At 40.7% G+C, this 510000-nt stretch overlaps 4 protein-coding genes and 2 non-coding genes across 10 annotated transcripts in view; 4 read left to right on the top strand and 2 right to left on the bottom strand.

Annotated features, from left to right (window-relative positions):
• LOC121848084 (basic proline-rich protein-like) overlaps positions 1-4937 on the top strand; it is a 5026-nt gene extending 89 nt beyond the window's left edge. Inside the window, exons 2-7 of the mRNA XM_042331661.1 lie at positions 56-200; positions 318-364; positions 510-586; positions 1978-2283; positions 2332-3122; positions 4862-4937. Of these exons, the coding sequence (XP_042187595.1) occupies positions 56-200; positions 318-364; positions 510-586; positions 1978-2283; positions 2332-3122; positions 4862-4937 (1442 nt within the window). The remainder of the gene's footprint in view (positions 1-55; positions 201-317; positions 365-509; positions 587-1977; positions 2284-2331; positions 3123-4861) is intronic.
• A 46511-nt stretch (positions 4938-51448) lies between these two features.
• trnam-cau lies at positions 51449-51520 on the bottom strand. The gene has a single exon. It is a non-coding gene; the product is annotated as a tRNA-Met (tRNA).
• Positions 51521-63042: 11522 nt separating this feature from the next.
• On the top strand, positions 63043-454037 carry rims2a (regulating synaptic membrane exocytosis 2a). Of its 5 annotated transcripts, XM_042332189.1 has the most exons (35): positions 63043-63187; positions 68307-68339; positions 68750-68836; positions 123949-124159; positions 132753-132764; positions 172994-173328; positions 199974-200923; positions 236203-236411; positions 237454-237573; positions 245633-245732; positions 246657-246780; positions 247824-247870; positions 248025-248137; positions 249675-249722; positions 252232-252362; positions 255186-255357; positions 264236-264389; positions 267479-267505; positions 269974-270045; positions 271986-272136; positions 273852-273962; positions 276005-276070; positions 302334-302446; positions 306505-306552; positions 322932-322964; positions 323361-323396; positions 330364-330470; positions 343096-343268; positions 345233-345514; positions 364871-365112; positions 442005-442146; positions 445073-445185; positions 449896-449997; positions 452010-452149; positions 453093-454037. In XM_042332189.1, the coding sequence occupies exons 1-35, from the start codon at positions 63171-63173 to the stop codon at positions 453309-453311; spliced, it is 5040 nt and encodes a 1679-aa protein (XP_042188123.1). In that variant the 5' UTR covers positions 63043-63170; the 3' UTR covers positions 453312-454037. The 5 variants fall into 5 exon arrangements, with proteins under 5 accessions (XP_042188123.1, XP_042188125.1, XP_042188124.1 ...); XM_042332191.1 differs by lacking the exons at positions 63043-63187; positions 68307-68339; positions 68750-68836; ... (7 more) ...; positions 323361-323396; positions 345233-345514 and adding exons at positions 181575-181699; positions 236027-236094; positions 300533-300700; positions 303186-303218; XM_042332190.1 differs by lacking the exons at positions 63043-63187; positions 68307-68339; positions 68750-68836; ... (8 more) ...; positions 323361-323396; positions 345233-345514 and adding exons at positions 181575-181699; positions 236027-236094; positions 303186-303218.
• On the top strand, positions 318537-318608 carry trnat-ggu. Its single transcript has one exon. It is a non-coding gene; the product is annotated as a tRNA-Thr (tRNA).
• A 24063-nt stretch (positions 454038-478100) lies between the features above and the next one.
• Positions 478101-484547, top strand: LOC103184973 (dendritic cell-specific transmembrane protein). Its single transcript, XM_042331660.1, has 4 exons — positions 478101-479129; positions 480388-480732; positions 483683-483880; positions 484473-484547. The coding sequence occupies exons 1-4, from the start codon at positions 478101-478103 to the stop codon at positions 484545-484547; spliced, it is 1647 nt and encodes a 548-aa protein (XP_042187594.1).
• Positions 484548-507413: 22866 nt separating this feature from the next.
• Positions 507414-510000, bottom strand: part of dpys (dihydropyrimidinase) — a 29114-nt gene continuing 26527 nt past the window's right edge. The window contains exon 10 of the mRNA XM_007903206.2: positions 507414-507647. Within this exon, the coding sequence (XP_007901397.1) occupies positions 507562-507647 (86 nt within the window). The 3' untranslated portion in view covers positions 507414-507561. The remainder of the gene's footprint in view (positions 507648-510000) is intronic.

Here is a 510000-nt window from a genome sequence, read left to right as displayed (position 1 = left end):
CAGACACACAGAGAACAAGGAGGGAGTGAATGCATCGCTGCTCCTTAACTAATAGTTTGTGGAGGGTTTTTTGTTGGGAGAGGGGGTGGTTTTTTTCGCGGATTCTCCCTCCCCCCCCCCACCCCCCCCCCCCCACCCCCACCCCCACCCCCTCCCCCACCCCCACCCCCACCCCCTCCCCCACCCCCTCCCCCCCACCCCCTCCCCCTCCCTTTCCCCTAAAGTGCAAATGCCTAAATAGAGAGAGAGAGAGAGAGAGAATTATGAGGCGAACTGCAACGAGCGGTGGAAATGATTTGGATGTGACGGGAGCAGTTTCCTCCGCCTCCGCCGCCGCCTCCTCCTCCCCCTCCGGCGGCTCCTCGTCCACCCGCAGCCGCTCACAGCGCCTCTCCCCCCCGACCAGCAACCCCGGGCTGCCCCCCCTCCCCCTCCCCCCGTGCAATCCTTACTGTGTTTATTACTCAACATGTCGGCTCCTCTCGGGCCTCGGGGTCCTCGCCAGTCAGCCCCCGCTCCCCCCCCTCCTCATCTTCTAGCTTCAGCCCCCGCTCCCCCCCCACCCCCACCCCCGGCCCCGGCCCCCGCAGACATGCCCGACCTGCCGGACCTCAGCCATCTGACCGAGGAGGAGAGGAAGATCATCCTGGCCGTTATGGACAGGCAACGCCAGGAGGAAGAGAAGGAACAGTCCATGCTCAGGTAAGGGCATCCCCACAAACAGCACTCACACACCACCACACTCACACCATCACACACCATCACATTGCACACACCATCACACACACCATCACACACACCATAACACACACCATCACACACACCACACACACCATCACACACCACACACACACACCATCACACTCACACCATCACACACCATCACATTGCACACACACACCATCACACACACCACACACACACACCATCACATTGCACACACACACACCATCACACACACACCATCACACTCACCATCACACACACCACACACACCATCACACTCACACCATCACACACACACCATCACACACACCATCACACTCACACCATCACACACCATCACACACACCACACTCACACACCATCACACACACCATCACACACACACCATCACATTGCACACACACACACCATCACACACACACCATCACATTGCACACACACCACACACACCATCACATTGCACACACACCACACACACCATCACATTGCACACACATCACCACACACACCATCACACACACCATCACATTGCACACACACCACACACACCATCACATTGCACACACACCACACACACCATCACATTGCACACACATCACCACACACACCATCACATTGCACACACACCACACACACCATCACATTGCACACACATCACCACACACACCATCACACTCACACCATCACACACACCATCACATTGCACACACATCACCACACACACCATCACACTCACACCATCACACTCACACCATCACATTGCACACACACCACACACACCATCACATTGCACACACATCACCACACACACCATCACATTGCACAGAGAGAGAGAGAGAGAGAGAGAGAGAGAAAATGTGTAGAAATGTCAAACGCACTGAAACAAAGCACTGGGATTGAGGACCTGAACACACTCTCTCTCTCTCTCTCTCTCTCTGTGTATTTCATGTGGACCAATTGGCCTACAAGCCTTGGGTTAGGGTTTGCAGCCGCCATCTTCCGCCTCTCAGTTAGTCCGGGCACTGGCTCTGGCTCTGGGGGGGGGGGGCAGGTTTTTATTTATTTTATTATTGAATCTCATGATTGTGTGTGTGAGTTGTATGGTGGGCAGAGCTGTCCTGTCCTGTGCTGCTCGTGGCTCTCCTTTTTGCACGTTGATGGGAACATCTTTGGGATAATATATACCCCCCCCGTGTCCTGCTCTCCCCCCCCACAACCACCCCGCAGCCCCCCAGCCCCCCAGCCCCCCAGCCCCAGCCCCCCAGCCCCCCAGCCCCCCAGCCCCAGCCCCCCAGCCCCCCAGCCCCGCAGCCCCCCAGCCCCAGCCCCCCAGCCCCCAGCCCCAGCCCCCCAGCCCCCCAGCCCCCCAGCCCCAGCCCCCCAGCCCCCCAGCCCCCAGCCCCAGCCCCAGCCCCCCAGCCCCCAGCCCCCAGCCCCCAGCCCCCCAGCCCCCCAGCCCCAGCCCCAGCCCCCCAGCCCCCAGCCCCCCAGCCCCCAGCCCAGCCCCCAGCCCCCAGCCCCCAGCCCCAGCCCCCCCAGCCCCAGCCCCCAGCCCCAGCCCCCCAGCCCCCCAGCCCCAGCCCCAGCCCCCAGCCCCAGCCCCAGCCCCCAGCCCAGCCCCCAGCCCCAGCCCCCCAGCCCCCCAGCCCCAGCCCCCCAGCCCCAGCCCCAGCCCCAGCCCCCCAGCCCCCAGCCCCCCAGCCCCCCAGCCCCAGCCCCCCAGCCCCCCAGCCCCAGCCCCCCAGCCCCCAGCCCCCCAGCCCCCAGCCCCCCAGCCCCCAGCCCCCCAGCCCCCAGCCCCCCAGCCCCAGCCCCCCAGCCCCCAGCCCCAGCCCCCCAGCCCCCCCCAGCCCCCCAGCCCCCCAGCCCCAGCCCCCCAGCCCCCAGCCCCCAGCCCCCCAGCCCCAGCCCCCCAGCCCCCCAGCCCCAGCCCCAGCCCCCAGCCCCCCAGCCCCCCAGCCCCAGCCCCCCAGCCCCCAGCCCCCCAGCCCCCCCAGCCCCCAGCCCCCCAGCCCCCCAGCCCCCCAGCCCCCAGCCCCGCAGCCCCCCAGCCCCCAGCCCCGCAGCCCCCCAGCCCCAGCCCCGCAGCCCCCAGCCCCGCAGCCCCGCAGCCCCCAGCCCCAGCCCCAGCCCCGCAGCCCCCAGCCCCCCAGCCCCGCAGCCCCGCAGCCCCCCAGCCCCCCCAGCCCCAGCCCCCCAGCCCCAGCCCCGCAGCCCCCCAGCCCCAGCCCCCCAGCCCCAGCCCCGCAGTGGGTCTCCCCGCCTGTGTGTGTGTGCACAGCTCGGCCCCAACACCGAGCTGAAGCCCAGCGGCTGCTGGTGCCTCACAGCGGCCTCGGTGACATGATTCAGGACCACACAGCGGCGGACAGCGCCAGCACTGGAGAGCCTGGCAGGCAGGGCAGGCAGGCAGGGGAGGGCAGGCAGGGCAGGGGAGGCAGGCAGGGGAGGGCAGGCAGGGGAAGCAGGCAGGGCAGGGGAGGCAGGCAGGGGAGGCAGGCAGGGGAGGCAGGGGAGGCAGGCAGGGCAGGGGAGGCAGGGCAGGGCAGGGAGGGCAGGCAGGGCAGGGGAGGCAGGCAGGGCAGGGAGGCAACACAGGCAGAGCAGGCAGGGCAGGCAGGCAACACAGGCAGGGCGGGCAGGCAGGGCAGGGCGGGCAGGGCAGGGTGGGCAGCAGCACAGGCAGGGCAGGCAGCACAGGCAGGGCAGGCAGGGCAAGCAGGGCAGGCAGCACAGGCAGGGCAGACAGGGCAGGCACTGCTAGAACTCGACTGTCAACCAGGCTGTCATCAAACAGCCAGAGCCACAGCCAGAGCTACAGCCAGAGCCAGAGCTACAGCTACAGCTACAGCCAGAGCCAGAGCCAGAGCTACAGCCAGAGCCACAGCTACAGCCAGAGCCACAGCTACAGCCAGAGCCAGAGCTACAGCCAGAGCTACAGCCAGAGCCACAGCTACAGCCAGAGCCAGAGCCAGAGCTACAGCCAGAGCCAGAGCTACAGCCAGAGCTACAGCCAGAGCCAGAGCTACAGCCAGAGCCAGAGCTACAGCCAGAGCCAGAGCTACAGCCAGAGCTACAGCCAGAGCCAGAGCTACAGCCAGAGCCACAGGTAGAACCACACTCTGAGCCACTCTGAGAGCAGGAGTCACTCCCGAGCCTCGGCCCCAGACTGAGTCACAGCAAAAGGCAGCCTCGTCCAACCAGCCCAGAGAGAGAGCAGCTCTGGACCATAACTGATACCACAGATTAGAGAGAACTTGGACAGCAGCAGAGGGGCAATCAATACACGTCTCTTGTGTGCGCGCGTGTGTAAGTGTAAGAGAGAAATGAGCTAAAGTACTGTGGGGTATCAGAAGTCACTCACTCTCTTATCAAGTAATTTTGGTAACGTTTTGGAAGCTTGTGTCTCGCAGAGACATAAAGCGAAGCAGCCTCTGCTACAACTAGGCCTGTTAAAATAACTGGCATCTATTCTGTGGGATTGCATCAATTATTCTCCTCCCCTCAAACAAACCCTATTTTCCAAATACTATTTCCTTCCAACTGGCTATTTCAGCTCTTGATACATGTATGGTTGCTGTAATGTTCAAATAATCATTGCCGCTTCCTGTGAAAGGAGAGAATTAACTGGCTCCTGTAATGTTTTCTTGTAAAATTAAGTTGCTGGGTTCAGTGTCTTTAATTATTTAGTCTGCGGATTCAAAGAATGCAAAGAGAATATGAAGTATTAGTTACCTACTGGTGAATCTGCTTTAGTGTTTGGGTTATAGAATGACATTGACAGTTTATATAGTAGGTGCATAGTATCCACTGTACTGAAGGCACCTCGTGCTCACTTCCAGTATAAGGTCGAATGACAACAATATGATCAAGTTTTGTACCCAGGTAAATGCAATACAATCTAGAATGAAAATGTTGCATTGCAACATTAAAAGGAAAAAAATCCCTTGAAATTGAACACTTCTACCATTTCTTAACTCCATTTTGTTGTCAAAGCTTTTTGTTATTGTTGTCTGAGACCATGTTCTGATTTTGTTTTATTTTGCAGTTGACATGTTATTTAAAAATAAGAAGATAGCAGTGTAAGGAAATGCATCATCTATGCTTTCATGTAAATACTATCTTGGATTTGAAGATCAGGCTATGAAGGTGCATCCAAAAATGTCTGGTTTCTAAAGGTGTTATTTGGTGCTATGTCCTCCAGGCAGTGAATTTGATGATGCGGCGCTATTTCTGCATTGTTTGGTAAAAATAGCAAATTTGTCCCTGAATTTTAATATTAAATAACATGAATTAAAAATGAAATTCAAACTTAAAAGCGAAATATATTTTAGGATTATATCAAATCCAGTAAACTTACTGAACAGAGCAGTCAAGGCTGAGTTCTCATCCATGAATTCATGGCATGAAGTGCAATTAGAATAACCTACAATGTACTGTGATTGAAAAAAATTGAAAGTGAATTTGACAAATTCATATTCAGATCAGCTTGTATGCTTTTGGAAATGGAACTAAGTAACATTTGTATCAAACTCATTTTAGGAATTAGAGTTCTGTGGTATAGCCAGAAGACTGTCCTAACTGATGCCAATCAGTTTGAGTGGTTTGAGCATAGTATTCCAATCCTATATCTTTTTCATTAGACAGTCTCACGATTTATATATGATATATACATATATTTGTATTGAAAATACACAATGATTAACATCTCATCAGTGCTACTGGCACAGGTTAGTGGTTGGCTCAATGACTTGATTGGTACATTTCAAGTTGTTTGAGCTTTTTATACCATGAGCTACTTTTGAGAACAAAATCTTGATGAAAATAAATTAGTGTTTTATTTGTTTGCTAGTTTCAAGTGTGCTTAGGCTGATTTGGAGTTCTAAGAGTAATTATACAATACATATATTTTACATATGCATATAATATTTATTGATGGGGTTTAATATCATAACAGTTGTGTTTGTTATTTGCATTTTCTTGCTGGTATACAAGAAATGCATATTGGTTAAACCCTATCCAGTTAATGGAAATGAAAAGGGCAAACGAGATTGAAACTATAATAATCCTTAGCACTTTTCACGTTAGAGAATGTCTCAAAGTGCTTCACAGGATGTATTGTAAAATGCAGTTGTTTTGTGGGCAAACCTGGCAGCTGATTTGCACACAGCAATATCCCACAAATACAACAACAACAAGATTCCATTTATTGAGCGCCTTTCACGTCGGGAGGACGTCCCAAGGCGCTGTACAGTTGGGTCAGGACCCGAGCAGGGGGGAAATGGTCAGGGTGAGGGGAGGGAAGGGAGGAGCGAGGAGGGGGTAGAGAGTCGAGAAGAGAGCTGAAGGCACGGTCAAAGAGAAAGGTCTTGAGACCGGCCTTGAAGGAGGAAAGGGAGGAAGCGGCGAAGGCACTGGGGGATGGAGTTCCAGAGCCTCGGGGCTGAGAGGCTGAAGGCCCGACCACCGATAGTAGGGCGGTTGGGGCGGGGGATGTGGAGCAGACCGGAGCCAGAGGAACGGAGGGTACGGGCGGGTAGGTAGGGGGATAGTAGGTTGGAGAGGTAGGAGGGAGCAAGGCCGTGAATGGCCTTGTAGGTGAGGGTGAGGATCTTGAATTCGAGAATTTGAAATAGCTATGATGTGAGTGACCAATTTTATTTGGGTGATTGTTGGCCAGGACACTGGGACAAACTCCCTTCTCTTTTTTGCATAGTGCCATGGGATCTTAACTGTCCACCTGAACAGGCACACAGGGCCTTGGTTTAATGTTTCATCCGAAGGATGGCACCTCCAACATTGTAGCAGCCCCACACTGCATTGAAGTCATCTTAGACTATGAATTTCAGGTCCTGAAGTGGGACTGAACTGAAGGAGACTCCAAGGAGAGAGCACTACCAACTGAGCCAGGCTGACGCAACAAATGCATCAAAAATGGTAGCATTCTAAAAAAAATTGTTTCTATTAATTCTTCCTTTAAAAAGTAGTATCATTTCTCAGCACATAACCAGGATATAACTGAGGACCTGAAATTTGATTCATAATATCCTTGAAAGATTATAGCACAGAATGAGACCATTTGACTCATTAGGCGTTTGCTGGTATTAACTTTTCCACTAGATCTATTTACTTAAATCTCTTTTCCCTGCTCTTTCCCACTTAATATTATTCTTCCTCAAGTACTTCTTCAAGTTACTTTTAATGCAGTTGTGGCCTAAGATGCAACAATAACTTTTATAGGGCACATTTTTATATCCCTCTTTGTAAAACAATATGTATTTGTAAGCAGTTAGGCCAGAAAGTTGTGCCATTCATACAACAACAACAAGTTGTGCTTAAATAGCGCCCTCCATGCAAGGTAGCGTCTCAGAGCGGAAATACCTTTGACAATGCACTATACCTTTTCTCATTGCATTGCATGAGTGATATGAAATCTTGTATGTCTCTGACCAGCAATTTTTCAGATTAATTAATTAATCACTTACCTCTTTGTTAGACTTTGTTCGGATAGATGGTTGCCTACAAGAACAGTCGCTACATTTGACAATAATTATCTCTGAAACACTTTTTTGATGTTTCAACATGATAAACTACTATAAAAATGTAATCTATGTGACTTTTATTTCTGGGTGAGCAGCTATCGATTATCAGTTGAAAAATTGACATTGATTGTCATTGTGAATTTGTCAGCAGCCTGGATATCAATATTTGCCTGCAAAACACATAGTCGCTGGACTTCATGGTAAATCCTGTCAAGCACTTTGAGACGTCCTCTTGATGTGAAAAGCAATGTATCAAACTCAAGGATTATTATTACAATTATATGTCAGTAATGTGTAATGTGTATATATCATTGGTGGTTCCTATCTCTTAAGACATCTGATGTTGGTGCAAACATTCCCAGAAAACCACCCTGCAATTCGGCATGTATTATTAAAAGAAAAAAAAGATGCACAAGGGTGACTTCAAGTCTGTAATTTCATCTCTGGGTTCAGATGCCTGTTATAAACTGCTTGTACTTTACTCTCTGTGAATCACGCTGTCATCTGAACCCCCTCCACCCTTCTCTTGATGGGATTACTGCCTAGTAATCACTCCAGGTATCTATTATTTTCTATATAGATATTGTCAGTAGTACTACCGCATTCCTTCTTCCCTCCTCCCTTCCTTACACCAATGTGGAGCTCAAAGCGCAGTAAGAAATTAACTTCTGAAAGACAAGAAAGAAACATTGGTGAATTTTGCTACACTGTTTACCAAGCAGTAAGTAGGAACCTGGTTGTTAGCCAATTGGCGGATCGCTTTTCTGGGGGTAATAATTCCTTCAAAAAAAAATAATAAATTGGTCACTTCAATCCACGACTGTTTGTGGGACACTGCTGTGCACAATTGGCTGCCGCATTTTGCCCACAAAATATGCAGTCAATTCACTTTACAGTGTATTTGGTGAAGCACTTTGAGACGTCTCGAAGACGTGATAATGTGTTCTTATCAAATGCAAGGATTATTATTGTTGGAGCTGCTGGTGCAAGAGTGTTTAAAAATAATTAAATTTCTCCTGACGACAGGGAAACATTTGCAACATTTGTGGTTCTGTAGTTCTAATTGATGAACATTGCTCACAAGTACAAAATCTTTATACTGGAAATCTTAATTGGTGGAAAAATTAGAAACAGCACCTGCCTTTGTAATAAGGCCTAAATTTCCATCTGTTGTGGCAAAAGTAACTTTTGTTCCTCATTTTGAGCAATAATTATAATCTGGCCCAAGTGTTGTGTTAAGTGTATGTTTCTTTGAAAGATTACATTTGAATTGCAGTGTGGAAGTAAAGGGACAAACAGCACATCAAAACATCTCGAAATGGGTTGCAGTCACATATTTTAGGTCCAACTGTATGTATATTGGAAGTTAAAATCAAGAAGTATTTTCTAAAGCCATATGACACTCATTGGCAATGCTTTCTATAGAGTTCTCAACGCTAGGTTCTGTTGAAGTTCCACATTGATGATAGCCTCAGGCTATACGGCTTAAACGTAGTGGGGACTATTCTGCTCAATGCACTTTATGTTGTAAATTCATTGTTGTGGGCTGAATACTATTCTCTTCCATTTGCTAAAGTTAGCAAATTTATTCCTTCGTACTTATAAATAATTGTAATACAATTTTAACTAATAAATAATGGATTTTAAATGGTGCAAGGAGTAGAATGTTCTGTCCTCCAACACTAATATTCAGTGGGCATAGTACAAAATAGGCAGAATGAAAAATCAATTGCAATTTACAAATTCTTTGTATTTCACTGTAGTTTCTCATTGCTTAGTTAACACTGCACAAAATGTTACATTTTCAAGTGCATTCTCCCTGGCTGGCATCACAGGATAAACTGAAGCACATTCCCGCCCTTATTCAAATAGAATAAACCTTTCTCATCCCTCCCACTGGTTCACTGGGGTTACCTTTTGGTGTGCAATTTGAATGCATTCATGCTCATGATTGGATTACTCACATGCTGGTCATTGTTTCTTGCTTGTGCTTCTATATTGATGATTCATGTCGGGAGTTGTTTTTCAATTTAGTGAGTGGTCCATTCATCTGGCAACACTGACTCAGATAAAGTTCAAATAAAACTAGCCTCTTTCCTGTCCATGTAGTACAGTAGTTGTTCAGTTGGATGCTGTGACTCATATCCACTCAGAGGAAAAAGACCATATAGTTTGAAGAACTTAGAATCATAGAATTATACAGCACAGGAGGAGGCCATTCGGCCCATCGTGTCAATGCCGGCTATTTGAAAGAGCTATCCAAATTAATCCCACTCCCCCACTCTCTCCCCATAGCCCTGCAAATTTGTCCTCCTCAAATATCTATTTACTTCTCTCTTGAAAGCTGTTATCGAATCGTCTTCCACTACCCTTTCAGGCAATGCATTCCAGATCCAAACAACTTTCAGTTTGTGTCTTCCAAACACTCAGTGAAGTCTGCTTCCTCTTCTCCATAAACTATTTATGAAAAGCAGGTATTAGTTTAAAAATAGTTCTTAACCCAGAGTACCTGAAGCATCTTATTTTAATTGTGCGCATTAATTCAACTCCTTCACACAGTCAGAAATAGTAACTCCTTTGTGCCAGTTTTCTCCAAACAGTGTCGTGAGCAGATCACTGTTGAAGAAGCAGGAAAAGCCAGAAGTTGTTTAGACTTATTTTCCTTCCTCCCAGTATTTTGTTTTGAGTGGGAGATGAAATTACAGCCCCTTAAGCAATGAGTAGAAGTTACCCCCCTCCCCTGCGCCTCTGTCTGTAATCACCACCTGCTTCTTAATTTTGCATAAAGTGGGTTTAAAGCCAACATTTATTTGAACTTAAAAAATTTTTTTTATCTTGTTCTCAAAACACAGACAGCTTTGTTTATCCTGCAGTCAAGGATATTCATTTACATGTTTTCATTTATTTATAAAACTATCCAGTCCCAAATTTTCACCCATGAAACACACAATTTCTGCCAGGAGCAAGTGTAAATAGCTGAGGTACTGGCCAGGACAGACTCAGAGTCTTGTACCTGCGTTGCGAGCAGTAACAAGTGATAGACACATTATATCTCACACTCCTCATCATGTATTCTGTCGAGTTTCATAAATTAAGCAAGTAACTAAAATAATAAAAGCTGGGTGTATTTTTTTATTTTAGACAGGAGCTAAAATGCTGTTAAGGTTGTGAAGTGGTTCTGGATGATACAGAAGTGCTATATTTTCCCTGCCAATTTTCTCTTCTCTCCAAAAGGCAGTGATTTACGTTAAGGTATTGGTTCCCGGTTCCAAACACCCTCTGATTCCTCGCCCAAGTGGACATCCAACTTGTGTGAGCTAGCTAATGAGTTCTGGTGGATTATTCAACAATGTGAGAGAATCACTGTTGAGATGTGTTTTGTCACCAAATAGTGATCAGTGACCTCCTGACTCAAGTTTTAGGGCTCCCACCAACACCCCACTACAGTTCCAGCAAGTTGCATTGTCCATTTATAAAACACTGTAGTAATGAATGGTTGTCATCATATTTAAAGCACTAGAACTGTGGAGGCCTCATTGTCTGTAGATCTAGAAAAGTGTCTATATGCAAGCCTGTCATCTGTGTAAATGACAGGATTTTCATGATTGTCATCACAGAAAGATCTCTCCATCGAAGTGATGAAGGTATGAATGGCTATTTCAGCAGCTGTGGGTGAGATAAGGGCATAAGCGGGCAATGTTCCAAAGATGGAAAACGGTGATCTTAGCAATGGACCGGATGTGAGGTTTTAACCAAATCTGTTCTTAGTTGCATTGCCATTTCTAAAATATTTAATGATGGGAATATTATGAGTGAAATATACAGCAGATTTGATAGTTTGAAAATCTAATTTATGTATGCAACATAACAACATGATAGCAAATAACTATATTCATAATACTGTAGGTACATTGTAACATGTGTACTTTATTGCTGTTCCTGCATCCACAGGTCTTCTTTGTCTGTTTACATTGTTTGACTCCATTGGTACAAAGTACATTGTTGCATATTACCTAACTAGTTGGTATTCCATCAGCAAATGGTTTATTGTCACTGTGAGTGTGTAGAACCTGTTGTTGGTTGTTACATTTGCTGGTTTATTCAGTTGCCTGAAAAACAGTTACCACACTTTACAGTAAATCCCGTAAATGCTTTGAAACATTGTCCCAACCTGAAAGGTGCTTTATTAAATGTAAGGATCATTTAAGGCTTCTAACATTGGTGCCGAATAGTGCCTCAGTGTAGCAGCTGAAGCTGATGTTTCACTTTGTAATTTGACACTGAGAGGAAAGCTGGTTGAGGAGGTGCTTTTTGCCATTCATAACCATTACAGGTTCAAATCCCTATCTGTGCTGAGTTGACTTATCTCAATTGGAATAGCAATTAGGATGATACAGTTGGCTTTAGCACCTTAGGTTAAGGATAAAGGAAAAATTAACCAGGATTCCCACTCCTAATGGCTCTCCAACTGGATTGTGCCTGTATGAGTGTTGGATGAGGATAGGTTTGGGCTCAGCTGTGCTGTGCTGCCTCATAGCAGTTGAATAGTTTGCTGACATACACTGTGAGGTTGAAAGTGCGCTCATCCGGTAAAATGGGGGCAAAGTGATGATTTTCTGCCAGAAAATTCTTGCCATGTTAAGTAGGTCTTGTGCAGAGAACTTCGTGTACACCATGCTGCCTCTTGAGCTGTCTCTGACCTAATGTAGAGCGGTTGTCGATCCTGGAACTGAACCCAAGAGGAAATTAAGGAAGGAGATAAGCGGAGTGAGAAACAACGCAGGCCTTATTATTTAAATTTATTTTTAAAAATGTTAATTTCTAGTAAAACTCAATGCTTTACTTACTCTGTTTCTGGCCAACTTGTACTTTTAAAATATTTACTTTCATTTTCTGAAGCTACTTTTCATAGATGTAAGTTTTTGCAATATTTTTTGCTTTCCTTTCCTTACTTTTTTTGTCTCTCTTGCCTAAGCCATTGTCTTTGCTTTATAAATGCTGATCTTTCTATTTTGGTTGTGCATAATTTAATGTATGCAAATCATGTACATCCTAGCTTGCTTGTTCCTGATAGACTGAATCTCCTGAAATAGTTCACCTCTGTTGTGGGAAACAAGATTTCATTTCAAAAAGGTCTCAGAGTTTATTGCCTAAGGACATAGCAAAGTCAAGGTTGGGAAAAGGTCATTTTGCCCAGTGAAGCCCTTCACTTTTGCAACATATCCTACCTAACATAGAATACACTTTTTTTCTGAATGCCCCTAATGTTTTGCTGTTGCTACCCCACTTGATAAATTGTTCCAAACATTTATCACTCTTGTGCATATATGTAGGTGTGTACCTTACAACAGATGTTGTACTTAATGACGCACCAACAATGATGCTCTTAATACCAAGGCTGAGTCAGGAACCATTTGTTTCAATCTATTTTATTATCATCTCTTCAACATCAGTTGGGAACAAGCAGTTCACTTTAATATATTTATTATTGTGAAAATCAGTCCACATGAAAGATACGAAGCTACAGTATAAAGCAATCTGTGGGAAGAACAGAATATGGTCTATAACAAATGTGTGTCAAGCAGGCTCAGTAGCACTCTTGCCTCTAAGTCAGAAAGATTTGGATACAAGCCCTTTATTGGAACGTTGAACTAGTGACACTCCAGGACTGTGGTGGGTGGGGGGGTGCCTTGTTGGAGGTGCCATCCCTAGATGAGATATTAAACTGAGGTCCTTTATCACTATTCAAGTTGACATTAAAGATATCGTGGCATTATTCGTAAAGCAAAGGGAGTTTCTTCCGCCTCTCTGGCCAACAATCCCCCAAATTAAACTGGTCGTCCACTTCATTACTGTTTGTGGGTCATTGGTGTGTGAAAATTGGCTGCTCTGTTTGTCTAATAAAAAATACAGTCACTGCACTTTACAGTATATCCTAACACTGCAAATCAAATCCCTAAAGGTTAGGTTGGTCCTAGCTGGACAAGCAATGGGAAGCTTACCAGATTGTGCTTTCAATGGCTAGCTGTGTGGGTTTAGCTGGCTGGACTCCAGCAGTTGCCTCTAAAGCACATTCAGAGTTCCCAAGCCTTGTCTCTGGCCAATTGCCTCTAATACTCGTTGGGTATTAGGTAAGCAGGATGTGTAGACAAATGTAATTGTGTTGTTGTTGTTCCTCTGGGGATCCAATATGCAAAACATGGGAATTGCCAAGTGTTAGTGACTTACATGGAACTTTGTTTGATTTGGATACTCTTAAGCATGGTGACGTGTTTCCATGTGTCAGAAACCTGGCTAACAAAAAATATATCCGGTAATGTGCATTGCGATGTCATTCTGATGTAAAGGATGCTATACCAAGTGCAAGGATTATCATTGTTTATTGTTGTAAATGCTTTTTGTTATGTTTTTAGTAATCAGCAAAGAGATTCCTCAGAGAACCCCCACCCCCCATGTTAGAAAATATTTCATTAGAATAAATGACTTCAGTTTGTTGGCTTACCCACACTGTGCGTGGATGAGATTTGGAATGGCAATCTCATAAGGTAATCAGAGTCCAATTTAGAGCCTGAGGAAACAATTACAATTTTATAGCTCCGAGTTGGTTGTTCAGGAAATGAGGTTGTAGGACTGGAATGTGAGCAGGTGACTGTAATGTCTGCAGTGGCGGTGAAGCAAGGAGTCACTCTCACCACCAAAAAGATTCAAACGTGTTCACAGCATACAATATTTTGGGCTAGTTCATACTCTGATCGCAACTGCAATCCTGCCAGTAGTAAGAAACCAAAGTTAATTCCAATGACCACAATTCAACTAAATTGTCATTACTGATTCAGGATGTCAGTTGGATGTACATTGAAATAAAAATAATTCTTACATTTGATATAGTGCCGATAACGTTGAAACAACTCAAAGCCCTTTACAATAATTACTATTAAATTGGTGACTCTATCTGTAGCCAAATGTGGCCATCAATTTGGACACAGCAATCTCTCACAAAGAGCCTGGCCATGAAGAACCCTGGGAGTACCATCTTTCTCTTTTTGAATAGTGTCATGGGTTTTTTAAGGTTTCATAGTGGAAGATGAGTTACATAGTTCCTATTATTCACCATCATAAATTTTGTTTCCAAAGTGGGGTGGCATTCACATCCGATAAGATCAAGCTACATCTTGTGGGGTGTCATTTAGAAAAGTTCAAACATAATTTTTACAAGTTTCAAAAAGATAGGAGAGAGAGATCAGATACATTAGGTAGGGCAAAAGTAAAATGATAATTACAAAGCTAAAGTAGGACCCAGATGGATAGGGGATTGACAGGAAAGTGAAGTTCACGCTGTATTTCGACGTATTTAATATTTATTTTAGTAGTTAAGGGTTTTGCAGTACTATAGCCATTCCTGATGCTAAAGTGGCTTTATTAATGTATTATCAATATTATTTTCAGAATCGCTCTGCATGAACTGACCATGTATAGAGCTTCTTACAAGTTTTAATAGGATAGGATCCTCCTCTTCGACCGTCCTTTCTTTCAAAAAGAAAGAATGGATCTGAAACACTGACTGTCCAGCGCCTTGGGACGTCCTCCCGACATGAAAGGCACTATACAAATAATGATGTGATTCTGACGAGATTCTTGGCTCTATACTCTGTCCTAAGACTCAACGGTGCGCTGTACTAGCTTGACACCCAAAACTACCTCTCTGCTTCCATTATTGATTCCAGTTTCACTGATGTTCTGACTGCTTGCATGTCAGACATCAAGCCCCTGGATGAGCCTTAATTCCCTTCAGCCCTCCTTGCCAGCATCCCTAGCGCTACCACTCACAAGCCTCAGCTGATTCCAAAATCTGGCTGCTCGTATCCTTTCCTGCACGAAGCTTCATTTGCCCATTACCCCACCATTTCCACCCCACACCTTGCTATCCCTGACTGTCTTCCTATCTGCCCGCGGATTAACTTTAGGATCCCCATTCTCACTTACAAATCCCTACACATTGTTGCCCCTCCCTCTGTGATTGCCTCTGTGATTGAAACTATCCTTTCTACCCACATCTGCGCCAAGACCTGCTCTGCCTTCCCCCACCTCCGCAACGTCGCCCGGCTCCGACACTGTCTCACACCGCAGGCTGCTGAAACCCTCACACATGTCTTCATTACATCGAGGCTCAACTATGCAAACTCGCTGCTTGTCGGCCTCCCCAACTCCTCCCTCCACAGGTTGCAGATCATCCAGAACTCTGCAGCCCGTGTTGTCTCCTGCACCAGGCTCTGTGACCCTATCACCCCCATCGTCACTCGACTCCACTGGCTTCCCATCACACAGAGGATACAGTTCAAGATCCTGGGCCTCACCTTCAAAGCCCTCCACAGTTTTGCTCCTCCCTACCTCTCCGACCTTCTAACCCCCTAACACCCTGCTCACTCCCTCCGCTCAGCTGTCTCCGGCCTGCTTCACGTCCTATGCCTTGCTCCCCCCACTATTAATGGGCGGGCCATCCGCCACTCTGCCCCCACCCTCTGGAACTCCATCCAGCAGTCCCTCGTCTCGCCCCCTCCCTCGCCACCTTCAAAACCCTCCTCTTCGACCATGCTTTCGATCTCCCTGCTTCCCTCCCCCCTCCCCCATCCTGACCCTCAGCTCGGGTCCGTAACCCTGTCTGTCCAGCGCTTTGGGATGTCCTCCCGACGTGAAAGGCGCTATACAAATGTAATTTTGTTATTGTTGTCTCCAGCCTCACACATGTGCTTACCCTTCCACTCGGCAAACCTGGGCCTGTTGCATGTTCGTTGTCTGCTCAGTATTCAACCACTATGTCTTTACTCTCTCTCCCTCTCTGCCTTCACCTGCCCCCTCGTTATCTGTCGTTAAAAGCTTCCTCAAAAAATTTACCTCTTCCACCGTGCCTGTGGTTACATCTCTCCACTATCCTCCACCATTCTTCCTGCTTGGTATCTGGCACCATCTCTGTGATTTACTTTTAATACGTTACTCTGTGTGAAGATCACTGTATAAATCCAGTTGTTATTGTGTCAAGTTACCATGGAACACTCCTAAATCATCAAAATGCTCTTAAAGTTATAACGCCAATCCTAAATGAATTTCAGTGGAAAACTGATGGCATTTTTCCCCATCTATATTTTATTTATACTTTGTTCTTTTAGTATAAGTGAACTTTTGATTCAAAATGCTGACTTTCCTTCTTTGTCTTTAACTGCCTGCGGTGGCTCACAAGTTTGTTTTTGAAATGTAAATGGTCAAAATGTGATATTGATATTGGTGATGATTATCACACCAACCAAAGGTGCGGCCGAAAACAGTTACGGGGAAGGTGGGGTTTGACTCTCTCTCCCTCTCCCCAGGCCAAATGTTGAATTTCTTCCCTCTTCCAAATATGCAATGACATATTTGGAATGAGTGATGTGATGAGAGCTACAATTTTTGCCTGCTCAACATTTGTATTAAACATGGAGATCTGAAAACCTCTATGCAGTCAGTGCCGTGGTTTCAGCTTACTGTTGTGATCAAAAACCTTCCTTGTACACTTGCACTGACACTGAACATCCAGAACGGGCTATTCACAAACTGGGAAGGAGGAAAAGGTATCACAAGAAGTTAAATGAGTAATTCATAACCTATCAATTCCAGTTGTAATCGGATTTGCTCACGGATATGTGGATCCCTTCAACCTTCCCAACACTTTCTCGGTGACAATGTCTGTGAAGCTGAATTATGCATTTGACTTCTGGCTCAGGAATCAAAGTACTTGACTGGTGTTGATGGGACAAATGGGTTTACTGAATACATCAACTGTGTTGCTAACTGCCAGTCAAAGCTGGCAATCAAAGAGGCAGCACTCGGGCTTACCTTCCCATGCATGACCATTGAGACCACTTTGTTGTTGCGGAGAGCGTCAAAGGTCATCCTCCAGTACATTTGAGTTACTAAATTGAAGTTGCAAGATCCTCTTTGACCGCACACATGATCACCTTACCCCTCTGCCTCACTCAGTGTCCAACTCTGCTATTCTGCAGCGCTCCAAGATGCTATCCCGAGTGAAGGTGCTCATATAAACACAAGTTGTTGTTCAGTTCAGCCCGGTTATATCGCTCTTTATAGGTTTATTTATGGTTAAAACATTGTTAAGGTTGCACCCCATTCACTGAGCCTGTGGACAGCCAAGGCAAGCTAACACACCACAATGATCAACTGTGCATATGCAATGCCATTTTGTAACATGGGAACTGGCTGGCATTGTGTGAAGTGCTTTGAGATGTCTTGAGGACATGAAAAGACGCTATGTCAAATGTAAGAATTACAACAACAACAAAATTACATTCATATAGCGCCTTTCACATCGGGAGGACTTCCCAAGGTACTGGACAATAAGTGTTTCAGACCTGAGCTGAGGGTTGGGATCGGGGAGGGTGCAGGGCAGGGTGGGAAGGAGGGTGAACGAAGGCACGGTCGAAGAGGAGTATCTTGAGAAGGGTCTTGAAGGAGGCAGGGGGAGGGACAAGGTCAAGGGACTGCAGGATGGAGTTCCAGAGGGTGGGGGCAGAGTGGCTGAAGGCTCGGTCTTGTTGATGTTCAACTGAAGAAAGTTAGCTCTCATCCAGGACTTGATGTCGGACAGACATTCTGTCAGGACAGCAGTGATCCTGGAGAGGAGGGTGTAGGCAGAGAGAAGGAGTTGGATGTCATCGCATACATATGGAAGTTGACCCCGTGTCTGCGGATGATGTCACTAAGAGGGAGCATATAGATAATGAAGAGGAGGGGACCAAGTACAGAGCCTGAGGAATGTTGCATGAGACAGTGCGGGGCTAGAGGAGATGAAGTGGAGATGGTGTGAGAGGTAGGATCGGAACTATTCAAGGACAGAACATGAAAGTTGAGGTAACAGGAGAGGCAGTGGAGAAGGATAGAGTGGTCAGTGGTATCGAAGGCAGTGCAGAGGTCAAGGAGGACGAGGAGGCAGAGGGAGCCCTGGTCGCAGATGGACAAAATGTCATTTGTAACTTTGTCCAGGGCTATTTCTGTGCTGTGTGCGGCATGGAAACCGATTGGAGGGATTTGTGAAGGGAGTGGTGGGAGAGAAAGTAACAAAGCTGGGAAGCAACGACTTGTTCCAGGACCTTGAAAGGAAAGGGAGGTTGGAGATGGGTTGGTAATTTGAGAATAATTTGAACAATTATTATTGTTATTATTATTCTCTCATACAACGTTTAAGAGCTACTGCTCACTATCAGGAACTCCATCGATCACAATTCTCTAGAGCTGCACTGAGATTATACACTTGCTCATTCATGTATACAGTAACTGCACTTTTATATCAATCATACAGTTACCCAGTAACTAGGCAAACTACAAAGGGCTTTCACGCACCACAATTTAGCACTGAATTGTTAATAAGGTCTGAGTTGCTTGCTTACGGGTAATTACAATATTGGCATGCATTTTTGGAGGAATATAAATTGCGTGCTTTGATAAAGCTCATAAATGCGCTGTCATACAGACTGACTCATCACGGTTGCAGGCTCATATCCCTGTCTGATTGAATTGGGTGTTATGAGCCGGACAGCTGTTGGGGGACTACAGTTGGGCTCAGTTCCTCTGGGCTAGGGAGGGTTAAATCGGCCAGCTGTTCCTCCTCTGATCACTATCCGGAGCTGGAAAGTAAACTGGGTGATAATAGTATAAGATTTGGTTTGCAATGCCCCCTGTGATTGAAGATTACTTACACTTGTTGTCAAATCTCATTTAAATAATGGTCACTTCAGTGAAATATTGAAGGGCCACCTGTGAACCTCCTTCGCAACAGGAGGGAATCAAGCGCCTTCAAGAGAAAGAGGGGAGGGAGAGAGAAAATTGGAAGAGAAAATTTGTGAAAAAAATAATTTTAGATTGTGAAGTTACACAGGGTTTACATTTCTGTAGACTTCAAGTATCTGTTACATATTCGTATATCTGTTACTGTTACATATAAATTATTGGTGAGACCATACTTAGAGTACTGTGTACAGTTCTGGGCGGCGCAGTACAAAAAGGATATTGGAGAAATCGAGAAGATACAGAGTAGGGTAACCAAAATGATTGAGGGAATGGAAGGACTGGACTATGAGGAGCAACTAAGTAAATTGGGCATGTTCACGCTGGAAAAGAGAAGATTGAGAGGCGACATGATTGCTATCTTTAAGATTTGAAAGAGGCGAAACAATATAGATCATGACAGGCTGTTTCAACTTGTTCAGAATAGTAGAACCAGAGGACATGGCCTACGATTGAAGGGGGATAAATTCAGAACAAATCTATGCAAACACTGTTTCAGTGAACGAATAGTAAACCTATGGAACAGGCTCCCTAGGGAGACGGTTGAAGCAGGAAATGTTGATTCTTTCAAACACAAATTAGATTGTTTACTTTTAGGAAATAACATTGTAGGATATAGCACACAGATAGTTTGGGATACATGTGCATACGACCGCCAGGAAGGTGGAAGGCGGACAAGGTGGACCTTTGTCTTTTTTCGTCTAGCATTTCTTATGTTCTTCTGTTTTGGCATTCTTGTACAACAGCTTTTACACAGAATTAGAGATGATAGTCGGAGCCACAGCTTAGAAGGTGCTGGCGAGAGCAGAACAAGATTGGTTCAGTGTTAACATTAGCAGAACACTAATTCTGCTCTTGGACTACACACACCTTTTATTAAAACTTGTTTCAGTTCCAAAGTACACTATTTTCAGTTGAAATGTATGCTGAAAGATGACTCACTTCGACTGAGCTGTGAATCATCTTATTGTTCCAAGACAATGGAGTATAAAAATAGAAACAACAAATGGTTTGCGCTAGCATATTGTGTGGGTGTGTATTAGTTTGTTGCATGCATGTCATGGGTATCCAGCGCCCAGGGACGTCTTTCTGATGTGAAGGATGCTATACAGTTGTAATTTGTTGTTGTTGTTATAGGTTTGTGCCTGTCCTGTGTTTGTTTGTGTTAGTGTATATGTTGTGTACGTATATATCATGAGTTACAGTTATGTATGTGTATGTATCTGTATGTTGTGGATGTATATACGGATATATATTGTGTGTATTTATTTATGTCATAGGGTCTTTGTGTGCATGCGTGCAGGTATATCCAGCAGGCGGAGATGGCTTGATCTCACCGGGCACATTTAGTGATGGCACCAGACTTTCCTACATACATGAACCATCATTAGAAATATATTTTTTGTGATGAGCACTAACCAAATAATTCTTGCAGAGTTTGGGAGGTGTGTCTGACCAACAGGTAACTTTACCCCCACAGTAGCCCTGTTCATTGTTCTGTTGTTACTTGGAAAGTGAATTGTGGAAGGTCGGCCGGTTCTGGTCATTCCGGTGCTGACATTTTTCAACATGGGATTGGATGTGGAGCTCTGGAAATTTAGCAGAAATTTAGCCAATGTTCGCCAAACTAGGACTGAAATTCTGGAATCTGCACAGCAACAGATCAAAGGCACCACTAGTCGGTTCAGTACTACTTCAGGGGTAACTTCAAAGATTAAGACATATGCAGGAGTGGAAAGTCTCATCCTCTTATTTTGTTGTCACCAGTAATAACTGTCAGGCCTGCTGAATGCATACATGATGAACAGAATGTACTGAAGTTATTTGTTAAATTTATTTGTTTACATGAGGGAACAATCGTTTGACCTACCAAAAATTTCTAACAGCTTAAAATTAATTTTTAATTGAGTAGCAAATCGTGGTCACAGATCTGATTATTTAATGTGATTTTATTTAAAGTTTTCATGTTAATTGTTAATGCTGAATACATCAATGAACTGAAACATCCTTTGTAATATGTATTTGCTGCATTTGCTGTATGCTATGGCACCAGGGTGCTTTGCCTGGGGAAGGTCACTGGCTCTATTTTCACTCATTAATGGTATGTCGTAGCTCTCTACAGTTTAAATTAAGGATGGAGTAAGCTTTCTAAGAATTTGGTTCAGAGAGTAGGCAAAGCTTCAGAGCTGAAATAAAAAGGATTGTAGCTTGATTGCAATCATGGCGACTTAATCATCAACAACAAATTACATTTGTATCGCGCCTTTCACATCTGTAGGGCATCCCAAGTAGGGCATCTGTAGGGCTTGCCTGTTTGACATCGAGTCCTGGACGAGAGACAACTTTCTTCAGCTCAACGTGCGCAAAACTGAGGCCCTCCTGATTGGCTCGCGTCAGCATCTCCGCACCTCAGGCGCTAACAGCATCAGCATCCAAGGCTGCACTCTCCACCTCTCAAAGCCGGTCTGGAACCTACATATTCTGTTCGACCCTGAGCTGTCCTTTCTCCCTCATATCCACGCCATGACTGGCACCGCTTTCCATCAACTCCGGAATATCGCCAGACTACGGCACTACCTCACCCCTCACGCTGCTGAAACTCTGGTCCACACCTTTATCACCTCAAGGCTGGACTATGGGAACTCTCTCCTCCCAGCCTTCCCGGCACCTCCCTCCACAAGCTGCAGGTCATTCAGAACTCTGCAGCTCGTGTACTGTCCCGCACCAGGCTTCGTGACCACATCACTCCCACCCTCGCTCGCCTCCACTGGCTCCCCATCCCCCACAGGATCGAATTCAAGGTCCTCATCCTCACCTACAAGGTCATTTACGGCCTCGCTCCCTCCTACCTCTCCGACCTACTATCCCCCTACCTTCCTGCCCGTACCCTCCGTTCCTCTGACTCCGGTCTGCTCCATATCCCCCGCCCCAACCGCCCTACCATCGGTGGCCGGGCCTTGAGCCTCTCAGCCCCGAGGCTCTGGAACTCTATCCCCCAGTGCCTTCGCCGCTTCCTCCCTTTCCTCCTTCAAGGCCGGTCTCAAGACCTTTCTCTTTGACCGAGCCTTCAGCTCCCCTCTCGACTCTCTACCCCCTCCTCGCTCCCTCCCTTCCCTCCCCTCACCCTGACCATTTCCCCCCCTGCTCGGGTCCCAACCCAACTGTCCAGCGCCTTGGGACGTCCTCCCGACGTGAAAGGTGCTCTATAAATGAAATCTTGTTGTTGTTGTTGTTGAAAGGACTTGTTGACCAAATTCCTGGAAGTAATGGCTGGCTATTAAATAAAATAATAATCCTTGAGTTTCATACAGCACTGTATCCCGTTGTTGAAATGTTTCAAAGTGATTACATTTATTGTGAAGCGTAATGACAATACTTTGTAGGCAAAGTATGAAAATGCCACCTGTAGATCACACTGAGACCCCTTAAAATGGCCCAGAGACTTTGAATGGAATTTTTTAAAAAAAAGTTACCAAAGAATATCTTTAAAGATATTATAGAGACAAGCATTCTGTTTGTTTTGGTTCTGATTCCAAGTGTTGTGAAGTTAGAGTTTAAAGTTAGACTTCCCATTTTTAATTGCTATTATGTTGGGAGCTAAGCGACTTCACTGACAATATTACAATAAAAATAGCTTAAGAGACTTTGTTGGCATGAATGTCAATAAGATTTCCATTATAAGTGTACATTCCTAACACTGAGTGGTAAACTGAATTTTGTTTAATAAATAATTCTCAAAACAAAAAAATCACTGAAAATATTGCTGTGCTAAGGAAAAACTGCATCTCCAGCTCTGTTCTGCGGTGAATTCAAAGTCCTGATGTGGGACTAAACCCCAGTGTTTGCAGTGTTTCATAATGTATTCCTTGCGATAATTATGAAAGACTGTAATTTTCCTACGTTTCGATAATGAACTTCCTCCACTATTCCCCCCCTCCCACCCCTTCAGATTGGTTGTCTTCATGCTGACTCAGGAACATTGCATTGCCACTTTAATATGACACTGTTCTAATGTGACTTGCAGTCTTAGAGACAGAATTTTGAATCCAGCAGAAGGGGAAACTAACTTAAGGTAAGTGCAGGGTGGTGTAAATTATCAAGCAGTAAGAAATTATTAGGTTTCGTAACTCATTTTTTTGATAATTGCCACAGGAATACATCGCAAATTTCACCACTATGCACTGTAGAAAGAGTAACTGATCATTACAATGATCTCCAGACTGTAATCTTACCTCCTGATTCAGCTAATGGTTACAAACTGCTTCAACTTTGCTCTCTTTAACGTCATTTGAACCCTGTTATGGGATCACTACCTTTTAATTCCCTCCCATTTATTCATTATTCTGCAATTCTACCGGAATATGTTAGTCCTAGGTGATTGATCCTCAGTCTAGAAGTATGTGTGGGCACCATTTTAAGAACCTATTAGAAACAATTACATCAAAACAATTCTAGTCTATACCTGACTGGCAGGTAAGAAGGCACTTGCATTGCTACTGACTGGCTTTATAGTAGATCAACTCTCGTGATTGTTTTATAGATCAACATTGTGGATTGAAATAAAATTAGAAGCTCACGTTTCATAGAAGCATAGAATCGTACAGCATAAAAAGAGGCCATTCGGCCCATTGAGTCTGTGCCGGCTCTTTGAAAAGAGCAATGTAATGTTAATCCCACTCCCCAGCCCTTTCCCCATAACCCTGCAAACCCGTCCTCCTCAAATACCCGTCCACCGCGTTTTTAAAAGTTGTTATCGAATCGGCCTCGACCACGCTTTCAGGCAATGTGTTCCAGATTCGAACAACTCGCTGTGTGAAAAAATTTCTTCTCACCTCCCCTCTGCTCCTTTTAGATACTATTTTGAATCTGTGACCTCGAGTCACCGACACACCCACCAGTGGAAACAGATTTTCTCTTTCTACCCTATCAAATCCTCTCATGATTTTGAAGACCTCTATTAGGTCTCCTCGTAACCTTTTCTGTTCCAATGAGAATAATCCCAGCCTCTCTCGCCTTTCCTCATAATCAAGGTCCTTCATTCCTGGTACCATTCTTGTAAATCTCCTCTGTACCCTTTCCAATGCCTTAACATCCTTCCTGTAGTTTCACTTTTTGACACATTGTGATTGGTCTCCCCAGCTCCACCATACACAAAATCCAATTCATTCAAAACTCCACCACCCAGATACTCACCCACACAAAACTCCACACCGCTATCATACCAGCCGTAGTCAGGCTCCATTGGCTCCCAATCACCTAACGGATTGATTTCATGATCCTCTCACTCATTCTCAAATCTCTTCATGCCCTCACACCTCGCTACCTATCCGGCCTGCCTACCTATCCCTCACTCCACCACCTGCTGCCTCCGCTCAACTGGCTCCGCCCTCCTGTTTGTACCTCGTGCCCTCGGTTCCACCATCGATGGCTGTGTCTTTAGCCTCTGCGCCCCGAAACTCTGGAATTCTCTCCCTTAATCCCTCCGCCTTGCTCCCTGCCTCCCCACCTTCAAATTCCACCAAAAGACCTTTCTTTTTGATCGTGCTTACGGTTGCCTCCCCGCTGTGAAGTGCATCCTCCCGACGTGAAGGGCGCTATATAAATGTAAGTTGTTGTTTTTCATTGTTTTGGATAATGTTACTTCCTTCACAACTGTTGTGTGTAACGTGTTTGGAGATGTTCATGCAAATGTTTGGACTTGTGAAGCTTCTGATTTTTTATTTCTTTCTCATGTTCAAGAAGGTAAAGAATGATGAGTTAAAATAGTAAATTTTGCCTAATAATCTTAATGTATTTGACTATGTAGTTGTGACCCATTCAGCCTTTCCACACCTCCACAACATTGCCCACCTCCGCCACTGTCTCTCACTGCAAGCTGATGAAAACCCTGATCCACGCTTTCATTACGTCCCGGCATGACTGTGCCAACTGCCTGCTTATTGGACTTCCCAACTTTTTCTTCCAAAAACTGCAGATTATTCAGAACTCTGCAGCTTGTGTCCTCTCCTGCACCAGACTCCGGAAACCTATCACCCATGTTCTGGACCAGCTTCACTGGCTCCCATTCCTCTCAGAATCGAGTACAAAACCCTCGTTCATACCTTCAAGGCTCTTCATGATCTTGCTCCCCCCACCTCTCCAACCTCATAACTCCATATCAGTCTGTCTGCTCCCTCCACTCGGCGGACACTGGCCTGCTTCAGTTCCCTCGCACTTCCCCCGCTCCACCATGGGCGGGCGGGCATTCACCATCTCTGGCCCCACACTCTGGAACTCTATCCCACAATCCCTCTTCCTCACCCCCTCTCTTGCTTCCTTCAAGTCCCATATGAAGACCTTCCTCTTTGACCATGCCTTCATTTGCAAATACTTCATTCTGGACCACTGTGCTTAAGTTTTTTTTGATTGCAGATAAAAAATTATCATCTTATTGTCACATTTTGATTTTTTTTTCAGAGTGTTTAATTGGGGCAGGGTTTCATCTACTGACTTTCTTCCTTCATCTGCGGCCTGGAGAAAAGTTATTGTAACTAGACATTTATAACCATCCAGAGGCTGCTGTAAAAGTCACATAAGAAAGAGCACAGCATAAAGAACCGGTGTTGCTGCAGGAGAAATCAAGGACATTAACCAATTCAGTAAAATGGCTGCAATCAAAGTTTTCTGACTCCGTTGAGCGTGATTTAAGTTGGATGCCATTTATATGATTTGACAATGGAGTTCACAAGATGAGAATGATAATTTGCTGTAATTTATAATTGTTTAGTTAACACAAAGTTACACTTGAGATTGTGCTTTGCTTGGCTACCACAATTAAAATCTGACCTGACATTTGGGATCATAAACTGACGGCTCTAATGATTGAAGTAAATGTACCATCAGTGTGTGGAGGTCTGAAATAATCTAATTAATGACAACCAGCATGAGTACTGTTTATAATAATACTTTTATTACTGGGAGTACTGACCAACTTTCACAGATGGTTTTGAAAAGGCAATACCCAAATTAACAGTGTGAAGGTGTTGACACGTGACAAAGTACGAGTAATACAGGATAAATCCCTTTGCAAACAAGAAGTTGGGCTTCATTGTCAAATCAGTTGAATTCAGTTTTGCAGAAATCACACCTATGCTGTACAGTGTTGCACTTGGAGTGCTCTGTACAATTGTGCTTCTTGTGACATAAACAGACTGCTTAGACTACAGAACAGTACAACAACAACAATAATAATCCTTGCATTTGATATAGCACCTTATCCCGTCTTCGGGACGACTCAAAGCGCTTCACAGAATATACTGTGAAGTGAATTGGCTATATATTTTGTGTGCGAAACGCGGCAGCCAATTGTGCACAGTAGTGTCCCACAAACAGTTATGGACCGAGTCACCAAATTATTATTATTTTTTTGAAGCGATTATTACCTCTGGAAAAGCCAATTGACTAACAACTGGGTTCCTACTTACTGCTAGGTAAACAGAGGGGTGTGGAGTAAGGAAACTTGTCCAAATTTCACCCTGCACAGGAATCAAACCCAGGTCCTCTCGCTTGCCCGACGAGTTCTCTAACCACTAAGCTACAGGATTCCACGACTTCAGTGCTCTAACATGAAAGAAATACGGGAGTGATTTCCTCAGTGTTAGAGCAAGGAGGTATGACGAATGACTAAATGATACAGATTTTGAACTTGTATAGAATACTATTCCAACCACATGTGGAGTAATACCAACAATTTTGATGATATATTACAGTAAGGACAGCTAAGGTCAACTAGATTGGTAAATCAAATTAGGCACCTGAGTTACAAGGAGAGGCCGTGGAGCTGGGATTGCTAATACTAACACATGAAGGCACAGGGGAGATCCTATTGTAGTATTCAAGATCACAATAGGTAAACTGAAGCTTTATAATATGTTTAACATAGTCAGAAAAACTCTAGAACAATGGGACTTACACTCAAGCACAGAAGAGAGAAGGTGAAAAGATAGGAGATTGAATTATTTAATTTTTTATATGAATAATTCCAAGTTTTTTTTGCAAAACATCAAGGCATGCATTTACATGGAGGGTTGGGGGAGGAGAGAGTGGTTGATATGCTAATTTGGGAGAAACAATTTTCACTGGCCCATTGTACTGGAGGGCAGACATTTAAAATCATTGTCAAAGACAAAGTGAGAGGTGAGAATTTCTCCTACACAGCGGGTTTCTAGAAACATAGATTTCCCCATCAAAAGCAGTAGCTGATGTGGAATCCACAATAGCTTTTAAAAAGGGAATTGGATAATATCGTGGAGTCCTGTAACTCAGTGGTTAGAGCACTCGCTTTATAATACTAATCCTTGTTATATCAAAAGCGCTATATCAAATGCAAGGATAAAAAAAAGTTAAAACTTTGAAGTTTTGAGAAAAAGAAAATGTCCTACTTCAGTGCTGTAACTTTAAAGGAGGGAATATTGCTAAACCAGTGTTATGATTATAATAATAATAATAATAATAATCCTTGCATTTGGTATAGCGCTTTTCACGTCGGGAGGACGTCCCAAAGCGCTTCACAGAACACACTGTAAAGTGAATTGACTGTATATTTGTGGGCGAACGCGGCAGCCAATTGCGCACAGCAATGTCCCACAAACAGTCGTAGATTGAAAATGACCAATTTATTATTATTTTGTTTTGAAGGGATTATTATTAGGCTCTGTGTGGAGTAAGGAAACTTGCCCAAGCTTTCGCCCTGCCTGGAATTGAACCCAGGTGTCTCGCTTGCAAAGCGAGTGCTCTAACCACTGAGCTACAGGACTCTCACACGGATCTACACTAAATTTCAGCAAGTTGTTGCATGCTCAATGTACAGGATTAACAAGGCTCTCAAGCCTGTGTCAAGTCCCCTGTAAATTTGATCACTTGAGAATTTATCTGGTTTGGAAGGCAAAATACCTTTCATAGTCTTTGTAACCACACAGCAATTGCAGATGAATGGTGTTTTTTTTTTAACTTGATATATACAGACAAGCATATCATGAATGAAAAGTAAGAGAAACACAGTAAAAATGTTTATAATAATCCTTGCGTTTGATATAGTCGTCCACACATCTCAAACCATTTCACAAGATTTTGCTGTAAAGCATGTGTGCAAATTCAGCAGTCAATTTGAATACTGCAATGTCCCACATCAGCCATGAAGTGAATGACAACTTGCATTTGTATAGATTTGTATAGATAATTGTCTTGAGTTTTTCATGGGACAGGTAGTGGACACCAAAGTAGGGGGAAGGGGGAGGTGACTATAGTCATGGACAAAGAGGTAGATTTTGGGTGGGGTTTAAAAACAGATAGAGAAGGGCAAGATGGAGGGGTAGAAGATGGGATTTCCAAAGGGTAGGAGCATAATTACTGAAGGCTTAACTACCAGAGAAGTTGGGCCTTTTCCGCATCCCTGACCCCTTGAGAGGGTGGGGTTTGTGGAGTTTGGCCCAACTTTGCCTTTCATAAGAATGGGTAGGAGACAAAAGATAAGGAGGTGCTAGGCCATGAAGGATTTGTCGGTGAGGATGAGGACCTTGAAATCGATCCAATGAGAGACAAGGTGACATTGAAGCCTGGCATGGACTGGAGCGATGAGTGTGTGGATTTAGTGCAGGTGAGGATGCAGGAGGATGACCAGTTTTATCTGGAGGATTCTTGGCTAGGATACTAGGAGAACAACAACTTGCAGCTATATAGTGCTCTCCACGCAGGGTAGTATCTCGGAGCACTTAACAGTGGTGGAACACTCCGAGCCAGGGATGGGGGTGGCCGCAAGCACAGTCAAAGAGGAGGTTTTCAGGCAGGACTTGAAAAAGGGGAGAAGGGGGGCAAGGTGGAGGGATTGAGGGAGAGTGTTCCAGAGATTCGGGGTGTAGTGGCTGAAAGCGCGACCTCCAATGGTGGGGCGGAGGGTGCGAGGGCTGAGCAGGAGGCAGGTGCCAGTTGAACGGAGGCGCTGGATGGTGGATTGGGGAGTCAGGAGGTCGGAGAGATAGGGAGGTGCCAGAGAGTGAAGGGATTTGAACACGAGTGTGAGGATCTTGAAGTGGATCCATTCAGTGATGGGGAGCCAGTGGAGCCTGGACAGAACTGGTGAGATGTGGGTACGGAGTTTGGTCCGGGTCAGTATATGGGCAGCAGAGTTCTGAATGAGCTGGATCCACCGGCGAGGAGTGCGTTTCAGTATTCAAGGCGTTAGGTGACAAACTCACGCACGAGGGTTTCAGCTGCATTTGGGGTAAGGTACGGTCGGAGACAGGCAATGTGGTGGAGGTGGATAAGGCAGTCCTGGTCAGGGACCGGATATGGGGGCGGAAGGACAGCTGGGGGTAAACTGGAAGCCTAGATTGCGCACTGGTTCTTTGAATCTGAGGGAGAGCCCAGGGAGAAATTCCCTTCTCAATTTGAAAAGAGTGCTTTGGGACTTTAACGTTCACCTTGTTAAGCAGACAGGACATTGATTTTTCAAATCATCCAAAACAACACCTCTGGCAATTCTGTGCTTCACCAGCACTGCCCTAGTGGAGCGTCAACCTAGACTACGAGCTCAAAGTCCCATTGTGTGGCTTGAACCCACAACCTTCTGGCTCAGAGGTGAGAGTGCTACCAACTGAGCCAGGCTGACACGTTAAGTGTTCCGAGATGTTACCTCGGGTGAAAAAGGTGAAGGGCGCTTACAAATGCAAGTTATTGTTGTTTGCTTGTTAGTTATTTCAGCCAGTAGCAGGAGTGACTGCTCTAGTTTTCTCCTATAAGAGTAAACAAGATTTCTCTCTTGTAGGAAACCAAGAAAGACATCTCTTTCTAGGAAACCAAGAAAGACATTGGCCTTTTTCTCCCTTTACTCAGGTCACGGGCCAACCTGTGTACTGAACGTCATTATATACATGTACTCAAGAATAAAGAAATATCTCCTTCTCTTCCCCCAAAATGTCTCAATGACGAAAACATAAGTTGAGGAAAAAGTGAACAAACATTTATTCTGGGATCATATCTCAATGAAACAACTTATCATAAAGCCTTTTGTATAAGCTATGTACCTATATGCAATTAACTCCTACCAAATACAAAAATTTGCCATTATGACAAGTTAAACTCATTGACACATCAGAACGAACAAAACACTGACAAAAGCTAAATAAACCACTTAATAAGCGAAAAAGACACTTTCTCATGGTTCATGTTGAACGCCTCAGTGAAACATGCAATGTAATCACTACCAACTAGAAATGTTACATTGCTCAAAATGTAGGCTATGATTTAACAATTAAACAATTCATTATAACTACAAGTGAGAGAATTACAGTGTAAAGGACTCAAATGATTAGACACATAGCTAACTTTCAACACACCACCTTATAACTGTCAAGTTGTGTAAACGTTTCTGCTTATGTCCATTATAATACCAATTCCTGTGCATCTCTTGACTAAAATAAGAGAATGAGAGGTAGAAGACATTGAGATGTAAGTCCAAATCCCTCAAATAAAATTGGTCATTCACTTCATTGCTGCTTTGTGGGATATTGCTGTACACAAATTGCTGTTGTGTCTGCCTATAAAACACACAGGCACCTCACTGTGCTGTAAATCCTGTGAAGCACTTTGAGATTCCTTCTGACGTGAAAGGCACAATATGATGATGTTTTAGTAGTTGAAGAAAATATTTGCTTTTGCCTTCACATGTCATCAAGCTCCTGAGTAAGGTTGATCACCTCATTCCAAATATACTTTTACAGAAAAAGAATACTTTCAGGTGACGAGTTGGGGACCCGAGGAAGATTTTCCTTGAAAAGTGACATTGATAGATCGAAGGGAAACAAATTGCTCGGATCAGTGTCGAGATCCGCTTTCAGATTTGCTCTCATTCAGCTGGTTAGTTCTCTCCTGAGCCACAACCTCCTCTGGAGAATTTCGGCCCCCAAAATACACAGTCAATCCACTTTACAGTATATTTTGTGAAGCGCTTTGAGATGTCTCAATGATGTGATAAGGCAATATATCAAATGCAAGTATTATTAATCCTACATAGAATCTTTTTCTACTTCATTTAAAAGGGGGCAGAAAAAGTTGTTGTGACAATATTGTTGTCAGAAATGTCTCCTAACTGCCAACACTTTCCTGGCCATAGTTCGAGGAGGCCTCTTTTCTCGTATATTCAGCACTGGTGCCAAAGTCTGCAGAGGTCGGTGGCTCAGGAAGCAGATGAGTTCCAATCCTCTTGAACATTATTTTTTATTTTTTGACACGATTTGTACGAACTGATTTGGGCGTGTCTCGAGGTTATGGTTGTGAAGACCTACCTAGTGTTATGTAGATGTACAGCTGTCGCAGATGGAATCTTTGTATGGTACAAAAGTAATTGGTAACCAAAAGTAGGACTATTAAAACCTGTGTATGTTTAAAATAATGTAAAAATACACTCTTTCCCCATGTAATTTAAGAAATCTGCCCGTGCAATTCCCCTGCATAAGCCTGTTAAGATGTCAATTAGGGAGCCCTCCATGGCTTCATCTCATCGTGCCTTGTCGACCTCTTGCAACTCTACTACCCTAGCTGCACCCTCTGCTCAGTGAACACTGGCTGCATCACATCCTTCACTGATCCGCCTCACTATTAGTGGGGGAGCTTTCAGCTATTCAATCCCTTGGAAGTCCCTCTCAAAGCACTTCTGTCATAGCCCCCTCCCTCCCCACCTTTTAAGGCCTGGGATAAGACCTTCTTGGCGTTTTGTCTGTGGTTTTGTTAACCTTTGCCCCCACCCCCCCAGCTCGGACAGCTAATAGGTGAAGCACTTTGAGATAGCCTCCTGACGTGAAAGGATCTATATAAATGTAACATTGTTCTTGTTGTTTTATTCTGTTTATGTACTTTTTTCTGGTGCAAAACCCAAGTGGAGTTTAACTTGTACATTTACCCCAGTTTTTATTGTGCACCCAAAATTAGGTACTGTAAGTGGTTCCAGAGAATTGATAGAATTTGTACCCGCAAGGATTTACATTTAAACAATCCAACCACACTCAAGAGATTGACACTTGTTGTATCTAGTGATCAAGCTACGCGTATGTCAATATTTATATATTCAATTATTAATTAATCCTTGCATTTGGTGTAGCGCATTATCAGTGTCCACTCATCGATTTCATCTGCAGCCATGGAGTTAATTTCCACATGTGTGCTAATGACACCAAATTCTATCTCTCTGCCTCCACCCTCCATACCAGGACCGCTGCTGTCCTGACTGATTGCCTGTTGGACATCAAATCTTGGATGAGAGTAAACTTTCCTCAGTTAAACGTCAACAAGACAGAGGTTGTCCTGTTTGGCTCCCTTCAGCGCCTTCTAATCGCAGGGACTGACAGCATCCAGCTACTTGGATGCACACTCCACTTCACAGCACTAGGGGAGAATCTTGGTGTCTTGTTCGATTCTCAACTGTTCTTTAAACCTTATGTTCATGCTCTGACCCACTCAGCTTCCCCTCCATTTCCTTAACATTGCCTGTCACTGCCACTGCCTCTACCACTGCCTCTCCTCTGGGGCCGTTGAGATCCTAATCCATGAGTTTATCAGCTCCAGACTTGATGCTATCTCTACTCTCTGGACTACCTGCCTCTTCACTTCACAAGGTGTAGACTGTCCAGAACTCTGCAGCTCATGTCCTTTCCCACACTAGGTCCTTGAGCATATTGCCTGTTTACACTGGCTCCCCATCCCACAGCGATTGAGTTCAAGGTACTTGTCCTAACCTTTAAATCCCTCCAATGGTCTTAACCCACCCTATGACTGCGACCTCCTCAAACCCTACCAACCTCTACCACTCCCTCCGCTCAGTGACCACTGGCCAGCTTCATGTTCCTTGCCTCACCTGCTTAGGGTTGCCAATGCCGGTTGGAAGTAATCCGGGAACAGTCATCAGATGACGTAATGTAACTAAGGTCCGAGTTACTCAAAAACAGATTCACAATGGAACGATGCAAAAGTCGTCTATTCTGGAAAATTGTTCTGTTCCCTTTGAATATGTGTGATTGCTCGTGAGCCATGGGAATGTTTGGTCATTGCCATAAAGTGAGGCAGCACTGACTTCAGGGTAGTTAGATAATGTAAGATGCAGCATCAATACAAAATTATATTTATATAGAGCCTTTCACGTTCTGAGGATGTCCCAAGGTGCTGGACAGTCAGGGATTTGACTCGAGCTCAGGAACCGGACTACCGAGACTGCCACAGAGGGCTGGCTCAATTCTGACATTCCATCGCTAGGTATGTCAACTTAGAGCCAGTTCAGCTCCATGGAGACCTCGCTTTATAATCCCTAGGATTCCATTTGTTTTCTTGACAGCTTTATCCACCTGCCTTCCCACCTTTACGGATTTAGGCAAATTAACCTGTAGGTAACTCTGTTCTTCCGCTCCTTTTTAATATTTTACCATTTAACATAACTTGCTCTCCTTATTCTTCCCCATAAAATGTATAAGTTCACATTTGTTCGCATCAAATTTCATTTGCCATTTGTCTGCTGAGTAAACTAATTTGTCTATGACCCCCAATGTTGCTTACACCTTCTTCAGTGTTAGCTACACTTCCTAATTTTGTGTCGTCTACAAATTTAGAAATTGTGCTTCATATATTGGAATCCAGATTATTTAAATAACTGGAGAAAAGTAGTGGTCCTAACATATACAGTCAATTCACTTTACAGTGTGTTCTGTGAAGCGCTTTGGGACGTCCTCCCGACGTGAAAAGCGCTATATCAAATGCAAGGTTATTATTATTATTGTGAATAATAACTTTGTATTCCCATCTTCTGTTTCCTATCCTTTAACCATGTTTCTATCCATGTTGCTACCTTTCCATTAATACCATGCACCTTAATTTTTTAGCAAACCTTCAGCGTGGCACCTTATCAAAAGCCTTCTAAAAATCCATATGTACCACATTCATAGCATTCTCTTGGTTATTTCATCAAAGAACTCGATTAGATTTGTCAAGCAAAACGTGCCTTTAACAAATCCATGATGACTGTCTTTAATTAACCCATGTCTTTCCAAGTGGTTATATATATTATCATGTATTATAGCCTATAAATGTTTGTCCACTATAGATGTTTGACTAATTGGGCTATAATTACTCAGCTGATCCTGTTCTACTTTTTTGAACATCAGCATTACATTAGCTACCATCCAGTCTCCTGGCACATCTTTCATATCCAGGGATGTTTGAAAAATTGTAGTCCGCACATCTATTATTTCCTCCCTGACTTTCCCTCAGTGTTCTCGGATGAATGCTAATGGTCTCTAGTGACTTGTCCTCTTTGAGTTCCATCAATTTCTTTAGCACCACTTCCTTTCTATAGTTATCCCTTCTACTTGCTACACCTTTCTCCTCTTGCACACTTAAGCAGATGAAATAGAATAGGCCCAAATAACCAACAGAATTAAAACTGAAATGTACAATAATCATAATAATAATCCTTGCATTTGATATAGCGCTTATTATGCCGTTGAAATGTCTCAAAGCTCTTCACAGAATATGTTGTAAAGTATATAAATTGCACATTTTGTGGGCAAAATGTGGATTTACACATTTACACTTAGCAGTGTCCCACAAGCAGTCATGGGTTTTGTTTTTTTCACAACAAATGAATTTGATCAAAGAGAACATTTGTAGAAAGATGGTAAATATTTTCAAAGATTTCATAGAAATAGATTGTGACAAACAACTTGATGCAAAATTCTGAGTAAACTTACTCATTATTGGTGATATATTGGGGCTGAGGAAATGTTTGGAGTGAGCTTGATCATCACAGAAAGTGAGACAAATTACAATCCCATTTAAACATGTGGAGCTGTGTTTAGACTTGAGGCTGGCACAGTTAAAAATGGGTTACTATTTTTAAACCAAACTGAGATGCCTAATGAGTAATGAGGAGGACTTGACAGGGTGGTGGGTAGTGATGGCTAATGGAGAATTAATTCATTATTGTGTGCCTTCAGGCCCAACAACTCAATCGGGTATGTTGCAGCCTCAGGTGAGCTGAGTTGGCCTTTCCATAAACTGCAACTTACGTAGCAGCAACCTTTTTGCAAATCTATGCAAAGTAATATTGATTATTCTAATATAAATTAAATTGTACATTGACTCCATCTAGTGGCCATTGGGTGTGGAAGGATTTAATTTTCCTATTCTTTTGGTTATCTATGTTTTAAGTAATACACCATTGCTGTGCGCAATTGGCTGCCGCGTTCGCCCACAAATATACAGTCAATTCACTTTACAGTGTGTTCTGTGAAGCACTTTGGGATGTCCTCCCGACGTGAAAAGCGCTATATCAAATGCAAGGATTATTATTATTATTATTAGGTCACAAGATATGTGTGTAGAGATGTGTTGCATTTGTTTTTTTGTTTCTTTCTGTGATTCCCTTGCATCATTGGATTTGATGGAAAAGAGTAAAGGGTTTTAAACTGAACCAATGCAAGAGAATAATGAACAAGAACCGTCTGCCTACATTACCTTTTCAAGCCACGTCAGAACCGGAATTGCTTTTGGCTGAGGTGAAGCTGAAAATTATAAAAAATAGTCACTGAAATATGGTAAAACTTTGAACATGAGTAACCCATCCAGTTCAACAATAAAGATTTTGACAAAAAGAAAACTAAACTCATATACTCACCTATAAAATTGAAGTTCACTTTATTTCTTCTGGCAGCTTGTGAATATTAATGAGATACTAAATTATGAATCCAGAATAAACTATACTGATCATTAGGCTCATCAGCAGTAGAAAATAGCAAGTGCATGGGGAAGGGCTAATGACTGTTTTTCATTTTAGTTCAGTTCTTTGAAGTACCAACACGTTTATATGCTTTCTGCAGTGTTGCTGTCAATCTCATAATGTAACGGTGGGCTTGACTTCACAGCAATAGGCCAGATAGAAAGTCATGGAAAGACCGAAGGTTGAGCAAAACTGCCACAGAGAATGGAAACAAAAAGACTCCGTAGCCCGTGGCAAAACCTGTTTGTCGCTGTGTTCGCCATCTGGCTTCGTCACTGTCGAGACTTCTGTCTTTCCCTTGTGTAGGGTATCATCACTGTGATGAGATGTTAAACCAAGATAGTATCTGCCTGTTCAGGTTCATGTTAAAGATGCCATAGCACTGTTTGAAAAAAGGAAACAGAGTTTCTCTTGGTATCTGGGCCAACATTGCCCCAAATAAAATTGGGCATTCACTTTATGATTGTTTGTGGGACACTGTTGTGCGCAAGTCGCGTCTGCCTGCAAATACACGGTCAGTATACTTAACAATAAGGCCTAGGAAGAACTTTGAGACATTTCAATGTGATAAGCTGCTATATCAAATGCAAAGGTTTTTATTATTGTAGCCATATTGGAAATGGCTGACTAATTATTGGGGAAATCATATTGAATAACTCCTCTGTAAAAAACATATTACATTACATACGACTCCCAACACAACCTTATGGAGCCTCTTAGCCTTTAATCTGTGAATTGAATGTGTTCTGCTGGTGTAGAGGAAAGCAAGTAATCTGCAGAATATGTTTCAGTGTGTATTATACAGAGTATTTACTTTTTTCCAATGTTTTTCGCATTTTTCTGCAATTCTGATTCTTCTACAGACACTGAGGTACAATTTGTGGGATTCATCAAGCAATTGTTTTGAAAATGTTTAATTCGACATGGTATCCTGATACGTCTCAGGACAAGGAAAGGACTGTCGGGGAACACCGACCTTTGCCAATCACTTGCCAATGACCTTCTTTGGCCGCAATGGACAGAAGTTAAGTTTAGCGCCTGAGTGTAGTTTCAGTAAATTGGTGCGAGACAAATCCGGGTTTCATCTCACAGATGAACTCCCACTGACACATGCTGATGTACAGTTAAATATAGTGTTTATATAGGGCCCTTGATGTAGGGCAATGTTTTGGAGCATACAAAGACACCAACAAGGCAGAGGGGAAGTTGGGAAGATATTATAATAATAATTCTTACTTTTGATTTTATTAGCTCTACCCATCCTCTAGTACCTTGCCCAAGTGGTATTTCTTTATGGGAGTGGACGAGTGTGACCACGAGTGTGACTTTAATCCCAGTCCTGAGCATACCAGATATCCACTCACAGTTTCATGCAGGGGGTCCCTAATCGGGAACAGGAACCCTGGATGTCCCATTAAATGCCGAGACCAATATAGCATCTAATTTTTGCCCTTGCTGGAATCGATTAGCTCAAATCAAACTATGAATTAAACATTCTAGTTTGCATAGAGCAATGCTACGTTACCATTCAATGTCCTAGTATAGTTTCTGTTTGCAGGTGAGAGCACTGTCTGCTCCTCACATAAACAGCAAGAAAGAATATTCCAGTATATGTCATTTTAAAGAGTATGTATAAGTTGCAAACGTTGAAACTAAGTGTGTGCCCTATCATTTACTTAAATAAAACATCTAATGCAGAAAAAATGTCATATAATATGGTAGAGCCCAGTATCAAACTGCGATTAGCCTGATTGTCAATATAAAAAACAATATGGATATAAGGTTTGTGTTTGTGTCTGTCTCTCTCTATGTCTTTAACTGCATCTGTGTGTGTAGGTGTGTATGTGCGTGTCTTTCTCTGATTTCGCCCACAAAATATACAGTGACTCCACATTACAGTATATTCCGTGAAGCGCTTTGAGACGTCTCAAAGACGTGATAAGGCGCTATATCAAATGCAATGATTATTGATATTATTATCCAGTATTTTACCTGGATCTGATCTCTTCACTTCACATGTGGGGAGAAATTCCACCTGGGTCTAAGATTCACTTAATGTAACATTTCAGAGTATCCAGAATTTGACAAATTGATGAATTCAGTCTTAACTTTGAAGGACAAGGGAAAACAAACATTTACTGCATGTTACCTAGCAGTTGTTGAACAGTAGCTTTGCCAGAGGCCTTGGAGTGGCTTCCTGCAGTAGGACATGTACGTGTAAGCTCATATAGTCCAATAGAGGCAAAAATTAAAGGGCAAGATTCCCTGAAAAAAGAGCACAACATATTTTGTGAATCATCCTGGGTTGAACTTATCTTATTATTTGGATTATTTGTCTGTAACATTCTTGAGGTAAAAAATGCCCCCCTCCTGTCCACTTTCAAAGCCTCAAGATTTACCTATCTGATGATGCTTTCGGTCATCTTTCCTCACCCCACCTCTCCCGCCGCCGGCTTCAGTGCCATGGGACAGCTGTGTAAAGCACTTTGAGACATCCTCCTGACGTGACAGATGTGATCTAAATATAAAATGTATTGGAAGGTATAATTCTGTGCCTTGCAGGATAAAGCCACATTTATTTGTTTTCACGATGTGTAGGTTTAGGCTTTAAAATTAATGTGAATGAACTCATTGGAGTGTATTTTTGGTAAACCTTGCTGGTGAAAGAGTTTGAGGAATCTGCATTTGTGGAAGAAGAAACCCTCCCACATTAAAAGGGCCAATTTTTCTACTATGTGGAAATTGACAGATGACTAAGATGGAAGTGAAAAGCCACAAGTGTGTTTGTATGTTTACCGTGTTTTAGAATGATGTCAGTGTGACCTCTATCTCCTGAAACCTCCTGTGTGATTTAGATGCAAGTAAAGCTGCACTAATACTGTTCACTGATAACAACATAGTCCCTACTGCCTGTTTATTTGGATCAGAGATGTACTGGAATTGTTGTATGAGTTATCATCAGATGTAAGGTGACTGTTGATTGGGTAACTGAATGTGAAATGTGGATCCAGTAGATGCAGTGAGAGGACACAGATAGGTTAAAAGCCCAGGAGGAGAATAGGATAGGATGCTAGGAGATCAGGGTAGGATGATGGGAGGTCATCCTACCTGCACAAGATCCCTGGACTGCAAAAAATTGAAGAAAGATTTCTGCACATCAGGAAGAAATACCTCTAGAAGACACAAATAACCCTTTGCTCTCCACACAGTAAGAAGGACAGAACCCATCACACTACATCTGTCAAACTGTGCTGTGAATCAGTCTGCAGTAAGTTCTGTGGTTCTTCGTAATCCAGGCCCACACCAAACTCAGATCTCTCTCTGACTTTCTCAATCTCCTAATAGGTTGGGCCATCCACTAAAGGAGCTACAAAGGGATGCGAACAGGATTAGAAACCCTGGGCCATCATCAGCAGGTTTCCAATGATAGTAATAGTATAGCAGGAGGAGAGTGGAGGCTGTGGTCTTACAATAAAATTGAAGCTTCTTCCAGCTTGGAGTGGAAAGTGTTTTCAATTTTTGAGAGGTGTTAAACAGCAGAAATAAGATGCAAGTTTGTGGGAATGTTTCACAAGTCTTTAGTAATGTAACAATTTATATGAGTGATCCAAAATTTTCTGGCTCTATTTGTGTAATTGCATGTTGACCAGTACCAGTTAATTCTGATTTGTTTATCATGAATCGAACAACCAAGTCAGCTTCTTACACGGGGAACACTGCCAGTTTTGGTATTACTGAAAAACCCACAAAACCAAATGCCCATTGTGAGATGATCTCTTTAAAAAGGAGGTGTGACAATCACTTGCTATTCTAATGGAAAGATTCCTGTTTATTGAAAAAGAAAGCAACATATCTGAGGCTTGGGCCACCTGAAAGCTGTAGTGTAATAGTAATGACCATCAATATACAATCTTGAAGTCTTCTAACTCGTGTACATTTTAATTGTCATAACCAATTATATTTCACCAGAACAGCAAAGCTATATTTGGTCTACTGTGCAGCTTTCGGGAAATGCACCAACTTGGTTCACGGGGAAGGAGCATAGCTGGAAAGCTGCCCATAATTTCTGTCACTGATATCACATGTGACTTACATGAAGATGTACATACAGTGTTTAGCAAACACTTGTTAAAAGCTTGCCACTTCAATCTTGGCTCAGTTGGTAGCATTTTCACCGGAGTCAGAAAATTGGTGGGTTCAAGCCCCATGTTGGGTCTTCACTCTGATATAGTCCTCGTGAACTGCTGCATTTGTCAGAGGTGCTATCCTTCAGGTGAGACAATAAACCAAAGACTGTCTGCCTGTTCAGGTGGATGTTAAAGATCCTTTGGTACTATTTGAAAAAATAAGTTTCTTCTCGTTCTGAGCAAGAATCCTCCATATAAATTGATTATTCACTTCGTAACTGTTTGTGGGATATTTCTGGATGGAAATTGTCTGCTGTGTTTGACCAGAAATATATAGTCACTACACTGGATAACCCATGAATCAGCTTGAGAAGTTTCAGCATAATAGATGCTATATCAAATGCAAGGGTTATTCATTAATATAAGTAGTTAGGATGAAGTGCTTCAAGGAAAGAGATTGAGGATAAATGTATTAACTTCTGGTCCATTTAATAAGGAAAGCAGCTTGTTGAGTTACCAATAACCATGGGGAGTTTCTATTATCATCTGTTAGATTCCTATCCTGTAACTGCACAAACCTGACCACTTAAGCAAACAGCACCTTGGTTTAACATCTTGTTTGAAATTGGCATCTCCTACAAAGTAACTCGAGTCTATTGCTATGAACTCAAATCCCAATGTGGGGCTTGAACCTTAAGTCCTTTTGGCGTGAATGCCAAGCTTAGATTTGTATAAACCTAGAACAAACATCCCTATTTTAGTAACCAATGTAAGATATACACACATTTTAGTCTAACTCAGTTAGTAACACTCTAGTGTCTAGGTCAGGGATTGTGGGAATGACTTCACACTGGACTTCAGGTCATAGTTGAGGTCGAGACTCGAGTGCACTGCTGAGGGAGTGCTGCGTCGTTGGAGGTGTGAAGTGCTTCGAGACATTTCAGAATGATCAGATGCTATATTAGGCACAAGTATTATTAGTATACACCTGCTGTCATATTGAGATGTACGAAGGTAGAGGTGAGCATTGAACCGTATTAAATCTAGCTCAGAATCTGATCTCCCATGGATTTTGAACATTTGATTAAGACAAGCTGTTTCTGGTCCTCGCAAACCCTTATGAAGATTTGGCTGGTCCCATCTGTGCCTTTCAGAGTGAAAAAATATCTATCACCTCAACAGACTGTTTCCTCCTAACATTTAAAAATTAAAGTTAGTAAATAAATAAATAATAATAAATAATCCTTGCATTTGATATAGCACCTTATCACATATTCAAGACGTCTCAAAGCACTTCACAGAATATACTGTAAAGTGAATTGACTGTAAATTTTGTGGATGAAACAATCATATTCCACAATCAGTAGAAAAAGCTCCAAAAGCCAACACACCATAAACTGATTTCCTGATGATTTCCAACGTGGCTTCTACACTGATGTCAGACCTTACACTGAACAAATTTTAGCACTGTTTATTACAGTTTTCATTTTATGGCTACTGTGTGCAAAGTGGTTTCTGCATTCCCATTATTATAATCACAAAACAATACAAAATTACAAGACAAATTACATTTCACGTCGGGAGGATGTCCCAAGGTGCTGGACAGTCAGGGATTTGCACTTGAGCGTGGGGGTTCGGGATTAGGGAGGGCGGAGGGCAGGAGGGTAACATGGGGGACAACAATACCAATCACAATCCTTGCATTTGATTTAATGCCTTTTACATCAGGAGAATGTCTCAAAGTGCTTCAGGGGATTGACTGTAAAGTGTAGTGAATGTGTATTTTGTGGTAAACATGGCAACTAATTTGCTCACAGCAAACAGCCACAGAGTGAATGACCATTTTTTGGGGGTTCATTGACTTCTGAACAGGCAGACAGGATATTGTTATCTGAAGAACAGCACTTCCAACAAAGCAATACAGAGCACTGCAATGGAGTATCAACTTAGACTATGTGGCATTTGAATCCCAAAACCTTCTGACTCAGAGGCAACGCTACCAACTGAGCCAGCCTGACACCAAATGACTGTCGTAATAACTATAAAACATTTTGAGACATTTTGATGTGATCAGGTGCAATAAAATGCTATATTATTCTGAAAGATAATTGAGAATCATTTCAAAATTCAAGAATTTAATGACAAAATTAGTTTTAAAAACTGAGAGCTAGAAGTAAATTGCACCAGTGATCGATATGCAGGAGGCATGACTACAGAGGCTAGGCAACCACGTTGGTTTCATTATTTTCTTCACTTCATCAGATGCTACAAAAGAATACAAAATACTTTAATAAGGAAACATTGCTTCCGTCTGGCCAGCAGCTAGGAGTTTAAGATTTTAATTCAATGGACAAATTAGGGTTTGCTGTCATTACATTAATATCCCCCCAATGTAAAAAAAAACTGGAGAAGAGAGATCCTTCAAAAGGACAACATAGTGACTTATTTTCTTTCTTTTTTTAAATCACCTTTTTGGGAACGGTTTAACGCTTCATACGTTAACACAATTATTCTGTTAACTTTATAAATGATTTTCCTTTGGTTTTCAAAGTGGCAGCATCTGTTTCCATATCATCTCTTGTCCTGCCTAGTACTTTCACCAGATCCTGCAAAAGCACCCTCTTTTTGGAAAGTAATTATCCATCTGACACGATTCTGTTTGCATTTCAATCAAAGTGCCCACCAGCACCAGCTGGTCTTAACATAATCAGATAGAGATGATCAGATGATTTAATTGATCATGCACTGCACTCGGAGATTTGATAAGCTCTTACACTTGATATCTGCATTCACTATTCCAGTTCCTTTTTATTCCTTTGTGCTTGTAGTTTTTTATGACTTGAATGAAGGAGAGTTTGACAAAATCATTTAGAGGCCAGATTGTAACTGGGAGACAAATTTGATTGAAGTGTACAGGGAATTTAAAGGAGATAGGCAGTGAAGATAGAAAGAGTTGTCACATTATGCTATTCAGGAGGAAGGGGTGCAGTTCTGTAGAGCTTGCCAATGTTGAACAGCTTGTTTGGATTTTTGTTTAGCTTAACTTATTTTTGAGCATTAAATCAACTTTCAAAGTTCTGAAAAAATGTGGCTTTCTATTTTGTTGAAGGGGCAGAGAATATAATAATTCTTGCATTTGATATAGCGCTTTTCATGTCTTCTAGATGTCTCAAAGCGCTTCACAGAATATACTTTAAAGTGAATTAACTGTATATTTGTGGGCGAAACTTGGCAGCCAATTGCATACAGCAGTGTCCCACAAACAGTCGTGGATTGAGTGACCAAATTATTCTTGGTTTTTTTTTGAAGGGTTATGATCCCCGGAAAAACAATCCTCCAATCGACTAACAACCGGTGTCCTACTTACTGCTAGGTAAACAGAGGCGTGTGGAGTAAGGAAACTTGCCCAACATTTCGCCCTGCCAGGAATAGAATCCAGGTCTCTCGCTTGCAAGGCGAGTGCTCTAACCACTGAGCTACAGGACTCCCTATTATTATATCTTATGCAGAAATGTAGTGGCTAAGACAATTTTTCAAAGACATTATAAGACATTAATTCCAATAATAGTACTGTTACTATGCTGGTGGACTCACAGCTACTGAAATCTAGGTTGCTGCTACCTACAATTTTATAACTCGTATCCTTTTTTGAGAGCCAGTACACACTTGAAGGCCGAAAGGCCTCCTTCTATGGTGTAAATTTCTAATTTATTTCAGTAGTGAACAGTAGAGCCAGTATATCAAAGAAGCTACAACCTCAACTACTTAGGATGTCCTCAAATTGACATGCACATGCAGATGGTAAAATGACTGTATTAAGTCAAATAGAGTTCTTAACTTCTTGTTCCTAGCTTGTTCATCACCATTAATTCCGGCCTTGAGCTCCAAAGAGTATACACTTATGTATACATATTCAACTATAAATGTTTTCTTACTAGCTGACTCGATTGTATTCAATCATACTGTTACGGTAATGGGATGCTATTTGTGACCATAGAATATTGAAAGCACATGTCATGAAATTTCATTCATCAATATAATTTCAGCGGTGTGTTTGGTTCTGACAATATAAACAGTCTGTCTTGTTTGAACCAGTTCTATGTAGGGTCAGTACTATCATAGCACATGAGTTACCGTTTCTAAACACTGTAATCATTTTATTGCAGAGCAGTGCAAACTACAATTGCAACATCTTTCCCTTTGGAACAGGCAACTCTTGGGCAGTGATGTACAGTGCTGTAGGGGAGGCTGCATTGTTCACATGACTAATAGTAATGTTTGCTTCTGAGGAGCCATTCTATGATCATCCCAAAATGTACTAACTTGCGCTGGTGAGCCCATCCTATTCTCTGCATTGACTGACTGACCGTGTGGTTCTGTAATTGGAGAAGATCCTCACTCTAGTGTTTAAATCCCTCCATGTCTTGGCAGCCCCCTATTTCTCTAACCTCCTCTCTCCACACAGCAGGAGCCGCTGCCTCCGCTCTACTGGGTCCGGCCTCCTCCGTGTCCCCCGAATCCTCCGCTCCACCATCGGCAGCCGTGCTTTCAGCCACTACGCCCCGAAACTTTGGAACTCCCACGCTCAGCCCCTTCGCCTCTCCCCTCCTTCCCCTTCTTCAGGTCGTACCTGAAGACCTTACTCTTTGACCCCGCCTACGGCCACCTTTCCCCTCCCCCTGGCTTGGCCTTGGGCTCCACCATTATCAAGCACTCTGTGACGCTACCCGGCGTGGATGGCACTATATAAATGCAAGTTGTTGTTGTTGCTGAATATCCCATTATAAAATCACTATCAAGGTCAGTGGAATGGCCATCATAGTATTACCCATTTTATTTCTTGGTAGCATTGTGACATGCATGATTGAACACTGTACCTGCTGAAAACACCCTCCTAGCAGATTAATTTATTCATAAATGAATTAGAACATTCATTAGCCATCTCAGTTTAGTCCCTTTTATCATTCTATACCAATTTTTTTTTTAAAATGGAGGGCATAAAGTGACATTCATTCATTGATAATAGTCAATTCATTTATTCCAATCCCAAATTTGAACTCTTTAGGATCTGAAGCTCTGCAACTGAGATTAATGAACTATCTTTGATGTGTTAAGCATCTCAGTATTCAGTGAGATTTTGTGAATCTGTTTCCTCACTGTAGGAGTTTGCTATTGCACCTTGCTAGTGCACTAGATTAAACTGATGTTAAACCAAGGTACTCTTTGCCTATTTAGGATGACATGCAAGAGCCCATGGAATTATTCGAAAAGTGGAAGGAGTTTTTCCCTGAAGCCCCAGCCAACAATTCCCCAGATAAGATTGATTAGTCACTTCATGGCTGTTTGTGAGACATTGCTGTGTGCAAATTGGCTGCCTCGTTCGCATACAAAGTACAGTCACCACACTTCATAGTACATCCTGTGAAGTGCTTTGAGATGCCCTTGCAACATGAAAGGTGCAGTATCAAATGTAAGGATCATTGATTTAGGATTATCATAACGTCTAAACTGCTGCAGACGGCTCTCAAACTGGCACATGTGGATCTTATTTTATGATTAACTGAATGAGGTGTATCTATAATTAGACACATTTTTCACTGTAGAGAGGGTCTAGACCACTGGTCAGTTTTAGAATTGTCCTTAACTGCCACAGAGTCAAGTTGCAGTCATCAAATAGCCATGGAACCCGACCTGCCAATCATTCATGACTATCCAGTTAATAGGGAGTTGCTCCACTTACTCTCTACTTAGCAATCTTATCTATAAACCATTTTAACTTGAGCAGCTCCATAATGTAACAGTTAAGATGCATGGTCTACAGACTGTCTTTGGAACTTGAATTCAGTTATTCAGGTGGACGTTAAAGATCCCACGACACTATTTGAAAAGAGAAGGAAGTTTCTCTCGGTGACCTGGCCAACAATCCTCCAGAAAAAATTGATCACCTCCTGACTACTTGGGGACATTGCTGTGCACAAATTGTCTCTTTCTGTGTTTCTCTACAAAATAATAGTCACTACACTTTACATAAATCTCTGAGACGTCTTGACGTGATAAGGTACTATATCAGTTACAACTAATATCCTATTCAAAGGAGCCCCAGAATAATATTCTTACTGTTGTGTGAATGTGTACGAATATGATGACCTGACTCATCATATTAGTACCTCAGATTTTGTGCCACAGTTATACTACAGGAAACCAAAATGCCATTTATTCACAGCAGGTCAACTCGAGCAGACACACTGAATGGAGTGGACAATGTGGAATCTTTTCCAAAGGGAATCTTTGCACTAAACTGGGGACTTGTCATGTTGATGCATATGATATTCTAGCCCTCGGGAATGTTGGATAAATCCTTTGTGCTAATAGCAGGGCAAGCGGGAGGCTCTCGCAGTGATGTCACGCTGGTTACAATTATACTACAGCTGGTGTGCATCGTTTTCAATCTGAAAGCACCTCCTGGAGGTGATTGCATGAGGAGCCCTGGAAATTCATCTATGTCACACATCGCTATGTTACTAAGCATTGATTCAGCATGAAAATACATGGAATCAATGATAACAGTGTCCTGCAACTGGAGCTTTTTCTCCATTTAATTAGTTGTTTTCCTGTTTTCTTACCTCCCATTAAAATAGTAATAAGCCTTGCATTTGATATAGCGCTTTTTACGTCTTCTAGATGTCTCAAAGCGCTTCACAGAATATACTGTGAAATTAATTGACTGTATATATGTGGGCGAAAATGAAAAATGTGGACAAAAATGTATTTGAAATATTATCTCTTGACAACAAAACTAACTTGCATTTATATAGGGCCCTTTATGTAGAGTAATCACTCGAACAGCTTTACAGAGACTGACTGCTGGACACTGAGCAGCACAGGTATGGAGTGGGGCGTGGGGACCAAGGGAGGTGACTGAAGGTATTGTTGAATAGGTAGATTTTTAGGTGAGTTTTGAAGAACAACTGGGAAGAAGTGAGATGGAAAGGCCGAGGAAAGATGGAGTTCCAGACGTTGGAGGCATAGTAGTGGAAAGCTCAGCTGCTGAAATTAGGGTAGAGAGGGCAGGAACCTACAGTAGGCTCAAGTTTCTCGAGTGGAAAAGTGAGCAGAAGACGAAGGTTAGAGAAGATCAGAGTTAGTGAGGTGCAAAAGTGTGAAGGGTTTGTAGGTGAGGGTGAAGATCTTAAAATCAGGCTAATTGGTTTGTCATCATCAGATTTTTGAAGACTTTAGAGCACTAATTGCAAACTCACATCCATTTTTTCATCTCTACAAGAGAAATGGATATTTATTTATTGGTCGAATATTTTTCTAGTCAAAAATCCACAATTTTAAGTATGTGGTATGAAAACACCACTTGCCCTGAGTGCAATGACGTTGATGATGTCAACTTTTAATAAGAATGTTTTATCAAACAAGAATTTCCCCACCGTGATTGTTTAATGGATGATTTAAGGAATTACTGCAAAGTGTAATAACTGTTCTTTCTAGGTGAACTTGTTTGTGCACAGCAGTTACGTGAATGACACATTTAATCTGGGGAATTGTTGCCAGGACACTGGGAGAAATTCCCTTCTCTTTACGAATACCGTCATAGTGCAATGATCTCAAAGTCCCAAGGTGGGACTTGAACCACTCAGAGGTGAGAGTGCCACCATCTGAACCAGAGTGACACCTGGAGACCATAGGAGATTCGACTCACTCGAGTCTGAGCAGATACTGCGAAAACAGCACATTGTACACTATTAGTTACCCTGGAGACAATCTGGTCATGTGAAAGTGGTCTAACAAATGCTGGTGGTGGGAAGACGTTAGTATGGAAACATATTAAGTGGCTGAAGGGCCTTTTTCATCTGAATCTATATTTTGAGATTTCCAGCCTCTGTGGAAGGAATAGACAATTCACATTGTGTGTTTCTTATGCTCTTGCCTTTGGATAAAATAATTGAAATAAAAATGAATCCTTGAATTGTAAACTGAAATTCAATATAGCAAAAACTGTACTTGGTGGCCAAAATAGCGCAATCGTAACAGGTTTTTATCTGAACAGTCTATTCTTGGCTTTGCTGGGATGTGAAACTGTCTGATTGCTCCCCAGCGGGGTGACAACTATTTGCAAAAGCTGTTCAATTGCTGCATTGCAGTTCTTTTCATGACAGATTTAATAGAACACATTAAGAGCAACAACCTAAGAGAAAACAGCAAAAAAAACAATCCACATTTGTCTTGGTATTTCAGCCTTTGGCAAGTTAAAAACTTCTCATTAGGTGGCATCTTTGCAGGGTGTTGTAAACCCATTGTGTCTGTGTACATTGTCCTTCACATGATGGGGGCGGCTCTCATAGTGGTTGAATCCACAGTCATTCACCAGTGACCTCGGAGGAAAGTATGGATGCTTTGGATTGAGCCTGGCATGTAATCCACACTAACAGATGGATTTTGGTTATATTTGGTCGCAGATTAGTATCTGCCCTGCTGCTCTGATGATCCTTTTTATTATGCAATCTGACAATTACTAATGCTTTTGTCAGTAGTTGGTGAGAAAATTCACTCTCTGCCAACCACATCTGGACATTGTCCTGGGATTTCTATGTAGATTCAGCAATTTCCTCTATTAAGACCTAAATTGAAACAGCACCATTAGTGCAATAAAGCAAATCCAACTTTTTTTTGCTACAAAGAGTAATGGAAGTACAAGATAACATTTAATTTTGCAATCATATACTATCATATTATATATTGCAATCATATACAATCATATTATACTATAATAATAATACTTGCATTTGATACAGAGTCTTATGACGATTATAATTGATTCATTTTCATTCCAAATGAGCACAATATTTGATTTTTGTATATTTTAACCCTTTTAAGTCTATTAAAGGACTATTAAACTATTTTTGTTTAGCCCCCATGCTGGTCTGACAGTACCGATTCCCATTGAAGTGAATGGAGCAACACCAGGGTGTGTGCCACTGTAGGACATAGTGTACATCATCTGAACAGCTCAGTGCCCTGGCCTCTACCACCTTTCCTTGCAACCTGTTCCAGTCGTTAATTACTGTGTGAGTAAAGAAAAACCTCCTGGTATCTGACCTGAAATTGCCCTTTACAACTCTACACCTGAGTCCTCTTGTTCTTTTGTTTTGTAGATCCTAAAATATTGATCTGAGTTTACTTTTTTAATTCCATTTAAAATGTTATACATCTCTATGAGCCTCTGAGCCATCTTCTCTTAAGACTGAAGATGCTGTCTAATGATTGCTCATTGCTCATTCCTCAAACACTGGAGATCATCCCTTGTTGTATGCATATGGCCTTCATCAGGTGCAGTGGCACTGAATCATCGGTGCTGTGGGCTCAGGGAAGGATCCAGCTGATTCTATCTGCAGTGAGTGATCCAATGGACATTGTCAAGAATTATATTTCCTTTCAATTGACCTGCAAAGTTTGCTAAGTTCCAATATTGACGACAACAAATTGCTTAGAACAGAGTTGAGGAAACATTTCTTCACTCAGAGGGCAGTGAATTTATGGAATTCACTACCCCAGAAGGCTGTAGATGCTCAGTCCTTGAACATCTTCAGGGCTGAGACTGATAGATTTTTTAAAAAATAGAGGGATTAGGGGATATGGGGATAGGGCAGGTAATTAGAGTTAGGTCAGAAGATCAGCCATGATCTTATTGAATGGCGGAGCAGGCACGAAGGGCCGACTGGCCTACTCCTACTCCTAATTCTTATGTTCTTATGTTCTTAAAAGTGTAAGTTGCAAGAGGTTTACTGAAATAAAAGTTGTGTGTTTCAACGAAGAGAATTTACATTTATATAACACCTTCCACATCGGGAGGATATCTCAATGCTCTTCACATAACTGACTTTGCTTGAGCGGGGAAGGGGGTGGACGGCTGAATGTATACGATCAAATACTGGTATATTAGAAAGTGTTGTAACAAAATGCGCAGTCACTATAGCTTACAGTAAATCCTGTGAAGTGCTTTGAGATGTTTAGATGATTTTGATAAGGTGCTATATCCAATGCAAGGATTATCATTATTAATTATAACATCAGACTAAAATACTATTATGCTTTAAGTTTATTTGGAATAAAGTAATTATCTTAGTATTTGTTTTAAAAACATAGCTCTGGACAAGGAATGCTTTAGGGACATCCTCCCGACGTGAAAGGCGCTCTATAAATGTAATTTTGTTGTTGTTGCTTTATTTCATATGCATTTCCTCATAAGACAATAATAATTATATTTTTAAAATGCTTATTATCGTCATTCATTAGCAATGTGCGTGTTGTTCCATATTACAAACCATATCTAGGACATTCACACTCCTCAGTTCTACTGTCTTTTTATGCATTGCTCCACTGCATAGAATGATAATGGGTGGCTTTAACTAACATAAGGAGTGTGGATGCTTAATATTGAGGTATTATCCTGTTTTGAGAGTTTCATTTTTACAAATTTCACATCATATCTCCAGAATATGAAAATCCTTTACATAGCAGAGCAGAATGTATCAGAAAGTCTCTGCATGTCAGTGCTGTAAATTTGGTCACGCATATCGGCCAGATGGCCAGTTCCAGAATTCAGGGAAGACATGACTCTGACATTGACCTTCAGATGTCTGCCAAACTGCATCACTGTGTGAAGTGTAGCTTACATTTCCTTAATACAAATATCTTCATTATTATTATTTTCTTTACTTTGTGTTGCATCTATCAATCGATGTAGAGAAATATACAGTGAAGTATCTTTCCAGTACATCATGAACCATGCACAAGCTCACAATGTATGTCCTCGAGCTCACTGCTCCAAGATATAAGATTCGATGGTGAGAAGGATCATATTACTTTTCGTAAAGTTAAATTACCTCCAATTTCCCACAAAAAAAAGTTTCCAATAAAATTCCAATATGGGGTTAAACCAAAGACATTTTTATTTTTGTTTATGATCATAATTTATATTATATAAAGATGATTATAATTTAGCAATTCAGTCTGCTGTGGAAATGTAGTGCCATTGGTTTCCATTATCAGTGATCGCAAAAAAGTGCGCACTCTTCTTTCTCCACCAATTCTTCCTTCCTGGGGTTTGGTTCCTTGGATAATAATAATAATAATATTCCTTGCATTTGATATAGCGCCTTATCGTGTCTTCAAGATGCCTCAAATTGCTTCACAGAATATACTGTAAAGTGAATTGACTGGATATTTTATGGGCGAAACGTGGTGACCAATTGCACACAGCAGTGTCACACAAATAGTCGTGGATTGAGTGACCGATTTTTTAAAAAAAAAGAAATTATTACCCCAGGAAAAGTGACCCGACAATCGACCAACAACCGGTTTCCTACTTACTGTTAGGTAAACAGAGGTGTGTGGAGTAAGGAAACTTGCCTAATGTTTCGCTCTGCCGGGAATCAAACCCAGGTCTCTCGCTTATGAGGCGAGTGCTCTTACCACTGAGCTATAGGACTCCACGATTATGATTACCATCCCGTATCTTGCTCATGTGGAGTTCTTCATGTCTTGAGTGTGAGTGACACCAGGTTATTCTACTGTGGGAGGTATCACAGCCTCACCTGCTCATGTCCTAGCTCAACATTCACACAGAATGCCCTACAGCAGGGATCTTTGGCTAGTGACCAGGAGCACGAGGCTGGCTGATTTATTTTCTTCGCGAAGAAGGGAAGCTGATGCCAATTGTAGCAACTAAAATACTGAAATCAATGGATTCACCATAGACCAGACTCAAACCTTTGACTGTCTATTCTGTTTGGCCATGCGCTGCACTGGACTGTGCCATTACTCACACAACGCGCTATACAAATGCAATTTTGTTGTGGTTGCTGTTGATTGTTGTAATGAAGAGGAACGTTTTTTTGAGCTGCTTCCAAATTGATATTGGGAGAAATGATGTTGATCAAATGCAATGTTGGTAGCTTCTCCAGAAAAAAAGAGCTACAGTAATATCACTAAACTGAATCTGTTTACAATAAAATCACTTTCTGAAACAATATCTGTTGTCTTCTGTAGCATGAGTGGCTGCTACTGAATGGAGTTTCTTATTTACGTGGTGTTTTTATTTGTGTTTGCTAAGGTGAAGAATGACGGCAAAGTGGAGCATATGAAGGATATTTTGGTTACCCTAATCATTGGGAGGGGATGGGTAGCTGCAAATGTAGTATCTCCCCAGCTCAATTCCTCTTTCACCTGAGGGATAAACAGCAGGAATGTGCAGAACTTGGAAGAGATCACATTGCACACAGAGCATGACCTTTTACAATTCATTTTCTTAACCTTGTCTCCAAGCACTTCTACTGTTTTAATCATGTATCCGAGAAGCCATTAGTTTCCATTTGTGGACGAGGCTTTCTTCACCAGCTGTACAAGTCTAAAACAAAATCAATAGCTATGAGACGGTCGGAGAGGTGGGTATGCAGCCCTGTGTTAGTTTTAGCCACTCACATGATTACACATTGGTAGTCAATAGACTCAATATGTGACTGGAACCTATTGCTTGTCTTCGATATTATGTATTGCATCTATTAACTCAATTACTGTCTTGCATTGTTTGAAGTAATGGTTAACATCCCATCAGGAGAAGCTGAGAGATCAATCTGAGAGATCCCTTATGAAAATGAGAAGAAGGGGAATGATATCAGTGACAGACGGCAATAGGATTCATCAATAATCCATCTGTGGTGTTTCAAGGGTTATATTTGGATGGGAAGTAGTTTTAGCCAAGACTCTATAAGTCCCTGCACTACTTTCAAATACTACTTACTGCACTCAATGGATATGTATAAAGTATCAATATATGTGATGTAAACACAATAGAGACTAACTGCTTGATATCTTGATGTGTAGGGTCCTTTCTGAACAGCTCTTACACAACGGCATGGCTGACATTAGGGAACCCATTGTGTGCAAAATCATAGCCATCAATCTGGGTTCTATCACTCCAGCACAGTATAATGGAGCTTCAGTATATTTTTCTGCCATGCACAGTATTTCAAGCGTGAACACGATTAGTTAATAAGTAATCAATGAGTTGTGAAAGCCTTTCTTGAGAGTTTTAATGTGTGTGTTTGGGGGAAGAGAAGATGCCAAATAGTTTCTAATGTGGTGCAGTTTTAACAATGATTAGACATGAACTTGAGTTAATATGTGACAAAGTTCGAATTGTAGATATCTGGTTGGAGAGGGTCCACTAGCTGTTGTAATCCTGTCTTTCAAGCCCCGCATCTGTTCTTTAACCTTCTCAACTTGCTCTCATCTCTAACATTGCCTGCCTCTACTACTACCACTGCCGTGATCCTCATCCACACTTTCATCACATCCAGGCTTCACTACATTAATTCTCTGCCCTCCGGACTCCCCAGCTCGTATGTACACTAGCCCTGCATGGCCTTGCACCTTACTATCTCTGTGACCTCTAACCCCATATCAACCTGTCCAGTCCCTCCACTCAGCAAGCTCCGACCTGCTCCCTGTCCCCTGCCCTACCATCGGTGGTCGGCCGTTTATCCTCTCTGCCCCCACCCTTTGGAATTCCATCTCACAGTCCCTTCACCCTGCTCACTCCCTTGCCTCATTCAAAGCACGTCTCAAGACCCTCCTCTTCGAATGTGCCTTTGGTCACCCTCCACCCCTCCTGATCCCAACCCCTGTAGCTTAGTGGTTAGAGCCCTCCCCTTGGAAGCAAGAGGACCAAGGTTCAATTCCTGGGCACGGCGAAACATTTAGCAAATTTTCTTACACCACACGACTCTGTTCACCTAGTATTAAGTAGGAACCCGGTTGTCAGTCAATTGGCGGATCACTTTTCCGAGGGTAATAATCCTTAAAAACAAATTGGTCACTCAATCCACGACTGTTTGTGGGACACTGCTGTGCGCAGTTGGCTTCTGCATTTCACACACAAAATATACAGTCAATTCACTTTACAGAATATTCCATGAAGCGCTTTGAGACGTCTCAAATTTGTGATAAGGTGCTATATCAAATGCAAGGATTACTATATTATTGTAAACCCACTGCTTGGGTCCAGACTTCTGCTACGGTTGCTCGATAATGTGATACTATAATAGCTATCAATAAGATAATTTCTTTAGCAGAATGCTATGTACAAAAGTTGCACAATTAAATCCTCAAATTTTGAAGAAGTTAAAAATGTTGCTTGTACTGCATGATATGAAAAGAGCACAGTATTCTGCTCCTGTCTACCATTGAGGTACAGATTGATGTTAGATAATTTTCCACGTTAAAATTGGTCAAATGCAGCAATTAATTTTTCAGTTAGCTACAATTAATTTCCAATTGGATTTAATTAAACACAAAAATGTAGAAATGCTACATTCCTGCAATAATGAAATTAATCATTATACTGCATTGCACAAAATCATTAAAACCAAAGTACAACTAATGGGAAGGCAGCTCTGTATCATAGTGAGCCAAGCAAGGGGTTCCTGCTGTTGATGCATTTTAAGGATTTAATGATCTGCAGTATGAGTGTATTTTAACTTACTACAAAGTTGTATATAAGATAAATCAACTTGAAGCAATTGTAAAATGTTGGCTGGATGATGCAGCAGGTTTCGCTTCTGCGATCTAGTTTTCAGTCTCTCATCCTGCTGGCTATAAAAAAGAATTTAAGTGAAAAGAGGGTTAGATGGTCTCAATCCATTTTCTTGTGAATATGGTCTATGGTGCACATCGGCCCACAATTGGTAATAAACCAACTGTCCAAATCATGTGGATGGATGGTTTGTGTGGGGAATAGAAGTACAGTATTACTGCAGGAGTGATGCTGTCATGAGGTTGGAGTTGAGATAGTTTATTGGGGCAGTGGGAGACATTTTGATACCTTTGTAGTATTGTGATGTTCACATAATGTTGTGGGAAAACACTATTGATGGTTAGGTCTCAGGGTTATGAGGAGCAATTTTCAGAGCTTGGGATGTATTTTTAACACAGGGTAATGGAATGAGTTGCCAGAAAGGATGGTTGAGGCCAGGACGATGGACTTGTTTAAGAAACAGCTTGATGCTGTAAATGGGAAGATTTTGTATGGTGGATGAGTGTGTGAAGATCAAATGGGTGAAGAGCTTTCATCACCTAAGCCTCACTTGTGAACAATAGATTCAGTGTGCATCTAAAACATAAAATGTTAGACTTGAGATTTCTTAATGTTGACACTGTTATAAAGCCGTCAAATTGAAATACATCTTATTATCTAGCAGTAAGATATGTATGATCTATAAATTGTATCCATACACCTATACTTATAAATATCAGTTAGACCATTAAAATATATTGTCCAGTTCTCAGACCATACTTGGATAAATTTAAGCGCTCTGAGACACTGGCCTGCGTGGAGGGTGCTATATAAGTGCAAGTTGTTGTTGTTATTGTTGGGTATAGAATAAAGATATTATGCATTGTATGAGCTATTTCACAACAGATTCCAATCCTGAGTGGTACTTCTGAACTAGTTGAGAGAATAGATTGTCAGTAAGGTGTTGTCAATGCAGCATTGTCATCGATTATACGAGCCACTTCTTAAATCTGCTCTTAGAAGTCCAATACGATCAGGTCATTAATGGATGACCAGCTGCAGCTCAATGTGGCTTATTTTTAGTGCACTGATCCCTCTTCTCGGCTATTGAAAATGTCCCTGTACATTTAAAGTAAACTGAAGGCATGGAATGCAATTGATACCACATTGATTACATAGTTAACACAGTTAGCATTAACATAGTTGCGACTGATCTAACAAAGAGAATAATTTCTAGTCTTGTAGTATGCGTTTTAGTGGCGATTTGCGGTGAAAATTTGAGACAATTTGGCACAAAGCCATCTCCAGTATAAATCGAGGACGAGATGCGTGATGGCCCAATAATTCATGCAGGAGCCTGACTGGTGACAACTTGATATGTCAAAAATAGTTTCTTTTTAAAACTTGACCTGTATTGTCATATTTACTGCACCTGAAAAGAACATATTTTCTTTTTATTCGTTTTCTATAGCCCCCTAGCAGGAGAGATTATTTTTAGTGTTCTATGTGCTTCCAATTGGTAATATCTGCAGTAATTTGAGAGGGAGATTAATTCAGAATGCTCCTGAATGCCTTCTATATTGAGCGCAGCATGAACATGATACTTTCTTGTCATTGTTGTTTTAAATTATATGAGATGAATGGAGCAAATCTCCGAATCGGGAACCACTTATTAAAGATTCAGTGATTTCAGCTTGTGCTGCACGTTTCCGCTCTGCCCACAGTACAGAGACTGCGCTTGTGCTTTTTTCATTGTGCCAAATTGCCCACCTCCGACCGTACCTTACCCCAGACGCAACTGAAACACTCGTCTATGCGTTTGTCACCTCCGAGCTAGACTTCTCAAATGCCCTCTTTGCCGGTCTCCCCAGCTCCACCATCCACAAGATGCAGCTGATCCAAAACTCTGCCGCCGGCATACTCACCTGTACTGAACTCCGTACCACATCACACCAGTTCTAGCCAGGCTTCACTGATTTTGATTTCAAGTTCCTCACACTCGTATTCAAATCCCTTTATGCCCTGGCACCTCCCTACCTCTCCGATCTGCTTACTACACAACTCGCTGCCTCCGCTCGACTGGCTCTGGCCTTCTGCATGTCCCTCATGCCCTCCGTTCCATCATTGGTGGCCGTGCTTTCAGCAACTATTCCCCAAAACTCTGGAACATGTTTCCTCTGTCCCTCAGTCTTGCCCCTTCCTTCCCCATCTTCATGTTGCGCCTGAAGACTTTCCTCTTTGACCGTGCCTACAGTCACCTCCCCCTTCCCCACCCCCCATGGCTCAGGCATCATGCTCCACCACTGTAAAGCAGTCTGGGATGCTACAACAACAACAACTTGGACTTATATAGTGCCCTCCACGCTGGACGGCGTCTCAGAGCACCTCACAGTAACAGATCCCAGGACCGAGCCAGGGGGAGGGGAGGTAGGTGACCAAAGGCACGGTCGAAAAGAAAGGTCTTCAGCAGAGACCTGAAAATGGGAAGGGAGGGAATGAGAGAGGAAGGCAGTTCCAGAGCCTCGGGGCATAGTGGCTGAAGGCACGGCCGCCGAGGGTGGAACGGAGGACTCGGGAGATGAGTAGGAGGCCAGACCCTGAGGAACGAAGGCAACGTGTACTGTTATAAGGAGAGAGGAGGTCAGAGAGGTAGGGGGGTGCAGAGGAGTGCAGGGACTTGAATACAAGGGTGAGGAACTTGAAATCGATCCTCTCTGGGATAGGCAGCCAGTGCAGTCTGGCAAGGACTGGGGTGATCGGGGAGCGGAGTTTTGTGCGGGTGAGAATGCGGGTGGAAGAGTTTTGAATGATTTGGATTTTATGGATGGTATTGGATGGGAGACCGGCGAGGAGGGCGTTGGAGTAGTCCAGCCGAGAGGTGAAAAGGCATGGACCAGGGTTTCAGCGGCTTTTGGGGAGAGGTATTTGTGTAGACAGGCGATGCGTTGGAGGTGGTAGAAGGCGGTGCTGGTGAGGGACCGTATGTGGGGGAGGAAGGATAATTGGGGGTCGAACCTGATGCCTAGGTTGCGTATGGGTTCGGAGAGTTTTAGGGGGAGGTCGGGTAGGTGGAGGAGGTGAGAGCTGTGAGATTTTAGACGTTGACGAGAGCCAAAGAGTATGGCTTCCGTCTTGTCAAAGTTCAGCTGAAGGAAGTTTGCGCTCATCCAGCCTCTGAGATCTGACAGGCAGGCTGACAGAACATCAGGGGACTGGGGGGCGCAAAGAGAGGTGGAAAAATAGAGTTGGATGTCATCTTCATACATGTGGAAATGTACCCCATGTCTACGGATGACATCCCCAAGAGGGAGCATGTAGATCAGAAAGAGGAGGGGGCCAAGGATGGATCCTTGGGGTACCCCACAGGTAACCAGGTGAGAGCGAGAGGAGAAGCCGTTTGTGCAGATGTACTGCTGGCGGTTTGTGAGGTAGGACTCGAACCAGGCGAGTGCGGTCCCACTGAGGTGGATGACAGAGGAAAGGCGGTGGAGGAGGATGGCGTGATTGACTGTATCGAACACGGCGGAGAGGTCCAGAAGGATAAGGAGGCAGAGGGAGCCCTGGTCACAGATAGAGAGGATGTCGTTTGCGATTTTCACAGGCGCAGTCTCTGAACTGTGGGCAGAGCGGAAACCGGACTGGAGGGGTTCGAAGAGGGAGTGGGAGGAGAGGTGTGCACGAAGCTACCCTGCGTAAGGGGCACTATATAAATATAAGCTGTTGTTGTTGCAGTTGAGAGATTGATTTACATTTACTCATTTTTCACTTGTTATGTATGTTCTATGACTTAAGAACAACAAGTACAATACATATACAAATTTACATTTATATAGCATCTTTCACATCGCAAGGATGTCCCAAGGTGCTCAACAAACCTGGCTTAGCACACGAGCTGGTGGGAGGAGCTGAGAGGGCTGGGGAAGGGAAAGATGACTGAAAGCACAATCAAAGAAGTAGAACAACAACATTTATATAGCTCCCTTAACACAGCAATTATCTCTCAAAGTGCTGCACAATGGCAGGGTTGGGCACTATGCGAGAGAGGGTGGGGGAGAAGGGGGAGGTGACATAGACCAGCAAAAGAGGTAAGTTTTAAGGAGGGATTTAAAGATACATAAAGAGGGGGAGAGGCGGATAGAGACAGGGAGTTCCAGAGGTTAGGATTGAAGTGACCGAAGGCATATACTTACTTCCAAAAACGCTTTGTTTCTCCTCTATGTTCTTTACACTTTATTTAGTGTTGTAGACCTGATTTGGTAGTTGAAAAATAATTCTTAAAACGAAATGCAGTGTGACCTAAAAATAAATAGCTACTTTTCTAATTAAAGCAGCTCATTTTGTTGGGTATGAATACTATAACGGAGGGTGGTGAGAGAGATGCTTTTGTTTCACTAAGTGCATTAATTTCAGCACTCATTAGCTCAACACGTGTAATGATGCAGTATTGTAGAGATACTGTTTATGAAGGGAAAGGTTTAGTTAAAGAATAATCATTTTAAATGGCCAATACAAAACCATTTGGAAGGAGAAATCCAGATCACAGGTGAAAGTTAATCAAGCTTGATCTGAATGTAATGGTCATAAAGTAGTAGAATAAAGAATTATATTGTGTACCAAAAAACTCAGCAACAATTTTGGAACTACCTTACATTTGTATTTTTTGACAGTGCCACAAGCTTGGAATTTGAATTGACTGATCCAGTCTTCCTAATCCATGCAGTGGTTTGAAGTTGTCTAATACAATATAATCCTCGTCTGTGACTTGAACACCAAGAATTATTTATCATTAAAATTCAGAATCCTGTTGATTAAAATCACCTTACAGGGGCCATTAGCAAAGCAAATTTGCGACCTCATAAATATTGTTTCTCCTGCAGGTTCGCTCCTCTCAAAATCTGATTGAGTACCAATGAAATACTCCTTAAAATAAACAATGCACAGCCAAAGGAGTTGCTCATTATTACATTATTACTGCATTATTACTGCAGAAGAGTCTAGAAGTATGACCCAGGAAAGAGTGTAAATGGGAATTTCTCATCATACTGACTACTAAACTGTTTTAGGTTGCTGTTTGGCTAAAATCTGCATTCTTGATAAGCTGATGAGATTTTCTCCTCCCTTTGATTGAGATTGGCATTGATTTGGGGAAAATCTGTGGATTTTGACCTTCTTTGCCAGATTGTGGCCTGTGAGTGAGAGAGAAGCTAAAGAAGGGAGGGGATTTTAACCACGAACCTGTCACCGTTTACATGGCAAAAAGTGAGCTGAATTAATTTCCAGAGATTTTTTTTTTCTTCCCACAGAAGCTAGTAATTTTATTTTCAGGAATAATGTGGTTCTTTATGCTGAACTTGAACAGGTAAAGCTTCTATCCTAGGATCAAAGCGATGTGGAGTGCAATATATATTTTACATTTCTAATCCCATTGCATTAGAACCATGAGAAAGATGCAAGAAGCTGCATTTTTGTAACACCTTATGTTGAAGATTTTAAAGAACTTTGCCTACGAAAACAATAACCAAACTAGAGAATAATCATCTGCAAATGTGGCAGCCATTTGTACCAGCAAAGTGCCACAAACAGCCATGGCCAACTTATTTGTAGGATTTCTGGCTGTTACACTGGGAGAAACTCCCTTCATTTTTCAAATAGCAACATGGAATTTTTAACATTCACTGGAACAGATAGACAGGAGAAAAGTCAATATCTTGCTCCCAGTGCTGGGAGAAATGCAGTGCTTCCCGGTACTGAACTGGAGAGTCAGACGAGAGTATAAACTCAAATCCTGATAGAGAACTAGAACTCACAACCTTGAAAAAGGAAAAAATTAATCAAAAGAAACTAAAGTGTGGTTTTGGATATGCTCAGCTTGCCACTTGTGACTGACTCACTGCAATTTGTTTTCTTTTAATGGTATTATAGAACCGGTCACAGGTCCAAGTAAAATAAATAATCCTTGTATCTGTTATTGCGGCTTTCACATCAGGAGGAAGTCTCAAAGCGCTTCAAAGAATTCAATGTAAAGTTTAATGATTGTGTATTTGTAGGTGAATGTGACAGTCAATATGCCCACTGCAATGTCTCACAAACAGCCATGAAGTGAATGACCAATTTTGAGGGATTTGGGGAGAAATTCATTTCTCTTTTGAAATAGTGCCTTGGAATCTTTCATCTCTGAATAGGCAGACGGTGCCTTGGTTTAAAGTCTCATCTGAATGATGGTACCTCCAACAATGCAGTGTTTCCCAACAGTATTGGAGTGTCAGCCGAGACTGTGAAGTCAAAGGCACAACATGGAGCTTGAAGCCATTTTTTTTTGTGGTGTCAGCCAGGTGTCTAATACGTGCGGAAAGCCATCACCATGCTTAAGAGTATCCAAACCAAACTTGAGATTTCCATGCATCCCACTTACATAAGGAAATCCAAGAGATAGATTGTTGGAATGGAATTCATACTCTCTCCCTAGATGGATGCATCCTGCTTACCTAATTCTGGAAAGTATTAGGCGCAGGTCGGCAAGAGTCAAGACTCGGGGACCCCAGAATATATGTTGGGATACTGCTGGAGTCTAGCCAGCTAAAACCTCATAGCTTGCCATTGATATTGCTATCTGGCAACCTTTCCCGCTGCTTTCCAGCTAGGACCACCCTACCCATTACAGCTTTGGCTTTCAGGGTTAATAGGAGCTGAGTGGGATGACTTCCTGCCACCGGTGACTGGTCTTTCCTTCCAGATCCTGCCGATGAGCCAGGCTGGTTGTGCTTTCATCAAAACTGCGGATCCGCCTGGCACAGGACCTGGACTACTGAGACCGCCACAGAGGTCTGTCATATCCTTACATCCGACATTCCGTTGCCGGGCATGACACGTTGGAGCCAGTTCAGCTCTAAGGAGACCTCACTTATCACCTCCCAAGGAGACTTGAAACCACAAACATATAATTCATAGGCGAGATTATCGTCAACTGAGCCAGGCTGACACCTTATAAGATGAAACACTGAAAGTTTCTCAGCCATCAAAAGATTACCCTGGAGCCTTTAAGGGACCACAGGGGTGAGAAGCCATCATTGATTCTCACCTGCCGCATATCTACTGCTGCCTCTATGCAAATATTCTGGAGTTTTTATATGGGGACCTGAGTTTATTTGCATAGCACTTTCCCTCAAGAAGTTTGCTAGGTTAGCAACTTGTGGAAGCAATGAGTGCTATGTTAAATCAGTTAGCAAACACTTGGTTTCAATGTCTCTACAAAGTAAAGTATGAATAATTCAAACTGATTGTAGAAGGCAAAATTTAACCCTGGCACTGCTGGATGGTCTGGACAATTCGTATCCTTACACCAGGCCTTTATTGGAATTTTCAGCTGACATATGGTGATGCTAACATCAAACCTATTATCGGAGGAACAGAGGTAAGATAATATTTGAGATGATTAGTCACGGTAATATTAATCCTATACAACACTTAAATAATTAACAACTGGGACTTTGTATAGTCTCCTTCAAGTGTTTTGAGATGTCCTCCTGGCTTGAATGGAGCTATATAAATGTAAATTCTGTTGTATTGTTTTCCTGCAGGATGGAGGTCTTGAAGCACTAGACAAAGGCCATAGCACAGGGGCAACAGCATTTGAGGTAGTTATGAAAGGCTTGTAACAATATAGGATTTTGAAGGAGGTGGAAAGGGATGCAAGATTTGGGGGAGATAAGTTTGAGGGGAGTGCGGAGGATTGTGGCTGAAGGTTTGGTGACCATAGTCAGAGGAACAGAGGGCAGGGACAGAATAGTGCTAGAGGAGATTGGAGAAGTAGGGAGGGCAAGATCATGAGGGGATGTGAAAAATCAGGAAGATGATTTTGAAGTTGAATCTCTGGGGAACTGGAACCCAGTGGAGATTAGGGAGAAAAACTTAATAACAATGTTGACATTTATAGTTTCTTCTCCCCTGTTGCCTATTCTTTATCCTGCTTTTATAATTTAATGTATTCTATCTATTCTACCCAGTCGTAATTTGGATAGATTGTATGTTTCATGTTAGAGGAAAGGTTTGTGGAAACTATATATTCTGCATTAGAATTTGGACAGTGGCCTATGCTCAAAGAAACTGGGGAATGAAAAAAAAGTCAGGCAGTGGCAAGCAAGCCATATGCAGCCACAGCAGTTTGCCATGGCATTTAACAGGATTTCCACAGCATGATGCCTATCTCATGACAAAGATCTGGCACCACAATGATCCAATAAATGAGACCTTATTGACTTTAGAGAGCAATGTGGAGGACTCGAGGCTTAGAGGACATAAAGCTTGTATGACATAGTTGCAGAGTTTTTCTGCTCTGTTTTTATAACTCAAAGGTCATATCAAATTCTTGTCTAGAACAGGCAAAAGGATTCTAGGACATCTACAGATTGTTGATTATTTTGCTCTGGGATAAGTGCAGCAGGTCAGGGTTGCTGGGCTTAACACCAAACTGCAAAGAGTGTAATCGACTGCTAGATTTGCACTGGAGCCTTGACTTGATAAAGCAACAACTTGCAAAATTGTATTTTCTATTCATCTGACGTGACATCATGTACATCTGGAACAGGTAGGACTTAACTGGAACATTACATGTTATGGGCTTTGCCAGAGGGGGTGGTATTTCTGAATTTCAATAGACTTGTCGGAAAAGAGCCATTTCATTTTAAAACTAATATAACCTTGTACTGGAACTATTATTGTCTAGCTCGAAACATGGAAGTTCTTTACAGTACAATGCAGAATTGAAAACACCAGCTGTCTCCTTATTCAGGAGTGATGAACATTTGTTGCCTGGAACAATTACACCGGACCTACATTATTCAGCTGAGAGAAGTTGAAGTGATAAGTCCTGACTTTATTGGCATGCCTTTGCTTCCAGCCTTCTGATATATTTGTAGTCTATTTTGTCCATCTACTTCGAAGCAGACGCAATTGAAAGCCCTTAAGCTATTTGTAGTTTTTAGCTTGCAAGTAACAATATTCCCATCGACAAGTCTTCACAACACGGGGTTCTGACAGCTTGTACAGCAGCTTTACTTTTTCCACTGAGACGTTGATGGACAGATTGAATCTGCTGTAATTTTGTAATGCATGTTGTTCGGAACAGTTTGAATAGCATGATCATCACACAAATATTTCTAGAGGAAGATCCCACTGTTGAAACCATTCAAGGCTGTACATGTTATGAAATCACAAAGAATTCCATCAGCTTGCTATTATGAAATCAGCTGCAAAGCAGAACCTTTGGACTGACCCCAGTCCTTTCGGCATGGTTTTAAAATTGGTATTGAGTGGAGGTGTGGAAATAACATTGTGAAAGTCTTCCCTTTCATTTTAACAATAAATTTACAAATAGTCAGTTAAATTATGACGTTTGGATTTAAGTTTCTTGTTTAAGTGCCTGTGGTGTTAAAAAGAACCTCTAATGACATAGTGGAAATCTTCCTTGTACCTCAGTGATGAAACTAGTTGTGTGGTTCCATTGATTTTTATGTGTGTCTCTAGTGCCCTGTCTGATAATGAGGGTTGTTTTATTGCAAAGTCTACATATTGCGCATTTATTCAGCAGATCACAACAGAACGTAAGAGACTAACATACCAGTATACAGTAAGGCTAATATCTTCTCATCAGACTAACACATGGTTTACTCTTTAGCTAATAACCCATGTGAATCAGTCTTCTAAAAGTTCAAAAATATGTCCCAATTTGAATAACTGCAGGACTGCAACATGCCCATCAATTCTGCCTTTCAGCACTTGTTGGTATTGGAGAGCTATCTGCTACTATTTGAGTTTTGAAGTGATTTTCTGAAAGTTCTAGATGGCTAAAAAAAAACAAGAGTGACTCAGTGACCACAATTTACAATCAAATGTGAATAAAAGATTTGTATTCCATTTATAATGTGCCAGAAATGAAATGTGGAAGAAACATTAAAGAACGTATCTGTTCAAATCAACACGATATATCAATTATCTGGTGCGGTGTTATCCATTATTACTTAATCTGCATGAATTATTCAAAAGTATAGTTTGTATATTTCTGGAAATGATTGAATACACCAGTTATTCACAGCAGTGGATCTTCACCATCAGTAGAAATAAAAGATGAGTTGGTAATTCGCTCAAGTCTTTAACAGAGGACAAGCTGCTTCATCCTATCAGGCTGGGCTGGAGATGAGGCCAAATCAGACGTATTCTAACTAGCCCACTGGAACACTGCTACTTGTTGACTCAATATTTGTATAAGACAAAGCATGGTTTCATCTACTTCATAAATGTTCCTTATCTGATCTCACTTCTAATAGGTTTAGCTGTAATTTTATTTAATCACCTTGATGAATATCTAGCTTCATGATAATAAATGCTTCAGGTCAGTTATCGGGCAGTTGGTTGTATTGCAGCATGCCACATTTATTCATCACATTCATTGGCCAGGATTATCATACATCAATAACAAGAATGTGCTACCAGCTCATTATTAAAAGTTGAATAAAAATTCACAAGGAGTGAAATGTCTGGCAATTACTAACCTGATGTTTCCCGTCCCACTCACTCCATCCTCAGGAAAATGATTTTGCCTGAGGATTTCTTCCCTTTGTTCCTGCTCTGGGTCACATGGATCAGCATTTGAGTTCAGCTAAAAATGGGATTCTGAGTTAAATTCAGACACTGTAAAATTCCAAACAGCACTGAAATCCTGTGTGCTTCCAGGATTTTAAATCAAAGTGTGTCTGTGTTCCTGAAATACAACTTGGCGCCAGAATGATATGAAGATTTTTTGTGTGTGTGTGGTTTTGGGGAAGTGGGGTGGGGCGGACGGCATGAGTGCCAGAGCTATTCTTTACTGTGTTTCATAACTTGTACTATGTTGCCACATTGAATAATTTATTATTATTAATATGAAATACATTCTCACCAGTTCATTTTCCAATTAAAATTAATTAATGATTACTAAGAAAATGATAATGTGTTATATAATAGATTGAGTAAGTTAAACTGAAATAAAATAAAAAGAAAGACCTTGATCTTATCTGTCGCTGCTTTCTCTGGAATCCTTGCATTTGATTTAGCGCTTTTCACATCTTCTAGATGTCTCAAAGCGCTTCATAGAATAAACTATAAAGTGAATTGATTGTATTCTTTGTGGGCGAAACGTAGCAACCAGTAGCCACAACAGTGTCCCACAAACAGACATGGATTGAGTGACCAAATTATTATTGGGTTTTTTTCTTGAGGGATTATTATCAGATGTGTGGAATAACGAAAATAGCCCAAGATTTTGCCTTGCCGGAAATCAAACACAGATCTCTTGCTTGTGAGGTGAGTGCTCTAACTACTGAGCTACAGGACTCCTATAATTATATCTTATGTAGAAATGTAGTGGCTAAGACAATTTTTCAAAGACATTATAGGACACTAATTCTAATAATAATAATTCTTGCATTTGTTATAGCGCTTTATCATGTCTTTGAGTTGTCTCAAAGCGCTTCACAGAATACACAGTAAAGTATATTGACTATATATTTTGTAGGCGAAATGCGGTAGCCAATTGCGCACAGCAGTGTCCCACAAACAGTCGTGGATTGAGTGACCAAATTATTGTTATTATTTTTTAAGGGATTATTAGTCCAAAAAAGAGATCCTCCAGTCGATTAACAATCAGGTTCCTACTTACTGCTAGGTAAACAGAGGCGTATAGAGTAAAGAAGCCTGCTCAACGTTTTTCCCTGCCCGGGAATCAAACCCAGGTCCTCCCGCTTGCGGGGCAAGTGTTCTAACCACTCAGCTACAGGACTCCATAAATGCAAAAAATATTATGATTACTATAACTGTACAAGATATTTCAACTTTGGCCCAGCTAAGATACAGGTTCACCAAGTCCAGTAAACTGGGTAGAACAGTTGGGATGCTGTAATACTCCATGGTTTCAAATGATCTTAAGACCATTATGATATATGATATAGCGTCTTATCACGACTTCGAGACATCTCAAAGCTCTTCTGTAATATACTGTAAACATGTACCAGGTTTATACTTTTCCAATATCTGGATCTGAGTTGAAGTTTTACATCAATATCTTTCCAGTTTGTCTTTGGATGGGATTGTGCAGATTTTTTTGTGTAACATTTGGATTTGGCTAAATATTGATTAAGGATGAATTAGTTAACAATGATTAATCATTTAGTGTAGGTATCAAGCTCGCAGACCAGGAGGCCTAGAATGGAACCTGTCAATTGCCAAAATATACGACACAGAATGCAATTTAACAACAACTTGCATTTACATAGCACCCATCATGCTTAATAACATCTCAGAATACTTAATAGTGTGGAGTGACTTAACAATAATACTTCCCTCACACACTATGGTGTTAGTCTGGCTCAGTTGGTAGCACTCTCACCTCTGAATTAGAAGGAAGTGGGTTCAAGCTCCATGTCAGGACTTAGAATTCACATAGTCTAGACTGACACTTCTATGCAGTAATTGGGTGGGTGGGGGTGCTGCATTGTTGGAGGTGCCGTTCTTTGGTTGAGATGTTAAACCAAGATCACACCTGCCTCTTTAGGTGGGCTTTAAATATTAAATATTTTATTCGGGGAGGGGTGGGGGGGAGGAATTGCAAAATTCATTTTTACAATAACTCTTCAAATGAATCAAATGTGTCTAGGAATACGAACATTACCATTGTGACCCATTAAGTATAGATTAATGTTGTTACTATGTTTAATATAAAATCCTGCCTTACTAATAACGTGTTTTTCAAAAATACACAAATAATGGCGTGAAAAGGGCTGTATTTCTAAAAGGAGTATATAGTTTGAGGGATTTACCTGGTATAATAACCTATGGAGTAAAATTCTATGGAGTAAAATTCCAACTTGGTCTCAACTTACTCTATTAACTTTTCAGAGTGCCCCAAATTTGGCAAAATGCTGATTTCAGTCTCAACTTTGAAGCCAGATTTTTTACAGAAAGCAACTACAAAAAAAACTTCAAAATTAAGGTTGTATTTAAGAATTTGCCAAAATTCTGGATGCCATGAAATGCTACATAAATAAAGTAAATCTAGGCCTAGGTAGAATTTTACCCCAATGGTAGTGGTGTGACAAAATCACCTTTAAGACAACATAAATCCATGACAGTCATGTCAGAAGCAGTTTAGGTGAGTGTGACTGCAAATTGCAGTTCTCAGATTTGCCAGTTCTATTTGAATGAAGGGTGCTGTTGCAGTGAGTGTGAATTTTGTTTGGCATGAGCAAGAAACACAGGTACAGTGCATTAGGGAATAATTGGACCCTGGGGTGTTTGATAAAGTTCATTTGCAGAACTGATTCTAAAATTGGATTCTTCCTATGACCAATTATATGGGGTCGATCAGCGAATTACTGATTCTAGATTGGTAACATGGGATGTGGGATATATTGCCTTTAGCTATAGGTACGTGATAGACTTCAATGTCATTATTACCTGGTTAAAACTGTAGTCAATAATAATATGATTCTTGTATATGATATCGTGCCTTATCAGTTCATTGAAACTCCTCAAAGAAAGTCACAGGATTTTACTGTGGAGTGGAGTGACTGTATTTGTAGGTAGTTCAACAAGCCTTTATCAATTTGATTTATAGATCAAATCGTTTTTCAGTTTTGCTTTATCCTGCACTGAGCTATGAACTTGTTTTTTAGGGTCAAAGAAGAACAAAAACCTCAACAGCAACAGTAAGTAGTAATCTCCGAATGTAGTGAGCTTGAAAACTTTTACCTTGCAGTGTTTTGCCCCTGTGCTTTCTGCACCTTCTGGGTATTAGCTTTTCCTGATACCAAGTTGGTTGCAACTGTAGTGCATCATCTTGCTTCCTAACTGGCTGTAAGAGAGCTGCCTCCAGCTTCTTACATCATCCACATCCAGACTGGTTGTAGCTTTCCTTTGCTCCCTGCATTTGGATTAGTTAAATGTAAGCTAATATAATATTAGCCGACATCCTTACTGGCTGGATCTGATTGCAACCCTCATTCGCATTGGCTGAAGCTTTTATTCCTTGCCTGTGTGTTAGGTGTAAAGACACTGAACGCCAAATTTAATTGATTTTATTGCGTTGTTCAGTCACATTATTTGCTTATTTAAACAGGTGGCTTCCCTTTAGTGGGATCACTGAACTGGTAAATAACGTTCTTCAGCCACAACAAAAACAACAAAATGAGAAGGAATCCCAGGCGTAAGTAAGCTGCTGTATATAGTTTGAATGTGGTGCTTTAACATTTCTGTCAAATCGGGCAGGATGTGACATTGCAAGTTCACAACTGGTCACATATAGAGTATAGAGTATAGCTATTGTATCTTGTTTGTACGCTCTGTGTGCACTTTATGTAAAATAACTACTTTCTCTGAATATAATTTTACCTTTCACTATTGTTGATTGGCTTCTTAGAATTATCACACAACAAAAATGAGAAAATACAGCAGGTCAATGTTCTATTCGTGTACCTTAGAATATACAGTAGAACAATAGTATTCCTCTAGTTCATAGGTTGATCGTTGTTCATTCAAGAAGTCAACTCCTTTTGTACAATGTGGGATCTAATACGGCACCTTCGCAAACTGAATTTGTTGGGTTATTTGAGATTTCTGGTTTGTGGATTTTGTAAATTGCAAATCCCAAGTCACTGAGGTCCAGAAAAGGGCCTGCGAGCAAAACTCTGTTTTTTCTCTAAAAATTAGCGACTTAGGATTCACGTTTCATCAATCGTGAAATTCGTAAACCAGACGTATTGATTAACACAATGAATCCAGTTTGTGAATATCACAAAATTAGACCTCATTCTCAATCTCATTTATCAAAACTCCTCATAATCCTCATGATCCAAATTTCTCACTTTTTACCAATTCCTTTCACCTTTTCCTTTCTCTCATTACTTTAGATACTCAATAGCGTTAGTGAAGGGAATTTTAATCAATGAAGATCACAGTAGCTGCATTGAAATATATGCTGGTGATTAGAATATTCAGGCAGCCAACTTCAAAATATTTCTCAGGTTTGTTTTTCAGTAATGTGCCCATCATACTTTGGCGTGCATTTTATTGCTGTAAATGTAGCTGCTGTCAATGTAATTTTGTGTACCGTCTATTATTGTTCTCAAATATTATTAGAGTTAATAAATCATGCATGTTAATAGATCAGTTCAAAATTCACTTGTTTTAACTTCAAAGCACTCTAGTGAAGAAATTCTGTTTTTTAATATCTTTGTGAATAAATTCCCAGTTTCTTCCAAAAATGGAACATAGCCAGCAAATAAAATCCACAGTATGTATTATAATAGCTGCCCTAGAATTATCACAAGGCTATAATCTCATTGATGGACTCAGATATAAATTTAAACCATTTATTTAAGTGTTGATTCTCCAGCCTAATGCATCATCCGAATTCTTTTGATTAGATCACTTTTGTGCAATCTCTGCTATGCATCTGCTATTTTTTGTTGAATAATTAATTAATTGAACTGTCAATTATCCGATAAAGCTAAGTGATTTTCTTGTCTCTAAAACAGTCTAATGCTCCAAATGTGCCCTCTTTATTACATTTTATCACAAATATAATTTATAAACTAAATTATAGTTCCTTAAATCAGTAACTGATCCATGCAGATTATTTGTGCTGAGGTAGAGGCACTTGACTGGGGTATCACTGAGGTACCAAGTTTCTCCTCAGTACTGGGGGTTGAGGAAAGGAAAGGCATCCCAGCCGGGGATTGCCTGAGATGGTTTGAAAAGAGACATCCCAGAGGGGCTCTTATAGAGGTATATATCATTTTAAATGGGATTGAAAACATAAAGCCAGAATACTTTTGAATGCACTGAGACAGCAGAACAGGAGGACACATGTTTAGGATCGCAAAAGGCAATTTCAGGAGAGACACCAGGCACTATTTTTTTATTCAGAGGGTAGGTAATTCATGGCTGGAATAGATGACCAGAATGTGTGTTTGACTCATGTTTGACTGGACTCATTTAAAAAAAACCTGATACTACGACGTGACGTATTCTGGAAGAATGAGATCAAATGGGCTGAAGGGTTTTCTTACTCTAAACCTCTCTTGCAATCTTGTGACAATCAAATAGTCAGCACTTGCTGTCGTGGATTACACATGTGGAATGTCACTTGGTAAGGAAACAGGAGTACCACTGCCTTTTGGAAGGAAAAGGGATTCAAATGTCTTTCACTGGAATGGAGAAGTTTCCCAAAATTTGTAAAGTGCTCTGCATTTTTTAGACAAATATTTCCGCACATTTCTATTGGCCCAGGTCATCACCAAGGGTTAGAATATCAACACTTACGAAGACATTCTTTTTTAGTTAAAAATAACCACAGATTTATTTCTGAAACAAGTGATAGAGAAATAATTCTCTAGAACTCAGGATGGATAATAATAATAATCCTTACATTTGATATAGCGCAATGTCCCACAAACAGTCGTAGATTGAAAATAACCAATTTATTATCGTTTTTTTTGTTTTTTGGAGAGATTATTATTAGGCGTCTGGAATAAGGAAACTTGCCCAAGGTTTCGCCCTCTGCCTGGAATTGAACTCGGGTCTCTCGCTTGCAAAGCGAGTGCTCTAACCACTGAGCTACAGGATCACCTTCGCCACCCCCCCACACACATTTTTCTTACAGGATAAAAAGGAGCACGTAGTCTATGCTAATTATTGAAACACAAAACATATACTTCCCCAATAATGTTTGTTTCCCGAAATGTCATGAAAGTTCAAGGACCCTACAGTACTTTGAAAAAAAAGTCATGCTTCAATAATTTAAATTGGTCATAATTTATTTTGATGACCGATGCTTTAAGCAACTAAAGTTAATTTTGGTTAATCATTTCCTTCATCCGAGAAGCAGAGCAGTCTTGACTGTAGTCTTTGCCATATCATTGACATTTTTATTTTGTGGGGTTGGATATGGTCCCTCCTAGCGTGCCATATTGTGATCTTTCGGCCTGAGATAAAGCACTCCAATTAAAAAAATTCTGTATATAGTTGGTCTATCCAGGAAATTATTAGGGGAATGGTTTCCAGGCTCTGATCTGAATAGCAATTCTACGGTTGATTTCTCAAGATTCCGGGTTACCCAACAACTTTATCTTGCATTACCTGTAAATAATTGATAAGTGATCTATTTCACAACTTGGCTAGTGGTCAACACTCTTGCACCTCACTACATGTAGATACTTGGAAATTACAGCACAGAACAGGGCCATTTGGAACATAAACCCATGCTAGAGTTGATACTTTCCTCAAATATCAATTGCCTGCTAACTCCTCATATCCTTTGATATTCTAGTTCAAATGTTTATCCGTTTTCCATCTTGTATAGTCTGCAATGTGCAATTAACCTATTTTTGCTGAATTCCCACGTGTTTTGATTCAGTGTTGCCCAATATTTCAGCTCATATCTCTGCCACTCAACAATTTGGTGCTAAGCTTATCCAATATCACTGCATTTATATGTCGTCTTGGGGTGTGCTCCTCGTTGTTTAGTAATGTTGGAGAATTTTATATTCCGTGCGTGTTGAGAACTGTCAATGTAAGCATGGAATGGAGGGTTCACGAAGGTTAGTGACCAGCGAATATTAGACTGGGGTGTCTCTTGCTATCTCTTATTTGTGATCAGTCTAACAAATGCTTCCAACTAATTCCATGCCTTAATTTGGCCTTAAAATGTAACAAATTCTAAATTTGAAAAATCAAATGCTATTAACCATTTAAAACAATGAAACGCATTTTCATCCTTTAATTTAGCATTCTCTTAAAATGTCATTTGGTGTAGAAAATATTTTTTTTGACCTTTTTAAATTCTAATGTTACCATTGTGTTGGCAAGTAACAAGAAAGAGTATTACTGACATTACCTGTGAATTGGTTAATGATTAAATTGGTTAATAAGTGTGAAAAATGTTTAAGATCCTTGCAATGCATTGAATAGATTGGATTAAGATCAAAATGAGTCTCTGTTTTCATCAAATTGCAAATTGTTTCTTTCCCTCCTCGTCCCCAAACAAATGTTGCCATTATGAACACTTCACACACAAATCCCTTGAATCTTTGAGTTTATTTACAAAGCTGGGCTGACCTTGTGAATACTTCTAAAGAGGTGAATGTTGTGGTGGAAAATGTGATTATTAGGCATGTGTGTTTCTGTATCTGGAATTATTCCAAATGTTTCACTCACCCTCAATTACCCATAGGTTCTTACATAATTTGCTCCATTTTGATGTATCACTTTGCATCTAAGAACCATGCTTGATGTTTGTACATACATTTGTGAATAATTTATTCTGATATTGAAAATGTTTAAGGTATACAACTTTGACCTACATAGATTTATACTTTGTGCCAATTGTGATGGCAGTTATTCACTGTGAACTTATGTCCACATTAATATTGTTCTGAGATATCCAAGAATGGAAAATTGCAATACTTTTGTTCAGGTTGAATTGGAATCTAAGATATCTGAGCCTTAAAAGCATTTTGTATATCTTGGGACAAACATTTATTGAGGATAAGTGGAATGTTGAGACAAAATGTTGTTTACACAAGTTGAATGAGGACAAGTCACCTTAAGCCTCTCTGCACACCATACCATCCATTAGGAATATACCCAAACATACAAGTATTTACCTGAATTGAAGTAAAATTTGAATATTTGGAAAAGTTCCCATTTTGGCTCCATTGGTTCTTTTAAAGAAGAGATCCCTGTATAGGGGACAAAATGCATCTTGTCGTTCACACATTCTATTCTGTGGTGTCGATGTTTCATGCCTCTAAAGATGGTAGGTGTCTGTGCTGGGAGAGATTGCAGAAGCAAAGGTAGGTGTCCTTTCTTTTTTAAATGTATTGTTCAATTGCTGTTGACGTTTCCTTATTTTTTTCCATGATCGTTTCCTTTGACACCGTGTTGTATTTGATCTTTTACAATCTGATGCATGCCTGAGTGTTTGGCGGGTTATGTGTTAGGTACTGTATGCATTCAATGGTGGCATATTGGGAGTAAATGTGTGCATCTTTTTGGTGATTTAATAGGGACTGTGCATTCAATTGCTTGTATAACAGCAGGATAAGAGGAATAGGTGCAAGATTCTGCTTGTTGAGAATGGGGTGTTTTTTGTTTTCGATCAGCCTAATGGGCAGATTGTGTAGTCCAGTCATTGAGAAGAATGAATCCAATACCTGGTGGTATATGTCCAAATCTCAGGTATGGTTTGCATAATACCTTCTTTATTTGAACTTCAATCCCAATGCTAGCCTCAGATTGAATTTTGTGTATCTCAAAGTACACCTCTATAAATACCTCATTCTACAAACCACTTGAGTTCTCGTGCATTAGGTATGTTTAAGTAATTAAACATTAATTATAAAAAAGTGTTGTAAAAGTGAAGTTTAATTAATTAGGTATGCATGCTGTTTCTGGTTGGGTTCATGAATTGTTCAAGTACTGTATCGCTAGGACCTGAACTGTAGTCTATTTATTCAACGGGTAAGTATTTTTTTTCTCTCTCCTTGTTGTGAAATGTAAAGCAATTCAGGACCTACCTACCTTGCATTCATGGAGGAAAAATTAACCAATCCGTATCGAGATTACACTGATTGTGGCTCGACGATCTGAATGTGGTTGATGAATCAATTTGTTTTGTTATTTTTGAAAGATAGTTAAATGATATTTTCTCCAAGTTTATCTTAACATTCCAAATTTTATTCTGTATTTGTATTTGCCTTGTCCAAAAATGTGAATGGAACAGAGGACCAGCAGCATTGAGATGACAGGTCATGTGCTACTCTTAATGGTGGTGATATAGTCCAATAAAAAAAATCACTTTGATGGTACAATAATACATGACTCATAGGGCCACACATATATTATTCTCACAATCCTGAGTTACCTCATGCTAATTATTACTTTAATATTCAAATACAACGCAATGGAGGGAGAGTTTTTTCACCTTTTGTAAACAAAATATTATCCAGGGAAAGAGAAGTGATGAGAAGTATTGTAAAAGTGAAGTTTAATTAATTTAGTTTGTAGTCAATGCGTTTTCTCCAGCAAATTCTCCAACATTGTGCTCGCCTCACTGTTTGCATATTGCTTTAAGCTATGTCTGTATTACGGATCCACATATATTTTGTACTTGAAGGAGATAAACATAGATCAGTTACATGGACAGATGTCAATAGTGCAGTAAGGGGAGCACACCTGCAACTTTGTTCTGAATTTCAGACAATGAGGGTTGGGATTTACATTTTTATTCTTTATTAGTTCCTTTAATAGACTCTTAAATCGTAACGCAATTCGAATCGTTTTTCTGGTGTACACATGAGACAGAATGTCGTGATTTACAAAGTAATATTCCACTTGCTGTAATAAAGTCAGATTGTGTTTTGCCTCACCAGTGGGACCTGGTATGCATTGTAATTCTATTATATTTTAAAGAAAAAAAAGCATGCTACAGTGAGTGTGAGATTTATTTGAATCTGATGACTGTAAACAATTCATGCTGGTGTTAAATTACCATTCACTGAATTGTGCACGAGATAAACTCTATAGCTTCTTCTATATTTTTAATTACAGGCTGATTTTAATTTTATACAATACAAATCACTTGATAGGATGAAATTTGCAGCCTTTTGATATATTCCTTATTGGTGATACTTACAAGGAATATGTTATGAAACCCTGCAAGTTTCGCCCCTAATGGTTTATGTAACAATGAGCTATTTTGAAGCCCTATTTTAATTGCAAACTAGTGTACATGTGCGCAACAATCATATTGCATAATAGTGCTCAAGATATCAATTCTTTATGCTCAGTAGTGTAAAAAACCCTTTTTATTTTGTTATTGTGGGCACTATGCAATGATTATTAGGTATTATGTTTCAAATAGCTAATCTCCTGCATAAGATTGCAAAGCCAGATCCACTACAAATGATTTTGTGAATGTCTGTACACAACTTCTGTATTCAATAATTATCTTCAGCCTCAGTATCAACATAACAACTTCCAGAAACTCACAAGACCACATTATATAGCATGTCCCTAACTCAACTGCAGCTTCTGATCACTTGCACTAGCACACTTTGTAAGATGTGTTTCTATAAAGTATGGTGATCAATCGGTTACCAAAGTTATTCATATTGTAACCTGAACCTGTAACTTAAAGCTCAATTACTGATGTAAATGCTTTTTGAGACATCTCAATGATGCATTAAGGTGCTATATCAAATGACAGGATTACTTGTTGCTATGAATTGTGATGTATGTATTGTATGGACAGAAAATGCATAACACACTGAGTTGTTTGTGCGAAATAATCCATGCTGTTACGCATGTTCTGTCCACAGATGTCACCATAACTCGAGTACTATTCTCACTACTCTGTGGTTTATTTTGTGGAACGTAGTCTGTTGGTCATCACCGCATACCTGAATGAAACAATTGAAAAAAGTCTCCATCTTTTTTTAAAGCATAAAATTGGGAAAGATATCAATTCTAATTAAACTATTTTGAAGTAAATGCTGTTCTGGAAAAATGTTCCGGTGAAAGTTTACGGATAATCATAGATGAAAAATAATAACATTCCATGTTGGTTAAAATTGTGCTAGTGTTCTATAGAGGTACAGGTTGATAGGCTCTTGTTAAACATTGACTGTTTTTTATTTGCATTAATGGTTAAGAATTCGAAAAATGAGGCACAAGTTACAATTGCCTGAGCAAGGCATTAACATTTCCAAATGTAAGATATTTAAGTTACGAGAAGAACAGTTATATTAATAAAGCAAACTGCTAATAACTGGAAATGTGGTAACTCTTTCATGATCAGGAAATCAACTTGACCATAGTACTGTTTTCTTTGGTCAAAAGATTGCGGTCTAAAGTCCTACATCAAGATTTAAGCTCATTGCCTAGGCTGATACTCCAGTGAATCCCAGCTGCATTGTCGAGGTTCAATTCCTTCCACTGAGTCAATCAAACAAGGTTTTGTCTCTTTATTCATTGCACTAAAAGATGAGGGAGGTTTTCCGAATGGAACCTTGATGGATGTTTACAAATGGTTGCTGTGTATACATACCAAAAACAGGCACTGTAATTAATAATAATTATCCTTGCATTTTGCAATTAATTGAGAGTAATTATTTGAAACCTTTATAGGAGCTACATCAAATGAAGGATTATAATTACCATAATGCAATTTCTAAATCAGCTTGTTCTGGTAGTCTGTGCTTCAAAATATAAGTCCTACAAAAGCTTTCAGATACTCAATGGTATTATTTGACTTCTAAAAACAAAAGAGGATCAATTTATTTTTTATTTTTTTGTCATTGAAAGTATAATTGCTTTATTATTATGTATGTTTGTTTTCATAGAATCATACAAATTTCAAAAGCACAGAAGACATCTATTCGGCCCACTGTGTCTGTCCTAGCTCCCCACACTGGAGTTATCTGCTCTAATCGCATCCATCTATACCTTTCCCTACTTTACCCTAGTCTGCCTCATGGTATGCATATGTAGTGTTCTATTCTGCTCCTATTTACTGTGGTGTATGAGGTTTGAGATGTCCATTAAGGAAGGAACTATGTTGCTTTGTTAAATGGTGCATTAGCTGAAACCAGCAAAATATCTAATCATACTCTTTTAAACACAATATGGAATTTTTGTCAACAAGAATGCATTTAGTATTTACTGAGACATTTCTTATTGCTGACCCAGCATGCTCCCAATGGAATTTGTCTTGCTATATTTTTCCTGATGTTTACTCTTTCACTGTGTTTACTCTCCTGTGTGAAGTCACTTCCTTCCTGGTATCGATGGCAAGAGTATAAAGTGCTGACACAAATGTGTGCCGCAAACTCACAGCAACATCATCGTCAATATTTAATTGGCAGCTCAAAATAGTAGTTCATTTGGTTACACAAAGTGCTATTTTGCGAGCACTGGAGCATTATAGCACTTGCGGAAAAAAACTCCACACAGTTTATGTAGACATTATGACAGCTTTCATTTATAAATGTTTCAGCAAAAGATTGTTTTACTCACTGAGCCGCTCAGCTGCTGACTTTCAATTGCATTTTGCACGCAACTAAAAAATAATATTATAAAATGTTATTTATGCCTTTTTGCAGCCTTTAAATGCTGACGGCTGTTTTTTCAGTGTTTTGTAAGGTAGATGTTTTCATGCGTTGGACCTTTGTGGGCTTTGTGATAGATCGTAATAAAGAATACAGTTATCAAGTGAAATGTGCAATGTTTTGTAACTTGATTTGATAATTATCACCAGATATTAAATGCAGAATGTATCTGACTCATCGTAATAAGTGATTGATTTTATTATCACCAGTGATGATTATCACAGCAAATTTTACCCCACGTGTGTTCTGGTCACATTGTAAGAGCCCCAAACTGGTACACTATACCCCTGGCTCATGACTGGTATTTTGTATGTAGGGTTTGCACCCACACGTAAATGTTAGCTGTGCGTCAGCTGGACTCAGTGGTAGCATTCTCGCCTCCGAGTTAGAAGGTTGTTGGTTCAAATCGTCCGTCAGGACTTGAACTCACATCATCTGAGGTCAGTGCTGGGAGTATGCTTCATTGTCGGAAGTGCCATGAAGTTTTGGATGAAATGTTAAACAGAGGTTAATGTCTGCCTTTTCGGGTGGACGTTAAAGATCCCATGACACTACTCGCAAAGAGAAAGTAGTTTCTCCCAGTGTCCTGGCCAATGATAATCCCCCAAATAAAATTAGTCACTTGCTTCATGGCTGTTTGTGAGAAATTGCTGTGCCAAATTGTGCTGTGATTGCCTACAAATACAGTCATTCCATTTCACAATAATCTTTTCACAATAAGTGCTCTGAAAAGTCCTTCTGACGTGAAAAAGCACAGGGAATAAATGCAAGGATTTTTAAACCACATTTTCTGCTAACAAGCCGCTGGCATAACTTACTCAGGATAAATTCTTATAAAACTGAGCAAAATGTCAGATATGATTGGATAGAATAAGTTCAGTGATCAATAATTTGTGATCACTACATGTGCGCTGTCCTTCTGATGCGAGCTATGGTTATAATTTAGCCGTGGGACTCACAGCTTTAAATTAGTAGCTCTATTTATTACTAATTCGGAAACACCTGGGGAATGGGAAACGTGATTCCATGCAGGATCTATTTCGTACATCGTTTCTTGCCATTGACTTGAATGTCTGAACATAGTCTCATTCTTAACAGATGAAGCAATTCCATGTCCATGTGAAGGAGATTGAGTCTTTTTCTCCTTCATCACAGAGCTGTTGTGTTGATTGGCTGTAGTTGTATTTCCTAGTGCAGTGTGTTTGTGATATTAGTGATGCTCTGAGTGCTGTTGTGATTGTAGTTGTTGGCTTCAATCAACCATTATTACAGCAAACACCTAAAAGCCTATGGAACGTCAGTTCTGAATGTCAAAATGTTTTGTAAATTATTGGAAGCTGCAACCATAACATAACATGTAGGAGCAGGAATAGGCCATTCGGCCCATCGAGCCTGCCCCGCCATTCAATCATGACTGATCTTCTAATCTAACTTTAGCTAATACCATAACCCTGCCTTATCCCCATATTCCTTCATCCCTTTTGCAATAAGAAACATATGTATCTCAGTCTTGATTATGTTCAAGGACTGAGCGTAACAGCCCTTTGGGGTAGCGAGTTCCATACATTCACTACTCTTTGAGTGAAAAAGTTCTTCCTCAACTCAGTGCGAAAGGGCTGGCCTCTGATTTTAAAATTGTGACCCCTGGTTTTAGTTTCTCCAACCAGGAGAAACAATCTCCCACTATCTACTCTATCATGCCCTTTGATGATCTTATAGATTTCTATAAGATCCCCTCTAATTCTTCTATATTCTAGAGAATATAGGCCCAAATTGGTCAGCCTATCCTCGTAACTCATCCCCTTCATCCCTGGTACTAACCTAGTAAATCTACGCTGCACCCCCTCCAAGGCAAGTCCATCCTTCCTTAAATAAGGAGACTAAAACTGCACACAGTATTTCAGGTGTGGTCTCACCAGGGCCCTATACAGTTGCAGAAAGACTTCCCTATTCTTATACTCGAATCCTTTCATAATGAATGTTAACATACCGTTCACCTTCCTAATTGCTTACCATCTTCCAGATTAATTGGTCATTCACCTCATGGCTGTTTGTGAGCCCTCAGTGTGCAAATGTTTCTTCCTTCACATTTCCTCTCCTGAAGCATTCAACTTCTTTATTTGTACTTATACTGGGGCACCATTCCACTGGAGCCTCATCCAAATGGTCATAATTAACATCCCAATACCACATAAGTACCTCTAGGAGAGGTCATTGGACAACTGAGCAGGATTGGGAATTCTGCCTGATTTTGTTTAATCCTCATCTCTAGCTCATGGGTCAACATGTGATGTATACTAAGAACAATTGCAGCATCTCAGTTATTGCTCTGGCAACTCAGATCAGATTGCTGCATGACAGCTCCGAATGACACATTTGTTTTGTGTTTTTTTTATTTGAATGCAACAGTTAGGAATTTTATGCGTGCGTAGATGAGGGAAAGAGGGTGTTAATATATGTAACTTTGAGAGTATTTTGGATGGAAAACTGCATCCACAACAAGTAGCAATCTGTTACTTTAAGTTTATTTATAATTTTGTTGGTTGATTTCAGTTTAATATAAATTAATATTAAAACCTATATACCTGTAGTGATTTGAGGATAAGGGCAAGTTACAGAAAATCACTGAAGAGTATATCGACTAAGGTAACAAGATCAAATATACTACACACAGGATATAATTGCCTGCCTTTGTTGCTAAAATAGTCTAATAGTCTCCAGAACTTCTCTATCCTCGCCTAAAAGTATTGAGATTGTTTTTATTTTAAAAGTTTATCGTCATTCAGCAGCTCCAATCAAACTCTCTAGGGACAATATCTGAATCACATAAGGGTTAAATCCACATCTATTTAAATTTAATGCAACCAATACAATTCCTTGTAAAAGTAAATCTTTACAGAAGTGAGCTCCAGTCTGTTCCTGACTTAGGTCTCCATTGGCAAATATTTTAGCGTTTTGCAAGCAATAGTGTTTTTCTTGAAATTATAAGAAATGCACTATGCCCAATAACTGAAGATGCATGGAAATTATCCCCAGAAATACCTATTTTAGCATTTATCCAGAGGCAAGCACTATGTTATTAGGCACATACTGAACTTGGTGACCTGCAAATTATAACATAGTTCATGGTGGAACACTAGATTACAAGTGCCTTCAGCTGCTGTCAATTTCCTACAAAATGTACAAGTAACAATGTGAGTTACTTCCTGGCAGCGAAGTTAACATTTTTGAATAAAAAAAAGACACCATGAAATCGCAAATAAATAAAACTGTAAGATAGCAAGACTGGCTTAGATTCAATGTACCATCAGAGGAGCTCAATGAAATTCAATAATGAAATTAGTGGCTATGCTTGCCACATATTTGAGCTGAACTTGGATGAATCTATACATCCCTGGCTTCTTGTGCCCTTCATTCCTTCTTCTAAATTCCCTGCACTTCCTTTAGGTGTTAATGGTGTCAATCTTTCTAGCTAACTTAACCTCTCATTGTTTCCTCTAAACCCATATGTTGCTGTAATGGCATGAGCCAAATTATGATGATGTTGCCACACAGAGGCCAAGAGGGACAATTGGGCATCTCTTCAGTGGTATTGAACTTCCTGGAACACCAGCCAGATGGTAACATTAGCTATAGGATCAGTAATTGGGGCAATTTTTTTAAAAAGCGCCTTGATGAATTTGGTAGTTTACAGAACAATCCTGTCAAGTTGTATTAGACATTTATTAGCAGGCTGTGAATTATATAATAGGTAGCATTGACAAAGGGCAGTAACCTTGAAATCAACCAGAGCAATATTCGTGAAACACGAGGACAGGGACTTGAAGGAGACTGAAGCAGGAATAAAATTGCTTGTTCGGAACTTCACATACTTAAATAAAAGAAAATATTCGGAACGTAAATAATAATAACCCTTACATTTGATAATAATTACTTATAAAAACATTTGGTCACTTCAATCCACGACTGATTGTGGGACACTGCTGTGCGCAATGGCTGCCAGGTTACTCCCACAAAATATGCGGTCAATTCCCCTTACAGTATGTTTTGTGAAGCGCTTTGAGATGTCTCAAACAAGTGATAAGGCACTACATCAAATATAAGGATTATTATTATCATCAGCGGAATATCTCAAAGTGCTTCATAGGATATATTGTAAAGTGTGATTAGTGACTGTGTAATGTATTTTGTGGGCAAATTAAACCATAGCAAAATCACAATAGAGACTAAACTAGGATTACATTGCAAACCAAAATGCTATTTTGTCAACATATATTTGATCCTTTGCAGGTGTCTTAGAGCTCTGCTTAACTGCGACACACAGTTGTGGTGGCAAGGGTTGGGGGGTGAGTCGAAAAATGATGACCTACAAATCCACTCCATATGGACTTGGGACTGCAAGCTGAAATCCTTAGACTGTTTATTTTCTTCAATGCCTCCAGAGAATACATTCAATTTCTCTTCAGCATCAGCTGCATGTTTGGAATATCTAGCCGACTGTCTTGAACCAACTTGTAGCTTGTTTATATTATTATCTTCAACTATAGATGGAAATTCTCCCAACTTCTCTTGACTGCATAGTTTATTATTTGTGAAATATCATCAGCATTTTGTCATACATTTTAATCAGACTTGTCTTATACTGAGGTGCCCTATACTCACAGTTATCAGTTCAGCTTGGGTGAGGGGAGGCAGCTCATGTTCTGTATGCTCAGACAATCAATTCTATCTGTTCTTCACCTGTCCCTGTTGCAGCATGGAACTAGAAATAGTTACTCTTATCTATTATCTTCAGATGAGTTGTTAAACCGAGGCCCCATCTGCTTGTTCAAATGGTTGTTAAAGATTCCATGGCACTACTCAGCAAAATAAGGGAGTTTCTCCCAGTGTTCTGGCCAACAGTTCCCCCAAATAAGATTGGTCACTCACTTCATGACTTCATGGGATGTTGCTCTGCACAAATTAGCTGTTGCATTTGCCAATAAAACACACGGTCACTTACTTTACAATATATCCTGTTTAGATCATCTCCTTACCTCATGTAAGGATTACAATTTTTTAATTAAATATTACAATCAGAATAACTAATTTGATTGCAAAACAATTGTAATGTTTCCTGTTAAGAATCAGTTACTACATGTGACCGTGCTTTTAGATATTTCGAGATTATAGGCACCAGAAAAATACAGCATACTCATCACAATCTGCGCATTAAAATGGCAATTATTGTGAAATATCTTTTTTCACGCAGATCTGCTAAATTCTTGACAAAAATGTAAATACTTCAATGTTTGGCATTCTGCAAAAAATGCTCTCCATGTAAACTATTCCAAAAATCTATTTTAGGATTTTTAAAATATTTTGTGGCTTCCTTGTGGATGACTGGATAAAGAAACCACCTATAGAGCATTAGGATATACAGTCTATAGTGTTACAGTACGGATTCCCGATCTATGCTGAGTTAGCTGATCCTATCTGGGCAGCAGTTCACAAGATCACGAGAGAATGAAGATCCTTTGGCCCTTTTAATTTCATGCAGAATATCTATCCTATTGTCCTTTTATGACAACATGTTACTGTTTCTTAAATAAATCCAGTGCCTTTGGATTACTTTGAATTTTCAATTCATTAGGAGTGCCTCAGTTGGCTTCAGCACCCCTAAACTGTTGAAAAAGAAAGTCGTCCAAACCTATTGATCACTTTTCAGAACCCCCCGATGGAATGTGTGTGTATGTACATCAGAAACTCCACCAATTTCTCTTAAAATTTAAGATCTTGTTGGATGTGGAACATTCTTATAATAATAATAATAATAATCCTTGTGTTTGATATAGTGCCTTATCATGTCTTCGAGGCATCTCAAGCACTTCATAGAATAGACTGTATATTTTGTGGGCGAAACATGGCAGCCAATTGCGCACAGCAGTGTCCCACATACAGTTGTGGATTAAAGTGACCAATTTTTTCTTATTCTTATTTTTTTGAAGGAATTATTACCCTTGGAAAAGCGATCTGCCAATTGACTAACAACCAGATTCCAATAACCAAATGCTCTAACCACTCAGCTACCACTTAAATTCTTAAATTCAGTCACAATTTGGAAGATATTTTTTCTCCAGCTATTCAAAAAAGACTTGCTAATTGATACTGAATTGACGAATTGACAAATTTTCCATCATTCTCTGTGGTGATCATAAATTATGGTGAGTCCTCCTCGTAATTTAGATCACCACTGTCAAAATATTTTTAAGTTAAATAATACAAGTAGCATTAATCACAAAGATGCTATTAATGCAGTTATTGATATTGTTCAGTATCACAATGTCCAGACAATGCTTCATTTTGCAATTTAGCATTTTAATCACTAGGTAATTTAATCTGATTATCAGTTAGGGATAAAACACATTTATAAATGTTTTGATTTTTTCATATGTTGGTTTTCAGGGGATAACTTGGTGTCTACTATGTACCACTAAGTAGTACTATACTACATTTAGGAGGAGTCCATTTACATGGAGTCCTGTAGCTCAGTGGTTAGAGCAAGCGAGAGACCTGAGTTCAATTTCAGGCAGATCAGGGCGAAACCTTGGGCAAGTTTCCTTACTCCACACACCTGATAATAATCCCTCCAAAACAAAACAATAATAAATTGGTCATTTTCAATCCACGACTGTTTGTGGGACGCTGCTGTGCACAATTGGCTGCCGCGTTTGCCCACAAATATAGTCAATTCACTTTACAGTGTGTTCTGTGAAGCGCTTTGGGACGTCCTCCCGACGTGAAAAGCGCTATATCAAATGCAAGGATTATTATTATTATCATTACATTTGAGTCAAGATGACATTATTTGATTAACTTCAACTCAACTTTGAAATGCTTTGTTCCTTTGTAACTGCCTTCGTATTCTGATATTTTGTATAATATGTAAGAACATTAGAACATAAGAAATGCTAAACGAAAAAAGACCAAGGTGCATCTAGTTCACCTTCCACCTTCCTGGCGGTCGCATACACATATGTCCCAAACTACCTGTGAACTATATCCCATAATGTTATTTCCTAAAAGAAAACTGCATTTGAAAAATAGAAAATAAGATTTCTTAATGATTGTAGTTTGTATTTTAATCTTTGACTTGTGTGTGTTTGTATGGAGTGGTCGGAGAGGCGTTATGGCAGTTGGTGACAGTTGACACAATTGTGTACCAAATGATAAAACCAATATTGGGATATATTTTAGAGATTTGATATTGGGTTGCTCATCCTTTCTGTATTTTGCATTGGAGCACCCAGGTCTTAATGCTGTATTTGAAGAAAGGCCCATCACTCTTGGGTGCCAGCTCTGATATATAATTTCTATTTGCGTTCTGACCAGCAACACCATTTCATTGCTTAATTGGTTAAATTTATTTATGCGATTAAATTCATTTATGACATCTGGCAGGCATTTGCCCTCTATTTATAAGGTACTTGCAGCTCTTATCTGTTGTGTATCTCTATTAAGCACTATGGGTATTATTTTTCTTGTATAAAAGCAGATTTTTTTTACTGTAATTGACAAACCATTAACTGGATTATGTTGCATTTTCAGCCACAGCACTGTTTCTATTATTTTGTGCAGCTACGCATAATATTTGAGCATGATGGAATGAAGTATGGAATTACATTCTCTCAGGACTTTGCTGTCTGGGTCATAAGATTTCAGATGCACTTTGCTTCATATTCAATTTTGATTTCCAAAAATGAATAGGCTTTGATGTGCAAGAGGTTTTGTTCACATTATTAGGCCTTCCTGGTAATTATTGAATATTTAAATTTGAGAATTTGTCAACATAAATAATTAGGTTTGTATTTAAAACACATCTATAATTGTTTTGCATTTTACATATGTTGGTGTTCAGAGGGTAGCTTGGAGTCTACTGTGCATCTCTAGGTAGTACTACATTTGAGTCAAGATTACATGATTTTATTGACTTCAACTTCAACTTCTGTGAAGTTTGCACCTTTTTTACAACTTTTTTTTATTTAAGTCTTAAATGATTGAAAATAATAGAAGGGCATTATCAAACATCGTAAATTGCTCCTGGACTGTTCATTTGTAAGGCTGACCTGTGCCACTACTTACCCTAACCTCTGGAACTCCCCGCCTCAATCTGGAGCCTCGCCTCCTCTGTGTAGGGCCCTGGAATACTGCGGACCCGCCTGGCTCAGGAGCCGGACTACCGAGACCACCACAGAGGCCTGGCTTGATCTGACATACTGCTGCCAAACAGTTCAGATCCAGTTCAGCTCCAAGTAGAGTGTGCTTATCTCTCCAGCCCCCCCTCCCGGAAGTGTTTGAACCACCTGATAATCGTGGCCCAGTAAACCTAAATCCACGACTAGATTCAGATTCCTCTATAACTCTTCAATAACTATTGATAATTTTGGATTATTGATCACAGTAAAAATCAAAAATGTGTCATAATTAACTGCAACTCCAAATATGGAATGTTTAGTTGGAATAAGGGAAATCCTCAAGGTAAAACTTCTTGATTAGAGGTACAATGTGTTGCAATGGGCTATATCAGGAAATAAGTGGCTATTAGAACATAGGCCAGAACCACCCTGAAAACAGTTAAATCTTGATTAAGGAACAGTGGTGTAAAGTAGGTAATGGGAACTAATTTGAGTTGTTTCTTACCCCACTCTTTGTGCTAATTAACAAGTGGAATGGGCTAAGAAATAACCAACCATATTTTCCCCACTGCTAATTAGACCTGACTAGTAACCTGAAAGGAACAAATGTGTGCTGAATTCAAGGTGGCACTGTGGCTTCAGGGAAGTGTATGATCAGACTGATATAGGTATTGTAATTGGTACCGTCAAGCCAACTTAAAAATCTTCTACTCCATCAAAGAGGGTATTTTGGGATTACCGAGTGGTACATAAGCTGACATGAACAGTCGGGATGTGAAGGAATCCATATAACAAAGCCCAGATCAATGGACTTGAATGCTGTGAGCTGAGCAAGGAAGGGAGATGGGATAAGAAGAGGTTTGGACTGTATTGCAATTCCACTTTATTCCACGAGAGTCTTAATAAGTGTTCAACATCATCACTATTCTGTAGCCTTTAACAAAAGCCCAATGACATGGAGAATATCTTCTAGAGAACCTCCTGTAGGGCACACAGACTCATAGAGATACACAACAGATAAGAGACTTTGTCAAGGAGTCACAATTCACTGGCTTCAATGAGACCTTAGATCTATTCCAAACAATTGATTTACTGGTGAAAATGCTGTTTGTGTTATAGGCAAAGCAATGGCAACACCTCTGGAGTATTTTTAGATGCCAGCTGTATTCTTGTTCTCAGTGAGAGAAGTTGAACCACCCCAGGAGGAAAACAAATTGGTAACCTGACCTCTTCTTAATGGTTAGTAAGCTACAGGTTTACGATGTGTATTTTTGGGCATTTTTTGTCATTGTAAAATTACAAAAATTGTAAACAGACTGCATTCAGAGAAATTAGCTTGTTGCACTCATTTGCTTTACCTAGATGAGCACTTTAAGGCACCCTCCTGATGTGAAAAGCACAATATAAATGTAAATTCTATTCTATTGAAACATTTACTGGTGTGGTTCATCAGGAGAATACAGCCCTCCATTGAGTGTGCCACCCTTATATGTTATTTTCCATGGCTCTTTTCCTCTTGCTTACCATTTCACAAGCAAATGGCTTTCCTCTTACGCTGAACATGAAATTAATTGAAATTGATCTCTCTAAATAAATGAGTAATTTTTTCCCCTGCACTCTTACAGGTGGTGACTCATGCTGGGTGATGCATTTCCTTTTGTATTGGCAGCCTTGCAAACTACAACCCTGTATTAGCTCTACATTTACGAGCCTTGATAGTGAATGTTGGATGACAAGTTCAACAGAGGTACCACAGCTGGGGCTCACAAGACTCTCACTTAGGATATCAATCGTAGTGCATTATTATGCAAATTCTAGTAATTGTAATTCTTGCGTGGTAAAAATGCGTTAGACATTGATACCCTATTAATTGCAGAAAGGAAATTTGAATTCTGTGAAATCATTATCCCACCTACTTGAGAGTACCAGAAGTATTTCAGCACCAGAATCAAAAATGCCGCAGGATTCATTATTTTTTATTTGTTTCTGAGGAAGCTATCAAATAAGAAATGTTTGTTGGTTCTGTTCACTTTCTCAAGTTTAACTCACAACTCCTGTCCAGAGTGTGGCACGTTTCTGTAGATATCGCAGAAAGAGGGGTGCGGTTTGAAAACACAAGGTGTCCTAACGGGCCAGTGTCGCTTATAAATTGTTTGAAAATATCAAATGTCTTGAGATCACTACAAAGCAAAAGAAAGCACCTCCAACATAAACTATTCATCCTCCATGGAAACACCTGGATGGCATGCAGAGTGGTGAGATCTTGGATCCAACTGGAGATCAAATTGGAGCTGAAATTTCACAAATCTGAATGATGTATAAATAATGATAGTGTTTCCATGGAGAAAATTAGGTTTTTACTTGAATGGTATTTGCCAGTGCCTACACCAAGGTGAACATTTTCTTCAAGAACTTGCTGCCCCTTTGGTTTTTCTGTGTGTCGCAACGTCAGATAGTGCCACATTGTTGAAGTGGGTTTTGATCTCTTGGTACTAGCATTCTGATCTCTAAGTCAAAAGCTTGTGGGTTCAAGAATCATGCTGGGATTTTGAGCACATAGGTTCATGCAACACTACATTGCTTGGGGGAGTGCTGTAATAATAATAATAATAATAATCCTTGCATTTGATATAGCGCTTTTCACGTCGGGAGGACGTCCCAAAGCGCTTCACAGAATATACTGTAAAGTGAATTGACTGTATATTTGTGGGCGAACGCGGCAGCCAATTGCGCACAGCAATGTCCCACAAACAGTCGTAGATTGAAAATGACCAATTTATTATTGTTTGGGGTTTTGGAGGGATTATTATTAGGCGTGTGGAGTAAGGAAACTTGCCCAAGGTTTCGCCCTGCCTGGAATTGAACCCAGGTGTCTTGCTTGCAAAGCAAGTGCTCTAACCACTGAGCTACAGGACTCCACGAGTACTGAAGCAGGTGCAATTATTTTGATGAGATGTTGAACTGAGACTCCATTGCCTAGTTAGGTGGTCATTAATGATCCCTTGGCACTTTTGAAAAAGAAAAAGGAGTTTCTGCCAATGTCCTGGCCAACAATCCCCCAGATAAAATTGATGACTGTTTGTGGCACATGGCTGGGGAAAAATTAGCTGTCATGTTCATTTCCAAATACATAGTTACTACACTTTTCAGTAGTTCCCAGTGAAACACTTGAGGTACTGCATAGGCACTATATCAAACACAAGGATTATTACAAGGTTATTATTGATCAAAATTTTGGGGAAGACCAAGTTCTACGAACATAAGAACATAAGAATTAGGAGCAGGAGTAGGCCATTCGGCCCTTCGTGCCTGCTCCGCCATTCAGTAAGACCATGGCTGATCTTCTCACCTAACTCTGATTACCTGCCCTATCCCCATATCCCCTAATCCCTCTATTTTTCAAGAATCTATCAGTCTCAGCCTTGAAAATGTTCAAGGACTGATCATCTACAGCCTTCTGGGGTAGTGAATTCCATAAGTTCACTACCCTCTGAGTGAAGAAGTGTTTCCTCAACTCTGTGCTAAGAGGCTGACCCTTAATTTAATTCTAGGATCAGTCTGCTTCCAAAAGATTATGGAACAATCTTTGGGGAGCATGTCCTCTGCAACAATTGCTACAATTTACAGGTTTAAACCTTATTCAAAGTAAATGTACATTAAACCATTTTCGTGGAAGAAGCAGTCATTAAAACATTGCACTGTGTTCACATACCTGCTAATATCGTGCAAGGTTATTTTCCAGGTGACAAAGAATATTCCTTTCAAGTACAATACATAATACATTAAATTACATTTGTTTAGCACCTTCCAAGTTGGGAGGACACCCAGGGCGCTGGAAGGTCAGGGATTTGAACCCGAGTGGGTGGGGGATATGTAGGATGAGTTCTGGGAGGGTGGAGGGCAGACAGGGTAGGAGGATGGCTGAAGGCTCGGTGGAAGAGGAGGGTCTTGAAGGAGACAAGGGAAAGAGCGAGGCGAAGGGAATGTGGGATGGAGTTCCAAAGGGTGGAGGCAGAAAGGCTGAAAGCTCGACTGCCAATGTTGGTGTGGGCTGGGCGGGGGACATGAAGCAGGCTGTAGCCTGCTGAGCGGAGGGAGTGGACAGGTTGATATGGGGTCAGCAGGTCACAGAGGTAGGAAGGAGCAAGGCTGTGGAGGGCCTTGAAGGCAACGACGAGGATTTTGAACTGTATCCTCTAGAGGATGGGGAGCCAGTGGAGCCAGGCGAGGGTTGGGTGATGGGGTCACAGAGCCTGGTGCGGGAGAGGACATGAGCTGCAGAGTTCTAGATGATCTGCAGCTTGTGGAGGGAAGAGTTGGGAATGCCAACACGCTGTGAGTTGGTGTAGTCGAGCCTAGCTGTGATGAACGTGTGAATAAGGGTTCGGCTGCCTGAGGGATGAGGCAACAACAACAACAAAATGACATTTATAGAGCGCCTTTCACGTCGGGAGGACGTCCCAAGGGTGCTGGACAATCAGGGGTCAGGACCTGAGCCTGGGGGAGGGGTAGGGGAGGGGTGAGGGAAGGCAGAGAGGTGAGAGGGCAACCAAAGGCACGATTGAAGAGGAGGGTCTTGAGACCGGCCTTGAAGGAGGCAAGGGAGGAAGAGAGGCAAAGGGACTGTGGGATGGAGTTAATAATAATAATAATAATAATCCTTGCATTTGATATAGCACTTTTCACGTCTTCGAGACGTCTTAAAGAGCTTCACAGAATATACTGAGTTCCAGAGTGTGGAGGCAGAGAGGCTGAAAGCCCAGCCACCAATGGTAGGGCAGGTCAGGTAAGAGACATGGAGCAGGCTGGAGCCCGCTGAACGGAGGAAGCGAGCAGATTGGTAGGGAGTCAGCGGATCAAAGAGTTAGGAGGGGGCAAGACCATGGATGGCCTTGAAAGTGAGGATGAGGATCTTGAATTTGATCCTCTGAAGAATGGGGAGTCAGTGGAGTTGGGTGAGGGTGGGGTTGATGGGATCACGGAGCCTGGTGTGTGAGAGTACACAAGCTGCAGAGTTTTGGATAATCTGCAGCTTGTGAAGGGAAGAGTTGGGAAGGCTAATGACGAGGGAGTTTCCATAATCGAGCCTTGATGTGACGAATGTGTGGGGTGAGGGTTTCGGCAGCCTGAGGGGTGAGGCGGAGTCTGGCAATGTTGCGGAGGTGGTGGTAGGCAGTGCCGGTCATGGCGGGGATGTGGGAGAGAAAGGCCAGTTCAGGGTCAAACAAGACACCCAGGTTCCTGACTGGCTTAGTGAGGTTGAGTGTGCAGCCGTGGAGGCTGATGCTGCCAGCGCCTGAGGCGTGGAGGTGCTGGTGTGAGCCAATTAGGAAGACCTCGGTCTTGCTGACGTTGAGTTGGAGTAAGTTGTCCCTCTTCCAGGACTTGATGTTGGAAAGGCAGTCGGTCAGGAAGCCAGTAGTAGACGAGGACGCAGTATATTCTGTGAAGCGCTTTGGGACGTCTAGAAGACTTGAAAAGCGCTATATCAAATGCAAGGATTATTATTATTATTATTAGTCCTGGAGTTGAAGGTGGAGACAGAAAGATAGAGTTGGGTATCATCTGCGTACATGTGGAAATTTACCCCATGTCACCAAGGGGGAGCATGTAGAGGGTGAAGAGGAGGGGACCGAGGACAGAACCCTGAGGAACGAGACAGTGCGGGGGCTGGAGGAGAAGCTGTTTGCAGAGACGAAGTGGAGCCGGTGTGAAAGGTAGGACTTGAACCAGTCAAGGACAGAACCTTGAAGTTTGAAGTGGGAACAGAGGCAGTGAAGGAGGATTGAGTGGTTCACAGTATCAAAGGTGGTGGAGAGGTCGAGGAGGACGAGGAGGCAGAGGGAGCCCTGGTCACACATGGTCAGGATGTCGTTTGTGACCTTGACCAGAGCAGTTTCTGTGCTGTGGGCAGCACGGAAACCCGATTGGAGGGGTTCCTGGAGGGAATGGGAGGAGAGGAAAGAGTGAAGCTGGGAGGCGATGGCTCTCTCAAGGACCTTAGATAGAAAAGGGAGGTGGGAGATGGGCCAGTACCTGGATAGCTTTGATGGATCAAGGGAAGGTTTCTTCAAGGTGGGGGTGATAGTGGCTGTTTTCAGGAGGGGTAGGAACAGTGCCAGATGACAGAGAGAGGTTGATGATGTCAACGAGTAGTGGGGCAAGGAGGTGGAGCTGAGATTTAAGGAGAGGAGAGGGGTGGGGATGGGGTCCAGGGAGCAGGTGGTGAGCTTTGTGGAGGATATAGTGGTGATGACAGAGGAGGGGGTGACAGGTTCAAAGGTGTGGAAGGAGAAATGGGTGGAAGTTGGGAGGGCAGTGGCAGCTGAGCGGGTTCCTTCGATTTTGGACTCAAGGAAGTCCAGCATTTCCTCGCAATGGAGTCGCAATGGGAGGCATTGGTGGAGATAGGCAATGTTGCGGAGGTGGGGGAAGGCAGAGCAGGTCATGGCACGGATGCGTCTCTTTCACTGAACGGTTGTGTTAAGAACTTCTTCATTGTGTGAAAGCTTGTAAGTGAAAAATTGTGTAAATGTAAGCACTTATTCAAATATATATCAAAACAATTGTTAATTATTACTGAAGTTCTACTTTGGAGTCCTTGGATGTTGTGGAAATCTGAGAAATATTAAATGCTTGTACCCAAGCCTTTTTGTGTGCCTTTAACATTTTAATGCTTTGTAACTGCTGGCAAGGTTATTGTACTGGAATAATTTGATACGCCTGGTGTCGTCAATGGACTGTTCCTGCCCTTGTGTCTGTGTTGCCAAAAATAGCAAAGAAGAGTGAAGCCTGCCAGAAACCACGTCAGAAATGCACTCAAAAATCCAGTATTGTGGCATAGTTAACAACCAGTCATAATAATTTGTATAATCCAAAATTATTGCATCAAAAGATTATTATTCCAACATTGTTGCAATGCATAGTCAGATAGATAGTCTTACAGCCACTCTGTTCTATCTGTGTGAATGTACTCACTAATTATTGGCCAGAAAGCTGATGGAAAATGCTTTTAGCTTCTGCTCTGCATATTCAGATTAAGAGAAATTTTACATCGTCTTTGGAATATTCACTGCTCTACAAAGATTGGGTTGATGCACCAGGTGAATGCAGTGATGCAAAATTTCAAAGGATCATTCTTGTTAGCTTGTAACGAGGGCAATTTGGGATATTTGTAAATAGATAATCTTGAACGTATAATCCATACATTCTGGAATACTGATCAGACCGTGATCCTCTGCTGGATGCCAGTTGACGTATTTGACTGCAAAAGTAAAACCTAAGTTCGTCACCCAGGCACAGCTGGGTATTTGCTATTCATAAGTCGATTCGAAAAGGTTGTAAATTAGACCTCTTTGTCATATCCTGTAGTCTGTTTGTTTTCTATTCCGATTTGGCTCCATTTTCTTCTTTTCAAGGACCAATTAGTGTTAACAGACCCTCCTCTAACTAGAGCAGGTGGATACGCTGGGCCACAGACTATTGAAGACCACTGTCCATGTGGGTCTATGGAGCAATTACCCAGAAAGTGGTACAACGCTCTCTGTTGATGATTGCAATAGTCCAATTCATAGATTGAAAAGTACAATCTTAAACTGGTTACATTAAATTTAAAGTTTAATGTTTTTTAAAAAATCCCGTTTTTATTCCCATTTATTTCGCCTTTAAATTTAATTTAAATTTGCGTATACCAAAAGACAGGAATGGCTTGGGGGAGGGAAAGATCTGCTGACTGGTTTAGACCAATGCTTCTTTGGAGCTGATGCACAAGTTGGAACTGTATAGTATTTCTTCTTTTGTTTATGTTGAAGAAATAAAATTCTTATTTTATTTCATCCTCTTGCACCAATTAGTGTAAAAGATAGTAGGTGCATTGCTCGAAGAACATTAGTGAGTTCCACATTCCACTAGCTGCCTCCCAAGGTTGGCCTCCCATGCAATCCAAGGTTAAGAGCTCACCATGTGGGAATTACGCAGTCGATCCTGTATCCTCACACTCTGTTGTACAGTACATTGCACCATTGCACTGCATTAGCATTGCCATTCTGCTGTGAATTTATTGCTTTAATAAGATGAAGGACTAAAACTGTGTATTTTATTCTCCAACACCCCACTCAACTCATAGGTTGCTAGAATTTTGTTTCCATACCCAAAAGCTGTTCTCAGGCTTGTTCACTATGGTTCTAGATTTAGACACACTTTGTTTATAGTGCCCAGAATGTAAATTTTTATGCATTTATTGATCGACTAAATAAAATGTGGAAATAGAATAAATCAGAATTATTTTTAGAATGCATTGGCCATGGATTAATGAATAATAATGCTTGGGTTTGATGTAGCACCTTATTGTGTTCTGAACAATAAAATTACACTGTACAAGTGTAGTGGCTGTTATGTCATTAAACGTAACAACTAATCTGTGCCAGCGACGTCGCACAAACTACAATGAAATGAACAGCCAAGTTTGATTTATTTTTGCTGAATTTAATGAAATGACACCTATTTGAGTGCATTTTGTGAGAATTTTTTTAAAATTATGACTCATTGCTCCATTAGAATTAACTATCTCCATTAAAATTAAGAATTTTTCTTGAGAGGGAGGTAAGCGGGGTCTCCTTAAAGCTGAACTGGGAGGTTTCAAGTACTCCAAGGCATTGCTGTTGACAGCACAGACAGGCTGGTTGATCGGCAGGACTTGGAAGGGCAGACCAGTCACCTGGGGTAGGAATTCGTTCCGCTCAGCTCTTGCTAACTCTGCAAGCCAAAGCCCTGATAGGTGGAGTGATCCGAGCTGCAAAAGGAGTGGGAAAGTTTGCCAAACAGTGATTTGAATGGCAAGTTATGTGGTTTTAGTTGGTTCGACTCCAGCAGTATCCCAGTGCATACTCTTGGATCCCCAGCCTTGCCCACCTGTGCCCAATACTTTCTAAACAGAATGCAACCCTCCAGGGAGCTAGTGAGCCAATAAATAACTCTGGTATTTCCATATATAGGTGGGGTGCATAGAACTCTATTTGGTTTGGATACTCTTAAGCATGGTGATGTGTTTTATCCATATGTCAGACACCCAGCTGACCATAAAACATTTTCAAATGAAGAGATATCTTCAATAATTTGGTGCTAACCTGGCTCAGTTGATACAATCTTCACCTCTGAGACAAAAGGTTGTGGGTTCAACAACAACAACAACTTGGATTTATATAGCGCCCTCCATGCCGGACGGCGTCTCAGAGTGCTTCACAGTAACGGATCCAGGGACCAAGCCAGGGGGAGGGGGAGGAAGGTGACCAAAGGTGCGGTCGAAAAGAAAGGTCTTCAGCAGAGACCTGAAAATGGGAAGGGAGCGAGACAAAGGGAGTGAGGAAGGCAGTTCCAGAGCCTCGGGGCATAGTGGCTGAAGGCACGGCCGCCGAGGGTGGAACGGAGGACTCGGGGGACGAGGAGGAAGCCAGACCCGGAGGAACAAAGGCAACAGGTACTGTTTTGAGGAGAGAGGAGGTCAGAGAGGTAGGGGGGTGCAGAGGAGTGCAGGGACTTGAATACTAGGGTGAGGAACTTGAAGTCGATCCTCTCTGGGATAGGCAGCCAGTGCAGTCTGACAAGAACTGGGGTGATCGGGGAGCAGAGTTTGGTGCAGGTAAGAATGCGGACGGCAGAGTTTTGAATGATTTGGATTTTGTGGATGGTAGTGATTTCAAGATTGATTGATTTCAAGATCCTCATCCTCACCTACAAGGCCATTCACGGCCTTGCTCCCTCCTACCTCTCCAACCTACTATCCCCCTACCTACCTGCCCGTACCCTCCGTTCCTCTGGCTCTGGTCTGCTCCACGTCCCCCGCCCCAACCGCCCTACCATCGGTGGTCGGGCCTTCAGCCTCTCAGCCCCCAGGCTCTGGAACTCCATCCCCCAGTGCCTTCGCCTTGCTTCCTCCCTTTCCTCCTTCAAGGCCGGTCTCAAAACCTTTCTCTTTGACCGTGCCTTCAGCTCCCCTCTCGACTCTCTTCCCCCTCCTCGCTCCCTCCCTTCCCTCACCCTGACCATTTCCCCCCTCCTTGCTCCCTCCCTCCCCTCCCCTGACCATTTCCCCCTTGCTCGGGTCATGACCCAACTGTGCAGCGCCTTGGGATGTCCTCCTGACGTGAAAGTCGCTTTATAAATGGAATCTTGTTGTTGTTGTTGTTGTAGTGGATGGGAGACTGGCGAGGAGGGAGTTGGAGTAGTCCAGCCGAGAGGTGACAAAGGCATGGACCAGGGTTTCAGCTCCTTTTGGGGAGAGGTATTGGCGGAGATGGGCGATGCGTCGGATGTGGAAGAAAGCTCCCTGGACATGGAGCTCAAGCTCCATGTCAGGACTTTTAACATATTTCACTGCTGTGCCCAATTGGCTGCCGCATTTTGCCCACAAAATATACAGTCAATCCACTTTGCAAGATATTCTGTGAAGCGCTTTGAGATGTTTCAACAGGGTGATAAGGCGCTATATCAAATGCAAGGATTATTATTATTATTCTTATGCACTGGAGAGTGCTGCATAGTTTGGAAGTGATGTCTTTTGGATACATTGTTAAACCAAGATCCCGTCTGCCTCTTGAGGTGGATATCAAAGATTCCGTGCCACTATTCAAAAACTAGAGGAGTTTCTCCTGGTGTCCAGGCCACCATTCCTCCAGATAACTTTGGTTATTCACTTCATGGTTATTTGTGGGACATCACTGTGCCTATATTGGCTGTCATGACTGCCTACAAAATACACAGTCACTACACTTTATAGTATTACATGTGAAGCACTTTGAATATAATCCTACAGTGCTACACTAACAACAACAACAACTTGCATTTATATAGTGCCTCCATGCCGGGCGGCATCTCAGAGCGCTTACTAACTGTAAGGATTATCAACATTATGATTATTAATAATAAATTGGAAATTATAATACATTTCCTAATTTCCAGATTCTTCCAACACTGGCATACATACTCTGGCAGGAGCCACTTCTCAATTCTTCGCTTCTGCAATTCCTGTAGTGATTCTTCATACGTTTGCTATCACTAATTACTATGGTGTCAGTCTGGCACAGTTGGTAGGCATCTTGCCTCGGAATGAGTAGGTTGTGGGTTCAAGCCCCATATCAGGATGTTGAACTCACAGTCAAGACTTGCACTCCAGTGCAGTGCTGGGGATGCGTTGCATTGTCGAAGGTGTTGTCGTTCACTATTTTTCCCAGTATCCTGGCCACCAATCGTCCAGATAAAATTGGTTATTTACTTTTTGCCTTTCACACTAGGAGGACGTCTCACATCATTTACTAAAAAGTGGGTTGACTATGTATTTTTCTAGGCAAATGTGTCAATCAATTTGCATATAGCCACAAATAGCCATAAAGAATCTTTTAACATAGTACCATTTTATCTTTAACGTCCACTTGAACAGGCAACCTGGACCTTGGTTTAACGTCTCAACTGCCTGAAATAACAGCTAAACCCACAACTTTCTGACTTGGAGGCAAGAATGCTACCAACTGACTCGAAGGCAAGAGTTTTACCAAGAGTACTACCAACTGATACCTAATTGATATTGATAGACACCAGAGCCCCACAATACCCTTTGATTGTAAACCTCAACCTGTGTCTTATTCCTGAACTGTGTATACCAACACCTTATTCTCTGGAGTAATTGGATGCAAGTCCATATCCATGATATCCCTCGCTGAATATTTGGTTTCACAGTGGACATGCGCCATGAACGGTTAACTTCTACACTTACCCACGTGAAAGAGAACCCCCACGTAAAGGACCACAAATTCTATTAATGCTGTAACTTTATACATTGCCGGAGCACTTCTTTTACTATGGCTGCTGAGCTTATACAATCTATTAATAGCATTCCCTTGCTTTCTCTTCCTGGACAGAAGAGGAGAGGAATAACACTAATCTCCAGCTCTGACAACATCCCATGGTGGGGTAGGGGAGGGGGGGTCAGGCCAAGAGCAGGCTCAGAAACACATGAAGGAATAGGTCTACTGAGGGTCACAATGAAAAGGAAATAGATTTCCTGTAGATATCAAGCTGCATCTTGATTACCACTGCAATACATTCTCACAATGAAGCTCAAGTAGTTTATAACTGTCATCTGAGCCAATTGATCATATTACAGACTTGAACTCTGGCCGCAGTATCTGCTGTTGTCATACTATATATGGTAAACTGCTTTGGTTTTTATTAGTTTTGTTACTTTATGTGTATGATCTTTGTATACTCTGTGTTATGTATGCTTGTCAAGAAATCCTTCCTGTTTGAATCTTATTTGATATATTTCATTATTACTATCCCTCATATTCGCTTACAAAGTCATTACATTTTACAATAAAACCTATGAAGCGATTTGAGACATTGTCCTGATGTGAAAGGTGCTATATCCAATTCAAGGATCGTTATAACAATATTATTAGGATTATTAGGGTGTCAATTTGGCTCAGTTGATAGCACTGTCGTTTCTGAATCAGGAGGTTGCAGATTCAAATTCCATATTGGGACTCAGTCTAGGCTGACAACAACAAATTACATTTGTATAGCGCCTTTCACATCAGGAGGACAATCCATTACAATACTGGCAATGTGCTACATAGTTGGCGCTGCTGTCGTTCAGATTGAGACTCTATCTGCCTGTTTAGGTGGATGTTAAAGATCCCATGGCAGTATTTGAAACGGAAAGGGAGTATCTCCAGGCATCCTGGCTAACAGTCTCCCAAATAAAAGTGATTACTCATTTCATAGCTGTTTGTGGGACTTTGGCATGCAAATTGTCTGCCCTGTTTCGCCCACAAAATACACAGTCAATCCACTTTATAATATATTCTGTGAAGCGCTTTGAGACATCTCAACATATGATAAACCGCTATATCAAATGCAAGGATTATTATTGTTGTTACATTTATAAATTTCTAAGAATTTGTGGGGAGAAATTCTACCTGAATCTAGACTTACTCATTTAAGGTAACCCTGGCAGATTGTGTACCAACAGTGCTGTGCGTAGATCATAAACTACAGGTAAATTACATCAATGTAACTAATGTAGAGAACAAAGTTTGTCAAATAAGTTATCTTATAATAATAGTAATAATAATCCTTGCATTTGATATAGCGCTTTTCACGTCAGGAGGACGTCCCAAAGCGCTTCACAGAACACACTGTAAAGTGAATTGACTGTATATTTGTGGGCAAACGCGGCAGCCAATTGCGCACAGCAATGTCCCACAAACAGTCGTAGATTGAAAATGACCAATTTATTATTATTTTTGGTTTTTGAAGGGATTATTATTAAGCGTGTGGAGTAAGGAAACTTGCCCAAGGTTTCGCCCTGCCTGGAATTGAACCCAGGTCTCTCGCTTGCAAAGCGAGTGCTCTAACCACTGAGCCACAGGACTCCACAGGACTTGTGGTTATTAAATAATTTCTAAACAATTAATTATTTTTAGTCTCTCAGTAACTGTTTAATTACTTGATTACTCAGTGAGCATCCCACATTTTGGGGTTTAATTTTTGCCCTGACATGACAGACTCCAATTATTTGCTATTTTATGTAATTCCAATATTGTGAAGATATTGTTCAAGATCCCATGGCACTATTTGAAAAGAGAAGAGTTTCTCCAGGTGTCCTGGCCAACAAACCCCAATTAAATTGGTCTCTTTTCATTCATGGCTGTTTGTGTGGTGTTGCTGTACCAAATTGGCTGCCTTGTTTGCCTACAAAATACACAGTCGCCACGCTTTACAATAAATCCTGTGAAGCGTTTTAAAACATCCTCCCGCTATCAAATGCAAGATTTATTATTTAATATTATTGTTTTAAAATTTACGTCTTATTTCTCTGAGATTTCTGATTGGGTCAAGAGTATTCTGTGTTACGAATTTTTATTAAATCGTATTTTGAAGTGAGGCAAGGGGCTATTGTGTCACATATATGGGCATTGCCACATGGAATCTGTGGTGGTGGGATTTGCAGTGTTGCACTGGGAAAGATTGCAGTTAAAGTAACATAATAAATACAGTAATTCATTATCATATGTTCTGCAGCTTTGGTACTGAGGTGTTTCTTACAACAACAACACAATTACATTTGTAAAGTGCCTTTCACGTTGGGAGGACGTCTCAAGGCGCTGAACAATCAGGGATCAGGACCTGAGCATGGGGGGCAGGGTTGGGATGAGGGAGGGCAGAGAGGGTAGGAGGGCGGCTGAAGGCATGGTTAAAAAGGAGGGTCTTGAGTCGTGCCTTGAAGGAGGCAAGAGAGGGAGCAAGGCGAAGTGCAGGAGAACAGACGAGCTGAAGTGTTCTAGATGATCTACAGCTTGTGCAGGGAAGAATTGGTGAGGCCAACAAGGAGGGCGTTTCCGTAGTCGAGCCTTGAGATGATGAATACACGTATGAGGGTTTTGGGGACCTGAGTTGGAGTCGGGCAATGTTGCGGAGGTGGGGGAAGGCAGAGCGGGTCATGGCATGGATATAGGGGAGAAAGGACAGTTTCTTGGATTCGGGCCGATATTGAAATGTACCAATAATTCAGTGAATTAACTTCAATTTGCAATGTTTCTGAGTATCAACATATGCATTGCACAGATTACAAACTGTTGCGTAAAGTAATATGGCCTTCATTAACACTGACTTTTTTTTAGACAGAATTAATGTATGCCAATTGATATTGATGGGAGAATTATAAACAGTAAGTACAAAGTTTTGTAGCTCAGTGGAGTCCTGAAGCTCAGTGGTTAGAGCACTCGCCTCGTGAGCGAGAGTCCTGGATTTGATTCCCCATTGAGCAAGTTTCCTTACTGCGCATGCCTCTGTTTACCTAGCAGTAAGTAGGAACCCGGTTGTTAGTTGATTGGCAGATTGCGTTTCCGAGAATAATAACCGCTTCAAAAAAAAATAAAAAAATAGATGACTGTTTGTGGGACACTGCTGTGCATAAGTGGCTGCGGTGTTTCACCCACAAAATATACAGTCAATTCACTTTCCAGTGTATTCTGTGAAGCACTTGAGATGTTTCGAAAATGTGATAAGGCGCTATATCAAATACAAGGATTATTATTATTACTCCATTTCAGAGTGCCCAGAATTTGACAAATTTACAAATAGTTTTAATTTTCAATCCATTATTTTTCTCAGTTCCTTTAGAAGCTAAAGAAAATCGGCTTCAAAGCTGCAATTAAATTCACTCCAAAATGCTAAGAAAATATTCGTAAATCTAGACCCATATGTAATTTCTCCCCCTTGATGTGATGATTATCCCAGCACTTTTTGGTGTTAATTATTACAAGGAGACAATTTGTGATCATTTGGTCTGTAACAATATAAATGTCCACAAGGGGCCAGTACATTTCTCCTAAAGAGTGGTTCCCATCATCTGTTTGTGTCTGAGATCAAATGTCACCATCTTGTTTTTTGAAAGGATTATTTCAAAATTGTAGCGACTGGAAATGGCTCTTAACTTAAATTATTAGTTAATACTGTATTTATTTTCTAGCCATGATCTGGCGAGGAATGGTAAAATATATTATTATTAATAATAATATAAATTGGATTAGTGCACTGGATTAGTCATGTTTCTATCCTTTCCTGTGGAGTGAAGGCTTCATGAACATTGAATATATATTAAAGAAGAAACTAGACAGCTGAACTGTCTTTGTCAACTTGGGGCGGGTGTGAAGAACCAACATGAAAAACAAGCCTTCCACGCACTCATCTTTCAGAAAATGCTTAACATGCACTGTTCTACAGCTGATAGACATAGCAGTTCTTACCCATGATGACATGTGAAAGAGACAAAATTGGATTCCTGAAACCATTATTTCAAACCTAGTTGACCGTTCTGTTCACCCTGTAACCCTTACACATCTGGAATCCACATCGCTACTGTGTGTTTTGTGAAAAAAACCTTGATTTATCATTCCACTGCCTACAACCTCTTTTACAGAGGTTATGGAGTTTTGAAGTCCAGTTTGAAAAAGGAACCAGTATTTTTACACGATCTCTGGAAATCACCTGCAGTGAATAATAATTGCATATGTGCAGTTCGTTGTAATATTTAGAAAATTTCGCCCATAAGTTCCCTTTTAAAAGCTCCAACCAAATCTGCTTCAAAAGCCACCTTTGTCGTGTTTCACCCACAAAGTACACAGTCAATTCAATTTACAATATATTCAATGAAGCACTTTGAGATGTCTTGAGAATGTGATGAGGTGCTATATCAAATGCAAGGATTATTATTGTCATTATATCTGTGCTATCATATCAGGTATTTTCAGAGAAATACTCATACAATAGAAATGCAATACTTTTTATGGCACTACTTGAAAAGGGAAGGGAGTTTTCTCTGGTATCCGGTACGATAAACCCCCAGATAAAACTGGTCATTCACTTCATGGCTGATTGTGGGATAGGGTCACTTTCGCCTACAAAATACACCGTCACTTCACTCAACAGTAAAATCCTGTGAAGTGCCTTGCGACATCCTCCAGAAGTGAAAGCCACTCAGTCAAATGCAAGGATTATTATACAACCATACAAATCTAGGAGACTGTAAGAGACCATTAAACTCATTGTATTAGTGTTGGTGTTTGCTCCTCCAATTAAGCCATTTATCATTTCTCCTCCACATTTAATAGCCTTTACCATATTTGCTCATATAGTTCCTTTTAAAAGCTTCAATCAAATCTGCTCCAAAAGCCACCTTTGGCAAATCATTCCATATTCTGATGCTGGGAGAATTTTTTTTCCCCAAAATCTCCTCCCACATTACTAATTATATTTCTAAATTCATATCTGCTTGTCTTCAAATCATCCATTCACAAAAATAGTTCCCCACCATATATCCTCTTAAACTCTTTCATTGTTTCAAACACCACTAACATATTATCCTGTAGAATGGGCAAGACCTGAACAACCCAGCAGTGATTTACTAAGATAAATTCTAGTCCTTGAGTATACAACAACAAGAACAACAAAATTACATTTGTATAGCGCCTTTCACGTCAGAAGGACATCCCAAGGTGCTGGACAGACAGAGTTACGGATCTGAGCTGAGGGTTGGGGTGGGGGAGCAGGGAGGGCGGGGGGAGAGAAGCAGGGAGTTTGAAAGCACGGTCAAAGAGGAGGGTCTTGAGGTGGGTCTTGAAGGTGGCGAGGGAGGGGTGAGATGGAGGGACTGCGGGATAGAGTTTCAGAAGGTGGATGCAAAGTGGCGGAGGCCTGCCCGCCAATAGTGGGGCGAGCAAGGCAGGGAACGTAAAGCAGGCTGGAGCCCGCTAAGCGGAGGGAGCGAACAGGGTGGTAGGCATACATCTCTGCTAGGGCAGAGATAGAAAAAGTACAAAGATCACAACCTTGGGCTGAGAGCTTTATTGAGTGATCCAGAGTGACACTATTGAAGGAACAGACCATATAGAAAATGTGATGGGAGGAATGCAAGGTGGTTTTTCTGGAACGATGAAATCAAGTGGGTCAAAGGGTTTTCTTCTTCCAACTATCCTTATGAATCGGTCATTGGAGAATCAATGCTTCAGTAGCCCACTGTGAATCTTTATAATTTGCTTGTGGAATTTAGCAAAAGATGATGTTAATGTTTAGAAGAATTACAAAATATGCTAATACTTTTCATATATAATACTGTATAATGTGTATGTGATCTTTGGGGGGTGGACAGGGGGAGAAGCTCAAGAACTTGCACAGTTATCTTTTATAACTTCTTAATTGAAATAAAATTGACATTCAGGTCCATACTAGAAAATACAAGTGTTACTGTCTGCTTTGCAAAATAGTCTGGAAAGATTTAATACTCCAGAGACAGTAAAAGGTCAGTCATTTATTCATTTTATTGTATATTTTCACCAGGATTCATTATACTAGTTGAAGGGTCCAGTTCCTTGTGTATATAAATACTGTGATACATAAAATAACTTTTACCAGGTCTGTCTGTCTGTCAGATTTTAGGTAGAATGGACTTCAGATTCTCTACTCCAATCTGAGAGTGATATTCATGAAGAAATGTCTCAATCCAGCACAAAGGTGTGAGCATAGTGTTCCTATTGTAATAGGATGGTAAACTGCTGGTGTCTTCATTGGAAGAGTATATTGTTGACTGGCATAGCATTTACACACACTTTATTTTAACTCAACATTTTATCTGATGGGAAGCTATTGAGTTTCCCCTTATAGGGCAAGTCACACCGAACGGAGTTCCTGTAAGAAGGTTTAGAGTTAAAAGTGACATCAGCGGTAACACAATAACATTGGTTAATAATTAAAGCCCCTTCATGAATGTTGCAAAGGAGATGGAGTATATTTATTCCAAACTAGATATTGTGATGTCAGTGAGTGTCCTGTTTCAGTCTACACTTTAACATCTGTTAAATACGTCAACTGCAGGTCTTTGGCTTGGCTAGTGTGGACTTTGCCCTAAATTCCACCTGGAATCCACCATTCGACTGGAATTGTCTACTGGTGGCACCCCCTGGGTTTTCTACATCCACTTTGTGCAACATGAGAAGGAGATGACAGCGATGCTATTGAGGCACTAAAAGAGATTCAGATAAAGTAACTGGAGCAACTTGTCAGAAATGTTATCTCGTGTAACCAAATTCATCATCAATTTAATGAAACATCAATATACTTAACAGCCAGACACTGCTGTTCTTTTGCTTCAATTCTTTTTCGGTTAAGATAAAATATTGTGCCTAAAATGCATCTCTTCAAACGTTGACTTCTGTTTTTCATAGAGTATTAATTTTTGTAGCAATCTAGAGAATTGTTGTCAGACTGATAACATATACATACTAATGTGTAATTTTTTTCGTTGAAAGCAAATCTTGCACTTTTTAAAGACACATTTGTAGACCTATGTAATTCTATGTGCATGGCTGATGATTGAATTGCCTAAAGGATCAATATTTCATATGTGACTTACCGCATTTGATTTTCAACTTGTGCAACAATCCTTAATGGTTGGCAGCACAGTGCAATGTTTCAGAATTCATCTAAAGATGCACATGATATTTTATCAGGAGCAGTCATCCCATAGAGCAAAACCAATCTCTCACCAGTAACAAGTAATGAGCAGAATTGTCCTGCTCATGCAGTTCCTTGCAAGCATCTCCCGCATCTGTGCACTAGTGGAGTTACGGGTGTGGAGTCTTGAGTTATGGGTGGTAACTACTTGTGAATCGTCATGCCATTTGTCTGCTCTGCTTTCTTGCTTTGGTAGTTGAGTGTTGCTGGATCAGACCTTGGTTGGACCCAGCCTGATATCCAGAGCGCCACTCTGCCTTTAAAGAGAAAAAACGCAGCTGACGGAAATCTGAACTAAAACTATAAATGCTGCAATTCCATAGCAGGTCAATTCAGCACCTAATATTTTGTTAGAATTGAATTCCTGCAGCTTCCCTTTTCGGTACTGATGAAGAGTCAAACATAAAATGTTAAGCTGTCTTTCTCTTTAAGATAATTGTTGACCTTTTCTGGATTTTCAGCATTTTTGTTTTTTAACATAAACGTGTATTTGTGAGGTAGTAATGCTATCACCCCCATCCTTGCCCAACTCCACCGGCTTCCCATCACACAGAGGATACAGTTCAAGATCCTGGTCCTCACCTTCAAAGCCCTCCACGGTCTTGCTCCCCCTACCTCTGCGACCTCCTAACCACCCTTTTCCCTCCCTCTGCTCAGCGGGCTTCGGCCTGCTTTACATCCCCCGCCTTGCTCACCCCACTATTCATGGGTAGACCTTCTGCCACTCTGCCCCCACCCTCTGGAACACCATCCCGCAGTCCCTCTGTCTCGCCCCCTCCCTTACCACCTTGAAGACCCATCTCACGACCTTCCTCTTTGACTGTGGTTTCGGTCTCCCTGCTTCCCCTCCTGTTCTCCACCCGTCCCCACCCCGACTCCCAGCTCGGGTCAGTAGCTCTATCTGCACAGTGCCTTGGGACGTCCTCCCAACATGAAAGGCGCATTACAAATGTAATTTTGTTGTTGTTGTAATTCAATGGTATTATTTTGACCCAGACTGTATCAGTGAAGATCAGATGGTTTAGAAACATCGCAAGTTACTGTCTCAGTCTCATCATCAATTTGTTGTGTTTTGTTTTTAAAAAATATCCTTTTTTGATTCTTTACCATTGTACAGAGAATTATGACATAATATGAAGAGTAAAAAGATGCTTTCTGACCTAGGCAACACTCTTTCAGATACATTGATCATTCAGTTCATGGCTGTTTGTAGTACCTGGCTGGGCACACACTGGCTGCCATGTTTGTCTACAAAAATAATTACTGCACTTGATAGAAATGACCTATAAAGCATTTTTAGATGTTTCAGTAATACAGGCACTAAAAAAAATGCAAGGATTATTAATGTTATGACTATAGTCTGAGTTTTCAAGCAACATACAATTTTCAGCAGTGGATAACATCACATTTATTTCCTGTTTGGAAATTGCCTCTGCAGGCTTGTGTCAAATAACCGATAGCTAATCTTGTCTTGTCAAACCTAAATATGGCATATGGTTTTCCTGACTAGTTAATCCTGAGACTCGGAATGCTGTGATATCCTGCAGCAGTGTCTCTTCCCTCTGGTTCCAAGATTTTTCCAGCCAAATATACGAATGGAACTCTGGATTAAGAATAACGATTGGAATTGGTTAGGAGAATGGTGGACAGCATTAATGGCAGTGAATCAAACAGTGGAGACATTAGGTCAATTTGAATAGAGAACAAGACAATCTATTTCACACATAGGAGGTCAAAGTTTGTTTTTCCACTATTAACTTAGATCTAGAGATAATTTCATTCTATGCATTTTAGCAATCTCAAACTTTATAAGAATCTTTGCATCCTTTTGCAATAGATATCTTTAAGAGCAAAGCAGACCTGCCTGTCTCAGGAACTGGACTACCAAAACCACCGCTGAGGGCTGGCTCGATTCTGATATTCCATTGCCAGGCATGTCACCTTGGAGCCAGTTCAGCTCCAAGGAGAACCCACTTACCTTCCCACCCAAGGAGGATAGTCACTAGTTGGTCATTCGACATCCGACAAGTGCAGGTTGGAACCCTGACCTGGTGAATGATAGGTACAAGGAATTCCCTGCGAGTGTCCTGGTGGGCAACACATCTCAGCATGAAATGGGTGAGAGCATTGCCACTGTTTTCCTGTCCACAGCTCGGGCAAACCTCCCTTCCCATTGAGCAATAGTTCCACCAATTGGAGGTGCAGAGTTTAAGCAGCAGTTGCTTGTCTCTCTGAGGGCCAATCAAGATGGATTCTAGGCGCTGGACGTACGAACATGTGTTCACAAACTTGGATACCACGTAACGCCTTCCAGTAGCTGTCTCCCCAAGTCTCAGAGTTTCCTCATGAGCTCTCTGACGGGCATCTGCCTTCAGCGTGGTGGGTGGATCTTTACACCTATTTTTAATGACCAATTTGGGAATGAACTTTTTGACTTTTGGAGAATTTTTTTCTTCTTCCAGCCCATCTAGAATTCATTCATTCATTTGATTTTATAAAATGTGGTAGTTGTTGAAACTGATCTTAACTTAAACATTAATTTTTGAATTATTTTTGGGCCATGTCTGGTGAAGAAATGCAAAATGTATTACACCCAATCTCATTTGAGTGTATTAACAATTTTTGCAGTCCTTTCACAATTAACAATTTTTGCTCTCACGCATTTCATGCTGAGATGTGTTGCCCATAATTATTACAGATAATAATAATAATAATCATACTCACTTTATTTACCGCCTTAACCCTCTCCCCCTCCTCCCCATGACTGCTTGCTGAGGAAGCAACTTTTGAAGTTCTTAAAATGGAAAGTCAAAAGCCATGTTTGCTTGATAAACATTCTTCAGAGTAAGTTCTTTATCAAACTTTATCAGGAACTTACTGTAAATGAGCACTCAGTTATCAGAGCGAATTGGGTGAGGAGTGCTCATATTATCTTAGATAAATCCCCTCCGGGATGCTATCCCGTGTGAAGGGCACTATATAAATGCAAGCTGTTGTTGTTGCTGTTGATCTAGATGGGTACTTTTCCACCCCACCCTTTCCTCTCCTGAAAGTATTGACTTTGCTGAGATACAGTCCCCTCGGTCGTTTGCCCCAATGGTGACCCTTTTTCACATGGTGCTGAAGACCATTTAACTGTGGATGGCCTGACAACTGTTCCTAACATTACCTGATTTATGTAAAAAAGTACTTTTCCAACAGAGGTCATTAAATATCACTTAGGGATCTCAGGAATTATTGCCAATTTAAATCTGCTAGGGAAGTGTTAAGCCCAGGAGATACTAAATCCCGGTGCTGACTACCTCTCTTCAGGTCCCATGGCACGTCTTGAAAAGAGAAGCGCGTTCCTCCTCCTGGTGTCTTGGCTAATAATCCTTCAGAATGACCTCATGACAGTTGTGGAACCTTGCTTCGAGTTGATTTAACATGCGACACTTAGACTCCGCGTTTCTTCTTCATTTCTGAAGCACGCAGAAGTCAGTTACAGAAGCTTTCCTCCACTTTAGTGAGAGAAACTGGTAAAGCACAAAGCAGTGATCAACCATATGAAATCCCAAATCCCTGTGGGTCAGGTTCAATATTTTGGGCAGTGAATTTACTAGTTGACTGGTCAGGGAAAACTGCACAGATTGGTTTTCTGGTCGCTTCTCTTGCCGTGTTAAATCACTTCCTCATGATTAATCTCGCTGAGTTACTTTTACTAACAAAACATGTTGTGGAACAAATTCAGACATCTGTCTTTTTTCTAAAAAGAAAAACAAAATGTTTAAAAAGAAAAATGTCTATAAATAACAAAATATATTGACCTCTGCTTTCGCCTCTGCTTTTGCTCCACTGGCTCCCCATCCTCCAGAGGATCGAATTCAAGGTCCTCATCCTCACCTACAAGGCCATTCACGGTCTTGCTCCTTCCTACCTCTCCGACCTACTATCCCCCTACTTACCTGCCCGTACCCTCCGTTCCTCTGGCTCCGGTCTGCTCCACATCCCCCGCCCCACCCACCCTGCCATTGGTGGCCGGGCCTTCAGCCTCTCAGCCCCTAGGCTCTGGAACTCCATCCCCCAGTGCCTTCGCCGCTTCCTCCCTTTCCTCCTTCAAGGCCGGTCTCAAGACCTTTCTCTTTGACTGAGCCTTCAGCTCCCCTCTCGACTCTCTAATCCCTCCTCGCTCCCTCCCTTCCCTCCCCTCACCATTTCCCCCCTGCTCGGGTCCTGACCCAACTGTCCAGCACCTTGGGATGGCCTTCCGACGTGAAAGGCGCTCTATAAATGCAATCTTGTTGTTGTTGTTGTTGTTACCCAAAGAGGATGTCAGATAGTTCATTCTGGCCACAGTATTTTCAAAGTGATTCCAATGCAAAACACTTCACAAATCCATCATAAATAACTTCCAAGAATAGCTGTAAGCAAATGCTGAAGCAGGATCACATCCTAAGTATTCCAGTCTCTCAAAACAGGCTTTCTTAACCATCCATGCTTATAGCCGTTTTTAATGTTCCCATGTGTTGCATTAACAACACACAGGGCTGGCATTGCAGCTATCATTACTCTTGTTTTTGCTATCCGGGGTCTATTTTGCTTACCAGTCTCTGCTGTATTTGCATTCCATAGAACCAATGAACCATGAAAATTTGCAGCGTAGAAAAAGGTATTTTGTCCCATCATGTCTGTGCTTCCGCTTTGGAAAAGCAACCATTCAGTCCTATTTGTGTGCCCTTCACTTACAAAATACACCCGCTACTCTTTACAGTAAATCCTGTGAGGCATTTTGAAACATCCATCTGACGTGAAAGGCACTATATTAATTATAAGGAGTTTTATTATTTATTATTTTCCCTCATACTCATAAAATTACCTCAGTTTAGCTATTTATCTAATTCACTCTTGAAAGGTAATATGGATCCTGCTAATATGGATCATTCTACATCCTAACAACTCTACATAGAAAAACAGATCTGCATAATCTCTCCGTTTCCTGCCTTGCTTTACAAATGTAATTTTGTTATTGTTGTTGCTAACCATTTTAAACTGATGCTTTCTAACCACTGATTTACCGACCAGTGGAAATCTGTTTTCACCCATCGATGATATTAAAACCCCTCAGAATTGTTGTACGTTCTGTATGAGAAGACCCTCCTCATAAAGGTATGAAAAAGGTGAGCACCAGTTGCTAATTTCAGGTCACCTGAAGGTGACTTTGCACACATGATCTGTCATGTAACCTGGTGATTGACTAACTGGAGAACAAAGATGATGAGTTGCTCTTGTGTCAGCTGTGCTCAGGAGTGATCAGTTACAGGAATGGCTGATTATTAGTCTCTGCCACCATATTATTCCAGTTCGGTCCATGTGCCACATATGACCTAACCTGGTAGAATTACAAAATTGGAATCAGACACACCTCCAAATCTTTGAGAGCGTGAGATGTTGGCTGATTCCGCAGTCGATGTGTAAAATCTTTGCTGGGAAAGAGCAGAGGTCACAGGAGAGCAGAAGTGAAGAAAACTTGACTTCTTGTTGTAGTTGCTTTGTTACAATCAAACACCACGCGCCATGCATCCTTGTGTCTGTAACTATGACTGGTAAGTAATTACAATCTCATATTTCAGAGCAAAGGATGTTAAATATTCTCAATGTGAGTAACATTCTTACCTCTGTGTGTAAAGCTTATTGCATACAGCCCTTTCACTTGGCTGGTGATGGAATTTATAATAAGTACAGACTTCGAGGCATTTGTCTGTAATGTGTTTTGACCCATTCCAGTTTATGGTGAGTACCTGAGGTGACATGAGGGAAAATATATTTTAAAATAAAATTTAAAAATGATTTAAAATAAGTTAAGAGTTCCTGCGAGTTTAGGTTTCTCATGTGGTTTGCAAAGAAGATCTTGTCATCTCTGTTAGCACTGCAGCTATTTCATTAACAGTAGTGAAGAGACAAGAGCTATATGAGATTCAGTGCAAGTTTTTTTTCTGTTCTTCTTGTCACACAGTTTACTCCTCTCCTCTTTCTCCCTTGTTCTTTTTTCCACCTCATATGATTCAAATTCAATGGATGCCATTCTCTTCCACCCCCACCCCTTCCCTGACCTGGTAGTTTTAGTGGTCATTCTTGAACCTTTAAGTTAATGTAGTTAATGTTTGGCATAGAAACTATCCCCAGTCTTGTGTTTGTTATCTACAGTCTATTTTGCTTGTCCACCTTTACTGTCCTCCCAGGCATTCTGTATGAGAACCGACTGAGCATAAACATGAAAAGCATAGGTACCGGGAAAGCCAGATGCTAATTTCAGGATTCTTTTGTGTTAATTTTTGGACTTCAAGTGTGCATATTGCCAGATTCCTGAATTCACAGGGTGTTGCAGCTGAGCCTGATCTTGTCTTCTCTGATGGCCTCATACACACATGTTCTAGCAATGGTCTCGGGTTATCTTGAGGGATCCCCTCTTGTTTTTCCTTTCCCTAATTTGGGTACTTTGTTCACTTCAAGTTACATTTTTAGCGTTGTGATAACAAATGTATTGAGTCGAATTGTATCACTAGCTATGTGCACAAATTTCCAAATATCTCCGTAATTAATTCACCTCTAAATTACAATTGCAGTCACAATATAATTTACATTTATGTGGTCCCTTTCACATCAGGAGGACATCTCAAAGGGTCTCACACAGCTGTCTTGGGTTGTAGCTGGGATGGGGTCTAAAGAGGGCAAAGATGACCTAAAGCAGGGTCAAAGAGGTAAGTATTGAGGCGAGTTTTGAAATTGGAAAGGGAGGGAGGGGGTGAATTGGAGGTACCAATGCTCATGTTCCTGTGTTCATCTTATCAACTATCAACACTGAAAATTGAGGAGATATTAATGATGACACCAGTTGCTATTTTCTTTCCCTCTTTTCTTCTTTTGTAATGGATGAAACCTTAAATGGTACGAGATGGAATACTATAGGCTCGCAACAGTTTAGTTAAACTCCTCCTCAGATGTACTGAAGGCTGGGTTAAGGTTCCAGGGTTGTCAGCAGTCCTCCAGGCTATTTGTCTGAGGGGCGGGGAGTGTGGCGGGGGGTGGAGAATCAAAATCTAAACCTGGTCCTGGACTTTCACATCCATATTTGCACATGTACAACATTATAATAACAAATGTACTGAGGATTTACTGTAAAGTGAAGAATGATCACAATGCGAACTCAAGCTGATTTCCCTTCTTTAGCCAAAGGATTTTGAAGTTAATTGTAGCATTTCCGCTGCTACTTAAATTGTGACCGAATTGAGATTAGATAACCTGGTGCAGGCCAGAGATTGAACTTGTTTTCATTCTGTACCATATCAAGTGGTGCATTTACACACTGAGCCTTTAAAGGAAGCTCCTCTAAATCATTTTTTTTTAGCCTGTTACCATTTTTGATTCAATACTCAAACCTTGTACAGCAGCATTTTCACTGAATCATTAACTTGTTAAATTTGCTATCAATTGTTGCAGATTTCCACCCTGGAGCATTACAGTACATATATAGAGGCCAATCAAGTTTACAATGTTTTTTTTCAAATGAGCAGTTGATTTAATCCACTGTCCTGACCGATAGGTTTACTGTTTTCCAAGCACCACTGTCTCTCCACTTTACAGTATCTTCTATGAAGTACTTTAAGACGTCTCAATAACATAATAAGGCACTGTATCAAATGCAAAGATTATTATTATTATCTAATTCCCTTTTTAGATCTATTGCCTCTACTTCAACAGTGGATTCTAGCAAAAAATCCATATTCCAAGCAAAAGTGTAAATATGTTAACACATTTTTCTTCTCTCCTTTAATTGCTTTTGCTAATAGCTTAAATTTGTACCCTTATGTTATTAATTCATCGATCAATGGAAAAAATCTATTTCTCTCTTCCCTACCAGTAACCCTTCATATTTTTAATGAAGTCACCCTCAATCTTCGTGTCAATTTTAACCTTCTCTGCCTCCAGCGGAAAAAGCTGACCTAAAATTTTTCTTCATAACTGAAACCTCTCATCCCTAGTGAATCTGTGCTACAACTGCTCCGTTGCTTTTATATCCTTCCTATTACCTAGAAAATACAATTACTACACTTTACAGTAAATCCTGTGAAACTTTTTGAGAAATACACCAGACTTGAAAGGAATATATCAAATGGAAGGATTTTAAAAATTATTAATTGAGTGCCTAAAACTGTACACAGTACTCAAACCAACTAGTTTATAATATATTGAGTACTACGTATCTCCATGCTTTTACATTCTATGCCGTCCGCTTCAACATGAATTTGAGTGACTAAAATGATTGAAACCTGAGATACACAATCGCTTACCAACACTTAAAGGATTATTCTGCTGTATTTATGGCACTTAACACATTTGTTGCTTTCAACTAAAAGCTATTCTCCTCTGTTCATTAAGGTTTTCCAATTTCTCCCTATGCACTTATAAATAATGCTAATGCAATTTTAATAAGTATGAGTAGCATGATATTAGGATAGAAGGTAAAATTATACTTTTAAAATTGCAATCGTTATTTCTGAGTGCTCAAAAGACAAATTTGTGAGGCTGGTTAAATGGAGAAGAATAGTACTTGGAGAGCTGCAACATATGTGCGACATGGACCACTCAAGCAGTACAACACTGTTCATTGGCACACTTAATATGTTCTTGGAACCAGTTTCAGTGAAATCTCATTCTGACTGAATTATTTTCTTCTGCACTCATTACCTCTCCAAAATTATACCATTTTTTTTTAAAAAAAGAGTAATCTTCTGAGGCGTGTTGGCTGTATTCAGGATCTCTCCATGTGGAGAGAACAAGTGCAAACTAAGTGAGGTTTCTTTGGAGCTGAGTTTGTTCCAACGTAGTGTGCTTGGCAATAGAATATTAGAATCAAATTGATGCTCTGTGGCAAAAAAACATTTTTGTATGTTTCAGATAGGGCCTGAAGCCCTTTTAACCTTGAAGCACTACGCCCTACAGACCAGAAGGCTATATGGTGAAAGGCTACGTACTGTGCAGAGTGAGATGATCTCTGCTCAGGCAATATTTGGAGATTTACAATCGGCCACAATGCTCCTGGGATAGGGAGAGGGTAAATAAGCCATGCTTTCCGATTCTGACCTCTTACTAGAGTGCCCTGTCAGAAAGTGCATGTATATGGAAGTACTTGAGGACAGGATGTGATGCTTGGTAACACTGTTGAGGTTCGCCCATGAATATTAACCTCTTGGGTGAGACCATGGACGGTTCTAGTACAGGTAGAATCCAAATTTGGTGGAAGACAAAAAGGAGTTTAAATGTCTTCAGGAGAGGGTAGAAAATGGCCGAGGATTTTTTTTCCCGAATTTACCTTCAGTTCCAACAAAGGGCATTCAAAGAAATCCAGCTGCTCAAACCATACACCCAATACTGTTATTTAAAGGTGGAATGACATTAGGATTTAAAATATTGGGCCTACGGGCATCTTGGCTAAAAGAGCAAAAATGTTTGTACAGTAATTTAAAGTAATAAACGTAGGATTTAAGGCTAGAATTAAAAATAGATTACGTCATAACTATAAGTAGGCAGCGTTTCTTCAGAATTCAGGGGAAAGGAACATGCGTGACACAGTCTATTTTCTGAAAATGCTGATTTCAGGGGATGAGAACGAAGAGGTGGCTTATGTAGAGAGACAAGTATCTGACAAGTGTGATGAGTGTCAAATGTTAGTGATGCACAAAAATGATGAATCATATATTAGATAACTTAAGTTGTTCTTGCTGTTGGTGGTGGAGGTAAAGAAAGAAAACGTATCCACCTCAAAGGTCAGACCAGTAAAGAGATGTTATCTGTACTCAGGGGGAGGGGAGGAGATAGAGGAACAAATCGTTCACACAGATTTAATTGCCAAGAACAATAAATATGATTCAAAAATCACTAGAATGGAATAAACCTACATGTTCCACAGGGAAACTAGTCTATATCACTCTGACTTATAAGACAAAGATCTCCCTTGAGTTTAGCTCCAATCAAAAATCTACTTGGAGCCAAGAAGTACGTAAAGTACAGAGAATTCCTGGCAAAAAAATTGCTGTGGTTCTTTTTGAATTGTGGAGTCATTAAACTGCTTTATCATATCTTTGGGTTGTGTTCGGGATGGACTGGCTATGTGGGTATTCAGGAAATTTCCTGAGTGCCCCTGTGATTGGCTCCCGATACTTACCACTCCAGAGCCCCACATCCATGTGACAACTCAGACCAGTGAATCATCGCCCAGATAAGCGACCGCTTAAACTCCGCACCTCCAACTAGTGGAACCATTGCTTAGTGGGAAAGGATGTGTGCCCTAGCTGTGGACAGGAAGATGTTATAATGCTCTCATGCATTTCATACTGAGATGTTTTGCCCACCAGGAAGTTCGTAAGGAATTCCTCGTGCCTTCCATCCACCTGGTCAGGGCTCAAACCTGCTCTTGTCTGATGTCAAACGACCAACTTGCGACTATCCTCCTTGGGGGGGAGGTAAGCGGGCTGTCCTTGGAGCTGGACTGGCTCCAAGGTGAAATGCCTGGCAATGAAATATTGGAATCGAGCCAGCCCTCTGAGGCAGTCTCAGTAGTCCGGTTCCTGATCCAGGCAGGTCTGCAGTATTCCAGGGCGCTGGTGGTGACAGCACAGCCAGCCTGGCTCATTGGCAAGGTTTGGAATGGCAGATTAGTCACTGGGGGTAGGGAATCCTCCCACTCAGCTTCTATTAACTCTGCAACCCAATGCCCTTGTTACATTGGTTCTAGCTGGACAAGCAGTGGGAAATCTTGCCAGCTAGTACTATCAATGGCAAGCTATGTGGTTTTAGCTGGTTAGACTCCAGTAGTACCAGAATGCGCACTCTGGGGTCCCCAAGCCTTGGCTCTTGCCAACCTGCACCTAATACTTTCCAGAATTAAGTAAGTAAGATGTGTCCCTCCAGGGAGAGAGTGCGCATTGCATTCCAAAAATCTATCTCTGGAATTTCCATGTGTGGGTGGGATATGGGCTTCTCAGTTTGGTTTCGAAATTCTTAAGCATGGTGATGGGTTTCTGCATGAGTCAGACACTCAGCTAACCAAAAAAAAATCCTCTTCTTTGTGGGGGGGAAAAAAAATTCTACTCCTGACCTCAATTGAAGCTTGCCAAGTTTTGCATTAATATCTCTATTTCTGCAATTGCAGTGAAAATTAAAGAACTTGCTTACATCTATGATCTCTATGTCTTTTAATATCTTATGAGTATCGTGCCCATTATTCTTTCTCCAGTGATAATAAATGGAATTATGAGAGTTTGTCTCCAGAACTGAAGAGCTTTAAGTTCTTAAATCATCGTTTTGCCTCTTATCTTGAACCCTTTCCAACATATCATTGTCATGTTGAAGGCAAAGTGCCCAATACTGTGCATCCTATTCCAATTGTGGCTTGAACATTGAGCTAAAGTAAGCCAAAGCAGTTTATAAATAAATCCTTTTGAGATGCATCCAAAACATGATGATGTTGACAACGGTTTCACAATTGAGTAGCTTACTATTAGTGAATGGCACACATCATTGTTCCTTTTCAACCTTCGCCAATAGTCGCCAATTTATTATGACCACATGTTTAATGTTAACCTGTAGCAATGTTATCTTGCTTTTATCCATATTAAAAATCATCTGGCATTCCTTAATCTTTTACTTAAATCTTCTGCTTATATTAATCACTTGGCCATGTAGCTTGCGCCATCAGCAATTTTATTATATTGTTAGAAATACCCTTGCCTATAACATTCATGAATAGTATAAATAACATATGAGCCAGAATAAGTATTTGTAGACAATGGAAGGAAAATTATTCAGTTGGATTGAACATTATCTTGGCAGTAGAAAGCAGAGGGGGATGAGTAATCAGAAATTGGTCTGGTGAATGTACTTCAAATGCAGAACTTAAATGAAATCATAAATTGTACCAATTGGATTGATATAATAATAATAATAATCCTTGCATTTGATATAGCGCCTTATCACGTCTTTGAGACATCGCAAAGTGCTTCACAGAATATACTGTAAAGTGCAATGACTTGTGTGTTTTGTGAGGGAAATGCGGCAGCCAATTGTGCACAGCAGTGTCGAGGTCATGGATTGAATGATCAAATTATCATGATTAGATTATTTTTGGAAGGATTATTATATTATTATTAAGCATGGGGGAAGAGGGGAAGGAAGCAATGGGGAAATAAAAACATTCACTTAGGGCTTTGAATTCTGGTAAAAACAACTTTCCAGAACACATCGACCCCTAACTGAGATTACAGTACTTAGAAATCATTGTAGATACACATGTAAACTCAACACACAACACAACAGAGGTAAATGTTATCAGATCCCTGTGACTCAATCTCTCCAACCCATGACCTCCGACTCTCTTACAGAGAGAGAGAGAGAAAACAGCCTCTTTGCTACAAGAAGCTCGACATTTTTCGTTAACTGAAGACTTTCCTCTTCGACCGTGCCTACACTCACCTCGCCTCTCTCTCCCAGTGTCAAGCTCTGCTATTGTTCCACATTTCCAGAAGCCATCCCACCCGGAAGGCTCTGCATAACTGCCTGCTTTGTGGCAGCAACTATTTTATTTGCCCATAAAATCTCTCACTTAAGCGTACAACAACAAATTAAATGTACACACCACCTTTCACAACGGGAGGATGTCCCAAGGTACTGGACAGCCGGGAATTTGAACCTGAGCTGGGGGTTGGGATCAGGAGAGGTGTAGAGCACGGAGGGTAGGAGGTAGGAGGCTGGCCAAAGGTGCGGTCGAAGAGGAGGGTCTTGAGCTGTGCGGCAAGGGAGGGAGCAAGGCGTAGGGACTGTGGAATGGAGTTCCAAAGGTTGGGGGCAGAGAGCCTGAAGGCCCGACCGCCTATGGTGGGATGGAGTGGGCTTGGTGGGGGACATGGAGCAGGCCAGAGCCTGCTGAATGGAAGGAGAGGGTGGGTTGATATGGAGTTAGTAGGTCACAGAAGTAGCGAGGATCAAGGCCTTGGAGAACCTTGAAGGCGAGGACCAGGTTTTGGAACTCTGTCCTCTAGGGAATGGGGAACCGGGTGAGGATGGGGATGATAGGGTCAATCAACCCCCTCCTTCAACCACATATCTCTCACCACTACTCCTTTCCCAGCACAAATAATTCCTTTACAAAATCATAAATTCTCATTTCATCTTTTCTTTCTCTGCCAATTTTTCTTACGATGCCACTGGATTTCTGATTTATTTGTTCGTTTGTTTGTTCACTTGTTGCGTGGTGTCAATTACTCTGATTGATCATGCACCTTGGAATGTCCTCCCTTGGGATGTGAAAGGCGCTGTATGAATGAAACTTATTGTTGTTGATTTAGGCGGTCAATACTGCTCATTAAGGCCTGGTAGAACGATAGGTGGTCATGTGGTGACATGAGCTTGCGGTCGGTTGGAATGAGGGGAAATAAAGAATAGGGAGAAGGAGGGGTGAATGGTAAACAACAACAACTTGCATTTATATAGTGCCCTTCACATGGGGTAGTATCCCTGAGCACTTGACAGTGGCGGAGTCCGACACCAACCTGGGGAGAGGGAGGGGTAGTTGACTGTAGGCATGATCAAAAAGGAAGGTCTTTAGGTGGGATTTGAAGATGGGGAGGGAGGGGCCAAGGCAGAGGGATTGAGGAAGAGAATTCCAGAGTTTTGGGGTGTGGTGGCTAAAGGCAATGCCAAGAAGAAGATAAATAGTCATCCCGTTGACCCCCCCCACCCCCAAGTCAGGTGTGCAGGTAAGAGACAGAAATAAATACGTGAAAGAGGGGGTGAGGGAGGGGTTGGGAAGTGGGCTTTTGGTCAGTGTAGTGACTGAGTCACCGTGATTCCCAGTTGACACTAGAGCCAGCCCGCAATCCCGGTCTTGTCGATGGCATCACCATCTCTAAGCATGTTGGGCCCTTGGAGTTCTTGTGCTAGATGTTGAAGATGGGTGCCGTGTACTGTACCAGATGACTCTCGATGGTTGCTAGGTGGATGGGCAGGGAGCCACTGGCATCCTGTAGGTTCACGTTGGCTCCGTCCTCCGTCAAGACCTTCAAGGTGTCCAGAAAGACACTGGAGCCACATCATAAGTTAGGGTGAAGCCCCACTCTCCCTGGACATGGGGCTGGGCTCCGTGTTTCAATAGCTCCTTTGCTACTAGGCTCTTCCCCAGCATCACCACCTGCAGCGCCGAGTTGAAAAGAGAAGCCTCAAAGGAGACCTGTCAGAGATAGATAAAGATACTTAACAGGAAACGGAAAGTAAATCCGGGTCAGCAGAACTAGGAGACATTGATTCAAGTTTGTAAAGCGCAATTTTAGACCAGAAACCAGGAAGTATTTCTTTACACAAAGAGTAATCAAAAAGTGAATGTGTTATTATCAAAAGTGTTATAGACCAAGACAATAAACTCAGTTAAGAAAGTGTTTGATGCTGGCACGATTGTAGAATGGGTATTCCGAACCAATGAGCTGAAGGATTTCCTCAATACTTTATGATCTTGTGACTGGATGGCCTCTGTTGGCTAATTTAATTTCTTCTTTAACAAGTTTAGTAGATTTTTGAAGCACAGGCTAATGCTTCTAAAATCATTCACTTAACTACAATTTGTAGCTTCTTATACATTTTAGATGAATATTAATGGCATCTTGTAACATATTCTTCAGCACATTTTCCACTGCTGATGTTAGCATAAGGTCTCGACTGACTTTGGTTTTGAAGATTGGAATAAAATTGACTTTCCTCTCCAGTAACCTGAGGCTGCATTAATGAAGCTTCCAAATACATTAACACTTATTTCCTCACTCATTTCCTTCAGATTTATCCCATCGGATCCAAGGCACCCTGTTGAATATTATTCCTTGAGTTTCTTTATGACAGCCCTTCATGATGCACACTTTAAACCTTTGTAAACGAATTCACGGCTAGAGTCCTATGTCACTGAGTGCAAGGCTCCAGGTTCTAATCAGTGCTTCTTCAGCCCATGGCTGCTTTCCACTTGGTCTTATCTCCACAGCTAATGGGAAAAAATTCTACGCAAGCTTACAGTTGTGGACTGAATATATATTTGTATACTGAAGTAGAAAATTAAATAAAGTTGCTAAGCCTAACTCAGAAGAACTAAAAGAACATAATAATGTAGGAATGAGATAAGCCTATCAGCCCATCCAGTGTGCCCATCATTAAGTTATGTTTGAGTACCTTCGAAGACCATTTTTCCTCTTGCTCTTGGTTAAGCACAAATCCCTCTGCTCTTTGCTGAATTGGGAATTGGTTTATTTTCTTTCAGAATGCTAAATTAATTGGAATTCCACAAGATAATACTTGCCAAGTGAAGATGAACACAAACTTTGTACAACTTTTAAATGAAGTTCCAGGCCATGCAGATCAATTATTTCTGTGGTCCATTTATGATCTTTAGGAATATCCCGGTCCTCTCAGAGAGTACCACTGGTAGTGCACTGAATTGTGCAGTATGTATCTCCAAAAACAATGTAACTTCAACTCCAGTGGCATCTGCAATTCATAACTCAAAGCATGTGGATGTTGAAGAACAATAAGACTTATGACTTTTATATTCAATAGCTTTTTCTCTAATTTACTCAATGTTACTAATTTTTCCACATGATTCTGAAACGCGCACACCTTTCTACGGTAATTGGGACATCTGGAGCTGCCTTTCTGATGCTCTTTTCTGTTTTGTCATGTTTCAAAATCTGCTTTGAAGCTTTCATTCTAATCTTTCGATTGAGTGGCTCAGCTGCTTTCTGTATTTGCAGAAAGAGCTGGGATAATTTGTACGTAGAGCTTTGGGGATGTATGAAGTGGAGAACGCATTCATTGATCTCTACACTTGTGCAAAGAGTTGGGGGTACAAGTTCTTTGCTCTCCACATTTCTTTTACAAAGAGGTTGGAATACATATCCAGTCTTTGGGGTACATAGTCCCTGACACAATCAATCAGTCCTTCTCCTCAGACTCTGTCCCACTCCCGCTCAAAACCGCTGTCATCATTCCTCTCCTTAAAAAACCTACCCTCGATCCCTCCAACTTCACAAACTTCAGACACATCTCAAACCTACCCTTCCTGACCAAAGCCCTGGAACATGTCATTTCAAATTAACTTCGCTCACACCTCGCCTTCCACTTTCTACTTGAGTCCCTCCAGTCCGATGTTTGCCCTGCCCACAGCACAGAGACAGCGCTTGTCAGAGTAACAAATGACGTCCTCTCTCTCTCTGTGATCAGGGCTCCCTCTACCTCCTCATTCTCCTGGGCCACTTTTTTCCACCTTTGCCACATTGCCCACCTCCGTCCATACCTCACAACCAAACCAGCGGAAACCTTCGTCCACGCTTTCGTCACTTCCCGGCTAGACTATTCCAATCCCCTCCTCACTGATCTCCCCAGCTCCACCATTCACAAGATTAAGTGAATCCAAAATCCCAAACTCTGCCAATTGGATTCTCACCTGCACAAAACTCCATACCTCCATCACACCAGTCCTTGCCAGGCTCCATTGGCTTCCAGTTACTGAACAGATCGATTTCAAGATCCCTTCATACCCTCGACCTCCACATCTATCCGATTTGCTTACCCCCCACTCCACCACCTGCTGGTTCCACTCGGCTGTCTCCGGCCTCCTGTTTGTCCCTCCTCCCCTCCGCTGCACCGTCGGTGGCTGTGCCTTCAGCCACTGTGCCCTGAAACTCTGGAACTCTCCCTCGATCTTTCCGCCTTGCCCTCTCCCTCCCACTTTCAAATCCCGCCTAAAGACCTAGCTTTTTGATCATCAGCTCCCCCTCCCTCTCCCCCTTGGCTCGGTGTCAGACTCTGCCACTGTCAAGCCCTCCAAGACACTACCCCGCGTGAAGGATAATATACAAATGCAAGTTGTTGTTGTTGTATGAGCCTGGTCTGTTTGGATATACATCAAAGAGGTGTTATTATCTGGATAAATGGCTTGCGAGAAATTCTTCTAGCACTATGTGCACAGCAATATCTTGAAGTGCGCAATAGCATCTTTCTGCCACGTGCATGTCATATGTTCTACAGTATAAGATAATAATGAGAATAAATTTGAGTTGTGGAAGACCAGGTTGTGATTTTGTGGTGCAGACTGTCCCCAGCAGCTAAACGTATCTGAAGAACTCTCCAGCTGGAACAATGTGCCACTTAAGGAACCATGGAGTAGAAATTCCACCTAAGACTAGATTTACTCTATTAATGAATCTAGCATTTCAGAACAAAGAGCACCTAAACTGATTCTTAAATACAAAACTACAGAAAATCAACTTCAGTGTTAAGACCGACTTCAATGATTTGCTAAAATCTGGACATTCTGAAATGCTACGCTAACAGAGTAAACTGACACCCTGGCCAGTCAGTCATTCCATTGGCGAGATCCAGTCCGGCAAACTGGAATTCCCAGCTAAGAATATTTACTGGTCATCTAAAGAAAATAATAATAATCATTTGGTCACTCAATCCACAACTGTTTGTGGGACACTGCTGTGCGCAATTGGCTGCCGCGTTTCGCGCACAAAATATACAGTCAATTCACTTTGCAGTATATTCTGTGAAGTGCTTTGAGACATCTCAAAGACTTGATAAGGCGCTATATTAAATGCAAGGATTATTACTATTATTATTATTATCCACCAGCATTTTTTGGCACTGTTTGTTTCAGTACTAAAAATGCCAATTCTGGCATTGCAATTTGAATCCTGTGAGCAGAACATAACAAGTAAGCTATCCTCTGCTCAAGGGATTCAAAACATGAGTCAAAGTCCATATCCCTGGTCACTGAAGGCCAACAAGTCTGGTGAGGTGGGGGTGTGGGCTGGGAGAGTGGGCGAAGTAACTCAGTCCCAAGAGAAGAAAAGCAGCTCCCTTTTATTCTGCAGTTCCCTCTTCATGTCATTTGCAAACGTAACTACCTTGCAGTCATTCTGTAAATTCAAGTCATTTATGTCTCCAAAGAACAGGAGGTGTCCATTTAATAGATTTTCCCCATTTTGACCTGGTTCCTCCAATGACAACTGTCTCCTTTTTAGCCATTAATAAAACAATGGATATGTCTTCCCCTTGATACCCAGTGGTGTTAAGCTGTGAAAGAACCTATCATGTGGTACTTTGTCAACAAGCTTTTGGAAGTCTTAGGTACCCTACCAGCCTTCTGCAAATTGTTCAGAGTAAAGTAACTGGGGAAGTAGAATGACTTGCTTCATGGGCAAAGTTGGATTTTTTTTATTTGTTGAATGGTTAAATTGGGGTGATGGTGCATCCTGTTTTTAGGAGAGATGTTCATGTCTGTCGTATCTATTCTCTAGTGCTGTCATTTAATGTAAAATAGTTTAAGCAAATCTTCTGAATATTTCCTTTTTAAAAGAAAACCTACCCAGACTTTAGTTAAGATGCTGCAGGTTCTATAAAAAAAATCACTGTATGAAATTTTGCAAATGGAATTACAGTTTGATTACTGGATAAGGATGCTTGTTTCTTCTCCTTCCAAATTACCTCAGTCACTCGTCTCATTTTGACTTACAGTACCATAAAATGTCTGTATGGCTGTGACTGTAATACATACATGATGAATATTGAATGGGCTTGACCCTGACAAATTCTGCTAGTCCTACAAAAGAAGCTAAGGGATTTGTCTTGTCTACTTGCTGATGCTAGACTGGGAGATCTCATGCAGCCCGGCACTCTGTTAAAATTCAGCTGTCAAAGTGAAGAGGTGTAAAGTTGGACAGTATGAACGCAGCTAACGTCTTAAAAAACTCAAAAGATAAGCGAATTGTAAATATAGATGAACGTCAATTTCATTTCCGTACCATGAAATGATTTCTTTTGCCCTTTGACATCTGCAGGAAATTGCACCAGCAGTTTGAAATGTATAAGGAACAGGTAAAAAAGATGGGTGATGAAGCACAGCAACAACAAGAACAGAAGAGTGACGCACCCACCTGTGGAATCTGCCACAAAACCAAGTTTGCTGACGGCTGTGGCCACATCTGTTCATATTGCCAAACAAAATTCTGTGCTCGATGTGGAGGGCGGGTGTCACTGCGATCGAATAAGGTAGGTGTTTTCTCTCAGTTGTAGATTAATATGGTAGTTTTCATTAGATGTCGATTGACCATTTAACATGTGTGCTGATTTTATTTTGACAAGTTGTTCTTTCAGACTTGGCCTTATCTGAGTGCTTTCTTCTGTTTTAATAAATATATCCTCCTTGCGTTTGTTATAGCATCTTGTTGTTCAAGCATTTTGAACTGCTTGATGCAACAAGTTATTTTTAAGCATAGTTATTGTGATGTAGGCTTAGCTGCTAATTTACGACAACAATGTTTGAGAAACAGCAGTGAGATAAATTAACCTGTTTGATTTTTTTGTGGGGGTCAGCCGGATGTCTGACACATGCGGAAACCTATCACCATGCTTAAGAGTATCCAAACCAAGCTAAGATTTCCATATATTTGGTTGAAAGAAGGCTATCTGATTTGGGGACATTACAACTAAGTCTTGGCCCACCCTGCATCCATATTGTTGCACTTCCTTCAGAGATCACTGGATAGTGATCAAGAACCTGGGATGATATTCATCAGCATAACCCGAAGAGCTTAGACCATTGGCAACACCCTTACTGTCGCACAACAAAGATCAAGAAACTCAACACATATTGGCAGTTGAACCTGTGATCTTCTGATTTGCATTATGCAGGTACTCATTAAATAAACCTACTGAGTCATTAGGGAGTTTGTCTTTAATCTAAAGCAATATTTAAGATGAAGGGAGCAGACTAGCACAAGAAACAGATAGTGGAGCTATTTCTAAAAGACTGGTATCTCATATTTCCTTCTCTGCCAATTTCATTACAGTTGTTTGAACATACTAATAATTTCTATTTTTAAACATATTCCCTTCATAGATTCTTTAATGCAATGCACAATCACTGGCCAGGGGAATAATCAACTTGATTCCAGGTCTCTGCCAATATCACTTTTAGATGACTGCTAAGAGTTGTGTGCAAAATGGTCCTTTCGATAGGCAAATAGATAGGTATCCAGAAAATAATAATTTGCAGGCGTATTGGAGAAAAGTCAAGTAAATGGGACTGAAAGGATTGCTCTTTCAAAGAGCCACCACAGACTGGCTTTCTTCTGTGCTGTAAATGTCAATGGTCCATGGTGACTCTGTTACTTTTTTAACTTCCCAGTGTAGAAAATGTACTTTGTAGTAACATTTGTCTTGCTGCTAATAATAGCAGATTTGACAATGTACTCTTCTAATGGGAAAAGCCTTGTATAAGCGCAGATCATCTTACTAGTTGCCCTTGGCCTCTGCTCAGTTCCTTCTCTGATGCAAGTATATAATGAGGAAAGTATGGGAAAGGGCCAAATCAGTATTGAGGATACACAAACATCTCTGTCACTTTGCTATTTGAAGGATCTTTGTCTAATTAACCGCAAAGCTACTTTCTCACATTAATATGTCACAGATGATAGTGTCCATGTTTTCCTTCTTTCAAACACAATATTTTTTTGCAAGTTATCAATTCTGTAACATTAAAAGAAGTTTTGGAACTGAAAATAGGTAATTAATCCCAACAAGCACACCTCTATTTAATTGATCTTAAACCCAATATTTCAATCTTAGAACCATATCCTTCAACACTTTTCTCTTTAGAAGTGCATCAAGCTATCTTGTAAATCCGCATTCCTCATGAATGATATTTCAGTTGTGTTTATTAGTACCTTCTTCTGCAGGTCTATTTGTGCAAAACTATTTGTGCTCTGATTGTTAATTAGTTTTTTTGCAGCTGCATTAACATTGTAAATAATTTGCACAATCTTGAAATCTTCAGTTGGTTCACCTCAGCCTCCTGCTTTTCATTGAGAACAAGTACGGTTTCCTTAAACTCTCTGAATCACATATTCCTGTTATCTGGAATATTCTGTTATCTTAGTTGCTAACTCCTGAACCTCCTCAAGGGCAATAATATCCTTTTGATTAGGTATCTAGATTGCGCCCATTGTACACCATATGGGTTCTGATGAACGTCTTACTCAGCTACACCATAACATATTTTGATTTGTACTCTATCCCTCGACTGATACAGCTCAGTATCTTTAATGCCCTTTTTTTTTAGCTGCAGCCAACCAATGGGTTGATAGTTTTGCAGATTTATCCACAATGACCCCTAAAGCTCTTCCTGGATCAGTAAACTGTGCAGTTGCTCATTTAACACCAATTTACTTTTGGATTTATGCCAATTATTTTGCACTGAACCACATTAAACCGTACCTACAGGTAGCTGGTCTAGCTACTAAAATCCTTCAGAATCGATTTGCAATGATTCTCATTATTTGCTTTGCTTTCTATTTTCATGTCATTTGCCAACTTGGAGATTTTGCTTAGGATATCATCATCTAAAGCATTTATATACATATTTAAAAAATAGTAAAGGTTTTGATACTGATCCTTATTTCTCTCTTCAACCTCTATCCAGCTTGAAAAGTTCCCATTTATGGCTAAAATTCATTTTAGTTCTTTAGAGCAATTTACCTATGCAATGCTAAAAGATCTCCCCTGTTTTATAAATCTTAAACGTTGGCATTAATCAACCATGTGTACCACTTTCATTTTTTTCTCTTAGTAATTTGAATGACAAAACAGGCATTTTGACTTTTAATGGTTTCTGCCACCTGTCTCATTATCTGTTCATTTAAAGCAGGAATATTTCCAAATCAGCGTAATGATGCCGAAAATAACTATTTTGCTCGATTATGTGAAAATGCTTAGCCCAGCTGCACATTACCATCTCACAGCATTTGAATGTCAGCTAGTTGAGATGCCTTCTTCATTTTTAATGGATAGGGCATGTGAAATATCTGTGTTGTACATTCTATGTAATTATATGTATGTAATTTGAAAATGGATATTAGGAAGGAATGACTTTTTTCACTCTGAGTGGAATCGTCTTCCGAGTGAAGCAGTTGAAGCAAAAGAGACTTTTATAAATCAATTATATTGTGGTATTTTGTAATGGGAGTCCTTTGTAAGAAATCCCACGAACTCCTGTCAAGAAGTAAATGACATCATAGTGAAGTTGCAATGGGTCATCATGACCTGCTCCCAGTTACCAGAATGAGTCCCCATAATAATAATAATAATCCTTGCATTTGATATAGCGCTTTTCACGTCGGGAGGACGTCCCAAAGCACTTCACAGAACACACTGTAAAGTGAATTGACTGTATATTTGTGGGCGAACGCGGCAGCCAATTGCGCACAGCAATGTCCCACAAACAGTCGTAGATTGAAAATGACCAATTTATTATTGTTTTTGGTTTTGGAGGGATTATTATTAGGTGTGTGGAGTAAGGAAACTTGCCCAAGGTTTCTCCCTGCCTGGAATTGAACTCAGGTCTCTCGCTTGCAAAGCGAGTGCTCTAACCACTGAGCTACAGGACTCCCCATGGGTACAATTCGGATTCCACATTAATGAAACGCACACATTAGACCTCCTTTTCAAAAGAGCTTTGGGGGTCTGTATGTCCTTTTCCCATCTTTGACTTACTTTTCTTATGTGTTTTCTTTAGGTGTTATGAAATCTATTTAAATGTAGCACATCTGTGTAACAACAAATATTTTTTTCATGCCTCATTGAACCCATTGCCAATGCAGCAGGAAACCTGTATCCAAAGTGACAGATTGGATTAGCACACAACTTCAGTTTCTGGTACTGGGGTTTGATTCCAAAACAGACTGAAGGTTTCTGGTGTCTTCGGGTTGTAAGGGTATTCTATGAACTTGAGCAGTCTCAATCTGTTTCCTTATGTACATATATCCACAGCGCAGTACTGGCCTTACTGATTTGATAAGCTTGTTCTCAGAGTCCATTAGGCTAGTGCAGGGTATGGAAATGACACACTGTTATAGTTTGGGGTATATTTTTGACCCAATCTTAATACTAAGAATGAGGGACATTTCACACTATATTTGGCCTGTCCGTGTATGAGAGTGTTGAGCGCTGGCAATGAGGTGCAAAAGAAGAAAGTGTTTTTTTCTGGTGCAAAACTCAACTCAAACTATTACAAATAAAAATATAAAATTAAAAAGATATTACCCTGGCATGTCAGCCTGGACAAGAACATAAGCCCTGAATTTTAAACTCACAATCTTCTGATCCAGAGATGAGTGCTGCCACAAAACATCTATGGTATATTATAGATCTGGGTGTAGCATTAGAGAGAACAATAGCCAAATTTGTAGATGATACTAGGAGGTCCTGTTTATAGTGATGAAAAGTGCAGGAGGCGACAAGCCGATATTGACAGATTAGGCAAGCTGATGACCATGTTTGTGAATATATTGAAAAGTGTGAAGTGGTGTATTTGGTGAAACTTAATATAGAATGGAAAGTGTTCAAGTAATAAAATTCTCAATGGAGTGGAGGAAAAGATATCTGGAAATACAAATACATGGAGCGCTAACAGTAAGGTTACAGGACATGAAGACCAATAAAAGGCCAAACAGGATTCAGGGTTTTATATAAAGCCATTGAAAATTAAAGCCAAACATAAGGATGTAATAATTAATCTCTTGAGCAAGGACACAGCTGGCATGTGGTATGCTGCTTTGGGCATCACACTATAGAAAAGATATTTAAATTAAAGAGAAACTCTCTGATTTTGATTGTGCAGATGTTCTGTAAAAATAGGACATTTTGAAAATGTAGCTTGCTGGGTCTCAAAAGGTTGAGTGAATGGGGATAGAGCTAAGTAAGGTTTAGCTTTCCACTGATATCATGGCATCATCAGCCAAATAAGCAACATGGAAAATGTCACTGACTACAGAGAATATCACATTGAATTACTTGGGAGAAGTGTTTTCACGACCGTTGTAATGTGCACTCGTTGCAGTGTATGCATGGTTTGCACTAGGCTCTTTCCTTGCATTCAAATTGCATTTGCATTCAAATTGGATAACCCGGTAACTTTAGATGGGCCATTTTCCTTTTTCGATCATGTTAAATCTGTGCCCTCTCATGTACCCTAGTAAGCAATTACAGAATGGGATTGGTCTTGAGTATCTCGCTGGGGGATAATAGCATGAGGCATAGGGAAACTTAAAGAGGGGATAAAGTAAAGGTGTACCTAATGGTCATATGCAATTTTCTTTAGTAGAAACTTTTAATTCTAATTCCAAACGTCTAAAAATTCTAACGTTTGTGAAAGAAATCAAATCTAAGTGTTCAGCTGCCTGTGCACCATGTGACACACCATTTGTATATCAATCACCCAACTTATAACTCATGTGCAGCATTCCTGTTTTTTGCTGATGAGACTATGTGTAATTTTAGTTCTTTCCTCTGCTGTTTTTCTGCTTTACTTAGGTTCATTTATTTATCTCTCACTTTTAGATTTATTTCAATGAGAAATCCTCTTGCTTGTCAGACACACTGAAGCTGTTTACTGCTTCTTTGCCTATTTCAGAATCAATTCATCCGTCAATGTGAAACAATATCTTATTGCTTTGCTTTGCTGTTGTCTCACATTGCCATCCTGGTTTCCGTTTTCCTACTCTTTTGCTTGCAATCGTAGATTATGGGGCGTTGGGTGCTGACTAGACAGATGCACACGTAACTTCAAGTCCGACTGAGTCTAGAATTTGGGCCTTTCACCTTTCCCTGATCTTTTTTCCAATTAACACAGCCAACTTATGATTACACAGCACTCTGGCCTGATTTTTGGAGCAGCCAAGATGGTTACAGGCAAATTGGTAGCTTTATTTTATGCTTCTTGATGTCAGTGAATTACTAAATTAAACAAATCCAGGAATTCTGGCTCAGAAAAACAAGAGAATGAATGCAATAAGAAGGGATGCATTGGGAGTTTGCACATTTAGAAGCCTGGAATCAAAAATGTGACTTGTCTGTCCAAATCAGCAAATCTGGCATCTGCTATACATTGTCTGAAACAATTATTATTTGTGGCTGATTGGAAGCATTTCTCTGATAAAACCTTGATTTTAAGTTTGCACACTTTTTTGGTGCTTACAAGTCAGAAAGTTATTTCTCTAGAGTGCCTTTAAGATGCATTTTAGGCACTTGGTTGTTGTGTGTTCCACCAAGGATACCTGTGGTGTATGGAGTGAATCCCATTTAATTATAGCACAGCAGCTTTTTCTTCTGATAGAATTTGAGAATGGCAGGAAATGCCGACTGTGCGTTTACACCGCTAACTGTGTTTCGGGCAGCAACAAGATGTTATCTCTGCTATTTCCCAAGAGACCTATGGAATCTAGTTGCAAAACAATGTCATTCTCTATTTGTCTGCTCAGTGCCCATTGGGCAGCAAGCCATGGATCTCAGATCAGTTTCAGCAGCCAACAGTAGTTTCTGCTTTACCATTTGAGCAGAGACGAGTCACCAAAAGAAGGTCTGGATGTTCTTTGTAAGAGTCTGACAATGATCACAAAATAGGGCTGTGAATTGCTTTCCATAGATTGTGCCAGGTACAAATGCCCATCTTGCCTTCAGTACAACAACAACAACAAGATTTCATTTATAGAGTGCCTTTCACGTCGGGAGGACGTCCCAAGGCACTGGACAGTTGGGTCAGTACCCGAGCAGGGGGAAAATGGTCAGGGTGAGGTGAGGGAAGGGAGGGAGCGAGGAGGGGGTAGAGAGTTGAGAGGGGAGCTGAAGGCACTGCAGTAACTCTGCAGACAGATAGTACATTCAGTTACGGTGCCTTGCATATTTTTGAAATATGAAAAATGAATACTTTATTTTATTCCTTGTCCATTGGTTTCTATGATGCCTGGTATTGATTCTGTTGGTTAGTGACTGACAATTAGGTTTTACAAGACCTAACGTACACTTTTTGCACTGAGTAAAAAGCTGAATAATTCTTCACCTTCAGTGTTGAACAAGCATTTCCCCAGAGGGAGACGTAACTGAGTGATGATTTTCCTCTTTAGGTCTCTGTGTAGCTAGCTCTAGTGGTATTCTTTGCAGCCTGGAAACAGGACACGCACATCCTATCTCAGTGTAAGGCTTGTTCGCGGTCCAGGAAGACCGATTGAAGGGGAAGAAAATGACATATCGGTTTAAACAAAAGTTATCTTGTCAATCATATCAAGGCATCCAAAACAATTCCTTTACAGAAATAACCATTCAGACTATCAAGTCTGCGCTGGTCTTTTTCTCCACATGAGTTTATCAAATCCCACTCTACCAATCAAATCCCATTCTCTGTTCACCACTGATGGACTTTAATATTCCTTGTCTTTGAAACAACTATCAAATTCTTTCTTAAAGAACCCATGTACTCTATCTCAATTACAGTTTGTGACAGAGAATTCCACGTTCTCTGCATGCAGATTTGCTCTCAAACCTTCCCTTTCATTCCTTTTGTGATTATCCTAAAGTTGTGCTTTCTAGTTATTAACTTGCCACCCAGTGGAACTATTGCTATTTATCCTATCATAATCCTTAATATTCTTGAAGTACTATATTGGGTCGCTTATCAACTAACCTTCTCAGCTCTAGCTCTAGTGAAACCAGCCAAAATATCTCAATTCTCTTCATAACTGAAATCCCTCATCCCTATTAATATCCCAGGGAAACTACGCTTCACCTTTTCTATTGCTTTTCTATCCTTCACTTATGAGAATGTTTTTTTCTCATAGTTCTTCCTTTGTCTCCTTAGAGATGGTGTGTGCCTAGAGGAGATGAGAAAAGATGAAGGGGAAAATATATTTTAAGGGGGAAAAACCCTCCTCAAAGGCATCTGGCTATATGTTTTCTGTGTTTCATATATAAACAGCCTATAACTTCTAAACCATTCTGTTATGGTTGTGCTATGCCCTGAGGCTCTGGAACTCCCTTCGCCTCGCTCCCTCTCTTCCTATTTTCAGTTCTCCGCTGAAGACCTTTCTTTTCGACCGCGCCTTAGGTCACCTTCCTCCCCCTCCCCCTGGCTCGGCCCCGGGATCCGTAACTGTGAAGCGCTCTGAGACACCGTCCAGCGTGGAGGGCGCTATATAAATCCAAGTTGTTGTTATTAATGTTCCTCTTTTAAAGGACACCTTGTTAAAGTAGATAAAAAGTGATTATCTGCACAATTCATTTCTCAAAGATAATCTTCAGGCTGTTGCTGTATCTCTCAACAGAATGGATCTCCTGCCCTGCAGTTAATATTTGTTGTGTATAGAGTATTTGTGCTCATTTTCAATGTCTAATTGATGGCTGCATTTCTGTAAAATCTGGGTTCTGAATTGAGATCATCCATTATTTTGTGACTGTAATTTGGATACAATTTATACAATGTTGTTTGAACAAGAGTGCAAGTTGATTGCCATATGCAGAAAATATTAAAACAACAACGAAAATGTGATGTGCGCACCATGTTTTATGGAAAATGACAGCTTATTTCACAGCTCATTATATTTTTCATGAAATGTTTGTTTAAGTGCTACCTTCATGTCCAGTATTGTTCCTGTTTCTTCTGTGCTTTATAGCTCTGTAAACTTACTTTCTTATTCTGATACAGCTTGTTGATACTGTACTTTATGCTTCACTATATAATTGCCTTTTCCCTTTTTTTCCCCTTATCCCCTTTCTCTCCTTTTTTCTCTCCTGCTTTCTGGAATTCTTGCTGCAGGAGGACAAAGTGGTCAGAATCTATTTCTTATATTCATTTTTAGCTTTTAAAGTTTATCGATGTTTTCCAATATATTTTTTTCTTTCAACTAATTTAAAACTGGGAGCGTCTTTTGATTTTGTCTACTTTGGAAGCTATAGTGATACATTGGTATAGATTTCCAAGATGGATTAATTCATTTGGAGAACAGAGCATTGGCTAGAGTCAATCCATTTTATTGTTACTTATGGGACCAACTGAGAATGTTGTTTATTGAACCGCTTTCTATATTCTCAAATAACTTCAATGTTTTTAAATGGCAAAACTGTAAGCTAAGGATCCATCCTCTAAAATACTTGGTGGTTACTTGACTGCTCAGTTGGTGCACTCACTGTGCACTGAAATAGGCCTAATAATGCTTAGTGTTAAAAGCCTCACTTACGCACGGGACAAATCAGTTCACTGTTACTGAATCTGATGGAGATGCCTATAGATATTTTTTTTTACAATTGCTTTGTGTGAAAGAGATGGCAGATTCAGCAGAATACTTTTTGCCTCTGTATTTCATAATGTAAGTTTGGTGCACCAGATATTTAAGACAAACTAATACTGTTCAAACCTAAGTGTTCGGCTTTCCCATTCAGGCAAACTGGCAAGGCGTGTTGCCTTTACGATCTGTGTTGCTGTCAGACAGCTTATAATTGTGTAACATGTCTTGTTGCTCTGCTAAATCTTGTGGCTCTGCTAAAAGCAATGGGGCAGTGGTGAAGTTTCAGATTTCTTGTGTTAACAGTATCTGATCCTGGAGAACAGGGTGTTGAGATTCTGTTCCAGGACAGCAAAGCGAAGAGACCTGTATGTTTGGGTGTTCAAAAGGTCTGATGTACAGCTACTCTTTTACTGAGCATTTAGGAATACATTAATGTTCTAATTTTATATTAGCAAGTGAGGTATATCATCCAGTTTGAAGTGTGCTTTATTTTCGCAAGTCATTAATTCTCATTAGTGATGACATTTTTTCTTACACTGTTCTCCAATAACTTCTTGACCTGCCAAATGCTGCATAAGCTGAAAAATTCTGCCCAAAGTGTGCTGTGAACGTTTGTGGTATCTCCATCAAATGAGTGTAACTGAGTGGCCACTCAAACATGCAGTTTAAATGTAGCAACCAGCTTTGGAGCGGTCAGATATGAAAATGAATCCCACTCATACCTAGGAAACTCTTAACCCATTTGACATCCAGTTTCCTGGGTATTTTCCATGTCATGCTACTTCCCTGTCTCAAAATGTTATTGCCTTTGTGCTCTGGACCCAGAACCAGTGGAAAGTACATAAATATCTGATAAAGCCGGTTTGCTGCTTATCTGTACTGTAGAGTGTAGAAAATACTTAATTGCTTTGTAAAAAAAAGGAACACAATTACATATTTATATTAGTTATTGACGGTTGACTGCATCTGACGTGTTGCAGCTTGCACCCTAAGTATCCTTATGCCAAGTGTCCTTTACTTCTTTTGAGAAACTTAGTGTTCTGTTGCGTGTTCTCTCTGTCAGATCTAGAACTCACAAATCTGTTTTTGTCTATCTTAATGTCGTATTTTGACTGTAGTTATTTCCATTACTGCGATGAACAAAGTAGAACAAAGTAAATAAGGTTTATAATCTTCCTCTCCTCTTACAAATCAATTTCATATTTTAAAAACAAATCACCCCAGGACTATTTCATTTCCCCTGTTAAAGCCACAGTGAATTCTGAGTTTGTGATCTTGGTTTGGTTGTTGGCCCTCTCTCATTTTCTTGTGCCAATGGAGCACCAAATACATTGCTATTGTAATAGATTCATTGATAGAGGCAATAAGTATATAATAAGCAATGGAATTAGGTGGAAAATGGAAAATAATGATACACCTCAGAAACACAAAGGACTAGTGACTTGTCTTCTTTCCATATGGCACCCATGAGTCTGTTTTCGTAGCTATCATACACATTTGTGTGCATCAGCATATAGGGAGAGTTAAGGATGTCGAAAGGTCACATGCTCACAGGGGTATATTTTTAGGAGGATTTTGATAGCAAAGTGAGGGAGCAAGGCTATTATTATGGAATAATAATATGCAATAATATGGGGTATGTGGAATGCCATATAAACTCTCTGCTGCCAGGTAACTTATCTGAATCCAATCTGAAACATTCTACCGTGTACAAGAAAATGAAATGTGTATTAAGGGGAAACTTGATGCACACATGAGGAAGGGATGAACAGAGTATGGGAGGTATAGGGAGAATGGGATTTAGGGTGGGTGGAGTCTAAATGCTATCACAGACTAATTAGCCTGAATGTTTTGGTACTGTACAGTCTATCGAAACAATAATGTCTGCTTCATCACCTGATTTGACCTCTTCCCCATGGAGATGGATAGGGGGAGAGAGAGAGAGGTGAGGGAGGGAGAGAGATGAGAGAGAGAGAGAGGGATGGGGAGGGACCGAGAAATGGGAAGGAGCTGGGGAAGGAGAGACCTAGAGAGAGATATGGCGGAGGAATGGAGAAGGGGGTGGAGAGAAAGAGAATGAGATAAGGTAGGGAAAGAGAGATACAAGGAAGAGGGGAAGAGAGAGATGAGAGCTTCACTCTCATCATTGCTAAGTGCTCTAAGAACCATGGGAAAGGGGAGTGAGAGAGTGATGTGGAAAGGGGGATAGACTGAGACACAGGATGAACAGAGAGATGAGGAGAGGAGAAGATAGAGAGATGGGGAAGAGGAGACGAGGAGGGAAAAGGGGGGAGGAAGAGAGTGTGAGAGAGAAGTATAGAGGGGAATGAGGGGCCTGAAAGAGAGAGGGAAGTGGTGAGGCAGAGAGGGAAATAGGGGAAGGAAAGAGAGATAGATGAAGGAAGTGAGAGGGACAGAGAAAGACTGATGGGGAAAGAAGACAGAGAAACAGACGGGGAGAGCAAGTGCTCTCCCAAGGGACATGGGGAAATGGAGAGATACGCATGGAGAAGTGGAGAGACAGCTGACAGAGAGAAAATGTGAGAAATGCACACACACAAAAAGAAAATTGTCACATAGAGAGGGATTGAGTGACACATAAAGATGGAGAATGAAAGAGAGAATGCGAGGGGTGAGAGAGACAAATACAGGGGTTGGAGGGTGGGTGGGCAGAGCGGGAGGGAGAGCAAAAGAGAGAGAGGGAGTGCAGACACACATATCATGCACGTGGAGTCCTGTAGCTCAGTGGTTAGAGCACTCGCTTTGCAAGCGAGAGACCTGAGTTCAATTCCAGGCAGGGCGAAACCTTGGGCAAGTTTCCTTACTCCACACACCTAATAATAATCCCTCCAAAACCAAAAACAATAATAAATTGGTCATTTTCAATCTACGACTGTTTGTGGAACATTGCTGTGCGCAATTGGCTGCCACATTCGCCCACAAATAAACAGTCAATTCACTTTACAGTGGGTTCTGTGAAGTGCTTTGGGACGTCCTCTCGACGTGAAAAGCGCTATATCAAAATGCAAGGATTATTATTTTTATTACAGAATGAGAGAGGCACACAAACACACACACACACACACACAGAATGAGAGACAAAAATAAACACATAGATTGAGAGGGAGAAAGTGTGAGCGCGAGAGTAACTATGGCAGACTCCCTTTGGCTCTTTGTTTTCTCGAACTCTCTGCCACCTTTGACACTGTCACCATGCCAGACTTCTCCATCATCTCTCTTCTGTGCTTCCTATCGATATTTCTGTCCTTTCACAATTTCAATCTTATCACTGATAAGTGCTCTAAGATGCTACCCTGCATGAAGGATACTATATAAATACAGATTGTTGTTGTTATCCAATTCACCTATCTCTTCCAATTGCTTCTCCTCTCCACCCCAGCATTGTCACTTATATCGTTCCTCAGAGCTTTATCTTCATCCTTTCCTTTTCACCATCTATATGCTACCCCCCCTCCACCCCCCCGCCCCCCGGTGACACCATACATAAGAATAGGTCCACTTCCACTGGCATGCGAATGACACCCAACTCTATCTCCCTGTCTCTATCCTTGATTCCAGGACCACCACTGTGCTGAAATGATAGGCTGTCAGACATCATGTCCTGGATGAGTTCTAGCTTTCTACAGCTCAATGCCAACAAGCTGACTGCATTGCTCTGCAAGGATGCTCACGCCACCTCACAGAGGCTGTGATGAACGTCACTGTTTATTTTACCTTTAACTGTCTCAAATCTTACAACTGGATGCTCACTTGCTCGGCTTTCTCTGACCGTTGTAACATCCTCCACTTCCACCACTATCTCTTCCCTGGGCTGCCAAGACCTTCGATCACACCTTCATCACATCCAGGCTTGACTGTTCGAACGCTCTACTTGTTGGACTCACCAGCTCATCCTAAAACTCTGCATCCCATATCCTGTCCTGGACCAAGTTTTGAGATCCCTTCACACGGTCCTTGTTTGGCTCTACTGCCTCCCCATTACCCAGGAGATCTAATTCAGGACTCCCTCCACTCATTGAACATCAGTCTGCATCATGTCCCTGACCTTGATCTGCCCCACCATTGATGGCCGAACTTTCAACCTTTCTGCCACCACCCTTTGTAACATCATCTCTCTGTCTTAATCCTTCTCGCCCACCAAAGCTGCCTAAGATCTATCTTTTTGACTGCACTTTTGGCCAAATCCCCTTCCCCTTCTTCAGCCAAAGTCAGCTCAGGCTCCCAGTCAGTTGTGTTGAGCTCTTTGAACTACCCTTCCAATGTGAATTGTGCTGTATTTCATATAAATTGTTGTTGTTGTTAAAAGCTACTGTGAATCCACTAAACTAACATTCCAGGTAGGTATTCTGCATCCTAGCAAATCTCTGTGTACTGAATATATACCAGGAAACCACATTAATAATAATAAATAATAATCCTTGCATATGATATAGCACTTTTCACGTCTTCTCGACGTTCCAAAGCACTTCACAGAATATACTGTAAAGTGAATTGATTGTATATTTATTGGCGAAACGCGGCAGCCAATTGCGCACAGCAGTGTCCCACAGACAGTCGTGGGTTGAAGTGATCAATTTATTATTGTTTTTTTTCTTGAGGGATTATTATCAGGCGTGTGGAGTAAGGAAACTTGCCCAAGGTTTGGCCCTACCGGGAATCGAACTCAAGTCTCATGCTTGCGAGGCGAGTGCTCTAACCACTGAGCTACAGGACTCCATGTTGAAGGCTTCTAGAGAAGAAGTGCATTTACTCAGTGGGCAAACTGAAAACAGTTGATTCATCTAAATGGTTCCCCCAATACTGTTGGGTTCATGGGATATTGTTGGTTAAGCTGAACAATACAGGCAGTGATATTGAATTGATATCATTTGGGGAGTAGATCAAGTAGACAGTTCTCACAGCTCTATTAACCTTGAAGTTTTACCCGCATTTGATCACTTTCGTCTGGGATCAAATCTAGTGCGAGCATTTGGGATGGCAAAATTGTGCACGGTAGTGTCTCGTTTGCAAGAGCGTGAAAGAATTTATAACTAGCAAATCCTACAGCTACCCTAGAGTGCTAAAGGCTGACCCTTCGGGACTCCGCTTGGACACCAATCTCAGTCCTGACTTCTGTAAAGCCAAGTGTTGAACAGGAGATCAGGTCAGAGCAGAAATCAAAGGGTTATCTTCAGGTTCCATTATTTACAAATTCTTTTTGTGTGTCACCCAATTAGATCCCAAACTCTGGTAAGGAACTATCTCAATGAAACCAAATATCGTTTGGGTGATGAATCTGTCTCACATTTAGTGCCATGCATTTTTTTGTCAGACATTTATCCTTAAATCCCCAGCAAAGCTCCTACTGCAATGCTAACAAGTTTTATTCAAAGCCTGCACAGGTAACATGGTAATTGAAAGAGAAACTTTTAGGCGGAACTTCATTGTTGGTCCATCTAGCCTATCCATCAATTTCAAAAAGATTCCTTCAGTGTATCTGTCTCTAAATCTAATGACTCTGAATCCTTTCAGTGTTAAGTTATCTAGTTCTTTTTGAAACCCTTTACAGTTCCTTCTTCTATCACCTGTGCAGGTTATTTATTCCACCTGCCTCTCAAGCTTTTATTGAAGAAAAACACCTTCAGCATTTTCTCTTCTGTATTATTTTGAAGATATAATCCCTTGAATTTTTCAGGTGAGAAAATTGTAATGGCAAACAAGTTTCTCAAAATTTTCATAATCTTAATCTCCTCTGCTCCTGGGAAAACAATACCAGGGTTGGCATACTTGCCTCAAAACTCTGTCTCATATATTCTGGAATTAATCTAGTTACCCTTTGCTGCAACAATGACGACAACAATTTATATTTGTATAGCACCTTTCACGTCTGGAGGACCCCCTGCTATAAATGAGTGTCCCTATTTGAAGCCGGGAGGCCAAGGCATCTATAAAGCACTGTTCGTCAACAGTGTTGTGAGGGCATTGGCAAAAGCAGCTGGCAATGCCCACACAGTGTAAACAGTGTTTGCTAATCCCTAATTTCCTGTTCAGAACACAGTCAGAAGACATCAGCTCGGACCCAAAGCCTATGCCTGATACCATGCAGAAGGTTGCTAGCAAACTTTGTGGTTTCTGTTGCTGATAGCCAACAGGCAGTGAAGCCACAAGAATACCTTTTAGACACCACTGACTATGTGCAGTACTTTGGATGTGGTCTTCTCCAGTTTGAAAATAACTTTTCTGGACACGTCCATTAAACACTTAGCCATGGTGTAACCTGGATACTCCATTCCAGGAGGCAAATCTAACATTGCCATCCAGTTCTCTAAAATATATTCTTCCAGACCAAAAACAATCATTAAAGAGAAGGCGACGTATTTTCATGGATAAGATTCGACAACCATTTTTATCTGGGGGATGGGGAAGGAAAAAGAGCTGTATTTTATTACTATGACCTTACACACAAGTGATGCAATGGTTTGTTTCATGCTCAGACAAATGTGTCTGAGCTATTACAGTGCTGTTAGTTTTGCCTGTTTGTAGTTCATTCTACAATGGTCTTCAACGGACTGTCCTTTTGCTATCAGTTTGAAATCCAATGTGGAGAGATGCAAAACGAACATTTAACAGACTCTTTGTCACTATCATATGACCTTAGGGCAATTATTTTAATAATCAGTGTGAATTAATATATGATAATCTTGGCTGCAATATTTCTCTGTGGCGCAGGTGGAAGTCACAGTTGAACCATTACCCTTGTCCTATGGTCTTTGTATCAAATTGCATTTTAATTCCTTTAATGCAGTAGCCATATTGAGTGCAGGATCTTGTAATCTACTTGTCAAGCAGAATCAAACTTAGAGTATGAGTTGAAGGTGTATAACAGAACACTTACCATTCATTGAACGCAGCTGAGCCTTTATAGCACAGTAGGAAAGAGGGGGGTGGGGGGTGCATTATACATATTTAATGCTTTGAATTCAGCCCTAGTGGCTGGAAACCAGTGTTTGCATCTATAAGTAATGAAGACATAACTTGAAACAGAGTGCAGTAGAAAACATGATTTGTTTTTCTGTTCCTGGCAAGTATTTTGAGGTTTCCTTTTTGCTCCCTGCTGGGTGATAGCCATGTGTTTGAATCTCTGGAGCTTGAGTGAAATCTTTTAATAATAATGGGAAACGTTTTTCTTCTCTGCCGCGCAGAACAAAGTGTTGTAATTATTGATAAACTGCTGTGCAGAGACGTATAATTTTTAATGAGTTGTTTTAACCTTACTATTATCTGTGGGTGAGAGAGGCACAACAACCTCTTGTTGGTACAAGCTGCCTTCAAACATGATGTTATAGACTGCTCCTGCTCAAGTGCCAGACTTACTTATTGACAGAAGGGCTTCTCGAAAGCCCAGTGATGTATAATTTGCTTTTACAAGGAAAGTAATACTGTTGGATGTGAGAAATGTCTCGGGGAAAAGGAGGTCATGGTAAGCTGACACGTAGAGAAGAAAACAAATCTGAGCCTTTGGGCCAATTAACTGAAAGCTTCTTAGTGTTTAAAACATTATATTTTCCTCTTATAATTTTTTTGTACTTTGACTAATGTAAATAATTTGCAATGTAACCATCCCTCCATGTTGCTGGATTTGTGCTGTGATTCCTAGTTTATGTATAACATGCCTGAATTCTAGAGGGAAAATGACTGGGCTCTGCTTTTGATAGGGGAGTAAGGTGATATTGAATCAAAGAGAGAAGTTGAAGTCCATATGCAGATTCTGTAGTAACAAAAGCAGAGCTGTGTCAGAATAAGTGGAGGTGACCTTGCATACTGCTCTTTAGTATGGCACATATAGTTATGGTGTTTGATGAAGCGGGATATTCGTGTGTAATTGAGGCACTTCTATAAATAGCAGAATCCTTTTATAAGGAAATAATTGTGTTCCATAAATTCCAACCCGTCTTATACCAGTGTGTGATCAAGAATGGCAGCCGGTCAGTGCTTCCTCATTGTGACCCCAACGTTGACATGACCGTATCTATGCAGAAAGCCGACCGGCTCCATCACATCTGAAATCATGCTGCCATGCTTCAAAATGCGACGTCGAACTTCATATCCCGTTGTCGTCCTGACACGATTTGAAGTGTGACGATGGATTTGGATTGCGTGATGTCAGGAATTGGGATTTTTAGTCATGAGAATGTCAGAGTCCATAACCCCATAATACACAGTTCTACCAGTATGAGCATCGCAGAAATCAGACTGAATGTTATGTGAGAAAGTCATGCCTTTATATTTAATATTTATGTACAATGTGCATTCATATTTCTGATTAAAACTCTCTGGAACTCCATCCCAGTGTTCCTCTCATCCGAAGGACAGCATCCCCACACACGCAAACTTTTAAAACCCACCTTAAAACCTACCCTTCTCACTGTGCTTTAGGTCACCTGATGCTCCTTCAGGTCATTCACCCCCTCGTTCCCCACGCCTACACTGCACCTAGTTACCCATACAGTTCTGTGAAGCGCTCTGAGACGTCCTCCTGACATGAAAAGTGCTATATAATTGTAAATTGTACTGTATTGTAACTAACTTACTTGTGTCAGCCTGGCTCAGTTTCAAGCTCTCATTGGGAGTTGGAACTCATATAAGATGATACTCCAAAGCAGTGCTGGAGGTGTTCTGCGATGTTGGAGGTGCTGTCCTTCGGATGAGATGTTAAAACAATAAAAACAACAACAATTTGGATTTATATAGCGCCTTCCACGCCGGACGGTGTCTCAGAGCGCTTCACTTTAATGGATTCCGGGCTGAGCCAGGGGGAGGGGAGGAATGTGATCAAAGGCGCGGTTGAAAAGAAAGGTCTTCAGCCGAGACCTGAAAATAGGAAGAGAGGGGGCGAGGGAAGGGAGTGAGGAAGGGAGTTCCAGAGCCTTGGAGCATAGTGCCTGAAGGCACGGCCTCCGATGGTGGAGCGGAGGATTCGGGGAACAAGGAAGAGCTCAGACCCGGTGGAGCAAAGGCAACGGGCACTGTTGTGAGGAGAGAGGAGGTCAGAGAGGTAGGAGGGTGCAGAGGAATGGAGGGATTTGAAGACAAGAGTGAGGATCTTGAAGTCGATCCTCTCTGGGACAGGCAGTGCAGTCTGCCAAGGACTGGGGTAATCAGGGAGCGGAGTTTGGTGCGGGTAAGAATGCAGGCAGCAGAGTTCTGGATGACCTGGATTTTATGAATGGTAGTGGAGGGGAGACCGGCGAGGAGGGCATTTGAATAGTCCAGCCGAGAGGTGACAAAGGCAAGGACCAGGGTTTCGGCGTCTTTTGGAGTGAGGTATTGGCAGAGACGTGCGATGAGTCGGAGGTGGAAGAAAGCGGTGCTGGTGAGGGACCGGATGTGGGGAAGGAAGGATAATTGCGGGGCGAACCTGACACCTAGGCCCTATCTGTATGTTCAGGTAGACGTTAAAGATCCTATTCAAAAAGTCAGTGTCTTCTGGTTTGCTGAAGAACAATTCCCCAAGACAATTGGTCATTCATTTCATGGCTTTTGTGACCTTAGATGTGCAAAATTTGGCTGCCACATTCGCTAACAAAACACATGCAATTATATCACATTACACTATACCCTGTGGTATAAAGGTATAGGCTTTAGGATGAACTCCTGATGTGAAAGGCACTAAATCAGATGTAAGGATTATTGTTTATTAGTAGTAGTAGTATTAACGTTTACATTAATTTTTGGCAATTCCTAGAATAAAAATAGAGCTATAATTTATATATAGAAGGGAGACAGATGGAATCTGTTACACACCTCTGGTAGTGTTGAGAGTTGCCAGTCATACTATAACTCGGAGGAGTGAAGGTTGAGAGTAGTTTGCAAAATCATCTGTACCCCTCAATCATATTACTGCCTTATAATATTGGGGGTAATTTGCTTTCTAAGAGCTGTTAACATGGAGGGCGGGGGGTGGGAAGTTCCGAGAGAGAAGCAAACAGCTGTGGGGCGTTGATATTTCATCTTTGACCTTTTTTTTTACTTTGACATTTCTCGGAAATCACAATTAGCCCTTTTTACAGATAACATAAATTATCGCCAATTTCAATTAGCTCTTCCACCCCTTTTGTGAATAATGTAAACTACCCACCCCACCGGGTGTGCGATATGCACAAAAGGGGTGGGAAGAGCAAGCCGACAATTACCACATTGCAAGCCAACAATTACTACATAACACATGCTCGCTGTATTATTACCTGGTAATGAATTTGGATTATCACTAAACAAGCATGAAATGATTATATCTCACAGTTATTGCACACAATTTAGATCGTTTCTTGCTTCAACCAGATGAAGTATACTATTGTAGTCAGGTGTATCCACAGTGGCTCCAAACATCAAAGCAGCAGAAAGGAAACTGCATCAAAGTTCCCCACAAATTCCGTGGAATATATCACATAGAACCAATGAATTAAAAATAATACATGCTTAGGAATCATTTCAAGGCTGTAACCACATCTTCGACATTAAATGGAGGTTAGAAATTGCTCGCATATCTGTGGTTTCTAATGTCACCTGAATGCCTCAAATAGATTATTGCTTTGTAATCACTCCTTTGTTTTCCGCCACCATGTTTACCATCTGAGTTTGTATCTTCCACATCTATTGTGAAGCAGCAATGTCAAATGACAGAAAGAAAGGGTGGGACAAAGATCTATTCTTCATCATGTTTCAGGGATATTCAGGATCTCATGTCTGTATTGGTTCTAAGCCTGGCACAGCTGGGAGTACTCTTCCCCTCTGAGTCAAGAGATTGTGGGTTCAAGCTCCACGCCAGGACTTGTATAGTCTATTAACAATCCAATGCAGTGCTGAGGGTGTGCTGCATTATTGCAGATGGTGACCCTTGGATGAAACATTGAAGCGTCTACTTGTTCAGGTGGAATGTTAAAGATCCCACGGCACTATTCGAAAAGAGGAGGGAATTTCTCCTTGCAAACAATCCCCCCAAATAAATTGGTCATTCACTTTATGGTTATTTATGGGACTTTGCTGTGTGCAAATTAGCTGCTGTGTTTGACCACAAAACTCAAAGTCACTACACTTTACAATATATCCTGTGAAGCCCTTTGGAACATCCTCCTGATATGAAAGGCCCTATACCAAATATAATTGTTCTTCTTATTATTTTATTATTGAGGAGTGTGAGTTAAGGATGCTGTCTTTCCATTGGTGTCTATTGCACTGTTCATTAATTCTGAAAGAGTATCACCAGCACCAGGGGTCATTCCACCCAAAGCTAAACAATAAAAACGTTTGTTGACTGTGTTTGCTGTTGGGTCACTGCAGCCTTTAAAACAATAGGATCTAATTTGTGGTATTTCTTAATATATTACTTAAATAGAAACGTATTTACTGAATTCCTAAAACATCGAATGAACAGAAACATGCATTCAATGATGTTTCAGATATTTGGGATTGCACCTTTCAGTGCATTCTATGTTTTGGAAACCAAATAACTCACATTTCGTATAAAGAAAATACTGCAAATTAGACCCTACAAAGTAAAACAGGCATGTTTGTGCAATAGAATTAGAGGATCTCTTGCACCTTAAAATAAACTGATAGGTTAGTTAACCGTGTAATACTGTCAATTGGAAGATTGTTTGTTTGAAAAAATAGCTTGGAATATGATTCCAGATATACTGCAGATTCTGAAAACTTCAGTCCAACACAGGTTCGCTGTCATGGGGTGGCATTTCATTAGAACCACTGACAAGTTTGAACAAACTCCCGGTGTATTAAGGGTGATTCGCTGAAGCTTGGTACCTTTAGAAGCCTTAGCAGACAAAAACACCTTATTATCTGCTGGAAAATGTCCATACATTGTCTGAGCTTTGTAGAATCTCCCTTTTATTCTTTTACATTCTTTTTACAATCCATTTCCCAGGACCTGAGCAGATTGACTGCAAGATCCTCATCCTAGCCTTCAATTCCTTGCACAATCTTATTCCATTCTACCTCTGCAGTCTCTTGCAGCCCTATTCTTCAACTCTCTGCTCTATTGACTCTGGTCTGCTTTTTGTTGCTCACTCCTTCCATCCAACCCACAATTAACGATCCTATGTCTCCACTCTCTGGACCAGTCCCCCAAAATCCCTTTGCTTTTCTCTTCAAAATCTTCTTAAAAACATCTCTCTAAATGCAGCTTTGGTCATCACCCTCAAATTCCCCTCATTCCTCCCTGCTCGGTGACCCCTATCATATTTGTGAAGTGCTTTGAGGTGTTCATCTTATGTGCAATCCTGCTTGAAAGATACTATCTGTGGTATCTGTAGTATCTTGTCAATGACCCAATGAACAACAACAAATTACATTTGCATAGTGCCTTTCACTTCGGGAGGACGTCTCAAGAAGCTGGAAAGTCAAGGATTTGCACCCGAGTTGGGATCAGGATGGGTGAATGGCAGGGTGAGAGTAGAAGGGTAACCGAAGGCAGGGTTGAAGAGAAACGTCTTCAGACGAGCCTTGAAGGAGGCAAGGGAGGGGGAGGCGGGAGGTGAAGGGATTGTGAGATGGAGTTCCAAAGGGTGGGGGCAGAAAGGCTGAAGGCCCGACTGCCTTTTTTAAAAAAAGCTAAGACGGCTCTTTTGTTTAGCACAGGAAGCTACAAATAGCCAACTTCTGGGTCAGTAAGTCCCTTCCATCTTGATTTGCTGCTTTGCTCATGTGCAGCAAATAAATGGGCTGACTACGTGCACAGTAAGTGAACTCCAAAGTGCAACCACATTTCAAGTGAATTTACATGATAGTGAAGTATTATGATAACAGCTGCACTGTATAATTTGTTTGGGTTAGTCGAGTGTCTGATGTATATGTAAACCCATCCCCAAGCTTAAGAGTATCCCAATCAAACTACCGAGAATTCCACTTATGCATGTCACTGCTACATGGAAATTTCCCTGTGTCTGGAAAGGAATTTACACTCTCTCCCTGGAGGAATGCACCATGTGTGCCTAACCTCAAAATCTGTGGAGGCTCAGGTCGGCAAAACCTAAGGCTTGGGGAGTCCAAAGTGTGTGTTGAGGTTAATCGGGTAATAACAGGATTGTCTGGATTCAGTATCTCAGAGGCTATACTGAAGTGCCAACAAATGTCCCAATTCTGGGACGTCAGGACGCCACTGACCTGCTATGCGAAGTGAAGTCAGTAACGCATCCTACACGTAGCTCTCATGCACGCAAAATGAAGGAAGCGACACCAGCAGTGATCTGCTGATCCGGAAGTTATTTTTAAGCGCAGGATGCTGGCTGGGTGCCCTGCACATCTGGTATAGCATGAATCCACAGTAGACCCACTATAAATGAACATGCGCTCAACCAGGGAGCATTTGGATGGGGTGGCCCTATATTCCTTACTCAGCCAGCTGCTCCATCTTTTGGTAAAACAGTTAGTGGGTAAAACGGTATTTAGGACTTGCAATGAAATCTGCGGATTTATCTGTATCCTTGAAATTTTATTGCATGGCTTGATTCCTGCATATTAAACTGAATCTAAACATGACTGGATGCAAATCCTATTTACATGTGACTATCCCTCTTCAAATTGAACATATGAGTAATAGTTGTTTGTAACATTGTTCACTCATGGCGGTCTTTAATCCCCAGCCATTCGTCATGACTGATGGGCCATGGCACCTCAAGAATACCTTCCCTTTGATTGTGTGGCTCTTGGAATATAGTGATACAAACAACAGGAGTTTATTCTCCTGCTTGTCAGTAAAATTGTCAGTAAATTTGCAGTGCTCCGATATGCTTTCCAGGGTGAAGAGTGCTATATAAATGCAATCTGCTGTTGTTGTAAACTTAATGACATTTGACAGTGTGTTGTAATTTGTGAGATTCGCTAAAGGATTTGTAAATAGCAAATCCAGATTTGCTATATGGTGAATTATCCCCTTACGTCAGGTCAGTCAGTGGTACAGTCAGAGAAAATTTCAAACACCGCCCCAATGCTGAATGTCACCATTTGATGCAGCAGAAGAGGAAACAGACTGAATTAATTAAGTTGCCTTCTTCTTCTGCTGGACTCAAATTCACTGAGACCTCCAGTTCTCACTGTGCCCGGCTGTTTGAGATTTCCTCTGACTGTAAAGACATCCAAGATGCAGCCACAAGATTCTTGAATCATAACATGATTGTTAATAAATATTGCAAGGAAACAACACAAATTTCACCCCGATATTGTCACTACCTCATTGGTAATGTGCTTTCAGTTTTCCCCCATTGGAAATGTCCAGCCCCCTTTGGGTGTGGCACTGAATTATTTACTATGGAAAAGCGCAGGACAAGCAAATCCTCGAGAAACCACTGCTAACAAGGTTAACCTCACCAATTTCAAACCAGCAGCCATTTTGAACCCTAGAGTAGGCTGAACCATACCAGTATGTATCGTGGAGTGGAAAATGCAGTTTCATAACAGGTTTGATGTAATAATTATCACATCGAAAAAATAATCTGAATTTCAGAACAATAAGCGATTGTTTAGATGGCAACTGCCCATCCCCAACATCGCCACAGTGGTCATCCTTCATCATAGTGAATTTGTGTAGTTGTCCTATCTCCTATCTCTTTAATCCTAATAATAATCCTTACCAACGATGAGGTGCCTTTCACATCACTTCAATAATTATTATTATTATTATTAGTAGTAGGATGTCTCAGAAAGCTTCACAGGATTGACTGAAAAGTGTGGTGTTGCAGTGCAGTAGATTTTGTCAGTGTATGTAGTGGTATCCAGTGGCATCATGTGGTATCCAGTGGTATAATAATAATAATAATAATAATAATAATAATTCTTGCATTTAATATAGCACCTTATCATGTCTTCAAGACATTTCAAAGCGCTTCACAGAATATACTGTAAAGTGAATTGATTGTATATTTTGTGGGCGAAATGTGGCAGCCAATTGTGTACAGCTTTGTCCCACAAACAGTTTTTTTTTGAGGGTTTATTATTCCCGGAAAAGCGAACCGCCAATCCACTAACAATCAGATTCCTATTTACTGCTAGGTTAACAGAGTCATGTAGAGTAAGGAAACTTGCCCAACGTTTTGCCCTGCTGGGAATCGAACCCAGGGCCTCTCGATTGCGAGGCGAGTGCTGTAACCACTAAGCTACAGGATTCCATAGGTATCCTATGGTATTTAGTCGTATCCAGTGAAAAACACTCAAATACTACCTCTGGGGTTTGATGGAAAGTATTTTTGACTCACTATTGCTAAGCAGGTACTTAAGATGACGGTTAAACAGTTTTGAAAAAAGGCCTTTGATCAAACTGTTGTGCTGAGTTGGATTGGCGGGGGGAAGGGGTGGGGGGTGTTGAATTCACAACCGCAAACCGATAATAAATATCGGTTGATATTCTGCTATTTATTAACAGATTTGATGTGATATTGAATTGTTTGAATTGGATTGAATCTGTTATGAACACGTCGCATTTTTCACCCCACGTTTTACATCAGCCTTTTTTTGCCCGTGAAGTGTGCAATGGATCTTTGTGCTTTTCGATGTGTAATTTATTGCCAGCTTTTTGCTCTTCAGGTACATTAGTCCCTAATCATTTCTCCTGCCTACCGATTACAGTCGGTGGGTTTTCCTCATCCTTACGTATATGTATCATGGAGCTCCATTCCTTATTCAGTGTGTTTCCCTGCTATGCCTTGTGCAGAATGCTGAGGTACCACAAATCTCGCAGTCCACTCCTGTCGACTCCACTGCATATTTTATTTAGTGCCTCATGTACTGGTGTAGGTCATGCAGCAGTCCTATCAAAGGCTATTGTAAATCTGGAATACAGTACACACTGGGTGAAAGCCGACAGTTCCCTCACATCTGCTACCTGAGAAGGCTGATGCAGGCCTCGTGGAAGCTGGGTAAGTTGCGTGGCTTGCAAATGAGAGGGGCTGATATCTGATGAGGGGAAAAGGTCTAAAAAAAAATGCACTGATGATGGAGGAGCAAGGATTCATTCATCTCGCGTCTCATTCCTGCACAGCATCTATTAGAAATGTACGGAATGGCACGAGGCACTCGGGATACGTGTATGTTATGTAAACCAAGTGTGAGCTTTCTATGGAGTCGTGTTTGTGCTGCTGTTCTTTTATTTTTGAAGGGAGCTGAGGGTTAGAGCGAAACAAGGCTGTAATGCTCTCACAGTGGGCCTGTTCTGTTACCTTTGCTCTGATTATATAGGTTTGGGGCGTGCAATACATACAGCCCCTATTTACTATTTATTGATTTATTGTTAGTGGGGGGCGGGGGTGCTTGGGTAGATTGCAGTACATGTTGCTGTGTGTAGCTGATGGTTTGTGAGCATACATCCTCTGTAAAATATTTTTNGTTTGCAACGAATTTTGATCACAGCTTTTTGATTGAATTTTGATCATACACAATGGTATCCTCAAGGCTTCCAGATTTCCAGATTGTTGCAGAGGAGGAGAGGCTCCCAGTGAGCACAGGATTAGGGAAAATATCAGGGATCAAGTCGCCCTGGTCAGGCTAACCTACCTTCTACTGGTTGCACAGCTACAGGCAGGTCATCCAAGCCACTCTCAACACGAGGGAACCTAAAACAGGAAGAAAATAAATGGTAACAGTAGAGAGTCATTAAAAATCACATTAAAAATTATAGGAATCCTAGAAATCTTGAAAATATAATTTATACTGTGGAAACGCTTGCCTTTGAGCCTGAGATTTCCACCGCTGTTAAGAAAATACAAGGCATTTGGCTTCCTTTGATGTGATGTGGAAATAGCTTTCAGTGTCCATGCTGCATGATTTTAGCCAAGAGAAATGAGACCTTGAATCCAGGTTTGAGAGCGACAGAAGAAGAAAACCCAAGTGGACATTAATTCCTGCCTGAAGTATCTAAACGTGATGTTGCGTGGTGCCTTTTTAAGTGCTGGCTTTGCACTTTTGTGGTCACTGTTTCTAGTCTCAGTCATGACATATACTTGAGATGCTGTCTTCAACAAGAACCTGCGCTTGTATTGTGCCTTTCATGTAATATGATCATTTGAGTAATGCCACTTTAGAGGGGATGAAAACATTGCTAATTTGTTCTCTCTTACCTTATTTTGCTCTTTATTTGGTGTATCAGTCTTTTGAGATTGATAAAATTAATACCATAAACATAAAGTACAACTTCCGTGGGAGAGGGGAAAGGGTTAGGGATGCAGGTGGAGAGCTGAGCATGTTCCCTAGTCTTTACCTGGCTCTGAGAAGATTTGCCTGACTCAGAAAAGCCGGTCTGCAGTAATCCAGCATTGCTGATGGGCAATCAACCAGTCTATATGATCACTGAGACTTTGAGGGGTAGATGTGCTGTCAATGTTCCAAACTCCAAGCTAATGGGATGATCCTAACTGGATAATTACCATGATATTTTTCAGCAGTTTGTAAATGTAAGCTGTGAGTTCACTGATGCCCAGGGTATTGCTGATGGCACACCAGCCAGCCTTGCTTGTCAGCAGGATTTGGACGGGAAGACCAGTCATAGGGAGGAGGGATTCTTCCCACTCAGTTCCTGTTAACCCTGCAAGCCAAAGCTGTAATGGGTAGGGTAGTCGAAATTGGACAAACAATGGGAAGCCTGCCAGACATTGGTCTCGGCAGTTTCTAATAATAATAATAAACCTTGCATTTGATATAGAGCTTTATCACGCCTTTGAGACATCTCAAAGCGTTTCACAGAATATAGTGTGAAGTGAATTGACTGTATATTTTGTGGGCAAAATGTGGCAGCCAATTGCGCACAGAAAATGGTTTGAGTGACCAAATTCCATTTTTTTTAATATATGTTTATTTTTAAGGGATTATTACCCCTGCAAAAGCGATCTGCCAATTGACTAACAACCGGGTTCTTACTTACTGCTAGGCAAACAGAGGCGTGTGGATTAAGGAAACTTGCCCAACTTTTCATCCTGCCTGGAAATTGAACCCAGGTCCTCTCACTTGCGAGGCTAATGCTCTAACCATTAAGCTGCAGGACTCCACAAAGTTTAGCTGGCTAAACTCCAGGAGTACCTTAATAATAATAATAAAATAATAATAATATTAACAATCCTTGCATTTGATATAGCACCTTATCACATCTTCGCAACGTCTCAAAGCGCTTCGCAGAATATACTGTAAAGTGAATTGACTGTATATTTTGTGGGCGAAATGCAGCAGCCAGTTAAGCCCAGCAGTATCCCACAAACAGTCGTGGATTGAAGTGACCAATTTATTTTTCATAGGAATTATTACCCCCAGAAAAGCGATCCGCCAATCGACTTATCATTGGTTCAGTCATACCAAAGTGGAAAAGGTTGAGATCTAAAAGGGAACAGACCACTTGCCAAGGGGGGTTAGGTGCTGCCACACAGTGGTCCACAATTGACGCCGACGATTTTAAGCCCAATCACAAACTTTAACCCTGTAAATATTGCCATAGAAGTAATGAAAAATGGTAAAGGAATCAAAATTTCAGATGTAAACTGTATCTTGAGTCCGGTGTAATCGTGCAACATTGCAACTCTACTTGTCTGACGAGCCAAACAAAATCTAGTTACACACCCGGAATGCTAAAGATTCCTGGGAGGAAATTTCCTGTCTGCCGTCAATGAAATGGCAGACAGGGATATATATAAAATTAAATAATTTAAACAGATATATTTAATTAAGAAGGCAAAAATAAAAATGCAGCTTTTTGAGATACACTGAGTGTGAGTCCCTGATCAGCACCGCTTTCTTCCACCTCCGCCACATTGCCCTTCTCCGACAATACCTCACCCCAAAAGCTGCCGAAACCTTGTCCATGCCTTTGTCACCTCTCAGCTAGACTACTCTAACGCCCTCCTCACCGGTCTCCCCTCCTCTACTATCCACAAAATTCAGCTCATTCAAAACTCCGCCGCCTGCATTCTTACCCGCACCAAACTTCATACCTTGATTACTCCAGTCCTTGCCAATCTCCACTGGCTCCCTGTCACAGAGTGGATCGAATTCAAGATCCTCACTCTCGTGTTTAAATCCCTCCATTCCTTGGCAACCCCCCCATCTCTCTAATCTCTCTCCCCACAGCAGTACCCGCTGCCTCCGCTTTACTGGGTCCGGCCTCCTCCACGTTCCCTGAATCCACCGCTCCACCATCGGCGGCCATGCCTTCAGCCACTACACTTCGGAAAACTTTGGAACTCCCTCCCTCAACCCCTTCGTCTCGCCCCCTCCTTCCCATCTTCGGGTCGGGTCTGAAGACCTTCCTCTTCGGCTGCGCCTACGGTCACCTTCCCCCTTTCCCTGGCTCGGCCTTTGGGCTCCACCATTGTTACGTGCACTGAGACGCTGTCCAGGGGTAGAGTGCTATATAAATGCATGTTGTTGTTGTTGCTACTTTTGGGGAGGGTTGGGGAGGAGATTGATTGGGGCCCACTTTTTGAAAGGATGGAAGTTGTGGTATATTTTTGTACAGTGATGGAAAACCTAAAGGTTAAAGGAGGGGGAAAATTCTAAGACGTTTGACATTTTCCTGATGTAGAAATGGAGAACCCACACTGGGCAGAAAATGGGGTTGAAAATGCAGTGTTGGCAAACTGAAAGCTGCTTTGCTCATAGCGACTGCTGATTTGTGAATTACATTAATAGGATTTGATATGTAATTCACAAAAAATAATGTTCCTGAAGGCTAGAAGGTAAGGATTGTTTTACAGCTGGGAGTTTGCTTCCCCACCGTTTGTTGGGACAAAATACCAGCTGTGTCTGTGACTTCTGATTCGAGTATACCCCATTTTCTACTGTAATTTGGGTTAAGGAGCTTCACAATAGGGGCTAATTGCAATTCTGCTCCGTTCATTATTAGTGCATTTATACTGTGCATTTAGTGGTGTGGAACTGCAATTCTGGTTGCAATGCACGACCCAGCGTGATGTATAACTGGCATATTGTGCTGGAGCCCTGCTCTTGACACCACCCACATAAGGTAGTAACTGGAGCTGTGTGATTCAATCCTGCTGCAGCATAAATGTTGTGGGTGCGAATTGCACTGCGTTCACTATCGCCTTGTGAACTCTTCAAAGTCTCGAAAGATCTGTTGGATCACCAGGAATTTTCAAGGACAGATGGTAACAAAATAGTATCAAAAAGCTGATCTAGTGACATTGTCTTTAATATCATTTAAAAAAATACACAGCCATTTCAGTGTTCTGTGCATGCAAAAAGTGCACCCCCTCAAAATGCCAAAGAAGGTAGGGGTAAGCTCAAACTCAAAGCGATGTGAAGCAACTCAGTCTTTACTGACGGGAGCAAAGCAACTTCATTACCAGTAGCAAGTATTACATGCAGCATTATATCAATATGGCATAATAATAACACTAATCCTTGCGTTTGATACAGTGCCTTATCACGTCTTCTAGATGTCTCAAAGTGCTTCACAAAATATATTGCAAAGTAAATTGACTGTATATTTTTTATGTCAAAACACGGCAGCTAATTGGACACAGCTGTGTCCCACAAACAATCGTGGATAGAGTGACCAGATTATTTTTTTAAAAAAATTTGGAGAGATTATTAACCCTGGAAAAGCAATCCGCCAATCGACTAACTTACTGCTAGGCAAACAGGGGTGTGGAGCAAAGAAATGTGTCCAACACTTCGCCATGCCTAGGAATTGAACTCTTTTGTGAGGCAAGTGCTCTAACCACTAAACTACAAGACTCTGTAAAATTAAATTGTATGTAAAATTGTGTTATGGTTATTTATAAAAGCCTGATTACAAATCTCCTAGTTAGTGAAGCTAACATAAGTGCAGTCAGTCCCCTTAAACAAATTCATTGGATGGATGAATGGAGCAGAATAACCTCTGATGTTTCACCTTCAAGTGAGATATTTCATATATTGAGACTGCTGTACTTTACACACTACATCAGCTGCTGAATCTATTTTCTTTATTTACTACATAGAAAAAATGTAACAGTTTTAAATCTTTTTTACAAAAACAGCAGAAAAATATGCGCTTTCGATCTCCCTGCTTCCCCCCCTACCCTTCCCCTCTCAGCTCGGGTCCGTAACTCTGTCTGTCCAGCGCCTTGGGTAGTCCTCCCAACGTGAAAGGCACTATACAAATGTAACTTTGTTGTTGTTGTTACTCCATCTGGTGTTGATAGTGTGCGAAGTGCTTTCGTTTATTTTTCTGCATTTTGATGAGGTTAACAGAATTATATGTTAAAAATAATGGTTTGATTTGCATGCTCAGTGTTGTCTTCAAATATGCCCACAGACATGTGTCTGAGTGTCTTTCAAAGATTGGTTTGAAGGTGTTTAATGCCTTGCATTGCATGGTTATCGTCCGAGGTCAAAGTCAAACTATAATAAAATAATGCTTGCATTTGATATGGCACCTTTCGAATCGCAAAGGCATCTCAAACCGCTTTACAGGATTTACTATAAAGTGTATTTTTGTATTTTGTAGGTGGATGCAGCAGCCAATTTGTGCATAGCAAAATCCCACAGAAAGCCATAAACTGAATGACCAATTTCTATTTGGGGGATTTCTGGCCCGGACACTGGGAGAAGCTCCCTTCTCTTTGAATAATGCCACGGGTTCAAATACAAAATAACTGATCTGTTTCTTTATCAAATGAATCATCAGCTGAATGTAAGGCTGCATTTGTGCAGGCTGCATGTGTTACAGGAATAAATTGGATATATCTCGAAGTGGCTTCATTTTCTTTGCTGGGGTGGGTGATGTGCACAAGCGTAGATTTGGAGATAAAGCGTCAATTTGGAGCCATGTGACTCCAGGAGGCCGGGCAGTGTGAGTATGCTTCAATACCCACAGTGTATTGGACTTTCCTTGTGTGGTTCTGAGTCAGCTTATAGATTGGTCTACAGCACCCTTTTGTATTAAAGTACTCAGAGCTGTTCCGGGAATGGCAACATCTCCCGTAACATATCTTCATTGGAGCAGTTGCCAGCCAACTAGGAAAAGTCAGATTTCCTCCCTCCAGGTAGAATATCATGTTATATGGATAGTTGATAGTTGCAGGAGTTGATAGTTGATAAAGCATCAATAACTAGCAATTCCGGGTGTGTCACAACCGACTTCCACTTGGACACGGATCTCAGTTCGATTTCCATGAAGTTGGTGTCTGAGGGGAATTGCAGTGGTTCAGCTTTCAAACAGCTGGAATTTAGACTGGACTGAATTTCTTTGTGTAGTCCTAGGGGCATATGTGAACAGAAAGCACTTCCAGGAATCTCTTTCCACTGTAATTTCTTTGTACAGGCACAGTATGTATATTGCTGACAAATTATTTTTTTTTAAAAGAAGGTACATATCATGCACTTGAACTACTAATTATTTTGTAATTTGTATTTTTGCTCCCTCTCTCACCTCACTTAACAACAACAACAACTTGGATTTATATAGCGCTCTCCACGCCGGACGGCGTCTCAGAGCACTTTACGGTCACGGATCCCGGGACCGAGCCAGGGGGAGGGGGAAGTAGGTGACCAAAGGCGCGGTCGAAAAGAAAGGTCTTCAGCAGAGACCTGAAAATGGGAAGGGAGGGAGCGAGACGAAGGGAGTGAGGAAGGGAGTTCCAGAGCCTCGGGGCATAGTGGCTGAAGGCACGGCCGCCGAGGGTGGAGCAGAAGACTCGGGGGACGAGGAGGAGGCCAGACCCGGAGGAACGAAGGCAATGGGTACTGTTTTGAGGAGAGAGGAGGTCAGAGAGGTAGGGGGTGCAGAGGAGTGCAGGGACTTGAATACAAGGGTGAGGATCTTGAAATCGATCCTCTCTGGAATAGGCAGCCAGTGCAGTCTGGCAAGGACTGGGATGATCGGGGAGTGGAGTTTCATGTGGGTGAGTTTCGGCGGCAGAGTTTTGAATGATTTGAATTTTATGGATGGTAGTGGATGGGAGACCGGCGAGGAGGGCGTTGGAGTAGCCCAGCCGAGAGGTGACAAAGGCATTGACCAGGGTTTCAGCGACTTTTGGGGAGAGGTATTGGCGGAGATGGGCGATGCGTCAGAGGTGGAAGAAGGCGGTGCTGGTGAGGGACCAGATGTGGGGGAGGAAGGATAATTGGGGGTCGAACTTAAGGTCTGTTTAAAGACGTAACCTCTTTGACTGTAATTTTAGTTATTGTCACCCTCTCCCCCACCCCCTGCATTTGATACAGTGCCTTTCCCAAAAAGTGGACGTCTCAAAGAGCTTCACAGAATTTACTGTGACTATATTTTATATGTGAACAAGATGGCTAATTTACACACAACAATGGCCCATGAAACAGCCATGAAGAGAATGACAATTTTATTTTGGAGAATTATTGGCCAGGACACCAGGGTTATCTCCTTTCTCTTTTCAGTGCCAATGGGACCTTAATTTAACATCTCATTGGTAGGATGGAGACAATTTAGCATGAATTACATCAAATGTAAGGATTATTATTATTTTCAAATACATGGGGTTAAAATGGGGCATGTGGTTTGATCCAATCTTGGGATCATCCATTCCAGGAGATATCCCAGTTAATAACTCACACAGGGGAATCTCTCCTCCACTGACTTTCTTTAAACGGTTTCTGCCAAAAGTTGTTTGCTGCAGCTGTTAAGCCATCCACCAATGGTTTTGAACCTGCTTCTGCACAGATCCCAACATTTCAGTGCTGGTTCAGGGAATAACAGTTTAATCCACCTTTTGAAATGATACCCCTTATAATTATCATATCACAAACCACATTTCCAGGCAGGGCGAAACCTTGGGCAAGTTTCCTTACTCCACACGCCTAATAATAATCCCTCCAAAAAAAAAAACAATAATTAAATTGGTCATTTTCAATCTACGACTGTTTGTGGGACATTGCTGTGCGCAATTGGCTGCCGCGTTCGCCCACAAATATACAGTCAATTCACTTTACAGTGTGTTCTGTGAAGCGCTTTGGGACGTCCTCCCGACGTGAAAAGCGCTATATCAAATGCAAGGATTATTATTATTATTATTATTTGTCGCCACCATGTTCCTAACATTTTAAAATGAGAGATGTTCTGATAATTTGTAGGATTGTAATGTATATGGTGCAGTGAGGTCAATGCAGTTTGGGTAGGGAGTGTACCTTAAAGGGTTGCGTGTGGACATGTTGAGGTTCTCCTCCCGCTGTAATTCCTTTGTAAAGATATGGTATGTAAATTGGTAACAATTTTTTAAATGAAAAGGTTACATATTATGCACTTGATCTACTAATTAGTGTGGTAGCCCACTGTGGTACCACCAAATATCTATGGGTTAGTGACTGGATTTTGTAAACAACCAATCATTTTGCAAAGAGATTAATTGTATCCTTTAAGTGAGTAACACTTCTTGCCTTTTAATAACAATAATTCTTGCATTTTGATATAGCGCCTTATCATGTGGTCAAGACATCTCAAAGTGCTTTAGAGGATATACTGTAAAGTGGATTCAGTGTATTTTGTGAGTGAAATGTCGTAGCCAGTTTATGCACAGCACACTTTCATTATCACGAGGAGTCCTGTAGCTCAGTGGTTAGAGCGCTCACCTCGCAAGCGAGAGATCTGAGTTCGAATCCCGGCAGGACGAAATTTTGAGCAAGTTTCCTTACTCCACACATCTCTGTTTACCAAGCAGTAATTAGGAACCCCGGTTGTTTGTCGAATGGCGGATCGCTTTTCCGGGGTAATAATTCCTTAAAAACAATTAATAATAAATGGTCACTCAATCCACGATGTTTGTGGGACACTGCTGTGCGCAATTGGCTGCCTCGTTTCGCCCACAAAATATACAGTCAATTCAATTTACACTAACTGTGAAGCGCTTTGAGATGTCGTAAAGACGTGATAAGGTACTATATCAAATACTAGGATTATTTTATTAGTGTAGTATCTATTCTTATCAGTTATTCCTTGGGCTATGTGCCTGCAAGTGCTCTCCCTTTGAGGATCGTTCTTGTAAGGATGCCAAGATCCAAACCTTCCCATGATTTATTTGTGGAGGGTGGAGCTATGTGATCTAGTCACTGACTTGCTTGAGTGGTCATGAGTAGGAAATAAGGTCTGTGTTGTCCTTTGACGATTTGGGACTTAGATTTGGGAAGAAAATGGTTGTCTGGGGGGACAACCTATGTTCCCGTTTGAGGAACTTGATTCAGTTAATTTAGCTTAGTGGGTGGTTAGTGGGCACAACCTCACTTACCAAATATCTACCGGACATGACAATGAGGCTGTGGAGCAAGGCTTCTCTCTCTCTCAATGTCCTGGCCGACAATCCCCAAATAAAATCGGTCACTCACTCCATGGCTGATTGTGGGACACTGCTGTGCGCAATTGACTGCTGCATTTTGCACACAAAATACACAGTTGCTACACTTCACAATATGTTCTGCAAAGTACATTGAGACGTCTCAGTGATGTGATAAGATGTTATATCAAATGCAAAGATTATTATTACTAATAATGAGCCACCACACATTTTTTAAAAAAAACGTATGATTTCCACTCTAAGTGTATCACTCACCTATCATCATTATAATATTAATAATCCTTGAATTTCATTTATGCCTTATCACGTCTCCGAGATGTCTCAAAGCGCTTCACAGAATATACTGTAAAGTAAATGTATATTTTGTGGGTGAAATGTGACAGCCAATTGTGCACAGTAGTGTCCCACAAACAGTTGTGGATTGAAGTGACCAATTTACTATCATTATTTTTGAAGGAATTATTACTATAATGGCATTGTGAGAACATTTTAGCTCCAACCTTCCTGTGTCCAAGTAGTAAAATGTTACAATGGTAAGGAGTCCCAACAGCTCATAGATTAAGCTATATCAAAGGTCCAGATGTACATTGAAAGTTTTTGTGGAATGGAAGAAATCATATGGAGAAAATATATATCTGGGTCCAAAATACAGCAATTTCTTAATAAGGATTCCAAGTTGCAAATGAGGATTCTTTCATTAGATCATCTTACACATCGTGGAGAGTTTTTCCTGATTGTCCTGCTTTATCTTCTTTCCTTGTCCTAATTCACTCCCAACAATTCAGATTAATTGGGCAGTCATCACATATTGTTTGGGGCTGATGTAAATTTGCTGTCACATTTGTCTATTTTAACATGGCTTCCTTTATTTCTAATTAATCTCATTCTGTCAAGTCCTTTGAAAATTTATTTTACATGGAAGTTACAATACAAATGTAAGTTATATATTGCATTGGAGTGGATGGCATACTTCCGGATACGAAGTCTGCATATTATGACAAAATATATGCCAAAATTTCAGAGAGTACAGGCACAGTGGGCTGAATGGCCTCTTTCTGTGCTGTAAATATCTATGGTTCAATGGATGTATTAACAAATGCTGTTACTATTTGTCAAGTTTCAGAACTGATTGCTCATTCATATGACATTGATTAAGCACTGCAGAGAAGTAGCTGGAAACTGTTAAGGAGATACGTTACATTTTGAGAATTATAGTGAACAAGTCTTACTCCTTGTTGCTGACATGGATTGTGGTAACATCTGACTAAAGCAGAAGACAGTCACGTACAGAAATACTTTAGCTTTAGTATTCAATACAGCTCGCCCAAAAAATGTGTTAAATAATAATACTCCTAGTATTTGATATAGCACCTTTCACATCAGAAGAATGGCTCAAAGCACTTCACAGGATTGACTGTAAAGCAGGGTTCTCCAATACGTTAGCCACTAGTCACATGTGGTGAATTGTGATTCCAGATGTGGCTAAATTGCCTTTTTAATTAAAAAATGAGTAATAGACACAATTGTTGGGCATTTGATCTGAATACTCATATTCGCACGGTGTATTCATGTGTACGTTGATCTTTTTTTGTGCTTATTGGTAAACCGGTAAGACGGAAAGCAAAGTGTGTGAGTGTCTTTTGCTTGTTGCGTGTGCTTTACTTCCGTGGTTACTGCTTATTGGTTATCTGCTAAAATGGTGTGTAACACGAGTGGAAATGCCGGGTTTCAGCAGCATGGAAACATCAGGGATATTGTACAGAGAAGGGGAGCTGTCAATCGTAGTCAGCTCGAGGGACCGGAATAACTGCTCCAGGCAGGATAAGAAGGGAAGCCCAGCCAATAACCAGCAGCTCCAACAGCGCTCATCATGGCAAAGGGCAAACAGTATCCAAACACGTTCTAGGAGAGAAACGGGGAGTTCTGGTGCATCTCGCAAAAGAAAAATAAAGAAGACTATAAAGAGCCACACTGACTAGCGGTAGATGTTTGTTCAGTAAATGTTTCCGAAATAAACTTACATGTAAACATGCATGTGAGGTGCACTTAACTGAATTGGCGTTTTCTACTAAATTTACTGCATATGACTAAAGCAGTGTCACTGAAGCCAGACCTGTGGCTAGTTGGCGATTTCTATTGGACAACACTATAAAGTGTAGTGACTATTTTGCAGGCGAACCAGAAGCCAATTTGCGCAAAGCAACATCCGACAAGTAGCCATGAACATTCGTGCAAGTTTGCCTTGTGAGGAAATGTTAGCTAGCTACACACCAGTTCCAAGCAGGCACAGGCCCACAGGATGAAACTGATCATTGTTCGTATCAGAATATAGAGCATACTTTACCCTGCATTATTTATTTATACAGGGTTTGCAAATGCATTGCTGTGCTAATTTGAAGGAAAGCATATTGAAACTCAGGTGTGTACATTGCATCTTGATTTGAGGATACGACTATGAGAGACATTCTTTATGTCTCACTGGTCATAATGCAGCATTCACTATTCCAGGGCAGTTTTTATATTTGAGCTCAAATGGGGCTATTCAAACGTTGAGAAGGATTGGAGAAACAAAGCACCAAACTGACTGAAAAAATATAATAATGGATTCAGCATACTGTACAGCAGATTTAAGGATAATATGACTGAAAGATTGAACTGACCTGCTCATATTCAATCTAGAAACATACAGAGGATGCTATATTACAATTTGCACAATTTGGCATTTGTGAATTTTACAGTGTTTCATAACATATGTTATTAAACACAAATTTCATCTCACATTGACTGAAACAAGTGCCTTTTACATCAGATGAATTTCTCTTTCTGCAAAACAGATATGACGAGAGCATTGAAGAGAGAGAAGTAAGGGAGATTTAAGGATATTCACACACAGTCAAAAAGAGATGTTTTTAAAGGAGGAATTGAAGACAGAGAGAAATTAATTGAGACAAAGATACTTTAGAAGAAAGTTCCAAAGGGCAAAGGCATACTATCTTAAGGCTATGTCACCATTGATAGGACAGAGTAAGCTGGAAACGATAAGTAGATCAGAATCAGAAGAGCAGAGGGTATAGGCAGCAGAATATGTTTGGAAAATACTGCAGTAGTGAGAAGACTATGAAGGGATCTAAAGGTTGAGGCAAGAATCTTAAAATGGATCTGCTAGGGTACAGCAGATTTGGGGAGCCTCGCAAGGATGAGATAAGGGATGTGTGGAACATAGTATGGAGAAATGGAGGCTTCAGAATTTTGGATGAGTTGGAACTTGTAGAGAGAGGAGCAAGGAAAGCAGTGGAGAAGGCTATTCTCAAGGTGAAAAAGATATGAATTACAATTTCAGCAGCAGAGAGGGTGAGGTACAGATAGGTGTGACAGTGTTTCGAAGATAGTAAAATATAAACTTAGAAATGTGTGGGGTTTGAAGCACAGCTGAGGGTCAAGTGGAACGCCAAGATTGTGCACTGGTTACTTAAACCTGAGTGAGTTGGTTGAGTTGGAGCTACAGACAAGAAGGCACTGGCAAAATCAGAACAACGTTGATTCAGTTCTGTTCATGTTTATCTGTAAGAAATCAAGACTTGGTGTCTGACAGACAGTTGGCCGTGTACAAATAATTATGTGTAATAACTGCAGCATAAGTAAAGATCACAAAAAAAAGTCTAAAAGTAAAGCTCCGTACTGAAATGCCATTCCAGTTTTGAAAATGACTGAATAGGGTCGTGAGATCAGTGATCATCATTCTGTACATGTATTTGAATATGCATGTGAGCTGTTTTGCCTCCAACTTCACAGATATATGAGTAGGCAGGGCAGCAGTAGGCTTCCTTCTCACACTGCTTTTGAGTGTGTCCAATTCTGTGACCCTCGATGCAGTATAAGAGGAGCATTATTCTTAGGTTGTTCAGTTTGTTTATAATCCATTATACAATGACAGTTTATAGTGTACTATATAGTGCCAGTTTATAGCATACTGTATAGTGCCAGTTTATAGCGTACTGTATAGTGCCAGTTTATAGAGTACTGTTTGGTACCAGTTTATAGCGTACGGTGTCAATTTATAGAGTACTGCATGGTGTATATTCCACTGTACAGATTCAATTCACAGTTTGTGCTCAATTACCTTGGCTGCAGGAGGGATGCTACAATTTGCCTCAGTGCTTCTCGGCTAGTGGGGGAGGATGGGAGCAATGCAAGCCAGAAAGAACAGTAACTGTGAAGCCTGCAGCCGATTCGCCTTCCAACAAATATCCATACATTACGTAGGTGGCATGTTCACACTTGCAATTGGTCATATGGTAAATCTTTAATTTGAATGTGCTGTGTGGGGAGAATGCTGTGAGCAGAGGACAGATGCACCTCCATAGATAGTAAGGGAGGAAAGGAAAAGTGGAGGGAGAGTCCCCTCAAGAGAGCTCTTGTAAACCTACCAGCCAGATCTTGAGCAGCACTGTTGGCTTGGAGCAGGGTGTGTGCCTGATCTCATTGGGCTTTGGCGCATGACCCAGGGGGAGATTTACAGCAGGGGGAAGGGAGAAAAATATCTATCTGGAATCTTAACAGCACAATGCACTGGTACATTTCATCTTCTGTCGCTTATGCACTGTGAGATAGGGAAGCTAAAAATAAAAGGAAATAAAGCATTATACTGAGGCACGACTTGGTTTCCTTTTTGTTAATTCAGCAACTTTGAATGTGAATGCTGTATTGCGTGGGAAAATGCACAATGGGTTTTAGCCTTGATAAACCATCAAGCTGAATAAAGCCTTGAATTTTAACTCCCGTCACTTTGATTGTGATGGGCCTTTGATTCCTGAATGCACACAATGCTTGAAATCCACTGCTCGAGTTCTGTTCCAATACTGTAAATATTCTGCACACCACTTTTGCAAGATGTTCATGCGTTCTGATATACTTCACAATATTTCTGCTTTACAATAAGGTCACAAATCCTCTTTGCACTAATAATCCAATGTGTTTTTTTTCCAAATGGAATAAAGCAAATATGATTCATAAATATTCTGCCTTATAACAAATAATTTTACCGTCATATTCAAAAGTTATTCTCACTGTTCTGCTGTATTGGAGCTAAGCTTCAATTATAGGTTAACCTTTTAAAATATGGCAACTTAATACTTTGGTGCTGCCAGTTGATTCTTTTTGTCACAAGTCAATTTTTTTCTAATCTGAGCTTTACACATGACCAGGCTGCCACTGAATTACAGATGTTAAAATGTTTAAAAAATTTGATGCAGCATAACATCGGGATCTGAAACCCAGTGTCCGCAACCTGGATCAGCGCAGGATTCTTATAGACATGGAATCTAGTACCTAGATATGCGTCCTGCCAACCCACAGGAATCTGTACAACACAATCTAAGTGGAATTTCCACAGAGCATCACGATGCACATGTTCCTGCCAGGAATCAGTATTTGCGAATCCAGGTTGTGACTTCAATGCTTTGGATGCCTTTGGAGCACCTCAATTGTTTCACAGATATTCTGTTACTTTGAACTGCAGTGACTCTTTTTACGAAAACAAACACAGCAGCTAATCGGTGCTAGAAATAAGTTGAATGATCATTTTTAATTTGTTTATGGTCATTTTAGAGGAGGGGGAAATATTAGCCAGTATACTAGGATAATTCCCTGTTTTACTTTGTACTAGTGCTATGGGATCTATAAAAGTCACATGGTTAACAAGAAGAAGCAGACGGGACCTCAGTTTAACATATTACCCGAAGAACAGCATTTCTAGCAGTCCAGCAATTAGTGCTGCATAAGAGTTTCAGCCCTGATTATGTGCTTGTGCCCTAAACTGGAGCTCAACCTTTCTGACCCAGAGATAAAAATGCTACCCACTGAGACAAGCCAGTACTTTGTCTTCCCTATCCTGTTATCTTGTCAATCAGCCATTAAACTGCCCACGAGACATCATCGTACAGTTAAACTACAAAGCCAATGACCGGTTGAATCACTAAATATTTCCCCATCCCCACTCCCTCGTTTATCATAAAATTGAAAATGCCATTAATCCACTGTTTATTGAATTTAATACCATTTGCTGCCTAAAAAATTTAACTGTAAAATGTATTCTGTGGTAGTTGGGCTATTCATGAACGGTATAAATTTGATCTTATTCTGGAAAATGGCCAGTTATACTGATGCTCTAGTTTCAGTAGAGTGCTGCTTTGTACGTTTACTTTTTTGCATACAGTAGTACTATGTATAGAAAAATTCAGATCAGTCTTCACAAATAAATACTGGACAACTTCCAGATCCACTCATTTTGGTTCAGAATCTGTAATCTGCGGGGGTTGGTGGTGCATGCAATGGAAACAGCTCAACAAGTCAAATATGGAAGGGTGCACAATATTTGGACTGTCAGTAATTTGTATACACACCTATCTCAGTGGGAAACTGGAGGCCTAGACATTGAAAATACTTTGGGTATTATTAACGCTGGTTCTTAAATTATAATGTACGTTTAACACTTAGAGGGCTGATGTCAGATTCACTTGTGGGAAAAGTTTCCACACTTATTCATAGCTCCCATTTCCTTTTATCGATATGAATCTCAGAGATTGAGGTGCAGCCCTATTAATTATCAATCTTTTTTTTCTTTTATTGGCACAAAAACTCTGCTTTGGGGCTACTTTTGAACCAAAGTAAATCACTTTGTTAAAAGTGACTCCTACCTTGGTTGATGGTGTGATTGGGAGGAAAAACAAGTAATGGATTATATGGGCAGAGAGAAAGGTTAGAGTGTGCAGAAACGAGGTAAGCAACAGTTAAAAATAAAATGGGACAGAGAAAGAATAGGGCAGAAAAGATGATGGATGGAATCAAAAACAAGTTCTAATCACTTTAAAAATATTTTTTATTCAGTTAAAATGGTGTTTTCTCATGCTATGCTATGCTTCATTTTACAGTAATGAATCTTTGTTAATGTAATATTAACTGTGATTGTTTAATATCAAAGTGTTGACGTAGTCAGCAGGTAGAGATGGGAGTCTCCATAGATCCTCGGGTACTTTAACAGAGGTTATACTGCCAACAGAGGAGTGACTTTGATCCCATAGGCAATGTGGAGTATTTAGCGTGAGGCCTGGTTATACTCCACATTTTGTCATCCCCTGGGAATCAGTGTTTTAATGCAACAACAGAGCCAGTTCAGTTGTTTGATCTGCTCTTTGATAATGCCAACAATGCTTAGTTCAAAGTTCAATGTTCTGTCAAATGGACACCCCAACAACTATGAAAGAAAAATTGAGGGAACAAGACTAGTGGATGTACTTATTTTAGGTAGTGTCTGCACTACTTTAGCAAATTTCTGCTTTGTGATTGAGCCCCCACATACGGTGTAACTGTACATGACTGAAACACCATTTTACTTGGTAAGGGGATGGGGTGGGGGTATTCAATTAACATGAGGCTCACTGCACACTCTATATAACAAAGTAGTGTACAATTAAATTAAACCGATAAAGTCTGCTTATATTGCACTTTCAATGCTGATTCAGTGCAATGTATAAATCAACTGGATGCCTCTGGACAAAACACAAAATACTGCAGATGCTGGAAATCTGAAACCAAACAGAGAACGCCGGGAGAACTTAGCAGGTCAGCCAGCATCTATGGAGTAAGGAAAGTGAGTCAACGTTTCGAGTCCATGACCCTTCGTCAGAACTCAATGTCTGATATCACATTTAGGTCAAGTGCCTCATTTCCACTCCGGTAGGCACTACATTCACATCATTAATAGTGCATTTGATGAAGGGTCGTGGACTTGAAACATTGACTTACTTTCCTTTCTCCATAGATGCTGCCTGACCTGTTGAGTTTTCCCAGCTCTCTCTGTGGATGCCTCTGGAGCTGGTTTCGGAGTGGAATCTATGCTATCAGCTGAAGTGTAAATCAGGGTTTACATTATCCCCTTTGTAACCATCTCTAGGTGATCTATCGAATGGACCTTTAGGCTTTATTTAAACTTTTTCTCGGGATGTCGCCGATGCTGGCACCATTTATTGCTCAACTTTATTGCCCTTAGGAGGTGGTGAGGGGCCATCTCTGTGAACAGCTGCAGTCCTTGTTATGAATGCACTTCATGCACTGCTGGTGCACTACATCGTGGTATTCTGCACAGCCCGCGTTGCTTACGGCTCTCTTTGATCCTCAGTGAGAGGGATAAGGCTATGTTACAGTCCAAAACTACAGCAACTGATTTTTAAACCAGTTTTCTTTATATTTCTTTAAGAACTAGAAAACAATGATTTTACAGTTAACACTGAATTTAATAATTTTCCAAATTCTGGGGACTTAAAAATGCTACATAATTAGAGTAAATCTAGACTCAAGTGGAATTTTATCCCCACAGTTGTTGTTAAACAATTATTTTCAAATATATATAATTTCTACACAATGTTTGAACTATCTTTTCACTGTGGAACAATCTGTGCCACAAGAATAAAAAGTGTAATTTCACAAACCACAGTTGCATGATTTTCTGATCTCTAAATGTCACCAGTGTCTGATGTCACATTTAGTTACTTAGGTCAAGTGCCTCATTTCCACTTCGATAGGCACTACATTCACATCATTAATAGTGCATTTGATTTGAAAGTGTACTATAGCCTGTCTTAGTGCATCAGAATGTATACCTTTCATGGTTTGACATCATTACCGGCATAGAACCATCTATATTCCCTTAACGCCCCACAGTCCGAAAATAGCATCTGTGCTTAGATTATAAGATCTATTTACACCGAGGACATTAGAGGGGTTAAGCATTAACTACTGACTCAGACAGCTGCGGCACCAGATATCTATTGTGTGAACAGTTAGCATCATTTTATTCAAGTCTGCTGTTTTCATATTTCTTAGCCTAGAGTGCTGAGTGCACTTCTTCGCTTTGCTTGTCAACTGTATTTCTGAAGGCCAGTGTTGCACCTTGTGGGTGAAATTGGTTTTGCAGTGGGACCCTGCTGTGTCGGCAGGGTTGACTGCGATTCTTGTGCTTTATTGCCCTTTGGTTGCTACTTTGGTTTTGACACCTGCACAATATGGGGAGGAAAAAGAAAGCAAAAGGAAAGGTTAACGTGCGCTATCGAATGCCCCCAAAAACACTTCATTCTGGGCAATTCTTTATTCCCATTTGTCTCTTCCCATGCCGATCAGCTTCCAGTAGCTATGTTACACTAATTGTTAAAATTAGGTGTTTTATAACAGAAATCGCACCATTAAGGCATAGCGAAAAGATCACATCAACAGAAAATAGGACCCCAGTGAAGAGAAGAGTTTTCATATGAATTTTCCTGTTTGAATTGAGTCAAGTATTAAAAGTGTTAAAGGCAAGGAATTCAAAGTAAATCGTTCCAACCTACCTGGAAAGAATAATTACCTTTTTGAATAAGGACAACTTACTTCATTCAGCAAAGCCTTTATACCTACAGCTGTTTGCAAAATCATGAGGGACGTGGCTTGGCACTGGAGGTTCTCCTTCTATTACACTGTATGTGTGAGGTCCTTCATTGTGAATGACTGTTCTCTCCAGTTCACTGGGCAGCCTCTTTTGTTCCACAGGCCTGTTTAGTATTCGTGAATGTCAATAAAACCAAAGCCATTTTGCTTGGCTTCCACTGGTGCCTCTTAATTTCTGGCCCAACCTTAATTTCTGATCTAACCTTTTCACCTAGTCACGCTAGCTCAAGCACCCAGTGCACAATCTAGGCATTTTATTTGATCCTCTGCTCTCCTTTAATCCCTTGATTACAAGGCTCCACTGGTTCTCCGGAACTCTCCTCAAATCTCTTGTATTCTCCTTCAGACCTATACCAAAACCCTCTGCTTGGGTCAATTTCTCCTTTGCCTTTCCTTGTCCCCTCCTTTGCCCATTTCACAGCTTGCTTGGATTTCCACGCCATCTTGATAAACCCTCCGATACGTTAACTTGTGTCAAAGATGCCACATAAATACAGATCAATACATTGTTAATGAAAATGTAAACCCTGTACAATGCTTTAGGATGCAGCAATACAGTAGAGTTGCAAAGAAAAATTTCAGGACAGACACCAAGAGGTTTATCTTTAGCCAGAGGATCAATAATCATTGGAACAGGTTGCCACGAATGGTGGTCGAGGCCAGGACACTGGACTCATTTAAAAAATATATAGCTTGATGCTGTGATGGGTAAAGTGGATATTCTGCAGGGACGAGATTAAATGGGCTTTCTTCATTTGAACCGTTCTTGTGATCTTGCGCAATGTGTGTTCAAGGTCAAGCCTGATCGTACCATCAATTAAAGTGCACGTGCACCCAGAAGGAGATCAGTCATCAGGACCTAGAACGTTGGCTGATTTTTCTTTCCCATGAAGCCAGGAACTTTGGAAAGGATTGTAGGTATCTCTGCTGCCCAACCTGAGATCAATAAATGGAACACAGATAAGGAATCTCACCAGCAACCTTTGGTCTGGCTGGCCTAGAGCTGCACTAGCAGGCCATTGATTAGGTGAAGTGTATCTTTATCTCTTCAAATGCTTCAATAATTTGAGATACTTTCAGATATGACCTGCTTTATGCTTTAATTTGTATTTAAATTTAAGTTAAAATTAGAGTTTTTCTATGCGAATCTCTTTGGAGGTTGTTAATTATTGTTCAGGTATTTGGATTTATACCTTGTCTATACGTTGCAACATTACCCAACAATGAAGAGAGTTGTAAGATAGACATGGAGAAAAAGTATTTGATGTTGGATTGAATAATAATACCTGGATGTGAGTGAAGCACATTGTCATACAACAACAACAAACAACAAAATTACATTTGTAAAGCACCTTTCACGTCGGGAGGACATCCCAAGGCGCTGGGAGCTTTACCATCGGGAGCTTTACACCTTTCATAAATATAAAACAGCCATCTAAACCTTGAGATGAGATTGCAACCTCAGAATTACACTCCAGGGTGTTAACGCTATTTTTTAATAACATACGCTGTGAAGTTCATGGAGTGATTTTTATTCTGCTTTCACTCTTTTATCTGATTGGTAGCAATGCTCTTTAATAATTAATGTCAGCACCAAAAAATAAATGGGGGAAAATGCGAAACTCCACAATATATCCTGCTCCTTAACTAACAAGATTCCTTAATGCTAAGACGGTATCTGGTGAAGAAGCATTACATTTCCACCCTGCAGCCGAAAATAAACACCTTTGTGATCTTTGCTTGTTTAAAATAAAAGTTGCAATTTTTTTTTAGAAGTGACCAAAGATCCCAAAGGTGGTTATTGCAGGACTGATTGCTCCTTCAGTAGAGACCATTTTAAAATAAGATTAAAGGTTGAGAAGCCAATTTAACATGCAGCTAGGAATAAAGGTCATGGGCCCTTCGCTAACTTTAAAAACCCACTGTGCTCAGGAATCCTGAGAAGTGAAAATCGTGCAGGAGAAACTTTGCCCAGAAGTGGACAGGATCTAACCGATCAATAAGGTCAATGATAGAAGGTCAGGAGATCTCATGGAGACTTCTAAAATAATGAAACATAATGTAATGAAGAAATTTTTTTTACACAAGGACCTGAAACGACAGTCGAGGGAGAATCCATATTAGCTTTAAGAGGATTTTGATAAAGGATGAGATCAAATGGGCTGAAGGGCCTTCCTCACGCAAACCGATCTTGTAATCTTGTGACCCCAAAAGGAGAAATATAAGAGGGTTTGGCGAAAAGACAGGCGAATGGAACTCAGCAGATAGTTCTTTCAGAGAGCCAGCACAGGCACGATCAGGCAAATGGTTGCTTCCTGTACATTTCTATTGTTCTAGGTTTTAAGTGCATTTTCTGCCCACTTGAAAAACAGTTCCTCAATTAAAGAATGGATTACATTTCCCCCCAGTAAATGCGCTGATGCTCAGGGTGTAAGAATTTCCCCAGCTTTCCCCCTCCTCATCGTGTTATACATTAGCAGAATGTGACTCTGGGATATGAAACTGTTGAGCTATGTTTACCGTATGCTCCCAAGTACCAGCTCATCTAAGTCACATTCCTGCTAACTCATTGGTGAAGCGTCTTATTATACCCAGACGGTAATTTGCCCTGCAGTTGAATTACTTCCATCCTTTTACTGAAATGTGATCGTTAACATTTTTAAGAATTGAATAAAATAGGATTGCATGTGGCCTTCTATTTTATTCCAGGACCTTCAGTTTACATGCACTGCTTTGGTTGATTGATGCATTACAGTTGATGTTTCTGCCTCGGGCGAATAACATCTCAGTTTATTTGCGTGGATTCACGTCAAAGCCTTTCTAGTTTCCCTTACTTGTTCCTGCACTTTCCTTCACTTTGTTTTCGCACACTGCTTTAAGACGCGTAGATGATAGACAGGTTAAGAAAAAGACAAAATGCTGTTTGGTGCCTGAACCCCCGGACTCTTTAACTTCTCATTAATTGTCTGAACTGCGTGTGGGTTGACATTAATTCTCATTCTCATTAATTGTGTTAACTGCTCTTAAATAATGCCAGAACTCAGCCTCACCTGTATTTATTTATCTCATACAATTCTGTTTATTAATTCTATTTACAGTGCTCACCATTGACCACTAGAGGGAGCCAAACAAACACAATTTGGATCTGTTTCTTGCATCCACAGCAATAAGAAATTAGCTGTATTTTTAACAAAACTGCTAGTTACAACATATGTGTGGAATGCCTGGGGAAGAGTATCTTCATTTTTATTTGGGCAACCTGGCTCAGAAATGATAAGAAATGAGCTAAATAATGTTGACACTAAATTGCACTATAGTGGTAATGCTGTTTCGGTGGCACTGCACTAATACTTTGTTCTATTTGCTGCACTACCTTAATCTGTGCTAACCAGATTTTAATGCCACTTTCCTGCAGCATGGTCAGGGACAGTAGCAATTCAGACCTGAAGATGGCACCACATTGTATTTATTAAAGGTTGCAACATCAGGGTCCAAACAAAGGTGATTTTGGAATTCCTTCTGTTGATAAATTGTATAGTTGGGAACATCTCCGTGCATTTAAACATGGATGGTGCATGAGTAATCTGCATCCTATACTCCAGATCTTTAGCATCTTGGTACAAATACCACTGCTATCAAGGCGGCATCCCAGGAGTGTCATTCAGCAGTTAAAAAAAACTCGGGCTAATTTTCAGAATATTCCACATTGTTTTCCTGTTCTCGAATCTAGGGAGTAAGGAGGCCTTTAAACTACAAATACCACAAGGACCATAATCTCCCCAGTGAAAATAAATGCCATTGAGGTTTAACCTGAGATTCAAAGTGTGTCTCTAGGGCTGACAGAATTTGTTTTGTGTCTTTGTCAGCTTTCATGCAAGGTACAAAAATAACATACAGCTGGTAATCAGCAATGATGTTTCTAACATTCCTGTAATGGAAATATCTGTTCTACAATAATTTATTTTGAGGTATTCGATTTTTTAGTTTTAAAATAAACTACAAAATCCAGTAATGAAGGTCCACTTGAGGGACATCACACTGGTGTTTAGTCCTGGGTGTAGGAGAAATGTAGCCATATTCTACTGCATTTTCTGAATGTTTGTTTGTGATTAGACTTGGCTCATTGTCAAATATACAGCCTATATTTTGACTGCACATTTGTGTAGAATAAATCTTTTGTGGCAAAGCTCCAAACTCCCAATCCTTTTGTGGCCTAAGACGATGGTCAACATGCAGAACTTTACTGACGATGCATAGATTGTATTGAGCAGCCTTAGCGGTTAAAGTGTGCACTGTAGGGATGGATCAGTACTTCACATGATAAGACTGCAAAGCTGGGAATTTGGTTTGAATCCTAGCCTCAGCTGATTTTCCGACTTGGGTGAGTTCTCTCAGTTCTTGGTTACATTGCTGGATGAAGTCTTCTATGATAATAATCCTTGCATTTGATATAATGCCTTATCATGTCATCAAGAAGCCTCAAAGCATTTCACAGAATATTCTGTAAAGTGAATTAACTGTATATTTTGTCCATGGCTAGGAAGGAATGAGAATGTTGGTTGGGGTTTGGATCTTGTCCTGCTGCACCAGGCAAGCTTCTCCACAAGCCCTTATGGAGTCATATTGGTGGTGCTGTGAAGAGATACTCCACACAGTCCCCAAATTGAAAGAGAAAGTTGTAAAAGTAGGATAAGAGTGAGGGGGTCGAAAAATTAGAACAAAATATTACTGCTGTTCAATTCTAGAACAATTTTACTTTGGCATCTTTACGTTGCTTATATTTCCTTTTTTTCTTTTAAAAAAATGCATGTATAATTTCTATTTTAGCATTATACTGTCTTTGCTCCCAGATTTGAAATTACTTATTGTCCCGAATGTTTAGGAATTTAAAGTACGAGTGTGAAAAACAGTTAAACAGATTGATATTCTTAAAATTGTCTCTATTTGCCAGGCTGGGAATAACCTACTTTTCTTGTTTAACCTGTGCTCAGGTGATGTGGGTATGTAACTTGTGCCGAAAACAGCAGGAAATCCTCACTAAATCAGGAGCCTGGTTCTACAGCGGCAGCTCCAACACTCCACAGCAGCTTGAGCCGAGCGAGGCCGGGAGAACAGCAGCACACAGAAACGAAGAGGCGCCACAGGAAAAGAAAGCAAAGCTACAGGAGCATTCCCAATTCCAAGGTCCTTTACCCTCAGGGGACATTTCCGCACCAGCGTCAGACAAAAACAGACCTCAAGGGCTCACTCGGCAAGAGTCGATCAAAAATGGTTCAGGGCTGAAGCAGCATTCAATGCAGGCTGTCAGTGAGACATCCACAGACAGGTATGCTATTTACATTCAAGCTATCAGAAGACCCATGTGTATCACTGGTGCATTTTCCAGTGGTAAACCCACTCGTGGACCAAGTTAGTAGTTCTTTCTTTCCCCCCCTCTCTCCTCACCCCACACTCTGAGAGTAAAACCTCATTTAAAGACATGCAGTTACTTTTAGGTGGGTTTTTGTGCAAAGTTAACGTTTCACAAAGGCTGTCTGGTGTGGATCAAGGGGAAGCGTAAAAGTAAAGCAAGAATCAGATAAAATTTGTATTTTGTGTCTGCATTTTGATGTCTTCCACTCGATGGAAGGGAGCTTTTCATATTGAGGTCTGTACTTTAATTTGGTATTCATGTATTGTAATCCCTAACCTGATGTCTTACTGAATTGTTACAATGAGGCATGTCATACAAAACGTATAAAATAGCAATATTTTGGTGTGTCTTTACAATGGGAAATCCATTTTAAAGATGGAACAAAAAGATATGTACCAACAGTATTGCATTCGAGCATGTCATCAACATTTCTCAGATCGCTTCACAGGAAATGTCTTAAAGTATAGTGACTGTGTATTAATTGCTGTGCGCTTAATTAATTAATTGCCGTATTTCGCTCACAAAATATACAGTCAATTCACTTTACAATTTATTCTGTGAAGCGCTTTGAGACGTCTCGAAGACATGATAAGGCGTTATATCAAATGGAAGAATAACTATTATTTCTAGCAGACAAAAGCACCAGTCAATTTTGAACCTCCATTCAGGAGAAGAATTCAGTGGAGAAAGCTGGAAAGAATAAATGTAGATGGAGCTATCCTTGTATTGCCTATCTGGGTGTGTGATGGAAGAAAATCAAACAAGCTGTTCCAAAGACTAACTCTGCATTGATTCAGACCAGTGTATCACTTCTGAAGGGAACACAATGCTGGATGAGAAGTACCGTTAAAATTTTGGAGAAAAAGACTTGCACAAGCAAATATCAAGCAGATTTCTAGCTGTCAATCTAATTTACCCCCATTTCAAGATTAGTCTCTTTCCCCATCTCAATTTCATTCATTAAAGGGTGATTTCAATGTAATAAATTAAAACTCATCGCAACACTGGGAGAGAGGGGTAGTGGCTTATCCTGCTCCTTTTGCTCCTTACAGCAAATCAGTAAGGCTGGTTCTGTTTTTCTATTTTGTTCCATTGGTCTGTTTTGCAAATGTTTCCCTCTGTGCTTATATAAATACCTAATGCAATTTCAATGGATTTGCAGGTGAAATAATAGATAATATTGCATTGCAGCTATTTTATAAGTGCATGGGGACAAACTCATAACTCTTGTCAAATGAAGCAGAGTGACACATATTGTGATGTACCCCCTATGATCTCCCATCAGTGGTCTTCTCCACCTCCTACAGCCGCAGGTGGAGAAGACCACTGATGGGGGATCATGGAGGATACGTAACAATCCCCCACCTCCCCCCACACTCTCCCAACACGAAGACTACAGTAACTGGATTGGAAACCTATTTTCTCCTTGAGGCACAGAAGATCGTATTGCTACTGTTAGTGCATTCTGCTGCTCCTTTCTAAATTTAGCCTGGCAGTTCTGCAGAATATTGTCAACTGACAAAACACACGTGGATGTGACACAAAATACAGAGGCACGCGGATGCTTAGCCCTGCAGTTTTCGTTTCCTATGGATTTAAATGTCAATTCTAAGTGGCAAATTAACCAAACCTGGACGGTACCTCCCTGGGATCATTTAGAAAACGTCCTCACCAGTAAAACATAGATTTTTATTTAAAAAAGCTACCTTTTTGAATCAGCTGTTTCTCAATGTATCTTCTTTGTTCCAGATTATGTACTGAACTCTGCTCTTTCACACACCTTTCCTTTTCTTGAATCACTTCTTAGTTGAGTAGTAAATCTGTGTTAAGCAGGGATCTGAATCATATCTGTAATTATGTAAGCAAATATAGGGAGTAAATTTACGATCCTATAAGCATTTGGTGTCTCAGAGCACTAATGCAAACTCAACAACAACAACAACAAAATTACACTTGCAAAGCGCATTTTATGTCAGGAGGACGTCCCAAGGTGCTGGACAGACACAATTACGAGCCCAAGCTGGGGGCCGGGGAGGGTGGAGGGCAGGGGGGCAAGCAGGGAGATCAAAGGCACGGTCGAAGAGGAGGGTCTTGAGATGGGTCTTGAAGGGGGCGAGGGAGGGGGCGAGGCAGAGGGACTGCAGGATGGAGTTCCAGAGGGTGGGGGCAGAGTGGCAAAAAGCCTTCCCTCCAATAATGGGGTGAGCGAGGTGGGGGATGTGAAGCAAGCTGGAGCCCGCTGAGAGGAGGGAGCGGGCAGGATGGTAGGGGGTTAGGAGGTTGCAGAGGTAGGGGGAGCAAGACCATGGAGGGTTTTGAAGTTGAGGGCCTGGATCTTGAACTGTATCCTCTGTGTGATGGGAAGCCAGGGGAGTTGGGCAAGGATGGGGGTGATAGGGTCGTGGAGCCTAGTGCGGGAGAGGACACGGGCTGCAGAGTTCTGGATGATCTGCAGCCTGTGGAGGGAGGAGTTGGGGAGGCCGACAAGCAGTGAGTTTGCATTGTTGAGCCTCGATGTAATGAAGGTGTGTATGAGGGTTTCGCTGGCCTGCGGCGTGAGATAGTGTCGGAGCCAGGCGACGTTGCGGAGGTGGAGGAACGCAGAGCGGGTCATGACGCAGATGTGGGGTAGAAAGGATAGTTGAGACCCCAAGGTTCCGGACTGGCTTAGCAAGGTTGAGTGTGCAACCATGGACGGTGATTCTCTCAGTGCCTCAGTTGAGAAGGCGCTGACAGGAGCCAATCAAGAGATTCAGCCTCGGTCTTGTTGAACTGTAGAAAGTTAGCTCTCATCCAGGACTTGATGTCCGACAGACATTCTGTCAGGACAGCAGTGGTCCTGGAGTCAAGGGTGGAGGCAGAGAGGTAGAGTTGGTGTCATCCGCATACATGTAGAAGTTGACCCCATGTCACCAAGAGGGAGCATATAGATATTGAAGAGGAGGTGACCAAGGACAGAGCCCTGAGGAACGCCGCATGAGACGGTGCGGAGGCTGGAGGAGAAGCCGTTTGGGGAGATGGTGGAAGCAGTGTGAGAGGTAGGATCGGAACCAGTCAAGGACAGAGCCGTGAAGGTTGAGTTGAGAGGAAAGGCGGTGGATGAAGATAGAGTGGTTGACGGTGTCAACAACAACAACTTGGATTTATATAGCGCCCTCCACGCCGGACGGCGCCTTAGAGCGCTTTACAGTAACGGATCCCGGGACCGAGCCAGGGGGAGGGGGAGGAAGGTGAAAAAAAGGCGCGGTCGAAAAGAAAGGTCTTCAGCAGAGACCTGAAAATGGGAAGGGAGGGAGCGAGGCGAAGGGAGTGAGGAAGGCAGTTCCAGAGCCTCGGGACATAGTGGCTGAAGGCACGGCCACTGAGGGTGGAGCGGAGGACTCGGGGGACAAGGAGGAGGCCACACCCAGAGCAACAGAGAGGTCAAGGAGGACGAGGTGGCAGAGGGAGTCCTGGTCGCAAATGGACAGAATGTCATTTGTATACAGCACAGAAGGAGGCCATTCGGCCCAGCGTATCTGTGCTGGCTCTTTGAAAAGAGCTATCCAATTCAATCCCATTCCCCAGCTCTCTCCCCTGCAAACTTGTCCTATGCAAATAATTATCTCTCTTAAAAGTTGTTATTGAATTGGGCTTCCACCACCCTTTCAGGCAATGCATTCCAGATCCAAACAACTTGCTGTGATAAAAAAATTCTCACCTGCCCTCTTTTAACAACCATTTTAAATTGGTGTCCTCAGGTTACTGAAGCACCTACAAGTGGAAAAAATTCTCCTTGTTCACTCTATGAAATCCCCTCATAATTTTGAAAACTTCTATTAAATTTCCTCTTAACCTTCTCTGCTCCAAGGAGCATACAACAACAACAAGATTACATTTGCATAGCGCCTTTCATGTTGGGAGGACGTCCCAAGGCACTGGACAGTGTACAGCATGTCAGACCTGAGCTGGGGTTGGGGGGGGAGAAGGGAGGGGAGGGGAAGGGGGGTGACCGATGGCATGATTAAAGAGGAGGGTTTTGAGGTGGGACTTGAAGGAGGCTAAGGAGGGGCGAGGCGGAGTGATTGGGGGATTGAATTCCAGAGGTTGGGGACAGAGTGGCTGAAGGTTCTCCCGCCAATGGTGGGGCGGGTGGGTCAGGGACGTGGAGCAGGCCAGAGCCGGCTGAGCGGAGGGAGCAGGCGGGTTGGTAGGGGGTTAAGAGGTCGAAGAGGTAGGGTGGGGCGAGGCCATGGACGGCTTTGTAGGTGAGGACCAGCATCTTGAGCCAATGGAGTCGGGCGAGAGTGGGTGAGATGGGGTCACAGAGTTTGGTGCGGGAGAGGACACACGCTGCAGAGTTCTGGATTATCTGCAGCCTGTGGAGGGAGGAGTTGGGAAGGCCGACAAGCAGGGCCTGTCGAGCCTGGAGGTGATGAAGGCAAGAACAAGAGTTTCAGCGGCCTGAGGGGTGAGGTAGTGGCGGAGTCGGGCGATGTTATGGAGGTGAGGGAAGGCAGAGCGGGTAATGGCTTGGCATGTGGGGAAGAAAAGACAGTTGAGTGTCGAACAAGAACACCTAGGTTCCTGACTGGCAGTGAGTTGAATAATCCTCGCTTCTCTAGCCTCTCCTCATAACTGAAGTCCCTCATTCCTGGTACCATCCTGGTAAATCTCGTTTACACCCTTTCCAATGCCTTGACATCCTTCCTAAAGTTGGTGCCCAGAACTGAACACAGTCTCCAGCTGAGGTCCAACCAGTGGTTTATAAAGGTTCATCATAACTTCCTGACTTTTGTATCCTACGCCCCTATTTATAAAGCCTTGTATCCCATATGCTTTTTTAACAGCTGTATCTACCTGTCCTGCCACCTTCAAAGATTTACTTATATGAGCCCTCAGGTCTCTCTGTTCCTTCACCCCTTTTAAGATTGTACCATCAGCTTATATGGCCTCTCCTCAATCTTCCTCCCAAAATGCATCACTTTGCATTTCTGTACATTAAACTTCAATGTTTAATTGAATTGATCAACAGTAAATAACTGTAGGGGGAAGTGGATGTGCCACTCGCCTCCCTCCACAGTTATTTACTATGGATCACAAATCGATTGAAAGTTCAGTCTTCACGTTAATTAGCAGCAGCAATTGTTACCACATTGAGGTGAGAAAGAGCTAAGTTCAGTGTGTTTGTTATGGACAGTATTGCAATGATTGTTTTGGGCCATTCTGAAACATTGAGATTTCAGTCATTTCGAGATTAAATACTATCCAATAATGGCCAAGAATGTGACTCCCAAGGAGAAGATTGGAATCATCTTCAGGAAGGGTTATGTTACGTCTACTGGGCCTTTCTTGTCAGTTCTTAGCTAGTCCACGTATTAGTGGGCAATGTAGAAAAAAAATCCAAATTAGAGTTGATCTATCCACATTGCACTGCCTTGCAGTTGGTTACGTTGATAGTGGTCATAGAGAGATCTATAGTCTAGACCTCTTTACCTTCCCATCTTGATACGAAGCATGAAGAGTGTGTGCCTGAGAAGCATCACCACCTTAATAGCTGGAAAAGGGTATTTTGCTGACGTTGGTGTCCGGGAACATTTGAGGTGGAAGCATGGAGTTTCCTCTACAGCCTAGGAGTTTTATGGCTCTATCAATGCTGACCTGAAGGTTGCAGGTTCTTCGTCTGGATTGAGTTAGCTGATTTCAGTTGGCCTTGGTGCCAATTGACCTTGGTGTAAGGGAGCTGAAAACTCAGCAGAGGTTCTGCCTCCTGATTACTGTCCAGAGATCCCTGCTAGAAGTTGGGTGAAGACCAGATCAGCCTTCACTGCAGTGTTGCCCACAGTTGTCTCACCTGCTGATACTGTTGAAAATTACAAATGAGAAATATCAACAGCAGCAGCATTATGGGAAAACTACTACCTCCAATTTATTGTCCAACACACAGGCCTGACTTGGATATCGCTGTTGTACATATCATTGAATGTTCAGCATCTCTCGGTCAAAATCCTAGTTTTCCTTATCTACCATCATTGTGGGAACACGTTGCCGCAGGACTGACTGGTTTTTAAAGAGATGACCACGCAATCTCCTTCTCAAGGTAAGGAGGGATGGGCAATAAATGTCAACGTTGCCCATGTCCGTCTGAGAATGAGTGTAACAAAGATGGTCACTTGACTGTGTCCCAAAGTGAAAGAAGACGGAAGTCAATAATGGCACCAGGAGAGGAATGGGAGACAAAAAAAAACAGCAACAATCACACCTCCTCCCCAAACGATGCTGCCTTCATTGAAAAGTGCTTAATAAACATCACAACATAATGACACAATACCTTTTGGTTAAAAGTGATGTTGTTGCAGTGGAAAATATCATGATGTCAGTCTGGCTGTCCTTTCCCTCAGAAATAAAGACAGCACCACTTTAACTGTGTAAAGTGACCAATTGTGGAAGTCTCAATTATTCGTCACAAATGTTAGTTACTTGGCTCAGATCTCAATCAAGTTTATAATGTGTCTAGGGTGATTATTTTTAATCTTATTATAGTTTCTAATGTAAGGGTATAAACTCCTTTGTTGCCACACTGTGTTCTTCTCCTGTTCTTTGTTTTTCTAAAACAACATACCAGCTCTGAGCAAGAAATAATGCAGGTATCCTATAGTATGTTGTTCCTCTGTCCAGCTCATAACCCAAGTGCTTTGGTGTGCTGCTCTCTGATTTACCCTTGCTTGGGATGAAGAGTCCATCCTCTTGCTCGGAACTTCCGCACAGAAAACAGAAATGTAAATGTAATCTTGATTTGGAACTGATCCATACAGACAGTCAGGTCCCAGATTTGATTCCTGGTCTGTGCTAACCTCAGCTGGGCAGCAATTGGGATGCTGCGATTTGCCCACGCGGGAAAAAAACAGCCAGGATTCCTGCTTCTGGTTACTAATCATGTTCCCTGCTTGGGGTGTGTGTGTATTGGGTGAGGACAGCATGAATCTCTGCTGCAATCAATAGCCAACATTCGTCAGTAATGCTCACACGTAAACAATGGCCATTTTGGCCCGAATCAGTATGGTGGTGGATAGATCTGCTGTGGAATTATACCCAGAACAAGCCAGAGTACGGGGAATGGTATTAATGTTAAGAAGCAATGATGTGAAGGAGTCACGATCTTGAACCCAGTCCCCACGTCTTTGTGATATTGTGCGATGGTACTGCAACATAAGGTGGCACCATGCTACTAACTTTGGATGTTTTGGAACAAACTTGTTAAAATGTTTGCTGAACAATATATGTAATACATATATAATTAATAACTTATGAGTATATGGAATACATGTAGGATTTTATCAACTCGCACATTAATTATGGAATAATAGCTGGTGAGGGATGAATTATAGATGCACCTTTGGCTCCACGATGGTTTGGCATTAATGTCGCTCACCAGCCAGGGGACTTGCATGTATCTGTAACTTGATACCTTGGCGTCTCTCTCTTTACAACCAGTAAGGTTCTCCTCCTTATTATTTTGTGGCAAATCATTAATAGTGAATTGGGCTGGTGAGGAGACTGTCACAACTGTTATGTTTTTGGTGCAAAATAAGTGTGCATTTTACAGAAATGTAACGTTTGCAAAATAGAGGATGAACTTTTTTGTGTATAATTACATTAATATTAATTGATATATTCCAGTTATTCTAAAATATCCTATTCCCTTATGGTGCAATTGCAGATGAGCAGATTATTTCTTTTGATTTGCAGAAGAGCTGCTTTTCCCCTCTTCCACACACAGCGAGTTAGTGTTTTCTTTACTCCCTCACTCTGATTACTTTAGAGACCTGATTGCTGGCAGCCAGATGTGCTTGAATTCCTGATGAAAAGAATCAAGCCCTTGTGTTTGTTTAATAAGCATTGAGATATTACGAATCTGTGAACGCTCAACACTGCATCTGGGAATGGGGAAACTCTCAGTGCAGCAAAGCATTATTACCACAGTCAGTCACGGCGTTTAAAGTGCTTAGCTGTTCTGGCTGAATTAGCGACCAGTGTTTGAACAATTAACTATTGACCGGTGTTCATTAAAGCGTACTTTTCACACAGATCAGGAGGACTCGGAGTACTTGATTGACATTTGGCATTTGATGATACATACGAGGTAGACGGCGTTTACAGTACAAGGGTAGGAGCTGAAGATGCAATTTGAGGCACTGCGTCAGTTCTGCAGCTCTGTTTTAACCAGTTTAAATGATGCTTTCTCGAATGATCATAACATTCTTCTTCAAAGTGAGCTTTTTGAGCAAGCTTTAAACAGCATTCGGTGAGTAAATCACATCTCATAGAATTGAAGGGAAAGATACCATCTCTTTAGAAAATGACCCTGCGTAATGATTAAAACGCCTAGCTTCCAATATTGTAAAACGCATGTTGGTGTAGATTGAAAAGTTGGAATACTGTCTGCACAGAGTGGTTTCAAATAGATGGGAACTGCCTTAAAATCTAAGAAAATCATCCTTTCAGTGATCCATAAGAACTAAGATGAGAAATTTAAATTCTGTGCTTTGCATAGGTTCAGGAGAGTCTTGACTTGATTTTCGAGTGGAATATGTTTGATCCTGTGACTGCCAATTTTTTCTGTGCTGCACATTTTTTTCCCATTTGCAACATTATCGAAAGGATGCTGTGCAACTCTTCAGTGTCAAGGAGAGTGGGTCAAAAGAGGTGCCGTGTCCCACTTTCAGATGAAAAAATGGATTTCATTGTTTGCAAACTGTACAAATATAGCCTTGCGTTGTACATCCATACTGCAAGCCCTCATTAAAGGGAATACATAACATTCTTGTGAGCTGTTCAAATGTAGTTAAATAGAATATTAATAATATTTATTACAGTGTTATCTTGCTTTAATCTATGTCCTGTACACCAATCTCACTAAAATGGATCTTCAATGGGGGGCTATAGCACTTTTTTTTAGGAAATCCTGTATTTTAAAAAAATAATACGTCTGACAAACAAAGTACACTTGTAGCGGGGGAGGGGGAGAGAGAGAGCACTGTGTGCAGTGCTGCTGTGTAAATATACTGTGTGTGGTACGGCTGATGCTGTGTAAACACACTGTGCTGGGCTGTTGCTACTGTATAAACATACTGAGGTGCTGTGCTGCTAATATTGTGTAAACATATTGTATTCAGTGCTTTGCTGTTTTTTTTCTGTAAACACACTGTATACAGCGCTGTTCTGGCTGCTGTTACTGTCTAAACATATTGTATAAGGTGCTGTGTTGGCTGCTGATACTGTCTAAGCGCACTGTATACAGCGCTGTGCTGCTGATACTGTCTAAGCACACTGTATACAGCGCTGTGCTGCTGATACTGTCTAAGCACACTGTATACAGCGCTGTGCTGCTGATACTGTCTAAGCACACTGTATACAGCGCTGTGCTGCTGATACTGCCTAAACATACTATGTACAGCGCTGTGCTGCTGATACTGTCTAAACACAGTGTATACAGCGCTGTGCTGTGCTGCTGATACTGTGGCTGTTGCTTTTAGAAAGTGCTCTGGGATTTGAAGCAGGTGCAGCTGATTGCTTGGCAATATTTTTTATCCTGCCTCTTGCTGCAGGGGGACCTATGGTAGCTGTGAGTCTCGTAAATCTTGTAATCGACTTTAACGGTTACAATACCCAGGTAGAACCACAGTGTACTACAACAAAGATTTTCAGATGTCTAAATCATGTATCTAGTCTCCTGAAGGAATTGGTGTTTGCATCTGAAACTGAGTAAATGATTGGTGCGGTGGGCAGTGGGATTGCTCTTGCTTACAGTGCTGTATCTATAGAGGGTGGATGTTCAGGGCTTTCTATACGATTGGGAGACTTCCTACCATCCAGGAAACCGAGGCTTCTGACTGCAGGTACCAACTAAAATTCCAGCTAGTCATTTTGAGAACTGATCCCCTCACAGGTGTTGGGTTGCGTGCGTTGTGCAAGTTCTGCTTTAGTATCAGGTATAGACAGTACAGACTAGACTTGCAGTGGGTCACTCGAGAGACTGCCGCAGAACCAAGGTAAGAATGTTCCATTTTTGTAGATTTCTATGGATAGTTTATTGGATAATCCTTATGAATTAAAGTCACAGTGTTTCTCTTCTCTGAGTCATTTGAAAATTGAACTTCAGTAATCTCTTTTTATGCTACTTAATAGCATCCTGTGAAAAGCATTTCGTAATGAGAACTATCTTTACATAGGCAGTCTTTTGTAGACTTTAATTGGCGCGAATAAACGAGCCATACATTGGAGGCTGCAACGTATCAAAGAATGTTCTAGCAAGGGGATATTGCATGTTAACTATTTGAGTTGTCTTTCTTTTCTTAACATATTTTGCACTGGGAAGTTCTGTCGTTTCACAGTGCACACACGCTTTTCTTGTTAAGCTGTTGATAAACTAACCAACTATAAAGAACTATCGAGTTGAAATTCATCTCGCCATAATTGTAAAAACTTTGATGATGTCTGTTCGTAATGGGATTTTCCCATTGTTACTGGCTAATGCTGATAAGCGAGAAGGTATTTTTACTCAGAACATTACTGCTACGTGAAAGCCAAAGGGTTGAGGGCCCTTTCTCTGGTTTAGAATGAATTTGCAGAGCAATGGCTACTGTTCTTCCGGAGAGTTTTGGATTATTTAATAAATCGTGTGCTGTACGAACAGTTGTGAGACAACAATGGGCCACAGTGAGACTGGAGCTCAGAAACTTTTGTAAAGAAATCAAACTTGTCAATAATTTTCGATTACAGTGTTGTATAAAAAAATGCTAAGACATTTACTGATTCCAAAACGTAAATGGAACACTGTAATATTTTTGGAAAGTAGTTTATCTTATTCTCTCTGGCTTGGTGTCAGACTGCACCAGTGTTAAGCGTTCTAAGATGCTACCCTGTGTGATGGGCACTATATAACTGCAGGTTATTGTTATTGTTCTTGCACAATCTTGACGGTAGACCATGGTCTTGTTTACATGCTCAGGTGGATGTTGAGATCCCACGAGACGGTTCAAAAATAAGAAAGGGGTTCCTCTGGTATCCTAGCCAGTAATCCTTATTTCACTGCAATTTGTGGGAGCTTGCCGGCACAAAATGGCTGCCATGTTTTTCCTCCAAAACAGTCACTACAATTTGACAGTAATTACTTTGGAAGTATTTTGAACCATTTCAATATGTTAGGCACTATATAAAAAAAGTTCTTTCTTTACACGAAAGAAGCACTTTAAGTCTAGAAATAAAGACTGACAGAGATGCATTGCAGTGCACAGAGCAAATCCAACTTGCAGATTGCCAGCAGTTGACTCCTATTGTTATTGCGGAGGATTGAGGGAGGTTAGGCTGCAGGTTGCCTTGGGCTCACATACATCAGATGTTTGTGCATGTGAAACTACATGTTCACATTTGACGTTTGGTTACATATCATTTTCCTTTATATCATTTTTGTTATATTGCATGATAACTTCCTAAACTATTAAAAAAATATGCTCGTGTTTAAACTTTTTTATCTTGTATATTTTATCCTCTTTGTTCTCTTCCCTGTGAAATTCCCTGTCTCCATTTTTGTGGTATCTGCTCCTTAACTCTGCTTATGTTACCTGTCATTCTTCATCTGAGGAGGCAACCAAAAAAATGCACTACTCCCAGGTCTCTGCCAAAGCCAGTTCCGAGGCATTACTTGATAGATATCTGAGTTGACTTGCTCAATGAATCGTTGCCTTCCTTCACTCTTTCCCACGGAGAAGCCACTTGGTCTGGTTTATTTGTTCGCCCAGGTGAGACTGTCTGAGCCTCAGACTCAGCCTGTTACCCAAACCACCAACTTACTATGGGAGGCTTTACTCAAACCACAAACAATGAGACATGTTGCAATAATACATTGATGTGCCCTACCGGAGAAACATCTTACTCTCCCTCTAAGGAGATGGAGATAAACTTTATTGCTGCCTTACCAGGCTCCCTTTCTCAGCTAAGATGATTAAGACAGTCCAGATCACAGAATCCGCAGCTACTCTCAGTTGCCCTCTGATTGCCGAGATACATGCTTCCGTGGGACCAGAGTGTAATCTTTCTTTCCTCCTGAGGTTATGTCCACCAGCTTCTTTTGTCTACTGGTGCCGGGATATTTTCGGGGAGCAAGGTTAAATGTAAATCAACTGCAGATTGGATTGGGGGCAATAAGAAATGCCTTGGGAGATGGTGTCAGAAACAATACTTCTAGAGTGCACAGGTTATCTAACTTCATTTTTTAAAGCAAGTTTAGAGCTACCTTGACAGACAAAAACTACACATTCCAGACATGGGAATGTCAGTGATCTAATGCCTTTTTGTTTGTCTTTTTTTACTATTTCTTCGTATATTTGTGGGAGCTGTTCATTGAGGTTCCAGGTCTTCTGCAGCCTGAGCTTAGCTAAGAGACTTACAAGGTTGGAAATAAAAGTAGTTTCTGCGTTGGGTTTGTGGAAAGAACTCACAATTTCTTCAGTGATGTTATTTGACTTTTGACTGAACCTTCCCTCCACAAACTCCCATGCCATCATTCAAAAAAACATCTTACCAAATATATTCTAAGTTGATATTGCTGAGATGTACACCCAAGGAGGGGCAATTTTATCATCAGTATTTTTGACAAGCAGGTCAAAATTTCTGCTGGTTCATAGTTGACCAGTACAATTTAAAGGCACTATACCAATGTAATTTTGTGTGGTAGTGTACATTCATGTTGCACCTTTCATGTCAGGAGACTGTATCAGAACACTTGAAACCAACCTTTGCAGCGTGAGCTTGAAATTATAGGTTTCCCTTTATAAGCTCACATCACTGTGATTGGTAAATTTATCGGTAGAGGGGAGAATAAGATAACTTTTGCCCACCCAAGTCGATAAATCTAGCGCCCAATGGTAAATTGCTCTTATGCTCCTTTAAATGCTTTTGAAAGTGGAGAAACTTTAATATTTTTTAGAACTTCTCAACCTGGGCAATTGAAACATGACAACAGAAGAGCACAGAAATGTTCATGTAGGCTCCAATAATGGTAGCATTTATTGCCATTTGTTACTCAAGTTCTTATTCTCAAATGTTTCCTCAGCACCAGAGTGGCAGCTCTACATGTATGCAGAGAAATGACAGGTAGATGTTCTTTCATCTGCACTAAATTAGTCATCAGTCATTGGGGAGTGTGCACAGTCCTAGCACAACTAACCAGAAAATGGTGCCCTAAACTAAAAAGAACAGAGACTTTCTTCAAATCCATCCAGTGAGAGGAAAAACAAGATCTGTTGCCAAAGCTTCGGTGGGAGAGTAGATTTTAGTTAGATAAATAAGTAAGCTACCAGGAATTTTTGGAATGACCAGTATTTATTTTTCCTTGCCAGGCTCCACTGGCTTCCTATTGCAGAACAGATCAATTTCAAGATCCTTGCACTCGTGTATGAATTAATTCATGCCCTGGCACCTTCCTACCTCTCTGAGCTGCTTACAGCCCACTCCTCTACCCATCCCTTTGCTCAACCCACCTCCTGCCTGTCCTTTGTCCCCTCCCCTCCAACATCAGGACAGGAGTCCTGTAGCTCAGTGGTTAGAGCACTCGCTTTGCAAGCGAGAGACCTGAGTTCAATTCCAGGCAGAGGGCGAAACCTTGGGCAAGTTTCCTTACTCCACACAGAACCTAATAATAATCCCTCCAAAACAAAAAACAATAATAAATTGGTCATTTTCAATCTATGACTGTTTGTGGGACATTGCTGTGCGCAATTGGCTGCCGCGTTCGCCCACAAATATACAGTCAATTCACTTTACAGTGTGTTCTGTGAAGCGCTTTGGGACGTCCTCTTGATGTGAAAAGCGCTATATCAAATGCAAGGATTATTATTATCAGCGGCCGTGCTTTCAGTCACTATGCCCCAAGATTCTGGAACTCTCTGCCTGAGTCCCTCCTCCTTGTCCATCTTCAGATTGAGGTGGGGAGGGGATAAACAGGATGAGCTTTCCTCCTTCAGTGGGAGGTAAGTGGACTCTACTTGTAGCTGAATTGACTTGAATATGACATGCTTGGAAACAGAATATCAGAATGAAGGCAATCCTCTAAGGCAGTCTCGGTGGTACCTGAGCCAGTTGGGTCCTAGTATTCCAGGGCAATGCTGATGTGGCTCATCAACAGGATTTGAAGGGGCAGACCAGTCACTGGGGCAGGGTTTCGTCCCACTCAGCTCCTGTTAACCCTACCAGCCAAAGCCCTCATGGGTAGGTGGTCCTAGCTGGATAAGCAGCAGGATAGCTTGCCAGGTAGTGAATTCAATGGCAAGCTATGCGGTTTAGCTGGTTAGATTCCAGCAGTACTGCAACGCACACTTGGGATCCCCAAGCTTTGGTTCTTGCCAACTTGTGCCTAATACTTTCTGGAGTTAGGTAAGCAGGATGTATCCCTCCAGGGAGAGAGTGTGCATTCCATTCGAACAAATATCTCTGGGATTTCCACGTGTAGGTGAGATGCATAGAAATCTCAATATGGAGTGGATACTCTTAAGGATGGTGATGGTTTTCTGGTGATGGTTTTCTGCAGGTGCCAGACTGGCTGACCAAAAAAAAATGGGGAATGAACTGACTCAAAGATGATAGTTGAGGTAATTGGCAGTGTGGAATTCAGAATTAAGTGAGCCCTATGTGGCAGTTGCAGGAGTTTAATTCCTGAGGCAGGCTGGTCTGCAGTACTTCAAAGCATTGCTAATGACAGACTAGCCAGCCTGGCTTGTCTGCAGGACTTGAAAGAGCAGACTATTCACTGGGGGAAGTGATTCTTCCCACTCAGCTCCTGTTAGCAGTGCAAGCCAAAGCCCTAGTGGATCAGTTGGTTCTAGTTGAATAAACAGTGGGAAGCTTGACAGACAGTGCTCCCAATGGCAAGCAGGGTGCTTCCCTCCATTATATTCCATTTAGAGAGAGTATTCATTCTATTTCATACACAGGAATGCATATTTGGATTTCAGTCAGGTTTAGATATTCTTAACCTTGGTGATGGGTTTTAGCATGTGTCAGGCACTTGGCTGACCAAAAAGAGAAATTCCAATTCTAGCAAAATCCTGTTTATTTTGACTGGTTTGGAGAGTATTGCTTGCTTTGCTGTCTCTAGTTTATTGCATTGCACTGTGCAGCGTGCCTGATGCTGCTCTTATGCTTCCAGCATTTAATGGAGATTTATGGTGATGGCAATTCACTTGAAAGTTGCTGTCTTGCAAAAGTTGTTGCTTTTAATTCCTTCAGTACGCATGTGTTACTGTTGTTGACAGGAAGTCGCTTATTTTGCTGTGGATTTCTCTGAAGTAAATTAAAGCAGTCGTTTAACAGATGTATACATTAGCACAAAAACACTCAAAGGTGCACTCCTAGCATCTTTAAAGTTGTTACTCAGCTTTCAAATTTGAAGACTTAATATGCTGTCCTGTTAAAAACCAGAATCATTTAATCTTTCTTGCTTGCAATTCTTCAGCTTTCAAACCTTTGCATTTTTGCTGAATGTGTAACATAGACTTTGTGCCATCTGTTATATATTTGTGTTGTAAACTGGGGATATTCCACATCGATCCTGCTGCCTGAGCTGAGAGTTGAGAGCACCCTGTTGATTTTGGAAGAGATAGTTTTTGTTTGCTTGGCATTCTCAGACTGCTGGGGATGGAGTAAAAATGTACAAGCTGTTTAGATCCTTTTGCATGAATGGTGTGTGAGAAATCATACATTCCATTTATTTCATAGTATTTTCAGTATTTGTTCACAATAAACAATTGTGCAGGTGGTGATGGTGACTATAACTACACCATGCCACAGATGTTATAGAAAGATAATAATTGTTACATTTGGTATAGCACCTTTCACGTTGGGAGGATGTCCCAAAGTGCTTCACAGGATATATTGTTAAGTGCAGTGACTTATGTGTTTTGTGGGCGAACGCAGCAGCCAGTTAGCACACAGCAATGAAGATGATGCATTATCTGATGTCAGAACACAAACGATACAGATGTGTTTGCCCAAACTGTGACTATTTCATAGATTGTAGCACACAGCCAAGCTATGTGTTTAGGTGCCAGAGTTATAACCTAGAAGTTGCATAAATGCCACAAGTTATTTGCATAATATCTCAGCCTTGATCTTTGTCATTAACTAATGCTATCAAACATGTAAAATTGTTTGGCATTATCATTATCTTGTTCTCTTTGCTATGATCATTACCTTATGGTGTAGGTGAATGGGAAGAACACTGAATAGTCTCTATGCCAATATGCAAAATGAGGTAGTGCACTGAATTATTCTTCACTAACTCTGCCTCACTACATAATGGAATTTTTTCCTTATCAGCAGTACAGATGGAGAATCCAGCAGATGAAAGACAGAATGAATGCTGTCTTGACCTGTTATTGAAAATTAAGGAATTGATCACTTTTAACAGTCATTCCTTTCCTTTCCTGTCAGAGGTATCGCTGTGTGATTTTACCTGGAAAGAGTTGCTTTATCCAATATCAGGCCAAATTAATAATGACAGCAGTATCAATTTGAATTTATATAGCCCCCTTCATATGGGGTAACGTCTCTGAAGTATTATCAGAGCAGATTAATATTAGGAGATACTATCAGCACTCGGGATTCTTCAGTGATCTTGCCAACTGTGCATGTTACTTTAGCTCTCTTGCATAGATGAACCCAATAATTCCTTGAAATCCAGTGATACATCAAAATTCAGTGCTTAAAAAAAGTGCAGCTTTGTACATAATATTAATCCTTGCATTTGAAAATTGCGCCTTATCACAAGGTTGAACCATTTCAAAGCACTTCACAGTATCTACTGTAGTGTGTGTATTTGCAGGCCAATGCGGCAGCCAACTTGCACACAATAATATCCTACAAACAGCCATGAGGTGAATGACCAATTTTATCTGGGGAATTGTTGGCCAGGGCACCAGGAGAAACTCCTTTCTCTTTGAAATAGTGCCATAGGATCAACTGAACAGGCAGATAAGACATTTAATATCTCATCCGAAGGACATCACCTCTGGCAATGCAGCACTGCCCTGTACTGTCAGACTCGACAATGGGCTCAAAGTCCCAACCATCAGACTCAGAGGGGAAATGCTACCAACTGAGCCAAGCTGGCAAAAAGGTTAAGTTAATTTAATTCTTGGTAACTCTGATATTTTTTAAAAAGTGGTTCTTGCCTGCCAGTTCATTTAAAAGCAATCTTCCAAATTAAGACAGAATTCAAGAATTTTCATCAATTCTGCCGATTTTAAATGTTAACAAATAATCATCTTACAGGGTAAGACAAGGTGGAAATCTGCACTTCATATTTTTGTAATTCATATTGATAAAAGAGCTCTGGCAACCTGAATAACCTCCAAGTTTCTAGTTAGAGAAAGATGTTATCAACTCATATTTTACTAGATATGTCATTGGGAGCTGGATGTGGGTGTGCAGTTGTGTGTGTGTGTGTGTGTGAGTTACCTAACCTTTAAGGGTGTAAGAGGACTCCTTCCTCCTATCCCCACTAGACAATCAGAAGTGGTATTGTTGTGAGGCAGCTTTGACGTGCACCAGCAAACAACAGAAATTCCTTCCGCCCCTCATTGGACTATGAAGGAATTTAGTTGCAGTCTATCCTTCTACTGCAGTAGTTTGGTTGCTGATTGCATCTCTCCCTCTGCCCCCACCCTCCCACAAACCTGGAAACAGGACAAAATGTGCCAAGGCTCCGAGACACCGTCTGGCGTAAAGGGTGCTATATAAAAGCAAGTTGTGGTTGTTGTTGTTGTACCATATGTATCAGGATCTGATGATCAATCAGTGTGGTACTCATATGCAGTTTTACAGAGTAACTAGGCTTGGATTCACCTTAAGAAATCCTCTAAATGATAGTTGATATTAGCAGGGCTGGCTGACTGCAGGAACAGGCCAGCACACACCAGTCAAGTCCACAAAGGGGAGGGAGAGATATCAAGTGATAAGTCAGCTGTGCTGCTCTCATATAGCACCTGAGCACCCTCTCAGTAAGGGAATGGTGAATAGTGTGGGGTTTACGTGAACGAATTGCCGATAAAATAATATATAATCAAACAAGCACAATGTACTGTATGTTGTCTATGTATTTACACGTGTGTGTGTCTGTGTGGGTTTGCAGATGTGGAAGTACATGTACCAATGTAATCTTTATAGATAGATGTGCCTGTACTCTGTGTATGTACTGAAGGGCAATGATTTGTTCCTTCACTGCACAGATGATGCCATTTGGGACTCTCCACCACAGAATTCTCAAGCTAAATAACAGGTAGAGTCTAGATACTAGATCTTCTTTTCATCGCTTCCTACTGACTCTACCTGCTATTTAGCTTGAGAATTCTGTGGTGGAGAGTCCCAAATGGCATCATCTGTGCAGTGAAGGAACAAATCATTGCCCTTCAGTACATGCACAGAGTACAGGCACATCTATCCATTCCAACTGAGAAAACCTTATTGATGCAAACTGTCTTTTACTGTTAACAGTCAGATGTCGCAACTCAGAGCTGTTACCCTGTTCACTGAAACAGTCAGAGGTCAATTAACAGGCGATGCAGAGCTGTTATCCTGTTCACTGATAAAGTCAGAAGTCATATTAGCAGACTCAGAGCAGTCGCTGTGTTTACCGCCAAACAATCTGAATTTCCAACAGTTTTTAAAATTGCTCAGTTTATTGTGTCAGTGCCAAAGTTATAGTTTTGGCCAGAAGCTGTTTCTTAAGTTAAACATTTTAGAATTCAATACATATTTGTTGGCTCAATACTGTGCTTGAAGTTGCCACTAGTACAATGTATATATCTTTTTAAAATTGTGTTACTATTCATAAATTTAGCCAATTGGAAAATGTATTTGCTTGCTTTGAAGTTCATCAGTCAGCCTAATAACTGCATTGATTCTATGACACAGTACATTTTCACTAGGAAATTAGCCAAATGAGAATATACTCCACTACATCAGTCACCATCCAGGAACTGGATTGTTGGCAAGTGGCAAAAACAAGTCTCCATTAATTTAAGCCAACACAAAATGTTTGATTTAGTTGCTAATTTTATGAAAATATTTGTTTACATCACCAGTTCATGAGAATGTTGCTGTCTTTATACTAAAATGGTGTAATTATGTTCACCGTATTTCTTCTCTTCAATCTTACTGTGCAAGATGAAATTATTAAAGCTATATTGTTTCGCCGCAAGATACACAAAACTACTCTGCTCCCAGGTGAAGAATTATGTGGAGCAAGAGGCCTAATTTTATGCTTAGCTTCACATGCACTGAGCTCTGAGATCAGGTGTTTGTTTTTAATGTTATTAAAGAGTTATTATTTAACGCACTCTAATAACTTTACAAAATAGTCCAGTGAAAGCTCCCAATGCCATTTGGATGACTTAAGAGCTTTCAAAGGAAGATAGGGTCAAAGCCCTGTGTGATTCACACTGCTGTATTTTTTACTACAACCAATCTGAATCGCATTGCTCCAGAAAACAGCTCGACTAGTTAGCGAGGCTGCAGTGAGATTCACACTGTATCAGTCCTCTTTATATTGCACATTATGCAGAGATAACAATCATCATATTTTGCTATGTGCAGTAGAAAAGATCTGCCATCGTTCAACTACTTTGGAGATTGTTAAAACGGCTTTCACTCTGTGGCCTGGTAGCCTGTTGGTGAAACTGCTGGTGCCACATGCAATAGTTATGTTGATTGGTACTCCCACCTATTCAGACTAAAATGCACCAGAGAGACTTGGTGAGAAACTGAGCCAGCTTTCCATCAGAAACACATCTTAATACAGGAGAGTGGGGCACCTGGTGTGTGGCAAGGGAAGGAAAAGGGACAACGAGAAAAGAAAAAGATTCACTATCTTTCTTTGATCCAATAATGAGTTATTTGTGTGCTTTTGTGTTAGCTGTGCATAACACAGAATTGACACTGGATATCATGGAAGATTGCAACAACAACAAAATTACATTTATAGAGCGCCTTTCATGTCAGGAGGATGTCCCAAGGCGCTGGACAGTCAGGGGTCAGGACCTGAGCATGGAGGAGGGGTGGGGTAGGGGTGAGGGAAGACAGAGAGGTGGAGGACGACTGAAGGCACGATCGAAGATGAGGGTTTTGAGACCAGCCTTGAAGGAGGCAAGGGAGGAAATGAGGTGAAGGGACTGTGGGATGGAGTTCCAGAGTGTGGGGGCAGAGAGGCTGATAGGGCGAGTCGGGCGGGAGACATGGAGCAGGCTGGAGCCCGCTGAACGGAGGGAACGGGCAGGTTGGTAGGGAATCAGCAGGTCAGTGAGGTAAGAGGGGGCAAGGCCATGGATGACCTTGAAAGTGAGGACGAGGATTGCACAACCCATTTTGCTCGCCCTTGTAATAGGACATGTGGAGGTGGCCGGTTTAATGATGGGAGGAAATATTTTTAGAATCAAGTAAAGCAACATTTTTTTTCAATTGGATGTTCTCCTGAGGTTTTTTTTTCTGTGACACATTTTCATCTGGCCCTCGTGTGTTTTCATATGTTCTTGAAATGTGATTCTAAAGGAAACATGGACATAACTGCGTAGAAATGCAATTTTTTAAAATTGCTTGCAAGTGAATGCAAATCGCAGAGTCTGGTTGACTGAGGAGTAAATCTTGCTCACACTCCAGCATGCCAGTGCATCAGTGGATAGAGCGTTTACAGTGTTATTCAAATAATCGATCAAAGAAAAATGTAAATTGCCAAATAATGACTGCTGTAAAGATCCTTTCCTTCAGTCCATTTTACTGTTCCCATCATGTGCTCTCAGTCAATCCTGTGTAAGGATCCCTACAGCCATCCAGGTAGAGGTAGAATCAGCTTCCTAAACTTTAGGAAATATTGGGCAACTCAAATCTAATGGATCACTCTCCATGAATTCCTAGCCATACAATGAAATACAACCAGTGCTCCATATAACCCCATATTTTTTGAAGACTGGAAAAGCATCAGAGGGCTGGAAGCACCCCCTCATTCCAACTAATCCTGGCAGCCAGAGAATGTGGTCTTCAGAATTACCTACAGACACAGCCACTACACTTGTCAGCAATGTCCATGAAGTACTTTGAGATGTGTTGATGTTTTAGATACAATAGCAGACATAAGGATAGGACGTCCTCCCGACATGAAAGGCACTATACAAATGTAATTTTGTATTGTATTATTAGTATTATAATGATATCACTGAGGATACCCTTAGGTGGACAAGCTGTGGTCCAATGGGAAACACTTTAACGATTTAAGGTCTGACATCATTTCGGTAATCATACCTCTCCAGCTCAGACCCATGCTTCCTGAACCCTGCTTGTTGAAGAACCTCCCACAATACCCACATATGTGTAACACTTGCTATTGACAATGCAAAGGTACACCCCTTCTCTTCACAGATGTGGATGAAATGCCTGGGGGACATCTGTCAATCAGCAATGGCCGCCTCTGTCTGGAGCTGCATAAACACCAGGCAGTCTGGGCTCCCCACCTGGATACTTACTCAACACAACCACCCTCAGGCACATATCCGCTCCCTTTTCCCCCAATGCAAGGGGAGAGCTTCAGCACAACCAGAGTTGTTGAAGAGATTATGATTCTATCCCCAGACTCTCCCACCACTCTACTGAGCAGTACCTCCCTTACCACTCTCATACATTGTTCTCACCCGCATGCACATACTTAGACTGTAAGCTATCAGTGTGCGAAGATCCATGTGAACACAATGTTAACTCAGTGTCTCTGACATCTGTACGTGCCTTTCTTAAAGTCAGTGAAAAAGAATGCTGGATTCTCTGTAAAATATATGGATCTTGGTAACGTTGACTTCATTTACAAAAAAAAGCATCCCTTTCAACTCTGCATCAATAAAACCTTCAGGTGGTAAGAAAGCTATATATCTAATTACAGATAAGATGAAAAACAAATTAAAATTCACCAGTAAAGGATTGGAGTTGTATGTTAATGCACAGAAATACAGCAATGCTGATTGGATACAGTTCCTTCCAATAACTTATAGGAGACTACAAGAGGTTTGTTTTGCACTCCATGTTAGGAGGATTTGTTAAGCGAAAACCTGAATTATTGAAGCATTATCATCTGATGCATTCCTATAACTCACATAGGCAACTTATGATGGTGTGATTTCCTGGATTTATGTGAGATGCACAACGAGATTAAGTTTACTGGACAGTTCGAATCATTAACAATTTTTTGTTAGATTGGGGTAATCAAGTATCTTGATTCATGAGAATCTTTTTGTGCTTTTTTTAAATGTATTATTGTAGAAATGGTTGTACTGTTTTACATTGTTTAAATTAGCTTACTGTACATGGAGTTGCAATTTATAATAATAATAATTTGTTTTTGATATCAAGTGTACATTTTTATCTGATAAACAGGGAATGATTGCCTTGTAATTCATCAGTGAAGATGTTATTCAGGTGACTGTTAGGACTCCTTGAACTTTACTCATGTAATTCATTTCATCTAAATTCCCTCGATGGCATTATGGCTTTGATATTGCTCCCATACATGTTATCCTCTAAAATTTAGAGACTAAATATCACAGCAAGGAGAGCAATTTCCTTTGAAACGCATCCCACATAATTTTTTTGTCGTCATCCAATGGCAATGACAAGATAAAAGCACCAGTGCTATCGGAGGATAATGAAACACTCCACATATAATATAATAAATATTGGATGGACAGCAGAGGATTATAGGCAGTAATTCAGCCTCAGGGTTCAGATGACCAGCAAATGACTTGAGCTTCACTTTTGCAGTTTGCAATATCACCTGAGCCCTCAATAGGATCGCTGTCATGTAATCCATTCCTATCTATCCTGTATTCTTGATCAGATAATTCCCAGGTATCCATTCATTCTCTATGTTAATGTGTTTTTAGAAAGTTTCAGCATCTGACAAATGTTTCCCTCTAATTATTAGTGCCTTTAAATTGCTTGTAACACTATAAAACTACTCAGGCCTTACACTGCTAGAATAAAGCAGCTATATACAGCTTCACTTTGGTAGCTAGTGCCAGCTTGGCTCAGTTGGCAGCACTCTTGATTCTGATTTAGAAGATCATGGGATCAAGCCTCAAGTCAGGACTTTACCGTATATTCTGTGAAGCGCTTTGAGACATCTAAAAGATGTGATAAGGTGCTGTATCAAATCAAGGATCATTAGTATTGATTATTACTGTGAAATGTGCTGAGTCATTTTGACAGAGGCGTTATAAAAATACAATTCATTAATTTGCTATTTTACCACATAGAATAGCAAACATCATGTCAACTGCTGAGAAATCTGCAGCCCACATTCTCTTTGACACAATGTTCTGTGAGCCCATTCTCGCTACACTCCACTGGCTCCCTCTTCCCTCACAGATCGACTTGAAAATCCTTGTTCTTACCTTAAAATGCCTCCAGTCTTCTCACATATGGGACTGACCACATCCAACTCGCAAAACCAATGTGGAATCTCGGTTGATTCCCATCAATCCTACATCCAGGGTCCCACTTGGCTTCCCCTCACCTCCACAACATCCCCAAAATCTACCGCTATCCCCTGGGCTGCCGACACCCTCATCCATGTCTTCATCATGTAAGGCTTGACTATATGAATACCCTGCTCACCAGACTCCCCAGCTCCTCCCTACACAGACTGCAGAACATCCTAAACTACAGCCCAGGTTGTCTCCCACACAAGACTTCACTGGCCCTGGCTGTTTTTTCCCAGTGATGCCACCTAATGGACAGAAAATGACCAAATCACGAATCTAAATTATGCAGCATAATCTGTAGCAACTTTAGTTTTACTAATTCACTTAAACTGTAGGAGCTAAGAATTGACTAACACATAATACATACCCTAGAGCATTATTCCCAGTTAATCAAGAATCTATGATGGGACCAAATGATTGTCTTGGACTCAGTACAGAGTCAATACCTATTAAAGAAGGTGCTGACCGATGTATGTTTGTTGTGGTTGGCATCATTATGTTAACATATCATTAATTGTGGTGCAAACCCAAAATAGCAGAACTAGAAAATGACTCATGATAAGTCCTAATGTATCAATAAGATTTAAAGACTTGTTTCATATTGAAAATTTGAAAGTTAGAATTAAATATATTGACTCAACTCTACCATAAGTAATAAAATCTGTACTGCATTTATCTTAGTCTGGTAGTGGAAGTGATTTAAAATATCATGATGTGGCAAATTCACTTAAACTCATTGGATGTGTTTCTTGATAATTGAATAAATTAGTATTTTCAGTTCACTAATAGTGAAAAAAATCCATTCTGTTAAACCCAAATTGAAATACGCGAAGTTGTGTGAACTTTTTTGGTTGGATTGCTTTTAACTTCTGGACACTGGAATGGTTTTTAACTTAAATGTTTTTAATTTTTTAATAATTTTCCAGACATTATCAGTTTGTCGGTTCCCCAGCCCAATTTATGATTTTGCAGGTTGAAGACAGCACTAATCCAATAAAGTGTCACAGTGACCAATGTCACCATGAAAAGTAAAACATCAATGGCAAAAATTTAAACAAGCGAGAAGTATCAAAATATAAACTAACAATTTTGAATTTTCTAGCCCAATCATTGTGAAATCAGCCACAAGTCATAGGCACTGATGTATTCAATGGCGTAATTCAATAAACTGGAGTGAAAGGAACATTTTCAGTTGATTTGGTTATGAGATACTGTAACTACTCTTATATTTCAGCAGTTATGATACCTGAACCCTTAAAGCAGGCCTCTGATTCTTTCCTCCATCATCCCTCCTGATCCCACAAAAAGCGAGCTCTCTTGTTTTGCTTCCACTTCATTGACTCTACAACCTCGCCACAAGAGCAGCGAGTCCTCAGGGACATTTGGCAGCAGCTCCTTGCAATGATCTGGGCTGAGCAGTACCCATGACTAAACTGACATGATTCCCAGAACTGGCATGGCGCCAATCACATCATAAAGTCACCAGCTGACTACTTTGGCATTTACAACAAAAATGAAAAGCTCTATGTGATTTTTTTNAAAGAGAGATAAAAATGCAGAAATATAAATCAAAATTGTCCGATTTGAGAACTCACTGAGAAAAGTGACACTCCCCTGAGATGAATTCGGAAACCGTGTCTTGACCTGATGTGAATAACCCAATCTGTTGCTTGTGTGTTACAAGGTCAAGGGCACATGTTGGAGTAGTTGTCCTTTAGTAGTTCTGTGCTCTACTTACTGTTTCAGTGCATTCTCAGTGATGTAGGTCTCTGAGATTGAAAAGTGCTGTTTTTTTAAAGCTATTATAAATGGAGGATTTAGTTAAATCTGAGTGTAACATTCTGAGCAAAATAATCATTTCTGTGATACAGAAGGGAAATGCTAAAGCCGGGAGCATGTATTTTACAGGCACAACTGTCTGGCAGTAATCAGCTAAGTACCATAATCCTCCTTGGAGGGTAAAATCGGACTTGACCTCCAGCTATATACAGCACATGATAACAGCATTAAACTCTAACGCTTCTTGCTCCTCCTCCTCCCGACAGCCTCCACTCTCAGTCGTCACGTATCAAAGTTGGGTTGGTGGGTCTGATATCCCATTTCCATGTTTGAAATGTTTAAGCAGATTCTGGTTGTTAGTGCGGATAAAATTATGGTGCACGGCGAGAATCATTTCTGAGCTACAGCCTCAGCTAGGGTGCAGTTGTTCAAAGCTTTGGATGTGATTTTACTGTGACCAGGGAGATTAAACAAAAGTGTTTGCTGGCCCAGGATTTGATGCATTCTTCTGGACAGGATGCTTTCGACCTCACAGATATGCAATGGCAAGTACACAGGTAAAGCCAGGTAGAATGCTGGAAATAAAACAAGTATAAAGGTTGTAACCTTAAAACTTAGCAGTTGACAATGTGGTCAGGATATTGACGATTACTGCTCAAAGCAATGTACTGTGATGAATATTCAAATGATTTGATACTGAGGTTCAAGTGCTTTGACGCTTTTTTTCCCATATTTAAGGATGAATTGCATACCCAATGTGAATAAATATATTATAATATTCGGGAATTACAATAGACAAAACAACATCCTCTTTCCTCTGCAGTGAGGATTACTCATCAAAATAATAATAAAAATAATGATTGCCTTCGAAATAGCACCTTTAAAGTAAAAATGTCTCAAAGTACTTTACAGTAATTAATGTTATGTGTAGTGACTGTACGAACTCAGCAACCAATTTGCATAACAGTGACGTCTCCCAAACAGCTGAGAAATGAACGATCAATTTAACGGGAGGATTACTGGTCAGGACACTGCGATAAACTTCCTTCTCGTTTTGAATAGTGTCACGGGTTCTTTAGCATCTACCTGAAACACGAGGACAAGTTTAAACTTTCATCAATGGGACGAAAGAACTGATGAAACATTTTGATGCTTAAATTTTCTTATTTTGCTTAAACCTTGAGATTGTTCTTGAGGACTCAATCAGTTGTTTGTATTTCTCTGCAGGAAAAGGAGCCCATCAACATCCAGGGAACACAACCGCAAATACGACCAGAGAGACGAGAGAGCAGAGGCAGCACAGTATGCACTATTGGAAAGTGCAATGCAGAGATCACCCACAGAATATGCAGAACGCGACAAGCGATCCCAACGTGGGTCACGGATTTATGATGACTCTGAACATCTTGAATACAGAGAAAGCAGGGACTCTGGTCGCAGGATTCGACGGCGAACTCAGGAATTCCGAGAGTTGGTAGACGAGGATCTCGATATAGAAAGCAGGGACGAGTATGAAAGGCAGAGGCGGGAGGAGGAGTACCAAACGCGTTATCGTAGTGACCCAAATTTAGCACGTTATCCAGTCAAACCTCAGCCGTACGAAGAGCAAATGCGAATTCACGCTGAAGTGTCCAGGGCGCGCCATGAACGAAGGCACAGTGATGCGTCGTTGGCATACACCGAGATGGATGATGCACAATTCTCAATGCTTCGAACGGAAAGGCAGTCAAGGCAGCGCTCTGGGTCTGACCGCAGAGCTCCTCTGCAAAGTCAACGTTCTTATTCTATGGAAAGAACTCAAGACATGCAAGGGCCTAGTCCAGGTTGGCAAAGGACCTCAAATCACAGTCCACCAACACCTAGACGAAGCCCAATCCCCTTAGATAGGAGTGACATGCGTCACTCTGATTCATTGAGGAAACAGCATCACTTGGACCCCAGTTCTGCCGTAAAGAAAACAAAGCGGGAAAAGATGGAAACCATGCTCCGAAATGACTCGCTCAGCTCAGATCAGTCTGAATCGGTAAGGCCGCCACCACCCAAGCCACATAAAACGAAAAAAGGAGGTAAAATGCGTCAGGTCTCATTAAGTAGCTCTGAGGAAGAGTTGGCATCCACCCCAGAATATACCAGCTGTGATGATGTAGAGATTGAGAGTGAAAGTGTCAGTGAAAAAGGTAAGCGTGATCTGTCTTTCCTTTTCTTTTTACCTGGTTAAAGGACCGACCTGATTTTAATTAAGGGCCTATGAGGAAATTCACATTGTGTAAATATATTTCTAAATTAATTGAAAATTTAATTTAACGGAAGTAAAATGAATGGACACTTGCTTTGAAAGCTCAAGGAGATAATGGTCTGTAAAATACACACAGTTTTTCAGAAAATGTCCTAGAAAAGAAATAATAAAAATTAATGAGACAGTAATAATTTATAAGTATAATGTTGGTTACAGTTCCCAAGCTTAGTTGAAACCACCTGTTTTCTAGAGTATTGATGATTTTTTTTGCAGTTGACTCGAGATAATTTCTTTTGATGTTGGTAAATGAATATTATTTTGTTTAAAACGTAGGGCATTGTCTAAACAGATGCTTTATTATGAGGGTACTTTTTAACGACTTCCTAAAGGGTTATTCTGATTGAATCTGATTTTATTTTGTCTTGAAATTTGAAAAAANGATAACAGCGATAAATGTTATCTTAATATGGTATTCACCTTAGATTGTTTTAGATATTGATATATTTTTAGATATTTGTGACAAGAATCAAGAAGTGAAGGAAATTATTCCAAATAGATTATTGGAATATAAAACTAGACAAAAGTAAAGAAGTGAACAGTTTACTCCTGTATACCATGTTGTCCAAGACCAGATCATTGATAAGAAATCAACGCTGTGTACATGTGGAACAGTTCAAAAGGTAAACCTGAAACATGTTCAACTGTGGCTCAATATTTTAGCTTTTATATTGGAGATTTTTTACAAAAATAACCATTTCATATGCAATATAGCAAAGAACTCAAACGAAACTTATCCTATTCGCACACCTGCATCTTAACTTGCTTGTCGTCCTTGAGTTCGTGACTCATCCATCCATTTGTCACCTTCCACCTCGACTACTCAAATGCCCACCTCGCCAGTTTCCCCAGCTCCATTCTCCAGAAAATTCAGTTGAACCAAAACTCCGCCGCCCGCATACTCACCCCCACTAAACTCTGTACCCCCATCACACCAGGTCTAGCCAGGCTCCACTGGCTTCATATCACCAAACCTTTTCAAATCGCCTCATGCCCTGGCACCTCTCCGACCTGCTTACTCCCCAACCCACTAGCTGTTGCCTCTGTTCGACTGGCTCTGGCCTCCTGCTTTTCCTTTGTGTCCTCCATTTCTCCATCAGTGGTCGTGTTTTCAGCCATTACGGTCCGAAACTCTGGAATACTCTCTTTCAATCCCTCTGCCTTGCCCCCTCCTTTCTCATCTTCAGGTCGTGCCTGAAGACCTTACTTTTCCACAGTGCTAACAACAACAACAACAATTAAATTTGTATATCACCTTTCACATCGGGGGGATATCCCAAGGCGCTTATGGTCACCTCTCCCCTCTGCCACTGTCAAGCGCTCTGGGATGCTACCTGCTTGAGTGGCGCTATATAAATGCAATTTATTGTTGTTGCTTGGTGAGCTTGTAGACCACTTTTAAACATTTGTTGTTACTACAGTATTTGGAGATCCTGGGGGTGCTTCATCACTACAAAGTAACTGAAGAAATTGTACCTCATGTGGAAAAACTCAAAAGTTATGGTGCTGGCCCATTTGGCGTTATAGCTTTATAGTGTTGATGTGTTATGTAATAGAGATTATTCTCTGTTTGTTTGTTGTTAAATTTACCAACTTCCGATTAATTGTGCCACTGTTGATTAGCAAAGATCTACTTCATTTCATATTTGCTCTTTGTCTTTGCCGTGTGGCCAAATGCTTTTTTCATAGTGGATATTATTGTATTCTCCTATTATAACCAAACACTGGCAAGCTCAATAGATTTATTGCTGAGTGGAGAATATCTCCCTCTCATATCTTATGAAGAAATCCTCAATCAGGTTGGAAACTAATAGCATTCAGCCAATCTGCTGCACTACATTCAAATATGGTTGAGCCATTGAAATAGTTATAGAGAGCTCAACTGACTTGTAATCGTAGGGGTGGTCCATATTCCTGGCTCTAGTCCCACTGACCTGTACATTTATTGAATGAAGCTGCACAGTGCCAATACTCTCCTGCTTTTCATTCCATTTACAACTATAACATAAGCTACATCCCAACAGAAACACCCCTCAGTGTACCCGTTAGTGAACATAAAATTGAGTCTGTTACCAGTTATCTCAGCTTGAAACTATTTTGATACCATGTGCAGTTATCAGAAGGAGGACACCCTAGATATTTATTCTAATTTGGATTTATTGATAACTGAAACATATTTTTTTGTGGCTTTTACACTAGGACCAAGTATTTTTACTCTAGTTTTTGAGGGGTTGGAATTTTTGGTTCTCCTGTAAAATAACCCTGTGCGACTCTGTATACATCTTAACATTTTTATTAATATTGATGAACAGAGGAATTTTAGTCCTTAATTGTTGAATTAGATGAGAAGATCACAAAGTATGAATTCTGTTGTAAGGAGATGAGTGAAATAATAATGGATCACATCTATAAGTATACTATGGTAATAATAATTTTTCCATGATAGAAACAACAATAACTACAAATTACATTTATGTAGTGACTTTCCTGTAGGAAGGAAGTTGAGGGTTTGGATAGTCGAGGGTTTGACCCCGAGCTGGGGGTTGGATTTGAGTGGTGTGGGAGCCAAGAGGGATGGAGGTGGGAAGATGATGGAAGGCACAGTCAAGAGGAAGGTCTTAAAATGAACCTTGAAGAGAAGGGGTGAAGGAATGGAGTTCCAGAGAGTGGGGGCAGAAAGGCTGAAGGCCTTCATTTCTTGATGTTTCTCATTCCTATGAATAGCTGGAACAACACTTCTTTGAGAAATTGGTTTGTCTTGGATATGTGCATGTTCAGCTCACAACTCATTTTGAGAGATTAGATGGGAAAATATTCTTCTTATTGGTGAAAGCAGAATTAGGCACACCATTTCCATGCTTTACAGCCACTGCAAAATTTGGAAATGTCCAAAAATAGTCATTGTGTGTGATAGAATACAATGAGAATGGAAGTCAATTAAAGAAAGCAATTGGTACAAATATATTAATCTTTGACCACACCTTCAGTCACCTTTACCCTACTTCACCCCTCTCTGTTCCCACCTTCAGATCGGACACTCAGCCAGCTTTGAGACGTCCTCCTGACGTGAAAGGTACCATATAAATATAATGAATAGTTAGTGAATAATAATAGGATAAACTAATGAATAATTAACATTTGTTGACTGCACCTATGTTTGTTGCCTTTTAGGGAACTTTAACGCATATAGGCTTTGAGTTACAGCATTGAAATGTCAATATCTAAAGAATCTAATGCTTGCTCTGTTCTTCTAATATCCAAGAGGTCAAAGTGATGTTTAAGTAATAAACAGTCATAAAATCATATTCTTTACATATGTTTGCCATTCCCTCTTGGAGTCATGGTTGATATATGATTGATTAAGTGCTCATATTTGATATATGATTGAGATGCTATCTCATGTGTAGGGCATGGTATAAATGCAAGTTGCTTATGTTAACGTCTATTACTGGAGTTCTGAAAATGTCAGAAGTAAACTATTTGTTTTATTTTATATCTCTTACCATTACCTCGCACCGCTGTATGCATTTTTTCAGTGAAGGGTGGGAAGTGGAGGGGGGAATGGTTGATTTTATCATTGTCTATTTAATGTGTGCCTTGGGGCATCCTCCTGATGTGAAAGGCGCTATACAAATGTAATTTTGTTTGTTTGTGTGTGCATCACGTGAGGCAGGATAGGATTTTGTTGTAACTCCTCCCCTACTCCCAAGGCTGCAATGCCTGCCAGAGCTCTGTATTAAAGCACACACATGGAGAATGGCCTCTTGGCTAATATGCTGAAGGAAGCTGTGAACTGTATGTGGAGCATTGTCTTCTAGAGAGGAGGGAAGAACGTTTGAGTGAAAAAAAATGTTTGTAAAAGAGAAGGGAACCTCGCCTCTGCTCAGTCAATTGTTCAACCTATCACCATTCACCCTTGAGGTAGATCCAAACATTGCTCTCTTTTCTACATAGATCTGATGATTCTAACTAGAAAACAGTGGTAAGGTGTGGTAGATCGCATTTCTAATGTCTGTTAACATTTTGGTTCCAAGCTGGAATGAATTGTTGAATTTGCTTTTCTTTGTTATGATACCCTCTTCCAGTTAATGATATTGCTCATTGACAAGCACTCTAATGTTGGCTACAAATACTCTGAATAAGTCATCATCTTTTGGAAGACAGGTTTGATGGTACTAGTAGTTCTCATAATGTTGATGCTCTGCGACTTTAAAAGCTTGTATGTTTTGACATTGATATGGGTGTAGGTACACATATGGAGGATAGTAACAGACTCTACACACTTATAGGCCTTTTACAAGGATACTTTACGTCTTGGGCAATTGACCTTTTGATGTTAGCTGAATTTAGCACAACGTGTTTTTGCTAGCATGAGGATGAAAGAGATGGCCATCATCAGACTAACTTACTGAAGCACTTCCTGCTCCTGTCATATGAACAGATGAACAAGAGTAAGAGCAGGGCTGCCTTAGTAACTGAGAGAGTTGTTGGTGTAAAAAATACATCATTTTGTTAAATAAAAATAACTGCATGTTAATGTCCTGTGCTTTAGTACCATCTACAACCAAAGTTATTTTACTCCAGCTGACAAAAACTAACCCTCTCTGAACAAGGAATAAATAGGGGATTTGCTCATTAGCTGTAAAGGTCAGGTGAAAATATGTGATCTTCAGACACATGATTGTGACCACTGTTCTCTTTGCATTTGACATCAGTGCTGATCAGCGCAAAACCCAATGCAACGTTCTTAGGTTTACATCATTGACTTAATGAAGTAACACTAGCCTATCTCAGGCGTGGGATTCCAACAAGTCAAAAACAATCTGGTGACCACACTTAGATTGGCAAATGAGGGTAGAATTAATTGGGTAATTGAGTTAGGAATGAAAGTTTGAACTTGGAGCATGTCCAAAAATAAAATATCGGGCCTTACTCCTTTTGCCACGAGGTGCAGTGTCTTTGGCAGTGTATGTTCAGAATGGGGTTTTCCCTTCTCTTTCATCCTCCTCCGGTAAAATCACCTTGCTTAAACATGTGTATTTTCATTAAAAGCACACAATGTTAGTCTCCACATCTGAGTGAAAAATGGACTGTCATTCCTAAGATTTGTAGAGGACATTTGATGGAGTCTTTCCCTTGACTCCCACCCAGCCCAAAACAAGAGAGTAGGGCAACAAGAGAACCCCCTGAATATTTGTTTCATGAGGAACTGCAGCTTGGTTTCCAGCTCATAGCAGATTCTGACCTGATGAAGTGAAACATTGGCATGTCATGGCCATACCGGATTACTGTAACAAATATTCTGATTTGAATGAGATACTTTATTATCCTATAGATTCATTAAGATAAACAAGATTCTGCTTTCAAAATAGTTATGTAATCCACCCCTTACAACTGCAGGTGTACTTAACAAATGAGAAATTTTTGCTCATAGATTTTTGCCACATTTTGAAATGCTGCTTATTGCCAGGTATTCTTAAATATGGTGGTTGCCTCCCCCTCATTTCCCCCCAGTGACCAGCGCATTGCATTCCTGCTATGACTGCCCTTTGAAATAAATTGATGTCACCTTGAATTTCAGGAACCTGGAGCCACTTTGATTTTAAAAGCTGGAGACTTTTATTAGGTTCACAACAAACTCCTAAAATGATGACTGAGGACAAATATGAACCAGTAAAACGTCTGATCTGCTCCAGTTACATAATCACATTAACATATGAAGCAGGGCAATTAATTATGCTCATGTGTGTATGTGCGGTGGGTGTGTAACCACAATTAACTGATTCTCCCAAGTTACTCAGTCACATTGTAACATATGTGTGGAGGAGCCATTGGTTGTGTCCTTGATGCTAAAGGTAACAGAAATACAGGGTCAGCTGGAGTAACCAAAATTCAGGATTCAGAGATTTTGTCAAATTTGCATGTTTTAGTCAAATGCGCTGAGATTTACAAATTATTTAAACATGTTATTTACATTACATGCTTGTTCGTAAGGGTCTTACTAATTGTGTTATCTTAATTAAAAGTCTGTCTACTCTTTACATTACATCACATTGGGCATTCGGCTTGCTGATTGCCATTAGTTACCAAGGAATTGCTATATAATGGAGATCAAGGCCTTGTAGAATACAGGATTGTACACGTTTAAAATTATTATTTATTCAAAAATTAAATGCTTATTAGGCTCTCACTTTATCGTATTACAGTATTCAGCATTACTTCGCCCTGTTCCGAAGTGTTTGACTGGAGTCAGCATTTGAATGCCGCTTCACAGGATATTGTGTTAGTTAAGTCGGTACGCTGTTCATACCTGCACTCAAATTCCAATTCCATAAACTGGAGCAGCATCAAAGTTACAAAATTTTGGGTGTTAGCATTGTGACAAACACATGGTGGGGGGGGAAGGAGAGTGAGAATGGTTCCTGATTTCCAAGATGGTGCTGATTATTTTGAAAGCAGGAACAGGATGAATTCAATGTATTGAAAATAGGAGCAGGGGCTGGTTCTGGGATCAGTCTTTAGGAATCTCTGGAAAGGAGCATTTCATAACAAATTGAATATACTCATCACATTGAGTCGGTTATGAAGGGAGTTTCTCCCAGGGACCTGGACCATAAACCCTCAAATAAAATTAGTCATTCACTTCTTGGCTGTTTGTAGGAAATTACTATGTACAAATGGGCTGCTGCATTCTCCTACAAAATACACAAAATACACATTTTGCAGTATATTATGTGAAACCCTTTGAGACATCCTCCTGAAGTGATAGGGGCTATATCGAATGCAAGAATTATTATTATTATGAAATGTGAAAAATATCCCTCGTTATAACAAGAGAGCAAGCTGTGATCTCATTTAAGGGTTTAGATAATAGATACAAAGCCATTAATATTGATCACATCATCTGAACCCAGTTGATAAGATTACTCCTTGGTAATGATGTCTCAGTATCAATTCTTCTCTGTATTTTTGAGCATACATCAAGTTGGATGCAGTTGTCGTTAACAGCTTATTGTTTGGTGTGGTGCAAAGCATTATCAGTTCTAATTATTGATGTGCTTCTATGATTATGTAATTGAGGTTTTGACTTTGCAATTTCTTAACTTTACTATTATTCATAAATTCAAACTGTTATATCCTTCCCAAAAATTCTCCCAGTTCCCTTTTCTCACGCTCTTATGCAAGTATTGTATAGTTAATAATAGATATCATTCATTTTTTTCCCTATTTGTTTTAAAAAAGCCAATGTTGTCTTTGATAGAGTTTTTGATGAACTTTTTAAATTTGATACAAATCTTGTCCTACCTCTGTGATCTCATGCAACCCCACCATCTTGGCCGATCGTTTTGCTCAGCAAACACTAGTCTGTTTCATGTCCCTGCTCGATCTACCCCACAATTGATAGACGAGCTTTCAGCCTTTTTGCCCCCACTCTCCAGAACTCCTTCTGACTCGTGCCCTCCATTCTCACCAGTGGAGTCCTGTAGCTCAGTGGTTAGAGCACTCGCTTTGCAAGTGAGAGACCTGAGTTCAATTCCAGGCAGGGCGAAACCTTGGGCAAGTTTCCTTACTCCACACGCCTAATAATAATCCCTCCAAAACCAAAAACAATAATAAATTGGTCATTTTCAATCTACGACTGTTTGTGGGACATTGCTGTGCGCAATTGGCTGCTGCGTTTACCCACAAATATACAGTCAATTCACTTTACAGTGTGTTCTGTGAAGTGCTTTGGGATGTCCTCCCGACGTGAAAAGCGCTATATCAAATGCAAGGATTATTATTATTATTATTCAAAGCCCACATCAATACCCACCTCTTTGACCACACCTTTGGTCATTTTTTCTCTCTCCACCCTCTTCAGCTCCCAATCCCTGGTTCGAGTGTGCCCAAACAGCAGTGCGAAGCGCTTTGAGACATCCTCCTGACATAAAAGGCTCTATATAAATGTACATGTATTACAATTGTAAATCTACTTCACAGATTGAAACACAGGAGTATAAAGAACAGTAATAGGAATATAAAAGATAACGGCAGTATATCCGGCTGATCTCAAAGTACATTTAAAAAAACTCTCCACCATTTTATCTCTTACACTGCTCAATTTAATTCCACACCAAATAGCTTTCTAATTCGCTCTTGAATTTGTTGATACAATCTGCCTCCATTGCTTCCCTGGATAAACCATTCCATACAAGGACATCATTATGCCAAATGTGTGCTGAACTGACAATCCATTACAGACTTGCACAGAGCTGCCAAACCTTTTTCAGCATGAAGATATTGATCTTTTAAATGTTATTTGGAAGATTGTTTAACCACGTTTAAAACTAAAATGAGCATGTCAGCCTGGCTCACACATCTTTTATAGTGCTCTCTCGCCTCTGAGTCAGAAGGTTGTAAATTCAAGACCCACATCGGGACTTTGAACTTCCAGTCTAGGCTGACACTCCTGTACAGTGCTGGAAGTGTTACTGCCTTGTTGGAGGTGCTGTCCTTCGGAAGAGATGCCAAACCAAGTTTCCGTCCACCTGTTCGGTCCCTCAATTAATCCCTCAAATTCCTCAAATAAAATTGGTCATTCGCTTCATGGCTGTTTGTGGGACATTGCTGTGCGTAAATTGTCTGTCGCATTGGCCCACAAAACACACAGGCCCTCCACTTTACAATAAATCCTGCGAAGTGCTTTGACACATCTTCTGATCATGAAAGGTACTATATCAGATTCAAGAATTATTAAGTGACGTGATCTTCTCTGTTAAAACTCATCAGCACATTTATCTTGAACGTTTCCCATAGATTAATGGTTTGTTTCCTCGAAGCAAACTGATTGATCCTGGTGCCCTACATTTTCTTACTTGTGGTAACCAGGCTTCCAAATTGTATTGAATTATTTTGTTTCCTTTTGGTATTGGAGGCAGGCAGCTTTCACCTGTGCTCAGAAATGGAGAAACATCAGGCTTAAAAGTTCAAGATCCTCAACCGTAAGGATTATTATAAGTAACATCTAGGTACCAATGAACCAACATGGCTGGGGAGGATATTTTAATACTGCTATCTGTAATTTGTTTCTTAATTAACACAGGATAATTAAAGAATGCTTTAATGACAGGACAGACGGATAAACCTGTCCTTGGGATTCAACACCTCCGCCCCCCAACTTCCTTCTGGGCAGCGTTTCAAACAGTGGCCATGTTTTCTTCACATACAGAAGGGACTGAAGCTTCCAGCAGCATTTTTCCCCTTTAAAATTCATTTTGAGCTGGTATCTAGTGAAGAACCATTAAATTGCTGCTCCTGGGAATAGGATTAAAAGTCTTCACAATCCACAATCTCTTTTCTTTTTAAGCAAGTGAGGATCATGCTAAATACTGGTTCAGCCCCAAACCTGTTATTCCAGCAAGGTTTTAAGGATAGGTTTTTGACTATATATTCCAAACTGTTCCATCAATATCCTTATCATTAACTCATTTATTCAGGAATTCTGAATTGTCACCCCATTGTTCCCTCGATTGATAATGTGACAAATGACAGAGAAGAGCAGTGAGAAGCATATCTTTTCTCTCCTGCGGTTACTGTCTATGGATCCTGGGCACCATCCATTCACAGTTTGTTATGCTGAAGTCGTGTTCTTGCTCGGACACAATAATGGGCTGGAGGTTGAGGGAAATTATTCCAAAAATTTGTTGTAGGTCGCTGTGTTTATTTGATGCTCTCTATTTTTTTCTGGATTTGAGGGTTCAGTCAGATAGTACCTCAGTGTAGTTATTGTTCAAGACACAAAACTTTATCACAAATTAAAATTGTAACATTTGAAAAGTCAATTGTGTTTGACACAGATGAAAATTCTTCTTAAAAATGAATTACCTGATGACTAAATGAAAGGACGATCGTGTCTGTATTTTAGTATGAGTTAGCATAGTAAGGCTGTGTTTTAGTGTGAGATACTGTAAGTGCAGTCAGGGCTGTGTTTTTGTGTGAGATCCTGTAAGTGCAGTCAGGGCTGTGTTTTAGTGTAGATATTGTAACCTCTGACAGGCTTGTGTTTCAGTGTGAATATTATAAGCTTTCAGGCATTTGTTTCAGTGTAAGATAAGTTAATATTACACTCCCATAATAATACAAACAAAATAATGACTTATAATAATAATAATAAGTTAATTTCACAAATTGATTTTTTTCACAGAGACTTTTACCTTATAATCATGGAAATTTCCTGCCGCATCCTACTACTCCTTTAAACCTCTAACTCTCATGTACCTATCTGCAGCCTTCTCAAAACCCACAGTGGACTCTACCTCTACCACTTTACTTGGCAGGGCATTGAATATTGTAACAACGCTAGGTGAAAATATTTCTTGTGGGTATCTTAAATTTATGGCTCCTAGTCACTGATTCCCTTACCAGTAGGAAATAGTTTCTCTCTATTAACCCTATCAGAACCCCTCTTAATTTTGTCCACCTCTAGCAGGTCGCCTCCCAACATTCTCTGCTCCAATGAAAACAGATCCAGCTTCTCCAATCTTACCTCATGACTATAGGCCTCATCCCCAGAATTATTCTCATAAATCTCCTCTTCAAGGTCTTTTTAACATCCTTCCTGCAGTGAGATGCTCAAAATAGCATTGTATCCCAATTGAAATCTAACCAATGATTTATACAAACTTAGCATTATTGCTTTACCTTTGTACTCTATGCCCCTATGTAGAAAAACCTATTGTGGCAATTCAATTTGTTTCGGTCAGCCAGATGTCTGATACATGCAGAAACCCATCACCAAGCTTAAGGGTATCCAAGAATTCCAGACGTGCCTGCCACCCACACATAGGAATTTCTTTCGATTTAAAATAGTGCCATTCATGTCAGGGGAAGATCTCAAAGCACTGCACAAACTTTTATTTTAAATTTGAATGACTGCGTGTTTTGTAGGCGAATGCTAATTTCTATGTTTCTGGTTTGGAATGTACACTCTCTCCCTGGAGGGACATGTCCTACTTAGCTGAAGTATTCAGCACAGGTTGGTGAGAGTCGAGGCTTGGGAATCCCAGAGTGTGCACCGGGGTACTTCTGCAGTTTAACCAGCTAAATCCACACAGCTTGCCATTGAGAGCACTGTCTGGTAAGCTTTTCGCTGCTAAATTGATATTGCTAAGATCGCCTTTTGGTTTGCAGGGTTAACGGGAGCTAAGTGGGAAGAATCTCTGCTCCTGGTGACCAGTTTACCCTTTCAAGTCCTGCTGATGAGTCAGGTTGGCCAGTCTATCATCAGCGTGTTGAGTGAGAGCATTACCTCCATTCTCCTGCCCACACTTTGGACATACATCCATACTCACTGAGTAAGAGTTTCATTAGTTGGATATGTGTAGTGTTCACCGACAAATACACAGTCACTGAACTTTACAATAAATCCTGTGAAACACTTTAAGAGGTCTCGACAACATGATGAGACACAATATCCCAACTCTTTCCTCCACAAGCTACAGATCATCCAGAACTCTGCAGCTCACGTTTTCTCCTGCAGCAGGTTCCATGACCTCGCCACCCACGCCCGCCTCCACTGGGTCCCCATCCCTCAGAGGATAGAGTTCAAAATCCTCATCCTCGACTTCAAGGCCCTGCACCCACCTTGCTCCTTCCTACCTCTGCGATCTGCTGACTCCATAGCAACCTGTCCACTCCCTCCACTCAGCCGGCTGGGCTTGCTCCAATTCCCCCACCTGGCCCGCCCCACCATCAGCAGTCGAGCCTTCAACCTTTCTGCCCTCACCCTTTGGAATTCCCTTTACCTCGCTTCCTCCCTTGCCTCCTTTAAGGCGCGTCTTAAAACCCTCCTCTTCGACGGAGCCTTCGGCCACCCTTCTACCTTCCCCGATCTCGACCCCCAGCTTGGGTCCAAATCCCTGACTGTCCAGTGCTTTGAAATGTCCTCCCGATGTGAAAAGCGTTAAACAAATGTAATTTTGTAATGTATTGTAATATCAAATGCAAGGATTATTATTCTTTGGGGGTTATTTTAGGTACCTTTAGAAAGCAGTAATCACCTCAGGAGATTAAATACGTGAAGTAGAGTCCATAGTAAGGTTGATGGATCACGGCCCAATGAAGAAAAGAGCTTTACTCAAACTGTGTTTTTTATATCCTTAATTGGAATTTGATTCAGTCTTAAGGGAAATGTAATTTTACCTTGATGTCAATTCTCTCTTGTCACTCATTTATTTAGTGGGCTTTTATTCAGACATTTTAGGCTCTATTTTCGAAATATCTGCATGTTTTGATTTTAGTGTATTCACACCAAATGTTGATTTTTTGAAGGCACATTTTATAACCAAATATAGTATATACTATAGAATAGTAAAAAATGATAGTGTGTAAAGAAGCCATTCAGTTTGTCATGTCTATACGCCTATTAGATTCTCTACTGGAGCCATCTATTGCAATCTTATTTCTTTGCTCTTTTCCCATTAATATTATTTTTCTTCAAGTCTTTAATTTTCTCTCAAATAGTTTTGTGGACTTGAATCCAACAGACATTCTATGTAAAGATTACACATGAAATACTGATAGTGTTTCACATCAAAGGAAATATTTTTAGATTTATTTATTATATCATGGGCTCTTCATAGATTTAACTCCCCAGTATATTGCATAATACATTTTACAGAGGTCTAATACTCAAATATATATATGGTCAAAATTGCAGTATTTCTAAACTCTGTTCTTTAACTATCACTCGTGTTTATCAAGGAGAAGTTAAAATGTGATTGAAAATGTGTCTAAAACCTGCCCTTGATAATAGTTTTGGCATTGAAAACTCCCTGACTGTGTGAGAATATTTTCCCTCTGGGCCTTTCAAGAATAGAAACACCACTAATTTGCTTTTTATACAGTGAGTGTTTTTTTTGTGGTTGTAACAATTGATTTCAACTTTAAATTTTTTCAATGTATATTTAGGCCAGTATCTGCCAAACAAGTGTGAAATGCGCATTTCATGCCCTAATTAAAGATTTCCAGATCTGCTCTCTGATCAGGAAGTCTCGCAATGAAATGCGGAGAATGTGCATCTCGCTTTTCCCACATACTGGCATCCAAATCGTTTTGAAAGGAAGAGTTTAACATTTCAAAAAAGCTTTTCTCACGCCTGGCAATCAAAAAATTGGCTCTCGCTGCAACTAAATAAAGACATGGACGTCAGCACTGACTGTGAGAGAGAGGGCTGAGAGATAAATCATTCTAAATCATTTTCCTGATGTCAAGAGAGGGCTGTTCAGTCCCAAGCCTGTCATTAAATGAAGGTTTGAAAAGACATGTTTTTCATCACAAATTCTAGACAGCGCCTTAATTATTATCTGCAATAATTAAGGAACAGAACACACTGAAGAATTCTTCAAATTTGACTCACAGAGATAAATAATAATAATAATAATCCTTGGATTTGATATAGCGCTTTTCACGTCTGCTAGACGTCTCAAAGCGCTTCACAGAATAGACTGTATATTTGTGGGCGAAATGAGGCAGCTAATTGCACACAGCAGTGTCCCACAAATAGTCGTGGATTGAAGTGATCAATTTATTATTGTATTTTTTGAGGGATTATTATCAGGCGTGTGGAGTAAGGAAAGCTGCCTAAGGTTTGGCCCTGCCAGGAATCGAACCCAGGTCTCTCTTTTGCAAAACGAGTGCTCTAACCACTGACCTACAGGACTCCACAATATGCAATACTTCTAGGGGATAAGGAAAAGGATATCATCTGTGGAGGGAGGTTGGGTTTGAATAGTAGATATGTGGGGCTGATGAATATTTTTTATTTGATTACCTTTGGGGAACAGCATGCATGCAGAACTTTCTTCCAGAGAGCAGAGTGGGTAAAGTAAAATTCATGATGGAGTAGATTTATTGTGGACTCTGGTGGTGAATGGATTTCAAGAGTCAAGTGACCTTTTCTCACTCCATGCTTTCATTATGCAACTTGTTTTTTTGCCGATCTTTGGGCTAGTAAACCAGAAGGTCAATAACTGGATTCTGCAATGTGTGAATTGGGCTCTTATGCCAAGAAGCTGAATGCATGAAAACCATGCAGTCAGCATCACAAGATCTATTAGTGGTCGATCTAACCAGGTCAAAACAAAAATTAAATACAACATTTCAAGTGTAAATCCACAGTTTAAGACAAGAGGTTTATATTTTGTGGTGCAGGCTATTTTTTACAACCTTTATATCTTTATTGAACAATCAGATTCTAACTTTAAGATAGATTATGATTATTATTTATATTAGCGTCTTATTTCTTTACAACTTATTTTTAAGATAGCGCCCCTATAACTACTTCACATCCTTCTGCCACAAACCTCTGGTCAACTGAGATAAACCTGCCATCTGGCATTGTCCTGGGATCAGATGGAAAAATGCCAAGTGGTGTATTTAGTGCTGAATGAGTTAAGTGTGTTCTCTTTAAGGCAGATGACAGGATTACATCAAATACTTTGTAAACTGAATAAAAACCACATCTGGATCTTTGCCAAGCGACTGTTGACATGTGAATGTTAACATGATTTTTTCAAGTAATTGGCTTGTACCAGGGACACTGTTTTGGGTATCTGTTTGACTTTTAAAAAAACCTTATTTAATTTGAAATCTGTAAAACGTGGATGTGAAATACAGTGAGCTGGTCTGTAAAACAATGTCTTGTAATAATGCAGCATGTAGCTGGTGAACTCAAAGTTCTTGAACTCAGAGATCGATAGGTTCCATTTTGGAGGATATTTTGGGGCTTAGTTTTTTATTGAGCTATAAGCATTATTTTGTTATATTTTACTACATTCTGCATTTAGTGGGGAAAGAGCAGGGGAGTGGGACTGAATGGGTAGCTCTTCCAAGGAGCTGGCCAAATGGCCTCTTTCTGTGCTGTAATATTCTATAATTCCAGTGGATTAAAATCTGTAGTACTCCTCAAGTATTCTTAAATTAGCGCCAGAATTAATTATCACTTCAATTCCAGGTGTTTATTGTAAACTTTTTTCTTGGCAGCCAGGTGTGTAACACATGGAGAAACCTGTCACAATGCTTAAGAGTATCCAAACCAAACTAAGATTTCCATGCATCCCACCTGCACATGGAAATTCTAGAGATAGATTGTTGGAATGGAATGGACACTCTCTCCCTGGAGGGACGCAGCCTGTTTACCTAATTCCGGAAAGCATTAGGCGCAGGTTGTCAGGAGCCAAGGCATTGGGGTACTGCTGGAGTCAAACAAACTAAAACCGCATAGCTTGCCATTAAGAACACTGTCTGGCAAGATTTCCTGCTGCTTCCCTAGCTAGGACCATCCTACCTGTTAGAGCTTTGGCTTGCAAGGTTAACAGGAGCTGAGTGGCATGACTCCCTGTCCCCAATGTCTGGTCTGCCCCTCCAAGTCCTGCCGATGAACCAGGCTGGCTGTGCTATCATTAGCAGTGCCCTAGTGTACTGCAAACCCACCTGGCTCAATAACCGGACTACTGAGACCGCCATAGAGGGCTGGCTCAATTCCAATATTCCATTGGCAGACATGCCATTCAGCTCCAAGGGAACCCTGCTCTCCCCACCCCCATAGGAGGATATTGTAAACTAACATTTTGTAGTGTCACACAAAACTTGCTGTAATAGCCTGGCTGGCCACTGGAAACTTATCATTCTTCTATCGCCTCCCTTCCCTCTCCCCTATCATTCACACTAAACACTGCTAATTGGGATAATAACAACAACAACAAGATTCCATTTATAGAGCGCCTTTCACGTCAGGAGGACGTCCCAAGGCGCTGCACAGTTGGGTCATGACCCGAGCAGGGGGAAATGGTCAGGGTGAGGGGAGGGAAGGGAGGGAGAGAGGAGGGGGGAAATGGTCAGGGTGAGGGGAGGGAAGGGAGGGAGCGAGGAGGAGGAAGAGAGTCGAGAGGGGAGCTGAAGGCACGGTCAAAGAGAAAGGTTTTGAGACCGGCCTTGAAGGAGGAAAGGGAGGAAGCGGCGAAGGCACTGGGGGATGGAGTTCCAGAGCCTCGGGGCTGAGAGGCTGAAGGCCCGACCACCGATAGTAGGGCGGTTGGGGCGGGGGACGTGGAGCAGACCGGAGCCAGAGGAACGGAGGGTACGGGCAGGTAGTTAGTAATATAACTAGGCAGTTAGTAATATAATAACCATATTGGTGCAAATTTAAGGAATACTGCAGATTGTACCCCAGTGTGTAATTGTGTAATGCAGCAGACTAAACTAAATACATCAAACATGTTAACAATAAATACAGGTCTATACCATGTGATTTCTTCCTGACATACAGCATTAAAGGAAACGTCCAGACTGTAGTTCATCAGAGAGAACAAATCCTGCTTTCTTAGAAGATTCTGACAAGTTACTTATAAATACTTATCTTGGTTGATAATGGCCATTTTGGCTGTTTGATTTTAAAAATATAGGGCTTAAATAGCGACATTTCATAAGTATCACTGAATGCAATGTGTGATGTTTAATGTGAAAGACTAAATGGCTGCTGGTTGGCAGCAGCTCCTGTGAGAATGGTATCTTCTGACTGTCAAATCGGGACTCAACCCCAGCTTTGCTTTGTCCCCAAGACAAATTGGATTGTGAATGACAGCTGCTGCAGTGACTTGTAAATTATTTTTTGGGTTGCATATTTGCTTTTTCCGACACGCTCATATAAATCATGGCACAATCCTCACCCCTCAGCCCCAAATAGCCCAACACTAAATAGTCAGCCCTACACTAAATAGGGCCCATTGATTGGTTTATGAAACCCTGCCTGAGTTATAATACTAAATAATCCTTGCATTTGATATAGCGCTTTTCACTTCTTCTCGACGTCTCAAAGCGTTTCACAGAATATGCTGTAAAGTGAATTGACTGTATATTTGTGGGCGAAACGGGCAACCAATTACGCACAGCAGTGTCCCACAAACAGTCGTGGATTGAAATGACCAATTTATTATTATTTATTATTGCGTTGGGGAGAGTGCAGACTCTGTTGTGATTAACTAGATCTCGATTAGAAAATAAGTATTAAACAAAGTTAAAAGCCAGTCCAGGGCAATTTACTATTAAAAATAAAGGATCTTAGCCAATCATCTGAGAATGAAGCTGGTGGAACAACTGACTCTGGGAGGGATTTACTTTCATCTGGTAAGCACTCACTATTGAACATAAAACCATCACTAATACTGTGCTTGCAAAAGTTAACACTGCCAATAGTTATTGGACAGCGCTAATTATAATAATCCTTACACTTGATACAGTCCAAACTATAATGTCAAAACATCTGAACATGCAAGTAATTGCCATCAACTGCAGAGAGAGCTTGCATTTGTTAGTGAACACAGCATTACATCTGGGACACAAACAGCCATGAGGTGAATATGTTAACTTATCTGGATTCATACCTAGGAACCTGGGAGAAAATCCATTCTCATTTTGAATAGCACCCCCTGAAGCACCTGTCATGAAACGAAATGTATCAAAGTGCTTCACAGACACAGAAGGCTGAGGGGATGATAGGAGGGAAGTGACCAAAAATGTCATCAGAGATAGTTTTTTTAGAAAGGTTTTGAAGGTAAAGAGGGAGAGTGACAGATAGAGAATCTTAGAGAGATAGAGTTCCAGAGAACAGGGTCAAAGTAGCTGAAAGCTTCGCGTGGTGGAATAGAGGAGACAGGGACATGGAACAGTCGTGAGTTAGTAGAGTAGAGGGAGTAGGTAAGGGAGTACAACCACAGGAGACCACAAGAACCATTTATGGAGCGTGCTTCACTTGGTGTAGAGTTTCGGAGTGCTACAAAGATGGAGACAGAGAGGTAGTGTGGTGGCAAGGGTATGGGACATTTGAAAATTAATCATAAATGATTACATTGAGCAGTTAAAAATTGCAAATTTCATCCCATATTTTACAAATATTTTGAAATACAGGCCTTAATGTTCAAATGGGCAGGGGCATCGAAATGGCATATTAGACAACTATATGTTATCGCAAACGCTGTTCCAGACAGATCTGTGATGGTGAGGCATTTTCCATACTAGATTCACAATGGTTTCATAGCCTTACAGCAAAGAATTGTCCTCATGCTTTGGTGTCTTTTTCAGAGCCATTTCTTTCTACAATAATATATTTATTATTATATTTATTTATAGTTCTGTTCCATTTCCTCTTTCATGTACTGTGCTCAAAATGTCTTTGTGATAAAATTGCTGCCAGATCAGAGGATAGGATTTGCATTCAGCATGTGGAGAATTTGGAATTCACATCCTCTGAAGCCAAATTTTGAATATTAATGCTTGAAGCTACAAGTCAGGATTCGTGCTTATTCTCTTTTGTGTCATAAGAAGCATGAATCAAGGCAGCCGTTTTGACTTGTTGACTGATTGCACTTTCATGCAGGTGAAACAGTCATTTTGTCTATTTTTAAGTGGCTTATGCAAGGATAGGACAGATGTATCACTATAACAAACCTGTAAGATATACCAACCAAATTATCAGATAAGGAAAAAACACATTCCCCTACTACCCAGAATGCTACAGAGATGCTTCCCTATAGTAATATTGACAGCTGTCTTTTGAGAAAGATGTATGCCTAATTCATTCTGATAGAATCAATGTTTTTACTTTGTGCTCTGAGTTACTCTGGGCTGAAGGTGAGGAGAGCTCTGCACATGTACAGCTTAAGTGCATCTGCAGAGCTCCACTAACTAGGCCTACATTTTAAAAGCAATGAATTGCTGATTGATCTCCACAATAACATTAAGGGAGATTTTTGAGTGAAGGCCAAACTGATTTATACCAAGCGTATTTATGCTGCCACAGTGCGAATTGATGTCTTGGCAAAACCACCTCCTCGGTATAGACTCAGCAGCTGGGCTCCACTACGAATTGTTACTTCATTGTGGCTTACACCAGGTTTATATTTGGTGAGGGAAGCTTGATTTATAGGGGTTGCAGTGTTTCAACTCGACATTGGAGATTTTTAAAGAGATACTTGTTGAAGTATTCAAAATAATGAGGTGGTTCTAAAATGACCTAATTTTCCTGTTTTGAGAATTAACAGCGGAAATTCAATTCAGTGCTAATTCTTACTAGATTGATTATGTGTTGAAAGAGTATGAGTAATTGTTATGATATCTGCATTATACTGTTTGCCTACAAATGCAATCACCACACTTTACAGTGTATCCTATGAAGCGCTTTGAGACATCCTCCTGATGTGAAAGCCATATCAAACGTAAGGATTATTATTAGCGTTGTTGATAATGAATTAGAGGAAAACACTGATAACGAATTTAAGTTCTTACATTTTATTACTTATTTTTTGGGGGGTTAGCCAGGTATACATATATATGCGGAAACCCATCACAATTTTTTTTGGCAGCCGGATGGATGTCTATCACAATGCTTAAGTGTATCCAAACCAAACTGAGAATTCCATGGATCCCACCTATACATGGAAATTCCAGAGATGTTTATTGGAATAAAAAGTGCATTCTCTCCCTGGAGGGACACATCCTACTTACCTAATTCCAGAAAGTATTGGGTGGAAGTCAGCAAGAACCGAGGCTTCAGAACCCCAGACTCTGCATTGAGGTACTCCTGGAGCCTAACCAGCTAACACTGCATAGCTTGCCACGAAGAGCGCTGACAGGCAAGCTTTCCCACTGCTTGTCCAGGTAGGAACACCCTACCCATTAGGGCTTTGGCTTGAAGGGTTAACAGGAGTTGAGTGGGAAAAGTTCCTGGCCCAATGACTGGTCTGCACTTCCAAGTTCTGCGTATGATCCAGCCTGTCTATTCTATAGTGCTCTGGAGGACTGTGGACCCGCCTGGCTCAGGAACTGTACTACGGAGACAGCCGCAGGGGGTTGGCTCGATTCCGACATTCCATTGCAAAACATGTCACCTCAGAGCCAATTCAACTCCAAGGAGATCCCACTAACCTCCTCCTGCCCCACTCACCCCACCGCAAAAAAAAAGGATAGTCAATTAATAATATTAATATTGTCTCCAAGATGACAGAGAAAGTTTATAATATGCCCTGGTTTAGCATGGGTCCGTTTAGAACGCAAGTGTATTGTGTACCCATACTATACTGAGAGCATGGTATTATCTGGGTACTGACTGGCCAGCATCCTGAACTGTACATATATGCTCTACGTACAGGAAGTAATTGCTGATGTCCTTTACTGCACATACTGGAGCTATCTGCAGGAAGCATCTGCTAACACCAATGTATATTGCACACATGCACACAGCATGCAAGCAGTGATATGAGCAGTAACATGATGACCTGGAAGAACTGACCAGTGACCATTGCCCTCATGATGTGGAGTCTGAGATTTTGGATTCAAACCACTTCCTTTTAACGGGGTCGCCCTGAATATTGTTAGGTTGATGTTAGAATAAATGTATAATTACAATGTTGGCATTTTTTTCACTAATTCAGTATGTAAGCTAAAAACAAATACGATCAATTAAGGAAGAGGATTCTGAATTTCTTAGACTGATCAGTAGCTCAATGCTTGATAGTTTCTCTAATTTGACAATAAAAGATCGGAAACACTCATAGAGTGTCATGGCAAGAGGATGTCTCAAAATGCTTCACAGGATTTTACTGGAAAGTGTAGTGACTACTGGAGAATGCCGCAGCCAATTTGCACACAACAGCCAACTGAAAGACAGTTTTGTATCTGGGGGATTGTTGGCCAGGTCACTGGGAGAAACTTCTCTTTTCAAACAGTGCCATGGGATTTTTAATGTCCACCTGAATCAGAAGATGGGCATTAGTTTTAACATCTCATTCGAAGGTCAGCACCTCCCATGCTACAACACCTCCCACAATATAGCACACCCCAGCACTGTCCCTTATTAAAACATTTTTTTTAAATTGGGCGTCATGGTCATGTTAAGAAGCTGAACCAGTTCAGACTTTTTGACTTTTGTCATTTATTTATAATAGAAACATTGCCTCTGAAGAGCAGCTTCATCAATCACTAAACACCGCCCATTAGACAAAAGCTGACCTTTCAGTTGGAGCAACCCCTTGGATTGTATATTGAGATTTTGGAGGTGCTTTGAGTGCTGGGTGAATGTTATCTTTCCTATGAAAAGAATAGCATTAAGAGCTATGCAGGTGGCAGAGAAGCTGAAATGCATTTGTCAACGATCCAAAGTGTTTCAACTGCCAAATCGATGACTTGTGTCTTTCTTGTACAAACTACTGTGTAATGTCTATGAGGTACATGTACCTGTTTCTGCTTTGACAGGGTATCTGTTGTACATCAGTTTAAAAGCAGCTTGATGCTACAATGAGAGGATGGTACAGTGGGTATTCTGGAGGATATTTGGATTTAATCTTGCGATCTATCAAAGAAACTGCCCTGTGAGACTTCTCCACCATTACAATCTTTTAGAGCAGAGTTCCCACAGTCTGCACAATAATAATCCTTGCATTTGGTATAGAGGCTCATCACGTTGTTGATACATTTCAAAATGCTTCAACGATTTTACTGTAAAGTCTAGTGGCTGTATATTTTGCTAGGCGAGCACAGCAGCCAATTTGTGCACAGCAATGTCCCATAAACAGCCATGAAGTGAATTACTAATTTTATCTGGGGCATTGTTGGCCAGGACCCCGGGAGAAACTGCCTCCTTTGGGTAACTGTAAAGAGTCCCCCTCAGATTCCTTATTAAGGATTCCTGTTAGAAAATACCATGTATGAAACCCCACTGAGTCAAACCTATAATTATGGTAATGTGAAAACATTAAAATGGGTCTTGGCAAAAAACGGCTTCTTTCTCTCTCCATTTTATTCCATTCCTCTTTCTCTCTCTCTCGCTCTCTCTCTTTGCATTTCCTTGTGCAGAGTTGAAAAGGAAATTGAAACAGCATCGTTCTTAATCTGACCAATGATTATTTTGTTTCTCGATGCCCCAACAATTAAATGAGAAAATCCAGGTAACTACAATCACAAATCTGCAAAGAGAAGTAACTGATCTCCATTTGAACGGCCAGAAGTGCTATATTCTATTGAACAGAAATGTAGTGAAAACAACATCAATAATTAATGATCCAATTAATAGTTTACACAACTTTGTATTGAGTTGTCAAAGTGATTGAAAGCCCACTGGTGTTCGAGTCTCTTGCTGCCAGTTCAATGCACTGAATCAGCAGTTTAGCAGCATCTATCTGGACTATGTTGCAGCTTTCTGTTGGTAAGGATTGCTGATGCTTTGAATTTAATCCCGTGAAGTAATTCCTAGCTTTAAACTAGAGTGGTAATGTCGGAAGTCTTGTTTTATTTAAAAAAGACTCCCCCAGTGACTCAGCAAGTTTACCCAGTGAACAGCTGAGCCATACAAACATCGTCTCCCCCACTTCTCTCTTTCCCCCCCACCCCCACCCCCACCGCACCTCGTCTTCTTCTCTTTCCCCTCCTGACACCCCTTTTCCCTCTCTTCCTACAACAGTCCCTCTCCTTCTCCCCCATCAACACCTTCTCTTCCCTCTGATACCGCCACTCCCTCTGTCTCCCCGATGCCTCCCACTCTCTCTGTCTCCTCTCTGACACCTCCACTTCCTCTTTCCCCGTGATATCTCCACTCCCTCTCTCCCCCACTCTGACATCTCCACTCCCCCTCTCACCCCTCTGACATCTCCACTCTCTCTCTCTCCCCTCTGATACTTCCACTCCCTCTCTCCCCCCCTCTGACATCTCCATTCCCCCTCTCCCACCCCTCCCCCCCAACATTTCCACTCCCTTTCTCTCCCTTCCTATACCCTTCTGTCCCCCTCCTCCTGACACCTCAACTCCCTCACTCCTCTCCCGACACTTCCTTCTCTCACCCTCACCCCACTGATATCTCCCCACTTTCTTTGTGCTCCCTCTCCCCTCAACACTATTCTATGAAGTGTTTGAGACAATCTCCTGACTTGAGAGGTGCTATATGTAATGATTATTATTATTGTCAATGGTGACATCCCAATGCCAGGTCTACTCTATTGATAAGGCTCATAGATCACTTTCTGGTTAACAGTATACCAGCTTTTCACTGATAAAAAACCCCACAGAGTATCCTGCTAATGGACAGTCTGAAGCCAAGGGATGATGTCCATTTCAACGATTGTAGCTTCACCAGGGTTAGTCTTCAACACAAAGCACTCAATATCAACTGTGCTGCTGAATGGGCTTAATAGTGTAAATGTAAGATGTGTTGCATGAAAAAAGCTGTGCAGAGATGATAGTGTTGGCATTGCATGGGAAAGAAGTAGGGATGGTACATAATACTTAGGCAACTAAGAGTTTAGTTTTTCCCTGTCAGTAATTGTATCGATCTTTGGCTGCAGGCACATTCATTGCCAGTGATGGGTGAAATTACAAGTGCAGGAAGGCTAACCCCAATATAGTGTAACAAGGAGAGGATCAACCAACAATAGCACTGGCAAATGGTGGATGTTTGACAAGTACAATGTAGTCCAAAAATAAAGTGTTGGATGCATTATTCTGTGTGAACAAACAGAGAATGGCTGAGTGGAGGCAAAAACAAAATGATATCATTTTCTTTTAGATTTCTGAAATGTTTTGTTAGAACTATTACTCTGTCAAATAAGAAGTGGTGTATCATCGTCGGTCGGGTAGGAAAGTTGAACCAGCAACTTGGAGTAGCCACAGCGGTTACCACAGTTGTGGATCCACATTGGCAATAACCCCAATAACAGTGAATGTTAGTGCCGGTTGATTATGACGGTTCTTTATTTTTATTTATGTAACTTGTAATGGAAATGAATTAAATAATAGGGCCATAGGATTGTACAATACAGTAATAGACTATTGGCTGGCCCCAAAGTAAAAATAAAAATGCATACATTATTCTATTTCTCATGCCTTTCAATCACTTTGTTTGTCAATGAATTGTCTCATTATCTTTTGAATTTACTAACACAATCTGCCTCCCTTGCCTGCTGAGAAGTGCAGAAATATAATAATAATAATCCTTTCATTTGATATAGAGCTTTTCACATCTTCTAGTTGTCTCAAAGCGCTTCACAGAATATACTGTAAAGTGAATTGACTGTATATTTGTGGGCGAAACCCGACAATCAATTGCGCACAACAGTGTCCCACAGACAGTCGTGGATTGAAGTGACCAATTTTATTATTGTTTTTTTTCAGGGATTATTATTAATCCTTCAAGAAAAAATCTCTTAATTATTAAGGCGTGTGGAGTAAGGAAATTTGTCCAAGTTTCGCCCTGCCGGGAATCAAACTCAGGTCTCTCGCTTGCGAGGCGGGTGCTCTAACCACTGAGCTACAGGACTCCAGAAATGGGAAATAAACTGTGGCTAGTAATGTAGTGATGTTCGAACTCTTGGATTAACCATCAGGATTAATTCTTCTTTTCAGCTCAGCTGTTCATGCTCTGCAATAAAACATTGTCAAATTGTAGCAGTGAGTTTAACAGAAGAAAACATGGAATGAGAAAAGGCTGTTATTTTGCTCATTCCATAGTCAATAAACCTATTGTGGATCTCACTTGGTAGCTCTTGCACCTCTGAGTCAGAAGATTATGAGTTTGAACCCTACGTCAGGACATTGAGCTCACAGTCTAGGCTGACACAAGAGGGAAGTGCTGGAGGAGCGTTGCTTTGTCGAAGATGCCAATCTTTGCATGAGATGTGAAATTGAGGTCCTTTCTATTCAGGTGAATATTAACGAGCCAGTGACACTATTTGAAAAGAGAATCGAGTTCCTCTCAGTATCCTAGCCAACAATCCCCCAAATAAAATAGGTCAACGATCATGGCTGTTTGTTGGACACTGCCTTGGGCAAATTGTATGTCGCTTTTGCCTACAAATCCACAATCACTGCTCTTCACAGTAAAATCCTTTGAAGTGCTTCAAGACGACTCGATCATGCAGTAATGCTCTATACCAAATGCAAGAATAGTTATTATATCAAAGACTATAATCCTTATTTATTATTATCACTCTACCTCCTAGAGAAAATTCTTCTTAGATATTCCCCAATCTCGAAAGTTAATCAAACTAACACTCTAAACTGCTTCCCTCCACCTATTTCTACCCCTGTCCCTTCCCTGCACCCATCAGCACTGAAATACTGTGATTGTGGATGTAGTTGTCGCTCATCTCAATTAACACCACTCCTTGCATCTTCCATTAGTGTTTCAGTGATCAGTGAAACACATTATGGAATAACAAGATATTAACACCTGGATGACATCTCCATAATCATTTTCTTCATCCTATCACAGAAAGGAAAGGTGACACTACAGAATACAAACACTAAAATTTAAAACAACATTCGAACAACAGGCTGAACAAAATTGAATAATAAGCAATGTTCAGAATTTTTTTCATGGATTTTGATCAGGGTTTCCCACTCCTCAGCCCTCCCCAAAACAGATGAAAACCAACTAAAATTCCTGATTTATAGCTTAGTGATTAATTGCACAGTGCAACATCAAGTAAAGAAAATTCAACCAGGATTCCTATTGCTGACTGATATCCAGCACGCCCTACTGTAAGTGTGGATGTTGGGTAAGGATTAGAGTTAGCTGTGAATGGATGGATGAGTGCAGTATAATCTCCTGTTTAAGTGTCGTCCATTTTGGTTTCAGTCTTGTTCCCAAAACCATTTCCTGGTAAGCCATCCGATTCTGCCATTTAAAAACTTTACATCCAGAAATAAAGTTCCATTCTGGAGCAGACTTCTGTGTCTCTTATTGTCTCTTATCAGAGGTAAATAGTGTTACAGTGTAGATTTCAACCACTTTGCCAACCATCATAAGACTGCTGCACAAACCTGAAACATAATTATTATACAAATCTTTGGGGTTTATTAAATGATGGCTTAAAATGTGTTTAAAAATACCATCCCCCTCTCGACTTCAGAATAATTAGTTTGCGCAAACCCATTGAAAAGCTCTGGGGACTTTGCATCTCTACCTGAATTCCATCATAGCATCAAATGCTGAAAAATACCTTTCTGAGTTTATTCAACAACAGCTACAGCAAAACATGCATTTTATATTGTGTCCGTACATAGGATAACATCTCAGAATCGAGCCGGAACAGTATCGCATGAATAAGCCTTGGAGGCCAATTTCCAAGCTCACAAATAGCAAAGGCAGCCTCACTGAACGTGAGTAAGCTGAGACAAAAAGTATCATTCTCAAAAATGATCCCCTCTTAAGTGTGAATTTAAGCGCTTTGCGACATTACTCTGCGTAACGGGCACTATATAAATGCAAGTTGTTGTTGAATCTGAGTTAGCAGCACCTATGGCATTTCAGCCATTTTCAGGGCTACTGTTATTCAAAAGTCGGTGGGGGGAATATTTCAAAATGCAATTTAACGCTATTCCTTAAGTAGGTTAAGGAATGTGTTCTTGAATACTATACTTTTGATCCCTTTGTTATTCACATACAGATGTGAAATGAAAGGTTAGGTTCTTAGGTGAATATATGCTGAGGACAGTTTAGACTCCGGCTTATCATCAGCTTTCTGGAAGTTCATTTTTATGAGAGGAATTAGTAGGTTTTTTNGTAAAATAATGATAATAATCACATTATTACATCACAAACATGTCTCAAAGTGCTTCACAGGATTTAATGGGAAATGGAGTGACTACGTATTTATAGGCAAATGAAACAGCATAATTGCACACAACAACGTCCAACAAACAGCCATGAAATGAGTGTCCAATTTTATTTGGGAGATTGTTGGCTAGGATACTAGGAGAAACTCTCTTCTCTAAGTTCCTTTTAGGATTTTTAACTGATATAATAACAACAACAAAATTACATTTATATGGTGCTTTTCATATCAGGAGGACGTCCGAAGGCGTTGGACAGACAGAGTTTCAGACCTGGTGTGGGGGAGGGGGGAGTGCAGAGGGGAAAGCAGGGAGATCGAAAGCATGGTCGAAGAGGAGGGTCTTGAAGTGGGTCTTGAAGGTGGCGAGGGAGGGGGCGAGATGGAGGGACTGCGGGATGGAGTTCCAGAGGGTGGCTGCAGAGCGGCAGAAGGCCCGCCCGCCGGTAATGGGGCGAGCAAGGCGGGGACGTGAAGCAGGCCAGAGCCCGCTGAGCGGAGGGAGCGAACAAGATGGTAGGGGGTTAGAGATAGGTGAGGTAGGGGTGAGCAAGATGATAACTTCTTACAGTTTACTGTGTTCTCCCCACCTTACCCCCGTACCCCTGGACTTCATCTTTTGCAGATCTTTTATCTCTGCAAATTCCAATCTTGCACATGAAGCCATTTCCTGAAGCTTCAAATTTTCCAAAACTTTCCAGCTTGTATTGTGCTCTACACTCCAACTTCACCAGGCTCCATTGATTCCAAATCCCTTACAGATTGATATTAAGGTCCTTGCCCTGGTCTCCAAATTCCTTCATGGTTTTGTCTCTTCCTACCAATCCACTGTCCTCCAGCCCAGGAGTCCTTTCCTTTCTCTTTGCTCTGTCAGTTTTGATTGATGGCTTTTACCTTTATCAGAGGCCAAGTCCTCGGTTTCTATTGTCATCATTCTCTGGAACATTTTCGTAAAATCCCTGTGTTTTGCTCCTTCTCTCCCTATATGAGTAGAACCTGTTGTTAATTATATTTGTCCATGGTTAATCAAAGTTTGGTAATATCAACTTAAGTGCAACAAAACTGTGGCTGCCAGTAGCTCTACATTGTAATGCTGAACAGAATTTCAACCCACTGAGTTTTATTGAAACTGACAGACCTTTGTCCTATTTGATCTCATTCTTTCAGAAGACTTCCACCCAGTCTTCCTTCCTCCCATCGCAGCATTAATCTATTAATTAATGAGTCCAACATTCTAGCTTCTACAAGCTTCCCCAGCAACCCATTTCAGCTTGATCCACTTCACTTATCCCTTTAATGTAAAACAATGGTAAATTTACATCCAAAATTAAACTTGGGAGATGACCTGATTACTGCATTGTTTTCCCAAGCACAGGAACATCGCCCCATTTCCATTCTGTTGATTTACTGTAAAAAGTCCAGTATACGTAAGGACTATTAAATAGTTTTTTGACCGATTTTCATAGATAAATACCCACTTTTTGGCGAGAAAGTCAGTTGGTTAAAAAAGTTAAATTTTTGGGGGGTCAGCCGGGTGTCTGACACATGTGAAAACTCATCACCGTACTTAAGAATATCCAGACTAAGCTGAGATTTCCATGCATCTTGGCACTTTGGAGCCAGTTCAACCCCCAGGAGACCCCTGCTTACCTTGCCCACCCAAGTAGGATAGGTGGACATTTACAACAACAGTAACTTGCATTTATATTGCGCCCTTCACGTGAGGTAGAGTCCTGGAGCACTTGACATTGGCAGTGGTCTCCTGGGATCCTGGCCAAGAATCTGCTAGATAAATTGATCACCTCTTCATGGCTGTTTGTGGAACGTTACTGTGTGCAAATTTGCTGCACTGTTTGTTTATAAATGCACGATTACTATTTTTGACAGATTTTCTCTTGTGAAACACTTTGAGACATTTTCATGTTTCAGGCACTATATGAAATATGTTATTTTGACTGTTATAGCTTTCTTTTGGGCCCCTTGACTGGCCTGCCCCACTATCGGTGGTCGGAGTTCAGCCTCTGGTTCTCCATCCCACAGTCCCTTCACCTGCCTCCCTCCCAAGCTTCCTTCAAGGCCCTTCTCTTCGACCACACCTTTGGTCACCCTTTTACCCCTATCCCTACCCTCCACCGCTCCTGATCCCATCTCCCAGCTCGGGTCCAAATTCCTGACTGCCCAGCACCTTGAGACATCCTCCCACCTTGAAAGGTGCTTATACAAATTTTTGTTCTTCTTCAGAGGCAACTGCAGTGTAATTTTCAGTTTTGGCAAGTCGTACAATATCATATATCTATATTGTACAACTAGAGTAGAGAGTTTGGGTATTTTACCTTTTCCTTTGCAAAAAGGATGCTGTATTTAACCAATAAATCTTTAATTTCATATTTGTTCATTCCATCCTACTGTCGGCGGTTGGGTCTTCAGCCTCTCTGTCCCCACCCTCTGGAACTCCATCCCACATTCCCTTTGCCTCGCGCACTCCCTTGCCTGCTTCAAGGCACGTCTCAAGACTGTCCTCTTCGACTGTGCCTTTGGCCACCCTCCTACCCCCTCTCTTCCCTCTAGTCTCCCTGAACCCAACCGCCCCCATCCCCGCTCGGGTCCTAATCCCTGAGTGTTCAGTGCCTTGGAACATCCTCCTGACTTGAAAGGCGCTTTACAAATGTAATTTTGTATTGTATTTTATATTGTTTAAATAAAAGATAAGTAAGAAAAGACAAGTAATGCCAGTTCACAAAAGTTTTTTTCCCCTGTTTTTCTCCTTTGGAGAAAGTAGCCATGTCCAATTTAGGTAAGGGTTTTTCACTGGGAACGTGTGACCTTAAACTGGATATCTCTGCCTCTAAAGGAAGAAAAAAACTTTGCCTTACTGGATTACAAATGCTTTTAGTACTTTAATCAGCTCATGTCTCAGAAGCTGCTAATTGCTTACAACTTCACCCATAGCTGCCATCTTTGTTTTACTGTTACACTATGACCCCAAATAATAATAATAATAATTTTTGCATTTGATATAGCGCTTTTCACGTCTTCTAGACGTCCCAAAACTCTTCACAGAATATACTGTAAAGTGAATTGGCTGTATATTTGTGGGCGAACGCGGCAGCCAATTGCGCACAGCAATGTCCCACAAACAGTCATGGATTGAAAATGACCAATTTATTATTGTTGATTCAGGTTAATGCTAATTCAGGGCTGTGGCTATTCTCGACATGTCCCATTTAATGTGTAAAAAGTAAAAGTAAAAGGCATCATGTAGTAATGGGAAAGTGTGTCTGTTCTGTCCATCAACTTGCATTCCTTGCATTTGATATTATGCCTATAATGTGGCTTTCTGTAAAGTGTAGTGACTGTATATTTTTAGACAAAAGTTGTAGCCAATTTGTACACTGAGGTCCCAGAAACAGTCATGATATAAATGAATACTTTTATGTGGATGAACCCTCTCTGGTTTCTGACTTAAAGGGGAGATTGCTACCAAGTGAGCCAGGATGATACCTCTGTCAACATAGTGAACTGCAGGTTGACCCCATTATAACACATGAACTCGGATCCCATGTTATACTGAGGTTGGTGGTCTCGCATCAGGTCACCACTTTCTATGTGCTGCGCATGCATCATATGCACAGAAAATGCTGTTAATGCAGCCCCTGCACCATCACGTGTGGCGTTCCTCAGGGCTCTGCCCTTGGTCACCTCCTTTTCAACATCTACGTGCTCCCACTTGGTGACATGTATGCGGATGACACCCAACTCTATCTCTCTGCCTCCACCCTTGATTCCAGGACCACTGCTGTCCTGAGAGACTGCCTGTCGGACATCAAGCTTTCTCCAGTTGAATGTCAACAAGACCGAGGCCCTCTTGCTTGGCTCCCGTAAGGGCCTCATACCTCAGGCACTGACAGCATCATCCTTCACTCTACATCTCAGGGAGCCAATATGGAACCTCGGCGTCCTGTTCTACCCTCAACTGTACTTCATCCCCCACATCCGTGCCATAACCTGCTCCGCCTTTCTCCACCTCCGCAACATTGCCCGGCTATGCAAACTCCATGCTTGTCGGCCTCCCCAACTCCTCCCTCCACAGGCTGCAGTTCATCCAGAACTCTGCAGCCCTTGTCCTCTTCCACACCAGGCTTTGCAATCCTATCACCCCCATCCTCACCCAACTCCACTGGCTCCACATCACTCAGAGCATACAGTTCAAGATCCTGGTCCTCACCTTCAAAGCCTTCCACGGCCTTGGTCCTCCCTACCTCTGTGACCTCCTAACCCTCTACCAACCTGTCTGCTCCCTCCGCTAGGCGGGCTCTGGCCTGCTTCATGTCCTCTACCTTGCCTGTCCCACTATCAGCGGGCGGGCCTTCAGCTTCTCTGACCCCACCCTCTGGAACTCCATCCCACAGTCCATCCACCTCGCCCCCTCCCTTGCCTCCTTCATGACTCTCAAGACCCTCCTCTTCAACTGTGCCTTTGGTCTCCTTCCCTCCCTGCCCTTCACCCCTCTTTAACCCAACCACCAGCACGGGTAAGGATCCCTGACTGTCCAGCGCCTTGGGATGTCCTCCTGACGTGAAAGGCTGTATACAAATGTAATTTGTTGTTGTTGTCATTTCAACGTGCAGGAAGTGATGTCAGTGGTAGTCTGTTGACCTAGTAAATCCCTGGCTCCAGTGACCAGTCTGCCCCTCCAAGTTCTACTGATGAGCCAGGCTGGCTGGTCTGGCATCAGCTGTGCCCTAGAGTACTGCAGGTTGCCTGGCTCAGGAACTGGACTCCCCAGACCGCCACACAGCGTTAATAATTCTGACATTCCATGGCCAAACATGTCACCTTGATTCAAGGCGACCCAACTTACCTCTCCACTAGGAGGTGAGTCATTCCTTTGTCATATGACAACAGAAAGATATAAATTTGAGCCCTCAATGGGTGGGTGGAAGGTACCAGCACCCCCTGATGAGCAGCACAGCTGATACATTGGACAGAAGTGCATCTCACAATAGGAGAGCACCACTACTACTTGTGATAGTTATCGCTAAGCCACAGGATCTTCTGAAATTTTGACCTGAAAAAAGAATCATTGACTCCATTTTACCAAGTGAGAAGACTGCCATTTATTATTATTGAAAAGCTGAAGATTAGCAAGTAAGATATATGATTTACAAGTATTCTTCATGTCTATGTTTCTGGGAATTCCATCATTTATAGACAACGGAGATAAACATTTAGATTTCATCACCAGGCTCATTGATTAATTTGATGAGTTTGGTTTCAGGGCAAACACATTGTGCTGAATCCACAAAACTGCATTTAGAGTTTTTTTGTGTATTTGTTGCTCTTAAATCATCTTTTGTGTAACAAAGATAACATTTGGATCCTCCAAAGTGCAATGGATTTTTTACTTCAATTATGAGACATAAACACTCAACTAGATTTGTCATTTTGTGATCATCACAGTCATTGAGTCTGAGTAATATCTGCCTGGAATACAGGAGAAAATAGCTCTTCTTTACTGCTAAGTCTTATCTATAATTGTAAAGTTGAATGTACAGAAAAGTCAAAGAAAAATATGAAAGAAGCAGAATAAAATGAACAATTCAGAAACACTGAAAGAAGCAATTAACAAATTTGTATTATGTGGGTTATTGATGTGGTTCAGAAATTACAAAATTGAAGTAAAATTGCTTTTCCTTCTCCTCCACAGCTTGCTATTATACTTATTTTGCTCCAAAATATGTAATATAAAGACCATGATAAATTATTAATCTTGTATGTTTAATTTAATAGAATGTTTTTATGTTAAAGATATATGTTCCCTCATGTTTAGGATTGTAATGGTATAGACAGTCCCAGAGTTTATTTGAACTGCTTTCTAAAGAGATGGTATTATTTCTGTATGGATTGCATAGACTGGTTAAAATATTAATCAAACTGTGCCCAATAGTTTCTTATGCACATCAGTTTGCTCAACTGTCTGAATTTAGAATTGACTTCTTAAATTCTATTCTATATACAAACTGTTATTTCAGACTTTCGTTCTAAAATTTGGGATTTGGAATGGAAATTCCAATTAAAAATGCTACAAATAATGGTGTTAACCTATGTAACTTAGAGGTGTTGAAGGAGAAAACAAGTGTTGACAGTGTCAAAGGCAGCAGATAGATTGAGGAGGGAAGTGTAGGGAACCCCAGTCGCAGACCAATGTCATTGGTGATTTTGACTTGTCAGTGGAGTGGGATGGCCTAAAGCCATACTGGAAGCCCTGAAATATAATGGGAGAGCAAGCAACATAGTTGGAAAGTAATGAATGATGTTAATTTTTGGAGCTGAGCAACTATACAATCTCTTTAGGTTATGGGTGGCTTGGGAAGGGAAGGTTGGAAGGGTGTGGAAGGGAGGGAGGGAGGGAGGGAGGAGGGTGGTTGGTGATGAAGAAAAGAAGCTTTAGGTTTCTTTTTACTCTTCTGGAGTAGAAGAGGATTTGGCCGTGGAGAGGAGGACAATATAGGTAGAAATTTGTGACATTCATAATGCGTTCCTTGTAAAATTTAGCACAAGAAACCTTATTAAATATTGCTCTCATACTGTTCACTAATTAATGCCACTCACTTCCTTCAGATCTCAGTTTTCACCCGGATTCAGGAACATTGGTTCCATCTGGGGACGGGTAAGATCTGATGACCTGGAGACAGAATGGGTCCAGCAATAGAGGAAATGTCTTAATTCAGTCGCTGCAATCAAATGCAGATGTCAGCATGAGGGGCAGCTTTTGAGTCCATTAATTCCTTAGAAATGTTCCAATGTGAGGATGGAGGGGAGGTAGGGGGAATCATCACCAGGAAGGTGTTACAAACTGCAGCAAATTTCACCCCAGTGTTCCTTGATTATGCTGGATATGTGTTTGGTTAGGCCACTTTTATGCCACGTATGCTTTCGCTAGCATTCTGTTTAATGTACAAAGGACCACCACCCCCCCACATGCACTTAATACTTCAACTTAGTATCACTTATGACTGTCACTTCCTCCTTCAACTGCTACCTTTGTGGTGTAGTTATATTACCTAGAACCATAATGATAGACATGGTCAGAACAAGACACTGTTCTATTTTGTATGTGTAGAATGCAAAGCAACAAGCAATTAACAGCAGAGATATGGGAGAACATTTTCCTTAATGTGGCAATGGATTCCTATATAAAATTATTTCAGAAAAAATGACATTTGTGAAAAAAAATTAACCCAGTTTGTATGTGTTACTATTTTAGGTTTAATTCTAGGGTATCACTGTGATTTAATTTCTTAGAATAATTTGGAATTGATTTTACTTTGAACTACCTTCCATTTGTAAATAAACAGTCTATGCAGAAATAGAAAACAATACATTCTCTTAATTTTGGATGAATTTTTAATCGACCTTCTACACACTAATTTATTTTCCATCACTGTTCAGTTTCCTTCTCTCGTGCATTGTGTGTGACTGTATACAACTATTCTGTTTTTCTAACCCTCTTGGCTTTACCAGAGTTATCCAGTGTAATGTAGTTTGAAATGAAAATGTTTTACAATTTCATCAAAGTTTCCCCTTGTGCTCAAACCTGTTCACTTTTTCCAATGATAAATTAATAATTCTCGCAGCTGACAGGCTTTCTCTTTTCAATATTTATTTCGTTCTTATTAGATTCCCTCACTAAAGGATAACAGAAGTGTAATGGTAATGTTTATTGTTTATATTAATTGTACTATTTTTTGATTTTAAGTTACAATTTAAGGAAGGGTGTGGATCCCTTGGAAACAGAAAGATTTAAAATATAAAAATCAGCGATGCCGGATGCCACAGTGGTGATGCTGGGAGCAGGTTTCCACATGCCCGGTGAACCACATTATATGAAGAATTAGAGGGATTTGTTCTTAAGTTAAGAAGTAAAGCTAAACTAATTATATTGTGGTCTAAAGTGCAGGTTGGGCTAATAGCCCATGGGTTAGCCATGTTCTAACGCATGCAGGTGCCTTTAAATATGTTGTTAACACCCCCCCCCCCCCCCATGAAAATGACTCCAGATGATTTTGATCCTTTTCAATGGTTAATTCCACAGTATGGGCACCTGACGGCATTTGCATGTGGTTCATCCATCTATGAGCCCAACTCACATTTTACACCCCAGTAAGATGAAGAGTTAATCTGGGAGTTGCTAAGATTCTTTGTAAATGAAATGGTGTCATGTGGCTGAATATTTAAAGCACACTTAGATGTCTAACTGTTTGATATTCAAACCAGTTGTCTGTAATTTCTGTTTCTGTCCTTCTCTCTGTCTTCCTCTTCCGCACTTCTTATGTGTTTGATTCTCACAGGGGACGTGGATTACTACTGGCTGGACCATGCGTCTTGGCATAGCAGTGAGGCGTCCCCAATGTCTTTGGTGAGACATGTGGAGCCTTACCATTCAGTTTCCTTTTCATTTCACTTTCCTTTGGTTTATTTATGCCTTTGCATGTTTCTTTTCTTTTTTTTTATCCCACGCCTGTAGGGAACAGTCAAAGGGGAAAAAGAAAAACTAGTGAGCAGGCAGTATTGTCGGACTCTAACACCTTGTCTGAGAGGCAAAAGAAAATGGTGCGATTTGGTGGCCACTCATTGGAAGAGGACTTGGAATGGTCTGAGCCTCAGATTAAAGACTCTGGGGTAGATACGTGCAGTAGCACAACACTAAACGAGGAACATAACCATAGCGAGAAGGTACTAAGTCTGTATAGCCTGCATTCTACCTGCTCATTTGGTCTTTGTTTGCTCTCTGTCACTGATTTTAAAGGGACAGAACTTTCCAGAGATAAATCCGCACCTGCAAAGGTGCAGATAATAGTAAAGAAATACAAATCTGCTTGTTATTGCTGAAACAGTTAAATCTTGTTTATTTTTAGAGGCAAACAGGAATGTTCAGTTCTAAACCTGCATGATAGTCTTTTTCTAAATGTTTTGTGTTGTTATTCAGGAATATATTTATTTGTTTAAACTTCTAAACATTGATTTTTCTGAATTTATAATTAAAGATCTTCTTAAAATATCCCCTTAAAGTGACAACATAAAATTATTATAATGTATATATAAAAAAACGCAGACAGAGGAAAAGTTGGATCTGTTTTGCACAGAATTGTGTTTTTCTTTTTTCCCTTCCACTGTTGTGTATGTAAATTTATTTTGGTGCAGTGACATTTTGGTAGATGTTGTAATAGAATCTGTTCTGCTGTCTGCTTTGGTACCCGCTATTTGCTTAAACGAAATTTGCAGGATGCAGTGTCAGTGGTGGTTTTTGGTGTGACAGGGTGGTGGATGTTACTGCGCAGTCTTGCCCTTGCCTGCTTTTTACTGCGCATGAACATAAGCATGAACTGAAACAACTGGCTCTTGTAATTACACAAGCTTCGCCTACAAAATATACAGTCAATTCATTTTACAACATATTCTGTGAAATGCTTTGAGACGTCTCAAAGACGCGATAAGGCGCTATATCAAAATCAAAAAAGGCAATGTGGAAATCTCTTCCAGTTTATGAAAATCCCCCAAAGTTGAAATCATCCCAATACTACTTTCAAGCTAAATGTGGGCTTGAGTTGAATTCGGAAGCCGAAATTAATAAATAAACCAAAAGGTTTGTGTAATTGCAATTTTGTTCTAAATGTGGAAGGAAATGACAAAGGTGAATTTTGAAATAATGAACTACTCGAGCGTGCTAGGAGTGTCTGGATATTAAAGACCCATATGTTAATCTTTGATCTCATAGCATCCCGTGACGTGGCAACCTTCCAAAGATGGAGATCGCCTTATTGGTCGGATTCTGTTAAATAAACGTCTCAAAGATGGTAGTGTGCCTCGTGACTCTGGAGCATTGCTGGGACTGAAGGTAGGTTTAAATCCTATTACACTACCACACAGCGACAACCTGCGAACCTGAAAACGGACAACACTTGCACATTTTTTCTTAAGCCGTTTAAAAAAACAAATGCACAATAAATGCATTCTTGTCTCTCTGTTTTACCTCTGATTTAAATGTATGTTTCCTTTAACTAATGGAATGTCTGCTAAACCCTGACATTTACTTCAAACACATAACCAGTATCTTAGTGGTGAACAGTTCAGCTTCAGACCCACTTTCATTCGTATACTGAGTGATACTAACTGTAGTCCTGTGGAAATTGTGCTACATTGTGCTCTGTGCCTTTGGCTACCCTCTCTGCCCTCCACTCTCCCTGATCCCAACGCCCCCCTGCTCGGGACCTAATCCCTGACTGTTCAGCGCCTTGGGACATCCTCCCGATGAGAAAGGCGCTTTACAAATATAATTTTGCATTGTATTGTACATCTGCCCTTTTGAACAAATCGTCCCTTTGCTTCTCAACTCAGCAAATAAATTGTTTCGCATTCTAATAACTCACTGGTTGTAACTGAGGAATTGCCTCACAGAACTCATTTGTTAATAACAGCACATAGAGATCAAATTACAGTATTCCTATTTTAGTTTGGAGCAGTATTGAAGAAGAGAAATCTTCAGGGAGCACATTCGTGGTGCTGAGGTTGTGGGGATCGGAGGAGAGCAGGGAAATGATGACTTTGGTGTAATGGTTGCACTTGAGGATTTCTCTGCTTTGTTACTGCTTCTCGCTCACTAAAATCAGCATTGTGTTTGCAGCTGAAGACAGGATACCAATTAAATATCCAATGAAGGAGCACTTAAATGCTTTCTCCAGAATTACAAGTCAAGTCTGAAATCCAAATTGGTAGTGATTTTGTTTTAAAAAAACGCAAAAAAGGATCGAGTGGAATTTGGGGGGTGTTTACTAGCACAGCGTTAGAATTCCTCAATTGGTGAGACTTTATTATGTGAACTTTATGACAAAGAATGCATTATGAATGATGCAAATTTCACATTGGAATGTGATAAGCTGGTGTCCAAAGTTATTCACTGTTTATTTCTTGGAGCAAATAACAGCATAAAACAAACTGTTTTGCATCAATTTGTAACCAAGTGGTGACTATCCTTGGGCAAGGCGGGGGGAGGTAAACTGGGTAAGCTGAGCTGCCGAGGTTGGTAATAGAATGTCAGAATCAAGTCAACCCTATGTGATGATCTCAGTATCCAGTTTCTGAGCCAGGACACTGCTGATGGCAGACCAGCCAGCTTGGCTCATAAGCAGGACCAGTCACTAGATTTAGGGATTCATTCCACGCTCCTGTTAACATTGCAAGCCAAAGGCTTAGCATAATGCTCACAGAATTCTCCCAATGCAAAGAATAATAGAGAACATCCAATTTCAGAGGATTAACATCTTTCTCCTTGAATCATTTACAGTATGTAAAAAATATAAATCACTCCAGAAATATTGTATTTAGGTTTTTAAACTACATAATAGTAAAAAAAATTATAGAGCACCTTTCCAGTAAAATTTAATGTCTCAAAGTGTTATACAAAATATAACTAATAATAATAATAATTGCATTTGATATAGTGCTTTATCACATTGTCAAACATCTCAAAGGGCTTCTCAAGAATTTACTGTAAAGTATACTGACCATGGTGTAGGTGAATGCAGCCGCCAATTTGCACACAGCAATGTTCCATAGATTGCCCAAGAAGTGCATGACCGATTTCATAGGCCTACGATATACATATTAAGAACGAGAACTTATTTAATTGATGTGAAATGGAATCAGTGTTATATAGGCAAACGTGGCAGCTGATCGGCACCATAAATCCCATTCGCCCCAATGAGATGAACAGCCATTTACAATGCAGCTGCGTTAAAACACTGTGTTTGGGATCCATAAGTTCCCGAACCAAGTTATAAAGAGGCTCAATAGTGGGCTTTAATGTGCCTACGTACAGCCGACTTCTGAAATGTTAGACCGTATGCTTGTGCAAAGCAGGAAGTGATGTCAATGGCTATCTAATGACTGGAAGTCAGCCATATTAGTGGGAAAACCTGGCAGGTGACAGGAAGTGATCAGACAGGCTGAGCACATTTGCAATGAAAGAGGTCCACAGTGTGACCCCATTATAAGTAAATTAGTGTTCCACTGCATTGTAGTGGGATGTATTTGGATGATCAGTGGTATATAAACCAGGGTATTTGAAAGAATGACTCTGTCTTTCCTTGAAATAGCAATTGAAATTTACTTGAAATAACCCTGACCTTTGAATCCCGAGGCGACAGAACTAAACAATGAAAGAATGGGATTATCAGGGCATAATAAAATTGTATAGCATATAGAATATTAATAATTAAAAACACTTTAAAATCCTCATCAAGCCCAGCTTTCCCGTGTGTCTGAGGCCAGGTCTGCTGGCTCACTCCTGGTTTTGTGATCTGCTGAAACAATTACTGATGTATTCACATCTGTTCCAATCTGCTTGGCAGCTCAGCAGAGTCAGATGAGGTTATACTGATATTATATTTCACTGCTGATGCCCTGCTCATGAGCTCCTCTGAGTTCACCCAAACCTCATTACACAGTGTCAGTGGGTTGAGAATATAAACTGTTTCACTGCTGCTACTTGAAGACTTAGCTGCAGTGCCTTTCAGTGCACAGAAAAATGTGCCGAATAAGGAGCTTTGTGTTGTATATGAGGCCACGTCTGCCTGTTCTTCAGATTAAAGACCCTATGACACTCAGGAAGAGAAAATATTTTCTCTTGGTGTGACAAACCTCTGAATAAATTGGCCATTCACCTCATAGCTGTTTCTGGGACATTACTGATGCAAATGGCTGCCGTGTTTGCCTCCCAAAAAAACTATCCCTGACGGTAATTACCTGTGAAGCTCTAAGAATTATGACATGTAGAAGTGCTATGCAATTTTTTTACTTTAAACTTCATGAACCTCTTTGTAGCAGTGCCGGAGAAGTATTGAATTGTTTGGGGAGGGCATCCTTTAGATGAGCCATTAAACTGTGCTCCTAAAAGAAGTTGCTAAATGCTGGTACTTTCTTTTAACCCACAAATTAAGCTAGCATTGTGTTAGACATGCAAAACCAGTAAAGACTTTTAAAGCATTCCTTTTCACAATTTTTCTCAGATGCTACTTAAGCAAATAAAACCAAATACCTCCCACAAAAAGTACATTGACGTTTACACTGTGTGGAAAATGTAATAAAACATTATTCTGTAGAAAACTGACAGCAGGTTTAAGGTTCAGAACGAATCGAGTGGCTGAGGCAATATTGCACAACTTGGGAGTTGCACCTGACTGATTTACAAACCTCAGCACAACTCAAAATTGAATCACTGCTTTAAACTCACTGCCAGTTTTCTGTTATTCGTTTTATAGTATGTAGCTTATTTGTATTAAATATGCTTTGAGATTGGAATTCCTTTTGCATCATAAGCGTAAACACTCAAAGCCACTACCGATAGTTGCAGCAGGAATATCTTGCTTTTTTTCACACGATCACAAGAGAGGTTTGGTTGAAGAAGACCCTTCGAGCCATTTGATCTTATCCTTCCAGAATTCCCACCCTACTGTCCTCAAATGGAATGTTACAGCATGGAAATAGGCCATTAGGTCATTTCTTAGAGTTTATACTGTACCTGAGCCTCCACCTCTCTTAATCGTCTCTCCCAAACCTTTCTATTTTCTTTTCCCTCATGTATGCATGACATTTCTTCTTAAATACATTTAAGAGGTTTATGCCATCACAGCACCAAGCTGTTTTATTTAATGCGTTCAATGTATTTATTTACCCTCTGGGTAAAGATATACTTCATGGAATGAAATATCCCTTTGCAATCCTAAACCTAAGCCCTCTGTATCCAAAAGTATTATCATTGGTGCGCTGTGGAGGCACAGTGACATCAGTGATTTTGTGGTGAAGTTGATTATAATGTAGGGCCTGCAGCTATCTGGCAAAACACAATGGCCACTCTAGTTTATTTCAACCTAGAATTCCACGGAAGTTACCTCTTCATAGAGTGATACAACAAGGACAAGGGTCACACAAGCCTCCATCCCTCCTATTCCCATCATGTACACCCCTTTAGTCACCTTCTTCCTCGTGTATGCATCTTCATTCTGAGTACATATTCCCAGGTGTAAATAAATAAAATAACTCATCCAGGCATTTAATCTAGTGCCTTCATTAGGACTCCTGTAGCTCATCGGTTAGAGCACTCGCCTCGCAAGCGAGAGACCTGGGTTTGATTCCCGGCAGGGTGAAACCTTGGGCAAGTTTCCTTATTCCACATGCCTGATAATAATCCCTCAAGAAAAAAACCCAATAATAATTTGGTCACTCAATCCACGATTGTTTGCGGGACACTGCTGTGCGTAATTGGCTGCCGCGTTTTACCCATAAAATACACAGACAATTCACTTTACAGTATATTCTGTGAATATCAGATGCAAGGAATATTATTTTATATTTATTATTTTCATGTCGGGAGAACATCTGATAGCGCTTTACAGGACATACTGCAAAGTGCGTCTTTTGTAAGCGAACTATGAGATACTGTGTAAATATTGTAAGACATCTTGAAGAAATTTCTCTAATCAGATCATTACATTTCCTACATTTACCCTAATGCTTATTAATGATGGTATTTAAAACTGGATTAACTTTTTCACATTACCACTTCATTGCTCATATGCAATTGTTTTAATAGACTGGCTAAACCACTGTGATAAGTAAGCCTTTAGCACTAGATAAACCACAAATTTATAGATATTAGATCGTGTTTCGTTCATCAGCTGTTTGCCTTCATTTAGTTTTATCTCTTAGCCAAATATAGCCATTTCAAGTAATATTAAAAAATACATGAAATGTGGAATTTTTCTCACCAATGTTTTATTCTCTTAAAGAGATAAATTAAGATCACCTAAAATCCAGAGGGCCAATTTTTCATTTCACATTATTATAATGATAATAATAATCCTTGCATTTGATATAGCACCTTATCACATCTTCGAGATGTTTCAAAGCGCTTCACAGAATATACTGTAAAATGAATTCACTGTATATTTTGTGGCCAAAACCTCATTGTTGAAAGATTTTTAAAAATATTTTTGCAGATTGTTCCAGAGATTTACCTCTATAAATTTTATGCAAATATCCCTTTTCGGGGTGGAGGGGATGTCCTGGGGATGTCCTGTTTTAAAATAATTCTCTTGAATTAAACTTACTGAGAAATGTTTTTTTCTTAATTAGGATTTCAGAAACCACTGTAAAGCTTTCATTTGATCTACTCTGAGGCTCTTTTGCATCCTGATGTAATCCTGTGAATTTTACAAGATTTTTAAAAATTATTAATAAGTTTCTTCTTTCTTATGCTTCTTGGCATAAATTTGCTGCATAATTCTCTTTGTACATTGTTTGGCTTGTTGTGTTACGTGACGTAAGACAGGAGCTGGAAGGTTCCTGAAAGATTTCAATTTGAGGGTGAAAAATGTCTTTTTGCTGGGAAAAAATACCTCACTGTTTCTATTTCCTTTCTAATTGTATTTGTTTTTGCTGTATGTGTAATCCTGCTGTTAATTGCTTTCTGAAAACTGAAAACTGAAGGGATTTTTATGTTCACCCTCAATTCATGAAAGGGATCATTTGCACTTTGTGATTTTAGGATCGCTACTTAACACAATGACCCTTTTTTTGTGAGGGGAGGGAAAGAACTAAAATTCCAGTGTAATTCCGAACAGCATTTTTTTTTAGAACTCGCACATCAGAAGCTGATTGAGGATGTAACAGGTCAAGCTTTATTGGTAGTGCATTACCATTATGCTGTAGTAGTGCCACTGTCAACAATACTAATACAGCTTAGTGCTGGGCTAAATGGCTCATAATTTCCCATGATCTTATGAGTGCAACTTCTGTTGGATGATCTTAGTCATGTTTGCAGTCCTGTATCCATCTTGGTGTGAACATGGCATCTAACTGACATCATAAACGATAGGATAAATCAGGTTTGCACTGTGTGATCTGGAAGCGAATCATGTTGGAGAAGGACTAGCTGAGCCACATTGAGAAGTGTTTCATTCCAGATTGATTCACACTCCCACAATACATTTAATTTTAAACTTACAAAACACACAGTCACTAAACTTTACAGTATATCCTCTAAAGTGTTTTGCGAAGTCCTCCTGATGTGAAATGGGTTAAATATAAGAATTATTATAATATGCATATATAGACCATAGCTGTCAGGTTCGACTCACAACTGTCCTCCTTCCCCACATCTGGTCCCTGACTAGGACCGCCTTCCTCCACCTTCGTGACATTGCTCGCCTCCGACCATACCTTACCCCAAATACATTCGTCACCTCCAGACTCGACTTTTCAAATGCTCCCTTTGCTGGTCTCCCCAGCTCCACCATTGCACAAGATCCAGCTAATCCAAAACTCCGCCACCCACATACTCACCCGTACTAAACTCTGTTCACCCAACAGACCAGTCCTACCCAGGCTCCCTATTGTCGAACGGATCGATTTGAAGATCCTCACATTGTTTTAAATCCCTTCATGCCCTGGCAGTCCTGGTAACTCCCTACCCCCAACCCACTATCCGCTGCCTCCTCTCGATTGGCTCCAGCCTTCTGCATGTCCCTCATGCCCTCCGTTCCACCATCAGTGGCCGTGCTTTCAGCCACTATGCCCCAAAACTCTGGAATACTCTTCCTCTATCCCTCAGTCTTGCCCTTCCTTCCCCATCTTCAGGTTGCGCCTGCAGACCTTCCTCTTCGACTATGCCTGTGGTCACCTTCCCATCCCCCTGCTAGACATCATGCTCGACCACTGTCAAGTGTTCTGGGACGTTATCCTGCATGAGGGTGGGCATTATATAAATGCAAGTTGTTGTTATATGAACTGTCTAATCTTGGATCAACAAGCAATCCTTGAACATTGTCAGTTGGTCCATTAGAGCTTTTGAATGTCAAAAAAGAGTTTTGTGAATTTAACAACCAATGTGCTACCAATTGGCGGTAATCATGTTTATCCCAATTCGATTAAGTCAATAGTGTCCTGCTTTCACGTTTAAGTCTGGCTGGATGAGTGTGGCACCGAACCCCCAAATTCCAGTGCAATACAGGGAAATGTTAATAACCATCACCCAATATTGCTATTAAATAGGAGTGGATAATATTAAATTAATATTAATTTGGAGGAACATGTAATGTATTACATTATGGATCCTTAGAGGATGAGTCATTTAGCAAACTATGGGTGCAAATAATGCTAGATCCCATCTGACTACTACAGTAAATGATTGCTTCTAATATTCCACTTAGACTTATATTTCTCACAGATCCTAGGATAGGTTCAAAGAAAGAACTTCATCCCTTTTGATTCAATTGCACCAGAACCCATCTGTCTGCCCAGGTGGACATTAAAAATTCCATAGGCAAAATACTGCACATGCTGGAAATCTGAAATAAAAACAGAAGTCACTGGGAGCACTCAGCAGGTCAGGCAGGAAATCCAGTACCCATGATTAAGGGAATCCAGTAACCTGACTTCAACAACAACTACTACTTGCATTTATATAGCGCTCTTCACACGGGGTGGTGTTCTGGAGTGACCAATTTTCTTGGTAACCCATTCTAGATAAGAGTGAATCCTCTCTGACTATTCCACTCAATAAAATGATAGTAAAACTGCACATGTAATTGAAATATTACATTCAAAGCACATTTAAACTAACCACATTCAAACTTTCTCTTCTGCCACCTTTTAGCTATACTGTTGTGGTATAAATGGTATAGATGTTTGTGAGTCCAGTGACATGGTGTATTAGAAAAATCTGCTTGAGAATGCAAAGTAAATCTATAAGGGGTTTCAGTGATGCGGTTTGTTCTAAACAGAAATGCTGTGTCATAGAATAATATGGGGTGGGAGACAGAGTCTGCAGATAGATAATAGATATATTTAAATTAAGTTGATATTAAATGAAGTATCTGCACACTTTTTCTTCTGAACAGGTTGTGGGGGGAAAGATGACTGAGACTGGGAGACTCTGTGCATTCATTACCAAGGTGAAGAAAGGAAGTTTAGCGGACACCGTGGGACATCTCAGACCAGGTGCCCTCTTTCTGATCCTTTATGGTCTTCTATTATCACCCATTCTTATAATTCAGGTTTCTCTAGCATTTGTAATCAGGGTTTTCCCAACAGTGCTTTGCAGTGAAACTTTGTAAAATCTGCCCAGTATATTCCATTGAAATTAACCACTAGGGAAGGAACAGTATTATAGAGCCAGACTTTTTTTGAAAATGTTCAAACCAAGAAACCATTTTGAAACTGCAAGCCCTCTATTTTGAATTTGAGTTGACTATTCTTTGATTTGGGTGGGTTTTCTAAGTAATCTGATCTATTGGAATTGGTTTCTTATCAGAAAGTAGAGACGAAGCACAACAAATGTCTATGCTGGTATTATCTCTTCCAATGTAACATTTTCCATATTCCAAAAATCCTCCTTATAAATCTGTTTTTCTCACCCTTTTTCTTTGATAATCTTTAATTTATGATCACTTGTTATTGATTCACTGATTAGTGGAAATATTTTTTCTCCATTTGGTCTATTAAAATCATTTATGAATTAGAAAACAATTCTAACTTATCCCTTAACCTCCAGTGTTAAGTCCAGTGGAAAATAGTTTAATGTACGCATTAGTTAACTTGGATAGACATACAATAAATTTGGGCTTTCACCTTTGGGTCCTGCGGAATGTCATGAATGGACTTTTGCAACTTTTTCACTTGGGCAGGGGTTAAGATTTACAAATTGTTTAATCTGGTGTAGATCCTGTTCAAAACCTGACAAGGATTTTGTATCTTTGTACAGATCCAGGATTATCCCATAATGCTGTCTTGTACTGCATAATCTTAAAGCCAGTCATTTGATGGGACTGAAGCAAAATTGTAGTTTTTCCTAAGCGTGCTTAATGATTCTACATTACTGTTTCACCTAATCTGTTATTTTGATTGCAAACTGTTCAATTTTAGGTGATGAAGTGCTAGAATGGAACGGCAGGTCATTGCAAGGAGCCACTTTTGAGGAGGTGTACAACATCATTCTTGAATCCAAACCTGAGCAACAAGTGGAGCTATTAGTTTCACGGCCTATCGGGTGAGTAGCTTCTTTGTTGACATCAAACTAGTTCCTATTTAACTAGGGTAATGAATGTCTTTTTACTGCACTTTTCAAATTCTTAAGCACTGTGTTCATAAATCCTCAGCCGTACTGCATATCCATTCATGGCAATATTGTGGTAATAAATCATTCTTAAGTCTATGCAAGACTGCTTAAATTTATTGGCTCCTTAAGGAAAAGGATAAACTGGGTCTCCTTGGAGCTGAACTGGCTCCAAGGTAATATGTTTGGTGATGGAATGTCAGAATTGAGCCAATCCTCTGTGCCGGTCTCGGTGGTCCAGTTTCTGAGCCAGGCGGATCTGCAGTATTCTAGGGCACTGCTGATAGCAGCACAGTGAGGCTATGGATGTCCTCCCAACATGTAAGGTGGTATATAAATGCAAATTCATGTTATATTGTTGTGTTTGCATATACAATATACAATACACAATCACCACACTTTACAGTAAATCCTGCAAAATATTTTAAACTATTTTGTGAATTTGAAGGGTGTTATATGAAATGCAAGGACTGGTTCATAACTGGAATGAACACAGTATTAGTGCAGTAAGATGAGTCAAATATGAAATCTATTCCTCGTGTGTGTGAGCCCACAACATAGATCTTCTCATAACACTACATGGATTTTTGTGGGACATTGCAAATTAACTGCCACATTTGTCTACAAAATACACTCACTACATTTTACACTAAATCCTGTAAAACGCTTTGAGACATTTTTTCCAGCGGCTCTATATCAAAGGCACTAAATCAAATGCAAGGATTATTATAATTTAGGAAAGGTAGACATTAAACTGCCACTCTCACTTCAAGAGGCCTTAAGGACAGCTGGTCCTGGCAAAGGATACAGCATGCTTTCTCATAGTGGTACTCCTTTGGGTTTGGCTTAAGTCAAATTCCTTCACCTGGGGTCTTCAATTTAAAAAAAATCAGAGTTTATGTTTTTGATGAAATGGTATTTTTGACATTGGAACATGGCGTAATCACCAGATCTTCCTGTTTCCTTGTAACATTTAGGGATATTCCCCGGATACCAGACAGCACTCATGGACAGCTAGAGTCAAGTAAGTTTGATTATTACTGTCCTCTGGAGCAGTGCTTTTGTTCTAGATTGTTTTATGCATATGCTAAAACATGTATTTACTGTTAATACTTCTGCTGTTAAGAATAAAGGATGTGGATTCTTTTAAAGAAATGTTTATGCGTATGCACACACAGGTTCTAGCTCCTTTGAGTCTCAGAAAATGGACCGACCCTCTATTTCTGTCACGTCTCCAATGAGCCCGAGCATGTTGCGAGATGCTCCACAATTCCTGCCTGGACAGCTCTCAGTATGTATAAATCAATTATATGCAGCTTTTTTCTCTCTGTTTATGTTGACCACAAATTTGCTTGGGATTAGCTATAACATATATCCAAAGGTCTATCTCCGATATTTCTTAATAAGCAATCTGAATTGTTCAAATAGGAACTCGTTCCTGTAACTAGAAGTGCGGGCGGTGCTATCTACGATCTGAGAATTTCTGTAGTATTCCTTATTCCATTTAGAAATGTGGCAAACTAATGTTTATATATTGTCCTTGATGTTGATCCACTTCACACTCACTATCCCAATTGAAGCTCTGTTTCTTGCTAAACTATTGCACTTAGAATCCCAGGCTGTCCCTTATGTCCCTTCTTCTTTGAATCCATGGGGAGAAAAATCTGATGTGACAGTAGACTGGTGATAAATGATCACGTGGATTAAAATGAAGGTCAAACCAGATAATCATTATTGCCTTCCAGCAATGCCCCAACCCCCCCCCCCCAAACCCCTCCATTTCAGTACAATGAAAGCTGGTTGCAGGATGACAATGACTATCTGAGCAGGCTTCATTGTGCTGAATTTGAGCAGGGGGACTATTACTCTTGCAGTATGTTAACTGGTTTGACCTCAATGTTAGTCTGTGATAATTAGCACATCACCCATCACAAAATGGGAATGAATTTGTGCGATGTCATTTTCCTCCTTGTCAGCACTCTCTGAATATTCCCTATAATCTCTTCCCTGTCTAATTCACCAGGACTTTTTCAGTTGATTTATTGAGTATCTTGACTTTGTGGTGTTTTTTTTGGGGGGGTTAGAAATCAGTATAAACACAATCACAGGAATGTTGCCAAGACTAGTCTGAAAAATATGAAACTAAACATCGAGATGCACTGGATAGAGTTTTCCAAATCTCTTGTTTCATAATGTTGCATCAGATGCATTTGCCAATCCAATTCCTAAAGTTGGGAATACTGTTGAACCATGGACATTTGCATTATGGAAGGAGGCCATTCGGCCCATCATGCCTGGCTCCTTTAAGAGCAATCCTTTCAGTCCCATTTACCTGCCCTTCCCCCACACTCCTATATATTACGCATTTTTAGGTAGCTATCAAGGACCTCTTGAAGGCTAAAATGGATTTTGCCTCAACCACCACTCCGGGCAGGGCATTCCATATCTGAACTACTCTGTGCATTAAAAAAAAAATTCCTAACCTCCTTATTGGTTCATTTGCCCAGTTAAATTGATGCCTTTTTGTAGAGGCCCAGACCTTAAGTGTTAAAGAGTCCAAATGAAAAAATAAAATGATTTCCATGTGGATGCCTCTTTTTGGGCTCCCCCGATCCACCCTGTTATAAATGTGTTAGAGTTTAACTATTTTCTGTCTGTATAATCCAGTGTCACCTTTATGTAGTGATCGAAGAAATGGATTGTGGGGCGATACGGTAATATGTTTGCTGTTGTAACTGTTTATTTTAGAGCACTCTTTCAGTTTCTGTTTCTGGACGTACTTTTTTAGTTTTTATTTATTTTCTTTGTTGTTTAATTTTGCTTACCAGAGCCAAAGCCTTAGTAGAAGAACAGCACCTTTTGTCCCTAGGGTTCAGGTAACAGTACCATATATATCTGCAATTACTATCATTTGGAAAATGCACCAAAATAACCGGTTGACAGCAAATTTCATTTTCTGCGTGTTCCCCTTTTTGGCTGTATTGCATATCTGCATATCTTAAACTCCCTGAACATCCTACCAGTCCTGAGGAAAACACTGCATGGTTTCAGTGACTGGGCTCATCCCCATTGCCATTACTCGGTGTTCAAAGGCAATGAGCTGCATTTTCCAACTTGCATAAATCCTTTATCCTTTAGTTGATCATTGGCAAACAAATGATACCTAAACAAATAGAAGATCTTCAATATATTCGGTTAGCTCCCTACTCCGTTAACTGAGTAGCAGGATTGTATTCTCCTCTGCAAGCCTCCAGCCACATTTGAACATGAACATACTCACAGCTGTGTGATTCGAGCCCAACAATGCCTGTTTTTCCACTCAACTGCTTAGTGGCTTGACACCAATGTGGGAGGGTGTGGGTAAAGGTGGGGACTAGGATGGACAACTACAGGAGATGAATTGAATGAGGCAAAGCCCATGATGGGGTAGTTTTTATGTGATCCATGGAATGGCCTCTTCCATGCTTTATGTTCTGCCTCCCAAGTCTGAATGCATTCAGGCCATAAGATGCCCCATCTCGTGGACAAACTGAGAACTGACACATCTCCCAAACTCAGACAGGCAGTATCAAGACATGGATACCTGGTAGACACGTTAGACAGCCTAAAGAACAAATAGTCCACCTTCTGATAGGATTTACCAAAAACACTGGGCATGATTATACTATCTGGTATTACAATACAGTACAAATTTAAATTTATATAGCATCTTTCACAAGGAAGGGAGACAAGGTGGAGGGGACTCCAGGATGGAGTTCCACAGAGCGGGGGCAGAATGGCTGAAAACTGGGTAGGTTGGTCAGGGGACATGAAGCAGGTTGCAGAGTGGAGGGAGAGGCTGGGGCAGAAGAGCAGAAAGCCTGGATATTAACAGATCTCAAAGTCTTTCAACCGCAAACAGCAGCAACATGATAATTATCACATCACACATCACATATTTCATTCCAGTGCAATTTCACTGGCAGTGAGAAAATTGCTGCCGTTTTAGGAGGAAGCACCTGGGAAGAACTTCAGCATAACTTGTACCAATTCTCATGGGAACAACTCAGCCAAAGCAGAGCTTGACAGAAATGACATTTTTGGAAAACAGAAATCTTTAGTAATCTTACTGTGATATAGTTAAAGGGTCCAACAGAACTGTGAGTAGTTTCTGGATAAAGGCGGTTGCAAGAAGTATTTAGGTACAATTTGTTTGCTAACGTACTGGAGTTTCAGTTTAGATATCATTCCTATTCCCTTCAAAGTCTTAGACTACCAATATGCTGTTTTGTTAAAACCTCATTTGCAAATTTTACAGAATGCTTCCTTGCTTTACTGCATGTTTGAGAAGTTGTGTATTCATCCTATTCCTAACTAAGTTTGTAGTTTTGAGTTCTTTGTCTCAACTCTGAGTTCCCCAATATGATAAAACTTAGTACAGTCGAAATTGATCATCTAGAAAACAGTGAGTGAGAGAGAAAAGATGGAAAAGAGAGTAAGGGAAAGAAAATCTAGAAAGAAGAATGAGAGAGAAAATTTAGAAGAGCGTGAATGGGAAAAAAAAGCTGGAGAAGAGTGAGAAAATGAGTGAAAGCAATTACATGCAATAAAAAAAAGTGAGAGCATGTGCATAGAATCAGTAAATGAAAGAGCAAAGGAGCCTGAGGAAAAGCACATTGAGACAACAACGGTGTGCAACTAAGTGAGAGAGAGAATTTACACCTGTAATGAAGCAACTTAAAGACATACCCCAGGCAGGTTTTCAACATTTTTGTTAATTTTGAAACTTGTATTACACAATTGATTCAGTCTCAAAGCAGTAAAGATCTAGCGACCTCCAGATTGTTGAGACCAGGAAAGGGTGTCCATTTTATTGTCTAATTTGTCATCTGTTTATTAATCTGTGTCCCTTTGTCTGATATCTTTAGTAAATAAAAGAGTTGTTCCGTGTGGCTCTGTGTATTGTTATCTATTAGCCCGCTCCCTGCAGTTGAATCCAACCAAAATGAAGTTAGACTATTTACCCTTCAGATGAGAGTACTACAAGAGTTTAATTACATCTGCAATTTAAGGTTCTAGTATAGTTCTGCTTGATGTTTTATTGATAGCTTTGAATTATCACTGGCTAGTGTATTGTCTTGTAGGCTATCACTTGAAACACATTTTAGACTGATTGAATGCTTTTATAATTCCATGTACATGACATGACACTAACAATATTAAGTACTTTACAGAGGCCACACACCAGTGCCCACACTCACGGAGCTAATGGAAGTTACGCAGATGAGCTGCAATGAAGTGTGATAGTTTTAGCCTAGAAAGTGAATGAAAGAGTGTTGAGTTTCAAAGCTTCTCAGACTTGTCTAATAAGTACGTTTATCATAGAATCATTTACTCTTTCAACAGATTAAACTTTGGTACGACAAAGTTGGCCACCAACTTATTGTAACAATCCTTGGAGCAAAAGACCTACCTTTCAGGGAAGAGGGGAGGCCAAGGAATCCATATGTCAAAATTTACTTTCTTCCAGACAGAAGGTAGGTTATTTGAAGCACAACTTCCACTGGAAATCTCTACAACTTGCCTTCTACCTCCTTTATATCCATTTTTCAGATTTGTGTCTAGTTTATTCATTGAATATCTCACTTTATGCATCTGAGGTAAAACAAGGTGCATCCCTCCAAGTAATCAGTCCATTCCAAGCAAAGGAAAATTTCCATGTGTAGGTCACATACAAGGGCAAAACTCTGCCTTTTTTGGGATACTTGGGTGCATGTGTCAGACACCCAGCTGACCTAAAAGAAAATTACGATGCATCTTTCCCACAATAAGAAATTGGCCCCTAAAGCAATCATAGTCCTCACCAATGCTTATTTTTTACAGCTTGCTAAGAGATATAACCCACCCTCTAAGGTAAAATATTTCCTCTATAGTCTGTGATGAGGAACACACTGTGTGAGGAATTGGAGAAATTAATGTAATCTCAGTTGTTTTACACCAGCACACTGGGCTAAGGCACTGCTGTAATCTCTGAAAATATTTAACTTCAATTGTTTCCAAAAGCATACAATTGTAAGTGCACTTTTGTTCCCCGACATATTCAAACTTGCAGAATTTAAATAGGCAGGAATTATCTTAAGAGGTCATTCATGTATTGTGGCTATATAGAGCCAGCTGTTTTCTTTAAAAAAAAGCTTACAAAGTGGCATTCCTCAGCATTCACTTGAATAAACTATCGCCCACTGGGTGTCACACACCCTTCCAAGGTTCTCCCTTTTAAGAATCCAGTGCCCACCATTTTTTACTTTTAGGTGAGCAGATTTTTGTTTTGTAAATTTTAGATCCTGAAGTGGCTTCTTAAGGTTTTTTGTTGTTGAATATTTATTTCCCAGCAATAAGTTACCAAGGTGATGTTGAAGGAGTGGAGGGTGACATTTTCACTTTAACCAAACCCAAAATTAAGGTTTAACAAGTGGGCTAACTGGGCCTGAAACCACCCGGTCGGTCACTTGGTGAAACGTTAAATAATTGGATATAAGATGTAGAAGGAAAGCCAAAGAGAAGTTGGGGAGATATTGGGGTTGTCAGAGAGGTCTGCTGTTCTGTCCTGTTCTTAAAAAAAAATGCAGAATTTCTGACTCAGTGAAAAGACAGTTGACACTTAGCTTAGGGATACTGTGGAATCCAAGATCATAGCTGAGAGCATATAAATGCAGGATAATGTCCCTGGGATAATTACTGACAAATGAAGTTCAATGCAGGTAGATGGAAAGTATCCATATTGGCAGTCAAAATAAAAGGCGCATCTACTACATGAATGTGATAGAGCTTATCAAGGAAGAGGCTGAAAGAGACCTTGGGGTTTTATTTGGCTTGTGTTCAATATAAGAACATAAGAACATAAGAATTAGGAGCAAGAGTAGGCCATTCGGCCCCTTGAGCCTACCCCGCCATTCGATAAGATCATGGCTGATCTTCTGACCTAACTCTAATTACCTGCCCTAACCCCATATCCCCTAATCCCTATATCTTGTAAAAATAAAAATTGTTCACACAGTGATCAGCAGCAATAAACAGATTGAACAGGATGCTGGGTTACATTGCCAAAACAGTGGAATCCAAATCCCCCAAAATCATGTTGAAGTTCTACAGTGCTCTGTACCAGACCTGATATACTGCATCGACTTATAGTTGGCATGACACAAGGGGGCAGGTCAGACCCCAGCATGCTGCTATGGGACCTAGAAAGTCAGAGATGATATTATTAATAGACTATTACGTTTAATCTATCTGTGCACAGAATTGCAAAGTCAGAAGTCCAGGAATAGGTCAGATACTTGCAATCTTACCTGAAGATAGTGCATAGTCAAGCCACTAGCAATATTGGGAACAAAATAAAGGGAATTGTATCTTACCCCATAAAAAAAATACAGAATGCACAATCTGGATCTATGATGTATTTATATATTTCTTTAATGATGACTGTAAATCCCTTGCAATTTTCTACTTCTGAGTTATTAGGTTAAACGAGTTGTATCTCATTGTACCCTCTATCTATAAGGTGTATTTTAAAGAGGTTATAACATTTATTTTGGAAGAACTATATTCTCAAAGGTCCACTGTAGTCCCACTGTATTGGACACTAACTAAGTTATGCCGGGGAAGGTGTTTTTCTTATCTTTTTTGTTGATTTTAATAGAACTAAAATGAAATAACCTTTACACACATGGGAACCCCAAATATAACTGGTTTAACACTGTTACAGCATGGGTGCTGTTCTGAGATTAGGGCATAGTGGAAGGAGCTTTGACTACATCGAACCTTACTGTACCTGAACTAGGAATGCTTGTTAGGTGACAATGGTATGTTGAAGTCTCAATGAGGATACTCTTGTATGAATGCAATCCAGGGTCACTTTGTGAGTGTCCTGTGAGCAACTGTCCAGACATTTTACACATATATTAATTAGACATAGTTGTGCGCCTTCAGAAATATTTTCTTGCTGAAAGAAAAAGATCAGGCTGAGTTCTGCTTCTTATCACTATAGTAGGCAACCCCTGCTACAAAGTGAGTGTGTATTTCTGGACATCACATCTGGACGAGACTTGGTTTAGTTGTACCTCCAGTGTGAAACAGAAGTGAGTTAACATTTTAGAAGTGCCAGAGGGTAAGCAAAAACACAGCAGTGAAGACATGCTACTCCTGGTTTAGCTTTCCCCTCCCTCCTTTGCTTGGTGTCCAATTCCATCCCTGTGAAGCACTCCGAGATGGCACCCTAGATGAAGAACACTATATAAATGCAAGTTGTCGTTAAAAGTTATATCTGCAGCACTAACCTATGTTCCTTGATTGCTTGTCAGTGATAAAAGCAAAAGAAGGACAAAAACAGTGAAGAAAACATTGGAACCCAAGTGGAATCAGACGTTTATTTATTCTCCAGTTCATCGGAGAGAATTTCGGGAAAGAATGTTGGAAATTACCCTGTGGGACCAAGCTCGGGTTCGAGAGGAAGAAAGTGAATTTTTAGGAGAGGTAACATACATACATGCACACACACACACATAGACCACACACAAGTGCTTATGTCCATAATATTCTCCTATTCTCATGCATGAACCTGTAAATAGTAAATGAGTACAAAAGTTTTCAAGCCGTTAATGTTTTTTTTCATAGATTCATAGAATGTTACGGCACAGAAGGAGGCCATTCGGCCCATCAAGTCTATGCTGGCTCTTTGACAGGGCAAGTCACTTTCACTAACCCCAATCACCAGCTTTCTCCCCATAAACCTGCAAACCTGTCTTCCCCAGATATCTATCCAGTTCTCTCTTAAAAGCTGTTATCGAATCGGACTTCACGACCCTTTCAGGCAGATCATTCCAAATTTGAACAACTCGCTAAGTGAAAAAATTTCTTCTAACCTCCCCTCTGCTTCTTTTGGTAGATATCTTAAGACTGTAACCTTCTCTGCTCTATTGGGAAAAGTCCTAACTTCTCCAGTCTGTCCTCATAGCTAAGGTTCCCCATTCCTGGTATCATTCTCGTGAATCTCGTGAATTTGGAGTCATGTAGCTCAGTGGTTAGAGCACTCGCTTTGCAAGCGAGAGACCTGAGTTCAATTCCAGGCAGGTCAGGGCGAAACCTTGGGCAAGTTTCCTTACTCCACACGCCTAATAATAATCCCTCCAAAAACCCCCAAAAAATAAATTGGTCATTTTCAATCTACGACTGTTTTGTGGGACATTGCTGTGCGCAATTGGCTGCCGCGTTCGCCCACAAATATACAGTCAATTCACTTTACAGTGTGTTCTGTGAAGTGCTTTGGGACGTCCTCCTGACGTGAAAAGCGCTATATCAAATGCAAGGATTATTATTATTATTATTATTATCTCCTCTGCACCCTTTCCAGTGCCTTAATGTCCTTCCTGAAGTAAGGTGCCCAGAACTGGACGCAATACCCCAGCTGAGGCCTAACCAGTGTTTTGTATAGATTAACCATAACCTCCCTACTCTTATACTCTATGCCCCTACTAATAAAGCTCAGTACACCAAATGCCTTTTTTACTACCCCGCTACCTTTAATGATTCGCTTACTTGAACACCCAGATCTCTCTGTACGTTCACCCCCCTTAAGATTGAGCTACCAAGTCTATATTGCCTCCTATCATTTTTCCTACCCAAGTGTATCACCTCACACTTATCCACATTGAAATCCATCTGCCACATGTCAGCCCATTCCACCATTCTGTGTATGTCTGCTTGTAGTTGGTTACAGTCTTCCTCACTATTTACTACCCTACCTAACTTTGTATCATCTGCAAATTTGGAAATAGTGCTCTCTATGCCCAAGTCCAGATCATTAATATATATTAGAAAGAGCAGTGGTCCCAATACCGATCCCTGGGGGACACCGCTGCACACCTCCTTCCATTTCGAGAAACACTCATTAACCACCACCCTCTGCTTTCTGTCACTCAGCCGGTTCTTAATCCAAACTGCCACTGTCCCCTTAATACCGTGGGCCTCTAATTTTTTTATTAATCTCTTATGCGGTACTGTGTCAAAAGCCTTTTTGAAATCCATGTAAATAATAATAATAACAATCCTTGCATTTGATATAGCGCTTTTCATGTGAGGAGGACGTCCCAAAGCGCTTCACAGAACACACTGTAAAGTGTATTGACTGTGTATTTGTGGGCGAACGCGGCAGCCAATTGCGCACAGCAATGTCCCACAAACAGTCGTAGATTAAAAATGACCAATTTTATTATTGTTTTTGGTTTTTTGGAGGGATTATTATTAGGCATGTGGAGTAAGGAAACTTGCCCAAGGTTTCACCCTGCCTGGAATTGAACTCAGGTCTCTTGCTTGCAAAGCGAGTGGTCTTACCACTGAGCTATAGGACTCCACGAGTAAATAGCGTTCACCGTATTTCCCTCATCAACCCTCGCAATCACCTCTTCACAAAATTCTATTAGATTTGTTAGGCAAGATTTGCCTTTAACAAATCCATGTAGGCTGTCTCTAATTACCTCATGTTCCTCTAAATAGAGATGTATTCTGTCCCGGATTATGGTCTCCAGTAGTTTTCCTATGACCGAAGTTAGGCTGACTGACCTGTAATTTCCGGGTTTGTCTTTCTGCCCCTTTTTGTAGAGTGGGGTAACATTAGCCACTCTCCAGTCTCTTGGCACAATGTTCAGATGTGGGGCTAAAATTTGCAGTGTTCCTTATATATCGCCAGTGTAAAACCACCAGGTGGCAGCACAAACCCAAATTAGTGGTTTCTTTCTTTTCAGGTTCTAAGCGCTTGTCATTGTTATTCCAAAGTATAGTGGATGACTTTTATTTTGTACAGTTCAAGTCCGTGTGCATGCATTTGGTGACATCATCTGCAGACATGGGGTAAATTTCCACATGTATGCGGATGACACTCAACTCTACCTCTCTGCCTCCACCCTGAACTCCAGGACTACTGAGGTCCTGACCAACTGCCTGTCCGACATCAAGTCCTAGACGAGGGCTAACTTTCTCCAACTCAACGTCAGCAAGAGACCGAGGCCCTCCTGATTGGCTCGCGCCAGTGCCTCTGCACCTCAGGCGCTGGCAGCATCAGTCTCCACGGCTGTACACTCAACCTCACTAAGCCAGTCAGGAACCTGGGTGTCTTGTTTGACCCTGAACTGTCCCTTCTCCCCCACATCCGTGCCATGACCGGCACTGCCTACTACCACCTCCGCAACATTGCCAGACTCCGCCACTGCCTCACCTCTCAGGCTGCCGAAACCCTCACCCACGCATTCGTCACCTCAAGCCTTGACTGCAGGAACTCCCTCCTCATCCTTCCGAACTTTTCCCTCACAAGCTGCAGATCATCCAAAACTCTGCAGCTTGTGCACTCTCACGCACCAGGCTCCGTGACCCCATCACTCCCACCCTCGCCGGACTCCACTGGCTCCTCATCCCCCAGAGGATCGAGTTCAAGATCCTCGTCCTCACCTTTAAGGCTTACCATGACCTTGTCTCCTCCTACCTCTCTGACCTGCTGACTCCCTACCAACCTGCCCGCTCCCTCCGTTCAGCGGGCTCCAGCCTGCTCCATGTCTCCCGCCCGACCCGCCCTACCATCGGTGGCCGGGCTTTCAGACTCTCTGACCCCACACTCTGGAACTCCATCCCACGGTCCTTTCGCCTCACTTCCTCCCGTGCCTCCTTCAAGACACGTTTCAAGACCCTTCTCTTCGACTGTGCCTTTGGTCTCCCTCCCACCTCTCTGCCTTCCCTCACCCCTACACCACCCCTCCCCCATGCTCGGGCTCCGACATCTGACTGTTCAGCGCTTTGGGATGTCCTCCCGACGTGAAAGGCGCTCTATAAATGCAGTTTTGTTTTTGTTGTTTATTGTCTCCATTGGATATCACTTTTCCAGTGTTGTCCTACTGAGAAGGGCTGAAAGCTGCACTTGGCCAGAATTCAACACAACAATCAATCAAGTGAAGTTTTGTTGGTGGAGAAGATGAATTTTGTAGATTAACTTGGGTTGGGGTGTGGGGATGGGATGATGATGACGACTAACAAAAAACACTAAATTAGAGCCCAAGGGGTAAGACTAGAAAATGCATAACCAACATTGTCCTCCTTAGATTTGATAAAAGGCAGATGCTGGGACCTGAAAGCATTTATTTGGAGGGGTGTGCTGCCACCTGCTGGTTTAGTGTTCAATAAGGAATACCGCAAATTTTACCCATAGAATGTAACTTGCCTTATTTAGTTTGTTTGAAATATCTTTTCATGCTGATATATTCTCCATATTAGAAATAATTCACTTTCAAATGAAAATGGCAAGATTTAAAATAAATTCTCGTCCATGTTTTAAACTGTTGACCTACAGGGAGTCATTTGCTCATCACCAAGGAATCTTATTCTTTCCTCACAAAACACACAGTCACTGCACTTCACAATATATCCTCAAAAATGCTTTGAGCTTTCCTACTGACCAGAAAGGCACAACACCAAAAGTAAGGATTATTATTTTCCCTTTATCCTGTAAAGTAACACTCAGCCAATTAGTCCACCTGGACAAAATAACTCAAATTTTATGCTTAAAATTCAGGCGATGTTGGACCTCCTTGAATCCAAAGTTGAGAGAATTCACTCAGCTGCCTCTGCCATTGCATCTGCTACCCCCTCCCTATCTCCTCCTCCCACCCCGGCCCCTTCCCATCCCTCCCTCCACACCTTTGATCTTGTCTCCTCCTCCTCTCATCACCACCAAAACACGTATGAAACCTCCCACCTGCTCCCTCGACCCCATCCCTACCCCGCTCCTTACCTCCCAGCTCCATCTCCTTGCCCCTCTACTCACTGACATTGTTAACCTCTCCCTGTCCTCTAGTACTGTTCCCACCCCATTAAAAAATGCTGCCCTCACTGCTTAAAAACCCCTCCCTGGACCCTTCTCTACTCTTTAACTATCGCCCCATCTCCAACCTCCCCTTCCTCTCCAAGGTCCTGGAACAAGTTGTTGCTTCTCAGCTTCGCTCCTTCTTCTCCTGCCACTTCCTTCTCAAACCCCTCCAATCGGGTTTCCGTGTCGCCCACAGCACAGAAACAGCCCTGGGCAAAGTGACAAATGACCTTCTGTCCATCTGCGACCAGGGCTCCCTCTGCTTCCTCATCCTCCTTGACCTCTCTGCTGCTTTTGACACCTTTGACCACTCTATCCTCATCCACCACCTCTCCTCTCACCTCAACCTCCACGGCGCTGTCCTTGATCGGCTCTGTCCTTCAGGCGCTGCCAGCATCACCATCCATGGATACACACTCCACCTTGCTAAGCCAGTCCGGAACCTTGGGGTCTTGTTTGACCCTCAACTATCCTTTCTACCTCACATCTGCGCCATGACCCGCTCTGCCTTCCCCCACCTCCGCAACGTCACTCAGCTCCGACACTGTCTCACACCACAGGCCAGCGAAACCTTCATACACACCTTCATTTACATCAACACTCGACTATGCAAACTCACTGCTTGTTGGCCTCCCCAACTCCTCCCTCCACAGGCTGCAGATCAGCCAGAACTCTGCAGCCCTTATCCTCTCCTGCACTAGGCTCCGCGACCCTATCACCCCCATCCTTGCCCAACTCCACTGGCTTCCCATCACACAGAGGATACAGTTCAAGATCCTCACTTTCAAAACCCTGCACGGTCTTGCTCCCTCCTACCTCTCCGACCTCCTAACCCCCTACCACCCTGTTCGCTCCCTCCACTCAGCGGGCTCCGGCCTGCTTCACGTCCACCACCTTACTCTCCCCACTAATGGTAGGTGGGCCTTCTGCCACTCTGCCCCCACCCTCTGGAACTCCATCCCCCAGTCCCTCCGTCTCGCCCCCTCCCTCGCCACCTTCAAGACCCACCTCAAGACCTTCCTCTTTGACCATGCTTTCAATGTCCCTGCTTCCCCCCCTGCCCTCCACTCTCCCCCACTACGACCCCCAGCTTGGGTCTATAACTCTGTTTGTCCAGCGCCTTGGGACGTCCTCCCGACATGAAAGGCGCTACACAAATGTAATTTTGTTGTTGTTGTTAACCTGTGGTACTGGGCATATCAGTTCAAATGCAGTTCAAGTGTTGGCACTGAGGGTAAAAATTGCCTTGCTATTAATACCATATGCTGGCCAGTAAATATATCAGTGAACATTGATGGATGGTCAACCTTCTTTGCCTTCCAATGTAAATGATTGCACCAGCACTGTTTTGCGATTCTCATGTCTTTAGGCACTAAAAGCCTATTAGACTATTATGTCTTAAAATTTAAGATGGCATAAAATGGTGGAAGATTAATCTGCTTTACCTTTCTCTGAACCGTAGAACACAATTCTGCAGTTATTTGACACCACAGTGTAAATTATAATAAATTACAGGTTTATTACAGGCTGAAGTCTACCTTATTTGGGTTCTTTGCTCAAGCAAGACAATTTTTAAACTTAAAAAATGTAAGCCCTTTGCTTGTGCTCAGCCTGTTGTCATTTCTTTTTGTTTTATTTGCTTTGTCATTGCACTTTTTAAAAATTCCTAACTTGATTTGTGCTTTTTTTCTCGGGTTCTACCCAGTTCAAATCTTTTTGTCTTCTTTTCCTCTTCTGCCTCCCTGTTCCCAAACCATCACCTAATTTGGAACAACTGTTTTCAAAATGTTTATTCACTGGTTAAAAATCATCAGTATTTTTGCAGCCAATGCAGCAACTTTATCTGTCCTTGAGACAAGAGTCACTTCAAAACAAGGAATTAAAACCTTATTTGCGTTCCAATTTTCTAAACCCTTAATAATTTTAGATTTAAATCTCTCTCAAACTTCTCTTTTCAATAGAGAAAGCTCTAAGAAAGGGTGATTAATATTTCCCCATAGCTCTGCCCCTCAGTTCTGGGATTAATCCTGTAGCCCTCCAAGCAGTACATTTCCCAGGACAACCAATGTGTAAATAAATATACAATATGTTATTTTAAGTGTATGAGACAATTACTATTATGTAGTGAATAACGGCTACTGGGGAGTACATTACTCGACCATCATTTTAGCGAATTACACAGGTAATATTATAAACCACAAGATGAAGTCCAAGCAGTTTTCACATGCATGTAAAATCCTAGATAGGACAATATCCTCACAACTCACTCACTACAGTGGTTTGTTTTGTACAGTACAAATTTGTTTGTGCTATTTAGCGAGTTTTACTGAGCTCCATTTCTCACTGGCTACCTCTCATGTTGGGAGGATGTCCCAGCAGCGTGGGATGTCCTCCCAACCCGAAAGCTGCTATACAATGTAATTAGTTGTTGTGAAGTAGTCAGTTTTGGATGGTAAGAAACATTGTTTTAAATATTGAATTGGAACAAATTATGCAAAGAAACTGCAAGGCATTTACTGTGTTTTCAGTAATTTGAGGTTTAGAATCCATTCCCTTGACACTTGGCAGGTGTATTATGTGAGTTGTGTAAACACAAATTTACAGAATTATATAACCAACAACAGAGGAGAAAGATTCATTAATAATGTAATTCACCAATTCTTCTTCTGATTGAGTTAACTATATAATTAAAATAATGTATAACTCATCTGTGTGAATGTGTTCACATGTGGGCCAAACGTGCCTTTAGTCACATGTAAATTGTACAAACCAATAGACCCATAATAGCTTTGTCTGCAGTATCAGACCATTGTGTTTTTAGGAGATGTTTGAGAATAACGTGTACAGTTCAGTACACACTGATAGAGGAAAGATGATGAAGCCCGATGGGTTGCAATTTATATCCCACAAGGGTTGACCAGATAACATAAATAATAATAATACTTTTATTTGATATAGCTCCTTATCATGTCTTTGAGATGTGTCAAAGCGCTTCACAGGACATACTGAAAAGTGAATTGATTGTATATTTTGTATAGCAAAATGTGGCAGCCGATTGCTCACAGCAGTGTCCCACAAACATTTGTGGATTGAGTGACCAAATTATTATTATTTATTTATTTTTGAAGGGATTATTATCCCAGAAAAGCGATCCGTCAGTCGACTAACAACCGGGTTCCTACTTGCTGTTAGGCAAACAGACGTATGGAGTAAGGAAACCTGCCCAACATTTCAACGTGCCCGGGAATCAAACCCAGATCCTCTTGCTTGCGAGATGAGTGCTCATACAAGTCACACTTACTTACGTACTTACGTACGTACGTATACTTGCTTGCTTACTTACTGCCAAGCCACTTGAGAGATGCAGATTGCATCTCGCTACTCCTCATCAGAAGCCTAAATCTTTCATGGTCTTAGCCTTAAGATCTCTTTGTCTTAAAAAGATTGTGCAGTACGTTGAAAAATTCATAAATTAAAATAGTAATAATAACAATCTGCGTGTTTGATTAAGTGCCTTTTAACATTATCAAAGTGCCTCAAAGCGAATTCATACTAAAGTGTTTGGAAGCAGGTTCTTTTTAAGGACTGCAGAAAATCGGCTTTCAAATTAAATTTAAGAATTTTTAAAAATTCTGAACAATCTTAAATTGCAAGTTATTTGTCTTAAGGCTACGATCATGGAACATTTCAAACCTTTTACGTTCTGTTTGTACCGCACAAAAGGGTAATTAGGCATCAGATAAAGATGTGCTTGTTTTAACTGCAAATAACATTGGTTTGATGTTGAAGTGACTGTAAATTCCTTTTAACAATGTGCTATAAAACAGATGGTGTTCACTAAAACAAACCTTCATTATGCGCTTATAGTGGAATTTCTCATTAAAATGTGGAACACAAAGTTTACTCAAATTAGTGTTCAATTATAAGGTTGTGGACTCAAGTACCTTGTCGGGACTTTAAACTCATAGTCTAGGCTGGCATTGATTCCCTTGCAGTGCTGAGGGTGTGCTTAACTGTTGGAGGTACCATGCATCGATGGGACATTAATCAAGATTGCATCTGCCTGTTCAGATAGACGTTTAAGATCCTGGTGACCTGCCAATATTCTGCCAAATAAAATTGGTCATTCACTTCATTGACTGTTTGTGGGACATTGCTCTGAGTAAATTGACTGCCATACTGGCTTACAAAATACACATTATACTTCACATTAAAGTCCTGTGAAATGTTTTGAGACGTCTTGACAATGTGCTAAGGCGCTATCAAATGAAAGGACTATAGTTAAGGCTTATTATAACCAAGCAATAGTTCATGTCTTCGAGATGTGTCAAAGTGCAGATATCTTCTTCATCTGAGGTAGAAATGCTTTTATCTGTCAAAGATGCTAAAAAGGATAATTGTTGCGCATTTGAAATATTGCATCGATCTGTAAATTTTCTAGATTTATTTCTATTCAATGCTAGTGTCATACATCTCTGTCTATCACCTATCTTCCCGTTACAGATTCTTATAGAATTGGAAACTGCTCTGCTGGATGATGAACCACACTGGTACAAACTACAAACACATGACGTTTCATCAATGCCACTTCCTCAACCTTCACCGTATACCCCACGTAGACACCTGCACGGTGAAAGTCCAACTCGGAGGTTACAAAGTATGTCCACAGTTCATGCATTCATTTTTTTTCCCCCTAAAGATGGCGAGTATGAACACAACTTACTTTGTCTGAATTCTAGACAAGTTCTAGAGTAATGTCTAATGCTTAAACATTAAAGATTAAGGGTCTGGAGCTCTAGCTTATCCAGTGAATTGAGCAGGAAGGTTCCAAAGGGAAGTAGGGAGACAGTTAGGTGCTTTCAAATGTAATAGTGACCTAGCTAGAGGTACACAAATGTGGATGCTGTTCTCGACTGTGAATCTCCTATAGCCGAATATCCTGCCAACATTCACTGTCTGGTCTTGTACATGCGTAATGGCAACTTGAACAAGGTGCCAAAGGATGAACTGGACTCATGGAGGCATAGGACGGAAAAGTGGCAAGGATTTTCTTTTTTTTGCGAAGCATCAAAGAACCCCCCCCCCCCATCACTTTGGAGAATGAGGATTAAAACAATCCTCACACCTTAAGTTGATCATTTGGTAAATTATGTTTTCAACATAATTTGTAGAATAGAATCCTAAAACGCTTGTGGCATGGAAGGTGACGATTTAGCCCACCATGTCTGTGCGAGCACTTGCTCCCCCACTGGAGCCATGTTCTCTTATCCCACTCTCACTAGTGTTTCCTGAAACATTTAAATATTTATCCAATTACTTTTTAAATGCTATTTAGGACTCAGTTTCATCAGCCATTTGTGTAAAAGAATCCACATGATAATATTCCTTTGTTCGTTTATAACAAAAAAGCTTCTAGCCTCACCCTTTTAATTTTGGCGATAATGTTCAATTTATGTCCTCTCATTGTGCATGTGCTGGAAAGAATCAATGCTTCAAGGCCATGTCATAATTTCTGATGTTACACAGTGATAATAGTTACCTAGAGGAATATTGTTCAAATGAATTTTATGATGGTGAATGGATTAACATGTCAAGATGAATTGTTACTTTGTTCTGATCTGGATGGTTGATGTTATTACTTTACAGCATATTGCTGATTTTTTTTGCAGAGCTCTAATGTTCAGCTGAAGCATAAAGAGTATCTTGTTGCTCTCGGTGTGAGGCAAAGCATCATTACCCATAGAGATTAGAACCATGGCATGACATTACAAGTTATTTTGTTCAATTCCATGCAATTGGCAGAATCGTGAAATCCTAATTTGGATTTTCGTCAATTGCGGCACTTCCACTTCACTACTCCTGATATTGTGTTGGGATACGAAGAGAAACACAGGGTGCATGCAGTTAAATGGGCCGTTAATAAGTGGTTGGAGGCTAAGTTTGTACCGACATACTATAAACCAGGAAGGCCACAGATTTGATGCCTAATTTGTGTTGAACTGGCTGTGGTCAGCCAAGACACTGGCTGAAGAACTACAATTGGCCTCAGTTTTCTGTCCCTAGGCGAGGATCAGTAAAAATCAGATAAGAATCCTGTTTTTAATCTCTAATCAGTGAACCCATTTAGAGTGTTTATCACTAATGGGTGAGGACAGAACTGAGCTAGATTGTGATTATCTTCACGGTCACACTAACCACTGATGCTCATGGTCTAGACAGTGCCAAATATGGGAGAGAAACTGAAAAACAGCAGGCTCCCACAGGATAAGAGAGCAGGGGCAGAGAAATCAGCTATCTTTTTAAAAAAATGGGCTGGGAGCGTGACATAATGGATATTAATGAAATTTGCGTTAGATTGCTACAGAGGATATTTGCTTTGCATGAATATAGAATGCAATCATAAGCTCCCATTTCCCAATATCTGTCACATTCCTTGTGCAGGCTAGTGGTTCAGTGAAGGTGGGTAACACTTGCATCCTTCTCACAGCCAGTTCGGAGTGGATTGGTACAAGCAAGTCTTCCACCGTTGTCCTCATCCTTATCCTCCCTGCCAGTGTTGGCCTGTGGTATGGACAGCACTGAACTAAAGTCCGTGAACTGGGGCAAAACTATTCTTAGTGATGATTTCATTTTCCTACGTCTACCCCTCCTACCTTTATTGCACATAAAAGAAGATATTCAGATCAAAATAGTCACTCTGTTTTGTAAGAGTCACACTGTAGGGCTGAGACTATTTTACAGTTAAAAGCATAGTGACTGAGACTACTCCTTGTTTATATACTAACATTGAATATTCCACTGCCATTTTAATTTTTTAAATAAATAATCAGCGGTCTGAAAAGGTGAAAGGAAAATATGCAAAAAGCCTATAAATTTCACAAAAAATATTGTTCAAGCTGCCCTGAAAGTGTGAATTTTCAAAAAAAAAGAAAATTTATTCTGCATTATTTATATCCCAGGTTTATCCATTCCACTAGCTCCCCATCCCAAAGAGGAGAGAGTTCAAAATCCTCATCCTCACCTTCAAGGCTCTCTATTGCCTGCCCCTCCTACCTTTGTGATCTGCTAACCCCATATCAACCCAGTCTGCTTTCTCTGCTCAGCAGGCTCTGGCCTGCTCTACATCCCACGCCCGTCCACCCCACCATCACCAGTCGGGCCTTTTGCCTCTGCCCCTACCCTTTGGAACTCCATTCCACATTCTCTTCGCCTCGCTCCCACCCTTGCCTTCTTCAAGGCATGTCCCCCCCACTCCCCCCCCCCCCCCCCCCCCGGGGTCCAAATTGATGACTGTCCAGCACATTGGGACGTCCTCTTGATGTGAAAGGCACTATACAAATGTAACTTTGTATTGTATGCTGCTACAGCAATATTTCCTTTAAAGTACATGATTCAGCTAAATGATTTCAACAACTGGAAAGCCTGTATTTCCACATAAAACAACAGAGTGACCAATAAAACAGTTAGTAGATAGGACAGAGATGAGCACAAGTCAACAGGGGCAGTTCGAGATCTTGTGTTTTTTGATTAGCTCAACTAGTTTTAACAATATAAGTTTTAATTTTGCTTTAATGCCTGCTCTGGTAGCTAAATGATTACTTGATGGTAATTATCTACTCAGAAATAACCAGCTTGTGTGAATCCAGCATTGGTTATATCTGTTAACAAACTAGGCATATTTACTGTTCATTTCCATTATTTGCTTATTTTCATCAGTGTTGTTCCATTCTGATATTTATTTTCCAGATACAGTACCATATTCGTTATACTCAGGTAAATGCTTAGAATTCCTCCGTGGTTTTAGAGAGAGAAAATAACACGTGTTGGTGTGTTAGAAATGAGCATCAGAACGTGATTGTTGCAGAGTGTTCTGGCTGTGCATGTAGAGAGATGCTGAGGTACATACATGATCAACTTCACATCCTATTACACAAGCTTCATCTCATCTCTCTCCTGAATGCCTTTTTTTCCCTGTCTCCCTTAACATTACTTCAAAATGATTGTTTCATCAATCACTCCTTGATTATATTCCTGTGCTTGATAGTGATCTTTTTCACAGATTTTGGAACAGGGCTTGAAACTGTATAATGACTCTATTAGCCTTTCACAGTATTACTCTAACAGATTCAGCACTTGTCTTTTTATGCTTTACAAGTAAGCAAACAAACAAAATGTGCAACTGGCTGGAGAGCCTTGCATAGAAATCACTAGTGCGTCCTGTGTCTTCATTTGCAAAACAATTTTTTAGATTTCATTGAGACCTAAAGTAGACTTATGTATATAGAAAATGTGCTTGTTATATTACTGCAAGTTGCAGTCTTTTTCAAAGGGATGGGATGGAATTGGAATTGCAGGTTATTCCCTTGCAGGACTCCAGCTGCTAACAAGGTTATTCTTGCTAATAATAACTCACTAGTCATTGCTGTTCTACAGTAGCTTATGTTGCACAAGATGCAGCCATGACCCACACTAATTCTAGACTTTGCTGGATTCATGAATTTCCAATTTGCATATCTCATACAGATCTAACAATCTGACATTCCCAAAAAAGGACAAGGACACCTTCAGGAAAGAAGAGCATTGGAAATGCAACATTTGCAGAGTGTTTTTTTTAAAATAATTAAGTGTAGTGGTAACCTATATCTGTCACAGACTCTATAACGGACACCCTGAAGTTGAATAGTTGTTATAGTATTTTTAGCTTAGGAAAAAAATTGGTGCAAAATAAACACTGTCATTCAACTATTTTATTAGGTGGGGGAATAGTATCCATTTCTTAGTTGAATCAGTAAGTTACATTTTTCTACAATAAATTTAAATAAAAAGCTATTTGTTTCCATCCTATTTTTCTCTAAATTTAAATAAAGTAAACCTATTTTGTTTAACTAAATTAGGCTACATTTCTATAAAAGTTAAAACCATATACATAATCTATTTACAATGTAACTTTCCTTCTATCCAGTTTAGTCCAGTTTAAAAACACATATTGTTTATAGTTGAGTGAGATTGTTATATTGTTACCTTGTAAAGACCTTTTAAATAGAATTGGGACATCCTTGAGGGAGCTCCTCTTTCATATAAAAAATTCCCCTTGTCCAGCACCGTGATATTAGAATAGCCAATCTCACATTGTAGGACCAGTTTCTGTCACTTTCTAATATGCCACTAAACAATAATATGTTTTTTATTACACGATACATACAGAGTATTGTAATGTATGTGATTTCATTATTTTCAATAAATGATTTCATGGAAGTAGCAACTTCATACTTGGCCTCTGGATGAGCTATCATCTTATAGAACAGAATAGAATCACTCAAATGGGTATAGCTAAATACCTGGGAAGTAAAAATATTAAGCAATGTTGGATGGTCGGTTTCATTAAAACAGGTGATTTAAACAAGTTTAAACATCATGGGATAATTGGCTTCCTTCCATGCTAACATTTTCTTTGCATTTATTGAGTCTTAGCACTAGCACAGAATTAGTTAGGTTCAAGTGGGATTTAGTGGGATGCAGATCTGGCATCTTGGCAGAAGTGAGATGAAATGGGATCTTATGCAAAAATGTAAACAAGGGGAACTGATGAACTGAAGGATGTGTTGAGTACCTGCAGACACTGCAGCAAAGACCCCAATATCCCCCAGTCTAGTACTGTGCTTTCAATTGCCAATCCATCAAATCCCTGGAAGAGATTAAAACACTTCTGCTTTGCTCATGATTTGGGAAGACAACACACGGCATATATAACAGAAAATGTAACAGTAGTCGTTTCCAATAAAAAGCCTACAAATCTGTATTAAGCCAGTCACAATATTTCCCCCCTGACTCTGCAAACATTTCCATCGCGAAAACTTAAAAATAAATAAGACAATACTAGGCTTAGAGCAATTGGGACATAATTAAAAAGGGCAATCAATCCCTCTACAGAATTGAATCCAGAAATTGACTGCAGTGAGCATAGGGGAGATAAGCATGCTATAGATATACAGTAGATGAGAATTAGATTGCTTCTGCTTTCCTTTGATATTGTAAATACATGTACATAGAAAACAGTAGCTAATAGAGCTTATAAACCTGCTTTCTGGTCTAATAAATATCTTGTTTTTCTGTAAAGTCATTTATAATTCTTTTACGTGTGTGCATGTTGTGAAGTGGAAAGAAATGTATTTAATGGCTACAAGATTCCAATCTGGAAAATGAGCAAAACATACTTAAAAATCTGTATCTTTTGACTTCAGGATCACAACGCATCAGTGACAGTGAAGTGTCTGACTACGACTGTGATGATGGTGTTGGGGTTGTTCCTTCAGGTAAGAAGAGCTTCACACAGCAAACATGCTTTTATTTAAACCTGCCTCTTTGACCATACCCATGGTCACCTACCTCATGCTCCCTTGCTTGGTGTTCAACCATGCCACTGTGAAACTCTGAAATATTATCCTCATGATTAACATCTGAGTTGAGTTCTGTGGGACCCAAATCCAGAACCAATGAAAAGCTATTAGCCAAATATGTAATAATAATTTTCCTTCCATTTGATATAATGCTTTATCACATTTCCATGAAGTCTCAAATCAATTCACAGGATTTATTGGAGTGAAGAATACAACATTCCATTAAATAATTATTGCCAATGATAATTATCACCATCAAATGGCAGATATTTTACTCTGTTGATCCACATGACTTTGCATGTATCATAAAAACTCTGTTAAGGTAGTTAGTAGGTTGGCTATTTCGCCATTTCAGTGAGGTGCCCCTCATTAGTGAGTTTAAGATTTTGGTCACTGTCAGTTTCAAATAACCGGAAAGATATCCTGGTAACATATTGCCCTCATTACTGAGGTGTCCACAAGCATGAGGAGCTGCCATATATAGGGAGTTTATCTCGGTGTCCTGGCCAAAAATCCTTCACAGAGAATTGTCCATTCACTTCATAGCTGATTTTAGCCATTACATTGCTATAGAAAATTGGCTATCATGTTTGCCTGCAAAATACAGAGCCACGACACTTTACTGCACTACACAGTGAATTCTGTGAAGTACTTTCAGATGTTCTCCCCACGTGGAAGACTATTATTATTATTCTATAGATTATAATCATTTTGAATAGTGAACCTGTGGAACAGGCTCCCTAGGTCTCCCTTGAAGCAGGAAGTGTTGATTCTTTCAATCACAGATTAGATGGTTTTCTTTTAGGAAATAACATTATGGGATATAGTACATAGGTAGTTTGGGACACATGTGCATGCGACTGTCAGGAAGGCGAACTAGATGGACTTTGGTCTTTTTTCGTCTAGCATTTCTTAGGTTCTTATTTCTTTGAAATTTGTGCTGTTGAATCATAGGAGTTAAGTTTGCAATATGTGATGATAATAATTAATACTGGTGATGACTGTAACAAGAGACAAATTTTGTGATTTTGTACCTAGTACTTGATGATTGGTGGAAGCTAAATACCCCTCCGTCTTCTGGTGGTGGTTTCTCCCACCAACCTGTTCAGCAGTGTCTTGTGTTATTTTTTTAAAACATGTTTTGGTTTGAATTGTAGCTGCTGGAACGTTTGTTAACTTCAACTTTTTAGTTTCATAGTTATTTTTAGTACCTGGTGAAGATGCTTGAATACCCTGTGGAGTCCTGTAGCTCAGTGTAGACCACTTGTCTCGCAAGCAAGATGACCTGGGTTTGACTCCCAGGCAGGGCAAAACAAAACGTTAGGCAAATTTACCTAGCAGTAAGTAGGAACCTGGTTGTTAGTTGATTAGCCGATCGCTTTCCGGGAATAATAATCCCTTTTTAAAAAAAAGAAAAATTAAGAAATAATTATCTGGTCACTCAATCCACGACTGTTTGGGGTCACTGCTGTGACCCCACAAAATATACAGGCAATTCATTTTGTGGTACATTCTGTGAAGTGCTTTGAGACATCTCGAGGATGTGATAAGTCGCTATATCAAATGCAAGGATTATTATTATGTAAAGCATGCTCTTTCCAGGCCCAATTTAAGAATTTTCAGATCTGACACACACTTACTGGGTTATCATCATTATCATCATCGGGCACACACATACTGCAAAAGCATGGTAACATAGAATATGTTTGAAGTGAAATCCTGAGTTGTATCAACTATAGAACTGACGAGGCGTTTTGATATTTTATAAGAACCAAGTCTAAAACCTCTTTTGTGTACATTTTGTTTTTATTGTGTATTAATTTTGTATTTTTTTCGTATTGTATTTCTGACTTCAGATTATAGGCACAATGGGAGAGACATCCAGAGTTCAACGTTATCTGTTCCAGAGCAGGTCATGTCATCAAACCATTGTTCACAGCCATTGCATCGAGGTAGCAGCATGGGAAGGAACCGTTCCCGGTCCCCCAGTGTCCCTCCTCCTCAAAGGTATGATTATAAACACTGATCTATGCATTTCTATGAAACCTCTGATGTCATACTCTGGCTGTACAATCTCCAGTAATGCACAATACTGCATACAGTTCTGGTTACTGCGACGAAAGAGGGCTGCCTAAGCCCTAGAGGCGGTGCGGAGGAGAGCAATGAAGATCATTCCCAGAGTTAGAGGAATGAGCTATGAGCAACACGAGACAAGCTAGGGCTCTTCAGTCTTGAACGAAGATGATTCAGAGGGACCTTATAGATGTATATGAAATGTTAACTGACATTGAAAAAGTAAACACAGATCAATACTTCAGGATGTATCAAGACAGTAGGACAAAAGGACTTAGGTTTAGAGTTGTAAAGGGCATTTCAGGACAGACACCAAGAAGTTTGTGTTTACACAGAGGGTAATGAAAAACTGGAACACATTGCAAAGAAAGTTGTTAGAAGCCAGGACTTATTTAAAAAGCAACTTGAGCAGCGATGGGGGTAGGTGTTCTGGAGGATGATATCGGATGGACTGAAGGGCCTTCTTTACCCAGACCAATCTTGTGATCTGGTGATACACATAGAAGTCAGGCTTACATCCTGGCAACATATGTGTTGCGAGTCGAGTCATTGCACACCAGCACATCTCTACTGTTCTATGGGCTCTTTGCCCAGCACAGAGCATGTGGTTTTAATGGACCAGTAGCACTTGGAACGAGCCCAAAACTCATTGCACCTGTCACCTTCATCAGCCAACAGCAACAAAAGATCTTTATCTATTATAATCACCTTCAGAATAGAGATAATGTGCAAGGATAAAGTATAGCTATAACTATTTTATTGCAGACAAGCTTTAAATTGAAACACTTAAACATTTTGGAGGCACCTATTTCATCATCTTTAGGATAGTCATTAGAGAGTGGCCAAACTTTACTATCTTTAACCATGTTGAATGTTGTTTAATGGAGCTCTGTGCTCAGAGCTTAGTTGCTCGTGTGCAGAATGCTCCCTTCCTTGAGCAAGTCATATCTGAGAGTATTTTTGTAGCCTATTTACACAGTGCTCAAACTGAAGATGGCTACTTGACTGAAATTAGCTGGTGACACAGAACCCTACTCCTTCACATGTCAGTGCCTTCAGGAGAGGATCTGAGAAATTCAAGAGTGAGAAAGAAATCAGATTCAAGTTGTCCTAACGTTTATTAAATTATAAGAGCCTAATCATATTGCGTAATTAGTTTAGAAGGTATGTGTTTATTTTGTGCTCAGATTATTTTCAGTTCCTCCCCAATACTGGGTTTGCTCTGTTGTATCATTACAAATGGCATTGAAAATAAGCAGTAAACTGATGCTTGTGAAATTATTAGCCAATGTGCCTGAGGTAATAACAACATGTAGTTTAAAGAGAGGAGGTATGCACTCTTCTAATACTACAAAGCTCACATCAGTGATTAATTTAGGATTCAGGCATATTGGAGAGGATAATTTCACACCTCATTATATGTTAAATTCTTTGGATTTGTTTGGTAATGAGGTGTAATTTGCGGTATTTATTACCAGAATATGTGTAATGGTCAAGCTTCTAAAATGTCGAATATGCTGAAGAATGCAGCTGGGTGTTTTGGAAATACTTGCTTCTTATCAAGAAAGTTCTTGCAAAATATTGCAAATTGCACTCCAGTTTATTAGCCCACTCTTAGTATTGCTACTGTATTGATTTGTGTTTTGTAGAAGTTCAGAACCTGGTCCTCGAGGCAGTCGCACTTCCATACAGTACAATACCATGAGCCGAATGGAGAGACACAGAATGACGGATGACCATTACTCTCCAGAAAGGGAGAGGTAATTAGAAATTATTATTTCTTTGTTGCTTTGAGGAAAGCTAGTTGCAATACTTTAAATGAATAACCACTGCAATATGAGTTTGGTTACTGTTAAAGATGTTGACACCAGTAGCCTCCTACAGATGTCATTGCTCATGCTTCCATCCTCTGAGGGATCATTTTTCATAGAACGATTCAAAATAAGTGTGAATAAATTTGTGATATGAAGCACCAGAAAGTAGAAACAAAGAAATTTGCTCCGTCACAGGACAAATTCTTGATGAACATTATTCTCAGAGTGAATGTTTTGAAAGAGCCTTGTTAAGCATACATGATTTTGAAGTCGAAATGCAGTCACAGTTGGTTCTCAATTAATTATTGGTAAGCAACTTTATATAAAATAATAGAATGGATGAGCTGCTTAGAAATAAAAAAAGTATGGCTTTGACTCTTTATCATATACAGGATTTAAATTTAAATTGTGGCAATCCAGACTGATGTAAAGTCTATGCCCACATTTGTTGCCTTGATTTTGAGATTACCACTGAATTCAGCATTCATTATAATGTCTCAATCATTCAGGGTTTTTTTAAGATTAGAGCATCATTAATGCAGAAAGATACTGAATTTAGTTTTGTTGCCATGATTGTTTGTTTGCAGGGATTCAGAAAGGTGTGCTAATATCAATTGTGCTCTGTAATCAATTTCAGATGTCATTTTCCAGTTCAGGGAAGGTGCTGTGCACACAAAATAGTGGATTTGGTGTTCCTTCTCAAACCATTATTCAAAACAGTAATTGATTAATACTGTTAGTTTAGGCAAAAGTCAGCATTCTCAAGACAGGTGCTGCTGGTTGATTTACTGCTCCTCTTAAAACATTTGACTAAATTGCCCATTTCCAATCTACTAGTGTTGTAAAAGCATTTGCTGCGCAAGGAGTTACTATGGGCCCCTCGCAGACACTCTTTTTACTGGCCCAAGTATTCCCTTTTTTGCCCTTTTTCATCCCTTGAGATGAAGCCTCGGCTGATTTCTGTTTTCCACCCTTATTCTAAGACTCTTTGAATTTCTCCAGTTGCATCTCACCTATTGCAAACTAAAGTGCCTTCTTTAGTTTCTGGTGCTTTGCCCATTGACACTCCCAATATTTTAGTAACATAACCAACCCATTGTCTTCCCTCCAATCTCTAATTTGTAGTGCCACAGTGTGATGAAATGCAGCTTTGTGTCCAAGCAAGGTTTATTATTATTCTCACATGGAGAGAATTGGAGCAGGTCCCAAGCAAAGCTCAGGAAGCTTCCCAGAGCAAGAAAGGGGAAGCCAATGCCTAGGCCATTGTGACTGACTGTACAAGATATATTGATTTTGTCTGGGAAAATATCTCTCAAAATCCATCATATCAATGGGGAAAGGTGCATGGCATGAGAATGCCACAGAGAGAAAGTAATAAATTATCAAATAAATGTCAGTCATTTATCTCCCCCCCTCAATATCAGCCCGTAATAGGCAGATTCCTGCAGAGTGGTCTTTGCTGCGCTTGAATATGTGTAAGATGATGTTTATTGGGTTGGTGCTGTCACTTATATCAATTCTATGTTTGAAACACTTCCTAGGATTTACAGAAGTTATGCTTCTCTCGGAAGATTATAGTAGCTGTGCTTCAGGTTTGTTGGACATGGTGGCCACAGTGGTAATTTGAAGCAGGGCACTCATAATCTGCCTTGGTTGATGTAAAATGCCTCCCCTGTTATTTATAGAGTGAGGATGCTGGGTCAGTCATGTAATGTACAATAAGACAAGATTCATTCCTCACCAAAATGAACTTTCGTCGTAAAGAACTAATTGTTCCAAGCTGCTAGATTGCTTTCCCTAATATCTTGTTCTGCAGTATTCAAGCTCCTCTTTTCTATGAATTAGAGACAATAACCAATATCACACACGCTATTCATCATATTTCTCTCCATTTCTTCTCTTTTCTGCTCCCTGGTGATGCTGACCTCTATCCCCCTTTCTTCAAATGCCATACATTTGTAATTTCCATTACCCTCACATCGCTGCAGTCAGTATCTCACACTACCTCGATCCAGACAAAGTCATGCCATCGAACATCATCACAAGGAATCCAGGTATACTGTTATATGAGTATGCTGCTGTGTGGTTTTTGTTGTGTGAGGTTGTGTGACTATGTGTGCATGTTAGGAGCTACAATGAGGGATGAGCACCTGGGTAAAGTCGGATTTCAGATTCAGAGACTCCAGACTTTGGTTCTTCCAGATTCAAGTCCAAGTTTGGCGACTGCCAAAAAGGAGAAACAAATTCCACTGCACTGTCAGGGTTACAATGCTCTTCTGAATTTACCGCCACAGATTCATTGTGAGACAAACTACCAAAATCTCAGACATCCACTACACCCTAGAATGATAAGAGGCTCAAGTCAGACACAAATTCTCCAGTAACCTTAATACATGCTCCCCACTGAACTCACCACCAGCACCTCAGAGACATTTTCCATTAGGTTTGTTGTTAAGTCTTCAGTGTTTTCACTTAGAAAAATATGGGTTGATAAAGGACAGGCAACATGGATTTGTTAATGGCAAATTGTGACTAACAAACCTGAAAGAGTTTTTTGATGAAGTAACGGAGAGAGTGGATGAAGGTAGTGCAGTTGATGTAGTTTATATGGATTTTCAAAAGGCATTTGATAAAGTGCCACATAAGAGACTTGTAAGCAAAATAGAAGCCCACGGTATTAAAGGGACAGTGGCAGCATGGATACAGAACTGGCTGGGATACAAAAAGGAGAGAGTGGTGGTGAATGGTTGTTTTCTGACTGGAGGGAAATGTGCAGTGGTGTCCTCCAGGGCATTGGGACCATTGCTGTTTTTGATCTATTTAAATGACCTGGATTTGAGTATAGGGAGTACAATTGTCAAGTTTTCAGATGATACTAAGCTGGGAAAAGTAATAAACAGTGAGGAGGATAGTATCAGACTGCAAGAGGACATAGACCGACTGGTAAAATGGGCAGAGACGTGGCAGATGAAGTTTAATGTGGAGAAATGTGAAGTGATGCATTTTGGGAGGAAGATTGAGGAGAGGCCATATAAGCTGATGGCAGAATCTTGAAGGGGGTGAAGGAACAGAGAGACCTGAGGGCTCATATAAGTAAATGTTTGAAAGTGGCAGAACAGGTAGATACAGCTGTTAAAAAAGCATACGGGATACAAGGCTTTATAAATAGGGGCATAGAATACAAAAGTTAGGAAGTTATGATGAACCTTTATAAACCACTGGTTCGGCCTCAGCTGGAGACTGTGTTCAGTTCTGGTCCCCACACTTTAGGAAGGATGTCAAGGCATTGGAGAGGGTGCAAAGGAGATTTACCAGGATGGTACCAGGAATGAGGGACTTCAGTTATGAGGAGAGGCTAGAGAAGCTAGGATTATTCTCTTTGGAGCAGAGAAGGTTAAGAGAAGACTGAATAGAAGTTTTCAAAATTATGAGGGGATTTGACAGGGTGAACAAGGAGAAACTATTTCCACTGGGTGGGTCGGTAACCTGAGGACACCGATTTAAAATGGTTGTTAAAAGAAACAGAGAGGACGTGAGGAGAAATGTTTTCATACAACAAATTGTTAGGATCTGGAATGCATAGCCTGAAAGGGTGGTGGAAGCCGATTCGATAACAACTTTTAAGAGAGAAGTAGATAATTATTTGCAGAGGACAAGTTTGCAGAGCTATAGGGAAAGGGGGTTTAATTTGAGTAGCTCTTCACAAAGAGCCGGCACAGACATGATGGGGCAAATGGCCTCCTTCTGTGCTGTATGATTCTATGAATGTTCTTCCAGTTATACCATTGGCAGGGACTCAGAACCATACTTGTCACAAAGACAGCATCTTGGGGCTCCAAGGGCTGAAATTCCACCTGCCCTTAGACTGTGTTGTGGAGAATTCATAAATTCTTCAGTCTCAATTTCGAGGAACTGCAGAAAAACAGGTTTCAAATTAAGACTGAAATTAACAATTCTACACACTTCTACACCATTTTATACTTTAAGACAAATAGTCTTCCAGGTTCAGGCTAGAATTGGGTTTGAGAACTTATGAAATTGATATTCCATGAAGTGTCACTGAAATGCAGGATGGCTCAATGGCTTGGGGCTCACACATTTTGACAAAGGGGGAATTTGGAGCAGACTGAGACATCAACAGGGATGGAATTTTTGACCACATAACAATATCACTTTTAATAATCACCCTATTGAATTTCACATTTTCACCCCCAGACACTTGAGGCCTGAAATTCCACACAGTGAGAGCCTGTTAAGATCATTGTGTTTTAAAATATGAGGTTGAACATAACTGTGAAAAATTCTTTGATTGCATCTTAACGTGGAAGTTGTTTTTCTGTAATTCTTAAAAATAAATACTTCTGAATTAATACTACATTGAGCATTTTCTACATTTCTGCACAATGATAAATTGGACTAAGGTGGTGTGGAATTTTTAGTCTTCAGTTGCTTGGAGATTAGTACATACGGCATTCTCCTGCAAACTATAATAATCCTTGCATTTGATATAGCGCTTTATAACATCTTCGAGACATCTCAAAGCGCTTCACAGAATATACTATAAAGTGAATTGACTATATTTTGTGGGCAAAATAAAATAAACTATAATAAAATCCCATCACAAACCACTAAACAACAGGAGGATGATAAGGAATGCAAACAGGAATATCAGCTTCTTTCGTTGTGGAAAGTTTCAGTGCAATAAAAATTAGTCTCAGATATATGCAGGTAAAGTTTAAAAAAAATAAAGTCCCAACCAAAGTACATCTGAATCTTACCTGCCCCATAAATCAGGTCTTTCCAAAGATGCAAATTGTTTCAATTTGAAGTAGATTACAATTAGTTTTCAAGGTACTCAGCCCTAAATCTGACTTCATTCGGCATTTATCTCTCACTTTCTTATGGGAAGTTAAAAAACAGTCATTGGAAAAACTGCAGCATATATGGTGTTTGGTGCGAGAAAAAAGTAACTTCGGATGCAAAGTATATCTTCTCCAGGTAATCACATGTATTCTGTTATGACCCGAAATCTCATTGGAGATGAGTTCCTGGGGGACTACATGACATACAAGGATCCACAGGAGAAGCACTTTACATCTTGAGGCACTTCTCCCATCAGAAAGCACCATTCAGTCTGCCATTTCCTTCATGAAGGCTTTTTTAACCCCCAATGCTTGAAAATATTATAAATGGTTCCAATGTTTGCTTGTGGGAATTATCTGTTTAAAGTTTTGACGAACCCTCGTGGAGAATTCCTGATGTTGAGTAGAATAATTTGAAGCAAACTTTTGAAAGTGTGTGGTGTAATGTACTCGTATAATGAATGATAAAATGTGATCTTTTGTATTGGCAACAAACAATCTGTACAATGGGTTCAACTTTTCTTGTGGAGACCGTTTCAAGTTGCTCAGTTTTCACTTCATAAAGAGAGAATGTTATCACTGGTATTACTTGCAAAAATTTTTTGTAAAATTGCGATTAATTTTCCCTCCTGTGTTCATCTATTTCTACTGACTTTCTTTTACTGCTCTTCTTTGAACAGTGAACTCTAGTGATATGAATCGGGGAACTGAGTTGGAGGAAGTACCAACTCTGACAATGAAATATTGAATAAGAAATGTAGTCAATTATTCCATGGGTACTTCAGCTATCATCACTTTTTCTGTGCTAAGTTGTTCTGTCAACGTTTTCTCCCCTAACAGTTGTAATGTTGTATTTTATTTGAGAGTTTTTTCAGCATAAAGTTCATTAATTTCCAGAATTAAAATTGAAATAAAAGTAAAATTCAGTTATACTCGCCATAAATTGTAATATTACAAATCATAAATTGGCTTCATTACAGGTATTGAAAAGTGGAGGCTACTAAATTGCCTGCAGCATGTCAATCATCCACTCCATTACAAAAGCAGATGTGCCTGGGCAGAAATTTGGTTTGATGACTATATACAACAAATGAAGCTGACCAGTTAGTGGAGAAATGACAAATGGAGCAGTTATAACATGTGCCAGTTTAATTTATGCTGACTGTTAAAACTAATGAGCTTCTCTGCTACGTCTTTTGTCATGGGAAATGTCAAACAGCATAGGGTTAGACTGCTGGCTCAGCATTGCACTCTTCCCTTAGCAACATTTAACCAAAACAAAGTGTTGTATGTGCACAGCGCTCTCCTAACTGCCCTTCACACGCTGAGGATTTTTTAATGTTAATGAAGAGTGGGCTGGGATAATTCAAATCTTAAGGGAAATCCAGTATAATATATTGCCTGAGAATATTATAACTTTTGAATTTCAACTATAAATGTTGGTTCTGCATCACCTGCAGTTGTACTACAGCTGGTCCATAGCAATCTCTCTTATGCTGAACAGCATTTTTTAAACTGCAGTTATATAACAAAAGCAGTATACTCTGCAGTATAACTGGCTTAAAGATCTTAAATGGGTAAAAATTGACCTCTGCAAAAACATGTGTCTCGTACTTTCATTTATATTTGACATTTTCATATTTTTATATATATGATGTGTGAAAATATGAAAAAGATATTTGGTTATTAGATGTAAAGATATTTCCCAGGTAATACAGAAATTATTAATATAATAGAGAACCACTGAATTTTAAATTGGTAACAATTTAAATTTGTGGATAAATAGAGGTGTAACGAGCACCAAACTCTCACATGTACGTACTTTACTGTTACTTTAAAATATTCTTACTATCTATTGCTGTTTTAGATTCCTCTCTTATTTTGATTTGTTTCTCTTTGTTTTATCCAGCTCCCAGGCTGCTTTGAGTCTTGTTCTTCTTTCTGTAACTTGTGCTTGATTTTATTAAGGTGTTAAGAATAGTACAAACAACACGTGTATAAATTCATGTCTTGAGGTCTCTGCCCAATTATATAATAAATAGTGAAGATCAAACAAAAACCTTACCAGCTGTTCATAAACATTCCTGAGAAAGGCCTTCAGCATTTCTTCCTGAGATGCCAGTGTGTATTGCAGTCTTCTCTTTTACAATCGCAAGTGACAAATCCCAATATTTTCTGCCCCGTTACAGTTAATGAGAAGCATTTACCTAGCGTAAATAATAGTATGGCAGTTAGCCTCTGATAAGCAGGAGAAATTTCTCGTCTCCTCAGACTGGATGTCATTTTGGGAATGTTTTGTCAGAATGCTCTGCTGGGCTTGAGAGCCATTTTTTTCGGGGAAAAGTGTCCGGATGAAGCATGTCAAGAAAGCACAGATAAACATGTCATGTACGGAGCTAGTCCTTTAATTGCTGTAATTATTTCCCTCTCATTGGGAAATTTCTCATTATAATAGTTAGTGGGTTATTGGAGCATTCCTCTCTCTCCCCCCTCCCTCTCTCACTCTCTTCCCATCCTCTCCCTCTCTCTCTCTCTCTCTATCCCCCCCTCCCACAATTGGAAGCATCTTCAAATTACTCTTGCGTAATATTTTCAAATCCTTTATAAAGTGCACTACCTGCAAGCTGTCCCCATGAATTGAGCACAATTATTTCTCACTGAATTGAGCAATAATGTCCTGGTCATTAATCCTTCAGTTTGAACGTTTCAATTTGCTGGCAGGTGTCTCAGGGACTGACAGTTTGTGCTAGCACAAACACAGACCCAAAGTGGAAATAAAAATACACCCATGATGTATACTGTATTTAAAAACAACAGGAGATATTTTGGTGTGAGTTAAAGTGAATAATCCTATCTCATGGTTCAGTTGTGGTGATAAACTGCAATAAAATCCCAACTACTTATCCTTTTCTGTGATCATCTGTGTGCTTGAAGACCATGTTGCACTTCTGTAGTTCATGCCTCTTGCCACACACCTTGACCAACTACTGGGTCTCTGATATTGCAAGATCACAAGAGATATGGATAAAGAAGGTCCGTTGGCCCATTGGTCACATCTTTCCGGATGAACATTCCTACTTTCTTTCAACTACAATTTCAAGACATCTCTTTAAATGGATCCATGCCCTATCCTCTAACCTTTTATGGTAAACTATTCTAAGCTGCTGTGTATAGAAATACTTCTGAAGCGATTCCTAAAGTTGTCTTTCACACAATGTACCTGGGCCCTCTTGTATGAAAGTAGGTAATCTTTCCAGCTTCAGGTGTCAATATTTTCCAGATGATGACACACATGTGTTGAATATTCTCAATATATTCATTATAATTGCAACTTCCATCCATGGTTCTCTGTGTAAACATTTCCAGATCGCCTGTGAGGTCCTAGATACATTCCCAGGTATCTGTTATTTCTAAGATGATACTCATGGCGAGGAAAGATATGCAAAGAGGAAAACCTATGGTTGCTCAAGGGAAATGGAAGTTTGATTGTGTCAATCATCACAACTCGACGTGCTGTGTGGGTTTAATGAATGAAGTAGTGCTGGTCCCTGAACTGATTTCCTACCCACAGATGGTTAGACATCAATTTTAAACAATCCACGGTTTTGCATTTCTGCTCTCAGATTGCAATAGGTAAATCTTGGCATCTCAGAGCTATTGGTTTGGGCCTGACCAAAGATATATAGTTTTAAAGCAGTTAGTTGAATCAGGGCAATATTGGAGAGTTTACAATGAGAAGAAATTATTTCCTTTGGTGACTGGAAACTGGGCTCAGTATTTGCTGTGTTACTCTCATCGGTTGATTAACAATTATTTGATAAACATAAACTCATTTTAGCAACACAGGGCAGGCTGTAACTAGTGTGCGAGGTCAAGGTATGGTAGTCTTTGAGCTATATCCCATTGACCTCAATTCACTAAAGCATATTTTTCACTGGGGTCATTCAGTGATGATTCCAGTCTGGTACCTTTTAGCATTTTGCTCCCAAGTTCAAAGGCATAATACAAAGTCCTGAAACAAGAGGATGGAGTCTGTAGTTTAATAGGAACATAGAGAAATGTAATACTTTAATACTTTACCAGACTGTGTTTTCTCAGATCATCTGTACTGTTTTACCATTTGTTCCCATTTCCTTATTCGCCTCCATGTTTCCCTTTTTATGTTGCCTGTGTTGATTTTTGTTTCATTTTTTAGCAGCATGAACCATGTATTTTATCCCATCTATCGGGAAGATGCAATACGATTACTTCGGTCCCAAAAGCTGAGCCGTACAATCTCTGAGGGTGCTTACAATGACCTTGAGAGGTACTGTTAAGTGTTTTACAAGTGAAAGTCGTATTCACCATCTCCTACTCGCTTATCATTGGACTAATGACCTTAACTCCTTTTCGGGTGGCAGCAGGCTGCCAACAGGAATAGTATTTAAGTGACAATTCATGGCATGACGATTACAAATGAGTTTGTAAAGTCAATTCATTCTTGTTAACTGTCAGTAAAGAACTTTTATTGGATACTAACAATCTGATAAATGAAAATAAATTGGTCCATTTAAAAGGGGGAAAAATCCCATGTTACAGCCCTCCACGTTAGTCTGCATTACTTTAATTTGTTCCATTGTCACACTCCTGTTAAAATGCCTTTTTTTAAAAAAAATAGCATCATGCTGTCCTCCTGTCCAGCCTTATATTGTCATAACAGTTTGTGCATTTGTTCCTTGAGCAACTGTCTCGTATATATTTGTGTTTAAAATTGAGAAGTTGCTTTATGGACACGTTTTTCTGGTGGGGGAGAGTAGAGAAGAGAGTGTTCTGCATTGCCTTTTAACATTAGTTTAAAACCACTGAAATATTCTGTTTGAATATATTCAATATATTTCCAATGTGCTTATTGTGCGACTATACACATGGCTTGGAACATGCTACGTGTTGAGTAATTGCTACATGTATTCTATCAGTCTTTGTGCCCTTGTTCCAAGACTTCCAAAGAAGATGATGGAAAATGCTTCAAAGGCTGTTTTGAATCTTTGTCCAGTCAAAATAGCAGATCCATAAGTACATAAAGAAATGTATATTTTGAGAGTGTTGGCATAGTTTGTCATTATTATGTTGCATTGGGGGTGCTATTAACAGTGCCATCGGACTGAGCGTAAATAATAGTTGCTCCCAAAAGCTGGATATGCATTTGACCTCCAGCTTGTAAATGACAATATTGGATTGCTACCTTAACTCAACAGCAAAATCAGAGTAATGCTGACTGTACTGATCACTAACTCTCCAGCAATCCAATGGTTAGTTAAGGGCACGACTGTTGTGAACTGCCTCTAGCACATGGGCAGATCAGTCAGTAATCAACCCCTCCTTTTGAAGCCATGTGTTTATTACTCACAGTTATGTTAATATATTACATAAAATGTCATAATTTTCAGACCATCGTTCCCAGCCAAAAAGACAGGCACAATGTCTGCTTCTAGGCTTTCCAGCTGCCAGTGATCATGTCAACCTTTACACCAGAGCAGCCCAAGGGAGAATGGTCCTCCGATTTCAGCCTCCTTGCCTTCTTTTGGTCAAGTGCACTTCTTGGTGCTTTGACGAACTGCCCCATCATGAAGCTCTGTAAGAAAAAAAGTTAAAATTGATGCCCTTGATGAGGACAATTATTATAGTGAGTGTGGAGAAGTCAGAAACCTCTGTACACATTGAACACGACAAGTGGTGAAATGATGAGCTTAAGCCAGTAAGTGATCACCATTGTTTTATGCATGAAACCAGTGGGAATAGACCAGGAACTAATGGTGAAGGAGGAAAATTGTGTTGCCGTGTGTAAGTGGGAGAATTAGCTGTTTAATCCTAAACTGTCAAACACTTTGATGTTTGCTCAGCATTTTATGACATTTGGGAAACAGTTTTTGTGTTTGTGTGTGAAAAAATGTTAAGGGGATGTATTAGTTTATTTTATTGTGTGAAAGATGAAATTACACCTCACTTTGTTGTGCTGACTCATTGTTTTTTGTTGCTTTATATTTTTTATGTTTATATGTATGTTGTTGGTGCATTGTTATTTTCTTTGTCTGTACTTCATCATCAGGCGGATTAGACAGCAGAGGAGAGTGCCCAATGCTTGCTATCACAATGGCACTGTCTATTATCCAGAAAGGTACATTTATAATTAGTAGTTACCATTTAAAGGGGCTGTGTCATCATAGTTAAAGGAAAATAGTGCAGTGCCAGTGTCAATTAACTGCTAACCACTTAAACTGACAATCAAAGCTAATGATGCAACACAGTGATTTTATGCAACTATTTTTAAGGCAGTTAAATTGAGTTTCAATATTTTTCTTTAAATGTCCTTAAATAATGATCATGGTCATATCTCAGGTTTCACTCCTATTTTTGGCACATTGCAACTGTCTGTTATTTTGTTAGCTCCATCAATAATTTGGTGATAAATGATGACCAGTTGGTGTGCAAATAGGAAGTTTCCCTCCATTTAATGGGGTGTGAAGGCACAGGCTTCAGGCCTGGAGGGAAAATTCCCATTTGCATTACCAATTTCAAAATAAATGTGGCTTTATTATTTTGGGGGTCAAGAGGAGACGATAATAATGGGTGGTACGATTTGTGATGAGTAAACCTTGAACCAAACTGGCCTGATATATCACATGCCATGGCTGCTGCAAGGCAATGTGCAATGTCTGGCTTCTAAATTTATAAAAATTAATAAGTATTCCGGTATGAAACACAGGCTTGCCTTAACTCATGCCATTCAACCAACACAGCCAAAACTGAGCCAAGGTTCCAGATGAGTGAATGTTGTGGTTATATTTTATGATTCTGTTAGCAGCTTTTTGGTTTATCCCTTTGCCTCCAATGTATAGCAAGTTTTATGTTTGAATGTTTAGTTCCCTTCGTAGTTCATCTCAGATCCATCTGGTAACTGACCTCTGACACACAACCCTTTTCAACCATCTCAAATCTTCCATCTGTTCCAGCAGTAGGAACCTGATGATCAGTGCTGTTAATGTGCACTCTGACAATGAAGATCCCAGGTCAAGCAATGTGGCTGCTTTCTCATTTGTCCAGAGGATGCCATTTCATGTCTAGGACAACCAAACTCGAGGTGTTAGCATTGACACCATTGGGGTCTTGCTACCACATAGGCTATTGATCATTTTTGACCAACTGTGCCAAACTTCGATCTTTAGCCTGTATAGCACCACAGAAATGTGCAGTGCAACATCATCTCACCCTTAAAATGTTGTTGCTATGAAGCCATTATTGTGTGCATGCTAACATTTCATTTGTTTTGCTGTGCTTTTCTGAAGATGGCACAATGGTGGAAATCCCATTGCATGGTCAAATCATGCTGTAGTCAATGGAACATCTGAAGACTATAGGTAAGGCAAGTGAAGTGCCTTAGGGTCAGAGAGTCTCTGTCTTTATTATGGCAGACTCACATCCAAACCACTGACACATTGGATGATGATTGTAGTGTGAAGGAATGCTGAAGTGGAGTGTTCCTAAGATCTGCTCCGATTGTTTGCTCTAAACATTGTGGGTTTCTTTCTATTTTCCACCTCTATGCTAACACCAATACTAAGAATGTTTTTGAATTTGGCAGTCTTAATATTTAATTTGTGACAGTATATTCATACAGAAAATCTGATTTCATTCAGTTTACACGTTGATAGTGGTAAGTGTTAAGATGTCTTTGCAATATTTGTTCAAGACATTCAGAAACATTTATGTACTTGCTAGAAAATCACCCAAATGTCATTTACAATTCTTTTTAAAAAAAGATAAAACATACACTATCCCTTTAAGATGTCCTTCTAACACAGAAGGTACTTTATAAATGTAAATTGTTGTCATTCTATTAATTAGGGATTTATTTGTGCATAAAAGGCACAGACATGATAGGCTGAATTCTTCTGTGCCGTAGATTTCTCTGGTTCCAAGTGATGTGTTAAGGAATTGGGAAGAGATGTTAAACTGTAATGTATAGATTGGATTCTGGTAAAGGGCAGATTACCTCATAAGACAAGGCTAAAGAGAAAACATTTTTGGGATGCTCAAATCCATTATGTTTAATGAAGCTCAGTTACTGATATTGAGTCTAATTTAAGTTACACTCTAAAATTAGAAATTGTTTGCTGTCTACCAAATGTGATTTTCCATTATAAAGATTTAATGTAATGGCTTACTACTATAGTGATCAATGTAACTGTCCCACATGGTCTATATAGTCATCTCACTTCTTTAGTTAAATAGACTTATCGTTATCAGGTTTCAAAATAACTGGAACTGATGGATCCCCAAGCTTTCTCTTGTATTTAAACTTTCCTTAACTATTTTTTTAGAAGTAAGTTGTACTAAAACAGACAAGCTGAATGTTTATTGCTCCAAAATATATAGGTAGTTTAAGGTTTGTACATTGTGTTGGGTGTAGCATTAGCGGATTAGTGGATGTGGGGCATGTTGTTATCCAACAATTTTATTTTTATTTCCGATTTCCAACTCATGAAGTTTTTTATTTCCAAAAGCAAACTCATTGTTTTCTGATTGAATGCCAAGTTTAAACTATCTTAGAATTTTGAAACACAAGCATTTTCTTGTGGACTGTAACGAAAAACTAAAAATTAATGAAAAATGACAGGCATGTTTACTCCCCAGAGGAAATTTTCATTGAGATTGACAAAGACCTTTCCCATTCGCTTCAGTTTAAAGTAAATCTAAAGTCCTATTTAATGCCTGTCAAAATCAAGAGTGGATTTGGGATCCAAATCTGTGCTTGACTTTGTGTCCAGGCGGAAGTAACATTTTTTTGCAAATGATTTATTTTCCAGCAAGTGACATTGATTAAAGTCCAGGCAGAGGAGAGGGGAGAGAGGAACCCAAAAATGTGAAAGCACAGAAGCAATTTCTAAATGAGTTACTAGGTTACTGGTTAAAACTGAAACATCCGTACTTTTATATGCTGTACATCTGATGCTCTACCCTTTCAGTTTCTGAGCAGCCAAGTCTTTCTGTTCGAGGCGAAAGCAATAATGTTACCCAGTAGGACTGATTTGGCTGTTTGTCTCCCATAATCAGGTGAAGCTCTTGGAGTTCTAGTAATTTCTACTAGAAAAATAGCAATAACTTCGCAATTCTGCTCCAGTAAATGTTGGTTACTCATTAGATAAGCACTGAGTTGCCTTGAGTGTGCTCGAGTGGGAAGGGTTGTTATCAAGAAGATGACAAACATTAGAGCACGCTCTGATAAATTACCAAATAAAAGCTAGGTCTTTATCACAGTTCTCATAGACACCGGACTACAACAACAACAAAATTGCATTTGTATAGCGCCTTTGATGTCGGGAGGACGTCCCAAGATGCTGGACAGACAGAGTTATGGACTCTAGCTGAGGGTCGGGGTGGGGTGGGGGGAGAGTGGAGGGGAAGCAGGGAGATCGAAAGCACGGTCGAAGAGGAGATTCTTGAGGTGGGTCTTGAAGGTGGCGAGGGAGGGGGTGAGATGGAGGGATTGGGGGATGGAGTTCCAGAGGGTGTGTGGAGAGTGGTGGAAGGCCCGCTTGTCGATAGTGGGGTGAGCAAGGTGGGGGACGTGAAGCAGGAGGGAGCGAACAGGGTGGTAGGGAGTTAGGAGATCGGAGAGGTAGGGGGGAGCAACACCATGGAGGGCTTTGAAGGTGAGGACGAAGATCTTGAACTGTATCCTCTGTGTGATGGGAAGCCAGTGGAGTTGGGCAAGGATGGGGGTGATAAGGTTGTAGAGCCTGGTGTGGGAGAGGACACGGGCTGCAGAGTTCTGGATGATCTGCAGCCTGTGGAGGGAGGAATTGGAGAGGCCGACAAGCAGTGAGTGTGCACAGTCGAGCCTCGATGTAATGAAGGTGTTTCAGCGGCCTGCGGTATTAGAGAGTCAGAGCTGGGCGACATTGTGGAGGTGGGGGAAGGCAGAGCAGGTCATGGCGCAGATGTGGGGTAGAAAGGATAGTTGAGGGTCAAACAAGACCCCAAGGTTCTGGACTGGCTCAGCAAGGTGGAGTGTGCAACCCTGGATGGTGATGCTATCAGCGCCTGAGGTGAGGAACGGTACCAGTGGACAGGGAGAGATTAACAATGTCAGTGAGCTGGAAGTAAGGAGGGGGGTAGATATGGGTCGAGGGACCAGGTGGTGGGTTTCACACGGGTTATGGTACTGATGAGTGAAGAGAGGGAGACGGGTTCAAAGGTGTGGAGGGAGGGGTCGATAGGGGTTGGGGTGAGAGGAGGAGATGGGGAGGGGGTAGCAGTTGCAGTGGCAGAGGCAGCTGAGTGGATTCCCTCGACTTTGGATTTGAGTAAGTCCAGCATTGCGGAGTCCTGTAGCTCAGTGGTTAGAGCACTCGCTTTGCAAGCAAGAGACCTGAGTTCAATTCCAGGCAGGGCGAAACCTTGGGCAAATTTCCTTACTCCACACGCCTAATAATAATCCCTCCAAAAAACAAAAACAATAATTAAATTGGTCATTTTCAATCTATGACTGTTTGTGGGACATTGCTGTGCGCAATTGGCTGCCGCGTTCGCCCACAAATATACAGTCAACTCACTTTACAGTATATTCTGCGAAGCGCTTTGGGACGTCCTCCCGACGTGAAAAGCGCTATATCAAATGCAAGGATTATTATTATTATTATTATTGCCTTGCAGTTGGCATTTGAGGTGAGGATAGGTGAGGAGAGTTAAGGGAGATGAAGTGATGGTCCGAGATCGCTTTGTCGATGGTGGTGAGGTCCGAGACAGTGAATCCCCGAGTGATCACCAGGTCAAGGGGGTGACTGCGGATGTGGGTGGCGGAGTGGATGTGGAGGGAGAGATTGAGGGAGGAGATAAGGGAGGAAAAGTCAGCAGAGGTAGAGCAGGAGGGGGTGAAGTGAAGGTTGAAATTACCAAGGATGAGGAGGCGATTAGAGCAAAGGGAGAAGGAAGATAGGAGGGTGGAGATGTCAGGGATGAAGGTGGGGGAGGGCTTGGGGGGGCAGTAGATAAGGAGAATTTTGAGGGAAAGGTTGGAGGGGTAATAGAGGGGACTATTAGTCAAGCAGGAGCTGTGAGGGATGCGGTGTAAAGTCAAAGTCTATAGGTTACATCTACCCTATAAATACATCAAGGCTGAGTCTTTATTGCAATGCTACCAAGCTGCAGCTATACATGGAGGCACTGAACTAAGACACAACAAAAACTTGCACTTATACAGTGCTCTCCACACAGGGTAGTGTCTCAGAGCACTTAACAGTGGCGGAGCCTGACTCCAAGCCAGGTGGTGGGGGTGTGGAGGTGACTGTAAGTACGGTCGAAGAGGAAGGTTTTCAGGCGGGGCTTGAAAAAGGGGAAAGAGGAGGCAAGGCCGAGGGAGATTGTTCCAGAGTTTTGGGGTGTAGTATCTGAATCCCGGGATCTGTGACTGTAAAGCGCTCTGAGATGCCGTCCAGTGTGGAGGGCGCTATGTAAATCCATGTTGTTGTTATTGAATGCGCGACCTCCAATACAGAGGGCATGAGGGACAAGCAGGAGGCCGGTCCCAGTCAAGTGGAGGTGCCGGGTGGTGAATTGGGGAGTGAGGAAGTCGAGAAGTTAGGGAGGTTCCAGGGAGTGAAGGGATTTGAACATAAGTATGAGGATCTTGAAGTCAATCTGTTTGGTGATGGGGAGCCAGTGGAGCCTGGGTAGAACTGTTGAGATGGGGATACGGAGTTTGGTCCAGGTAACTATGCGGGCAGCAGAGTTCTGAATGAGCAGCACCATTGAAGTTGTTCTCAATATTGTCGTTAGACATATTAGTGTAGTCAGAAAGAGGTCTGTTAAAAATATGAAAGAGTTGGTCCCCAGGCAGCATTGACAAATGTTTAAGATGTCCTCCTAACGAGAAAAGCACTATGTAAATGTAAAATGTATCATATTATGTTTGGAACATAAACATTTAACAGAGTGAATAGACATTCGCAAGTCCTGCTGAGACCAGAACATAATGCTTACATACATGAAAGCCTCTACAGCTTCTTTAGCAGGTCAGTGATTATGTTATGCTAACAGGCCTCTTGTTTTATCTGTTGACAAAGCAGCCAGGTTTCTTTAGCCAACAGAAGAACAGCTTACCCAAGGATAGAAATCCAGCAACCTTCCACTGACACTGACAGGTACCTGAGGTTCAGCCTAGTTGGTGCTATATTGACTTGTAATTAGATGATCAAAGGTGCTTGCTTTGTTGTCATATGCTGGATGGAGTGTCTTTCTGTGTTTGAAGAGAAACGACAATGGTAAACGAAAGTTAATGAACAGGTAATCATGTTAATATTTAATAGGATAGCAAACAAGGCATAAGACTGTTGCAATGAATTGCACTGAAACATTTGCATGACATCAATGTCACACGCATTGAGAGAATAGTGGAATTGGCTATTTGATTCATAAGTGAGTAAGACTCCTTAGCCTGAGAGTAAACTAAAGTCATTAATACATTATAAAGATATTCCTAATAAAATAAACTATTCCCGTGATCCTTGCCATGTACTCTATAAATAGGTGTTCTATAAATATACCACACACAATCCAATAAATTAGTTTCAATTATTTTCTATTTGGACGATCGAATGTCCACTCATGCATCCTTCCTGCAGAATCACATAAAATACTCCTAATGAGTTTCAGAAAAAACTTAATCTGTTCCTAGGATTAAAGTTGGGCTGAAAGGAAATTCAGTAGTAGGAATGTAGAGAGAAGCAAGCCAAACGTCGAATGATGAGAGGAGGATTGGGACAAGATCTCACTGAGAGAGCAGGAGAGGCAAAAGGACCATGAAGGAAAACTAAACAAGCCTAAAGGAAGATCAGGTTGAGGATTGAGGATAGTCAAAGAAAACAAGTCAGTGCAGAGTAACTCAGAGTTTAAAGGTGACCTCAGAATTGCAAGGAATGGAGAGTTTGTGGTGGAGAAAAGATGTTATTTCCCACTTGGGGAAGAGTGAGATTAGGGCTGGCCAGCACAAATGATAATAATAATAGTCCTTGCATTTAGTATAGTGCCTTATCACATTAAGCGATGGGAGAACAAAATCCACAGTGTTTAGACACTTGTAAAATTACTGAACAGTCAGGACAAAGTTAGCCAGGGAGACCAAAAGCTAGAAACTCTGTAGTTGTAAGGGATGTGGGGGTGAGTGAGACATGCTCACTAGCCTCTAGTTGCTTAACTTGACTCGGTGTTTGGCCACACAACATGAGACTTCTTTCAGTCTGATTCAACAATCTTTAAAATCCATTTTGATAAAGAAAAATGATTTATATCTAGGTTTTTATTGGCTGCACACTGTTTAATAAGTTCAGTTTTGGATCTAATATATGGGTTGGATTAAAGATCCTTGCATTTGATGCCCATTAATAGCCATGGTTGAACTATATTTTTAATTGTATAATTACTGTATAAGTTTGAATATGTTAACCATGAGCTATCTGCCCAACTTGTGCTTTACATGCAATGTAGCTTCAATGATACATGCACTCACAAAGAAGGCCAAGCAAAATGGTCTATCCTGTAATTATTGTAACTGCAATAAGTTTCACCAATGTTGTGCCATTTATGTAAAATCTAAAATTTCTCAACAAAGGCAGTCATGGGCACTGAGGAAGAAGTGGAAATAATTTAGAGATGATTGACAGCGGCTGTTAAAGAGATAAATATTTGAAAATGAGGGGGAGAATGAGATCTTGAAATCAATCTCCTGCAAATCAGGGAGCCAGTGGAGCTTGAGAAAGGATGAGATGATAGGATTATAGAAGAAGACTCCGGCTGTAGAGTTCTGCATGAGTTAATTCAATGAAGGGTAGTTCTAGGGAGGCCATAAAATACAATAAGAATGATAACTCCTAAACACATTTGACATTCAGAATACTACCTGCAGTAAAACCATACCTTCTAGTTTCCCGAATCAATGTTGTCTTTAAACATATAGGAAACTGCCTAGTTCATACATTAAATGTTCTGTGTGGTGCGATATTGAGGTAAAAATTCAAGAGACGTAAGGATTAGTACATTTTCAATGCTGTTATTAACTGCATGTGCAACATGCTTACTGCGGAAACTCTGCTCCAAAGTAGATTGCTGAGTTCCCATGGGTCAGGATGACGCACATCTATTTTATGGTCAGGTCCAATATTTCTAAATTCTTTGTGAATCCTGTTCCAAATAAAACCGTTTCAACCCCCTCTTCCAGAAAATCCTTTATTCTCCAAGATGTAATCTCATTGCACCCAGGATATTAAAAATATCAGTCCATAAATCATGAAGGTAAATCAATGTAAGCAATCACTGTATCAGGCACCAAGGTCGTTGGAGTGTGACAAGCCAACCACCCACCCTGAGAATACAAGCTCAGCTCCCTAGTCTTTGTGTAATGTTTGAAATTAAATGTTTGCAGCTGACACTTTTAACGTAAAGATAATGTATTACATTGATATAGTGTGAACATCTTCACAAATGGACACCAGAGGCTCGAATCTCCTCATCGCTTTCCAAATTAAATTTTAAGAGAATAGCCTTAAGGATAAGATCATGGGAAATGTGCGCAAAATCTCAAAGGTTTAAATCATTGGATTTTAAATTGAAATCTTGAGGCCTGAAATTCCACTTTTAGCTTGTAAGACAATTTTGTTTTAATATTTAAGGTTGTGCAGAACTGTGAAAAAATCTCAAATTCAGTCTTCATTTGGAAGCCAGTTCGTTATAACAACTTCCAAATGAAGAGTGGTTTGCAGAATTTTCCATTATTCTGCACAACCATACATTTTAATTCTTAATGGCCTTACAGGTTGAGACTAGGTGGAATTTTGGGCCCTTCGGCAGTATTTCCTCATATTTCTTGTCAACTTGTATGAACTGTGAACCAGATTTAGATGATATCAGAGTGGAGATCATGCAGGTCAGTATGATGGACATCTTTGAGTCCTCGTTTCCATATCGCAGCTAAGCCCTTTCAATTCTTTGAACACATTCTGTAACAAGAGAAAGTACAGTCCGAAAACAATCCTGAAATAATTAAGCCATTCCAAATGCTGACTCTAAGCATTTAAATTGGCTTGCGCATATCAGAGTTCTTACCACAATATTTCTCCAATGCAGCATCCTCTGAGCTATTCCATTTTGTGAATGACTGAGTGCAATTACAAATGTGTTTTTTTGTAGTGAGCTTCTTGTTACCCTCCAGCATATAACAACATTAAATAAGCACAACGTTACGTAATTTTAGCAAAGTTACACAGCTAGAATAGTGCGTAGAGGACAGTTGCCTAGTTTCATAGATTGAATGTCTTTTCGGCAGCTTCTGCCCTCCTATAGTTAGTCTCCTCTTCCTATCAATTAAACCACTGGTAAGCGTTGTGGTCACCAAAGTCCATGTTTTCTTTTTAATTATTTTTACTACAAAAAGAAGTGAGACAGTGGAGGTGGTACCACGCCATCCATCGCATCCAGAAACTGAGCAGAACAAACCTGCAGAGGAAATGAGGTATTGATCCTAGATAGCTGGGTTGTAAGTTCAGCAGCTAGTCTGGTTTAACTGATCAGTTATCCTTTTAAGGTGGTCGGCTATTGTGCTTCATTGGGAGTAATTGAAGGGCTTCACAATGTTTGCATGTCTGGAAGCTCACAATTATTTTCTAAATGGTTAGAAATAGTATAGCTTTATTAATTATTGCTTTGTCGCTGTTGATGTCTGAAACCGAGGTATCCAGACTAGGAAATCCCCAGATTCAATCCCCTGTCAGTCCTGAGTTAGCTGCTCTGAACTGGAGCAGCAGTAAGGTTTTTGAATTTATGTACATGGACTACGCAGAAAAGGCAATCTTTTCAATCAATTAAAAATAAACATTCACACTTGGGGGGATATTATTTTACAATCACTAATGCATATTTGCTGATGTACATTGGTCTATCTGCTCCACTCTCTTAGTTTCACAAGTTGGTTTAGCAAGTCAACCCCAAGAACATCTCACAGATTTGTTGTTCCTGCTTTATAACCTGTTGGACACAAAGATTGTTGTGTGCTCTGTTTCATCTGCCGATCATCCCAATTGTTTTCCTTAGCTGCTCGTGTGCAATTATTTTGCTGCAGTTTCCTATTTTGGATTGGAAAAATATAGGTCCTTTGATTTCACAATATCCATGATCATTGGAATCTTCTTGACAAAGTAGCCAGATATAAAGTGGAATAAAAATAGGACAAGTACAATCCATTGAGGTAATATGCATCTACCCCTTAAACCATAGGGAGAGATTTCTGAAAAAAATTACATTTTCTCCACAACATGTTGAAGATTTTGTAACATTATTGTTCCTCCATTTGTTTTTCCTTGTTTTATTAGCCTTGCAAGATCATATGTAAGTTTAAGTGAACTACATACACAAAAAACTATATTAACAAATATCCAGAATTCTATTCATAGGCATTCTATTGCAGAGGCATAAGCTGCAAATCATTCTAGATAACATCCAAACAAACTGCTATAAAACAAAGATGCTGCCCAGAGGATTGTGCTGTGAGTGACAATGCAAAATTTGCCAGTTGAGTTTTAATGAGACCATTAAGGACTACAGGATCGCTGTGCGTGTGCATATGTGTCATTCTATAGAGTGTACCCTTGTGCAGATTTTAGTTGATGCCAATTTAGTAGACCAACTTGTTTCAACAGTTTACGCTTATATTTTTTGCAGGATTGATTTACTGAAGTGTTTATTTCTTTGAAAGTAATGCTTCAGTGCATGGCGTAGAATAAAATAAACTCTAAGTTGCACTATCATCTATATTAGAGTACCTTTGGAATCATGGAAATTATTTTGCAAAGAGTTGTCTTCATTTCACTCACAATACAGTGCTCTGGGTAGCATCTTTGCTTTGACAAACAAAAAATACGGTGCCAGAATATGTCCCAGAATGGTTCCCTGGGGATTCTTTTCCACTTTTCCACTTTTCCTTTTATTAAGTGTACAAGTCCAAAGGTCAGAAGCAGAGAATAATACACTTTCATTGTCCAGTATTGATAAATTTAGCTATAAGAAGACTATTAAAGAGATGCCACTGTGGTGTGTAAAGAACATTTAAGTTTTCTCTCCAGTGCCGGGGACAATTTATTCCCCTTTAAGGTGAACTTTTCTGGACTCGTTGTAGCTCACTTCCAAATGATAATATTTATACTGAAATATTTATACTGAATGTTCTGTTTGGGCAATGAGATTAAGTGTTAAAGGAAAACAATCTGACTGCTCAGCCTGACTCACTTAAATCCCAGAGTTTGCAACTAGTGTGAACGCAGCTAATAGCATTACAGTGGTATCCTGGTTGCCTCTTTGATGTAATGTATCAAGTTCATTTTAGAAGCAGAGAATGAGCTGTTAAAACATAATTTTAGTAACCAGGAACCATGTAGCATAACATTATCGGTTCAATGAATGGCATTAACCTATTTTGCCATTATTGGATTAATTTGGATTGTATTTTGTGTTGTAACTATTGTAGAGGACTGTGAGACAAGAATAGTGACCTGTCACTCAACTAACTTATTGCAGACTTTGAAGTGCTTTGAAAAGAGGCAGCCTTTATTCTGCAGATCAGGAATTTTATATATATTGTATATTTGTGAAACCTGCTACATTTTTCATTGAACAAGCTTTGCAATGTTGCTACTATTACACTGATTATCCAATTTAAGTAAACTATCTTTTGTAGTTTTACCAATAAATTTACTGAATACCTTAGGTGGACTAACCGAAAATGCTCTTGTTTCTTGCCATATTTTATTTTAAAAAGAAATTGTATTGACAGCATTGAGAAATGTTTCTTGTATTTCCAATCAGTTTGTTTTATGGGATTTCAATGTGTCCCTAATTTTTCTGTTCCCTGTGTCAGGCTGTTACAGTGAATATTATGCCAAGATGGTGCAGCAATAGCTTTCATTTATATGGAGCCCTTCATGTCTCTGAGCACTTCACAGTGGTGGAGTTGGATGCCAAGTTAGGAAGAAGAAGGTGTTGGGGGGAGATCCATAGGTGTGGTCGAAGAGGTAGTTTTTCAGGTGGGATTTGAAGATGGAAAGAAGCAGCAAGGAAGAGGATAGAGGCAGAGAGTTCCAGGGATTGGGGCATAATGGTTGAAGGCTACCGATGGTGGAACTTAGGGTTGGGCAGAGGAATACGGTATGAGTAAGTCAGTGAGATAGGAGGTACGAAGGAATGAAGGAATTTGTTATATGAAGATGATGACGTTGAAGATCCTGTCTGGGATAGCATAGTGATGGAGCCACGTGAGGATTGGAGTGATGGACTTATGTTGTTTGGTGTGGGTATAGATGCAGAGTTTTGTATTAGCTTGTGGGTAGTGTAACTGGGAAGACCAGCGAAGAGCATGTTTGTGAAGTCAAGGTGGGAAGTGACTCGACGACAACTGATATTGGGTACAAGGATACATGCAGGTAAATTCAAATGGTATTCTCACAGGAATAGAAAACTGACTAATAATACAGTTTGAAGCATTATGCATAACCAAATAAGAGCCTATGAGTTTAACAACAGTCATGGTCAAATTTCTGGAATCCATCATCAGGGTGAGAATCTGGATAAAGATGAACTGATCAAAGGCATGTTATATGTTGGCTTGTTTTTGTAAAAAGATAGATAATTTCTAACTAACCTAAATAGAGTTGTTTATCAGAACTGTGAGGTGAAGGAGGGTTGATGGATGATAATTATATGGATTTTTGGAAGGCATTTGATAAGGTACCATATAAGAGATTACTGGCTAAAGTTTCAGCCCATGGAATCAAAGCCAATTTTGTGAAAGACATAGGAAATTGATTGGGAATTAGGAGAGAGAGTTGAGATAAAAGAGACATTCTTTGATTGATCGTTGCTGGGGCCATCCTTTTTAGCCATTTAGAAATAACCTGGATATAAGAATAAAGAGATGCATTTGCACAATTACTGATGATACTAAGCTTGGATAGGGTCACAACTTATAGTGAGGATAGCAAAATATTGCAAAGCAGGCAGATGGAGTTTAACACTGCAAAATTGAAGTAGTACATTTTAGATACAAGAATGGTCGATGGGAATATGTTTTGAATAGGTAAGCATGAATAGTGTAGATGAGCCAGGGGATTTAGAGATCCAAGTGCACAAGCTATTAAAATCTAAGTTAATAGGCGCAGAAAGCAATCAATGAGGCTAATGGGATTCTGGGTTTTATAATAATATTAATCCTTGCATTTGATATATTGCCTCCATCTGCTGTTTGTATCAGGGGCTCTGAAATATAAAGCAAGAAAGTACAGCTCCAGTTACACAGAGGACTGGTCAGACCCCATTCAAAATATTGTATTCACTTTTGGGAACCCAGTCTAAGGAAATATATACTAGCATGGGGTGTGGGAGAGCGGTGACTCACTAAATTAATACTTGAGGTGTTGGGCTTTTGCTATGGTGAGAAGCTGGGTAAACATGAGCTATATTATTTGGACCAGCAAAGGTGTTTAAAATAGCGAAGGGATTGAGTTGTTTATAATAATGAAGGGGAATGAAAAGCTCTTCCCTCTGGTAGAGGGATCCAAAACAATGAGACATAATCTTAAAGTTAGGGCTAAACCCATTGGACATGAGATCCGGAGACATTTCTGCACCCAGATGGTTGTGAGGAGGAAGAATACTCCAGAAGCCCATTGAGGCTAAATCAATTGAGATATTTAATAGAAAGACAGATAGATATTTGGGCAGATTATTAAGGGGTATACAGAAAAAGTGGTGAAATGGGATTGTGGAGTCCTGTAGCTCAGTGGTTAGAGCACTCGCTTTGCAAGCGAGAGACCTGAGTTCAATTCCAGGCAGGGCGAAACCTTGGGCAAGTTTCCTTACTCCACACGCCTAATAATTATCCCTCCAAAACAAAACAATAATAAATTGGTCATTTTCAATCTACGACTGTTTGTGGGACATTGCTGTGCACAATTGGCTGCCGCGTTTGCCCACAAATATACAGTCAATTCACTTTACAGTGTGTTCTGTGAAGCGCTTTGGGACGTCCTCCTGACGTGAAAAGCGCTATATCAAATGCAAGGATTATTATTACTATTATTATAAACTGGTGGAAAAGACTTGATAGACAATGGCTTCCTCCTGTTCTTATTTTTTATTATCCAGAATGATTCTGATATTAACTGTACTGATAGCCATCTTGATTACATTTGACATAATGATACAATATAAACTCTACATTTAACTCTAATCTAGTTAACTCTTTCAATGTTGCCCTGAGTAACATTCCCTTCAGCTCATTCATTCTTCCTCCTGCTATATTACCATATTTTACAATTACCTACAAATCCATTGTTACATATCTGTTTCTTGGGACTAGGATTTGCAAAGAGATTATACCAAATGACATCTTCACCAATGCATCAGTTAATTCATTTAAGGAACCAATGCATTCTTTGCGGTAGTCACGATTGATATAAACGTCCAGTGCCTTTGGATGCCGCCCCGACGTGAAAGGCGCTATACAAATGTAATTCTGTATTGTATAAAAGCCTTTACATGATGATCTCAATTCACCAGATTTGTAAAAGGGACCCAATATCTCCCGCGGAGAGAAAAATGAAGCATGGATGGTTTGTTACACGTATCACAAAATAATTTAATCTGAGAAGATATTACTGTGGCACAAAGCCATTGCTTCAGGCATTTTAATTGCTGCGGTTACTGACCTTTGAAATGCTGAGGTATCTTTAAATGAAAGAACCTCGGGGTAAGGGCGGTGAAAGACTGGGGGTGTGAGGGTGAATGTAATTAAATGGTTTGAAGCCCTAATGGAAAGATGGTCAGGATGGTATTTCTGAAGAATGAGATTGAAAGGGCTGAAGGGCCTTCACTCATCCTGCTTTAAAACAAGTGCCTGTGACAAACTAAGTAGCAATGTAACCAGGGTAACAACTTGTTTTGTGCTTGGGGGAAATCTATGTAATTTTGCAGAAGCAATGAAATGAAAACTGTCCATTTCTCTAGCCAGTACAGTATTTCTTTTTTTAAGAAAATAAAACAATTACTAATAAGAAATCTCAGCCTACGCTTTCAAGGATGGATTTTCTTATACATTGTTAAAGAGGAATAAAATGATGTATTTTATTTACTCAATATCTAAAATGGACAGCACGTTTGTTGGATGTAAAGCTGGTTTGATTTAGTTCAGTTGATATCCAATTGTCACACATTTTATAAAAATGTATTTTTTAAAAAAAAAGTTGTCTCTTTCCAATGCAGTATTTCTCTTCTGTCAGAATTGTGTTTTAAATGAATCTATTAGAAAGCCTGTAGAAAGTTTTTTTTTGGCTCAAAAATTAATCTCTTTCAATTTTACAAAAAAACAGCTGTGAATCGAAACGCCTGATTGTGATAGTTCCTCTGAGCCCTGCTGGAGACCTATCTAGCCTCAGATCTCAGTCTCTTTCCCAAGGCTTTACACAGATCATCACCTGTTAAATAACGTCGGATAAGACCAGAGCTTCAAAATTCATGTCATAAACTCTTGCATCTGAAAGATTAAAGATCAACTGAGTGGCTTTTTGACTGACATTACAGGAATCGTGAGGCGTCTGATAGACAGGAATATCAAAGATCCAGATCAACAGAACAGCGACCTGTGCTAGAGCGCTCCAGATCCTCTGAACGTGCCGACACAAACGTCATGAGATCGATGCCTTCATTAACATCGGGAAGATCTGCCCCTCCCTCGCCTGCCTTGACGAGGTGAAAGAGATACATCAAACTGCCAGACTAATCCTCTTCCCCCTCCACCACCGCCAACTCACTCTTTATTTTCCTTGTAATTGAGTAATGTCTCCCTTCATTGTAGAATTAGCGAGTAGAAGCCCTCAATACCAACGTCTTTGTAGAGTCAACACAGCACTTATATCTTTGCACAGATATAATGGTGTGGGCATCATACATTTTGTTTATTAACATTCCTTCAGCAGCATCTGTTTATGTGAATCACATGTGTTTAGGAACCTGGAAATTCTGCTGCACTAAGCACCTCATGGTTATTCTGATTTTCTCTTACAGCCAAAGATCACTAAAGCAGGAACTGAGTGTAGTCTTTAGCAACACACATCACCTACAGAGCAAACGGTGTTGGGTGCTGGTGTTGGTGCTATTCCACTTGCGTTTCATTAATCTAATTCTAAGTTGAAACACGTTTAGCACAGAATTGTTACGATAATATTTGGTGCATCTTATCTGGTTGGGTTTTGGGAGAGGGTCCCCTTTGCATAAAAATGCTTAATTGTACCGTTTTTTAAATTTTTTAAATCTAATTTAAATGCCTAAACCTTTGAAATAGAGGAGATGACACAAACCAATGACTGTGACTGTATTAATGGATTCCTGTCATTGCAAACTTATTTCCTCATCAATAATTTATACAGTTAAAAGTTTTATAGAAATAGAACTAGTTGTGTTTGAAATGATAAAATAAAACACAAGGGATTTTCCCTCTTCTGGTTAATCATTCTTTTAAAAAAAATCAATCCTTTATAGTGACCTTTGCAGCATCCTCCTTTTCTTGAACCACACCTTATATGATGTCTTTGTTGAAGATGTTCTTTGGTGTGTTTTACAATGGTGTTACTATACTCTGTGACATAAAAGGTATCACTTTGAACCATCAGTATTTTGACTTTTGGTGAGGTATAAACATAGATGATTTCTAACACCTGAGGGTTTCAGTAACTCCATTTCCTCCCCCTCCTTGATTTAAGGTAACCTAACAATGTGGAATTGTACCCACTCCATCTTGTACACTAATTTTGTGACCAATTATTATCCTGGATTGGTTTGCATCTTTGTCCCTTTCAGTACTGAATATCCTTTCTAGCTTTCAAAAGACTTGCAAAAATGACTTGTTATAAACTTCTAACACTGGCTACGAAAATTACAGTTTGCAACGGAAACAAATTTTACAATGAAATCTTGTTCTACACTTTGCTTTTGTATTGAAGTTTTCCTCCAGTACTGGAAAGGGGAAAAGATTGTCTGCTTGCAAATCAACTGGAATCTATGTTTTATCTAAACTGAAGTTGTTTTTCTTTTACTTTTTTCTTTATTTTTAACATGCTGTTGTGTTTTGCATTTGCTGTGGTGTTTCATTTGGAGAGTGAAACCATGGTTGTTAAACCATTTTTTTTACACACTTCTGTTTACGATTGTTTTCAGTGTGATACATTATGTTCCTGCCAGCTTGATATTTCATACCATGATTATCTTATAAAGCCCTAATTCCATGGTGACTGAGTTGATCTGACACGTTCTCCCCTTATATTAATAATTATGTGTTTTCCAGTTCTTTCTTGGAAAAAAGAGCATTTTTTTTTAAATCATACAGGTCACACCCACGTAGTGGATCAGTCCAAACAAGTCCCAACAGTACACCAATGACAAGTCGCAGGGGAGGACGGCAGTTACCACAACTTCCACCAAAGGGGACTCCGGAAAGAAGTGAGTGAGAACTAACAAAAATGTTACTGAGTCAATTCTGTAAAATGGCCATAAGTCACAAGACAGCTTGGCACATTTCGTAAAGTGAAGCAATGTTTTAGTTGCTAATTGTTTATGGCTAAGAGCTCGTTTGAGAGTTTTGACACTGATGATGTTCTCAAACTATAAAATAGATCAGAAGACTTTATACCCTTCTCCCCAATTCGGCACACTATTTTTTGATGGGTACATAAGAACAGAACTCCCTTTCAATTGACCAATTTCCGATTATAAGAAATATATGTTGTAATATTATGTAAAATATGATTGATAAAAAATAAAACATGTATTTCTTCATCTATTTAATTATGATTTTTAATGATGGAAGAGCGGAGAGTTATATTTTTAGATAATAAAGTACTTATGTGACTTTAGTGGTGCATAAAATAGTTTATTCATCCAGAACCAGGATTGTAGTGCACAATTGCAGTGTGACTATATGAGTCCTTTGTTTGCTTTCAGATTTTCCTATTGCTTATAGAGGCATAGAGCTATAACTGAAAATAACTGCTTCTAAATTATAAGAAATATTATAAGTTATAAAGTAACTACTGAATTATATGGAAAATTTCACTACACCAATATTTTATTTTCATAGCTTTTAAGAAACAAAACATCAACTTTATTTGTTATTGATCTGTGAAATCTTTTGTTTTCCTTTTATATTTTTGTTTCTTTTTTTCCGTTGCTTTCTTCCCAGAAAATGGAGAAGAAGGGAGTGATCTTTATGAAGGTTTGTAAATAGAGATGGGTTTGCTTTTGTGAAGCAACTTCTAGACGATGTTTACAAAAATAAACCCAACTGCAATAGATTTCTTTAGTTTCAGTTGTTCGTAGCTTCCAAACCTTTTTTTAATTTTTTTTTCTTACAAAGGAAAACTTGACTTAGTAATTCTAGGTCTGGCATAAAACTGGGAAATAGAGATAGAATCCTTCCTCTCAAGTGTTGGTCAATATAATCCATTCATTCCATGGGCTTGAAACCATTTGGTGTCAATTGCAGTTGCCTTTTGTTTTTAGAGAATGGGGAAGAAAAACATCGAAATATAAAACCAATTCATATACTTGGTTTAAGTATATATGAATATTGATTCTGCGGTATTGAACATCCACTTTGGAATGAAATGTTTATGTGTGCTTTTGAGGTGATATTATTCTGTGCTAGCATTAAGTCCAGCACGTTGTGCACTAAATGAGGTTGATGACTGTTATAGTGAGATCATTTGAGTTACCATCAATAAGATCAAATACAAAAGCTTTCAACATTGGCCATTTGAAGCCCTGCATACTGTTGCAGTGCAACGTTTCACTTCCTGTTACTCTTCGAGATATAGGACTTGGAAAATCAACTGTATAGCATAGGAACCAAGGGGTATCTGCCGAATTGTATGGTAGATGCTGGTGTAATGATTTACTAACTTGACACGTGCAGTGTTATTATTATTGGCAGTGACTTGCATGAAAATTTCTCACCTTGTATACCATGAATTGATACATTGACTGGCTTAGCTTAGTTGGGATTCACTGAGTTCTACAACGAGTAACTCAATATGTAATGAATGTATTGATTATTATTGGAATACATCATTTTGATTATGGTCTATTATAAACATTCAGACCTAATGTGATCAAGTTAAACCTTTTAAAATATACAACTGGATTTACAGTTGGTATTTATATTGATAAGAATTGTAATTAATCATCATATCCCATCATTGAAAAGCTTTTCTTCCAATCACCATGGTTACCCCATTGCTGGCACAAGAAGGGTGCTCATATAATGTCCTTTTTTCCTTTTCCCCTCACTGTCTGAAGCCTCAAATAGAAAGGTCTTGAGATGGGCCTTGATGGAGCAAGGGAGGGGGCGAAGTGGAGGTGCTCTGGGATGAATTTCCAGAGAGTGGGGGTAGATTGCTGATGGTGGAGGCAGGAGACATAGAGCAGGCCAGTGCCTGCTGAATGGAGGGAGCAGACAGGTGGGTAATGTTTTAGTAGAACATAGAGGTAGGGAGGAGCAACCCACAGTTTTTTGAATGGCTTCCAGTTCAGCTTCAGTGTGAGGGTTACAATCCTTTTTTCCAAACAACACATTGTCAACGTGATTGCAGGTTTGCAGTTTGGAGAAAAAAAGAATGCAGCAGCTTCTTTCGATCAAAGCTTCCGATTACATAAGAAATTCCATTACATATTAGCACAAAGTAGACCCATTACCTCAACTAGGACCCAAAAGAGTAAAATTCATAATGTACTGAAATGCTGTCAAGACAAACAGCAATACAGTTTAAAAGCTTTTATAATACTTCTGTAGAACTTCACTATTAAGATGGTAAAATGCATCACTGTTCAGCATTGAATTTCATGATTCAGCATGACAAATCAATAACAGAGCTTGCAATAAACATTTTGTGAATTCACATTATTTGTGTCTTGTGTGGCAAATTCTAACAGGATTCCTTCTGAAAACAGAAAATCTGTTCCTCTGCAATCTAGCTTCAGAGAGTCCCCACGGGTCAATGTGAAATATTAGAATGAGTCCCCACATATTAACGAATCCTATGAGAAGTCACTGCATACATAGTAAACAAAATGCCAAATACTGCAGATGCTGGAAATCTGAAAGAAAAACAGAAGTCGCTGGGAACACTCACTCAGCAGGTCAGGCAGCATCTATGGAGAAAGGAAAGTGAGTCAACGTTTCGGTTCCACGACCCCTCATCAGAACTGGGGCATGTTGGGAGGAAGAAGATCCTTCCCAACATGTCCCAGCAGATCCTTAAAAGCCTCTCCCTCCCAACATGCCCCAGTTCTGACGAAGCGTCGTGGACTCGCTTTCCTTTCTCTATAGATGCTGCCTGACCTGCTGAGTGTTCCCAGCGACTTCTGTTTTTGTTACTGCATACATTGTAATTGCATTGATAATTAAGTACGTGATTTTCGGTTGTCTTGCTCTATTGTGATGTTAAATATCCATGGTGCTTATTGCTGGAGGGAGTTATCTATCAGAGGAGGGCAAAATGTGTTTGTTGTGTGTGTAAAAATATTTTTCAACTGGTTTTAATGGCGGTGCAAGATATTCTCAGCACTATTTACTCAATGTAAATGTTCTGAATTCAAAAGTATATTTAGAATATGGATTAAATATTTAGTACGTCATTATTGTGTTGTTTTAAGGCTGGTTAGAGCTAAACCGGACTTTGGAACAAAGCAACAAAGGGGGGTGGAAACAAAGTCAGACAAAATCAAACTGGTAGGAAAAATAAATTAGCACAAAAAGTGAGGTCAATGAAGATAGTTGATGTACTTTTGGAAGAATTTCAATGTTGTGGCTGTTTGGAACAATCAATTAATTCATTGGAAATATTGAGATTTTAGTGAACATTTTTCTGATGACAATCTAATTATTAGTGCCACTAAGGTATATTTATGAGAGTTTTATATATTTAAAAAAAACTCAGCACTTTTGCTCTTCAAACCACAAATAAATGTTGAAGGAGAGGAATAAAAATGTTTCCTTTATTGTCAGTGGGTTCGTAGTACAAAATAATTGTAAGGTACTTACTTTGAAAATTGCACAATGATGCACTTGAAAGCTTCGAATTGCACTCTGGCACTGAATTCCTATCAGTATTTTTTTGCTGAAATGTCAAAATCAAATTTCTGAAGAAATAGCCAAAGACTGGCATAACAATTGTCTTTTTATGAGTCTGACATAAAGCAAACTTTACATGTTTTTTGTCCCCACTGCAATCAGAAAGTGAACACTGGCTTGGGATTTGCCCCTTGAGTAGTTGGAGAATTTCACTTGTGTGATTATTAAAAACAATACTGTTATGGATAGATCTGTGTGTTTTGAAAATAAACGTTCTGACAAGTGCCCTTGTCACGTTTACATTTTCACCTGTCTTTTGCAGTTCTTTTGATCATTTTTTTTCTTCGGGGTTTACTTGTCAGTTAAACTATAGGCCCGTCTGGAAAGCTTTGTTATTTATCTGAACTTTAACTTTATTGGTATCATGCAGAAGAAGACGATCAGAATGCTCTGGAGCAGTGGTCAGAGGTGGAGGCAGGTCTGTCTCACCATGTGTCTTGTTTGTAATCGTGTGCCATTTGTGTGCTGTGTTGTGTTGGCAGATTCCTCTTACTGTGGTATTACAACTGTGTATTGGTGTGTTTGTGTGTTTTATTATTTCTTTATTTATGCTTCCTTTATTAAAGTGAGATCTTCAGATCATTTAATCAGTGCTGGGCCCAACAATTTTATTCTTCAGTCATACTTTTGTTAAGGAAGCTTCTGACCTTGTTGCAACTGAGCCCTTTGGAACCAGGCATTTGTAGGTTATCTTAAGATGCACATTGCAGTGAATATAACTGTGATACATGCATACTTTGGTACTTTGCAATGAGAATCAGGGTGTGGCTACACCGCACAACCAATGATCTTGAATTATCAGCTCCTTTTTTAAAGCTTGTTTTATAAATAAAGAGTTGAATTGGCAAAAATAGTGTTGGCAGAAATCCAACCATTAAGAAGTAGTAATTTTAAAGGCATTCCAGTCAAGACCTACCACTTTGTTAATAGTTGGAAGTGATTACACACATTAAATTTGTATTTGACCTTTGTATGAAATAACGATATAAGTAGCCTGAGAATCCATAAATCTTCCAGCCATCCTTATGAGCTGTATTTCCAGAATAATCCAGAATATTTGAACAATATGTACCCTCATGTTGATGAGGAAAAAAACATTATGACTGATGGAGTAGCAAAAGCAGCAACAGCCTCGGGTATAAACTGGGCTTAATCAGTTACTCAAAACTTATAACCCACACCTTCCACATGAAAGTAACTGAACATGTCATCGGTAAATTATATTTTGTTTCTATACTGACTGTAGACAAATAGCCGTAAGATTAAATGAAAGCTCAAATTGAATAAGGAAAACGTGTTGCATCCAGTTGTTTTTAAACTTGGAGAAATGAAACCGATTTGAATCTGCACTTGTCTTTTGCTGCCATTTGTTTGAATTAACACGTGTTGTTGTGGCAACCAACATGATTAGTTACGAAAATATTCTGTGTGTCATGTGTTTATAGTTTCTCCCATTTGCTCTTAATGCTTTTGCTGTGCTATTTCAACATAAGTCTAGTCATCATCTTATCTTTCTGTGTGTTAGACTGTCTGGATGTTTCACACCTTCAGCATCTTGTTTCTTTTGCTCATGTTTTGTCATTGTCTATTAATACCATTGTTTGTTTGTTTTAATGTCATGAAGATGCTGAGGAGAAAACTCATTGTGCGCCCGTTAACGGGAGAAAAGGCAAGTTTTGCAAATGTTGCCAAGATGGTGAAAGCTTGGTTGGATGCTAAATGCATTTTGTGTCTGTGTCTTTGTGTCTGTGTCTTTGTGTCAATGTGTTTCTTTACATGCATATATATATAATATATAATATATATATATATATGTGTGTGTGTGTGTTTATGTCCTTGTCAACTTTTTGTCTCATCTCTGTTACTTTTCAGTATCATTCTGTGTGTTTTCCTCATTGTGAAGGTAATCCTTTGTAAATGTGGAATTTCCTTATGACTATTATACTATTTTCAGAAAGCGTTGCATTCTTTGACTGGACATGTCACCAAAAAAAGGCTTGTTAAAAGGGATAATGTTAAAAATGGAAGCACATGCAGAATCTTTTGCCAGGATTTATACCATTTACATTTGAAATTTGTTGGAATGAAATGTTTATGAACAACTCATCCCCTACAATGACATTGCCATATTCTATACTGTATACTCTTCAAGGGCGACATCCCTTCCCAGCAGGTTCTCAATTCACTATGTAAAGCTCTTGTGTGTTGCAGGACGCTGCAAGCTGCACCACCAACCCATCCTTGGTACTGTTTGCTTATGTTTTTTGGTGAAGAATATTGAATAATCAGTCTTTTTTGTTTACAATATATCAGCATCAGCAACCTCCTTACCAGGTGGACATATATACAGTTCAAAGCTCTTTAGGAGTGCACTGCTTCAACAGGAATACCTTCATCCCAGCACGCCACAAAAAAAGCTTGATATTTCTGTCGCTCCACATTGTGGTTCAGTTTGTTATATTCACAAACCAGATTTGCCATGTTAATTGTAGCTTCTAGTTTGCGATGTTGGAAGACTTTTGAGTTGTGATATTCACAAAATGACTAACGACAATCCCCCAAATGCCAAGTTTTGGATTTTTAGTTAGGCGTATAAGAACAGGAGGGAAGATTGTTGAACCTGTCAGGACTGTTGCGCCATTTTATTAGATCATGCATTGCAAACTGATTTTTTTTTTAGAAAGATATCGGGGTCTAAGTTGTGATAATTCATAAAGGGATTTCTTGATAAGAAATCTGGGTCATGCAAATAGGAGCTTAGATGGGAATTGATGGGATTTCTTATTAAGGAATCTCATTAAACACAATACCCAAATTGGACTCTGACACTTTGAAACTGTATGTAAAAATAAGGAATTTACCAAAGCTGAATTTCTGATCAGTTCTAAGAAATTGAGTGTAGAATACTATCGATACAAGTTTTCAATGTGAAAACTAATAGACTAATTCTTCTATCTCTAACGTTTCTGGTAAACATGCACACACTAATGTATTATAAATTCTAATATTAGTATTTTAACAAAGTGAAAATTGGGAGACCAGTGTACAATGCTGAATAACTGTAGCCCATTATTAGTTTTGAAACCTTGTGCTCCTATTGTAGCCAGCAGAGGGAGCACAGCAACCAGTGTTGAACAGAAGAATTTATCCAGGACCGGTTCCAACGGAATGGTGCTTTAAACCTTCTAAGCTGAAACCAGTGCCCTTAATTCTCTCTCTTTCTTCTCTGCCTCTTTCCCTTCTATTGTCAGCAGGTGTTCTTCACCACAGGGACAAGAACATTATCCAAAGACACAAGCAACGGATGATATTGTTCTAAATTAGCACCTCCGCAACTACAGTCAATTGCTGCATCCAGTCTTTTTACCCGCTTCATAGAAAAGGGGAAGAGTTTGAATGTTCCCAAAGCTTTTGTCTTTTTAAAATTATTCATGATTTGTTTTTACTGTGAGAAGCACATTAGCTTAATCTCGTGGGCCCATTGGCAAAGTGTTATTTTCCTTCTCCGGGTGGTAACCAGGAATTTTAGGATGTTGAGCCATCCTTCTCTTACTGAACCTTGTATTTTTATTCATCCGATTGTCCTCATGCTAACTTATTTCACCAAACCACTGATGTAGTGGATTCAGGGTGCCCTTTGCTCCCTCCGTCTCTCCTTAGCATCGTTCAAGGTCTCATCTCTTTGACAGTGCATTTGGACATCTTTCTCCTCCCCACCTCCTTATGCCCCCAGCCTCGGCTTGATGAGTGTCAAGCACTTTGAGACATCTTCCCAATGTGAAAGGTGCTGTATAAATGTATATTTTATTGTAAGGACACGGTTCTCAGAAAATAAAAATTTCCACTAGTACCTCAAGCCCTGGAATACACTAGACAATATACTTTAGGGGAAACCGGACCCACTCATTGTAACTCAACACCTATGAAGACAGAGGAGGGTGGCATTTAGATGAACTTGTTTATCATACAGGGATTGGGCTGGTTCCAGTGAATTACAAAGCTACTTTTGCCAATCTCCAATTTTGATAGTTGAATCAATGTATTTATAGGCTGAAAGGCTGTTATTTCATTAAGAACATGATGTACTTGCTTAATTTAAACTACTTAAGCTTGTGGATATCTTACAAAGAGTGGAGAGATCTCACTGCATGACCTTTATGCTGAATGTTATTGAACATTAATGGACAACCTAGATCAAACATAGGTATCTTACAAGATCTATTAATTCCCATAGAAGTAGTATAAAAATGTGTAATATTTGAAGTCATAAGTCACACTTTCTCACAAATCTTGTAAGTTATAATAACTGACTCAGTCGTGTCTTCAGGCTGTCCACAAACACAAAGGAAAAGACAGCACTCTAGTATTTTGCATATCCTGCATCTCTCTTAATAGTCTCTTAATAGTTGCATCTTTGCCATAATGCAGTATGCAAGCTTCTACAAGTTGCTGGAGATCTAAGATCTGAAAAGTACTCTCATAGCTCTCAATCACCTTCATTGCAAAGGTATCTACATCACAGAGAAATTTGTCAAATTCCTTCCTGGGTTAAGGGGGAAGCTATAGGAGACATATGGACCTTCATTCACATCAAGGAAGTAGTCATTTTGAATGGTCCAAATGTCAGCAGATATATCTCTCAGGGAGAGATTAGCTTCTTTTTGAAAATCTTTCAGATGTTTCAGTTTGTTGACTTGTGGAGAATGAATATTCTTGTCATTCCCCTCAGGCTTTGCTTCCTTGTGTGACTTATCTTCCTGTCGAGAGACAGGAAAATGTACTGTCCAAAATAAGAGAGATCATTTCTAAAAGCTCCGGCTCAACCCTTGTGCTATTCATAGATACAGTGTCTGGATACAAAGTACTCACACTTCATCTGATGCTCACTGAAGAGTGTTCAATAAACTATTAAATATAAAGTACAGTAGATCTCTTCAGGAAGGAAATGTGTATTCCTAAGTAAACAACAATGATGACCAGAATTATAATGTTTCTGTACACTCATTCTGTTTTTCCAAAATTATTCCATTTGTCCAAAATATCTTTTGGAGTTAATTCATGACTTGAATTGTTTTGGAGAAGGGTATTGTTAACAGTAGATGGAAAAGCTTTCCTTCTGGCATGTTTCTATGGTTCAATGGTCAAGTCTATTGTATTACTATGTTTACTGGATTTGAATGCCTCATTTATTAGTCTGGTACTTGGTGATATCAGCCCATTATTGACTAAATGTTAATTGCCCAGTATCAATAAGCTCTGGACAAGGGGTGGGTGGGAAATCTATAAGCTTTCTTCTTTGTGCCTCTCTCTTTTTGAAGAATATCTTTGGGTCAAGGGAGAGAGGGAACACATTTTCTTTTATCTTGTTTTGCTAAATGTCTCCAATATTTACTTGCCTTGAGGTTGGTGTTATCCAGGATAAGTCGTGTTGACAGTGAGATTTCTGGGTAAAAATAACTTTTTGGCAAACTTACATTTAGGTGTTCTCTTTAAAGACTAAATTTGTACATAAAGTTTCCTTTCCATTTATTGTCTTCCCTAGAACTTTATTCTCTTGACTTTCGGGTAGTTTGGAGTTTCTGATTGTTACTTCAGAATTTGTACTACCATGATTTCTTTAGCAACTCTCCAGATTCAGCTGACATATTGGTACCTACAGCTTTATTGCTTTCTGTGATTCAAAGGAGAGTATATGCTCAGTCTCTATAGCTGCTGTCTTGAGAGTAGGTTTCTAATTTATCAATATGAAATTTGCCTCTCATATCTCAGGAGCACAGGTCTTGTCCCATGTTGAGGAATACCAGTGGAATGATGAAGAAACTCTTATGTGTGAGTTTTTTAAAAAAACATGTTAAGGTCCTTTTTTTTTAGAAGTGAGTGGATATTCTACCTATGAAATGAATAATAACGAAGGAGTTAATCATGATTAGTTCACATTATTTTTTTCCTGGAAGAACCCAAGTTTCAGGTTTGTAATGCTAAAGAATTGGTAGTCCTAATAAGTATTGGTAATGCAATTTGATAGTTTAGTTACTATTTTATCGTAAAATAGTACTTTACTATTTGGCATCCTTTACTGAGGATCTGTTACTGTAAAGTGTTGCAACATTACCAATGTAATGAATATTGGATCCTTCCAAACCCCCAGTCATCTGGTGGTGGAAAGTATCAATCTGATCATCATAATTGTGGAAGCCATAAAAGGAAAGTACTGGGAGCTGTAGATTTCTTTCCTGGGATAGATAATGGTAAAGTTTTTGTGTGGTAGGGAGGATGGACCGTGCACAGAAGCACTCTCACTGTGAAGTAAGCAAATTACTAGTTAATGAATGAACAGATATTTAAGACCACAAAAAGCTATTGAGCACAAGCAATAAAAGATTCGAGGGTGCATGACAATCAAGACTGGGGCTTAGAGATATTTAATGACTCCAGGAACGCTTCCCTCATAATATCACAAAGGGGATTTTTTTTGTGCCCCAAAATCCTGTCCCCTTTGGTCAATTCAAGATGCCATGAAAGGCCAGCAATGTAACCATGGTTCAGCTGTTTGACTTGTGAGCTCAACTATCAGTGATTGCAGAACAACTTATAAGCAAAACCAAGTTTGAAACAATACAATAAGAATTTATTGGGAATTAAGTATGCATTTTATTCTGATCAGTTTATCTGATCAGACCCTATCTAGAGGTTGATCTGCTGAGTGGGGGCACAATTTATGCTCTCTCCGGGAAGAAAATAAGTTTTTAATTGACTATTTGGCTTAAATTTGAGGCCTGGAGCCATTAGGTAAAATTATTTTTAACTGAGGAAATCAGTCGTACCCTAACTACTGCCTTTCTCCATAGATAAATCCTGGAAAATAAATATTAAGCAAATAAAATAAGTAAAAAAGCACTCTGGGGGCTACAATTTATATTAATACTCACACTTTCTTCAAAGCTTTTTTNAAAAATGGTGTTGATCTATGTCTGAAGAAGGAAAGAAGAATCAACTTATTGAGAAGAATTTACTGTCACCTGGTAGTCATTTCCACTATTATATACTAACATGAGGTTTGTTTAAAAACTGTAAACTTTATCCCACTATATAAAATGTCTCATTTACTTAATGAGTTATTACATATAGTAGTTGTTCCAGTGAAAAACAAAAAAACAGAAAGCCTGTGTTTGGAGACAGCCCTTGCTATGGCTAAACGTGCTTCTACATACACAATAAGATTAAATTAAGGAGTACCCCAAGGGCAAGCATCAATTACCAGCATCTGTCAAAGATTCATGGCAAATCTTAATTATTTGCAGAGCATTTGTTGTCTATACTGGCATGATACAGTGTATTTGCCTACACTGGCCATCAATCTCCCAGATTACAAAACAAAATGGCCATTCACTCCATGGTTTGTGAGATATTGCTGTGCACAAATGGTCTGTGACATTTTCCTACAGATTTATAGTCTCCACACTTCAAAACATTTTCAATGCAATAAGGCACTGTATCAAATGCAAGAATTATTATATAGCAGTGGCGAACAGAAGAACACAGCACACCATTGCAACACACCACTGAAATGTACAGTCCATGAATGAAAAGTGGCACAATTTAAAATCTACACATATATCTTGTAGTCGTCCTGCGGTCTTCATCCTCCTATTTGATGGTAGACATGAAAGTTCATACAAACGGATCAACATTGCGTTTGTAACATCACTTTATAGTTTGCATTGTATGTGCATTGGGAAAATGTATGGTGCTGCCTTGTACAGTGCAAATGAGTAAATAACTGAGCCTGTAAGGGTTTGTAGAGCGTTGAATCATTCTTAAGCAAAGGTTACAAAATGCTCTTAACGAAAACTTGTTTGTGGCTGTTTTACTGAACAGTGGACATTGGGGTCATTCTGTACAGTTCCCTAATGTACATAACTGTCAATTTTCAAGTGACCTCGGAAAATACTGTAGAGAAGAACATAATTGTGAGCTTGAACCTGCACTAAATAAAAGGTGCATGAGATTGGGGGCAAACCTTTTTGATTCAATTTTTCTTCCTGTTCATCCTATTAATTTATCCATCATTTCTCTTTTGACATGCAAAATAATTGAGCAATATACATTTAGTAAAACTTACAGTGTAGGTTTGCATTCAAAATATGTTATGCAATGTTGCATCAAATGGAAGACATTATGTAAATGATGTGTCAGTTCAAGGAACTTTATAATTGAGTTCACTTTTGTGGTTCATTGGTTTCTCCAACAAAATGACCCTTATGACGTTAAATTATTTCAGTTCAAAAGATGTCAGAGCCAATCAACTGCAACCTTTTGCAGAAGTTCATTTTATTGAAAGGCAGGATTATTTAATTCATTACCACGATTGGCCATTGTGACACTCATTTTTAAAAAAAACATGTTTTAGCCATTATATTTATGGAATGGAAATCTGGAAGAATGAAGGTTGGATAAAGCAGAAGCCATACATATAGAAAATTGTGACAGCTCTCTTTTAAAGTATAGACATTTTGTACGCAATGCTTTTTCGCACCCATTAGCAAGCTTTGAGCACAGACACATCCAGCACGTTAGGGTAGTTCAACTGTATGTAGGTGTTTTTTTTAAAGATCTTGCCTGCTTCATAGCTGACGTCTGTGACTTTCTGGCCATTACACTTGTGTACACCTTTGTCTATAAGGCAGAGCTTTATATTTTTTACAGTTTTCAGTCGTGCCTGCACTTGCAGCTATCTTATGATAATTGCACATATTTTCGTGTACTCTAAGGCAGCATAATAAGAGGCACAGATTCAGGGTTCCAAAGGGCACGAGGAAGATTTTTTTCCCCCCCAGAGGGTAATAAACAACTGGAATAGGTTACCAGGAAAGATGATTGAGGCCAGGATGCTGGATTCACTTAAGAAACAGATTGTTACAGTGATGGGAGGACAGTATGGTGGGTATTCCAGAAGGATGAGATCGAATGGGCTGAAGGGCCTTCTTCATCCAACTTCTCTTGTGACCTAAGTATCTCGTGTTCCAGTGGACTCTTCACAGTCCCATTCAAAATTCAGATTCCAAACATGCACATTTCAAAGCCTCTAAATCCGGTCCCAACTATCTAAACATCATTGATGATTAATGGTTATTTAATGTGCATTTTAAATCTATGTTCACCTGTCGTTAATGACAGATTTCAGACTGACTATCCCTCCAATTCTAAAATGAAAACAAAAATCTGCAGAGAAGCAAGCTAAAACATACTGTAAGAATTAACTTTGTTTTCAAGAAATTTGACTCCTTTACTTCTTCATTGAAGTAATTCTGAGGAATTAACATTGCCCATAAGATAAAATTTACCATTCACTTCCTGGCTGTTTCCGGGACATTACAAAACAGTCACTCCATTTTACAATATATCCTGTGAAGCAGTTTGAGATGTTTCTCTGATGTGAAAGATACTATAAGATGTGTTAATATTATTATTACTTCAAACCATTGAATTAAAGAAACAGTTTTGACCTTGTCCTTTGAATGGTGGTAAAGTAGCACAACTTTTTTTTGAGGCAGCAAACAATCTGATGTAACCTTTTTAATAGCTGAACATGCAAAAATAATCCTTTTTTACAAACGGTCATGATAGCTGTGCGTCTTTCAATTAACAGATGTTATGCAACTGAGTTGACTTTATTGCCTTTGGTCAATGCACCGTATTATTAATTTTCACAAAATGTTTCATTATCAAAGTAACTGGTTGATGATTTCGCTCGTGTTTATTATTCTTATCTGTGGAGCAGTCCTTATTTGTCTCTTCCCCTGCTGGCAGCAAGGATTATTTAAGTGTTTTAGATGTTTAAGCTGTCATCTCTGTGTTTTTTTTGTGACTGTTATATGTGCGTCAGCAGCAGCACAGCCAGGCAGTCAGTCAGTGTTCAGGTAATCTGTTTTCCTTCCGCACTATTAAATTCAACTGGGCATCAAGATTATTGCTTTGGTGTCAAAATTGTGGTATTCCTAAACACATTCCGTTATTTATTTAAAAAGGAGGTAAAACGTGTTTGGAAAATCGTCATTCACCTGCACCCTGCACTGGAGCCTAAATCTAACGGAAATATCCTGGCTATCACCATATTGGATTCCATTTTATGGGGAATTATTTTCATCACAAAATGTAGTCAATTTACAGTATATTCTGTGAAGGGCTTTGGGACTTTTAACTATGTTTAAGATGTTATACCAAATGCAAGGATTATTATATATTTTTTCAATCACCAAAAACAACCTTTGCAACATTATTCAAGGGTCTTAACTCAATCCAAGTTAACAACATCCAAGTTGTTTTGTGTCACAAATAGCAACGAAAGCTTGAAAGGAGGGCTATTTCAAACTACATTTAGGGATGTTTCTTAAATAAGGAATGGAATGTATTTAGAAATACCACAATTTTGACCCCTTTATTATGGTACTTTTCAACGAATGTTTAAATTCCAGTTCTTTGTTAAACTCACCTTTTCAAAAATGTTGGCTTCTGTATTTCTTTGTCTTCACTGAGTGCTCAGACAGATTTTAGAATATCAGATAGATTTTCTCAAGCAATGTCTCATCAAGAAGCTTTGCAAACAATTCAAATGTTCAAACTAATAAAAATGACATTAAATGTGTCATATAATGTCGCCTACTTAAATCCTGATGAAAGGACTAAGAAATTAAATGTGCATTGGGGTTGTATATATAAGGCTGAGCCCTCATTGAGGCTCTGTATATGTAACAATCTCTATTTGAGTATTTCTAACTCAGGCTCTCATCAAGGCTTTGAATATTAGATTAAAGCCCTGACCACATTTATGGTCTATTATCCTACATTAGAACCATCATTGGGTGCTGTACACTTATTTTACCCAGTGACATTAAGGTGCAATATTCTACTGAAACTGAACCAGGTGACTTTTGCTATGACTCCTCTGCCTGATGTGGACTTGAGCTCCATCCAGTCTATGCTGAACTAGTTCATCTCTGCCAAGACGATGGTAGAGGCACTATAATTGGCTGCTAATAAGTGAGGCGGAAAATTGTCAGACTCTTATTCTCCCTCAATGAAGTATTTCTGTTAATATCTCTTTACATGTGCAACCTGCAAAGTGGTGCTTTACTTAATAATCAGTCATATAAGATGTCTTCACTTCTACATGCGTAAACCAAATGTAGGTCAAAACATTCCCTAGCCCTTGCATTCTATTTTCTTAGGTTACATATGTATTATTGTATCAAGAATATACACTGATTTTAACTTGTGTATCTGTTCAAATGTTTTCATATTTTAGAATGTAGTCAATACATGTTTTAAATTTTTACACTAAGAAATGCAATTAGGACTAAATATACAATATCTGCTGGGTGAGAATTTGTTTTTGGCATTGATTGTGGCTTTGGCACAGGCAGCAATACTCCTAGTTATAAGTTAGTTTTCAATGAGGTTATAATGTAAGGGCCATTACATTTTTCTTCACTGATAAATACAATTTATTTCAGTGAAAGTCAATCGGTAAAAAATAATTTCCATTTGAATTTAATATTTTAAATTTGAAATAGCTGCTTTTATCAGCAACCCTGATTGAAGTGCACACCTGCAAACCCGCATGACTGTGATGCTGGTTTCTTCAATGTTCGTGAAAGTCAATTCCAGCATTGCAGTGAGGTAAGTTTTAGGACATGCGTATATTGCCAGACTCGCAAAAATTCCCCGAACCAGCGTTGCAGCCAGGCAAGCTTTGGGTTCTACCAGTTAAAGGAATGTTTCAAAATAAATCCTGATTATTATGGAATTTACACATAATTTAGCTTGTTGTGTTAACCTCTCGCAACCCTCAAATTTGTCTTCCGGTTTTGAAAGAAAAAGTAGATTTTGATAATCCCCTGGGCTTTTATTTTGTGAATATAAATCTACTTTACTGGCTTTCACTGACTGTAAAATTGAGATTCTGTGATTTGTCCCCTGTGGCACAGTCAGTAGGGACATGATGAGCAGGCTTGGGAAAAGAGTCTCAATTTACCTTATGCTTGACAACCCCACAAAAAAAATTTTGGTTGGGAACTTGTTACATGAGTAATGGGTTTGTTTTGGCCAACCTGGTATCTGACATATGCAGAAACCCATCACCATGCCTTAGAATATTCAAACCAGACTCTTAAACATAGTGATGTGTTTTCTCAGGTGTCAGACAGTTAGCTGACCAAATAAAATCCAGAATTTCTCCAGTTGGGAACTTATTTACCCACAAATACACAGTCATTCCGCAGCACAGTAAAATCCTCTGAACTGCTTTTGGACATTCTCCTGATGTGAAAGGCAAAGATTATTATCATTGCAATGGCTCGAGTTGCCATCGGAGGACAGAATTCTAATTACATTTTATTGTGGAGTCCTGTAGCTCAGTGGTTAGAGCACTCGCCTGGTAAGTGAGAGACCTGGGTTCGATTCCCGGCAGGGTGAAACATTTCCACGGCAAGTTTCCTTACTCCACACCCCTGTTTTACCCAGCAGTAAGTAGGAACCCGGTTGTTAGTTGATTGGTGGATTGCTTTTCCAGGGGTAATAATTCCTTCAAAAAATAATAAATTGATCACTCAATCCACGACTGCTTGTGGGACATTGCTGTGTGCAATTGGCTGCCGCGTTTCATCCACAAAATATACAGTCAATTCACTTTACAGTATATTCTGTGAAGTGCTTTGAGATGTCTCGAAGACATGATAAGGCACTATATCAACCTCAAGGATTATTATTATTTTGGGCAAAAGAAAGAATCCAAAATAGAACAAAACCAGCTTGCTTATACGTTTTACATGATGGATCACTTATTGCTCGGTACCTAATGCACTGCAACATTGTGTGTTGCCAGAGAGGAGGAACTATTGCCTGTTTGTTCCTGGCAGCGTTATTCCTGATCCATAAACAGGAGATGACTAAATGAAAATCTAGCCCACTTTATTTTAAGGACAGCTACAATAGATGATTGCAACATTCGAAGAAGAGGTCTACCTTTGTTTACAATCATTTCACCCACAAAATGTACAGTCAATTCACTTAACAGTATATTCTGTGAAGTGCTTTGAGACGTCTTGAAGATGTGATAAGGCGCTATATTAAATGCAAGGATTATTATTATTGAAGTTTTATAGAACTGCACTATCTGTACATTATTTTTCTGATGTGAATGGAGTGATTGCTATACAGAATTCCCTCTTTCCTCAGGTGCTTGTTTTTTTGTTAGTGACAAATGTAAATAATTTTGCCTTTTTACATATATGTTCACAAATGCTTACTTTTTATTTATTTTTTAAACATTTCATTTACCCAACTCTTTGCTGTTTTAGCCTTAGAAATATTATTCTTTGCTGTTTCCCTTTGATTTGCATTAGAAGTTACCTGGGAAGACCAGCAGAGAAAAATGAATGATACAGTTGCTGATGGCAGGTCAAAACAGAGGCAGCTTTCTGAGCCAGGTTTGTCAGGGTTTGAAAACCACAGAAAGCATGAAATTCTCTGTAGAGATAGCAGTGGATCTTAGGGTTCATGCTTTTTCTTTTAGTGAGTAAATGTGTATGTGTGTTTTTGAGAGAGAGATATGTTGTGTATCCGTATTGCTCCATATTGTGTATCATCTATTTAGATCATAGTGTAGTCAGATTAATGCACTCCATCATATGGCTCCATAAACCAGTTCTTTTTAGAGTGTAAATTCTCAATTTCCCATAGTTTTGTAAGTATGCAAATACAGCGGCAGAGATGCATGGCGTTGGGGCAGGGGTGAATTGCTGAAATATTATGAATATTAAGCCTGAGAGGCAATAAGTCTGCTCATCATGCAAAATGTTTTTACATGGTTATAAAGCGAGGATTTTTGCAACCATTTATTTAGCAAAATTCCATTATTATTTGAAAGACGATTCCAATAAAGAGTTAAACTGTACCCCTGTGTGAAAAATAAAGAATGCACAAAAGTTGAGAACTGGAGCGGCATCTGCTGAAAACTTTGCTTTATGAGACCAAATGAGATCTTTGAGAGAAGTTCTTTTCCTCTGATAATGTTCCTATACTCTGTGCCGTATGACCACATTGACTCAATATGCAGGTCTATGTATTGTCAGCACTATGTGGTTGCTTCTTTTAGCATGGTAAAATTATCTCTCCGTTGTTGTTGTTGACGAGTGCCATGGTCGTGGAGTCCTGTAGCTCAGTGGTTAGAGCACTCGCTTTGCAAGTGAGAGACCTGAGTTCAATTCCAGGCAGGGCGAAACCTTGGGCAAGTTTCCTTACTCCACACGCCTAATAATAATCCCTCCAAAAAAAAAAAACCAAAAACAATAATTAAAATTGGTCATTTCCAATCTACGACTGTTTGTGGGACATTGCTGTGCGCAATTGGCTGCCGCGTTCGCCCACAAATATACAGTCAATTCACTTTACAGTGTGTTCTGTGAAGCGCTTTGGGACGTCCTCCCGACGTGAAAAGCGCTATATCAAATGCAAGGATTATTATTATTATTATTATTATGGTCAATGCAATCAATCAAATCTTGTTCATCAAAAGGAGCTCTTTTTGCTGATGTGGTTTGAAAGACAATATAAACTCAATTATCTGGACACCTTGAGACGAGAAGGATGTCTGCACATTTGAAACGGCTGTAACTTTGAGCTGTCAGTATACATGACACAAGTATGCTGAAAAATAATCTAAAAGGAAACATTTCAGTAGGGAAAAAAACTTTCAGCTACAACAAGTGTTTGAACTTACAGTCTAATGTATATTCATTCAATAACTGACACTAAAATACAGTGAGTATTATAGGTTAGCCTACAGCTTATATTCCACATGGTATCTGGTAAAGTAAGGCGTCTGAAACTCTGAATCAGATAACTGAGGGTCTAGTGTAACAGGTTCAGTTTCACTACTTAGCTATATCAGAGCAACAGAACTTCACTCTATAATTAAACCCTATCATTTACTGTATGCAAGTAAATTATGGAATATTTGAATGATCATTGCATTCAGTTCCAAAAGGCATTCAATTTGCTTTGTGTAATTAAAAAAAAGTCTTGGCGATACTGTGTTATAGTTGTATAAAGCATATTCATAGATATGTGAATAAACACCAATGCAGTAATAGGAAGTACTACAGTTTAATAAATGTTTCCCAAAAATGAACTATTGCTCTGCTAAGCGTTCGACATAAATACCATGCACGAACATGAAGATGTCTTAAAACCAATACATTTCTGAGCGGGATGGGTGTATTTTGGCAAGTAAGCTTGAGCTCTCAATAAATGTCTTGCTGAACTATGCCATTGTTTTAGGGATATGATAATGGGTTCATGATTAATGAAGGAAGGGAGGAAGAGAATCAATAATGCTTTATGTTTCACGCATGGTTACGGACAATCCCTGTGCATTCATGCTGGCGAACTGGGGCTTGAGTATGGGCCTTCTTCAGCAAGCCACCAAGAATATTTTGAAGTCCATATTATCTGAAGCAAGAACAATATACATCAAGTATGGGGGAGGAATGGGCGAGAGGGTATTTGGTTCATGATGGCTTATGTATAGCTGCGGTGCTGTTATGGATTGTATCGCAAGCGCTTCAAGTGTGGAAACCTGTGCTGATTTTAAATATTTCACACTATGTTGAGTCATTCCAGATTTAAGCTCCTATTTTTTGGTGCATTTCTTTAGAATCGCTCTCCTTTCCTTTTTTAAAAAAAAGCCTGATTAATGCCACTAGACTACAGCACTCGGTATAGTAAGCAAATATTCAGGTTAAATTTGCAATTGTTAATGTTCTTTTGAAGACTTAAAAGCAAATTATGAAAGAGAAAGGGCCTGCTGTGAGCTATGTGGTATAGAGTGGCATAGTGCACTGAGTGTCAAGATGCTGGAGTGCTTAAAAAAAATCAAAGCCAACAAATGTACTAATGAAACTTTTGCTCCTAGGCATTATCTGATAATGACACCTTTTCATTTATTCATTGATTTCCATTTTAACAATAACCATCATTGATGTCTTGCTTGAAAAGCTGACACTCCAGTGAAGCATGCCAAGCAAATTGTGCAGTAACCATGGAGCTGAGCATTTTCTCGGGTTGAGTGATGGGCATGAGACAGTGCCCAAATAAGAGTTTGCACGTTGTTCCCCTGCTGATTATGGCCTTTTAGGTCAACATTTTGAATCCAAAATCAGGGTCCAAGTATATCTTGACTATCTTTCTGCGAACCCTTGACAAACCTGAGGTGCAGAGGATTGTCCATTACACATCACAGGCCAAGTCTAATATATGCTATGTTTTGAAGACCCACTTCTTCTTTATTAAAAAGCTTAACTCAAGCCTGAATTCCATGGAATTTTCACTTGTATTTGAAACATAAAACATTGACATATCATTTTTCAATGCAGATCAAGTCTTGGAAGAAAACTGTAGAATTTGAAGCATTATCAGCAGGTATTAGCTTTATCAAGGTTCCTACAGCACTTATCTTTGACTCATCATACAGCTCAGAAGGCATAACCTAACAATACAAGGGATTCTTACTAACTCTGCTTCCTTTTGTTTAATTGTGACTGGAGCCAACTTTAACCTTGCAGCTCCATTTCTTATTGTGTTTGTGTATGTGTTGGCAACTGTTTCCATAAATGTTGACTGATAGAATCTCAGCTGTAACCTTGTACAGTCCATTTCCATTACTGCCCATACCATCTCTTGAAATCTTCTTCTCACGCTCATCTTCTTTGTCTATGTCTTGCCATTTTGTGATCACAGAAGAGCTGGAATCACCCAAAAGGAGGAACTCAGGTGTGTCCCTTATATTCCCTATTTTCTATTGTCTACTATGATCATCTAATGAAATCTCCTCTTGTATTCCCCAATGTGTCCTTTTAGTTTTTTTTCCCTTTCATCTTGCAACTTTTTTAGGTATTTTAGGCTAAATGTTGCCATTTTGCCTCTAACTTTACATACATTTAGATTTTTTTTTAAAAATCACAGCATAAGCATGATAGGGGAAAATTATTTTCCAGTCTTATAACTTCAGCAGAAGACACTCTAGTACTAGAGCTGTAACATTTGTTACTGTAGACCCTTCCATGCTTATGTTCATTACTTTAATTCCAGTTTTCTTATTTATTATGTGCAGCATCATTCCATACATATATTTTCTTTTTCTTCCCCTTTGTCCAATTAACGTTTTAGAGGAAAACGATCCAGAGCCAGAGATCTGGGATGCAGGTAAGGATGACTTGGACCGCAAGGTCTGTGTTTCTGTTCTTGGTGTTTTGAGATGCCTGTAACCTTTTATTTCTTGGTACAAATTTGGTTTCTAACCTGAATTGTTATTTAATGTAGCTTTCCTATTTTAAGTCAGCTTAGAGAGAGCTCTCCCTGATGCAGCTAAAGTCAGAAACAAAGAGGTTAGGTTAGATATCAATTTGGGGGAAAATGCCATCCATTGGCTTCCCATCACACAGAGGATACAGATCATGATACTGGTCCTTACCTTCAAAGCCCTCCATGGCCTTGCTGCTCCCTATCTCTGCTCCCTCCACTCAGCGGGCTCCAGCCTGCTTCACGTCCCCCGCCTCTTCCGCCCACCATTGGCGGGTGGGCCTTTACCCACTGCCCCCACCCTCTGGATCTCCATCCCGCAGTCCCTCCGCCTCACCCCCTCCCTTACCTCCTTCAAGACCCATCTCAAGACCCTCCTCTTTAACCGTGCCTTCGATCACCCTCTATCCCCCCTACCCTCCACCCTCCCTGAACCCGACCCCCAGCTCGGGTCCGAAAAACTAATTGTCCAGCGCCTTGAGGCGTCCTCCCGACGTGAAAAGCACTGTACAAATGCAATTGTGTTGTTGTTGTGGTTGATAAATGTCACCAGTGAGAATTATCAGAATAACATAAAATGGATTCAAAACATACTCTTTAAAAAATCACAGCATAAGCATGGTAGCAAAAAAATATTTTCCAGTCTTATAACTTCAGCAGAAGACACTCTAATACTAGAGCTGTAACATTTGTTGCTTGTTCTCAAATATAAATTTGGGATTAACACTTTCCTCCCAGAGGTGCCTGTGGTTGTACAATTCTCACAAAACTGGGGGAGATATTCCTCAAGGATGTCCCTATCAGACATCATCAGGAAGGAAAATCTAACACTGTGATAAATCATACTGGGATAATTATGACATCAGCGTTTTCTTCTCTATATCCCAATGACCAAGATCCATTGTCAGTAATTAATAAGAAAGTGTGCATATACACCAGGCCACCCCTGAATTTGCTTCTAAGTAAAATAAATTTCTCATATGCTGAAACTTCCACTGTACAGACAAAAGCTAGCTATTGAATGCATTCTATATTATTGACTTGTTCACAGATTTGTCATTCTGTGTGCAGTTGTTCTTTGCGCATGAATGCTTGTACAGGTCATTTGCTGGTGTGGTTTAGCGTTTTGTTATTGTAACTACAACAACAACAACAACAAGATTCCATTTATAGAGCGCCTTTCACGTCAGGAGGACGTCCCAAGGCGCTGTACAGTTGGGTCAGGACCCGAGCAGGGGGGAAATGGTCAGGGTGAGGGGAGGGAAGGGAGGGAGCGAGGAGGGGGTAGAGAGTCGAGAGGGGAGCTGAAGGCACGGTCAAAGAGAAAGGTCTTGAGACCGGCCTTGAAGGAGGAAAGGGAGGAGGCAAGGCAAAGGCACTGGGGGATAGAGACTTGACGAGGTGGACTTGGATCTTACCCTTTTACCACTTTTTTTGAACAATTTATTTGCCCAGAAAATTCCACCCAAATCATGCCACATTAATGTTGACAATGGTTCTGCAGTAAGTGGTAAAGTATTCAAAGGGCTCCTGTTGAACTGTGCTGGAAAACACCTGGGTAGCCTTAGCATTTGAATAGGTTATGAACTGGCTATTCGCCTACCCAATGTTACCATGTTGACTTCCTTTGAACTTCAAGGGTAATCCTCTGATATTGGTAAACTTATTAACCTTGGTGAATGACTAGATCAGATTTTCTGCTGGTGGATACATTTGGCGACTTTGGTTTATGAACTTATCATGGACATTTTCTCTCTTATCAACCAAGATTGGCAACTTTACCGAACATCAGAGAATTTTCTCCCCCACCCCAGCCTATCGTGCCTGCATCACTGTGTCAATAAGAGCAATTAAAAATAAATTTGGATAACTTGTATACTCAACTCGAATATTATAGTGAATGTGGAAAGAGCTGGGTGGCAGGCTAGCTCCATTGGGGGAGGCAGCATAAGTGTAGTTGTGATGAGCTTGATGGCCTCTCTCTGTGCTGTAAACTTTCTATAATTTTATCATCAAACTTTAATCTGGTTAAACTACGTAATATAATGATTCCTCTACTCTGTCCCACAAAAACAGTTCAAGGCACATCTTATTACATCTGTTTCCTGTCAGAGCCTCAAACTCATTTTGATGTAACTAGTAAAGTTTCTCTGTGATCCATAAAATAGGGGAGTAATCTTAGTTTATAAAGCAAGGGTGGTAAATAAAATCAATTAGGATATAATCCACACCAAAATCATCAGAGCAGCACGAACAGTGGCATCAGTGTGTGGTCGCTTAGAGCAGGTCCTGTCACACACAGAGCATTTTGTCTCCAGAGAATCCCCTGTATAACACACAAACTCACAAAACTGCAGCTTTAAGGAGAATGTAAATTACAACAAAAACAACAAGATTCCATTTATAGAGCACCTTTTCACGTCGGGAGGACGTCCCAAGGCGCTGTACAGTTGGGTCAGGACCCGAGCAGCGGGGAAATGGTCAGGGTGAGGGGAGGGAAGGGAGGGAGTGAGGAGGGGGTAGAGAGTCGAGAGGGGAGCTGAAGGCACGGTCAAAGAGAAAGGTCTTGAGACCGGCCTTGAAGGAGGAAAGGGAGGAGGCGGCGAAGGCACTGGGGGATGGAGTTCCAGAGCCTCGGGGCTGAGAGGCTGAAGGCCCGGCCACCGATGGTAGGGCGGTTGGGGCGGGGGATATGGAGCAGACCGGAGCCAGAGGAACGGAGGGTACGGGCGGGTAGGTAGGGGGATAGTAGGTCGGAGAGGTAGGAGGGAGCAAGGCCGTGAATGGCCTTGTAGGTGAGGATGAGGATCTTGAATTCGAGTCTCATTTTTTTGACGTACAGGGTATTTCCTGGAGAAAACACTGTACATCTTGAGCACCTTGTCATATGGCCACTCCAGGGGTGGGTGATGCTGCTAAAGAGGTGTATTTAGTTGCCATTGTTTTCTTTAGAAACACACAAAATGTTGGTACTGGAGACTGCAATGTGAGAATGGCATTCAATTTGTTTCAGTGCACCCAATCACAATGTAAATCATCACAGAGCAAGTGAATGACCTCAGTGTTCTTTAGCTAAGAGGAGAGTTACTGTCATGTATGAGTTAGCTGGGGACACATTTTAAATCGACTTTAGTTATTTCATCCACTTAAGGCTAGATGACCAACCAGACCTTAAAATTGCTGTTTCAAAATTAGTTCAGCGTTCTTCATTATGATGATCATTTGGAAGCTACTTTAACATTAAAAAAGATAATTTAACATTAAATTGACATTACTTTGGTTGATGAATTTTAATAGAGTTTAGTCCATTGGGCAACTAAATTCATAACATATTGGGCAGGGGAATATGGCATGAGATGCGATAATGATTTTGTGCCATAAAATGTGTGCTTAAAACTCACCCCTAACCATATGTTTGGGAGTGAACCCATATCCTCACCACTTCTCTTTAGGTGCAAGTTAGTGAGAATGCATGGGAGCACTGCTGCAGTTTAATCCGTTACAAAACACAAATCTTGCCATAATAAACACTGAAGGGTAGCTCTGTTCAAAAGGGACAATGTGATACGCAAGTATAGACCATGTACAGGTATATATGGGTCATAGGATAGGATATATATTAATAATCATTTGAGAAAGACATTGGTTGATTAAAGACAATCAGCATGGATTTGTTGCAGACTAAGACAGGTGACCAGTCTAACAGTTGTTTGATAAAACAACCAAGAGAATTGACAAAAAGTAATGCTGTGGATTTGGTGCATAGGGATTTTCAGAAGGCTTTTGATAAGGTGCCATATAAGAGGCTTATTTAAAAAAAGGGCATGGCATTAATGTGGCAGCATGGAGAGAACATTGGTTAAAAGAAATAGTGAGTACCTACCTAGGAGTTATTTGGAATAGAGAAATGTGAATAGTCGTGTTTGTCAGGGGTCTATGTTAGAACTATTGCTTTTCTCCATTGACATAGATGATTTGGATTCTGGTACAAGGGTTTAAGATGTTTAAGTTTGCAGAGGACACTGAGAGTGAAGAACACTGGAAGCTATTTCATGTGGACATGGACAGCCTGCAAGGTTGGGCACAGAGATGATAAATAAAATTCATTGCGGGCAATTGTGAAATGATACATTTTGAGAGGAAGATTAAGGAGATCAAATATATACTAACTGGCAACATTTTAAAAGGAGTAGAGTAGCAGAGATCTAGGGTTTAACATACATATATCTTTAAATATGTCTTTAAATGTAGGAAGGCAGGTGGACAAATCTGTGAAAAAGGTTATTGGGATTCTTGGTAATAATAATAATATAATAATCCTTGCATTTGATATAGTGCCTTATCTTTGATAACACGACACATCTTATCACATCAAACGCGGCAGCCAATTGCGCAATGCAGTGTCCCACAAACAGACGTGGATTGAAGTGACCAATTTATTATTTTTTTAAAGAATTATTGGTCATATAAATACGAGCTTAGGATATGAAACCATAGAGTTGGATGCTTAACCTCTATAAATTATTAATTAGACCACAGTTAAAGTATTGTGTCTTAACCAACTTTAAGAAAGACATCAGTGTCATAGAGAGACCTTGAAGCCAACTACACATAAGCCATCTCAGTCAGAAAGAGGCCCTGCTTACTTCTTCCCCCAGGATATTAGTTGTTAATTTTTCATTAGACCTAATTAATTGTAATCTGTAGCAAAATAATAAATTTGCTCTTTGTTGCGATAGATAGTACCTTTTGGCACTGAACGTTTTTTTGAGCATCAATTATTACTAGCACTTCGGAAAAAAGTTCTGAGCAGAAGTATGCTGTTCAAATGATCTCATGGGCTAAATGTAGACTCAGACATCTAAAACCTCAGAGTTATTTTAACATTTTAATTATCTTCAGTGTTGTAGCTGCTAAAATAATGAAACTACCTGTTCTTATTTCCCTTAAGAAGTAATAATTGCAGGGAAAAGTATTGGCTTTAGTTACATTGATGTCTCAACAATAAAGTAAGAGATGACTAACTTGGCTTCAGAGTACGTAAATCCAAATAAGATCACAAAGAAGACCATTTGATCCATTTCTTCTCATCCTTCCAGAATACTCATACTGTCCTCCCTTTACAGCAACAAACTGTTTTTAAATTAGTCCAGGATGTTGATCTCTATCACACTTCCTGGTAACGCCATTCCACCAATTATTGCCCTATGTGTAAAGAAATACTTATTGGTGGACTTGGGGTAGCTTAGAACCTGGGTTTTTAAAAGCTGAAAATCAACTTAAAATGGGCCAAGAATGTAGACCAAGATGTTTCAATGACATGACAAGGCGTTATATTAAATGGAAGGATTAAAAACCCTTGTTCCTTCTCCCTTCGGAATAATAATAGTACCTGAACCCATCTGAAAAGCCCTGTCCACTGACATTTTGGATGTTGGACTCACTTCATCAGAGTTATGCCAGTATTCTGTGAATAAGCCTGGAGTGGCTGTTTTCAAGTACTTGAAATAGCTCCCTGCTGAGCAAGAAGCAAATATGGTAGCACCTAAGCTTCATCAGCCAGATTTGGTGCTACCATTTTTTAGAATTGGGAGGACATATGTCCCTTAAATAAGAAACGGAATGTGTTTAAGATTGCTACAAATTTGATCCCTGAAGAGCACAAAAAATGTTTTTCCAAAATTTGAAGAAATCACAGTTTGATTTGTCAGACACCTAAAATGGAGTACAGTAAATAAGCAAACATTCTTCAGAAACAATAACGAAAATGAACAACTGGTACCTGTGATTCCTGACCTGAACCTAAAATAATAAATGATATGTTTCTCTGATGTTAAGTGCTCTGAGACGCCATCTGGCGTGAAGGTCACTATATAAATGCAAGTTGAGGGGGGTGAACAACAACAACAACTTGCATTTATATAGCGCCCTTCCTGCAGGACAGCATCTCAGAGTGCTTTAGTGCTAAATTTGATATGCAGAACGTTGTATTTATGTAGCTGGAGTGGAGACAGAACCCTCCCCCCCAGTCTCCTCACTAGTCTCAGTGACAACGTCTATAAAGCCAGATGCATAGTATTCAGTTGTTGGTTGTGGGATACTAGCCTCTCTGAGATTTTATTGAATTAATATCCTGTGAATCAGTATTCAAACGCCACTATCCATGAGAGAGAAGTGCAGTGCTTCATGGCATTTTCACTGAGTAGTTATTGGGGGAATTTACCTGCACTACATCTGGCTATATTTAATATACTAAGTATTGACTTATCAATAAATTAACCTCAATGTCTTTAAACACAGCACTAATAAAACATTTGCAGTTTAATATGGAGAGTGCTTGGATTCCTGTTGCAGAGTTTGCCTGCTGAGTAAAATGTCTACCTTGATCTGCTTTGTTACCAAAGGTTATGTAGAGGCAGATCAATAAACTCCACTTTCATGTATTACTTCAGAAGAATGTAGATTTCAAAGTTGGGATTTAGAGAAAAGTAGTAAAGGAATAGCATTTTATTGGTCTTAGAAGTGAACAATTAATGTGTTTTAGCATAGTATAAATAGTTCAGCTTAAACGATTTTCATCAAAAAGTCTAAAGGAATTTTAAATGAAAAGAATAATTGTGTGGTGTTATTTATGACAGCTGCCAATCTAGCTTTTAAGAGTATAAAACATCAATTTTTTAATATTATTTTTATTTTGAAAAAAAATTCCAGAAAATAAAGCTTCATGGTATAGTTGCATAGTCCCACTTCTTGTACACTTCTTCATTGAGTCACTGTAGTAAAGGGGGGCGGGTGGGGGGGAAGTGTTTGCTGATTCCAAGTTTAATTACGTTTAATTAGATTACTGTTTAATTCAGCTCTTTGTCCACAGGTTCAATGGATGTAGAGGAGAAGACTCGCCAAATGAAAATGAAAATGAACAAATACAAACAGGTAGCAGCGTCAGACTCCAGACTGGAACAAGATTATCATTCTAAGGCAAGTGCAAATAAATAGCCTCTTCGCTGGCCTAAGAATCAAGGAAGTTTACTCCAACAAGGCAGCAAGGTTTAGCTTGCACTGTATTTTCTTTCGAGGTGGGGAAAAGGAATAATGCTGTCTTGAAATGGTAAGGAAATATTCAATTTATGTTCCTTCGGTAATACTCTGTTGGGTGAAATTTGTGGTTTGTGTAATATTGATCATATCGAATGGGTCAGACAGCGTTCTGAAGGTCAGAAAAACATGGCTGGCAATTTTCCAAACAACATTCCTCCCACCCAACAAAGGAAGTACTGGCCATGGATTTCCACCTCACAGATTGACTGCTGGTTAGCACAAGACTGAGGTTTTAATGAAGAAAACAGAATCTAAAAGTCTGTAACCTCCCCTCCCCCTAGCTGTCAGCCACTAAGCCTGAGGCCCAAAACCCTAGCCCCCTCTGGGACTTCACGGCCATTCACGGCCTTGCTCCCTCCTACCTCTCCAACCTACTATCCCCCTACCTACCTGCCCGTACCCTCCGTTCCTCTGGCTCCGGTCTGCTCCACATCCCCCGCCCCAACCGCCCTACCATCGGTGGTCGGGCCTTCAGCCTCTCAGCCCCTAGGCTCTGGAACTCCATCCCCAGTGCCTTCGCCGCCTCCTCCCTTTCCTCCTTCAAGGCCGGTCTCAAGACCTTTCTCTTTGACCGAGCCTTCAGCTCCCCTCTCGACTCTCTTCCCCCTCCTCGCTCCCTCCCTTCCCTCCCCTCACCCTGACCATTTCCCCCCTCCTTGCTCCCTCCTTTCCCTCCCCTCACCCTGACCATTTCCCCCCTCCTCGCTCCCTCCCTTCCCTCCCCTCACCCTGACCATTTCCCCCTGCTCGGGTCATGACCCAACTGTGCAGCGCCTTGGGACGTCCTCCTGACGTGAAAGGCGCTTTATAAATGGAATCTTGTTGTTGTTGTTCACAATTCACTTTTATAATTGACAACACAATTGAAGGAGTGGGGGTGGAGAGGGGAACAGAACCACAAATCTGATTCCATGTTCATGTTGTGCAAGCCACAGAATATCTTTGTGCCCTAACTTTTCAAAACAGTTACAGCTGGCAAAATAAAAAATGTAGTGTAGCCATTCTTGGCATTTGAAAATGCCAGTAGGCAGACATAACATGATTTCCACAATGTATGTCCTGCACAACTTCCAGCAGTTTTGTGCATTATTTGCTTCCTTGAAAACTTTCGAGGATACAATCAAGATTCACATCTCTTTTAAAGTACCATAAAACTGCCTTGTGCATGTTTTTGTATTGCAAGTGAAGCTCCTTATATACAATACAACCAAATATTACCTTAACAATAACGGGTAAAATGTTTCAGAATATGATCATTTAATTTATCCGTATTCTAAGGTCACTTTGTTAACCTTTTTAATGGATACATTACAGATTTTTACCATAGGCAGATTCCTGGGTTACTAGATTGAAGAACCATTAGTTGGGCTATTTCCATTAAATTATCTGATTAATTGGATAATTATATTCTTTGCCACTTAACGTTTACTGACCTCTCAGAGGTACAGAAGTAATGTTCAGTACCCCAGGCAGGGCCACTGTGGCCCAGATTTGTCTTTAGTTAATCTTCATTCACGAGATTCAACTAGAAGCTGGTTCCGCTGTATCAAATTACTTCATCAAAGAGGAATATGTGTTGCAACACTTAGCGCATCATTGGCCATTTAATGGACGAGTGGTCCACTTGGCATTGACTATGTCTCCAGCCCCGCTTCTTGCTGCTAAATTCAAAAAGGAGTTTGGGATATGATTAGAAGTGAGACAAGTGAAAAACAGGTTAAGGCTTGGTACAGGTTCAGGACATGCCCCAATGCACATAAATTCAGTGCCATGTGTTGGAAGCTATTCCAGCAATCTGCACAATTAGATCTGCCACCTCAGGCTTCAACCAGTATTGAATTAAGCAAGGAAGTCAAATCAATTTATTGCCTCTGTTTAACACTCAACGCACTGAAAGATTGGCAGGCATGTTACTTTAGCTCGGAAGCTACACACTACTGAAATTGGTAATAATCTGTGGCTTCCAGACTGAAACTTTGTATTCCTCTATGTGTGAGAAAAAGAAAAAGGAGTCAATCAGAACCTGGAGGGAACGTGGAGGAATAGCTGTATATTCAGGCAAATTTTACCAACTTTATCTTGTAAATCTGTCAAGTAGATAGTCAATGAAAATGTATGAGGACAAGTCTTTCTAACATGCTTTCCACAATAGGTAGGTTGCCAGAGTCGGTCGGCATGATAATAATAATAATAATCCTTGCATATTGATATAGCGCTTTTCACGTCTTCTAGATGTCTCAAAGCGCTTCACAGAGTATGCTGTAAAGTGAATTGACCGTATATTTGTGGGCGAAACGCGGCAGCCAATTGTGCACAGCAGTGTCCCACAAACAGTCGTGAATGACCAATGACCAAAATGACCAATTTATTATTGTTTTGTTTTGGAGAGATTATTATTAGGCGTGTAGAGTAAGGAAACTTGCCCAAGGTTTCGCCCTGACCTGCCTGGAATTAAACCCAGGTGTCTCGCTTGCAAGGCAAGTGCTCTAACCACTGAGCTACAGGACTCCATGATAATTGCGTGGGAAGAGATTAACAGCGAAAACAACAACAACATTTACCATCATATTCTGAAGTGCAAAGAAAAGGATCAACAAAGATGAAAATCTGTTTGATTTTTTTTCAAGATTTGCATTGCTTAGAGGTTTCTTCATGTTTGCTCTCTTCAGTTCTGAGTTGCCCTCACCCTATTGTACTAATACCGATAATATTATTCAATCTCAATTAATACTGCCAGGTTTCCTCATCTCTCAATTCCACATAGGAATAAATGAGCCATTTTATCATACCCTTTGATAGATCAGGTGTAGTTCTGAGTTCACCAATTATTCAAGAAGCTTTCTTTATTAGGCTTGCCATGAATTTATTAGACGTATTTGAAGTGCAGATATTTTTGGGGATGTCATATTTGTAGGATAAGAACCATTTCCTCTGAAAAGGAAATCAGGCTTTGCCATTAATGATTGCTCACCACATGCTCACGACTGCAAATTCAAGTGGCTAGATTTATAAATCAAAATACATCACACATCCATATAACCTCTCAAATCCCTGGCAGGAACTAGATTCTTCCCTGATGGATAAAATGGTGCAAATCACAATCTTACAATACAATCTTGCTGATACTGGGTATAATTTGCAGGTTGGGTTAACCATGTTCAAACATATAGAACAACCACAAATTGCATTTAAATAGCGTCTTTCATGTCAGGATGATGTCCCAAGGTGCTGGAGAGTCAAGGTCTGCACCTGAGCTGGGGAGCTGGGATTCAAGTGGGGTGGAGGACATGGGGGTTAGTGGTGGGAGGATGACTAAAGGCACGATTAAAGAAGAAGGTTCTAAGACCGGCCTTGAGGGATGGGCCAAGGTGATGGAGTTCCAGGGGTGGAGCAGAAAGATTGAAAGCCCAATCGCCGATGATGGGCCAGGTAGGGTGGTGGACATGGAGCAGGCCAGTGCCCACCCAGCAGAGGGAGCGGGAAGGTTGGTAAGGTTTGAGTGGGTCACGGAGGAACAAGACGGTGGAGGGGTTTAAAAGTGAGGTTTCCAGCTAAGTTAATTAGAATTCTCTTTTAAAAAGAAATGTGAGAAATTTCCTTTTAGCCCTATTTTTTGTTTTCTGTCTAACGACCAACACTTGATCAACCATCTCACCTTCTCACCATCTAACCATCTACTAGCACTTTAACTCCATTTCTATCCAAGCTACTGACTGTCTTTCCATTAATACCATGCATCTTATTCTTTTTAAGAATCCTGTTATGTGGCACCTTATCTTCTTTTTTGACCTTCAACTGTCCTTTCTACCCCAGATCCGTGCCATGACCCGCTCTGCCCTCCCCCCTTCCTCCGCAACATCTCCCGGCTCCACCACTGCCTCACCTCTCAGGCCACCGAAACCCTCAGTTCATCCCATCTAGGCTCGACTATGCCAACTCCCTGCTTTCCCAATTCTTCCATCCACAAGCTGCAGATCATCCAGAACTCTGCAGCTCGTGTACTCTCCCGATACCAGGGTATATGACCCAATCACCCCAACCCTTGCCCGGCTCAACTGACTCCCCATCCCCAGAGGATAGAGTTTAAAATCTTCGTCCTCGCCTTCAAGACATTCCACGGCCTTGCTCTTTCCTACCTCTGTGACCTGCTATCCCCATTTCAACCTGTTCGCTCCTCCGCTCAGCAGGCTGTGCCCACCCCACCATTGGCGGTTGGGCTTTCAGCCTCTCTTCTCCCACTCTTTGGAACTTCATCCCATGTTCCTTTTACTTTGCTCCCTTCCTTGCCTCCTTCAAGGCATATCTCAAAGCGCTCCTCTTCAAACGTACCTTCGGTTACCCTCCCTGCCCTCCACCCTCCCTGATCCCAACCTCCCTCCCGCTCGGCCTGACTGTCCAGCACCTTGGGACGTTCTCCCGATGTGAAAGGCACTATACAAATGTAATTTTGTAATGTATTATCAAAAGCTTTCAAAAAGTCCATATATATATCACAAGCTAATCCAGAGAGTTACCAGGGGCTGAGGCTCAACCCAGGAATCGGAATGGTTCGTCAGGATACATTATTGCTTATCCGGCCCGCAGGCGTGTCTGAAATCTGTCATCCAGCCCTCAGCAGCCAAAAGGTTAGACCACCCTGATTTACATGACTACATAACTTGAGCAGCTCCTATAACCAGAGATAATGTGTAGTTGTTTATTGTGTAGGATCTCGGATATTTATATAGTGAATTAATTGGTAATATTTATCCAGTGAATGCATGTAATGCATTTAATTTGTTTCTTGGTCCCAATGTAGTCTTCACTCAAGTAGCAATACACAATGTACAAGATCTTTTACAACATTGTTTTCTCGTCCGACAGCTGATGCTTTTAGCACGCAAAGAAGAAAACATCTACATTCAAAAAGTTTTTAATGTGTAACAATTGGAGGAGTCTATGTATATGTCTTTTCATGCTATTGTAGATCCTGTATGCCTCTGTTTACCCAGCAGTAAGTAACAACCTGGGTGTTAGTCGATTGGCTGATTGCTTTTCCGGGTGTAATAATCCCTTAAAAACTAATAAGAATTTGGTCAATCCATGACTGTTTGTGGGACACTGCTGTGCGCAATTGGCTCACAAAATATACAGTAAATTCACTTTGCAGTATATTCTGTAGAAGCGCTTTGAGATGTCTCAAAGATGTAATAAGGAGCTATATCAAATGCAAGAATTATTATCCACAGCATTAACTATCTATTTTCTTGATTAGTTTGTCAAAAAATACTAATAGATTTGTCAGGCAAGACGTGCCTTTAATAAATCTATGCAGATCGTCTTTAATCAACCCACATCTTTTCAAGTGGTTATTAATTTTATCGCATATTATAGCCTTTAAAAGTTTGCTATGGATTTCAGATTGACTGATCTATAATTAATCAACATTCTCCTGTTTTAGACAGAGAATTAAGCCCCTCGAGTCTCCTGGCATAACATATCCAAGGATGTTTGAAAGATTGTAGTCAGAGCATTTACTATTTCCTCCCTGACTTTCCTCAAAATTCTTGGATGCAATGCCATCAGACCTCAGAAACTTGTCTTCTTTAAGTATCATCAATTTCTTTAACACCACCACTTAATTTGTCCTTTTCCAGTCAAGTACCCTTGTTCTCGACTCTTCCTTTCCTATTGTTACATTGAACCTAATTATATTGTGATTACAGTTTCCCAAATATTTCCCTACTTTTAGGTCATTCACTTGCAGCACTTCATTATTGAAAACCAGGTCAAGTTTGTGATTCTTTCCTTGGAGTCACAACGCACTAGCTGAGAAAGCAACCTTGAACACATTGCAAAAAAGACTATCTTACCACATACATACTTTTATTGTACTAATTAACATCTCCTACAATTATAGTCCTTTGAATGATTCATTTTAGAATGTTCTTGTGTGTGCACCTTGTGACTATAAAGATTATGTTGATTGCTGACTGTTTTGTTGAATTCAGTGTTAATTGCAACAAGCAGTTCAGGGTGGCACAACTGAGAGTGTTTTTTCTTAGTCATCTGGATATCTGATGTGTGTGTAAACGCATTGCAATGTTTAGGAGTATTCAAACCAGACAGAGTTCCACATAAGCATGCCATCCTACACATAGAAATGTCCCTGTGTCTGGAGTGGATGCTCTCCCTAAAGGGACACACACTTTTGATTCCAGAAAATATGAGGTTTAGGTTGGCTTGTGTACCGCAGAGAATGCCACATAGCTTGCCATTATATTGCAAGCTTCCCAATTCTTGTCTAACTAGGACCGTCCTACCCATTTAGATTTTGGATTGCAGGGTTAACAAAAGCCAAGTGGGATGAATCGCTCCCCTTCTCCAGACCAGTGACTGCCCATTCAAACCCAGCTGACAAACCTTGGAATACTGCAGACCCTTCTGTTATAGGAATTGTAAATAATAAGACTGCTTCAAAGAGATGAAGCCAGATGAGAATATAAATCATGTGGTGAGCACAATAAAACCATGAAAATTGTCAAGCCAAGTGAATATATTAATGTGTGGAGTATAAGGAACAAAATTTGGGAATAAATCAAAGATTAAAATAGAAAATCATGGTTACAGCCAAATCGGGATTACCTGGGAATAATACTTTTAGGAAGATAGGGAAGGGGATAAAGGGAAGAGGTGTAGCAGTATTAAATAGAGACAATATCAAAGCATTAGATAGCAAGAATATCAGTAAGGAAATTATCCAGAATCTTTTTGAGTTCTGAGTTTAAAAAGTATATTATAGATCACCAAACTGGAAAAGGAATTGAAAATGAAATTTATAAACATTTCAGAGAGGCTTGTAACGTACTCCTAAACCTGGCAATGTGTCTCCATGTGTATCGAGACACCCAGATGAACAACAATATATTCTAGGCAGCGCCACTCTGAACTGCTTGTTGCAATTAACACTTAATTTAAACCATCCAGTCAGCAAGTAACCTCACCTCTATAGGCACAAGATTACAGTAAACTCCTGATAACTAATTACTCCAAGATAAAAGGGCTCAGTGACGACTTATTCAGGGTGGTGAGTTAGACATGTGTATAAATACATAATTAGATGTGGCTGAGATATTGACAGTACGATAACGTAAATGGTAGTGATACGTCAAGCCAGGTTGAGTGGTTCACACTGTCTGACACTCTTAACAAATTCAACTCTTCTGTATTGTAACTCGCATTAGCCTGAACTCTGCAATATTTCACAGATAGCCGTAAATTGAGTGAGGTGAATGAACAATTCAATTGAGTGGGGGATGGAGGTGCTGTTGACCAGATATCAGTAAAAAAAATTCCTTTACTTTTTGAACAGTGCAATGGAATCTTTAACATCCACCTGATCAGCCAGAAGGGATCTCTGTTTAACGTCATCTAAAGAACAACACATCTTATAAAGAATACTACACAGGAACAGGAGGAGGCGTTCAGCCCTTCAAGCCTGTTCCACCATTTAATTAGATCATGGTTGATCTGTACCTCAACTCATCCTTTCAAATTCAATTTCCCGCTTTTTCGCCCTATCCCTTAAGACCCTGACCTACCAAAAATCTATCAACCTCACTGTTGAAGGTGTAGATGGATCCAGCATCCACAGCCTTTTGGGGGAGAGAATTCCAGATTTCTACCACCCATTGGGTGAAAAAATGCTTCCTGATTTCAGTCTTGAATGGCCTGGTTCTAATTTTAAGACTACATCCTCTTGTTTTGGATTCCTCCACCAGAGGAAATAGCTTCTCTGTATCTACCCTATCAAATCCCTTTATCATCTTAAATACCTCAATCAAATCACCTCTCAATCTTCTAAACTCAAGGAAACATAATCTAAGTTTACGCAGCTTTTCCTCAGAACTTAACCCTTTTAAGCCTGGTAACATTCTGGTGAACCTGTGCTACATCCCTTCCAGGGCTAATATATCTTTTCTGAGGCGCGGTGCCCAAAACTGAATAATAATAATAATAATCCTTGCATTTGATATAGCGCTTTTCACGTCGGGAGGACGTCCCAAAGCGCTTCACAGAATATACTGTAAAGTGAGTTGACTGTATATTTGTGGGCGAACGCGGCAGCCAATTGCGCACAGCAATGTCCCACAAACAGTCATAGATTGAAAATGACCAATTTAATTATTGTTTTTGGTTTTGGAGGGATTATTATTAGGCTCTGTGTGGAGTAAGGAAACTTGCCCAAGGTTTCGCCCTCTGCCTGGAATTGAACTCAGGTCTCTCACTTGCAAAGCGAGTGCTCTAACCACTGAGCTACAGGACTCCACAAACTGAACACAGTACTCCAGATGGGATCTGACTAACTCTCTATGCAGCTGAAGCATCATTTCTTCCCCTTTGTAGTCCAGACACCTTGAGATAAAGGCCAATATTCCATTCACCTTTTTGATAATTTTTTCACCTGGGAACCAGTTTTAGTGATTTGTGGATATGGACACCTAAATCTCTTTGCTCCTCCACAATTCTTAATTTCTCCCCATTAAGAAAATATTCTGTTTTATCTTTTTTCGGTCCATAGTGGATGACCTCACACTTCCCTACATGAACTCCATCTGCTGCAGCTTTGCCCACTCATTTAGTCCTGTCTAAGTCCCTTTGTAACTTCCTACTCCCATCTGCACAACTTTTGAGCCTCCCAGCTTAGTGTCATCTGCAAACTTGGATATGAAACTTTCTATCCCTTCATTCAAGTCATTTGTATGTATATATATATATATATATATGTATGACGAATAGCTGGAGTCCCAGTACAGACCCTTGGGGGACACCACTTGTCAGGTCCCGCCAATACTATTGAGTGCATATTCTGAAATCAAATAGGCTGAATTGAATTCATGTGAATCCATCACATTTCTCTTGTAATCTTGTGATATTTGTTCCTGATGGCACATATCTGAAGGTTACTGATATTTTAAACAACAAAGACATTTTCTTTAGACTTCAGATTAGTTGCCAGGCTTGTATTTCTGCACTATGGCAAAAGAGATTAATTGATGATTCTCTCTTGTTTCTGTAATTCCGTGCAATCTATGAAAAATTAATGTAACTTCACTCATTTGGAAAGCTTGGATCTAAGATTTGTCAAATAGAATGGATCGAATGTTTATATTTCCACAACATTTTTCTTCTGACTAAAGTCAGACTTTACATTTTATCTAGGGGGCTTGATTTTAATCCACCATACCATTCTCCCTTTACAACAACAACAAAATTACATTTGTAAAGCGCCTTTCATGTCAGGAGGCCGTCCCAAGGTGCTGAACAGTCGGGGATCAGGGAAGGCAGGGTTGGGATTAGGGAGGGCAGAGAGGTAGGAGGGAGGCTGAAGGCACAGTCGAAAAGGAGGGTTTGAGTCGTGCCTTGAAGGAGGCAAGGGAGGGAACGAGGTGAAGGGATTGTGGAATAGAGTTCCAAAGGATGGGGGCAGAGAGGCTGAAAGCTTGGCCGCCGATGGTAGGGCGGATCAGGCGGGAGACATGGAGCTGGGCAAGGGTGGAGGTGATGGGGTCACGAAGCCTGGTGCAGGAGAAGACACAAGCTGCAGAGTTCTGGATGATCTGCAGCTTGTAGAGGGAAGAGTTGGGGAGGCTGACAAGGAGGTAGTTTCTGTAGTCGAGCCTTGAGGTGACAGCATCAAGTTGTTTCTTGAATTAATCCAGGATCCTGGCCACAACCACCCTTCCTGATAACCAAGTCCTGTCATTAATTACATTCTCTTAAAATAACTACTTCATGGTGTCTGTCCTGAAATTACATCTGTGAATATGTGTCCTATTGTTCAGTTGCCTTGGAATATCAAAACGTATTGTTCTGGATTTACTTTCTCAATCCCATTTAAAATCCTGTGTATTTCTATAAGATCTCCTCTGAGACATCTCCTTTCAAGACTGAAGAACCTAGCCACGTTAGGGCAGCACCCTTATGTCACAGGAACCAGAACTACATGTAGCAATCCTGGGCCTGAACAAAGAACTATATAGCTTGAGTATGACCTCTGGGTATCTGAGGCCAACTAATTTGTCAACATTGTTTAGCAACCTGTTTGTTTTTAATCTTGTTTTGACAGTGGGGACAGAGAGGCTGAAAGCCCAGTTGCCGATGGTAGGGCATTCATGATCTTAGATGAGGAATGAGTCAATCAACATCATACCAAACTAGGGAGACCCTCAAACCTAAATGTAACTGTGTGTCATTTGACAGACTATTAGAAAGTATTATTGGTGAGCAGGCCTAGTCAATAGGGTATTGGTGGTACTGTTGTCATGATGTGAATTCAATTTCTGCAGTCATCATTGTGCATCAAGTACACAGATGTACTGTGTCAGCCACTGCCAGTCTGAGAAATGTAGTTGGAATGTGTTGAAATGTGTTTTATGTCTCTTCGGGTTTGTTACTGGACACCCTCCAAGAATTGATACAGCATCAAAGAGAGGATTTGTGTAACCAGAAGTATGTCACTCCAATCCAAGGGAAGTCTGCTCAAGGTAGATTTCAGCAGAGTGGAGTTCATGGGTGATTTACTTCCACTTCTTTATGAAGGAATCCTGTTAGAAGTCACTGTAATATTAGATACCAATATATTGACCCAGATCATAATGACCCAGTGGATAAAAATGTTCATCTTAGAAAATGACTTTGAAAATAACTGCTCATATGTGGAGGATAAATAAATAAGGCATCAGTTCATTAATCATTAATACTGCAATTTTCTTCATCGTTTGAATGAACATTTTCCATCAACAAATCATACTCTCTATCTCCCCCGTCCCCCATTGCAGTTTAGGCTCCACTCAGCTATGTGAAGCTCTTTGAGTCATATATAAATGCAAGTTGTTGGTGATTTTTTTCCTTCTTGCTTCATTTGAAACATTTTTATTTATGGATTTCTGCATGTCTTGCGTTTCTGTAACTATTAAACCAGTAGATATGCTATATAAAACATAAGAAAGATGAATTAGTATTATAGAAGATTTATTATAATAATATTAATCCTTACATTTGATACAGTGTCTTTTTATGTCGGGAGGATGTCTCAAGCTCTTCATAAGGTACACAGTGAAGTGTAGAGAATGTGTATTTTATGAGTAAACAGGGCAGCTAATTTGCACACATCAATGACCCACAAACAGCCATGAATTGAATGAACAATTTTATTTGGGGGATTGTTGGCTAGGACACAAGGAGAAAGCCTTCATTTTTTAAATTCCCTTCATTTTTCGAATAGTGCCATGGGATCTGTAACATGTCCACCTAAACAGGCAGACAGGACCTCGGGTTAATATCTGATCCATTACCTTGGGACATTCTCCCGATGTGAAAGACGCTATACAAATGCATTTTTGTTGTTGTTGTTGATCTAAATGAAGGCATCTCCATCAATGTTGTGCTCCTCCAGCACTGCATTGGAGAGCATCAGCTTAGAGTGTATCAGTTCCAAGTCCCGATGTATGTTCATGAACCCCCACCCTCTAAGTCAGAGGCGACAGTCTACAAACCAGGCTGAATGTGTTAGTGTTATATCCACTCCTGGTGTTATCCAGTCTAATCCCAATCCACATTTTTTTGCCTGTACCCTTTAATATTGTTCCGCTAGTATTTATCCAATTCTTTTTTTGAAATGATTTGCTTAAATATATTTCTGGGTAAAGTATCGAAAGAGCAGATTCCTATTTGATGAATTTCTCCATTCTGGACAGTTGAAATTTCCTGTGGTATTCAGAGCCATATTCATTCAGAGAATGTCTAGGGAAATCTATGTGACCTTTTCTTTTCTTTTGTTTGTGAAACACTGTAATGTTTCTTTGAAAGTTAATTATACCATATAAATTTTTTAAATGCTAAATATAGACTGAAACAGAATGTGATTGTTATTCTGTGCTCCATACGTGACAAATTATATTTCTAACTATGCCAATATCCAATGCTGAGTGCAAGACAGGAATTGACTTAAATAAATTCAAATTTATCATATGTAAAATTTATTATAAATTTAGCAGAAAGTAATCTAAATTTATTTTCATAATATGCTATCAATAAAAGATCAAAGCTTGATTTTGCTCTGTTTAAGCAGCAATTTCAAGCATCCAGAAATTGGCAAATTGTTGAATTCAGTTCGTGTCTGTGAAGTCAGTTTTTGGTAGCTCTTATTGGAAACTTTCAGAAACCCGGCTTCAAGTTGAAGCTGAGTTTAAGACCTTGTCAAATTCTGGATGCTCTAAAATGGGAATGGAGTAAATAGAGTAAATCTAGCCCCAGGCAGAATTTCTCCCACAGAGAAGTTTAAAAAGAGACACTATTGTTAGTGATCTGTTCTGCCTCTTTTCCAACCTTTGTTAGAAAAGTAATTTCAGGTGAAATTTCTCCCCGTTTATCAGCAAATATTTATTTTGGCAGCAAATATTTATTTTGGGGGGGAGGAAGTTGCGGTTTTATCTTTGACTTCTGCCAATGACTTTGTTTATAGCATCGGCTGGGCCGGGACTCTCAGCGAGGGTCGGACAATATCTCCAACAAGTCGTCAGACAGCGATGTGAGTGACGTGTCCGCCGTGTCCAGGACAAGCAGCGCTTCAAGAATGAGCAGCACAAGTTACATGTCTGTGCAATCTGAACGCCCGCGATCAAGCAAGAAGATCAGGTGAGGCCCAGTGTCAGCACTGTACTCCATTTCGTAACCTAAAGTTCCTGTTTCAAATTGTCCTTCAAATTTGTCTTTTGAAAATGAATTTCATTTTGAGTACTTAGTCTTAACTTGAACTCAATCAGAACTTTGAAGTCAATTGATGTAGTTCACAGTGATTCTATAACACTGAATTTACAAGGAGTGGAGCTTGGGAGGAAATATTCCACCCAGTAGATGTAGCTTTTTGACTCAGCATTTTATCGCCTGCAAATTTCAGACAATTTTTAATTTCAGTCTGAAATTTGAAGATGTTTCTATAGTGCTCAAAAGAATCTACAGAAAACTATTCTCCAAAGTAAGACTGAATTTTAGAGTTGTCCAAAATCCTCATCTAGACTCAGATGGAATTACTCTCTTTCTCGCCCCACCTTTCCCGATCTATAAAGATCCCAACATAATGATGCCATTGTTATGATGGGTACATGACAAATCCTCTTTTGCCTTAGTTATATTGTTTTTGATTAGTAGAATTAGTTTACTTAGTAGAATATAATTATGAGGGCTAAAATCATTGGTCTCCAAGAACAAAAGAAAACAGATGTGCTACAATACGGCAGGCTGGTCTCTATAATATAATTTTTTTGACTGAAGATATCAGCCTTCCTCAGCAGGTTAACTCTGAAAAAGCAACATTAAATAAAGACAGAATCTAGAGTCTGAGCTAGGGCCTAAACTTTACAAAATAAGTACTTGCACAAGGCCAAAGAGCAGTTCTTTGACCTGGGAAGGAACAAACCTAATCCGCTGGTAGATATCAAATGTTCTGTCACGTATTTAGGGAATGCTCTCCTTATTGGAATTTTTATCCTAGGATTATTAACAGAAAAATTAGGGGAGAGATTATAAACAGTTTCTTCACTCATAGGATTGATGTAGTTGAGAATTAATTGCCACAGGTAGCTATAGAAGCTGAAAGAACAGAATCAGACAACGGGGAACTGGATAAGCACCTGAGCAATTAAAGCATCAAGATATTAAGAGATGGAACTGGGAAGTGGATGATTTAGAAAAATAGGTAGCAGAGCAAGAACATTATGGGCCAATTTGCCTCCTTCAATTGTTCTAAAGTTATTTTTACTTTTTTGTATTTGTCTAATCTTTTAATTTATTTTTCATTCCTGTTTTCCTCTTTATTACTATCCACTTCTGCACAAATTGCACAGAAATGTGGATTATTCAAACCACAAAAGTAAAATACGCTGCAAGCAAACATGAAGTTCTGAGTACAGTTTATCTCCATCTAAATCTGAGTTTATAATAATGATAAATGATTAGAAGTGTCAGTGACTGAGAGCTAATTCCAGTCTGTGCAATAGCAGTGCCAGTGGATATTTGGTATGTTTTATATACCTCTGTGCAATAGCATGTGTTCCTATGAGAATATAGAGGACTGAAGTGTGCAATTTTTTAATGGGATTCCTTGATATGAAATCATGCGACTGGCGGTTCCGTCCAGCAACCAGAGAAGTATGTCAAACCAACCCACGGGATCTCTACTTCGAAATGATCTACTTCTGGAGCAGAGTTCCCACAAGTCAAGGGGAATTCAAATGGGATTCCTTATTAAGAAATCCTGTTTAAAAATACCCACTTTAGCCCCCACAGTGAATTAAATTATTTCCAAAGAGCAGGTGAGTTGATGGGATTTTTTTTGTAAAAAATGTTCTGCTTGCATGCTGCTTTGATTTGCTGCATTATCAGTCACACGTAACATTAGCGATGATGTTTTCCTTTGAGTCTTTCAGTTCTTTTGAACCAATGAGTTTGCTCCTTGCCTTAATAAATGTTTCTTCACCGAGTGCTGTTTACTGCTGTTTATTTTCAGTGTTTAAGTGACCCTTTTCTTTCACTGATTGTAACTAACTTTTTTCATTTGTTTTCTGTTTTGCATGCCTTCATTGCTTTTGTGTTGGCACCAGGAGGTCAAAGGCATTAGAGGAGAAAAAGGAGGGTGAGGAAGAAGGGGGGGAGGAGGAGGAAGAGGAGGAGGCGGAAGCAGTGGCAAAAGTGGAGGAAGATGAGGGGGATAAGGAGGAGGAGGAGGAGGAGAGGCACAAAGTAACCCAGTATTCTAAAAACGAGGAAAACGAGAAGTCAGGGGAAGAAGAGGAACCAAATGAAGAGCCAAGTGAGGAAGGGTCAGGGAAGAGACAAAGAAAAAAAGAGGATTTACAGAGGAGATACTCTGAGAATGATGTCAGGTAAAATCTGACCAGTTTCTCTGATGTAGATAGATATTCCAATAGTCACCATAGTACTTCTCCTCCAACTCTCTGCCCTCGTGTGATCCTAGGCAGGACCCCTCTCTGTGTGTTCTTAGCAACTATTTGATGTAGCAATACTCGTGACGACCTCTGTTTTGCGTCTTTCAGCTCCCAATATTTTGTGACGATCAATCTTGCTTAAAATCCGCATGCAGCAGTTAGATATTTGAACAGACAAACATTTTCTCCCTTTGAATTGGTGAATAATTGTCCAAACCTTACGTAGTGATGCTGGAAAACCTCCGTCCCACTGCTTTGCAGCTAAGATCCTGGAGCCACTCAGACGTCGGTTTACTTGTACCCAGTGTTGAGGAAATAGCAATGAAATTGTACTTTTCACATATTTATTTGTTATGACAGGAAGGTAATTACTTGGGAGTCCTATAGTTCAGTGGTTAGAGTACTCACTTTGTAAGCGAGAGACCTGGGTTCAATTTGCAGTGGGGTGAAACCTTGGGCAAGTTTCCTTACTCCAAACGCCTGATAATAATCCCTCAAAAAAATGAAACAATAATAAAAATTGGTCACTTCAAACCACAACTGTTTGTGAGATACTGCTGTGCGCAATTGGCTGCTGCATTTCTTCCACAAATATACAGTCAATTCACTTTACAGTCTATTCTGTGAAGCACTTTGAGATGTCTAGAAGAGGTGAAAAGTGCTATACCAAATGCAAGGATTATTATTATTATTAATCTTGTAAATAAAGCATTTTAAAAGATGCATCCACCCACCCCTCTTAAATCTTGGCTCACACCAGTGTTTCATTCAGAGAGCGATAAGGAATAAGCTAAATCGCCTACTCGATAATAAGAGGAAATACATCACGAGCAAACAGCTCATGAAGCACATGCCTTCGAATTTCATTGTCAGATTACAGATGTCCAGCACTGGAAGAAGCCATTTGGAATATTGTGTCTGTGACCCTCATTATGTTATTGTATTCCTTTAGTTGGTCATCTTGCTGATATCACACACAAGTGTGACTGATGTGTGACTTTAGCAGTGCAAGGTGCGAGTATACTAACACATGTCACATATCTCAGGACAGACAGACAGACAGACAATTCCCATAAACAACAACAACTTGCCCTTTGTTGTGCCTTTGGCATAGGAGAATGCCTCAAATCACATTACAGAGGCTGAGCCTGAGCAAGGCAGGAGACTGGGGGAAAACAAAAATAGTATCAAAGAGAGATATTTAGATTGGATTTGAAAATGGAGAAGGAGAGTGCAAGGTGAAGGGCTTTAGGGAGAGAGTTTCAGGGAGTGGGGGCAAAGTTGCTGTAAGCTCACCCACCAATGGTGGGGTGGAAAGGGTGGGGTGCATAGAGAAGATCTGAGTTGGTGGAGTGGAGGGAGGGAGTTGGGGATATAGGAACCCAGCCCATGTGGAAGGTAAGTCCGAGAGTTCCCAAGTCTGACTATACTGTCAGTAGGAGATCATAATACAGAGATAGCTGCTTTCCTCCACTCAGGGAGAATAGTTCACTGCCAGGGTTCAAGGATAACTGCCCCAATAACTAACTAGTGATTTTTGTGAGAATGGAAGAAAGTCGTGTGCAGGGCTGAGGAATAGGACTTTCTCATAACCTAACATATTAATGTTGCCAGGTTTTGGGTCACAAATCATCTAATCTGTGCCTAGGGGATGAATACTTTCAAGTAAGGCATTGTATAGAAATGTACTCATTGGTAGAGACCTTTGCATCCAGGCCTTGAGCTGTTGCTATACTTTATTGCATCACAGTTGTGCCCAAGTTGGCAGAGAATATTTATAATCTCCATCCTTTAGATAATTAATGTTGTGGACATTCAAGATTTTATGTAACAGCAAAATTCCTACAAGATTAAAAGTTAATGGTTATTTTCAACCTGGAAAAAGTGGATATTTCGAACATAACACATTAATCATAAAAAGCACCAAGGGCAACAATAGACTTGATTTCAAAGAAAGTTATATAGTTTTGTTCATAGAGTTCATTGTCTTTCTCATTTCCTTTGTATTTCAAAAGAACTGGTACTTCTCTTAGATATATCTTTATTACTTTATGTGAAGCAGTTTTTTCTGTATTATGGCAACCAATCCATCACTTTGGGCTGTAACAATAGTGATTTTGAAATATGAGTTACATGGAAGCATTCCAGGAGCAACAGATGTACACTTCTTCTTTTCTGGTCAACTGAATGTCTGAAGCACGCGGAAATCCATCAGAAATCCACAACAATGCTTAAGAGTATCCAACCCGGCCTGAGAGTTCCACGTATACATTGTACCTATGCATGGAAATTTCCCTGTGTATGGAATGGAATGCCTGTTCTCTCTCTGGAGGGATGCTCTCTTCTTACCTAAATCTGAAGAGTATTAGATGCAGGTTGGTGAATCCATGCTTCCATTGATAGGTCTTCCTCTCCCAGTCCTGTCGATGAGCCCGGTGGTCTGAGCTGTCATCAGTATTGCAAACCCAAGTGGCTTAGGAACCAAGGCTACCACAGAATGTCTGACTTGATCCGGACATTCTGTTGCCAAGTTCATCACCTTGCAACCAGCTCACCCCCAAGTGTTCCACACTTATCTGCCTTTGAGGAGGATAGTTAGTAGTTTGTCATTACTAAATCATTCTATATTGCCAATATAGTGTTATTAGTGAGCCAAATTGGATGCTGGGGTTCATAGCTAGAGGTTTAGAATTTGAAAGCAGGCAAGTGCGTTGTGACTGAATTGGTGAAAACATTGGTGAGACCACACTTGAAACATTGCTTGCTGTTTTGCATGCCTCTTAATAGGAAGGATATATTGGCTTTGGAGAGAATGCAGCTTAAGCACAAGAACATGACACCAGGAATTACACAGTGGTAGCGGATCACACAATAGTAGTAAATTAGTGAAAGAAAGGATAAATTGGTGTATTCTCTGATACTAATGGGTAATTTAGACCAGATGTTTAGGATTTTGATGGAGCTCAATAAAATAAACAATGAGAAACTTTTTTCCCTGGTGGATCCATGGGTTAGGACTCAGATGAGAGAAAAACATTTTCAGAGAGAGGAATAAGAAAATCGAATGTACTGCCCCAAAAGGAAAGCCAAAATATTGCTTCAGGGATTTAAAAGTGAGATGGTTGAAATTTCAAGAATATAAACATTAAGGGATGTAGTGGGAAATGGGGAGATAAGATCGGGAAAAGTTGAAATAATTAAACTACGGAATAGTCTATGGAGAGCGGTCTTGATGAACTGAATAGCCTTCCCCTATTCCTAATTTGACTAATTTCTGTATGATCATATGTGAAGATCGCGACTTTGTGTGTGTGTGTATATATATATACTATATATATATTAGTCTAGGCTGACACTCTGATACAGTGCTGGGGGATTGCTGCAATGTCAGAGATTCCGTCCTTCTGTTGAAACATTAAGATGAATTAAAGTCTCCTGCTCAACAATCCTTTAAATAAAATTGGTTATTAACTCCATAGCTGTCCGTAGGGCATTGCTGTGTGTAAATTGCCTGCTGCATTGTCCCTTTAAATAAAATGCGATATTCCAGTAGTTACATGGTACATTGGTGGGCAGTGACAATTTCACTGCTGACTAGTAGCTCATTACACTGCTGTTTGTTCCCTGTAACCTAACACTTGTCCTCTCAGTGGCACATTTCATTGTTGCCATGGCAGCACAGTGCTGAGCTGTTGTGATACTTTGGCCAAAGGTCTGGCATGACGAACATCACGTAAAGCCTTTTATTTCATATTGTGTATTGATCTCCTTGGAGTTTGCTTATTTTAGTGCACACTGATTCTATGGACTATGCAGTGAAAAAAAGACATGATTAATATGGCATAGTTTCTGTCCTTGTCAGTGGCTCAGTCAATGAGATCCCCCCCACTCCACCTCAACCCCTTCAACTTTGTTGGAACCAGGCCAGTCTAACACCACCACTGATTCCCAGGATTGTTCTTCAATAATCCTGAACAAAGTAGAGTAATTCTAGTCCTCTCCTGCATGATACAATAACACTGCAAATGTAGGAGAGGACTAGAACTACGGTATTTTGTTCAGGATTTCAGTGGAAGGTTTAGAAGAGCTCATTATTTTACTGATCTCCAAAGGAGCAAACTTCCCTTATAATCAAGTCCTTCCAGCAAATGAGATAAAGAGGCACAAAGGACTAAGGCTTTATGGAGTGTACTGGCACCATTTACATTCTTATAGAAGATTTTCTGCAGCATTTCCAAACCATCTGCATTTTTTGTTGAAACCCAAACACAGTTTTAATGTCAATCCATCAGAGAGTGACATTAATACTGACTACCCTTCTGAAACGTTCATGGTACCTTATACATATTGTGTAGCCCCATATGCAATTGTCTCCGAGAGACTTCCTTGTACAAAGAACACTATATAAATGCAAGTTGTTGTTGCTACCAGCTACTGCTGCTGCTGATCTTTGTATGAATATACGTATCAGGAGAGTAACCAGAACTGGCAATTATGCCCTGCTCAAGTACCTATGTTAAGGAATGGCTGATACACTGCAGATTGTCTCTACCAAGATCCAGAGGCAAAACATTTGAGTGGAGTTTGTACCACCAGTAATGCTCACCACATTGCAAAACTCGACAACTGAATCAGGATTAGTCTTTCAATACATTGTTCACGCTTTTTATAAACCCAGACAGATAAACCCGTCAATATTCAGTGACCTGGCAGTGATGCTCCTCATACAGATCAAGCTAAAGAGCACTTTATCCATCACAAAACTTATTCTTACAGTGTCCATCATACTGAGAATTTAAATGATGCAAATAGCTTCGGAAATATAAATTGTAGGAAACGGAAGCTGAATGTGTCTGGATGACTTCAGTAACACTATTATTGTTCTCGTTTATCTCCATTTCTCTCCATAACTCCATTTCTTTCGCTCTTTGTTTTCTCCTCCAATTTTCTCCTGTCTTGATAGTGCTTGTATCCATTATCTTTTTACAGGGCGAAACCTCAGGCAAGTTTCTTTACTCCACACACATACCTCTGTTTAGCTAGCAGTAAGTAGAAACCTGCTTGTTAGTCAATTGGCAGATCATTTTCTGGGGGTAAAAATCCCTTCACAAAAAAAATGTGGTCACTCAATCCACGACTGTTTATAGCACACTGCTATGTGTAATTGGCTGCTGCGTTTCGCCCACAAAATACACAGTCACTACACTTTATAGAATATCCTGTGAAGTGTTTTGAGACGTCTCGAAGACATGATAAGGTGCTATATCAAATGCAAGGAATAGTATTACCATGTTATGGTTCCACAGGTGAGGAGGCACCTTACCACTGTAGTCACTATTAATGTGTAAGGCTCAAAACTAAGGAACGCAGTTGTGCCCGAGGATATTTTACTATTCGAAAAGAGAACAAAGAATCTTACAGTGTCCTGGCCAACACTCTTCAAGTCAAATTGGTTATTCATTTCATAGATCTTTGTAGCGTGTTTTGTTGTGTACAAATAGCTGCTGAGTTTGCGTACAAATGCACAGTCACTACACTTGACAGCAGTTACTCATGAAACATTTTGAGACGTTTGATATTTTCTGCCTAATCTGTTTCCTCAGTCATTTAACAGACCTAGATCTTGTCCTTGAGCATGTTTTTGTATTTATCTTAATAAACAGTAGGTCAATTACATTCCACAACATTTCAAAAAGCACTTTATATGAAACTAGCTGTACCCGTTGCAGCTTTGCTTGCAACCAAAGGATCCAATATGGAATGTGGATTGACACACAGACAGACACACAGACAGACATTTCATCTTTATCTATACTCATCTGGGAGGACTCCTGTGGGAGGACTCATTTTGGCCGTGCTGTTCTTTGAGTCGGCAACTCATTTTGGCGCACTGTTGCAGTCCTTTCAGCATTGAAGTGCAGCCGTGCTGTTCTTTGTCCTTCAGTTTCGTTTAATGGGCCTTCTCTCTTTCAATCCTTGAAAGGTTTGAATTTTGCTTAAGCATGTTTATAATGATCAATATAAATATATATTTATAATCAATGGGACATTCCTCACAATGTGAAAGGCGCTTTAAAAATGTAATTTTGTTGTGCTTTGTGATAAAGGTCTCCGTGCATAAGAAGTGCTGCTGATTGCCTGAAAAATACAATAAAAATCTAAAAAATTTTAAATCAGAAAAAATAAAAATCCATTTTCACCGACCCTATTTAAAATCCATAAAATTTAAGCATTTTCATTGTATTTAATCCCAAAAATTCTGTGTGTGTTTCCAACACTTCATCATTGTATTTGTCATCATTTGTTCACGAATATTCTGCCAGATTGAAAGCTCAGCTGTTTTTCTCTACCTATGGAAAATTGGCAAGGAGAACAGGCCAAATCCTCATTTCTGCTCGACTGCAAAAGTGAGGAATAGTTAGTCACTGGTGACTTGTATAGACCCCGTGTCAATCTTCAGGTCTCACTGTCCTCAATCATGTTGAATGCACATTCTGCAATCATTACCTTATATTCTGGCAAAGATTATAAAATAACTGATACCAAGAAAGAAAACAAGCATACTCATTGGTCTCTTCACTAAATTTTACATCAATACATTTGTATTGAATACCAAAATGTTCACCTGAAGAACCATGGCAAACTACCAATATATTTATACAGCACCTTTCACGTTGGGAGGAGGTCTCAAAGTGCTTAACAACAACAAAATTACATTTGTATAGTGTCCTTCACTTTGAGAGGTGCTGGGACCTGCTGGTTGAGCACCTGAGTGGGGTTGGAGGTCAAAGGGTCAGGGAGGGGAAAGATGACCAAAAGTGCAGCCAAAAAAATAACCTTGAGATGGACCTTGAAAAAGTTGAGGAAAAGAGTGGACTCCAAGATGGAGTTTCAGATAACGGGGGCAGAATGGCCGACAACTCGCCGTCCGATAGTGGAGTGGATAAGGTGAGGGACATGAAGCAGGCTGGTATTTACTAAACAAAGGGAGCAACCGAGTTAGTTGAGCTAAAGGAGGTTGCAGAGGGAGGATGGGGCAAAACAGTGAAAGGATTTGAAGGTGAGAACGCGGATCTTGCTTGGGGATGCAGAGCCAATGGAACTGAGTGAAGGTGAGGGTGATAAGCTCACGGACTAAGACGCAGGAGAGGATATGAGCAGCAGAGTTCTGGATAGTCTGCAGTTTTTATAGGGTAGAGTTGGGGAATCTGGCAAGCAGAGCGCTAGTGCAGTCAAGCCTCAATGGGGTTCGTAACTCTGTCTGTCCAGGGCCTTGGAACGTCCTCCCAACATGAAAGGCGCTATACAAATGTAATAATCCAGTTGACGTGGCCTGCTGAGTGGGGGGAGCGAACAGGTTGATGTAGCATTAGCAGGTCACAGAGGTCAGAAGGAAGTCTGTGGAGGGCTTTGAAAGTGTGGTCGAGGATTTTGAACTCTATCCTTTGATGAATGGGGAGCCAGTGGAGCTGGGTGAGGGTGGGGGTGATAGGGTCATGGAGCCTTGTGCGGGAGAGGACATGAGCTGCAGAGTTCTGGATGATCTGCAGCTTGTGTAGGGAAGAGTTTGGAAGGCCGACAAGCAGGGAGTTGGTGTAGTCGAGCCTAGATGTGATGAACACGTGAACGAGGGTTTCAGCAGCTTGAGGGAAGAGGCAGTAATAATAATAATAATAATTATAATAAAAATAAGCTGGGAAACAGGGCGATATTGTGAAGATAGGGGAAGGCAGATTGGGTCATGGCATGAATGTGGGGTCCAAAGGACAATATTGAGGGTCAAACAAGATGCCAAGGTTCCTGGATGGTGCTGCTGTTAACGCCTGAGGTGTGAAGGTGCTGATGAGAGCAAATTAGGAGGGCCTCGGTCTTCTTGATATTCAACTGGAGAAACTTAGCTCTCATCCAGGACTTGATGTCTGACAGACATTCTGGTCCTGGAGTCGAGGGTGGAGGCAAAGACACAGAGTTGGGTGTCATCTATATACGTATATCCTAATGTGATTCGCATCAACTTTCTCCAGTTGAATGTCAACAAGACCGAGGCCCTCCTGATTGGCTCACGTCAGCGCCTCCACACCTCAGAAACAATCTTGCAACTCAACCAGGCTGATACCTTAATTAAAGGCCACCGTCTGTGGATTAAAATACTATATGTTCAAGGCCATAATACTGTTGCTAGCTTCTCAGGGAAAATACTGTTTTGGGCGGTGTCCCTTCTTTACCCTAATTCTACTGCAGAAATGTGACTGGAGCAGATGAACATACAGTACAAATATTGGTATAAAGTCTCTGTTGTTCAATTTCTTGTGTATAATTCATGGTTATAATTTACGTTACTACCTTCTCACTACTTCTTCACAGATCGTGCTGGCTTTCATCTTCTGCATATTGCAACCGTTGCCACGGTAATACATTGCGGTTCCAAGGCATTCTGCACTCTCCATTCTATTTTCTCCCCCACCACATGCGCACACGCACTGTCAGGTCTTTTCATTATCACCATTCATAAATCTTTTCCCTACCAATAGTTTTCAAGCATTGACACCATTGTAGCCTTGACAGGCGCTCATTCACAATACATATCATTCATTTATCAATTTTTCAATAACACTGTTAACGTATCTTGACAGGCATCTTGCTTTCTCATATCTCTAGTTCTATGTCTCTTTTCCCCAGTGTTTTACCCAGAATTGTATCGAGCTCTCTCTGGACTTTTCCTAACTTTGCATATCTAACAGAGGTTTCTAACCTTTCATGTTTTATTATGGCTTGACGTAAGACAAAGGGTCAAATTTCATATTGAATTGTCTTCCATTGTCAAAGGAGATTAATTTGCTTCAGTTAGGATGAAGTGTGTGGTAATTTATGTTACCTGTGGAGTCCTGTAATTTAGTAGTTAGACCACTCACCTCGAAAGTGAGAGGACATGGGTTCGATTCCCGGGCAGAGCGAAACGTTGGTCAAGTTTCCACACCCCTCTGTTTAGCTATTAGTAAGTAGGAACCTGGTTGTTAGTTGCTTCGTGGATCGCTTTTCTGATAGTAATTACCCTTCAAAAAAATAATTTGGTCACTCAATCCACGACTGTTTATGAGACACTGCTGTGCGCAATTGGCTGCCACATTTTGCCCACAAAATATAGTCAACTCACTCTACAGTATATTCTGTGAAACTCCTTGAGACATCTCGAAGACATGATAAAGTGCTATATCAAATGCAAGTTTTATTATTATTATGTTAAACATCCCAAGGCACAACCCAAAAAGAAAAGCAATTTCTTCCAGTGTCCTGGAAAGCTGTCCCCAGGTAAAATTGATCATTAATTTCATGGCTGTATATTGCAAATTAGCTACTGCTTTTGCCTTCACACTACATTTACTACATTTGACAGTAAATCCTGTGAAGCACTTTGAGATAACCTGCCAACATGAAAGATGCTATATACCAAATGCAAAAGTTATTGACAGTAATGAAGTTAACCTGACTTCCACAAGATCGGTTCAGATGAAGAATGCCGCGCAGACAGTTTCATCTCACCCATCCTGAATACCCTTCCTCCTGTCCTCCAATCATACCATCAGCTGTTTTTAAATGGGTCCCAGTCCTGGGCTCAACCAGCATTCCTGGTAACCTGTTCCAGTTGTTAGTCACTCTCTGGGCAAAGAAATACATCTTGGTATCTATCTTGAAACTGACCTTTGCAACCCTAAACCTATTTTCTACCGTCTCAGTGCACTCAAAAGTATTGTTGTGGGTTTACTTTCTCAAGCCCATTAAAAATGTTGTCCCCTCTGGGGTCATAAGGTACCCTGGGAGACAGCTCTTTTCAAGACTGATAAGCTGTATCGTATCCAATTATTGCTCATACCTCAGCCTTCCAACACTGGGATCATCTTTGTTACTTTCCTCTGTACCACCTCTATGGCTTGGACAGCATCCTTATGTCATAGTGACCAGAAAGACATGCAGTACACCTGAGCCTGACCAGAGTACTGTTCAGGATTAATTCACTTGATTTCATCTGCAGTGACACAATGTGAAAGAGCTTTCCGACCCTTCTGTTTGGAGAGTGCGCAAGGAAGTGAAACGGGAGGAATCCATATATTTTCTCATTATAAATTATTTGGTACCAGATTTGCAAGCAGGATATGTTCATTGCCAGGCAGTGAGTATAATAACAGTAACATTAGTACAATGAAAATTAATACTGTCATGCAACTGTTTGTTGATTGCTATTTTGCATTGGGCTGGTACAAACACTGTAGCATAGCTGCAATTGACGTACAGGGTTAGAGAAGCAGTGTAAGGCCACCATGGAGCCATAGTTTAAATGTAGCGAGGAAGGAAGCTGCAGCTCTATGATGAATTGATGGGTGGTACATAGCTGAGGTGTTGGTACACCATGCATGTCACAGTATATCACTGCAATACAAAACTCCCTGTTTAAGTGGACGTTAAAGATCCATGGCACAATTTGAAAAGAAAAGGGAGCTTCTCCTTGTGTCCTGGCCAACAATCCCCCAAATAAAATTGGTCATTCACTTAATGGCTGTTTGTGGGACATGCCTGTGCGTAAAATTCGCTTCCACATTTCATCCACAAAATACACAGTAGTCACTTCACAGCATAATCTGTGAATGCTTAGAGACATCTTGACGACGTGATAAGATGTTATATTAAATGCCAGTATTATTATTTAAGCAGGATTCATTCTCCCTGTAACCTGGCCAACAAACCACAAAACAAAATTGTTGAATCACTTAATGACTGACTGTGGGACATTGCTCTACACAAACTAGCTGTTGAGTTTGTCCACAAAATACAAACACTGCCCCTTACAGTATATCCTGTGAAATGATTTGAGACACCCTTCTGACATAAATGATGTCCTACAAATGCAATTATTATTTAGTATTCATAATTATGCAGCCACTTTCTATTTAGTATTTATTTAATGTAAAATAGAACACAATAAATAGAGCCTTTCATCGTTTGTTTTGTGAGGGCTTTTTACACTCTTGCACATGTAGATATATTTACATGGAATCTTTGAAATGTAAATTGGTATGGAGGATGTTGGCATAAGTGGACAGTAGTGTTGGGTGTCATAAGATTGAAGATATCTGAGGTGGGAGTAGCTTGGTAAGGTTGATCTACCGGTGCTACCTGGAGTCATTGCATCAGGCAGTATTCAGATATTTGTCTAGGCTCTCCCACACCAGGCTCCGCGACCCTATCAGCCCCATCCTCGCCTGACTCCACTGGCTTCCCATCACACAGAGGATACAGTTCAAGATCCTGGTCCTCACCTTCAAAGCCTTCCATGGCCTCGCTCCCCCCGACCTCTGCGACCTTCTAACCCACTACCAACCTGCCCCCTCCCCCCGCTCAGCGGGCTCCGGCCTGCTTCACGTCCCCCTCCTCGTCATCCCACCATTGGCATTGGCCTTCTGCCACTCTGCCCCCACCCTCTGGAACTCCATCCTGCAGTCCCTCCGCCTCCCTCCCTCCATTACCTCCTTCAAGACCCATCTCAAGACCGTCCTCTTCAACCGTGCCTTCAAAATAAGGTCACCCTCCGTCCCCCACTGCCCTTCACCCTCCCCGATCCTGACCCCCAGCTCGGGTCTGAAACACTGATTGTCCAGTGCCTTGGGATGTCCTCCAGACGTGAAAGGCGCTATACAAATGTAATTGTGTTGTTGTTTCTAATATCACGGCATTTTCTGACATTTTGCTACTCTCTCGCCTTCCAAACTGGTAAGAGGCAATGCTCTTTCTGGACTTCAGCCTCTTGGGAAGTGGAATGTGTCTATGCAGTAGGTGTCTTGGATCATATACCTGTTTTTGTGTCTCCCTTTTACTGAAAGCTATTGAATGAGAAAGAAGATCTCAATTAAATTGAAAGAGAAAGCCTCTTCCATAGTTTTGATTGTTTAAATAGGAACAAAATGGCACAATATCGGTTTTGGTGCTATAACATCACGCACAGTTTGTCAGCGACTCGGTTCTCTGGGGTGTGCTTTAGTGACTCATCTTGTGAGCATTAGGCCTGCTGTTTCTGATGTGATTGACACGTGCAGAGAGGAAGAAAAGCATTGCTGAGCCATATGTATTGTTGCCATGGGCACAGTTGCAATCTCTCATTTAAAGACTTGCTCCCGGTACTCCATCCATCTCAGCCTTGAAATTTGTAAAATGAAATCTATAGTTCTCCTGCAAACAATTAAAGTGCTTGACTGTGAACAGTGGCTGTGTGTTGAGATAGCTCTGTGGTTCTGATCTGATTTACACAGTTGTCAGTAGGTTTTGTCATTATTGTTTCTGAAGCACGCCATAATACAGAGTCTGAATCTATAATTCCATTGAGAGGGATTATTGCAATTAAACATGTGTTGTGAATAATAAGGTGGCGTAATTATTCAAAATTATTTCCTTTTGGCCCCTCTACACACTGATGACATAAATGTCTTATTCAAGGAACTAAACAATGGTTTGAATCTAAAATTCTTAAATCTATTACTGTCTGAGAAATACAGTAGCTCATATAAAAATGTCAGAAAATTGTAAGATTTAACCCACACAAAATGTGTCATATGCTTATTTAATCTGCATTCTCTGAATGGAGTATGCATTCTTAAAACATTTTTTTAAAATTGGGGTTGGACAAAAGGAACAGATATTATGGTTTGAAAATCTACATATTTTAACAACTTATTTTCTTCTTTCATTGAGACTCTTTGTTTTTATGTGGTCATACTCCCACAGAAACCCAGTGTGTACTCTGGACCCAAGCCTTGGCTCTCTGGGAATTAGGGGTATGCACTCTGTTGCAGACAAATGGGTAATTCAATGCACACGGTCAGAGCCTGTTATAATGCTGTGCTTTGGATCTCTAAAATTGTATCTTGCATTATAACAGTCGATGTTATAGTGCGGCCTCTGGTCAACACTTCTGTGATGTCTGGTCACCTATGACATTGTCACTCATAGCACAGTAGGCAGCAATAGCTCTTGTGAGCCTTTCCAGCATTTGCTGGATCCCTGCTTACACTGGAAATCCTCTACACTTGCACTTCATATGCAGGCAACAGGACACATCAACTGTATGTTGATGTGTCCTGTTGCCCTAGACTCTGGAACTCTATCCCCCAGTGCCTTCGCCTTGCCTCCTCCCTTTCCTCCTTCAAGGCCGGTCTCAAGACCTTTCTCTTTGACCGTGCCTTCAGCTCCCCTCTCGACTCTCTACCCCCTCCTCGCTCCCTCCCTTCCCTACCCTCACCCTGAACATTTCCCCCTTGCTCGGGTCCTGACCCAACTGTACAGTGCCTTGGGACGTCCTCCTGACGTGAAAGGCGCTCTATAAATGGAATCTTGTTGTTGTTGTATGTGAAAATCTTAGTAGTTTGACTCTTCAGTGTGGTGATGGGTTTCCAATGCCTAGACATCCGGCTGACTGACCAAAACAAAAATTGGTCAGCAAAGAGATCCAGTATCTAGGTTCATTGCTCCCACATCTGTTTCCCAGTAACTGCTCTGTAAGTACCCAAGGGCAATGTGAAAACATGGTCAGTGAATGCTCCAGTCAGGATATTGACAGGCCTGACTGAGGTTCAGATCTTGTAAGTGTGGGAATGCAGACCCATATTGCATTATCAGTGTTCAGTTTGGAAAAAAACTTTTAAAAATACAGTTGTTTCATTGAGCAAGACATGCTGACCCCAATTCAGTCTGTCATTACTTCAGCAATATGTTGCAAATGTGCATCACTTTATATTGAGATACCAATCCCAGGGATTGGATTGATATTTAATGATATATATTAATTCCTGGGAGGGATGGAGCTGGTTTGCTGTTTGATTTGACAATGCAAAGAGAAATCTCCATCCATTTGATACATGGGGTGGATGGATATTAATAGATAGCTACTGATATACATTTTATAAATGAGGGCTGTTGTCCTCAATCCAAGGAAACCAAGACAGAACCTCAGTGATTATTGTAGATCCAGTTTTTATATTGGAATTGGGCCACAGTGCTTCAAATCAATTGTTTAAAGTTAATCAAAAGGGAAGGGTAGACCTGGTTGATTTATGTTTGTAAAAGATAACCTTCACTGGCATTAATTGACTCTTACTGTGGCACCTCATCCAAAATCACCCGCTTATCCAGATTAATTAGCTGCACATCTCAATGTTGTTTATGGGATGTTGCTAGTGTAGGTAAGCTGCTGTGTTTGGCTGTATAACATTCACTTTAATTCTGATTATTGGTATTTTGTAAAGCACTTTGAGATGTTTACATTGTGTGACAGTGGCTGTACAAAAACAAGATATTATTGAATTTAGTTCTGTTGGTTTAGTATATATTAGGAATTAGTTTCAGTCTTGTCAGTTTTATTAACTGAGTGGATGATGCATTTGTGTTTTTTTCCTTTGAGGTGATGAATATCTTTATATTTTTCTGTTGAAAGCTTGACCTGACCTTGTAGATGTAATGCTGCAGACTTATGAATCCAGCTGGAATGGTAACATCAGAGATTGTAGCTTGTGGTTTCAGTACAGACAACCACCATTCAATGAGACAAGTGTCCCCTTATTGGTGGCACTGTTAGTAATTGTTTTCAGTTTGTAGATCCAGAGGAGAAAACTAAGTGTAATATTAAATTAGAGCCACTTTACTCCAAATAGATTGTTAAAAAGTCACACAACAAATATAAAGAAAATCTGATTTTGCGGAATCTATTGCCATTTTATTGCCATTAGTTGAACTTCAGTCTGAAGTGAAAGTAAAAGAGGAAAGTTTTCAGGAATGATCTAAAAAAGGGGAAGGTGGGGGCCAGGCAGAGGGATTGAGGGAGAGTTCCAAAGTTTCAGGGAATAGTGGCTGAAAGCAAGTCTGCCGATGGTGCAAGGGACAAGCAGGAGGTCGGAACGAGCCGAGCAGAGGTGGTGGGTAACGGAGTAGGGAGTAAGTAGGTCGGAGAGATCGGTAGGTGTAAGGGCGTGAAGGGATTTGTAGACGAGTGTGAGGACCTTTAAGTTTATGTATTCTGTGGTAGGGAGCCAGTGGAAACTGTCGAAGACTGGTGTGTTTGGGGTATGGAGGTTAGAGCAGGTGAGTATATGAGCAGAGGGAGTTTTGAATTAGTTGAATTTTATGAATAGTTGAGCTGGGGAGACTGGGCATTGGAATAATCAATGCGGGAGGTGATGAAAGTATGGACAAGGATCTCGGCTGCATTGAGTGTAAGATACATTCGGAGTCGGGCAATGGTTTGGAGGTGGAGGAAAGTGGTCCTGGTCAGGGACCAGATGTGGGATCAGAAGGATTGGTTCAGCATCTATTGGCAATTATTTCAGGGAAGCTATTACAAGAGAGAAGCAGTAATGTCACTCTTGTCAGTTTTATTTTGATAAACAAATGCATTTGTTTTGTTTCCTTGATAAATAGCTTTGAATTTTTAAAAAAATATTTTGAAAGCTTGACCTGTACTCTCAGCTGTCAACTCTGGAGATTTATGAATCCAGCTGAAAGGGCAATATTCAATAGATGTACAAAATATGATTACTTTCCTTTATTATTCTTATTGTTAGCATTATCTGAACTTTCCTCAATTTTCACTGACAATTAAGCATTAATGAAAATTATAATAATTCTGTAGTGGACTAAATCTGTTCCTAGGAATATGGTACAGTATAGTACAGTGGTAGTGTTGCATGCTGGAAAATAAATAACACCATTTACTTATCACCATACGGTTAACATCACAATGTCACAACACTGTGACTTATAAAGACGTTGAAATAAACTGAGGAAATATTAAGGATTTAAGAGTAAAAAACTAAGGAATAAAAGCCCCCTTATTCAGTAGGAATTCAGTCACTCCGCCTCGCCCCCTCCTTATTCTCCTTCAAGTCCCGCCTCAAAACCCTGCTCTTCGACCATGCCATCGGCCAAGCCCCCCTTCCCTCCCCTGACCCCAGCTCGGGTCTGAAATAATGTACACTGTCCAGCGCCTTGAGACGTCCTCCCGACGTGAAAGGCGCTGTACAAATGCAATCTTGTTGTTGTTGTTTCAAGGAGACAAACAGTCCTTTTTGCATTATAGTAAACTACCAGTTTCAGGTAGCATACGCATTCAGTAATAGTTATAAAATTGACTGAATCTATTGTCTCTTGGGGTTGCATACTACAGTTTTCATAAATCATTCCATTCGTTAATTATCCCCAGTGATTTCAACCCCCATGCTCACATTAATTTAATATTGTAATAACATAAAAAGTACAATTATTTAAATCCTGTATGTTACTCTGGTTCAATTGGTACCATTCTTGCTTCTGACTGGTTGTGGGTTCAAGCCCCATAATGAGGCTCATGTAGTTTAGGCTGACACTCATTGCATGGCCAAAGTTGCCGTCATTCTAATCGGCTGCTAAAATAAGGTCTCGTCTGCCTATTCAGGTGGACGTTAAAGATCTTGTGGCACCATTTAAAAAACAAAGGAAGGTTGAGTTCTGACGAAGGGTCGTGGACCCGAAACGTTGACTCACTTTCCTTTCTCCATAGATGCTGCCTGACCTGCTGCGTGGTCCCAGCGACTTCTGCTTTTGTAAAGATTATTACGATTATTAAAATTGTTAACACTGAAATGCACAGCACGACAATTGTAGTACAGAAATTGATGGTATTCATAAAGAATTCTGTTTGTTTATTAAGGAATGGTTTATTAAATGGCATGATTGAAATGGTCACCTATCCTGTTTTTGGACTGAACGCCTGCCCTGTGTGTGCAGGAGAACAGTTCTATCCAAAGACTCTCCAGATTCTAAATCTGTTTTGCGGCCTGAATTTATTGATTTCCTGAAATTGTTCCCATCGCGGAAGCTCTACTCCCATGGCTGGGAATAATTGTCTGTCCAGCTCCAGGCTTGTTTAAACAAAAAACGGAGCCTTTTTTTNGTCTGAAGAGCCTGAGGATGAAACCATCCACAATCCGGGACAGGGAGGAGTGGGGCTCAGTTTTGAATCTGTTGTTAAAGGGGCAGGTTTTAAATTTAATCAAATTTGATGCCTTTGTTGATTAAGGAACAGATATAATTAAACTGAATGTAATTAAGGAGTTCTGTATACCCGCCACCCACATGTGTTATCCGTCAAGTGATTAAGGACAATGACTACTATATCTCATATAACAATCGCTTTGTTACTTTAAGAGCAAACTAGCATTCTTCACGAGACTAAAATAAAGGCAACACTATACAGGTAGTCAACCTGAAAAGGAAATGTATATTATTGGTTTCGGTGAAGACCTTGATTTCCATTATTCCTGGTATTTTTATCCTCCACAAGATAGTTAGGTAATTATAGGTTACATTATAGAATCACAGAATCCTACAACGCAGAAGGAGGCCATTTCGCCCATCGTGTCTGTGGTGGCTTTTTGAAAGAGCTATCCAATTAGTCCCACTCCCCCACTCTTTCCCTATAGCCTTGCATTTCTTTTCTTTTCAAATATATATACAATTTCCTTTTGAAAGTTATTGACTCTGCTTCCACCAGCCTTTCAGGCAGTATATTCCAGATTGTTGCTGTTATATACTCCCACATTTCCTATACAGCAATTTGTTTCACTTTAATAGTGAATGTAGTTGGATCTAAAATGTGATATTCACAATCGGGCAGGGTCCAACAATGGGGCAGGTGAGCAAAGCAACTGCCATTTCCCACCAATATTTCATTCACAAGCTTTGTTTGGACTTTACCAGCTTATCATATGCAAATTTTGCCTCCCTTCCGCCCCCCAAAAAAATTCACAATGAGGGATTTGCAAGCTGGAAGTTGCAATTAATGCAACTCCATCTGCTTTGCATATTTTGGACCCCAGTATTTGTCCGATGAGCTGAGAGCATTCAGTAAACGCTCATTAATTTATTGGCCAGGATTATGGAAGATTTTATCTTAATTAACTGCCGACAGATTGCTGGTATTTGGCAACCGATTCATAAATGCAGCCCTAGCTTTAGGGCTTGAAGCTTGGATATTAACACTTTTAGACAGACATTTGCACAGAAGCTAGAACAAGTTGTGGTTTTACTGCAGTATTGCTGGTTACTTCTCTGAAATCCCTCAAGGCCAGAGTGGATAAGGATTAAATGAGATCAGTGTAGTAAAGAAAAGTGTAATATGCATAGATTTTATCTGAACAGTTTCATAGAGAATTCAGTATTATCGTACCCCTGCAATTAGCTTTGTCATGAGGACTTGTTCCAGACCGTCGCTTTCGACTTCTTAGAGCAAATTTCTGCTGATACACATGAGGAAGATCTGCCCTTTGTAACCACATGTCAGGAATCTCACGTGTACTGCCGAGTGCAAGGCTTACTGCAGTTATTTCAGTCTCTGCAGGTGAGAAATATTAATGAAGACAATGCTTCACTTTGACATTTTTTTCATTAGTCCCAATGCAAAGGATCAGAAAGTTTCTTTCGCACATTAGTAAACTCCAAAAACAAGTTTGATAATTTGGCAATATAATCTACATTCTGTACAAGTATAAATTCTCTCCTCTAAAATAAGCAATCTAGCTCTTAAAAAATGTTTCATGCGTCTTGGGCTTTTCCCATTGAAAGTTCACGCTGTCAATAATGTAACATTTATGGCCTAAACAAAAAAATGTTTTCTCCATTCGAACTCCATTAACAATGCCCTTACATTTTCACCTCATTGAACTTGCATCATAACAGAGCATGTGTGAGTGTAATCCTTCCCGGATCAGTGGGCTCTTGCAAACCCTTGTAAGCTATTAACACTGGATCTGTTCTCAAATATTTCAAGAATAACAGTAGCAAACCAACATTTATTTTAAAGAAGAACTATTTTTATTGGTAATATTTAAATCTACAAGTGGGAATATTTAGCTGTTTAACATGTCATTATCAAGCATGATTTAATGACAAAGCGATACATTTTAAATTTTTCATGTATCTCCTTAATGCTAACATACAAACGTTTTCATATAAAATCTACTGCTGCATGTGTTCAAAAGTTGGCTATCTCATCCTATGTTAGGAACATTGGCCACTTTATTCAGTAGTTTCTATAGTTCATTACTAGTGTAGAGACTTGTGAAACTGTGTTATCCTTGCTTTAGAATACCTTGTAGCTGAATCACTTTGACCCTGCAATTTCCCAGACCCTCTGGCTGAAACCTGTCCTTTTGTATCTTCCTCTTTCCTTTTTACCCCGTACTTCTGCCCATGCTATTTATCTGTACCAACGCCTCACAGTGTCTTTACATCCAAACTGCAAAGCAGACAGATGGGGCCCTCAGGAAAGAATATGACGAAAAGCACCAGCGTGAGCGGAGACATGTGCAGCTTGGAGAAAAATGATGGCAGCCAGTCCGACACGGCAGTGGGTACAGTTGTCACGGGTAGCAAGAAGCGTCGATCGAGCATTGGAGCCAAGATGGTGGCTATCGTCGGCCTGTCAAGACGCAGTCGTAGCACTTCTCAGCTCAGCCAAACAGGTAGGTCTCACCTTTTCATTCTATTTGTTACAGTAATTCTTGAAGATACCTATTGCTATTGAATGACCATTTGATGAGTTGCTTATCCAATGATGTAAAAACCTAGGCACTTTGCTATTCATTTCTCATTCTCTTTTCATTCAAAATGTGTACAGCTATGCATCCCAATTAATGAAAGTAGCTGCAAAATGCTTTGAAGGAAACCAATCGTTTGATCTTGAAGAAACAGATGTTTTCTATCCTAATTTAATTTGTTTCCATTTGCAGTCATTCGTAAAGCTGAATTATTATTTGTTGTGAATGTGTTGATTTGTGTTGTACGACATGAACAAAAGAAAAGCTGGAAAGAAAATATCTTCACTTTCTTTTCTCTACAAAGATTCATAGGAGCCAGTTCATATAACTTGCAACAGTTTGCCGATAGCTGGCTGGAACAAGGAATTGACATTGTGGGCTACAAAACCATTATTTCTTTACAGATGATTCCATTAGGAATTAAGTTTTCAAAGCAACAGCAAATTTTAATACGGCATTATTTAAAAGCAGCTGCAGATTTCCTGGAGTTAATAACGTTCTCTAATAACAGTCATTTTGGATTCATAGTGTAGAAGAGGAAGATGAAAGTAACTGATTTTTTTTGCTTTTAACTGCATTGTCAATCAGAGCATATTGAACTTGAAGAGTTGAAGATTATTTTTCAAAAGGCACAGAAAACTATTGTGAGAACAGGTCGTCCTCAAACACGAGTGGCAGAATACTCATTATTGGTTCTTCAAACTGTAACATATACAGCAAAAGCAATGGAATGCACATATTTGCTTAGCAAGATAATTTAGGTAGTGAAACATTGGCAATGGAATGATTTTTACTTGAATGTGATTGATAATAGTGAAGAGTGCAAATTATTTTTCTGTTTTGGGATTGAATGTGGTTTCATGGTTAGTTTTGAAAATAATTGGGGAGCATTGGGGGAGGAGAATCTCTCATTCAGTGCCCAAATCTCTGTTGAGTTATCCAGGTTTTATGTTTCCTTTTCTTCATATAAGGCCAGATCTGTACGTCAAACAGGAGGCAAACAAACAATGCACAGGTGTTTTATTGTTCACTGCCACCTATCAAGAGCACCACAGGACAAATAAATAACATGTAGCACCTTTCTAAATCATCAGTGCATGAAATTCTAAAGCCTATCTTACTTGAAGCAAGTGTTGTGAATGTTTTGTGATTTCAGTGTCTGTTCACTGAAAATTTACTGCTGAAATTGGCCCAACATAGCCCATAGATTTCACATTTCCTAAAAGGTACAACCTTTCTGATCTCAGATGACATTTATTAGAGTCTAATTCTTACCAGGATTCCTCAGTAAGAGCCGTTGAGTTGCAGATGCTGACTGCTTCGAGTAACTGGAACTGCCAACTACAATTCACAGGAACTCCTCTCCATAGCAGGAACTCTTCTCCATAGCAGTCTGCAACCAGAGTTCCAATGGGTCAGGATGACGTACTTCCAGTTATTGAAAGTTATTGACAATTTGTGATTCAAAGTCATTGAGGAATCCTAATCAGAATTCAATATTTAGAGTGAAAGGTGTTTTTTCCTTTCTCCACCTCCCACCCCAGGAAATAAGTAAACTTAAAAAAAGGGGGAACTGGTCAGTTAAGTGTAAGCCATTCTTTGGTTGTTTCTCTTGTTCCTTCATTATTAAAATGCATCAATAGGTTTTATGGTAAAAGGACTGACATCCATTTGATAAGCATATCCATTTGTTATGGATATAATCTAGGAAATTTCAGTCAGTGGTAAGCTTTGCACAAATGCATTGAAACTTCTGACAGTCTGCTTGCAATATACCTTAGCAGATGTTTTATATATATGTGCCTGTGTGACTAGAGTTAGACAGTCTTTCTTCCCTTGCTTATTAAATGCTTATTTAAAGGTGTTAAAATAATTTCTGGAAAACATTCCATCTTCTATTATGACTTTTGGCACTCTATGGAGTGAAGAATTTAAGCATTGAAAGGAGAAAAAAGCCTCTGTGCTTACAAATATAAGTGGGTTATTTGCTAGTCCCTTGCATTTATTAGCAAAGTAACATCTGTTGTGCTTGTGGGGGTAAAATGCAAACACAGGCTGTGTGGATAAGAAATGTTAGCACTGGATTGGGGTATGTTATTTTACAAATTGTAAATTTACTGTAGACTTTTCCTGATTGTCTGAAATTCATATTTGAAAATGCATCACAGAATCCTGAGAGGAATCAGTGAGTGGCGCCAAGTACATTACAGTATAGTACTAAGCTAGGTACACACCTTGTTTCTGTGAATTCCTCCTTTAACTAACCAAATACACAATGAAATACATTTGTTAATGGGGATTTACTCTCAGGCAAAAGTAAATCACATGCCCATATTTATAGCCAATAAGCTCTTACCGTAGTGATCAAAAAAAACATAGGATGGAATGAAGTCACACCAAGCACAACAACAAAATGACATTTGTATAAGGGTACTGAGCAGATAGTGCTGGGAGTAGAGCATTGCGCTAATGTGCTAGTAACATCGGGAACAGTATATGTTGATACGTTTAGCTTCAACAGATCATAAAGCAAGTTTCCCTGAAAAAAATGCACATGATGGGAAAACAAAGTAGTGCACAAAAAGAAAGTTTTGGTTATTTCTAGAATTTGCACATAATTTCAAGAGAAAATTCAAACTATTACTAGACTTATTAATGTCTTGCCCCAGTGTGTAAGATGAAAAGTTTTCTCTGATAATGCTATTTTCACTGGAAAGGCAGGCAGTGAATCGGAGCCCCAGTTATAAGATAAATAATCCTTGCATTTGATATAGCGCTTTTCACGTCTTCAAGACGTCTCAAAGCGCTTCACAGACTATGCTGTAAAGTGAATTGACTGTATATTTGTGGGCAAAATGCGGCAGCCAATTGCGCACAGCAGTGTACCACAAACAGTCGTGGATTGAAAATGACCAATTTATTATTGTTTTGTTTTGGAGGGATTATTATTAGGCGTGTGGAGTAAGGAAACTTACCCAAGGTTTCGCCCTGCTGGGAATTGAACCTAGGTGTCTCGCTTGCAAGGCGAGTGCTCTAACCACTGAGCTACAGGACTCCATAAGATAGTCACAAGAGGAGTAAAAGGAGAGCTTAGGAAAAAATTTTCACTCAGGAAGTTGTTAGGATGTGGAATGCCCTGCCGACTAAGGTGGAAGAGGCAGAGTTCATTGTGGGTTTCAAGAGGATAGTAAACAGGTATATGAAAGCTAGAGGTATGAAGAAGGATAGGGCTAAGACAGAGCAATGGGACTGAATAAACACCTTGCTCTGAAAGCCAGTGCAGACTCAATAGGCTGAATGACCTCCTTCTACACTATAAATTTCTATGATTATGTAATACCAATGCTCCTTCATATTGAATTCCTGTCCAGATCGGATTTATCATGTTAGGTAATAGGTCTACTGTGGGGAGAGGGGAGTTAAGAAGGTGAATCTGACAGCATCGCTCTTGTACCGAAAAAGAAGCCATGGCTGAGTCCTGGGAACAGATGGTCTATCGGGATAATGTCAGGAAGAATGGTGCTGGGAATAAAGAAACTGAATGAGTGAAGAGAAGATGACCCACCCAAAAAAAAAAAATGAGAGAAAATAAAATTATTGCAGAAAGCCTTTGGGCTGAGGATCACAATTTTGAACTGGAACTGGTTTGTTGACACAAACTTGTGGGTTTAATAATAATATTCTTGCATTTAATATAGCACCTTATCATGTCATTCAGACGTCTCAAAGCACTTCACGGATATAGTGTAAAATGGATTGACTGCGTAATGTGTGAGCAAAATGCGGCAGCCAGTTTCACATATCAATGTCCCACAAACAACCAGGCAGTGAATGACCAATAAACAGTTGGCAATTGCTCCCATTCAGAGGTCAACCAAAAAATTAGAATGTGGCAATATCACATTGCTGACTGTCTACGAATTTTCCTTTAAAAAGGAGAAAGATCAGATTTCATGAAAATGTGTGGGACTAGGCTTTGTATCATTGTACCTTGTTGTTGACATCTGTTAACGCGCTTGTACTGAAGAATAATTTTGTTGGATGCTGTTACTGATTGTTGGCAACAACTGGAGCTCGACAGCAGCTCAAATGAAAATTGGAAGCAGCAATTTCCATTCTGTTGTCTGAAATTTAGTCTCTTCAATTTGCTTGTTGGATTCTCGATGCTCATTTGAGACCGGATTGCTCCAACTCATCACCAAAGTAATTTAAGTGCTTATTTTAGTTGTGCTTCACAAAGTAGGGCAGTATATTTAAGGATACAATGTAAAATGGCTTTTTAATGAAAATGAAAGCTTAAGGTGCTTTTATTTCTGAACAAGTATGCAATAGAATAAAAGTGTCATCCTAATAATAATAAAATGTTATTCTGTGAAGCAGCACATGTTGTTCTGGTTCAGAACGTAATGCTTCTCTCATTACAAGTGTATGGAGCTCAGCGGTTAGAGCACTCGCTTTGCAAGTGAGAGACCTGGGTTCAATTCCCGGCCGGGAAACCTTGGGGAAGTTTCCTTACTCCACACACAGCCCTGACAATAATCCTCCAAAACAAACAATAATAAATTGGTCATTTTTAACCCACGATTGTTTGTGGGACATTGCTCTGAACAATTGGCTGCCGCGTTCCCCCACAAATATACAGTCAGTACACTTTACAGTCTATTCTGTGAAGCACTTTGGGACGTCGAGAAGATGTGAAAAGCACTATATCAAATGCAAGCATTATTATTATTATTTTAACAACAGGTTGATCAGCAACTGAAAGAGACAGATAGGCTATCATTTCAGTGTGATTCATCTTCGATATGGGGTTACAGCCAAATTGTTTCACCTTTCCTTCTCTTTTAGATGCTGAGTAACTTATGGTGCCTTTGCTACATCTTCTGTTTTGAATTCAGATTCCCAGCATTTACGATTTTTCTTCAATCTCACACCTCAGCAACTAAATTCTATCAAGAGCTATGGGGTCTTGAGAAAAGCCTGATACACAATTGCTAGAAAAGAAAGACGTGTATCAAAAAAATAGCATTATATCAAATTGGAATCTCAAAGTGCTTCACAGGCAGTTACTGTTAAATGAGTACTGTTATTGTGGGCAAACGCAGCAGCAATTTACTCTTGTAAAATATCACAAGCAACCATTTTTTCTGAAGTAATGTTGGCTGGACAACTGGAGAAATTCTCTTCTCACGGAGTCCTGTAGCGTATTGGTTAGAGCACTCGCCTGCAATTGAGAAGACCTAGGTTATAATAATATAAAAATCCTGGCATTTGATATATCGCCTTATCACGTCTTCTAGACGTCTCAAAGTGCTTCAAAGAATATACTGTAAAATGAATGAATTGACTGTATATTTTGTAGGCGAAATGCGTCAGCCAAATGCACACAGCATTGTCCCACAAAGAGAATTGAGAGACCAAATTGATTTATTTATTCATTTTGGAAGGGATTATCAAGCCCAGTTCCTCTCACTTGCGAGGCGAGTGATATAACCACTGAGCTACAGGTTTGATTCCCGGACAAGGCAAAAACTTAGTATTTTGCAGGGCAAAATCAAATTCAAGAATTACTATTCTCTTTTCAAATTGGGTGTAGATCTTTAACATTTGAACAGGCATTTGAACACATCAGTTTAATGTTTCATCTAAAAGGCATCACTCTGACAATGCAGTACTTCCTTATTATTGCACTGGTGCCAACCTGAACAATGAGTTTAAGTCCTAACATGGAGCTTGAACCCACAACTTTCTGATTCAGATCAATTATCACTACATTTGAGTTTAAGCTGCCATTCTACAGAATGTAACTAATGTTTCCTTCAGTACTCATTTCTGTGAAACGCTTCAGAGAGTTCATCCTAGGTGAAAGGCTGAATGAAAGTCGTTGTTATTGTTTACGTCCTCCCTTAATTGCCTTTGGTGTTTATCCATGGTTTAAACAGAATTGTATTGGTTTAGTCAGACAAGGCCATTTGGTACTGGTTACATCATCTGACTTACATTGTAACATCCAGGATCTAGGTCACATCTTTGTTTATCATGTTACATCCTGCATTTCCGGGAGGTGAGACTTGTGCGCTGTCATGATTAAGTTGTTGGCTGGCTACCAGTACACCCAGTTTCTTGGCAGTTACATTGAAAATCTTCCTGTAACCTATCTCGCTTCCTTGTCTTTTCTGATTATTTGTGACACAGTAATTGTACAATTGCACGGTGCCATGGAATGTTGTACAGTTTCCTATTTCAATCCTAACATTGTCAAGAACACAACATTAATGATTTCAGCTATAGATTCATTTCCAATTCAAAAAATAACATGAAACGTATTCCACAATTGCTGCCAACACTTTTTTAATCGGGCAAGTTCCATTCTGTATGTCATTATCAAGAATCCCAATGCTCACAAAACTTAATATAATACTAATCATTATATTTGATACAACACATAAAATGTAGAAGAAGTCTCAAAACCATTTACAAGTAATTGTGGTTAATTATAGTGACATAGTATTTTGTAGGCAAACACCGCAGGTATTTTGCAAACAGCAAGATCCCACAAACAGCCATGATGTGAATGGCCAATTTAACTGAGGATCGTTGGCCAGGACATCGGAAAAAACTCCCTTCGCTTTTAGATTAGTGTCATGCAATCTTTAATATCCTAACCAAGCAGTTGGCTTTCATGTGACATTTGAAGGACAGCGATCTGATAATGCAGTGCTCTCCCAGTACTGCACTATCGTGACAGCCTGGACTATGAACTTGATGTGGAAATGAAACCCACAACCTCTGAGCCAGAGTGCTACTAACTCAGCCAAATGATGCTTTGTAACACATAAAACTACGAACAGAATACAATTTGTATCATCTTTTATGTTTGGAGGACATCTCAAAACGCTTTATACTGCTGCCTAAGCACTGTGAGGTGGGGAGCTGACGAGGGAACTAAGTGCATTAATGGATATGTTATTACAGTTATGAGCACATACTGACAGATTTACTAACTTTACCAATAAACTGTGGTCCCTTAAAGCAGTATTAACTCAGGGTTCTAGAGACCTATGTTCAGAGTCTACTGATACATTGTGAGTCAGCAACAACAACAACTTGCACTTATATGGCGCCCTCCATGCAGAGTAGCATCTTAGAGTCCTTCTTATGTGACTGATTAAAACAAATTACTCCAAAAGAATGTGCAGTCTCCAAAGGTCATTGGAGTGCACTGTAGTCATTGAATACATCGCTGTTTCTATTAATGTTTTTTTTCATTGGGAAAGGCTTTGAGAGATTAGTTTTTTTTAATAAGTTTTGTCTAATTTGAGAGGGATAAAGAATGGCTCTAGGAAGTCAATATGCAATTGAGCTTTAAACATTAAGTGAGGACAGCAGCAAGCCAGTCTTTTAAAAGTTACATTGGTGAGTTAAACAAATGCTTTGCACAAGAACTTGGATATCTGCCCAGTGTTGTGGTGTAACCCTTGTGGGTAAGGATATTTTGTGTATGAGTCTATATCATCATTGTCATTTAGCTTCCCAGAATTAACGGCCACAGGCTAGACCTCTTATTTATCGGAGTCCTGTAGCACATTAGTTAGAGCACTCGCCTCACAAGCAGGAGTACCTGGGTTTGATTCCCGGCAGAGCGAAACCTTAGGCAAGTTTCCTTACTCCAAATGCCTCTGTTTACCTAGCAGTAAGTAGGAACCCGGTTGTTAATCAATTGGTGAATCGCCTTTCCGTGGGTAATAATCCCTTCAAAAAAAACTAATAATCAAAATTTGCTCACTCAATCCAGCCCCTCACGCAGGATAGTGTCGCATACACTTAGTCAGTACAGTCAATTTACTTTACAGTATATTTTGTGAAGCTCTTTGATACGTCTCCACGACTTGATAAAGCGCTATATCAAATGCAAGGATTATTGTTATTAGATTGTATATAATTCTTGTTTATTTGGGCGAGTATCAGAATTTCAAAACATTGGATGGTGTATCCTGTTTGGGACCCCTTTCTCTGGGAAATCCAACTATAATGGGCCATTCACACAAGTGGATTCAAACCCTAATGGTACTGCCAATGTGAAATAAATTCCAGTGTTAAAAAGCTAAATTTCTCCATTGCACATGAATTTCAAACATCAGGAAGAAGATTCTGTTTTAAAAAAGAATTTCATTTTGAAAAAAAATACAGTATAATATTCTCCTTTATGAGTGAAGGATTAACTCGTCAATACTACTAACATTGACGAGTTGATGCCTTTCTGTTCCCTGTGATGCCTTGCTGTTCCCAGTGGAATACTATGGCTCAGTATATTCATCAGTGCATGATATGCTCAGCATCTGAGTTTGATATGTAAATAGTAAATATTCATTTACTGGGAGGAATAAGTATAACACGGTGAGCCCAGGGATTTTCTCCCCATTTTGTATAAATATTTTTCAAGCTGCTCCATTGTCCCATCATCAATGTATTAAGAAAACCACCCAAAAATTGCCGCTGTCGCTTCAACACTGAGAACACAGCCCAATCACTGATTTCTGAGCAAGATATTATCTTGATACTAAACAGGTTACAACGTACTTTAGTCCAATCTCCCTGTTTTGTGAGCAAGGATGGAGCTATAACCTTTCACACACACATCCCATGGCAGAACTTAAAAAGGGACCAGAAGAGATGCATATCCTCCTGGGCGGAGTGGGGGCAGGAAGGTAAACAGAGTCTCCTTGGAGCTGAACTGGCTCCAAGATGACATGTTTGGCAACAGAATGTCGGAATCGAGCGTCTGTGGCAGTCTTGGTGGTCTGGTTCCTGTGCCAGGCGGGTCTGCAGTATTCCAGGGCACTGCTTATGACAGCCCTGCCATCCTGACACTTCAGCAACACCTGGAAGGGTAAACAAGCTCCTGTTAACCCTGCAACCCAAAGCCCTAACTGGACAAGGAGCTGAAAAGGTTGCCAGATAACAATATCAATGGCAAGCTATGTGGTTTTAGCTGGTTAGACTCCAGCAGTGACTCAGCGCACACTCGGGGTCCCCAAGCCTTGGCTCTTGCCAACTTGTGCCTAATACTTTCCAGAATTAGGTAAGCAGTTTATATCCATCCAGGGAGAGAGTGTGCATTCCATTCCAACAATCTATCTCTGGGATTTCCATGTGTAGGTAGGATGCATGGAATTCTCAGTTTAGTTTGGATACTCTTAGGTGATGAGTTTCTGCATGTGTCAGACACCCGACTAACAAAAAAAGATGCATTTGATTCATGGCAATTTTTCTGCCACAAGTGAAGCATGTTTTAGAGCTGCTCAAATTGATTTTTGTCCTGCTGCATATTATTTGTTCTGTAATTTGCTTTCTTTATTAGGTAAAATCTCCAAATTAAAGTTAAAAGCTACTTTAAACATTAGGAAGTATATGCTTCATAATTGTAGGATGTAAATGTTAATGATATCTATTTTGAGTCTTAATAAGCATTAGATTTATTAGGTAATATACAGAATGTCAGCATAGCAAAGTGCAAAATGAATCTCCATTGCTCTGCCATGAACTCAATCATGACATTTACTGTCACAATTTTAGTTCTATGATTCAAATTAGTCAATGTGTGGACTTTGAAGTTATTTAAAGGTCTTTTGAAAAATGTAATTTATTTTCCTAATGTGGCAATATCGTAATAGAGGAGTGAAATAAGCGATTGATGTGCTCAGAAGGTATCTCTGAACATTGAATTGTGCTTTGTGTGGAGCAGTGGCAATCTCTAGCATGATTTACCAGAGAGAATATGATAGCATAAAACATCTTAATTACCAATGGACTCGATTTTAGATTTCTTTTGGAGGCAGTCATAGCCTTAATTCATTAATGATGAATTTTTCGCTGTACCTTGTAGTACAAATTCTGTGACTCACAAATCATGAAATGCATGACCAATTTTGGGGCTTTTGGAGGAATGTTGGCCAGGACATTGGGAGAAACTCTTTTCAAATAGTGCCATTGAAATCTTGAACATCTGCTTGAACAAAGATGGCACTTCTGAAAATGCAGTACAGACCCAACACTGGACTGGAGCGTCTGCCTGGACTGTGGTGGTTATAAGTTGCGACCATAACATTAACTACCAACTGGAGCCTAACAACTGTGACAGGCGGAGTAGTCGATGCAGCTGGACTACTTAAGCAGCTCCTCACATGGCACTTTATAATGCCACAGACATGCTCAGCTAACAACTGTCCAGTGTCCTTCACTTGGGTTTCTTAAAAATTAAGAAAATGAAGCAAAACTGTTGCTATTTTCTGATCACAAGATGGGGTTGGATAAAGAAGTCTCTTCAGCCATCCAATCTCATTCTTTTAGAACACCCATTCTACTATCGCCCCATCACACCATCAAGCTGCTTTTTAAATGAGTCCAGTGTCTTGGCCTGTACCACCTTTCCTGGTAACCTGTTCTGGTTGTTGATTACTCTCTGACTAACGAAAAACTTTCTGGTATCTGTCCTGAAATTGCTCTTTACAACTCTAAACCTATGCCCTCTTGTTCTGCTACCATGATGCATCCTAAAGTATTAATCTGGGTTTACTTTTTCAATCCCATTTTATGAACCTTTGAGTCCCTTCTTTCAAGACTGAAGAGCCCTAGTTTGTCTATTCACTGCTCATAGCTCATTCCTCTAACACTGGGGATCATCCTCATTGCTCTCCTCTGCGATGGTTCTAGGGCCTGTGCAGTCCCCTTATGTCGCAGTGACCAGTACTGTATATACTATTCAAAATATGTTCTGATCTGAGCACGATGCACCCCGAGTATGATGTGTGGGGATCTAAACTCAACTGATTTAGCAATATAGCCCCAAATCCTTTTTGCCTTGGTTATTGCTTTAGCTAAGTGTTATTCTACTTGCTCTTTGTCATAATATTCATGAAGAGAAGAACAAAACCACTTTCCATCTCCCCCATCCCACTGCATAATAAAGGACACAATTTAAAGTTAGGAAAACTTGGAACTTTTTGATTGTATGTTCATGAATCAATTTGAAAACATATCAGGATGATCTTTTTTGAAACCACTGCACTTACAGGCATTGTCTCAGTGCTATCATTACTCTTTATTTTTATATTGTGATTTGGGATTATGACAAATTGAAGACATTATTAAAACATTGAAATTCAATAAACAGTACGTAATGACATTTGCACAAGAGAAACAATTCATTTATAATGCAAGAAAGCCACTTACTCATGGTTCATGAGGAATTGATCAGAACAAAATACATTTAAAATCTTTTTTTAACATTGAGTCTACAATAGACAGTCACTCCACTTCACAGCAAATCCTGTGAAGCACGATAAAGGCACTATTTCAAATGCAAGGATTATTATTTTCATGACACCTCCTCTGCATGTCTCAACAAAAAGTGACAAACTCAGTTTGAAGTCATTGATGTCTCGTTCCAAGTTGCAGTGGTAGAACAAAAGTATTCTCGATGTTACTTTATTCTGTGTTTCCTGTAAAGTTGATGACATCACTCAAAAAATATGGTAGCTTGTAGATCTAATAGAGTACAGGAGGAAATTCTTCACCCAGAGGATGGCAAGAATATTGAAACATGGAAGCTGTGGTTGAACCAAATAGTATCAATTTACTTAAAAGAAAACTTTCATACAAGAGGGAGAAAGGAATAGAAGAGGCTCAGGTGGGTACAAATACTGTTATGGATGAGTTGGGCTGAATGCCGGGGAGCCATGCCATATCACTATAGGCAACTCTTACAGCCAAGGAATGCTTTCTTCTGATAAGTTAGGTTGCAGCGGAACATAAAATTTGATGCTTGGCATTGATATGTGGAAATGAAATTGATGCATTAAACCTGTGTTGAGTGAATGACTTTCATCCTCAATCTGATTAACCTCAGCCATGGTCCCCTGTCTGAGTCATTATCTGCCACCATTCAATTAAAGGAATCGCCTTTTGCTCATGCAATACAACAACAACAACAAGATTCCATTTATAGAGCGCCTTTCACGTCGGAGGACATCCCAAGGCGCTGGGCATTCAGCCCAACTCATCCATGACAGTATTTGTAGACTCAATGTTAAAAAAAGATTTTAAATGTATTTTGTTCTGATCAATTCCTCATGAACCATGAGTAAGTGGCTTTCTTGCATTATAAATGAATTGTTTCTCTTGTGCAAATGTCATTACGTACTGTTTATTGAATTTCAATACTGAGATTGTCAGCTTTTCCTCGTGACCAAGACTTTTCCGACCAAAGTTGGATGTAGATATTTATTTTCCTTTGCATTTGGCACAGCTAACACAGGCTCCAGAGATTTGTGCAATGCATAGGAGATAATTAAAAATCTTCCCCACATCCATGGATACCATCTTCATGAATTGTCGTTGTGTGTTCAACTTTTGATTTTGCTCTTCCACCTCATGAAATGTTTGTAGGATTTATGAATGGGATCTCAAGGCAGTCAAAGCAAGGCTATCTGACTTTCACATTCCAATGAAGAGAGCTTTGTGCAAGTTTCAGTTGTGTATTTCACGCATTTGTCATCTCCCACCTCAGTTATTCCAGTGCTATCCTTACCTACCTCCCCAGCTACACCATTTATAAAATCCAATGAATTCAAAAATTGCAGCCCATCACCCAGTCCTTGCCAGGCTCCATTGGTTTCCTAGTGCAGAATGGATCGATTTCATTCAAATCACTTCACACCTTGCTTACACCCCCTCAACCCACCCCCTTCATCCAGTTGGCTCTGGTCTCCTGAACGTTCCTCATCCCCTCCACTCCATAATCAGATGCTGTACTTTCAGCAGCTATGCCTAAGGACTCTGGAAATCTCTGTCTCAGTCCCTCTGCCTTGTCAATCTTCAGACCATACCTGAAGACCTTCCTCTTCGAGTGTGCATATAGTCACATCCCTTCTCTCCCCTGCTCGGCATCAAACTTCACTGTTAAGTGATCCAAGATGCTACCCCATGTGAAGAGCGTTATATGAAGCAAGTTGTTGTTGTTTATTTGTAATTGACTGCAGTATGTAGATATAACACAAGGTGTCCTGTGGAGCCTAATTTATACACGTTTGTTTTCATCAAGAACAAATTACGTGTTATCTGCTCAGTTTGAGGGAGTTTACTGAATTTGGTCTTATCGGTATGTATAATATAGTGCTTTGGCCAGGCCATACTTAGAGTGCTGTATACATTCTTGATCACTGCAGCATAAGGGAGCCACTAAAGCTCGGGGCAATGCAGAGGTGAAAAATGAGCATTAAAGGGATTGAGCAATAATTAGACAAGCTAGTCTCGAAAGTAGACAACTCAGAGAGAATCTCATAGAGGCAAGTAAGAGTTTGAAAGGGATTGAAAAAGTAAACCCTGAACAATACTTTAGGATGCGCAAAGACACTAGAACAAAAGGAGATGGGTTTAGGGTTGCAAATGGCAACTTCAGGATAGATACCAGGAAGCTTGGAAAAATGTCATTCATGATTGAAAATGAATGAAATCAAACAACAACTTGCATTTATATGGTGCCCTTCACATGGGGTAGAGTCCCAGAGAGCTTAATACTGATTATTTCTTTATAAATATATAATAATAATTCTTGTATTTGATAAAGCGCTTTTCACATCTTCGAGACGTATCAAAACGCTACACAGAATATACTGTAAAGTGAATTGACTGTATATTTGTGGGCGAAACATGGAAGCCAATTGCGCACAGCAGTGTCGCACAAACAGTTGTTGATTGAGTGACCAAATTATTATTTTTTTAAGGATTATTATCCCCGGAAAAGCGATCCGCCATCAACAAATAACTGGGTTCCTACTTACTGCTAGGTAAACAGAGGTGTGTTTAGTAAGGAAACTAGGCCAACATTTCGCCCTGCTGAGAAAAGAATCCAGGTCTTTCACTTATGAGGCGAGTGGTCTAACTACTGAGCTACAGGACTAAATATCTGGAATGTTAACAGTATCAGGTTGGATGAGAGAGGTACGGAGGCACTCACTTTTGTTTTTAATGCTTTGTACTGTGACAGCAACAACAAGATTCCATTTATAGAGCGCCTTTCACGTCAGGAGGACGTCCCAAGGCGCTGCACAGTTGGGTCATGACCCGAGCAGGGGGGAAATGGTCAGGGTGAGGGGAGGAAGGGAGGGAGAGAGGAGGGGGGAAATGGTCAGGGTGAGGGGAGGGAAGGGAGGGAGCGAGGAGGAGGAAGAGAGTCGAGAGGGGAGCTGAAGGCACGGTCAAAGAGAAAGGTTTTGAGACCGGCCTTGAAGGAGGAAAGGGAGGAAGCGGCGAAGGCACTGGGGGATGGAGTTCCAGAGCCTCGGGGCTGAGAGGCTGAAGGCCCGACCACCGATGGTAGGGCGGTTGGGGCGGGGGACGTGGAGCAGACCGGAGCCAGAGGAACGGAGGGTACGGGCAGGTAGGTAGGGGGATAGTAGGTTGGAGAGGTAGGAGGGAGCAAGGCCGTGAATGGCCTTGTAGGTGAGGATGAGGATCTTGAAATCAATCCTCTGGGGGATGGGGAGCCAGTGGAGGCGAGCGAGGGTAGGAGTGATGTGGTCCCGAAGCCTGGTGCGGGACAGTACACGAGCTGCAGAGTTCTGAATGACCTGCAGCTTGTGGAGGGAGGTGCCGGGAAGGCCGGCGAGGAGAGAGTTCCCATAGTCCAGCCTTGAGGTGACAAAGGCGTGAACCAGGGTTTCAGCAGCGTGAGGGGTGAGGTAGTGCCGTAATCTGGCGATATTCCGGAGGTGATGGAAGGCGGTGCCAGTTGTGGTGCGGATGTGAGGGAGAAAGGACAGCTCAATATAATGAAGGATAATTGGAAACATTGATATTAAACAATCTCTGAAAGTCTGCCACATCACTTTTGTTTTCAAACCCACTGGCACCAAACCCCCATTCTGGCAAATAAGATTTCTGTATGGCCTGCATTGTGCATAGCGAGGATAAACAGTCAACCGTTAAATCCCCCTATTCAATTTCTTCCATGCTTTTCTGTGGCATTGTCCATATAATCTATAATTTACAATTTAAAATACTATTTTTTCAAAGCCGAGTTCTATTAAACTCTATGTGCATACCCACAGTCACACACTCACAGGCAGTCTTCATTTTGTGCATTTGGGAGCCTTGTCTCTCTTAGTTTCTGAACAGTCTAGCTCCCTTCAGGGTATTTGGTGCTATAATAATAATAATAATAATAATCCTTGCATTTGATATAGCGCTTTTCACGTCAGGAGGACGTCCCAAAACGCTTCACAAAACACACTGTAAAGTGAATTGACTGTATATTTGTGGGCGAACGCGGCAGCCAATTGCGCACAGCAATGTCCCACAAACAGTCGTAGATTGAAAATGACCAATTTATTATTGTTTTGTTTTTTTGGAGGGATTATTATTTATATTATTATATATTATTCCATCTATAGAGCGCCTTTCACTTCGGGAGGACGTCCCAAGGCGCTGTACCCGAGCTTTGGGGGGAAATGGTCAGGGGGAGGGAAGGGAGGGAGCGAGGAGGGGGGAAATGGTCAGGGTGAGGGGAGGGAAGGGAGGGAGCGAGGAGGGGGTAGAGAGTCGAGAGGGGAGCTGAAGGCACGGTCAAAGAGAAAGGTCTTGAGACCGGCCTTGAAGGAGGAAAGGGAGGAGGCGGCGAAGGCACTGGGGGATGGAGTTCCAGAGCCTCGGGGCTGAAGGCTAGTTCAAGTGCTAGTGCTAGTTCAAGGCTAGTGCTAGTTCAAGTGTGCAGGTTGCTGGTTGTGGAGTTCAGGATTCGTGAATCCTTAGAAGTTTAACCTGCGAGGTCATGAAACGACCAAAACGAGGTCCAAAACCAAAAATAATACTAAATTGGTTATTTTCAATCTACGACTGTTTGTGGGACATTGCTGTGCGCAATTGGCTGCCGCGTTCGCCCACAAATATGCAGTCAATTCACTTTACAGTGGCTTCTGTGAAGCGCTTTGGGATGTCCTCTCGACGTGAAAAGCGCTATATCAAATGCAAGGATTATTATTATTATTATTATTATGAAAGCAGTAACTTCCTTCCTTACTTAAAGGATTAGCAGGTAAATTCTTTACATAAAGTAACTAAGGCATTAAACGTTTTCTAAAGAATGGATTCTGTGAGCAACCTTATAGTGGGTAGTATTAAGCATCTAATATGGTGCAATTAGCAGTATTACAGTGGTGAATTCCAAAGAAATAATTTTGGACATGTATATATAAATACAATTCTTTTAAGGCCTCCATAAATTTGCTTGAACATTTTCAAAATATGTTGCACCCAATTTTGAGCCCCTTATGTTTGCCAATATTTCACATTGCCTGCGTGCAGCATTTTTTGTACATGAAGGAAAGGAGCTCTGTCTAGTGTATTGCTGGGCTGTTGCGCATTTTAGCAATCAGTACCAGTGGAGCACTTCTTATCACATTCGGTGTGAGAATTGCATTAAATTTATTAGGAAACATTGTGATTTTCACCCCTTTAACTATTCAGACCTGCATTTTCATTAGTCTGAATCCCTTATAACAAGTGAATGTTTGTTTAGCAATATTGACCTGCCAATATTACGAAACAAACATTTATTATAAGGGTTTCGGAATTTATTACTGCAGTGTTACCACACTCTCTACAATACATGTGATTATGTATACAATTGCCCACAAATATACGGTCAATTCACTTTACAGCATATTCTTTGAAGCGCTTTGAGACATCTACAAGACGTGAAAAGCGCAATTTCAAATGCAAGGATTATTATTATTACAATGCAGATTATGCATGGATCTTGTTGGGTTGAAGGGTCCATTTCTATCATATAACATTCTATGTACAAGAATCCAAGTACTGAGGTTAACAACAACAAGATTACATTTGTGTAGCGCCTTTCAGGTCAGGAGGACGTCCCAAGACGTGTTTAGCACAAACAAGTATTATGCTACAAGTATTGAGCTAAACGCTATTTCTGACACAATGCAGTGCGATCTCAAAATTTTAACATAAGACTCAATACCACTGCCATTAATTAATTAATTGGTGCTAAATCAATCTTCATCATTTGTTGTTTCCCAGAGCCTCTGCAAAGGGTCAGACACAGTTAAGAGTCCAAGTCTAGAGACAGATCTCCTCCAAGAGCTGCAGCTCAGTCCTTTCATCTGTGACCCAAAGATGCTGGAGTCACTTGCAGATAACTGGTTCAACTCTTAAAGAGATTAAACAATGTTAAATTCATGACAAGATTAAATGTGAAGCTTAATCAGGTTTATTTCAAATTTCAGCAACGTCTTGCAGGTAAACTGCTTTACATCAACCTTTTTTTAAAATTCTGCGCTTAATTTGCCATTGCATAATGCCACTTTAAGATATAAATAGAACACTAAGTCTGGCTACCCTGCCAGCACCAAACTGGTTGATGTTCTTGTGCAGCTTGCAACTCTTCAGAGTTAACTAGAGAGTGATTATAGAATTCCAAAGTGAGGATGAAATATAAAACAACAGGAGATTAACTAAATTCATCAGCTTTTCAAACTGTTTGTACATCTTGTGGCTTATCTCTCAAACTAGCTTTCTCATCCTTGCATTTTTAGTCTGATTATATTACACTGCTTGTAACAAATTATTGGGGTTCATGACTGCAGTTTCAGAAGCCCCAGACCAAATTCAGGGAGGCAGGCTCACGTCAGTTTGGTTTCATAGTACTGTAGGAGAACTGTGGTAAAATCAGAGTTGGAGTGAAGTGAACTTCAACATGTTAAAAGATGTATATTAAAACCCTATATTTAGTGGCTCAGTTTTTTAATGTGAAGCATCTAAAATTTGACATTCACAAACTGGACCTTCACAAGATTATTCTGGATGAAGAAGGCTCCTCAGCCCATCCTACCTCATCCCTCCAGAACACCCACTCTACTATCCCCCTCCCCAATCACTGCATCAAGCTGTTGAAACGATCACAGTGTCATGGCCTCACCACCTTTCTTGGCAACATGTTCCCACTGTTAATTACCCTCTCCGTAAAAAAAATCCTGGTATCTGAACTGAAATTTCCCTTTACAACTCTAAACCCACGTCCTCTTGTAACTTCCATTGACCTTAGAAATTTATCACAGAAGATAACCACAGAAGAAGGCTACCATAGCTGTGCATGCTCCTTTAAAATCAATCCGTTCGGTCTGGTTTACCTGCCCTATCAGAATACCCCTATAGTTGGCTAGTTTTTAGGTAATTATCTATTTATCTTTTTCAGTTTGTGAGTGAGTAGTTTAGACAGAAGCCTTTTTAAAAATTTGTTCAGGTGCATCTTGGAAACCTGGTTTGTGCAAGCAGGACAAAAATATTTTCGCCTAACCTTTGGAGGCAACATTTGAGTGCTGTTTCTCAGGATAATGTTGAGTTCAGCTGGTACCTTATTTTTAGCTCATCTGTCTTAATTTTAGTTCCAAGAGTCTCTTATGAAAACCCATCAGTGCCAATTTATAAACCCATTTGGAATCAGTTTAAGTCTGACAAAGTTTGCCAGTAAAATTGCTGACCTCCCAGCAAATTGGCGTCATTCTAAGCAGCGACACATATGTGGGGTGAAAGGGGAAGGTAATTCTACTGGATTATTTAAGATTTATGTTAAAACTTCAATAAAATACAAATACACATTTAAATAGTGCCTTTCACATTGGGAGGAAGTCCCAAGATGTCCAAAACAATGGAGTTTTTGCAGCTGAATTGTAAATTGTATTAAAGTATAAAAAAGTTGCCTTATTTAAATTGTAAGATTTTATTTAAGTAAAGAATTGTTTTGGGGGTTCTTTCAAACCCTACAGAAAATGCAAGGATTTTGTTTTAGCTGTAGTTCTTAAAAAGTTCTCAACAAACTTCCTTTTCCCTAGATTATTAGCTTGAACTAGTCTCAGTGGAGACAGTGTATCGAAGGGTAAAGAAAATGAGATTCAGCGACTGTGTGGTACCATTTTTTTGCACTGAATTTTCTGTTATGGCTATTTCTGGCATACAAATGGCAGCATAGGACATATTGAATTAGGTTAGAAATAACAGCCTTTGAGAACCTAATCATGCAGTCTCTTTAATTGCAATACAGTCTTAATCCCAATGGAGTTTCAGGTCTACAAACATAGTAGATAATTAGGAGAGATTCTAGAAATATTATCTTAGTGAAACCATCATTTCCTTGGGTGTATGCACAATACCCCAACCAAGCACTGTTACAGAGAAAATGTAGGACTTAAACAGTGTGGCTTTTTTTTGCAGATGAATGATAAATATTTGTATGTTTAATGATTTTAATATCATAAACTAGATTAACCCATAGTAAAATCCTCAGGTTGTATTCTGTTCTTCGAAGCAAATTATACAGGAATTAAATTGCTTTTCTGATGATTCATCATTTCCTCTATACTAAATTGGTTTTATATTTTAATGTGTTTCAAACCATGTTTAATTTATTTTAGATTATACTTTAATATATATTTTAATAGTCAAATATTAGATTAAGATTTGTATACAAAAATGCAATGAGAGACAAGGATGTTTATATTGCAGCTAGATAGATACCTATAATAATCCTTCATTTGATGCAGCGCTATATCACGTCGTCGAAGCTTCTCAAAGCCTTCACTTTAAGGTGGTTTGAGCCAGACTGACACACAGTCTGATGCTGACATGCTTAGAAATAAGATTATTAAGGGACATGGACAAAAAACTAAGAAATGAGAATCAAAATGTGGTGTAATCTAATGCAATGACAGATAGACTAATTGGCCATCTCTTGTTCCTAAGTACCCATCTATGGTACATTGGAATAGATCAGAACCTAGTGTTCTCTCCCTTCTGAGATTTTATTCAATTCCAGACTATCCCGAATGAGGGGTCTTTTGGGCAGAATCAGCCTTCAAAATAAAACTTGACTTTGTATTGCCAAGAATTCTTCAAAGAGAAATCAATGACCATACTGGGGAGTGTGAGAGAGAGAAATCCTTTTCCTTCTCTGCTTCTGTTACTGGATACATCTAAAACTTTAGATTAAAATCTGTCTGTCACTTCATGGCCTATCTGCAGATAATCTTAAATTTTATTTAATCCTCTTATTTTACCATATAGTTTTTACCATCAGTAAATAGTGGAATTTTTCTAGTCATACTCTCCTACAAGTCATTTATTAGTGATGTGAACAGCAGATAATCCAGAAAGACCCTTGCCACTATTCCAAATGGATTTGTTTCTATTTGTCATCACCTTCTGTATCCTTTTTCTAAATTGACATCGAACCCAACCAGCTATATGTAATTTCAGGCTTGTTTAAGTCTCATATGCGTAATTTAGCAAATACCTTCTATAAATCAATTGAAAATGAGAGGATGGGAGATTGATAAGATCCAGGTGTTGAAAATACTGTAGATGTTTTTTTATTTGTATTGTGAGCTGAGATTTCCCCATTTTATCATGCATTATTAAAATCATTATATCTAGCAGCAAGCTATAATCTCGCAGCATTTTCATTGCTTCAGACTAGTTTCCATTAAGCATGATGAAGCTCAGTTTGTTTTTGAACCTCCACATCATATCAAGTTTTGTAAGGTTGTCACTCGTTGCATGAGCATGCACAGGGAAGAAATAATAATAATCCTTACATTTTGGTATAGCTCCTTTCATGTCAGGAGGTTGCCTTATAGTGCTTCACAGGATATACTGTAAAGTGCAGTGAGCTTTGTGGATAAACCCGGCAGGGAATTTCTGCAGAGCAATGACTGACAAACGGCTATGAAGTGAATGACCAATTCTATTTGAGGAATTATTGCCCAGAACACCAGGAGAAACTCCCTTCTCTTTTTGAATAGAGCCTCGGGATCTTTGACATCCACCTAAACAGGCAAACAGAATCTCAGTTTAGCATCTCTTCTGTAGGATGGCACTTCCAACAGTATGCTTCAAATGCAAGAGATTTCTTGGAATAAGGGCAAATCTGTAATTATGTGTGAAACATCAAACAGAATGTAGTGTTTGTGGTAAATAATTTACTTTGAATGATAATAATTCAGTAATCTCACATGAGATTTTTTTAAAAATGTATTTTTGTAACTATAAACTGACAAACATCACAATAAGACCAGCTACTGGATGTCGTACTTGATACATAAATTGCATGAATATCATGTGTTATATTGTGCCCTAACAGTTGACTGATTAGCACAACTTACTATTTTTGTTTTTGCTCTATACATAGACTGACATTTTGTCCCTTGTGTAGAATTTAACAGCGGCCACTTTTCCTTTCTTGTAAGATGACATTGATGACCCAAGCAATTTAAGTCATGCTGTTTGGGAAAGGACAAAATGCCAAGCTATGAAGTTCTGACTGTTTAAGTTCCAGCAGTACCTCAACACACACTCTGAGAGCCCATGATTTGACTCTCACTATCTGGTGCCTAATATTTTCCAGAATTATTGAAAAACATTTGTTCCATTCCACAAGAAAATGTCCATGTGTAGCCACCTACATACATACATGTCTGGAACTCTCAGTTTGGTATGGATACTCTTAAGCACGGTGATGGATTTCCATATACATCAGACTGGCTGCTGAAAAAAATATATTAGTAAACATACTGAACTTTGCTTATAATGGATAGTGTATTTGTAGCAGTCTCGCCTCTTGAGTCAGAGGATTGTGGATTCAAGCCTCTTATCGGAACTAATCCTCACAAGTGTAGGCTGATATTCCAGTGCAGTGCTGAAGGTATGTTACATTGTTGGAGATGCCGTCCTTTGGATGAGTTAAACCAAGATCCCATCCCTTCTGTCCTTAATCAGGTGGATGTTAAAGACCTCATGGCAATTCTCAGAAAGAGAAAATAGTTTCTCCAGGATAAACATCAGGAGAAACTCGTATTTCTTTTTGACATCCTTCTGAACAGGCACACAGAATTTTGGTTCAATGTCACATCGAAAGGGCAGCACCTCTGACAATTCAGCACACCCCAGTACCACTTTGGGGTGCCAGCATAGACTATGTGAGTTCAAATAACCCATTTCTCATTCTGTTATCAGATTAGTAGATTTCTGTTTTGCAATATCAAAAATATGGTCGGTTGAACACACAACCTGATTGCAAACAGTGTTTTGTTTTGTCAACCAGTAGAACTTTTAGGTGGGGAGCAGGTTCTTAAAACACAAAGATGTAAAATCACAGAAACTGCTGCATAAGCATAGCAGATCTATCAGCATCTAAGAGAAAGAGGAGTGTGTCAGATGTGACCCTTCATCAGAACATTAAAGCCAACTTTTTTTGAAATTTCTAAAATTGAAAGCGAAGGGCTGGATATTTTGAGTCTGTGCCACATGAAACAAGTATATATCAACCCACCAGCATTTTGTGGAAACTGCTTTGTAGTTTTAATGATTTTTCCGATTATCTGACCTTCAAAGCCTCCTTTTGAGATCTCTTGATTGACTGGCCACAACTTATTGGTCAATTATTTTAGATAATAATAATCCCTCCAAAAAAACAAAACAATAATAAATTGGTCATTTTCAATCTACGACTGTTTGTGGGACATTGCTGTGCGCAATTGGCTGCCGCGTTCGCCCACAAATATACAGTCAATTCACTCTACAGTGTGTTCTGTGAAGCGCTTTGGGACGTCCTCCCGACATGAAAAGCGTTATATCAAATGCAAGGATTATTATTATTATTATTATATTACTTGAAGCATAATAATAATAATCCTGTAGGAAAAGAACAACAACAACAAGATTCCATTTATAGAGCGCCTTTCACGTCGGGAGGACGTCCCAAGGCGCTGTACAGTTGGGTCAGGACCCGAGCAGGGGGAAAATGGTCAGGGTGAGGGGAGGGAAGGGAGGGAGCGAGGAGGGGGTAGAGAGTCGAGAGGGGAGCTGAAGGCACGGTCGAAGAGAAAGATCTTGAGACCGGCCTTCAAGGAGGAAAGGGAGGAAGCGGCGAAGGCACTGGGGGATAGAGTTCCAGAGCCTCGGGGCTGAGAGGCTGAAGGCCCGGTCACCGATGGTAGGGCGGTTGGAGCGGGGGATGTGGAGCAGACCCGAGCCAGAGGAACGGAGGGTACGGGCAGGTACGTGGGGGGATAGTAGGTTGGAGAGGTAGGAGGGAGCGAGGCCGTGAATGGCCTTGTAGGTGAGGATGAGGATCTTGAATTCGATCCTCTGGGGGATGGGGAGCCAGTGGAGGCGAGCGAGGGTGGGAGTGATGTGGTCGCGAAGCCTGGTGCGGGACAGTACACGAGCTGCAGAGTTCTGAATGACCTGCAGCTTGTGGAGGTGGCGGGAAGGCCGGCGAGGAGAGAGTTCCCATAGTCCAGCCTTGAGGTGATAAAGGTGTGGACCAGAGTTTCAGCAGCGTGAGGGGTGAGGTAGTGCCGTAGTCTGGCGATGTTCCGGAGGTGATGGAAGGCGGTGCCAGTTGTGGCGCGGATATGAGGGAGAAAGGACAGCTCAGGGTCGAACAGAACACCGAGGTTCCTGACGGCTTTGAGAGGTGGAGAGTGCAGCCTTGGATGCTGATGCTGTCAGCGTCAGAGGTGCGGAGGCGCTGACGTGAGCCAATCAGGAGGGCCTCAGTTTTACGCACGTTGAGCTGAAGAAAGTTGTCTCTCGTCCAGGACTCGATGTCGGACAGGCAGACTGTCAGGACATCGGTGGTCGTGGAGTTGAGGGTAGAGGAGGAAAGGTAGAGTTGGGTGTCATCCGCATACATGTGGAAGTTAACCCCATGTCTGCGGATGCTGTCACCAAGGGGGAGCATATAGAGGGTGAAGAGGAGGGGACCGAGGACAGAGCCCTGAGGGACACCACACGAGACAGTGCGGGGGCTGGAGGAAAAGCCACTCGTGGAAACAAAGTGAAGAAGTATAAATTAAGTTCTCTTTCCAAAAAATATACAGTCAATTCACTTTACAATATATAAGGTGCAATATAAAAATGCAAGAATTATTATTATATTATTAAATGCAATATTCATGAAAAGTCAAATATTATTGCATCAAAGGCAAGAAACACATTGTGTTCCAAGATACTGAATCCGAAAAAATAGAAAGACTGTGACTCGTTTTATGGTTACATTCAACTTTAATATTTTACGCTGTCTAACTGTTAGAGTAATGAGAATAATTTGCAGTATATGATGGACAAGCTGTAAGGGAAAGTTGGATAACCTAGGGCTCTTCATTCTTGAGGGAACCTTATAAGAGCTATATAATGTGCTTAATATAGAAGTATACCGAGATGGAAGTAAAGAAAGAATAAAGGTTTCAGATAAATGAAGATAATAAGCATAGAGTTGAGGAAGGCAAATTTAAGATAGATATCTTTTCTTTAAAATAAGGGAAGGGTGGTTGATGCCAGGACATTGGGCTCTTATAATAAACAGTTTACATGTTGTGACGGGAAGTCAATGAGCGCCAGTGTTTAAATTGAGTTAATAACCCAGGTACATACAGACGGACAAACATATATACAATATATTTAAGATGATCTGTATTCACTTGCATGTGTTCACCCCATCCCACAAGTTTAGCCAATCGATTTCTAACTCAATGCACAAATCCCAAAGGGGTTAGAATATTGGAAAGAGTATACCAAATGACTTGAGGCAAAGTCTTAATCTTAATCACTCATGAACCCAACCATATGATTGACTCCTTAAAAGTTAATCATGAACTTAGCCCCCTAAGGTGCTGATGTCTGAATTGTCAGAAGTGTGGGCCTTCGGATGAGACGTTGAAGTGAGGTCCTGTTCAGGTGGATGTTTAAGATGCCCCTGACACTAATTTCTCCTGGTATCCTGGCCAACAATCCCCTAGATAATAAAATGGTCATTCACTTTATCGCTTTTTGTAGGACATTGCTATCTATAAATTGACTGCCACATTCACTTACAAAATGTTCAGTCACCACACTTTACAGTAAATCCTATGAAGCACTTTGATTCATTCTCTTGTCGTGAAAGGCACTATGCAAGGATTATTATCAGTAATAGCAGTGGCCTATAGAAGTTTAATCAGTTCTCAAAAACCTTTGACAAGCAAAAGCATCACTGATAATTAAAAAGGTTAATTATGTTATTACCATCTGACACAAATAGGAACATAGGCCCCTGGGGGGTGAGAAGACTTAAACAGCTTGCAAAATACGTGCTTGTGTCGATTATGTAATACCTACAAAAATGGTAGTGGTATTGGAAGTGTCTACTGTAAATGCGAATTAAACAAATGTACAGAATAATAGAATATGCTTTAAATATGCAGCATTATTTGTGTGTTGGTTCTGAAATTCTGCTGCATTTTTAAAGAGTTTGTTCAGCATATTTTTATCATGGAGGGATTTGCACACATCTAATAGATTATTTTTGTTATTCGGGCTGATTTGATTCTTTTTCCTGTTCTTGTTGCGTAACATGTCCATAGGAGCTGAAGCTTCTATTTCTGAAGTCTCTGGTTTGGTACAGAGACTTCAGAATGTTTATGAAGGAATTGTCACTGTTTATGAATAAATTGCTGTCTTTTAATAGTTTAACCTAAGAACAAGGTTGAGAGTTCAATATCCAGCAAAATACATGCGTAGGCTCATATAATCTATGTGCCAGAATTTATAATGGTGCTACATTTTTCTGTGCTATATTTAAAAATAATCTAAACTTTTTTAGATTATTTTTTAAATTATAAAACGATCCCTTCGCCTCGCTTCCTCCCTTGTCTCCTTCAAGGTCGGTCTCAAGACCTTTCTCTTTGAACGTGCCTTTGGTCTCCCTCCCACCTCTTCACCTTCCCTCACCCCTACACCACCCCCCCCTCCCCCATGATCGGGTCCCGACACCTGACTGTTCAGCGCTTTGGGACGTCCTCCCGACATGAAAGGCGCTCTATAAATGTAATTTTGTGTTGTTGTTTTGGCTACTCTCAGAGCTGACCGTAATTTTTGCAAGCAGAGTTGTCTCAAAACGCTAAGGGAATGCAAATATTTTACATATACAGGAACAGCTTGTTCCATTAAGGACATTAAATTGCTATGAATTCAGCTTTCGTGGACAAAAAGTATGAGTTTCTGTTCGGATTTCGTCAATGTGTGTTCATTCTGCATTAACAGTGCTGCAGTATTAACAGCAGAGCTCTCTTTCTATAATCTCAGAACAGCATTGCCACTCCCCATATTATTGAAAATCACCTTCGCATACGCCAAAAAAAAAGCTTAATTTGCTTACAAAATACACAGTCATTACACTTTAGAGTGACTCATTTGAAGTGCTTTGAGGCATCTTTGAAATGTGTTACATCAAATACAAGGATGATTATTATTTTAATTCACAGACACTGCAAGCCAGACTTAGTTTATAAAACAACCATCAGTTAGATTTCAATAAAATACACCTTTTTTTCCAAGTTAATGCAGTTTGTATATGTCTTGAATGCTCTCTGACCACGTTTCTGTAACTTGTGGCATTGCCCTATATGATGTACAGCCATGTGCCATTCAGCAGCAGGTTTTAACACAATAAAAGGTGCAAATTGCAATGTGTGAATTGCAATCACAGATTGCAGCCTGTGGTGCGTTGAAAAACAACCTGATGATAATTAACACATTGACAGTGTGCTGGAGGTCAACTTTTTTTCCTTCCTTCAACGCCCTGATCAATTGTTCTGTGAAGAAGCTGGCTGGGCCACGCATAGATTTATAGTGAGGCATTGGACCAGTTATTGGCTTTACACTGTGCAGAAAGACATCTGGGGGATTCCACCATGTGGACTAAGATTTATAGTGAGGCATTGTGTGTTAAATATCATCAGGTCACTTTTCCTAATGCATGTGTTAATTGGAACCATAGGAGCTTAACTTGGAAGCTAATTTTCTGCAGTTTGATTTTAAAAAAGAACTTCTGAATTCAGGTTGAATTTAAGAGTTTACCACAATTCTGTGTCATCTCAAATAGTAAGGCAAAATGTCTTGTAGGTTAAGACTAGGGGGAATTTCAGTTGTCTTTGGTTTTCTTTGTGTTGACACAAAGCAGCCTGGTAACAATCCTTGTGATAGCTGTCCACCTTCCCTACATAAGAAAGTGACAGTGATCGAACTATTCTGATTGATAATATGAATAATCAGTTGTGCTAAACTCAGCACATTATGCCGCGGCATACTGTCAGCTGCTTTCACTCTCCGTAACTCTCTCTCGAAATTCCTTTTTTCATACGTCTTTTCTCCCTTCCTTCAAAACTCATAAAAATTTACGTCTAACCCTGCCATCGGTCAACACCTTTACATTTCCTCCTCCCCTCCTCTTCTCAGTGATCTCTATCCCCATCACCAATGCGATAATTCCCAGCAGCCAAACATTATACAGACAATTATTTTAATGTAGAGCTGCTCTGTACTTGGCACCAGACATGAATTAAGATGGTTTAGAAGCAGACCTTGAAATCACTTTTTCATGAGCTCCTCCTCTCTCCCTCTCCCAGAAGATGGGTCTTGAAGGAGGCAAAGGAGGGGGTGAGGTGGAGGGACTGCGGGATGGAGTTCTAGAGGGTGGGGGCAGAGTGGCAGAAGGCCCGCTCACCAATAGTGGGGCGAGCGGGGTGGGGAATGTTGAAGCAGGCCAGAGCCCGTTGAGTGGAGGGAGCGAGCAGGATGGTAGGGTGTTAAGAGGTCACAGAGGTAGGGCGGAGTAAGACCATGGAAGGCTTTGAAGGATCTTGAACTGTATCCTCTGTGTGATGGGGAGCCAGTGGAGTCGGGCGAGGATGGGGGTGATAGAGAAAATTGAAAGTTATATTTTAGGTTATAGTCCAAGTAGGAATACATCAGTGTAGACTGATGTATCCCTACTTGGACTATAACCTAAAATTACCGTCTTACTCTGCACTATCTTTCACATAACAAATACTAGTCTGAGAGCAAATAATCCAACTACACTCAAAATATGTGATATATAAATTGCTGAAATTTGCAGTTGAATCAGTCTTTAGTCATTGACTGTTTTTGGCTGCAACCTCCTTCCACCCCTGATTTCAACATCATTGTTTTGCTTGATTCCAGTTGAAGCCTCGAAATGGATAAGAGAATATCGAAACCAGAGTGAGAGTTAGTTCCATGCCCCTTACACATTCCCGTGTTTGGTATGGAATCCAACCTCTCTCTCCATTGTGACACATCCTGCTAACCCAATTCCGGCACAGGCTATAAATAGTCCTTGCATTTGATATATAGCATCTTATCATGTCTTCTTGACGTCTCAAAGCGCTTCACAGAGTATACTGTAAAGTGAATTGATTGTATATTTTATGGGCGAAACATGGCAGCCAATTACACACAGCAGTGTCCCACAAACAGTCTTGGATTGAGTAACCAAATTATTTTTTTAAAAAGGGATTGTTATCCCTGGAAAAGCAATCTGCCAAATGACTAATAACCAGGTTCCTACTTACTGCTAGATAAACAGAGGACTGTGGAGTAAGAAAACATGTCCAATGGTTCATCCTGCCTGGGAATCAAACCCAGGTCCTCTTGCTTGCAAGGCGAGTGCTCTAACCACAAAGCTACAGGACTCCATAGCAAGAGGTTGGCAAGAGCCAAGGCTTGGGGGTCCCAGAGTATGCATTGTTGGAGTTTAATTAGCTAAAACTGTATAGCTTGTCATTGAAGCCATTCTCTGGCAAGCTTCTCGCTGCTTGTCCAGCTAGGGTCATCCGGACTTTTTGGGCTTTGACTTGCAAGGTTAACAGGAGCTGAGTGGGAAGAATCTCTGCCACAAATAACCAGCCCGCTTCTCCAAGTCCTACTGATGAGCCAGGCTGGCTATGCTGTCATCAGCAGTGCCCTGGAATACTGCGGAACTGCCTAGCTCAAGAACCGGACCACCGAGACTGTCACAGGGGTTAACTTGATTGCAAAATTCCATTGCCATGCATGGCACCTTGGAGCCACTATCCTCTCCCTCCACGGAGGATAAAAGCAGCCCTTACGATCATCTCATAGTAATGGCACATTACACAGTATGCACAATAGACAAAGCTAACAATGAAGTCCATCAGGAACGGAAATTTAGTGTAACCAGTTGGATGTCATTGCAATAGATAATCGCATACTGCTGCAAGCAATAGATGGAGGATTCTGCTTCATTACAATTCATTACAATTGTTTTATTTTAATGGGGATGTGTTCCATTTTCTATATTGATTTTACGCAAAACTAAAAGATACCCTGTGACTATAAAGAAGCTTGGTGTATCAATAAGCAGCCTGATACTGTGATACTGAAGATTTTAGAGTGGGCTATACTGGAAGGAAGAGATTAAATTAAGGTGTCAATCTAACTCATTTGATAGCACTCTCGCATCTGATTCAGAAATTTGTGTGTTCAAGTTCATGTCTGAATTTTGAACTAATATAGTCTATGTTGACTACGGGAGCATGCTTCATTGTTGGAGGTGACATCCTTTGAATGAGACTGAGGTTATGTCTGCCTGTTCATGTGGACATGAAAGATCCCATTGCACTATTCAAAAAGAGAAGAGAGTTTCTCCTGCTGTCCTGACCAGCAATGTCAAGTTAAAATTTGTCGTTCCCTTTATGGCTGTTTCTGGGATATTGCTGTGTTCAAATTGGCTGCCACATTCACCTACAAAATATTGTACAGTCACTACATTTCACAGCAAAAAAAGACCCATTAAGAAGTTTGAGACATTTTGACTACATGGTAAGGTTTTCTAACCAATGCAAGGACTATTATATTATTATTTGATGTCTTAGACATTTTCCAAACAAGAATATGCTAGTATTTAATCTGAGAGTTAAAATGTCTAAACGCTATAGATAAGACTTTATTTTTGTCTTTATTCTGTCATGTAATTATTCATTTCACACTCCAATACAGATAGAAACCTGCATTGTTTGCAGTGGAAGAGGGGTGGCTACTAGAAAGCTTCTGATTTTTGTACTGATAGTTCAGCATACACTGAAGACCAAAACCAAACACCCTCTTTCCTCTACCAAAGTGTCTGCCTCCTATCTTTGCTATCTTCACTCACAATAATGTGAATTAACATAAAATCTGCTGTGCTGTCAAGCCTAACACTTTCAGTGAATGGCTGAATGCTTTGTCAGCTTCTTGCACTCTTTCCATCTGGCACCTCATGGTAAATATTTTTCACCCTAGAAATTACATGCAGGAATGAGTGGAATAATTTAGGTTGATGGACCTTTAGGGAATCAAACGTGCCACAGAGGTCTTGCCTTATACATTGACCGTCATGGTACTAATTCACTTGGGTCAAGGAAACTGTCTTGTATGCGACCCTGAGTTGCATGCTACCCTCACTATCTGCCATATGGCTGCAAATTAATGAAGTTAGAAACTCTCAATACTTTATTTTTTCCTTTTTATAAAAGCATTGCAAGAAAACAATATCAGTCAACTGGTACCAAAAGACAAGTGGCTACTGTGGATCCGCGTCAGAAACCCTGATTATTGCAGCAACATTTTCAAACTGTATGTCGACTTGAGTAAAGTACTTTATATCTGAGATAATGTCTATCACTTAAAATGTTTCACAGAACCTCACGGATCATTGCTGTAAAGTGTCAAACTCTACACCAAACCTGCACACAGCCAGGGTGTAAGAATTCCCTGAAGTCCTTCCTTTAAGCAGTGAACTACTTCTCACTGTTTTCATTTAGCATATGCTATTTAAACTAAATAGATGTCAGGCTTTTAATACTAAGCTGATTATTGATAGAGCTGTAGCCCATCAAATATTGGATGCAAATCGATCGGTTCACTGAACTTCAAGGAATAAAAAAAAACTAACACCAGTGTACTTAAATAGCAGGCTTAAAGAACTCCTATAAATGTTCAGACATGTCACAGAACTGTACGGAAGGAATCTGAGTCCATAATTCTTTTCAAGGACTGTGAAAAACTGCCTTCCGAATACATAATAATAATAATACTAATGATCCTTGTGTTTGATAGAGCGCTTTTCATGTTAGGAGGATGACTCAAAGCACTTCACAAGATATACTCTAAAATCTAGTGACTGTGTGTTTTGTAGGTTAAATACAAAAAAGGCTTCCAAGTTAAGATTGAATTTTTTAAAATTTCAAACTTTTACACAATCATACATTTTAAAAATAAAATGATTTTTAAGACTTAGATCACAGAGTACACAGAGTACACTGGGAGAGTAAAATTTCAAACATTACTTCTTTCCCCCTTCCATTTCTTTCTCTCTTTCCATTTTATCTTCCACCCACCTCCTCCATTGAAGGTGTTTAATTCTTTTTTCTTTATACTATTTAATAGAATTATTGCCTAATATATTTTCTATTTGCATTTCCTGCGGGTAAATGTCCTAAGTTTCATGGTGACTCCTCATCATGGAATGTCTGACATCAGGAGCTCATCATTTGGGGAACTGTAGGTGTAGATCTATTTCCCAGTCATCCATTGTACAGCACAGCTCCATGGATGGATGGCGTACTAGATGTTGAATTGGATTGGTGCTCTGAACTGAACATTAGTAATACTGGAATGAAAAATGCAACATTTCTTAGTGGATTTGATAGGATAATTATCCCATCTTAACACTCCATCGACACTGTAATGCCCAAAGCACATTGAGCCTATGCTGGTGCCAGATCCTCCACTGGAATAAACCTTTAACCCCAGTTTCCCGGTACTTGTTTTTCTCTTCAAATATTTATCCAATTTCCTTGTCATTTTGGTGAATGCGTTAGTAATACATGGTGCCTCTGCAGGACCTTAAGGCTTGCAGATTGTTGACTGTGAAATAAAAATAGAATCTCTGGCTTTGTTACCTCCTTCCTCTGTTTGAAAGAAAAATGAAAAGGGCGAGTTTTGTTTTGAATTATTGCAGCCGGGCTTCATTTAAAACAGCCTAGTGTTCCTGCTGTCACACTAAATTCTGTATTTTTGGTGCACACTGTTATTCATATTGTCATTCTGCAAGAAGTGAAGGGATTTGAGCTCTGGGTGCTGCTTTGTGCTGTGGTTTCTTTTTCTGATGATGTATAAAGCTGGTAGAACTCAAATCCTTTGTGATCAGAGACTACAAGATAGCAATTCATCTTTGCAACAGATTTAGGTGCTAGCATTTCAATTTAAGTCTAATTAAACCCTTAGGAAATAGAGGGAGACAGCTGATTTACTGGATGATGCATGGTCAGGGTATAATATCTTGCTGGATGAACACATTTGATAAACCGATTTTCTGCACTGACCTCATTCAGAAAGCTTTTGTAATGTATTTAATAATCCTTGCATTTGATATAGAACTTTTCACCTTGGGAGGGCATCTCAAAGTGCTTCACAGCATTCACTATAAAGGGTAGCGACTGTAATTTTGTAGGCAAATGTGCTGCAGTTCATTTTGCACACAGCAATGTCCCACAAACAGCATTAAGTGAATTTTATGCGGGGATTTGTCGGCGCTGACATCGGGAGGAAATGCTTTTTCCTTTTTGAATAGTGCAATGGGATCTTTAATACCCACCTGAACAGGCAGACAGTTTGAAGTCCCATTGGAAGGATAAATCTCCGACAATGAACCGCACTCCCAGCACTGAATTGGATTGTCAGTCTACACTGTGCGTTCAAAGTCACAATTTGGGGCTTGAACCTACGACCTTCTATGTCATAGGTGATAATGCTACTAACAGCCAGGCTAAACCCATATGGGCTACAGTGGCATATATGAAAGCAATGGCTATCATACCCCTTATGTTATTAAAGTAAATACATTTCCTCCAATATTAATTTATTTTTTTGCCTCCTAATTTGCTTTTTGCAGCACTATCGTGCTATCGTCAAAAAGGGCACTAAATAAATGCAAGTTTATTGTTGTTCCATTTGCCCTTTGCATTTGAATAAGCATCATTTCCAGGCAGCTTACAACAAACTCTGTAACCGGGTAGGGTGCATGAGATTATCCATTTTATTTACGCACCTGTTCAGTTACTTAATAAGTAATACTGGATACATCAATATTTGCTGAATGTATAGATTTTATATATTCTGTCCGAGACATGACCGTCACACAAGGTAATATTCTTTATCTACCGTTAAATCAAGATGAATTATTCAGTATCATTCTTATTCTTTTTCTCTGCTCAATGGGCTTTATAGCCCCTTCAAACATAATAAGCATTTGTAATACTCAAGCCAGTGTTGATGTGGAACTCATCTTGTTTGTAACAGAAACTCAACAGTGCAAAGGGCAAGAATCAAATCAGTTTAGAAATTGAAAATAGAGACTTTTGTTATGATATCGGGGAAGTTCCTTAAGAGAGAGAGAATTTTTAAATTGCACATATGTTGAAGTTTGTTATGCTTCAGAATTAGTGTTTTTTACAGCCAACCAAAGCACCCATTTTGTGTTTAGCCAAGTCCCACAAACAGACAGGTGTGTGAATGATCCAATATTATTCTAGGATAACAATATAAACTCCCTTCTCTTTTGGCCTCCCAGTCAGCAGTATGAAACAATTTGAGAGTGTGTCCTGATGTGAAAACTGCTATGTGAGGGTAAATTGTAATTGTAAAAATCACGATCTTTAATATGAACCTTTTGCAAACAGGCGGAAACAAACGGAATGTCAGTTTAATGTCTCAGTCAAAGGATGATGTCTCCTCACAGTCATGGATAGTATAATATGCGCACAGGCAACTGCAGCTTGTTCTTATATAACACTCTTCACATAGAGAAAGATCTCGGAGCACTTTTCAGAGATGGTGCTGCACAATCAATTGGGCTAGGAGGAAGCTGTGACCAGCAAGGTTGAAGAAGTCGGTTTCTAAACAGGTTTTAATCATATACAGAGAGAGGGCAAGATGGAGGGTTGACAGAGAGAGGTCCAGAGAGAGGTCCAGAAGGTGGGGGTACAGTGGCTGAACACTCGGCGGCCAATGCTGAAATGGAGCGGGTGGAGGACAGCAGTAGGCTCGAGTTTGCCAAGTGGAGTGGTGAGCAGAATAGTGATTCTGCAGAAGAAAACAGAGGTAGGGGTGTGGAATGGTGTGAAGGGATTTATAGACAATCTGATGGGAGTCAGGGAGCCAGTGGAATCTGGCAATGGTATGGATACAAAGTAAATATGTGGGCGGTAGAGTTTTGGATGCACTAGAGCTTGTGGATCGTGGAACTGGAGAGGCCAGCGAGGAATGCATTTGAAAAGACAAGTCTGAATATGATGAAGGAATAATATGAGCTTCCGCAGCATTGAACGTGAGCTAGGTGTGGAGATGGGTGATGTGGCAAAAATATAGAAGAGCAGACTTGCTCAGAGACCAGATATGAAGGGCGAGAAAGGGAGTTGATGGTCAAACCGAATGCCAAGGTTGCACACTGGTGAGTTAGAGAGAGAGAGAGAGGCTGGGAAGGTTGAGGAATTCAGAGCCAGAAGCAAAGAGCGGTTGTTAGTATTATTATTATCTGAGGAGAATGGTTTCCATCTTGTCCATATTTAGGTGAAGAAAATTGAGACTCATCCAAGACTTCACATCCAACAGGCAGTCAGAAAATCAGTAATCCTAATATCAAAGGCACATCAAAAGGCACCTTGATGTTGTGATGTGAGGACAGTGGGTGGGTATTCTTGTGAGGTTGAGATCAGATGGCCAAAGGGCCTTCCTTATCCAACTAATCTTGTGATCTTGTAGAAGCAGAGAGGTAAAATTGTGTGTTATACATGTACATGTGGAAATTTACTCCATATTTGCAGATGATGTCACCAAGGGGAAGCATGTAGTTGAAGAATAGGAGAGGTTTCGAGATAGAGCCATGCAGTACACCACAGGTGACCGTGCAAGCGTGAGTGGAGAAGCCATTAGAGGGGAGGTGATAATAACATAACATATAGGAGCAGGAGTAGGCCATTCGGCCCTTCGAGCCTGCCCCGCCATTCAATCATGGCTGATCTTCTAATCTAACTCCAGCTAATAACCTAACCCTGCCTTATCCGCATATCCCTTAATCCCTTTCGCAATAAGAAATCTATCTATCTCAGTCTTAAATATGTTCAAGGACTGAGCATCAACAGCCCTTTGGGGTAGCGAGTTCCATACATTCACCACTCTTTGAGTGAAAAAGTTCTTCCTCAACTCAGTTCGAAAGGGCTGGCCTCTGATTTTAAGGTTGTGACCCCTAGTTTTAGTTTCTCCAACCAGGAGAAACAATCTCCCACTATCTACTCTATCATGCCCTTTGATGATCTTATAGGTTTCTATAAGATGCCCTCTAATTCTTCTATATTCTAGAGAATATAATAATAATATAATAATAATAATAATATAAGCTCAAATTAGTCAGCCTATCCTCGTATCTCAACCCCTTCATCCCTGGTACTAACCTAATAAATCTACACTGCAGCCCCTCCAAGGCAAGTACATCCTTCCTTAAATGAGGAGACCAAAACTGCACACAGTATTCCAGGTGTGGTCTCACCAGGGCCCTATACAGTTGCAGCGAGACTTCCCTACTCTTATACTCTAATCCTTTCATAATGAATACTAATATACCGTTTGCCTTCCTAATTGCTGCTGCACCTGCAGACTAACTTTCTGTGATTGGTGTACAAGGACACCCACGGCCCTCTGGACGCTAACACATTCCAATCTCTCCCCTTCTAAAAAATAACCCGCTCTACTGTTTTTGCTACCTAGGTGGATGACTTTGCACTTCCCTACATTATACTTCATCTGCCACCTACCCGCCCAATCATCTAACCTATCTATGTCTCACTGCATTTTTTTTAATGTCGTCCTCTGTGTTGACACTTCCTCCTAGTTTTGTGTCATCCGCGAATTTAGATATGTTAACTTCGATGTCCTCATCTAGATCATTGATGTAGATGGTAAATAGCTGAGGCCCAAGGACTGATCCTTCTGGCACTCCACTAGTCACATCCCGCCAATCTGAAAAGAACCCGTTTATCCCTATGCTTTGTTTCCTACCCGTTAACCATTCCCCAATCCATGTTAATATGCTCCCCCCATTTCCATGGGCCCTTATCTTAATAGGGAGAAGATGCTTGTCACAGAGTGAGAAGACATTTCTTGTAACTTTTAATTTGAGAACTCAGTCATGGGCAATGATAATGTCGGCTTGGATTCTTTGGGAGCAATCTTGGCTCTGGGTCAGAAGGTTGAAGGTTCAAGTCCCACATCTTGAGGTGAGCTCATAGGCCAGGCTAACACTTCAGCACAGCCCAGGGGTGGGTGGGGGTGAGGCGCTGTATTGTCAGAGTGGCTGTTAAATCAAAGTCCCATCCTGCTCAGGTGGAAGTTACAAATCCCACAATATAATTAGGAAAGAGAATATTTCTCTCCTGGTCAACAACATCCTGGTTAATAGGTCATTCATCTCATTACTATTTGTGAGATTTTGATGTCTGCAAAATGCCTGCCACTTTTGTCTATAAAACACAGCCATTACATGTATTGCTATGAAGCATATTGAGGCATTTTAACATTATTAAACTACAAGTTTGTTCATTCATTCATAATGAACAGCAGTTTCCCACAGGAGCAAGCAGCCATTGTTGACACTGTTTCCCAAAGAGCAGTCCACAACACATCATCTCCAGAGGTAGTCATCCTTTACATTACAGTTCTGTCTCTGAAGTGGAGCCTGTCACCTGAACTCACTGAATCATCTCAAAGAACTGAAAGCCAGCTCAAACCAGCCAAGGCACTTCACAGAACACACTGTAAAGTGAATTGACTGTATATTTGTGGGCAAACGCGACAGCCAATTGCGCACAGCAATGTCCCACATACAGTCGTAGATTGAAAATGACCATTTTTTTTATTATTGTTTTTGGTTTTTGGAGGGATTATTATTTCATTTCAGATTTCCAGCATCTGCAGTATTTTGTGTTTTGCAATAATAATAATACTGTTTTTCTGTACAGTCTACTGACTTTATCTCTGGGCATGCACAAGCAGGCATGAAGTGAATGGTCAATTTTATCAGGAGGATTGTTGGCAAGGACCATGGAAGAAATTCGACTTCAAAGAAATTAGGAAAAGCAATGGTGCGGTGGGATCTTTAACATCCACAATAACAGGCACAGGCAAACTCGACCTTGGCTTAACACTTCACTTGAAGGGAACTACTCCTGAAAATTCAGCTTTCCCCCAACATTGTATTGGAGTGTCAGCCTAGACTATGAGTTCAGGAACCCAACATGGGCTTGAACACAGGAATGAAACTTACTGAGCAAGGCTGACATCTGTCATTAGGAGAAAATGCTGAACCTTCATTGTGTGCACCTTACTGTGTTACCTCGATATTCAGAACAGGAATACATAGTCAGGTCTATGACTTACATGATATGTTAGGATGACAAGTATATGTTTCCTGGATGATGTCCCATTTGCAGCTCCCTTGCTTGAGCTGGCAGTGTGCAAGTCACGTGTTAATTCCGTGTCGGAGAGCATCCCTATGGTTAGATGGTGCCTGTGCGAGACCTATGCTTGTGAAGACAATTATCACATGTGAAGAGTGAGCAGTAGGAGCCTCTCTATTAATGGAACACAGCAAAATTATTCATTCCTACCTACGTGAGATTAATTATAGATCATCAGCCCACTCTTGTACTGTCTTTATCAGTTTCTAAAGAAAAACAGTTTTGAAGGAATATCTTTTTTCTTGTAATGAATCTGGCCACCTTGTGTCAGACCCCCTGCATGTTCTATCTTGATGCAGTGTCCTTGCTGAGAACTAGGATGTAAACACATCCTCTATTTCAGACTCTGAAACTGAGCCACATTATAATTCAGTATAAGTGAAATTTCCAATTTCAAACACTCTAAAGATTGTGATGTGTTTAATTGGTAAAATGCTTCTGTTATTGTTGCATGGACTTGGAGTCAAATGTGATCCTTCATTACATATGCAATCTGTTCAGGAAAATTGGAATTTAAATTGGTTATTTTTGACTGGTTTCTGTATGGACAGTCCTCTCCACCCGACTAACATCACAGTTGGGCCTGCAGAACTCAACTTTGTTCCCAATTGTTTGCAATTGTGAAGAACATCATTTCATTGTAGCTTCACACTGACCATTTTAACTCGATGTTGATTAAGCCTGTACTCTGTGAAGTGGCCCTGGAATGCCGCACTATGTAACTGGGAGAACAAAGGCCGAAACCTTCAGACTCCAACATGGTTCTTAGGATGGGCAGCAATTCACACTCAAAACCAGTTGATTATTGAAATTCTAAACAGTTACTTAACTCGTTCAATATTGATTTTGTTGTGTTAATTAGCCTCAGTTGGTAGCATTGTTGCTTCTGTGTCAAAAGGTTCTGGGTTCATGCCCCATTTCAGGGCTTGAAGCTCACAGATTCCATGACACTAGTTAAAAAGAGAAGGGAGTTTCTCATGGTACAATCCCCCCAAATTAATTGATTGTGTATGTTCTGGCACTTTTAAGAGTAATCCTTTCATCATCAATTACCGATTTACCTGCCCTATCCCCATACACTGGGTAACATCTCATGGTGGAAAGAAGGATTTTAAACTGGATTTTGAAATTGGAGAGGACAGTGCAAAGCCCAAGGATTTGGAAAGGGAGCTCCAGAAAACCGAAGGCAAAGTAATCACAAACCTATCCACCAATGGTGAAGCCAACTTCACAATCAGAGCCTTATGAAATAGTAACCAAGGCTTAAAGTTCTGCTGTTTAACTTTCTCTGATTCCCTCAGTGCAATGCATGGACTGGTTATTAATGGGTAGGTTAATAGTTCTTTTGGCCTGTACGCCTCACAGAATTGAACAGTTTAAAATGAAGACAAATGGTACTCTCATTAGCTGACGTGACAGCAGGAGGGTAGCAGAGCTGCAGCTTCCCTTGGTAAAGTTCAGCAAGCTACCACCTGTACTAATCCCACGCAGACATTTGTAGGGTAGTAGTGGCTACATATTTAGTATTGTGAGCATTCACAGAATGTCAGTTAAGACCATCACATTCCTGTGTAAAATCTCACACTAGTTTGAATGCAGAAATCCGGAATTTTTGTTTAACCACGCAGACATTTCTCTCTCTGTGATAGAGATGAAAAATATTTTTAGATTGATATTTAAGGGTTAGTCTAGCTCAGTTGGTCAGACTCCGCTCTGGGTCAGAAGGTTGTGGATTCAAGCCTCACATCATGTATTTGAGCTCTTAGTCTAAGCTCACACTTCAATGCCATGCTGGCAGATCTTTGCATTGTTAGAGGTGCAGTCCTTCATGATGATACACCAAGGTCCCAGCTGCCTATTCAGGTGGACATTAAAGATCCCATTACACTATTTCAAAATAGCAGGGAATTTTTCCTGATTTGCTAGGGAACAATCCCCCAGCTAAAAATCATTCCCTTCCTGGTATTTGCAGGATCTTGCTGTGTGGAAATTGGCTGCCACATTCACCGACAAATATTCAGTCACTATAATTTACAGAAAAACAACTGTGAGAACTTTGAGCTGTTCTGACATGATGAGGTGCTAGACCAAATGCAAGAATTATTAATATCAGTTAATTTGTGTTTTCCGTGTAAAGCAAACAAAATGAATGCAGTTGGGGGTATTCTTTTCTCACTCACTGTTATAGAGAAAAATGACTTGTAGACATACCCTAAGCCAGTCCACCTCTATCCTGCTGCGTGCTGACACATAACTCCACAGGACATAGAGTAAAACTTCAGCTGTGAAGCATGTCATTATCCACAGAAATCTGACCTTCAGACGTTTCTGCAGCTTGAGCGTGCTTCACTTTGTATTTTATGGTTGCAAGATTAGGGAGACTCATGTTTCTATGACTGCTCTAGAGCACTGACCGTACGTGAGGAGGCGTAAGGTACATCTTGTACCTCACCAGTGGAGTGGCCTGATCAGTCGCAAGTGACTGAGTTTCAATCATTGCCACTATTGGGCAAAAATCATGTCCCTCGATTCATCCTCATGTATTTTCTCTGTATCTCATGTCTGATAATTAACTGAATTAATAAGATCTATTATGTGACTGTTGTTATCTGGATTCCTTCTTAATAATAAACCTAAGTAGAAACTCCCTCTGCCGGACAGCAAACGTGAAACTCCACTCCCAAAGTAGATTGCGTTGGAGAAAAGTTCTTGTGGGTCAGCGTGACCTTATTCCAGATTCTTTATGAAGAAATTCTGTTAGAAATTACCACATATTAGACCCAATAAAAAGCTATTGATTTGAAATACAAACTTTTGTTAATTTGTGGATGCTCAGTGGATTCCAGTGACATGAATGTGGAAGTTCCAACTTTTTATCCTGAGATACCAAATCTTGGGAATTTAGCATTATGAGAAAAAGCAAAGAGGACGTGCGCTTGGTCTTATTGAAAAAGAACAGACTTTTAAGAAACAAAATTGAAGTTTTCATAATGATGCCAGGGATCGATCAAGCTGTTCCACATATTGGGGTTATTTTCCAATTCTGGTGAACATCTATCATATAACTTAAAGTATGTTTGGCAAAACTAGATCTTTATAGTATTATATTAGCTGAAAATAGAAGCAGTAGAAGTGAAACTTGACTATCCACCCTTGTCTGTTCTACCTGCTGTTTGGATATCAATCACTTCTCCCTGATTCCATTTGGAGCCTTACACTTCTCAGACACTCCTCTCAATGTTGCTCTCAGAACCATCAAAGCTTCTGGGTTGTGGTACTGCAAAGTGAAGTTCCCATAATCCCACATTCCGATGCAGTTCATACCCTTAAAGTTGGTGATGCCTTTGCATTACCAAACATTCCAATTTGACCAAACATTTGGTCTGCAAACATTTCCAATTTGACCCCCACTTTCTATAATTTTTTGACTCACAAGTGTTCCTGATCTCTAACTGCTATAGAATGATATAGACCGTTACAGCCAAGAAACAAGACATTCAACCCAACTAATCCTTTGCAGTGTTTATGCTTCATATGAGCCTCCACCCTCCGAATCTCCTCTCCTATATCGCAATTACCTGCTCCCTAATGTGTGCATCAAGTTTATTCTTAAATACAATGATGCTTTCGGCTTCAACTACGACTTCCACCAATGTGTTCCATATTATTGCCTTTCTCTGCACAAATAAGTTCCTCCTAAACACTGCTGCTGATTAATAAGAGTAACCAAAAGACAAACCATTAGTTGGTATTTCAAAGAAGGGGACAAGATGCCTAGAAGGTTTCCTGAAGATGGCATGCTTTAGACTTGTTTGCCTTGATCATATTTGGTGAATGCAATAACTATTCTCTTCATTGTTTATCTCTTCCAATCCTGCCTGGGTCCTTTTTGTCACCTCATACATCATAAGAATAATTGTGTTGTATGAACTTCACACCAAGATCAAGGCAAACAATTCTAACAAGTAGTTCATTCGAACCACAATAGATGAATGGAGTAAGTTGACAAAGGAAGATAATAAAAAGAAATAGCATAAATGGATTGAGAAAAACGGACTAGCTAGGTTTGTTGGAGAGAGAACATTGGAGGAGATGATGCAAAGTGAGGTTAAGATCAACCAATGGGTGGGGGAGAGACCCCTTCTTCCTGTGCCTTTGTAGAGTTTTCTTATTCCTAAACTGTAGGGACTTAGGAATCGTTAAGAACATTAATGCAAGCCCCATATGATTAAGACCAGGCGTAATGTCTTTAATATAGCTGAAGCAAATGTAAATTATTCAACCAGAAATGCTAAGTTATTTATGAACTGAAAAATTTCAATTCGATCGCAGCTGACACATTTTGTACTGAGCATAGATAGAGATTTTCACTCACCAAATCTTGGAATACTTTTAGCTTAACTTCCCTATCCATAATTGTCCTATTATTTGTTAGAAAATATTTTAGAGGCTGACTATTTTGGGACGAGGGAATGATGAGAAGCAGCATATAATTTGTGGTATGACGCACGCGATCTGGCAGGGCGCTATCAAAAGCTTTTGTGTAGCGTTTTGGTTTTAAATTGAAACCTTGTTGTCATAGAAACTCGTGGTACCTTGTGATACTTGCACCTACCAGAAAATATTTTTCTCCTGCGTGTGTAACAGCACATGACAATATTATCCAGCAAATCAACCAGCACCTTGTAGTTCACGTGTGCTCTGGCCGGTCGCTTAGATTTGTGTAATATGTTTATTGTGACTCAGGGTGCAAAGTTTTAAAATAGAAGAGTATCGCAAAAGTAAAATAGAATTAACAAAAGACGTTGTACAAAAACGAGATTATAGATAAATGCTATCCACACACAGCAATGTCCCATAAACAGCCTTGACGCGAATGAGCAGTTTTATTTGGGGGATTGTTAGCCATGACACCGGGAGAATGTTGTCTGATTTTCAAGTGCATTAAGCAGTCTACACTGTCACTATAACTGGTAGAGAAAACTCCAAAAATCTCTACGGGTGGTTAACACATGCATGGTTAACACAAGTCCTATCTCCCTGTTCAGGTGGACCGGGCAAGTCATCTGCACTTATTTGGAACTCTGTTTTCCTCAAGCAACCTTGGGATAAGCAGAGAGATCATACTAAACTACTTTGTTTCAGCTTTTAGGAATCGAGAACTGCCAAGAAGCACAATATAATACACAATACAATCTACCGGTATGGACTGGTTTAGCCAAGTTACCCATTACCTTGCTGTTTTCCTCAAGCAACCTTGGGATAAGCAGAGAGATCATACTAAACTACTTTGTTTCAGCTTTTAGGAATCGAGAACTGCCAAGAAGCACAATATAATACACAATACAATCTACCGGCACGGACTGGTTTAGCCAAGTTACCCATTACCTTGCTGTATCATTTTATGTATAATAACAGCAGCATAAGATTGTAAAATAACTCCATTGAAGCCTAAATGCAACATTTATGATTGCACAATATTACTAATAAATTGTGCGATCATATTACTAATAAAAGCCTTGTGACACCATTACAATGAATCATGTAAGAGAAAGTAAGATCAAATCTAGGTCACAAAACGGCACCTTTAAATTTGGTATTAAACTGCATGCCTCATATAAAGTGAGTAACGTAATGGGATTTAACCCAATTGCCAGTCGCTGAGCAATACAATCGTGATCTGAACAGCATTAATCTAACGCTTAGACGATTAACTATGCCTTTGATAAAGCGTGTTTTTTTTTGTCCTACCGCAAATTGAGACTTGTTTTCCATGTAGGTGTGTAGGTGTTTGGCAGGCTCAGTTCACACTGGCATAAAATACCTGCTACAAGGTAAATCTCTCCAGACATGGAGTCCTGTAGCTCAGTGGTTAGAGCACTTGCCTTGCAAGCAAGAGACCTGGGTTCAATTTCCGGCAGGGTGAAACCTTGGGCAAGTTTCCTTACTCCGCACACCTGATAATAATCCCTCAAGAAAAAAAACAATAATGACAAATTGGTCACTTCAATCTACGACTGTCTATAGGACACTGCTGTGCGCAATTAGCTGCTGCGTTTCGCCCACAAATATACAGTCAATTCACTTTGCAGTCTATTCTGTGAAGCGCTTTGAGACGTCTAGAAGATGTGAAAAAGTGCTATATCAAATGCAAGGATTATTATTATCATAATTAGTTTGTACAACTAGAATTCTGTTTCAGTGCAAGAATCTTGTTTCTTTTCTACCATTTAGTAAGAAAAGGAAACTTGTATCTGAAATAGAAGTCACCTTTCCTAAATTCATTCTGTTTTTTACCAAATGCAAGCATTATTATTAATTATTATAATAATAGTAATAATGCTTAAATGTGATTTAGTGCCTTTCACGTTAAATCAAATGTAAGGATTTACTGTAAAATACAGTGACTGTGCATGTTGCATTACGAGGAATAATTAACAAAGTGTTATTTACCTGGAAAGTCATCTTAATTTGGGGCTTGAAACTGAAGAGTCCACTGACTTTGAGAGAATGGTATCTCCTTCCAAACTTTACAGAATGAAGGATGAGGCCATCTTCATCTTCAATATAGCGAGGGGGTTGTGTTTTTGATCTCTAGCACTGATTTTTAATTTAAATGTCATTAATACTTGGTGAAAAAACACATGCTCTCTTCAGCTGGCTTTCCTGATTTCATATGGATTTAAGATTGGAAAACCGGATGAGCGATATGAAGGAGTTTGCTTAATGAATCATTGATATTTCGAATTTCCAGAAAAGTCACATGATGCTGCGCTGACTATCTCCTTCAGAAATGATCTGGATAAATACCCAGTTGTGAACAGTTTTGTTGGTTATAGGAACAAGCACATACACAGGAACAAACACTCCATGGGATACAATGATTTCTGTGCTGCAGGGTCCAGTATAATAATACTTGCATTTGATATAGGGCTTTTCAAGTCTTCTAGACCTCTCAAAGCGCTTCACAGAATATAACAGCAACAACAAAATTACATTTGTATAGCGCCTTTCACGTCAGGAGGACGACCCAAGACTTTGGACAGACAGAGTTTTGGACCCGAGCTGGGGGTTGGGATCGGGGAGGGTGGAGGGCAGGGAGGGAAACAGGGAGATCAAAATCAAGGTCGAAGAGGAAGGTCTTGAGATGGGTCTTGAAGGAGGCAAGGGAGCTTGCGAGGCGGAGGGACTGCGGGATAGAGTTCCAGAGGGTGGGGGCAGAGTGGAAGAAGGCCCGCCTGCCAATAGTGGGGCGAGTGAGGTGGGGGATGTGAGGCAGGCCGGAGCCCACTGAGCGGAGAGAGCGAGCAAGTATACTGTAAAGTGAATTGACTGTATATTTGTGGGCGAACAGTGACAGCCAATTGTGCACAGCAGTGTCCCACAAACAGTCGTGGATTGAAGTGGCCAATTTATCATTTTTTTTCTTGAGGGATTATTATCAGGGGTATGGAGTAAGGAAACTGGCTCATGGTTTCGCCCTGCCAGGAATCGAACCCAGGTCTCTCACTTGTGAGGGAGGGCTCTAACCACTCAGCTACTGGACTCCACATATTCAATCCAGGGATAGGATTGAATAGTGTAGTCATGGAGTTGGATGAATATTCTGGAGGTTTTGCTCAATTACTTTGAGAGTTCAGCGAGTACCTGCACAGAGTTTTTCTCAGTGAAATAGAATTGTGCTAGTTAATGGAAAAAGTATTGTATGGACTGTAGAAGGTAGAGGTTTGATGATTTTTCTAGATCCATAATTTCCTATATTCTACCCCACATTTTCCTTCACTTCTCTTTATTATTCACTGATCTAAAAGAGCACCTGAATCAGAATATTAATCCTTTATTCATTTTTATATTGTTACATAGTGCAGATGAAAACTTAATAATACAAATCTAGAACTCGCCGATTGAATACCAGTTGCTGCTGATACTGTGATTATTTTCATTAATTTTCAGATTTATACCCAGGTATGCATTTTTCAATTTAAACAGTGATCTTTACTTTGGAGCAAACCAGCTATTTAGCATTAAAGAATGATATTTACTGATGTAAGCAATATTCCTCTTACATTCTTCTGATGGTACATTTAACATAGAAGACTTGTTTTATTTGAGAGTCCAAACTCAGTATCTCAGAGGGCTGAAATTCTATCTATAATTGACTTGTAAGACTATTTTGTTTTTAAATTTACGAAATAACAGAAATGTAGAAAATTCTTAAATTCAGTCTTAATTTGGAAAAAATTCTTTTTAAAAACTCCAGAAAACCAGCTTCCAAAGTAAGATTGATTTTGAAGGTTTTCCACAATTCTGCACAATCTTAAATTTCATAGACTAAAACTAAGCAGAATTTCAGGTTTCACAATTTGTAATGGGATTAGTTATTGAAAATCCACGGAACTCTGCTCTGACACATGAACCAAACTTGATAATGTGACATGGAGGAGAGTTCTTTATGAAATAACCCCCTTTTCTATGTCCGGTTATTTCTGTTTTGTAACTTAACACAGTTACAAGGAATGTCACTGAGTTACCAGTAACAGTAAGTGTGTAATTATCGTGCCTTGCAACAAAGTCAGCTTGTCTCAGTCAGAAGCAGTCACCTGAATCAGAAGGTTGTGAGTTCAAGCTGCACATGAGGACTGTGAACTCACATAGACTAGGCTAACACTCCAATGTAGTGTTGGGGCAGGCACTGCATTGTTGGAGGTCATAAGATGACAAGATTGGTTCACGTGAGGAAGGCCTTTCGGCACATTTAATCTCATTCTTCCAGCATACTCACCTTACTGTCCTTCCATCACAGCACCAGAAAAGTTAAACTGAGATCCTGTCTGCCAGTTTACAAGGACATTAAAGATCCCATGGCATAATTCAAAAAGAGAAGGGAGTTTTTTCTGGTGTCCTATCCAACAAGCCCCCACATAAATTCTGGCATTCACTTCATTGTTGTGCACAAATTGGTTGCCCTGTTTGACTACCATACAGAGTCATTTCACGTTACAATAAATCCTGTGCTTTGCAACAATTTCTCGACATGAAAGACACCACATCAAATGCAAGGATTATTATTATTGCATAGAGGTTTTGGAACAGTTCAGTGGAAGGTACCTTCCCTTCTTAAAGCCATGTAATGAGACACATGGCGTGAGATTTATTTATCGTCAAATGTCCCTATAATCTCAACATTAAGATTCTTTTCATTTCCCCATTTATTTATTAATTCTGTTTTAGTTTGTATGTTTTTGTGAAAAACATCACTGCCATCACCTAGAGCTGTTTAAGTCTCTCCCCGTGTACTAGGGAATGTTCTGTGTTGAGATCAAATTAACCATATTCGCAAATCAGATGTGTTGTAACTTCTGCTTGTGTCTACAAGCTGATGAAATTCTCAGCTGAAAAATTAGGAATCTCAAGTTGGCAAAGACTAAAAAAAGGCCAGCAACCAAAGTGTACCTTCATAGGACACCTATGATTGATGGCTGTTCACAACTAAAAGTATCAATGAGCCATAAGTGAAGTCTTTTGCTTCATAAATTTCTATATTCATCTGGAAGAACAAAAATTGCATTTCAATTATCTGTACATATATCAGTGAATCATACGGTGCTATAATTATACTCATGAATGAATCTTAGAATGCAGTATTCCAAGTACTGAAAAATACATGATTTTCTTGTGACAGCTGATGAGACAACCTCAGAAAGTCAGGGTTTTATAAATGGCAATGAAGGGCCCAAGTGCCCAGCGTCACTATCCTAATGCAAGGTGTCGTTGGTATTATATTGGAGTGAAGTAAAGACTTTTGAAAAGACTATGCAAACTCATTGCTTGTCAGCTTCCCCAACTCTTCCCTCCATAGGCTGCAGATCATCCAGAACTCTGCAGCCCATGTCCTCTTCTGCACTAGGCTCCGAGAACCTATCACCCCCAACTCCACTGGCTTCCCATCAACCAGAGGATACAGTTCAAGATCCTGGTTCTCACCTTCAAAGCCCTCTATGGTCTTGCTCCCCCCTACGTCTGTGACATCCTCATCCCCTACCATCCTGCTTGGTCCCTCCGCTCAGCGGGCTCCGACCTGCTTTATGTCTCCTGCCTCACTTCCCCACTATTGGCGAGCAGACCTTCTGCCACTCTGCCCCCACCCTCTGAAACTCCATCCCACAGTTCCTCCGCCTCACCCCCTCCCTTGACACCCTCAAGACCCATGTCAAGACCCTCCTCTTTGACCTTGGTTTTGATCTCCCTGCTTCCACCCTGCGCGACCCTGACCCCCAGCTTGGGTCTGTAACTCTGCCTGTTCAGCGGCTTGGGATGTCCTCCTGATGTGAAAGGCGCTTTACAAATGTAATTTTTATTGTTGTTGTTATAATTTTCATTCTGCAGCCCGTGTCCTCTCCCGCACTAGGCTCCGTGATCCTATCACCCCCATCCTTGCCTGACTCCATTGGCTTCCCATCACACAGAGGATACAGTTCAAGACCCTAGTCCTCACCTTCAAAGCCTTCCATGCTCTTGCTCCCCCCAACCTCTGTGCCCTCCTAACCACCTAGCAACCTGCTGGCTCCCTCTGCTCAGCGGGCTCCAGCCTGGTTCACGTCCCCCGCCTCGCCCACCCCACCATCGCTGGACGAGCCTTCAACCACTCTGCCTCCACGCTCTGGAACTCCATCCCGCAGTCCTTCCACCTCAGCCCCTCCCTCACCACCTTCAAGACCCATCTCAAGACCCGCCTCTTCGACCGTGTTCTTAAACACACCCCCACCACCTTCCCGATCCCGACCCCCAGCTCAGGTCCGAAACTCTGTCCGTTCAGCGCCTTGGGAAGTCCTCCTGACGTGAAAGGCACTATAGAAATGTAATTGTTTTGTTGTTGTTTTGGACTCTGAACTCATGGTCTAGGCTGACACAGCAACTTAGTCTTAAACAGTGCTTGGACTTGTTGCATTTTGGAGGTGCTATATTTCAGATGAGACTATAAACTCAGCTCCTGCTGTCTGCCTGTTCAGGTGGATGTTAAAGATCCCATAGCATGTTTATGAAGAGAAGGGAGCTTAATCCTCAAATAAAATTGGTCATTTAATTCATGGCAGTTTGTAAGCCATAGGAGTGCAGAAATTAGCTGTCATATTTGCCTATAAATACAGTCACAACATTTCACAGAATTTCCCTGTGCAGCATATATAAAGGGTATAATGTTATAGGTACTACTGTATATCAAATTTAAGGAATAAAAATTACCTAATTGGAGGCGAGAGCTAGAAAATCCTGAATTTTGCTCGATACACAATGAATAACTACTGGGTCACAGTCTACACCATTCTTTAACCTCCAATGCTATTCACGGACTAGTTCACCTTTTGAAGGAGTTAATTAATATTGCAGCAACTGTTTAAGCTGGGAGTCAATGCCACAGACCCATTACTTGAGGGGACATAAGGAGGGGAGATGGGTGGGGGTGAATATTTCCACCATCTAACAGTTTTTTAATCTTGTTAACTTTACCGTTCATATTATTGAAAATGTTTTACTGACTTCTGACTTGAAGCCTAATACAGTATTAACAATAAACGCTAACTGAGGTCAGGCAAGAAAGTCCCAAGCGCCAATAAATCTAAAATGGTATGATTTAAATGGCATGATCTATGCCAAACACAAATTACATTTCCTGTTGAAGTTTTGCTTCAGGAACTCAATAATTTTGGGTCAGGAGGGAGAACAGGGTGGGGGGTAGAGGAATCTGTGCTGAAACCACTCATAACAACTCACCAACAGTTCAGTTAACGTGCTTCACTGTAATAACACCACTATTTTGATTTCCGTTATTTTGATATAACAGTGAAATGAAACCTGAAATTTTCCTACCTACTCATTGAAAATCCCAACATTCAAATGTGTTATCGTGTTGTGGCACTGAAAAGCTTGATGACACAATCTAAAGCGAGCTTCAAATCCTGTCATCAGTGGTGTGCCAAGGGAGCCGGCTGCTTTCTGTGCACATGAAGAGTGTCGATCCCCCATCATGGCAGTGACAATTATGCCTTGCTATAGCCCAGTTTGAATCCCAAGTACAGTGGTATAACAGGGCTCCACTGTATGTATCACCCATGAATTGTAAGCTACATTTATGTTCAGCACTATATTGGGACGTCCTCCCGACGTGAAAGGCGCTATACAAATGTAATCTTGTTGTTGTTGTTGTATATCAAATGAAAGGATTATTAGTGTTATTATTACCCAGTGTATGATGAGGGATTAACATTTACTCCATACTAATTATTCTGCTCACAGGATTTTATGTAAGGTGTCAGTCTACCTCAGTTGGTAGAATTCTCGCTTCTGAGTCAGAAATTTTGGATTCAGTTCCCATGTTGGGGACTTTGAGCTTATGATTTAGGTTGTCACTCCAATGTAATGCAGTGCACAGCTTTGTCAGAGGTGCCATGCTTGGGATGAAACGCTAATCCAAGGTCTGCTTATTCAGGTGGAAATTAAAGATTCTCTGTTCAAAAAGAGAAGTTTCTCCCAATGTCTGCGCCAACAATCCTTGATAAAAAAAGTTTTTTTTAACTTTTTGTTTGTGGGACCTTGCTGTGCTTGCTGATCAAGCTCAGGTAATGGGCTAGTTATTCTCTGATGCTAATAGCAAGCAGAGTCCCCCCATGACCATTTTATACTAAAGTGAGACATCAATAATACAAAGCAAAGGACTTTCTCTAAGTCAGAATCTGGCTTTTATTTTTAATAAGACTTCTGAACATCATATAGTTTTCCATATTGCTTAGTTTCTACAAAATATTAGGTGTTCCGTGTTCACAAGATTACGGATGAACAAGGCTCATCTGATCTCATCTTCCAGAACACCCACCCTTTCAATCCCCCCTCCCACCCCACATATCACAGAATCACACTGCTTTTCAAACAAATTCAATGTCCTAGCCCCTAACCCCTTTCCTGAAAATCCTCACTCAACTCATGCCCTGTTTATACTGCTTGGAAGCAAAAGCAATATGGCTGTCAACAGTAGAGTATTGTGGAGCAGGAAGCGCACTCAAACTTTACACTCCTCATCATGTTGCCTGTAAAAGATGAAGTAACAAGATTTGTCCTATAGACTACCTACTAACCTTCCAGGAATCATTTGGATGTAGAACCATAATCTAATAATTTATACAGCTACGATGTGAATTGATGTGTCACCAAACCATCTCAAGATGAGATATGAGATTTTTTAATGTGATAAGATGCTAAAAATGTAAGTTATTTCTTTAGTTTTCAGGTGGGCTCTCTCATGGGATGATTGTGGGTTAGTCCCTGCTGTTTTGTTTATCCCCTTGAAGTAAAGTACTTCCTTCTCCATTTTAATATTACAGACTCTGTTTCAACACAGCTTTCACAAATCCCTAAATAATAAGAATCCTAATAATCCTTGCATTTGATTTAGCATGTCTCAAAACACATCACAAGATATTCTGCAAAGTGTAATGATTGTGAAACTTGTAGATGAACACGACAGCCAATTTTCACACAGCAACGTCCCACAGACAGTCCAAACACCATAGAGCGTGTTTATCTGCTAAATTTTAACAAGGTGCAAAATGATTTGAGTGGATGTGTGTTCCTGTATTATACCACTTTTACATGACTAGTTTATCTCCAAAGGCAGCTTGTAACACAGTTTAAACTCAATTTGATTTCCACCTGCCTTTGAGGCGTGACTTGACGATGAAAAGTCAGAGATCTAGAGTGAGGAAGCCTGATGACATTCAGTGATTTGTCATCATCACATTAAAACACATTGGTATATCTACAAACCAACATTTGATTATTTTTTGCATTCTCTGCATGACAAAAAATAATGGTTCCAGAATCACAGAAAAATCCAGGAAAAAAGACCCACAAGTTTTAGGAATATTGACTGACCTCTGCTAATAGCGGGAGAAAAATTCCCTGCGAATTGAATGGCATACTGAACATCTTGACATATTGTGATTTGTTGACAATGAACAGAATGTCATTTCGACTCAAGCTGTGTCTGGAGATCTGAGATTTGCATAAAAGCATGTCCAGGCTTGCTGGGCACTGGAGCTCCTGAGAACCACATGACTGTTACAGGAATATTGCAGGTAGAATCTTCTGCTGCTGTGGATATTGCATAAGTGGATGTGCTGACTTGTAAACCATCATCCCTTTACTATTCAATAAACATTACCAATTTGCAGAGAATTGAGTTCCGGGAACGAAACTCCTATTAATGAACCCCGGGGGGAGAAAGGGTGGAGAAGGCGTTGGTTTTCATACTATCTGAGTAAGTGTGTTCACTTAAATGTCACAGCTTTTTCTTTAACAATCTCTCATTCAGCAGAACCAGAGCCACTTGGGACCAATATAAGAGATGAAGTGCGGTGTTGCAAAAAGCGTCTGCAGCTCTTATGATTCTGTGAGGCTGGAATAGCTGATAGGTCCATTTTATAAGTAAACGCTTAAGAGACCTCAGCATCCAAACCAATCAAATTGGACTCAAGTCAGATTCATAGAGAATATCACAATGTTTTCTCAGTTTAGATGATTAAAACAATGCATGACTCAAAATCCAATCTTACACTTATAACATTTTTACCTACAAAATACACAATGACTACACTTTACGGTGTATCCTGTGAAGAGCTTTGAGTTGCTCTCCTGATGTGAAAGGCGCTATGTCAAATGTAAGAATTATTCTTATTAATTATCTCCATCAATGGCAGGAGCGGCAGGAGCAGAGAAATCCTTGCTCGCTAATATTGTACTGAGGTGGGGAGGGGTTGGAGGACAGTGAGGGAGGGTGAGTCGTGCTCCAAACATGGAGATGGGGATGTGACTGCAGTTAAGAACAAGATACAGATTTCATAAGTTCACAAGATTGGTTTGGATGAAGAAGGTCGTTTGGTTCATTTGATCTGAAGACAGAAGTACATGGTTTAGTATATAGCTCCTTACTCTAATGCTAGAGATCATCCTCATTGCTCTTTTCTGTATGGTCTCCAGGGCCTGGGTACTCCTCTTATGTTGCAGTGACTAGAACTACATGCAGTATTTCAGGTGCGATCTAAGCAGGCACAATACAGCCTGAGTATGATGGCTGGGTGATCTAAATTCAACTGATTTAGTAATGTAATCCAGCACCAGCATAACATTTGTGGAGTCTTGTAGCTTAGTGGTTAGAGCACTTGTCTCGCAAGTGAGAAAACTTGGGTTTGATTCCCGGGCAAGGCGAAACATTGGGCAATTTTTCTTACTCCACACGCCTCTATTTACCTAGCAGTAAGTAGAAACCCAGTTGATAGTCAATTGACAGATCGCCTTTCTGGGGATAATAATCCCTCCAAAAAAAAAATAATTTGGTCACTCAATCCACAACTGGTTGTGGACACTGCTGTGCACAAATGGCTGCCGTGTTACGCCCACAAAATATACAGTCAATTCACTTTACAGTATATTCTGTAAAGCACTTTGAGACGTTTTAAAGACATGATAAGGCACCATATCAAATGCAAGGATTGTTATTATATTATTATAACTCAATCAGTATCCTCTGAAAGTTGCCTCCAGCTTTTTAAAATCAGTTGTGCCAGCTTTGCCGATTTTCCACATAAAGTTTTTTCCCACGTGAGTTTTTCTTTCAGATCATGAATCAGATCAATTCTCTGTGTGAACATCTGGGGAATTTATTTTCACAGCCAGTAATTAGGAATGGATGGAAATAAGCATTGTATTCTAATGTGTTAACAGATCAAATGGATTATGAAACACAGCAAATGCCTCAGGAATGCCTAATTCATCTACAAATCCATTTAGGCCCTGGCACCTTCCTTTATTTCTGACCAGCTTTCTCCCCACTCTATCACCCACTGCCTCCACTAAGCTGGCTCTGGCCTCTTGCTTGTCGTTCGTCCCTTGCGCTCAACCATCAGCGGCCGCATTTTAGCTACTACGCCCCAAAGCTTTGGAATTCCCTCCCCCAATCCCTCTGCCTTGCCCCTCCTTCAGATCACGACTGAAGATCTATCTCTTCGACCTTGCCTAGGGTCACCTCCTCCCTTCCCCCGGCTCTGTGCCATCCTCTCCCAACTCTTAAGTGCTCCGAGACGCTGCCCCACATGAAGGGCGCTATATGAATCCAAGTTCATAAAGAATAAAGAAACCTAAGTGTGCAACAGGGACTCAGTCCAATAAAACATCATGCTAATCTCTGCTCCAACACAAACTATTTCCATAATGGAGTACTTCCTCCACCCCCACTCCCCCATTGTTTGTCAGTTTCCACTTCGAATTCCAAACAACTTTATGTTCATGCCAGAGAAGCACATAGGCATGGAGTATCATAAATAGCTGCTGGAGTTTATCAAACAGCCTGGTCTCAATATCAAGTGCAATCTCTCCCTGTCTTGTATATGCCTCTAATCCCTTTTTCTTTAAAAATAATGCGTCTTTTCCCTTCTACTCACACTCTCCTCCAGCTCCTCCATGGTCAAACTGTCCCTCCAACCATGCTCAGAATCATCTCAGTTGGGTTCTGGCCTTGCTCCTCCCTACCTCTACGACCTCCTAACCCCCTACCAACCTGCCCGCTCCCTCCGCTGAGCGGGCTCTGGCCTGCCCGTTCCCCACCTGACTATTGGCGGGCGAGCCTTCAGCCACTCTGCCCCCACCTTCTGGAACTCCATCCCACATTCCCTCCGTCTTACCCCTCCCTTGCCTCATTCAAGACCCATCTCAAGATCTTCCCAAGATGTTAACTACTCTTCGACCATGCCTTTGATCGCCCTCCTTCCCCCCTTGCCCTCCATCCTCCCCGATCCCGACCTCCAGTTTGGGTCCGAAACACTGACTGTCCAGCGCCTTGGGACGTCCTCCCGATGTGAAAGGCACGATACAAATGTAATTTTGTTGTTCTTGTTGTTAACCAGCTGTAACTGCATTAGCTTGCCATTGGAAGCAATGTCCAGGATTAACAGGATCTGAGTATGAAGAATTCCTGGCCCCAATGACCGGTCTCCCGTTCGCGTCCTGCCATTGAGCCAGGCTGGCTGGGCAACACCTTCAGTACTGTGGACCTGACTGGCTCTGGAACTAGAATACTGAGATGACCACAGAGAGTTGATTTGATTCCAACTGCCCCCCGAAAATGAAAAGCTCAGTAGGTACTAGGATTAGAGCTGTGTAAACAACAACAACAACAAAATTACATTTGTAAAGCGCCTTTCACGTTGGGAGGATGTCCCAAGGCGCTGGACAGAACCGAGTTACGGGCTCGAGTTGGAAGTCAGGGAGGTTGGAGGGCAGGGGGGAAGCAGGGAGATCGAAAGCACGATCGAAGAGGAGGGTCTTGAGATGGGTCTTGAAGGTGGCAAGGGAGGGGACGAGGTGAAGGGACTGTGGGATAGAGTTCCAGAGTGGGGCAGAGTGGCGGTTGGCCCACCTGCCAGTGGTGGGGCCAGCAAGGCGGGGACGTGCAACAGGCCAGAGACCGCTGAGTGGAGGAAGCAAACAGTATGGTAGAGGGTTAGAAGGTCGCAGAGGTAGGGGGGAGTAAGACTATGGAGGGCTTTGAAGGTGAGGAGCAGGATCTTGAACTGTATCCTCTGTGTGATGGGAAGCCAGTGGAGTTGGGTGAGGATGGGGGTGATAGGGTCGTGGAGCCTGGTGCAGGAGAGAACACGGGCTGCAGAGTTCTGGATGATCTGCAGCCTGTGGAGGGAGGAGTTGGGGAGGCCGACAAGCAATGAGTTTGCATAGTCAAACCTCGATGTAATGAAAGCATGTATGAGGGTTTCGGCGACCAGTGGTGTGAGACAGTGGCGGAGCCGGGTGACGTTGCAAAGGTGGAGGAAGGCAGAGCGGGTTCATGGCACAGATGTGGGTTCCAATTTCAATGCCAAGGTTCTGGACTGGCTTAGTAAGGTGGAGTGTGCAACCATGGATGGTGATGCTGTCAGTGCCTGAGGTGATGAGGTGCTGACGGGAGCCAATCAGGAGAGCCTCGGTCTTGTTGACGTTAAACTGAAGAAAGTTAGCTCTCATCCAGGACTTGATGTCTGACAGATATTCCATCGTCCTGGAGTCAAGGTTGGAGGCAGAGATGTAGAGTTGGATGTCATCCGCGTACATGTGGAAGTTGACCCCATGTCTGCGGATGATGTCACCAAGAGGGAGCATATAGATATTGAAGAGGAGGGGAACAAGGACAGAGACCTGAGGAATGCCGCAAGAGACGGTATGGGGGCAAGAGGAGAAGCCGTTTGTGGAGATGAAGTAAAGGCAGTGTGAGAGGTACGATCTGAACCAGTCAAGGATAGAGCCATGGAGGTTGAGGTGAGAGTAGATGCGGTGGATGAGGATAGAGTGGTCAACATTGTCGAAAGCAGCAGAGAGGTCAAGGAGGACGAGGAGGCAGAGGGAGCCCTAGTCACAGATGGACAGAAAGTCATTTGTCACTTTGCCCAGGGCTGTTTTTGTGCTGTGGGCATCACGGAAACCTGATTGGAGGGGTTTGTGAAGGGAGTGGCGGGCGAGGAAGGAGCGAAACTGAGAAGCAACAACTTGTTCCAAAACCTTGGAGAGGAAGTGGAGGTTGGAGATGGGGCAGTAGTTTGGGAGTAGAGAAGGGTCCATGGAGGATTTTATTAAGAATAGGAGTGATGACAGCGTTTTTTAATGGAATGGAAACAGTACCAGAGGACATGGAGAGGTTTAGGATGTCAGTGAGTAGAGGGGCAAGGAGGTGGAGCTGGGAGGTAAGGAAAAGGGTAGGAATGGGGTCAAGGGAACAGGTGATCGGTTTCATACGGGTTATGGTGGTGATGAGAGAGGAGGGGGAGACAAGTTCAAAGGTGTGGAGGAAGGGATGGGTAGGGGCCGGGGTGGGAGGAGCAGATGGGAAGGGTGCAGCAGATGCAGTGACAGAGACAGCTGAGCGGATTCCCTTGAACTTGGATTCGAGGAAGTCCAGCATCGCCTCGCATTTAGCATTTGGGTGAGGATGGGCGAGGCGTGAGAGGGTAGGCGGAGGAGCTGGGCTTCAGTTTGAGTTTCAGAGTCTTGGATGATTATTTTGCTAGCTTTGCACCACAGCACACACTGACAGCCCCGTCACCGTGCATTATAGCTTCCTCTGCAATGTTCCTCATTTGTAAAATTAGCAATAATTTCTATTGAATTGAAGTGTTTCCAGAACTAGTTATGCAGCATTCACAGAATCCCAGTAGTATGGAAATTATTTGACCCAGTTGATAATGTGGTTTGGATTTCATATCACCCCAGCAACAGGCAAACATCTGCATGTCTGCAAAGTAGATGCCATTGGCTTAACGTGTTATGATTTGCAACTTTATTTTGTTGACTGCTAGATCCTTCCCAATGGTTGCTTATTGTGAGTACAAGCCTGCAAGCTAAAAGAATGGAGGCTGAAAAAACGAAGGCAGTTTTCAGCAAAAGAGGCTTGGAGGAAAATACAACAACAATAACAACAAGATTACATTTGTATAGCGCCTTTCACGTCGAGAGGATGTCCTAAGGCGCTGGACATTGTATACAACATTTCAGACCTGAGCTGGGGTCAAGGGGGGAGAAGGGAGCGGAGGGGAAGGGGGTGGCCGATGGTATGGTCGAAGAGGAGGGTTTTGAGGCGGGACTTGAAAGAGGCTAAGGAGGGGGCGAGGCGGAGTGATTGGGGGATGGAATTCCAGAGATTGGGGGCAGAGTGGCTGAAGGCTCTCCCGCCAATGATGGGGCGGGTGGGTTGGGGGACGTGGAGTAGGCTGTAGCCGGCGGAGCGGAGGAAGTGGGCGGGTTGGTAGGGGGTTAGGAGGTCGCAGAGGTAGGGTGGGGCGAGGCCAGGGAGGGCTTTATAGGTGAGGACCAGGATCTTAAACTGGATCCTCTGAAGGATAGGGAGCCAATGCAGTCAGGCAGGAATGAGGGAGATGGAGTCACGGAGTTTGGTGCGGGAGAGGACACGGGCTGCAGAGTTCTGGATTATCTGAGGCCTGTGGAGGGAGGAGTTGGGAAGGCCTTCAAGCAGGGCGAAAATCAGCTCTAAATGCCCTGGAGACAGACATGTGGCTTATAATAATAATACTTGCATTTCATATAGCGCTTTTCACGTCGGGAGGACGTCCCAAAGCGCTTCACAGAACACACTGTAAAGTGAATTGACTGTATATTTGTGGGCGAATGCGGCAGCCAATTGCGCACAGCAATGTCCCACAAACAGTTGTGGATTGAAAATGACCAATTTATTATTGTTTTTGGTTTTGGAGGGATTACTATTAGGCGTGTGGAGTAAGGAAACTTGCCCAAGGTTTCGCCCTGCCTGGAATTGAACTCAGGTCTCTCACTTGCAAATCGAGTGCTCTAACCACTGAGCTACAGGACTCCACGTATGAGGGAGAGATGAACAGAGGGTTGTAGCACTGCCTCATTTAATTGGAATTGCATAGAGTGATTCCACAGAAATAATCCAATTGTCCCTACACAAGCCCACACCTACAGAGAGTGTTGTGTATTCTCGTATAAGATCATTGGGGAGAAAATGTGATGTTTCATAACCAATTCCATGTAATAATGATTCTGGTCTAAACTAATTCAGTCGGGAAATTTTGAGACAAGTTATGTGGGTAAAGGGGACGGGAGTGAAGAAGGAGAGAGAGTTAAGGACATTTTCAGGACTCTCAGAGAAGTCGGTTACCAGGGCCACTGGAAGTGCAATAGAAGCACTAACTGCTCTTTCAATTCCAGGTATCAGAAAGAAATGGTGAAAATGCAAACATAAATGGGATACTTAACTGAAGATCCTCATAAAATAATTGTAGAATAAAAACTAATGTTCTGAATGTCCCCATTTTTAATTCTGCTATATGTTCCCCTCATGAAGATGAAGAATACTGTTACAGGCATATGAAGCTGGTAATAAAACTGAATGAAAACCCCAGAAATAATTGAACCAGCATCTATAATAAATAAAATCCAGAGCCAGGGAATGATTTCAAGTCTATAATCAAATCTCAGTGCTTCATGCGATATTTATAAACCTCTCAGCCTTTGCTACCAGGGGTTATTAATATCACCTGAATCCTTTGATTAGATTGCAGTCTGTGCATTTTTTATACGTTTAAAAAGTGAATGATGTTATTTCACATTATTTTTAAAACAATAGGAAATGCGTGAGTAGTCGGTACTTCTTTGACATATCTCCTGACTTCACTTAATATAGTTCCCATTTTAATGTAATCTTTCTTTGCATAAATACGTCTGTCAATGTCAGCACAATGTGATCTTGGGACCATCACAGTCACAGCCTTGGGGAGGAGGTAAGCAGCGTCTCCTTGGAGCTCAGCTGGTTCCAAGGTGATATGCTTGGCAATGGAATATCAGAATCCAGGCTTGAGAGTCCAGTTCCTGAACCAGGTGGGTCTGCAGCACTCCAGGGCCCTGCTGATGGCCTTGTTGAGAGCTAAGACAGAGTATGTGATGTGTAACTGCTACCAGCTACTCTGGCTCACTGGCAGGACTTGGAAGGGCTCACCAAGTGGGGATTGTTTCCACTCGGCTCCTGTTAACCTTGCAAGGTCTAATGGATACGGTAGTCCTAGCTGAACATTCCAGACAAAGAAATTTTCTATGTGTAGTTCACATACATGTATGGAACTCTCAGTCTGCTTTGGATACTCTTAAGCAGGGTGATGGCTTTCTGCATATGTGTTAGACACATGGCTAACCAAAAACAAGACCTGTCCCATCTCCCAATATGCATGAGCACACATTCAAACAAGTAGATGCACTTTCCAGCAATGGGTAGTGATCAGCAGTTAGATGTTTATTTTTTCTCCTCTATGGCCATCAGTTCTGGCTAATTCCACTTCCACCTGCCACCCTGGATTAGATCAGCTAATTCAGCACAGTACCGGCATCAAAACCTGGCACCTTCCTGGTCTGTAGCATTCAATTTTGCTCCAGGTAGTACATTTACTTGCTGAGCCAACCAGGGATTGCTTTACAATTGAAGGCTGAATGTAACCTGCAAAATCACTCACCCACATGAGGTATAGTTTAGGGGATGACTACTTTAGTATTAGTGCTATCAATGCATTAGTATGCGAATCATCCATCGAGTTAATCCTCTCATCCACTTACACATGTTTATAACCTTCATTCTCTATCTCTTTTGCATTTCTTTGGTTTTGCTTTAATTTACCTTCTTAAGTAAGTCTACTTTTGGTTTCATTCCATTTTGTGCAATTTGTATAATAAGATTAATAATCTTTGCATTTGATATACTGTCTTATATTGTTGAGACATCTCAAAGTGCTTCAAAGGGTATGGATTGAATGTATTTTATATATCTTTTCAAATTTGAATCCTTAATTTTTCATGAATCCTTCTCAAATTCATAAATTCCTAGATTTGGCTACCAAAGTTAGTCTGATAAGTCTCTGTTGTGCTTCATCAGCTGTGTTTCTCGTGCTTGAACCAATGTAACTGCTATTGTTCACAACAGGATGAGGATGTTTGGCATAGCTGCAGTGACACAGCATCACTGCTTCAGGGCATGAAGCTAAAATCACTAGCGTTGCCTCAAATAGCACCGATGTGTAGTAAACATACTAGTCAGAATCCCAAGCTCTGAATCAGAACAGTTTATCTGTGTGAATGTCATTTCGAATCAGATGTCACTGTCCACAAAATAATATTATAATTCTTGCATTTGCTATAGTGTCTTTCATGTTAGGAAGTTGATTCAAAGCGGTTCACAGGATATGTTGTAAAGTTTAGTGACTGTGTATTTGTAGGCGAATGCAGCAACCTATTTGAACACATAAACAGCTGTGAAGTGAATAACCAATTTTATTTGTGAAATTGTTGGCCAGAACATCAGGAGAAACTCCCTTTTCTTTTCGAATAGTGCCATGGGATCTTTAACATCCATCTGAACAGGCAGACTGGATTTTGATTTTGATTTAACATCTTATCTGAAAGACAGCACCTCCAACAATGCAATGGAGTTTCAACTTGGACTGTAAGTTCAAAGACCTAATGCGGGGTTTGAACCCACAACCTTCTGAGGCGACAGTGCTACCAGCTGAGCCAGGCTAACACAACTGAGCTAGGTTTCTATGAAGCCTAACACATTCAGTGAGATAATAGAGTTAATTTATAAATCCTTGCATTTGCTATGACATCTATAACGTCCAAGTATCTCAAAGTGCTCTACATTGAATTGCAATTAACTTTGTATTTTGTAAGCACAATTAGCAGCCAGTTTTACACACAGGCAGTGTCCCACAGACAGCCATGAAATGAATGAATGATTAAATTCATTGTTGACCAGAAGATTAACTAGAAAACCAGAAGAAATTCCCTTGACTCTAATGTTGTTGGAATTTTAACATCCACCTGTTCAGATGGAAGCTTAATTTAACAGACAGCGTTTCTGACAAGCACCCTTGCTGGTTCTGTTTTTGAGTGTCACATTAGTCTAAGAGCAAAATGTCCTGTCGTAGGGCTGAACCCACAACCTACTGAATCAGAAGCGACAGTGTTACCAACCGAGCCAGGTTGACATCTGAGCTTTATGTGATTCACCAAAGGGTTCACAATAAAAGGACAGCAAAATAAACTGTGTTGCTTGCTGGCCTTTTTTCCGACTTTGACAATTTGGGATTTGCATTAGGCGAATCTTGTACAATCGGATCATTTGCCAAACAGCTCTATCAAGATGTTTTAAGATCTAAAATTTGTTAAAAGCAAAATAACTAACAAATGGAAATTACATTGTGGGATGCCAAATGTAAACTTCATAGAATCGTAGACTTATATAGAATTATATGAACTTTAAAGCATGGAAACCGACCATTCATCCTGACTTGCCTATGGCAGTGCTTATATTCCATTTACCTTTCCATTCAAGTGCAATCAGGTTTAGAGTTTTGCTTTTGACAATAAAGCAGAACTTTTTGTGAGAATGTTACTGATTTTAATCTTTCCATTTTAGATTTATAATAAATGTGGCAATTTTCTTGGAGAGCAACATTAAATGGGTGTTGTGAAAAGGGAGTGTCATCTGATAACTTGTCTGATAACAGAACTTACACATGTATGGTCAGTAATAAAGCAAGACACGTTGACCTCACAAGATCGGTTTGGATGAAGAAGGCTCTTCGGCCCATCTAATCTCATCCTTCCAGAATACCAACCCTATAATTCTTCTATCACAGCATCAAGCTACTTTTTAAATGAGTCCAGTATCCTGGCCTCAACCACCCTTCTTGGTAACTTGTTCCAGTCATTAATTACACTCTAAATAAAGAAGAACTTCCTGTTATCTGTCCTCAAATTGCCCTTTGCAACTCTAAACTTATATCTTCTTGTTCTACTGTTTTGGTGCATCCTAAAGTTTTGTACTTTGTCCAATTTAAAATATTATACCCTTATATGAAGAGCCCTCTGAGTTGCCTTCTCTTAAGAATGAAGAGCCAAAGAGTCTATTTGTTGCTCATTTCTGTTCTCACACTGCTGGCCTATACTGTTTGATCTGCATGATTTTCAAGAACCTGGGAAGCAAGCAGTAAAGGGTAAAAGATAAAATGCATATTTCAGTCCTGTGTTTTTAAATGAAGCAAGGAAGAGCACCAGCACAAAAAGGGCAGAGAAGGAAGGGAAGGAAGCAAAGGTTCTTGGAGTGAAGATGGCCAGTGATGGGTGGATATATGTCTTAGTTAATCAATGGACTGTGCTGCTTAAAAACATTAAGAAAGTAATCTGAAGAAAAGCTATTGCACTGAATCACAATGCAACAGAATGTTGTTTTAGTAAATTTAAGTGGCACAGCAACAGGATGCTCTCTGAAAAAATATAACAGATGTCTCATGAATTTAAGAGAGAAACATGGAAAAACTTGTGCAGATTGTATTAGGGAGGAACATTTTTCCTGCTGTCGATTGCTAGGCTCCCATCACCCCAGATTCAACAACGGTTGATTAAAACAGTGTGTTGTTTCTGTATACCCATTGGGGGATTCAAGGCAAGGATGCCATCTGGGAGAGAATTCCACACAGTAGAAGCAGAGCGTGAACCTTTAGCGCCTGGTATTCTGTGTCAAAGTTTTGGATTCATGCAAAATGTTTAGATGTAACTGTCAGTGCTCATGGTAGAAATGTGGATTATGCACAAATGTGCCCCTATTGTCATGGGAATCTAATAAGGGGACATTTCTAATGTGAATTCATAGTTAAGGAACCTGAGTGGGGACTCCTACCAGTAAATGAAGGTACATCACAATGACCCGCTGGAACCTTGCCTTGAAAAAACAACTTGCATACAGAGCCCTTCATGCAGGACAGTGTCTTATACAGCTGAGCAGTGGCAGAACTAGGGAAGGGGGTGGTGACATTTGTGCAGTTGAAGAGTTAGGTCTCTCATCTGGACTAGATATCCTCATTATGGCAAATTATTGCATGGCATTGGAGGCCTTTCTATAAGTCCAGACAAATCAGTTGAGTAAACTTTCTTGGGCAACTAGCACAGCAACTTCTGATTTATGCTTTGGAGCTTTCAAGACCTGAATGCACCTGAATGCTCCACATTGAAAAGATGTTCCCCCACCTCAATGTTCATGCATTCTATGGTGTTGTCTAAAGTTCCTCTCTTAATCTATTCTCATCAGAGGAAAGTATGATCCTTGATGTATTAATTGGTGATAATTAATTGATTTTCCATTCAATGACAGAGTGACCATCCTCTGACTGTGTGTAACTGGCTGGGTTTGCAACGTCATGTGGTAGCTGATAAACTGGTTGGTGATACCTTTGAAACTTTTTACATCCAGTTGTCAACTGGGCATAGCTGGAAGTCCAGTCTCAACGATGTGACATAGATTATCGCATTTTCATCCCATTATTTCCATTGTTAATGCAGCATTTCTACCATAAAGGAGATTAATACCATTTCATAAAACCCACAATACTGGGTACTATGATTTCCGTTTTAAATTTCAAAAGTTAAGCAAGTAATGAATATCAAGATGTGTTCAAGGTTGGAATACAGTTAATAAACCGCTCAAAATTGTTAAAGTCAATTTGAATTGGATTACACGCTGTAATTCACTGCCAGGCAGACGGATTCTTTCTTTATTTAATTCTTCTTTTTCTATACAGTATTAAGTATAATTTGTCTGCAGAATAACACCCAAACAGCTATTGCAGAATAGAAAACAATGCCTTTTCATTGCAATCTGCAAAATCAATAAATTACAAAAAGTGTTAAATGTGACAGATGTTGGAACAAACTGTGCCTGGTTCATAACAGCTGAGTGGCATTAATTCACCAGTAGAAGTTCTGAACTGTTTATTAACCATGGGAGACGCCAACCTTTTGATGAAACATTAAAACCGAGTTCTCGTTTACCTGTTTGGGTGGACATTAAACAAGTGGTTACACTATTCTAAGAAGAGGGAGTTTCTCCTGGTTTCCCGCTTAACAAATCATCCAGTCACATTTGTCATTTCCTTCTTGGCTCATTGTGGGACGTGGGCAAATTGGCTGCCACATTCACCTACAAATGACCAGCACAGTCATTACGTTTATCAGCAAATAATATGAAGCTTTTGAGATAGTTTAATTGAAATAAGACGCCATATCAAATACTAAGATTAGTATTATTATATAACAATCACTAAAAGTAATAATTTTTCATTATTAAAATAGATGTAAAATAGATGCACAATGTTTCCAGCAATAATAGTAATTAAAGTAAATTACACCAAAATTTATATGCAAGTACTTAAATGCAACGTAATAATGCATCATGTCAAATTCAATAATTCTACGTCCTAGCTGTTAGTATTAAACCCTTGTGGCCTCAGCACAATAGGAACGTCTGAGGGAATACCAAATTTAAAACTTTATTTTTTAGCCTGAAAGCAGTGTTGGAAGCCATCTTAAAAAAGTTAGCTTCCTGTAATTTTTACTGTGTCTGGAGCTTCGGTCATCATCCCCCTTGGCCCTGACCCATCCCAAATCCAATCCCCAGCTCTGGTGCAAACCTTCGATTGTCCAGAGGCTTAGGATATCCTCCCGACATGAAAAGTGCTATATAAATTCAATCTGTTGTTTTCGGTTGGAATGTGCAATACTCTACCAGAAACCATAATTGAAGCAGAATCTATAAATTATTTTAAAATGATAGATCCTTGGAATAGAGGTATATTAAATGAACTGGAACGAAGGAGGAGAATGGAATTAGATGATTTATATAGAGCAATCATCAGAGAAGCTCGATGGGCTGAATGGTCTGTTTCTGTGCCGTAACTTTCTATAAGGTCTGAAATTCTACTCAGTCTTAACCAGTAAGACCATTTTGTCTTAAAATTTTATATTTTGAAAAATTGTGGGGAAAAAACTTAATTCAGTCTTAATTCAGTTCTTTTTAATAACTGTGGGAAACTGGTTTCCAAATTAAAACTAATTTAAGAATATTCCACAATTTTACCCAATGTTAAATTTGAAGATAAAATTGGCTTAAAGTGCAATTTGAAGCATCAGAGTGGATTGCTTTTCTTTTAGGTTTCCTTCAAGGAGTCCTGTAGCTCAGTGGTTAGAGCACTCGCTTTGCAAGCGAGAGACCTGAGTTCAATTCCAGGCAGAGGGCGAAACCTTGGGCAAGTTTCCTTACTCCACACGCCTAATAATAATCCCTCCAAAACCAAAAACAATAATAAATTGGTCATTTTCAATCTACGACTGTTTGTGGGACATTGCTGTGCGCAATTGGCTGCCGCGTTTGCCCACAAATATACAGTCAATTCACTTTACAGTGTGTTCTGTGAAGCGCTTTGGGAAGTCCTCCCGACGTGAAAAGCGCTATATCAAATGCAAGTATTATTATTATTATTAAGGGAGATATTAGGAGACATTAATGATTTTATAAGATGATTTGCTAGCATCTGGAGTGCCCTGTACAGAGTGATGGTTGAGGCAGAAGTCATACTAGCTTTTAAGAGGGAATTACTTAAAAATCTGAAAAAGATAAATATAACGGGATATGTGTAAACGACAGGAGAATGGAACTAAATGGTAAACAACTTCAAAGAGCCAGAACAGGTATGATAGCCTGAATGGCCTCCTTCTGTACTGTAAGTATCTATAGTTCTAGATGAAAGGCCAAAACCCACAGTGCGGGGTACGGTCAAAAAGAATTAAAAAAATTAAAATTAATTTTAAAAGAATTAAAAAAAGACCAAATAACTCAAGAAATAATGGTTATTTGAAACCAACCTTGTGATATTATACCACTATCCTTAATGGTGTGAAACCACTAGGCCATACTGAGTTCGCTAATGTCAGCCAGAAGACATATAAGGGTGCTACAGTGGCTTCAAACCCTCTGGGGTAAAGCCATGCATGTTCCTGGCCCTTACTATCCAGTAGCTGTGTTGACAAGTGCATGTGTGCTGCAGTTGAGTGAGGACAGGATCAAGCTTGACTGTGATGGACCTCGTGGTCCAATAGTCTGTCAGCCAGCAGTTGTTAATTCACACATAAAAATGGGGAACTTGGGGTGAGGAGGTTGTGGAGGACAATTTAAGTCAGTGCCATTGAAAGAAATTTGGAGGGGGAAAGAAATGTAAAAATTGATCTGGAACAGATTGTACTGAGTAATATAAAGACTTGAAAGGCAATTACAATGGTGTCAGTATGTCCTGAAAATGAAGCCAATGAGTTTGGTACATTATATTGAGTCATCATGTTCAGATCACCATACATTCTTATGTTATAATGGCCTGAAAGTACCAACCTGTTGTTGTCTGGCCAAATGTGTTACTCTCCGCCATCCTGACATGGCACAGAGGTTACTCCCAGAGTTTAAAGCTCCCTGCGGCTGCTGTTACAACATGCTGGTGGTGCCCGGGACACTGTCTAAACTCGACAAAGAAACAGAGTTAAACTGGTATCCCAGCAAATGGCCACTCACATAACATTCTCTGTGGGTGGATATCCACAATAGCAACTGGAATTAGTTTCTGCTTCCTCCACTCAGCAGACACTGGCCTGCCTCACATTCACTGCCCTGCTCACCACACCATTGGCAGTCAGGCCTTCAGTCTTTCTGGCCCCACTCTCTGGATCTCCATCCCAGAGTTCCTTCCCTCACCTCTTTGGTTGTCTTCTTCAAGGTCCATCTCAAGACCTTCCTCTCTGACCACACCTTTGGTCATCTTCCCATCCCACCCCCTTAGCCTCCAACCCCCAGCTTGGGTGCAAACCCTCAAATACCCAGTACATCCTCCGAAAAGCACTATATAAATGCAATTTATTGTTGTTGTTATGAAAGGAAAACACCTAATGATTGTAGAAAATATAATGAGTATTTCTGAGGTACTTTTGTTCCCTTCGGAATTGAATCCTGAGGCTAATGTTTCCTGGTTGATTGTCTTTGCAAAATAAGCTTTGCTGCCTCAAGGGATTTTTGATCAGTGAGTGAACTGTGATAACTAATCACTTCAAGATCACAAACTACAGCCACCTGATTATTCCCTGAAAGAACTCATCGTCTGCTTACTAACAAAAATACAAGCGCTGGCTGATTCAGGAAGAGCTGTCTGTGCTGGAGGGTGCAAAATGCTTTCTCCTCCTCTCACACTACAATTGGTCAGCACAGAAGGTAGCAGTGTTTGAGTCAGCATCCTCACAGCTCTCTCTGGTGAATCATTCAGCAACGTAAAGGAGGAGCCAGAGAGCTCCAGATGGAGAGTGAGTAGAGAAGTCTACCAGCTTCTTTTCTTCATTCGCTTTTGGGAGAAAGAGTGCAGTTTCTCAGCGTATACTCGTTCTCAGAGTGAACACAATCTGGACTTCCTGTTTTCATGCTGCAGAACATTTTTCTTCAAAGAATTGGTGCTGTATCTCGGTTGTCCAATTAATCTCCAAAGTGCATTTGTCCAGCATCAGCAGCAGCCAAAGGGTTAGGGAGGGGAGAGTCTTTGACCATCCAGAGTACAGGGAAAGTATCCCTGGGATATTTCTGACTTGGTGCTGTACTGATCAACCGCCAAGACGCCTCGTGTCCTGTACCGCGCGAAAGGAGGGTCGACCAAGATGGTTAGACAGGGGCCAGACCCGGGCAATGCTGGCTTGCGAATGCAGAGGTCCCAAAGCCGGATAAGCCTCTCTGCATCATTTGAAGCCTTGGCCGTCTATTTCCCCTGCATGAATTCATTCGATGAAGATGATGGAGGTAAAACCGTTTGCGGGAAAAGTCTCTCAAATTCGGTACCTGTTGATTGACCATTCTTGTCAAATAAGCCTGAAATTTTCAGACTCCATTGTCTTAGTGGGATGGTATAACAGAGCAAATTGTTATAAAATCCCTATATCTATCTGCTTGCTTGAATTTCTATTGTTTATTAATGCCTGAGGAATCATTTTAGTGGCAGACAAAGAAGCAATAAATTTGTCATTAAGACTCCCTATTCCTCATAGTGTTAAGCTGCCTCTCATTTCCTTGATCGATTGTAACACTTAGCTCCAGTGCAATTTTAATCAGGCATAAAACACAGCAATAGAAAGGCTGCACAAGCTAATTAGATCTCTTCTGTTTCATGTTTGGGATGATGTTATCGAGAATGCTTGGTATATTCCGCTGACTATATTCATTACTTACGTTTCTCATATATTCTCCACCTCAGACACACACACACAAACACATGCATACTTGCTGTCTTCCCTTACTCTCTTGCATTCATTCGCACTCCATCGCTCTCGCTCTCACACCAACGTTCCTGAATATTGTAATTTACATATAAGTGTTGAATTCTCTTTGCCCGTGCCTTCAGCTCCCCTCTCGACTCTCTACCCCCTCCTCGCTCCCTCCCTTCCCTCCCCTCACCCTGACTAATTCCCCCCTGCTCGGGTCCCGACCCAACTGTCCAGCGCCTTGGGACGTCCTCCCGACGTGAAAGACGCTCTATGAATGAAATCTTGTTGTTGTTGTTGTTGTTGAATTGTATTGTAATAGCATATTGCTTCCACTGTATTTTTACTTGTAGTATCCTGGGGAGGCTGGATGAAAGTCAATGTTAAACAAATAAAATAATCATTTAAAATGAGAAACAAAGAGATAAAATAGTTTTCCTTGCTAAAAATAGCAGGCACCTTCCTATTAGGAGGTATGCAGGTTGAAGAATAAGACTTTTTTGAAGAATGTTCATTCCTTTGACGCTACAAATCAGTTTTCCCCATTACCGCCGTGTACATAAAGCTCATAAAACTGGTTGAATCGTTCATATTGTATGTGATAATCTTCACATTAGTCGAGTGAAGATCATAGATTCTTAACACAATGTAATATTACTTTTGCCAAGGCTAAACTATTGGCAAAGATTTTAAATTTTTTTTGAAAAATCCCAAAGCAAAATTATTTTTTATTAAAAAGACATACTGCTAGATTTATTGTAGAACTGAAAGAAATGTGCAGTTATAATAATTCCCAACACCATTTACATTGTGTAAAGTTAACTGTAAATCCATCTGAAATGGTCATTTGTAATTTTTCAATATCTTAGCCATGGTAAAGTCCAATATTTATTTTTTGTTCAAGGTGCCAAGTTGTTTCATCTCTGTAACTGTGTGCAGAGGCTGCATCTAAGAAGTATTTGTGTTTAAGTGTGTTTTTTTCCTCCCAATAGCTCACACAGTACTGAATATCCCTTACCTTACATTTTCTTGAAACACTATTTGACATTGTTCTCACATTTTGAAAGCAATATGCTTATTATTAGCTATTATAGTGTGTGAATGAATTCTATGCTGTCATCACATCAACAAAGCTGTCTTGAAAGGATTCAGGACTCTGTGAGGATACACGTGTTTTTACCTTCTGATTAAAATGCCTGTCAATTTACACTCAAAGTGGGGCTCGTGTTCTTTCATGTGAAACTTGACCTTCTTTCGAGTTCTTTTGCTGTTTACACTTTGCATTAATGGGGTCTTGCATCACTGTGAGATGCCTGCCTTATCTGACAGTCAGTTATCTACACATGAACTGAGAAAATTGAAGCTTTTCACAGCTTTCCTTTTGTCTCCCAATGGGGAGTTGTTGGCTGCCTAGCAACAGAACTGTCACTTGAAAAGGCAATTATAAAGAGTTTGCTCTAGCCCACTTGTGACGGAAATCGGGGTGAAATTTTGAATAGAGCGAGTAGCATGATGGTATTCATTTATGCAGAAAATGATCAATATGGCTCATTTGCAAAATAAACTGGTATAAGTTATGCACGAAATACAGTATATGTGCTGTGGCATTCATTGTTGTATTTATTTAGAGACCTTGTTGGACATAAATTTGCAACATTTCATACAGTAATGTATTGTTTGTATGTAACGTGTTAGAGGATATCGCACATTTAGGCCTTTAGTCTCTGTGTTTCTTGCGTTGCTGACGTATGTAAAATGGAACAGGTTCAATATCCGATAGTTAAATGCCAGTTAGTGGACAAAATACGGTAACGTTGTTGCTAATTACTGTTTAAAACAACCCGATAGTGCAAAGAGGTATCTTTCCAATTTGATATCCTGAGGCTAATCTGAATGTATTTTTGCCTCTTGCTGACCGGGTAGAAGCTTTCATTTTATCTCTGATTGTGAACTGTTACTACCCTGTTTTCATATAGACACTGGTAACATCTCACTGACTTGATCTTGCAGAGAATCATTTATTTTCAAAACAACCCCCCCTCCCCCTGTTTATTCCACCCCCCCCCTCTCCCCAACCCTGTACCCTAACACGATGTGGTCTCTCAGTATTGCAGTCCCAGAACAGTTTAGTTCTTAAGCCGCACGGTGATTTTAAACATAACATAGTCTAAGCTGACACTTCAATGCAGTGCTGCACATGTGTTGTATTGTTGGAGGTGTTGCCCTTCAGGTGAGATGTTAAACCTAGGTCCTGTCTGCCTTTTCACGTGGATGTCAAAGATCTCATGGCACTATTCAAAAAGAGAAGGGAGTTTCTACCGGTGTCCTGGCCAACAATCCCCCAAATAAAACTGATCACTCACTCCATGGCTTTTTGTGGGACACTGCTGTGCGCAACTGGCTGCCGGGATTCACCGGCAAAATATATAGTCAAACCAATTTACAGTATGAAACGCTTTGAGACATCTTAATGGTGTGATAAGGAGCTATATCAAATGCAAGGATTATTATAACATATATACTCAGTTTTAAAGCTGTTTAAAACCAGCCAGTCCATCATTTGGTTAGCACTCAGGGCAAAAAGCAAGCAGATGATTGTCTCCTGTTGTCTCCCATGGATGTTGATCTGTTATTATTAATGTTAAGAGATGACAGCACCTTAAATTAACAATCTTTTATTAGCTTTATTATTGCCCCCATCCCTGTGGGGAAGCTACTCCACCCCAAAGGTATGGTATACACAGCCTGGTTGAGATAAGGAATGAACCGAGTAAAAGACACCCAATTCTCCAAGTCCAATTTTTGTTGTAAGGCTTTTAATGTATTCACAAACATTGGTACTAAAAAGTAGGGGAAGACATATTTTCACCAGTACTGAGATTTCAAACCAGCAATTTAATTTCTTGCTTGAAAGGCTTCAAAGAAGCCGTTTAGGTAAGTAAATAAGGAGCACAGACTGATCATTTATAGGCAACTCATTTTCTTAATGAATGATGAAGAAATTTCACATAAAATGCACAGTCATAACACAATACATTTTGCTTGAGCTAACTTGAATGATGTTTCGGATCAGCTATAAAGTAAGAAACCTGTCAGCTTGGCTCATTTTATTTGTCAGTCTGGCTCAGTTTGCAGCACTCTCACCTCCGGACCAGTAGGTTGTGAAGCCCTACATTGGAGACTTTGAGCTCATGGTCTCTGGAATTTCCAGGTGTAAGTGGGGTGCATGGAATTCTCTATATAGTTTGGATACTCTTAAGCATTAAAAAAAGCTACTTTTGGGATGTTGCTGTAAACAAATGGTTGTCTGTTAGTCTATAAATTTATACAAACCCTACACATAACAATATATAGGTAAGATATTATTACAAATGTTCTGGTACGCTATCCCGGGTGAGGGGTGCTATATAAATTCAATTTGTTGTTGTAAACTTAAATATCCTATGAAAAACACTGTGCTATCCTTCTCTTAGTATGCCTCCTCCTTCCAACTTTACAATTCTCTCTCTCTCTTTATCACATAAACAGATATGGAAAAATATAAGAAAGTATGGAACAAAGAAAAGCTATTTGACCTATTATTATGTTCCTTCCACATATATACTTGCTGGGGTAACACTTGTGATGTTTCTAAGACACTCTACACTTATTTTAGCAACTCTTTAAGGAACATTGTCTGGTGAGCTATTCTCCAGGAGTGACTTTTTCTTCAAGATCCTCTGAGTGCCGTCATTCTGTGTCTCTGAGGCAACAAAGATTTGAACTTGTAAATGTTAGGCTTGAACTTGGAATTTTGTTGGATTTCTGTTTAATATTCCTTTCCCAGGGCAGGAGAGCCAAATCCGTCCTTTCTCGTGCCACAAGGTTAGCTTTTAGCAATCAGCCTGGAGGCTTCAGGTTTGTTTCCAGATCACTATGATTTAATTTAGTTAGACAACCAGGGAAATCAATATTAAGCAAAATAAACCTAGAACCAAATGTAATAATAATAATAATAATAATCCTTGCATTTGATATAGCGCTTTTCACATCGGGAGGACGTCCCAAAGCGCTTCACAGAACACACTGTAAAGTGAATTGACTGTATATTTGTGGGCGAACGCGGCAGCCAATTGCGCACAGCAATGTCCCACAAACAGTCGTAGATTGAAAATGACCAATTTACTATTGTTTTGGGTTTTGGAGGGATTATTATTAGGCGTGTGGAGTAAGGAAATTTGCCCAAGGTTTCGCCCTCTGCCTGGAATTGAACTCAGGTCTCTCGCTTGCAAAGCGAGTGCTCTAACCATTGAGCTACAGGACTCCACGGGATGTGTGGGATTAACATTGACAAATTCAAATTGGCACTAGAAGCCAGAGAAGAACAAGACATTTACCTGGAGAGGTTATAAAATCTGCTGTTATTTCTTAAAAGTATTCCAGAAAAAGTTCAGGCTTCAGGGAACACCACAAATTTTGTCCCGTAAATCTATATACCCACATACATGAAGGTAAATACAGACATTGAAAAACATACATCTGATTTCTAGAAACTAATCAGAGTAGACTTCCACAGCCAGAGTTCTATCATATGATTCATGTACTGTATTTGCTAGTTCATAACTGCTTGCAAAAGTACTCACTGACCAACTTTGTAACTCTCTAAAAGTGGCAGTGAAATTTTCTGAGACTAAAGAGTTTCTCAATCTGACTGTCCAGCCTTCCTCAGCATCAATGTATGTGATTGTACTCAAAAATGAAACCTTGTTCCAGTCAAGAGTTCAGATAGATCGCAATTTGCAATGGGACGATGCAGAAAGATAACATTTGCTCTCAGACAGAATTTGTTCTCATTAGGATTGCTCTTCAGTCAATGTTCAGTGTATTTTCTTGTTCTTTATGTTAAGCATAGTCCCAATATTTTTAAATGCTTTTAAACTCTTTTTTGTTACAACGTAGTTGTATTTGAATTGATTGAATAATATGATGGAATAACACAGACCCAGGCTATTTGTTCTGTTAAGTCAATGCTGGCAGTTTTCTCCAAAAAGGCCATCTAATTGTGTCCCACTTTCCTGCTTGCTCCCCAAATCTTTTAATGCTGCATTCCTCTTTTTCAAGCATTTACCTAATTCACTTTTAAAAGAATTTATGGATGCTGCTTCAATCATGTTTTATGTTTTCTAACCTATCCTCTCATGATTTCTGTGATTATCTTAAACGTGTACCCTGAATCGGACCAAATAGAGCAAACATTTAAATCCAAGAGCAAGTGTTTATAGGGATTCAATATGTGGAGGTTGTCATGGATGGGTTAAGGGCAATTGTAGCTTACTTGGTGATATAGTTATAGGTACAATTACTTTGAGACATCTCGATGACTTGATAATGCACTGTATCTAATGTAAAGATTATTATTTTTTATTATTATAACTGTTTGCCATTCATTCTATTGATTCATTCTATTCCAATTAATTTTGGGGGTGGGTGCACTGGTAGCATAGCAATGTAGAGACCTTAAAAAAAGGTGGTACAACAAAATCCGGATTTTATTTGGCATTTTGCTGGTGGTTTGCAGCTCTTTCATTGTAGAACATGAGTTACATGAAGTACCTCTGAAAACGTGCTTCGCTTTCGGATTTATAGCTGGGAGCTGATTAGCAAAGGTATCAGCTGTAGAGTAAGATGATTACAAGCTGAAGCTTATTTAAAGTTATTACCATAATTAGACTTAATGGAGAAAAAAAAACCTCTGTTGCCTTGACTAAGTGCTGAAATAAACGTGCTGTCATTAAATCAGGTTTAATAAGCAAACGGAAATCAGAGCAGGAAGAATCATGATAAACAAATTTGCCAGATATTTTCTAGCAAGTCCTTATGCATATAATAATAATAATAATTGATATAGCACCTGATCACATCATTGAGACATCTAAAGTGCTTCAAAAAATACACTGTAAAGTGGACTGACTGTATATTTTGTGGGTGAAGTTGATTTAACAGCCGTCCTTCGGATGAAAGTTTCTCCTGGTGTCCTGGCCAACAAATCCCCCAAATAAAATTGGTCATTCACTCCATGGCTGTTTGCGGGACATTACTGTGTGCAATTGGCTGCTATGTTTCACTCACAAAATAAACAGTCAATCCACTTTATGGGATATTCTGTGAAGAGCTTTGAGATGTCTTGACGATGTGATAAAATGGTATGTCAAATGCAGGGATTATTATTATTATTAATTGTTTACTCTCTTTTGTCCTGATTGTTTTTTACCTATTCAGGAGCAATGTCTCTAATTTGGGTCATTCCAATCTCTATTGCTAAAGTTTCCAAAAGAAATTAAAATGCAGGCTTCCCACTGGCAACAATACAGAAAAACAAAGTTGTATTTTTATAGTACCTTATCGTAGAAACTTCTCAAAGCATTTCACCAATAATTACTGGCAAGTGTAGTGACTTTTTTTTGTAACATTTTGCACAAGTCAGGTACTACAAGCAACCATGAGATGAAACACAACCTGGAGGATTGTTGGCCCGGATAGTGGGAGAAATTCTTTGTTGAACAGTGTAACTAGATATTTAATGTCATTTGTACAGCCAGATAGGACCTTGGTTTAATGTCTTGATTGAAATATAACAATCCAGTGCTCCCCTAGCCTAAACTATGAGCTAAATTCCTGAGTTTGAATAATATCAGCTTTTGATGCAAAGTGATGTAACATAGTAATAATATCACCCACCAAAAATGACACTGAAAAATAACATCACAAAAATTTGGGAATCACAAGTACATACAGATAGAACAGTAAGCTGTAAGAAACCAAATAGTATCGTTAAAAAAACTAGATTGTACATGCAGCATTATTGATGTGGCTATCCCAAGTGATGCAACATAAGAAATAAGGAACTAGGGAAGATCAAGAAAAATATTGGTATATAAATTGAATGTGGACGGATGTGGCAGTATAAAACAAGCATTGTTTCTATAATCATTAATGTAACTGGGACTGTTAAGAAGTCTATTCAGAAATGACTTGACAAAATAGTTAAATCTCCTGCAAAAAGTAGCTACTTTACAAAGTTAAACATACTAAGAAAAGTACTATCCAATCATATGTAAGTGTTATTGGTCTGGCTTACACGTCACTGAAAACCATTCAGAAACTACCTTTGCGGAGTTATTAAAACTGTAATAACATTATAATAATAATCCTTGCATTTATTATAGCAACTTATCAAGTCCACAAGGTATCTCAATGCACTTAGTGGCAAATGTATTGACTATTTTTATTACATATATATATAACAGTATATCCTGCGAAGCGCTTTGAGATGTCTCGAATACGTGATAAGGCGCTACATCAAATGTAAGGATTAGTATTATTATCTTTTAAGTTAAGAGGGGAGGTGTTTTATTCTCTGGGCATAGAGACGATGGGCTAACTGGCCTCCTCCTGTGCTGTAAACGTTCTATGTTGTACGCTTGCCTCAATTTACAGTTCTTTTTAGTATTTTGCACATGTAGAGTCTATGCATGAAAAACCTTGCCAGGACACTACTCAAAATGTAGTTTAGAGACAGCATCAAGCAGCCATCCAATTGATTTTAACAGATTCATAACTGAAGAGATTGTATATCTACCAAATGTGAAGTCTGCAGTGTATCTCGTGGCTTGATTGGACTGCCATGTTGCAGTGTGGCAGTGAGCAGAAAGGCAGGTCAGGACGCCAAGGCTGCATATTTACACGTTTGATGCTTGCGTAGTTGGCGTCAATGACAGGACCAAGCATTGCTTTGCCTTGTCATATCAATTGGACACAGAGCTTTAACAAGTTCAATGTAGAGAGTCAGCTGTCATCTTTCATCAGAGAGAAAGAAGCTGGAAATGCTGCAATGTTATCTGTCCAAAATGAAAAATTGGATTTATTTTCACAGAGCTTTATTTACTTTTATTACCAGATAATTTTTTCATCTTGTGACATTCTATGCAGTTTTAACTATATTTGTAGCTTGAAACATTAAGAATTCATAATTATTGTGCAGCTTATATTTTATTCTATCAGCTTTTGACTTTGAATGATATAATTGTAGGTGATATAAAACAAATCCAGTAGAGGGTCTGAGTTTGAATTCCTTTCCCTCTGCTCATTCATCAGACCAGGCTGGTAGATGAGGCACTATTCAGGAGTGATGACTCTAAGGAATGGTCCAGTGAAGGTGAGGAACATGAGGGAAGAGATTGCCCCTTAGAATAAGCTAAAAGCACCAGTTCAATCCAGAAAAAGCCATTCCCATCAGAGAGGACATTGATGCAGGCCATGGTGAAATCCTCAACCCAGATAACATACAGATGAAGAGTAGACATTGGCAGAAAGGGAAATGTGATGGATATTGGTAGTTGGAGAGGAAATGCCATTGTCTTATCGTCTCACTTTTATGCGTCATCCAATCTTATTTATATGCACCCTTGTTATCACACAGAACTTAAATTTGTTGAAGGATATTTCCTCCTACAGTTTTGTGGAAAGGCAAGTAGCAGATAGGATTCTGCTACACCACGAGTTTCACAGTGCAGCAAATCTCGTTCTATTCTGACATGTATGTCTCTCTATCTTGTTTTACAGAGGCCGGGGGGAAGAAGCTGCGAAGTACCATCCAGCGTAGCACAGAAACCGGATTGGCGGTGGAAATGAGAAATAGGATGACGCGGCAGCCAAGTCGTGAGTCTACAGATGGGAGCATGAACAGCTACAGTTCGGAGGGAAAGTAAGTCCAGATAACAACCGTCATCATTGACGAAATGTGCTTTGATAGCAATGGCACAGCTCAGCAAAGATCTGTAGGTTCCATGCTCCACATCACTGAGTTCTCAATCTTTAAATTACCCCAAATATAAAAGAATGGTTAGGACAGGCCCCTGAAAGAGATAGTTATCACTCAATAGGGTGTAGCCAGAGCAATGTTTAATGTTGTAGTCTTATGGTAAAATATGTATGTTCGTTAGGCATGGAGGTATGATCACCTTAAAGATTTTTTTTTAGCAGTACTGTATTGTAAAATTCATCAGTGCTGGAATCCTGCACTAAATGTTTAGGGGGCATTGTTACAGATACTGAACGTGCTGGGGTTGAAGTCATATTTGGAAGGTATTCCATTGAGAATGTTTTTGTAAACTTAGGGAAATGTAGACGCAGAGAGATGGTTTGTAATTTCAGCTACATATGTGCAGTAAACACATTGCGTACACCCGAGACTGGCATTCGTTCACAATGTTGGTAACCCCTGGTATGCTTGTTGAAAATAATGATTTTCGAGTGCTTTTCCAATTTTCTCTGTTCTGCCTTAAAGGTGGTCATTCATACCACATTCAATATGTGTCTCATTCAATAACAACCCTCCGCCACTCGCCCAAATGGCCATTATTCCTGCCGAGGCTCACACAGTGAGTTTTCCCCAACCTTGCGGCAGATTGCCACACCCAGCAAAGCCTGGTCTGGTCCTCAACCTATTTCCAACCTATGCAGTTGCAAGCAGGCGTCACTGGAGAGACATAAGGAATGCCTGACTTATTTTTCCTCCTCAGCCGTGCAGTGTCCTCACTGCCTCCTGATTCAGATCTCAGCATAGATGTGAAAAGCAGTCTGAGGTATTTGTGCTCTGTATGGCCCTAGAGCATACAGTGTATAGTAGAAATTCCATCTGAGTCACCCTTCTACATCACTGCTCGAGTCCCTCTAGTCCGGTTTCCACCCTGCCCGTAGCACAGAGACAGCACTTGTGAAAGCCGCAAAGTCCTCTCTTTCTGTGACCAGGGCTTCCTCTGCCTCCTCGTCCTCCGGGACTGCTCCATTGCTTAACACAATCGATCATGCCATTCTGGAACACTGGTTAGGCCTCAGCTAGAGTACTGTGTTCAGTTCTGGGCCCCATACTTTAAGGAGGATGTCAAAGCATTGGAGAGGGTGCAAAGGAAGATTTACCTGGATGGTATCAGGAATGAGGGACTTCCGTTATTAGGAGAGGCTAGAGAAGCTAGGATTATTCTCCTTGGAGCAGAGAAGATTAAGAGGAGACTTAATAAAAGTTTTCAAAATTATGAGGGGATTTGATAGGGCGAACAAGGAGAAACTATTTACACTGGCAGGTGGGTCGGTAACCCGAGGGCACTGATTTAAAATGGTTGTTAAAAGAAACAGAGGGGAGATGAGGAAAAAAATGTTTACACACAAGTTGTTCGGATCTGGAATGCACTGCCTGTAAGGGTGGTAGAAGCCGATTTGATAACAACTTTTAAGAGAGAAGTAGATAATTATTTTGGGAGGACGAGTTTGCAGAGCTATGGGGAGAAAGCGGGAGAGTGGGATTGAATTGGATAGCTCTTTTCAAAGAGCCAGCACAGATAAGATGGGCCGAATGGGCTCCTTCTATGCTGTATAATTCTATGATTCTATGATTCTATCCTTCTCCCTCATCCACCTTCAGGGGAACCACATTTTCCTGGTTCGAATCCTACATGACAACCGTCATCACTTCATATCTGCAAATATTTTTTCTCTTGCCCCACCTGGTCACCTACAGGGTACCCCAAGACTCCATCCTTGGTCCCCTTCTTTTCTTCATTTACATGCTCCCTCTCAGTGATATCATCAGCACACAAGGGATCAATGTTCACATGTGTGTGCATTTCACACAAATATACTTTTCCAACTGCATCCCCGGCTCCACTAATGTTCTGTCCTCTTGTTTGTCAGAAACCAAGGCCAAGGTGAGCACCAACTTTCCACAGATGAATGTTGACAAGACAAAGGCCATACTCTTTGGCCACCGTCAATGTCTTCTCTCCTGCGGCTCTGAACTCCTAAACCTCCTGGGCCTATCCCTCAGACTCACTGAAGCTTTGCATGACCTAGGCATCAGTATCCCAACCCCCATCCGCTCCCCGACTAGGACAGCATTCCTCCACCTCTGCCACATTGCCTGCTTCTGACCGTACCTCACACCCGAAGCAACTGAAAGCATTATCCATGCATTTGTCTCCATTATTCCCCATTATTCCAATGGTCTCCCTAGAGCCACCTTTCTTAAAATCTAATTAATTCAAAACACCGCCACCCATATCCTCACCTGCACAAACTCCATACCTCCATCACCCCAATACTTGCCCAGTTTCTCTGGGTCCTTGTTGCAGAACAGATCCACTTCAAGATCTCACACTCAACTACATTCAGAACATTAAGAACATTAAGAACATTAAAAAAAGGCCAATGAAACTCAGACAAGTCCAGTGAGCTTCCCACTTGCCGCATTTAGACTCCCACAACAACAACAACAACAACAAGATTCCATTTATAGAGCGCCTTTCACGTTGGGAGGACGTCCCAGCACAAATGCTGAAGGTATCTCCTCCAGGTGGTGTCAGGAATAGGATCCGGCAAAATTCATGGGATTCAGTGGTGCTAATGAACACAAAGCTTTGTGTGCATCAGGAGTTTGATCACACTTCTTCTCAATATGTGGATACCTTATTGTTAAATTAAAATTATCAAAAGTTATTCTTGTTCACATGGTACAATACTTAAGCTATTGTATAAAATTTTGTATAAAAACTATTGTATGAAATCTTTTGCATAATTTCACATTACCTCCAAGATTATGCTGAATTTTCGTTTTCTTCCTCCTCTTTTGCTCACAGCCTCATCTTTCCTGGTGTTAGGCTGGCATCAGAAAGCCAGTTCAGTGATTTTCTAGATGGCCTTGGACCAGCCCAGCTTGTGGGACGTCAGACACTAGCAACACCACCTTTGGGTAAGCAGGACCGAGATTTATATTAGAAAGAATTGTGCTTGTCTGCTGTTATCACTCCCATCCATAAAAATCCCTCCCTGGACCCTTCTCTACTCCCTAACTACCCCTTCATCTCCAAGATCCTGGAACGAGTTGTTGCTTCTCAGCTTCGCTCCTTCCTCTCCCGCCACTCCCTTCACAAACCCCTCCAATCAGGTTTCCGTGCTGCCCACAGCGCAGAAACAGCCCTGGTCAAAGTGACAAATGACATTCGGTCCATCTGCGACCAGGGCTCCCTCTGCCTTCTCGTCCTCCTTGACTTCTCTGCTGCTTTCGACACCGTTGACCACTTTATCCTCATCCACCGCCTCTCCTCTTACCTCAGCCTCCACAGCGCTGTCCTTGACTGGTTCAGATCGTACCTCTCACACCACCTGCACTTCATCTCCTCAAACAGCTTCTCCTCCAGCCCCCAGACCATCTCGTGCGGTGTTCCTCAGGGCTCTGTCGTTGATCCCCTCCTCTTCAATATCTATATGCTCCCTCTTGGTGACATCATCCGCAGACATGGGGTCAACTTCCACATGTCTGCGGATGACACCCAGCTCTACCTCTCTGCCTTCTCCCTTGACTCCAGAACCACTGCTGTCCTGACAGAATGTCTGTCAGACATCAAGTCCTGGATGAAAACTAACTTTCTTCAGTTGAATGTCAACAAGACCGAGGCTCTCCTGATTGGCTTCCATCAGCGCTTCCTCACCTCAAGCGCTGACAGCATCACCATCCATGGTTGCACACTCCACCTTACTAAGCCAGTCCGGATCCTTGGGGTCTTGTTTGACCCTCAACTATCCTTTCTCCCCAACATCTGCGCCATGAACCGCTTCCCCCACCTCCGCAACATCGCCTGGCTCCGACACTGTCTCACAACGCAGGCCGCCAAAACCCTCATACTCGCCTTCATCACATCGAGGCTCGACTGTGAAAACTCATTGTTTGTCGGCCTCCCCAAGTCCTCCCTCCATAGGCTGCAGATCATCCAGAACTCTGCAGCCCACGTTCTCTCCTGCACATCACACAGAGGATACAGTTCAAGATCCTGGTCTTCACCTTCAAAGCCCTCCATGGTCTTGCTCCCCTCTATCTCTCCGACCTCCTAACCACCTACCATCCTGTTCGCTCTGTCCGCTCAGTGGTCTCCGGCCCATTTCACGTCCCCCGCCTTGCTTGCCCCACTACTGACGGGTGGGCCTTCTGCCTCTTTGCCCCACCCTCTGGAACTCCATCCCCCAGTCCCTCCGTCTCACCCCCTCCCTTGCCACCTTCAAGACCCACCTCAAGACCCTCCTCTTCGACCGTGCTTTCGATCTCCCTGCTTCCCCCCTACCCTCCCCCCTTCCCCACCACAAGCCGCAACTCGGGTCTGTAACTCTGTCTGTCCAGTGCCTTGGGACATCCTCCCGACGTGAAAGGCGCTTTACAAAGTAATTTGGTTGTTTTTGTCCTAGAGAAGATAAAGGGTACCAATTATAGGGCATAATGTTATAAAGTATCTTTTTATGAGACGAGTTCATATATAAAGCAGATGCCCTGTGGATCGGGCATTGGCTTCTGGCACAGACCTGCTGGCTTCCCTTGTGCTACAAAATTCCGGTTTGTACGGTTATCACCAACATCATTTCCTGGATGCTGTATGTGCATGCTGTTTCCAGGAAGTGCCACAGACTTCACTTTGTGACTTCAGGCATGCAGGAAGTGATGTTGTTCGCAACCTGATGACCCAGAAGTCAGTCATTATTTATTTGTAATACTAAGGAAGCTGTATTGGATTACTTAGCAGCATTCTGCAAAGAGCAGCCCTATCAACCAGTCAGTGTGTCTCATCTCCATCCTAGCAATATATAACATTTTCTCCCTGCATGAGGATCTGCAACATTTAACACAGAATGTGACTAGAATATTTTATGTCTTTGTTTTTAATTGAGAAACTTGGTGAAGGGCCTAAGCACATAGTTCAAAACATTACCCAATGTTCAAAAGCATTGAGGAGAAAATGATATAAATGAAGAACTTGAGGTTAGGTGAAATCAGGCTCATAATAATAATAATAATAATAATCCTTGCATTTGATATAGCTCAGATTGTAAAAGGCTCTAGATTGTTGCAGGAAAGGAAGAATGAGGGTGAAGAGGAGTTGCATAGTTTTTTGGTCATAAGAAAGAATAAGCAATGAATTTTAATTTCAGTGTGAGGATGTAGGGAGAATGAAGAGAGTGAAGGAAGGTTTCTTTGAAGCTTAGCAGGTACAAGAGCAGAAAGTCCAAAGTAGCCATTACCATGTAGTCTCCAATATAATTATTTGAATAATTAAATCTCTGAACTTATTTGTTCTAAAAATGACCATAAAAGGTCACAAGATTAGCCTTGTTGTTGGTGTCAGTGAGGAGTTAAAAGTCTTGTATCCTATATATTTGAATTGCACAATGAAAGTTTGGGTTGAGCTTGAGTGGTGATAAACTGGCTTATTTGCTTAGAATTTCAATATATAGATAGAGTTGAAGTCCCAATCATATTGATATTCATTGAGCTTTTTGAGGTGCGGATGGGATATTACTGACAGCTGGAATATCTGTGTGTAAATGGAATGGCTGGATGGTTCCAGATTGCCAATTCAAAAGCTCTGCTGTTGTCTATCAAGTGTTCAGTTAAGCACTGGAGTAAAATTTCCGCATGTCAACTATTGTTACTCTTTGGTTTCCCAATTTTATTGACTCAGAATTAATCTGATTCCACCCTGTTTCTATGCTTACACTGATCAATTCCATACCCTCCATTGTCTTTACTCATTGCTTCCTTTCCCCTCGTCATTTTTCCAATGCCCCTCTTCCTTCACCCAGTTTGGCATTGATGACTGAGATACCCCCACACACTCTTTCTCAGTTATTACCTCTAGGCACTCCTTTGCTCAATCCCTCTTCCTTTGACACCATGACAAAGTCTCTCGAGCCTCTATGATTTGCTTTGCCACAGGTCAATCCCTCATTGCATCCCTCCTTGGGCTGTGACTCGCCCTTGTCCATTACTCACCAGTGGATGCCATTCCTTTTTCCATTCATTTTCTTTCCTGATCCTCAGCTTTACACAGCAGTTAAACAACTGATTGGGAAATGTTCAGTGACCCCCCCCCCACCATCCCCCCCCCCCCCCCACACACCCATGTCTGTGATCTAGATCAAACAGTTTGCGTCCAGCTTTTATAATTATTTATGGAAAGATTAATGCCTGGAGCAATTGTGTTAACCTTCACACAGGAGTTTAGAATCCTCCACACATGACAATTTGATCTTAAATCGTGGAAACAAATTTGATCCAACTTCAAAGGCAAAGTGAGGTGCAGTAACACACAAATACTTTACTGGATGTTAATAGCTGGATCGATATTAATATATATAGTTTGCAATGTCACAATACAACTCTAATGGTTCACAATACAATTCTAATCCTACAATATTATCTTACAAGCTATTGCCCAGCCTGAGGATGATTCTCATATCCAGACTTTGGTTTAATGGGAAGTCTGCCCTTTTTGAAAGAATACAGCGGTGTAAAATGTTAGACAAAACCCAGTATAGGAAATTTCTGGATGCCCAATAATCTAAAAGATGGCAAAGAGAGTAACAAAGAGATAGTGTCTGTTCATAAGAAACAAAAATCACTAAGCTAAGTCGTTATTCAGAGCTTTTTTTCCTCCTTTTTATTAATAATCAAGTGAACTCACTTGACAGTGTAAAGATTGCACATGTAGTTTACTTTGTTGAATTGAAATGTATATCATAAATCCAACCCACTTGTTCCAGCCAGAATTTTAATGTGAAGCACACAGGCTGATAGAGATCCAAATTTGTGTCTTAAACTATAATCATTGTCAACATGAAAATTAATTCAGCAATTAACTCATGCCAACTTTCAAAATAGACAGAGAATGTGGATGGTAATAGACTCAATCGATAGAGCAAATGGAGCAGTGAATGTTCAGCTGTTTATAACACTTGGCCTCTTTCGTGACATTCACAAAGGGATTTTAAATAGTAAATCCTGGATGTGTTGTGAGACAGTAATTGTGGAGAGTATGCGTCACTCAGAGATCCTGTGATTCTTCAATTCTTGTTAATTTCAAACATTGATAATTGAAAATCCTCCAAATAACAAACAGAGGTGTGGATAATCATCTACGCCATCCTGTTGGCAGATAGAATGACAGTTTTACAAAGTACCATCAGATTCAAGTGTTAGTCCGATTGATAATGGACATCACAACAATCTACCATTTATCTGAAGCTAAATGTATTGGTAAAATAAATAAGGAACTTTGATCAAACCAATTACAGTGACATCCGAGAAAGGGAAGGGGGGAGAGGAATATCATTATCCATGTTGAAAAAGACTAGGGTTTGGAGGACTTGTTCTGCTGTAGTAGTGCAGTGTACTGAATGGCAGTGAATTTGTGAATGTATGGTACGAGAACAAGCATTTACTTAGCAAGAAGTCACGGAAGAGGGGTGAATGAGAAAAGCAGGAGACCAAGCAGAGCATGAAAAGTTTAAAGGTAATTCAGCTTCTTTCAAAGGACAAAAGTGCCTCAATACTCCTGAGGAGGAACGGAAATTAAGACAGCTCTCGTGCAAAACTTGTTTCTTCACTTAAGGTCTTTTTGATCTTCTTTATCTTCAGGTGACATCCAGATCGGCATGATGGATCGGAAAGGACAACTCGAAGTGGAAGTCATCAGGGCCCGAGGACTTGTAGGAAAACCTGGATCCAAAGCATTACCTGGTAATGACTGCTATTTCTTTTTCCTTTTCCTTCTATCTCTTCTTGTGAACAAGACAAGGGCAGCAGAAAAAAGAGGAAGTCAGTATTGATATGACCCCTTCATGTGGCCAGAGTCCCCCTACCATTTTGTGAGCAAACTCGACCCATCGAAAATCACTGCCAAGAATTGGAGCTGCTTCCCAACTCCCTCATAAAACATTTCTATTCCTTCATATAAAGATATTTCCTAAAATGGCAAGAAATCTAGTTAGTGGTGCTTTGTAATATATCTGACATGAATGTATTATAAAACTGCAAATTTCACCCCGTGGTATGATTCAAAATTATGTTTAAGACCAGTCACTAACTATTCACTGATGTTACAGGTGTGATCCCACTTCCCCCACACTGACTTCAGCACAATCATTGGACCTGAAGGCACTGGTGGCCTACAGTGGAGTTGTTAATGGCAGAGCGCACTGCATTTGAGTGCCAGTTCACAAGATATCAGCTTAACTCAACCAAGAAACAAATCAAGACAGTATCCCAGGAACAAGCCCTTAAATGCCATGCTTCACAGTGCACAAATTCAATGCCAGCTATCACGGGTTTTAGACCCAATAATCCCTGAACTAATCATTAGTTACTGATTGACTTTGACCACAGGTCAACAATGCTGTGAATGGCAATTCAGTGGTGATTTACCACCTCCCGATATATGGAGGAAAATTGGAAACCTCAGAGCAGTCTTGTAGCAGAAGCATTAGAACAGAGCTGCTGTCCCTCATTACCAACATGAACATACGTCACCGATTCTTTGAACCGAAGACACAGTATTATTATTAAACACAGCTTTGCTTACGATACCACATCTTGTGACTCATTCACGTTCTCATTCCTATGCACCCATATAACCTCCAGTCATTGCGACAGCGATGCTTACATGTCAAGAACAATCACAATTCTTTCGAAACATGAGATGCAACTGTCCGCTCACACTGTTTTTCCAACAGTCAACAGTTCTATTTTAGTTTTTGTTCTGTTACCTTAGCACATCTCCAATAATTTAATATAAATTGGGGGCTAATTTGCAGCATTTTTAACAAACTACTGACAATTTACAAGATCTCCATTCTGGTGCAGAGTTTCTACAGATTGGACTTACTTCTGGTTACTTGAAAGAATTCCTATCTGTGATTTGGATTAAGGAATTCTGTTTGGAAGTATTGCAAATTAGACACTGATTGTCTTCCTTACAGAAAAACACTGAGGCCCTTTAGGATGCCTTAATGTTAAATGCTGTTTGTACAATAATAATAATAATCCCTCCAAAACCAAAAACAATAATAAATTGGTCATTTTCAATCTACGACTGTTTGTGGGACATTGCTGTGCGCAATTGGCTGCCGCGTTCGCCCACAAATATACAGTCAATTCACTTTACAGTGTGTTCTGTAAAGCGCTTTGGGACGTCCTCCCGACGTGAAAAGCGCTATATCAAATGCAAGGATTATTATTATTATAATATGTTTCCTTATTACTTCTGTTTCAAACTAAATCTCTAGTTCCATCTAAATGATAACATATTGCTAAATGTGCTCTGGAATTTCCCACATATGATGCACAAATGTTCTCATAAAATGAGTCTAATAAGGTTCACATTAAATACAACTGTTGATTGTAGGTGAATGTTTTAAACTGACAGTTAGCTAGCTAACTAACTAACTAACTAACTAGCTAGCTAGTTAGTTGTGTTATATGTGGTGTATAATACCTGCAGAAATTACATTTAATGTATGTCTGGATAGGAACATATTTTAAGGTAATAAAAGTCCTTGGAGTTGAAATGACGTTAATATATCACTCATGTAATGTAGATTTGTAGATTATAACATTATTTGAACCACTGATGTGAAACATGTTATCATTTACAGAAATATTCTGTAGTATTTTGTGCAATGCATTCTTGCTCATAATTCAGTGCAAACATTGGGGTAAATTTAACATTGTAATGATGCTGTTTCCTCATTTAGCGCCTTATGTCAAGGTTTATCTATTGGAAAATGGTGTCTGCATAGCCAAGAAGAAAACAAAAGTAGCACGAAAAACATTGGAACCTCTATACCAGCAACCGCTGGGATTTGAAGATAGTCCCCAGGGAAAGGTTCTTCAGGTAACCATTTCTTACATTATCTCTTTGTTTACACTATCATATTGGACGTTTAACAAATGCATCTTGGTGGGTCCTAGTCAATGAATCAGTATTGTATCTTTGTGTATTAGAAAGGTCAATTGGGGTTACTCTCCAATTCAGTAAATGTTTCCAACAAGGGCAAATATTTCTCAATAGTGTCCTCCAGTTGAGCTTCATGTAGTTCACTCGAGTGGCTCGGATTCACTTGTGTGACTTCACAATCAGTATTAACAGGTTATTATCCCAAGGAAAACATCACTGCCAAGTTCAATGCTGTCCTATCCCAACCTCCACACAGGAACCTTACCCGGAAACGATAAGAGTGGGAATCATGCCTGATACCCCTCTCTGCAATTATCGCAGTGCCCTGTGTGAAATCCGATAACTCAATTTAGACCAAAATTTGAACTTAAAACTTTTGGTCGATAAAGTTTAAAGAGACTCTGAACATTGGAATTACCCATCTGGCCATTGGGGAGTTACATATCTGTTATTGGTGAGAAATTGTGCTGGGTTGAAACATTAAATAAATAGCTGTTAAGAGTAGCGAAACCCGATATAACTAGCATTGTGGTCCATGTGATATTTACCACACTGACTAGACTGTAGCAGACTCACCTCATGTCACTCTCAATGGTGAGGGTGGACAAGCTGGGTCCTCAGGGATGTGTTGAGATCAGATCAGTGTCTCCCTTCAAGAGGAAAAGAAAAGCAAGTGGTCGAGTTTACCTGAATCACTCTCATTCTCACAGAGACCTGTGAACCGCGTTTAGTCAGAGAGCACTAATGGGAATGATAGAAAATAAGAAGTATTTACAATGACAAGAACAACTTGCATTCATTTTGTGCCACACAGGGTAGTGTTTCAGAGCACTGGAGCATTATATTCCGAAGTTACTAATATATTTCTTCTCTCCGGCAGATAATAGTATGGGGGGATTATGGACGAATGGACCACAAATCCTTCATGGGAGTTGCACAGATTCTTTTAGAGGACCTTGACCTGTCCAACATGGTGATTGGCTGGTACAAACTCTTTCCCACTTCCTCCCTGGTGGATCCGACCTTAGCCCCGCTGACAAGACGAGCTTCCCAATCATCGCTCGAGAGCTCAACCGGACCTTCTTACGCTCGCTCATAGCACTTGTGAAAGGCGTTGCTACAGCAACCAGTGTTCAGCTAGCAGGTCGCAAGCCCTGGTTACACTGCATGCTTGATGTTCTGTCTTCTGAGCCTGTTCCTAGGGAGTAAAAGCGGTCCTGTGTACTCAGAGGAAAATTGCGCACGGTGTGCCCTGTGAAGGTCCTTAGGGAAGGAGTGCAGTTTTGCAGAACTTAAATGGTTGTTGGAATTAAATGACAATAGTTTTTTTTTTGTCCAATCAGAAGCCATGGATTTAAAAAATAAATAAGAACTGATCAATTCATGCAGCAGACACCCTTATTTTTCAATGAACCATCCTTTCTTTTGTTGTTTATTCCTACACTGGGTCGCCTGCTTCTCCTATCCCACCTACTTGCTTCCTATAAGCAACAACCCCTTGAAGTCAGTGACGGCCGCTTGTGAGTGCTGTGAGGAAGATGGCTCAAATGATAAACGTATTGGCTGCACGTCACCAAACAAGGGGAGACGAAATGGAGTCAGCTGAGCAAAATGATGAGGGAACAGCAGGTTTACCTTTTTTAAAAAAAATACAAGACATGATATTGACACTCAAAGCGGACTTGAAAGCTCCAGGAGGAAAGCCACAGTGAATCCCAAAGGGAGAGGGCTATGTGATCTGATATCATTGTTTCTCTGCTGATATACTGTATGACGTTTAAAAAAAAATTGCATGGACATAAATTTAGCTGAATTTAAAAAAATCTTTAAATTATTTTCTTGAGGCTGCAACTTGCAAAAAAAAACTGACACAGCCATTTTCAACAATTTATATTATTTTTTAAAAAAGACAATGTTTCACCAGTGCATGGTTTTATGGGGGAGTGAATGCAACAGTGTGATACAAAGGCATGGTATTTCCCATATTCAGAGTAGCTCATTTGTGGGTCTGGTTTTTTGCAGGCAAAGAAAATGAGGAAGGGTCATTCTGAACTAAACAGTAATTTTTATCTGAGATTTTAAAAGAGTCAAATGACAAAACTTAGTTAAATTAATTACTTATTTAAAGATACAGGCCTTCAAAGTCTGTCATTGTTCATAGACAACCCCATGCTGCTCTGTCCCTTTCCTTTGGGTCGTTTAATGTACTCTAATGTACATCTTCTTTGTTTCTGGCCACTCAAGGTCCATATTTGGGCTGAGGGCTGCAGAGCATTGATGTATTTTCATTCTTTGGGTAAAAATATATCATTGAGAAAGAGCAAAAAAAGAAAAAAAAGAAATTTATATGATTTGCAAGCATGTTGAGACGTTTTTTGCAACATGGCTTGGGCACACACTACAGTAATTCAGCATGCATTTGACAAAAACAATTGAAAATTTTGCAGCATCCTTTTTATTGTACAGTGCATGATTACATAGAAATGATTTACATTTTCCCCCATCTTAAATTGAATTCTACAGCAAATAATTGGAATCTTGTCACCATTGTACAGAACAAAAGTGAAAACTCTCTTCAGTAATAAGATAATTTCCAGCAGCATTGACCGTGTATATACTGTAGGGAAGCGACAATGTTTTTTCTGACGTTATGTAGCAATGATATGGAATAAGAAACATTATATGATAAATCCAGTAATGTGGTATTTTGTTGGAAAATTAATTAACGATTGGAAATTAGTAGTTTTCTCTAGCCGAAGAAGTTGAAAGCATCCAATCAGAAGAATGTTTTTGCATGCTTAAGCTCCCAAAGTACTTCAGACAAGGTATCTGTGGGTCAAGCTGTTTTGCTGTAAAGTTCAATTTTCACACATAGTTTTAATGAGGACTTTCAACATGAGCTGATGTACACGTGGTCAATACAGCTGAAAATTGGCCAAAAAAGTCATTTGTTATTCGATCGTAGATTTTGGTTCCCAACAAGATTTCACACATTATCAATTTAATGCCATGCTACGACACACTCTTCCCTCCCGGCTCCCACATTGAAAAGGATTTATTTGTTTAAAAAAAAAAGCTGTGCTCCGTAGGCTGTGAGATGCATTATCCGTGTTTGTTAATGGATGGTGCTGAAGCTATGAAGTGAGGAAGTTCTCACACTGCTGAATGTAGCAGCTTTAGCTAAGTTCAGGAGCACAGGCTGAATTACAGATCTCAGTGCACATCATCAATGTGGTTGTACGTAGCCTCACGAGGAATACCTCACCCACTGAATTTCCAATCTCTGAGGTGAATGGAAAGGAGCATGCAAACTATGAGTATCTTTGAAAGATAACCACATTTTAAAAAAAGATAAATGCCTTTTGATTTCTATTTGTAGTGCAATTTTATTTGAACCAAGACTGATTCTTGGTTCTCTTTTTCATGACCAAAGCATTGTAGATAATGTTTTGAATATTGACCATCCACACAAAAAAAACAAGAAAAGGGATTCCTATAATGTCACTGAAAATACACAAACCTTTGGGACCAGTAAAAGGAGCAGTGGCTGCCAACATCAGTTTTCCCCATTGCTGTGAGCAACTGCAAGTCTGAACGAATGATAATAATCAAAGATTTCTTTGTCTCTCCCTTTTTTAAACAAAAAATTCCAAAAATTCAAATGTTGTTTTCTTTGTGCTGCCTCATTATCTTGACAATGCAGTTCAGTTAACCTGCATCCAATTGTTTTGTGCATAATATACCTGTTTAAAGTGATCTTTCAAAAAAATCTTAGAATGATGTTAAAGTATGAAAGATTTGTACATATTTAATCATTATGCAGTATTTATTTGAAACTTGATATAATTTTTTAATAAATTTTCACATTATAATGTCCACAACTCTGTTTATGATTTAGTCATGTAAATGGCACTAATCCAGCAAAACACAGCTGTCTTGTACATAGATTTTAAGTAAATGGGACACTGCTGTTAGGATACTGGGCAACTGGCCTGTATGTGGCGAAAACAATGTAAAACAAACTCATTTCTGGTGATGGTATTTAACATGGCTCCACTATTAATAAAAACATTTTCTTTACAGCGATGGCTGTAAGTCTTGTTCTTTTGTCTGTTTGTCCCCCATTTTAAATATTTATAATTTTAATATTTGTGTACAGTGTGCTATAAATAAAGAGCAATTTGCTGATGGGCAAATAGCATTTTTTTCTCCCTTTCTCAGTGTCTGACATTTTGTGGAAGAATAGACCCTGTCCATGCTGAGAATTGTCAGCGTTTCTTTCTCCTCCTTCACCCTAAAAGATATTAAAGTGTAAACTGCTTCTTAAATTAATCTAGTACCTTCATCTCATACACATTTCCCAATATCTGGTCTAACTGTTGGTTACCCTCTTTATGAAGAAAAACATCCTTGTGCATGTCCTGAACTTGCCCTTCACAACTTTGAATCTTCTTAATGTTTTGAGTTTACTTCCTTTATCCTGGATACAGGACCATATAATGTAACCAAAAATATATCAATGCAGAAATTCTTCTATTTCTATTGTTTGATGAGAATTATAACAGGATTCTTTACACTCTTTGACCCATCTGATCTCATCCTTATTATTATTAATATTATTATTATTGTCCTTCCAGAACATCCACCCTGCCATTGTCCAGTTACAGCATCAACTATTGCAGGACTGTTCCAGTTGTTTATTATCCTCTGGATAAATAAATACTTCCTGATATCTGTCCTGAAATTCCTCTTTGCAACTTTAAACAGTGTCTCCTTGTTATGTCGTCTCAGTACATCTGGAATATTGTTTAATATTGTTAATTTGGGTTTACTTTTCAACTCCATTTAAAAAATTACCTCTATAATGTTCCATCTCAGACATGTTTGTTCAAGACTGATGCATCCTAGCTTGGCTAATCGTTGCTCATAAGTAAGTCTTCTAAAACTACATCTCCCCTCCTTATTATTCTCCTCAGCACCATGTCTATGGCATGGGCCTTATGTCATGGAGGGACTGTATGCAATATTATAGGTGAAGCCTCACCAGAGCATTGTACAACTTGATTATGGTGTCTGGGAATTTGATTTCAAATGATTAGGCAATATAGCCCAACATCCTGTTTACTTTGTTTCTTGCTCCAGTGATCTGAGATGTGAACATGAAGGCTGCTATGTAAATGCAAGTTGCTATTTCTGCTTCACACTGTTTTACATGGTGAGCAATGAGTCAACTCATACCTCTAGATCTCTTATCAGCTTCTTTCTTGGCAAATTCAACTCTTTCCTTAGAGTACATGTGTTTTCTATTCTTAATTCCCACATGCATTATATTTCCACATGTGTCAGACACCCAACTGAACCAAAAAGAGGATTATCTTGCATCTTTCTTATTGAATGAAGTCATCCAATTATAAAATGCCCCACCCATTTTTTAAAATTATATTTTACCATCTAACTTCGGATCTAATTTTGGATGTAAACATGCAAGTAAGGTGTGTTGTTTATATATATATATTATATGTATATTGACTCCATAGATAGCATGTAATGTTTATGAGACATTACTCTGTGTAAAAGGCATTATACACCAACAATTTGTTTAAGAAGTATTTTCTTTCGAAAGAGGTATATACTCTTTAATTAGACTGTTTACACAGGAGGTCATTGATAATTGTTCTACGTGTGGGTTGTGAATTGCATATAATATTGTGCTTTTTTACACCACGTGAAGTTGTAATACATTCAAATGTTCAAAAAGTTCCATTGTCATTTCACCCTTGAGCGCTCCTGACATCATACAAACACTGGCATGGTCCACTGTGCTTTCAGTGACTCCTTAAGAAATTTTGACAACAGACATTGTCTTGAGATGTGCCTTGAAGGAGACAAGGGAGGAGCGAGGCGATGGGACTGTGGGCTGGAGTTCCAAAGGATGCGGTCAGGGAGGCTGAAGGCTTGACCACCGATGGTGGGCCAAGCAGGCGGGAGATCCGGAGCAGGCCAGAGCCTGCTGAGCGGAGGGAGCGGACAGGTTGATATGGCGTTAGCAGGTCACAGAAGTAGGAAGGAGTAAGGCTGTGGAGCGCTTTGAATACGAGGACGAGTATTTTGAACTCTATCAAAGGGGATGGGCAGCCAGTGGAGCTGGGTGAGGGTGGGGGTGAAAAGGGTCAGAGAGCCTGATGCGGGAAAGGACACAAGCTGCAGAGTTCTGGATGATCTGCAGATTGTGGAGGGAAGAGTTGCAAAGGCCGACAAGTAGGGAGTTGGCGTAGTCAACCTTAGATGTAATAAATACATGGATGAGGGTTTCAGTGGACTAAGGGGAGAGGCAATGGGGGAGCCGGGCAATGTTGTGGGGGTGGGGGCAGGCGGAACGGGTCATAGCATGTGGGATAAAAAGGATAGTTTAAAATCAAAAATGTCAAGGTTCCAGACTGGCTCAGTGATGTGGAGTGTGCATCCATGGATAGTGATGCTGCAGTGCCTGAGGTGTAGAGGCACTGACAGGAGCTAATCAGGAGGGCCTCGGTCTTGTTGACATTCAACTGGAGAAAGGTAGCTCTCATCCAGGGAGTTGACCCCATGTCTACAGATGATGTCACCAAGAGGGAGCATGTACATGTTCAAGAGGAGAGGACCAAGGACAGAGGCCTGGGGAATGCCGCATGACCCAGTGCGGGGGCTGGAAGAGAAACCATTTGTGGAGACCAAGTGGAGACGGTCTGAGAGGTAGGATCAGAACCATGAAGGTTGAAAGGATAGAGTGATCGACAGTGTCAAAATGTAACATCTTCTGAGAATGAAACACTGCTAGATAACTCATGTTAGTTATATGCAATCAATTCAATACTACTGGTTAAATACTGCTGCCTGTTACGGGGTTGAGAATCATAGAACCATACAGCACAGAAAGAGGCCATTCGGCCCATCACGTCTGCACCGGCTCCTAAAAGAGCAATCCAACTCAATCCCACTGGCCCGCTTTCTCTCCATAGTTCTCCCCAAATACCCATCTATTTCTCTCTTAAAAGTTGTTATTGAATCGGCTTCCACTACCATTTCAGGTAATGCATTCCAGATCCGAACAACTCGCTGGGTGAAAAAAAAATTCCTAACCTCCCCTCTGATTCTTTAACAACTATCTTAAATCGGTGTCCACGGGTTACTGACCCACATGCCAGTGGAAACAGTTTTTCCAAGTTCAACCTATCAAATCCTCTCATGATCTTGAAAACCTCTATTAAATCCCCTCTTAATCTTTTCTGCTCTAGGGAGAATAATCCTCGTTTCGCTAACCTCTCCTCATAACTAAGGTCCTTCATTCCTGGTACCATCCTAGTACCATCGTGCTGCCCATAGCACAGAAACTGCCCTGGTCAAGGTCACCAATGATATCCTGACCATCTGTGACCAGGGCTCCCTCTGCCTCCTCGTCCTCCTCGACCTATCGGCAGCATTCGATACAGTCGACCACGCTATCCTACTCCACCGCTTGTCCTCCCACCTCAACCTTCAAGGCACTGTCCTTGAATGGTTTAGGTCGTACCTTTCTCACCGTCTTCACTTTGTCTCGACGAATGGCTTCTCCTCCACCCCCCGTACTGTCTCATGTGGTGTCCCTCAGGGCTCTGTCCTCGGTCCCCTCCTCTTCACCCTCTATATGCTCCCCCTCGGTGACATCATCCGCAGACATGGAGTTAACTTCCACATGTATGCGGATGACACCCAACTCTACCTTTCCTCCTCTACTCTCAACTCCACGACCACCGATGTCCTGACAGCCTGCCTGTCCGACATCGAGTCCTGGACGAGAGACAACTTTCTTCAGCTCAACGTGCGAAAAACCGAGCCCTCCTGATTGGCTCACGTCAGCGCCTCCGCACCTCAGGCGCCGACACCATCAGCATCCAAGGCTGCACTCTCCACCTCTCAAAGCCGGTCAGGAACCTCGGCGTTTTGTTCGACCCTGAGCTGTCCTTTCTCCCTCACATCCGCACCACAACTGGCACCGCCTTCCATCACCTCCGGAACATCGCCAGACTACGGCATTACCTCACGCTCACGCTGCTGAAACCCTGGTTCACGCCTTTGTCACCTCAAGGCTGGACTATGGGAACTCTCTCCTCGCCGGCCTTCCCGCCACCTCCCTCCACAAGCTGCAGGTCATTCAGAACTCTGCAGCTCGTGTACTGTCCCGCACCAGGCTTCGCGACCACATCACTCCCACCCTCGCTCGCCTCCACTGGCTCCCCATCCCCCAGAGGATTGATTTCAAGATCCTCATCCTCACCTACAAGGCCATTCACGGCCTCGCTCCCTCCTACCTCTCCAACCTACTATCCCCCTACCTACCTGCCCGTACCCTCCGTTCCTCTGGCTCCGGTCTGCTCCACGTCCCCCGCCCCAATCGCCCTACCATCGGTGGTCGGGCCTTCAGCCTCTCAGCCCCTAGGCTCTGGAACTCTATCCCCCAGTGCCTTCGCCGCTTCCTCCCTTTCCTCCTTCAAGGCCGGTCTCAAAACCTTTCTCTTTGACCGAGCCTTCAGCTCCCCTCTCGACTCTCTTCCCCTCCTCGCTCCCTCCCTTCCCTCCCCTCACCCTGACCATTTCCCCCCTGCTTGGGTCATGACCCAACTGTGCAGCGCCTTGGGACGTCCTCCTGACGTGAAAGGCGCTTTATAAATGGAATCTTGTTGTTGTTGTTGTTGTTGTTGTTGTAGACCTCCTTTGCACCGTCTCCAGTGCCCTAACATCTTTCCTAAAGTACAGTGCCCAGAACTGAACCCAGTACTCCAACTGAGGCCTAACCAGCATTTTATAAATATTCAACATAACTTCCTGACTTTTGAATTCTCTGCCACTATTTATAAAACCTAGTATCCCGTATGCTTTTTTAACAGCTTTATCTACCTGTCCTACCAATTTGCTTATATGAACCCCCAGGTCTCTCTATTCATTTGCCACCTTTAAGATTGTACCATCTAGCTTATTCTGCCTCTCCTCATTCTTCCTACCAAAATGCAACACTTCACACTTCTCCACATTAAACCTCATCTGTCACGTTTCTGCCCATTTTACCAATCTGTCTAAGTCCTCTTGAAGTCTGGTGCTATCCTCCTCACCATTAACTACTTTTCCTAGCTTAGTATCGTCTGCAAATTTGGAAATTGTGCTCCCTGTATCCAGGTCTAGATCATTAATATAGATCAGAAAGAGCAGTAGTCACATTACCGACCCCTGAGGAACACCACTACACACCTCCCTCCAGTCGGAAAAACACCCCTTTATTACCACTCTCTGCTTTCTGTCTCCTAGCCAGTTCTGGATCTATGTTGCCACAGTCCCTTTAATACCGTGGGCTTCTATTTTGTTTATAAGTCTCTTATGTGGCACTTTGTCAAATGCCTTTTGAAAAGTTATATCTACTGCACTACTTTCATCCAGCCTCTCAGTCATTTCATCAAACCTATTAGGTTTGTCAGACATGATCTGCCTTTAACAAATCTGTGTTGATTGTCCTTTATTAAACCATATTTTTCTAAGTGAGAATTGTTATGGTCCTGGATTATAGACTCCAGAAGCTTCTCTACTACTGATGTTAAGCTGATTGGCCTGTATTTCTCAGGTGTATCCTTCTGCCCCTTTTTGTACAGAGGAGTAACATTTGCAACCTTCCAGTCCTCTGGCACCACTCCAGTATCCAAAGAGGATAGAAAGATTGTGGCCAGAGCCTCTGTTATTTTCACCCTTGCTTCCCTCAGTAACCTAGAATGCATCCCATCCGGACCAGGTGACTTATCTATGTTGAGCACCGACAGCCTTCTTAGTACCTCTTCTCGGTTGATTTTTATCATATCCAATTTCTGTTCACACGGCTGCGATATTGTGGCATTGGTTGCATCGTCTTCTTTTGTGAAAACTTGCAAAGTACTTATTTAGTACATCAGCCATGCCCTCTGTCTCAAGAAGAAGATTTCCACTTGGGTCCCTAATTGGACCCACCCTACCTTTAACTAACCTTTTACTCTTGATATGCTTATAAAATACCTTAGGGTTCCATAAGAACATAAGAACATAAGAATTAGGAGCAGGAGTATGCCATTCGGCCCTTCGTGCCTGCTCCGCCATTCAATAAGATCATGGCTGATCTTCTCACCTAACTCCGATTATCTGCCCTATCCCCATATCCCCTAATCACTCTATTTTTCAAGAATCTATCAGTCTCAGTCTTAAAAATGTTCAAGGACTGAGCATCTACAGCCTTCTGGGGTAGTGAATTCCATAAGTTTACTACCCTCTGAGTGAAGAAATGTTTCCTCAACTCTGTTCTAAGAGGCTGACCCTTAATTTTAAGACTGTGACCCCTGGTTATAGATTCTCCTACCAGAGGAAACAGTCCCTCAGTGTCTACTTTATCAGCCCCTTAAGAATCTTAGAAGTTTCAATAAGATCCCCCCTAATTTTTCTGTACTCTAGAGAATACAGCCCTAGTTTATTCAGCCTATCCTCATAGGTCAGTCCTCTCATCCCAGGAACTAACCGAGTGAATCTACGCTGCACCCCCTCTAGGGCAAGTATGTCCTTTTTTAAATAAGGAGACCAAAACTGCACACAATACTCTATGTTCCCTTTTATGTTTCCTGCTAATCTTTTCTCATACAATCTCTTCGCCCATCTTACTTCCCTTTTCACTTCTCCTCTGTACTTCCTATATTCTCTTTGATTATATTTCCCTTTTCACTTCTCCTCTGTACTCTTTGATTATCAAAGAGGTACAGAATGTAGTGACAGCTTTTTGGGAAAAATTCTTCCAGGCTCCAGTGTCTATGAGCATTGAAAGATTCTTCACTGAGGCTACAACAATACAATACAATTTACATTTATTTATCTCCTTTCATGCGAGGAAATCGTTTCCAAGCATTAGATGATGCTGTGCTGGGATGGCCAAAACCTGCTGTAGGACCAAGCCAACATGAGGCTCCACCAGAAATGACATACTAATGATCAGAGTTCGCAGTAGAAAGCAGCAATCTCCTCTTGCAAATCTCACCCCGCTTTCAAAACCATCATTATCACTCCCTCCCTCCAAATTATGTTCACTCAACAACTCCATGTTCTCCAACTACTAACCCATCTCCAAACTTCCCATCCTCTCTTAAGTCACTGACTCCCAAATGTAATCACTGTAATATTAGGGATCAAAGGTTTAAAATAAAAGTACTAACTAAAAATTAGTTGAATTATTTCCCTCGTAGTCCTGGACATATCTGCACTTACTTCAAACAAACAAATTAATTGTCTCTTAACTGTTTTTAATTGTGTATTAACTCCTTCAAATTAATATGCTTAAACATATGCTAAACAATACTAGAAGGTGTATATAGGTGTAGATGTAGATGAACAAGTACCCCTGCTGACAGAATACGTTCTGTGCTGGTAGAGCTAGTGAGGAAGAGAAGGGTGAATGTTGTTGATCAAGGGAAGGAGAGCTTGTTTGAATATTGGAATTTTTGCTGACAAGTGAATATTCTGGCATTTGTGCATGTCGAGGTCCAGGAAAATATTCCCCTTGAAATCCACAATAAGGTAGAATTGTTTTAATTTGTAGCAGGAGCAAGTAACAATTAACAGGAGCAAGCAGATGATCAAGTACCCTTTTTTTCTGTTCGTTTTTAACCTATATTTCCTAAGTTCTTTGAGGATGAGAATTTCTTACAATCTTATTGACCCACTTGTGGAATCCAGAAGCACACTTTACTGACTACATTAAAAAGCTGGCTGGGAGAAATGCAACCACCAGACAGTAATCATAGTGCCTTCTAACCCATGGGAGTGAGTGTGAATCAAGAATATAGCTGGACTTTCTCCTGTTGCACAAGCAATGCAGGGGTTGGAAGATCTTGTGATAAGGTTAAAGGGCAGATATGTCGGTACAGGAAGTTTCACTAAAACAGAAAAATATGGAAGAGGAGGTTTGTGTGACATTTAGCAGAGAGTCAGAGTTCAATCATGGTTCCCGTGGCTTTTCAGTACAACTTCACTCATGTGGTATATAAACACTGGCAAGAACTGGTTGGGCTGAATGGCCTGATCCCATGCTGTAAACTCGAAGAGGAAAGTCATCAGGTGCTGTCTAAATTTGGACAAAGAGGAGGCAAGATGGAAAGATTGAGACAGGGAGTTCCCAAGGTAACAGAAAAGCTGAAGGCACAGTGTTGTGCTGAGTCGTAGTTGAAGTCCATGATCTGTGATCTGCACTCGCCTCGCAAGCGAGAGGACCTGGGTTTGATTCTCGGGCAGGGCAAAACGTTAGGCAAGTTTCCTTACTCCACATGCCTCTGATTACCCAGCTGTAAGTATGAACCCGTTTGTTGGTCAATTGTCAGTCCACTTTTCCGGGTTTAATAATCCCTGCAAAATAAAATTAATACATTTGGTCACTCAAAACACGACTGTTTGTGGGACACTGCTGTGCCCAATTGGCTGCTGCATTTCACCCACAAAATATACGGTCAAATATACAGTATGTTTTGTGAAACACTTTGAACCGTCTTGAAGATGTGATAGGAGCTATATCAAATGCAAGGATTATTATCAACTGAAACAATGGCCCAGTTTCTCCAATTTCATTGTTGAGGATGGAGTTACGGGTCAAACCCCAATACCCATTTGATATGATCAGTACCACTTGACCACAAATTCAAGTTCAATGTGTCTTGCACTGTAAATTAATTTTGTGCTATAAATAACATGTAACCTTGGTGTGACAACCTTCAGAACTTCTCTCATAAACGAATAAATGAAATTCAATACACTTATTTCAAATAATGTACTTTTGTTCAAAAGAATACTTTTCTAACATCAAAATCAGAGTTTGTTGGATGATACAACAACAACAACAACAACAACAAGATTCCATTTATAGAGTGTCTTTCACGTCCGGAGAACGTCCCATTGCGCTGTACAGTTGGGTCAGGACCTGAGCAGGGGGGAAATGGTTAGGGTGAGGGGAGGGAAGGGAGGGAGCAAGGAGGGGGTAGAGAGTCGAGAGGGGAGCTGAAGGCACGGTCAAAGAGAAAGGTCTTGAGACCAGCCTTGAAGGAGGAAAGGGAGGAAGCGGCGAAGGCACTGGGGGATAGAGTTCCAGAGCCTCGGGGCTGAGAGGCTGAAGGCCCGGCCACCGATGGTAGGACGGTTGGGGCGGGGGATGTGGAGCAGACCGGAGCCAAAGGAACGGAGGGTACAGACAGGTACGTAGGGGGATAGTAGGTCGGAGAGGTAGGAGGGAGCAAGGCCGTGAATGACCTTGTAGGTGAGGATGAGGATCTTGAAATCGATCCTCTGGAGCCTCCAGTGGAAGGGAGCGAGGGTGGGAGTGATGTGGTCCCGAAGCCTGGTGCGGGACAGTACACGAGCTGCAGAGTTCTGAATGACCTGCAGCTTGTGGAGGGAGGTGGCGGGAAGGCCGGCGAGGAGAGCGTTCCCATAGTCCAGCCTTGAGGTGATCAAAGCGTGGACCAGAGCTTCAGCAGCGTGAGGGGTGAGGTAGTGCCATAGTCTGGCGATGTTCCGGAGGTGATGGAAGGCGGTGCCAGTTGTGGCGCGGATATGAGGGAGAAAGGACAGCTCAGGGTCGAACAAAACGCCGAGGTTCCTGACCGGCTTTGAGAGGTGGAGAATGCAGCATCTCCTCACAGTGAAGGTTGGAGGAGATGACCTGCGTGGGGTGGCGGGGGGGACGGAGGAGTCGGGATGTGGTAGAAAACAGAAGCCTGGGGTTGTTCTTCGCCTCCAGGATTATCCTGGAGTAGAAGGACAACTTGGCCGAGGCTAGAGTGGAGCGTAAATAAACATACCTTTATAAATACAAATAGAGCATTTCTTTTCCAATTGATTTTCTGCTGGGTACTCAGTTTTATTGCATTCCAAAATGAAAAAAAGCGATTGATGTGTCAAGTTCAAGCTACTAAGGAAAAAAACAAATAGCGAGAATGTTTTCAAATCAATTTCATTAAGTCTTGAACATCAGAACTGATATTGAGGATGTGTTATTCAATGTGCTGTGACATCAGGAGCATCTTTAAGATGCAGATACATTTGCCTTAATATTCTGAAAATGTTGTAAGAAATAAAATGTTTGATTAGCCCATTCACTACTGCCAAGCAGCAAGGGTAGTAATTCCTTCTGGGTCTAGATTTACTTTATTTATATTAACATGTCAGAGTGATCAGAATATGGCAAATTCTTATATAAACTTAATTTTAAAGCTAGTGTTCTGTAACTTTAAGAATTACGTAAAATCGACTTGAAAATTAAGACTGAATTCAACAATTATTTGCCAAATTCTGGATGATCCGAAATGCTAAATTATTAATAGAGAAAATCTAGACTCTGGGGGCTTTTCTCCCGCAAGTGTGAAAAAGGCTAAAAAATATGAAATCCAGTCACAAGATCCTGCAGTCACTAGGAAGCATTATTGATGGATCCAGAATCTTGATACTTCTGTAGTTATTACAGAAGTGGAGTCCTGTAGCTCAGTGGTTAGAGCACTCGCTTTGCAAGTGAGAGACCTGAGTTCAATTCCCGGCAGAGGGCGAAACCTTGGGCAAGTTTCCTTACTCCACACGCCTAATAATAATCCCTCCAAAAAACCAAAAACAATAATTAAATTGGTCATTTTCAATCTACGACTGTTTGTGGGACATTGCTGTGCGCAATTGGCTGCCGCGTTCGCCCACAAATATACAGTCAATTCACTTTACAGTGTGTTCTGTGAAGCGCTTTGGGACGTCCTCCCGACGTGAAAAGCGCTATATCAAATGCAAGGATTATTATTATTAGATTAGGAACAATCATGAGCTGTTGTATGCCTTTTGATTGACAGTCAATGATAGAAATTAACAAGAATGAATATGACAACAATATTTTTTTATCTACTTAACATTAAGGACACAATTGCTTCAGTATGTCTGGGGTCAGAGGTAAGAGCAAGAATGTTGTTTGTAAATGGAAGAAGACCAGATTTGAATGCAGGAGATGAGGGGTTGGAAGAATAACATTTTAAATCGGATAAAAAAGTAGATCCAGAACAATACTTTTGGATGTACCAGAGCAGTTGAACAAGATAATAATCCTTGCATTTGATATAGCACCTATCACGTCTTCAAGATGTCTCAAAACACTTCACAGAATATACTGCAAAGTGAATTAATTGTATATTTTGTGGGTGAAAGATGACATGGGTTTAGAGTTGTAAAGAGGCAAATTCAGGTCAGATACCAGGAAGGATATCAGAAGAGGTTCCAGTGGTTGACGTCTAGACACAGAACCCAATACAAAACAATATAATGCCAATTTACATTTATATGGTGCTGTTCTTGTTGGGAGGATATCACAAGGCGTTTTAAAAAGCAGCATGAAACTGTGATGTAAGGACGATTGGGTGGGTTCTAGAAGAATGAGGTCAGATGGGCCGAAGGGTCTTTTTCATCCAAGCTAATTCTGTGATCACGTCTCTTTATGCTAAGTGATCACAAGAGGCAAGAGTGCTGAAAGCTGAAAGTTGTGGAGCAACCAGAGTAGGTACTTGAGTAATAAAAAGGCAAAGAGAATGCAGGAGGGGGAGATGGATAAAGGGTGACACAGATAAATTAAACAAAAGAAGAAAGGCTCTGAAAGCATGACTGGAAATTGGGAAAAAGAAATCATAAATAATCCTTACTTTTGATGCAGCATCTTTCACAACAAGACGGCATCTCAAAGGACTTCACAAGATTTACTGAAAAATATAGTGACCATATTTTATAGGCAAACATACCAACTAATTTGTGCACTGTATTGTCCCCCACACAGCCATGGAGTGAATGATCAATTTTATCTGGAGGATTGTTGGCCAGGACACCAGGAGAAACTCCCTTCTATTTTCAAATAGACCCATGAGATCTTGCACATTATTCTGAATAAGCAAACAGAACCTTTGTTTAATGTAGCCACTGAGCCCCAAGCACTGCACTGAAGTGTTCAAGCGCTCTGAGACGCCATCCAGCGTGAGGAGTGCTATATAAATCCAAGTTATTGTTGTTGTTGTTGCTATGAGTATGTGTGCTCAAAGTCCTGACTTGAGAGTTGAGCTCACAACCTTCTGACTCTGAGACAAGAGCACTACCAACTGATCCAGGCTGATACCACAGAAGATATCAGGTTAGTGGGGAGGGTATGAGGAATAGGTCACAGAGAGCACAGCAAAAGGAAACAAAAGACTGGGAAACAAATGATGTAAAGTAAAATTGGTAGATAGGAAGCTAATGAACATGATATGCAAACAATGCCACTGTCCTGCAGTGGGACTGAGGAACAAAATAAGAAGCTTTACAATTGAAACCTGAAAGAGTGATTGACCAAGAAACCAATTGTGGCTTAATGTTGTTTGCCAGTCGTCAGCCTAGTTTAATTAAAATGAATATAATCTCTAGCAATGGGGTGACATCAATGGCATTCTGTATTGTGTTTTCTATGATAATTATCATAAGGAATATATACAAATTTATATACAAAATATACAAAACATATGCATCCATGGCATTCCATATTGTATTTTCTGTGATAATTATAAGAAGCAATACGAATTTCATCCATACATCTTTTTTTTCATTCAAGAGTCAGGACACAATAGTTGGGAACAACCTGGGCCCATGGCAGGGAAGGGGAGATTTATTGTAAATGAAAAGGAGCCAGATTTGGAATAATGGAGCTGTGGCTACTGATGGATATTCTGGAAATTTTGCTCGAAACCAGTGTTGATCAATATAATGGCTCCCTAAATTGTGGATCAAGGTCTGAAAATGTACCATGTCATATCCCAATATTCCATCCTCCTGATATCACATGTAATCCTCACTGGAACTGTTGATCTAATTGTTAACCTAGTAAGCAGTTTTGCAAGACGTGTACCATATAAAAATACCTCCTTAAATCAACTGGATAACACTTCAAAATGATTTGCAACAGTGAGGACTTCAGCATGATTACCTAGTATTGGAGGCAGATTTTATGCTTTGGGAATCCCTTTCAAGAGTTATTGGGTTACTGTCCTATTTGTTATTTCGTCAACAGCTGTGGGTTGGGTTTGGATGGAATTTATGAGTCATAGCAATACTGAGAAGGATAAGTCAGCAATATTTGTGTTTGAAGGGTCTATAAAAGGAGCCTTTGTATCATTTCCATTTCAGAGTTACATCTTGCTAGTCTTGACTTGAAAATACAGGTAAAAATATTTATACTCTTCTTTTTACTTTGATTATCCAAATCTACACAGTGTCTAGACTTTTATTCTAATAATTAAGAACTCAAGATACATCTGTGGTTTACCCCAGAGACTTGAGATTTTCTTGATATCATTGTAGAATTTTGGTTTTGAGTAGATCTCTGGTTTTCTCAATGGAATGCCTATAATAATAATAATAATAATAATGATCCTTGCACTTGATATAAGCCTTATCACATCTTCGAGATGTCTTAAATATACTTGACTGTGTAATTTTTTGGGCGAAACGCAGCAGCCAATGGCTCAGAGCAGTGTCCGACAAACAGTCGTGGCTTGAAGTGACAATTCTTTTTATATAGTAATGCCTATATGTTACTTAAAAGACTTTTAGCATTAAATATTAGATACAGTTATGGTAGCTACCAGATCCAAGAATATATTTTTATAGTGCATCGTATCAAAACGTTTTGAAGTGCTTCAGAATAATTATTGACAAGTGTTGTGACTGTTTATTCATAGACAACTGCACTAGTCAATTTATGCACAGCATTGTCCTGTATGCACTCATGAGGTGAATAATCAATTTATCTGGAGAATTGTTGGCCAGGACACAGGGAATAAACTCCGTTCTCTATTTGAATAATGCCATCTTTGACATGCACCTGGAAACAGACAGATGGGACCTCAGTTTAATATTTCATCCAAAAGGCAGCATCTCTGACAAAGCAGTGCTTTCCTAGATTCTGAGGTCAAATCCCAATGTGCAACTTAAACTCACAACCTTTTGACAAAGATGCAGGGAGTGCTACCAACTGAGCAAATAGACATCTTTTGACCCAAGATAAGTCAGGGAATAGAATACGGAATTTGGTGTAGATGTCGCTTACAGCAGTTGTCTAAGTTTATCCATATTGCATATTCTTCAAAGTAGTTTGTAACGCCACTGCGGTATAGCACCTTTCATGTCGGGAGGACGTCCCAAGGTGCTGGATAGTGTACAGCATTTCAGACCTGAGCTGGGGTCGGGGGGGAGAAGGGAGGGGAGGGGAAGGGGGGTGACCGATGGCATGGTCGAAAAGGAGGGTTTTGAATCTGGACTTGAAGGAAGCTAAGGAGGGGGTGAGGCGGAGTGATTGGGGGATGGAATTCCAGAGGTTGGGGGCAGAATGGCTGAGGGCTCTCCCGCCAATGATGGGGCGTGTGGTTCAGGGGACATGGAGCAGGCAAGAGCCGGCTGAGCGGAGAGAGTGGGCAGATTGGTAGGGGTTTAGGAGGTCGCAGAGGTAGGGTGTGGCGAGGCCACGGAGGGCTTTGGATGTGAAGACCAGGATCTTGAACTGGATCCTCTGAAGGATACGGAGCCAAAGGAGTCGGGCGAGAATGGGGGAGATGGGATCACGGAGTTTGGTGCGGGAGAGGACACAGGCTGCAGTGTTCTGGATTATCTGCAGCCTGTGGAGGGAGGCGTTGGGAAGGCCGACAAGTAGGACATTTGCATAGTCGAGCCTGGATGTGATGAAGGTGTGAACAAGAGTTTCAGTGACCTGAGGGGTGAGGTAGTGGCAGAGTCGGGTGATGTTATGAAGGTGAGGGAAGGCAGAGGGGGTCATGGCTTGGATGTGGGGAAGAAAAGACAGTTGAGGGTCGAACAAGACACCTAGGTTCCTGACTGGCTTGGTGAGATGTAGTGTGCAACCATGGTGGTTGATGTTGCCAGAGCCTGAAGTGCAGAGGCGCTGGCGCGAGCCAATCAGGAGGACCTCAGTCTTGTTCACTTTCAACTGTAGGAAGTTTGCCTTCATCCAGGACTTGATGTCCGACAGGCAGTCTGTCAGGACAGCAGTGGTCCTGGAGTTGATGGTGGAGGCAGAAAGATGGAATTGGGTGTCATCCGTAAACATGTGGAAGTTGACCCCATGTCTGCGGATGATGTCACCAAGAGGGAATATGTAGATATTAAAGAGGAGAGGGCTAAGGACAAAGCCCTGGGGGAAACCACATGTGACAGTGCGGGGGCTGGAGGAGAAACCGTTAGAGGCAACAAAGTGGAGACGGTGAGAGAGATAAGATTCGATCCAGGCAAGGGCAGGTCCGCGAAGATTAAGTTAAGAGGAGAGGCGGTGTTGAAGACGGCAGAGAGGTCGAGGAGGACAAGGAGGCAGAGGGAGCCCTGATCACAGATATTCAGAATGTCATTAGTGACCAGGGCTGTTTCCGTGCTGTGGACAGTGCGGAAGCCGGCTTGGAGGGGTTCAAAGAGAGAATGGCGAGAGAGAAAGAGCGGAGCTGGGACATGAGACTCATTCCGGACCTTGGAGAGGAGTAGGAGGTTAGAGATGGGGCGGTAGTTGGAGAAGAGGGATGGGTCCAGGGAAGGTTTTTTNAGGATGGGGATGATAATGGCTTTTTTTGGGAGGGTGGGAACTGAACCGGTGGACAAGGAGAGGTTTATCATGTTGGACAGGAGAGGGGACAGAAGGTGGAGCTGGGAGATGAGTAGCGAGGGGATGGGATCGAGGGAGCAGGTGGTGGGTTTAAGTTTACGCATGATGGCAGTGAGGCAGTAGGGAGAGATAGGGTGAAGGAGTATAGGGGGGATGGGTGGAGGGTGGGTCATGTGGGAGAGGTGATGTGAGGGTGTCGGGGGACGGGGCAGAGGTGGCTGAACGTTTTTTTTATTTTTATATGAAAGTTACTGGAACATAGTCAAAGAATTTACAATTCAGCAAAGGGATAGGTGGGAGAAGTCAAATTATATCATAAAATGTGAGAGTTGACAGATAAACCACTACATTCATTTACTGGAATACAGTAAATCTCCGGCTTACTGAACCGGGGGTCTGGAATTTGTACCTTGCTGGACCAGGTCCAAAACGGAATTTCACATGTGTGTGGACTCCCGGCAGCCAACAATTCCATTGCTGACCCCTGTCTCATAGTGATCGCTGGCATTTAGTGGCCAGGGATATTGACTTTGACTCAGTTTGAATCTTGCCAGCTGAAGGCAACTTATTCATTATCTTCTGCTCACAGGATTCAAACAATTACAATGTATATGTTATTGCACTGAATTCCTTGAGTTAATACATTTTTAATTTAATATAATATATATTGAAGTACAGCATTATACATGGTGAATTACTGTATTGAAATATATTAATTAAATGCATTAAAATATTTGAGTCACCGTATCAAATATATATTAAGATGACAGTCTGTTTCCAGTTGGTAACACTTTTGCATCTGAGTCAGAAGGTTGTGATTTCAAAGCTCTACATTGCATTGTCTAGGCTGACTCTCCTATACATTGGTGTGGGAGCTTTCTACCATTGGAAGTGTCATCCTTCAGATGAGACATTAAATCAAGGTCCCATCTACTGGTTCAAGTGGACGTTAAAGATTCCTTGACACTGCTTGAAAAGAGAAGGGAGTTTCCACAAATATCCTTGCCAACAATCCTCGAGATAAAACATTAGTCATTCACTACATAGCTCTTTATGAATATTGCTATGCACAAATTGGCTGCCACATTTGGCTTCAAATACACAGTGCATACATTTCACAGTAAAAATGCTGTGAACCGCTTTGAGAAGTTTCAGTGTAGCGTTTTCAAAGAACTGTCACAGCCACAATTCTTTGATTCTATGATTTTCCCTCAGTACCACAGAAAAAGGAACAATCTTAATAGATTTTCTGATAATTTAGTAAGGAAGTAATGACATGTGGATCTTAATCATGAACAGGATAAATTTAGGAAGTATCTATTCACCCATATATGTTGTGTCTATTTCATTCCCACTGATACAAATATAGTCAGAGGCCAATCAGCATATCCTTACGTCACTATTAGTTTTATATGTTAACAGTGAAAACAGTCAGATTTTTCAGTATAACATAATAAGGATTGTTGCATTTACCAATACATCCATAACATCAAAACATCTCAAAGCACTTCACATGTAATTGACTATATTTGTAGGCCAAAACAAACAGGCTTCTGCAGGATTTGCTAAACTAGCTAAATGGCATGTCCTGCTTAGCAATGATAAACCATCACGAAACACCAGAAATGTTGCTTTGGTTTCAAATTTCATTATAAAAGTTCAACAAATAGATGGCACTGTAACAGAGCAAACTACAGAAACAGTTCAACATCCAACAAGTGTGGGTTTAAGCGAACGTAAACCCACCACCTGCTCCCTCGATCCCATCCCCACCTTCAGCTACTAAGCCCAAAACTCTGGAACTCTCCCCCTCAATTCTTCTGCCTTTCCTGCACCATCTCAACTTTCAAGTCATCACCCCTACATATCTTCCTTTTTGATCGTGCTTACAGTCACCTCACCCCTCCCTCTCCCCCTGGCTTGGTGTCAGACTCCACCACTGTCAAGCGCTCCGGGACGTTGCCCCGTGTGAAGGGCGCTATATAAATGCAAGTTGTTGTTGTTGTGAGCTTTCACTGAGTGAACATACACTGAGCTTGTTGGATATCAAATGTCCAACCAGTGACTATCCTCCTTAGGGGAAGGGAAGCATAGTTTCCTTGGAGCTGAACTGCTTCCAAGGTGACATGTTTGGCAACAGAATGTCGAAATCAAGTCAGCCCTCTGTGGCGGACTTGGGGGTTCGATTCCTGAGCGAGATGGGTCCGCAGTATTCCAGGGCACTGCAGATGGCAGCACCGCCAGCCTGACTCATTGGCAAGACTTGGAAAGGATACCAGTCACTGGGGACAGGGAGTCATTCTATTCAGCTCCTGTTAACCCTGCAAGCCAAAACCCTAAGGGGTATGGTGGTCCTAGCTGGACAAACAGCGGGAAAGTTTGCCAGACAGTGGTATCTACGGCAGCTATGCAATTTTAGCCATTTAGACTCTAGCAGTACCCCAGCATACAGTTTGACATGGAAAACTGATGAGCTTGTGAATGTACGAAAACACACTAAGGAAGTAAAATAAAGAAAATGTGCATTAAATAATGTAAGAAAACTTTACAAGAACAATTTATATCACTTCCTGTACCCATTTATCTTCCACTGTGCATCTTCTGATAAATCTGAATTTGCTTTTTCTGTACCAGTTGTTCTAGTTGCAACTCTGAGCTTTTCCCTATGGCTCAGAAGTTTATTCATACAGGATGGAAGTGATTAGATTTGATCACTGTTCTCTGCTGAGTTAGCCGATCTCAACAACAGCAGTCAGATGGTACTACTGATTAACTGTAGTGCCCTAATATAGCAAGCAGAAAATAAACCAGAACCGCAACTCTGAATGCTAGCCAACAGCCCATACTAGAAAATGGGTGATACTATTTGGCTCAACAGTGATTCCTCTCAGTCGAATAGCTTGTCAACACTCACTGTCAAAGCTCGCACATGAATAATATTTACTTGGGCGAATTGCTTAAGGGTAATTTGTGTCCGTGGATCTTTAGCCCAGCAGAAGGGAAAAGGGATTCAAATGCCTTCAGGATAGAACAAAGAGCCCGAGCACGTTGGGAAGCAGAAATGCAGAGCCTGCAGATAAGAAAAGAAAGATTGCGATGCATTGCCAACAAGAGGCATCATTAAAGTCTCCACACAGAATATCAGAGGTGTGATCTACTGCTTCCCTGCTCACCCTGACCATCTCTTGTTCCACCACATGCAATTTCTCCAATAGTGGCATTTGGCTACCAATGATTGCCACAAACTGCATTCTTTTTATTTTGGTTACTACTAGGGTCTGAAATATGATATTTATAACAAGAAGTCACAAATAGCAAGCATCAGTTTTTGCCGGTGAACAGATACATCTCTTGCCAACATCTGGGAGCTCAGCTCCAGCAGGGCAGTGTGTAGTTCCTGTAGGTTAGCACTATGCCTTGGTTATAATAATGATAATAATCCTTGCATTTGATATAGGGCTTTGTCTTCAAGACGTCTCAAAATGCTTCACAGAATATACTGTAAAGTGAATTGATTCTATATTTTGTGGGAGAAACGTGGCAGCCAATTGCACGCAGCGGTGTCCCACAAACAGTCGTGGATTTGGTACCCAATTTTTTTTATCCAGTGTCACTAATTGTGATATTACGTTACAAAAATTGCATTTGACTTCCAACGTATTAACTCAAAGTAGAATAACAACAACAACAACTTGGATTTATATAGCGCCCTCCACGCTGGACGGTGTCTCAGAGCACTTTACAGTAATGGATCCCGATGCCGAGCCAGGGGGAGGGGGAGGAAGGTGACCAAAGGCGCGGTCGAAAAGAAAGGTCTTCAGCAGAGACCTGAAAGTGGGAAGACAGGGAGCGAGGTGAAGGGAGTGAGGAAGGGAATTCCAGAGTCTCGGGGCATAGTGGCTGAAGGCAGGGCCGCCGATGGTGGAGCAGAGGATTCGGGGGGTAAGAAGGAGGCCAGACCTGGTGGAGCGAAGACAGCGGGTACTGTTATGAGGAGTGAGGTCAGAGAGGTAGGGGGGGTGCAGTGGAGTGGAGGGATTTGAAGACAAGAGTGAGGATCTTGAAGTCGATCCTCTCTGGGATAGGCAGCCAGTGCAGTCTGGCAAGGACTGGGGTGATCGGGGAGTTTTGGATGACCTGGATTTTATGGATGGTAGTGGAGGGGAGACCGGCGAGGAGGGCATTTGAACAGCCAAGAGGTGACAAAGGCATGGACCAGGGTTTCAGCGGCTTTTGGAGTGAGGTATTGGGGGAGACGGGCGATGCGTCGGAGGTGCAAAAAAGTGGTGCTGGTGAGTGACCGGATGTGGGGGAGGAAGGATAATTGGGGGTCGAACCTGATGCCTAGGTTGCGTACAAGTTCAGAGAGTTTTAGTGGGAGGTCGGGTAGGTTGAGGAGGTGAGAACCATGTGATTTTAGACATTGACCAGAGCCAAAGAGTATGGCTTCCATCTTGTCAACGTTCAGCTGAAGGAAATTCGTGCTCATCCAGCTCCTGAGGTCTGACAAGCAGGCAGAGAGGGTCACAAAGTGAGGTGAAAAATAGAGTTGGGTGTCATCTGCATCCATGTGGAAGTGTACTCAATGTCTGCGGATGACATCCCCAAGAGGGAGCATGTAGATCAGAAAGAGGAGGGAGTCACGGATGGATCCTTGGGGTACCCCACAGATAACCGGGTGAGAGCGGGAGGAGAAGCCATTTGTGCAGATGTACTGCTGGTGATTCGTGAAGTAGGACTCTAGCCAGGTGAGTGCGGTCCCACTGAGGTGGATGATGGAGGAAAGATGGTGGAGGAGGATGGCGTGATTGACCGTGTCGAAAGCAGCGGAGAGGTCCAGGAGGACAAGGAAGCAGAGGAAGCCCTTGTCACAGATAGAGAGGATGTCATTTGTGACTTTCACAGGCGCAGTCTCTGTACTGTGGGCAGGGCAGAAAGCGGACTGGAGGGGTTCGAAGAGGGAGTGGGAGGAGAGGTGTGCGCGAAGTTGATTGGCAACAATGAGTTCTAGGACTTTTGCGAGGAAGGGCAGGTTTGAAATAGGGCGATAGTGGCTGGGGTTTGAGGGATCTCTCGGAAGGTTTTTTGAGGAGCGGGGTGATGACAGCCATTTTGAGGGAGGAGGAGACTGATCCAGAGGAGAGGGACTGGTTGATGACATCAGCCAGTACTGGGCAGAGGAGGGGGAGCTGGGTGACCAGTAAGTTGCTGGGGAGGGGGTCGAGGCAGCAGGTGGTGGGTTTCATTGAGGTGATTTGGACTGTATAACCAAATATAAGCCAGAATAAACTGATATCTCTTATTCTTTGATAACATTCATCATGTTTCTAATTGGAAACATCTGCCTGCCTCTGCAACTTGCTCACTTGAGTAATGAGATTATTGTGATGATCTATTCATACATTACTTAAACAATAATGCAGAAACTATTCTCTCATCAAGTGCTTCAGACAGAATCATGAACAGCTCCAACAGTGTAAAACCATCATCTGTAATAATAATAATCCTTGTGTTTGGTGAAGTACCTCTTATGCTAAAATGTTTCAAAGTGCTTCACAGGATTTGCTGTTGAGTGAAGTGACTATGTATTTGTAGACAAACATGCAGTCAATTTGCACACAACAATGTTCGATAAACAGCGAAAAAGTAAATGATCAATATTATCTGGCGATTTTGGCCAGGACATCAAGAGAAACTCCCTTCTCTTTAACGTCCACCTGAACAGGCAAATGAAACCTCGGTTTAACATTTCATCCGAAGGGCAGCACCTCTGAAAATGCAATGGTCCCCAAAGCACTGCACCAGAGTATCAGCATAAACTATTAATGTAATTCCCATTTACCAATGAATAACTTCAAAACAATAATACATTTATTTTAGTGCCTATTAGAATGTCCAAACACTTGCCAAAATTATCATAGTAAAAATTCAATTTGTATATGATGGATGCCAAAAAAAAACATTTTTTACAACATAATGGATACCATTTGAGCCATTATGAAATAATATTCAATAAAGTGGCACCTGCAAGTTTGTTCAAGCTTTGAAACCAGTGACCTTGTTTAATGGGAATCAAAGATGATGGCTTAGGCTTACAGATTTGATCGTTACTAACAATTCTGATTTTGTCTTTAATCTGACTTCAGTTTCTCCAATTGTAGAAGTTACCAAAGAAAAATGTCTCTGCTTAAGACTGCTGGTCAAATATGGTCGGGCCTGTGGAAATTGATGCTTTTGGAACAAAAGGTTGGTTGGAAAAACATTGTGTGCCTGCTCACGCTATGCTTTATTATGGGACTGGGAGCTGGAGGCATCCTTCATTTGTGCTTGCGGGCATTGCAATGCAGCCATTCCGTGTCTCTGGCAATCTCTGGGTCCTTCACTGCTGTTACTGGCGCAGCTTTATTTCTTTCCAAATATCTCAGGTGCATCACTCTGATATTCCTCATCTCGTGCGGAACGCAACAGGGCCGCAATGGTCTGATTACTGCCGGCACCAGTGTGGTGCTTCTTAAATGTGCCCAGAACATCTTCACCAATTTACAAGGCTTAGCAGAGAGTGCAGTCTGCTACCTGGAGCACATGCTTCCATCTATCAGAGGAATTATGGAAATGTACCGTGAAGTAATAAAGTGGATTTCTGAACAAGCTTTGAAAATCCCCAAAAATATATTTGTGAAGTTAGAAGATAAATTTGAGTTGAACTACAGAGTGGAAGATGAAGATTTCGAAAGAAACCTGAGCACAGTGAAACATCGCTTAAAGAGTCTCGGGGATAACATCAAATCGTCGTTTGATATAATCTTTCTCGTTTGGAAAAACACTTTGGCCATAATTGGTGTTTTATTCATCCTGGTAGCCACTTGGTTCTATATTAGAAGGTATTTAAACAAAATGAAATTTGAAAATGTATTTATCACAAACCAGTTTCTGAAATACGACGCAGCCCAGAAAGAAAAAGGGAAGCCTCATCTTCTCTCATTGACTCAAAAAGAGAGAAAATACATCATAGAATTCCCATCACTGTGGTTGACAGCAAGGGAATGGAAAACAATGGCAAGATTTTTCACTCCCATCTTTATTAATCTGTGCGCTTGGGCAACAAACATAATGATTGATTGGGCACTGTACATCTTTATTTCTTCAATAAGAAATCAGCTAGAAATTCTGCCAGCAATAAACATAACAATAAGCATGAAATCTGACGTAAGTACAGCCTATAGATATATAGTCACATTCTACTGGGACAATTTAAAAATGTCATGATTTTACTTTGAGAATGTCTTAAATATGAATTAGAAAGATCTGAGAGCCAGTCTTGTTCCTTTATGTATGTGCACTAGGAAATAAATTAGGATTAAGAAAGTTGTAAGACGCACTCAAACTTTTTAGGGTGAAAATTGTAGTATTCCTAAATACACAGTCCATTCTGTATTGAGCAAATGGTGTTAAACTGTATATTGAAACAATCCCCCTCAAAGTCTAAACAATGTTAGCATCCAAACTCCTGAAATGCCTTGGATGCTGTGGTCTAGGATTCATGCAGAATCCATTGTGGGTTTCAAGAGGAATGTGGACATGTATATGAAGGATAGAGGCTTGAAGTGGGATTGAAGGAACATCTTGCTCTGAAAGGTGGTGCACTCAATGGGCCAAATGGCCTTCATCTGCACTGTAAATTTCTATGAGAGGGATCATTGTAAAATATAAATCTGCCTTTCCTGAATGTTTTCAGAGGAGTTCATTCAAATTAGAACATTCCTCTGTGAATGAGCCATGAGAGGCCACTTTCCACACTCCATGTCATAACAAAGGCCTCTCAGATACCTCTTTGTCACTTGCATCCCGTTTCAGGGAGGCTTCAAGCTTCAATTGGAATTCATATATGAGACCCCGCTACATGGACATCAATAGCGCACAGCAATGTCCCACAAAAAACCTTGAAGTGAACAATCAAAATCTCTGTAATGAACAGATAGGAGAAAAAGCATAGACAACTTCCAGAGTCCTGTAGCTCAGTGGTTAGAGCACTCGCTTTGCAAGTGAGAGACCTGAGTTCAATTCCAGGCAGAGGGCGAAACCTTGGGCAAGTTTCCTTACTCCACACAGAGCCTAATAATAATCCCTCCAAAACCAAAAACAATAATAATTTGGTAATTTTCAATCTACGACTGTTTGTGGGACATTGCTGTGCGCAATTGGCTGCCGCGTTCGCCCACAAATATACAGTCAATTCACTTTACAGTGTGTTCTATGAAGCGCTTTGGGATGTCCTCCTGACATGAAAAGCGCTATATCAAATGCAAGGATTATTATTATTGGCATTGTCTTACGTTATTATGTTTATTTAGAATTATTTCTTAACCTTAGAATTGTATTATTTTTATTTTCATACTCTTTATTGCAATACACCCTTAAACTTGGGACTGTAAATGTACCTAATTGTTGCCTTACTTTTTTGCAGGTACAGCTTAAATTCATTAATATTCCTATAGAAATTCAAAATCCTGTGAAAATGTCTGCACAAATGTTTTCATATGAAACACATTTGTATAAACGTGAATGCATCCCTCGACCGACTCTATCAATTACAGAGATATGGATCCCACTTGTTGTAATAATTGCTGCCCTCATGTTAGTCACATTATTTTCAGCTAAATTAACAGTATTGAAAGTTCTGGTTTTAGCCTCATTTTACCCTGACACCGAGAGCGACCGAGTACAGTTCCTGCACCAAAAATTGCTACAGAAAAGAATGTCAGTAAACCTGGAAAACAGAGAGAAGAAACTGAGCACTCAGGCTAACTCGGTAATGTTTGAAGATATAAAAATAAGATTAATTACATTGTTCTGAAATTAACAGGGTCTGATTTGCCTATGTTGTTATGTGCTCTCACCTCTGGGATGGGAAATTTTGGAGTCCTGTAGCGTATTGGTTAATCAATTGAGAGGACATAGGTTTGATTCCCGGGCAGGACAAAACACTAGGCAAGTTTTCTTACCCCTCGCCTCTGTTTACTTAGCAGTAAGTAGGAACCCGGTTATTAGTTGATTGGCATATCACTTTTCTGGGGTAATAATCCCTTCAAAAAAATAATAATTTGGTCACTCAATCCACGACTGTTTGTGGGACACTGCGGGGAGCAATTGGCTCCCGCGCTTCGCCCACAAAATATACAGTCAATTCACTTTACACTATATTCTGTGAAACGCCTTGAGACAAGACTTGATAATAATAATAATAAAGATAAGGCATTATATCAAATGCAAGGATTATTATTATTGTTGTGGGTCAGTATGCACCCACACACTTGCAAAGCGCTTTGGGACGTCCTCCCAATGTGAAAAGCGCTATATCAAATGCAAGGATTATTATTATTAAAGCAACCTACGTGTGGGGGCAAAGGCACAGAATTTTTACCAATTTATGAGTTCTATTCCTCCTTCTGCTGCTCATATGTAGAATGAACAAAATGTCACTTAGCTCCACTTATGCCCACAGCGCTTCAAGTAAAATTACAACAATGCAGATCCTCATTGGCTTAGTACCCAGGCATAACCATGGAATGGTACAGAAATTATGGCTAAAACATGTATTTTAAATTTATCTTTAACAAGAGGTTTAGGAGATGTTTACTCCTGTGCTCTCTTTAAGTGGATAGATTGTTCTTGTATGGTTTATGCACCACAGCCAGGTGTCAGGTTGGCTGAGTTTCTTCCTCTCGCTTCTGGATAAAAGTTTCTCCCTCGAGCTTTTCTCAGTCAATTTGGCTGCTTTTTGTTCTCAATTCAGTGAGAAACTGTTGCCATTCCACTATCCGAATAAAGAAGGTAGTTTGTCCTGGTGGGGCTGAAAAAAATGTTTGTTTACTTCATGGCTGTTTGCAGGGCATCACCTTGTGCAAATTGAGTCTTGTGTTTGTCTAAAAAATGTACTCTAGTTTACAACAAATCTTGTAAAATTCATTGAGGCATTTCAATGACATGATAAGGCACTCTATCACATGTAATAATTTGTATTTATTGTTATTAATTACAAAACGCTTGTGAGGATATAGAAAACGTACAATCCACAACAGAAAGCACCAATCTTGCACATTTGTTACCTTTTTTAACATTTAAAAATAATTTTTAAAGTAAAAATTCAAAGTTAAAATGGAGAAAGTCTGAAGGAGAAACTATTTTATACAAACTGGAGTAAGGGGTATTCAATCCCCAAATGTATATAAGCGAATAAGGGAAAGTTTTAAGGTTTCTAGTCGCTAATGTGTTCATTAATTTTCCCCAGTGAACACATTTAGGAAATACCACAATTTGGAATCCCTTGATTCTTCACATCTGCACTGTATCATTTCTGATAAAGTTTGATGATTGCTCAAACCAAGTTGACATGTAAGTGAAAGATTTTACAATAAGGCAGGACCTCGATTTAATGTATCATCATAAGGACAGCAGCTTCAACAATGCAGCGCTCCCCAGTACTGCACTAGAGTGTCAGCCTAGATTTTGTGTTCAAAGTCCTAACATGGGTTTTGAATCTTCTGACTCAGAGGCAAGAGTGTTATCAACTGAGCCAGTCTGACACCTGGCTGTGTGCATAAACCATACAGGAATGGAATTCCTGTCTGTGTGCATAAACCATACAGGAATACAGTCTGTCCATTTAAAGAGCGCCCAGTACAGTGAACATCTGTCCAGATCAATCTTTCACTTAGATTGTGGGTGGTTAGATGTGACAGTCTGAATTAATGACTGTTCCAATCTGAGAAAAACAAACACCGGAAGAGCACTGAGAACAGAGAAGTGACCTGTAGTCAGATCCAATAAAATGTTGAGAGCATTTAATGGTGACTAGAATGTGTATGCTTTGTTAGAGTATAGAACTCCAGTGTACATTAATACACTCAGATTAGCTTCATCGTGAAGTAGATTAGGGTGAATAATGGCAATACAACGGTGGCTATTAAGACAAGGAGCATTTGGATCTGAAACATGATCAGTGTATATTTAGGCTCCAGCTTTACTCTTATTAGGATGTGGCAGAATTTGTGCTGTGAAGTTTGTAGGATTACAAATATGGGACAAATAACACCTAAAGGTACATTGGAAGTATAATGGTTAATAATAATAAACTTTGCATGTGATATAGTGCTTTATCAGGTTGTTGAGATGTCTCAAAGCGCTTCACAGGATATATTGTAAAATGGTTGACTATATATTGTGGGCAAACCTTAGCATCCTGTTGCACACAGCAATGTCCCACAAACAGCCATGGAGTGAGTGACCAATTTTATTTGGGGAATTGTTGGCCAGGATACTGGGAGAAACTCCCTTCTCTTTTCAAATAGTGCCATGGGATCTTTAACATCCACCTGAACAGGCAGATTGGACATCGGTTTAACATCTCATCCAAAGGACGGCACCTCCAACAATGAAACGTACTCCCAGCACTGCTTTAGAGTGTCAGCTTAGACTATGTGATTCCAAGTCCCGATGTGGGCTTAAACTCACAACTTTCTGACTGAAAGATGAGAGTGCTACGATTGCACCAGGCAGTGTACATTGAACACACAAAATGGGAGGCATTGGGTTCTAGTTATAGGTTGACAAAGAGCACTCACTACACATGTACGCCAAAACGGAGAAGCAACTACAATAGAATATTTGAGTTAGATCGGTCCAGGTGGCCTATGTTCCTTCACAATTCCCTTTAATTCCGCACATTTTCTTCAAGCTAACACTTTTCCTTCCAATTTCAGGCACTTTACCTCTTTATGAAATTGGCAGTGGGAATGGAGACTTGGCAGTGGTGTGTTGGCATATCAATGGCACACATGCTTGGCAATAGCACACAGGATAGCAATAACACTCACGTTGGCCTTGGCACACAAGCTGGCAATAAAACCCAGGCTAGCATAGTACAACAACTGGCAATCAACATGCCAATAGGCAGACAGGTGAAGAAAGCAGCTCCAGCATGAATTAAAGTAAAATGATACATAAACTTAGAGAACTACATAGAATGAAAGAGCACAAAAATAAGCTGTTTAGCCAGCTTGTCCATGCTAGTATTAATACTCCGCACAAGCATCCATCCTTCTTGTCCCATCTCTTATACCACTCTATTCCCTTCTCCCTCATGTATACATCAAGTTTCCTCTTAAATACGTTAATATTTTTTGCTTCAACCATAGCTTCCAGCAATTAATTCTGCATTCTCATGAAGGAATTTAATTAAGGAAAACTTCTTTGAATATAATTAATCTAATATGATCAATAGTTAAGTACAATTATGGATGGAAAATTATAGTCAATATCATAAGTTGACATATAATTAATCTAAAAACATCATTATTAAATAGACCTTTATCCAGAGCCAAGCTGCCACCGGTGGACTCTGAAATGCTAATTCAATCCAATGTAACAGTAGTACTAAGGGAATCTGAAGTTTGTTGGTTGTTATTGGAGATTTAATATATCATATAAAATACCGTTATCTAAATAAAAATTAGGTTTATATAATATGTGTTCCCTTATTTCTTCTTACAGGTCTTCTTTTGGTTCCCCATCTTCAAAATGCACTATAAAACCCACCCACTAGAAGCACCACTTGATGAGCTTTGAATGAACATACTTCCCATATCGCAAATAAATAATTGACTACAGTAAGCTTTATATGTGATTAGATTAAATGTGACAACAACAACAACATTGCATTTGTATAGCGCCTCTCACAACAGGAGGACATCCCAAGGCACTGGACAATCAGTGTTTCGGATCCAAGCAGGGGGTTGGGATCAGGGAGAGTTGAAGGGCAGGGCGGGAAGGAGGGAGACCGAAGGCACAGTAGAAGAGGAGGGTCTTGAGATGGGTTTTGAAGGAGGCAAGGGAGGGGATGAGGTGCAGGGACTGCGAGATGGAGTTCCAGAGGATGGGAGCAGTGTTGGTGAAGGGCCGTCCGCCAATGGTGGGGTGGGTGAAGTGGGGGACATGAAGCAAGCCTGAGCGGAAGGAGCGGCAGGATGGTAAGGGATTAGGAGGTCGCAGAGGTAGTTAGGAGCAAGGCCATGAAGGGATTTGAAAGTGAGGACCAGGATCTTGAACTGTATCCTCTGAGTGATGGGAAGCCAGTGTAGTTGGGTGAAGCTGAGGGAGATAAGGTCATGAAGCCTGGTGAAGGGGAGGACACAGGCTATAGACTTCTGGATGATCTGCAGCCTATGGAGGGAGGAATTGGGGAGGCCGACAAGTAGAGAGTTTGTGTAGTCAAGCCTGGATGTTATGAATGCATGTATGAAGGTCTCGGCATGAGACAGTGGCGGAGTTGAGCGATGCTGCAGAGGAGGGAAAAGACGGAGCGGGTCAAGGCATGATGTGGAATGTAAAGAACAGTTGAGGGTCGAACAGAATGCCGAGGTTCCATATTGGTTCTGTATTGGCTCCGTATTGGTTCCGTATTGGCTCCGTGAGATGTAGAGTGCATCCATTGAGAAAGATGGTGTTAGCCCGAGGTATGGAGGTGCTGATGGGAGCCAAGCAGGAGGGCCTTGGTCTTGTTGACGTTCCATTGCGGGAAGTTAGCTCTCATCCAGGACTTGATGGCCGACACGACTTCCTTTGTTTCCCAATGGTTTTTCCTCTCACCACAGCCAGTTGTCAGGCTGGCTGAGTTTCTTCCTCTCACCTCTGGATAAAAGTTTCTCACTACCTGTGAGGTACAACAAGTCTCCATCCTTGGCCCCCTTCTTTTCCTCATCTACATGCTCCCTCTCAGTGATGTCATGCAAAGACATGGGGTTAACTTCCACATGTATGCAGATGACACCCAAATCTACTTCTCCTCCTCCAGCTGCGACTCCCAGTCCCCTGATGTCCTGTCAGCTTGTTTGATGGATGTCAAGGCCTGGATGAGCGCAAATTTCCTGCAGCTGAAGGTCGGCAAGAAGGAAGGCATACTTTTTGGCTCCCATCAATGTCTTCTCTCTTGAGGGTCTGAACTCCTCCACCTGCACAGGATCTGCTTCAGAATCTGAGTACCTGTGCTCAATTTAGGCGTCAGGTTCAATCCCCAGTTTTCTTTTCTACCCCACATTCGTTCCCTGCCCAGGACCGCATCTTTCCACCTCTGTCATATTGCCTGCCTCCGTCCATACCTCACGACTGACAAAACTCTCGTCCATCCCTTCCTCACTTCCCGGCTGGACTATTCTAATGCCCTCCTCGTTGGTCTCCCCAGCTCCACCATAAACAAAAAAATATATAAATGCAAGTTACTGTTGTTACTGTTTGTTGCGTATCATAAAATCTTACAATGTTACATCACAGAAACCAGACCATTCAATCTATCACTTCTGTGCTGATGGTTATCTCTGATCATTGTTGGTCACCTGATCTAATCGCAATTTCACACTCACACTCCATACTCTCATATTCACATTTGAAGCATTCTGGATGAATTATTTTTAAAGAATAATGCATAGGGTATTATGTATGTGTGTTCTTGTTAAGCTTTGTTAGATAGAAATTATATAATTGTATTTCAGTATTTTAACTCTTTTTTCATTTTGATAAAATTAGTATTCTGTTTTTATGTGTTTTACTAATAGAAGTTTTTTTAACTTCTTTATTTCTGTTTAAGTGAAGGTTTATTAAAGAAAACTTTGTGTAAATCTTTGATGTAAACAGTTTTTTCCATGTGTTGTGTTTCAAGTCAGCATGTTTTGACAAGTTAAGTGATCGGTATGTGTCATTCTTCCCTGGTTGTCCATGTTTATGACAAGAAAGAATGTAATACATATGTTTAAGTGAGCGATGGATAAACAAAGTGGTAAATGGTGGTTTATGATAGAATTAACCTCAGGAAAGTAGATCATGTTTAGAAAGAGATGTTTCTTATCTAATCTCTTTTTTATTTCTTGCTTTATTAATGAGGTCAGGAAGACAAAGGGATGTTTTAATATGTGGTTTATGATGGAGTGGAGTGGAAAAGGAGGGTGACTTTTATGATACGATTGAAAGAAAGTGATTGATTGGAAAGGGGAGGACTATGGACAAGATCAAAGGAAAATGATTTTTAAATATTGGGTCCCAAGCAGTGGAACGTTGAAACAGCCTCCAGAGATACAATTGTTAAGAACAAACTGTTTCCCAGATTGGTAATGTTATCTTTCTGTAACATGCACGTTCCTATATAAAAGATATCATTAAAAAATAAATACCTGTCTCTGTGAGCTTCATTATCTTGGTGTTTGAAAGCTGATAATTAATAGTTTTGTTTCATTGAAACAGCAGGGAATTTATTTAAAGTAAGTAAACTATAAGATTGACCAACTTACAGTCAACATCTTGAAAATAATTTATGGACTGCTTCAACATGGTTTGTGCCAGATAATTGCACATTTCAACCACCATGTAAGGAAATGTTTTCTAATCTCTTTAATTATTTCAACATTATCTTAAATTTGTGGCCTTTAGTTATTCAACCAGTGTAACTTATGTGTTATTCTGTGCAACTTTTTTGTATTTTTTGTAACTTGTCACAATCCTTCATAATCTTGAAAACCTTTATTAAATCACCCTTTAACCTCCTGTTTTTTCATAACTGAAACTCATCATCTATGATTGCAAAGAAATCTATTGGTACAATAGACTCTTCACTTCTTTACTTTTTATTTTCTTCCGAGAATGGGAACTGTTCACAATATGATTGTGACCTAAGGCCTTGTACAATTTTAATATTACCTTCTTGCTTTGCTATTTCTGGATATAAATCTGATGAATAGATTTGTTTTTTCCATGACAATTTAAGGTACATTTCCTTTCCCTCTTCCTACTACTAAAATGTACCACAGCATATATTGCAACATTGAACTGCATCTGCCCCTTACCTGCCCACCTTACTAGTTTTGTATCTGTCCTTCTTGAGTCAATAAACCTCATCATAATTGTCCACTCCTCCATTCAGTTTCATCAGCAAATTTCGATACTGTTACTTCAATTACTAAGACTAGATTGTTCATATAATTTGTGTTTATAGTAAATAAATGACTCCAAAGCAGACCCAGAATATCATATCCTATACAGAGAAATAAATGTCTTCCTCTTTCAGTGTTATAACTATTATTTTGTTGCTAGTCGCAGTGGATAGTTGTTCTGCATAAGTGGAGTGTTGTGATTCAGTTTTTGTAAGCGTATGTAATAATAATAATCCTTGCATTTGATATAACACTTTATCACATCATTGAGATGTCTCAAAGCACTTCACAGAATATACTGTAAAGTGAATTGACTGTATAATTTGTGGGTGAATCATAGCTGCCAATTGCACATAGTAATGTCCCACAAACAGTCATGGATTGAGTGACCAATCTTTTTTGAATCATTATCCCCAGTAGCAATCTGCCAATCATCTAACAACCGGGTTCCTATTCACTGCTAGTTAAACAGAGGCGTGTGGAGTAAGAAAGTTGCCTCAGTTTCACTCCGCCCGGGAATCGAACAGATTGAACAAAATCGGGTCCTTTCGCTTGCGAAGCAGGTGCTCTAACCACTACACTGCAGGACTCCACAATGTTGCACTCAAATGCAGCATCAGTCAATAATTGTGCTCACATAGCTTTACTGCTCAGTTTTACTTTTGCATTTTGCCCTCCCTAATTATAAATGGGATGCATTCACAAAGATTCTGCTGAAATCCATTACTTGGTGCACACACAGTAAGGTATTAAATATAACATCAACTTGCAGCTTAAAGGTTCTATTCCTAAAATAAATTTGATACTTTGGCAGTGGTTGTATTACCTCTTTTTCTTGTGCAGTTTGCACATTGTCACGTACAACACAAAATACACAGCTCCTTAAAGCCCTTTTAGCAAACCCACAAATTAAACCCTGATGTCTCCGTATCTATTTCTCTATTGAATATTGCCCTCTTGTGACCATCTAGTTTATACAGCACCTTGGGTCGTCCTCCCAACATGAAATACGCTTTACAAATGTAATTTTGTATTGTATACTGTGCTATCAAACAACACTGACTCCACAAAAGGGAACACCATATCATCATATAAATGATCTCTTCTTACAGGAGACTTGCTGACAAAGAACATGATAGATGGATGTTCGGTAATAAAGGTGTATCTAAAGGGAGTACTATATTTGTAGGCATACAAATACAAATGTTAAACTAAAGTCCAGTCTGCCTATTCAGATAGATGTTATAGATCCTATGTCACTAGTCGAAAAGAGAAGGGAGTTACACCCTGTGTCCTGGCCGACAATCGCCAATAAAAAATGGCCAATAATGTTGTGATTGTTTGTGGGATATGACTACTGCATTCACTTAGAAATACACAGTCACTGTACTTTACAGACAAACTTGATGAAATGCTTTGAGATGTTTTTAACTTGATATATCAAATGAAAGATTTATTATTATTATTCCTAAAAATTTGTACAATGGGGTCCAATCGCCCCGATGTTAGCAATCACATGAATGGTGATACCACTGCTCCTGTTGACTACTATTGCATCTCACACAGCTCCATCGGTGCACAACTCGCTTCAAAACACGTAGAAAACTTTAAAGAATGTTATTGCATTGATGTGATTTGAAGCACACTACAGAATTTTAAGTATTACATGACGGATTTGGATAGCTCGATGTCGGAACTTTGGGTTTTTAGATACAAAAATGTCGGGGTCCTTAACACGATGGTGTTCTAAGCAACCCTGTGTTATAGTGACAAGTGTTGCAACAGGTTCTACTGTATGTGGCAAACATTGGCACCGATCAAAAGAGTCAAAAAAATTCAACTCGACTCATCTTCATTGTGGAGAAGTTTGTAATAATATTATTAATGGGATGACAAGCTGTCTATTTTCTTCCAGACAGTAATTTCTTTACTGCTAACCTCATTGATAAGTACACTTGCTGCAACCACTATTAAATCATTTTTATTGTTTCCAAAGCATAAAGAATAATAACTATAAAGGCCAGTGCAATTATAGGTTCAGGCTGCAGAATATCATTCAACATGTTGTGCTTCCAATCACAAAATCATGAACCATTTTGAAAATGTAGTGCTAACTTTTTTTTAGTGTAAGATCCTTTTGTGCTTGATATTTTCTGAGCATTAGTCAATCAAAACTATGCTCATGTTATGCAGCTTAATGCTGTGATAGGAGAACAGTAGGGTGGGTATTTTGAAGGAATGAGATCAGATGGGAATAAATGACTCCTTCACCCAAACTAATCTTGTGAATCAGAGGTGAGAGTATTAACAACTGAGCCAGACTACAACAACAACAACAACAACAAGATTCCATTTATAGAGCGCCTTTCACGTTGGGAGGACATCCCAAGGCGCTGTACAGTTGGGTCAGGACCCGAGCAGGGGGGAAATGGTCAGGGTGAGGGGAGGGAAGGGAGGGAGGGAGGAGGGGGGAAATGGTCAGGGTGAGGGGAGGGAAAGGGAGGGAGTGAGGAGGGGGCAAATGGTCAGGGTAAGGGGAGGGAAGGGAGGGAGCGAGGAGGGGGTAGAGAGTCGAGAGGGGAGCTGAAGGCACGGTCAAAGAGAAAGGTCTTGAGACCAGCCTTGAAGGAGGAAAGGGAGGAAGTGGCGAAGGCACTGGGGGATGGAGTTCCAGAGCCTAGGGGCTGAGAGGCTGAAGGCCCGACCACCGATGGTAGGGCGGTTGGGGCGGGCAACATGGAGCAGACCGGAGCCAGAGGAACGGAGGGTACGGGCAGGTAAGTAGGGGGATAGTAGGTCGGAGAGGTAAGAGGGAGTGAGGCCGTGAATGGCCTTGTAGGTGAGGATGAGGATCTTGAATTCGATCCTCTGGGGGATGGGAAGACAGTGGAGGCGAGCGAGGGTGGGAGTGATGTGTTCCCGAAGCCTGGTGCGGGACAGTACACGAGCTGCAGAGTTCTGAATGACCTGCAGCTTGTGGAGGGAGGTGCCGGGAAGGCCGACGAAGAGAGAGTTCCCATAGTCCAGCCTTGAGGTGATAAAGGCGTGGACCAGAGTTTCAGCAGCGTGAGGGGTGAGGTAGTGCCGTAGTCTGGCGATGTTCCGGAGGTGATAGAAGGCGGTGCCAGTTGTGATGCGGATATGAGGGAGAAAGGACAGCTCAGGGTCGAACAGAACCCCGAGGTTCCTGACTGGCTTTGAGAGGTGGAGAGTGCAGCCTTGGATGCTGATGCTGTCAGCGCCTGAGGTGCGGAGGCGCTGACGTGAGCCAATCAGGAGGGCCTCAGTTTTACGCACGTTGAGCTGAAGAAAGTCCAGGACTCGATGTCGGACAGGCAGGCTGTCAGGACATTGGTGGTCGTGGAGTTGAGGGTAGAGGAGGAAAGGTCGAGTTGGGTGTCATCCGCATACATGTGGAAGTTAACCCCATGTCTGCGGATGATGTCACCAAGGGGGAGCATATAGAGGGTGAAGAGGAGGGGACCGAGGACAGAGCCCTGAAGGACACCGCACGAGACAGTGCGGGGGCTGGAGGAAAAGCCGTTCGTGGAAACAAAGTGAAGACGGTTATGAACTCCTTCCTTCTCTGGTACTGTCCTCACTGCTGGTAACCTAAGACAAGATCACATTCATCTTCGAGTTCAAAGCATGACTCTTGGGCTTCGTAATGCTTTGATCTTCTAACTAGCAGTAAAAGCTGAATTGAATACATCACACGGTTATGTTTGCTGGCATGTTGGGTGGGTGTGGGCCATCTTGTCTACCTGTGACTGAAGGGTCTCTCTGTTTCCTTGTCTTCTTTGACCGCTCTGCTGCGTTCGACACTGTCGACCATTCTATCCTCCTCCACCACCTCTCCTCTCAGCTCAACTTCACAGTCCTGTCCTTGTCTGGTTCAAATAGTATCTTTCACACCTTCTTCACTTCATCTCCACAAACGGCTTCTCCTCCAGCCCCTGCACCCTCTCATGCAGCATTCCTCAAGTCTCTGTCCTTGGTCCCCTCCTCTTCAATATCTGCATGCTTCCCCTTGGTGACATCATCCACAGACATGGGGTCAACTTCCACATATACGCGGATGATACTATTCTCTTTGCCTCCACCCTCGACTCCTGCTGTTGGACGAATTGTCTATCAGGCATCAAGTCCTGGATCATAGAATTATACAGCACAGAAGGAGGCCATTCAGCCCATCGTGTCTGTGCCGGCTCATTGAAAAGTTATCCAATTCAATCCCTTTGCCATGCTCTCTCTCCATAGCCCTGCAAGCTTGTCCTCCCCAAATAATTATCTAATTCTCTCTTAAAAGCTATTATCGAATCGGCTTCCACCATCCATTCAGGCAATGCATTCCAGATCCAAACAACTCACTGTGAACAAATTTCTCTTCACCTCCCCTCTGTTTCTTTCAACAACTATTTTAAATCAGTGCCCTCGGGTTACCGACCCACCCGCCAGTGGAAATAGTTTCTCCTTATTCACCCTATCAAATCCCCTCACAATTTTGAAAACTTCTATTAAGTCTCCTCTTAACCTTCTCTGATCTAAGGAGAATAATCCTAGCTTCTCTAGCCTCTCCTCATAACTGAAGTCCCTCATTCCTGGTACCATCCCGGTAAATCTCCTTTGCACCCTCTCCAATGCCTTGACATCCTTCCTAAAGTGTCGTGTCCAGAACAATCTCTTGCTGAGGACTAACCAATGGTTTATAAAGGTTCATCATAACTTCCTGACTTTTGTATTCTATGCCCCTATATATAAAGCCTTGTATCCCGTATGCTTTTTTTAACAGCTGTATCTACCTGTTCTGCCACCTTCAAACATTTACTTATATGAGCCCTCAGGTCTCTCTGTTCCTTCACCCCCTTTAAGATTCTGCCATCAGCTTATATGGCCTCTCCTCAATCTTCCTCCCAAAATGCATCACTTCGCATTTCTCCACATTAAACTTCATCTGCCACGTCTCTGCCCATTTTACCAGTCGGTCTATGTCTATTTGCAGTCTGATACTATCCTCCTCACTGTTTACTACTTTTCCTAGCTTGCAAACTTGGAAATTGGACTCCCTGGACATTTATATAGATGAAAAACAACAGTGGTCCCAATACTGACCCCTGGGGGACACCACTGTACACTTCCCTCCAGTCAGAAAATCAACCGTTCACCACCACTCTCTGCTTTCTGTCTCCCAGCCCGTTCTGTATCCATACTGCCATTGTTCCTTTAATACCGTGGGCTTCTATTTCGCTTACAAGTCTCTTACGTGGCACTTTATCAAACATCTTTTGAAAATCCATATGAACTACATCAACTGCACTACCTTCATCCACCCTCTCCGTTACTTCATCAAAAAAACTCCATTAGGTTTATTAGACGTTATTTGCCTTTAACAAATCTGTGTTGACTGTCCTTTATTAACCCATATTTTTCTAAGTGAAAATTTATTTTGCCTGGATTATAGTCTCTGGAAGGATGAGACAAGACTGAGGCCCTCTAAGTCCGGAAACTTGCACCTTGCTTGACACTCAACTGCCCTTTCTACCCCATATCTGTACCATGGCCTGCTCTGCCTTCCCCAACCTCCGCAACATTGCCCAGCTCTGTCTCTGCCTCACCCCTCAGGCAACTGAAACCCTCATCTATGTATTTATTGCATCTAGGCTCAACTATGCTAACTCCCAGTTTATTGGCCTTCCCAACTCATCCTCCACAATCTGCAGATCATTTAGAAATCTGCAGCTCATATCCTCTTCCACACCAAGCTCCATGGCCCTATTACCCCCACCCTCGCCCGGTTCCACTGGCTCCTCATCCCCCAGAGGATAGAGTTCAAAATCCTCATCCTTACCTTCAAAACCCTCCACAGCCTTGCTCCTTCCTGCTTCTGTGACCTGCTAACCCTATATCAACCTATCCTCTCCCTCCACTCAGCAGACTCCAGCCTTCTCCACGTCCCCCACCTGGCCCGCCCCACCATCGTCAGTCGAGCCTTCAGCTTCTCTGCTTGCACCCTTGGGGCCTCCATCCCTTAGTTCCTTTGCCTCTCTCCCTCACTTCCTTCAATGCACATCTCAAGACCCTCCCCTTCAACCGCGCCTTCAGTCACCCTACTATCCCTACAGTCCCTGCCCTCCACCCCTCCCAAACCCAGCTCACGTTTAAATTCCTGATTGTCCAGCGCCTTGGGACCTCATTCAATGTGAAAGGTACTATACAAATGTTGTGGTTGGGAGATCAAAGGTTTTATTATGTATTTAAATTTTCAAGCCTTTAAAAATAATAAAAAAGTAAACATCATTTCAAGTCATGCATTTTAATGTTTTCCAACATAGGCTATTAATTCTAAAGTAACATGAAAAATATTTTACACATAATTACTCTGCATGGATGGCTATTCCATTTCGGAAATTGCAGTGGCTGATGCCTGACAGAAACCGATGTTATTTAATATAGAATTCAGCAATTTTCATTGTTAATAATTCACATGTCGTTGTCTCAGAAAATACAGCTCCATATAAATATAGCCCATGAAACTGACTCAACAAAATAGCTAGAGGTGAGTTGAATACATTCGAGTACAGCACAATTGCCAATAGCTATTCATGTTTCTGTCTGTACAGGTTTGATTTGCTGCATGCTGAGCAATTTGAGATATGAAATATTAAACATTTTCTCAAATAGCTGTTTGTAAAATTCAACAGCAACACAACAACAATAACAACTTGCACTTATATAGTGCCCTCCACGCAGGCCAGCATCTCAGATAGCTTAACAATGGCAGAGCCTGACTCCGAGCCAGAGTGGGGGTTGGGGAAGGTGACCATAAGCATGGTTGAAAAGGAAAGTTTTAAGCCGGGACTTGAAAAAGGGGACAGATGGTTCAAGGCGGAGGTAGTGAGGGAGAGTGTTCCAAAGTTCCGGGGGCATAGTGACTGAAAGCACGGCCTCCAATGATGGAGCGGAGGGAGGGAACAGCAGTGGGAACAATGAGGATCTGTTATATACATTGTCATTTTAGAATCCCTTAATATCACTACTAATAATAATCCTTGCATTTGATATAACACCGTATCACATTGTTGAGATGTCTTAAAGCGCTTCACACATTATACTGCAAAGTGTATATTTTGTGGGCGAAAGGTAGCAGCCAATTGTGCACAGCAGTGTCCCACAAACAGTCATGGATCGAGTGACCAAATTACTTACTTATTTTTGAAGGGATTATTACCCCCGAAAAGTGATCCATCAATCGACTAACAACCGGGTTCCTGCTTACTGCTAGGTAAACAGAGGCGTGTGGAGTAAGGAAACTTGCCTAAATGGAGTCCTGCAGCTCAGTGGTTAGAGCACTCGCCTTGCAAGCGAGACACCTGGGTTCAATTCCAGGCAGGGCGATACCTTCACACGCCTAATAATAATCCCTCCAAAACAAAACAATAGTAAATTGGTCATTTTCAATCTACGACTGTTTGTGAGACACTGCTGTGCGCAATTGGCTGCCGCGTTTCGCCCATAAATATACGGTCAATTCACTTTACAGTCTATTCTGTGAAGCCCTTTGAGACGTCGAGAAGACGTGAAAAGCGCTATATCAAATGCAAGGATTATTATTATTATAAGGTTTCGCCCTGCCCAAGAATTGAACACGGATCCTGGGACCTCTCGCTTTTGTGGCTTGCTAGGCAGTAATTCATCCAAACAAGCCACTAAGGGTGTAAGAGGAGAGAGGGAATTTTTTCTTGCTTGCAAGCCGTGAGAAGGATTGGCCTCTCCCCTCTGCTGCTCGCAGTAGTCTTTTGAGTAAGCGGTAGCAAAGAAAGGGGGACAGGCCCAGGAATCAAGCACCAGTCCATCCACAGGAATAGTTGACTGTATAAAGATCAGCAGACTATTGGATATTATGAGAATAAGGTCAGTAAAAGGGTATACCCAGAGGGTCAAACTTGGAGAACTGGTTGTGGGTTTCACCTTTGGTGCGACCCGCACTGTTCTATTGTAGTGGAATGTATATGGCAAGGGACCAGTATTGCGTATAGGAAAAGGTGAATACTGCTTTACAACTAGTGAGTTTACATACACCTTAAACATTGTATCATATCCTCTGTCATATCATAGCGGATGTGTAAATATTACCAGAAATGCAACCACTTATGATCATTTGTGTATTGGGGATGAGTGTCTCACACCCCATACTCCCCTGACACACTCCCTTGTTACAATTAATGTCTTAGATGATCGAGATCGAGAGGCATTACAAAATATCATTCAATTCGGATACCCCATTCCACCCTTGCCATTAGATCTAAGCATTTTACTAGAGCGGGACCATACCTCCCGGCAACAAATAGTATGGTTAAAGCAACAGAATCAAAACACTGAGGAAGGCATTGGACACTTAGAAGATCTCGGCTGGTGGGAGACAGTATATAATGTAGGTGAAAGCCCTTGGTTGCGTTTAGCATCATATGTGTTTGTAATTATGCAAATAGTATTACTTTTGTATGTCACATGCTTAACCTGCACATTACGCAGAATTGTTAGACGCCAGCAGAAGCGTACTGATATGTTAGCTTTAGCAAGGTTGGTCAGAGATAGTTAATGAATGTTCTTTTTTGAGACCTCATGGTTATTTCGGTCTCAAGGTGGGGACTGTTAAGGGTGACAGATTTGTGGAAGACATGTTTTGAACATAGCTAATGTTGTAAAGCAATTGTATGAAACTAAGGCTTAAACCGCACGTAAGGAACTATTCTTGAGTGTGCAGGAAAAACATGATGCAGCCAGATAACGTTAGACGTCGAAGTTCTCTTTCGGTAATCATTAAGGGGAAGCAGAGTAGACTTAAATAAATCATTGCAGACAAGGCAATGTTATGTTGGGTTGCACATGACATGATGTCATATCTCAAACTGTTTAAATACCTTATGATTAGGTCAGGTCAGGGGTACCATGGTTTGCCCTAAGTAACCCTAAGTCAGCAGAAAGTTAACAAACAAGACCATATTAGGTCTAATATAGGTAGATTAGAAGGTATAAAAGACAAGGCGAGCTAGCAAGTTAGATGGATGCATCTCCAGAGCAGTGACGGACTGTGGTAAAGACGACTAGACCCGGTAGTATTGTTCTGTATTATTCGTTACTAAATGTGTTGAGTAACTGTAACCGTAGGTGTGCACTTTGAATAAATGCTTGTTCCAACCAGTTTGGTATGTCGAGATCGATCCTTGAAACTCTAAAAGAGCTCAATTAGTTGCAAATAGATTGAGTTCTAACAAGACGCTGGGTTTAGGTAGAAACCTTACTGCAGAGACAGACATCAAGAGATGCATTTACAGTATATAGTCAATTTGGCATGCATTTGCAAATCTGCAAGCATTCTGTGAAATGTAATTGATTAGAAATGAAGTGAATGGAGTTTTATGAGCAATCATGGAAGCTAATCCACCCCATCCAAATAAGAATGAGATGAACCGGCAATTAATATTTGGATTAACAGGGAAATATAAACTGGGATAACCAGGAGAAAGATGCCACATTTCTTTATAATAGCAACAGCAAGGTCCACTTGAATCAATCACCAACTAGGATCCTATCCTCTTTGGGGAGAGGTAAACGGGGTCCCCTTGCAGCTGAGCTGAGCGCATGTTGAAGTGCTTGGAACATCAGAATTGAGTCAACCTTCAATGGCGGTTCTTGAGCCAGGCAGGTCGGCAATACTCCAGATCAGCCATCTTGGCTCTCTGACAGGACATTGAGGAGCAATCCAGTTACTGGGAGTAGGGACTCTTCCCACTTAGCTCCATGAAACCATGAAAGCCAAAGCTGTAATAATGGTCCTAATTGGAACAGCAGTGGGAAGCTTGCCAGACATTGCTTTCAATAGCAAACTATAATAATCATCCTTGCATTTGATATAGCGCCTTATCACATCTTTGAAACGTCTCAAAGCGCTTCACAGAATATACTGCAAAGTGAATTAACTGTATATTTTGTGCGCAAAATGTAGCAGCCAATTTATTTTTGAATGGATTATTACCCCCGGAAAAGCGATTTGCCAATTGACTAACAACCAGGTTTCTATTTACTGCTATGTAAACAGAGATGTGTGGACTAAGGAAACTTGCCTAATGTTTTGTCCTGCTCGGGAATAGAAGCCAGGTCCTCTTGCTTGCGAGGTAAGTGCTCCAACCAATATGCCACAGGACTCCATGTCCTGAAAACTACGCGGTTTCAGCTGGTTAAAATCCAGCTGTATCCTGAAGCACATTCTGTCATTGATGGACAAGCTTCTGCGCTGCCTGGTCATCTGCTGTTTGTCTAGCTAGTCCCACACTACCTGTTATGGTTTCACTTTCAGAGTTAATAGGAGGCCAATGGAAAGAATCCCTGCCCTAGTGGCTGATCTGCCCTCCAACTCCCATAGAGCTAGGCTTGCTGGCTGGTCTGAACAGGTCATGACCTGGTGTGTCCTGGCCTACTTCATATTCCCACCTTGTCCATCCCACCAGTGGCAGTCAGGCCTTCAGCATTTCTGCCTCCACCCTCTGGAACTCCATCTGGGAAGCCCTTCGCCTCACCCCCTCCCTGCCTCCTTCAAGCTCCTTCTTCGTCCCCCACCCCATCCTGCATTCTCTCCATCCCTTTTGACTCCAAACCTTAGCACCGGTGCAAACCCTTGACTGTCTAGCGTCTTGGGACATCCTCCTGTTGGAAAAAGCACTGTATAAATGCAATTTGTTGTTGTACAAGATGTTCAGGAATACCATACAAAGTCTGCCCTTCTGCACTGCAGCAATTTATGCTGTACTCTCTAAACACCACACCTACAAAAGACACGCACAGCCATGTTTTTGACTGAGAAGAGACCAGACACCCTTCAGTTTCTACTCCTCCATTGGTTATCTCAATGTGAAGAGAAACATTTCTTCAACTGTTAGCTTAGGTCTTCAATGGGAAATGGTCTGTTGGAGTTGTAATATCTATGATTAATAATTTGATATCATCTATGTTACCATATTGAGTTGATATTTTTGTTTAGTGTGGTCAAAAGTGTTTCAACAATAACAACTTGCGTTTATATTAGCACCTTCACATGTGGTAGCATCTCGGAGCCTTAACAGTGGTGGAGCCTGTCGCAAAGTGGGGGGACGGAGCAGATGATACTCTGAGAGTCAATACAGACTCGATGGACTGAATGGCTCTTTCATTCCTGTTATCTTTTATGATTCTATGAAAATAATATGTTCATCTTTTCAATCAGTGACAGCATTAGATATTCCAAAGGCAAATACGGACTGATCTAAGTCAGAGGTCTCTGTAGATGACCCATCTTTCCAAGCTATGATCTCCACTTCTTGTTCCCTTGGCAGGACTCAGGCTGACTCAACCTCTCCAAAGAAGACAAAGGAGAAAATCAATTGATGGTTGCAAATGCAAAAGGTTCCCTTACTCAAAGATATAAAATGTGACACACTTACAAAGCAGAGAATGTAGTTGACAAATCCAACCAATGCGCTGTGCATTTCACATCCATTCCTTATCCATGCCCTCAATGCCTGATCTCAGAAAGCCTCCTGTCTACAGGGCGATAGTGTTACAAATGGCCATATCAGTATGTTTGTTCTTGGCTTCACTGAGCAAATATGCAGTCGATATTGTGTGTTTACAGTGTGTGAAGCAAAATGGGCAGCACTAGGTGAAAACAGTCCGTACAATGCTTAGTCATGAAACATCAGTTAAAAAATAAAACCCTTGTGCCCAAGTCGATGAAACACTTTTGGTATATGATTAATCCAATTTGAACCATTTGAAAATTCATTGATTTCATTCTTTGATTTCAGCACAAACTTTTTTGAAAATAAAACACTCAACAGAAATTGTTATTCTTGTTGTTGAAGGTAAAATATTTAGAGATAACGACCTGGCTGGGAGTGGACAGCAAGGTAACAATAAAAGCCTCAAACAGTTTGCTGGCAATCTGAACGCCAAGATTGCTGAGGGTTTGCTTCACTTCATTTTTTTTCCTCTCAACAAGCTCTCCTAAAAGCAGAAATTCATGCTGAGCTAATGACCAAAGACATATGCATACCCTTCAGTAGCATATTTATGTGGTAATTGTCGATTGTCATTCTGAACCCCAATGCAAGCCTGCGCAGCCACTGAATGTGGTTGTCTTACAGTAGACTGTGATCCTATCCTTACTATAACTAACAACCAGGTTCCTACTTACTGCTAGGTAAACAGAGGCATGTGGAGTAAGGAAACTTGCCTAAGGTTTCATCCTGTCCAGTAATCAAAACCAGGTCCTCTTGCTTGTTAGGCGAGTGCTCTAACCAATACGCTACAGGACTTTATCAAGTTTGGATAATTTGCCAAAACAGATCCAGCAACTATTTGTTTAATTCGGTCAATAAAGATAGTTGCTTGCGGTTAGATAGCTCGTAGCAGATGTCATGGTATTTTTTNAAACATAATTGCACTGTTGACACTATTTCCCTCACCTTTTGCGAAGTGCATCATTCAAATCAATGTTGAACAAATCATATTGCTGTCAACAAGTATTATACCAACCGCTGGGAGGCTTTGCTAAGGCAGTCCCACTGGACATGCAAGTGTGTCATTCACATCCATATTGCTATCCTGCCTTCATGATTGAAAGCCAGGAAATTACAGAATTAGTTATATATTCCAAGATTTATCAACATATGACAGCAAATCTTTGGGCAATATAAAGCAAATCAATAAAACATGCAAGTACTTGAGGGGAAATACAATATTGCTTTGTCATATTTATGACTACATGTAAATAAGGAGATGATAAAATAAGCAGCTAAGGTAGAATTACTGTAAATGTCAACCAGCATTCAACAACAACAGCTCAGTTGGCACAGCAGAAAACAATTACTATCAACAGCAGCGGATACATTCATAAAACAGAAAGCAAAACCAGAACGTGGGTGAAAATAATATTCACGTCAATAAAACCCACACAGGTCCTTTTTTGTACTTTCTCTTTATGATGATTCCTAGATTATTACAGTGGAATAGGAGCCATTGCCAAAACGTACACAAGACGGACGTGTAGCTTGCTGCACTGCTTGTCAGCTCAGAAGAGTCAAGCGCCCTCCTGTGTACATTCTTCTGTTGCAGCTTTGGAAATGGGAATGTTTTCTCATAGATTCAGCTTAAAATCTCTGTGAGCTTGACACCTTAAATATTTTGAAGTAGCATAAATAAATTTAAAAATCCCCTCCAGTATTCACACTTCATCACTTTTAAGTCCACTATCTGGCCATTGTATTTTCAAGCACCTTGGATGATATGAATGCCTATCTTTATGTTCTGGTGTAGCCAGATAAATGTTTCTCAGTGGGAAACACACACCATAGGGATAAAATTTGGCCTGGGTCTAAATTTACTCTGTTTTTGTCATAATTCGGAGTGTCCAGAATTTGCCAAATTCTTAAATACAGCCTTAACTGTATAAATCCTTTTTCAGAACTATGGAAAAACAGCTTGAAAGACTGAATTGAACAATCACTATTTAAACAGATTAAATCTAGACCCGTGTGGAATTTAACTTCACAATTGAGGCAATTCATTTTTGGAGATGGAGGGATGTGCAAATTTAATTAACTAAAGAAACCCAACATAAATGGCCGTTGAAATATCACACCACGGCATTAGAAGTATGAGAATAAGGCAGGACAATAGGCTTAAATAAATACCTCTGCACTTTACATGTCTATGGTTCTATCAAGTCACATTTGTAACAGCGCTTAGCAACAATTACAGATTACCTCACCTACAAGGCCATTCACGGCCTTGCTCCCTCCTACCTCTCCGACCTACTATCCCCCTACCTACCTGCCCGTACCCTCCGTTCCTCTGGCTCCGGTCTGCTCCACGTCCCCCGCCCCAACCGTCCTACCATCGGTGGCCGGGCCTTTAGCCTCTCAGCCCCTCGGCTCTGGAACTCTATCCCCCAGTGCCTTCGCCGCCTCCTCCCTTTCCTCTTTCAAGGCCGGTCTCAAATTTTTCTCTTCAACCGTGCCTTCAGCTCCCCTCTCGACTCTCTACCCCCTCCTCGCTCCCTCCCTTCCCTCCCCTTACCCTGACCATTTCCCCCCAATGCTCGGGTCCCGACCCAACTGTCCAGTACCTTGGGACGTCCTTCTGACGTAAATGAAATCTTGTTGTTGTTGTTGTTGTTGTAAAGGTCAATATATTTCACATAAATTGTATCAAAATGGGGTTTTTCTTACACATCTTGCTAAAAATGACAACTTTGTCACTTTATCTTTAAAATGAGAGATTTAGTGAAAAAAAGGCCATAGAACCTGATAAATGGACTGTCAGAGTCAATTCTGATCCAGGATATTCTTATGACCATCTGGCTATTTTTTGTGTCCAGTGTAAGGTACACAATGTTCCTTGCTGGAGATGCAATTAACACCGTAAAATGCTTTGTGAAACTACCATATTTCCTAAAGAACACATTTGAAATTGAATATCACTGGTCAATATGGGGAGGGTGGGGGGCGAGCACTCAGCAAATGATGACCAGAGGGCAGTAGTTATGTTGGTGCCTCTGGCACTTCTGCTTCCAACGCCATTGAAGAAGTCATCTTATAATGTGACTCTCCACACCCGTAACAGTGTTCTCACTAATGTCGGTGCTGGTGTAAGCAGCAAGTGATTTAAAGGGAGTGCAACATTAATGTTTTAATAATTGTTTGACAAGAATAAACAATTCCCTTTTGACAAACATGGTTGTCTTTATTATTTTGCTTTGTTCTCCATCTCTATCCCACACTGACATTAGAATATACGCCCTCTGGATTCAGGAATTATGCCAAAGATTAGAATGTAGAGAATCTGACACCACTATTCCAAAAAGGGAGCAAGACACAAACCAAGTCATTATATACGGATACGGTCAAAATACTAGAAAAATACACAAAAAGCAGACAAACTCAGAATGATTTTGTGAAAGGAAATGGTGCCTCATAAACGGAATATAACTATTTAATGGAACAACTGAGGTGATAAATAAATAAACAAATATCATTGGATTTGATTTTTATAGATTTCCAGAAGATAAAGCACCACATCAAAGAGTACCAGATAAAATTAAGGCACATGCATTTGAAGAGAATACCATGATATGAACAAACCACTGGTTGTAATAGCAAATGCGCAGATTATTATTGTTAAAGTGTCTCATGCCAGATTGCTTGAAAATTACCTCCTCCATTCTGCTAAAATAGCATTGTATTGATGATCCAGACCCCATTGAAGATTTTTTTCATTTACAACAATAATTTGCTCTTATGTACCACTTTTAAAGTGCAATGAATGTCTCATAGCACTTAACAGACATAATAAAAAGCGTTCAGCACGAACAGAGGAGATTTAAGGATTTTGACCAAAAACATAATGAATATATCTTGTATAAAGGTTTTTGAAAACAGGAAGCAAGGCAAAGAGATTTTATGTCAGAATTTCAGAGAACAGGTGTGAGGACTCCATCTTAGAGTCTCTCTGTCTCACTCTCTCACTCCCCACCTTTGAATCCCGAATTTTCTTTTCAGCCTGGTTTTTGGTCATCTTTCTTCTCTCCTGCTTCCTCAGCTCCCCCAATCCTCAGTTCAGACTCCCAGACTGCTCATTGAAACATTTTAACAATAACAACAATAACAACAATAAAATTACATTTGTATAGCACCTTTTGGGTCAGGAGAAAGTCCCAAGGCGCTGGACAATCAGTGTTTCGGACCCAATCTAGGGGTCGGGATCGGGGAGGGTGGAAGGCAGGGGGGAAGGAAAGTGAGCGAAGTCACAGTTGAACAGGAGGGTCTTGAGATGGGTCTTGAAGGAGGCAAGACAGGGGGCGAGGCGGAGGGACTGCAGGATGGAGTTCCAGAGGATAGGGCCAGTGTGGCTGAAGGCAAGCCCGCCAATGGAGAGTTGGGTGAGGCGGGGACGTGAAGTAGGTCGTAATCCGCTGAGCGGACGGAGCCGGCAGGATGGTAGGGGGTTCGGAGGTCGCAGAGGTGGGGGGAGCAAGGCTGTGGAGGGCTTTGAATGTGAGGACCAGGATCTTGAACTGTATCCTCTGTGTGATGGGAAGCCAATGGAGTCGAGCGATGATGGGGGTGAAAGGGTCACAGCGCCTGATGTGGGAGAGGATGCGGGCTGCAGAGTTCTGGATGATCTGCAGCCTGTGGAGGGAGACACTTCCTCAAAGTAAAAGGTGCCATATAAATGTAAAATTGTTGTTGTTTTTGATACTGTTGCTGTTTTAAAGTGACTGAAGACCGTCATTGGAAGTGAAGTGACCAGTGAATGATGGAGCAAAATGTTCCATGGTTCTGATTAATTTCCTGTGCACCTCTTGAATGAAAGTGTTTCAAAATGAAAGTTTGCAATTTTCTTGGAATGCAAACTAATCAGATTTACATTGAGTTGTGTAGCAGAGACTGTTGTTTTTGAGATCCTATCGGTAATGCATTACCAATTCCGGTGGGCCTGTTATTCGGCTCCTGGTAGTCTCTTAACCCATTTACCAACACTGGGCTGAGCAGCCCACATGATGGCCACAGTTTGCCACTCACGAATGAGGTAAACCTAGTGGTCCAGTGAGAGTCTGCACGTGGGCCCACAGATTTTTTTTTAATTTTCAGTCCCGGTCAATGAACCCTTACTCAGAGGCCACCCTCACATAAAGGCCACTTTGCTTCAGTCCCCTGATAGTTTCTGAAAACTAGGTTTGACTGTATTTATAATTTTCCTGAAAGATGCAATTCAAACCTCTGCCACACAGTGGCGCTGTTAGATATGAAATCCATTTCACAACACCTGGTTAAAACTTCTACAATATCAGCTTTTCACATCAAGTAATTAATTTGCAATGTTATTCTGAAAAGTATGTCTGCTTGGTGCTAAAATTATGATTTGTTTACTTCAATAGTCAGCATATGCGGAAACCCATCGCCACCACTATCCAAATGAGATTGATATATATGTACAAAACACAAAACACTGCAGGTGCTGGAATCTGAAACAAACAGCGTCCTGACGAAGGGTTGTGGACCCGAAACGTTGACTCACTTTCCTTTCTCCTTAGATGCTGCCTGACCTGCTTAGTTTTTCCAGCTCTCTCTGTTTTTGTTTGATATATATATATATATATACATATGTGTGTGTTGCAGTAAAGTAGTGAAACCAGTGATTTCACGAAATTCCTGAAATTTTTGGTAAAATTATAAAACCAGGGATTTCGCGAAATTTGTCAACGAAAACTGGGCATGTCCTCTATCGAGATTATAGAGCGAAAGAGTGCATCAATGAGTTGCTCCATGGGGTATATGGAGTTAAAGAGTCTCAATGGAGAATATTGTCAGCTGCCCTGATGATCAAGGTAACGCATGATAAACCCATAAATGATGTAGATTTGGAGTATTAAGGTGAAAAAGGGCAATCAAAATGCCATAGACTGAGGTGCTCTGTTAGGAAGGTGAATTCTTTCCATCTTCATACAGCATAATTGCTCATCAGATCCGCCTGATGAGCAGTTAAGCTACTTCAGAAGTTGGCTCTGAAATAGATGAAAAGTACTAATGTATGCAATTTCATTACTCAGCTGAATTGTTAGAAAGGTTGGATAGGTATCTGGGGAAGAAGGGTTTGTAGGGTTATGGGGTGAAAGCTGGTGATTGGGGTTAGTGAAAGTGACTGCTCTGTCAAAGAGCCGGCACAGACTCGATGGGCCGAATGGCCTCCTTCTGTGCCGTAACATTCTATGAATCTATGATTCTATGAATATGCCAGTCCCCTCTTCTGCCAGGAATCAAATCCCTAGGCCAACAGGTTTAATTACCTTCCAGCAAGTTTTAGAATGGTCTATAAAACTCAAATTGGAAAAGTGCCATCTTGTTCATGCAATCACTTTTCAGGGAATGTTGTCTTTGTTCAGCTAGGATCAGACAACATGAATGAATTTGTAGAATTCATTAAAGTCAATTCAATTAAAGGTAAAAGATAGAGATAGAGTACATGAAGCTCCATTATTTAGTATTAAGATTTCCATTGTTAACTGAGGTGTTTGACAAGAGAATCATATTTTTGCAGGCATCAGTGAGCAGCAGGATGAGAGCTTAAATGCCTTGCCTCTCTACTGGAGATAGCAAGTGGTATGTGAAGGTCTAAGAGAGGCAGGACAGAACAAACATCACTTGTCCAAGATTGGTGAACCTTTATACATAGGTTTTAGATTTACTTTGGAACACTTAAAATCAAGAATAAACAACTTGGACCATATAGAGTCCTTCACACAATGTAGAGTCTCTGAACATTTAACAACCTAGGAGGCTATTATTATAATACTTCCATTTGATATAGTGCTTTTCACACTGGGAGGACATCTCAAAGTGCTCCACAAGATTAACTGTAAATGTATGGTTATTGGTAGGTGATTTTGTCCATAATGCCTAGCAAGGTGCTAGTCCAAGCATAAGCTAACTATTCTAATTCTATGTTTAACTCAATTCCCTGCTCTTTCTATGTTCACTTTCGTTATCAATTTACGATTATCTGGCTTATAGTTGAACAACCTCAGTAGCCCCTTCTCAATTGCTGCTCCTGGCTTCGCTCCTTCTGGGTTTATTCTGCGATTAGTATTGAAATTTCAATAGTTCAACTATAAGCCAGATAATTGCTCATCAAATGATTATCCAATTTATACCCAAGTATAAATGATCAAGCTCAGACTAACCCAGGCTGACAATAAATGGCGGAAAATCACTTTTCAATCGCCACAAAATAAGGATGGAAATATATCAGCAATCACATCAGCTATTTTCCCATTTAAAGAATGAATTTTAATTCTCAATACTAAATAAATATAAATTTAGATACATGTGTGCATGTGTATGTGTATAAATATAGATTTTAAAAAATAGTAAGTAGAATAATTAAAGTATCATAGAAAAATGTGGAAGGTTTTACTGAGAATCTATAATTATAATAATCCTTGCATTTGATGTAGCGCTTTATCACATCTTCGAGACTTCTCAAAGTGTATGAACCTGTTTTTGCTCATCAAAATGGTAGTTTGTCTTTACTGTACAGAAAACAATCAGGTCAGATCTTCACTCAGGATTCATTCAATTTAAGGTCTCAACAAACCTGTCCATTGCCTTTGGGACAATGACCATGGAACTAAAAGTTTCAGAAATTAACAGTGGAGTGTGAGAAATTTGGAAAACACACATACAAACATACAAAATACTGCCTTAGATTTTATATTATTGCTCATCAAATGATTATCCAATTCTCTTTTAAATATTATTATGATCTCAACCTCAATAGCCTCTATAACAAAGAATTCAACACTGCAAATCCTATGAACGATAAAGCTTCATCTATCTTTCCCTCAACTCTTCCAGTGACAAACCTTAGTTTATAATAATAATCCTTAATGAACTAAAGAGGAGATAAGAAGCAGAGCCTTTGATTCGTATGTAATGTTTGCTTTATTCAGGACTCACATTGCACCATGCTTAAATATATACTTCTTGCATGACCAGAAGGGAAGATTGAATACACAGTGCAGGTGACATTCTGTTGGAATGAACGTGCCATCTTTAGACTGAACCGATTACTCAGAAAAGGATGTTGGACCGGCCGCCTGGTGGTTCAGTGACACGTCTTCTCTGGAGGTTCTGAGATTCCTTTTCTACAGGCTCACCTGAGGAGAACATCGGTAAAAGAGTTAATTTTAGATACAGATGCAATTCCATACAGTGGCGTGAAATACAATGTGTAAAATACAACATGGAAAGTATAGATGATCTCTGAATAGTATTGAAAACGAAGGTGTGTGCTGCAATCTATGCTTCATTCTGCTGACTATCTCTGGAGGAAGGGATCTGTCACTCAGCCCATTGCACGGAACTCAGATTCTCGAAGCAAATGACACAGTGTTCACATATGCACTTGCAATATCTGGTAGGTGGGAACTAGACTTGCTTCAAGCAGCAACTGGCTGAGCTTCGCCTGTTCTATCTTCACAACTGCTCAGAACTCCAACCCTTCCTCCAACAGACTCCTGCCATGACTTGTGGAGTACCTGACAAATCCTGGTCATGCCCCATCCTAGGATTTATGGCTAAAGATCCTGGTCTGTAGGTATAACCAGAGTGCTGCTACCTGAATAGTTTTGTGCAATAGAGCTCCAAAATGCTGGCAATCTTCTCATTTTGACATTCTCAATTATCTAAAGCAGTGGAACATTGAAAAGGTTTAAGGGGAGAAAATGTGTTGTTTCTCAATGAGTTTCAAAAGCCCATAGACGGAGTCGCAGTTTGAGGAAGCCCAATGAGTATGAATTCCTTACATCTTCATACAATCTAATTGCTTGGAAGCTTAAAAGAATACTTTTTTGAGCTAAATAAGAAGCTTTCTATGGGCCAGCACCCAATCTTTCATCTAATAATCTTCAAGTAAGGCCTGAGTGAACTTGTGATTCAAAGGCTTTTGACAGTATTCCAGATCTTAAAATGTGATGCATACCAGATAGAGTAAATGTTGACTGGTGGAGATCTCTCCCCCCAGGCCGAGATGTACCAGTTGGTAGTAATGACACAACACTTCCTTGGTATGGCTCTCTCTGTACAGGTGTAGGCTGACAGGTCTGGATTGAGTACAAACCAACAATTGTTAAAACCTGCACAAGAATCTCTTATGTTAACATGTTCTAGAAATGACAGGTACATGGCTCACATCAAAACAGCATTAATTCTTTACAGCTCTGTTTAACTATTCCAATACATACAGGTTGGCGCACAGCACAGTATGAGTAAAGATCACCCCTCAGACCATGAGAGAAGATTTCACAAAGCTCTGGGATAAGAAGGATCGGATCACTATTCTGAAGATTTGGTTCAAATAACTTTGGGACTCAAGGAGTATTTAATACAATACCCCAGGAGATAAAATGGACAAGTGCAGTCAATGATAGGGTATATTTTGTGTGAAATGAAGGACTGGATTTGATATAATCTTGTTTTCGTTCTGTGCTTTTCTTATTCAGTACAAAGAGAAACTAATGGCTTAAAGAATGCAGTGATTCACATCACTCCCCCCAGGTCTTGGAAGACTTCCCTTCCTTTGAGCCAATTCCATCCCCTGCCCCACCCCTCCTCCCAGTGTCTATAGAACTAAATTCACGTATTTATAACCTTATGCTTAAGACAATCATTATGCTAAGCTTTTATGTTACTAAAGGTAACAAAACAGGTTAAAAAGAAGATACTCTTCCTTCTCCTCCTAGCAGGCACAAATGTAAAGATGGTTTGCAGGGAAGAAAAACTATTCTCAGGAAAGCAGCCTTGCAACATGAAATCTGGTTCTGGATGGAATCCCCTGTTAGTCACAGAGACAAGAGACCTTCTTGCTGTTAAAGTCTTGTGAGTTCCCATCAGAAAACACAGTTTACATTGTGGCACTTTTACTGAATGAGAAGCCACAGTGACTGTTTTCCTCGAGAACTTTTTCAAACAAAATTACAGTTACCAGCAAACAGAAGAATTGGATTTTAATGCAGAACAGACTCGGGAGGTAACTTGTGCCAGATCTTCTGGCGAGTGGACTTGTTCAGCTTTGTGCCAGCCAGAACCATTCTCATAAATGACATTATCTTCCAAAGAGCTACGAACCTGGTCACGTTGTTTAACTCGCTTGAAGACATAATCAGCAAAGGGTTTCCGTGGAATGTACTTCCCCTCCCCCTGCACGACATACAGGAGACCATCTTCAAATACCACTTTCCCCTGTGAGATGGTGACCACAGGGACCCCATGGCAGACCATTCCTTCAAAAATGTTGAAGTCAACAGCCTGGTGATGGGTCTTGGCAGAAATAGTCCTGGTTGACAAGAAACAAGCAAATTCATAGTAAGCACTGCTGAAAAATAATATTTTGATCTTCACTATCAAGCAGCAACATTTTATTTAGTCAACAGTATGGAGACATCAATGTAGCCATTCCACGTGTACCAACAGCTATTAATGCAGCCTTTAATAGCAGCTCATACATAATTT

This window comes from Callorhinchus milii, unplaced genomic scaffold (assembly GCF_018977255.1).
Source record: "Callorhinchus milii isolate IMCB2004 unplaced genomic scaffold, IMCB_Cmil_1.0 Scaffold2, whole genome shotgun sequence".
Lineage (NCBI taxonomy): Eukaryota > Metazoa > Chordata > Chondrichthyes > Chimaeriformes > Callorhinchidae > Callorhinchus > Callorhinchus milii.
This window is presented reverse-complemented; position numbering and strand designations above follow the sequence as displayed.

Excerpts from the sequence above, each read along its gene's own strand:
- rims2a (XM_042332189.1), top strand. Across the intron at positions 236,412-237,453 it reads AACATAACCATAGCGAGAAG|CATCCCGTGACGTGGCAACC; the intron begins GTACTAAGTCTG and ends TTGATCTCATAG. Across the intron at positions 452,150-453,092 it reads CCCAGGGAAAGGTTCTTCAG|ATAATAGTATGGGGGGATTA; the intron begins GTAACCATTTCT and ends TCTCTCCGGCAG.
- LOC103184973 (XM_042331660.1), top strand. The coding sequence starts at position 478,101 with ATGTCTCTGCTTAAGACTGCTGGTCAAATATGGTCGGGCCTGTGGAAA. Across the intron at positions 480,733-483,682 it reads TGAGCACTCAGGCTAACTCG|GCACTTTACCTCTTTATGAA; the intron begins GTAATGTTTGAA and ends TTCCAATTTCAG. Across the intron at positions 483,881-484,472 it reads ACATGCCAATAGGCAGACAG|GTCTTCTTTTGGTTCCCCAT; the intron begins GTGAAGAAAGCA and ends TTCTTCTTACAG.